Source organism: Lepidochelys olivacea (assembly GCF_965140295.1).
Source record: "Lepidochelys olivacea isolate rLepOli2 genome assembly, chromosome: 2".
NCBI lineage: Eukaryota > Metazoa > Chordata > Testudines > Cheloniidae > Lepidochelys > Lepidochelys olivacea.
Genome location: NC_140412.1, coordinates 112690596 through 113267311, shown reverse-complemented (window position 1 = coordinate 113267311; position 576716 = coordinate 112690596). Strand labels below are relative to the sequence as shown.

Genomic DNA, 576716 nt, shown 5'->3' with positions numbered 1-576716 from the left:
AGGGAAAAGATATTAGTTTGTATTATGGTTAGATACCAGAATGAACATAATACAAACACCACCGTAGACAGAATATTGTTTGTAATGTGTGCATATGCAACCACTTCCTTTATCACTTTTTTTCCCAAATCCCATATAAGTTGGTAAACTACAAATACTTTTAAAAGAAAGGAAAAAAACCATAGTGTAGCCACTAAGAAACTGTGGCACAGAGTTACACCACATGTTTAATCTTTTACTCTACCTACTAACTTATATTAAATCCCTAAATGAGATCAGTGAAGCAGCCTTTCAGCAGCACCCACTGAAGTTCAGTTGGAACCTGTTAGTCTCATCTGCAGGAGGTCATCTAGCCCAGCTGTTGAGTTGGAGTATCTCCAAGGCTTTGTTGAAAGGGGACCCCAGCTAACTATACTTTTGTCTGTACAAGAAGGGTTCACACCTTGCATCTTACATTGAAGTGTTGTTTCCAAGTCGTATAGCTCATGGATGTTCATGAAACAGTGAGGGATAATAACCAGAACAGTTTTATAGTATCTCCTTGAAGAAAGTGTAAAGAAATCTTTAAGGTCAAGATCATATTAAAGACACATGTTGGTTCCACAACTTTTAGACATATTAAAATATATAAAAGACTGTTAAGTTACATCTCAACCTCTCTCAGCTTCTTCAAAAAATATGTCTTCCTGTTCCACTTGGCTCATGATAACCAGGAGAACCAGTTTTCCATTCTATAATCAGTTGTCTCCACATGCAAAGCTCCATATCTTGATCACAGCTATCTTCTGCAGCTTCTGTGGGCAACCCCTCCATGACTGATGAGCAAGGCCATGGACTACATTGTAGGACTCATTGGTCACATTTAATCTGTGGTCCAGACTGTAACCCCTCCTGTTGTACACACAGAGCACAGTGAGCAATGGACCGCTGAGAGTCTTTTTGTGCAGCACTAAATGAGACAAAATTAAAAAGGGGTTAAGGAAGGGGTAGACTGAATTGTTGTTTGGAAAAGAAAGAGTCCCTATGTTAAAATATTCTGCAGGTAGATCTACAGTATCAGTCGCAGTGAGCAACATATACAATATCTTGATTTAGAAGCCATCCATAAAAGTTTATAGTCATTCATCATGGCTAGGGTGACCAGACATCCTGTTTTTAAGGGGACAGTCCCATATTTAAGCCCTTCTGCAGGTGTCCCGACTTTTTCTTAAAAATGGGCAAATTGTCCCATATTTTCTATCTCCCTCTGATCAGTACTAGCAGGTCCTGCTACTGGTCGGATCCCTGCTCACCAGCCACCTGCCCATCAGCAGTGAGTGGGGGTGGGAGGGGTCCAGTGGCCGACAATGGGGGTGGGTGTAAAAGGCTGGTGGTGGGGCAAAGCTGCAGCTCACGGGGCTGGCTGCTCTTCCTGCTGGCCCGTCAGTGCAGCCCCTGCTGCGTGCTGGCTCTCGGCCAGCAGGGCCCAGCCTTCTGTCCCATTTCCGGCCGGCACTGGCTGTGAGCTGAGGTGGCTGGTGAGTCTGGACAGGTGCCAGGCAGCGGCCGGTTACATCGCCTCTCCTGCCCACCCATTGGCCCTTTACGTGCTCCCCCTCTCGCTGTCCTCTCCCTGCTTTGCCCCTTCACACACACACACCCAGCCCCACTACTCCTCCATATCTCCCCTGACTGGGCACATCCCACTCCCAGTGCTGTGCGGAGAACCAGCCCCCAGTCAGAGCGCTCAGCTCACCAACAGCCTGGTCTGCAGGCTCCTTCCTTCCCCCACTGCCTCGGGCTGGGCTGGTGCCCCTGGAAAGCCCAAGACCCTCCAGCCCGGTGCAATGGCCAGGAGGAGCCGAGCCCTTTGTGTGCCAGAGCCCCGCACAGCACTGGCACGGGGCATCCTCTCCTCCTTCAGCTAGGCTCTGAAATCAGGGGAGCGGAAAGCAATTTCCAGCCTGTTCATGCCCCGACCCTGCAGGCTCCACAGTAGCACCCGGGGCAGGGGCTTAGAACCCTCTTCACCTGCCCCCCCACCAGGGAGCGCGAGGCTGTTCCATCCCTTAGGCACTCTCCTCTGCTGAGCCACCTCTCTGAAGTCTTTACAGTCAGGTTCCCTGGGCCCTGGTGCACAATGCATTCTTAGGGCTTAACCCCTTCCTGCCCGCGCTGCAGCCAGGGCACAGGAGGCGGCTGGGTTATGTCAGTGGCCAGCAGCAGCCTGGAGGTGTTAGCTGCTTTTGACACTGTGCAGGCAGGAAGGGACAAGCTGCCTCCAGCCACAGGGGAGCGGGAAGGAGGGTTAGGGCAGGGGAAGAGATGAGCTCTGCAAAGACACGGGCCAGGTCATCTCTCCCCCCCTTCCCTGTGGCTGGAAGCAGCTCGTGTCCCTTCCCTCCCACATAGTGTGGAAAGGCTGCTGCTGGCCACATTCTGGTGTGAGCCCTGGCAGAAATCTGGGGAGGGGGGCATGTGACCAGGGCTGGATTAACCTTTTGTGGGCCCGGCACCAAACATATTTGTGGGCTCCCATGGAGGCAATGGAGCATGGCGCGGGGAGGTCAGTACCCGGAGCAAGTGGCCAGCCAGAGGCAATGGGGCATGGCATGGCAGGGGCGGCCCCGCTCCGCCCAATGCGAGGGAACTATTTATAAACCAGCAGTTGCCAGAGGCACTGTGCTGCCAGCATGCCCCTTCCCCTCGGGGGTGTGCCTATGCCACACCACGCACACACCCCCCGCATCCCCCCGACTCCCTATGGCCAGAGGCCCCCCAGTCCGACTATGCCCAGCGTCTCCCCAGACTTCTCCACAAATGCACAGCACCCTGCACAACACCACCCCTGCCCTGCGCCCCTCTGCCCACAGCCCCACCACAACTGCCCAGCACCCCCCACAGAACCCCCACTTCCTATTGCCCCAACACACACAGATCCTCCCCACCCCTTCCCAGCCCAGCACCACCCCCATACTCCCTACAGACCCGCTCCTGCAAGCCCTGCCTCCCGGCCGCACTCACCAGCCCTGCTGGGAGGCGACTGTGCCTGCCAGTCTAAGCCAGCAGCGCAGCCAGGGCTGGTCCCAGGGCCAGGAATCATTCCATCCCCTCAGGAGTGGCGCGATCAGCCAGGCCAGTACCTGCCCCAGCTGGAGTCCCTCAACACGCACTTGCCTCGAGAGGCCCAGCCAAGCCCTCCACACTATTTCCCGCCCCCCCCCCACACACACACAAACCTGGCTGAGACAGACCAGGCTTCTGCACCAGTCCCAGGCAGCTCAGCTCCAGGGAGACAGGTGGGGCCGCACAGGTAGCAGGAAGCAGAGACTGCTCGGAGCTGGAGGTGCACTGGGGTCCGGCCAAGGGGCTGAAAGGAGCAGGGGGTGGGGCCATGGGGTGAAGAGGAGCCCTCGGCCAGCTGGTGGGCTGGCCAAGAGGAGCAAGTGGTGGGTGGGGGGAGCCAGTGGGGTCTTGGGGCACAGTACAAGCGGAACAGGCTGGCACCACTTCTGAGCGTGGGCCCGGCTCCATGGAGCCACTGGAGCCATTGTAAACCCAGCACTGCATGTGCCCTGTGTCTCCTTTCCCCGCCCCATGTTGCTTCGGGAAGACGCGGTGCCAGGTATTAGGAGAGGCAAGTCTGTGACAGGGGCCCAGCCAGGCATGGAGAGTGGAGAGTGCTGGGCAGGGAGAGTTGGGTTGGTCGGTCATCCCTCCTGGGTAAGAGAGGTGTACGGGAGTGTAGGTGTGTCACCTCTCCCCGTGTGTGTGTGTGTGGGGAGGTAGTTATGTGTGTGTCACCCCTCTCCAAGTGAACCTTAAAGCCTTAAAGGTAAGTCACTTAAAGATAACAAGGTAAATAAAAAGAATCCAACTACACAGTATTTTTTTTTAACAGGGGCTCAGTCAGCTTGATGTTAATTTGAACATTTGTACTGCATAGTTCTGATTGATTGCCGTTGAACTTGCTTGAATACAAATAATTTTACTAGCTATCCCATATTCAACATAGGGAAATATAGTCATCCTAATAATGGCTGACGTGATAACATTTAAACCAGATGAAGTATGATCAAGGTGCACAACTTTCCATTGATGTTTCTGTGCATTCCCAGAAACACTTCCTTACATCTTTTTTCAATGTCAGTGCACAAGTCTGTCAGAGAATCCAGTATTTCATGGTGTTCCATATAATACTTGGAACCATGTTTTTTTAAATACCCCAGTGTCCTAACCAAAATATTGTAGTCCTTTTGTATGGGCTTGGTCACTCTCCCATTCCGGTATTGTTTGGATTGCTGTGGGAGCTATGAATATGACTTTGCTCTTACTAATTCTAATATTTATTAGCACTACACTTTCTCTGCTGTTGTCATTCCTGTGATGTTGGTTCTAAGAGATGATTAGTCACTCCTCTGCGCTTAACATGACTCACAATACCATGTTTTTCAATAAGTGCAAACTTCATGTTATAACTAATAAACTAAGCTAAGATTCAAATTGACCGTGACTGATTTCTGATTGGTTGCACACCAACAAATTACAACAGTTAAAAAATTAGCTTCACATAATCATAAGAAAAAATAAGTGGTGATTAATTTTCATATTTAGGGTCTGATCCTGCACCACTGGGAGGTTAGCCATTGAAGTCAATGGGCGCAGCTGCAGGCCTTTAGGTACCAATCCAATACCAGTTGAAGTCAATAGGGGTCTTTGCTTAGGGGTTTGCTTGGGCCTTTGGTCTAATATGAGCATTAATATAATAGCACAGTGGACAGTGGCACGTACAGCCACATCAGGTACTATCGTTCAGAGTACAGCTGGACAAAAATATTCAAAATTAAAAAAATATTATGTAAAAACGGGACACACATTTTACAAAAATGTTTGTGAAAAATGGTCCCAAAAGCATAAAGGAGGATGTTGTTATTTTATATTTTGATGAGGAAGGATGCTCCAGTGGTTAGGGTGTTAGCCTTGGACTTGGGGGATGTGAATTCAATTCCTTGCTCTGCCTTAGACTTCCTCTATGACCTTCAGCAAGTCATTCAATTTTACTGTTCTTTAGTTCCTCATCTATGAAATGGGGAGAATGGCACTTCCCTTCCTCACAGGGGTGTTGTGAGGATAAGTACATTAAAGATTGTAACATGCTCAGATAGTAAGGTGATGGGGAATGTATAAATACCTAAAATAAGTAGGTAGTAACACCAAAAGACTCCAAATGAGATCAGGCCACACTCTGCTAGGCATTGTATACACGTTATAAGAGACCGTCCCTTTCCCTAACAGGTAAGATAGACAAAGGGTGTGAGAAAGGGACTATTATTATCCTCACTTTACAGATGGGGAACGGAGGCACAGGGAGGACTGTGCCAGAGTCAAGAATTGAAGCCAGAGCTCTGTGGCTTACCCTTTCTCTCTGGAGTTTGTTGTACCAATAAAATAAAAACCAGCAGGATCTTATTAAAGGGAAAAAGGCAAAATACCACATTTATTGTGAATACAGAAAGAATCATAGTAAGCAGTTAGTTATAGTTATAACATTCCATTCAATCTCAAATTTATTCTCACATTCATTCATACAAACATACACACACACACACAGGTTCTGCAAGGTTGTTATCATAGTTACCAGCCTTAGAGTTGCTCATGCCAAGCCACTGGCCAGGTGGCCTGGACATGAGGAGGGAGCAGGGCCTTGTCAGATGCTCATCTGATGCTCCTGGAAGTTGGTTTGCAGAATCAGACCCCAAAGTTCTCACTTTTTAGAGTCTATTTTTATAGGAATTTCTTCCTATGCCAGTCTATGGGAATTGCTTCATCATGCTGTTGCTGAATCAATCAGCAGATAGCACATTCCTGACGGCTCCAAGATGTTATCTTGTTCTTTGGTTCTCCCATTCTTGAGGCTGTTGGGTGGATTCCAGTCTGCCCTCCGGGTGGGGTCCTCTGGTTATTTCCACTTGACGCCTTCTTCAGCCGATGGACACTGGATTCTTAGGCTGGCACCTCCCTGATCATTCAGTTATTATCCACACCAAGCATCCATCCACATACATCCTCTATCTCTATTTTAATGACAATTGTTAATACAACAAAAGGGTGGGGAGTCTCTGGGTGCTGTTTCTGTTGTTAGAGTATTGTTTTGAGTCTCTCTCTCTGTGAACTGCTTTGAGAACAGACTCTGTCTTAGAATGTACTAACACAGTTAGCAGCTTGCAAGTTTCACACATAGAGGGAGAGAAACAGTACCAAAAACCAAGAGACCTCTTAATTAGTAATACCCTGGAATTTGAACTATGGGGAATCAAACTCATTTGTGATTTTAATACAGAACTTCTTTAATATGATCCAACATAATCCCCCTTTTGACACTAAGATTTATAATCGTCAGTGTCACTTTCTATGTAGCCTATTCAAGAGAAAGTACTGTGAGGCAATTTGAGTTTGTGATTCCAATTCTTGCCACATACATGATCCTAGTGATGTATCTTTACTACAAGGTTCTGGGGCAACAGGCAAGGTGAGGCACACCCACTTTTGAGGAGTCCATTCGGTACACCCTCTAGTGTCCAATAGCTTCCCTCCCTCCCCAGCCCACTGGCTCAAGGTCCAGGGTAGCCAAAAGGATCCCATGTGTAATATGGGGAGTGGGTTAACCTTCAATACCTTTGCCTCCAGGGACTGTTGGTGTGCAATTTTGACAACAATTTCTCCCATTAATAAGTCTGGTTTACAATAGTGGAAACATATTGCATCCATTCATATTGATAAGTGTCAAACAATGATCTCTTTCTTTTTTAACAAATGCATCAAACCCTTAATATTTCCCAATATGACCCAGAACATTTTGTGTTCCAAAGTAGCTAGTGCAAGTATCTGCATTTCAGTGCATCCCATAGCTATGGCTGTGTAGTTTCCTATTTCTAATATTTTTTTTTTCTTATGGATAAGCCATGTGGTAGTATTAAGCCATTACTAAAGATTCCATTGGCCTTTTAGGTTACCCAGACCAATTTGGACCAAGTCTACATTGGCATGTACTTGTTTTTGTATCAGGCTGTCTTGTAGCTGGGACAGAAAGCTTAATTTATTTTTAAGTTCCTGCAGGTCTTCAGTATTTTTTTTTTTAAACACACAACAGTGCTAGCAACAACACAAAACACAAGACAAAACATAGAACACAGAACACAATTTCTATTGTGACAGTAGATTCATGGTATTGGGTTGCTTTTCAGCTGGCAGCTTTTCCTGATTTTCTGAAAGACAAAAAGAACATGTTTCTACCCCTTTTGGGGTGGCAGATTATTGCTTAAAATATTTCTTTTACAAATACCCTTGCTGATTGCAGGCAAAACAGAGAAATTGCCCCCATATTTTCCTGTTTTTGTTCTATAGGCAGGCCAGGTTTCAAAGGCTTTTATCTTTTAAGGGTTATGGGGAAATTATCCCACTGTTTAGTCATTAAATCCCTGAGTTTTCCTTCTTATACAGCAGACCAAGTTTATAATGTTTTTTCTGCTGTGTTAAGCTTTAAGTTTTATTTACAGGTAATAACTGAGAAGCATCATTACCATACGACCTTAAAGGATTTTTCCAAAAATCATACACACTATACGTTGTTACAGGGATACTTATTATCATTAAATTTATTAAAATTATCTTGTTATCCCATGACTTTTATTTAGACAATTTGTTTGCTGACTAGGTATGTCCTTTATCTGCAGCTCCTTTGTGCTGCTAGTTCTTTCCTTCCTTTATCATTTAGGTAATTTGCATTTTCACAGAAACTTCCTGCTTTTGGATTTAAAGCCATCAGCAGCTCAGAGAGTCTATCTTAAAAGGGACACAATCAACTTTCACCAGAGTTTTGATTACTTTTAACTTCTGCTTCCAAAACACACAGCAATCTGAAAAAGAAAACCCAACCTATTGTGGCTCCCTTTGGAGCCCTAATAGCATTTTAATTAAGTAGCATGGTATGTTTGCATTTCTTTTGCCCCTTCTACAATATATCCTGCACATGTTCTGGGGCAAATGCACATTCCTTCCATAGTTTAACTTCTATAACATTATCCAGATCCATTTTTACATAAGGTGTCACTATTTCTTTTTTTGCTTACAGAGTTTTCATGTACCTTTATCAAAGTGACAGTCTGATTACTCAGAGCCATTTTAAGACTCAGTGTTTCTAACATTGCTTCTTTTTGTTTTGTGCACCTCACCCCTGCTGTTGCTTCAGAGAGGCACTGTCTTTTTTTAATTTTTTTTTTACTACAACTCTCATCTGCTATTTTGTTACAAAAACAAACAAACAAAAAACAAACAAAAAGAATCCAAAATATTTTTTTTTTATATTCTCCTGATTTTGACTGCCCTGCTGCAGCCACAACTTAAAAACATTTCAAATTTTGTAAAGCATTGAGTTACCTTTTAAGGGTTAAATGCCAAATCCCAAAGCCAAACAACACTAATTACCTGTGTCTAGCAAAAAGGTCTGTCAGTTTTGCAACTTTGAATTAAAGAGTCAAATGGATTTTTAGTGGCATTAACAAAAACAAAACTAACTGGTCCTTAGAACTTTACATATTTACACACACACAGACAGATACATACACATTTTCTTTTCCTTAACATCCCTTCCACACTGCTCTGTTTTTTACATCTTACATTCCCTTTATACATTTGAGGCAGTTAAGTTCCAATAGAACCCTCTTATGTTCTTTTAGCAAATTTGACTAAATTGTCCAGTCAAATGATTTTAATCAGATAGTTTATTTTTGCCTGGCTAATTTACGGACATTCCTTTGGAAAAGGGCCCATTTTTCTTTCAGAATGGCTGCAAAGAAACCAAGAATGCTCTAACACTTTTCCTTTTTAACATTTTCGGTTAAAAGTTGTTTGGGTGAAATACAAAGTTTAACTGCTTAATTCCCTCCAGCCTCTGCAGAGTTAACTTTCTTTTTTTTTTTTTTACTCTCTTTTCTCTTTGTAATTATGCCTGGGGGTGCCGTACATAGGACCTTCTCCCCCTTTACCTGCCTCCCTCCAGCCTCTGCAGAGTTAACTTTTTCACTCTTTTTGTATTCCTGGAGTGCCTCTTTCACTATTTTCAGCTGGCTTTGGATATTTGTAGCCAGCACCTTCCAATTGTCTGCTCCCTTTTCCATTTGTGCCTTTTCCTCTTTACATGAAGACAAGCGGAGGGAAGAATCCTTACATGCCTCCCACAACCACCAAATTGCTGCTGCATCTCTTTTGGCAGCACTAGAAGGTTTGTATATGAGGATATACTGAGCCAATCTATCCTCTAAGTCCGAAATAGTGCAGACATCAGCTAGGGCTTCTTTAGTCCAAGGACTGTGCCCACATTTTTGAAGGATTTGTTTAAAAGGTGTAATTTCTTTAACAAAAGGTGAGGTTGGAGTTCCTTCTGACTCCATTCCTCCCTCTGGTACTGGCTTACCCTGTTTTCTTTTAAACATCTTAACATGGATATTTCAATCTCTTTGTCACTGCTGGTATTACTTAGCAAGTGACACAGCCTAGATTCTGAAATCATAGCTTAATCTATGCGTTTTTCCCCTGCTACCTTCCCGGAGGCCAGCAGGTCCCCTGCTACCTTCCCAGAGGCCAGCAGGTCCAGTTAACCTATTTCTCCCTGCTACCTTCTCGGAGGCCAGCAGGTCTGGTTAACCTGTTTCTCCCTGCTACCTTCTCGGAGGCCAGCAGGTCCGGTTAACCTGTTCTTCCCTGCTACCTTCTCGGAGGTCAGCAGGTCCCCTGCTACCTTCCCGGAGGCCAGCAGGTCTAGTTTAATCTGTTTTCCCTGCTACCTTCTCGGAGGCCAGCAGGTCTGCTTTAATCTGTTTTCCCTACTACCTTCTCGGAGGCCAGCAGGTCCCCTGCTACCTTCTCAGAGGCCAGCAGGTCTGTACTAACACAGTTAGCAGCTTGCAAGTTTCACACATAGAGGGAGAGAAACAGTACCAAAAACCAAGAGACCTCTTAATTAGTAATACCCTGGAATTTGAACTATGGGGAATCAAACTCATTTGTGATTTTAATACAGAACTTCTTTAATATGATCCAACAAGTTCAGTAAATATGGTGCTCCTGAACCTTTGCAAAGCTCAGTCACCTTCAGTTTTGGAGAACACTGTTCACTCTCAGACACCATGAAGTTATAGACTAGAACAGCAACAGCGTGCGCGTGTGTGTGTGTACGTCCAGCAGTCACCATTCACTGGTGGAGGATTTCACCAGTCACACTCTGTCTCCATAGGGACTGATTATTCAGTTTCTATGCAGCTGCAGTGGATTTCACCTGGAATGAATACCTAATCAAAAGGCACTTACCCTGCATGTCCTCATTTAAAAAAAACACCAAAAAACTTAATGTAGATGCTAGGAGGAAAGTCAGTGGCCAAATTTTGAGTTCAGACACAGCTATATGACCTCCGTGGCTGCACAGTTGTGGCTGAGGGTAAAATTATATATATAAATAAACAATACCAGATCTGGAGGGGGCTGTCTCTCACTATGTGTATATGCAGCCTCAAGCACAATAAGGCCCTGATCTATGTTGGAGTTTCTAGGTGCTACTGTAATAAAAATAAATAATAACCATAATAATACCATATGTGTTCTTGTTACATACATTGTTTTAAATACAATGTGCTACTTCAAAAACACAGCAGACCAAAAATTAAAAAGAAATTCCATTCCCCGCCCTGGAATCCTTTCCTTCATTGATACTTTTTTGATTTGTGCCCTGGATTTTTTTTTAAAATAGATGTTTATTCTGCTGTTCTTTTAGTTTTCCATCACTTACCTGATTTTCTACATCCAGAGTGAATGCACTCATGTGGAAAATGAAAGCCTTTTATTAATCATCTTTCATCCAAAAGAATGACGAGATTCCCAGGCAGTGTAAACCACCATGCTTAATTGTCATTGATGGTGTTAAGCTGATTTACACCATCTGAGAATCTGGCCTCTTTTGAATTGTTCTAAGCTCTCTTTCTGTATTTAAAGTCATCTACTTGTTCAAAGAGCTGGTTTGGTCACTCCATATCTGAGCCACACCTTGAAAAACTGAAAACCTTTACACACCTAATTTAGAATTTAATCTAATATTAATGCTTAACCTTTTATTTTGTTCTAACTTCCAAAGTATCCTTACACTTAGAGTGCCACTGTACTCCAGCTTTTTGTTTGTTTAGCAAATCAGTTTAATATAAAATGTAGTGAGTTAGAATCAAATTCCCTAAATAATTAATTTTAGGGGCATGTTAGACAAGCAATTGGATAGGACATAAAATGGAAGCAGCAATCATAGATATGTAGTGGGCTCATTTTCTTCCACTAATAGTCATTGTAAAAAAAGAAGAAAAAAGTCTGTCTCTTGAAAAGTGTGTGTAGTGCAGTGAAGAGAATCAGACTGATAGCACTGTAAACTAAAGTCCTCCATTTGACCATAGAACAAAGACAACTCAGACAGAAGCAAATGGAGCTTCCTCACATTATCTTGCCAATGTCCTTCAACGCTTGACCTAGTGAGTGTCGTACTGCCTTTATGTCCATGGTGTCCTTCACTCCTCTGCTGAGATTTTTAACAATGGTTACAGTTATAGCTATTCACTTTTTTTTTTTAATGTGGACACTTGTTAAATGGACTGACCCCACCAACTGATTTCATCTAAGAAATGGTAAAGGTTTGAAAAACAATTATTGATTTCTGTCCTTTTAGGGCTTGATTATGATCTAGCCTAAAATATCCAGAGCCTTTTGAGCAGCAGAATCCCTGGAAGGCTAGGGAACCTGATTCCATAACAGAATGACCTTTTCTGAGGAAAGGTTAGCCTGCCATACGCAGACCAGCCAAATCTATTGCTTTTCACAGTAGACTAATACTTTTGGGCCCCATTCTAAAGGTCTGTTATGAAGCTTGACCAGCCTACCTCTTTTTGTGATTTTGGGCACACTGGGAGTAGGAGAGGAATTTTGAATTAAATCAGAGAGATTTGTGTGTGCTGGAAATAGACTTGGCAATAAAAATGTTTAAAAATCATCTTCTGAATCCCTGAATGATCTCCTAATATAGATTTTTTTTATTCCAGACTCTCTAACAAAACAGAATTCTAACAATATATTTTTTCTCTCTCTCTCATTTTCATGTCCACGCTTCTTATTTCATCCCATTAAAGTTTGAAATGTATGTGTTCCTCTTGGAGTGCCTTGCAATTGTTCAGATTATTCTAGGGTCAGAAGGTGAACTCTCTGGCAAAGGAGAAAATGGGAAGGTGAGATTTCTACTTTTATTTTATGGCTCTGTGACTTTCCCGTGTAAAATCTCAACACATCATTGCCAGTTCTCCTGCCTATGTCAGTACAAACGAATCACAAGTGGCTTGACGTTTTTTGACATCATTTGATGAATAGATCAAGTGATAGGCACTTGTTCTCCTCATCTGCCACCTTTTCTTGGAACTTGCCACGGTGAGAAAGATAATAGGAATAATACTGGAAATATAGTGGAAGCTGAATAACAACATGATCTTGTTGGTCTAAGCCTTTTCCTTTTTCACCACATCCCCGCAACTGCTCTTTATCCCCACTCACTGTGTAGTGTCTAATATTAAATTGTAATCTCTTCCGGACAAGGAACGACATCTTCATCAGATGTTATGTAAGATGAGTGCCTTTGGGCACTGTAAAGTAAAACATAGAGGAATATTTTAGAAGTATATTGGTTTGATTTTATATTTATATCAAGAACCGATTGTAAATACTCTGGGCCTGATTCTCCCTTGAAAGTCACCATAGCTGCATTGAAGTCAATGGAGCTACACTCATATACACCAGCTAAGATCTGGTCCTGTGTGCCCCATTATGCATGTAATTATCTTCCCTTGGGGTTTTGTTAAAATGTAACTTCAAAATAGGAAGGTGCATACTTCTGGTAGTTTGTACCTGAATTTATATGCAAATTTACAAACTATTGCTTTTTTGTTATAGGATATTGTCAGGTCTTCATGGAAGCCCAAAAATAGAAATAATAACAGTAATTTTAAAAAGTAGCTCTGTGGGTGAAGATTGTGAAGCCACCCAGAAAGTCAGGTCAGATAACATCTACTGTGTTTCACAATGCTTGTTTAGGGTCCTCTAACCTTCCTTTCCCAGTTGTAAATCAAGCCATAGTCACTCCATAACTCTCCTGTGTCAACAAATAAGGCAGACAGGTTCAGTCATCAGAGGCTGGGAGTGATGTGTACCTTCTGGTTGCCCTTTTAATTTTTCCCCCCTAAAACTTGAATAGCCTAATCGTTCAGCATTTCTTTTTTTATTTCCTCTTCTGTTCTTCCCCAATCACCTTTTAAAAAACAAAGACATTAAAGTTAAAAGAAAATTAATGTGATTTTAAGTTTGAAAAACCAGTCAACAGAAAATTCCTTAGTGAAGGTTGCTCTTTTAATTTTAACTGAGCAATGTTGCACATTTCTAGTATTTGACATTCCTGTTTTTCTTCATTAAATATGATTCTTAAAGCATTTGTCTTTTCACAAAGACTGGCTATGGACAGCAGTATGGAGGCAGTTGGTTGGAATACGTCCATCCCACACTCAAACCTTTAAACCAGACCATGACATCATGCATTTAGTCTCTCATTCTCCCCCTTCAATATATGGTTCGCATAACAAATTATGGGTTGAGGAGATTGCATTTGGCTCTAATTTAGATTTCGAGGTTCAAGGCCAAATCAGGATTAAGGTTTGTGATCAGATTAGATGGTATCAAAATGCCACACGCTGTTCTCACAAAGTTTTGGTCCAAAAGGTTGAAATGAAGACAAATCAGCTGTTCTCATGATGTTCCAACCACATCCAAAGGGAGACTAGAAAACAGACACGTTCCTACTTTTGGATTTAACACAGATTATCATATAATATCAATAGAAGCATGGTAGAGATCCAAAGAGACTCAGAAAATTGTGGTGTTGGATAGTTCAGGAATGAAGAGTTAGGAGTCTATGTTCATGGGTCACTATGCGAAAAATAGAGAACGATGGGAGAAACTCCGTGAAGGACAGAGAAGGAGATAAACAAACTGTTTTTTTTTTTGGTAAATCTGCAGGAAGTAGAAAGAAACTGCACCAAAATCTTTGCTATCTGGTGCAAAGAACTGTTCTATGCCATCCAGCTTAATAAAAAAATCATAACAGGCAACTGAAACAAGTTGTTGCACATAATATTTTAAAGGGAAGACTGACATTGTCAGATTACATTATACACTGATTTAGAAAATTCTCAATTAGATCAGCCAGGTCCCTCTGAATTAGGAGCTGTAACAAAAAGCTTAGTTAGTGAATGTGTTAGCAAGTTGACCATGATTGTATTTGTTACAAAGAGGTTCAAGCTTCTTACTATCAAAAAAAGATCAAAGAAGTCCTGCCTCTCTGAATGAGTGCACTTCAGGGAGCAGCAAGTTTTTTTCCCCCCTTGTTCACTGTTTTGGGTTAGCTGGGAAGTTGGAAATAAGAATGTTAGACTTGAAAGTAGGCGCTCTCAGACTGTGGTACTGGTGGGTGTCTCATGTGAAGCGTCACTGATATGTGTATTGGGCATTGGCATTTTGAAAAAAGATGTCACTATTAATTTCATTGACCATTTGGTAAGCCTCAATCCAGATGTTTACTGGTGGAACAGAAGGGAAAAAAATAAAGTTCCTGAAATTTTTAATGGCACCTTGGCTATCAACAACAGTCCATTTTCAAGTCATAAGAAATCAAAGGTAAATTAAGTGGCAGTTGTTTGCAGATTGTCCTGCTTGTAGTAAAGTTCCCTCTCAATTCCAGCAGTCAGAAATACATATTGGATCAATAGGACTTTGAAGAGCACTATTAGTTCTCATTCACTTAACAAAGCTATAACTAGGTCAGTTTTGCAAAATGCATAATTTAGGGTACGTCTGCACTATGGAGCCTATATCGGCATAGCTATGCTGGCATAGCCCCCTAGTGTGGATGCAGCTTTTTCTGTCAGTGTCGGAACACCGCCTTTCTGAACAATATTAGCTATGTGGACAGAAGCCCTCTTCCATCAACATAGCTACATCTATATTGGGGATTATGTTGGTCTATGTTGGTCGGGGTGATTTTTTTACACCTCTGACTGACGTAGCTATGCCAACATAACTTTTAAGTGTAGACCAAGCTTTAGTGTATATCTATACTACAAGTGTTACAGCAGCACAGCTGCAGCTACCCTCCTGTAGCACTGGAGTATAGACATTTACTTCAGCGGTGAAAGGAGTTTTTCCACCACTGCAGTAAATCCACCCCCTCAAGAGGCAGTAGTTAGGTCAATGGAAGAATTCTTCTGTTGGAGTTCCACCAGGCAAGTAGGTGTTGGAATAGAGCAATAATTCTGAAGGTTTCTGTGGCTACTGATTCTGCTGTACAACAGCAAAAAGACAATAGGAAAGTAATAAAGACCAGCTGTAGGATTCTAATGGACTCTACTCATGTTTCCATTAGGGAATCCACCTGAATATCAGTTGGATTTTGTTACTTTATTTTCATTGTCACTGCCACTGAGTGCAGAGAACAAGAAATTCAAGACCACTTTAAAATTAGTATTTGGCATTTTTAATTGCTGTCAGGATAATATATTATCACTGATTACTGGAAAGAGCCTCATTGCTTAAAGACCACAAATCAAGGCACATTTCACCAATGTTTCACCTTCTTTGATTAACTGAGTACACACTTTGTTGCCCAAAATGTATAGAAAGAGCTGTCTGAGAAGAAGTAATTCTGCCCTATTCTGGCCTGTTCTTTGGCAAAATATTACTTGCAGCATGAGACACTTGAAGGGGTGCTAAATAGATTACATTCCCATGTCTGTATGATCTGTTTAGACCAGCGTTTCTCATCCAGTGGTTTGTGACCCCCAGGGGGGTCAAACGAGGCAATCGGTGGGAGGAGGTGTTTGCAAGATGTTGAAAATGTTATTACAGTCTAAAGCAAAGAAAATCTCACTCTCCCACTCCCTGCACATCCTTACTCTTCAAGGTCAAGTATTCTCTGTCGAATTCTCAAAACATACACAAATAAATTATATAGGTTTATCATTATTATCATTGATACAATTTTACACTGACTTTTATAGTAAATCTAACATGGCACTTGGAAGAAGGGGTCACCAGCCTGAGAAGGTTAAGAAACACTGATTTATAGCATAGTTCCTGATGTGTCTAAATAGCTTCTTCTCTAGTGATTTCATAGGTTCTCTTGGGTTATTTATGTTCTATGGCATTAGACTCAGCCAGAATTGTTTTGCAGTTTAAAAAAACAAATGTTATAAAGGCACAAAACAAGCAGGTAGTGTTTGGGTGCAGATTGTAAATTCTTTGTAGGGAGGTCAGTCTGTCTTTTGTGTATTTATAGGGAAGTTATTTGTATTAAATACGTCTTATACAAATGTAGAATTATTTTCTCCCTTCCAGTTTATCACGTTTGAGAGATGGATAACAGTCCGGCTGCAACATGATATCCATAACAAACTGGTGATTCACCATATTTAGGCATTAGGAGATGCTGCTAATAAGAGAAATGAGCACATGGCAAATCTACTGCACGCTCTGCATTCTATAGTGTCACTGTTTTGGGAGTTTCCATGTCAAAAATAAACAAACAAATGAGACGCCATCACATCCAAGTGTTATTTTTTCCCCCTAAATTGCTAGTTATTTTGGATGTGTGTGTCAACGGTACCAAATTCAAGGGGCTTCATGGTACACCATTGGGATTAAAAGAGCAGACACTGAACTTTGTGCTGGACTTTATAGGAATAACGCTGCATTATCTTTGTATTTGAGAGTCTGAGGGATATCTGTTATTAAGGGTGCAGGACTCTTCTGGTTGCAGTATAACTCAGTTTAGCACAAATGTGTTCACATTTATGTATTTCCTAAGGTATGTAACAAGCTCCATCTGATCAAGGTTGCATCCTGGTTATATATTTTTGATGGCTAAATATGCAAACAGATAATTTGTGTCAAGATCTGTGGGAGAAGGCATGGGAGTACATTTAAATCTGATCTTCTGCAGGTTGATGATAGTAATTGCATTTTCTTTTAAGTTCTGTCTGTTTCAGAAGAGTGACAGACCTGAGTTTGTGGGTGTCCGGTCCTTTGGTAGGCTTAGAAGGAAGCCAGTTATTAGAGGGACAGAGAGGTCTATTTGAGTCTGGCAGTGGTAGCAGTTATTTGGGAAAGTCAGAGGGGATGAACTGTGATTAGCAGATACTCATATTGTGTGTGTTTAGTAGCAAACATTTGGTTGTCTCCATGGGTTGTATCCATAGACAGGATATCTTTGGTGAGTCAGGAGTCCAAAAACTGTGAGGTATTAATGGCAGAAATGCATAACACAGTGCTCAAATGTATATTATTGCTGTGTTGCAATAATGGAAGATATGTTAGCTTTTCCATTATGATCCCCTAATTTTAGGGATTTAAAGTCTGATGTAAAGATTCACGAAGAAGTGAAACTTTCTCGCAATCTTCAGATCACATGTGAATTTATTGTACAACTTTTACAATAGCCGCTCTCCCTCCAAATATTACTAGTTTCCAATGATCTTATTAAACAATTACTCCACAACATGGGCCAATCCCATGCATTAATTTTTATAACAAAATTAACCCTTAAATCAGTACTTCTTTCTGGATTATCAGTCCTACTAGTGCTTTAGAGGATTTTATATGTATTGTGTGCCTCTCCCTTCAAATGGTGGACATGGCATAGTTAATTTTGAAAAGCGGTATCTATTTTTTCCCTATAATTACTTTTCAGAGAACATTCACAGTAGAAAATTATGGGACAAAATCATTGGGATTACACCAGGATGAAACCTGGCTCATTCATTCCACGGTTACACCACAGTTAATAAACCCCTCAAAAACATATTAATCATATTTCTTATAACACTCTAGAGTTTACAGTCTGTACCCAGCTTAGAAATTTGTAAAGATCTGGACCATGAGGCACCTAAAATATTTGGAAACCATACATGGTCATTCTAGGCTATTTGCCACTTCATGATACTCCATTCTGTATGAGTTATCTGGTGATCCCGTCTCTCACATTTCACAAATTCTCTCTCAATCCATAAGCGCCTGCACACACATAACTACACCTAATAATAAGTGAGTGATCAAACAGATATTGTAGTGTGTACCATGTACAACATGGGATTTACTGATGCAGAGAGGATTTTAAAATATGTATACATTATGCATATAACCAAAAATTTGATCTCAAATTCACAATTTTGTGCAAATTAACAGAAGATAATCCTATGTGGAAAAGACATATGTGTATTATACACATAATGGATTACATATTACATATGTATGTAGGCTTTTATATTAGTTCCTATGTGAGACCAAACTAGGAATATATTTAATATATACATATGTAAAACAATGCACTATTTATATCGCATTTGCATATTACCTATATATTTTTTCCATGTGGGAGAAATTATATATATATGTAACCCTTCTGCCCGTCAGAGTTGGCAGCAACAAGGGCCGGGTTCAATATCTAGGGGATCCATTCCAATAACACAATGCAAACTGGCTCGAGCCCCCACCCAGTGACCTGGGACAAATATATACCACCCCCGCTGGGCACCTCCAAGAGGCAATACTTCCCCTCTGGCAAGCACCTAGTCTGAATGTAGCAAAAAGCTTTTTAATAACAGAGAGAAACAATGTGGCATTATGTTGGGGAACCACCATCAACAGGATTCATAACACAACCCATGAGCAAAAAACCCACCCCAAGCAAATTGGGGCATGCCCTTTCCCTTTGGTTCTTGAGTCCAGCAACCCCAAATCACCCAAAGTCCCAAAAGTCCAATGACTCAAAAGTCTCTGTCCCTGGTCAGGGCAGCCCCAGAGTTCGAAAGTTTATCTGCAGAGCTTTACCTCCCAACCTGGGTGGAGATGGGGGCGGGGGTAAAAGGCACCTTACATGATCTGAAGCTGAATGCCCCACAGCTCCATAGGCCTTCGCTCCGCTCCGCTCCACCAGCCACCCCACAAACTGCTTTGCTCAGCTCCGTGGCCCACAAGCAGCTCCCGCCGTCCCACAAACTGCTCCACCAGCCGGTCCACAAACTGCTCCACCAGCCAGTCCACGAACTGCTCTGCGTCCCACCAGCAGCTCCCGCCGTCCTATGAACTACTCCACCAGCCTGTCCACAAGGCACTCCAGCCGTCCCATAAACTGCTCCACAATATATCTTCAGGCTCCCCCACTACTTAACACAATGCTCAGTGATTTCAGCTCTTAGTCAGTTCAGCTCTTTGGTGAATTCAGCTTGTAGTAGGGGAGCCTCAGTGCTGGCACACCATTAGCCCAAAGTGAGCTCAGCAGCCTGTAACTAGACTCCTAATGGAATCAAAATTAGCTCTGATATTCTACAGAGGAGAGAGGAGGAAGTGCAATTAGCATGTAAGGCCCTCACCAAGGGGCCCATGCCACAAAGTATTAATACTTGTCCTCAACCTCTCTCAATTCACAGAGTTTTGGAACCCATGACCCTTGCCTAGCGAGTGCTACTTAGTTGATGGTGAGTCCCTCCATCATAACAAAAGGCCAAGTACAGTTCCAAGCACAGTTCCCATAATCAGGGTAATAACAATTTATTCTTCCTGCCCCAACAACAGAGACACTGGGGATCCCACAGCAGCCAAAGTGACCATTTGGGCAGCTATGGGCTCATTCTAGGCGGGGTGGGTGTGCCTATGCAAATGAGATCGGCCCCTGAAGTTCTTTTCCACAATTTGCCACACCTCACCACCAGATGTCAGGGTGGAGCTCATCCTGACACTGCTTACATATATAAACTGGTATAAGGTAGATAGATAGATATATCTAGATAGATAGATAGATATAATGGGATATTTGTTTGTGTCTTTGAGATAACATTGCAAATGATCATTTGTATAAGCCAGTGGCTCTCAACCTTTCCAGATTATTGTACCCCTTTCAGGAGTCTGATTTGTCTTGCATACCCCAAGTTTTACCTCACTTAAAAACTACTTGCTTACAAAATCAGACATAAAAATACAAAAGTGTCACAGCACACTATTACTGAAAAATTGCTGACTCTCATTTTTACCATATAATTATAAAATAAATCAATTGGAATATAAATATTGTACTTTCATTTCAGTATATAGTATATAGAGCAGTATAAACAAGTCATTCTGCATATGAAATTTTAGTTTGAACTGACTTCACTAGTGCTTTTTATGTACCCTGTTGTAAAAATAGGAAAATATCTAGATGAGTTGCTGTCCCCCCTGGAAGACCTCTGCGTACCCTCAGGGGTATGCATACCCCTAGTTGAGAACCACTGGTATAAGTGAAATAAAAATATATTTTTAAAAAATCTTTCTCTGCATAAGTATTGTATAGTGTGCATGCAACAATATCAGTTTGATTATTCACTAAATACTAAATTTGTTGGAAGAAAACACTGTAAAAGAGTCAAAACAAAATATTTTTATCTTTCTTCTACAGATCATCCTTTTTCTTCCCATTCATAAATGTAATTAATTAATAGTAAAGCTAGTTTAAATTTTTTTAACATAAAGGTATTTTCATTTAAAAATTACCTTTTTCCAATTTTTGTGGTAGTTATCAACATTTTTCATTTACCAAAAAATGTGTTTTTGGTGTTTTGTTTTGTTTTTTCAGTAAATTTTTTATTCAAAGCTCCAGTTTTCAGTAAATGAAAAATGTTGATAATAGTTTCAGTAAAGAAAAAAAACAGAAAAAAATTCAGTAAATGAAAAATCAGTCTTTTATGATCCCTGTGAAACAGAAATAGCTTTGAAATTTCTCATGGACATTTAAAATTGTTTTTGACCCACTGTACTTAATGGTTAGCATGTCTTGTACGTATCTCTTATTGTTAATCTTCATTATCACTTAATGTTGTATCTTTCACACTGAAAATATGATTGTTCTAAAAGCTAGCAACAAAATAATAATGCTGGTAATAACAATAGATTCCCAAACAATAGCTTGGCTGCATTGTTTTTATGATGCAACCTATCTTTAGTTGATACAACCTATCTTTAGTTGATTGTCTAACAGTTCAGTCTTGGAGACTCAAACTAAGGCACTGGTTGTATTAAATATTTAGTTTGAAAAAAGTAAAGGAGAGCTCCATAAAGGCAGTCCAACTTTTAGTAAAATAAATGGGAATTCATCTGAGAGTCTCTTAATTAGCTACAAGTACTGCTTTGGATTGAGAATTTCTTTTAAAACTAAATGTATATCCAACAGCGTGAAAAACTGTGCACTGGTAAAATGCAATATATACTGTGAGGCTCAGCACCATTAAACAATGTTTCTGTCTAATTCACTTTAAGGGCGGGGGGGGGGACATAAATATTGTCTAATCTCAAAAATATGTTTAATCCCATTCCTGTTACCTAATTTGATGTGTCCCTTGATCATCCAAAGGGTGGAGCTGCGTGGGTATGCTGAACACAGAGACATATTCTACTTTCTCACTGTCAAAGATATCTGGTGATCTAATATGGGAAGTTCAGAGTGCAGTGTCACAGTGAGCATATCTGGTTTCTTTGAAACTAGGGCATCATTAGCTTAGTCTTTTCCAAATAACAGCATTTCTTATTAATAGGGTTCTTCATATGGCCATGGATTATTGATAATGCTTGATAGTTATGTAGAGCTGCTTGCTATCCTAGACGTATGTGGCCGATGAGCCATTTAGTTGTAGAGTTTTACTCTGCTGCAGCTCTTGAGCTAACACACAAAACCAAGTTTTCTCAGATTGTTGTCAGAGATTCTTTTGCGGGCAGGTTTCAGAGTAACAGCCGTGTTAGTCTGTATTCGCAAAAAGAAAAGGAGTACTTGTGGCACCTTAGAGACTAACCAATTTATTAGAGCATAATAAGTGAGCTGTAGCTCACGAAAGCTTATGCTCTAATAAATTGGTTAGTCTCTAAGGTGCCACAAGTACTCCTTTTCCTTTTGCAGGCAGTAAAATCTGAGTAGGGGAACAACATTGGGATTCTTGTTCTCTGGCCTGGTGATGATCAGGTGCCTTGCCAAGACCCTAGGGTTGACATGACAACATTACATATTTTTAAACACCACTGCCTTTGTCTGCACTAAGTTTGAAAACATGTTGATTAATCTGTTAGCTAACATGTTTGTTAAAAACACCTAATTTCCTAATCTAAACAGGGCCTCGGGTTTGATTCAAAGCTCATTGAAGTCAATGGACATTTTCCTATTGATTTTACTAGGCTTTGGATCAGGCCATTAGACTCTGAGGAAGGGTAATGGATGTATTCTCAAAATACATGCCCTACTGGTTAATTCCTGGAGCACCACTGGCTTTGGTCTTGGAGGATGTCACTCACCCCGCCCATTAAGGTAGGGGAGGTAGAGTGGTCCAAGATTATACCAGGATAAATAGTTGTGTTACAGTGAAACAATGCAACTACAGTAATTCAGATAGGCAGTAAAGCTATGCAAAGATAAGACCTTTATGTTCTGTCTTTTGTATTACTTTATGATCCTTCAAGGACGTTTTGTTCAGATGGCATTTTCCTACAGGGCTTTTATAGAGTCCTAGCCAGGTTTTACATAATATCTCCTTCGTATCCTCAAGTTTGTAAGCACTTTCAAAAGTCTGACTTGACTTCAGCCAAAATAGTGGAAGACACTAAAGGTTTAATAGTAATGTTTGTCGAAGTTAACTTGTAAATTTACGTCTGCAGTGAATGTGAAGATTCATCACAGTAGCAGAACTAGCGAATGATTACAAGGTACTTAGGGTACCCCAGATTTGGGTTTAGGTGCCTAAGTCCCAGTTTTAGGCTCCACTGTTGTCCACAAAACTCCCACTGAACCCTGTAGGCACCTAAACCTATTTGGCACCTGACTTTTCAGGGTAATAGTTCCCTCAGCACCTAAGTTTATGCCTCTGGGCATGTACACTGTTGCCTCACTCTAGGCATCAGGAGGCCTATCTTCTGCCTAAGCCCCACAGCAATACATGAGCCATGGGGAACTAGGCATTTATCCACCTATCTTGAATGCAGGGCCTGATCTGGTAGAAGTGCACAGAGGCCACCTACCAGATTGGGTCTTATTCAAAATCTGGCTGCTGGAGGAGGAGGTGCCACCCACCTTATAACTTTTAGTTCAATGGTTACAGTACTCCCCTGGGATGTGGGAGACACAGGTTCAAGTCTCATCTCTGCGTGAGGTGGGAGAAAAATATTTGAATAGTGGTCTCCCACCTCTTAGGAGCATGCTCTAACCACTGGCCAATGGGATAGTCTGATGTGGGGCTTCCTCAGTTTCTTCTGTTGAAGCTGTTCCACTTTGTATAAATACTAAGGGTTTATTGGGCCACAGAGCAAGAGTGACAATGACTCAGTAGCCTGGTGCTTAAGGCACCCACATGGGAGACCCAAGGTTCAGTCCCCCTGTTGCAATCACTCTTTTGTTAGTTATACACAGTGGAACAGCTTCAACAGGAGAGACTGCGGGAGCTTAATATCAGAATAGTCCGTAGCTCAGTGGTTAAAGCACCCGCCTGTGTGTAGAAGGCTGCTGTTCAAATCCTTTCTCCCCCTTAGGCAGAGTGGGGAATTGAACTTAGCACTCCCACATCCCACGAGAGTGCACCAACCACTGGACTAAAAAATTATAAGGTGGCTGTTACCACTGCCCCTACAATCCAAAACAATAGTTTAAGAAATAGGTTTTTGATGTATTGATGACACTGATTGCATGCTGCATGAGTAAGAAAAGAATCAGGAAATTGGTTGCCGAATCATTCTGAGTTGTTGTTTGAAATTTTTCTGTATTTCAGTATTTACATTTTTAATGTAATGTGGGATGCTGAGTAGATTTTCTTACACAGAGGGTGTTACAAACTCCATGAAATCATCATAACTGAGTTTTACTCATACGAAGGCAAAGAGAAATCTTGTACAATCATGTCTTTGATAATTTAGCACCATGTGTCTTTCTGTCAGCTTCCCAGCTTTGTCCTTAGCCATAAGGAACTCACAGTTTGATTCATGACAACTGTGAAGAAGCTTAGATGAGATTCTGTTTAATAGATTTCTATATGATAAGAATTTTTTCAGATTTTGGAAGACAATCATCCTTGTAAAATTAATCCACAACAACATGCTAAAAAAGCATAGTCTGGGGAAGAGGGGGGAAAGGGGGAATGAAAGATGTCTGGAGAGCCAAATGTGGCAGCTGGAGGAGAGAAAAAATAGACAGATGGAGTAGGCAAGAAATGCTACAAGGGGTAAGAGAGGCAGCTGGGAGATTTAAAAGAGATGGCCTGAGAGGTGCCAGGAGTCTGTCGGAGAGAGAGACTGGGAGCTACGTGGCTCTGGCTATAACGAGAAATGTGCCAAAAATGAGAAGAAAAACAGCTGCAGAAAACAGAACTTCAAATGTTTTAAAAAACATTGGTGGATGTGCAAATTTTATAACTACTAAATGAGTAAATGGATTAACCATTCCTTTTTTTCCGGGGTACGTGCTCTTTAAACCACGCTACCCTCCCAGTTTGGCTTTCACCCAGGAACTCTTCTTCCTCCAGGCCCTTCAAGATTCTTCTTCTGCTCCCATGCCGTACACCCTGGTTTCCTGATGCTCTGCTGACCCCTTCTAGTGCTGTTCCTGGATGCCTTCTCCTCTGCGGTCTTGGAGTCTGATCCAAAGCCTGTTGAAGTCCAGGGAGACTACCATTCACTTCAATTGACTTTGTGCCAGGCCCATGTACTGCCACTTTTGCTGTTCATCTTTCATTTCCTGGCCAGCTCCTGTCCATTATTCAGAGAATGTCAGTTTTAATAGTGGGACATCTGTCTCTCTAAAGAGGATGTGCTGGCAGCAGCCAGTTTTAATAGCTCCTACCCATAAGGAGTTTTTACTATAAGTTTCAAAGGCTTATACTCTAAAGCGCTAATTGGAAGAGGAGCAGGAATTGGCAGAATTGAAGTGTCTGACTGAACAGTTCCTAGAACTAGCAGGTTCTTTCACAAGCTTGTAATGAGCACACACTGTCTTTGATGAAAAGGAAACAGAAAAAAAATGGATGGTTAGGTACTTAACAGGCCATGTGCATGGACAAATATACAAGCTATGCGCACACATTGGGGAAATACACATATAAGCTAGGCAGATGCCAATGTCTGTAAAGTATATACTTGTATGTGCCTACCTTTGAAAACTTGGCCCTGTTATTAATCAGCAGTAATGACAAAGGGAAAGAATGATCATAAGGAATGAAGGTTGTGGAATGAAGGGCCTACACAAGTGGAGCAGGACTGGAGGAGATCATGGTGAACCCTCTCCCATCAAGAACTCTGTTATGCAGCATCATGAAAATTACAGACATGCTGTCTAGCTTCTCCAATGTCTCCCAGGGACCTCTGATTTACTAAAGAGATAACCAAGGAACCAGGAGCTGCAGCACACTCAATTAACACATGGGAGGACAGAGATAGACAACCAGAGATCCCCATAGCAGATAGAGAGCACAAGGAAGGAGGGTGGGAAGAAAGAGAAAGTGAATGTGTGGTGGGGTGGGGCGGGGGCAAAGAAATGGAGACCTGAAAGAATGAACTTCCCACACAAAAAATAAATCCTTGCTATGCAGCAGACTTTTACGAACTGCCTGTCCTGTTGTGATGTTTTGGAGTCCACACAGACCCGTAAGGAGTTCTGTCATCACCTGCCTTGTAACTTTGGGAGCCTTTGTGCTGTTCAACTATAGTTCAATTTCCTGACACTGGTAGCCTGCCACAAGTATAAGGTCTCACTCTGGCTTTCATCAGTCTAATTACTCTCTGCAGGGTGAACCAACAACGCTTCCAGTCCTAGGTCTCCCCAAATACGTCCTTCCTGAGTTCTTAATTACCAGACACTCAAACGGTTCCCCTCTGGTTTGCACACCTATATAATGATGTCTCCTATAAAGAATAGACTTTCTTGTAATCTCCTAACCAACAGTAATAAGGGCAGGAGAAGGAATTTTGGGGTTCGTTAACTAGGGTGGTAGCATAATGAACAGTGGCAGAAATTGCAGGGCTGCATGTGCGTGCGTGCGCTAGGCACATTACCCAAAGAAGAAGATAGGGTCCTCTCTCCAAAAGAGTTTATAAGCCAAGCCGACTACATAACAATGGAAACAGGCAGGAGCGAGAACAATGCTTAAGCATGAGAGGGTTATGCAGGCTTTGGAGTGAGGGAGGGTCCATGGTGGTGGATGGCAGGAACGACTGAGCAAGAAACCTTCACACTGTGTTTATTTCCAAAGAAAGAGCTAAAAACAGCAGAGGCATTCCACTAATTGGAAGCCTTTGATTTCATATTTTAAAAGAGAAGCTTTTCTATGGACAAATCTGACCTTGTTCTTGTTAGGGCAAATCAATTAATTAAAAATGATTACCTTTCTGGAAGCCTTATATATATATCCCGTCATTCCCTTCTTTTTATTTAAATAGTTAGAGGAAATTATAATAAGCTTCATGTGGAATAGGAGATTTCTGCATGCCCACATAAGACACTCCAATGTTCCTATGATTAGCAGTGGTGTGGGGAATTTCATATTTTAAATTAGGTTTTAAAGGTAGATTCAATTTTTTAAAAAAAAATATTGATTCATGGAAAATGGTCAAGTTTCACAGATGCTTATGGAAAAAGATACACAATGTTGATATAAACAATAGAAGTGGCATTGCCCAGCTGTATTCTCAATGCATTCTCTTTCATGGTTAGTTGAAATGGCAAATTGCATACCAAATTGCTCAGGTTTCTGATTGGTCAGAAGAACCCTCTTCAGCCAATCTTGTGATTTAAGTGACCACCAGACCTTGAATGGCTCATGTCCATCTAGTGGAGACTCCTAGGCATAGATCTTCAAAGGTATTTAGGTGCCTAACTCCCACTGACTTCAAGGACTTGAACAGTGGGTCTCCCACCTCTCAGGAGGGTGGCTTATGGAATATTTTTATGTGGGTCTACGTCAGTCTCTCCTGTTGAAGCTGTTCCACTGTGTATAAATACTTAAATAGTCATTAGCTCAGCGAGACAGACACACTCTATAACTTGGCAGTTAGGGCACCGAGGTGGGAGACCCAGGGTCCAGTCGGCCTGTGCCAATGATTCTTTAGGCATAGCTAGGTGCTTCCCTGCAGCCTGGACTTAGGTGCCTCACTCCATGAGGACTAGGGGCTTAGCCCCTCTCATGAGCCTCCTTTTGGCTATCTTAGGCAGCTCCCCTCCTTATGTGCAGGCTGTTGTGGATCACATTGTTAGTTGCCTCTCTCCCCCCATTCATTCTATAGGGAGCATAGGCACCTAACTCACACTTTGTGGATCCCAGTATTGGTTGCGTGATTTCCTAGGCACCTAAGGTTTGGTGTTGCAATCCCTAAGTCCCTTTGTGGATCCAGGCCTTACTGCCTCAATCAGATAGTGCGATATCTACCTATGGAAGAATAGAACCCAGCAAAAATGGAGATGAGCCTCTTTAGATCATGAATAGGGCAGGAGGTGCCTGATGCTTCTGGAGTACATTCTTGGGCCTACCTCAGATATCAAGATTTGCTCTGTAGCTCCATTCCGTAACAGATGATCCAGGGTAAATCTGGGAGTCCTCTGTTCGGTTGGGTCTTCCAAGGAAAAGTGGGAGGAAATGAATCTCACAAAGTCATTAGAGAATCCAAGAGATCTGTCCCTTCCCAGTACAGGATTGTTCCTACAGTATTTTCTCTAATGTTTTGCCCAGTTTGTTTATAAAATTTCTACCCACTTCCCATGAGACACTATCCTCTAATCTGATCGATCTCACGCCACCGATCATCAGCACCTAAAATACAATATTCTATCCTCTTCCTCCTTGTTTCACATTACAGTAAAGAGACTAAGAAAACCAAAACAAAACCAACCCTCCACCCCGCCCCCCGCACATTCATAATTTTAAAAAAATCATGACAGCAACCACAGCCTCTCAGAGCTGTACACAGAGCTGTCTGTGTACACTGGACCAGCCAGAAGCTATGGCAGCTCTTTTCTGAAGAGAGGTCGTTGAATTATGGAATTGGTGAGCCAAGCTGTAAAGTTGTTTTGGTTTGTTTTTTTTCTTGAGATGATTTCTGTTTTATGAAAGCCACAGTACTTTTGATGTTCTAAATTTCTCACCTACCTTTATGACAAAGAGCTCAGACTATGTAATAACCTGGGCTAGATTTGACCTAGTAAAGGGTCTATAGTCTAATTACCAAACTCCTGCATTCCCTTTGCTTTAAAGTTGTAAGATTCTATGGTTTTGTCTTTGAGAGTTGTCATAAATATAAAGGGAAGGGTAAACACCTTTAAATCCCTCCTGGCCAGAGGAAAAACCCTTTCACCTGTAAAGGGTTAAGAAGCTAAGATAACCTCGCTGGCACCTGACCAAAATGACCAATGAGGAGACAAGATACTTTCAAAGCTGGAGGGGGGCGGAAACAAAGGGTTCTCTCTGTCTGTGTGATGCTTTTGCCAGGACCAGAGCAGGAATGCAGGTCAGAACTCCTGTAAAGAGTTAGTAAGCAATCTAGTTAGATATGCATTAGATTCTGTTTTGTTTAAATGGCTGATAAAATAAGTTGTGCTGAATGGGATGTATATTCCTGGTTTTGTGTCTTTTTGTAACTTAAGGTTTTGCCTAGAGGGATTCTCTATGTTTTGAATCTGATTACCCTGTAAGGTATTTACCAGCCTGATTTTACAGAGGTGAGTCTTTTACTTTTTCTTTAATTAAAATGATCTTTTAAGAACCTGATTGTTTTTTCATTGTTCTTAAGATCCAAGGGTTTGGGTCTGTGTTCATCTATGCAAATTGGTGAGGATTTTTATCAAGCCTTCCCCAGGAAAGGGGGTGTAGTGCTTGGGGGGATATTTTTGGGGGGAGACATTTCCAAGTGGGCACTTCCCCTGTTCTTTGTGTAACACTTTGGTGGTGGCAGCGTTTAACCTAAGCTAGTAAGAATAAGCTTAGGGGGTCTTTCATGCAGGTCCCCACATCTGTACCCTAGAGTTCAGAGTGGGGAAGGAACCTTGACAAGAGTCATGAAAACTGGAATAATTGCACTAATTTTTAACCAATAATGATCTGGAAATTCTGGTTTTACATTTTACTTCCCAGTATTATTACCTGAGACTATTCTATCATCAGAAATAACACCACGTGAATGGGAGGAATCTGGAAACAGTGGAGGTCTCTAGATGAGTCCATGGGATAGCAGTGTCAGTTACCAGAGATACTGAGCTTTCTGACCCTTTTTGGTCTCTTTGAGTGCACCCTTTTTAGGTGTCTGGCCTTGAGCCATCACTTCTCTTTCAAGGTGGAATCAGGCGATTCTCCTTCTCTCAGACCGGGCACTGAATTGCAGGTCCTCGTGTATCAACTGTGATTACCTCAGCAGATCTGGCTTATGCCTAGATGCTGCAGTTCTGTTCCCTCTGGAGCAATGAGAGTGGTAATTAGAACTCAAACAGCTTCTTTACAGCAAATACCATTTATTTAGAACAGAAATGTTTCAGAGAAGACAAACTAAATGCAATGCCTGCTTTTCTCTAAGGCTCACCATTCCCAACTCCTTCAGTGTCTCTCTCTCTCTCTCTGTCAGTCTGTCCGCTCAACAGCTGCTTAGACGTGCCCACCTTCACAAGAATCAAAATACTTTATTCATAGCCCTTTGACCTGGTAGGACCCAGCATTGCAAAACAATGTTTACAGCATGTTAGAGACAAGATACAGGATCTCTGAAGCTGACAGCTTGGTCCATTGGCTTTCTAGGATGTACTCAAGTGTTCTTATCTGGGAAGCCAGTGTGTTGCTTCCCTGGTTGCTCTTAACTTTATTAAATTAGATCAGTACATTCACACCAAAAAGTCTTATAACCCCAATATAATCTATACAGTGATAACTAGGTTACAGAGCTGTATCCTTAGGTATTTACATCATAGCTCCTACAGTATTCATAACATAACTACATATCAGCTCCACTTCTGTCATGAGCACTTTGAAGTTTGAAGTGCACACTTCTGTTTTCACAATCCACTGCTACTCTCTGGGTTTCAATCTAGATTTTCGATTTCTTTTGGCAGGTTCTCAGGTGGTGTTCTACAAGACGGGAAAATTGCTTTCTTGATAAGGTCACAGGAAACGCAGGGCTAAGATACAGTAGTGTAAGTGGAACTGGTGACATTTAAAAAAGAGCAAAGCTTAGAGATTCTTGAAAATTACCATATGCTTTTGCAGTTGAACTCTGTCTTGTATGGATGACAATTTATAGCATTATTGTGTTCCGATGTTACTCAAAGAATACATATCATAAAATAAATGTATCCTTTTTCATTCATTGTTAATAGTTCACCAAAGGAAAAAACCACTACATATGAACAATAAACAAAATATGTTTAGACTTGCAAACTACAGTATAATACTGGATTTTAAAAAGACCATATTTTCCTTAAATAGTGATTCTGATAACAACTACTCCTATGAAGGGAAACCGCATTGCAGTTTGTTTTATGATAAAACAGGATTTGTTTGCATCACCTATGACTAGCAAATTAAATATAATATGAATCCTCTAAGGTTAGTGATAGCACATTGGACTAGGAGAGCAGCACACTCAGTGTGCTGCATAACTAATGTGATGAACAAATGCACTGGATTTTGTTTAGTGCAGTAGTCAAAGAAATGACTAAAATTGTCATTGAAATATCATGGGGTGGGCAACTTTTGAAATATCCAGAGTTTTAATTCAGTTGAGCCTGCCCTGCCCACCAGATTTGCATACCTTTACTAGAATTTATCCCAATTATTCAAACATCCTGAGTCTGCATAATCCTGTTGGAAACCTTGTGAGAACAAGATTTGTCTCCAGCTTCCAGTATTTTGTACATCCATTCATAAATATTGCACTAACAACCAGGAGAGGCATATTCTAGTAATCTGTGCAAATGACAAGGGACCAGGGAGTCCTGGATTCTAACTGTGGCTCCGGAACTACCTCTGTGGCCTTGGGGTGAGTCTCCTTATCAGCTTTCCTCTCCATAAAGAAGGATAACTGCCTGTTTCACAGGGGTGTTGTGAATACTAAGTAATGCACTTAGATACTGCAGGGAAGGGCACTATTAAGAATCCTACGATAGATCAGAAGTTCTCAAATATTTCTTGCTGTGCCCCCCTCCACACACACTTTGCAGATTCATCTCTCACGTGCCCTTCCCACCCTAGTAAGAAACAGTATTTCTCAAAATTTTGAGGGACTGGGAGCCCATCTCGGCCGGTGTGCCCCGCTGCTCCCTGGCCTGTGAACGTTCCTTCCTGGGACGCGCTCTGGGTGGACAGTTCTGGCAGGACACAGCCAGACAGATTGCACTCCTATCCTCGTGCTCCTGGCCCTGGGAACAACCCAGAATCACGCACAGGCCATAGGCTCCTCTGGCCTTGATGCAATCCCATGCACACATGCACAAGAGCCTCACAAGGGAGTGCATGCACATCAGCCTTTGGAGAGACTAGCAAACTGGAATACCCCTTTGTGCAGGAAAAGGCCACACCCCCTTGCTCCTCATATCTCCCTCCTCCTAGCTCTTCTAGCCTGGCAGTAGCAGAAGGAGATTCAGATAGTGAGACGAATTCTTATTTTATCAACAATATTTTCAAAAACAAGAAAAAAATTCGTAATCACTGAGGTCCTCGCCACCCCTCCCCCCGATAATCTGATTGCTCCTCACATGGGGGCACACCCCACAGTGTGAAAATCAATGTGATAGGATAACGAGTGTACAGGGTGTTAAAGATGAACTCCTACTCCTGTATAAAATGCTAAGATTTCCTATTCAGCGCTTCCGGTTCTGGCCTCAGATGGCATATGGAAGTGCAGAAGACAGTACATAATGGAGGGAGGGTGGGAGGAAGGAATTGTTATCTAAACATTTTCAGACTTCACAAGGCTGCTCAGTTCAATTTCAGATGAAGGAATCAGGATTTTTCTTGTTTTAACCCAACTGCTTCACCGATTCTGAAATGGAAAGCAAATGAACCACTGCTGCAGCTCTCTCACGCGGTGCTGCAGAACCGAGCACACAACAGAGAGTCCCCACCTTTACAAAGGCACAAACTACTAAGCCCAGTATAGTTCTAAAGTAAAACCAAAAGGGGCTGAACAAATTGGTGACATTGGATATAGCAGTCCTTGTAGCAATTAACCCTGTTTCCTTAGCCTTTCACCTCTATGTGCTCTGTGTTGAATTAAGCTTTGTTCTTTATTTCAAACAAGCAAAATAAATAAATTAAATAAGACATGGGCCCAACTCCATGGGTTTTGGCCGAATCGATTGAAAACAACTATTTTTTCAGAACTGAGCTCCTATCATTGTGAAGGACTGATACTCTGTATATTTCTGGTTGCTTTGATCACTCTGCGCTGTATTTCAATTTTTTTCTTACCATTTAACATTAAACCTGATCAATTCTTGTTCTCCTCAGCTTTAGACTGAGCTTTTTGGGGGGAGGGGTCTATGTAATTTGTCTCTATGAGCATTTCATTGTAGTACACACTGAGCTCACAGTGAAAACTTGTATATGCCTTTAAAGGAGTCTGCACTTGCTGCTTACGCCAAGATATTGTCTTAGTTCCAGTTTGTCATAGGTCAGGGCTACTGCACCTGTATTTCCCCTCGGGGGTCCAGCAACAGCACCTGCTCTCAGGCTTCTGGCTCCCCTGGCAGCCACCTCTCTGGGGTGAAAACACAGGTCTCTCTTCCTTCTAACTGGGGTATCTCCAGGCTGAACAGTTCCCTGTCTTCACTGTGTTATTCCCATCAGAGACAGACTGCCCAAGCAGGCCTGCTTCCTTTCTCTTCAGAGACGGTAAACAGTGTGACTGCCCACAGTTATCGTGACCAGACAGCTCTTTTTATGCAAGCCTATTTTATTCTTAAGGTAAAAGCACTAAGGAGAAAACATTAAAAACAATAAAAGAATGTATATACATGCCAACGAGCTTACCAGAGATCACCCCAACCCTAACATGATGGGTATTGAGAGGAGCAGTCCTTCAAACCCCACCCAAGGAGTTTCCTTGTGGTTTCAGATTCATCACAGGTTCAGCTCAGAACAAGCATGCAGTCTTATGGGGTCTTGTTAGCCCTGTCCTTCTAACCCTTCCCTAAGGATTGGGTCCTTCTGTGGATTAGAGGTCTTGTCCGTTTACTGGATCAGGAAGGAGGCCAGGAGCATGTTTAAAACCAGGCTATTTATCCAAAAAAACATTTTCTCTATCCTTTGGTCCCTGGAGAATCCAGTTGGAATTAGTATATGAACCGATACAGGGGCTTCAAAGGGTCTGATAACTAGAAGAATTGCATCATTATCCCCTTCCTCCTAGAGGAGTTGTATACAAGTCTACAATAACACACACACACAATTGCATTTTTAATACAGTGGACCCAAAGGTATTCAACCTAATTCAATAAAAGTTTATCCAGGCTATTGTCAGCCTGTCACACAGTTCATGCCAATACAGCACACATGCTCCTTGGATTCTTACTGCCAACTGAGATACTAATTTGAAAGCAAGACTTCTACCAGCACTAGCATGACAGATTGTGATCATTTCACCGCCGTTACCCTAAGAACCAAGCTCAATCATTCAGCAACCCCCTAATGTTTTCAGCAATATATCTGGATGCACACTTTCCAAACTTGTATCTTGTAATAGTCTTCTTGATATCCAACCTATCACACAGATGCTGTACAATACTGATATGTGTTGTTTAATGAATCTGAATTCCTTAAAAGAAGAATATTTTTCCATTTCTTATATTATCCTAGTCTCCTCATTCTTACATTCACAGGAGCTAATGCTACACTTAAAGTTGGAACTCAACTTATATCACAATTCCCAGTTTTCATTCATTCGTTACTTCATCAAAAATTCCCTGAAAGCTAAAACGTTATATGCTTAGACGTTGCCCAGAGGTTGTTTTATTGTAAGTCTGAGGAAATTTCACTTACGTGCTTTTGAGTTACATGAACAGAAAAAAAATGGATACTTTCTGCTTTGAAAATGTTGTTTAGATGTTTACTTGTGTACAAATAACTGAAAAGGAGCCTGAACTTCAACATTTCGGAAATAAATTTAATAGTTTGTAGATCTTTAAAAATGTATTTTTATGCAGGTGCAACATAAAATGTATTTGTTTTTAACTGTGTAATTGCAAGCAGTACTATGAAGTTGCACAATTGTGTTTTGTGCAACTCTACGCCAGCCCAGCTAGTGTATAAATATTGAGATAGTAGCGAAGGTTAAATAGTCGCACTATACCACAGGGCTAGCAGGGTATTTTCCTTTCTTTCACTTTAAAACCAAACAAGAAAATTAAATATAGAAAGCTATGTTAACACCAAGTTAAGCTTGTAAATGTCAACATACAAATATCAGTAAATGAAGAAATTACAATTCCTCTAGCAATGTTAATTCATCCATATAGTACTTCAAAGCTCTGGATTTTAAGATTCTATCTGTTCTCCAGGAAGGGTGTTTAAAAAGCAAAAACTAAACATACATACACTCAAACTCAATGTTACTTACCCTACTGTGTAAAATCATTTATGGGATGGATGAAAATGTAAGGCTCCAGAACTGTACTGTTCATAACTTATTGCTAGTTGCATAGTTATTGTCTCTCAACTAAATGCACAAATCTGTGTTAATGCAATGGTTTAGGTTGCACAGTTTAAAAAAAAAAAGAGATTCTGAAGTTGAGGTCCCAATAACAATATTATCAAGGTTATATTGCATGTGTAGTGGGTCAGCAAATGTACACATTTTACAGTATAAAAATATACTACACTAAGAAGAATAAAAAATGGAAGATACTGTCCATGCAACACACCCTGAGTTAACTTTGCTGTGGGAACCTTAATGTTTGTATTTCTTGACTAGGTTATTTTAGCTGTAGCACCAGAGTGATTTACATTTAAAAGGGTCTTCAACAACAATCTTTTCTCTACCGTTACATAACTCATGCAATGGCCTGTCACAAAGCAATCCCTGGAGTGCAGTGTGTCCCCTCTTCATATCCCACACAGGGGTTCACATCACCTCAACAGCAGGAAGAACAGAGGTAGGACCTATGACTTTTTCCCCTTGCTCCCCAACTCCCTTGCATCATGTTACATGGTGGCCTAAGGAGCAGACCCAGTGCAGCATCAGGGAAGGCTAGTGTGCCACTGGGCTTCAGGAAGTGTGGCACTGTTCTTCTTGCATTCTGGGAGGAATTGGTATTTCTGAGCCTAGCCAATCCCATGTCTGAATTTAGGCCCTCATTTTCTGCCAGGGGCCTAACACATGTAGGAAAGAAGTGAGTGAGTTTAAACTATAAATTTCTGACTCATTCTTCTACTGGGTGTTTATATATCCCCAAGGAAGAAGCAAAGGAGACTTTTCTCCCTGAGCCCATGAATCTCAGGTGATCCCACAGGAGGCAGTTCAGCACCATTCTCTCCTGCCCATACTGGGCTACGAGCAGTTCATTATTTGCTTAGAAGGGAAATGGGATGCTTGTGAACATGAGTGCAGCAGTCCTGGAGAATTAAGTCCTATATACACCCAACGTGAAATTTACTCCAGAGTAGCAGATCAGCACCACTGAAGTCCAACTCGTGCCCTCAGAATAAGACTCCAACAGGGCACATACACCTTGTGTTGACCCTCTGTATGGGAGCAACTTTCACCCACAGAACTGATGCAGCAGACATAGCAATAGAGGAAGTGTTCTCTATACCACTCCACTTAAGTAATCCAGTGTGCAGAGGAGACCATATCTAGGAATGAGAGAGCAGGTCAGTCTCCATGCTCAAACCTTCATCTCTGTCATTTTTCATGGCAATCTTAGCAATTAGCATCAATTATAGTAGTGATTTTCAGGACATGGATAACTTGTTCACTAAGCATTGGCTGCCATTCATTTCATATGAGGCTCCTCTTTTAGTTGTTGGACGACAGCTGCTTTTGGTCATTAGCAACTTGGGCTGATCATGAACAGACTGAAGAGCTCTGCCAGAGAGCATGAACTAACTCTAACCACTGAACTCTCCAAAGCTTCCATTTGTAATGTTGGGAAAGCAAAAAACCAAACCAAAACAAAACAAAAAACAGCCCCCTCTCTCAAATGTTCCCTTGCACTAAATGTTTAATAACTGTCCATCTGAAGAGTGTATTTTCTACCCTACATCATCTCTGTATTTTATGATTTGCTCAATATAATTTGACAGTGCTCCATTTACATTAGTCTGCAGCTCTGAAACCATTATATGCGACACCTTGTTCTCCCCACAGTCCAGGAATTTTACAAACAAGTCAAGGCTTCTAAATACAGTTAGAAGAGCTCCACTCCTGGTTGAGCACAAACGTAAATAGACTGGATGCAACAATATTTTTTATTATATTTAATACAAGTGAATAGATTAGAAGATCTGAAATGTTATAAAGCAATATACATACTGAATAAATAGCACAGGAGTCATGTCTACATTATATAACACTGGCTAGTATTCAGAATACTTAAAATAAATCCAGTGACATTGGATAAAGTCCATAAAAATGCTATCCTGTCTTCCCTTGTATGAAATTGTTCAAGTATAAAAAAATCCAATACAGTGTAAAATATTAAATTCCAATTAGGTCAAGAATAAAAATAGCAAGTATTGCAGTTTCACAGGACAATGTAAAGCAGCATTCTCAAGCAAATGAAAAAATAGTCTACATACAGTTGTGTGTGGGGGGGGAAAATCTGTACTAATGTATTTGAGAGGCCTACATGAAAAAGTACTTAAGAGGGACAAGCATGGAATTAGCAGTACTTAATGTAAAAACCTAAAAAGTGTTAATTTAAGAGTACCCTCATACAGTGCACATACTGAATTTAAATAAATCCAAGTCAACCTCTTTAATTGATTAGGTTAATATTTAATATGCTACATCTAAACCTGCTAAATAATTTATGCCATGAGATGAATACATAATTTTACAGTGTCACATCTAAAGTTGCTTTCTTTAGAGCGCAGCATAGTAAAACTTTCAAAATAAATATTTCTTTTTTAAATAGCATTACAATTAAGGCACAGTATAAATCACATACCATTAACCCTTGAAGAACTGCAATCTCAGTAACAAAAGTTGTCTCGTACTGTATGTTCTCTAATAAATATTTTTAAATATTCTGAAATAGATACTAAAATTGTACAAAGTTTCAAAAAAAGGAAAAAAAAGAAGTTCCCTTAAAACAGTTCTTAAAGGTTTAAATTCAGCAAGCTTCTTTCTGCCTTTATTCACAAACCATGAACAGATGCAATAAATAGAAAGAGAAGGCTGTTGTAGTAAAGGGCTGATCCTATTTCAGAATCAGAATAGCTGACACGAGCAGTTAAAGTTTCCCAAAAGTGAAACAGGATGGAGAGAGGGATTAGAAAGTGACAAGCTCATCAAACGAGCACAAGTGATGTGTTCTTTCCAGAACTGTCTGTGTTATTGATTGTCTCTACAGCTGTTGCACCCATTAATTCCACATCACTTGCTCCATAGTTCCACTCATCCAGAGGACAGATAAGAAAATAACTTTGGTGCCTGTCCACCATTTTATCAACCGGCCATGTTCCTCAGATTGTTCGATGCCCATTAATGAGATAGTGAGAAAATATTTTCTCACTAAAACAAGTTCTATAGGCCATGGTGAAAACTAGAAATGACAATCAGTGCTTTACACATTGTTTCAAAAAACTTAAACTTGATACAGGCTACATATTGCTCACTGATTTTTTTTCCCTGGTTTAACTTTTTCAAATATTTTCTCACTTGTAAAAGGCAGTTTGCTTCCCTGATATTGTAAAAAATACACGTTTAATTTTTTTTTAAATATAAAGTCCCATTGTTACTCCTGCCATTCTTTCATGACAGTACATTATAGATTGTTTCTTCTCAATTGATACCTGAAACTGGTACCCCCACCCCACCCCTTCCCTAATAGCAACATGATTTGGATGCATGCTGTATGAAGACAGTGGAATAAAAAAATCTTTAACTTTGCAGTAGCATAGCTTTTCTTAAAGCTGCTTAGTTAAATGTTAATTGTCTTTTATTAACTACTTATATTGGAAGGCTGGAAAAAAGGAAGAGAAAGAAAGAGATCTATCTTTCTTCAGAAGTCCATCTGCTATTGCATGCGGTCTGTCTGTAGCTGTTGTGGCTGGTACTGACCAAAGGCTGCAGCAGCTGTCCCAGGTGCTGCAGCAGTGAGTGGTTGCTGGACTGCATAGCCATAACCCCCAGCAGTGACATATCCTGCAGCAGCTGGGGATGCTGCATACGGGTACTGGTCATAGGCAGCAGCGGCAGCAGCAGCTGCCGCAGCTGAGTATTGTGCATATGCCGCTCCAGTGTAATCAATGTAAGGCGTGGTGGAGGCAGCAGCTGCTGTAGGTTGGACATGTGGAATTACAACTCCTGGCTGCACAAAAGCCTGTGGATAGACATAATGAGCAGGTATCCTGTTGAAAGATGGAAAACAAAGTTAGAGGAAAACTTACGAATTTTAAGTACTATTTCCATATTCAGAACTAAAACAAACTCAATTTAGTTGTTGTTATGAGCATAGGGTTGCCACAATAGCTAAATTTATTTAATACACCAATGTATCATTTCAATAGCACAAAGAGATGCATTGCTCAAAAGCCCAGCATTACGAGATGACTTAATAGCATTACACAGAACACCATCAAGCAACGTCAAACGTGTTCACTTTAAAAATCTTTAGAAGGGCCAGTATTTGGGATGTCAGTTTAAGACATCTGTAAAGAAGTTAAATTTGTTTATTCCAGATCCAAGCTTGGATTGTGCATTTTTAAAATAATCTGTAAGTGATTTTGTTGCCCTAATTCTCACTAACTTCATTGACTATTAGTAAAATTCTGTGTTATGAAGACTGGTTTTATTATAACAACTATGCAATTTGACAGTATAGCCACTGTAATCAGTTTGCCAGTAGTAGATAATGCAGCTAAACAGGTTTTTTAGTTGGTCAATTCTGTAGCCCATCACTCTTCCCCTCTCACCCCCCAATCTTCTTGTAAAAAAAAAATTGCATTGTGGCAACCCTACTTAGATTGCTATGCAGACTCAGCACACATTAATTTCTCTGCAACCTCAGTCACCCTTATTAAAAATTAAAAAAACACAGGCGACAAAGGAGTTTAAAAGTTCACAAGTGTGGTAAACACAGCACGAATCACACTTTCCAAACGAACTATAGTGCAGCTCACTTGGTCACAAGAGGCCATTGAGGAGAAGCTACATAGATGCTATTAAAATTCATAACAGTGATTCCTAAGTACATGTGCATCACACTTTTGTAAAGGTCATAAGGACACAAGGGTCAAACCTGTTTGACAATCAGGCCACTGATGTCCTGTTTTGTGCCAGCTTGTTTATTTCTATGCAAGACATACAGCATAGAGTTTTGGGAGATGGGGGTAGGATTAAATCTAAATAGATCTGGTGTTTAACAAAAGCAAAAACAAGTTTATGGCTCATTAAATAACTGTTTGAACAAGTCAATAGATACACTTTCTCATTTCCTCCTCCAAATCAGAGAACTTTGCTTCCTTAACTTACTAGCCTATGATTGAACTACTTTTGATAACAGTAGTAATCCTTTCACATCACACAGATCTGCATACAAAGTAATCCCACCATTCCATTGTATCGTGTAATATTAAAGACATTCTTTAGAGTAGAGTAATACCATGTTCATTATACATTTAATCCCCCAATCCTGCAACTGGATCCATGAGTAGACTGAAGTCAGTGGGGCTCTACACAGCCATAAAAAGTCTGCTTTTGCAGCTCCCAGTGCAGGATCAGACCCTTAGACTTTGCACGAAAGTTAAAAATTTCCCTTTCCGGCTGAGTCCAAAGACAACTCCAGCCTTTTAGCATGATATTTACATTATAAACATAGATGGAAAATTGCAGCACTACCATTTGTCCTCTTCCTCCAGCTTTAAGAGCCAGACAGTTTTTTTGAAAATAAAAAAAACAAACAGTTTTACTTCCAGCTGTCAACAGTTCAATTAAATGGGACACTCAACTAAATTCATCCCAAGATTTAAAAAAATTATAAAAAACAAAGCATTAAATCTGATTGGCCTTTTAAATTATAAAAACTTAAAGACAGTTAAACTCAGACAAACCCAGTAACTAAACATTCCTCCCTGCAAAGTTTGTAAACTAAACACTGCAGCTGTAATAACTTAACACAATTGAGTTATTTCATTTTCCATTGTCTGAGATGACTGCAGAAAATTAGAGCAACAAATGACAAAAAGTAGTGAAACTGGATTTTTGCAACTAATTAATAAAAAAATGTTTACAACATTTTAAAGATGACACTGGCCCCTTAATCATGTTACTATCTTAGCTCTCCATTCAAAAGGGAAACACACAGTATCTGGTATTAGATACCAACCAGAATATAAAAACAATCATAGCATAGTTTTTACTTCTGACACGCTACTTTAAAAGGATTATAAATTAATTAAAATGTAATTTACATGGTAGCTTGATTATTAGTTTAAATAATTTTTCAAGGGTCTTTCCTAAACCCTGATACAGAGAGTCCATTTAACATCCAACAGACAGTTTAACATCCACGTAGAAGCAAATGGGCAGCAGTAATTATGGCTTAAATATTACTTTAAACAGTAAGAAGACAGTAAGACATACTACATTTCTAGCTCTTTCTCTATGCGAACACAAATGACGTTACCGAGGATTTCTTAGAACACTTGTACATGTACTTAATTTCTTTTTAAAAAGCTAGATTGAAAGATACACATGCTCCCACTTAAACCCTTGTGACTTGTTTCCTTTAAGCCAAGAAACAAAACAGGTGGTGAATTACGAAACTATCCCTTTACAACAGCATTTTAGTCTGCATTATACATGAACCCTGTGCAGGCCCCCACCATCATGCCATTTCAGATGTGGTGATTGACAGTGTAAGCTGCAGTGGGGCTATTTTTGATCCATCGGTCATGAGGCAAGGGTTTCAAGCAGAGTAAAATGACTTTATAAGGCCAAAGTAAACGTCTATCTACTGCAAAGGCAAGCATGCGTACATCTCAATGACACCGAAACACTGCTCTTTAATCTTTTGACCTCAGTTTCCCATTGTGCTGGGACACCTTAATAAAACAGTCAGGTTATTATAAAGTGTATTATTTTATAATAGATATTATAATATTGGGACAATATTTTAATTATACAACGGTCTTATGGCAAGGAAATTTTTTCCATTTTGTAGTACATAAGTTTATTGCCTCAAGCTACTGCCTTAAAGAGAAAAAAAAAAAGACGCAATGTTTAGCACCAAGTAATTTTGGTGTATACAAATGCTCTTGCCATAAGACTTAAGATTTTCATTAACCTAAGCTGTAAGAATACTTTTGCAAAGTTAGAATGTTGATTAGGTTTAATACTATAGTAGCTGTATAAATAACAGTAAACTGCCAAATATATTATTGTAAATGTTATGCATACAAAATACAATGGAAACAAAAAGACAGCCTAGGCTGATCTGGAATAGCTGCAATACATAGGAATTCAGTATTAATGGACAGAACAATTGTGATACCATTGAATTCTTGAACAAGTAGTTACTGGACTCTCCATGAGACCTGTTCCTTCTGTTCTGGATCTTGCATTGCTTCATCTGTTCTTTGTAAGTACAGTTAACTAGCAGATTTAATTCAAAGTTCAATACCAGAACAAGAGTTATGTATACACACTAAAAATTAAATCAAGCATGTTTTGGGGGTTAAGTTTGTGCTCAATGCCTTCTGCAGGATATTGAAAAGTATATACATTCGGTTTTCTTTGACCACGGCAGTTTCATTCCACAACTGTTTCAAAATTATCAGCTGCCTGATCTTTTAATTATCAGCTGAGGTCAGAACTCTTCCCTCCATCCCTTAAAATCAATTATAAGGATTTTGTAAAACTTAGAGGTGACTTAGCCAGGGTTTGATATCAGCTAACCATTCGTTGGCTAGTTTGTCCTTTTGGGACCTAATTCGGCTCTCATTGAAGTCGGTGGAAACGTTTCCATTTACTTCAGGATCAGTCCTTACACAAACAGGGAAAAAGATCTAACTGTTCATATCCTATGTCCACCTCTCCCTTCATGCACGTAATTTTCCACTGATGTTACCTCAATGGGAACAAAATAAAGATCTTTAAAAAAAATGCATTAATTCAATAGCAGCATTTGGTGTTTCAATATAAAGCTATATTTTTATGAGTCACAGTGGGATAAGTAACCAACACTGAACTCTTCAAGGTCCCTTCCTGCCCCACATTTCTATGATTGTGGTCAGATTCAGCATGCCAGGTCTCACACATATAGTAAGTGAGATTCTGGATGTAAAGAGGGGGTGAGATCAGGAAATGTTACCTGGGTGGGAGAATTAACCTCTATAGCATAGAAACCAGAAACCAGAACTACAAGTGTTTTATTAACAGGAACTAATCACGCTTCTCTTAGCTAGAGTAAAGCCATGGAGGTACCATACTCAGAATTAAGTATGTTCTCCCACTAAATCTGATGTAATGTGATGCTGAAAGTAACTGCATTTTGTCTGAAAGGTGGAACTATGACAGAGCACTGCTGACAAGAGCAAAGTAGAACCTCACTAATTTGCACTTTGCTAATTAATCCACATGCAAAAATGGCACTCTGCTATTTAATCCACACAAAAATGGCACTCTTCCCTTTTACTAGCAGAGCACAGTTCTGATGTTCCATATTACTTACTTTTACATAGCATACGGAAGTACACTTACTAGTAGTCACAGAAAAAATTGAAACTCAAAGTATGTTTCAGTGGAGCCCTGCTCTCACCTCAAAATATTACTCTTTACAGAAAAATTCTGTCCTTTTTAGCAGACCCAAACATTAAAATGTCTGAAAAATGAGCCCTTACACAACCTAGCCTGTTCCCCTTTGTCATAGTCATCACTCTCACTGTATTTTCCACTTTATGCATCCGATGAAGTGAGCTGTAGCTCACAAAAGCTTATGCACAAATAAATTGGTTAGTCTCTAAGGTGCCACAAGTACTCCATTTCTTTTTGCGAATACAGACTAACACGGCTACTACTCTGAAACCAGTCATCACTCTCTATCACTCCACTCAGTTTTCACTGCTCTCCCCAGCCTTAACTTTATCCCCTAAAATATATGCATAGATCAAAATAAGAGTTTAGTGGGAGATTCTTGGAAGTGCATCTCTTGAACATGAAGTTAGATTGTATAATCTCTTGTAACTGGAGGTAACAGAAAAGGTGCAGGGAACAAGGATAAAAATGAATACTGGATTCTACCAGTTTAAAACACATACCACCCCTTTTTGCAAAGTATGTCCCTAACTCAGATTGATATACAGTGTGTTAGAACCAGAAAAGGCTGATGGATTGGAGAAGAGAATCCATTTTTATTAAATCCCTTAAGTAGTACATAGTCCCCGTTCCTCCTTTCTTGCTATGCTAGGCAAGAACTTCCTCTTTTCCTCACAGCTGCACCCTTTGCATTCCACCAGCTCCTCTTTGTAACCCTGCTTTCATGGCCTTCCAGGTAACCCCTTCCCTAGTGTGAGTATCAAATTATTATCATATATTCTTTTCAGTTTCCCCACCATTTCTCCAAGAATATTAAGAGATACTTCCCTTCAACAAAGCCAGCACGATATATTTGGGAATATTATAGGAAGCAATAAAATAAAATAAATAAAAAATCATAAGTGAGCTTCAGGTACATTTTCAAAACTAGTTTCCTGATTATTACCATGCTTCCCAGACAACCACTAAACCACTCTACTGTGAGATGAGATGTTGTATGTGAAGTTTCTGGAAGACGGATTTCCCATCCCCACAACTTTTCCAAAAGGAAAACGATCAACTTTGAATGAAAAGCTAGCTTCAACTTTAACTATGGAGCAGCTACTGCCATTTCATAATACCAATGTACAGTATCTTAAATCTACACTTGTCAAGTAATTGAACAAAGTACATCCTTTGATGCATTCTCCTGCTTTGTTAGCTTATTTATTAATTAGCAAAATTCATTATTTTGCAGTGACCCAGTCAGTGTGAATTAGTGAGGTGGTACAGGACAGAAAATTTAAGCAGATTTCACCTCCTAATTTTAGGTCTATAAAAAGCAAGTGTTAGAAATACTTAGGAATAATATACTTGTATTTTTTTTTAAAAGGAAATGCACTACATATTAAAGTCTGATAGAGAAGTTAAAGACTGGAATTAGAAAGCCCAAGTGGAAGCACAATGTTAAACAAAAGAGCTCCACACCCCTTCATACCCCTCTCAAGGAACAAAACCAAGAACTATAAACATGCAAGCAATATGTTGATTTTCTTTATATAAAAAAAAAATCAAGATGTCACACAATTTAGCACTCAATACAAAATACAAATATGGTTAAAAAAAAGAAGTCACAGGCTACAGCTTGAAAGCAAGAAAAAAAAAGTCCCTTTGCTCCCCATGGCAAAGTCAACACTCCTCAACAACAAAAACAAAATTAAGAGACCCCAAAAAACTTTCACTACAGCTCTTTCAATTAAATAAAAGCACACAGTTTAGCTATCAACACCACTTCATTTCTGTAAAAAATAAAAAAAGCACACGGATGTCTATTGACTATATGAAAAAACATACATGCATCGTTAATCACCATTTTAGCTTGTTTGTGTTTGAGTGTACTGGTTACAGTGTTTAATTCCAAACAGAACTATTCCACCTCTTATCATCATATCCTTCTGATCAGTTATCTTAACTGTAAACGATCCCTGTCAGATTAGAAAGAGATAAATAACATTGAGTCAAGCTGGGAAAAAAATAAATAAATGGGGGGCACAGCGGTCTTGTATAAAGTCATACCACTTTGTTTTATCAGAGGGTGGTATGAGTCTGATCCGCTTGGGTTGGGACGGCTGCATACTTCGTATAGACAACTCGACTCAGCTATGGTCTTTAAAGCATTACCAAAGAGAACATATTTACAAGGTAGATGTTTTTAAGTCTGGAAATTTGAATGGCAACATTATAAAGTCAGTGACAGTACTGTGAGAGGCCACCCAAGGTTATACTTTGTTTGTGGACCTGTTTTATAGACTTACCCAAAAGGCCTCTGTATGAGAGCTGGATGAAGATGCTGAACACCAAAGGCAAAACCTACCAACAAAACACATCACATTCTCTATATGAGCATTCCATCAGCTGCTTATTTATGCTATACACACAGTAACCTTCACTAACAAGCACTAGTAAAGATGTTCAAAAGAGCGAAGAACCACAGGTTACAGAAAGGGTGTTTTGGATAATTTTTTTTTACAATCTAAACCGGAGGAACGTGATCTTGACTCTTGCCAATTTTCAAAAAGACAACTTATTTGGCAACAACAAGGAGAATTTTACTCAACTGTTATTTAAAAGCAAACGTTCTCTAGCAGCAAAGTCTAGTCCTTAACTCTAAAGCCTAAGAATTATAAACTGGATTGTAACTGGGTGAATATATGTGGTTTCTACAGACTTCATTGGGAGCCATGCATGCAAACGGAAGGGTAGAATTACTCATACTGTAATATACACTGACTTCTTACTTCCTGAAATATTCATACTGGGCCTGATTCCAAGCCCCTTAGTCACACGAGTAGACCCGTTAACTTCAGTGGGAATACTCAGGTGACTGACTACTCACATAGTCACCTATGTGAGTACTTAGTCACCTGAGTATTCCCACTGAAGTTAATGGGTCTACTCATATGACTAACAGCCCATCAATGTCAGTAAGGAGTTCACAGTCTGGCCCCTTTAAAATATGAACATTAATGCGCTACTATATTCCCATTTATTTTGCTGTGAAGCTGTGGTATTGAACAGGGCATGAAATCAGTGAGTGAGTTTTGGATCAGATCTGGCCTTGTGATAAATCCATTCCTTTTTTCATTCAGTGCAATAGATTCCATGTGTTTTAGAAGTTCCCATTAAGAGACTGACTGTTAATAAGACTGGGCACATCTAGAAGTTCCTGTATCCTAGCAATAATCTTTCACCTCAATTATACTGTAAATGTTTGTCATTTCATTCATAATATAGGGTCCAACAAAACGGAAATTCTGTATCGAGGAAATTTCTCAAAAGGGGACATATATTCCTCTATGTACAGTACACACGCACACCTTTAGTTTTAATGTTGTATGTAATCCATAACTTTTTGGCTATCTGTAAAAATGCTTTCATAAACACACACACACACACACACAAACTATACTCCAAGGAAAGTCGTGGCATTGCCTGAGAGGGACTTTTTTTAAAAAAAAAACTTTAACTCAGACTGAAGTTTTGTTCTTCTCAGAAACTTTGTTGAAGGGCAGGGGAGGGAGAAAAGAGAGAAAGAGACATTCCTCACCTGGTTGCATTATCCTTGGTTTTGCTCCCAGGTATGCCAGGTTCACGTTGGCTTTCCTGCCATCAATGATAGGATTGGGATCTTTGCAAGCCCTTTCAGCAGCAGCTCTGTCAGCCATGGTGACCTTAACAATATACAGTGCTATGAATTAAACCACTTTTTCCATTGAAAAAGCAGCAGAATTCACCTTTTCACTAAAACAACCAGCTTCTCCCCACCCCCCAAGATAGTACAAAAAATATGAAGCCTCATCTCCCTAGATGTTTTTGATACAAAACTAATGGGCTTGCTTGAATAATTAAGATAAATGGGGTTTGTTTACATGAAGACACTGAGGATCTTTAACACAAATTAACAAAAGGCCCAAGAAGTTAAAATGCATTAGTTAAAGCACATTACATCCCCTTGTGAATGCTCTCATTCAGAAATAAAGGAACCTGAGTTCTTTAGCTTAAAACTCATTGAAGTACAAAAAATACCCTTCCTTTCCTTTGTTCTGTGTTTAATTGGTAAACAGACACAGAAATCAGGTTATTTTAAGCTTCTAGTTTGCTGCAGTATAATGCTAGGGGTGTGTACATGTATAGGAGCCCCCTGTACTACCACAGATAAAACTTCTAAGTCATATCAGTAAACAACCAGCTAGCCTAATTTGTTGCCAGAAATCTGCATGTAACTTTTCATGTACAAACCACGATCCAAATCCCCTCCATCAGGGATTCCTCATTCTTTCCCCCCTCCCTCAAAAAAATTAAATAACTCCTCAAAACAAAGTACCCTTTCCCCCCAATCAGACAAGCACTTTATCTAGGGCTGCCCTCTGAATCTACCCTGCCGCAGCATGCTGGCCTTTGCCTCACAAGAAGTTTCTCTCCGGCTTCAGGCACTTCTCAGGCTACACCTGTCTTCCCACCTCCACAGGGGATACAACGCTGGCTTCCCAGCTTGTTTTAGTTTCCCCAGAAAGCGGTTGGATCCCTCCCACCCACGAAGCGGACCCAAGCTAAAAATGATGCAAAGTAGCCACGGAGCAGCAGCGATAAAAACGATCCCCCAAAGAAACCCCCCCCACGACTTACAAATCCGTATCCCCGGGACTTGCCGGTCTGCCTGTCGGTGATGACCACGGCTTCCTCGATCTCCCCGAACACCTCGAAGTACTTGCGCAGGCTGGAGTCGGTAGTGTGATAAGGCAGGCCCCCGACAAAGATCTTGGTGTAAGTGGTGTCCTTCTGAGTCGTGTGCATCTTCCGCGCCTTTCGCTGGCCCTGCCAGCCGGACAGCCCTAGGCAAACAAACGGGGAGAGTAGTGTGCGCCTGGGTGCGTTTACACGTGGTGGGAGGGGGACTTATTCCGGAGTCAAACCCCTTTTGCAATTACACTGCGTTCCCTTTTGCAAACCAATCCGCCGCTGCCGCCGCCTCCGCCTCCCAGGGAGGGCGCCCCGCAGCCTCCAGCAGTTTTGAGGTAGGTGTTAGAAGAGGAGGATGGAGCGTGTCCAGGCTGGCGGAGGCAGCAGCAGCTACTGGAGAGAAATGCAGGGCCCGGACGCTAACAACGGAGTGGCTTTTCCCTGTTTGCTTTCCCCTAAAAGCCGGGGCACCCTGGGATCCTCCGCCTCCCGCACCAGGGGCGGGGATGGGGCGGGCCCTTCTCCGCCTATTGGCCCGCTTGGCCGCAGGAGCCGACACACAGCTGTTGCGAACAGCTGGGGGGCCGATTCTCTTTTCTTGGGTCCGGCCGCCCGGGCTGCAGGGAAGGACCCGAGAGGAGCGCTGCACGCTCGGGTTTCCCCTTCAGGACAGGAGCGGCCCGAGCAGGAGAGGCGGATTCTCCCGGCCTGGTGTGAGCGGGAAGGGCCCTGAGGCTGATCTGTGGCAGGGCTCGTGGAAGTCGCTCGCCCACACCCTGGGGCGAGGTTTCTGCTTCAGCTGCCGCTGCCCTGCGGTCTCGCCGCTCCCCCTCCTGTCTCCCCTGGCGGTGGGAGCATGGACGCTGGTAGAGCTGCTCCCTCGGCCCTTCTCTTCGCTCCCCGCCCCCCCTTTCCTTGTGCAGTCACCACTGGAGAGAAAGAAGAGACCGAAAGAGCGCGGAGGGGCCGGCCTGGGGGCTCAGAGCCCCAGGGGTATCTAGCACAGTCCCAGAACTCCTCCGTGGGCCATACAGGTAGGGGAATTTGAGGCGGGAGATTGGTAGGGGAGAGGCAGGAAGGGGGGCAAAGGTAATAGGAAAGAAAAGAACAGGAGGACTTGTGGCACCTTAGAGACTAACCAATTTATTTGAGCATGAGCTTTCGTGAGCTACAGCTCACTGGACGTAACAGGGAAGAAAGGGGAGTGAAAGACAGTTGTGCATCAGGTAGAATTGGGAAAACAAAGCTATTCACCACTACTCCCCCCCCCCCCCCGCCCCTCTTAGGGCTACTATTGACTCTTCCCTCACTCCTCTGTGCTCATTGCCCCTTGGGCCTATTTCTTTGAACCCACCCCTGCTATAAATAGAAGTCACCTATCAATGTGCAAATGGGACTTTATTGTCAAAACGGTGTCTACGTTGATCACGGTATGCATCCGCTGAAGTGAGCTGTAGCTCACGAAAGCTCATGCTCAAATAAATGGGTTAGTCTGTAAGGTGCCACAAGTCCTCCTTTTCTTTTTTTGATCTCTCTGTAGCTTCCCTTACCAGAGTATCTGTGTGCCCTGTAAGATTAAAGTACACAATTTACCGGTAGAGTACCTCTAGCTCTTTCATTCTGCAGGCTACTTCACACAAGAAAGCCCTATGGCCCACCTCCGTTCCTAAATTCTCCAACATCAAAATAAGTGGTTTTCGAAATGCTCCCTTCCACACATCAGGAAGAAAGGCTCTGCAGACGCTTTGTGATCCATGATTGGCAGTTTGAGAAGTCTCTTTCCTCCCCTCTCCAGTGATCAGGTGTTCAAGGTTAAAAAGAACTAGATAAGTTCATGGAGGATAGGTCCATCAATGGCTATTAGCCAGGATGAGCAGGAATGGTGTCCCTAACCTCTGTTTGCCAGAAGCTGGGAATGGGTGACCGGGAATGGGTGACAGGGAATGAATCACTCGATGATTACCAGTTCTGTTCATCCCCTCTGGGGCACTTGGCACTGGCCACTGTCAGAAGATACTAGATACAGGATAGATGGATCTTTGGTCTGATCCAGTATGGCTGTTCTTAAGCCAATCGGCAAATAGTCCAATCTGTTTCCTGATTCAAAATATTAATGAACTTCCTGGTCAGGGAATCTGTTTATCCCTAATACATGTTGTTTTTTTATTATTACTTAATATACAATTTACCTTAAGGGACAGGTGCAGTACCTTTGTGGCAGTACCTTTCACTTCTAGGAGTGTCACACACACACACACACACACACAATTATTCTATGTTGTTTCTTTTTGAGTTACAAATAAAAATATTTTAAAAAAGAAATACAGAATTGGAAGGTTAAAGTGTGTTGAAAAGCATTACAGAAGAGATGTTGTACTGCTGTAAGTGACACTCAATCCTAGCAACACTTCTGTAGTCAAAATGGTGTCTACGTTGACCTAAGCATGAACTAACAATCTGATCATAAATAAATTGTGTTTTGGCTGAATGGACCTGTTCATAAAATGTTTCTTCCTGGAAGCATTTTTTTAAAGCAAGAAAATAATTGTTACCAGCTCTTAAGTTAGAGGAACATGATCATTACTTGCATTAGATATTTTTCTTTGTATGTTTTTGGCTTGCACGTCAATTTGGAACATTACTTAGTGCTCTGAGACCCGTACCCAAACTTTTCAAGTTGTACGTTTCAAATTGGGTAGACTTCTGGGTATGTTGAGTTCTTTTCCCCCTATTCTTTGGAAGCCAAAGTTATAGAAGACATTTTTGAATCATGGGACCCTATTGTAATACCCTCTTTTTTAACTGAAGCAGAACTGCTTATGGATGCTAAAGGGGAAATCTGCTTAAAAACGGACAGTATGACATGGGCTCAGGGGCTGTGCACATGCAGGCCTTTATACCGGTGTCCAGAGCCGTCTCTAGGATATGGCAAATTGGGGCCACTACCCTGGGCCCCGTGCTTCGTGAGGATGTGGGCAAAAAGTGAGGCAGGGGGCAGGTGGGGGGGCAAGGAGGAGCCCCCTTATCAATCTCCCCCTACCCCCAGCACGCCCCACCGATTAGCGCCTCCCCCTCCCTTCCAGTGCCTATCGCCGATCAGCTGTTTCGTAGCATCTGGAGATGCTGGGTGGGAGGGGAGAGGAGCGAGGGTGCAGCGCGCTCAGGGGAGTGAGGGGGAACTCAGTGGGGAAGAGGTGGGGTGGAGTGGGGACAGGAAAAGGCAGGGTGGAAAGAGGTGGGGTGGGGCCTTGGGGGAAGGGCCTGGACAGAGCAAGGGGGAGCCCCCCCTCTCCCCTGGTAGATAGAATCTCTGTGCCTATGCCCCGGGCCCCGCACCCCACTAGGGATGGCCCTGCCTGTGTCATATTCCATTGATTTCCATGAACCTTCAGATAGGAGGAGTCTGCATTCAGCCTTGTGGTCATAATCTCTGTATTTAATTGAGGACATAAGGTCCACAAAGATCCACAAAGCTGAGTCAGTCACCTAGGCTTACTATACAATGAATTGGAGCCAACATTCTCTGTTTTGCAACCACGGCACCAATTCTGCAAACACTCTTGCACATGTTTAGCTTTAAACATAAATCACTGAAACCATAAGTGAGGTGTAAAATGGTATTAAGGGGACTGCTCATGCACATGCTTAAAGTTAAGCACATATGTAAGTGTTTGCAGGACCAGGGCCTCAATTTACCACCTGCAAATACCAAGCAAAGAGAAAAGTACCAGGGTCTAAGCTTAATAAGGGAACAAAATTCAGCAGCACTGTCATATTAACTTACACAATTCTTTTTGATGTGTACAAGATTTGAACAATCTCCCATTGGTTGATAAGGCAATATAACAGAGATGGGTGAAACTATCCACTTACAGTATATGTTTCATAGTATAATGTTTAATAAAACAAAGCACACCAGGGGAAATGATATGCCAAGTCTTGCTCAGAAAGCTCCTCCCAGATTTCACACTGGATTGTTTTTTTCTTTTAAGAGATCATAGTAGTTTTACTAGGGAGGCCTTGACCTGGAACAAATGTCTTATTGGAGTGAATTATTTGGAGCTGCAATGAGGAAATGACTGAAGCAGAAACACTTCCACAAATAAAAGACTTCTTATATTAAACATTTTGCTCTCTTGAGTCAATGGGCTCATGTTTAGAAAGATCAGTTGTTTATGATCTGTTTAAAAAAGTTATAATCAGCCTGCTGACCATCCATGATAGGAAGTGGCTGACCCGCACTCGCCAAACACCCACCACGAGCAAAAACTAGGTTGCCTATGAGCTAGTGAGTGCTCTCTCATTCACCTGTCTAGATCAGGGAAGGTGTAAGTAAATCCAAGGAGGGAGATGATGTTTATTAATTCTGATGGGAATGGGCAAGGGGAATTCAAGATTTGTGGTTGGTTTACTTTTACAAGATTTGTTACAGCATGCGCCTAGAAAGATAGCATAATTGTTTTTTGTTATAAGTCTAAATAAATATATATAAAAGTAACGGGGCCAGTTTCCTATGCAGTTGAAGCTTCTGATATTTCCTCTTTCCTGAGAAGCAATCATTTTCCACCTTAGTTCTCATTTTCTCTGTAATTCTTGCCATGAGAGGACACATTTGTTGTAAACCCTTCACTCAGGCATAGTTTTTAACTTTTTCTATACCGATGACGAGATCAGAGTCTCTGGGTACATCTACACTGCAATAAAAGAGCCTTGGCCCAGCCACAGCTGGTCCAGGTCAGCTAACTCGGGCTCACAGGGTTCAGGCTGTGGGGCTATAAAATTGCAGTGTAGATGTTTGGGATAGGGCTGGAGCCCAGGCTCTCAGACCACACAAGGTGGGAGGGTCTCAGAGTCTGAGGTCCAGGCTGAGCTTGAACAGCTACACTGCTGTTTTGAGCCCTGTGAGCATGAGTCAGCTGACTGAGGCTCTGAGACTTAGTGCTGTGGGTATTTTATCACAGGGTAGACTTATCCTATGTGTCCTGTCCTTGCCTTCCATGCAAAGATCTGCCTGATCATTTTTGTGGGGTAGTTTTTTAATTTTTGTCTCTCCTGCAGCTGACAAGTTCACATATAATGGATTATTTATGCATTTATATGAGGTGCGGAGGCATTGGCTGTCACCAGCTTTTTTGTTTCCATCAATCACATGCTAGCTTTGGGTGCATCATGAAACTTAGCATAAAAAGTGCAGCAGCATCCTTCCTAAAAATGTCACCTAGTAATAGAACTGAACAGGAATTTTCTAACTGAACAGGGTTTAATTGAAAAAGGACTGTTCTGATCATCTAGTCTAATCACCAGTATAACGCAGGCCATAAAATTTCACCCATGACTCCTAATTTAGGAATACTAAAGTTTTCACATCTGAAATAAGGGCTTCCTGTGGAGTTTTGAACCCAGGATCTTTGGTTCCATGAGCAAGAATTAGCACGCTTAGGCATTAAGCCAGATATTGTTCATGATGAGGATTCTTCTACAGGAAATTTCAGCTGGGTTTAGGCTTCTCTTAAGGAAGGAAACAATCCTTTGAGATGCACTCATTTTCTTATAGAGCCACCAGAAATATCTTTCATATCATGTGAACTAAATCACAGAGGTTGCTGGGATGCATCCAAGGGCAGAATTGAGCCTTGTCAGTTTTAGACTTTTGAACCCATTTAATACATGACCTTTATTTTGGGGGGAAACAATGAGTAATGTCCTCCCTTTCACTTCAGGCCTTTAGCCAGCTTAACAAGTTTAATTTGTTAACATTATCGATTGAAAATTGAAAATAATTTAGTCACCAATAAACCCCCTAAATGTTGATTAATGCCCACATTTTTTATAATTTATTCTGCAGACATCTGTGGCTCTCGTTTTCATAATTGCCAGTATCCAAAGGTATATTTATTTTAAACAGAAACCTAACCCATGTTATTATATGATTCAGTCTAATACACTATTAAACATTTAGTTAATGGTGTATTAATTAAAGTAGATATTTTTCTCTGAAACAAGTATAAGGATTATAATAATTGTTGAATAGTTCAACACATACAAGACACAATATATTAATATACTAATGTTTAAACAAATGTAACTGTGTAAAACTATTTAGCCTTAAGGTCTCTATTATACAGGAGGTCAGATCAGATGATCACAATGATCCCTTTTGGTTTTATAATCTATGCATCTACGGAGAGAAATCTAAGTTTGGGCTAGCACATTCTCTGGAGCAGATGGGCTGGATGCTGGGTCTTCCACCCTGGTAACATAACCACTGGATTATAGAATCACTCTCAACTTGATCGCTTTCTCTGGCGCAATGACTCTTTATTTAACCTCAGTGGAACAGCTTCAAGGGGAGAGAGGGCTGCATCAGAATAGCCCATAGCTCAGTGGTTTGAGCATGCTCCTGAGAGATGGGAGGACCTCTCCCGTTCAAATCCTTTCTCCTCCTCCAGCAGCCTGGGGAATCGAACCTGGGTTGCCCATCTCCCAGGTGAGTGCTCTAACCACTGGACTAAAAATTACAGGGTACACAGCACCACTTTCTCCTTTGGCTGCGTTGCATGGAGTGAAGCAGGTGCCTAACTAATTCTCACCAGAAATGGCTTAGGTCCTAGGCCATCTGGCTGCAGGAGAAGGGTTCCTGGTTGCGGATTGCAGCAGAGATAGGCACCACCATGCAGTCTAGACTTAGGCACCTATCACCATACAAGAGGAGGGGGCTTAGAAAACACTCTTCTTCTTGGTATCTCTCATTGGCTAGTTTAGGTGGTTCCCTGCTTTGCATACTGGCTTTTGTGGATCACATGCTAAGGCACCTGTCATTCTCCATTCACTGTATAGGGAGTCAGGGCACCTAATTCAGGCTTTGTGGATCACAGTTTATGCCTGTGAGTTTCTAGGCACCTAAAAATTAGGTGCTACTATGCTGGGTGTTGCAGTGCCTAAGTCCCTTTTTGGATCTGGGCCACTCTTCTTTGTGACTGTCTGGTCCTGGCTATTCTCTGCCACTTCAGGGTTATGCCCTTAAAGGATTTTGTTTCCCCATCATGCCTTTTTTGTGACTGACCCTTTAAATCTGGCAGAACCACAGCCCTTTGCTCCCTAAGGTAGCCATTTTGAAACTGACTTCTGCTGCCTAAGACTCCTTCTCTCCTACTTGGTATGTACTCTGTGTTCCTGTTGATTTTCCTTTCTTATTACCAAGGAGATGGCATGTTTTCATAGTGCTTCAGAAAATAACAGCAACAACGTCAATGATAGAAATATAGAGGATGGAAAGAGAAGAAATTTACTAATTTCACTTCAATGGCTCCATATCTTGCGTAATAATTAGACATAGCAGTAGTAATGTAGGGGCTAAGTTGTATTCTTGATTACACCTGTACAAGCTAATGGAAATCAATGGGGTATCACAGACACAGCAGCAGAATTTAGTCCTTGGTGTGCAATATACTTGGGAGAGTAAGTGGCCCCACACTGACATCTTAACAGTAGTGCAATGCAAATACTGCATAGTGTGTCCCCTATGTGTTGCAGAGCCCAGATACAACTGAGAGTGTCTGTGTAGATCCCCATAATAGAAAAATCTTTCGCAGCAGAGTGTAAATACATTGCATCAGATATAATTTTGCATGCACACAAAAATGGAGGCTATTTACAGATTTTACTCTTTGAGCCTGGTGTTGAGCTTGTTCTGTTCAACTCTGCTGACTTCAGTGCAGTTAATTCATGATCAGGGCTTCTGATTTTAGGTTTTAAATGATAAACACTAATAAAACATTCCCACACACTTAGTGTTTATCTAATAAACACCAGAAAAACACTGGAGATGGTTACTTGTAACCAAAGGTTTGTCTACATAGAGTAGTAATGTGGATTATGGGGGTGTGATTTCTAAAGCACACTAATGGGGTTGTGCATTAACTGGTCCATGTAGAGCTTGCTGGTGCTCACTAAACGTTCCCTAGTGCATTTTAACATAGTGCTGTTTGAAACATTAGTACATTAAAATGCACTAGGTAACATTACTAAGAGATTACTTGTTACAGTATATATTACTATAATGAGTAACATATACAATATACATTATTCATTACAGTATATACAAAGAGAGAGACCTGAAAACCCCTGAATTTTGGACAACTACATAAAACTCCAACATTGGTAGCAGTAAATCCTGAAAAATGAAATTAATAAAACCCTGAAATTAAAAAACCCTGAAGCCCAATTATGATTTACACTGAAGTGAGACCAGAATCAGAACCAAAGACTGAGGTTGCTAGTTGGAATCTTTTGCCAAAGTCTTTAACTTTTGAAAATAAATATCAATTGACATTAATAATGAAACAAACATACAAATCTATGTCATAGTAACTTCCCAAGTAAATTAGTGGACTTCTTGGAGTTTTCTATTCTTCTCCCTTTCCTGGTTATAGGAAGCTCTATTCAAGATGTACATATGCCTTTTTTTTGGTGTGGGACAATGAGCAAGACTTAACGTGCAACACTCTGTACCTGTATCCATTCAGTGGTATGCAGGAGATGCAATATTCAGTTTCTCCTGCTGTAACTCACTGTAGTGTTCTGTGGATTAATTAGTAAATGTTATAACTGTTCTTTGAGAATGTACTGTATAGTGCTAAGTATTGTTATGAGTCATTGCTGTATAAGCACTCAGGATGAAACTTCCCAAAGAAAGAATTGAAGATGCCATGCAGTAATTGCACCCAGAGTCATTAAGGGAATTGTGGGAGTCAAAGCTCTGTCTGGCAGGTGAAGCTCTGAAGTTCCTTTGTGTCACAGAGCAGGTGCACAAAGGGAGAGTGAAAGCCTAGGCTCACCATTTTAAGCCATGTGGTCTCCCTGAGCAATCTTAGACTAAGGATTTGCTAGATAAAAGGTGCAGAGGCATAGGTACTGGAACTAGAGGTTCTGGGGGAGCTGCACACCCCCACCCCCCGCTTGAAGTGGTTTCTGTCCTATAAAGCATTTATAGTTTGATTCAATGGCTCTCAGCATCCCCATTATACAATTTGTTCCTGCACCTCTGCCCTGTGTGTTGTTTGTCTGAGGAAACCGGACTCATTTACATCTTATAAATATGGGGTTGCCAGGTGTCTGGTTTTCTACTGAAATGCCCAGTTGAAAAAGGACCCTGACGGCGGTGCTGACTGCGCCGCTAAAAGTCCGGTCAGTGGTGCAGCAAGGCTAAGGCAGGCTCCCTGTCTGCCCTAGCTCCATGCGGCTCCTGGAAGCAGCCAGCATGTCTGGCTCCTCAGCACAGGGGCGGCTACGGGGGCTCTGCATGCTGCCCCTGCCCCGAGTGCCAGCTCTGCAGCTCCCATTGGCCAGGAATCATGGCCAATGGGAGCTGCCAGGGAGGTGCCTGCGGGCAGCACACAGAGCCCTCTGCCTAGGAGCCGCAAGGACATGCTGGCCGCTTCTGGGAGCTGCCTGAGTTAAGGACTGCCCAGATGGAGCCTGTCCGCCAAATCCCCTCCTACACTCCAACCACCTTCACCAGCCCTGAGCCCCCTCCCATACTCCAAACCCCTTGTCCCCAGCCCTGAGCCCCCTCCAGCACCCTAAGCCCCTCATCCCCAACCCCACTTCAGAGCCTGCAACCCCAACTGGAGCCCTCACCCCCTCCAACACCCTAACCCCCTGCCCCAGCCTGGTGAAAGTGGGTGGGGGACAGCGAGCATCAAAGGGAGGGAGGATGGGGGGCAGGGCCTCAGAGAAAGGGCAGGGGGCGGGGCAAGGGTGTTCAGTTTTGCAGGATTAGAAAGTTGGCAACCCTGTGCTATATAAATGAACAAATTACACTAAAGAAATAACTGACCCCATACCACTGATTTCTGTGCCATATGGGGAAACTGGCCTGCAAGGACCTGGATTCTGCTACTGCTCAGCAAAGGGGCAACAATACTGTAATAAATACATCTCTGCCCCTTCTGAAGATGTATAGGCCCTAAGGGCCTGATCCTCAAAAGTATTTAGGCACCTAATTCCCATTCAAATCAATGGGAGTTAGAAGTCTAAATATCTTTGAGGAGCTGAGCTGAAGAAATCCTAACACTATATGCGGCTGTGTGTATACAAATGTATCTGAAAGCTATGAATAGGCAATACCTAGGCAGTTAATTTAGATGCTGCTGATGTTGCTGAGGTCCTTAATATTAAGAGCACAAACCTGTGGCTGATGATAACTTAGTGTAACTTAAATAATTGATAGTCATGCATCTGAAGGTATAAATTAAAAGGCTGTCTGATTTTTCTTTTGGGAAAAGCAATAACATAGTTTAACTGAAGAAGCCCCAAAGGCTATCACCTGCAATTAATTATTTTTACGGAGGCATTTTATTTTATTCTGTCAGGATCACTAGGAGTAAACAGCTTGCCAGTTTACCAAATGTTCCCAGCTACTGAATTCAGTGGTATCAATGTAATTGTATCATCAGCCTCTTTATTTATTTATAAACACCATATGCCTGTCATGTCCGAGACCAGTGGATCTCATGTAGTCATTCATTAGGATGCTGAAAACAACAAAGCCCCCCCCGATTATATTGCACTCCATTCATTCTTGCCAATGCTTTATTTCAACATGTGATAATGACCTGTGGGACATTTGGTATACAGTGTCACAGTATAACCAAATTAATATGTCTTGGATATTTGAACCAGTAATAATGTCATCAGAATGCTTGTGGCCTAAACCCTTACAATTATTCTGTAGGATTGAAGACAAAAATCAAATACTTCCTCTTTTGTTTTCCAAATAAAAACACAGTCTTGGCTACTGGGAGTTGTATTTCTGTTACAGTTCCATAATGCCCTGAAACTGTGAAAGTATTCAACTGGTAATGTTAGACATTGCTTTGTCTTGTAATCATCACATTTGTGAACAGTAAAGTCCCACTAAAAAAGGGAACAAAATGTCTAATCAGCGCTCTGTTTAATATACAGTACACAGGAGATAATCTGACTTTATGCTAGCAAATCTTAAATCCTATTGTAGATTGACTTGGTATCTGAAAAGTACACTTGCATTTTTATGTTAACATCTATGTGCAGGAGACATAATTTTATCAATCATAATCATCATAATTTTATCAATTTCCCTGCCAATGTACAATTGCTACCTATAGTATGTTCTCAAGTGCATTGGCAAATTTACTTGGAAATTACTCAATTTACGAGGCTTCCACTACTTTTCTTGGGAGATTATTTCTCCATCTTCACAGACTTTACTGTTTTGAATTTTTTTCTCTCTGACATCCATTTATCTAGCACCTGTTGCTGTAGCAGCCAGGTGATAATTAGCCTAATTTTTCTGTTGATCATTTTAAAGTTAAACCCCTAAACATAGATTGATAGGCCCTAGATTTGCAGCCCGATGGGAATCTTGCCTCGATAAGGACTGCAGGAACAGACTTAGAAAGTTCCAACTATTCAGTGGCCAAAATTCAGAGCTACTGAAACTGTGGATGAAAGTCACCAGGCTAGTATATGGCGATGTAATAGGTACTATGAGTGTGGCCTGCGGTGCAAGATATGCCTCTAGGGGATTCAGAACACACATAAGTAGGTGTAACTGGAGCAAGCTGTAGGTGGGGGAACCTGTTATATGGGCTGAGGAAAAAAGGTGAAAGGTTCATCATTACCCAAATAATAGGGGCATGTGGGATGAGATGGACATATGGTGGTTTAGTACTAGTGCAAGCTAGAGGTAGGTTGATGTCTAATGCCTGGCAGAAAATAAAGCTGCCCCAAGCTGGTGTAACTGCAGAAGAGATCACACCACACACTGATGCTGGCAAAAATTCAAAGCTTCCATATGGTTCCACCCACATCATGTCACCAGTCAGGTGTTAAGAGCTCTGCAAAGGGAAATCAAGCAGCACAGACAAACGAGTAACCTCAAATAAATGTGGTCTTGCAAACCAGCTGAGGTGCCAGCTGGAGAGTGAAAGGCAGAAGCTGAAGCTGGGCACTCACCACCCATTTGCCTGTACCTGCCATGGGCAATTGAGAAATGGTCTCCTTACAAATCTAAAAGGCATTTTGAGACACCTGAACATTTATTTGCCCCGTACAATGATAGCTGGATGGCTAAATACAATCTTCCCTCCCCCAGTCCCACTCACGTCTAAAGAACTGTGTGCACACTCCCATCTTGGTAACTGACGAAGCCGTACGTGCTCAGAGCTGCCTGCTGGGGCAGACGCCCGTAGGCTGCATCGCCACACCCACGCAACTTGCTCCGTGGCTGCACTTCGTGTATGCAGAATGAAGAAGCCTGGGATGAAAAATACTGTGGGTGAAACTCTCAGCTGGTATAAACTGGTATTCACTCCAGCAAAGCGATGGAGCTATGCCTGTTTACACGATATGAGGATCTGGCCCTGTATCAAGATTAGACATAAAGGGTATGTCTACACAGCTGCTGGGAGCAAGTCTCGCAGCCTGGGTTGACAGTCTTGCCTTAGTGGGTTACGCAAAGATAGCATGAGGACCTTCTGGCTTGGGCTGCAGCTCAGGCTCTGAAGCTGGGGGGTGGGGGTGGGGGAAGCTTTAGAGTCTGAGTTCCAGCCTTAGGTGAACATCAAAGCAACAGCTACACAGTTACTTTTAGTGTCCCAGCGAGAGGCCCACTAATGCAAGTCTGTGAACCCAGGCTGAAGACTCCTTCCCAGCAGCTGTGCAGACATACCTAAAGGCTAGTGAGCAGAAATACATTGATGGTGGTAAAAGACAGATGTCACTAAACCTAGTGTATTATAATTGCAGATGATTAAATGGATAGTCAGCAAAACCTACACTCAAATCGGCCTTGTAGCATAACGTACATCTGTGCTGGCCTAAATCAGGCACTTAGTTCAGGAAGCAGAAGGTGAATGTGTATGCACCTTGTGCAGAGAAAAATGCATTAAAATGTATGGACCCATGCAGCCAGCTGTTATGCTGGTGGCAAATATGACACCAACATTACACTGTTTAAAGGCGAGGCACTGAAGAATTAACTTCTGCACTTGAAAGATGGTGATTTTTATAGGTAGACAGAATTATCAATATTGAAATTTGTCCAGGACACCAAGTTAATGTTCTTACCCTTGAGGGAAAAAATAACATGGAATCTTCCCATGCCCCCCAAAGGTTAGGACATCTGTTGTACATGTTATCTGAAAGATGACCCCTCCAGCAGCATAGAGTGCTCCTTAGCACCATGCTAGAGCATATTTTCAGAAGTGACTCAGGGTGGAAGAGCAGCTTGCACTAATCCACCATAGCTTCCTGCAGCACCGTAGCTTTTTCTAGAAATCTTGAATCCAGATGCTGGCAAGAATCCAACCCTGCTTAGCCGATGAGATCCAATGAGATCATGGCCCAAAATGTTATGACTTCAGAACTGCATGCTCTTCAACACGCAATAAAAGTAGACATTCTGAGCCTGCTGCCATTTAAACTGTTGGAATTTTGTCATCAGATTTAGGCCTAGAGTAAATTACAGTACAATTTCAATGGCAAGATCATTCATATTACACAATTTAATCAAAAGACAAAAATAAAAGGGAAATTCTAGAAAAGTCAGGTTATATTTTGTAGATGTCTTCTCCTTAATTACTCTGTTTGAATTTACACTGACAAGGGTACAGCGTGGGCCAGATCTAGGTGTCTTTTAAGTTAATGGGTTTTGTCATCCGCTACAATGGAGCTTGTGTGTAGTATACAAAGGACAACGTCCTTAAAAAATATTGCTGTAGAACACAATGTATTGGTGTAGATTATTTGTTGTGTGTTGGCTAACCAATGAGCCAGATTCTGGGCTCACATGTGTTTTATACTGTTGTAACTCCAACAGAGTTATTTCAGTGGAAGTCAGGCATAAATGGAGTCCAAATCAAGCCCAATGAAAACAAACAATCAAAAATACCTAGACAAAATAATGAACCTGGAACATTGACCGCAAATGTTCTATTTCTTGGAAGATATAAAATTCCCTCTTATAGACTCAAAGACTTTAAGGCCAGAAGGAACCGCTGTGATCATCTAATCTGACCTCCTGCATATTTTAGGCCACAGAACCTCACCAACCCACTTCTATAATAGACCCTTAACCTCTGGCTGAGTTACTGATCTCTTCAAATCATGATTTAAAGACTTCAACTTATGGAGAATCCACCATTTACTCTAGTTCAAACCAGCAAGTGTCCAATGCTGCAGAGGAAGGCAAAAAAGGAAAGAAAGAAAAAAGCCCAGGGTATCTGCCAATCTGACCTGGGAAAAAATTCCATCCTGACCTCAGGTATGGCGATCAGTTGGACCCTGAGCTTGTGGGCAAGACCCATCAGCCAGACGCCTGGGAAAGAATTCTCTGTAGTAACTCAGAGCCCTCCCCATCTAGTGTCCGATCTCCGGCCGTTGGGGATATTTGCTAGAAGCAGTCGCAGATGGGCCACATGCCATTGTAGGCAGTCTCGTCATACCATTCCCTCCCTAAGCTTTCCAAGCTCAGTCTTGAGGCCAGTTAGGTTTTTTGCCCCCACTGCTCCCCTTGGAAGGCTGTTCAAGAACTTCATTCCTCTGATGGTTAGAAACCTTCATCTAATTTCAAGCCGAAATTTGTTGATGGCCAATTTATAGCAATTTGTTCTTGTGTCAATATTGGCACTTAAAACTTAAATGACTCCTCTCTCTCCTGGGTATTTATCTATCTGATGTATTTATAGAGAGCAATCATATCTCCCCTTAGCCTTCATTTGTTTAGACTAAACAAGGCAAGCTCTTTATATCTCCCCTCATAAGGTAGGTTTTCCATTCCTCTGATCATCCTAGTAGCCCTTCTCTACACCTGTTCCAGTCTGAATTAATCTTTCTTAAATGTCAGATGGTTAAATCAGATGCGAACTGCAGTCTGTAGAAATAAATTTTGCATTTGCTAATGGTAAATTTAGAGATATTCATTCTATTCTTTAGTTTCTATTCAGTTTCACCAAAGTAACATACTATACTCCTATACTCTTTTTTGGATTGTCTGTCAGGCAGTCTAGAGTAGCTTGCATGTGTGAGTACCAACCTCAGGGCAGACTATCAAGAAACAGGGCACAAACCCCTGGTTGTATATTCTATAATTAGATTTCACCAACCAGGTAACAAGTGTGAACTCCTAAAGCACTATAACAGCCTTAACATGGAGTCACAGACAGTCCTCCTGGGTACTCTGCTCCAGTGGTTCTCAAAGCTGGTCTGCCAGTTGTTCAGGGAAAGCCCCTGGCAGGCCGGACCGGTTTGTTTACCTGCCACGTCCTCAAGTTCAGCTGATCGCGGCTCCCACTGGCTGTGGTTCACTGCTCCAGGCCAATGGGGGCTGCGGGAAGGGTGGCCAACACTTCCCTTGGCCTGCGCCGCTTGCCGCAGCTCCCATTGGCCTGGAGCAGCGAACTGCAGCCAGTGGGAGCCGTGATCAGCCAAACCTGTGGATGCGGCAGGTAAACAAATTGGTCTGGCCCGCCAGGGGCTTTCCCTGAACAAGTGGCGGACTGGCTTTGAGAACCACTGCTCTAGTCTATATTGCCACCCAGGCAAGCCTGCTTTTGTGTCCCTTATACCAAAAATCACAACAATATTCAGGTTACACCCAGTCTCAAAGGACCAGTCACTTACCCCAGAGCAATTGTACCTCAGATCTCAAATCAAAGACAACTCTTTTAGCCAATCCTGTAATTCTAACTAAACAATTGCTAACTAAGAAAAAGAAATGAGAGATATTTGCAAGGTTAAAGTAGGTAAACATACGCACGTGAATGAGATACAGTCTTAGTCTCCAAAAGATAGTAGTAGCTGCTATAATATGCAAGCTCTATATGTCCTTATGGCTAACCCAAACCAAGCAGCTTGGGGTTCCTTTGCATGTGATTAGAAATATTGCCCTCTCTGAATTCCAAGTAGCATAGTGATAACAATTCCTCCTTGACATGGATTTTTATGCCTTTCCCCCAGAGCTGAAGCTGTGATGGGATGAGAGGGCTTGCACACGTACAGTCTTCATGGGTGTGGGGGAAGCCATCCACAAAATATTTTGATTACTGATGTTTCACAATGGCTTGTCTGGTGCCTGTAGGCCGCCTTCTGTTCAGGAGAAGATGACACATCTTGTGGTAAACTAGCATGTCACACTTGGTAATGCTTCTCCCCTGACTGTGGGGGTTTACAGTCTTAGCAAACATTTTTATAGTTACACAGAAAACACTTAAATGTTACCTTGTAACATGGGATACAATTATTATAAGTAAAATTAATACATGCAGCAACCTACAAGCATTTCATAAAGTCTAAACACATTCTTATAACTCTACTATTTATTTTAACAGTACTAACACATAGGTGAGCCAGACTGGTTTCCAGCTATGTATTTGTCAGTGTTCAATAGGCTTAGGGGTCTTGGAACGAGCTGGCACCTGGTCTGCTAGCATCACAATCTCGTGTCAAACTCATTGTTAGAAATAGTAGGAAAAGGTTCTTAGATTTGGAGGGTGAGCTCCTGGCCACACTGAAGTCACATTGAAGTTTTGCCATTGACTTCAATGGGATGAGGATTTTGCCCAGAATCAGTTGCCTATGAAAGTTACATGGTGTGTGTTAAATACACACACCCACCCACCCACCCACACATACACTTTGTAGCAATAGCTATCTATCTAATTAAGAGCCCAGTCCTGTCCCGAGTTTTGCCAATCTTGGTGAGATTGAGCCCTAAATATAAACAAAAACAGTTTAGAAGACACTTATTCTCAGAATCATAATTAAAATTTGGCTTTATAAGTATATTAAGGTGTTTGGGTAAAGGGACATAAAGGCAGCTATAGGGCTTATATACATGGGATACTCAGGAAAGTTAATCTGAATGAATTTTTGAAGTGGATTAGCTAACCTGTGTTAAATCCCTGTGTGGACACTCTTAGACAGAATTAAAGTGGCCTTAATTTGGTTTAGTTTAATTCACTATTGTACTGAGCATGCTACTGTATGGAGCAGAGACTTGGCCTATGACAGTGGCTTACAGAAAGAGATTGGAGGCTGCCCATCACAGGAGGCTGAGGAAGCTATCACATGTTTCATAGAAAGACAAAATAACAAATGTCAGAGTAAAAGAGCTGATAGACCAGGACGTGTTAGAAAATATCGTCAAAGAAAGAAGGTTCAGGTGGCTGGGGTATGTACATTGTATGAAAATGGGAGACATGCTAAGCAAGCACTGAATGGGGTACCCAACGGAGGAAAGAGAAAGTGAGGAAGGCCAAGGAAGAATTGGCAGGAGACAGGGACAGAGGATATTGAATGTGCTGGCATCACCTGGGAAGAAGTACCACAGTTAGTGAGCAACCGTAATCAGTGGAGGAACTGGACTGTCCAACGTGTAAATGGCACAGGGTGGGTGTAAGGTAAGGCTAATTCTGAATCACTGCAGTAAATTGGATCCCTTCAGCACTTATACCTAGGAGTTTGTTTTAAAAACTATTTAGATCTCATACATAGAATCTTATACATTCCATAGTGGAGATAGGTTACATTAAACAGAATCATGAAGAATTAGTAACACAAGGAAACTTTTGTGTTAAATGTGATTTCGTTGTTTATTTCCATTGGGAAGAAGATTGGTGGCTTTAGCCTATTAAGTGTTCCCTGGCTATTTTTTCCCCTACTTCATCTTTGAAACTAAATAGGGAAATGAGATACAAGCATAAATAAATCAAAAAGAAGGTTTCTCAACACCAATAAACTAAACAAAAGAAACATTATACTAGGTGGTATTTACTTATTGAAGGCATCTTCATGAATGCTCCTCTTTTTGGAGGGAAGGAAACATTTTTGTACTTGTTTAATTTTCAGCTGTCTTACTCAGGTTTTGATAATGTTGTAAAAAAGGTGCTTGAATAAAATATAGACACAAAATTTAACACAAGTTAAAAATTCATGTGAAACACCAGGGAGGAAGAGGAATTGTTTAAGGAGGTATAACATAAGGGAAATAATTTCATCCTATTGTTCTTAGTTAAGGAGAGGAAAAACTAGGTAACAGGAAGGCTGGTCTTGTGGTTGAGGCATTGGTCTGGGCCTCGGGAGATCTGGGTTCATTTTTCTGCTCCACTACAGACTTCCTGGGTACCCATGTGCAATTCACTTAGGCCACATACTTATGCGCATACTTGCCCTTAAGCATGTGAGGAGATCCACCAAAATCAGTGAAACTCCTCATGCATAAGTGTTTTTGGGATTGGGGACTTTACCCCTCGGTGCCTCAGTTCCCTGCCCTTTGTTTGTCTTGTTTGTTCATAGATTCCAAGGCAGGAAGGGACCACTGTGTTCATCTAGCCTGACCTCCCGTACAACACAGGCCATAGAACTTCCCCCAAATAATTCCCAGGGCAGATCTTTCACAAAAACTTCCAATCTTGATTTAAAAATTGTCAGTGATGGAGAATCCACCACAACCCTGGGAAAATTGTTCCAATGGCTAATTACTCTCACTATTAAAAATGTACATCTTATTTACAGCCTGAATTTGTCTAGCTTCAAGTTCCAGCTGTTGGAACATGTTATACCTTTCTCTGGTAGACTGAAGAGCCCATTATTAAATATTTGCTCCCTATGCAGATACTTATGGACTGTAATCAAGTCACCCCTTAACCTTCTCTTTGTTAAGGTAAATTGATTGAGCTCTTTGAGCCTATCACTGTAGGCATGTTTTCTAATCCTTTAATCATTCTCGTGGCTCTTCTCTGAACCCTTTCCAATTTATCAACATCCTTCTTGAATTAAGAGCATCAGAAATGGACACAGTATTCCAGCAGAAGTTGCCAAATACAGAGGTAAAATCACCTCTCTACTCTTACTTGAGATTCCCTTGTTTATGCACTCCGGGATCACATTAGCTCTTTTGACCACAGAGTCATACTGGGAGCTCATGTCCAGCTGATTATCCACCATGATGCCAAATCCTTTTCAGAGTCACCACTTGCCAGGAAAGAATGGCCTACGTTTTTTGTTCATAGATGTATACATTTACATTTAGCCTACCCAAAATGCATATTGTTTGCTTGTGCCTAGTTAGTCGAACTCTGTATCAGTGACCTCTGTCCTCTACATTATTTACCACTCTCCCCAATTTTCATGTCATCTGCAAACTTTATCAGGGATGATTTTATATTTTCTTCCAGGTCCTTGATAAAAATGTTAAACAGCTCGGGGTCAAGAAACAATTCCGGCAGGACACCACTGGAAACACAACCATTTGATGGTGATTCCCTGTTTACAATTACATTTTTAGACCTATCAGCTAGCTAGTTTTTAATCCATTTAATGTGTACTATGTTAATTTTGTATTGTTCTAGTTTTTTAATCAAAATGTCATGCAGTATCAAGTCAAATGCCTTACAGAAGTCTAAGTATATTGCATTTACACTATTACCTTATCAACCAGATTTATCTCGTTAAAAAAATATGAAATCAATTCGACAGGATCTATTTTCCAAAAACCCATGTTGATTTGCATTAATTACATTACCCTCTTTTAATTCTTTATTAATCAAGTCCAGTATCAGCTGCTCCATTCTCTTGTCCAGAACTGTTATCAGGCCAACAGGTTTATAATTACCGGGGTCATCCTGCTTACCCTTTTAAAAACTGACACAACATTAGCATTCTTCAGTCTTCTGGAACTTCCCCAGTGCTCCACAGCCAATTGAAAATTGCTGTTGTTTGGATTACAAGTATGTTTAGGGAGGGACTGTCTCCTACTAGGAGACAGGCTGCATTGTACAGCACCTAGTACAATAAGAAAAGGAGTACTTGTGGCACCTTAGAGACTAACCAATTTATTTGAGCATAAGCTTTCGTGAGCTACAGCTCACTTCATCGGATGCATACTGTGGAAGTGAGCTGTAGCTCACGAAAGCTTATGCTCAAATAAATTGGTTAGTCTCTAAGGTGCCACAAGTCCTCCTTTTCTTTTTGCAAATACAGACTAACACGGCTGCTACTCTGAAACCTAGTATAATGGGATTCTTGGTTGGGACTTCAAAGTGCTTCTCTAATATCACTCCTAGTAAGTGTCAGGAAAAATTTCCTAGCTGCGAAATCTAGTAGGCTGTGCATATCCCCAAGGGAAGTCATGAGAGTTTTGTAATCTGAGTCATTTACAATTAGACTGGGTGAAGTACAAGAAAGTACAGTCTAGGAAACCATGCTGCATTGGCAAGGACATGGACTACAGTGTCTAATGAGTCTTTTCCATCTCTAATTCCTATTCCATTCCCGTGTAACTTCTGCTCTCACTGAAGTGTGTGAAGTCAGTGCATCTCTAGAAGTGTCAGCCCTCATAGGGTCAGGTGCAACAATACATATGGCAGACTTTGTCATTGGGGGAGAAGGTATGGGAACCTTTCAGCAAACCTTTCCAAGCTCCCTGTAAGTTGAGATGAAGCTTATGTGCCAACAGCATTTGCAGATGACTTAGACATCTACTGAGATGTATATATTTGGATGCAATGCAGTGAAGACTTTTGCCAGCAGTGAGTTACTACTGCTCACAACATCATTTGCTTCGGATCAGTGTTCTGTAGTAGTCTGCTTTGTAATTCCATGGTAGTGCATGTAGTGCTTTGTCTTTGTCCTGACTCTTCCTATGTTTTTCCACATCATGCCTCCTTTGGGGGAATTTGAAGCTCTTTGATGACCTTCTGCATTGGACTCTTTTTTTTCTTTTTCTTTTTTTTTTTGTAAAGTCTGTCACCAGCTGCTAGAGGGAATCCAGGGGGCAGCTTCAAAAAAGTTTAGTTTTTGTTCCAAATAGCTTTCCTGTGGGGCTTGTGTACGATCACACAATGATCGACATGTAGGGCTAACAGGGACCTTGAGAGGTCATTTAGTCCAGCCCCCTGCACTGAAGGTCCTAAGCACAAAAAAAGGCAAGTTACCTCTTCAGCCAATATCAGTAGAGATAGAAGAACAGGTTATGCCCTCCAGGTGCAGATCTCACCCTCGCAGCACAGAAATCACAATAGTCTCCAAAATGTTCCCAGACCTATGGAGAGCCAGAGTTCAGGGGCCTGGAGATCCATATGCGGGGAGAGGCTGAGGGTGATTGTTAAGCCTCCCCTCCACTATCTCCTCATTGGGAATCTACAGAAAAGTTAATGCATCCTGAGATGACATCATGCTTCCCATGAAGCAGTCCGTGCTGGGGGACTTTTGCTCTCTTTCACTCCTAACAGGCAGTAGGAGGCAGGGGAAGCCCTGGCAGAATCTCTCCCTTGAAACCTTGCTGCCAAGGAGGTGGGTTTACAGAACAGATGGAGAGGAACAAGATGTCCATGTAGATGGACCTGGGCTCTGGCAGATGCCACTTGATTTGGGGGAACTTTGGGTTCTGGGGGTCTGGGGAACCCCTTTCCCCAGTTCTGGGTGTGTGTGGGCAACATATCTTCCCCCCCCCCCCACCACAATCATCTGGGAAAAACTCTAAACCCCAGGATTTTCCTCCCCAGTGGTGTTTTTTTGTGAGCGAGAGCAATCCAGCCCCTGGAGACTTATGCACTTACGATCTTTTAAATTCTGTGATGCCTAATCCTGAGGTCTTTACTCAGGTTTTACTCAGCCCTCACTCAGACAAGGTTGCACTGAATCTGTGAGCGGTGGTCTGAGTAAATAGAAAGCAAGGGCTTCAGGATTTAGTCCTATATTTTAAAATCTCTAAGTGTACCTGTTGCCATGATAACTATCAACTTTTGTCCTTGATGCCATTTTTAGCAGAAATCTGGAACTCTTGTATGACACAAGAATTTGCTTAATACAAAAAACAGTGACCTCCTGCATTTGCTGTGTTCACACATCTATGTGAAGAGGACCATTGTGTCTGAATTAGTTTATGAGAAAAAGGTGAAACAAGCCAAATAACATGAATGAGAGGGGTGGGAATAAACATTTGTCTGCCTTGGCAAAGCCAGAAAAGGACAAGCAAATTCCCTAAAGTGAGGACTGAGACAGTGTCAGAAAGATTATGCTTTGATAACACAGTAGCCAGAGTAGAAGCTGGAAACTTGCCGTCGTGGGAAGCTGACACCTCCAGCACTTTGTGTGCAAGAGGCAGTTGTCCATCAGTTCCAAAATGACTCTGTGCATGCTGTTATGACAGCTGTTGGAAACTGTTACATCAGTGTACCCTTTTCCCCTCTTCGGGAATAGGAAATGCTATGCTATTTTGGATATGGTTAGTACTCTGCTTGGTCTGGATCACAAGTGAGTGAGAAACACTGATAATTTTAACCAAGTATTGCGCAGACCTGTTTGTTTCTGACAAACATTTCTATAAGGAGACCATGGGGAAGATGATGATAACTTCTCTTCCTCCTCCACCTTTGTTTTCTCTCTCCCTTTCCCTGGCAAATAGTGCTGCTTTAGGTCCAGGTTCTGAGGCACTACTCCCTTCCAAAAGAAGCGTGTCTCTCCAAGTTCTCACTTTGGCACCTGGTTGTCACTTCCCTAGCAATTTCTTAACGGATACTGTCAGTTTGGTACCATCTATTACAACAAATGAGTTAAAAGTAGTTTCAGCTTCTACACCTGCGTGAGTCCTACTGCAGTGCTGTGTTTTAACCATCACATTTCCTGCTTTGCTCTTCCCTGTTGCTGTGTGATTTGCAAAAACAATGGGATAAAGTGACTAGTTATACATGGGAAATAGTAAAATTGACTGTACAAAATAAACAAACTGAATAAAATAGAGAAATTATCTGATCTTTCAGTTATAGTAACATTACCCCTGAAACATTGCAGAGAAGTATGATTTCCTCCCATTCTAAGTATGTACTGTCTCTTTTCTACTCATAAGCACAAGGAAAAAATGTCATCTGTGTCTCAGAAATTCAGCATGATGTGGTAACCCGATGGGTTAAAGAAAAGTCTTCTGGTCGGCCTTAGCACTGCAAGGAAATTTGATTATCACTTGTTGACAGGAATGCAGGGCATGCCAAGTGTTCTTGCCATGTCTATTTTAAACTGAACTAGAAGTTGTATTTTGCATTAGGAGAGAGTTAAAATGCAAGGATAATAGTTATGTCTTGCCTGGTGAATGAAAACTAGAGCATTCACAGTAGGGGCAGATTTTACTGTGTCAGGGGTATGAGGCTCTGATTAGACCAGTGTCCAGATGCCCTAAATTAAAAGGCACTTGTGCTATTTTGGATGAGAAAATGTTGATCACAGTAAACTCCGAAGAACTAACATAAAATTACTTGTCATCGATAAATGGTTTATCTTCTTGCCCATTTTAGTGCAGTTATAAAGTATCCACCTCCTTTTGTTTAACCCAGTGTTTTCCATGCTACAATTCTATAATTTAGAGGCGTCCTATTGTTGCTTATGCTGTAGGTGTTTAACACCTAGTGGGTCTAAATTTCCTCAGATATACGTCAGCGACTGACTCTATTGAATTCAGTAAGTTACTCCAACATAAAGTCGGTGTAAGTATGATCAAAAATTAGGCCCCTCAGTTGAGTTTTCAACATGCTGAAATTAATTGGCCTCTTTCAGGTCTTTCTGAAGCAGCAGCACGCAGCCTTGCCTAGGGTCAGCAAAGAGCATCTTTTAATACCTCTTTCCCCTCCTGCATAGTACCTGGATGGCTTGCTCACTGCATCTTCACCTTGTCCCATTAGCCGGAGTCAGCAGTACATACCCTCAAAGCATGTGTGACTGGCACACTCTTTCAAACTGGCTGGCCCGCCTGATGTTTTGGTTTGAAATGAGAGTTTTCCTTGTAGATGGACTGCTTGTTGTGGCTGATGAGCCCCTCTTGCTTGATAGAGGCCCAGAGAAGTGAAGTGATTTGCCCGAGGTCACCCAGCAGATCTGTGGCAGAGCCAGGAATAAAACCCAGGTCTCCTAAGATCCAGTCCTCCACCCTCTCCACTACCACTCTGCCTCAGTACCTGGTGGTAGTCACTATTTGATTTTGACATCTGAAGGAAATCCAGCACAGACAATGGCAGGTTAAAGCAAGATTCTTGAGCACCAGGCTCTAGACCCTGCGTTTGAGGAAAAACATTGAGCACTGCTCTCCAGGCACTTGCCTCCTGTGAGGTGGAAGCAGCACCTGGCAACGCTAGCCCGTGATGTCCAGTCTGATCAGTGCTCAGCTCACTGTGCTGGAAAGCGGATTGAGTGGTGGAAGAAAAAGACGGTCAGAAGGCCCTAATGTTTCTGAGATGGGGGACACTGAAATTTTGATGGATTCAATATCCATCTGGTTTTAATCCAAGTCTGATCTCAGAGGCAACACATTCTCTTCACCATGGAGACATACCTCCGGATGGACAGCTGCTTTGACATTTCAGGTTGGGAAATCTGCCCTCAGGGTACACATCAGATGCTGATACATAGTGTCTTGACTTCTATACTCATGCATGTCTGTGAGGCTGACATGCCTGTTCAAAGGTGGTATGCCCGCACTGCTGTGGTGTGAGTGCCAAGAAAAGATGGCTGCCTTGGGAAGCCAGCAGAGCACTGCAATTGCCACCTCTGCTATAGCAAATGTGTTCTCTGCATTGGCATGTTACAATTGTTCGCACCTGTTAACACTTGTGGGCTAATAAATGGCCTCACAGTACAGGAAAATAAGACATGGGGATTGTGGTCACTTGTGGTTGCCAACAAACACAAATTGTACTGCTGTAGGCACCTGGAAAACCCACTGAGTGTAAAAGAGTGTACAGTAAAGACAAGCTTTTCATAGGCACTAAGGGCTTGGTCTTCAGAGCTGCTAAAGACCTGCACCTCCCACTGGCTTTAACTGGAGTCTTGGTGCTCAGCAATTCTGTCCTCAGGAGTTTAAATCAAGAGCATGGCTGATGATGGCACCATATAATAGGGAATCAGTGCCTGAGTAGACAAGTGACCACCCAGAAAAGTGATTGGACAGAGAGAGGATTAAATGCTGTAGTGCAGATTGTTAACATGTCTAATAATGTGTAGCATAAATTAGGATGTATTGCTAAGCAGGCTATTTCTGTACTGGTATTGTATCTACAGTGTCTGCTTCTGGCCAGCCAGGCCTGCAAAATATCTTTTAGCAAATGCATTGTTAGCACAGCACAGAGGAGATGATGGTGGTTGTGGAGCATACCTTCTGTTTGTGCTTCTTGGCACATGTGAACAGAAAGACTGGTGATCCTGTCCAAGTTTAAACAATACTCTTATTCTTTTGCTTTAAAATGCTGTCATCCCTCTATGGTAGTTTAGTTATCACCGGGCTTGGAAGAATTTGAGTTTATTTTTTATCATTTTGATGGATATCATCAATGTTTGGTTTAAAGGATTTTTAATTTTTTTAAATCTATTTAAGGTTTCTCAGTTGTGGGAAATTATGGAAGGCAGGGTCAGACAATGGGGGGGGGGGGTCAGACAGTAATTATTTAATGACAGTAGGTGCTGAGATTCAAAAAGGTTTATACCTGTTAAAACACAAATTGTCAATGTCAAATGTCAAAAAAAGTAAATACCCCTGAGATCAAACCCTAATAAGTTCCCAAGCAGCATTTTTCTTACTTTGCCAACATGTACATTTCAGATATTATTAAGGGAAATATTCCGTGGTCGGTTTGTGTGTGTCTGGTGAAATCAACCTTTCCCAACATTTACCAGTAAACATCAAATCCTTCAAAGCCTAGTTTTCTCCCATGTTAACAATAAATCAGCCTCGCCATTGCGAACGTTTATTTGATAAGCTACACAGCTACGTTCAGTAAATCTCACACAATCAAAGTGATTTTGAATAGAGTCAGTTAATGGTCGTGGGGTCTTACACAAATGCTGTATATCATAGAACAGGTCAGTAGTAAATTTGGGACTAATGTTCACTGATCACATTTGACATAAAAAACTGAAAAACTCTGACAGACAAAAAAGCATATTCGATCCAGGATACTTAGGTTTAGTAAAAACAAAAACAAAAAAGCCCACTGTTGCTTGGGTTTGGGTTTCTTGCTTTCTTTCTTTTCTTTTTTTTTTTCTTTTTTTTTTTTTTGCGGGGCAGGGAGGGGGTTTGTTGATGGGAATCGAAACTGTAAATTTCTTCATCAGTTTGCAAGTATAACCTAGTTTATGGAAAGGGATTAAGTAGCTGCATTATTTTTCCAGGGAGTCTCAATCCTCAGTCAATGAACGTAAGAGCCCAATCCTGCAAACGCAGAACCTCGTCTGTAGTCCTGTTGAACTCAACGCTGAGACAGCCTGCGCTTTCCCCCCTTTTAGCCACCTCCCTTGCAGTAGAAGCGAACTTCACCAACAAGGAGCAAATGCATTAAAAGCTGTTCTTGGATCCGGACTATTTCAAGGAAAGTCTGGGACAAACTTTGGCTCTCAGCATGTAAATCTCTAACTGTGTGCTCGTTGCCCTTAGAAAGCAATAAGCAAATACATTTAGTTGGCAGAGTGCAGTGATTTCAGGACAGATGAGTGAGGAAAGAGGAAAAAATATGCTTAGAGCATCCCGTTTACTATGAGCCTATGGGCCAGCTGGAACATTTACAAGGCTCTAGGGCCAGGGAGTTGCAATAATCTAATTTTAATTATGTGACAAAAGCATGAAGCATCATTTCAAGGTCTAACAGAGGAAAATGGCTCCTGCCTGTCCTTAGATGGGAAAAGAAAACAAGCTATTCCACAGAATTTAGATGTTTCTCAAAAGATTAAATGGGATCTATCACAGCTCTCAGGCCCCTTGCTGTTAGAACACACACAATTGCCAGGAGAAGGTTACAGATGTTAAAGTTAGTTCCTAGGAGGTGGCTGGGCAAAATAACAATACTGATGCCTCCCCACAACCGCCCACCCTTAAAAAAAACATATCTGAAGTGATCAGAAAACAAACTCCAATAATTATATTAAACAGGCCAGCATGACATTCAGAATGTACACAAACCAATTTAAATGCACAGAGCTGCTTCAATCTACATTCTCAAGCACAACATTCTGGCTGTCCCAAATCAGTAAAGCAGCTATTTTGCTGTCCCAAAACATAGCACAGTAAAACATTAACAGAATTCAAATCCTCCTGCTCCACCCAGACCTCTGCCACGTGAGCATAGAAGGGCATTCTCTTTTGTAGTAACAGTATGGGGTTTATGACAAACACATAGGTGAACAGTTTTTACTCCATTCAGTAGTGCAAACATTAGCCAATTTATTACATTACATACTACAAGATGACTCTATAAGCTTCCTAAAGGATTTTACATTTTTGTTGAGTCTCAGATTGTGCAGACTTGTTTAAGGAGAAGCAATCAGGATCTTCATCCCTTTCTTAGGATGCTTTGATCACTTTTTATGCAAGTTTTTCCCTTAATTGCTTGTCCAGCAAATGTGTCCCTCCCCACATGCGATGTGTTTATACTACCTGTTTTTCTTTGTCCCTTGCTGATACATGGGAGGTTTGTGCTCCAGTTTTGTTATTACATGATACAGGTCAAATAGTTTCTGACTAGGAGACCGAATTTAAGCCTTTTCTATATGTATTATTAGAACTATTTATTTATTTCCATCAACAAGTCAGACCCAATTATATTATCAATCCCCTGGGCTTCCCAGAACCTTCCATGTAATAGCATATACTGTATCTGAGCTTGATGAAGTGCTAGAGCTATTCCTACTGCTACACCAATTAATCAAATAAGAGGAATATATGGATTACTATGACAGCTCTATCCTGTAGGATTTAGATTGCTTATTATCTGTTCTCACGTGTACCAATCCATCAAGTGAAATAATGCATTGCTAAATTTGTGCATGGCTTTGTCAACCAAGAATCATTAGCGCATTATTATCAATGTAAAAAAAAAAGTGAGTGAAAAAGAGTCTTTTCATGAATCAGAGCAATCACCATTTAAAATAGCTGCACACTAAAATAATATTTATCATGTTAGACAGATGCAGAATTTGGTGTGTGGTCAGTGCACTGGCTTAGGTCTATTTTTAACTGGATCTGTAAAACTGTAGAGAAAGTGGATCAAAGTATGCAGAATTTGTCTTCTAAATTGCCAGTTGTAGAAAGTGCTAGGTAAAGTGTTTCTTTTAAAATGGGATGGCATAGACAGCATTGTGAAGTGGGTGTAATACTTGTGTATGTGCCATGAAGATTATTTAATTTATGTCAGTAGAGGAATTTAAGACTTTTGAGCTACTGCTGAACATAAATCTTCTTACAGCCTTAGTCCCATCTATATGGGGCCAGCACTTCGAGTCCTTCTTCTCTATTCCAGTCTGTCTTGAAGCAGTTTCTCGCAAACTTCACTGCCAGTCTAATCCTTTGTATAGCACCCATCCATGTAGTTCTGGGTCTTCCAATTCTTCTCTTACCCTCCACTTCTACATTTAATAGTCTGTTTCCTATATATTTGTCTGATCTTCTTTTCATGTGCCCAAATGACCTAAACATGGATTTCCTCAGCTTTTTTATAATTGGTACCAACTTCACACTTGACGTAATTCATTCATTCCAAGTATGGTCCATCCTTGTAACTCCAACCATCCATCTTAACATTTTCATTTCCACTGCATTCAGGATCTGCTCTGGTCTCTTCCTCAGTGCTTAGCATTTGGATTCAGACAAAAGGGTACTGTCTTGATCTTACTTTTCAGTTTGATAGGCATTCTCCTATCACAGGTTACGCTACTCGCTTCTCTCCATTTAGTCCATGCCTTTCCTGTTCTGCTTAGTACGTTGCTGAGTTCACCATTTTCCTGTACTATCAAACCTAGGTGCTTGATCTTCTCTACCTTTGGTAATGGCTGGCCTACTGGATTTGTTGTCCCCAGTCTCACTGTCTTCTTGCAAGATGGTATCAAATCTACAGACTGTATACTCTGTATTACTTCTGCTGATTTTCATGCCATTTCTTTCAAGTCCACACCTCCATCTCTCTGAACCTTCATCCACTTCCTCTTTGCTCTCCCACAGATGCACTGCATCATCCGCAAAAAGCGTGCACCGTGGTGCCACTCTCTGGATGTTTTCTGTAAGCGCATCGAGCACCAACGTGAACAACTGGATATAAATGTAGGTATGTTTCTCCGCAAATTACTTTTGGGCCCATGGTGCTGTGCATCACTCTGTGGCTGCTGACGTGTTGGTCAAGTACACAAGTTGGATTTTGTTAACTTTATTCCTTTGTCTCTGTGTTTATACACCACATTTGTTTTTTTTTAACACAAAGTGCAGTTGAGGGCTCATGGATCTCAGACCCAGGTCCGCAAGTCCCCAGACAGTCCTCAGTCTGCAGCGACCACCTGGCAGCTTACTGGTACCAGTGAAGAGTGTGGGCTGGAGGAGCCCAGGTTGTCATAGGCACCACTCATGAAATGCCTGATTGGTAGAGACATCTGACTTCTCCAATGAGCTCAGACTTGCTATTTAAGCCAGAAGGAGGCCTGGCTGTTGTATTGGACCCTACCTTCTCATGTGACTCCTGCATTTTGGCTTCCTGCCTTGTTCCTGGTCTCCGCCTTCCTGTCCTGTTCCTGCTTTCTTCCAGATCCCCGCTTCTACCCACACTGCAAGCTCTGACTCCAGCTCCGATTGTTGGCTTCATTCCTGACTTTGACACTAGCTCTGATGTTTGCCTTGACTACGGTTATGAACCCTGACTCCCGCTCCGACCACTAGGCCTGACCCCCACTGCCCTCACCACTAGGTCTGACTGCCTATGTCACGGGCCACGACTGCTAGTGTGCTAGGTGCTCATATTAGAGTTGGTCTTTTGTGCCTTGTCTAGACTAGGATTTAAAGTGTGGTGTTAGCATGTAAGAGACCAAGAGACCCCTGAGCTCTGAGAAAGGACTGAGCTGGAGCTCAGTTTTGTGTCTCAGGTCCCAGCCGTACTACCTAAAAACTGCAATGCTCCATTATGAATAATGAAAAGATAAAGACATTTGCCCACTGCTCCACCTAGTGTTATATTAAGTAAACTGCATGATCACTAACTATTATTTTTCCTATTTAGTATATTAATATCCCAAGGTAGTCATGGGTATGTAGAGTGGCAGACAACACCTCTGATTGGCAGGTTCCCTTGCTAGTGAGAGCTATCAGTTAGTAAACATCCTCTCTCACTGGCTTCCTTTTACCCTTCACACTGCTTTAGTAAGTCAGCATTTCCAGAAAGGTTAAATAGCCCGTGAAGGGAGCTAGTGCTTCCACGAATGGCTAGGGGAGGGGGGAAAAAAGGGCAAGAGACATGATGTAATTTTTAAAGGGTAAATAGCTGGTCATGGAGCAATCAAGTCTTTTGGGTAGCTCTCCTATGTCTAGAGACACACATCTCTGGGGCTAGAAGAGGGTACAGTACGGGTGGGGGATAGGCAGGGTAACCCACGGTTACCTATTCCCCTCTGTGCCAATCCATAGAAGCGGTGAGTTGGTTACCACCCCAGCCGGAGAGCACTGGCTCTTTAGCTCAAGCTCTAGCTGCTCATGCTTTTAGCTCTGAAGGGCCCAGGTGCCTCAGCCAAGATGGTGGCTGTCACACCAGGATGAAATAGGCTTTAGTGTCTAAAATGACTTCTGACAAAAACAGTACTGTAGTCAAGCAGAGCCAAGATTTTAATCAGAAGCCCCAGAGAATAGACTAATTAGGCCTTGTCTACACTGGAAAGGGTTTGCCTGTATAGCTATACTGGCAAACCCTCCTAGTGCAGACACAAGCTGGCAAAAGAGGGCTTTGGCAGGTGCGCCTTTATTCCAGTTCCCTGAGTGAAATAAGCTGGTGTAAATGCATCTATGCTATGACTTTTGCCAATACATAAATATTGTAGAAAAACTCATACCCTTCACTGACATTACTATATTGGCAAAAGTTTCTGGTGTAGACCTGGCATAAAGCTATCGTTTTGCAATCTTACAGACTGATCCAGAACTGGAGGGTCAACTGCAGCCTAGTTCAAGTATGACTCAGGCTAACTTTACTAAAGCATATCCAGGAGATGATACAAGTGATCTCTCTTCCTGAGCCTCTATATTTCTAGGGACTTCCAAGGTACAAAACAGAACCCCAGATAAGGGAAGCAGTCACTTCTGCACAGCTGAATCAGAGGACAGGAAAAGTTTGTTATACTGTAAAGATTTTGACTTGGAGCAGAGTCTAACTGTTCCACTCGATTATTTTTACAAGGAAATATTTAATTGGGTTTTGCTACATTTGCTGATTCATATTTATCTCTTATCCCTGCCACACTCTAGTATAGCACCAATTTATCCAAAGCTTCTGGAGAAGAAGAATGGAACTAAAAGCTACAACAGGTGTTCAGGTATTAAAAAGTTTCAAAATCACTCATTAAAAAGTAAATAGAATCTAGAAGAAATAAGAGAAAATAAAATATCTAGATCATTGTGTGAGGAGGTAGGGGATAATGAGTAAACCTGTTTCACTATTTATATATCAGTAGGATCTTTATCTCAGAGTAATTCCACAAGGGCAAATTTCCCTTTATATAATGAAACTCTAGGCAAGAGTGCTAGTGTTAATTGGATAAAAAACTAATTGTGGTTAAGTGGATTCGCTGGTACACTAGGGTAAGTTATGCTTACCTTCTCTGTTCTCTCCTCACCACTCCCTAGGATAATTGTTCATAACAACCCCCTACAATACATAAATAACCAGCCCAGAATTCGTACACAACAGCTCTGTTGGTTTGTGTATGGAATAATGCTTCCAGAGTTAACCAAAGGTTGGTCACAACGCAGAGGGGGTAGTAAGGAAAGGGTGCAATTGAATCCAGATATAGTATCTGCAAAAGAAATCTACATTGATGTCCGGGGCAAGACTTCCTTTTGCTGGTGCCTTCCTAATCAAAAGAAAAAAGAGAGGGAAATCAGTGAGTCAAAGTCAGTCTTAGTGCAACTGATTACTACTGTTGATTTTACCTTTTTTTATATGCAATATGTTTTAAAACAAAGGAAAAGGAGAGAAAATGTTTTCTTTTAAATCCTATTTTTGGAGTGCATTAGGGATTTTTCTGTACTAAAACATTACAGTGTTTAACCCTCCCTCACCAATCTTATCCTTCCCCATATCTTTCCCAACCCAAAGGTTGGCCTTTTGAGTTAAAACCTGAGTCATAAATCAATTTGGATTTCCTCAGTAGCTATGCTTAAAAGCATCCAAGCCCCTTCTCAGCTTGTGCTAGGAGGAGAAGTGCTGGTTTCTTTTTGAAATATGTCCAGAGGAGAGACAACATCAGCTCCTCAGAGGAAATACCACCAGTTCCCAGCATCACTTAAGAAGCATCCAAGTTGTATTAAAAAGTAAAATTAATGTAGAAACCCAGATTGGTTTAAGGCTCTCAATTCAGATTTTTAATGTTGGGTCCATCTGTACCAGTAGTGTCATGCCAAGGCACATTATTCTATTATACAATAGCGCCCTGATCATGTTATAACAAAGTTTGGTCTTGCATGCATACACAGAACCACACACAGTATAAGAACTGTTACAGGTGTGCTCTATAAATGATATGCCTATATAAATGTAAAGAGTTAACAGGTAAAATGCCAGTAGGTGGCACTGAAGAATAAGTAGTATAGTTCCTGCTTTCTGTAGATCAATAAAGCTTGTCGCTGTGTACTGCAAATTACTTCTATGCAGCTCTTTACGTGGAGTTCTTAACAAAAACCATGTTATGAAACCACTTCATCCCTTGGACCAGATTCAGTAGTGCTTCATTCCTGTGTTAGGTTTGTTCTTTAATTCTAGACTGTGCTAGGGGTCTGCCCAGTTCTTGGCATAATTCAGAGCAGCCGCAGAGCTGCTGTAATGTGCCCTTGCTTTTAGCAGTCGTTGATAGACGATTACATCAACCCAGAATAGCCAAAGTGCATTGACTTCAGTGGGACTACTCATGTGACTAAGGCTATATACTTGCTTAAATTGGAAATAATTCCTATTTTCAATACAGTGTGTTTCCAATAGGAAGTGTTAGTTGAAAATGGCTGTTGGGCCGCAAAGCACTACTGAAAAGACAGCCAGGCTCATGGAGAAATAAAAAGAGGTCCCACTAATCCAGAGAAACTAAAAGGAAAAAAGTAGTCACATTTGCTCCCATGGGACTACACACAAAGAAAGGCATGGCTCAGCCTAAGCAAGGCTGGCAGAATCTGGCCCCCAGTGTTGCAATGATATGCTCATTCAGTTCTGAATGGGAGCAGGTAAATCTGAGAGGAAGATGCTGTGATCACTGATGGGTTCAAATACAAGCAAAGCTAAAGAAGTTTTTCACTCCCCGTTAATGAAAGATTAGAAGGACGGCATTTCTATTTCATCATATAAAATATGATTACATACAGTTTGCTTGGAGTAGGTTAGAGGATGGTGCAGCATTGCAGGTGGAAAAGGAATCACAATGGACGTAAGCACTCTAGAAAGTAATATGACTGGTTTGGGGGTTGTGATGGGGTATATTTATCCCACACTGGACAACAAGGGGTTAAGAAGCTGATCTGGGCTCAGCCACCTGCAAGGCATTCAAAGGCTGGAGGAGGAGCTTAAAAGCAGAACAGGGCAGGTGGCTTGTTTGCAGACCAGGGAAGAGAACAGACCCACAACCCTCAGCTCCTGAGGAAAGGGCTAACTGATGTCAGGAGCTTCCCTGACAACCACTGCCTGAGGACCACTGAGCTAGTGAAGAGAGGACCAGACCCTGATACCCCCTGAGCAGAAGGCATTCCCCCCTCTCTCTTACTAACTCAGTTTGTGCTAATTCCCCTTGTTTTTTGTTCACAGACTACTCTGTGAAAGGTAGAGACTTGGAAATGAACTGGCCAGAGGGCCAACTCACAAGGAAGAAGCAGGCCTCCACAGAGGTGGAGCAGCCCCCAGCGGGAGACCCCAGTGGAAGGAGAGCTGCTACGCCATGCCCAACCATGAGGAGGCGCCAGATGTGAGTTGACCCCTTCACAGGGACTCAGCTGCTTGGCCCTTAAATCTGCTTATAAAGGAGAGATAGGCTCAAGTTTCAGAATTTTGGATCTAGATTTTGGACACCCCAAAGTCTGAGGGAGTTCAGGTCCTAGTGGGTTTGTTCTTGCCATTATGAAGTTGGAGGTCATTTGCCAAATTCACATCCTGATCTAGGTACATATTTGAACCCACCCCAAAGATTCTTGGATCTAGTTCTTTGGTGCAGCATTATAAAAGTGCACTGCCAATTCATTTACACGTCCACAGGTGAAATAGAAGTTTCAGATTGGAACTGCCAAAAAGGAATGGAGTTTAAAACAAGACATGCTTTCCCTTAGCGTGGTTGTAATTGAGACATGCAAGGATAAGATAAAGAATAATAAATCACCCACATTCTGAAGAGAAAAAGAACTAGGTCAGAGAGAAGTACAACATGAGATGAGTAACTGAACTAAGTGAGGAATGTGGGAGAAAGATCCAAAAACAGGCATGCATATACTTTGAAGAGGAAGGATATTAGTGTAAAGGGAACAACTCTAGCCAAGTCCAAAAAAGAGCTACCATTGTCATCTGCCTAGAAATGAACTTGCCAGTCAATCAAAGCTGTTGGCCTGAAAATTTCAAACAATGGGGACCAGATTCTGCTCTGTTACACCAGTGTAAATCTCAGAAAATCCCCACTGAGAGTAATGTGTGCACTAGATTTACACTGATGTAATTGAGGGCAGAACCTAGCCCAGGAATTTTGTTTTCTTCCCCCATCCTAAACTAGTCACCTTAACAGCACATACAGTACTGCCTTTTAATAGATGGGCTTGTTGTAGGCAAAATATAGCCAAATGGTAGGAAATTGCCTATTGGAGGCCTAGGGCTAGAAATAGTAATTCAATAATTTAAGTGCAATTTTCATTTAATTTTCATTCTTCTTTCTATATTCCTGGGAATCTGTTGCCTTTGTCTGGTGGCAGGTAGCAAAAATAATGTTCATGAATTTCTTTAGCTAAGTATCCTTGAAGAATGTGATTTGTGCTGAGGGACAAATTTTGTGTGTGTGTATTTAGCTTTCTCCAATTAAAGTTTTGAGCAATTCCCTCCCTTCCTGTGCAAAAACACATGGAAATGATACATTTAATGCCAAATATCAATGCTGGTGTGCTGCATTCTTTCCTTGAGAGAGAGAGAGAGGGATTAACAGTGGCATAGCCAGGGTCAGAAAACCTCAAACCTGTGCAAATCCCAAGGATCCAGAGAATCCTGACCCTCACCCAGCAGAAATTGGGTCACTTGTGCTGAATGCTTACCCGCTCTATGTACCATCTTCTGCATCCCCTCCCATGGCCGTCACTGAGCTGCCTTTGGTCTCTGGTCTGCAACTACACACTACTCTCAATAAGGGAGGTAGAAACAGTGGATCAGAAGCTAATGCTGCAGGAGTTTCTGTGAAATTCCAGAAGGAAAGTTGTCAGGGGAGATTAATTCCTATTCTGGATAGGAATAATTTGTCAAAAGGAGATAGGGGGTGCTTTGCAATGGGCTGCTGCTGTCCAGAATAAAGGCCAAAAACAAACTTTTGCAGCACTAGTACGTGTCCAAATGGTGCTGTCCCATGATTTAGTCCTAAATTTTGATTACTATTCAAAAAAGGAGGCAACGCACGATATAAAACGATCCCAGCGCTTTCTAAATGTGTGTGCTAAAATACTTACAAACTAGTCAGTATCATTTCTCTGGAACAGAGTGACACCTGCTGGGGAGGGAGAGAGCTGATCAATTCCAATCAGCTTTAGAACAAAATCAGCACGGAGCTTGCTGCTCATTGTATGGAAGCAGCTACAGTCCTGGTGGCAATCTCTGTGATATTTAGTGTCTGTCTTCTAGAGAGAAAAAGAGCAAATAGTAGATCTCCTGGAGTATTATTCATGTCACATACTGTGTGATTTATATTGTACCTCACAATGAATCATACCAGAGATTCCGTGTTGCGGAGGTGGTTAGCTGAGAGAATTAGCTCAGAGCGTGATAGGAAGTAGCTATGGCCACTCAGTGCTGCTAATCTGCTCTCTGTGTATTTCCAGTGTTGGTTTGCAGCATGGCTGCTCTCGCTGGAGCAAGGCTGACAAGAGGAGTTAACTTGAGCTAATGGTTGCTTGCAGTGAAGAGAAGCCTGTAATTTTGCTAGAGGTGAGTAGGTGCTGGGCTGAGGAGATCGCTCTTTCTCACCTGGCCACAGTTGTTCTGGGGTAAGAGGACAAAGGGCATCTTTGCTCCAGTGGACTCTGTCTCTCTCCCAGCTGACAGCTAGCACTAACAGACAAGAATGCTGGGTAAGGGGACACCCTTGTCCTGATTGCAAAGCTGTACAGTACTGCACATGCACACTTGCTCATCTGATGTCATTTCCAAGGCTTCAGGAGACAGGGTTTAGCAGAAGCATAGAGGCAACACAGACTCTGCCCTTTCACCTGAACTACTGGGTCTCGTTCATGGTTATTGCTGAATTGTGCAGTGCATTGTTGTCCTTGGCGATGGGCCCTCCAATTACTTAAACAGATGAAAATTTTTAAAAACTTAAGAGCTATGGCCATGAGATGGTGTTAATATGCTCTGTGGTGACACATACTGGTAGATTTCTCCTACATAGATAAGGAAGGGGGACGGGGAGAGTTGCTGTTATTGTTCCCCCTTTAGCCTGAGGAGTTAGCCAATATTCAGGGCCTTGCAAGGTTGTTTTCATTAGGATGAGAAATTTATGATATGAGTGTAAACTTCTTGGTGTAAACTTGTTAATTTACAAAATATGTACACCGCATCCTGTTTCCTTGACCATGGTAGAAACAAATAACAGCAGGCAGTTTCCTTGCTCAAAAATACTCAAGCCTGCCACTCCAGCGAGCATTGTGCCCAAGAAGCCCTGGGCTTTGTCTTCCTCTCAGGGTCACGCTCACAGCTCCTTCTCCTCCCTTTCTGTCTCCAGTCCATGCAGGCTGCAACCAATATCCTGGTACCGATGTCCAGAAGCTGCAGAAGGCTCCCTGCACCACTCCTTCCCCCTGAGGCCCCACCCCTCCGCTGCCCCTTCTCTCTGAAACTCCGGCCCTCCACCAGCCCTTGCCCCTGAGGCCCCACCCCTCCTCTGCCCCTTTTCCCTGAGGCTCCGCCCTTATGCTGCCCCTGCCACATCCCTTCTCCCTGTGCCCAGCCTTCATACTTCCTCTTCCTCCCAAGACCCTGCACCCCCGCTCACTCCTCTCCGCCCCTTCCCCCCCATTGCTCACCGTTATGGCTGGTAAAAAATAGGAAGGCATATTAACAGAATACACTTTAACACTAAACAGGAAATAAAATTAGTTTGAAGCAGACTCAAGGAATATGTATATGTTCCTGTTTAAGTTAAATCTTCCTATTAAATAGATGACCCCTACAGCTGTCAACTGTGGTCACTGAAGAGGAGGTAAATATCTTGCCTATAGAGACACTGATTTACTTGCAGTCCATTCTAGAGCAGGTTATCTTTCCTTTGGGGTTTGTATTTTTGTTTGAACATAGTGAAAAATGAACCTTTCAAGATGTAAGGCCAATTTTCTGCCTAGCCTTACTTGGTCTCCATTCCTGTGATCTCAATATTGCACCCACAAATCAGGGACCAAGATAGGATAGGAAATTGCAGACACACATAACTGTGGATACAAATTTGCTCAAAAACACTGAGGCTAAACTCTGAAGATCTGGCCTTTAATGTGCAATTTTGATAGGGTGACCAGACGTCCCGATATTTAGTTGTTTGTCCTGCGTCATTTGTCCCGATATTTTACTTCGGCGGCTCTACGGCTTTTTTTTTTTTGCTTGGGGAGGCAAAAAACCAAGAGTCAGCCCCGGTGAGGGGGTTAGCCTGTAGCTGCCCCCCCATGTGTCCCGATATTTTGTTCTTGTCATCTGGTCACCCTAAATTTTGACAACACTTAATGTTGGCACCTAATTTATAGCAGTTGTTTGAGAACTCTTCTGAATTCCAAAGAAACATCTATGATGTAAATAAATATTTACAGAGCGAGTTGATGAATGATTTCTTCAAAAGTTATGTTCCATTCTCTACACTTACCAGTGCAGAAGTAAGAAGGAAAGGTGGTAGTATTACATAACCATTTACAGTTAAGCCCCAAAGGAAACTAGCTTCATCCTCTGTAACCATTCTTTTGTGAATCAAGGGCCCAATCCACTTTCCACTGAAGTAAATGGAAAGATTCAGGTTGACTTCAGTGGCAGTTAGATCAGGTTTCAAATAATTATTTACATAATTCAATAAATAAATAAATAAATAGCAGTTTAAATCTTTATATGTACATATATGCACACACACATATTTTTCCAAGAGAGATATTTAAACTTTATTTTGAAATGATTTCTAAGTTCAAATGAGTTTTAAAATGTGTTTCATACCTATGAATTTACTTGTATTTTATTCACACCTGGTACATTTAAAGCATCTTCCATTTATAAGAAGGGTATAAAAAGCTCAGCAGTTTCTTATTTTTTATAAAAAAAGAAACATTTTCCAAAACATGCATTATTGAATTGTGGCATTCGATAGAACCTCCTGAGATGGATACCAAAAACAGGTGTCATAAATATTTATAAAGAAAATCTACGCATTGTTCTGAGTCTTCATTCTGATCATTTCCTAAAGCGTTTGTATTCTGCTAGTAGGCTTTCTTGAAAGACTTTTTAACATTGCATATGCTGCATTGTTAAAATTGTTACAACTTTTCACTTTTACTGCCTTGTACTCAAATAGACTACTACTATAAGAACACAGAAACATAACAGTTGCCATACTGAGTCAGACCATGGTCTATTTTGCTCAGTATCGTGTCTCTGACAGTGGCCCATACCACAGTCTCAGAGGGGAATGTACAGAACAGGGCAATTATGGAGTGTTCCACTCCTGGATTCTGATAGTCAGAGGTTAGGGTTGCCCCGAACATTGAATTGCATCCCTGACCATCTGGGCTAAGACCATTGATGAACCCATCCTCCGTGAACATATCCAGTTCTTTTTCTGAGCTCAGTTATACTTTTGGCCATCACAACATGCCATGGCAATGAGCTCCCCAGGTTAGATGTGTGTTGTGTGAAAACATACTTCCTCTTGTTTGTATTAAACCTGCTGTCTATTCATTCCATTGGGTGACTCCTGGGCTGTGTATTGTGTGAAACGGTCAATAACACTTCTCTGTTCACTTTCTCCACACCATTCATTATTTTATTAGACTTCTGTCACATTCCCCTTCAGTCATCTCTTTTATAGGTTCACCAGCCCTAATCTTTTTAGTTTCTCCTCAAAGGAAGTTGTTCCATCCCCTTGATCATATTTGTTGCTCTTTTCTGAACCTTTCCCATTATATCCTTTTTGAAATGGGGCGACCAGAATCAGACACAGTGTTCAAGGTGTGGACACACCATGGATTTATGTAGTGGTAGTATGATATTTTCTGTCTCTTTCATAGTAGTTCCTAACATATGGTTAGCCTTTTTGGCTGCTGTTTTTGCTTTGTTTTGTTTTTTAAATGTGTGGGTGAAGCCATTTGGTTAATGAAAACCAGTGTTCTAAGTGAGGCTTGAATTCACAACCTCAGCCAGTCTCTACTCAGTGCTGCTCTATAAGTCCCATGTGCTCACCCATTGCGTAACAGGAGCACCCATTGAGCAGAAGTTTTCAGAGAATTATTTATGGTGACTTCAAGATCTTTTTCTTGGATCCCAACAGCTAATTGAGACCCCTTTGTTTTGTATGTATAGTTTGGATTGTTTTTCCCAATGTGCGTTACTTTGCACTTATCAGCGTTGAATTTAATTTGCCATTTTGTTGCCCAGTGACCTAGTTTTGTGGGATCCCTTTGTAATGCCTCGCAGTCTGCTTTGGACTTAACTATCTTGAATAATTTTGTATTGTCTGCAAACTTTGCCACTTCACTGTTCACCCCCTTCTTCCAGATCGTTAATGTATATGTTGAACAGCACAGGTCCCAGTACAGATTAATACTATTCATAGTTGTCACTTTATGCAGTACTTTGTTTGGCTCTCTCCTCCTCCCTTGGCTCCTTCAGGGTATGTCTTCCATGAAGAGTTTAATTCAAGTGATGGGGCATCTGTGTCTGAGCACTCGGGTTAGCCTAGCCTGGCAGTGAGCAGCCACACTGCAGAACCTTGCTTGAGTTACTATGTGTCCTCACTGGTGCTGCGCTTTCCTGTGTGTGTGTGCCATTAGGACTTCTGGCGGCATAGCCAATGATTTTTAGCACTGTCTTTGGGAGTCCCAGAAGGCTCTGTCCTTGGCTCATGCTTGAGACATAGTTCTTGGGTGACCTCATTTGCTCAAATCACTTCAGTCATTGTCATTTTGCTAGGACTCTCCAGTTTATTTCTCCACACTGGAATTGTCTCTGTTCAGTCTTACCTTTGTGATTCTTTCTGCAGTCGTCAGCTTGGATGGCTTGCTACCAACTGATCAGCATTTCCGCCTCAATATTGCTACTGTTCTCCACTGCTGAAAACTTTCATCCTTTTGGCAACTCATTCTCATGACACTAGGGTAATCTTCTACTCTTCCCTCACATCCAGTCCATGACCAAATCTCACACTTTCTCCCTCCATGATACAACAGTTGACAAAGACCTGGTCGAGCTCCCCCTTGTTGGACACACACCAGGCTGCCGTGTGTGGATCCGTGCACTAGAGCCTTGTGCTTTTCAGTTCACCTAGGTCTGGGTAGGCTCCAGGCACTGTCTCTTTCTTTACTGTTGCAGCCATCCCATTGTTCTGCTTGGGCCACATAACTCAGTTGTTGATGGTTCTTAGTGATTGGCCCATTTACAGGCACACCTCCAGGCACCAGTCCCTCACTCCTTGCCACAAGAAGTATGATTCAAGAATAGAGTAAAGACCATCACAAGGGTTTTAAACATACAGAGATCATGATCTCAGACAGAATTCAGAGATAAGTCCCCCTTAATCCTCACAATAGCAAACAAAAAGCCCAGCCCTTCTGCTCTCCTGATGGCTAAATCATGTACCCTAATTATCTCCAGCCCCAGCCCCAGCCCCCTGGTTCTCACTGGTGCTCTCCTGATATCCACATTGCCTCTCTCCAACCAGCACAGAATGTTGCCACTAAAACCATCATCCTTTCCTATTGTTCAGACCCTGTCATCCCTCTGTTTAAATCCCTTTGCTGGCTCCCCATTGCCCTTCACTTTAGGTTCAAACTTCTTGTTCTTACATCAGGGCCATACCCCACTCTGGCCTTGCCTACTATCCCATTCCACCACCCCTGTTACAACCCCTTACCCTTAATTTGCCTTTCTTTCTTTACACATGGCCCTGAGATACAATTCCCTCCCACTCCGTACTTGCTAACCTACCACTCTCTCCTCACTCACGTCCTCCCTAAACAAAGAAATCTCCCACATGCCTTCCTAATAAATTAAAAACATGATTTTAATGGAAGCATCAAGGTGTGTAATGCCAAGACGGAGTAACCAGGTCACTACTTTAACCTGAGCGCTTCCTTGCCCCTCCCTCCTCATCTTTTTTGTTACTTTCAATTGTTGTCACACCTACAGTTAGATTGTAAACTTGTTGTCACAGGGTAGGATGCCCCCTCTAGGGAGGTGGGCTTAGCCCCAACCTGCGATTAATCACCTGCTTCCCAACTGTGTGAGATGAAAGGCCAGCACACGTCTCACAAAGAGGGAGAGCTCTTGAGAGGCTCCTGTAGGAGACCCTGAGTCAGGGAAAGGACCTGGAAGCCACACACCAGCTAGGTGAAAGAGATGTCTGGGGATGCCTGCTCCATAGGCAGCAGCAACAACAACCCTCTGAGGCCAAGTGGCGGGACCTGGTTTACCTGTCGTGATTGATGTTGAACTATGATTGTATTTGAACCATGGATGCATCCTTCAGAACAAGGAAGGAAATATGGACCCTGGTGGGAGCTTCATTAACACACTGGACACCAAGGTGACTCACTCTCTAATATGAGTGGGGAAACTGAGGCAGAGGCAGATTCTGACACTGGGTCTGCAGAAACCCTGTTATATTTGTCTTTTATTTTTATTGTAGGGTGTCAGCGTAACTGAGGGGCTGGGGCAAAATATTCTACTTCCTGTTTGCAGTCCTCTTCTGCTCACAAACTCCATACCTGTGTAACCCAGCAAATTTCAATTCATGCTCTTAACTTTAGGAGGGGAAAATGCAACCAACCCTCAATGCAAAATGGGAGAAAGTTTTATTGTTTTTTTCATTAGACATAGATGAAAATCCAGGCGATGATTGGAACAAATGAGATTTGAATAGGACCCCTACGTTTCAAAGGCTGAATGTGTTTGAGAGAGATTTTTGCTTGTCAGAATGCTTCATTGAAACTGGTGTTATAAGTTGTATCAGACTCCACAGCACCAAAGTGTTCTGAATTGCTGTTTACAATTTCGACAGCTATTTCTTCCTTCTCCAGCAGAGACTCTGTCTCCAGGTCGAATGATAAAGGCTGAACAATTTTCGTATGTTCTTGACCTTCAGAAGTTGAATAGCCTTCCTCATTCAGCTCAGCTATATTTTGATGGGCAATTGCTGGAAAAAGTCTCCTACTCTGAAGTCTTTCTTTCGGTTGCTCTTCTTTAGTCTGAAAAATATATTGCTTTGTAATGGGGTGGGGGGGTAGGAATAAACTGTATTTGAACACACACTTTAACAGTTGCTTTTACCTTTCCGTCTGAGTTTAACTGGAATTTTACTCCAACTGATTCAGAATTTGGTCAGTTTGCACAAAAGAAATAAAATGTCTCTCAAAAACTGGGTTTTATGTATTTTGCTGCAGAAAATGGAAAAATGCTATTCTAGAATTCTCCTTTTTTGTCCCTATCTTCAGCACAGTCTTCAAACACTGAAAAACAGAAAAGTTTAACAGTCCTGCAGACATCTGTTGTTGAGAGGGATGCTCCTTCCTGTGACATTGATGTCCATGTTTTACTAGCATTTTTCGGAGATGCAGCCTCCACTAGCTCAGATTTTAAATGGGAGGTGTTTTTTAGAAGACAAAACAATCCTATGCAGCAAAATTAAATTACCTCACTTCTTTCTTCGGCAGAATTCTTAATGTCCTTCATTGTTAAAGCATTCACTTCCTTCTTTTCGATCTTAAGCTTTTCCAGCTTAGCTGGTGGTTTCTTTAGTGGCTTTTCCAGGGCTTCGCTCTGTCGAAAGACATTTTTAAAAAAAATGACAGTATCATGTGTGCAGTGGGAGCTGGCACTGGAAGGAGCTGAGTCTCATTCCACTTGTGCTGAGCCCCTTCGTGCCTCTTTGTGCAGAAATTAAGTGGTTAACTTGGACATAAAAAAGGCTGGAAGCAGTGACACATTAAATAACTAAAGACTCAATTATGCAGTTTACTCCTGTAGGTGATAACTTACGAAGTGATAGTTTCACTGTCTCATCCATATTAGTAAGGACAGTACAGTCAGACCCCATGTATTGGGAAGATTAAGCAACTGAAACTGAAGAGGTTTATAAAAGATTTTGTTGTAACTTTATAATCACTTTAAAAATGTAGTGCTGGTTTTCAATATGTGCAAATTAGCAGCCCAGTCTTGTAGCTATCTATTGCTGAGTATAGTGGTTGTTGCTGTGACACTGAAGTCGTGTTTGACAACCTCAGAGACTGAATTCTGCTGTTTATGCCTGTAGGAAGCAGTTGTGCAACCCCACGCTGCTCTGTCGATCTGTCTCAACCCTCACCTGGTGTGGGCTATCTCCAGGATGAAAGTTCATTCTCCCATGCCTGTTCTCTCTGTGACCTCCCCTTTGTCAATAATAGTGGGGTTACTTTGGGATGAGAAAACTGGATGGGGACCAGTTATCCATCTTCCAAACAGATATCAAATGGCAACAAGTTTCTGTCACTTCTGAATTCCAACTAATAACCTCTGGTGAAAAGATCTGTATTCTGTTACTAGTCCCCTGAGTCATCCAGTCACCAGATTCTATCACAAATAACTCTGCAAGTCAGGCCTCCATGTCAGAAGAATCAAGTAATGCAATTAGTATGGAGGATGACTCACTTAATGTGACTGAGGTGGATGAGGAAATCAGTAGGTGACAATAATGGAAGAAATTTGATCTACTGAAGAGACCTTTTGCATGCAAACGATGCACCAAAAACTCATGAACAATGAAAAAAGCTAATGTACTCAAAGCTTTTTTTGCCTCTGTCTTCACGAACAAGGTCAGCTCCCAGGCTACTGCACTGGGCAGCACAGCATGGGGAGGAGGTGACCAGCCCTCTGTGGAGAAAGAAGTGGTTTGGGACTATTTAGAAAAGCTCTGGACGTGCACAAGTCCATGGGGCCGGATGCGTTGCATCCGAGAGTGCTAAAGGAGTTGGCGGATGTGATTGCAGAGCCATTGGCCATTATCTTTGAAAACTCATGGCGATAGTAGGAGGTCCCGGACAACTGGAAAAAGGCTAATGTAGTGCCCATCTTTAAAAAAGGGAAGAAGGAAGATCCTGGGAACTACAGGCCAGTCAGCCTCACCTCAGTCCCTGGAAAAATCATGGAGCAGGTCCTCAAGGAATCAATTCTGAAGCACTTAGAGGAGAGGAAAGTGATCAGGAACAGTCAGCATGGATTCACCAAGGGCAAGTCATGCCTGACTAATCTAATTGCCTTCTATGACAAGATAACTGGCTCTGTGGATGAAGGGAAAGCAGTGGACATGTTGTTCCTTGACTTTAGCACAGCTTTTGACATGGTCTCCCACAGTATTCTTGCCAGCAAGTTAAAGAAGTATGGGCTGGATGAATGGACTGTAAGGTGGATAGAAAGCTGGCTAGATTGTCGGCTCAACGGGTAGTGATCAATGGCTCTATGTCTAGTTGGCAGCCGGTATCAAGTGGAGTGCCCCAAGGGTTGGTCCTGGGGCCAGTTTTGTTCAATATCTTCATAAATGATCTGGAGGATGGTGTGGATTGCACCCTCAGCAAGTTTGCAGATGACACTAAACTGGGAGGAGAGGTAAATATGCTGGAGGGTAGGGATAGGATACAGAGGGACCTAGACAAATTGGAGGATTGGGCCAAAAGAAATCTGATGAAGTTCAACAAGGACAAGTGCAGAGTCCTGTACTTAGGATGGAAGAACCCATTGCACCGCTACAGACTAGGGACCGAATGGCTAGGCAGCAGTTCTGCAGAAAAGGACCTAGGGGTTACAGTGGACGAGAAGCTGGATATGAGTCAACAGTGTGCCCTTGTTGCCAAGAAGGCCACTGGCATTTTGGGATGTATAAGTAGGGGCATTGCCAGCAGATCGAGGGACGTGATCGTTTCCCTCTATTCGACACTGGTGAGGCCTCCTCTGGAGTACTGTGTCCAGTTTTGGGCCCCACACTACAAGAAGGATGTGGAAAAATTGGAAAGAGTCCAGCGGAGGGCAACAAAAATGGTTAGGGGGTTGGAGCACAGGATTTATTAGGAGAGGCTGAGGGAACTGGGATTATTCAGTCTGCAAAAGAGAAGAATGAGGGGGGATTTGATAGTTGCTTTCAACTACCTGAAAGGGGGTTCCAAAGAGGATGGCTCTAGACTGTTCTCAGTGGTAGCAGATGACAGAACAAGGAGTAATGGTCTCAAGTTGCAGTGGGGGAGATTTAGGTTGGATATTAGGAAAAACTTTTTCACTAGGAGAGTGGTGAAACACTGGAATGCGTTACCTAGGGAGGTGGTGGAATCTCCTTCCTTAGAAGTTTTTAAGGTCAGGCTTGACAAAGCCCTGGCTGGGATGATTTAATTGTGGATCGGCCCTGCTTTGAGCAGGGGATTGGACTAGATGACCTCTTGAGGTCCCTTCCAACCCTGATATTCTATGATTCTATGACATGTTCAGTTGTCATAAAAACCTAAAATGGGACAAAATGATGCTCTGAAAATGGTCGTCTTATCATTCACGAAGAAGGCCATTCTAACAGTGTCCAAAAGTGGAAACACTAGAGTACCAGGCCCCGAAACTGGGACAGAGGCAGGGTCTGATACTGGGTTTGGGAAGGCCTTGTTATACTTGTCTCTTATTTGTACTGTAGAGTGCCAGCACAACTGAGAGGCTGGGGCAAAAAATTCCAATTCCTGTTTGCAATCCTCCTCCTCCCCACAAACTCCATGCTGTATACCACAGCAAGTTTTAATTCATGCTCTTAGCTTTAGGAGGGCAAAATGCAACCAACCCTCAATGCAAAATGTGAAAAAGTCTTATAGTTTTTTCATTAAACATAGGTAAAAATCCAGGCAGTGATTGGAATAAATGAGATTTGAATACGACCCCTATGTTTCAAAGGCTGAAAGTTGTTGAGAGAGATTTCTGCTTGTCAGAATGCTTCATTTAAACTGTTGTTATAAGTTGTATCAGACTCCACAGCACCAAAGTGTTCCGAATTGCTGTTTACAATCTCAACAGCTATTTCTTCTATCCAAACTTAAGTGTGGAGACCATAAAAATGGTGAATGGGGAATACATACTCTAACTAAACAGGAAATTCAAACAGCAGAACACTTCCCAACTTGCCCAGCATTCTCACAAATCAGGGGGAAAAAAACAACCTTATCTCCCAGCTGGATTCCTCAGTAAGGGGATATCATAATGGGTTTCAAGGAGTCCACAAATGAATGACACCAATAATGGACAAAGAGGAAATATTAACATGATTGAGGAACACAGTCTATTGACAATTAGGAACTTATAATAAGTGAATCAAATACCTGCAGTTTGCCCTACTTGAAATCCTTAGCTTTCCGGTTAATTTATTCTAGCTTCTCTCTTAATGAGATAGTGTTTATTCCTAAAACAGATTTGGAAAGTGGGTATTTTGCTATTAATGATTTAGTTATAATAATTTTTTAAGTGTTCAGCCTTCCTGTATAAATGGCAAGGGTTGGGGGGAAATAGGGGAGTGTGAGTTTTGGACAAAAGTTTTAATGTGACTGTTCCTGAAAGAGGAAGAAACCTCTTCATAGATAAACTCAGCTAAACTCTTTCAAAGCACAGGGAGGAAAATCTATCCTCTCTTGACTCGAGTATTGATGATGGTTTTGTTTTTGTGCTGAAATGCTGAAAAACCATCACCTGGGGGATATATCAATGCAGTGCAACTTGTTTATCAGTATTTTAAGTAGTTCTCTTGGTTCTATGATTCCTGTTAGAATTCAATTGACTAATTTATATTGTAGCAGAGAGTGGCTCTCTCTGACATTTATTGCCATAACATTTCTCGCTGTCTCTATCAATGGTGTAGCTCCACTGGTGGCAGGAATGCTTAGAATACAGGGCTATCTAGTCAGTGGGTATTTTAACCACAGGCTCACCTAGGTCTGCTCTGTGCAGGGAAAGACAATGTGGTGATTAAAACACTGATGACTCCCAATATTGCTACCCCACAGGCAGAGCTGCATCAATAAGAGCACTATGGGAAATGCTATAAAACAGGGGTGGCCAAACTTACTGACCCTCCGAGCCACATATGACTGTCTTCAGAAGTTCAAAAGCTGGAGGGCGCCTGCCCAGCCTTGGGGCTTCAGCCCTGGAGGGGGACGCCTGCCAGGCCTCAGGGCCTCAGCCCCCCAGGGAAGGGGGTCTCACGGCCTCAGCCCTGTGGGAGGCACCTGCTGGGGCTTGGGGCGCCCCACGGGGATGAAGACCTGAGCCCCAGCAGGTGCGTCTTGCAGGGCTGAAGCCCTGAGACCCTCCTCCCCACTGGGCAGGCAAAGGCAATGCGTGGGGGGATACATGGGGATTTTTGCCAGGGTTTGCTGTCCCTGCTCGCTCACATGACAAGGCCTAAAGGGTGTGTAAACTGTTGAGATTAGGCATGTAAGCACAGAAGGGATGGGTTCCTGCTGGGATGGCTCAGTCTTCAATATTTCTCTGCAAACTATTCTTGAAACCAGCTGTGCAAGTCTCTCACAGTGGTGTCTTGTTCATGTGTGTTGTGCACTTCTTTCCTCTCCTTCCATGATTCTAGCGCTGACTCTAGATTTTGCAAGTGCCCCTTGCATTTGTGCCAGGGCAGCTCAAAACTTCAGATCTGAATATCCCCAAATGTTGGGTGATCAAAATCCAGTTTTAAATCATAGAAACACAGTGCTGGAAGGCACTCTGAGAGGTCAACTAGTCCATCCCTAGCACACTGAGGTAGGACCAAGACCTAGACCTAGACCATCCCTGACTTTGGTTAACCTATGCTTCAAAACTTCCAATGATGGGGATTCCACAGTGTCCCTTAGAAGCCCATTCCAGATCTTAACTACCTTTATAGTTAGAACATTTTTTCCTAATATCTAACCTAAATCTGCCCTGCTGTAGATTAAGCCCATGACTTCTTGTCCTTCCTTCAGTGGACATGGAGAACAGCTGGTGACTCGATGACTCAAGGGACTAGTAATAGAATACAGATCTTTTCACCAGAGGTTATTAGTTGGAATTCAGAAGTGACAGAAACTTGTTGCCATTTGATATCTGTTTGGAAAATGGATAACTGGTCCCCATCCAGGTTTCTCATCCCAAAGTAACCCCACAGTTATTGACAATGGGGAGGTCACAGAGAGAACAGGCATGGGAGAATGAACTTTCATCCTGGAGATAGCCCACACCAGGTGAGGGTTGAGACAGATCGATAGAGTCTGCCCTCCTACATATCACAGGCCACAGAACCTCACCCACCCAGAATTCAGTCTCTGAGACACTCTCTGGTAATACCCCTTTGGGATTATGTTTCCAATTAGCTACTTTACAGCTACGATGGAGTGGGTAGTCTCAGAGGAGATTGCTCTTACAGGATGTAGTGCAGGCCAAGTTCTCCAATGCAACTGAGGAATATTTGATAGTTAACTCCCTCGTGACAAATCTGTGTTCCCGCTGTCAGGCTGCTCAGGAAGGAAGCAGACCCAGATCCAAATTAAAATATTAAGTGATAAGATGGCTAGAAATGAAAACTGCTCCCTCCAATAAAAAAATTTATTGATTTAAAAAATATATATCCTTACGGGAAACAAACAAAGAAACGTCAAAGGAGAACAGATAAAGGTTAGCTGAAGTCAATAAAATGCTACATGTAATCTGAATGTTTGAGTAGCTATTAGTGTGAAAAAAACAATAGAACAGACAGCACTCACTTGGGTGATGAACAAAAAATGCAACCAACTTTAGCCAGAGAGGGGATCAGAGGAAGGCAAACCCCATTCAGATATGCAAAAACCTGCTGGGGGGAGGCTAGGCAAACCTAATCCTTCAAACTCCACAGAAACCCTCAACATCGATTGTAGGGCTGTAGCCATCCACTCCCCAGCTGCTTGCCCAGGGGAAGAGATGTTGCACAGGGCATTCTCTCCTTCCATGCCCAGACTTGCAATCTGGATAAGCAAGTACCCAAGTACTTTTTCTTGTACAAAGCTCTAGTTCTTTAATTACACAAGTAGTCAAGACTAGAGCTGGGTGAATGGTTTGCCTCAAACCACAAAACTACTGAAAACTATTCTTGGTTTGGGTTTGAGCTGTGTCCATGAACCAGCAGTGGTTTGATCACATTTTGTTTGTATCCACAAACTGTCCATGAGCTTCTTGTGAACTTCCCTTCCCTTACATGTGGATATCCATGAGCTTATCTTGAATCTAGTCCCTAGAATAATGTTTGACAGGAAAAAGAAATTTTGCAGGTACAGGAGGGAAAAGCAGCACCGTATTTTACTAAAATAAATAGTGATACAGATTTTGTTCAAATCTATGTTTCATAAAAATGAATTTCATTTTTTAAATAAATTTTGGATGTGGGATCCGACATGAATTGTGGATTACTTAGAGACTCAGATATTTGATAAAATCTTGATTTAGCTGTAATTGTCAACCCCAAATAGTAAAAGACTGAAAGTAGATGATGTCAATTAACTTCTGCCACATATTTGCTGATTTGAAAAACAATTCAGCGATATTCAATTTCCAGTGAGCATTTCTAACAATGGACAATCAGCGCAACTCCCCACCTAAGGCCAGCATGGGGGTGCGCAAACAAATTAACAAAGTTGTGGTCATAGAATCTCAGGGTTAGAAGGGACCTCAGGAGGTCATCTAGTACAACCCCCTACTCAAAGCAGGGCCAATACCCAATTTTTGGCCTAGATCCCTAAATGGCCCCCTCAAGGATTGAGCTCACAACCCTGGTTTAGCAGTCCAATGCTCAAACACTGAGCTATCGGTGAGCTTCCTCTGCATTAAAATTAGCTTCTTAATAGTATATTTCTCTGTCATCTGACTTCTTATTTCTAAATCATGTAGGTCCCTCTCTTGAAAGGAGTTTTGTACAGAGCTGCACTAATTGCAATGGGCTCTGTGTGGGTGCAGTGATGGATCAGTATAGAGCTCGTTGCATGATCAGGCCTTTAGTGATTGTCGAAGGTTTTGAATGGCATTGATAAGATACTTGCCTTGACATCTGCTTCTCCATTTCTAAAAGTTGTACTTTGGCTCTTGATTATTCCCTGCATCATCAGCTCCTCAAGGATATCTGATGACTTTTGCCTCTCCCGTTCCTGTAAGTGCATCGGTTTATTGACAAATCCACCACTGAGTAACATGATGTCTTTAAAAAGAAAATGTTTAAAATTATTACTCTCACAGAGCTGAGATCAATTCACCAATTTAATTTCAATGTCACTTCCAATCCTGTAACTTCTCCGTGTATTTATTTACTGAGGGTGCCCAATGCACAAAGCCCTATGCATCACTTAAACTCTGCATTAAGGTTTTAAGTGGTCTTAACTGATGCACTGGCTTTGGGCTGGCCCTCTGCATTGGATGAATTGCATACTGTGGCCTCTTAGGCCAACATTCAGGAAAGCATCCCTATTCAGGAAAGCACTTGCACTTGAGGATATGCTGAGGTCCCATGGAAGTCAATATTTACATGCTGTCCTGAACTGGGCCTTAGTGAGTCCTTGTAATTCAGATTTTAAAAGATTCATTGAGCCAGTTAGAAAACTCTACCAGTTTTGGATGAGATTAGATTATCCATTAACAATGAGCTTTCTATAGATCATTGCCCTCTATGAAACAGAAACAAAAACCTTTCACATGCTTCCAGGACCTATATTTCATTGTAAGAAAGTGTATACACTTGCGTCTGATTACATTTGTTTTCTGTATTAATTATATATTTATAAACAGCAATTAAGAATAAAAAAATATTTTGATAACCCTTCTAAACTGCTATTAGGTTTCCACACATTAGACATGAATGATAAACAAGGAAGCACTTTGTTGCCAAGATAGATCAGGTTTGCATCCCTTGGTTTGCAATTACACCATCTACATTAGCAAAAGTGAGGGCTTTTATGAGATGACTTGGACCACATCAGAATCACAGTTATTTGACATCTGTCACTTTTTCATGAGTGGTGTGAAAATCCGATTGATGTATTTTATTGTGAGAAAACAAGAACAGTAAGCCTGTACAGGGTTAGTTTTTCAGAATATTGAGATCATACCTGCCCAAAGATGACTTTAGCAATCATCTGAAGCTGTCACCAAAAAATCATAGGGGGCCAGCCTTCCAACCAGCTTCCAAAAATGTGCCAGCAAAAACAGGCTTATGTGCTCACAGACTAAGTGGGCTAAAAGGATATGTACTCTTTCAGTTAACGAAGGGCCATATTGGGTAATACCCTGTCAGGGTTCCCCTCCCCCCCCCGAAGTCGAGGGTACAGATGTGGGGACCCACATGAAAGACCCCCCTAAGCTTATTTCTACCAGTTTAGGTTAAAAACTTCCCCAAGGCACAAATCCTTCCTTGTCCTTGGATGGGTACTGCTGCTACCACCAAGTGAGTTAGACAAAGATTCAGGAAAAGGACCACTTAGAGTTCCTGTTTCCCTAAAATATCCCCCCAAGCCCCTTCACCCGCTTTCCTGGGGAGGCTTGAGAATAATCTACCAACCAAATAGGTAAACCAGATTATTAAAAAACAGAACTTTATTATAAAGAAAAAAAAGTAAAAGAAGCACCTCTGTAAAATCAGGATGGAAGGTAACTTTACAGGGTAATCAGATTCAAAACACAGAGGATTCCCCTCTAGGCAAAACTTTAAAGTCAAAAAAACCAGGGATAAACCTCCCTCTTAGCACAGGGAAAATTCAAAAGCTAAAAACAAAAGATAATCTAATGCACCTTGCCTTATTTACTTACTCTTTTGCAATATTGAGACTCATTTTAGGATGATTTTAGGAGAAGGAGTTTTCTGACCTGATGCTTCTCTGCTTCCCCAGAGAACACACAAAGAGCACCAACAAAGCCTCCTCCCTGTCCCCAGATTTGAAAGTATATTCTTTCCCCATTGGTCCTTTTGGTCAGGTGCCAACCAGGTTATTTGAGCTTCTTAACCCCTTACAGGTAAGGAGGAATTCTAGGCTGCCTTTAGCTGTATGATTATGACATACCCCTTTAAAATTAACATTTTCCAAGCAATGAGTTAGCCACTCCCAACTTCCTTTTGAAGACCCCCTCTGAACTGTAATCTCAAAAGTATCATTGGTCTTTTATTCTCTTTTACTTTATATTTCTAAATGAGTGACACTCTATGAATAGCTTAGCAATTTTTGGCCAGTATATTTGCAGGCACACATGTGCAGGTAAGAAAAATCCTTTGTCTGCATGCTGTTGTATATATGGGAGCATACTCAATAGTGTGTGTGAAAAACAAGCATGCATTTGTGTGTTCAGCAAACTTTCTGGAATGCAGGACCTTGATGTCTTGGGAACAAAAATTATATTTTGTTGTTCTGTAACAAAAAATTAGGAAATGTGTATAATGCCCATTATAATAGGCCCCATAAAAGTATTTTAAATATAGCAAGAAAAATGACAAAAGATGTAATCACATTGACATTTTCTCAACATAGTTCACTTACTACTGTGATCAAAACTATGATTCATTATGTAAAATATAAAGCAATGTTTAATTGTATGATTTCAACAGTGGAGAGAGGGACAAATATGAAGTTAAACATAACCAAAACATTATGTTTATCACAAAATATGAATTAAATTATTAGTACTACAATCCATATTTATAAAGCACTCAACCCTCAGAGTGTGAATGCTAGTAATAATTGTTTGTGCTTACATAGCATTTTTCTATTGAAGGGCTCCAAGTATTTTTAGTGAGGGCAAATAAAGTTTGCTGTAACGACTTTGACTTACGTATTTCCTTAATTGTGTGTGTGTGTGTGTGTGTGTATAAAAAACATGTTACCCCAAAACACAATTTTACCCATTTAGATTTATCAATCTAGCTATATATCTTACACAGAAAGTTCTCAGGCAAATAGAGCTGTTTAATTTTAAAGTGGAGGAAATCAAGAGACATGGGAATGGAATTTAAGTTGTTTTTTAAAAAGCAACAAACTCCAGTATTTATTCCTTTAATGTTCACTTGGAAACACTGTTTTATTACAGACCTTGCTTGTGACAAAGAACAGTTACTTTAGACTTTCAGTTTGACTAAGTATGTTTATGAAATTCAAACCATTCTTAGTACTTAGAAGACAGGCAAATAGGGGATTTAAACGGCAAAATAAGTGTTTTAATGTGTACCAATGTCTGCTGTTAGTTTAGCAACTCTTACCACTGCTAAAGTATCTTAAACTTATACAAGGGCCAAAGCTGAATGTTCCCTTTTGCACTTACACAGTCTGGGGTAGATCCTCGGCTGGTGTAAATTTACATAGCTCTATTGCCTTCACTGGAGCTATGACAGTTTTCACCAGCAGAGGATCTGCCCCTAAATGTTTATTTCCATTTTGTTCCTTAATTTTAATGTGAATTTAGTGCATGTGAAAGGCCAAACTACTCCCCTGTTTAGCCACAAAACTGGAACAACACTGGCAGGGTCAATGCCAATATGTCACAACCCTGTCTGGGAGGAACGGGACCTTTTGTAGGAGCGATGTGGGAGTTCATTCTCCACGATCCATTCAACAAGCCTTTCAACAAGGGTGAAAATTACTGTCTGTTACAATTGTGAGAATTGAGTCACACAGAGGAAAAACCGGTAACTGGATATTACTGACTTGGGTCAGATTTGAACAACTGATTAGGGAGAGCAGCCCTGCAAATGCTTGGAGTCAATGGGACATTACAATGCACTGTGTAGTAACCGTTTGCAGCAGTGGGCTCAAAGGGGTGAATGGCTCTGTATCTTCTTCCTTTTGGTTGCTATGAGGTTTTTGGTTGTTTACCTGTGTTTTGCCTGTTGTTTTTTTCTCTAAGAGAAGGTAACCTTTCCGGACCTTCCCCAGGTGAATTTCCCCCACTGAGTTCATCAAGTTTTACTCCACTGTTTAAGGTGGCTTTTGACACAGTGGACCAATCCTGAAGGGTGGAGCCAGCTGCTCTCTGAGATGGGTCATTATTAGCCTGCAAGAAAAATAAACAAACACATGAGAAAGGCACTTGGGGAAATTTAATGCCATTTATAAGCAGACAGTTCCTAACATAGCTCCATAAAACTATCAGGCTTAGAGCAGAGCAGAACCCAGCTCTGCGCATCTATGCTGCTCCTGAACGGTCCTGACAGTGAGCCATATTTTCTCACAGATTGTCAGCTATGGTAATGAAATGAAGAAGAATTTCAAGAACGGAAGCAATGACCTCACGTCTGGCTGTGTCCTTGATCACATTAAAAGATAAAGTCTTGAGACAATTCTAAATTAAGCTTTGTTTGGAAATACGTAGGAAGATGTGACCACAATAAACATTCAGGAGTCTTAAATTGTCACTTACTAAGGATCCCATTCTGCATGCCTTCCTCATTCTAAACTCAGTGGCAGCTTCGGGTGTCCAAGGAATGCAGGATCGGGCCCTAAATGTATTTTATTTATTTATGCTTTTGGTTGTAACTCTGCAATAGCAAGAAGGGCAACAATCGTGTGCTCCATTTTATGGCAATTAAGCACGATCCCAGCAAGTGGCTAAGGCAGCCCTTGGTTGGGCAAAATTTCTGTGCCCCTCTGTTACGGTGTGTCCATGACAGTGTGCAGCTGGTACTGACAAGGCTGGTGACAGGGCAACGCCTGCAACCGGACTCTCCCCATTACATGCTGCTCAGAGTGCCACTCTCCTGCACTCGTGCCCTTCCTCTTTTCTAAGAGGAGGATGACACAGGACACATTTGCAACTTCCTTCAATGATAGGACACAAACCTTGTAAAGGAAGTTGCGCACCTGCTGCATACAGAACACACCATTGAACCCAATGAAACTAAAAAAAATTCCCTGCATGTGGTGGCGAGTTCATTGTCCACTCCCATAGCACAATGTAACCGCTCAAAGCAGGTGGGCAAATATGCAACATACCATCTTCATGTGCACATGCCACTCCAGAGTCCCCTCAGGTATTGTAATATATAATCTTCTGGGTCAGACTGACCTACACATACGTGATCATTCATCACTGATGTGGAAGGTGCAACTAAAGGGATCTAGCACCCTTATTTAGAGGAGTGAGGGAGCGTATTAAAAAACCCTTCCAGCCCCCATAAAGAATCGTTAAAATCAATAAACTCATATCCACAGACATACAGCCTGCCTTGTCTGTGCCCCTGCAATGCCAGGCTTGTACCAGCTTGGGTAAACTCTGTGTTAAGGGCTGATATAAAGAGTTGCCCAAAGGGAGCTTTTTTTCTTTCTTCCTACTTACCGACCTACCTACCCACTCAGGCTTCTCCTGTAACATTCTGTTCCCCATCTGCTTGGGAAAAGTTGTTACCTGGGTCTTGGCTTCCCAGCCATTTGGCAGCTCCTTGACTGATGGTTGCACCATCTCTACCTTGCTGGAACTGCCGCAGCCCATGGCAAGACTGTGACCACCTCTTTCTCTTGGTTTGAAGGTCCAGGAGGAGCTCGGCTTTGCACGGTCACTAGGGACTCACGCAGTTGCCTGGGTCCGTTGCTACAATAAATGACAACACAAAAGGTTTCCTCCTAGAGTTGGGAACATTGTAGTACATACACATCATCTTTGTCCAGGTGATCTCACCTTAGGTTGAGAGGGAACCTGGCTTTCCTGTGCCAGCCGTGGGCACTGGAGTGACAGCAGCAAGTTTGTGCAGGTCACACAAGGGGGAAGGATACCTCCGAGCTTTTTAAAGGGGGAAAAAAAGAGAGACATTTTAATGTAACTTTTTCCCTTACTGCAATTTCTGCCCAGATTCCTCCCATCACCTGTGATTGTCCATCGTTTTTAGTAAAGGCAAAAGATGCAGAAAATAAATGCCACCCAACGTAGAATTCCAAGGATCATATTGTGGGTTATGTTACTGTAATTTGTTGGCAAACCTTCTGCATTCCAGGAAGAGGTAATGTAGTCCAACAGAGAAGGAGATCAGCGAACACCAAGGATAGAACTTTCCAATGTATGTTGGAAATGCCAAAGAGCCTAATGATTTTTGTTTGTTTCTACCATCCATAGGGTTAGGTGAGTTTCCAAATGTAAAAGAATACACAGTCCTCGCCTCAAAAATCTTATATGAGAAAAGATAACAGAGAAGTGGTAGGGAAGAGAAGTACAACATGCAAGTAAAGTGATGAAGGTGATAACCTAGTATGTCTTGGTAAAGCAATGTTTTGATAACTCACTGTTTTGTTTCTAAAACAAGTGTATTATCTCCCAATATCCATAAAGCTGCTATAATCAGCCATTTAGTTTCTTGTGAGCACCGAGAATTTGCTATTCGTTTTTAAAATCCCCCTCCCGTCTTTTTTTTTGGGGGGGGGTATGTTTTAATCTCTTACTGAGAGCCAGTGAGGAGATTTTCACTTCTAGAGACCTGAATCACAAAATAAAAAAGGGTTTGTGGGCTTCTTCAGGTTCATATCACAAAACCCACTACGAAGATTTCCATAATTATCTCCTTTAGAACTGAAGTAGCAGGGGCATTCTGGGTAGATGGAACTGCATGGAGATGTTTACATGACACATGCGTATGTACTTTGTGCCAGTCAGTGGGGTTAGTCCATATGTGAGGATCACGTGAACCCCAAAAGTAAAGGAGAATGCCTGCAAACTAAAGTTGCCAATAACTTTCAGCTGTGAATCCAGAGACCCCTGAGATGCAATCCCATTTCAAGGAAATTCTCTCTCTTCTGATGTTAAATTCTGTTCTCCTTTTATATCAATGCAACTCCATTGGAGATTGGACTTTTGGGGTAGCTTTTGATTCACAGGGAGTGTGGGCTTAGCTCAATAAAAAAAATTACTTTTTGTTTTTCCAGCAAATGTTTATAGAATGTATGTGATCATAATATAATATGATTGCAATGTTATTTCTTATTAGTATATTAATTAGCATGAATCACAGTATACTATGCGGATCTGGTTGCTTGTTTGCTTTTGTGATTAAGCACTTGCAATGATAAAAATGCAGTATCAAAAGATTTTTTAAAAATCCATAAACAATTATTTACTTAATCTTAACAATAAGCCACAGATCTTTATATTTGTTCTTTCAACAACAAAATAGTAAAGTTTGAGACTAGAAATTGAATGTAAATAACTAAACACAGAAAGTTGATTTAAACATAAGTCTAAAATCTCAGGTTATTATATAATCAAAATCAGGAATGCTTTCTGACTCATGCTTCTGCATTTTGTAGATCAAGTTGTGCTTGATAGTGGTATGTAAAGAGAAAGCAAGATAAATGACAACAGAGAAGACACAGTGAGTATTTTACATAGCCTGAAACAAATTGTCTGGCAGTTTGCATATGGTCATATTTATGAAGTGAAAAGAACCTTGCTCATTAGTATGTGGACACTTAAAACCTGATCCTGGAAAGACTTCAGGCTTATCTTCACTACTGGGATAAGTTGACTTAAGCTACCTGAATAATGTAGCTGGAGATGAGGTATCTTAGGTCAACTTGCCCTGGTGTCTTCACTGTGCTGTGTCGATGGGAGACGCTCTCTGGTCGACTTACCTTACTTTTCTCAGAGAGGTGGAGTACTGGGGTCGCCCAGAGAGCACTCTTTACTAGACCCGCTAAATCGATGCCCGTTGCATCGATTGCAGCAGCGTGGATCTCCCCTGTACTGAGGACAAGCCCTTATACACATACTTAGCCTTAATGCACTCTACTTGGAAGTCCGTAGGAGCTGTAGGCTTTCACTAGGGGCTGTGCAAATGGTCTTACAGGATTTGATCCTACACTTACTGAAGTCAATACCAAAGTTCCCATTAATTGTCGAGCATTAATTGTCCCCGCTTGACTCGGCATTGGTGAGACCTCAGCTGGAGTACTGTATCCAGTTCTGAGCTTCACACTTTAGGAAAGGTGTGGACAAACGGGAGAGGGTCTAGAAAAAAGCAAAATAAAAAAAGACAAAAAGTTTAGAAAACCTGACCTATATGTAAAGGTTAAAAATACTGCGTACATTTAGTTTTGAGCAAAGAAGACCAAAGGGGGATCTGTTAACAGTCCTCAAATATATTAAGGGCTGTTAATTTGCTAGGACAGTGATCAGTTGTTCTGCATGGCCACTGAAAGTAGGACAAAAAGTAATGGATTTAATCTGCAGCAAGAGAGATTTAGGAAAGTCTTTCTAACCATAATGGTAGTTAAGCTCTGGAATGGGCTTCCAAAGGAAGCTGTGGAATCCCCATCATTGGAGGTTTTTAGGAACAGCTTGGACAAACACCTGTCAAAGACAGTCTAGATATACTTGGTCCTGCCTCAGCACAGGGGACTGGACTCGATGACTTCTTGACGTCCCTTCCAGCCCTACATTTCTATAATTCTGTGATTAATGAGGCTGGATCACAGTGTATAAATTTAAGCACATGCATAAGTCTTTGCCGGATCAGGGCCTTAAAGCGTTCTGTAGAGGTGGTTGAAAAATGTGTGTGCACATTGGGGCGGAGGGGACAGGAGTTTTCCATCCGGAAAACAGGATGCCTTTCTTTAAGAAGGTAAGTCCATAGAACAGGAGGGCTTGTGTGAGGTACAGAAGTTGAAACAGAAGAGAGAAAAGAAGAGCAAGGCCAATATTTAGCAGTCAGAGGGGAAAAAATGCAAACTACTTCTTTTTTTAAAATCAAAAGCCTTTTTATGTCTTGTGAAAATGAAAACAAAAGCCAAATCTGTGGGATATGTATGTTGGAAAAAAAATCACGGTAAAATCAAAAGCAACTTTTTTAGTAATTGCTGGGGTTGAGTGAAGGAAATTGAAATACAGCAGAACCTCAGAGTTACAAAGACCTCAGGAATGGAGGTTGTTTGTAACTCAGAAATGTTTGTAACTCTGAACAAAACAAAATGTGATGGTTGTTCTTTCAAAAGTTTACAACTGAACATATACAGCTTTGAAACTTTACCATGCAGAAGAAAAATGCTGCTTTCCCTTAATTTTTTTTATAGTTTATGGTTAACACTGTACTGTATTTGGGGTTTTATTTTTGTCTCTGCTGCTGCCTGAGTATGTACTTCTGGTTCCAAATGAGGTATGTGGTTGACTGGTCAGTTCGTAACTCTGTGGTTTGTAACTCTGAGGTTCTACTGTATATACTTTATAAAGAGTACACACAATTTCCCAAGCAGTTTAGTGGCTTGCAAGCTGGTTGGGCATATTGGACAGGAGTCAGGACATCTCAAATGCATATGACCTTTGCCACCCTGTCATGTGGCATGGCCCTTTATGATCTGGGAGGTCTGATATATACAATGACCTAGGACATATTGGTAGAGAGGAAGCGGTCCTGAGAATAAGTAATGTGTGTGGAAATCCCACTACTGTTTCTTTAAGGGCCTGGGACCAGGAGCCTCTCAGAGTGAGCAGAGCAAGGCTCCCCTCTCTCCCAGCCAGATGGGATGAGCTACAGGAAGGGACCCATCAGATATGCTGCCGCCTCCCTCCTAGCAAGAAAAAGCTTATCTGCTGTACCCTCTGAGCCTGAGATTAATTGGGGAAAAGAGGCAGCTGAAGGAGAAGCTTGTCAAGGCCTTATTGCTGGCCTAAGTTACAACTCCAGCTGCAGGGAAGAAAGTTGGGGGACTCCTGTCTGAAGGTGAGACAGAGGAACTGCCTAAATTACAACTCCCAGCTCCAAGGAGGAGATCTAGGGGCTGCTGTCATGAGAGGGATTGTTTGAAGTACAACTCCAACTCAAAGAAGGGGGCTGGGAATCCTCCTGAACAGGGACAAGAAAAACCTACCTGGATTCTTATATGAACCCACAGTGGGCATGAACTTGAGCGACTAAAGAAGCGGGAGTTACCCTCTATAGAAAGAATTAATAAACCAGAGCTCCTCTCCTCCCCCTGCCAGCTTTCAGTCCTGCCCTCCTAAACTGTTGTCCTCAACTGTTCCCCCACACCAGTCTATCTCTTGTCCCATCAGCATTCAAATCAAACTGCTTCCTTCTCCATGCTCATTGGTGGGAGGGAATGGTCACTGAGAGCACGGAAGAGACAGGCTCCCTGCTCTCAGATCAGGTGCCTAAAATTTGAAGTCTGGGCTTAGCATGTGCAAACTGTGATTTTTTTTTTAAAGGCTTATAACTTGGCCAAATTTGGGTGGATTTTCACGGGCACCAAAAAGCACATCTCTGATAGAAAGGTCATTGTTCTGCCAAATTTCAAAGTAAAGTTGCTAAAGCTTCTTAAAGAAAAGGTCACCAGAATTTTTTAACATTGACAAAGCCATTTATTTTTCCCATCTCTGGTCTTGGAAACAAATGAAATTTTTTGGCTGAAATTTTTCAGAAAACATCAGCCTGAGGCAGACATCTGGTGTGGAAAATTTCAGCCCAAACAGTCAAAGCTGGGAAAAGTTACAAACAACTTAAAACAGGGTTTTACAATGGGAGTGTCCAGCAACCTCAATAATAGGTGGTTTAAATATGCCTGGTTTAAATAGAGTTAAAAGCATCCACACTGCATCCTAATTTGACTAAATCCGTTTTTAAGCACAGTGCAACATTGTAAATAGACAAGGCCTCAGTCAGCAGGAATGGGGCTCCCTCCCCAGTCTCACTTTCTTGGGGGCTCTGACTCCAAAGATCTTTGGGGCCCTCTCACTCTTACTCTGCCACATATACAGGAGGCTCAGTAGGGATTACTGCTAACCTCGTTCATCTGTATCCATGGGGTCTAGGGGTTGCCAATTTTGGTTGGACATATTCCTGGAGGTTTCATCAAGTGACATAATCTTTAATTAAAGATTAATCTTTAATTCCAGGAGACTCCAGGTCAATCCTGGAGGCTGGCAACCCTCATGAGATCACTGTGGAGGCAGTGGAAAGGACCTATAGAGACCTTGTCAGCAGCCTGGGGCAGCTAATGAATCCATCTTACTGAGTTGCCAGGATAAGTCATACTGGGGCTGAGCTCCCCTCCAGGGCAGTAAGGACCGCACATCTTTTAAGGATTGGCCCAGTGGGCGTTAAAGGCATTCAGAACCACCTCAGAGATGCTGAACACTTAACAGGGGTGAGTCTTAAAGAAGGGTCTGGTCCCAGGTTTGACCTTTGAGAGAGTTCGGTTGCAGCTTTTCTGGGTGGCTGCAGCGTGCACAGAGCTGATTGCTGTCAGTGCAGCTGAAATCCGTTCCCTGGCTAGCACTGGCAGTGTGTGTACGTGTTGTATATCAGTGCTGTATTTGATCCCAGTGCTGTGTGTAATCTCTCCATGGTGACTGCATCGCATTCATGGCTATTTAAGGAGTGGGGGGAAGGGGAGTTTGGGTTTTCTGCCAGACTTCCCACTCAGGTAATTACATTTCTGCCGGCAGTCTTTTCCTGTAGCTTCAGCTGAAGAAATCATTTTTCCTCACTCCCACTCCCAAAAGCTCCTGGCATGGAATTGCTGCTGGGTATCTATAACCTAGCAGTAGCCACACTGCTGTGGTAGATGAAGTGGTCCTTGCCTGTACGTCATTTATTATAGACTTGTCCCTAGTGAGGAGTGCTGTATCAAATCAACAGACTCCATCGCTCCCATCCTCCAGTGTCTGACTGTAGCATAACAAGTTGGTCCTGCCAGTTACACTGCTAGATGTTATTCAAGCAGCCAGTTGGAAGCTGGTGAAGAGATTATCGAGAGCCAAGACAAAACCATAAGGGGAGAGAGGGATTTCTCACTGAACAGATATTAAGTAAAGTCTTTATATGTCTTTGAAACCCACTAGCTAGTTTTTTTTCTTCTGTACATAAGCAATATTGGTGAGAGGTAGTAGTAGGTGATTAATTAGTTACCAACTTCTTCCACCTTGCTTTAGCTCACCACAGTGTTGTAAACACTGTATATCTGAGACATCTGTGTCTTAATACTAAAAACCAGCAGAGGGCAACGATATCTCAGTGATAACAACAGCAAGTACATGACAGCAATTGTGCTAATTTTAACTGCACTTATGTTAATATAATGGTAGTATCATACTGTAGTATTTTCTAGCACAGTATTAGTATAGAAATAATATTAAAGAGACAGTGTCAGGTAGCTTGGGTCCCAAATTTAGATTTAGTAAATACATTTTTTAAAAGTAGTAATTTTCTGCAGTTAGTGTCCATTTCAGCAAAGCATATGCTTATATTCCTCTTTATTCAGCAAAACACTTAAGCACTTGCTTAACTCCCTTTGAAGTCAAGTTAAGCATGTGCTTTGCTGACTCATAGATTTACAGATTCCAAGGCCAGAAGGGATCATTGTGATCATCTAATCTGACCCACATAACACAGGCCATAGGCTTTCCCTGAATTAATTCCTGTTTGAACTAAAGCATATCAGAGCCTTACATAGAAATGTAAATCCGATGAAGTGAGCTGTAGCTCACAAAAGCTTATGTTCAAATAAATTGGTTAGTCTCTAAGGTGCCACAAGTACTCCTTTTCTTTTGGCACTTTCCTGACGTTAGTGAGATAAGACTTTCAACACCCAGGAGGTAGATAGTAAGCAGAGCCAAGCACATTCCGCAGCAAATTATTTACTCATGGATTTAGCCTCTCTCCATCTACTTAACAAATGATTACGTGCAGATTGTGATGTTCCCAAATGCACTTGTTCAGGTTTACTAAATGAATGTTGTGGTGTGTGGGGGGAGGGTTTAAATACTCTGTGGATTGGTCATGAATAGTTCGCTGGTAGCTATCGATCCTCAAAACTCAAGATGTTTTAGTTAACTGTAAGTGGTCACATAAGTCACGTGCTACTGTTTGTTTCCCTGATTGGCTGGGCATAACTCTTATAATCAGTAGGGATGCATGAAGGAGCCACTGGGGCTTTGAGTCCATCATGGAGACACCGTGGTTTAGTGAGAGGCAGCAGATAAGCAGGATTTGAGAATCTTGGAAATGTTCAATGTTTCCTTTATGGGCCACACTGACCTTGCCCAAGGCATTAAGAACAAGTTGTTATTCTTAGAAAAAGCAGGCTACTGTACTATTTATTGGTCAGGGGCACAATTTAAATGTAATCTTTTGTCATTCTATTCACATGAAGTAGCAGTGTGTATGTGGTGCTAGTTTAAAGAGTGACTTTGAATCGCTGTCCATCTCATTTAATTGCCATGTGGCAGGACTCTGAGGAGGGGCTGTTGGTAGCTAAGTGTAAGTTAGGGCAGCCATCAGGCTGCCCTAAATTATTCTGAGGGCCAGATTGGTCCCTGCCTGGCCATAGGATTGAGTTAAGATAAATGTGGCCCAAAAAGTTACTAAATGATGCTTATCTGAAGCGTACCCCTCCAATCTTGTCTGCATCCAGTTCAGTTTCTTTCTCCCAGTTCAAACTGACCCTTGACCCCCCTCTCCCCAGTGATGCTGACTGACTCCCAGCGTCTCTCAATTCTCAACCCAGATGTTTCTTTTATCTTCCAGATCACAGCAGGCCCTTTTACCTTTGCTGAAAATCCCCAATCTAAATCTCAGTGTGTCTGTTAGTCTCTACTGGGCTTGAGCTGCCAACTGTCTTCAAATTGTGGATGCTCCGGGTCTCCACAGGAACACTCTGCTTCTGATCCTGCAGCGTCCCCACAGACCATGAGGTATGAAGGCAGCATCTGGCTTAGTGGAGACATTCACCATGGATTTTTTTGGAATATCAACATAGGCAAAGTTGGGGAGGGGCAAAACATCCTTGCATTGGATATGTGGCGGGCAGGAGGGTTTAAAAGGCCTCTGTTCAGTTTGTTTTCAGGGTCAGTATTTTTCCTCCCCAAAATGAGAGGATTACATCATTCTGATAGAGATAGAGGTAGCCAGGTTTCCTGGAATGTTGTGCTTATTTGATTCTGGAGGTGCAGAAACATGCAGAGTGCTCCAACACCAATGCTGAAGTGCCCAAAGATGAAGTGGAAGCTGCAGTAGGATCTCCTTACTAGTTCTTGGCCCAAATGAAACACCCCGATGATGTGTGGAATGCAGGGGATATCAGAATCTGAACCCAGACCTGCATCTCATGGCTGGCCATATCCTTGTAATGGGGCATACCAAAGCCTCACATTTGAACAGATAGGGGGTTCAATATCAGGATCTAAATTTTGCAACTATGTTACATTTCTCCTCCTTTGGGGCCAGATGGAGCCCAGCTGTTCTGTAGGTGAGTGGGGTGGGGAAGAGAGAAGATACAAGGAACCACACCTTGTACTCCTTTCTAGCACTGGGGTACAGCTGCAGTCTCCCCATGTGCCCTTAGGTAAATGACGGCTCAGAGGGGATGAACCATGGCCATGGCCCCAGTCACTCCTTCTCAGGTATACGGTGAATGTATGATGCACCCTGGGCCATCCTTAGGCATAAGCAGCATACAAGGCTGCATCGGTCACCTGAAAATTTGGAGCACTCCTGGGTCTTAGTGTCCTCCCTGTTGCCGCTTCCTATCGCTGTTCTGACCCTTCCTGCAGGCTCCCACCACAGCTGGCTGCTACAGCCTGGTGAGTCTTCCTCCAGAGAGGATCTAGTACTTAAAAGTGAAAAAGCCTGCCAGACCTATTAGCACAACACTGGAACTGTTAAAGAGCCATTCAAGCAGTACTGAAGCCATTTAGCAGGCATTTGCCAACCCCCAGGTTTATACTGTTAGTTTCAGAATTTACTGATAAAAATAGTTGTGCATTACTGTAATATTTACTCAAAACATGTTAGTCTACAGGCCCTAAGTTTAAAATTTGCTTTAAAAATATTTCATTAGTGTGTTGCTGAAGATTATAAAATCACATCTCTAAAAAATCCTTGCATAGATTTTTAGATGCACAATCTGAGTTTTCATCTTTAGCCTTAAACGCTTGGCTCTTTAGACATATAGTTTTTTAAATAAATCCTTTAAAAGACCACCCTTATCTAAAATACACGTGCAAGCCTGGGCTGCTGTGGGCATAGGGGCACCAGTTTAATAATACTTCTTAGGTCCTCATAAATCCTAAGGACGGCCCTGGATGCACCCCATGAGTGGCCATGGCAGTAGGCTTGCTCCACACTAACCCTGAAATGGGGTTGGGCCGAACTGGCAGGATAGAGCCCTCTCCTTGCTGCATCAGCTGGGTCAGAAATGTCATAGAAGTCTGGATCATCCTTCATTCTAGATCATCATAGAGTGATTCTTTTTTAACCTGGTACCATCTGTTTGTTTCTATCTTTTGTGCTTGACGGAGAGAACCAAGAGTTATCTGAGATAGAGGTCTCATTGTGCTAGGTACTGTATAAATACACAGTAACAGACTCTATCTGCCCCAAAGAGACAATATGGGTATAACATGGGAGAAAAGGCCTCTGTTCAGTTTGTTTTCAGGGTCAGTATTTTTCCTCCCCAAAATGAGAGGATTACATCATTCTGATAGAGATAGAGGTAGCCAGGTTTCCTGGAATGTTGTGCTTATTTGATTCTGGAGGTGCAGAAACATGCAGAGTGCTCCAACACCAATGCTGAAGTGCCCAAAGATGTCATTCTCAATTTTATAGATGGGGAACTGAGACAAAGAGTGTAAGTGACTTGCCCAAGGTCACACAGGGAAGCTGTGATAGAGCTGGGAACTGAACTTGGATCTACAATGTCATGTAGCTGATCTGCAGCTGCTAGCAGCAAATATCTCCAATGACTGGAGATGGGATACTAGATGAGGAGGGCTCTGAGTTACTACAGAGAATTCTTTCCCAGGTGTCTGGCTGGTGGGTCTTGCCCACATGCTCAGGGTCTAACTAATCACCATATTTGGGGTTAGGAAGGAATTTTCTCCCAGGTCAGATTGGCAGAGACGCCGTGCATTTTTCACCTTCCTCTACAGCATGGAGTCACTTGCAGGTTTAAACTAGTGTAAATGGTGGATTCTTTGTAACTTGAAGACTTTAAATCATGATTTGAGGACTTCATTAACTCAGCCAGAGGTTAGGGGTCTATTACAGTAGTGGATGAGCAAAGTTCTGTGGCCTGTAATGTGCAGGAGATCAGACTAGATAATCATGATGGTCCCTTCTGGCCTTACAGTCTATTAGTCTACGAGTCTATCTCTTGCATTTTGGTGCAGTGACAACCAGAAATCATCCTGCTTCACCTTGCATATACTGAAAGAAGCATGGACTGGCAGCTTTCTAAGGGCTTGTTTACACTGGGAAATTTATCAGCATTACTATACCGGTGTAATTATACTTCTATAATTCTACCAGTAGAACTCCCACGTGGTCACATTCTGGAAGAGAAGTGTCCACGTGGGGAGTTATTCTTGTACAATTATAGTGGTGCAGTAATGCTGGTAGGTTTCCTCTGTAGACAAGCCCTAAGAAGGACAAAATATTGTCTTAATTTTTCTATACAAGCTACTGATCCTAGTTGGGATGGGCGCTTTCCTGAGAATGTTTAAGTGTGGTAAAGACTGAACTGAAAATCTCTCAGGAGATCAAATCAGCACACTCCACCGCTCTCAGGAAAGAAGGGACAAAACCAAATGCAACTGAAGAGGGGCCAAAGTTGGGTCCATGTATCTGAACCTCTTTCCCAGAACTTTGTGATCAAGAGCCAACTCACCTTGTCTTTAGTTTCATGGGCCAAAAAGGTCCCAAGGCTTGGCAGAGCAACAGCCACCTTGCTTTAACCTACAGATGACTTTCCCACGGTTTTCAAGCATTGAGAGCCATGGCTTTGGCTTGACCCATTATAGAGGTGAATGTAGAATCCAGATGGAAACTTTGCCAAAGTTTGTGGGTGTTTGAATCTAGCATTCTGCTTTGGGCCCATCTCCAACTACAGCTGCTATATATTGGATTTAAGATGCTACTGAAGATGAAAAATTGAGCACATAATATAGCTGCTTTCTAGGGACTTGTGTTAATTTAGATGGAATAAAGGGGCCCCTAAAGTCAAAAGTGTAAACATAACCCAATCACTGTCCAGCGTTGCACAAGGTTGGAGGTGTGGTATACAGAGACCTCAGGCTGCTTAGTACCATGGCAAACACATTATTAAACATCCTTTTAACCTTTCATTAAAGATACAAAAAAGAAGGAAAAACAGTTAAAGCCTTTGAAATGTGAAGTATTATGTAAGGCTTTCATTTTAACAACATTCCCTTTCCCATTAGCTGAAGAGAACTTTTAGAAAAAAAAAAACAACCCTCATTTGACAGTTGTTTAGCTGGTACTAATTGTCCTTTTGGGGAAAAGAGAAGAAATTTGAGTTGGGCTGAGATGGCATTGTTAAAGTCTGATCCCATTTCTTAGAAGACAAAACAAAACTCTCACACAGAAGGGGGAGAGAAAAGAATTGCAACAATAGAAAATGCAGCTTCTGTCTCTGGCCGTGATTTTCACTTGCAACCTTACAGCTGGAGAAAAACAGGCACAGTACATGGTCTGATTAGCCATTCCAAGACCTGACAAACTCACACCAGTATTGGGCTGTTTAGGTCACTGCTTGTATTTGCTTTCCTAGTCTCAGGCTTACAGCAGTAAGAAAAGGAGTACTTGTGGCACCTTAGAGACTAACCAATTTATTTGAGCATAAGCTTTCGTGAGCTACAGCTCACTTCATCGGATGCATACTGTGGAAACTGCAGAAGACATTATATACACAGAGACCATGAAACAATACCTCCTCCCACCCAATGTCTTCTGCAGTTTCCACAGTATGCATCCGATGAAGTGAGCTGTAGCTCACAAAAGCTTATGCTCAAATAAATTGGTTAGTCTCTAAGGTGCCACAAGTACTCCCTTTCTTTTTGCGAATACAGACTAACACGGGGCTGTTACTCTGAAACCTGTCATTATATACACAGAGACCGTGAAACAATACCTCCTCCCACCCCACTCTCCTGCTGGTAATAGCTTATCTAAAGTGATCACTCTCCTTACAATGTGTATGATAATCAAGTTGGGCCATTTCCAGCACAAATCCAGGTTTTCTCACCCTCCGCCCCCCCCCCCCACACACACAAACTCTCTCTCCTGCTCGTAATAGCCCATCCAAAGTGACCACTCTCTGTACAATGTGCATGATAATCAAGTTGGGCCATTTCCAGCACAAATCCAGGTTTTCTCACACCCCCCCCCCCTTTTTTTCCAAAAACCACACACACAAACTCACTCTCCTGCTGGTAATAGCTTATCTAAAGTGACCACTCTCCTTACAATGTGTATGAAAATCAAGGTGGGCCATTTCCAGCACAAATCCATGTTTTCTCACCACCCCCCCCACACCAAACCCCCACACACAAACTCACTCTCCTGCTGATAATAGCTTATCCAAAGTGACCACTCTCCCTACAATGTGCATGATAATCAAGGTGGGCCATTTCCAGCACAAATCCAGGTTTTGTCACCCCCCACCACCATACACACACAAACTCACAGGGAGGGGGTGGGTAAGAAAACCTGGATTTGTGCTGGAAATGGCCCACCTTGATTATCATGCACATTGTAGGGAGAGTGGTCACTTTGGTTAAGCTATTACCAGCAGGAGAGTGAGTTTGGGGGGGGGGGGCGGGCGGAGGGTGAGAGAACCTGGATTTGTGCTGGAAATAGCTCAACTTGATTATCATACACATTGTAAGGAGGGTGATCACTTTAGATAAGCTATTACCAGCAGGACAGTGGGGTGGGAGGAGGTATTGTTTCATGGTCTCTGTGTATATAATGTCTTCTGCAGTTTCCACAGTATGCATCCGATGAAGTGAGCTGTAGCTCACGAAAGCTTATGCTCAAATAAATTGGTTAGTCTCTAAGGTGCCACAAGTACTCCTTTTCTTTTTGCGAATACAGACTAACACGGCTGCTACTCTGAAACCAGGCTTACAGCAGTGTTACAAAATATATAGTCTTGGCTGGTTAAGCCAGACTCTTATTAGACATAAACAAAAAGGAGAGGGATGGGAAAGAAAAGGAACAGTGTGTGTGCATGTGCAAGAGGGAGAGACAAAGTCTCACATCCCAAGTGGTATTGAGGATTTAGCCAGAGCCAGTGGAGGTGGTGATGTCATCTGGCTCCCTCTCTCTGGCCTAGTTTGGTCAGGACATCCTTCAGGATCAGCATGAAGAAGGTCCAGGGGGGTGTCCCCGGAGGTGGTGGCAGTGGCAGCCATGATGGTGAAGCTCAATCTAGTAGCTTATCTTTCTCCTCAAAATCTCTGTTTTTAAGGACCCCAAAGGTGATTAATAGGGGGGAATAGCCCTGTCCTCATTATTTTGTCCACCAATAGTCCTAATTTATGACACACCAATTTTGGTTCATTTATTTTTGGTATCACTGTTCTTGTTTACCAGGAATGATCTTAACACAGTCCTTGACTTATATCAGGTAGGGCTTTTTGTTGGGACTAATTTAGATCTTTTTTGTCTCCATTTGTGCCTTTTCCCATCAACATTTGCTGGGCAAGGTGATTGTGACATCTTTTGAACTTACTCACTTTTTATAGTTGAGCTCACAATTAGGGTAAATGTATAGACCCAAATATCATAACAGACTGTCCTGTCGGAGTCTGAGTTTAGTTTCTTTCCCTCATGTATTAAACTCAGTACAATCATTTATTTTTTTAAAAAACAGCTGCTGAAATGAAGTCTTTGCAGTTACATAGAGCTCTGCTGTTGTTCACAAAAGAGATTTTTTGAAAGGGCCTGGAATACAAAGCCCTTCAAGTATAAATTTCCCTTCAAGTTGTTGGGGACACTGGGGCATGGCCACTAGGTAACTCGAGGGGATGGAAGACCACGAGTGTCGATGAAGCCCCCTTGCACTAGGTCCAAGTGTCCTTGCCCCCCCCCTCCCGCCTGGAGGCACTCACAGCAGCTCTGCGTACTAGGCCCAAGTATCCTTGGCCCCCCCGCCTGAAAGCACTCACAGCAGTTATGCTAAGGATCTGCAACAATATGTTGCAGAGTAAGACTGCCTAAAACTAGATGTAAGCAGTGTCAGGATGAGCTCCACCCTGACATCTGGTGGTAAGATGTGGCAAGTTGTGGAAAAGAACTTCAGGGGCTGATCTCATTTGCATAGGCACACCCACCCCGCCTAGAATGAGGCCATAGCTGCCCAAATGGTCACTTTGGCTGCTGTGGGATCCCCAGTGTCTCTGTTATTGGGGCAGAAAGAATAAATTGTTATTACCCTGATTATGGGAACTGTGCTTGGAACTGTACTTGGCCTTTTGTTATGATGGAGGGACTCACTATCAACTAAGTAGCACTCGCTAGGCAAGGGTCATGGGTTCCAAAACTCTGTGAATTGAGAGAGGCTGGGGGCAAGTATTAATACTTGGTGGCATGGGCCCCTTGGTGAGGCCCTTACATGCTAATTGCACTTCCTCTTCTCTCCACTGTAGAATATCAGAGCTAATTTTGATTCCATTAGGAGTCTAGTTACAGGCTGCTGAGCTCACTTTGGGCTAATGGTGCACCAGCACTGAGGCTCCCCACTACAAGCTGAATTCACCAAAGAGCTGAACTGACTAAGAGCTGAAATCACTGAGCGTTGTGTTAAGTAGTGGGGGAGCCTGAAGATATATTGTGGAGCAGTTTGTGGGATGGCTGGAGTGCCTTGTGGACAAGTTGCCGTGGGGGAGGTTTAGATTGGATATTAGGAAAAACTTTTTCACTAAGAGGGTGGTGAAACACTGGAATGCGTTACCTAGGGAGGTGGTAGAATCTCCTTCCTTAGAGGTTTTTAAGGTCAGGCTTGACAAAGCCCTGGCTGGGATGATTTAACTGGGAATTGGTCCTGCTTCGAGCAGGGGGTTGGACTAGATGACCTTCTGGGGTCCCTTCCAACCCTGAGATTCTATGATTCTATGACAGGCTGGTGGAGCAGTTCATAGGACGGTGGGAGCTGCTGGTGGGACGTGGAGCAGAGCAGTTCGTGGACCAGCTGGTGGAGCAGCGGAGCGGAGCCGAGTGAAGCAGTTCGTGGGGTGGCTGGCGGAGCGAAGGCCTATGGAGCTGTGGGGCGGTCAGCTTCAGATCATGTAAGGTGCCCCTTACCTCTCTTTCCCCCCCCCCATCTCCACCCAGGTTGGGAGGTAAAGCTCCGCCGATAAACTTTCGAACTCTGGGGCTGCCCTGACCAGGGACGGAGACTTTTGGGTCATTGGACTTTTGGGACTTTGGGTGATTTGGGGTTGCTGGACTCAAGAACCAAAGGGAAAGGACACGCCCCAGTTTGCTTGGGGTGGTTTTTTTTTTGCTCATGGGTTGTGTTACGAATCCTGTTGGTGGTGTTTCCCCAATATAATGCCACATTGTTTCTCTCTGTTATTAAAAGGCTTTTGCTACACTCAGACTATGTGCTTGCGAGAGGAGAAGTATTGCCTCTTGGAGGTGCCCAGCGGGGGTGGTATATATTTGTCCCAGGTCACTGGGTGGGGGCTCGAGTTGGTTTGCATTGTGTTATTGGAATGAATCCCCTAGATATTGAACCCGGCCCTTGTTGCTGCCAACTCTGATGGGCAGAAGGGTTACATAAACCAGGCCAAACAGGGCAAATATAAAAAAACAATGCTAAATAAAGCAGCTTTATGTATAGTTTAACAAATAATACAAAAAACAAGGGAACTAGCTGGTAACTGGATTGGCTAGCTATATGAATACTTAGGGCAGCTTGCTATTAAATAAATATGCTAAAAAAATGTATAAAAGCCTGTGTAACTTCCTGCTCTGTGTGCAGGATTTGAGATTCTATTCTCCCTGTACCTTTTTGAAGCTTCAAATAAACTTTTCTGCTTCTCCACCCCGTTGTAATTATTGGGTGAAGCACACCGGGTAGCAAACCAACCCCTGCTGTTATTTAGCCTCTCGGCACTGGGTGCCGGCAACAAAGTCAAAATAAAAAAAAATTTGGACCTTCATATACTCTTTGCTGCAGGTAGAAGCAGTAGCATGTTAATTTATTTCTGTAATTGCTATTTATTTATTTGTTGGTGGATTTGGGGGAGAGCCATGCAAATGACACAAAGCAGTTACTATGCCTCTCCTGTCTCTCTTCCTATCTTTGGAATAATTTTTTCAGTTCCTTATGTGGTAGGTCCTCCTCCTCTCCCCTCCCTCTTTCAGTGGGTGTCCCTCTGGGGTTTATCCTCTTCTCCCTATCTCTGAGTCATCTAATTCACAGACATGGCTAAGAATCAGGCACAGCCTATTATTTTTATTACTCCTTCTCCCCCCCTGCCCCCAACGTTTTGTTTCATCCACCTTAATGTCTTCTTTTTTATATTGTAGGCTTTTTGGGACAGGGAGTGTAATCTCTTTGTATGGTGACTAGCTCAAGGTAGGATTGCCAACTCCGTAGTCGCACAAAACCGAACACCCGAGCCCCTCCCCTTCCCTAAGGTCCTGCCCCTGTTCACTACATTCCCCCTCCCTTGGTGGCTCACTCTCCCCTACCCTCATTCACTTTCATTGGGCTGGGGCAGGGGGTTGGGATGCAGGAGGGGGTGAGTGTTCCAATGGGGGGTGTGGGCTCCAGGGTGGGGCCAGAAATGAGGTGTTCAGGGTGCAGGAGGGGGCTCTGGGCTGGGGCAGAGAGTTGGGGTGCGGGAGGAAGTGAGGGCTCCAGCTGGGGGTGTGGGCTCTGGGGTGGAACTGGGGATGAGGGGTTTGGGGTACAGGAGGAGGCTACAGGCTATGGGGTGGGGCTGAGGGATTTGGAGTGCGGGAGGGGGACTAGCCTGCCTTAGCACCACCAACCAGACTTTTAACGGCCCAGTCGGCGGTGCTGACTGGAGACATTGGGGTCCCTTTTCGACCAGGTGTTCCGGTTGAAAACCAAGGAGCTCAAGGAGGCCCTGACCTGATTGGCTTCTAGGTGCTACTGAAATATAAGAAGATTAAATAATACTACTGCTGCAGAGGAGTGAAATTCATCCCTAGGCAAAGAGCCTACACAGTTTACGCACCACTTCAAAAATAGAGTTTAAGTGGGATTTAAGGAGCACATATGTCTTTTGCTGTCTCTCTGCACAGAGGTGAATTTCAACCCCTGTGCAAAAGCAGTTCAGAAACACAAGGCCTGATTCTGCTTTCTCACCAATTTTACCCTGGCGCAACTTCATTGACATAATTGGGGGGTTTCTTCAGATTTATATCAGGTTAACTGAGATTTGAATTTCATTGTTTAAATATAGTTTTGTTAAGAGTGCACTTGATACCTCCAAAATGTTCTTCACTGTTTAATACAGGGATTTAGATCTTATCAGCAATATAGACCTATATAGACCAGTGGTTCCCAAACTTGTTCTGCCGCTTGTGCAGGGAAAGCACCTGGCGGGCTGGGCCAATTTGTTTACCTGCCGCATCTGCAGGTTCGGCCGATCGCGGCTCCCAGTGGCCGCGGTTCACTGCTCCAGGCTAAAGGGGGCTGCTGGAAGCGGCGGCCAGTATGTCCCTCGGCCCACGCTGTTTCCCGCATCTCCCATTGGCCTGGAGCGGTGAACCGCTGCCACAGGGAGCCGTGATCGGCCGAACCTGCGGACACGGCAGGTAAACAAACCGGCCCGGCCCACCAGGGGCTTTCCCTGCACAAGCGGCGGAACAAGTTTGGGAACCACTGATGTAGACTATTATGGAACCAACAAAAAAGAAACACTCCGAAGAAGAAGAGTTAAAAACGGCTGTCTAGAGTAAAAGCAGGACAAACAATGTTTAAGTGGGACAAGCTTTGTATTGGCCCTCTGCCCAAGGGTGAATTTCAGGCTGCGCGAGTAGGACGGTAGAATATTTCAAGGCTGTTTATACATGCACAGTACAAAAATCATTTCACTTGTCTTCAGAAAGCAGCCACTCTGGAGTTGAAGGTGGCAGCTATTTTTAGTAGCACACTGCAGTACTACACAGGAGAATACAAGATGCTGCAGCCTCATAGCTTATTTTCACAGATGACTTGGCCCAATTTGTTAAGGCAAGAGCAGGTGACAAACCATTACAGGAAGCTGAGTATAGGCACTTCACATCTGAATGCAGCCAAAAGGGCACTGCTGGATAATAGTTTAAAAAAAAAATCAAATCACATTGGCCAGACCTAGCTTGAACCATATACTGGGTGGAGAGACAAGAGCAGCTGAACCACAAAGCTTTATAAATAAGCTTCTCAGAGCGGGGCTCATCTTTTTCTTCTGTTTGAACCATACCCAGTACAATGAGTTGGAGCCTCTAGACACTCCTGCATTACAAATAAATAGTAATAAGGACTTATCAGTACATTTCTAAGAAGGACTATGTTCTTAGTTTTTCCACAGGAGTTGTAGAAAATGAAGTGTTGTAATTAAACAGTTTGCAGTACCACTGAATGCTTAGAAAGCAGGTTTGGGAAGAGTCTTGCAAGGCTGTTGAGTTTCTGAATTAACATTTTGTTTGGGCAATAATAATGTGACCATCACATTTTATCTGCTGTTGGCAAGCCCCTCTGTTGATTTCTCTCTGCAAATGACACTTGTTTTGCAAGTATACTGGTGAAGAGCCATGTGAGTGAGACAGAACAGTCTGTTACTGTTGTAAATGAAAAAGAAAAATGCAAACACACAGTCATAATATGGGAAGCTCTGGTCGCTTGTATTTTAATTGCTCACTTTTAAAACTAATATCGTTGATGTTCACTGGGGTTATTTTATGCTGTCTTGTAGTGTTGCACCTCTCCCCCCCCCACACACACAATGAATAATACTTATATAAAAGAAGAAATGTGTCTGAGCCTCAGTTGTTGATAATAGAGCCAAGGAACATACACAGAATTAGGTGATGTGGTTAATAGAGGAATACATTGCTATGAATATGATGATCAGCAAAGCAACAGGATCTGAGTAAGTAGAGTGTAAAAAGAACAGGAGGACTTGTGGCACCTTAGAGGCTAACAAATTTATTTGAGCATAAGCTTTTGTAGGCTACAGCCCACTTCATCGGATGCATGCAGTGGAAAATACAGTAGGATGATTATTGCACTACTGAAATTACAGTAGTGACACCACTATACATGTCAGGCTAGCACAAATAGGTTAGGCACTGAATGTGGTGGGAAATATGTGGTATTGCCTACCCTTAGTAATGCCTGCTCTTCCCCTCATTGTCTTAGTAGCAGGGGATGGTAGATGCCCCGCTGAGAAGGCAGTGAAGTGAACCCCTCAATCCCTTGAGATGGGGATCTGCACCTCCACCAAAAAGTCAGCCAGCATGGTAGCTGAGCCTGGGCTATGGGAGGCTGCTGCTTGAGTGGTGGCGTCTGGTGCAAGAGCTAGAGGCCTGTGAGGAGAACAGACCTGAGAACCCCTGCTCTAGACAAATTATTTGGTGGCCTCAGTGTGCAACCACCAACTCTTGCTGGTGGCTGCTCTCACACTTTTTCCTAAAATAGTTAATTACCTTTAGGAAAAACAAATAAATATGCACACATACACGTCCAAAACATTGTCATTTATTTATTGCTAGCTAGCAAGTCTGTTGTGAAAAGTGATATTAACAAACATATAAGTATCGCTTTTCACAACAGACTTACTCAGCCCCAGCAAGTTGCAGGTGCCTTCCATTATGCCCCATTTGGGAGCAGGTACAATCACAAGTACACTGGACCCTGTTTCCTTTTAAAGGTGTGGCGCTGGTCATCGCAGGATTTTAGCGCTGCATACAGCTGAATCTTAGCGCTGCGTACAGCTGAATGTAGTGTAGTAGCCAGATATAGGATATGTGGTCCTTGGAGTAAATTAAACAAATGTGCAACCTTTTTAATACCAGTAATACTCTCACATGCTCAATAAGAAGAACCCGTCACACCCATTAAAGAATAATGTGTGGTTTATTGATATAATGGCAGCTACTCAAAGATATTTCACCCAGATGCCTGTTCCTGAGTTGAAGTGCCTCTGATGTGCACTCAGGAGCACCAAGAGAGAGAGAAGGAATATTTGTAAATATTTAAGAACAGTTCCCAGGTGAGAGCATCACAGCAATAAGGAGCAGAAAGTGCCCTCCGGCCTTCAACCATCAATTACCCTGCTTCCCCCACCCCCATATGTAAACTCATAGATCCTTTTCAAGGGCGTTTGCAGCCCTTTGGTTGTAGTTCCTGTGGTTCTGTGTTCTTCATTCTTCACTGTTGTTTTTAATCTTCAGAGAGAAATTTCTCACCTGTTTTTGGATGTTTGGGCAGGGCAGGGAGAGAAGCAGCTCAGCTCTGTGGTTTGTCTTCAGGGCCGCTCGGCTTCTCGGTGAGGTCACTCTGGGTATTAACAGAATTTTATTATTCATTTTTTGTTTCTGGAATAATTGCTGTTTTTGGACTCTGGGCACGATCCTACTCTTACACAATGGAAAGTAACTGCACTGGAGTACAATGCTGGTGCAAGTGAGGTCAGAATCAAAGTCATAAAATCTATGTTACTGGTGCTGGTTAGATGAGGAGAAATGTCCCAATGTCTTTAAATACTGAGCTGTGAAGATTATTTTTTATTGGGGTGGGGAAGAGGGAGAGACCAGGGGATGAGGGAGAGGATCAGGTGCTTTTTGAGACATTCCTATTTTGAATTTTGTTGTTTCATATAATAGCATCCATGGTGCTATACTGCAGGTGATCTGTGTCAAAGACATAACAAAGTGTTTGTTTACCTCGGGCAAGCAGCAAAAAATCTGAGAGCACAAGCTGATACCATACAAAACAGAGCAAACCCAGAGAACCAACTTCAACTCAGGTAAAAGCAGTGGCCAATCCAATCACAGTCCCATAGGGGCCACCCCAGCTTGTGGCCAGGCTAAACTGGCAGAGTGTGGTACAATTTCTGTCAGCTGGGTGTGTCACCTACCAAAGTCATGTCAGGTGTTCAGTCCCCTGACTTCCATTGACCTCCATGGGATTGGCTTGCTCGGTCCTTTGAGCCAAGTGCCTAGTGGGGTCAGACCCTAGAGCAGGGGTGGGCAAACTTTTTGGCCTGAGGGCCACATTGGGGTTGTGAAACTGTATGGAGGGCCGGGTAGGGAAGGCTGTGCCTCCCCAAACAGCCCCCACCCCCATCCACCCCCTCCTACTTCCCACCCCTTGACTGCCCCCCTCAGAACTCCCGACCCATCCAACCCCCCCTGCTCCTTGTCCCCTGACTGCCCCCTCCCAGGACCCCCCATACCTAACTGCCCCCCCCGGAGCCCACCCCCATCCAACCACCCCTGCTCCCTGTCCCCTGACTGCCCCCCGACCCTTATCCACACCCCCAACCCCTGACAGGCCCTCTGGGACCCCATCCAACCCCCCCTGCTCCCTGTTTCCTGACTGCCCCCCTGACCCCAATCCACCCCCCACCCCCTGACAGGCCCTCTGGGACTCCCACGCCTATCCACCCCCCTGCTCCCCATCCCCTGACTGCCCCCAGGACCCCTTGCCCCTTATCCAATCCCACTGCTTCCTTACCATGCTGCTCAGAGTGGCAGGACTGGCAGTCGCACCACCTGGCCGCAGCAATGAGCTTGCAGCCCTGCCGCCCAGCGTGCCGGCAGTGCAGCAAGGCGAGGCTGCGGGGAAGGGGGGCCAGGAGGGGAGGGGATGGGGTCTAGCATTCCTGGCCAGGAGCTCAAGGTCCGGGCAGGACAGTCCCACAGCCCGGGTGTGGCCCACGGGCCGTAGTTTGCCCATCTCTGCCCTAGAGCAAGGTGTCAAAAAGTGTTTGTGAAGTGGAGGAGCGTCTGTGGGGCACTGCAAAGAAGATTTCTGGAGGGAGACTTCAAATCAGGATGATTTCTGAAATCCTGACCTTTTCTGTCTCTGACTGACATCCCATCTCTCCAGCCCAACTTTGAGTGCATCACATTATGGGGGGCTGCCAGCACTACCTGTTGTTAAGGCTGCCCAGTGCCTCCCATTATAAGCCTCTGTTTTCAGTTGCTTATAATATTGTCAAACTTTAACTGTTTGGGCTGAAATTTTCCATGCTGGGCCTCTGCCCTGAGGCTGAATATTTTCTGAAAAATTCATCTGGTTGTGAGAATGAGGCTAGGCAAGATGTTATGGGTCTATTACGGGACGAGGACTCGATGATCATGATGGTCCCTTCTGCCCTTAAAAGCTATGAATCTATGAAGACACTCTTTTACTTATGGTAAACATTTCTGGAGATGTTTTCTTTGAAAAGCTCTAGTGCCCCCAGGCTTTGAAGCAGGGACTTTAAATTTCACAAGGCGGGTGGCCTTTGTGCCAGGGGTGCCTTTGCTGTCTCTGAAAATCTACCTAAATTGACCAAATTATAAGTCTTTCAAAAGTCAGAGTTCACACAGACCCCGCAGAGACTTCTGTAATGTTAACAGCTCCATTCCCCCTAACAATTCTGTCTGCACTGGCATGCTGCAGCCTGGGCTGAGCAGGACTTTCCTTACAGTTGCAGCTCTGAGCTGCTGTGGTCTGTGCTGGGTCCAGGTCCTGAACTCAGAGCAGAAAGCCTGTCTCTCCTGTGCTCTCAATGCCCCCCACCCCCTACCTGCTGGGCGCAAAGGAGAAAGCACCTGATTCAAATGCAGAGAGTAGGGGACAGGGGTGAGTAGATTAGGAGAAAGAGCCTAAAGCATCCTGGAAGCTGGCAGGAGGTGAAAGGAACTGTCATTTGGAGTTGATGTGAGGGTAGAGACTGTGCCTCAGTTTCTCCCAATTTTTAAATAGTGATCATCAAGGTGGGATTGATCATACCAATTTAGAAGGTGGGAAACGCAGACACAGAGAACTGGGGCCTATTGACACTCTAGATAGCAAGTGAGTTTGTTAGCAGGTAAACTCCAAACGTGGTTCATAACGCTGCTCCCAGTGCCTCCCACCCACCAGCAGCCCCACCTCCCCCTCCCTCCCCGCACCTCCCGATCAGCTGTTTCGTGGTATGCAGGAGGCTCAAGGGGGAAGGGGAGGAGCAAGGGCAGTGCAGGCTGAGGGGAGGGAGTGGAGTGGGGGCAGGGCCTGTGGCAGAGCCAGGGGTTGAGCAGTGAGCACCCCCCGGCACATTAGAAAGTTGGTGGCAGTAGCTCCAGCCCTGGAGTCGGTGCCTATACAAGGAGCCGCATATTAACTTCTGAAGAGCCACATGTGGCTCCGGAGCCACAGGTTGGCCACCCCTGGGCTAGTGCAATCCTTGGATGTATAAAGAGGGGTGTAGTGAGGAGGAGAAGGGATGTAATTTCACTTCTGTATATAGCACTGGTGAGATGGCTACTGGGAATACTCTGTACAGTTCTGGTGTCCATGTTTTAAAAGGGGTGTTGAAAAATTGGAGGGGGTGCATAATAGAGCCATAAGAATAATTTGAGAGCGCGAGAATGTGGCTTAAAGTGAGATATTTAAGGAATCAATCTTATGTAGCTCCAGAAGAAGATTGAGAGGTGACTTGATTACGGTGTAGAAGTACCTTCATGGAGAGAAAATAAGAAGTACCAAAGTGCTCTTCAGTCTAGCCGAGAAAGACATAACAAAAACCAATGGCTGTCAGCTGAAGCCAGAGAAATTCAAATTAGAAGCAATGCACCAATTTTTAACAGTGAGAGTGATTAACCACTGGAACAAATTACCAAGGGAAGTGGTGGATTTTCTGTTTCCTCATGTCCTCACCTCACAACTGGATGTCTTTTGAGAAGGTGTGTTTTAGTGAAACACAAGCTGTTGGGCTTAATATGGGGGTAAGTGTGTGAAACTTCATGGCCTGTGAAATAGAGGCCGGATTAGGGGATCTAATGGCCTAAAAATCTATGAATCTATGAAAAACTCAGTGTGGGATGAGGAACAGACTCTGCCGTTTTACTGTTTAGCCTGCTTGCTCCCCAGAATTAATGGTGAGCAAGTGGAGAGATTTGGGGGAGTAGCTGAGCTATCCAAAGGGGCTGACCAGGTGCAGACATCAGTCCTGCAAGGGAGAGGTGGGTGTGGCAGTGACTTCACAGGGGCCTTTGAAAGGAACTCAGCCTATTGGGCAAAGGTGGTGAGGAGGCTGTGACCTCACAGAGCTCCCTTGACATCAGACATACAGTACAGGGGTGCAGGGCAGGGGGAACCTCAGAGACTCCTGTAGCCTTGCTGCAGCAAGCCTCCTTCTCACGGTCTCCCCTGGAGGACTAAGATAGGATTTGTGTTCCCGCACCTGAGTGCTAAGGAGGAGCTTCTCTGGGAGTTTTCTCCTTTCGGTCTTGATTTTGTAGAAAGCAGACATCCCCTGTGTAGAAGGTAAGATTCTCAGTGAGTTTGGAACCTGGTCAGTCTGATCCATGTGTTGCCAGCTGAACTGTAGGCTCAGAAAACACAAGTTAAGTTGGCAGAAAAATGTCCCACCTGGGAATCTGCCCCTTAGTAACTAGCTAACTAATAGGTCTCAAAATGTAAAATGAGAAATCATTATCAGGCAGGTGTCTTTCTAGTAGGGTCGTGCAGGGATTGGTTCTTGGCCCTATGCTATTTAACATTTTGATCAGTGACTTGGAAGCATATATACAATCATCACTGTAAAATCTGGAGATGACAGAAAGTTTGGAGGAGTGGGAAATAATGAACAGGAAATGTCAATGATACAGAGCCATCTAGACTGCTTGGTAAGCTGAGCACAAGCAACATACATTTTAGTATGTCCAAATGTAAAGTTATACGTCTAGGAACAAAAAATATAGGTTATATTTACAAGATTGGGGAATCTATCCTGGGACGCCGTGACCCTGAAAAAGATTTGGGGTCATGTTGACTAATCAGCTGACCATGAGCTTCTAGTGGTACACTTTGGCCAAAAGGGCAAATGTGATCTTTGGATGCATACATAGTGGAATCTTAGGTAGAAGCAGAGAGGTTATATATCTTTGTATTTGGCACTGGTGCAATCACTACTGGAATATTGGGTCCAGTTCTGGTGTCCACAGTTGGAGATAGATACTTGTAAATTTGAGAAGGTTCAGAGAAGAGTGTCAAGAATGCTTGAAGGATTAGAAAACATGCCTGGTAACAAAGAGAAGGTTAAGGGATGAGCATAAGGAAACAAATATTTGATAACGGGCTCTTCACTTTAGCAGACAAAAGCATAACAAGATCCAATAGCTGCAAGTTGAAGTTAGATAAATTCAGACTGGAAATAAGGCGAACATTTTAACAGTCAAGGTTTGAAACAATTTACCCAGGGTTGTGATGGATCCTCCATAACTGGCATTTTTAAAATCAAGATTGGTGTTTTTCTAAAAGATCTGCTTTAATTCATATAGGAATTATTTTGAGGGAAGTTCTATGGCCCATGTTATACGGAAGGTCAGACTAGATGATCAAAGTGGTTCCTTCTGGCCTTGGAATTTATGAATCTGAGACTCGCTGGGGACGTTTGGAATTTGACCTTTTTTGCTTCCTTTTTCCTCCTTCCCTCTTGTCTCTTCTTCTCTTTTTTCTTGTTCCATTTCTCTCTGCTGCTCTTCTTTCTGAGGAGGGTGGGTCTGTTCTCTAGCTGTCATTGTAAGAGGCCCTCACAAAGAGGTGGTGCCGGAAGCATGTGCTGACAATGATCTCCACCAGAGTGACCTCCTGTGGTGACTAAGATTGTCTTTTACCCATCTGTTGAGAATGCTCAGCCTCCAGTCCCTGAAAATCTCCACACCGATTGACTGAGTTTGGGATTATTGCTGAGTTAATAGGGAGGAGACTCAGGTCATTGCTGGCTGAGTGAATTGAGGCCTCACGCTGAGTTCAAAGGCATTTCTTTGTCTGGCTGTAACCCAATAATTTTGAAGACTACGTCCAATTGATTCCAAAATTTCAGGGAATTTCTAGACATCAGTGGGAAGACTGTTGTTTATTTTGGTGACAATTGGAAAACAGCAACACCAGAAAAGTCTGATTTCCACACTGTGCCCTTTAAATTGGTGCTGGAAACTGAAGGGCATTGTGACTTCAGAGTTAACTCAGTCAGTCAGTGCTAACTTTCTGCAGGTGATTTGCATAATTCAATCCCATTGGTGAAAATAAGGCAGCAAATGAACCTGCAGGTTTCAATGGGAGAGATGATCAACGCAGGCAGCAGGGTTAGGATTTAAGGTCAGGGTTATTAGAGGGAGTGAGTGATGGGTGGGTTGCTGAGTTACCTCTGACGTCACAGTGCTACTGCCCAGGCTCCTGTGCCTGCAGAGCCACATGGGCAGTGACTGTCAAGGGGAAGTTTTTGTTGATCTGAAATGTATCAAATAAGAAGAGAAGAGAGGAATGGCTTAGACGATTTGACAATAAAATGTAGGGTTTGTAGCAGTATCCTGTGCAACTGCTACTCGTTCAGGGATGGAGAGAGTATTCCTGCCCCTCCCACCACCTGTTTCCTGGGTCTACATAAACAAACAAGTGTCCAGCCCTCTAGTTTTTCTCCTTTAAGACTGAGCAAATAATGAACAACAAATTATTGATATGATGAATTTTGCTACCTTCTGTCCTTTAATTGAATACGTGCAGTTTATGACTCTCTTGAATGTAGTAGTTCTTCTAAAATCAAGGTGAATAAAAGTCAATGCTTGTTTCAAAACCAAAACCCAAAAAAAGGGATTTTTAAAAATTTTAATTGTATTTTTCAAATTTAAATTAAAAACAGGTTTATTGTTTGAAAAACAAACCTATTGGGGGTTAAATTTGAAACTATGACAACCAATATTAAGGCCTAAAGTTTCTATAACCTATTAAACTAATTCAAATTAAGTCAAAATATTAAGAAGTCCACATTTGCTGCCAAGTTTCAAAGGAAGTCAAACTACTGAACTATGGGAAGTCATTGGCTAAGCACCTGGAACCGGAGTTTATTGAAATTCTCAGCAGTCGCCTCTTCTGCAGGTGCAGAAAGAATGTTTTCTTCATTTCAGTTGATTTAGCTAGTTCAGTTCAATGACAAGTTCATTCAAATTTAAAAAACTGACTGGGAGTTGAAAAAGCAGGAAGCTTCTTTTCCTCTTCTAATCCATGAATAAACACTAGATATGAGGGGATCAGATCTACTAGTTCTAAAATCTTGACTAGGAACAATTATGTTAAATTCACTAAGTTACTTCCTTACATCAGTTAGTTTTGAATGAAAAATACGTTTCAGTTAACTTTTTTGTTTTTATGTATCCAACTCATCCAGCAAGTCAACACGCTTTAATAATTACCTATTAATGAGACTCAGTCTTTTTTTAGGAAAATAACGAAAAAGTACGAATGCAAAACCTTTTGAATTAAATCAGTCCACCCTGATCTCTAGTTCTCCCTAATGAGTTCAACCTGATCTCTAGTTCTGGGCCTAGGAGAACAGACTGAGACCCTCATTGGCTAGGAACAGCCAGGGACCCAGTAACAAATTCCAGTTCTGTTAGCATCTAAGCTGCTAAATCCAAAGAACAATTGAAGACAGCAGAAGACAGAGGAGCTCTGAGGATTTATTAAACAAAGGAAATGTTATGTGTAGTTACTGAAGTGAAATGATACGTTCAGGTCACCATGTCCTTCTAGATTTATGAACTAGTAGATCTCATCCCCTAGCACCTAGTTTTTATTCATAGATTGAAGGAGGAGAACAAGTTTGCCTGCTTTGCCAGCTCCCAATAGGTTTCTTAAATTTCAGTGAACTAGTCATTGAATGGAACTATTTGAATAATTTGAAAATAAGGAATTATTCTCTGCAACTTCCAATGAAGCTCCTGCTGTCCAAAGCTGTTTTAGCATTTTGGCTAACTTTGGTTCCAGGGACTTAGCCATCACTTCAGTGGTTTGACTGTCTTTAAAACATGGCAGTAAACAGGTTCTGTTTAATATAATTTTTTCAATTCTTTTAAACTTATTTGAAGATTTTGTAATAAATGTAGGCCTTAACATAGGTGGTCAATTTCAAAGTTAATTTTAAGCAGATTATTTTTAATAAACCCATGGTTAATTTAATTTAAAAGATCAGTTCATATTTTAAAAATAATCTATTTGTATCTACCCAGCTAGGGATAGAAAGGCCTCTTACCTCATTCCCCAACCCAGGAAGGGCTGATCCTCCTCAATCCAACTCTAGGATGGGCTTCTCTTCTCTTTACTGGGCTGAGCTGAAAGCCCAGATCCAAACAGTCCTCACTCTAGGAATTTGGATCTGACCTTTGATGGTCCAGTGCTGCATAGCACTTACAGACCGGCATTTGCTGGGTAAATCTCACAGCGCTTTACAATAGTGGATAAGTATTATATACCCATTTTACTGATGGGGACTGAAACATAGAGAGGGGGAATGGCTTGGCCAAGGTCAATAGGAAAACCACCAATGGAAGCCAGGAGTCCTGACTCTCAATATCCTGCCTTACTCACTGCGGTAGGCCACACTCCCTCTCAAAGCCAGGGAGACTGGGAATAGGGTACTGCTTGCAATTGTCAGCTCTGGAAGGAAGCTTTCCTCCAGTGGTTAGTGCAGGGGCCTGGACTCAGGACTCCTGGGCTCCATCCCTGGCTCTGTCACTGACTCCCAGTGCAACCCTGAGGCAGTGGCTTCCCCTGCCCAGGCTACAGTTTTCGGTCAGTGGGGTTGGGGTCCCTCCCCTACAGCCCAGGGCTTGCCAGGCTTCAGGAATGTGTGTAAAATGCAAAGAGACCGAGAGAAGGGAGGCGTCCTACACCTGCAGAAGGGGTCCAAACACCCCTAGCTGCTGGCCTGAGTTTATCCATCCCTTGGCAATAAAACATCATCTTGTTTTCACAGCCACTGTCGGTCTTCTGGTTTCTACAGCCTGCCCTGCTGGCAGGGCATTGTGCCGCCCAGTGCAGCACCTTTTCCAGCTCACGTTGTTGCGGGAAAGTGAGGAAGAGGGCAAGGGAGAGGCCAACTCTGAGCATCTTCCACCCAGCTCTACACCATCTAGAGCAAGTGCCTGGCACATAGCTTGTCCTCAGAGGCTTCCCTGCTTGGGGAGGGGCAGAAATGGGGGGGGGGGAATCTCCTTCCAATGAGACTAGATTTGCTAACACAGCCCCCTGCAGCTCTTCGTTCTGGGCCTGGGCAGCTCTTCCCTTGTAGGAGACTGTTCCCCAGGCTGAGAGTCTCTGGAGGAGCCAGACCCTGCCAGCTGCTGAACACCCACAACCCCAATCAATGAAATCAGTGGGAAATGGGGGCAGGGGGAATTATGCCTCATATGCTTGGGACCTTGTGAATTTTAGCTGGGGGTTCCCAGGGCAAGCTAAGACTCCTTCCCGGGTTCTGTTCTTTCTCTAGCCTGGCAGGGAGTGTGGCCTGGGACGGAGGTTGGCGGGGCGGAGCTGCTTGTCAAACTAACTGAAAGGATGAGACTCCCCTGGTGCCACAGTGCCCCAGTGGTAAGGGGGAAACTTTGGGAGCAGCCTGTTCTGTGAGCTCCTGCCCGTGTGTAGATTGCAGTCCCTGTATTCCGTGGTGGGGCGTGCGGTGAGAGGGAGTTGTCCCAGCAGAGGGAAGGTGGGTGGGAGCAGGAAGGCCTGTTAGTGAGAGGCTGCCTTGAACCCAGACTCGAGGCTGCTCCTCACTCAGTTCCCGGATGGAGAGGCTCAGGCAGATGCTGGGGAAGAAGGCTGTGAAGGTGGCTCCAGGGCCAGTGGGAAGCTGCTGCCGGCTGCCCCAGGAGGGGAGTGGCCCCTCTGTCCCCACTGGCGGGGAGGCAGGTTCTGGCCTGTCCAAGAGATGGAAGTGCCTGGTGTTCTGGAGGAGGAAGACACCAGCTCTGAGAGCAGGCCCTGAGGCACCTTCTGGGCCAACATGGAGGTGGCCCAGGGTGCAGCTGTGCGGGAGGGACCCAGTACAGGGCAGGAGCCGGGCAAAACAGCTCTGGGGCTTCCTCTCCAGGAAGCAGAGGAGCCAGGAGCCCAGCCCCAGGGCCCAGCAGGAGCCATTCCCCTGCCTGGCCACTGGAGAGCCCCCAGCCTCCCCAGAGCAGGAGATGGGCAACCCCGGCTCTAGCACCAGCAGCTCCCCCTACTCCCAAGGGGCCAGCAGCACCTCATAGGAGTGAGAGAGCGCTGAGGCTGAAGGCTCCCCCATGGCAGGTGAGGGGAAGCCAGGGGAAGGGAGGAGGACAGGGTGGGGGGACTAGTAACACCCAGACCCCATTGGTTCACCAAGGCATCAGCCCTGAGCCATGTGAGCCCCACTGACACCAGTGGGAGTGGCACAGCCACGCCCTGTGCAGGGCATTCGAGGCGGAGTCAGGGGAGCTCCAGGCTCCTGGGCCCCTGATGATGTTGGCGGGTGGCCTGACTGGCTTGGGGTCCTGAGGCAGATGGGGCTGAGAGTATCTCTGGGAGGGGCAGGGTGGGGCTTTCTCTCCCATGGGGTTCCTTACAAAGGACGGAACATTTAAGTCTTTTCTCTCCACTGCACCCCTCAGCAGCACCAGGAGTCGTCCTCTCTCCTACTCTCCTGGTGCAGGGACTCCCAGTGTCCAGCTGGAGGAGGAGGAGGAGGAGGAGGACGAGGACGTGCCCCCAGAAGAAGCTGCCATCAGGGACATCCAGAAACATCTGCAGGGCAGAGAAGAGGTACAAAAATCCCGCAGCTGAGCTACCGCCGAGTCTGTCCTGCCCCTTGCACCATCCCCACCCCAGAGAACCCATAACCCCCTGATGGGGGGCACTTCTCCCATGTTATCTGGGACCTCCAAGAGGGGGTGTTTGTCCCACAAAGGCCAGGGTCTCCTCCCCCCACAGACACTGTGCCAGTTACAATCCCTGCCTATGCAGGAGGACACTGTGGTTTTGGGAAGGGGGGGCTTTTCCTGTTCTCCCCCATGGAGGACTTGAGCCCTGGAGCTGGTTTGGGTGGGGCGGGGAGGCCCCTAGCTAACCGGCTCTCTCTCCCCCAGCCCCACTCCTAGTGGGTGCAGGACAGGGCCAAGCAGCTCCGCTTCCTGCACGCTATCCCCACTCTGTGCTTCTCTGCACAAAAGCAGGGGCAGGACACCCTGGAGCTGCACTCCAGAGCGGCCCTTGTGGAGAGCACTGCGGTGAGTGAGACCCGGTGCCCGGGCCCGTGCCGGGAGGGAACTGGACATGGGCCAGTGGGGGGAGATAGTGGGGCTGGAGGGGGCAGCAGAGGGCAGGGATTCCTGGGGCTGAGGACTGGGGAGCAGGGAAGGGGGAAATTCTGGCACTGATCCGGAACTGGCAGCGGGGGGGATGGTAGGGCTGGAGGGGTGCCTGAGGAGAGGGAGGAATGTGGGGGTTGAGCTGGAGAGAGGGACGGAGGGGTTAGTTTGATGGGAGGGAGGAAAGGGGAGTCAAGGTGGGGGGGGAGGGGTTATGCTGGCTGTGTCTGCTGCACAGTTTGGCCTCCTCCCTGGGAAGTGCCTGTGGGGCCTGAATCTCACCCGCTGCTTTGTCCCCTTTGGGTCTCCCAGGAGTTGATTGAAGACCTCCCCCTGGAGTCTGAGCCAAGCTCCATCCTCTCCAGCTCCGTGGCTGCAGTTTGCAACCTCAGGTACCAGAACCCTCCTGCCCAGCTGCCCTGACCCTGGTGCTGTTCAGGCCCAGAGCCGGGAGTCACAGATCCTCCCCCTCCTAGGTCACCCCAATTGTGGCCGAAGGGGTGGGAATGTTCACTCTTTCCTGACTGGGTGGTTGATTTCACTCCAGTAACTTTATAGGGGCCTTAGGGAGAGGATCACTGAGATAGGGGGTTATATAAGAGGGGCAGCCAGGTCCAGTGGTGAGATCAGGGGAATGGGCCCTGTTCTAGCCCTGCCACTGACTGGCTGTATGACTTCAGCTAGCTCACTGCGCTTCTTGGCACCCCTGTTTCTGTTTTTGCTGGCCTGTGCCTATTTCCCTGACATTTCACGTCCCATGGTAGTTCCAGCGCCACTCTCGTGCTCTGAAGTCTAAGACAGGCTCCTCTCTCCTGCCAGCAAACTGAAGCCGCCTCTTGAGCTGGAATCACACCTCCTGTGGGCTGTCCTGTACAGCGTTTTTACCATGGGCACAGGGAAGGACACCGCTCACTTCCAGGTAGGTCATCATCCTACTTCTCTATCCCAGGAGCCTGTGGTCCCTGCTCCCTTGGTTTGGTGGAGCTGCTGAGAATAGAGGAGGGGTGAGCAGAGCTGGGAACAGGCCTGGGCTTAACAAAATGGCAAGGAGGGCCCCTTCCCTCCAGAGGGGATTGCGTTACCCTCTGTGGCTGATCCTGGCCTTCCCTCCTCATTCTCAGCTCTGCTGCCTGGTCTCTGCCCGGGCCCCTAGCTCCCATCCATAGCAGTGTGGCTGTTCCATACCCTGCTGCATACCAAGCCCTCTGCAGAGAACTGCTAAGGGCAAAGACTGAAGAGTCAGGTGTCATCCTGCCATGAACTCTTGCTAAGTGTCTCTGGAGTGATAGGAATGGGAGAGGCCAGGATGTGTCTTTGGGGTCTTGCCAGGGGCCAGGGCTCCCCAGAGAACCCTCCTAACCATCCCCTGACTGGTGTAGGCCCAGATCCCATGGCTGTCCAGCACTCCCTCCTCTTGCAGGCTCTGCATAAAGCCTATGCAGACAGCCTGGACATTATGCTGAGGAGCCTGCTCATGAAAATCCCCACCATGGACAAGCTGCAGCACCTCTTGGAGGTGAACACAAGAAAAGGGTCTGGGGGGAATTTCACTTTAACTCCATGGGAGGGCTGCAAAGGAGAGAGTAGAAGAGCCATGTGTGATGGGATCCTGGGGTACAACCTGAAGCCGTGGGACCACTGTGCCCCTTTAACTCTGCAGCCTGAGCTGTCTCTGACAATGCTGTGCCAGTGACCAACAGCAAACCCATCCAGGCGCTGTGATCACTCATCCATCAGCATGTGGATACCCACACCCAGCTATATTGCATGACGGCTCGCCAAGCCACTCATGAATTATACAGGGAGGGGCACCAGCAAATCATCCCAGCCCCCAGCCTTACACCCCAGAAGTATACCATCGTACACTGCTCAAGACTCCCTGGGACAGCGCAAGCTCATTAATTGGTTCGCCACTCCAACAAAAGGTAGTAGAGGTGCAACAGCCCTTGTGAACCTGAGCTGAGATTCTCCATGCACTTCATCCAAAATCACACTGTTTTCAATACAATATAAAACCGATTGTTACCTACAGCAAGATAGAGATGTGAAGGGATTATAAGTAGTAGGTAGAGATCAAAGTTGGTTACATAAGAAATAAAAATAAACTCGCAGTCTAAATTCTACAGACAAAGTAAGATTTGAATAAAGCAATTGTTCACCCCACTGGATGTTTCAAGCAGTTTACAGCTCTAAAAATTTTATTAAGATAATGTTTAAAAAGAAGTGAACGGTACAGAGTTTAAGCATAGGAGTTTTTGGTTATTAGGGAATAACGTACAGATTATCAAGGGGTGCGAAGTTTGGTTTAAGATCGGGTGGCATAAGGAATACATAATCTGCAACAACCCCGATTGGGGGTAAAAGGTTAATGGGTCAAAGTACAGACATTGAGATATGAGGGTATGTTGTTCATATAATGGCTATGTTCAGGTGTGGAGTATAATGAGTGGATACGATGATGAGGATGGATTGACTCTCATGTGGTGAGATTTAATGTTCAGTGAGTTTATGGTTCCAGTTCATATGGTCCAACGGTCAGAGTCTCTGTCCCTTTCTTGTAGTCGAAGCACGATGTCACTCCAGCTCACGCCTCCTGGTACTGTCGGTGGCCGGTGATGTGTTTGATGTAGATGTCCCTGGACCATTGGATGGTGCCTGAGACCATGAGGCGCCCCATGAGCCGTGCATAGCATGGACCGATCCCGCAGGTCTGCAGCACACACTCGTTGCAGGGGTCCCAGGCGCCCAGGGCTCCAACGATCAGGGCGTCCATCTACATCTCATAGCCCTTCACTCTCAGGATGTCAGCCAGAGGGGCGTACTTTTCTGGCTTACGAGCTCGGGCTTTGCGGAAGGCTGGGGTCCTGTTCTCAAAGGAGACCATGATGTCAGCGAGGATGATCTTTTTCTGGGCCTCATTGGTGATGATGACATCAGGTCGCAGCCGGCTTTCGGTGCTGGGGATGGCACAGTTCACGATGAACTTCCCCAGGCGCGGTGTGATGGGTCTCACCAGGTGGTTCTGGATGGCGGTGTGGCGCAGCTGCCAGGCTCTGGAGTGGGGCTTGCAGCTGCACAGGATGTGGGGCAGAGTCTCATTGGAGTAGCCGCACTTCCTACAACGCTTTTCTCGGTTCCCGTGGCGGACAGCTCCATTGAGTGGGACACAGTTGAGCCGAGCAGGGTGGATGAACCGCCAGTCGGCAAAATGGGTGAAGCTGCCCCTGGTGAGGAAGTGGTTGCTGGCGTCCCACTTGCTGGTCAGCTTGAAGGCTTTACCCCAGTCCAGTTTACGCTTCAGGGTTTCCATGTACTTTTACCCCCAATCGGGGTGGCTGCCTTCAGGGTCCTCTCCAGCATGCCCCAGGCACTCGATGGTGACGATGGTGTTGTTGTCGGACCTGATCTGCGGCACCAGGACTCCCAGCTCCTGGCGCTCCTCGCACCACTCCCAGCAGCAGCCGATGCGCTTCCCCAGGCAACACGTGGCATTGCGAGCGCGGGACCACAGTGAAGTGATGTTGCGTCCGTCCCATCTGAATTCGCCATCCAGGGAACCGCTCAGGAAGGTGGTGATGTCTTGGTTGGAGGGGGCTCTGCCAATCCGCTTCTTTGTCGCGTCATGGAGGGCGTTGGCTGCGATGTTCCTTACCATGGCGTCGGGACACGTCAGCAGGCAGAAAGCATGGGTGATCACCTCAATGTCACACAGGTCGCCCATGCGGGGGACGTTGGCACCACCATGCTTGTGGGCGATGCAGACCAGCTCATTGCTGGCTCTCTGGGGAAGGAACAGCCACTTCTTCACCAGCTGTCAGATGATCTTGTCTGCCTTGTTGAGGAGTACCTTTGCCACAACGGATCCTCTTAGGATGAATGAGATGCGAGGGATCAGGAAGGTGTTCAGGGCATTTATCTTCTGCCATGGTGCCAGCAGGGAGGAGTCGATCTTGGTGGCATCCTGCAAGATCTCCTGGATGGTGTCCTTGGGTATCTGCCGGACACGGAAACCCATCAGCGTGTCAAGGTGCTGGTATGCTTGCCACTCTGCCAGGGGGATGATGGGCTCGCCCTGGATCTGGAAGCCCGTTGACTGCACTGAGTCCCTTTTGCTGCCATCGATGTGGAGAGTTCCACGTTTCTTTGCACTGAAGCGGAGCCCCATCCAGTCGGCAGCTTGACTGCTGGAGTCTAGCATACCTTGGAGGCTCTCTGGGTCATCCACGGTCAGGACCAGGTCATCCGCATAAGCCAGGATGCTCACCTTCTCACCGTGGAGGTTGAAGCCATCTGTGCCATTGGAGATCGCTCGCAGCAATGGCTCCATGGCGAGGTTAAAGATGATGGGCCTGAGGGGACAGCCTTGCTTAACTCCAGATCGGGATCTTGGCGGTCTCCGCTTCGACCAAGTGAATGGTGGTGCTGCATCCCTCTTACAGCTCTCGGATCACACGAAAGAAGTTCTCTGGCATCCCAAACTCCTGGAGCGTGGCAAAGATGTGGTGGTGGGGCATGGACCCAAAGGCATTAGCCAGGTCGAGCCACGCTACCGCGCACTGCCTCCGCACCCTTCTCAGCTCTACACAGGCTGAGTTTCCTCTCACCCTGGGACCAATCGCCCCGTTCAAAGTCTTTGTCTTCCCAATGATCTGCCAGGTGTTGAGATGGGGGAGGAGAGAGGCCAAGTGGTGATGTCATCAACCTTCACTTATCCTTTCTGTCCAGGTGATAGAAAGAGCCTTGCTGTAACATGGGAGTAGGCAGCCCCCCTTGTCCACGTGCCCTCTCTGAGGAGTCTCTGAGGATTCTTCTTAATGGGCCATTGACACATGTCTGGCTGGTCCTGATGTAAATCTGTCTTGTCAGTTGCTCCTTTGTTGCCACTGAAAGGCTAGCTGTGAGCATCTCCCAACCTCACAGCATATTTCAGTAACACACACGTAACTTCAGATACAATAATAGTACATACAGTTCAACAGGATAGTAATGTCCAACAGATCATGACTTCTCAAATGCTACCGCACAAGGCATACTTTGTACCGAACATATCATCATCATATCACTGATGAATATGGGGGTTCCAGGGTGATATTTCGAGGTACAGAATGTCACACCATCTGTACATTGTGTCCTCTCAGCTGGGACTCAGCGGGCCAGAGCTGTTAGTGCAGTGCAATGTTGGGGCCCTTTTGCCTTTACTGGGACAGAGGGAAGGATCCTGATGTGCCGTTCATGGATTCAGAGAGGATGGGACCAGCCCCAAGACCGAACTTTGTCCCAAGCTGGAGAGACAATGACAGCTTGTGACCAGCAGGATGTGGGCAGTGTCCTGGGTGCAAGAACCCCCTTTTAAAACTCTGCAATTGGCAAGTCCCGTATTCCACCCTGACCACAATATCTCAGCCCCATGGGGAGGGGGAGAGGCTCATTTGTAGAACATGTGTGCCTCCCATGATCCTCACCTGCCTCCTCCTCCCAGGGGCTGTTCTTCATAGCCCACTGGCTGGCAGATTTGTGCCTGGCCTCAGGGCCCTTGTTATTCTGGAGCCGCTGGCGAGTGAGTCCTCATAGAGAGCCCTCCCCTGGTCCCTTTGCTCCAAGCTCCCTTGGGGACAGAGAGAATGGGGGCTGTAGCTCTAGTTCCTCTCCCGCAGCGCCTCCTACAGAAGGAGTGGGAGGAGAGAGACTCCTGGCCCAGGGGAGATGAAGAGCTGAAGGTAAAATACTGATGGATTTCCCCTCTCCTCCTCCTTCCATCAGAGCTCATCTGACTTCCCCAAGGTGGGGTATCTTGTGGCACAGCTGGGTCTCTATATCATTGACCCAGCGTATGACATCAGCCGCAAGCCAGGGAGTGGATTTACAGGCTCTACCAGCTACTGCTGCAGAAGAGGGGTAAGAAACCCAGCTGGGCAATGGGACGCTGTAGAAACAAGCCCCTCGGAGCCCAATTCCAGCGGGCCATTGGGAACCCTGTAGAACTAAGGGTTCTCCTTTTAGACCAACCCTAGCTGGGCAGAGGGATGCCAATAGAAACAAGGTCCCTCCTTTGAGACTGACCCCAGCTGGGCAATGGTACCTGTATGGAAAACTGGCGCTCCTTGGAAACTCACTCCACTGGGAACTGGGACTCTATAGAAAGAAGCCCCCTCCTCTGAGGCTGACCCCAGTTTAAATGATGATTCTTTCTCTTCCCTGCTCCCTGAATTAGGAAGAGATGAGTGTGAAAGTGCCAAGGAAATTGGTTCTTTTATCTCACAGGACACAGCTGAGCTGCCATGGGGCTGCCAGCTGGTGAGGGGGCAGGAATGGAGCTGGTGAGACACATGGAGGGTAAGAGCCCACAGTGAGGGCAGGGGCAGGAGCGGGGCCCACAGGGGAAGGACACAAAGCTTTGCAGGATGTCACCAGCTGGGTACCTAGGGCCAGATCCTGACTTCAGTGGGAGTAGGTGGTTTTCAGGATTAGATGCTGTCATTAACAGGGACCCACTCCCAGAGCCCAAAGACCGTAATGGTCACATGATTTCTGTGATGAATGGAACAAGTCCCCCTCCAGATACTAAAGTGCCTGGTGGTGACCCTGTGATTCCACTGGGGCATGGATACCGTGAAGGCCCCAGCCAGTGTGCACCCAGCAATGGGAACAAAAGGAATCAAGCACTGAAACCAGAATGCCAACCTCACAAATGTGTGCGTCTTTCTCTCCCATGGCTGAACATCAGAGATGCCAAAGAGCTGTGGTGTTGGGATGGGCTCCAGGACACCAAGCACCTTGGCTATAGTAATATGGCCAGAGTGGGGGAGGTAAGGACTCTCAGCTGGTGCATTGCAGCAGCTCAGATATGGAGCTGTCTCCCCCTGCAGTGGCTGTGCCCCGATATAGGATACGCAGACCCTGCTGTGTATTTTCAGCTGACAGAGGCTGAGGATCCTGTTTCGGAGCCTTCCTAACAAACCTGGTTTGGGGTGATACATGGATCCATTTCTATGTGGCATAAAAGGAATCCCCTGGGGCATTGAGTTAATGCAGGACTGTATCTCGAGGGATCTGGCTCCGCTCACTGGCTGACACCCAAGTGTCTGAGAGGGGAGCCTCTGGGCCAGTGAGTTGGGAAACTCACACCCAGCTATTGCCTGACCAGATCCTCGTTGAATTCCCTGCTCCCAGTGAAAGCACGGGAAGGGTGGGGGATTTGCCCAGCACCATCGCGAGTCAGGAAGCAGAACTTGCACCTGTCCTGGGAGTTTGGTCAGGGACACTGAACTCCTACCCTAAGCCGCATTACTGCACTGTGCGTAAGACTCGTGGGAATGTCAGTGGCATGGGGAATGGGACCTGAGTGAGCTCTGAAAGCCACATCCCTTAGCGTGTTGGCTCCAAGTGATATCGCTGCTGGAAGCAGTAGAGGGCCCAGTATGGTCTTTGTGAGCTACATTCCAGAGTGCACCAGGCTGAGGTGCACAGACACATTCCCAGCATATCATGGCTCCTGCGGTGAATCCTGCTCCAGAAAGAGCTATTAGAGGCCTCAGTGCCTGAGACCTGTTACTGAAGGTGGTTTCCTGGGCCATGGGACCCCAAAGGTCCTCAAGGGGAATTAGCTACCTTGCTGCAGCAGGACTCTTACCCTCCATGTGAGCCACTAGAGGGATCTGGAGCCTGGTTCTGGGCAATCTGTCCAGGGCTCAGGTGCTGTTGGTTTTAGGTCTTCGGTGAGATCTTCTCAGAAGACCAGAGAAGATCCTTGCTGCAGGCGGTGCTGCTGGCCATCCATGACCCCTGGCTATGTGTCAGCCAGGCTGGGCTGGTTCTAGCCTTCTCCATCGTGGGGGAAGCTGGGCAGCTGATAGGGGATGAGGTAACCACAGAAGGATTAATCTAGCTTTGGGGAAGGACCCAGGGCCTTTCACCTCTCGGCCAGGAAAACTCACTCCCGTCCCATCCCCATTCAGTGGCCGGGGAGCAAGGAAGTGAATGAGTCATTGCAGGTGCCATTCTTAGAGATGAATTCAACTCCATGCACAGGGTAGAGCCTGCTTTCCCCCTGCTCAGCTCAAAGCAGTTCAGACCCAGCTTTTCAGCCAGGCTATTTAATTACAGGCATCACATCAACAGGACAAGCTGCCATCGCTCATGCTAGGGACAGGAAACTCCTCTAGTGACCTCTGCCAGCCTTTTGTGCCCCTCAGAGCCTCTGACTAATTCCTAGTCGTCTAGTGTCCATGTCATCTGAGCTGCCACCCAGAGTTGCCCCGTCACTGGCAGCCTTGGAGGTCAAGGACAGAAAGGGCCATGAAGACTAACCAGGCTGGGCTGAGGTACGTAGGTTGGGGAAAGCTCGCCCTGCTGCTGGCCAGGCTTGGCCTGCGCTGGGAGAACTGGAGGATTCAGTCAGCAGAGGCTGCCCATGTGCCCCATTCACCAGAGCTACCATCCATGGCTTCACTATAAGAACCAGGCCTGGGGTCACTTGGGGAAAGGTCTCAACTTCCTTCCACCCCATTTTCCTGCTGCCAAAAGCCTCCCAGTGCCTCAGCTGGAGGGGCAGGGGGTGGCTGAGAGGACTGGGGGGGGGAGATGAGCTGCTTCCCCAGCTGGGTTTCGGGGTAGAACAGCTCTCACGGGGGACTGAGAGGAATGGGGGCAGGAGCTTCACTCTGCAATGGTGGGAGTGGGGTTGGAGGTCAATAGAGAGGAGACAAGAATCAATCTGGGGGTTGGGTGGGAAAATCCATCCCTCAGATGTACGGAGGGGCTGGGTGGAAATTTTTGTGGCCTCAGGTGCTGTTAATTCCCCTGGTTGCCGTGGGGTGTCCAAGTCTCTGACTAATCCTTGTTCCCTTGCAGCAGGAGGATGTTACTGACAAAGTGATGGCCCAGCTCTATTCCATCAGGTGCTTGTGCCAGGTGCCCAAGGCGCTACAGGGGCTGTGCCCTGTGGGACACCCATAAAGGCCCCCCCCGCCCCCTCCGCCTGTCCAGCAGTTCAGACTCCTAGCTGCAGGTACTGCTCTGTCTCACTACATGGGGGAGAGGGGCTAGTGGGCGTGGAGATAGAGCCCACAGCACTGAGAGAAACCCTCTCCCTTGTGGGTGGAGTGGGGCTTTCCCCCTGCTCCCAAATCCCCTTTGTCTGGGCCCCCACCCTCCTTTTTCTTGGCCTTGCCCTCTCTGCCATGGCTCCTGCTCCCAGGCCTGATGTAGAAAGGCCCATATGTCAGGGCCTGGGCCCATGTCCCCTACTGGACTGAGTGCCCCATCTGCACCACTGTCTGACCTGGGGCTGCTGTGGCCGGGCCCTCCCCCAGAATCCTGAGCGACAGCTGGAGGTGGGGAGCTCCCTCTCAGCTACTCTGGGCTCATGCCTGCCCATGGTTGCTGTGGATTGGAGCCACTAATGAGGAGACCTGCTGGGCACAAGCTGGAAGAGGGAACTACAGCTCCCAAAAGAGCCTGTTCTAGGTTGCAGCTAGGTCAGAGGGGAAAGGCAGGGGGCAAAGCAGTGGGGGGTGTGATCATGTTCCCCAGCACATGGTCCCCTTCTTCCACTGCTGGGCATGGAGCTGAATTGTACTGAGGCCCTTTTCTTCTGTTCCCCCTCCCTCACAGGGGGCAGGGCAGGACCCCCCCCAACCCATTTTTCCGCTGCTAAGGGCAAGGGCAATGACTCCCTTTCCCCAGGGCCAGGGCAAAAGTTCCTCTCCCTGCCCCTCAGTCCCTCCCCCATGTCTATGCAGAGGAGGAATCCGACTTCAGGGAGCCAGAGCTAGAACACTACTTTCTTCTCATCACCATGCCCCATCGCGGGGCTGGGGCAGTTTGGATACTGTCCCTGCCCCATACGCAGAGGCCATTTTAGGAAGCCTCAGGCTGTCCGGGGCTTGGGTCTGGCCCAGCCCAGGACAACAAGGTTGGTTTATTACAATGAGAACATCCGTAGAATCAGGGTTTATCATCAATAACCACTGCAGTCTGGGAGAGGTGGCCTGACGTGGACCTCCTCCCCTTTGGTCATTGCTCAGACGTTCCCATGGCCCGTGTCACTCATGAGCTTGTGAATGTCTGAGCAATCCACCCACATGGTAGCTGAACCCCTCCCAGCCAGGAACGAAACTCCCCCAAGCACCCTGGGGCAGGAAAGAAGCCTCCCCATCTGACAGGTGGGGACTAAAACACAGAGGAAGGGCTGTGACCCAGGTTACACAAACCTGGGTGTAGCTCTAGGAACTGCACTGGGTCCCAGGCTAGTGCCTTCCCCCCAGGGGCAGCTTCACTTTCTGCCCTATATTCTCCCCTCCTTCAAGGGAGTCTCTGAGTGTGAAATAAACAGGAGCTAGGGATGGAGATGTGGTTCCTGGCACGTAGCCAGGGGAGCTCCCCCAACCCTGGATCAGGCCAGGGACAGAGACATTTTGTCATTGTGCTGTCCTTCTTTTATTCTTAGGAAGAGTCCTGAGGTGAGGATTCGTGGGGCTTAATCCCAGGTCTGCAAGACTCCAGGTGTGCAGTGCATGGGGAGGTACCAAGTCATCTAGGCAACAAGGCAGATCCCTGCCCTTCTGCTGAGCCAGTCCCCACCTTGATCCTGGTTCCAGCTTCTGCACACTGCCCTGTCCTGCCCTCCAGTTCCTGGCTATTGACGTGGCTTGACCCTCGTCTCCGGTGTCTGGCTGCTGACCCTGACATGACTTTTGGCTCTAGATCTTGACTCTGACCACCTGGCTTCGACCTCTGGCCTGCACCTGGACTCTGGCTATGAATCTGATTCTGGTTTGTCTGTGGACTCTGATCTCGGTTTTGACCCCGGATCTCAATTCCCTCACCCCCCTTTGCCCGGGCCCAGCCTTACGCCTAACTGTGACCTATGCTCCAACCACTAGATCTAATTATCAGCGGCAGCACCTGACACCAGGTGGTGCAAATTTTTGCAGAAAGTCAGGCCTTCCGCACGTAAGTGGCCTGTGCACAAAAGGGGACACATTACACCAGGTGTGAACAATGGCCTTGCTATCTGAGCCTGGCCCTGTGGTGCCCCTACGCAGTGTTTTGATGAGGATGACTGAAAGTTCAGGGGTTTCCTAGTTAGCCTCAGCTGCTGGACCTACTCCATTATTCTTGGGTCTGACACCCCACATTCCTGATAAATACTAGGATTATCATAGAAGATTAAGGTTGGAGGAGACCTCAGGAGGTTATCTAGTCCAACCCCCTGCTCAAATATGAATATTTTCAAAAGAAATGCGGACATATTGCTTCTGCGTCGAGACTATGAATGCTCTATTGATCACCAACCTTGGCTGAAAGTTGCCTTTGGCCGTATTTACCCAATGTCTAAACCAGAATTGGTGGCTCTCCCTGTGTGTAGTCAAGAAAAAACATCCAAAGGGTTTATTTGCTACTCAGCATGTCCCATAGGGGCCCCAGCTCTCTTTGGAAAGGAGAAAGGCAGGAATCTGAACTTCTGTGTGGACTACCAGGCCCTGAACAAAGTGACAGCTTGGAATCCCTGCTTTTAATCCCAGAATAATTGGATCACATGAAATCTGATGGATATTCATCAAACTAGACCTCCAGGGAATCTAATACTCATTTGGGCGGGGGACAGGTTTGAGCAGAAAGACAGATTTCCAAACACATTCCGGACATTAAAATATCTGGTAATGCCATTTGGACTGACTAATGGCTCTGTGACCTTGCAACACTTCATCAGTGATGTATTTGGGGACATTCTGGATCAATACATTGTCATCTGTTTAGATGACATACTTCTCCTGTTGGAAAACCCAGAGCAGCACGCGCACTAACCACATCAAAACCTGGAGAGGTTGTGGAAGCATGGTCTATATGCAAAATTGAAAAAGAATTCCTTCGGACAACTCTCCACATAGGTTTTGGGGTATATCCTCTCCCCAGAAGGCGTTAAGATGGATCCAAATAAAATGGAAGCCATTCACAACTGGGAGGTAGCTCGGAGTGCTCAAGAAGTAAAGCGCTTCCTCGTCTTCGCCAGTTTCTATCACTGCTTCAGTCCAGGGTTCACAGAGCGAATAACCTGCATGATAGCTCTCCTCCACAAAATCGCCAAATTTGTTTGGTTACCCCAGACCCAAGAAGCCCTCAAACTGCTTAAAATGCCTTCACTGCTGCACTTATTCTGGCATGATCCAACTGGAGCATTCATCATGGAAGTTGACATATCTAATACGGCCATCGGGGCTGTGTTTTTTCAAGGATGGCCCCAAGCACCTGCGGCGGCCCCAAGCACCTGCGGCACCCCCATGCATAACACTCATGGAGGCTTACCCCCCTCCCCCAGACCAAAACTATGAAATCCGTGATAATCAGTTGCTTCTGATTAAATCCTCATTTAAAGATTGGTGTCAGCTGAAGGGGGCTTGATACCCAGCAGAAGTTTTTACTGATCATAAACACATCCAGCATCTGCATAAGGCCAAAGCACTGAATTCGGGACAATTCAGCTAGACCTTATTCTTCTCCTGCTTCAATTTCAAGATTACTTAACTTATTGACCGGGAACCAAGAATGGGCAGGCTGACACCCTTTCCCATAATAGAGAATATAACCAAGAAAGAGAGAAAGCTAGCTCCTTAAGCCCTGCAACGTGCTTAATGCTGTCATACTTCAAGGGCTAATCATGCTAATTTGATCAGTCTCACAAGATGACTCATTGACCAAGGAATGGGGGACCCCTCGGAGCAATGGAGCCAAGAATGAGAAACAACATTCCACGTAGGACACAATAACATTAACTGAGAGCCGTATATGTGTTCTGACAGAATGTCCCCATTTAAAGGTACTACATCTGAATAAGGAGAACTCCCCTGCAGGGCACTTTGGATGCCTCAATACCTACTGCCTAACCACCTGCTTCATTTGGTGCTGCTGGATGTGGGCTGAAATTCAGACTTATGTTGAGTCACGTGACTTTTGCGCTTGCACCAAGGCACCACACACCAGACTTCTTGGCACCCTTATGTCTCTGGAGACCCATTGCCATGGATTTCATTGTAGAACTTCCTGAATCAAATGGCCATATGGTAAAACTGACTCTCATAGATCAACTGAGCAAGATGGCACGTTTCATCCCCAGTCACCACATATGTTGGTCTGAGAGGACAGATCAGCTCCTAGAAACAAATGTCATCTCCCTGCATAGGCTTCCTAACTGCATCACTTCTCAAAAAGGGCCCCACTTCATTTCTTGTTTCTGGCACTAAACTATCTGGCTACTAAACATCCACACCGATGCCTCCTGGTCATACTACCCACAGATGAATGGCAAGAAAGTACTGGAGCAATATTTATGTTGTTTTTCTTAATTACAACCAAGAGAACTGCTTCCCCACCCTCCTACGCTACTCAGAATTTGCAAACCCAATGGTACTTTTTTTTTTGCTATCTATAGATTTCCCCCCAATTTCATCCCACACTACCAACGGACTCTCCGAATTCAGCAGCTAGCCACCTGGTTCAATGAATCCACCACATTCAAGAAGAACTAGGGGGGCACCTCAAGGACACAGGGAAGGACTACCAATAGTATGCAAACTGCCAGTGACAGGAGGGGCCAGTCTTTTCAGTATGGAAACTATTTGCTGAAGGGAGATATAGAGTCCTTGCAACTTACTGTATCCCTAAGCCATGTCCGTGGCAGCAGTTCCTGCCCTGTTCCTTGACCTTCTGATCCCATCCTCCTCCCCTGGCTGAAGGGAGCAAACTCTGGGTCCCTTCCCCCCCCCCGGCACAATCCACCCCCAGATTGTCTTAGTCGCTTGCTGATAATGGGATTGTCCTCTCCTCACCCCTTGAGAGGGAGGAAACTATTATCCTCATTTTCCTGGCTCTATCAGCTGCTGCTGCAGAAGAGGGGTAACAAACCCAGCTGGAGAATGTGACCTACCGAAACGATCCCCTCTGAGACTAGCTCCAGCGAGCCATTGGGACCCCAGTATAACCAAGGGCTCCCCTTTCAGACCACCGCAGATGAGCAGTGTGACCCTGATAGAACCAAGGGTCTGCTCTGCGACTGACTTCAGCTGGGCTATGGGACCCCTATAGCAGTGGTTCCCCACCTTTCCTCTGACACAGCACACCTCGAGCGTCTGAGGCTCTTCTCCACCCCTGGCTGGCAGCTGCAGGAGGGAAGGGGAGGGGCAGGGGAGCCGACCCATTGTTCACATTGTGGGCAGGAGGGAAGAGAAGGAGATTGACCCCAGCTGGTTGATGGGACCTTTATGGAAAAGTGGCCCTCCTTTGAGACTCACTCTGCAGGGCTGTAAGACTCTATAGAAAGAAGACTCCTCCTCTGAGAGAGACCGCAGCTTAGATAATTCTTCTTTCTCTTCCCCACTCCCTGAATTAGGAAGAGATGAGTGTGAAAGTGCCAAGGAAATTGGCTCTTTTATCTGACAGCCCAGCTCTGTCCCCCACCCCAGGGAAATCAGCCTATCCATGGGGCTGCCAGCTGGTGAGGAGGCAGGAATGGAGCTATTGAGACACGGGGAGGAAAAAAGCCCACAGTGAGGGCAGAGGCAGGAGCGGGTACCACAGAGGAAGGACACAAAGCTTTGCAGGATGTCACCAGCTGGGTACCTAGGACGAGATCCTGACTTCAGTGGGAATGGGGGGTTCTTAGGATTAGATGCCGTCATTAACAGGGACCCACTCCCAGAGCACAAAGACCATAACAGTCACATGATTTCTCTGATGAATGGAACAATCCCCCTCCAGATACTAAATTGCCTGGTGGTGACCCTGTGATTCCACTGGGACATGGATACCACGAGGGCCCCAGCCAGTGTGCACCCAGCAATGGGAACAGACGGAAACAGGTACTGAAACCAGAATGAAAACTCTCACAAATGTGTGCATAGGTGTCGACTCCACGTGTGCTCCGGGGCTGGAGCATCCACAGGGAAAAATGGTGGCTGCTGAGCACCAATTAGCAGCCCCTTAGCAGCCCCCCTCCCTCACCGTGCCTCCCACCCGCTGTGATTAGCTGTTTTACGACATGCAGGAGTCTCTGGGGAAAGGGGGAGGAGCGAGGATGCGGTGGACTCAAGGGAGGGGGTGGAATGTGGCGAAAAGAGGCAGGGTGGGGTGGGGACTTGGGGGAAGGGGTGGAGTGGGGGCGGGGCCTGGGGCGGAGCTGGGGGTCTAGCATCCCCCAGCACATTGGAAAGTCGGTGCCTGTGAATGTGTCTCTCTTTCTCTCCCAGGCCTGAACATCAGAGATGCCAAAGAGCTGTGGTGTTGGGCTTCAGGACACCAAGCACTTTGGCTATAGGAATATGGCCAGAGTGGGGCAGGTAAGGACTCTCAACTGGTGCATTGCAGCAGCTCAGGTGTGGAGCCGTCTCCCCCTGCAGAGGCTGTGCCCGGATACAGGACAAGACCCTGCTGCGTATTTCCAACTGACGGAGTTCAGTTGGGAGAGGCTGAGGATCCTGGTTTGATGTGATACATGGATCCATTGCTACGTGGCATAGAGTTAATGCAGGATTGTATCTCGAGGGATTTAGCTCCGCTCACTGTCTCCCTGGCTGACACCTAAGTGTCTGGGAGGGGAGCCACTGTGTGTGTCTCTGAGTTGGAAAGGACACGTCCAGCAATTGCCTGGCAAGATCCTTGTTGGATTCCCTGCTCCCTGTGGAAGCATGGGAAGGGTGTGGGGTTTGCCCAGCACCACTGCGATTCGGGAAGGAGAACCTGCCCCTGCCCTGGGAGTTTGGTCAGGGACACTGAGCTCCTACACTGGGCTACATCACTGGGCTACATTGCTGGACTGTGCATAAGGCTCATGGGAATGTCAGTGGCATGGAGAATGGGACCTGAGCGAGCTCAGAAAGCCCCATCCCTCTAGCTTGTGAGCTTCAGGAGATATCGCTGCTGGAAGCGGTAGAGGGTCGTGTGTGGACTTTGTGAGCTACATTCCAGAGCGTGTGAGGCTGAGGTGTACAGACACATTCCCAGCATGTCATGGCTCTTGATATGAATTCTCCAAAAAGAGCTATTAGAGGCCTCAGTGCCTGCGACCTCTTGTTGAAGGGGGTATCCTGAGCCATGGGACCCCAAAGGTCCTCAAGGGGAATTAGCTGCCTTGGCTGCAGCAGGACTCTTACCCTCCACGTGAGCCACTAGAGGGATTTGGCCAAAATCAGGCTCCAAGAGCTCAGGTGCTGTTGGTTTTAGGTCTTCGGTGAGATCTTCTCAGAAGGCCAGAGAAGATCCTTCTTGAAGGCAGTGCTGCTGGCCATCCATGACCCCCAGCTACGTGTAAGCCAGGCTGGGCTGGTCCTAGCCTTCTCCATTGTGGGGAAAGCCGGGCAGCTGATAGGGGATGAGGTAACCAAAGAAGGATTAATCTAGCTTTGGGGAGGGACCCAGGGCCTTTCACCTCTTGGCCAGGAAAAGTCACTCCCGTCCCATCCCCATTCACTGGCCGGGGAGTAAGGAGGTGAATGAGTCATTGCAGGTGCCATTCTTAGAGATGAATTCAACTCCATGTGCAGGGTAGAGCCAGCATGTTCTCTATCTATATAAATCTCCGCACTGTATTTTCCACTGAATGCATCCGATGAAGTGAGCTGTAGCTCACGAAAGCTTATGTTCAAATAAATTTGTTAGTCTCTAAGGTGCCACAAGTACTCCTTTTCTTTTTGCGAATACAGATTAACACAGCTGCTACTCTGAAACTTGTCCTCTGAGCAGCTCAAAGCAGTTCAGACCCAGCTTTTCAGCCAGGCTACTTAATTATAGGCATCACATCAACAGGACAGGCTGCCATCGCTCATGCTAGGCGCGGGAAACTCCTCTAGTGACCTCTGCCAGCCCTTCGTACCCCTCAGGGCTTCAGATCAGTTCCTAGTCGTCTAGTGTCCATGTCATCTGAGCCACCACCCAGAGTTGCCCCGTCACTGGCAGCCTTGGAGGCCAAGGACAGAAAGGGCCACAAAGACTAACTAGGCTGGGTTGAGGCACATGCGGCTGGGGAAAGCTCGCCCTACTCCTGGCCTGGCTGGGCTTGCTCTGGGAGAACTGGAGGATTCAGTAAGCAGAGGCTACCCATGTGCCACATTCACCAGAGCTACCGTCCCCAGCTTCACCATAAGATCTGGGGGGTGACTGGAGAACAGTCAACTTCCTTCCACTCCATTTCCCTGCTGCCAAAAGCCTCCCAGCACCTCAGCTGGAGGGGCAGGGAGTGGCTGAGAGGATTGTGGGAAGCTGAGCTGCTTCCCCAGCTGGGTTTGGGGGTAGAACAGCTCTCATGGGGGGACTGAGAGGAATGGGGGCAGGAGCTTCAATGGTGGGAGTGGGGTTGAACATTACTAGAGAGGAGACAAGAGTCCATCTGGGGATTGGGTGTGGGAATCCATCTCTCAGACGTCGGGCTGGGCGGAACTTTTTCTGGCTCCGGGTGCTGTTAATACCTCTCATTGCTGAAGGGGTGTCTAGGTCTCTGACTAATCCTTTTTCCCTTGCAGCAGGAGGATGTTGCTGACAAAGTGATGGCCCAGCTCTATTCCATCAGGTGCTTGTGCCAAGTGCCCAAGGTGCTACAGGGGCTGTGCCCCATGGGACACCCATAAAGGCCCCTTCCCCCCCCCGCCTGTCGAACAGCTCAGACTCCCTGCTGCAGGTACTGCTCTGTTTCACTGTACATGAGTGGGAGAGGGGCTAGTGGGAGTGGAGATAGAACCCACAGCACTGAGAGAAACCCTCTCCATTGTGGGTGGAGTGGGGCCCTTCTTCTACTCCCGAATCCCCTTTGTCTGGGCCATAGGTTCTCTCCACCCTCCTTTTTCTTGGCCTTGCCCTCTCTGCCATGGCTCCTGCTCCCATCCGTAGAACCAGGATGTATCATCAAGAACCACCGCAGTCTGGGATTGGTGGCCTGACGTAGAGCCCCTCCCCTGTGGTCACTACTCAGATATTCCCATGGCCTCTGTCACCCATGAGCTTGTGAATGTCTGACCCACCCTCCGGGGCCTAATCCACCCACATGGTATCTGAACTCCTCCCAGCCACAAATTAAACTCCCCCGAAGCACCCTGGGGCAGGAAAGGAGCCTCCCTATCTGACAGGGGAACTGAGACACAGAAAGGACTGTGACCCAGGTCACACAAACCTGGGTGTAAATCTGGGAACTGCATTGGTTCCCAGGCTAGTGCCTTCCCTCCAGGGACGTCTTCTCTTTCTGCCCTTTAATCTCCCCTCCTTCTAGCGGGTCTCTGAGTGTGAAATGAACAGGAGCTAGGAATGGAGATGATGTCCTGGCATGTAGCCTGGGTGGGAGCTCCCCCAGCCCTGGATCCCAGCCCAGGGACAGAGACATTTTGTCATCATGCTGTCCTTCTTTTATTCCTAGGAAGAGAGTCCCCAGATGAGGATTCATGGGACTTGATGCCAGATCTGCAGGACTCCAGGTTGGCAGCGCCTGGGAGTACCAGGAAGTCATCTAGGGAACAAAGCAGATCCCTGCTCTTCTGCTGAGTCAGTCTCCACCTTCTTCCTGGTTCCTGCCTCCATACGCCACTCTGCCCTGCCCTCCAGTTCCTGGCTATTGACTCTGACATGACCCTTGGCCCCGGTCTCTGGCTGCTGATCTTGGTGTGACCCTTGGCTCTAGTTGTTGGCTACGAACTCTGGCTCAGTATTGTCCTTGTCCTCCTCTAGCCTTGCTCCAGCCCCACCACTGACCCAGTCTAGCATTGCCTCCTCCTTCTGATCCTCCCCAGACACTTGGACTCTTGACTACCCAGCTTCAAATTTCTATCTGAATCTGGACTCTGGCTTGATACTGACTTGGCTTATCTTTGGACTCTGACCACCCAACTTTGACCTCTGGCTTGCACCTGGACTCTGGCTCCAGTTCTGATTCTGGATTGTCTATGGACTGTGATCTTGGTTTTGACCTTGCTCTGTCCCCGGATCTTGATTACAGCACCACCCTTCACCCAGGTCTAGTCCTATGCCTAACTGTGACCTGTGCTCCAACCACTAAACCTAATTATAGGAACCAGCACCTGACACCTGGTGGTGCAACTTTTTGCAGAAAACTGACCCTTTGCTAGTATGTGGCCCATATGCAAGAGGGGACACATCACACCGGGTGTGAAAAATGGCCTTGCTAACTGAGCCTGGCCCTGTGGTGCCCCTACCAGAATGGTTCAATGGAAATGACTGAAAATGTAGGGATTTCTTAACCAGCCTCTGCCCCTGGACCTTCCCCACCCATCAGACTCAGGGGGAGTTGGTAACTAGTTTATTGACCAGTGAGGTGCTAGATTGGGCCTCACCTCTACTCAAACCGAATTGTCTGGCGATAACAAACTGGAGCACATTCCTATGATTGGCTGAAGCTCTCCTGCCAAAATTCTAGCAGGCACATAGGTCAGCCGTCCTGTATACCATGCAGTTCTGATGGCTTGCAGCCAATGCTGAGTGGAACCAGGTGGCCCAGTTTTATCATTTCCACTGTGCACTCAGTGAAGTGTTCAAGGAGGAGTTAGCCTGGCTAAAAGCTCTCATGGGCCTGGAAAGCTTCATCGATCTAGCCATCCACATTGAGATCTACCATTGTGAGTGCAGGGAGGAAAAGAGAGGAGGGTGTTACACAGCTGCCTCACCCAGGTTGAGCTTGAGCTCGAGCTCATCCCTGAAACCTATGCACGTCAATGTGGGCCACCGTCTCTTAACCCCCAAGGAAAGCGAGCTTGAGCTCATCCCTGAAACCAATGCAGATCAATGTGGGCCACCGACGCTTGACCCCCAAGGAAAGGGAGTGAAGTCAGTGCAATAACTTGTTCTTCTACTGTGGCAGGCCAGGGCACGCACTCACTTCCTGCCTCTCATGGACCCCAGCCAGAAAAGTATCGGGGAAAAAAACAAGCCCAAATTTTCATGGAAACCCAGCTCGGTCCACTAGGGTCCTTACCGCATCTCCAAGTTCCAGTTCAGTTTTGCATCTCCAGAGAAACATGACAGGTAGCACTGCATTAGGCACTTATTGATTCTGGGTCTGCAGACAATATCATAAATTTTGAGACAACCCAAGGTCTGCATATCTTGTCCGGCAGAAGTCACACCAGATGTTGTGGAAATCATTGACAAGATCCTCTTGTCCTCAGGACTGGTGACTCAGATGATGGTGCCCCTGAAAGCGGTAACCCAGGTACACAAATAAATACTGACATTCGATATGATATGTTCCCACATTTCTGCAGGCTCACTTGGTTAGCATGACATGACCCCCATGTTCTCTGACAAACCCAGAAGACCAGCTTTCGCTCCAAGCGCTATCGGCAGGCCTGTCTCCATAGCAACAGCAGCAAGTCCCTGGGCCCAGAGGCCCATTCCCAGACAGTGGTGGTGTTATGCTTAAACAGAGCACGAGATCTTTTCATAGGGGAAAAGGCAACACGCTGCATTTTTTGAGAATACAGCAATTAGCATATGCTTTTCAGTCACACACACACACAGCATGCACACAGTCCCACCAGTCTATGTTTATAGTTACCAGTCCAGAGTCTGGATCAATCTAGTGGCCGGCCAGATTGGTCGCAGAGGGCAGCCAGGCTCTGTTGGTCGAGATCCGATGCTCCTAGAGTAGTGGCAAGACGAACCCGAAGTCCCATGGCAAAGCACCCTGTTCTTATAGTCTTTTTTCTCCGTTGAAGTTATGGATTTTGCTTTGTCAGTTTGTGACCGGTTACTCCTTAATTGGTGTTATCTTTTGATGGCCCAAAACACCTCTGGGAGAATCATCCTGTCTGGTTTCGATTTAATCAGTTATCTTGTATTTTAAGGGTGCCAGCCTTCACCTCAGGGTTGGCAATCTGCCCCTCCTCAACCATGGATGCGTGTTGATGGTTCTCTGGCGTCTCTGAGTCTCTTCAGTTTCTTCACTCCTCCCTTGGCCATGTGGCTTCAAAAATGGCCTTCACACCTTATCTTTCCCTGATGCATACATTCCTCGTTCACACAAACAATTCTTTGCAGAGACTTTCAAAAGGTAACAAATGGCAGTATTTTATGTTGAACAAGAAAGGCGTCATAAATTAGACTGTACTAAATCCTGTAACTGTCCTTTCCCACACTGGGGCCTGGGCCTCCGAAATTCCTCTAATTTAATTAACATAGACACAGACAAAATCCTCTCTGTTATTTACAAAGCATAAAAAGAAAATGGTTCCACTATCCTATTCATTTATTCTAGTATGGAGACTGCCAATGACAGGAGGGGTCTTCTCAGTAGGGAAACTATTTGCTGAATGGAGGTACCAAGCCCTTGACACTGACAAATTCCTAATCCCCGTCTGTGGCACTAGTTCCTGCCCCATTCCCCTTCCTTGACAATCCTCCTCCCCTGGCTTTAGGGAGCAAACTCTGGGTCCCTTCCCTCGCCCTGGCGCAATCCACCCCCAGAGTGTCTGAGTTCCTCACCAACAATGGGATTATCTTCCCCTCACCCCCTGCAGGGGAGGAAACATCCCCATTTTACAGGCAGGGAATGAGGTGATGAAGTGACCTCTCTGAGGTCACACCTAAACCTGGGGTAGATCTGGGAACTGGACAGGGTTCCACTCTATTGCCTTCCCCACAGGGGCATATTCACTTCCTCTCCTTCCATTCTCCTCTCCCCTCTTGACCTTTCTTCTATGCGGTCTCTGAACAGGAAATGAGCAGGGCCTTCCTCCCCACTCTGTCTTCCAGGCTCTGGGATCTGTCTGTGCCTCCTACATCAATGGAGCCTGCAGCTGGCCCAGATTGGGGAACCATGACCTCATCCTGTCAAGCGAGAACAACTGCTTCTCAGTGATGCTTAGATGGCAAATCGCACCCCCTTCATGGAGGTAGGACCACTCACTCATCTTGGCGATTGTGGCTGTTGGGACAAAGATCAAGTTCTTGGAATATAGCCTGGCTGAGAGCATTCCTTATCCCTGGATCCCAGCCGTGGGATTCAGACGCTGTTCTCATTGTGCTGTCCTAATTTTATTCCTAGGAAAAGCATCTCCAAAGGAGGTGTAATGATCCTGGACTCTATTGCCTGCACGAAGCTTCAGACTGGAGCTCCAGCAGATTCCCCTGAAGAACAGCACCCTGTCTTTCTGTGGTCAGGCTAGGGCTCTCCCTCTGTCATGGAGGTGAAGACCGGATGGGAGCTGATGGATTGACTTTGATATGTCATGTCCTTGTGTGGATGAGGGACCTACATCACAGAGATGGCCAGTAGCAGATGTACCACACGTGGCCAGGAATGGGCTACACAACTTATAATGATAGGTAAGTATAACTATGGCCACCTATAGACACCATGGGCATTGGTGGGGATTGAACCAGGGCCCTTCAGCACAAGCCCCTCTCACTCAAGCTAAAGGGGTCACTCTAGGAGTGTAGGAGAGCCGCAGGGTCTGTCTGATGGAATGAATAGAAAAGGGAGCCTGAGATGAGATTGCTAGGCCCTTCCCAGTAGCAGGGGAGGCTGTGGGAAGAAGTGGCAGTAAAATGGGAGGAAGGGATGACTGTGGTGGAGATGTTGGCACGGGGGTGTTTGCATAGGGAGCTTTGGAGGTGCAAAGGAGAAGTCTGAACTGGACATGGAAAAAAGGGCAGCCAGAGCCAGACTTGGAAGTGGGGAAGACAGCACCAGGAGAGGAAGATCATGTCAGCAGCTGCAGTTTGGATGGCTGGGAGAGGGAAACTGGGGAAGTCACCAGAACATGATCTGGAGTCTTGTCAGTAGGAAGAGCCTAGATACACTATCAAAGAAATCATCCCCGTTTTAACAGAGGGAGGGACAGAGATGGAGCAGTGAAGACTTCCCCGAGACCTCGAAAGGAGGCTGATTGCGACTGTGTTCTGGTTCCAAGTCCTGTGCTTGGACCACACTCCAGTGCAACAGTCCATAAATTAGCCTCCCACCTGAACAACAACCAGCCAGCACTTCCGCATCCAGGCCTGGAGCAGAAAACTGAGGATCTTGCAGGAGCTTCCTCAGGTCAGTGTCAACCAAGGCTGGTGGCCCACTGGAGAGTCTGTCTGGCCCATTTGGGAAGCAGCCTCTTTGAAATGGCTGTTCCACGTAAGGGCATGGGGGTTGCAAAACCCTACCAATGCACAGAGCTCTGCCTAACAAGGCTTGTGTTCTGTCACTAGAGTCCTGATGGCAGAGACCAGCCTGCTGCTCCTGTGGTCTGGGCCACGGTGTTCTGTACTGAGGAACCAGTCCTTTCTCTTCAGGCTGCAGGGATCTGAAATTGTTTGCAGCCCCTGCTGTTGCTGTGCCCTGGAGAAGGTTTATTTGTCTGGGGCTGAATTTGTGATACCAGGGCTAGATACTGCTAACTTTATTTACTGTTGTGACAGCTGTCAGTGGCCGTTCTGTGTGAGTGAGGTTTGCAGGAATGCACCTCATCTGAACGGGTGATCTCTTACCGACACAGAACTTTGTGGGCTGGACTGTACCCTCTGTGTGCAATTCCACTGGCCAGTAGAGATGCACAAGTAGTTAGCTTTGGAGAGAAGCTTTGTCTAAACCTAATACCTTTGAGAGGCTTGGGTGGAAGCTGCTAGAGATGAGGAGACACTAATTAATGACCCCTCCCAGGCCTTCCAAGATTGGTCAGTATTATCCCCATTATCTGGGTATCAGACGGAAAGTGACTGGCTGTTAAGTCACACACAGCATCACGAGCAGAAGCCAATGCCAGAAGCAATCCTGCTCCACCCACTAGACCACGCACCCTTCCAGAGCCACAGAACCCAGGAGTCCTGACTCAGACCTGTGCCTTACATCACTTGGCCAAACCTCCTCCTGTTAAGGGAGCTGGAGAAGGGACCGTCGGCAGTGACTCCCTCCCCTACATTCCCACTGTTGGAGACCATTGCAATGCATGACAAGTGAATGAGCAGAGAGCTCCCCTGTGGGAATCCTAGGGATGCACAGTTGGGTTTCACGGGGAAGGCCTCTGGCAGCCATTGACAGAGTGTTCCATTGAGGAGATTTTCTTTCTCTAACAAAGGGTTTCTGTTCCCCCAGATCATCGGCCACTTAGCAGAATGTGAAAGAACTGAGTGGTGAAGGGCTAGAGGAGTGACCAAGTGGCTGTGCAGCAGGTGCAGTGCCTGCAGTCACCATGGGCCAAACCCTACAACCCAGGCCAAGTCCCCCCTGATTTGGCTTGGGGAATCGGTTGCTGGTACCTAGACAGAGACTGAGATGTTTTCATGAGGCAACTCAGTGGTACATGCAGCTCCATCCAGACAAGTGGAGAATGTAAGTTCAAGAACGAAGCTGGGACCTCTGTGGAGCTGCTGCAGTCAAGTGTCCACAGCGAGAAGAGAGATGGTGGGAAACTTGCTAAGATGGCTGGCAGCAGCACTGAGAAAAAGCAGTCTGGCAGCTAGTTCATTGGAAATAAATAGGAACTAAATATTAAGGGGGTTTTCCTGCCCAATGAAGTGTTTAAAATGTGTCTCTTTACTATTGCTCTAACCTTTACAATATCCTCGTATAATTTAAGGCAGGGGGCAGGGGATGTGTAAATGTAATAGGTCACTTTTAGGAGCATGAAGTATCCGGTTCAATCTCGAAGCACCTAATTCTACAACTTGAGCTGAACTCAACAAATGCCTCAGGTGGTAGCAGTAGTAAGCTCCCATCCTCTGTGCACTAGCTGCCAGGGAGGCATTCAGTACATAGGGTCATAGAGCGGCATGAGGTTCCCCTTGCAAGAGCTGCCTGTTGACACTGCCCTTGTCGGGGAGCACCTCAGGGTACTATGGACTGGGCATGAGCAACATGCCTCCAAACCTGCACAGCCTGAGGATCCAGAGAGCACTGTCCCTGATCCCAAAGCTTCCTCAGAGCAACTGAGGAGCCAGACTATACCTGGACTCTCTCCCTGCCCTAGCAGCAAAGAAGCTGTTTGCACGCATGTCAAGTGCCATCTCCCGTGACACTCATATGTGGGCCACTGATGCATTCGTAGGGTCCAGGCTGAAGGCCACACACTCCTCTGGGCTGTGGAAAGCAGGAGGACTCCTGCAGCAATAAATCTTTCTGTGCACCTGCCGAGCAAGCAACCTTTCTGCTCCTCTTGCTGGTTTCTAGCCCTCAGGAAGCACCAAGGGGTAAGGAGGCAGTGATATATTTGCCCCAAAGGTGGGTGTGGGGGAAGAAGCAGAGCTAAAAGGCATCAGACAGCCATGCTATAGCATTCTCCTTAGATTCATTCCAACAACCACGTGGCTCCTTCCTGCCACAGGTCACACCATTTAGGTTCCCATTGTTTAGGGTTACCATATTTGAACATTCAAAAAAGAGGACACTCCACGGGGGGAGAGCGGGAATTGTTTGAGCCCCTGCAGCCCTGCCCCAACCCCACCCCTTCCCCAAATCCCCACCCCCTCCCCCCAGCTACGTGAAACAGCTTTTTCGTGGTGCAAGCGCTGGGAGCTGGGGGGGAAAGCGGGCACTCTCTTGAGTGATCAACATTCACTCTCTTTCTTGAATGATCAACTCTTCTTTGCGGAAAAAATAATAATGGCAAAATGCCGGACGTTTTTAGATATTTAAAAATTCCTCCTGGATGGCGATTTAAGAACCAAAAAGCCGGACATGTCCGGGAAAATACGGATGTATGGTAACCCTACCATTGTTGAGCCAGTTCCTCCACATCAAAGCTGCCTCTCGGTCGCTATAGGCTCTCCCACTGCCCTGCTGTGAGTGAGGTACAGAATAAAGTCTTGCCACTCCACAACTGCTCAGGGGAATCCTCTCTGAGCAATCAGTGTAAGATTTTATGCAGATTTGAAAACTGATAATTTTGCATAGTGTTGCAAGAAGCTGCACAACCCTGGGCAGTTCTGTGTTTGAGCAACATTAATTCTCACATGGATTTCTGAGAGGAAATGCTGAGGACCTGAGGGGAGGCTACTGTGGACTGCAGGCCTTCCCCTGCTCCTATTCAGGTTCTGCTATGCCAGTGCTGCAGAGTTGTGACGGGAGGGGAGGCTTGAGGATTCAGAGGGAGCATGCTGCAAAGCCAGAAATCCTGTGCTACTCCAGCTGCAGAGACCTGGTCTTTCTCCCTCTACACCTGCCAGTGCAGGGAAGTGTCTGACCCTGGCAGCTGCTCCCTGGCTACAGCTAACCCATCCTTGCCCTGAGTGTAATGCTATGGTCTACTGTACACATCAGCCAGACACTCAGCTTCAGCATGCTTGGGGTGATGGCCAAATATCAATCATCAACATTGCTCTTATATACCCCTTTCATTGTGCACTGTGCCTGGGATGACGCAACCTTCCTTTCCCCCACCCCACCAGGGCTTGGCTCACAGAAACTCTCAGGGAATGGGTTCCTCCACCACAAGCCAGGGAGTGGAGCTAAGCTGCTCCATGGCTGTACTGTAGCCTCAGCTGATGTGACACCTTGCAGTGAGAGAGGGGACTCTGGCAATGGGGCAGCCTACATCTCAGAAATTGCGGGGGGTGGGGGGTAGAGGGGGAATCTGATGGGTTGGAGAATGGTAGAGCAGCCAGGAGGGTATTACACTAAAAATGCAAAAGGAGCGTGCTAAGGGGTCAAATATGGTTCAAACTCAGGGTGTTGTGAAGAGGTTAAATAGAGGTGGTAAAGAAATGTGAAGAGAAAAAACTGAATTGTTTATACCTCAATGCTAGGAGACTGGGGAATAAGCAAGCAGAAGTAGACATTCTCATTGATGAGGAAATTTGATATAAATTGGTATCATTGAAACCTGTTGGGATGATTTGCATGATTGAAATGTTAAAATCACTGGTTGCAGAGGCAACCTGAATTCTGACATTTCCTAACTTTTGAGTGCTTGACTTTGCTACCTCAGTAATGTTTTTAATGTAGGGTTTTTTTAAATGTGTAGTTAATACAGAGAACTTAGAACTTTAGAAAGATGCTGGATTGTTGGCTGTGATACTGTGGTGGAATGCACAATGTAAAAATAGCCCATTTCCTAGAAGAACCATGCTCTCCCTGGTGACTTTCTGGTCCAAACTAACATAGTTAATTACTCACACAATGTGCCGTTCTGGGGCCTGGTCCTGTAAATTTGGTAGACCCAAGCAGCTGCAGCCCTAAAGTGAGTGTTTTACAAGTAGAGTTGCTTGCTGCATCTCCCTCTCTTTCCTCCAGTAAGTACTCTACACTCTGGTTATGCCTTCCCTTATTCCTGAAGAGAACGGCACATTCTCATGTATCTCCTGAGATTGAAATCAGTGGTAAATGTAGCTCCACAAGCCCTGTACAACTTGGGTGAGTAATGGGGCCACAAACTTCTCCATGCTGCCCCACCAATGTGTCTCAGGCCTGTTCTGGAGGGACGAGCTCTTGTGTTAAGAGAATAGTTCAGTCTATCTAAGGTATTTACACGGCCCTCATCACTGTAATATTTGAGTGCTTCACAGTCTTTAAAGTATTTCTCCTCACAACACTCCTGTGAGGAAGAAAAGTATTATCCCCATGTTACAGGTGAGGAACTTGTCACACAGGAAGTGGTGATGTAGACATTGAACCCAGCTCCAAGCCCCAGGCTAGCACCTAACCATCCTCTCTCTCTATGTCCATTCAGTTCTTGACATCTCTGCTAAAACTGACAGTGGAATCTGTGAGGAAAATGCTAGCTTTAGAAAATATCACTTACAAGATTTCTTATCCTGAAGAGCATGTTCTACCCTTTCTACCTTTCAGAGCTCATGTTAATATTATTACCTCTCATCTAAAATTAATCTGGACAGAATTTCCCAATTAAACCATGAGTAGATTGCACAGATTTATTCAGCAAACAACAGTTCCTTTCAATTGCTGCCTTGACTTCGCTGTCTAGTTGTAACAGCTGGCTGTTTATTTTTTTTAGAAGGCAATGATCCTATTTATAGGCAGCAGAACACAGGCATACTTGTCTGTGCCTCTGCTGATCCAGTTTAATCTTTATTGTTATAAAAGGAATAACTGCATCAGCTAGTTTAGTGTCTGATAAAATTGGTGTCTGGGAGTCTTGAAGTTTTTTCTATTTCCATCACTATCTTGAGACAATAGAGAAAGGGGCTGCCTGTCTGAAAGCTGTGGGCAGTGGTTTTTGAGACTGTTTACCTCAGGGTTGGACTTTCACAGGGCTTCACGTGATCTCCAGAAAGTCACAAGTCTGCTAGTGACCGACCATAGAATTTCATTAATTTGTTACAAAATACTTACGCTCAGACAATGTATTGAAATACATTGAAATGCTGTTGTGTCCGTTGAAGGAGGGCAGGGATATGTTGGATTTGTTTATTTATTTTTTTGGAAAACCAGATGGCAGAGTAGACGTCAAGGTGGGAATGATAAGAATTCGGCAATTGGGGAATATGACTGCATCATCCCGTTGGGCAACTCTCCAGGAATGGGCCTAGCATGAAGAAACTGCTGCACCTGACAGGTGCTCCTCCATTGGCAGTTGACAACATAATGTTCAGGCTGTTATAAAGAGGATGGTTATCAGTTATTCTCCATACCCACTGAAGGTAAGACAAGAAGTAATGGGTATAATCTGCAGCAAAGGAGATCTATGTTAGATACTGGGAAATTTTTTCTAACTATGAGGATAGTTAAGTACTGGAATAGGTTACCTGAGGAGGTTGTGGAATCCTTGTCATTGGAGGTTTTTAAGAACAGGTTAGACAAGCACCTGTCAGCGATGGTCTAGATACACTTACTGCTGCTGCATTGTGGGTGGGGCTGGACTAGATGACTTCTTGAGCTCCCTTCCAGACCTACGTTTCTATGATTCTATAAGTGCAATAGGGGACGCTATAGGGTGGTCGTAGTAAGTGAAATTAAATTAGTATGTTGGATGTGAAGAATTTGAGGCACTGTTTATTTTGGACATGACCCTAAGGTTGGGGAAAGGATCTTTTCAGTTGCAGAATAGCTTTTCCACGTGATAAAAATATAGTACTCTAGGACACACATTTTGTAATTGAAGCATGGAATAAGGAAAATGGTAACAATTTATATTGTTTGACACTGGCAAATGCACCTAAATTAATCCAGGCCCAGAAATTACCCTATTAGTCTGAAGTAAGAAGACAATCACAAGCAGTTCTACTGCCTAAGGAATAACTCAATTCATGCACCTCATCCTTGCCTCCACGCCAGCCTCTTGGCTTAAAAACTCCTCCAATATGTAATTTGGAAATAGTTGAAGCCATAAAGTTGAAAGGCAGGAGAACATGAGGCTAAAGGGAAGGAGGACAAAAGGTTCCTTTCTGCAATTGAATGATGCGCCTTCCAACTCTGAGTCTGAATATAGATTAGTTTAAAATAGCAACTAGAATGACAAAATGTTCACTTTACTCTGCAAAGCTGCTTTTCACAACACTGTCCTCAAGTGAATGTGGAAAATCTGCCAAGATGATGTGTACGTGTTTTTAAACGAATTAGGCATTTGTATCTCACTTGTCTGTTTACACCTCTGCTAAAGTGGTGTGTACTGGTATAGTATTATATAAATCTGGATGTATTTCACATTCAGGCATACGTGCATAAATATTCATAAGCTAATTCATACATGAATAATTAACTTCCATTTATAGAATCCCAGTACATCACCCACTGCACTTCATCTCATGCCTCTGAAGATCACATTAATACACTTTGGGCCACATTCTGCATTGACTTACACTGTGTTACAGTCCCAGGGGACAAGACAGCGCAAAATCTGGTCCCTCCTCTCACCTAATATCCTCCTAAAAGGGTACACAGTAAACCACAACTGCCAAAAAAATCCAGACAATGACTTCTGTCTGCCTGCTTGTTTTCAGTCTCTTCTCATTTATTGAAAATTACGCGCAAAGATGAAGGAGTAAACTCCATTTGCTTGATATGACGCTCAGGTATATTTACATTGCAGCATATGTAGATGTGCCTGAGCTAGCTCTTATTCTAGCTAGCTTGAATACTGATAGCAGGGAAGCTGCAGCAGCACAGGCTTCAGTGCAGGTTGTCCAAGCCCACTTGGTACCCTGGGTGAGGTGGCTAGCTCGTGCTGAAGTCCATGCTGCTGCAGCTTCACTGCTATTGGTACCCAAGTTACCTACACTAAAGCTAGTTTGGTATGGATCCCTGGTGCTCAGACTCCTGTCAGAGAGCATGTGGAAACGCAGAATGCTGAGGGTGAATCTCAAGCAAGAGCACACCAGAAATATTTTACAGAATGTGTGGCTTTACACACTTTTTTAACATCTTCCATTTACTTTAGTTCTGTTCTAGGGAAGGGAAAAAGGCTACAGGTGTTCCACTTTATTTTGTGGCTGGGGAGCAGGGAGAGATGGGTGGTAGAGGGAACTAGAGGTTTGTTTGTTGCTAACGTGGATTATGGTAAGGAATTCAGGCTATATAACTAATTAAGGGGAGGTACTGAGGGTGGAGAAACTGGCATGGCTAGACATTCTCCATGGCAGACCAACTTTTGTGGCACTCTGCCTCAGGGTCTCAGTGCAGTCATCGGGAAAAGCGTCAGTGATGAGGGTGTTGTCACATATATTTTTGGTTTCATATTATTTGGGAGAACTTTAAAAAAATTGAAAAAGAGCAATAGAAGAGACTGGATCATCCTGGGAATGGGCCTGTACAAAGTTAACTCAGGAAACAGGATGGAAGTAGATTTAACTGACCCGCTCTTGGGCTGACAGCTAAAAGTGTGAGTCACTACTGCTGGAATTAAAGGAGACAATATCCCCTCACTGGCAGCTATAGCAGACTCATTTAACCCTCATGTGCACTAACCACTAGAGGGGAACAAAGACACATACTCTTCTAGAGTGGATTACGAAGACATTATATAGATTGCTTACCCTGACCTGGAAATTAAAAAGTGCATTGTTGCTTTTCAAAAACTGAAAGGAATGCAAGGGAAAACACAAATGATGATTCTAGGATCCTGAATGTTCTGGGTTTTTTTACAAAAAACAAAAAAGGACGTGTCATTGCCAGAATTTTTTGATCCTATCAGTATTATAGGCTCTGCTGTGGAATCAATGTTTCCATTAATCCAATAGCCTGGCACCAACAATATGAGTACAGATGGTGTGGAAGGGAACACTGGATCCAATCAAGCAAAGGGCCCATCAGAGTAGGTGAGAGGAACTGTTTGGTTTTGTTTTGCCAGTGAATGAAAATAGCCAAAGTGTGGCCACCCAAGGTGGACAGTGGGTGATCAGTCAGAGTGCACCTGGATTATGAATGTCTCTTTCTTTACATGTAAAACTGGTGGTGATTAATTCTTTCTGTTGCTGAGCTGACCTGCTGTGGGCTGCCATAAAATTATTGCCCATAGATTAAGTGTGTACATTTTAATATTTTTTAAAATGAATATACTATTTATCCAGCCTATGATCTCATTGAATCTGCTTTCTACTCAGTATAGAAAATACATGTGAAGTATGGATTGCTGTGCCACTCCAGACTAACTGGACAGAGAACAAACAGCAATACAGGTTCCCTGAGTTTATGCCTATTTAACCAGCTAAAATAAATGAAGGGCAACTTGTGTCCTCTTATCATAATGGGTTGATAATGATCATAATGAAGTTCAATTTGTAGCGTCAGGCCTGAAGACCCTGGGGTTGTTAACTGAAAATAAACCCACGTTCCTCCCAAGAGCATAAATAACCAGACAGCAGAAACCTGTCATCGGTGGCATTCAAAAAGAAACGAAATAGAGTTGGGCCTTGCCTAGGAGGAAGTCACAGATGCACTGTGGTGTATTTCCAGAGTGGAGGCATGCCAGAGTTGTGGGCTCTGCCATTTTTCCCCTTGTAATTCTAACATGGGAAGTCAGCAGTTCCAACCCAGTTACTCTTAACACATTATGGGACAAGGCCAGTAAAGGTTCCCGGGCTTTGTGTGATCCTTTAGTAATTAATAGTTTAATACAATCAGAGATTTTAAGGCCAGAAGGAACCATCAGATTATGCAGCCTGATTTTCTGTATGTCACAGGCCAGCCACACCACCCAGCACCTGCACGCTAAACCCAACAACTGAAATTAGACTGAAGCATTACAGCCCACAGGAGACTAGACTATTATGTACCACAGACAGAGAATAGGAGGGACCTTGAGTCACTTGCTGAACATCAGGTAACCAAAGGTAGGAAGGATTTTTCTCTTTGGAGTCTATAGATGTTTAGCGTAATTTTGGTAGGGCCTTATTTATTAATGTTATTACAATAGCATTCAGAGGCCCCCAGCTGATATCCGTACCCTATTGTGCTGGGCACCGTACAAACACCTAGTAGGAGACAGTCTCTGTGCTGAAAAATTTACAATCTAAAGAGACAAGACAGAGAGACAGCAATAGACCGGGACTAGCACTCAGGTCTCCTGATTCCTAAGCCACAACCCTATCCACTGATGTGTATTAGAACAAGTCAAGTTCAGGACTGACAGGTTGCCCAGCACGTAGGCTGACAGAGCTCAGGTGTGTCAGAGAGTTCCAGAAAGTAAGAGTATATCAAGCATTTTTTACTGACTAATTCATACCGTGGCCTTGCTCTTCCAACAGAAGACGACTAACACTATAGCAGATGTCAATTTAGACAATGAGGGAAGAAAGCAATAGTTTGCCAAAATGACAGGGAGAGGAGGACATCCATTGGTCCCCTTTTGATATGGGCTGACATGAACCCACATTCAGAGACAAAAACCACAAAACAAGCATCTTTGTGAACTGGGATTAGGTTGAACAGATTTATAATTGAATTAGACTCTGCTTCTGAAAAAGGGCCTCCATCCTAGTATGGAAATGCAAACCAGTTAATATGGACCAAGTTAAGGGGTCTTGCCCAATGATCTGCACCACCCTAGTGCGAACAAGTAACTATACATGCTTTTTGATATTAGTTTATTGTGAGCCAGTCAGTAGCTCCACCAGCAGATGGAACTGTTTGACTATAGTGAAAACAGACACATAAGGTGCAATGCCTAGACTGCTACACTTCACTTGCCTTTTAGGGGGGTAATACGCCTACCCCAATCTTTTGTGAACTAATGTATAAGCACAATGGTTTGTCAACATTTTAGTGAGCCTTGGTTTGCAAAGCTGCTTGTTTTAATGTAGCTTAATTGATCACAGAAACACCATTATCACAGGTATTTTCACTTTAAACTTAATTTGGCTCACACACGGTGTACAAAGTACCAGAGTACCATAGTTAGCCATCTATTTAACTTAACACAACATATTCTCCTTCTCCCACTAGCCTTAGTACAATGGTTCAGAAGCACTGGAAGTTCTATGGGTAACAAGTAAATTAGCATAGCATTTCTTTTCACACTGATCTCTTTTTATCAAAGTGATGGAAAAGCTGAATACTTACTTGGATAGCTAAGTTCCTACCTACAGGCTACACTATGCAGCTTTAATAGATAATTACAGAATGTAGCAGGAAAAATTACTCTACCCAGGAATGCAAATTGGAACAAGGTTTTATTCTATTTTGATGTTTGTTCATTGATAATAACACCTAATAATATGAATCCTCAAGGGGACAGCCCTCTAAATAGTAGGAAATAAAGATTTGTCTAACTATAGCTTGGTACACCTCTGTCCAAGATGTAAAGTACCATAAACCCTCTGACTGTATTTTCATCTGTTCTTCCAGGGGGGATTAAAGGAATAAGAAGGGATTATTACTACTACATGGTTTAAAGGTAAAAACACAGGTAAAGTAAATTTTGGTCTTCTTGGGCCTGATCCTGAAAAGTGCTGAACACTTGCAGCACACATTTAAGTTAATGGGATAATTTCTCAAGATCAGGTCCTTTGTATGACATTTACAGCTTAATGTTTTAGGCCCAGAATCCTTACCAACAACACTTTAAACTGAAGAAAAACTGTTAGAGTTTACATCTTAAGATCTAAAATGAACCTTCTTCCTCATCATCCGATCTGCCGTAAGTATCATAATAATATTACACTAGCACCTCTTAAAAATATGCAGAATCCAAAACTTTTCTTATGGCATTGATATTTTAAAAGTTTTAGGAAATTTTGAATTAAAATCTGAAGGCTTGCCTTGGAATTCACTTTTGTTGTAAACAAAGGTAGTCTGAGGATTTCAGTGGTAATATTGCAAGACATCATACAGCAGTGGTGTCTACCCTTTTCAGCCTGAACAACAAATTGCTTAAAAAAACTCAGTCAGCACTTTGGGGTAGATTCTCTGCCCTGTTCTGTTCCCTTTGCACCACTTAAAGAGAAACCATCCACAACTTGCCTACTAGGGAATACCCTGGCATGCAGGAGTTCCCACTGGACATAGAGTTGGTGTAGCCAACTCCTATGGTTCCCTTCCCACAGCTCTTTGTGCAGGGGACAGGGATAGTGGGGAGCAGGAATGGCTAAAGTGTATTATGCTCTGGCAAGCCATAATCAGTAGGTGATCTTTTGGGGACCATAGCCAGCTTGTGCAAACTGAACTGCCCATTGGCCCCTAAACCTGCTAAATGATCCACACGTGGACCACACCATTGTCTTCATTGGATCTCCACACAGGCTGAGATCGCCACATGTGGATTGCTTTCCAGCAGAGGGACATGAGTGGGTACCTTAGTCATTGATCCATGCATTCAGTGGGTCCTCTATTAGTCCTTTGTTCTATTAATGTCACTATAACCACCACCATCACTGTTTTGGGGTGTAGACTGAAAGCAGAAACTCAGCACTAACTCTACAAGACTTGCATAGCATTTGATATAATATTCAACCTGCCTTTTTACAGTAGGATGATCAAAGCTACACTTAGGGGCATATCTACACTGCCTTGCAGTCTGGACTAAGTGGGGGTAAATTAGCTCATACCGAAGTGCTGCACTGTAACTCCTCCATGTGGACACTGTGGGTGCAAGCTTAAAGGTCTTGAGTTCACACTAAAATAGACCTCTTCACGCTGTCATAGTCTGAACTGTGTCTGTGGGGCAATGTAGACATGCCCTAAGACTCCATGAGTCCTTACTTATTCATCTTATAGAGGGCTAGAATACTTTTCTCTAACTTACATTTGATGTTTCTATTTATGTCTTCTGGAATTTTTTTTGCTTTTCCTCCCTGCCAACTGCTAAGCCCTGTGCTGAGGGAGTTGTAGCCATGTGTATCTTTATTTCTTTCTCCTGCTTAGTTTAAAGTAGTTTACAACATCATACACTATAGTCCCTCCTTAATTTTTATCTATATCATAATAATCTTATATTTTTCCGTATACTCTGGTGACCTCCTAAATATATTCTTTATCTTATCTCAGTGTAGCAACTTGAACTTGTGCCTTTAGCTGGTACTTGGTAATTTACTCAGTGCATGCTACAGTTAAGGTTGGAAACTGGTTTGTTATCACTCCTTACTTTCATTCCCTCGTCATTTTCTGGAAAATTCTCTTTTCAGCTAGAATATTCTATGCTTGATCTCAAACGAATGACCCAGTCCTTGCCCCTAAGAAGTTACCATCTAAAAAGATAACAAATACAAAACAACCCAGAGAAAGAAGGGGGGGATTTACAATTATGTTTAAATCTACAAGATTTAAACGTAATTGTATATTTCCTCATTCTTGCTATACCCTTCTCCCTCTTTCCTTCTCTTCCCCCTTCTCCTTCTCAGGCATCTGTGCCATGACCTTCAAATGTCAAAGGTGGTTTGATGGGTTAATTAAGGGGTGTGTGACTCAGTGATGTCCCTTGTTCCTGGAGTCTCAGCCTCTAAACCCTGTGTCTATCCTATGTTCCTCCCAGCGTCCATCCATTCAGATAATGCAGCCAATGTGGAGAAGCTCTATCTTAGTTTCCAGGGAAAGCATATGCCTTAAAGGGGCCATGTCGTCCAGACCTGTGAGAAAGCAGATGGGTGCTTCATTGTTCTACCATTTCAATAGCTTCCATTTTTTCCATAAAATTAAGCTCAGTTTTTACACGATCTTCTAAGGCAGTGTCTCACCACTGTGGGGTCACAACCCCCAGGGTGAGCATGAAAGGCAAACGGGGAGGTTGCAAAGCATTGAAAATTTTATTACAATCTAAAGCAAATGAAATCTTGGTCCCCTGCTCTCCCTTGTCCTTCAAACTCAAGTATTCTCTGTCAACCTGTCAAAACACATACACAAATTATGTAAGCTTACCATTGTTCTCTTTATTGCAGAAACTTACTGGGCCTCTGTCACAGGATGGCTAGTTCTTTAAGGGGAGATGGGCCTCAGTCTCACCTGTGGCCAGGGCTGGATTTACGCCTTATGTGCCCCTAGGCACAGCATCTTCAGCTCCCCCCCAACCCTTCCCCCCCCCCCCACTGGCCGAGACTGGTCTGGCTTCTGCACCAGTCCCAGGTGGCTTGGCTCCAGGGAGTCAAGCACCAGAAGTGGATTAGTGGGAAAAGCAGCCGCCTTTCACTCCCACAAAGGGGCAGGGGGAAGGGAAAAGAAAGGGCGGGGGAAAGAAAGTCCACCCCCACCGACCCTGGCTCCCCACCCACCAGGGCAGCTTACGTAGGGAAATCTGCAACTATCCCCCAGGCAGTCTCCATGGGGAGGTCCCCCAGCTCCAGTTACAGGGAAAGGAAGCCCCCCCACCCCCACAGCTCTACCTGTCCCCAGACAAATTACTAGCCATTTTACTCTAAGCGCTGCTTGCTGAATTGCCCCAGGCTTTGCAGGCCTGTAAGCAGGCCGAGCTGGTACCTGGGACGTGGAGCAGGGGTGAGCTGCTCCGGCAAGGCTTCAAGTGATGCTGGCTCTGGAGAGTCAATCCCAGCCCCCTTCCCTTCCCAGCATCTGCAAGAAGCATGAGCCAGCAGGTTTGAGCCTGGCTAAACAGAACAGACCGGGGCGGGTGGGGGCGGTGGACCATCTGGCCTTGTGCATGGGGGGCGGGAGGGAGAGGAAGCTCTGGGCAGGACCACGCACCCAGCTCTGGGAAGAGATGCTGCTTTCCAGTGTGCATGGCACCGGGCACCCCCTGCCCGCTCCTACCTTGTTGATCTCCCAGGGAGCGGAGAGAAGCCCTTGGTGAGCAGGGGGTGGAGAGGACCCAGCAGGCAGACAGGAGCTTCTTTTGCTTCCCTTTTAAAATTTTTTTTAATTTCCTGCCCTTGCTTCTGATTCATTGGCACCCCTAGAACGCCAGTGCCACTAGGCACGTGCCTACTGTGTCTAATTGGAAATCCAGCCCTGCCTGTGACACAGTTAACTCACCTCCCCGGGGGGAATGGGTCAGGTGACCCAATCAGGCCTCTGGGATAAATAAAGGAAAGGGCTGGGTAGTAAGAGAGAAGGAATGACTGTAGAGAAGGAAGCAAGACCTGGTAGTTGCTTCTGAAAGAGCTGGGGGTCCCAAAGGAGTGCAGGAAGAGAGACTGAAAAGAGCCTGGGAAGGGCTGAAAGTTACCAGGCCCTGGGAAGGAGGGCTATGAGACTGTGTCAAGGGGTGGAATTGTGTTTGGACTATCACACAGGCCCCAGGAAGGAGCACTGTGGGACTCCTGAAGCAGTGAAACAAAGGACTGGGGCTGTGGGGCCAAAGGGTTTGTAGCTAGTGAAAGACAGAATAAATAACATCCTGTGAAAGGGAACTGTAGTGGAAGAATTGTGATCCTTGAGTCAATTACTGCAAAGCACCTGGGCAGGAAGCCTGCAGGGCTATCCCATGCAACAAAGGGGCACTCTAAGGCCCCATTACTCTAGGTATGTTTTAAGCACCTCACACAGTCTGTAATGTAGTTATGCTCATAACACCTCTGTGAGGTAGGGAAGTGCTATTGCCCCCATTTCACAGATGAGAACTGAGATGACTGACTTACCCAGGCTCACCCAAGAAGTCTGTGGCAGAGCACGGAATTGAACCCTAGTCTCTTCAGTCCCAGGCTAGCAGCCTAACAACTGAACCATACGTCTTCTGTGTACCACTCTCATCACTGATACATTTATTGTAAAAGAGTTTATTAAAAAAAAAAAAAAAAAAAGTAAGGTAGTTGTGAAAATTTTTGACTTTGACTAAGGTGTTGCCAACATGGAAAAACTGGGAAACACTGTTCTAAGATTAATGGAATTCTCTTTGGTGGACAGATCTCTGGAGTTGCTGATTTGATATTTCAGTATGATATTCTCCTTCCAGACATCACTGGCCTTGAAAGACATCTGAGAATTCGCCCAGTGTGCTGTCTCTGCTCTCTGTATGGATTCTTTGGTTTTTACAGCAAGTAGCTTTTAAACTAGCTTCTTGACTTTGCAGGATTTTAAGTACCTAATTCATATGGCACATGGTGGCATATTTGATCAAATGCTGAACAATTTCTTGGCTGATGTTCTTGACCACATTTTGCGCACAGGCATTTTTGCCAGTCGGAGACCCATTTTATTTCTATTTTGATTGTCATTTTCATTTCCTTCATTTCTATTTTTCTCTTCCAACATGACAGGTGGACTAGCTGCCCATCCTGTACCAGGACACTTAAAATCTGAATCTTCATTTTAGCAATTTCACTGGTTGGATATCTGTGCCTCAGGTTAAGGTTAAATCCTATTCTTACAGCAATATCTACCTACATGATCACTCTGTGTGCTGTTTATGACAATATCTCTTATTAAGGAATCACATAATCCGCCAAATACGTTTGAATTTTTAAGCTTTGAGTCCCTGAGCCTGCAAATAGTTATGCACATGCTTAACTTTACACACATGAATGGTCCCACTGTTAAACACATGTATTGCTGTTTGCATGTTTGGGGGGCCAAAAAATTAATATTCCTCAAAAGTAGAGATGGCTGGATTTCTTGGAACAAAAAATTTAAATTGCCCCTGTCAAGGTTCCTTCCTTGAACTCTAGAGTACAGATGTGGGGACCTGCATGAAAGACCCCCTAAGCTTATTCTTACCAGTTTAGGTTAAAAACTTCCCCAAGGTACAAACTTTGCCTTGTCCTTGAACAGTATGCTGCCACCACCAAGCATTTTAAACAAAGAACAGGGAAAGAGACCACTTGGAGACGTCTTCCCCCAAAATAGCCCCCCAAGCCCTACACCCCCTTTCCTGGGGAAGGCTTGATAAGAATCCTCACCAATTGGTACAGGTGAACACAAACCCAAACCCTTGGATCTTAAGAACAATGAAAAATCAATCAGGTTCTTAAAAGAAGAATTTTAATTAAAGAAAAGGTAAAAGAATCACCTATGTAAAATCAGGATGGTAAATAACTTACAGGGTAATCAGATTCAAAACATAGAGAATCCCTCTAGGCAAAACTTTAAGTTACAAAAAGACACAAAAACAGGAATATACATTCGTTCCAGCACAGCTTATTTTACCAGCCATTAAATAAAAGAAAATCTAACGCATTTTCTAGCTAGATTACTTACTAACTTAACAGGAGTTGGAAGGCTTGCATTTCTGATCTGTTCCTGGCAAAAGCATCACACAGACAGAACCCTTTGTTCCCCACCATATTTGGAAGTATCTTGTCAACTCATTGGTCATTTTGGGTCAGGTGCCAGCTGGGTTATCTTAGCTTCTTAATCCTTTACAGGTGAAAGGGTTTTGCCTCTGGCCAGGAGAGATTTTAGAGCATTGTATACAGAAAGGTGGTTACCCTTCCCTTTATATTTATGACAGCCCCTCCTGTCACAAATTTACAGCATTTTTTGCATTTCAGTTTTTTACATTTTTTTTCCAGTTTTGAAAACTTTTGCTGCAAACTTGAAATGAAAAGAATTAGTGTGGGTCAGCAAAATGCTGGGGTTTTTGTATTGGTCCTGTGCGAGACCACGATCCTACAATCAGTCATACACATGCTTAAATTTTAGCACAAGAGCAGTCAGTGGCATTATTCAGATACATAAAGTTGAGAATGTGTGACTGAAGGATCGGGCTCTAACTTTTGTATGGCAAGCATAATTCTGTAGCATGTGGGGTTTATTTTAAACTAGAACATTCAGTTTTCAAAATTTTCTCATTCCATTAAAAAAAAATTCACAGAAATTTGGCAATCAATTTGTAACAAACTGTTACAAAACACAACAGGATAAAAATATTTTGAATTTACTGAAATTTCTGTTGGATTTTTTTCCTCAGTTTTTTTGGACCAGCTCTTCCTACAAGTTTAACATGTTTCTGGGATAACAGAACCCCTCAAACTTATCCCAGGTCTTTGTCCAAATCTCTTTAACTCTTCCTCCCTTTTACCCTCGTCACTTCATGTAGAAGCATTCTATATCTGCAAGACTTCAGGGCCTGCCATATGGAGAAAAATCATAGACTGCATTTTAGGAATAAAACGGGAGTTTTGCCATTGACTTCAGTGGGGCCAGGATTTTACTCTAGCTGCTTTCTCTACAGCTTCTGTGGCAAAGAGAAACATTCAAACTGTTGCCTAAACTGACCTTGTTTTTCTATGTTTATTCCTCACAATGCCAGTTGAGTTGAAGGAAGGAATTGTTCTGCCTTCGGTTTGACAAAACTTGTAACTCTATTCAGTAAGCATTGAGTTTGTCTGATCTTGCAGCTTTTACAAACTGTAAATTTGCCTAATTGCCTAATCCTATTGGAAAGCCCATGAAGCATGCAGTTTTTGGAAACATATACAAGCTGCAAGTCATTTACCTTTTTGTACCTTGCATTGTCTCTTCTTTATGAAAATGAATAATGAAATTATTCACAGTAAGCATTGATGGACAGGCTGTAGAGAAGATGCAGCATATTTGTTAACTGCCTTCAGCATTAGGGCTGGTCCAAAATTTTCCACTGAAACTGCTTTTCAGTGGAAAATTGGGTTTTTGACTCAATTAATTTTTTTTCACAAAAAGTGTCTGCTTTCTGCAGATCACCTGAAAACCAGAAACATTTTTTTCTGAAATGCTGCCATGGTGCCTAATGGGTGTTGTTGTTTAGATGCTCCATGTTCCTAGTCGCGTCTATGGACCAGGTTCTGCAGGCAGATTACATCTCCCATGAGGCATGGCAGTGGCTCTGCAAGAGGGGTGACAGTGGGGCATCATGGGAGGTGTAGTCCAGCCAAGGATCCCCGTCCATACAGGAGAATGAGGGCATGAGATAACTGAAACACATCTCCTATTAAGCCTGGTGGCAGCATTTCAGAATTGAATTTTGGGGATTTTGGACAAAAATCTTCAGTTTGTGCTTTAACAAAATTTCCATTGAAACTCCTCCTCTCCCATATTTCCAACCAGCTCCACTCAACTCTTATTCAACAGCTCAGTCTGCTCAGGTTTCTGGAAACTTGAAATCTACAGTGGGCATTTTCAGAGGCTTAATGCAGGTATTAATCACCCCACATCTAGTACTGTGGTATTTATCTTTATACTAGTCTAGGTGTCCTATCTTTCAACTTAATTTCTGAAATAAAACCCAATCTATAACTGCTGTGATGACATGCCAAACTCTACTGAGGTTTCCAAAATGTGTTAATGAAATGCGTATTGCAGGCATCATGCTTTATTTGGGTATACTTCCTGCTTGGTGTATATATATTCAGCCCTCAAATGAAAGTAAAACTGAACAAATCCAAATTTCCAAGGTGCAGAGTTCTACTATTTCAGCTACAAGCCTAGAACAGTGGAAAAATACTCACCTCGGCTGCATATTTGCCAAGTTTTCTTAACTAGTTGCCATCTAATTTGCCTACATTGTATTTATTGTGGCAAGTGTGACATTCTATACCTTGGGGGAGCATCCTGGAACCCCCATATTCCTCATTTTTATATAATCATGATCTTACCTTACAAGGCATGCTTTATATGTATCGGGGAAAGGTGATGATCTGCTGAAAGTCAGATTTCTCTATCCATAGATGTAGATCATTAATGCATATGAAGTTATGAGAATTGTGTTGTATGGTTGTCACTAAAACATGCTGTAAGTTGGGGAATCAGCCAGATATTAGCTCCCCAGAGGCAAAAGCAAGGAAAGTCACCAACATCTAGGCGGGGTATCAATCAACCCATCAGCAACCATCAGCAATTGTCCAGCAAGGCAGCTACAATGCAATGACTCGCCTGCATGAAACCACACCAGGGGAATTGCTCAACCTTGCCTGGAGACTCAGCAATGCCCCAGACATGCCTGGATTTGTGCTCCCCAAGCACATGGGACTGAGGTTATAAAACAGACACAGTGGCCACATGCAGGGCCTTTCTCCTGTCCCCACCTATGCTGCAAGCAACAAAGACACTGAGAAGACGACTGAAGACTCCAACAGAGGATAATGGCCCAGATATAAGGGACAAATCTGTATATTAAGGACTGCAATATCCAGTGCAGTGAGAAACTGCTTAATCTAATTGCTGCCCAGTCTAATAGGGTTGAGAGTTTAGACTGCGTGGTTATATTTTCTTTTCGTTTGGTAACTAACCCTGACTTTTTGCCTGTCACTTAACATCACTTAAAATCTATCTTTTATAGTCAATACATTTGTTTAACTGTTTATCTTTACCGGTGAGTTTGTATGAAGTGTGTGGTAAATCTGCTCAGGTTTTGCAAAGGCTGGTGTATATCCACTTTCCATTGATGAAGTGGTGAACAAATTAATACATTTGCATTACTCATCTTGAGCAGTGCAAGACGGTATATTCCTGAGTTACAGTGCCAGGAGCTGGGAAGATTTGGCTGTAGTGCCTCTCTGTGTGATTCATGAGTGGCTCTGGGAGCATTCATGCAACATAGCTGGGTGTGGGGCTCCACATGCTGTTATGTTGAGTGTGCACAGCACCTGGAGGGGTTTGCTGCTTGTCACTAGCAAAGTATTGTAAGAGACAGCCCAGGCTGGAAAGAGTTAAGGGGGCACAGCGGTCCCACAGTCCCAGGCTGCACTCCAGGGATCCCGTCACAACAAGAATCAAAGAAATGTCGGGCTGGAAGGGATCTCAAGAACTCATCTAGTCCACCATCCTCCCCCACCTGGTGCTTTATCTGGTTCTGGTGATGAAAAGGTCCTGGGACAAGGACCATCAGATTCCCCACTTCCTGGAAAAAATCCCAAGCACTTTCTTACACAAAAAGAGTTTCACACATTTGTTGAAAATAACATTTTAACCTCCCATGAGTACCTGATCCATTGTGTTAAGGTAGACAAAGTTGGTGGGATTTGATGGTGGCCTAACCCCGTGTAGCACTGGCTATGAAACCAATGTACCTTAGCCACATCAGCCTGAGGAGCCATTTGCTCAGGGGAACTTTGACTCCCATCGCACTTTACAAGCTACAATTCAGTTTCCACTGAAATGGAACAATCGGTGGGAGTCAGAGAACATCATCCAGGCACTCAGTGTGCTGAACAACAACAAAGGGAAGGGAGATTTTAGCCAAGGAGATCGATGTCAGTTTAAACCTTGAGTCCTTCCAAAATATCAGCCATACCAAGTCTGGTCTTCATTGGTTTTGTTAGAGCAGTGGTTCCCAAACTTGTTCCGCCGCTTGTGCAGGGAAAGCCCCTGGCGGGCCGGGCCGGTTTGTTTACCTGCCGCATCTGCAGGTTCGGCCGATCGCAGCTCCCAGTGGCCGCGGTTCGCTGCTCCAGGCCAAAGGGGGCTGCTGAAAGCAGCGGCCAGTAAGTCCCTAGCCCCTAGTTTCTAAAGCCCGGTCCCCAGTGCTGGCTCCAACTATTAGCCTTAACATCCACTCCGACCACTAGGCTGTACTGCCCACAGCGTGGTTGCCTGAAACATAGTTCTTTAAGGATAGCTGTAGAGGCTCATTCTTTTGGCACTGTAGGTCCTGGGTTCAGATCCTGCCATTGGCCCAGGCAGGACTAGTTACAGAAACATGCAGATAAAACAAACCTTGATTCAATAAAAAGAGCAAAGCAGGCCACAAGCCCTTTATTTGCGTTTGAAAGTGACCTTTAAGGCTAAATCTTAGTCAACTCAATGTCTGTTAACAGAAGAGTTAAACTATTTTGAAGAGCGAATGAGAGGACTAGAAAGATATCCACATAAGTAACCCTGCTGAGATTAGGCCCCACAGGTTGAAAAATTTATTTAATCAGCCTGTTGGCTATCATTTCAGTTCATTTATGGATGAACATTGTTGGGGAACTGCCTATCAAAAGGATTGAACTTGTACTCTGTTTGTAGTGGCAAAGGCACAATAACCCAGGGCAAAGTTCCCACTCAGCTCTGTGCTTTATCTGAGGCTGGGATAATTACATGTTTGTGAAGAGAATCAGGAATGAAAGCACCTCTCAGAAAAACTGAATCTAAGAAAAGCAAAGCATTTACAGTACATATATCTAAAATCTGATCCTTCATTGGTAAAAATACCACACCCTTATTCATGCACAGAGTACAGTACATAGGAAGTCGTATCGTATGAATCACACGAAGGCAATCTGATGTAAGCTGCAGTTATGTATTAGGTACAGTGTGGTATTACAAACACTGCTGAGATATTCCCGTGTTACTTATTTTCAGATTGCTCTGATATTGATGCATTCCCTTTCATGTTCTGTGTTTCTGTGACCTATTTTTGATGCGTTTCACATCTGCTTTAGCAGCTCTTTGACAACCAGAAAACAGAACTGTTTACTGAGTTCACAGCTGCTGCTAATGCTGAGGAACTAGCCAGAAATGACTGTTTTCTTGGTTAGCTCATCCTGTTGAATGAAACTCTCTACAGGGTTTATTGCAAGTTTGTTTCAACTGGAGCAGTATCAAAAGTCCCCACGACTGGAATTCTCATACTTCAGCCTTCTTAGAAACTCGGAGACATACATATGCTCACTTATTCCAGAAATCTTTCATATCTTTCATGGTCTCACTACACCAGACTTTTCACAGATTGTCTTTATCACACTCATTCCAAAAAATGGTGGCCTGTCATAAATGCATCACAGATGAAATAACTGCTGTCATTCACTGATACCAATGTATAGTTATAGGTTCACACTTTTAAACACTATACGGAAACAGTCCTATTTATCCAGTTTAAGGAAAACCATTGCATAGGCATTTTCCATTGCACTGTTGTATTGTGGTAACCAATTTACCCTCTTATTAGCATTATTTTGTACATAAAGGACATTGAGTTGCTGGGAACATATGTCAATGCTGGTATTGCTTTTTCTTGCCTTGGCTTAGCTGCAGTGTTTTCTGTAATCGTTTTGCTTGTCCTGAGTTTGTTTAAAAAACAAATTTTGCAATATGGCTGTGTCCTTTAAGTCTGAGATGGCAGTTCTGAAGTGTCTGAGTGCTTATTAGCAGTTTGGTAGTTTAGCACGTTTTGGTCTGTGAATTATTCACTCATGGAACATTTGTTTCTGCTGATCAGTTAGATTATTGGATCTTTTTGGTGGATGGTGTTGAAATGCTTAAAGTGTTGAAATCTCATATTTGTTTTGCATATAAAGTATCGTTTAACAGCAAAGAAATGTAATGAGCTACTAGTATCTATGTGGACTATTGGATAAAACTAGAGCTGCTTATTGGTCTCGGCTGCTAACAGCTACTCCTTTAGCTCTAATAGTAGAAGCCTGTGCTTTGGAGAATCTGGATTCTATGCCTCCTGTCACCGTAATTCCAAATGGCTGTGCTGTGCAGCATAACGACAGCTGTGAAGTCTAAAGTGGGCACATTGGTTGCAACAGTTAGCATTTCTATAGCCTCTTCCACGCATGGCTCTCTAAGACCATCTGAAACATTCATGGATTTAAGCCTTACAACACCTTGTGTAACACCACGAGTATTCCTCTGTCTGTTTTACAGATGTGGAAACTAAGGCTATGTCTACACTACCACTTATGTCAGAATAACTTATGCTGCTCAGGGTGTGAAAAAACACCCCCGAGTGACATAAGTTACACCAACAAAAGCGCCGGTGTGCACAGCGCTGTGTCGGCCGGAGAGCTTCTCCTGCCAGCATAGCTACTGCCGCTTGTTGGGGGTGGTTTAATTATGTGGACAGGAGAGCTCTTTCCCAGCCGCATAGAGCAGCTACACAAGACATCTTACTGCGGCGCAATTACTTTGGTACATCTGTGCCGCTGTAAGGTCTCTAGCGTAGACATAGCCTAAGGCATATCAGGGTTAAATGTCTTGCCAAAATTGCTCAGTAAATATCAGGGTGGGATTAGAATGCAGGACTCCTGATATATTGGTTGTGTGCTTTAACAAGACGACGGTACTGCTTCCCCAACAATTTTCATGTTGTAATCAATTTTATAACTGTCTGCTTTCATTGTATCTGGTATGTAGCTTTCATTTCTTACAAATGTCATGAAGATTTTCTTTCCCAGTTCACTTTCAGACATTAATGAAACCTAGCTTGAATTTTCTGTGTTGAAATTTAAAAGCTTATGCAGGTGACCCTAGCATACTTTCTTATTCTTAGCTCTTTGCTCTTAGACAAGAACAAGAAAAGCACTGACCAGACTTGCTCTCATTTTATCAGATACAGTTAGCAGGAGATATCAAAACATTTGTTCGGACTGCTCTTAAATTGTGGAAAACACTAAAGTAATAATGTTCTTTTCAATCTGCATTGTGTTGGGCCCAACTACTATGGTAGTTGACAAAATTCCATCAAACAAAATGGCTACCATCTTCGGTTTGAATGACTAAAATGCACTCCAGCCCAGGACCAGCTCTGCAAATCCTGTTTTCATAGAACGGCAGATTAATTTGCAGTACCTTATTATTATCAATTCATATTACGTACAACTTGAGGCCTTAACCAGGTGAGCGCGGTTGTGTTAGGTGCCGTGTAGACAAAGTCAAACAGTCTCTTTCCCAAAGAATTTACATTATTAGTTTAAGATGAGACATAACAAATTGGATGTGAGGCAGGGTACAAGTAGGCATTTGAGTACTATCATCTTCATTAGTTATAATAATTATCTTTTAGTTACACAAGCCCCAGGGTTATCTTATCAAGAAGTGAGAAGAGATAGTCCCAAGCTATAAAATACAGTTTTATAGCCAAACTTTCTGGGTGTTTGGATCCAGAGTTTTGTTTTGGCCCCATGTCTAGAACTGATTATTTTGCAACACAAAAATAGCATGGGTTGTGGGGAAAGATCTCGGGATAACTGGTTGGGGAACTGGAGTCATTAGCATGATGCAAGATAGCGTAGCTGTTGAGAGGGAGGTCTGGGATAGTTTAGGCCCTGAAAAGCCCCTTTTAATAATGTTGCCACCTATGCAGGTGACACAACTTTAAAAGCTAATCTTTTAACCACTATCATAGTGGTATCCATGATACAGCAGTGTTTTTCTGTGCTTAGATTGGAAGGTAATGGCAGGGTTTGAGATATAGCAGGAGTGGCAGGTTTGTAGAGATTTTGGTGGTGCCCAGAACCCGCCCCTGCCCCCAATTCTGCCCCTCCCCCCTTCCTAAGGCTCTGGGAGGGAGTTTGGCTGAGGGCAGAAGGTCTGGGGTGCAGGCCCTGGGCTGGGGCAGGGGATTGGGGTGCAGGACAGGTGAGAGGTTAGGCTCTGGGAGGGAGTTTGGGGGGGGAGGGGGGGAGGGGTGCTGGCTCTGGGACAGAGTTTGGGTGCTGGCTCTGGGCTTGGGCAAGGGTGGGGGTGCAGGCTCTGGGAGGGAGTTTGGGGACAGGAGGGGGTGCAGGCTCTGGAATGGAGTTTGGGTGTAGGCTCTGGGCTGGGACAGGGGCTGGGGGTGCAGGAAGGGATGAAGTGTGCAGGTGCTGGGACCGAGTTTGGGTGCAGGGTGGAGGTACAGGCTCTGGGAGGGAGTTTGGAGATGGGAGGGGGCGGAGGGAGGGGGTTCAGGCTCTGGGAGGGAGTTTGGAGATGGGAGGGGGCGGAGGGAGGGGGTTCAGGCTCTGGGAGGGAGTTTGGAGATGGGAGGGGGCGGAGGGAGGGGGTTCAGGCTCTGGGAGGGAGTTTGGAGATGGGAGGGGATTCGGGCTCTGGGAGGGAGTTTGGAGATGGGAGGGGGCGGAGGGAGGGGGTTCAGGCTCTGGAAGGGGGTGGAGGACGTGGTGCTTACCTGGGGCTCCTAGGCAGGGCAGGCCGGGAGTCTCCCTGTGCTGCTACCCCCGGGCACTGACCCCGCAGCTTCCCATTGGCTGCAGGGGCACTTGGGGCTGGATACAGACCCACCCTGCCCAGGGGCTGCAGGGAGGGGCCGGCAGCCACATGGAGCAGGCAGGGAGGAAGCCGCTCAGCTCCACTGCCCTGCCAGTGGTGAGTGGGGCCCCAGGCTGTTTTAAATCACCCGGGGGATGCGCGAGGGGGGGCTGTGGGCGGAAGGCGGGGCCGAGGTAGAGACTCGAACTGAACTGGAACCGGGCCCCAGGCTAGGAGTATTCCTGCAGTGCCCAGGTACACGGGCCCATGGGACTGCAGCCCATGAGATATAGATGGTTTGGTAACCAATGGAAAAGACTGAACTTGTAAAGGTGGCCATTGTATTAAAGGTTTCAGAGTAGCAGCCGTGTTAGTCTGTATCCGCAAAAAGAACAGGAGGACTTGTGGCACCTTAGAGACTAACATATTTATTTGAGCATAAGTTTTCGTGAGCTACAGCCCACTTCATTGGATGCATAGAATGGAACATATAGCAGGAAGATATATATATATATCTTACATACAAAGAACATGAAAAGGTGGAGTAAGAGGCTAATTAATTAAGTGAGCTATTATCAGCAGGAGAAAAACTTTTGTAGTGATAATCAAGATGGCCCATTTAGACAGTTGACAAGAAGGTGTGAGGATACTTAACACGGGGAAATAGATTCAATATGTCATGAAGGGACCCAATTCCACTGCTATGTATTTGTCCTAGCTCCATGGTAATACCCTTCATCTTCATCTCTCCACCCCATCCCCAGTTCAGACATACAGAGCTCTGGCTGAAATACTTATTGACCTAATCTATGTTGGTAAATCTATTTGACTGATTATTTTCAATTATGAGGTTTCGGCTGTGTTTTCCAGGCAACCTAGCTTCATGTGTCAGGGTTGCTACAATGTTGTCTAAGTGGCTTAGCTCAGAACCTCCTTCCCCCCTGGGGTGCCAGGGAAGAAAAGAGCTTGATTCGGAGGTTCTGGAGCATAATTGGGCAGCAAGGAGTGAATTTCATGGGGAAAATGCCACATCCACAGAACACACAAGGAAGGCCCTGAATATGGATAAAAACAGGTGAGGGTAAAAGAAAAAGCAGCCAAAATCTGCTGTCAGAATCTGAAGTGAAATGAATTTGAGGTTCAAAAAAAGTTCATTCTGTCCATTAGGCTCCTCTTTTCCCTCATTTAGGAATAATTGCAGTTTTGTCACCACCATTGTTTTAAAATCTCAGTAGAAATCAGAGAACTAGATTTTGCAAGACTCCACCATATTGACTGCAGTAGGTTTTCCAATAAGAGTCTCTTTTAGGCCTGGCTAAAGTATACATTACAAGTTCAGTCACTCTGGACAGTGAGGATGCGACTGAAATGATTGGTCAGGTTTTGTGACAAATAAGCTGAACTATTATTAGGGCTATAGTTCTGTGAGACAGATCAGGCAAGTTACAGTGGAAGATAGGACAAAACCCTGAGTTCTAAAAGCCCAAAGGACTGGGGCAATTGGGATTTGGGGGGTTCCAGTCAAAACAAACAAACAGGGCTGCTCACTGTGAGAGTTTTATATTGAGTGCAAAAAGCTTCCTTAACCTAGCTTCTAAGCAAAGGAAACCAGGCTGAGTCTTTTTCAGCTAGCATTTTTTCCTTCCAGCCTCACACCAAATTGCCAGCTTCGTGGAGGCCATCCTTCTATATCTGATTTCATCACATTTGGTCTCAGCTAAACTCTCCGTGATCAGATTCTTTAACTGTGAAGTTGTGGTCTTTTGACTAGTCCAGCAGACCTTCTTGCTAAGCCCTGAATGAGTTCTGTGCACCGTATCGTATCCTACTGTGCCTGTTCCTATACTTATGCTTTGCTGCTACAAAGATGAGTAAAGAGGAGGGATTTATTACTCACTTAGGATTGTTTCTGGAAGACTTGATCTTCAGTGCCTTACCAGTTGATGGAGATTTGTAGAAGAGGAAATGCTGGCCCTGAGGATATTGTACATGCCTCAGTTCATCACTGAATTGAGTTTACTTGGTTTTAATTTTACACAATGCATGGACCTGTCAAACAAAATACAATGGAGTTTTGTTTTCTCATGCTGGGGAGAGTAGAATTCCAAAGCCCCTGGGCAGGTAACATCATGACAGAATATCAGCACAAGCAGGGCTCCCTCAAGATCCATGTCAGCCGGCTGTTATGGATGAAGAGCAGTATTAGCTGTGGCGGTGGTAATGCCATACTGCTGATGGCAAGCTGGAGAATGCTATGCAATGCCAACCCAAATTTCCCCAGAGGATGGGAAATCTATGTGCTGATTTCCTCCAGCACATAGCTAGGATAGGTAAAAGAAAAGTTGAGAGAGAAGGGATTTGGGAAAACAAGCAGAGCTTTTTTAAAAGCAACAGTAAAAAGAGAGCTTCTATGAGCTCGTTCACTTTTAAAAACCTGACTATACAAGACACTCCTGAACTACTATATTCTCCCTCTGCCTTTACTTGCAAGGGTGGATCTAAGATGTCTTTATCCCCTTTAAGGTTGCAAATTACCAGTGTTCTGCACTTTTGCTCTCCAGGGCATCTTCCATCCACACAAAATTACTTTGCTCTAACCCCCGCTACACCTTTAAAAACAAATCCACACGTTCACAAAAGGTTAACGCCAACTCCCTCGTGCAAGTGCAGAACCTCTGAGTCACTGCAGGCGTACTGAATGCAATCTGGCAGTCCCTGAAAAGGGAAGATCAGGCCTACTAATTTCAGTCCCACCCCCATATCTCTTGCAAAGGCAACGGAGGACCTGGGCTCATTACCTAACCTAGCAAGCTCACAGAAATCTCATTGTCTACAAACAATACAGGCACTGCAGTCAACAGGCCTTCATACATAACATTTTACAATGAGACAGGAAACCTGCCTGATCAGTGTTAATCAGCCCAGCCAGAAGAGTACAAAAGATCCCATAATGGGGGGAAAAAACAAAACTAAAACTTAATATGTTTTATCCAGTAAACAACGCCAGCCAATAGATAGCTCCCACGCAGACCTACCATCCCCAGTGGTTTATTCTTCAATGTCACAAGGACATCTCTTCACCTGGCACCACCATCCTGTATCTACAGTCATCAGCAGAGGAGCACAAAAGAGGGACTGACCTCAGTGCTTCATGCCGGTATCCTGTTGCATGCCAGCTAACCTGCTGAAGGATTCTGTTACAAGTTTATCGTGCTTGATCAATGTGGGTTGATGGGTCAAGTCTGATACCCGACCCACCTGATTTTAGATAGCAGCCTCACTGAACCTGCCTCTCCCTGGCATTGCTCAGTAGTTCACGCTGTTCCTGATCCTATCACTGATGTCTCTGTGACTGCTGTTCTGCTACAGTATGTCTAAGAAGATGCTCTCCTTGTCAGTTTCACACCGCATATTTGCCTGTGTTTCTTCAAGAAGTGTATTGGCAGATATTGTGGCAGTGTCTGATTGTCTTTTAATCCTCAGCTGTCCATCACAAATTCTGTAATCCTCATTTCAGTGATATCCTTCCTGAACAGAGAGACTGCAGTAAGAGCAAACGCCTGTACAGCTAACCTTGGCCATACTCAATGTGTGTAATAGAGTCTGAATGAAGTATTGTATGGTAAACCTTCCTTGGTTACACTTTTTTTCTTTTTAATACAAAGTAAGGTAGATGTATATACTTCTGCATTAGCAATAGATAACCACGCAAATCCAATTTGAGTTCCATATGCCTTTCTTGGTCTGAAAAGACGTGCCACCTTGCCTGGCTTTGAGGAGGTGTGGGTTTAACTTTGAAAGTATCCTGAACTCAAGTCACTTATCATAGAAAGATTTTAAGCCTGTATGCTTTGAAAAGCTTTCACTTCTTACAACCACTTTACCTCAGGTTCATGTTCCCTCACATTACAGTCCCTTTGTGGTTGTGGGGAGGATGGGGTGGGAGGAGCCTTAGGAAAACAGAAAGGCTACCCAGAACTCTGCAGGGCTTCAACTAATTTATTTTTGGGTGTAATTCACTTCCCTAAATATTAAAAAAAATGTCATCCAATGCAAAGTGGGGCCAGTTAAGTCACTATTGTTACATGCGTTCAAGCCAATTACTGGTGAGGGTTTTGGGAGCCAGCAGGTAAGCCAACATGCCTTTAAAAAAGGGCTGTGGGACCCAAGTACTATATAAATAAACCACTGACCTCCAAAACATGGGCAATTGTTTCACTCAGAGGTATTACATGAGTTCACTTATTTGCTTTTAAAAGAAATAAAACTAGCAGTCTGAACTGTTTTGCTCTCCTTCAGGACACAATTTGCGTGATGAAATTTGTTCCTTTTATATAAAGAAAATAAATGAACTTGCTCCATACATGAGATTAAAGTAATTTGCTAAGTTTTTGAGGGCAGCACTTTGTTTCTTGTTCACACAGACAAATTTCCAAGGTAAAATGATTTATCTGGCTACAGTTTTTCTTTTTTGGGTATATTCAGTCAGTTGGAAGTGAATTAGAGGAGGAGAACTCAAGAAAGACTGGAGAGGAAAATGAAGAGAAACTATGAGGTCAGGGTTATAAAGATAACAACCTAATCTGATGATTGTCTGTCCTCTGAAAGTGAGAAAGAGGAAATTTTGTAATTATTTAGGATAGATTATGTTGTAGGTTTAATAAATTATGTTCTTGTACATCTTTAAAAAACCTGAGCTAGAATTCATGCAAATGAACGTGGAAAACGTGACTATAAATATCTGGCACTATACAAAACAAAGTGCACAGGAATGGTCTCATGTCAGGCTAGTTGTCAATTTCTCTGTCAGAGGCAACTGAACAAAGATCCCTCCCTAGCAGAAGAGAACCTATACAGGTCTCAGCTACAGGCATGAAACCGATTCCCCGTGTCGGAGGAGTACTTTCACCCTCAACAGTGGCTAAACATTACGTGGTGTCCCAGGACACTCCCTTCCCAGTGGTGTCACAGACTCCATTGAGCCCAGTTGTCAGATATGGCAATTGAGCTTGTTGGTTTGATGCCAAAGGTTCTTTTCTGCCTGATAGTCCAGCAAAGAGGAAATTTTAAGGAGACATCTCTCCGGCAGAGCTCTGAAGTTTAGACGGTGACCCATCAGGCTATAGATGCACCTATTATTTGCCCAAATCAAATGGCTATCTTGTAGGATGGGAGAACAGCACTGGGGAAACCTACTACTTTGATGACTGGCAGGTAGAGCAAAGTCCCACTCACTTCTTTCTAGCCCATAGGCTTTCAAGAACCTGTCCATCTTCCTTTTATACTTCACTGAGGGTATTCAGTAGGAGAGGAATTGATACAAGATCAGTAAGAAGAGTTCTCTGTGTCCTGGACTCTTTCACTGACATGCATCATAACTCCCCAGTGCACAAGGTTTGGTGTCCTTTGTGTTTCTGCGGAAGGCAGACTGAATAGCATGACCTCTTGTGGAGCCTGTGTCAAGTGGCCTTCTGGAGCTTACGTTGCACAGAAGACAGAATATATTTTCTGATTAATTGAGGCCTAAGTGTTCATGTTTATAAACGTTAGTGTTGTATGAGACACGGACAGAATTAGGATCCTCCATTATGAAAGTATTTATAACTGATAACATTACAAGATCTGGTACTGGAGTGCCATACAGCCACCTCTTCCTCCTTAAAAACCCACTTCTGCCAGGAAGCCTTTCACAAAAAGACCACTGCTAGAGTTTTCCACTATCCCCTGCATGAGCTACTTCCATCTCAGCTGTGTTTGAAGTAGATTGTAAAATCTTGGGGCATAGGCTGAATTGTCTGTGTTGGTAAATCATGTGCCCTACTGGTGCTTAATAACAATTGACCAAATTTCATATGCAAACCATTGAGGAATTTGCTATTTTAATGAGTGGAGCAAGATGATGGATTTATAGGAGTAGATTGTAGGGAAATTAACCACTTCAGTTCCATGATGCACTGATGGGAGAATAACCCTGTTTTAGATATGTAGACATACTATATGATGCAGAATGTTTTAAAACATTAAATAGAAATATTTGTTGTATAAGTAAGGATCTTCCTGTAGCCAGCTCTGACCTGAAGAGAAACCTCCTATTTAACTCTGTACGGCTTTGAAATCCAAGTCCTTGAGGAATATGCAGTAGTTTTCTTTTCCTTTTGTCAGTGTGGAAGCCCTAGAACAGTGCAGACTTTTATTTTTAACAGTTGAGTTATTACAGCGGCTGCCAGCGCAGTAGGAAACACTATTAGATAGATACAAGAAAATACAATATTTCATAAAATTCGTGTAGACAACTAACATTTGAAAGTTGCATAAACTGCTCTCCACTTAAAAGCTGTCAGTCATGTTGGTTATAAAAAACCCACAGCACTTAAGGCCTGTCAATCACTTCCTAGGAGGGAGACATGACATCTTTACATTTACTTTGCCACTATTTACCGAATGCAAAAAAATGAAAGGGGAAAATGCAAATGAAAAAATACATTCAAACTGAGCACATAATACTAGCGGAGCCCTTTGATCAGTTATTGTAATTACTTGCTGAGGAGTTTCCAACCAAAAGGGGGTGTTCTGACTTAGGACCAGTATAGCTACTACCTGGATTTATGCTGGAGTGGGGGGGAGAGGAGGTTTGCAAATTACATTTGTGGGGTTCATTGAAGCAGAAGCACAGCCCCATAGCAGCATTATTTGGGGAGGAAATGGATCAACTCCACCCAGCCAAGATCAGAACAGTAAAAGCTCACCTGAGTCTGGAATGCTTCTTCCCCTCCCAGGACATTTAGTTTAGAGAAGTGAACATGCTAGAACTGTGGTTTCACAACCCTGTAGTGGCAGCCTTCCATGGGAGGGTCATGAACATATCAAAAGGGCAGAGGGGAACCATATCTAACAAGGAGGCAGCTACCTTGCTTTTTCTTATGGCTATAGGGATGTAGCTCCTGTAACTATGGGAGGAAATCCCAGAATTTCTCTTGTAACTAGGGGTTTGATATGGAAAAGACTGAGAACCGAGTTAAAACACCTCCTGTATTCTTCCCCTCATGTTGCTAGATTTAATTATACTCTACCCAGAGATGGTTCTGGTTCAGGATTGGGCACTAGTTTGGTACAATAATTATCAATATCAATTATCAATAGGAATGGAGTCCTAGCTACTGGAGTGCTAGACTCTGACAAGCTGCGCTCTCTCCAAACTGGAAAGGTAATATTGTCATGGAACAGGAGTGTTGGCTGAAGGACTAGCCAGGTGCATTTTGTCCCATCCTCACAGGTTCCCCACCCTTTAGTAGTCACAGATCCAAGGCCATTGCTGTGGTCGCTGTCCTCCAACACCATCATTTCAAGGGTAAGAATAATGTTGTCCTTGATGCTCGCTCCAAAAATTCAGTGAATCCTCTTGAAAGCAGTATGGACCTCTTGACATTAAAGGCTCTGATGGCCTTCTTTGCTCTCCAGGGACAGGCTCAAATGTCACCTGAGAGTAAGGGTGATGTGTACATATTAATAAAAGTATGACCCCAGGCTGGAACCCTGGTACCTTGCTCTGCAGTGTTCTGATTCCGGCTCTGAAACTTTTAGTTTTTTGGAAGGTTCTGACATACCATGAGATGAAACCTACAGTGCAAGTACTTAGTGCCAGCTGCTCAAAGCCTGTTGTCTGGAGGCTCTTTGGCTGGTGTATTAGAACTACTTCCATAGTGCTTGAAAAGCAGGCCTGTGAGCCAATGTGTAGCAATCATCTTTCCTGAGTACAGTACCCCATGGTAACGTGGCACATATACTTGAACTGATTCTTGATGCTTGTGATTAGTTTCTTGATTGTACATTCTGAACCAGCCTGAGGAAGGGGGCCTATAGCAAAGCAAAGGAAAGTTCCACCATGTGGGTTTTTAAAAATTTATTTTTCTAATTTATAAAAATGCCTGTCCTGAGCTCAGGGTGAGTTTAGATATGTGTTTTGGTGACTGCTCACCTGATGGCCCACAGAGAAATCATTACTATCAAGTGTGTATACTGATTACTTTTGTGTGTGGTGGATCTGGTAAAGATTTAGACACATCCAGGATCTAAGTAGAAAAGAAGATTAGCAGCTAAATGTATTTCCAAATCCCTTCTGAATATTTGTTAACTTCAGTCTGTAGCAGCTGACTGATGCGAGGAGCCACCATTTCTGCAATGTACTCCCACACCAGAATTGGGAGTCAACAATCACTAGCTTCTGGGGTGTTTCTGTCTTGTAGGATCACTCATCAATTATAGACCCTGATATTGGAGAATCCAACTCTTTGGGAGAATGGACTCAGATACCCTGTAGACTGTTTTCAGCCTGTGTTTGATTATTCTGAAGTTTCACAGCTTGAGAATGAAGTTGATGACTCCCTCTCTAGGCTGAAGTTACTGCCAGCTAGTCATAGGAGAGCATGGAGGGAGGAGGCGATTCATAGATACTAAGGTCAGAAGGGACCATTATGATCATCTAGTCCGACCTCCTGCACAACGCAGGCCACAGAATCTCACCCACCCACTCCTGCGAAAAACCTCTCACCTATGTCTGAGCTACTGAAGTGCTCAAATCGTGGTTTAAAGACTTCAAGGAGCAGAGAATCCTCCAGCGAGTGACCCATGCCCCATGCTACAGAGGAAAGCGAAAAACCTCCAGGGCCTCTTCCAATCTGCCCTGGAGGAAAATTCCTTCCCGACCCCAAATATGGCAATCAGCTAAACCCTGAGCATATGGGCAAGATTCACCAGCCAGATACCCAGGATAGAATTTTCTGTAGTAACTCAGATCCCACCCCACCTAACATCCCATCACAGGCCATTAGGCCTATTTACCATGAATATTTAAAGATCAATTAATTACCAAAATCATGTTATCCCATCATACCATCTCCTCCATAAACTTATCCAGTTTAATCTTAAAGTCAGATAGATCTTTTGCCCCCACTGCTTCCCATGGAAGGCTATTCCAAAACTTCACTCCTCTGATGGTTAGAAAACTTCGTCTAATTTCAAGTCTAAACTTCCCAATGACCAGTTTATATCCATTTGTTCTTGTGTCCACATTGGTACTGAGCTTAAATAATTCCTCTCCCTCTCTGGTATTTATCCCTCTGATATATTTATAGAGAGCAATCATATCTCCCCTCAACCTTCTTTTAGTTAGGCTAAACAAGCCAAGCTCCTTGAGTCTCCTTTCATAAGACAGGTTTTCCATTCCTCAGATCATCCTAGTAGCCCTTCTCTGTACCTGTTCCAGTTTGAATTCTTCCTTCTTAAACATGGGAGACCAGAACTGCACACAGTATTCCAGGTGAGGTCTCACCAGTGCCTTGTATAACAGTACTAAAACCTCCTTATCCCTACTGGAAATACCTCTCCTGATGCATCCCAAGACTGCATTAGCTTTTTTCACAGCCATATCACATTGGCGGCTCATAGTCATCCTATGATCAACCAATACTCCAAGGTCCTTCTCCTCCTCCGTTACTTCTAATTGATGCGTCCCCAGCTTATAACTAAAATTCTTGTTATTAATCCCTAAATGCAAAACCTTACACTTCTCACTATTAAATTTCATCCTATTACTATTACTTCAGTTTACAAAGTCATCCAGATCCTCCTGTATGATATCCCGGTCCTTCTCTAAATTGGCAATACCTCCCAGCTTTGTAACATCTGCAAACTTTATTAGCACACTCCCACTTTTTGTGCCGAGGTCAGTAATAAAAAGATTAAATAAGATTGGTCCCAAAACCAATCCCTGAGGAACTCCACTGGTAACCTCCCTCCAGCCTGACAGTTCACCTTTCAGTAGGACCCACAGTAGTCTCCCTGTTAACCAATTCCTTATCCACCTTTCAATTTTCATATTGATCCCCATCTTTTCCAATTTAACTAATAATTCCCCATGTGGCACGGTATCAAACGCCTTACTGAAATCTAGGTAAATTAGATCCACTGCATTTCCTTTGTCTAAAAAATCTGTTACTTTCTCAAAGAAGGAGATCAGGTTGGTTTGGCACGATCTACCTTTTGTAAAACCATGTTGTATTTTGTCCCAATTACCATTGACCTCAATGTCCTTAACTATTTTCTCCTTCAGAATTTTTTCCAAGACCTTGCATACTACAGATGTCAAACTAACAGGCCTATAATTACCCAGATCACTTTTTTTCCCTTTCTTAAAAATAGGAACTATGTTAGCAATTCTCCAATCATACGGTACAACCCCTGAGTTTACAGATTCATTAAAAATTCTTGCTAATGGGCTTGCAATTTCATGTCCCAATTCCTTTAATATTCTTGGATGAAGATTATCTGGGCTCCCCGATTTAGTCCCATTAAGCTGTTTGAATTTCGCTTCTACCTCAGATATGGTAATATCTACCTCCATATCCTCATTCCCATTTGTCATGCTACCATTATCCCTAAGATCCTCTTTAGCCTTATTAAAGACTGAGGCAAAGTATTTGTTTAGATATTGGGCCATGCTTAGATTATCCTTGACCTCCACTCCATCCTCAGTGTTTAGCGGCCCCATTTCTTCTTTCTTTGTTTTCTTCTTATTTATATGGCTATAAAACCTTTTACTATTGGTTTTAATTCCCTTTGCAAGGTCCAAGTCTACTTGACTTTTAGCCTGTCTCACTTTATCCCTACATGTTCTGACCTCAATAAGGTAGCTTTCCTTGCTGATCCCTCCCATCTTCCACTCCCTGTATGCTTTCTGCTTTTTCTTAATCACCTCTCTGAGATGCTTGCTCATCCAGCTTGGTCTACAACTCCTGCCTATGAATTTTTTCCCCTTTCTTGTGATGCAAGCTTCTGATAGCTTCTGCAGCTTTGATTTAAAGTAATCCCAGGCCTCCTCTGCCTTTAGATCCATAAATTCTTCAGTCCAATCCACTTCCCTAATTTCCTTAATTTTTGAAAGTCAGCCCTTTTGAAATCAAAAACCCTAGTTGCAGATTTATTTGTTAATCCTTCCATTCAGTTTGAACTGAATTAGCTCATGATCACTTGAACCAAGATTATCCCCTACAACCATTTCTTCTATGAGGTCCTCACTACTCATCAAAACCAAATCTAAAATGGCATCCCTTCTAGTCGGTTCAGCAACTACTTGATGAAGGAATCCATCAGCTAATGCATCTAGGAAAATCTGAGCCCTATTATTATTACCAGCACTCGTCCTCCAGTCTATATCTGGGAAGTTAAAGTATCCCATGATCACGCAGTTTTCATTAGTATTTACTTTATTAAAAACATTAAAAAGGGCTCTATCCATATCCAAATCAGATCCCGGTGGCCTATAGCACACCCCAAGCACTATCCCAGGGGAGGCTCTAATAGTTTTCCTCACAATCCTTCTTGGAATGTCACAGCCACTACCCTCCATCTGTAATTCATCACTGGACACTTGGGTTCCGCTCACTATGTACAAGTGAGTTTTACAGCATCTCATGGGACTGATGTGGTCTGTGGCTCAGCAGCTCCACTTTCTTGGAAAGGCTCTTAGGCAATGAAGAAGTGGGGCTGTACTCACTGGTCACACTTCTATTACTCTGTCTGGTTAGTCCTTCTCGAGTGGCTTTAGTACTGTTTTGGAAATCTCTTTTTATATGTGCAAATCCTTCATTTTTGCTTCATGCTGCTGCTGGCTAACGTGGTATAGTTGGGCACTGGCAGCTGTGATGGGATTTGCTTTATTTTCTTATTTGGAAGACCTTTTTTCTTTGTTATGTATAAAAATTATTTTAGTTGAAGGTAAATGACAAGAGGATGCTTTTGTCATAGGAATGAGTCTGGACGAGGAAGAGGAGACAAAATCCTTCTAAATACGTCTAGATCGGTTGGGGAATGAATACACTGTGACTATTTTAATGCTTCACATGTATCTGAATTGTTTAGCAGTCAAGGAAGATTTATGTAGGGAAGAGCTAAGAGAAATGGGCTGAAACTGAGCCAAGCAATATTTAGACTAAACGTCTGGAAACGTTTCCTGACAGTGATATCTACTAGAGGGTAGAATAGCTTCCTAGGAGACATGGTGGATGCTGTATAACATGGATCTTCTAAAACTAGACTGATCAAAACAATGGAGAATGTACTGTAGGGAACAATCCTACACTGACTGGGAGAATGACCTACTACATTCTCCATCCAACTTTTATCATTCTAATGCACTTCAAAGTATCTTCGTCAGTTTTGAAAAGACGACTAAATCACTTAACAACTTTTGAAATGGGAGTTAGGCACCTAAATAGCTTTGGGGATCCAGGCCTTAGTTTATTGATGATCCTTTTTTATCTTTCCTGACTTGATTCCTGACAGTTGCTGTTTGGAGTTCTATAAGAAAAAGAGAGGGGATAGTAAGTCTGGAGTCAGGACTCCTCCTGGATCCAAATCCTGCCTCTGTCACTGACTCACTGCACAGCCTTGGGCAACTTTTTTATTTATTTGTGTGTCAGTTGCCCTATCTGCATAATGGGAATAATAATACTTTCTTTGGATAGGTGCTATGAGGATTAATTAGTGTATGGCTATATAGCACTTTGAAAAGGTATAGTAAAGTGCTTTGTAAGTTATTAATAATAGAATAACATGGACTTGCTTGTGCAGTTATAATTTCTGCTGAGAATTGAACAAAGTGATATTCATTCATTTTGCTGTGAAAGAACATTGGTTTCATTTTTTAGAAGTGACTAGTGATTTTTGGGTATACAGCTTGAGATATCTGAAATGGACCTGACTTTCAAACAGGCCAGAGCATGCATCCTCTGGAAATCTGGCCCCTTTAAAATGTTCCACATTGGACACCCAAATTCACTAGTTATTTTGGAGTGCTGTGCCATTCTGTATTGCAGAATCAACATACAGAGTGGCCCAAATTCTGCTTTCATTAACACCAGAGTAACTGCATCGAAATTACCTGTGTAAAAGAGCAGAATTTGGTCCAAAGTAACAACCTTGTTATGAGAAGGTCACCATCTATCAATGGCATCATTCTTGGTTAGTTCTAGTTCTCTGTTTGAACAGAGGATGAACTTTTTAAAAATAAAATGTGACAAACATTCTTTGCCTTTGCACTAAGGCAACAAAATTCAAACAAACTGAACCAATAATATTGAAATGACTTCTAAATTATCTTATTGACTTGAAGTTTCTCAAAGGATTGAAAGGTGTTCATAATTTATGACATTTTGAAGGTCTTGTACTTACAGTACAATGTAAAGCTCTGTCAGTCTTAAGAAAGACTCATGATTTTAGGGAAACTTATTAAAATTCTTATATGTGAAAATATTTAAAAAGGATGAACTTTGGTCCAACAGCCTGGAAAAAGTCAGTTCTTTAGTGATATACAATGATGAATAGAATTCTGTTGTATGTTGGAATTTGGGAAAATCAAATATTTAACATATTAAGAAAGAACTTCATGAGCTTGTGACTTTGCTTTGCATCTTACATATTCCTTTGGCAAACTTCAGGTGACTTCCTTAGACAATTGCAATGAGTCAGTGTCCAGTATCACCAACTTCCAACATTAAAAATTTCTGAGTCAGGCTCCCAAAAATCCTGGGATTTTTAAAAATATTAATTTTTGGCTTCTTTTTATTTTACTTCTGGTTTTTGAGCCTTTAGGGTTCACATTTTCTCTGCAACAAGGGTTAGAAACTTTTAAAACAACAAATGCCAAGATTCCCATGTAATCACATGACTCCTGCAGTCAAGGCTTTAAGAAAAACACCAAATATCATTAGACTAGTTTAGGCATTGGCAACACTGATTGTCAATTGATGGATTTATCATGAAGTTTGAGTTCTAATCCCATGTAATCCAATTGATTTCAGTAGAGTTGCATGTTGTAATTCAGCATTGATTTGAACCCAAAATGTGCACAATAGCTCAACCCACTAGAAACCCCATTCTTACACCAAAGAATAGGTAGTACTGGAAATCGTGTGTGTATATCCATGCTGAATACTTGGAGATGCTGGATGCAATATAAGTAAGCCTACACTACAAAAAAGGTGACTTCTTAACTCCGGTTAAAACAGCAGTGAAGGAATGGCAACTCAGCCTTTAACTTGAGTTAACTGTGCAAGTTCAACCTCAAGCTCTTGTATAGGCTTTAACTCATATTGCTAAACCAAGTTGCCATGTCCTCACTGCTATTTTAACCCATTAGCTCATTCAAATTAAGAATACACTTTTTTTTTTTTTGTATGTAGACATACTTTAAGAGTGAATTTGGGAAGGTTAATGGATGGGTTTGGGAGAGGCTATTTTACTTGTTGTATTGCTGATCGCTCAAGAGAGGGCACTCAGTAGGTAGAGAACCACTCTGCGAAATTAGTAAGTTACCAATTTGTTCAGTGTGCTGTATTAATAGTGCGCTTAATAATTCTGAGCCAGAAGCTTCTCGTACTCTCCTATAAGCATGCGGACAAGCCTTTTCCAAGATGGTATTTGCAGCGACGTAATGGCTCATTTTTCATATCCCTGTTGAAGTGACTTATTTATTATCATCTGTTCTGGTGTTATATCCTGGACATGGGAGAACTGTTTACTGTCCCAGACTGCCAGCAATTCCTTGTTACTGTGTAATCTGACTCCAGGAGAACGAGACACTTACCTCAATGCTGACTTTGCTGAAGCGGGTAACTCCAGTTTGAGCTGACAAGAGAAATCTGAGGAACAAAGCAGAAATTGGTCATTTGATGTTTTAGTGATTTCAAAATGGAAAGCTACAGGATTCATCACCACTCTGCTCAGATCAGTTTTAGAAGTCACATTTGATTCAGCTAAATATTTAGGGCCAGATTCTGTCAACCTTCCTCACATAGAACAATACTGTATTCCACAAGTAGTTCCACTGATGTCAAATTACCTAGAGCTTTAAGAGTTTTCACTGGGATTGTTTGCAGAGAACTATATTACTCAATGTGAAGAAGCCTGGCAGAATCTGGCTATTATATTTTTAAGCTGATATTGACAGTGAATCATCTCTAGCACTTACATTTTTTCCCCACACGCAAACAAATAACACATAGTCCCTGAATATTTCAATACCACATTTTGAGAAAGGACACTAAATTTAACCTAGAGAGGCTGCTTCTGAATTCACTCACATTGCCAAGATGGAATAACATTTCCAATATCTGCATCAGTATGATCAGTTAAAGTGGCAACTATAAATGTCTGACATCTAAGATGATTCTCAGTTATTATTAGAAGGGAGTTAAGTTGATATTCATTGGAACGGTGTCAGTGTAAACTATGACTACCAAGGGTAAAACTATATCATATAAGCCATAAGAGAATGATTATCATTTTCAGTGTTTAGTTTTTAGAATGATCCAGCCATAAAAATACTTTCAGTACTAATTGTTTTTATTTAAATTACAGTAGACTCTAGAGACTCCAAACAAGATAATGGCCCCATTGTGCTGTACAAACGCATACTGTCTGTGCCCCAATGAGCTTACAATTCAAGTAGACAAGACTGCTAAAGGAAGTATTATTATCTGCAGTTTATGGTCAGGAAGCTGAGGAACTAAGAGACGGTGATTTGCCCATGGTCACAAAGGATGGTGGTGGTAGAACTGGGAACAGAATCCAAAGTGCCTAAACTACAAGATCACAAGTGCCTTTCTAGCCCAGTGCCTAAACTACAAGATCACACTTCCTCCTTTAGTACACCCCTGGGGTGGGAGCTGTCACAGGGTAGGAGAGTCCTTTAAGGGGGATGGGATCAGCTGCCACCTGTGAGTAATCAGTGTCTTCCCAGCTGGTGGAATAAAAGGCCAATAATCTTTGCACGAAGAAGAGTTTTAGGTGGCTCCTGCAGGAGGCCCTGAGTCAGGGAAATGACCTGGAAGGGGGCTTGCCACACCAGCTAGGTGAAAGTGCTGGCTGGGGATACCTGCTGTCCAACAGCAGCAGCTGTCCCTGAGGCAGAGGCCTTAGGAGGGGCCACATGGCAGGACCTGGTTTACCTGTCTTGATTGATGCTGAATAGTGATTGTGACTGAACAATAAAAGCATCCCTGGGGAAAAGGAATGAACTACTGACTCTGATGGGAGCTTCATTGAGTCAGTGGCTAGTGAGATGACCTGCTGGCTTACATGAGTATAGAGAAACTGAGGCAGCATCTCCTGCTGGGTTTGGGGAGACCCTGTTTTGGGAATTTCTTATTTTAAAGGCACATGTGATACTCACCTCCAGAATTGCGAAGAGTTGTCTGTCAGTAGGATCAGTGTAGTAATACTGTGTTGGATTGAGGGGTAGGACAGGAACAAGAATTCTCCACAGGATAGCTCTGGGTGACAGACATAAATTACCCCTTGACTCTAAGTAATGAAACAGAATACACTGATTATAATAAGGTTTATATAGTTATCTGAAGAAGAGCTGTCATTTATTGAAAGACATGCTTTGCCAGCTAGTTTAGGCCCAAACTTTTGGGGTTGGTTATTTTGGATTTTTTTTTTTTTTTTTTAAAGGAAATGTAACATGAATGGGAGGAAAGATTTAATTAATTTAAAAAAATACACTTGGTTTGGAATTTAAATTATTCCTCTCTAGTGATGGTATCCCAAACATTGCGTCACTGTGCTAGTTCATGAGAACCAGAAAATGACTAGAAATTAAAGTGAAACTAACTAATTTGCTTTCATTGTCAAAATTGGGTGGATTCCAAAAAGGAAACACAATATAAATAGTGAAAAATAAATTTAGGTTTTTACTTTTCTTTTTTTATTAATCTAAAATGTTTTAGTAATGATAAGTAAGAAACTGTTTTTTTAAATGATAATCTGACAGAATCCTGTCAAAATAGTATAGTGAGAGTATTATGCTACATCTTCTTGATCTGAGAGTTTATTAACACTCTTATTACTTGTGTGCTAACAAGATATTATTAAAATTCACCCTTTGTGCTAAGTGCTCTTACTGTCCATATTATATTTCAGATGTTTTAATTTGCCAAATACAAATGTTGAGCTATATAAAAAAGTACAGGATATGCTGTTACCAACAACTCCTATAAACATAAGGTATTACTGATATGGAGATAACTGCATAAATAAAATTAGTAGTTCTGTGGCATGTGTATTTCATTCCAGTGGGCTGTTGAAGGCCAAATTCTGCTTTCAGTGAAGTAATCTGATTCATCAGAGTAACTGTGAGTTTACACCCCTCTCACTGAGAGCAAAATTTGGCCTATAGTTGTCACTAATAAAAACAGAACAGAAATGTGCTCGTTTGTTTTAAAGGGGAAAAAAATAGTTAAGTGATTTGGCCCAAATTGTGACTCTGTGGCTGTTGAATGGTGTCTGCATTCTAAATTTCCTTTTGTACTTTAAAAATGTAGCACTCCATCACTAAGAAAAATATCAGGGCCTGTTTCTCATTTACACTAAATCCTCTTTATATCATTGTATTTACACTTACCTTAAGTAGGCTTGGAAAGATGTGATTTTTGTCAGTAAATTGTAGCAACCAGGCAAGGTACTAACAAACTTCAACAGGACTTTATTTTTAAAGTGGAAATCTCTTTACCACGCTGCTGCTGCACCCTCGGTAGCTCTCACTCCATCTCCTCAACTCCCCCCCCACTTCCTGTTTCCTGTCCTTTCAGACTTCCAACAGCCCGTGCTCCCAGTTCTAATAATTACAAGCAGCATCTAAACACCACATTCCCTCCTCTCTTAAACTCTCCCAATTAAAATAAACATCATTGTTCTAACCACAGGAACAAATATGAAACAAGACACTATACCGTTGGCAGAAATATTACACTGAAAACACTGTAGATACTACATAACAGTCTCTAGTCTAGACAGGTGGTCGTCTGGGTCTGACAGGCCATCTCTCAAGCCCCAGTTCCAGTGCAATGTCTTGTTGTGCTGATATTACGGTGAAGTTATCCAATGCAGACTGGGTGTTGGCATAATCTCCTCTTGGTGCATAGGCAGGTGCAAGATAAGAAGCATTCCATACCTGCCCATCAGAAAGTTGATAAGTGTAAGGTCCCTTCTTCTCTATGATTTTAAGAAGAGCTGTGAATTTATGGTCCCCTTTGTGTAAAATTCCAGGTTTTTGTATTCTAACAAAGGAACCACACTCAAACTTTGGTTCCTTAGCACCCCACCGCTTGTCTGTGAAAGACTTATACTTTGCTTGGTTCTGTTCAACTGTTTTTCTCACATCATCCTCATTTGGGGCATCAGGTCGTGCCTTTAACAATCCAGCAGTATTCAGTTTAGTATTCATCTGTTTCCCATGCAGTAACTCTGCGGGTGATCTTTGCATTGTGGCATGTCGTGTAGCCCGGTATGCTTGCAAGAAATCAGTAGTGAAGGGTATCCAAAATCGCCCTTTCAGTTTAGCCATTTGCAAACTCTTTCGAACTTCTTTTAAAGCATTCTATTTCCCCATTGGCTTGAGGGTAATATAGGGATGACCTTCTGTGTAAAATGTTCCTCTCTGTTAGAAAAGTTTCAAACTCCAGGGAAGTAAAGTGACTCCCATTATCTGAAACCAGTTCTTTGGGGTTACCTTCCCTGCTGAAAACTGAAGAGAGGAACTTAATTACTGTAGCACAGTGGTTCCCAAACTTGTTCTGCCGCTTGGGCAGGGAAAGCCCCTAGCGGGCCGGGCCGGTTTGTTTACCTGCCGTGTTCACAGGTTCAGCCGATCGCAACTCCCACTGGCCATGGTTCCGTAGCTCCAGGCCAATGGGAGCTGCTGGAAGCGGCGGCCAGTACATGCCTCGGCCCAAGTACGTTCCTTGGCAGGTAAACAAACCAGCCCGGCCCGCCAGGGGCTTTCCCTGCACAAGTGGCAGAACAAGTTTGGGAACCACTGCTGTAGTAGAAGAGATTTGCGAGGTAAACGCTACCTCAGGCCATTTACTGAAATAGTCTATTAAAGCGATGGCATAATGGCAGTCACTTGGAGCAGTATCAAAGGGTCCTACAATGTCAATTGCCACTTTTTCCCATGCAGATTAAGGAAGAGGAACAGGCTGTAATGGAGGGGTACATGTCACTGCTGTCTTATCATGCATTTGGCAAGTGACACAGGATTTTGGTCCAGCCTGTGAAGTTGTATGCCCCAGAAAGGAGAGTTCAGTTTGTCTAAATTTGCATTTGGGCCTATCGAGCTTGAGGCCTGCTTTGCTGATGCAGTTTAGTACAGAGTGCAGGTTAGTGTCATGCTCCTCAGAAGTATTTCCAAACACGATAATATCATCCAGATAGCACTGAACTCAATGCTCATTCTTCAGAATCAATTACCTCATTTTTTGGAAGGCACTTAGGGCAGATGTGAGACCATATGGAACACGTTTAAAACGAAATAGTCCCTCATGCGTAATAAATGCTGTGAGGTCTCTGCTATCTTCATGCAACATAACCTGGTGGTATGTGCTCTGCAAATCAAGAGTAGAAAACATCTTTGCTCCACAGAGTTCTGCAAATACTTCTGTGTGAGGAAGAGGATGGCTGTCCATCACAACAGCTTTATTTGGCTCCCTTAAGACCAAATGCCTCCACCCTTCTTCTGTGTCACGACTATAGGTGAAACCCATTCCAAGGAGTCAATGTCTTCAATAATGTCCTTTTGAACAAGTTTTCAGTTCCTCTGAAACAGCTTCCTTGATTGAAAACGGTAAGCGCCATAACTTCTGTTGTACAGGCATCACATTATTCTGCATTTTAACTTTATGCAGAAACCCATAAGCACAGCTAAGTTTCTCCTTAACCTGGTGTTGGGTCCCAGCTGAAACTGGTTTGTGTACTGCAAGAGTGCTTTGCTGAGGAAGATCAATTCGTCCATTAACTACCCAGAGATTTAAAGCAGCCAATAAATCTCTGCCAAGGATAGGAGTGCCTTTGTGGATAATGTAGAACTCTGCAGTTACACAGCAATCACCAGAAGAAGCTATTACTGGTAGGCAGCCATGTACTAGAATATGGTTTTTCAAATAGCACACCAAGTGAAGTTTGGGTTCAGTAAGAGGCACATCTTTAAAGTAATGCAAATAGATGGAATCAGGTAGTATAGATACTGCTGAGCCAGTGTCCAACATTAGCTGAATAGAGTGTGATTTGCCTGAGGTATGGTGGAAACGTTTACCGTGCACTTTGTTTCTTCTGGAATATGTGTAGTAGTGATTTTGTCCACACTCAGCACAGTAACATCTGGTATTGTAACTGCATGCACCTGTTGATTGAACTGGCTGCTGCGACAAACTTTAGCCAAATGTCCAATCTTTTTGCGATGATTGCACTGAGCTACTTTTGCTGGACATCCTGTGTAGCTTGCAAGGTGTTATGGGGATCCACAGTGAAAGCATGCTTTTACTGTATTTTGAATTTGCTGATTTGGTGATTTTTCATTAGTTTTCCTCTTGTAATTGTTTGTCTGAGGTGATAGTGAACTTTTCTGCAAAGGAGTCACAGCCTGGACTGTGCCTCCTGTATTATTTTGGCTTCATTATTAAGCCCATTATTTTGGCTTCAGCTGTAGCTGACTCAATCTGAGTAGCAATGGTTATTGCTTTTTCTAGTGTAAGTTGTAGTTCTAGAAGTAGGCGTTCTCTTACCCGAAGCATGGTTGTTTTCTCAATGAGCTGGTCTCTAATAATCTCATCTGCCATATTCCCAAAGTCACAAATTACAATCAGACTCCTCAGGGAAGCAATATACTGCATTATAGTCTCCCCTGTTTTCTGCTCACACTGGCGAAATCTGTAGCGATTAACTACTACATTCACTTTTGGCACAAAAAAGTTCTTTAATGCAGTGTGTGCAGTCTCATATTTATCATCTGCAAGGGGAAAAGTGTAAAATATATGCTGCCCTTCTGCTCCAAAGCAGTGGATTAGCAGAGCATGCTTTCTTACTTCAGAAATCTCTGTAGCACTGATTGCAAGCAGCTAAGTCTCAAACATATGGATCTAGGCAGTAGAAGCAATTGGAGGCTCACCTGGGCTTTGCAGAAAGGGTGCAGGTGGGTTCAGAGGCAGAAGATCCATTCTCATCGCCAAAATGTTGTAGCAACCAGGCAAGGTATTAACAAACTTCAACAGGACTTTATTTTTAAAGTGGAACCCTCTTTACCAAGTTCCTGCTGCACCCTCGGTATCCGCCTCCTCAACTTCCCCCCCTCCTTCTTGTTTCCTGTCCTTTCAGACTCCAACAGCCAGTGCTCCCAGTTCTAATAATTACAAGCAGCATCTAAACACCACATAAATGTCACTAAACATTGATTTCACCATACGCACACAAACTGAGCAAAAAAATTTTTGTCCATAATAATCAAAATGTACAGTTAGGCAAAGAAAGAAATATGCTGCTTGAGAACTTGTTAGAGTTCAATTTAAGGATATTTGTATATTTTTACATGTGATGTTGACAATTTGTGTTTTAATGGTTGTAAAACTTCATTTTTAAGGGTTTTTTTCCTAATTTTATCATTGTAAATTTTCACATTTGCAGGAAATTATGTGGACAATAATTATTTAATGACCACTGATGTTGAAATTCAAAAAATTAAACAGCAATATTATCTGTTGAAATTAAAACAAAACAAAAAAAAAAAAACCCTAATTCTGCCCAACCTAAATTTAAGGCCCGTTTACATGACTTAGTATACATGGCTTAGTATACATGAAAACCAGGACCTCACTGTTTTATTTACAGTAGGGCCTACATAAAGGACCTGAACCTGCAGTCTTTTCTCACAGCTGACTTAATGGGAATTTTACTTAAGTAAGGCTAGAGGCTTAGTCCTTAAAGCAATCTTTTATGTTCCCCTAGGTTTTTTTGAAAGCAGCAGTTAACTGATAAACTCTATCAGATTGTGACTGACTAGCAAAAGATTGTAAAACATGTTTCCTCTATTGGTCTCTGGAAGGTTACAGGTGTTAGCTATAGCAGTAGACATGGAAAACTGACACTACCAGCAGAAATAAAAGGAGTTACTAAACCCATCTGGACTCCAATGTGCTCAGTCACCCAAGGTCTTAAAAAAAAAAATCCAGACCATTGATTGTAAGATGGTGAAATATGTACCATTGCTAACTATTATGGCTGTGTGACGACTGTCTTTTGGTCAAACATAAAACAAACCCACATGTTTTTCTGACTGCATGACATTTTGTGTGCACAGAGGCCTTGAAGCAAACTGAAGGACATTTTGTTTAACTCTTTTACCAATATAATCAATTATTCTAATTAAATTTCCCCTGTGCATTAATTTCACATTAATATAAGGATCCCATGGTGGGAAATTTTAACATCTATGCATTCCCATAGCTGGGCAGCAAAGACAGTATCTACCTTTATATTGCAAAGGTAGTGAGTTAAAATCTTATTCAACTTGAATGAATGTTGCAATTTCTATTCCATTTCCCCCACCAGTGTGTTTGTAGCTATTCTACATCTAAAGCAAAGAAAATGATTGGGGGTAAAATTTTCAAAAGTGCCTACGTCCCATTTTCAAAAGAGACTTAGGCTCCTAAGTCCCATTGACATCCGTTGTCTGTTCCACTTGTTTTGAGGAGCCTCCATCCAAAAGTAAGTTTTCAGTTGATAATGTACTGGTCCCTAGCCCCATCCTAACCTCTATGGTACGTGAAATATCTGGGACCTCCTCATCTTCCCACGTGTTTGTACAGTGCCTACCACAATAGGGCCCACGCCTGATCAGCTGTGGTACAAATACTAAATAATAATAATTAGCTCAGGAAATTTTGACAATTCCCAACACCTACAACTTTTCTAACATGACTGTTTTGATGTTGCTCACAGAGCACAATGGCACTGTAAATGATGCTAAAGCTTGAATGAATGTGTAAGTGTCTACTCTTTAATCTATTTTTAGTGTGCCAATTACTGAAACATCTAAGGAACTGTAACACAAAAGCTATAATCTGAAATGGGAGAATACTAAACAGTTAGCTGGTTTCTATGGGGCAGATCCTCTGCTGGTGTAAAGTCAATGGCACTATGACAATTTATATCAGATGAGGATCTGCACATTGGTTTTTATCTACTTAATGTTAATTCTAAGCAAGAATGTTCTTGCATTCTTGTTTCAATGCTTCTGGTTACCTCACAGCATAGGGAAGTATAAGTCACAGTCTGGTATTGATGGAAATATGAAATTTACCATCTTCTTGCTGTCACATCAGTCTGTTCAAGCAGGTGGCACTATTCCGAATGGACTTTCATTTTTTCCCCCTTTCTATGCCTTATTCTAGTTAATATCAACTCCTTCAGCCAAGATGTCTCCAAGACATCATCTATCCTCAGTGTATTTATTCCCCTTCTTGCTAGCTTCCATTGATTTGGTTTGTCCACCCTGACTAAGTATCCCTATTAATTAGATAAACTAGTAAGCCAGTGAACAAGGAATCATGCACTTTAACTTCCTTCATACAAGAAGTGGGATCTGCTTTGTTTTAATGAAACTCTTAGCACACACACACAAAAAATCAGACGTGAAAAATGTGTGTAATCTGTTTGTACCTCAGCCTTGAGGAAAATGTTTGATGGTTAATATAAATTGAATTATTGTTAAATCCCCAAATATTTTTTGTTTGAAAGTGGGATAGGTCTATGATTTTGTATTTGTAGGAACAAGCAGAAAACAGAGCAATGAGCTTACAGAAATGGTTGTCTTTTTTTTTGGTTTGCACCAGCAAAATAGATCACTCTCTAGAATGTAATTTTTGAAGGTATGGTGTGTGTTTTGGGGGGGTGGGAGCACAGCAGCACATAACAATTATATGGCTATGACATAAAATCATCCCTAGCAAAAATATGCAGTCATCTTCAGTCTCACTCTGACCAAGAATTAAAGAGGATATGATTTAATCTGCTTTATTCATACCACTTATGCCAAACCAAGTGTTTAGCATGTGGTGTGCTGTAAACTACTAATATTAAAAACCAACAACCTCTACATGCTTCCCAGCATGCTTCATGCTTTCTTTCTCTTTAAAATTGTTGGAATACAATAGTATTTATAGAGGGACAGAATATAAAAGATAGATACAATTTTGGGTTAACCGTGGGTGTTCCCAATTTGCTCATTAACCAATTGTGCTGTCACATTTACTTTCACTTTGGTGCAAAGAAACTAGAATTTCCAGAACTAAGACACGGAAAATGGCATGGGTGGCAGAGAATTTATGCACTGATTATTTTTCTTTTCACCTTGGGGGACCCCAGTTCAACTGTGGATTTACTTCACAAGTCAAATTGTGTTTAATCAGAGATCTCAGGTGTGATTTAGTGGAGCGAGACAAGGAATAAGGAAGGGTGGCTTCTATTCTAGCTAGTTCTTTGTGTCATTCATTTTCATAAGCACTATGTTTAGTCACATATTTTGAAATATATTTAAAAAACCAACATAACTGTCATAGGGCTGACCCTTTAAGGGAGTCAGATGCCCAACCTGACTGTGACAGGCTCCACTGAAGGGAATGAGCCAATGCTGGTCCACTTGGGGACAATTAACTGACTAAGTAGCAAAACCTGCAGATGTATCTCCACTGCTATAATGATCAATACCCCACCACACCTTTCAAAATTCATGGGTCCTACACATGCTTGTCTCAATATGTGCTGTACCTCATCCAGTGCATCAACAGCCCCTACAACAATTATCCAGGTGAAACTAGACAATTGCTATGTTCTTGAATAAACTCACACAGCCAAATGATAAAAGACAAGAACTGCATATCAGCCCATGGGTGAACACTTTTCACAAAATGATCAGTCCTTATCTGACCTCTCAGTACTTGTCCTGAAAGGAAACCAACACAACACCTTCAAAAGGCAAGCCTGGGAACTCTACTGGACACTAAAAACCATGGCCGCAACAGACAGAGTGTTTTTTTGGCTCATTACAACAATTTCTAACACACCCCATTGCTCCTTCACCCTTAATTGCCCACTTCATTGGAAGTGGTTTCCTACAGCATCTGTTAACCTCATATGCTTAACAATCTGTCCCAACTTGTATTTAGCTCAGACACTCTGGTTTCTTTCCCCAGACCTGGCAAAGAGCTCTGTGAAGCTCAACAGCTTGTACCTTCCACCAAGAGAAGTTGGCCCAATAAAAGATATTACCTTATCCACCCTGTCTCTCTAAGTATCTGGAAAGCAGTTAATTGAGTAAGGAGCACTGGGACCAAATAAAAGGCTAAGGCAAGCTCAGTTGAAAAAGGCTCCTGAGAGGAGACTCTCTGCAGGAGCTTGAGCTGGGCAATAGTTTTCCAGGCAAGGAGCACTGGGAGAAACCCTGAAGAAACAGGAAAGCCTGCAGAGCTCTCCAGGCAGCAGAAAAGCCAGGTGGGGGCCTTAAAACAGAAGGAGCTGCTGCTGGAACATAGAGACTTTTGTTTTGGGACTTATCTGGACTCTGAGGTAAGAGCCTTTAAACCGTCGTGCAAGAGCTCCTTTCCAAAGGCTTTACTGAAGGGAGATATACTGCTGTAAAATAGTGTTTGGCTGCTCCTTGATGGCCCATTCTAAGTGACCTCCCAGAGGGGAGAAACTGAGGCAGGCCCCAACAGAGCTACACTCAACTACAAGGGAGTGCTCAGGAGGTGGTACACTTCTTCAGTACACGTTTCAGAAATCTAGTGAAAGCAGGATAATCTCAGGTGGTTAACCTCTTCCTTCCAGCCCACTGTGGGTCTTTCAGTATAATTGGAGCAAACTAATCTGCAAATCGGCCTCTCTGATTCCCACTGGTATATCTTATTTGTTTGGATTTATAGTACATAGAGCCTAGGTTAGTTGCTTTTATAAGTGCCTTAGCCATAACTTAAAGAAAATGATACATGGGGGGGAATGGACCTAGCAACTGTTCTGCACCACAAAACAGATGATGATTAACTAAAGGTGAAATCAAAAAATACATAAAACTCTCCCCCACCCCCCCACTTCCCCTTATTGTGCCCCTTCCTTCTCAAAGAGCTAGGGTAAATAGATGGGCCTTGCAGTGTACTCTGAGGGTCAACAGATTTGGGGTCTTGTGGACATTGTGGCGTTGTTCCAAAAGTCAGGGTGCCCCTCCTGGAGAAAACACTCTTGCTGACAGCTCTTCCTCTTTTATACTGAGGGAAACTTTATGCGGGGGGAAGGGTGGGAAGAATGCAGCTTGAGTTCCTACGCTAACTGCAGTTAGCGGCAACACAGCATGGCAGATTCATCAACCCCAAATCTTCAAGTGAATCAGGCCTCCAAAAATCATGACTGGCTTTAAAATTTCATGTTTTGAGATTTTTTTATGTGCCTTCTGGTGTGTACCCCAAGAGCCACTAAGTCTCCAGCTTTTCTGAGAAACCAAGAAGGCTTGAAACTTTCTTTTAAAAATGAAAACTGAGATTGTTCCACAGTCACATGAGTGCAGGTGCTGGGACTTTAAGGGAAACATCAACAATTGTGAGAATTGGGCATGCTCTGTGGGAAAAGAGGCAGTCACTTAAGCAGGCAGATCCTTACCCATTCAAGGTTTTATAGAGGTGAATGGACATGAGGCATTCATTGCACTTTCCCTGCAAAACTGGAAAGTTTTAAAACCAGCAGAGGAAGGACAAGCACACAGAACAAGAAAAACCAGGGAACAAGGCCTGGAGGATTAATTCCAGATCACACGTGGCATGTGAAGAGCTATTGAACTACAATTCATCTGGATGACAACACAACCAGATGAATGGAACTTTTGCTTGTGGGCCTTCTGGAGGCGACTGAAAATAAAGGTCAGAGTCGTTTCTTTAAAAATATGCTAACATTCCTCTCTGGTTTAGCAAAACTTCAGCTAATGCAAAGCTGGTACACTATGTGATGGTTCAAATTTTTCAGCACTGCATTTTTTTTCCATTCCAGTCTTCAACCATAACTACCGTTAGACTTGGTTGCATGCTGATAATATCCTGAGATACCAAGGTCTTGCTGTCTGCATATCAGTATGTAGGGGAACTATGTTAATGAAAAAGGACATAAAGCAGTTCTGTAATCTGCTTACAACATGAGTTTGGACCCTGCAAACATTTCTGCACTTACTTAACTTTACTACTCTGAGTAGAGATGACTGCTCATGGTAGTAAAGTTGAGCAAGTTCAGAAATGTTTGCAGGACAGGGGTCATGTTTTCTTTTCTATACACCCAAGGAAGACTAACACATAACAAATATCAGTCCCCTGCTCTGTTCTTGAAGTGCTAGCCTTTTGGTAGTTAAGGGTGCACCTCAGTTTCCATTATAAAACCTTTTTTTTTTCTCCGCCTCAGAATTCACAACAAATTGAATATCAGCCTCAAAATCCACAAAAGGTGAGGAGGAACACTGCCCCTGCCCCTCCAGGTTTGAGGTAAGGTGCACAAAACTCCTATACTGAAGCATTAAGAATATGGGTTTTCAGAGTGCCAAAAAATCCCCTCATGTGTGTTTTGCCACTTGGTAGCATGAAAACAAAGGAAAGAGGGAAAACATAGCTTACTGGATCTCTCTAGTCAAGAGCTACTGCACATGACCTAGGTTTAGTTGATTAACTTTACTCATTAAAAGTTACCAGTATTTTAGATAGTAACTTCAGACTGGTTCACAGACTCCTTGACATGTGGGGCTGGAAATGACCTTGAGACTGAGTCATCTACACAAGCCCCCTGTGCTGAGGCAGGACCATCTGCTCCAACAGGCTTAAAAAAGGGCCCCAGGATCTAGCTCCTCAAAGGTATTTAGGCACCTAACTCCCATTGAACTCAATGGGAATTAGGTGCCAAAATACCTTTGAGGATGTGGAATCAGGTTATTCTTTCCTTCAAAAAATAAGGGTGAAATCCTGGCGCAGTTGAAGTCAATCGCAAAACTCCCACAGCGTTTCACCTAAGTCTTTGTCTTTTTCCCTTGCAAAGACAGACCTTAAATGTAAAGCAGTTGCTAGAGGAGGGGCCAAAGAAGACTACAAAAATATTTAGTTAATCAAACAAGCCATTGGTAAGTGGACACATTAAAGGGGGGTTTATCACAGTTATGGGAATTTTCTATCACTATTTTTGCCAGATCCTAGCTTGATGATGCAAAATAAATCAAAACAAAATCAATTAAAATGTGTTGGTACTTATAGTCATGTTGTGCTCAGGACCAAACTTCTGCAGTTCTCCAGTCAAAATGTAAAGTATTAAATGTCTAAAGAAGAACACCAGGAAGAAGCACTGAACTATAATGACCTTTGTCAGGTACAGAAGGACTCCGATCACTGGAAAGTTCACCGTGGGTCTAGTGAGCATTGACGAAGTATGTCAAACCCTGCCACTACTGCAGCTCATCTACCAACTTCCCTCCCCTGCCCTAATGCACTTCAGAAATGGGAGGGAAGCTCTTCCAAAAGCAGGTCTCCTAGAAACTGGATGTAACCTGAAAGAGTCCCACATGCAGCTGAAAAATCTGCGCTGACATACCTGTGTCTGAGTTGTTGGAAACCTTAAGCTTCTGTCTTTGGAGACACTCATCTTAACAGTTTCCTCCCACTTAGGGTAATCTTAGGTAGACACTCAGGTAACCAGGATTTCTCATTCTTTGCCATTATAGCCCTGTTTTGTTCACTGTAGTTCAATCACCTAATCTAAAACAAAGAAAAATGACACCGTAAGGCCAGGCTGTGTAGGCATGTACTGTATCTCATTAGAAAGCGAGAAGATTTTTTTTTCTGTAAAAGGAAAAGATGAAAGCAGCTTGTGAGATTTAAATCGATCCAAATATATAATGCCAAGGATCCTAAATGGTTTCAAATTGCAGAAGATTACCTTGTAATTTGTAGTCTGCAGAGGAAGCTAATTTCTATACTTCCTGTGGTGGTTGTTATCCCTGTGACTGAGGATAATAATTTTATCTGCTAGTAAGCTTAATGTTATCCATCTCTTATACAGTATAAAATGAATATAAGTGCAGGCAAATGTTTTATACCACATACAATTTGTCAGCCAGCCAGATTTATGGGCAGCTTAGTTAAAAACATTATACAACGTTAGTCTTGCAGAGAGCAGCTTATTTAGTGAGTGTGGCCTATGGGATCAAACACTGGACTGGGAGCCTGGGTTCTATTCATGATGCTGTCATTTAGCTGCTTGGAGAACCTGAGCAAGTCACTTTACTTCTGCATCTCAGTTTCCCCGTCCATAAAGTCTTCACCCCTTTCCTCAGAGGCAGGTTGTGAGGGTAATATTGGCTCACTTGTGAGATGCTCGGATACGAGGGGAATAGGCAGCATAAATACCTGGATAAATACAGTGTATTGTCCCAAAAAATACTTCTGTGGATAACTGTCTCTGAGTGATGGAGTCCACAAAAGGACTGACCTCTGAGCTACTCACCAAACAGATCACCACTTATAGGGTAAGTAACTGTTACTCTGCTATGTTAAAATCAACCAGACAAAAAGAGAAATGTGTAGTGTGTGTGTACACATGCTCCTTATGCTGCTGTTAAATAGCCATCTCTCTTATGGTGTGTTTGTAAATTCTGACTAACAAGACGACACTCTTACAAATAAAATAATATGTATTAATATGCCTGTAGTGGAAATGAGTTAAACAAAGCATCAATGTTGGGGCAACCTGATTGTTCCATTGAGTAGCTGTCTCCTTGGCTATGTTATGCATCCATAGTAAAAGCAGCCAACACAGAACCACTGCTGAGAAAACTAGAGAAAGGCCCCCCTGATTTCCCTGAATTCAGCAGCAGGGATACCAGCACTTGAGAGAGAGATTCACTTCCCTGAGCAGATGGACAAATGGAACTGCTAGATGGGATTTCAGTGTGGTCAGGCAAACAGAGGAGGGTGCAGACTACCTGCAAATGGCCTTTTGGGATGTTATCACTTACTGAATTGTTGAGAATACTGGGAGCTGTGACCATCTGTAAGAGTTAATTAGCTTGTTTTCCTTCTCTTTTTTTTCCTGAAACTTTACAGCTGGGATTTTCTAGCTCTTGCTTAGCAAGGAAGAGAGAACCCGGACCTTTTGGCAGGTGAGACTTTTTTTTTTTTTTACCCCCTCCGCCTGATAAAGAGGGTGGGGGGAAATGCAGAAGAAGAGCCAAAGTAACCAGGAGGAAAGGACAAAAGCAAATTTCTTCAGATTGGGATAGAAATGAAGTGCAAACTTGTTCATAAGTAAGGAAATTAATAAAGAAAACATACTCCTGGTGTAGATTCTGATCTGCAAATACTTCCATTAGGGTGTAGTGCTTACTACTGAATTAAATGAGACTACTTTAATTCAGTCTGATAAAGACTGAATTAAAGAGCACTCAACTCAGGAAGAAGCGTTTGCAGGAACATGTACTTATATGTAGCTTACTAACAGCTCAGGAGAAGGAGCTAAGATAAAAATATTTTCTCCTTTTTAGCAGACTTTGGTTATTTTAGTAACTTGCTAAATCAGGAGGAGAAAGGAGTTAATTTAGGGGAGACAAAGGAGAGTCTCTATTGCTCAGAACCAATTTTCAGTAAAGATGATATATAGGCCCAAAACTTGGATACAGGCCTACCAAAATTCAGGAGTATACAATTTTGGTTTGGGCCTAACTTTAGATTTGAGGAATCTCCAGGGTTGTCCTCCCAAGGTTGCCATCATTCATCTTCATTAAAAAAGAGATGCCAGGACCCGTTATTTCTCATTCAGAAAACAAAGTGGGGGGGGACCCTCAAAATGCTGTCTTTATAAATCATAAATGAGCTGTATATGTGTGCACTTTACATTGCCTTTGCAGTCCACCTTTAAAGAGCTGGAGGAGGACTGCAAGACAGTGTGCTGGAAACACTGAACTGGGTTAAAGGCAATTTCTTTGGAGACAACAGTATGTGTGGGTTGCTTGGTGAAAAGGCGTAGGTTGGAGATGAACTGGCGGTGCAACTGCAAAGGGGCCAAGTGTAGCTAGCTGTTGGCACCAGATACCTGCAAGGGACAGCACAGCTGCTGGCAGTCTGCTGAGTTGAGCCACCAAATGCCATGGGGCTGAGGCCAGGTGAAAGCTGCCTGTGAGTTCTTCGGTGTGTGAATATTTTTAGCATTGGTGGTGAGACATTTGCTTTAGTGTAAACAGCAAGTCGTGTGTTAAATGCTGAAATATAAGACTGTCATATTACGGGATTAATCTCCATGTATAATTTCCACCAATAATTTATATATAACATCTGTCTGAAAGACAGCTTCCCACACTGACCAAAGCTCCATCTGGTCTCTGGCTTGGGGAGGGCTCTGCCACTCTATACAGATGCATTCTAGGCGTACGTGTGAGTGCTTCTGAGAGAGATATGCTAGTTTGGGTAAAACTTTTGGAAGCTGTCTCTGAAATCCCGGTGCCATGGTTAATCTTCTAAAAGGGGGGGTATTATCTTTAAAACACGAGTGAGCTATTTCTCACTCATATTCACGTGGTGGATTGGCCAAAATAACTAGCTACTGACTTCTAACTGGTTAAAGAGACTCAGCTAACCCACATGTGCCAGCTGGTAGTTTGGCCTACATAAAGTATTTATTTGACCTTGAGAAATGAATGGAATAGGAGTGTGTTTAGTGATTAGAGCAAAGGACTTTTTGTGGGAGCTTCTGGAGAGTCCAAGCTGTTTAGCCAATATGTGTGACTAGGAAATGCAATTGACTTGCCAGAATTTGTCTGAATCCATTTGTGACTTGTGCAAGCATATATGCCATATAACCAAGCAATCCTATGTACCTGAGCAATATGTATTGCTGCATTTCCCTGTTCAGGTTTCAGGATTTTTTTTAACATGCTCTTGCCTCTTAATATAGTGAAGAACACATCATAAACTAGCTTTTAGCCTGTGATATGCCATTTAGGTTGTGGAATGCCTCAGTAGGGGGAATAAAACGTGTGACATGACATTTGCTTTCCTGAGAGGCACACCACATGTCACAAAATGCTGTAGTTCACTCTCCCATTTTAGAAAATCAATTTCCATTCTGTCATGGTGTTTCACACACTGTGTTCTGATTAAGTTATTCTTCAACTTACTAAAATAACTTATTTCTAATTCTGTTTATGTAATAAAGATTACTAGCCATACTTGATTTGTTACAGATGAGAACCTACATAGGAAGGAGTAAAATCTATTAACTGGTGTATAGACCCATAGAGGTGGGTCCTCAAAGAACAGGTGCCTAACTTCCTTGATTTCAATGGCTGATTTGAGGATCTGGGTCGCAATCCCCTAAAGAGTTCCACAAAGTTTTTTGTTTTGTCTTAAGATCTGGGTAAATTATTTGTACTGAATAACTTATATGATGAATTTAGCCCTTTTTGTCACTTTTCTGTAATCATACTCTATTTTTTGTCCATTATTTAAATTAATTTGACCACTTTGAATATATTTCAGCCTCTGAGTTGTTCAGACTATTGTCCGTCTGTATTTTCTATTCCTTCCCGCCCCCAAGGTGTGATTCGTTATTTAATATCACACTGTATTGGTTTTTAATTCCATGACTGGTGAGTGAAACTATTAGAAAGAGGAAAGAAATCCAGAAAGGTTTCAAGATAACCACATGAAAACTTCCAGCATTCTTATGTGTATAACAGTAGTGCTTTGAAATCCCAGCTGAGCTTAGGGATCCATTGTGCTAGCCATTGAACACACAGTTAAAGGCCCTCCCTGCCCCAATGAGCTTATAGTCTAAACAGACAAAGGGTGGAAGAAAGGAAATACCATTATCCCCATTTTATAGATGGGGACCTGAGGCCCAGAAAGATGAAGTGACTTTCCCAAGGCCACAAAGGAAGTCAGAGAGAGTTGGGAATTAAATCCAGGTCTCCCAGTTTGTTTCCATAACCACAAGAGGACAGGGTGTTATATTTTCACTTTTGAGTGCTATGCCCATGCAGATGTAGAAGACAGGACTTTCAGCATTGCATTTTACTTCTCAATAAGCAGGTGCCCATTCTCTTGAGAAACTGGCTCTTACTGAAGCACAGCGGCTAATTTATTTGGGTTTATATGTGAATGCAGTATTTGTGAAAGGAACTGGATTGACAGCCCTGGAGACAGAAGTCCTCTATGCACAGAATGTCTACTTCACAGGTGTTGACTTTGCAAGCTATGGTGTGATGTGTTTCTGTGTATCAGAATGCAGGACTGAGCCATCAGCGAGTATTCGCCAACGCTGTTAATCCTCTAAGCTGTAGCCAGACACTAGAGTTGGTATTCTCATCACCTACATTCCTAAATGTACGTCTAATACACTTTCCCTACTAACACAAGCTGCCCAAACATCTGTGGCGAGACTAAGGAAAACATGAGGAAAAGGACCAGGAGATGAATTATTTCAGCAGAAACCTGGGACGGAATGCAATGTAACTTGCACACAGCCTTCTGTACTGCATGCCATAAATTAACACAGGATAAATTTATACGTATTTACACCACATAGACTAAGCTACATACATTCTCAATATTCAGCTTCCTGTGGTAGGTCTAAGCGAGCAGTTCATATGCTTAGTTGAGGTCTGTGGAGCTCTAGGGAACAAAATGTGTTTTGTGGAATTTATGATGTCAAAGAGATGACAAATTTTGGGTAATTAGTGGAAGTCCCAAAATTTGGTGTCCTGTTCCTCACCACAGATGCACAAGGAAATCTCATTTGCTAGCTAAGGCCCCAGTTCAGCAAGGTACTTAAGCATATGCTTAACTTTTAGGGACAGGAGAGTCCCATTGACATTGGGGCCTACACAAGCAATCGCTGCTCAGGGGAAGTCATAAGAGTCTTTCATCTGACTAGATGCTGAAGGCGCCTGCATTCCTCATGAAGTAACAAACTATCACTAGAGCCCCATGTTTTGCACAAATGTGAAATAACATGAAAAAATGTCAAAAACAAAAAACTCACCTTGCGGAGGTGGCTCCTGCTGCTTTTGTCCCTCAGGGCATGGCTCAGCTCTGGGCGTTGAAAGGCGCAGTGACCCTTTGTGCTAGTTCACATGTCTGGCCCAGTCACCCCTCCATCAGATGGGGGAGGCAACCAGGTCAAATCTGAGTGAGTGGCAGTGCGACCTGCTACTACTCACTCAGATTAGGCCTCGCTGCCTCCCCCGTTGTCATGACAAAGTAGTGGCCAAACCTGAGCAGTGCTGGAAACCCACGTGCCAGGTTGCAACACCCAGAGTGGGAAACTGGGTGCAGCCAAACAGGACAGGAGCTGCCTCTGTGGGATGAGTTCGGGATGGGCTTATTCTGCATCTCCCTTCTCCCCCCAGGACCTCCCTGGGAACAGGATAAAACACAACATGAATTCCTGAAAAATTATAAAAAGATAAATGAATTTCACAGGGCTCTAACTACTAAACCCAAACTCTTAACAGTCCATTAGATACTAAATTATGCCTCCTTCTCCACTGCCTTCCACCTACTATTGTAAATTGGTAGCATTTTGTACAGGTGTGAAAGACTACGCATGGTGCAAGGCATTTGGGAATCAGATCCTTGGTGGTTATTCATTTCACAAAGTGGGATCAGAAAAAGGACTTTTTAAATGAGGAAGGATGGCCTTATGTTTAAAGCACAAGACTGGGAGGTTAGACATCTCTATTCCATTCCCAGCTGTACCATACATTTCTGTGGGTTTGGATAATTGTGCCTCAGTTTCCCCATCTGAAATGGGGATAGTACTTCCAGACCTCACATTCATTAATATTTGTAATCCACTTTGAAATCGTGGGGTGGACAGTGCTATAGAATTACAAAATAAAGCATTTCCATTTCATTTTGCCATCTAAGGGGAAAAATGATGGGTAACAGCAGAAGAAGGTACAGCAAAAGTTTATTTGGGTATACAAGATTTAGCACTGCCTTATTCAAATAGGGCCAAATCCCACAAGCTGCTCTGTAGGGGCAGGACCATGTCTTTGTGTATACACATGCAGTGCCTAGCACAATGGGGCCCTGAACTTCACTAGACTGGTGAAATACTTTATAATCGTCATAGAGGTGCAAAGTGGGTTCGGATCCCCTTGAGCCCAGTGGCAGTCAAGTGTGCTCAGCATTGTCTCAGTTGCAGCTGGAATCGGTGAGGGATGTGTGCACTCGGGGGGATGCTCAGCACCTTGCAAGATTCATCATCATCATGCATAGCGATAATCCTTAAAATGTGGTCCTCTAGGGGATTGAAACATTTTTATCAAATCAGTGGATTTGACAAGCTCACAAATAGCAGGATGAAAATCCTCTTAATGAGATGGGGAAGTTGAGAGTTCACTGTCCACTGCCATCCCTCCCCCCTTTTTTTCAAAAAATTTTGTATTGTTATAAAATGTACAAACGATATGTTAAATGGTGATATTTGCTCACCTGTGTAAGGAGCTTTGACAGCTAGGGATGAAAATCATCACATAAGTGTGAAGTAGTGATATTATTTAGTTAAAATATCCAAAATATGGAGAGGAAGGTACCTGAACTCCCCCATTAAGCTGAGATCATTGAATGCTGTCATGGTTTTTGTTATTTTTCATTAAAATGTATGAAGACTTTGCACTCCCGAAAGATCTCAGACTAACAGCCACTGAACATGTACAGCATAGGCAGAGACCGTTCAAGCTTCCTAGTGCCTCCCACTGCCAGTGTGTCTAAGGCTACATCTACACTATGAGCCAAGGATGTGATTCCCAGCTCGTGTAGACCTATTCATGCTAGCTCTCATCCAGGCTAGCATGTTAAAAATAATAGTGTAGCTGTGGTAGAATGGGCTAGCTGCCCCAAGCACAACCCCACCTCAATCCTTTGGGTACATACTTGGGGCGGCTAGCCCATATCCCTGCTGTCCCTGCTGCTGCCCGTGCTACCATGGCTACAGAACTATTGTTAGCCTGCTAGCTCAATGCACATGTGCTGGGAAGCTTCCCCTTTGCTTGTAATGTCGCTATACCCTTAACTTGGAGGGGATCACCTCTCAGGGTTGCAAGATAGTTCTATCTTCTCTCATCTATGAATTTATATTGTGCCCATTGTCAGGGTATTCTAACGCTCCTAGTTCTATTTAGCCAACTTTGACTTCTCTGCTGAGACTATCAGGAAGGATGCTGGTGGTGGTGGGTATTGTGAGGTAGACTTTTGTTCTCCGGGAACTGGACTGAGACCAACAAACTAATGTAGGGAACTGAACAACCTTTGGATGGTAACCATTTTGCTCACATGCTGCCATAAGTGTGTCTTTGCAAATCCACCTATGATATCAGTGGCAGGAGTACATTAATTTCAAGCAGTGTGCCACTCTCATTACCATCTCACGGGAAAGGGTGGACTAGCCATCCAATGAAAATAAACATACGATAAAAAAAGCTTAATATAGTGCATTTATACAAGCATGTATTCATACAATATTTATTCGACAGAAAGAGCCAAAGTCCACTCTGACATAACTCCAGTGACTCAAACGGAGTCAATCCAGGAATGAATTTGGCTCAAAACAATCTCTAGCTTCTATCTGGTCACTATTATTATAGAGCCAAATCCTGAGATCCTTACTCCGTTTTACATGCTCCTTACTTGAGGAATCTCCCATTGGCCTCATTCCCATTTGGCCCCTAGGTAAAACCAAAACTGCAAGTCCATTCTTGTAAATGGCACAGTAATAAGATGTAAAATGGTAAGACCTAAATCTACCTCTTCAGAATCCTGAGTGGTGTCCCGTGTTGAACACAACTAAAAGTACATATGCCGTGTAACATCATATCTACTATTAAAAGACTTCCTAGTCCATCTTATGTCAAATTGGTAAATAACTTTTCCCACAGATGCTAACATTTTACAGTGAAATTGAGATTAGGTTTTGTCTTTTTTTGTTTTGTTTACGTACAAAGACTTTCATTACTTTGCCCTGTGTAACCTGTCAGTGAGGGACAAGTCTGTTGGAAATGAAAAGGGCATACGCTCTGAAATTGTAGTGCCACAAATGTGCTTAATAAGAATCTTTGAGAATATTGTAAATTCTCCCCCAAAGTTCTTTGCAGTTTAAATTGGACAACAGTAGCAGAGGGAGAGAAGGCTGTCTCCTTACCTCATGTTCTTGGAAGCCTGTTCCCAGTTCTTGACAGAGGACTGCTTCTGTACTTGAATTTATTTAAAATTGTGACACATGAATGACATTTATATTCCACAATGGAAATCAACTGGACGTTTGGGGTTTTCTTTACCATTGAACCAGTTAGGATAGTCTGCTCCCTTCTCTAAATGGAAATGCTCCAGGGAAGTTTTGTGTACTCTAAACAGCATCTAAACAGATAGCTTCATGAATGTGTGATGCATAATAGATGCAAGAATATAAATGTAGATTAGAGAATATTCATTCAAAACTAGTCTGTTTAGTGGGGGGTACAATATAAAAATGACAAACAGCACAATTTCTACTACTATTTCTGGCAAGTCATTCCTCTTAGACACAACTGCCTTATTATTCTGAACAGAAAATGAAATTTTACATAAATGTCTTCATCTAAATTATTTGCATTATTTACATGTGTATGCAGCAGATAATCGCACTCAATCCTCTCTATCCTTATTGCCTCTGATATCATTTGGATATTTAAAAGAATGATCTCCGTGCTGAAATCTCCTACCAGCACAGATGAATACAAATGTTAGAAGAATACTGTAAATTTTCAAAACCGCATAAACATGAATAAATTAAACCTGCTAGCAACACTGCTGTGAGTAAATTGTACGAATCTCTTATTTTATAGATGCTGAAACAGAGAGAGAGGTGCCTGGGCTCAGCCTTGGCAGAAATAGGTACTACTCCATTGACTTCAACTGAGTTAGAGCATGTCTACACTGCAATCAGAGGTGTGATTGCAGTATGTAGATGCACAGGAGCTTACTTTAATCTAGCTAGCGCAGATACCAATAGCAGTGAACCTGCGGCAGCCTGGATGTCAAAGCGAGCTATCTGCCCAAGTAATTATCCAGGGTTCCGGGCAGGCCTGTGCAGTACGTGGTGAAGCCCATGCTAATGTGGTTTTACTGGTATCAGTACAAGAGGCTGGCTAAACTAAAGCTAACTCAGGTATGTCTACATAAGCTTCACTCTCCCATCTGATTGCAGGTTAAATATTCCCTTAAACCTGCTTGCAGCTGGACTGAATTAGGACTACTTGGATAGTGCACCCCTGTTACAGGGAGGACTGAAAGATCCATGCAGCCCTGGATCCTCTCTTTATCCTGCATACCCATCACTGTTATCTTCTGTCTCTACCAAATACTACTGCTTGCCCTGTGTGTGCTGATTCACCCCTCCCCACTAAGGAATTGCAGTTAGTTGCACCTTGATTATGGTGTTTTAGGATTCCTCAGCTTTCTTCCACACTAGAGAATTTTAACTCTCCTTCCAGTTGCACCTTACTCACTAGATTTCTTAACTCCACATATTTTGTCTTACTGTAGTTTTATTGAATTAAAGTAGCTTGAAGACTTTGGTTTTCTGCTCTCACACCTCTGATTCAGTTCCTCTTTTAGTGGTAAGAAGATGACCCAGGATGGTTTCTCTGGTTGCAGCCTCTATTTTTTTCCCCTTTTCCGGGTGGTCTGTGTAACCTAGGGACAAGTGATGATGATATTTTGAGTGCTCACAATGTGCTGAGGGCCACACAGAACAAAGAGGAGTCAAAATCCTTACCCCAAGGTAAAAACATGGTGAATCATTTCCACAAAAGTATAAGAGGGTGTCACGGGGTGACACAGGCCCTTTAAGAAGGAAGAAGCCACTGCACCTGTGACTGGTCAGTTGCCTCCCAATTAGGCTTACAGCTTATTTAAAGAAGGCACCTGGGTCACAAAAAGGAAGGAGACAAAGAGTTATCTGGAGAAGTCAGTCAGAAGGGAGATGACTGACAACAGACTGAGATCAGAGTAACAGCCGTGTTAGTCTGTATTCGCAAAAAGAAAAGGAGTACTTGTGGCACCTTAGAGACTAACCAATTTATTTGAGCATAAGCTTTCGTGAGCTACAGCTCACTTCATCGGATGCATACTGTGGAAAGTGTAGAAGATCTTTTTATACACACAAAGCATGAAAAAATACCTCCCCCCACCCCACTCTCCTGCTGGTAATAGCTTATCTAAAGTGATCACTCCTTACAATGTGTATGATAATCAAGTTTGGCCATTTCCAGCACAAATCCAGGTCCCCACATATCTATGCAGGGGACACCACCACAGGGCCTAATAACATCAGCCACACCATCAGAGGCTCGTTCACCTGCACATCCACCAAGGTGATATATGCCATCATGTGCCAGCAATGCCCCTCTGCCATGTACATTGCTCAGACTGGACAGTCTCTACGTAAAAGAATAAATGGACACAAATCAGATGTCAAGAATTATAACATTCATAAACCAGTTGGAGAACACTTCAATCTCTCTGGTCATGCGATTACAGACATGAAAGTTGCGATATTACAACAAAAAAACTTCAGATCCAGACTCCAGCGAGAGACGGCTGAATTGGAATTCATTTGCAAATTGGATACAATTAACTTACGCTTGAATAGAGACTGGGAGTGGCTAAGTCATTATGCAAGGTAACCTATTTCCCCTTGTTTTTTCCTAACCCCCCCGCCAGATGTTCTTGTTAAACCCTGGATTTGTGCTGGTTTGATTTGATTATCGTACACATTGTAAGGAGAGTGGTCACTTTAGATAAGCTATTACCAACAGGAGAGTGGGTTTGTGTGTGTGTTTGGGGGGGACACCTGGATTTGTGCTGGAAATGGCCCAACTTGATTATCATACACATGGTAAGGAGAGTGATCCCTTTAGATAAGCTATTACCAGCAGGAGAGTGGGGTGGGGGGAGGTATTTGTTCATGCTTTGTGTGTATAAAAGATCTTCTATACTTTCCACAGTATGCATCCGATGAAGTGAGCTGTAGCTCACGAAAGCTCATGCTCAAATAAATTGGTTAGTCTCTAAGGTGGCACAAGTACTCCTTTTCTTTTAACAAACTGAGAGACACCGAGAAGGGCAAGTGAGAACTGCCTGAGGAGGAATGGCAGAACCCATGGAGAAACATGAGCAGCAGAGGAGAGCTGGCACAGAGAGCCACTGGGAAGAGCAAAAAGTTGATGGTGACTAGCCAGAGCTTGTGCAGAGGCCCCTATTACAAAGGGGAAGAACCAGGCTGGTTAGGAGAAGCTGAGCCCAAAACAAGGCACTTAGGAGCCAATGCTGGATGGTTGATGCTGGAGGGCAGATCATAGGATCAGGGGTAGGACTCACAGGTAGTAGTCCTGGCTGAGTGGAACAATGTGAGGAGCTCTGTCATGGAAGACCTGACTTAGGCCTACTGGAGAAGAGTTGTGAGGGAGACAGCCTGGAGAGTGGAGCCCTGGAGCAAGGGCAGAAAGAGTCTGGGATCAGGCAGGAGATGAACTCTTGGGAAGGTACATGAGAATTGTCCCAGGAGGGAGCATGGAAAATTGCTATGAACCTGTTACACTTTGGGATTTTGGAGCGAGTGGGTTGGGTCTTATCATGAGAGTTCTGTGGATTATTTCTGGGCTTGGCAGGATTTGATTTTAATGGACAGATGTCTGTAAACATCACTTTCAAATGATGCACTGCAATCAATGAAAAAAATATCTGTCGGTGACTCCTGCCCTGGCAGGAGTCATTCATCAGTAGGGTGGCCACTCCTGCAGCTGGGGACTCATCCTCCTCCTTGCCGTCCTGGCCAGGAGTCTCTGTTCTGCACCACCAGAACAGCAACCTTCCCTGCGCCCTTGCATCTGCAGGGACCAGGTGTTGCCAGCCCCATGGCCATGCAGGGAGCCCTCTGTATATCCCCTGTCATGGCCCTACTTGCTCATTCATCAATGTGGAAGCCATCCCCAAGCAAGAACTGTTCAGAAGCCCCCTGCGACTGGGGGCGGCTCCATCTCCTCTTCACAGACCTGGCCACCAGTGTCTGCTCCACTGGGCCAGGACCACAGCCTCCCCTGCACCTTTTGTCCCTGTGACTTTTTATGACCCAGATAGTCCCCTGCTGTCAGAGCTGCTCTAACCCTAACCCTACCCCCACCATAAATTCCACCAACTGTAAAAATAGTTACAAAAGCAAAAACATTCTTCAAAATAAACATCAATATTAATTTCTGAAATTAGAAAAAAATAAAAATAAAATGCAGCCAAGTCTAACTATTTCACGTGCAGATGAATCAGGTAGCCAAAAGAAGTCCCATGTCATCTCACACATGGTGAGAGTTGCATGTAATCCATGCTTGCTCCAAAATCTCTACATCTGAAAAGCTGCATAAAAATGTCATGCCTGACATTGGCTCCTAAGTGCCTAAGTCCATTTTGAAAATGGAACTTGGGTGCTTTTGAAATTTTTACCCTTAATCTATGTTGTTATGAATATTGTTCTTGTACATATAATCCTATTTGTAATCCAGATAAACTTTTGACTTCAGTAATATCTTGAGGCAATGAGTTCCACAAGTTCCACTCATGCATTGAATAAAAACATATTTTCTTGAATCATTTTTAAAATTCACTCCCTTTTTAGTTTCATTAGGTTTCTCCTTGCTTTGTATCATGTCCAGGGGGTAAATGGAAAAATCCAATTTAATGTCTCTTGGCCATTCTTTATGATCGTTTCAGGTAATTTTTCTGTGCATATAATACTGTGTACCATTTATGAACTGCCACCTTCTTTTAAAAAACAAAAACAAAAACCTCTTTTTCCCCTCTATATCCATATAATGACCTATTTCTGTTACATGTCATCAGCTAATATCATTGTGGTTCCACTGAGTGACTTATTCAATCTTTCTGACAAATTACTGTTTTCTTGTAGCAAAAAATTGTCCAACATAGTGTTTTTACTGTTTTGTCAATAAGCAAAGAAAATAAAAACCTTATGGGAATTTGAACAAGGAAGTTCATACTTCGTATGTGAGCAGTGTTTGAATTGCAATGTGGTGGGAAAGGCAGAACGTACTATGCAACCTGTTTACAGTATTGTATGCCAGCAGCAGAGTGAGATTTTTTTTCCCCTTGGTCCCGTTTGCTTGGCTGTAATTCGAGCCCACTCCCTCCCCACTTTTTACTAGGCAGCCAGTATTTTTTCAATGTTTTTATTTTTTTAAAAAAAAATCCCTAATCACAAATAAGACTAAACTCTTATTTTAATGGTGGTTTAATGATGCACTCATCCTATCAACGGAGCTGCAGTGTGCATGGGTTTAAATAGAGCACCAGTGGCTGCTCTAGCTACAGTCCCTCCCCAGTGAGACCAGCCAGTCCTGGGGTAATGCTGGCCAACTCTGAGCTCCGCAGCAGGGGAGAAGTTGTAAGAATCTTGCACCACCAATGTCTACGTGGCGCTTCTGTTGCTAGGGCTGTCTGTGAATCTGGAGCCGTGTCTACAGATAAATTTCTAGAGCCCTCTGTCAGTTAATGAATAGTACAAAGGAAGTTAATTTGATACATCCATTCATCCTTTCCCATATTACCAGAACAGGGGCACATTCAGGGAAATTTGTCACCTTCAAGTTGATCTAAAGGGAGTACTCCTTTTATACAACCCATAACTAACCTGTGAAACACAGTGCCAAAAGATGCCATTGAGGCTAGATGTCCAATAAGATTCAAACAAAGATTGTACCCGTCTATGGATAATGAAAACCTCCAAAGTTACTTTTAAATAAGATTACAATTGTTTTAGAAGAGACATAAACTCTCCTGCTCATAACCCTACAAGTAACCAGCTGGTGTTAAGGCGAAACACCTCCTATAGTGGACGGTTATTGAATAACCTCCCCATAGGGGAAATCACATCTCCTTCTGAAGTATCTGGTACTGGCCGCTCTCAGAAGTATACTAGACTAGATAGACTACTGTTCTGATATGGTTGCTACTGGCAATGAAATTAGCCTCAAATTATGACAGATTCATTTGTCTTGCTGTCCACATTCATCGTTCTGCTAGAACCGTTGCTGCTCCATCTTGAATTTTTATTTTTACAATAGACACCGCACTAGGTGTGTAAAAATGGTGGCACCATCACCCCACTTCTTCTGGACCTCCATGGCCTGGGGTGGGACTGGAAAAGGGTTGGGAGAAGCAGGGTCAGGAGAGTGTATATCATGATAACAAAGGCAGAAGAAAGCTAATGCAGCCAGAGGCAGGTTTAGCAGTGTTCTGACCATACTCTGCCCTTGGAGTCTTAAAAAAGGAGGACTTGTGGCACCTTAGAGACTAACAAATTTATTTGAGCAGAAGCTTTTGTGAGCTACAGACTAACATGGCTGCTACTCTGAAACTTGGAATCTTAGATGATCACAGCCAGTTTTTTGGAGATAATTTTCAAAAGCACCTAAACGACCTAGGCTCCCAAGTCCTATTTTCAAAACTTTAAAGATTTAGGGTATGCCTATGCTAGAGCTAGAAGGTGTAAATTCCAGCTTGAAGAAACCTACCTGCACTAGCTCTAATGGACTAGTCCTCTAGAAATAGAAATGAGCAGTGGGAGAGGCTGACCGCCCCAAGTGCATACCTATGGGATTGTCCTCTGGGTAACTAGCTCCTCCTGCTGCTTGTGTTGTCATGGCTACACTTCTATTTTTAGTGCATGGGCTCCATCAGAGCTAGTATGGGCATGTCTACTCAGATTTATACCTTCTAGCTCTATTATAGACATGCCATTAGGCACTTATCCTACAGAAGTTTTACTGATGCTCCTTTGTCAGGGTTGGAGCTGGAGGTGTATTTTCCAGCTCAAGTTTGCTGCTAGCATGCTAAAAATAACCATGTAGCTGTGCCCGTACAGCGGAGGGACAGGTTAGCTGCCCCAGGTATGTACCTGGGGTTTCAGGCAGGATTGTAGTCAGGACGGCGAGACCATCTTGCTACCCATGCAGCTGCAAAACCCTGCTGTTTTTAGTGCACTAGCTCAATCAGAGCTATCATGGGTCCATCTTCCTGAGCTGGACGTTACACCTCCAACTCCAGTATAGACATAGCCTTAGGAGCTTAAGTGCTGGTAAATCATTTCCCCCATTTTTACAGACCTAAATTATCTGATTTATTTTCAAAAGTGCTGAGCAGCCACTGCAGGAATAGACTTCAACAGCTGAAAGCCATTCATAGCACCTCTGAAAATCAGGCCATAAATAACTTGTCCAGAGTCACGCAGGAGGTCTGTAGCAAAGCCAGGAGTTGAACCCAGATCTCCCAGGCCCAAGCTTTAACCATAAAACCTTCCTTCTCTGCTCCGTAGTCACTTAATCTATTCCCATTTTAACATCTACTATGACTCTGCTATAAACCCAGCTATACATGGCATATCTGAGGGGGGAGGGGAGAAAGCTTGTGATGCTTTCTCACAAAACAAATCTATATCCACAGGTGACTGTGATATTCTGGGATAACCATATGTGCTTATTGCACCTTCCGAATACTTTACCATGTGGATATTTATGAAAGGTGTGAAATTGTTTTCCTGGATATTTATGCATAAGAAAGTTAAAAGACTGGCAGAACTGAAGTTATTTATTCATGCACAAGCCACACTAGGCAACTGTGTTTAGAATTTCTCTGTATTGGCCTGCACCAACTACCTTCTCATGGGACAAGAGGCATTAATTCTTTTTCTGGGCTGCAACAGCCTGGGCCTTTAACAGAGACCCTGTGTACCAAGCTGTGGAAACTTACAAGTTTGTAACTGTAAGTTGTTGTTAGAGTCCAGATGAGACTGAATTTTTGCTTTAAAAATCTGAGTAACAATCAGACACCATGAAAAGAGCAGAGATGTCTGTCATAAATGTTACTGTCCAAGCTGACAGAGGAAGAGCTCAGGTGGTTCCATGGGGAGCTAACAGTTATGTCTGAGCTGATATCTAAAGATTCATAGATTCTAAGGCCAAAAGGGTCCACTGAGATCATCTAGTCTGACCTCCAGTATAGCACAACCCATAGAACTTCCCCAAAATAATTCCTAGAGCAGATCTCTTTCAGAAAACCATCCAATCTTGATTTTAAAAATCCACCCTGATCCTTGATAAATTGTTCCAATGATTGATTATTCACTGTTAAAATGTATGCCTATTTCCAATTTCAATTTTTCTAGCTTCAAATTCCAGCCATTGTATCATGTTACACCTTTCTCTGCTAGATTGAAGAGCCCATTATTAAATATTTGTTCCCTATGTAGGTACTTACAGACCGTGATAAAGTCACTCCTTAGCTTTCTCTTTGTTAGACTCAAAGAGCTCAATCTATTCAGCATATCACTATCAGGCATGTTTTCAAATCCTTTTAATTGTTCTCCTGGCTCTTCTCTGAACCCTCTCCAATTTATCAACATACTTCCTGAATTGTGGGTACCAGAACTGGATGCAGTATACCAGTGCCGGTTGCACCAGTGCCAAATGTAGAGGTACAATAACATCTCTTACTCAGGTTCCCCTGGTCACGTTAGCTCTTTTGGCCACAGAGTCACACTGGCAGCTCATGTTCAGCTGATTATCCATCATGGCCCCTAAATCTTTTTCAAAGTTACTACTTTCAGAATAGACCCCTCCCCCCCCATCTGCAAGTATGGCCTACATTCTTTGTTCCTAGATGTATACATTTATATTATATATTGCTTGTGCCCAGTTTACCAAGCAGATTTCTCTGCATCAGTGACTTGTCCTCTTGGTTATTTACCATTTCCGCAATTTTTGGGTCATCCGCAAACTTTCAGTGATGATTTAATGGTTTCTTTGTGGTCATTGATAAAGATGTTACTTTGCGTATGGCCAAAACCCCATCCTTGCGGGACCCCACTGGAAACAGACATGTTAAATGGGGAATCATCATTAACCATTATATTTTGAGACCTATCAGTTAGCCAGTTTTAATCCTTAATGTGCCATATAAATTCTGTATCATTCTAGGTTTTATAACCCAGATGAAAGTAACTGAGGAACCACCATTCTAATATCAAATGACCAAGATCCTTCATTCAGGACACATAGCCTGTCCACTTCTTTGCTTCTATTTTGGATGGTGTGGAAGCATTAATTTTAAGAAGAGGTTCTATTTGCTTCACGTGTCAAACACTAAATAGCCCGTGATCCCTTCCAACATGCTTTTCTTGTCAAGGGGGAGAAGGTGGAATGAGAAGTTTTCACAATCGATAATGGAAACTGTGTGTTTGTAGTAGACAGTTACATTTGTTGTCCTGAACAGGAGAAACTGAGAAACACAAGGACCTGCACAATGGGTGGTAAGCTGAAAGGCATTTTCACCCCATACAGGATACCTTAGGCATCGGTACAGGCAATGGTTCCCAGTACAGTTCACAAGAATGAACGCTTAGCTATGTATTTTTTTTTGTTGCATAACATCTAGCCTCCCCTTGTAGAATCAAATGGGCAAATAGGAAAAACAGTGCCTCCTGTGAAATGTTGCCATGTTGTTGTGGTACTGGCAGGAGGAAGGATCTCGGAGAAGCCCATAGGTTTACAACAGAAGTAAGAGCTTTGTTAATAACCTAAAGAAGTGACACAGATAGGCAGCACTACTTCAGGATGTAATGAGACCTCTGTTGACTTTTTCAGCACCCTCTGGATAATGCCTGCTAGTAAAAAAACAAACAAACAAGCAGAATGGAGGAGAACCATATCTTGCTACTTAGGAGCAATTGATAGCAACAACCCAAAACATTATGTAGTGTCAAAATTATAATCATGCAATTAAAGATTGGATTGTAGTTAGCTATACCCAGAGGTGAAAGTAAGCCGGTACGCCCTGGTACGGTGTACCGGTTAAGAACCGGTGCACCATACCAGGACTGGCTTTCAGAGAGGGCAATTTAAAGCCCTGGGGTAGCTGCAGTGGCGGGGATTTAAAGGGCCCTGGAGCTCCAGCCCCCGCTACCTTCCCGGGGCCCTTTAAATCCCCACCTGAGCCCTGCTGCTGAAGCCCTGGGGTAGCGGCGGCGGGGCTCCCGAGGGGATTTAAAGGGCCGGGGCGGTAGCGGTGGCTGGAGCCCGGGGCCCTTTAAATCCCCGATGGAGCCCGGCCACCGCTACCCCAGGGCTTGGGCAGCAGGGCTCAGGCAGGGATTTAAAGGGCTTGGGGCTCTGGCAGCTGCTACCACAGCGGAGCCCCGGGCCCTTTAAAGCTCTGCCAGAGCCCAGAGCCCCGGGGTAGCGGTGGCAGCTGAGAGCCCCCAGGGCTCCTCAGTGATTTAAAGGGCCCGGGGCTCCCAGCTGCCTCAGCAGCTGGTAGCTCGGGGGTGATTTTAAGGGGCTCTGGGCTCCCAGCCGCCACTTCCACAGCTGGAGCCCTGGCCCTTTAAATCAAGATTTAAAGGGCCCGGGGATTTAAGGCCCTGCCTCTTCCGGTTGAGGCCACGCCTCTTCCAGTTGAGGCCTCACCCCCTGCTCAGGACTCCGGCGTACCAGTAAGTCCTCTAACTTACTTTCACCCCTGGCTATACCCAGAGGCAATGTAAATTGTTCCTGACTCTTGAGGTCTACACTCAACCTTTGCAACCTTCTTTTAATTTAAAGGTTTCTTTTTTTTAATTTATCTAAAAGAAAATCTATTTAGGCTGAAAGTACATAGTAAATCTTTGTGTATGGAAAAATATAAGAAGAGATACTCCATCCTTGACTCGTTGTCTGAGTAAAACAGGGCCTTTGGAAAAAATCACATTTGTTTCTGATAAATTGACTCCACTTACCTTCCAAAGAGTTGCCTTGAAATATTTAACTTAGATACTGGTATAACTCCTGCATGTAGAGAATAGTTCAGACTAAATGCCTCCAAATACTGAGGTTGCAACATCAGGACTCCAAGGCCAGGTCTACTCTACCATTAAGTTAATCTAACTTGCGTCACTCAGGGGTGTGAAAAAGACACACACATCCTGAGCGACACAAGTCACAGTGACCTAAATGCTGTCCACAACAGCTCAATGTCAGCGGGAAGGTGTCTCCTGCCAACATCGCTTCTGCCTCTTGTGGAGGGGGAGTAATTATACCAACGGGAGCGCTCTCTCCCATCGGCATAGAGCATCTTCACCAGACGCACTACAGCAGCGCAGCCGCATCGGTGTAGCGCTTTTAGTGTAGACCTGTCACTATCTAGACATACCTCTTGTATATGTTCCTTACAGATTTGTTACCCACACACTCTAGGGCACCCACCTTTACCCAGTTCCTAGGGGCTCAGGGTGTACTCTTCTGTGGGTTTGCAGGGCATTTTACCAGTGAAAGAGCCTTATATAGTAATATCCTTAACCTCTATTTAGTAACTGTTACCAAAGCAGAATGCACATGCTAAGCATAAAATGCTCACCACTCCCAATAAGGCAGACGAACTTTTCCCTGCTGGCCAGTCAGGATCAGGTCATCGGGGAACTCCAGCCTCTGCATGATAGAGTTGGCAGAGCGTTGAGGTCTGGCAGCTCTGATCTTGGGGCTGTGTCCTGGAGTTAAGTTCCAAAGAATTTCCTTTTGGACCCCAGTTTACATAGTTAAGCTTGAGTCCTGCTTAGCTATACCTTAACCAATCGGTATTTTTTTTTTTTATCAATCCTAGCCCATTACAAAACAATTCTTTAACTAATCATATCCCACCACCTTAGTTGATTTAAATCTTGCAATATTAGTTATGCAACAGACAGAAACAATTAAAGAATCAGACAGAGACCATAGACATAAACAATAGAGAAGTTGGGACCATAAAAGCAAAACAATAAAGAAGTATAGATTTCACAATCACAGCTGTTGATAAGTTTCAGAGTAGCAACCGTGTTAGTCTGTATCCACAAAAAGAACAGGAGGACTTGTGGCACCTTAGGGACTAACACGTTTATTTGAGCATAAGCTTTCGTGAGCTACAGCCCACTTCATCGGATGTATGCAGTGGATCTGTTGATAAGTGATTCCTTGCCAGACAGAATGCTATCAAACAAATTTTTCTTTAAACATCTTAAGATCTGTTTCTTTAGCTGGTGGTTGTAGGTACGGATAGGACAGGATTGCCTTCTGAACAGCCCAATATTTCATTGTGTTCATGTAATTTAGAAGGAATGTGATGATGTGACTTCCTGCTGTTTGGCTCATGGCTGCTGTTGTCCTAATGTGGCTGCAGAAAAAGGCCTCAGACCTTGCAGACTGAGCTAAAATACAGATTTCTCCAGATTTGGGGGGATTTGCATGCAGGATCAAAATCTTGAGTTTTGCAGCTTTGGCCTACCGATACTTTGAATATTATTTCATCTTGAACATTATAACACTTAAATCCATGCTTGTATGTTTTTATAAAACATTACCTTATGGATGTTAGTTTACAATAATTTTTGCCCCTTCTTTAGACTACAGATGTAATCAAAATGTCAGAAAACATTAAGTCCTCCTTAAACAACAGGCATTTATTAGTGAGGAGAGCAATACAAAGGAAGCAAGCTCATTTTGTTTAAACTTTGTTGCCAAAAACTACACAGTGTCCTCAACATAGCACAAACACTTTAGTGCAGGGGTGGGCAATAATTTTTGCAGGGGGACCACTCCACAAATTTTGGTAAGTCGTCAGGGGCCACACATTTCTATTCTATTAATGGAGGGGGCGTGGGCTCTGGGAGGGAGTTTGGTGCAGGAGGGGGCTCTGGGCTGGGGCAGGGGATTGGGGTGCAGGAGGGGGTGCAGGGTATGGGAGGGAGATTGGGTGCAGGAGGGAGCTCTGACCTGGGGCAGGGAGTTGGGGTGTGGGAGGGAGTGCGAGGTGCACGCTCTGGCCAGGGGAGGTGCTTACCACAGGGAGTTCCCAGCCTGTGGTGCAGCAAGGCTCAGGCAGGCTGCCTGCCTGCATGCCATGGCCCCACGCTGCTCCTGGAAGCGACTGCGGCCAGCTGCTACCTACCGGCACCTCTTTGCGTGCCCCTTGTGAGGAGGGAGCTGTGAAGACAGTGCTGGGGGCAGGGGCAGTGCACAGAGCCGCCTCCTCTCCCCCGCCACCAGGGGCACGCAGAGACATGCCAGCAGCAGCTTCTGGGAGCAGTGTGGAACCACAGCAGGCAGGCAGCCTGCCTGAGCACCCTGCTGCGTTGCGGGACTTTTAGTGGCCCCGAGATCACAAGGGAGCAGCCAAAGAGCCTGGCGGGCTGCACAGAAATGTTAGATGTGCCAGATCCAGCCTATGGACCGTATTTTGCCCACTCCAGCTTTCGTGACTGAAGAGCATACTCTCAAGTAGAAATTATACAAACGATAAGAATTTTACAGGTCACTGAGGTTAAAAAGATCTTGGCAATTTACAGGTTTAGGGCCCCTGGTTTGGATCCAGATCCAAACTTTCTGAAACTGTCATAGAAATGGGGAATAACTATGAAGTTTGAGTCCAGATTCCTGAAGTTTGGGGAGTATTTGGATTTATGCTTGTGGCTTAAGTCCTTCTCTGCTTTTCACCAAGCTGTATGACAATATTTTCTTTGGATATTTTTTTATGTGTGGGCTTTTTCCCTGTGTCTCATGCAGTATAAAGCAACTAATTTAGAGTGTGAAGGCAGACTTCCTGAAGAGGACATGGTAACACTAAATAAATCCTAGACATACTGAAGGGCTTTTGTCTTTTAGGATTGCTATAGCTTATTCTCCAAGTGGAGTGGTGCCTACAATTCATTGCAGCCATTTCATTGTGACCCAGTTTGGAAAAGCAAATTGTGGGCTATGGAGACCTGCCTACAGTGTTAGTGCTGCTTGGAAACAAACTAAAAGGGATTTGGTTCACCTCTTGTTTTTAACATGCAGCTACTGGATTGCTGAGTCAGGCAAAAGGGTGATATTTCAACAATCCCATTTAAGTGATTTGTTTTTGCAGCTAATAAGTAGAATTTATTGTAGCACCGTTGTACACCACAGAAAAGATTTCAGGTGTAAGACAACACAATTTGTCTGTATCTGAACATTTTACCAGTAGATAAAAAAGACAATTAAGAATAGGTTATTCCACTAACATTTGGTACCCTAGCTTGACATTGTCTTGCAGAATGGTAAATGTCATACTTAACAATAAAAAAGGATACATGAGAAAATATTCAGTACTGATTAAAGATGCATCTCAGAGTTGCTTCACGCAAGATAATTTTTGCTGATTCTTCTGTAATTTATTTAACATTTTATGCAGCTGCAGGTCTCGGATCCTGCTATAAACAACCCTCTTGAAATCATTAATGAAACATTAAGTCACAATAACAAATTGCTTTTAGTTACGATCTTTTCTTGATGACTTAGTTTTGCTGTAACTTTTTTGCATTTGCTTTTATTGTATTATTTGCAACAGAACAAATTTTGTAGCAAACATAAGTGTCTTTTTCCTCCCAATAAAACACCATAATGACTGGTCTATGAATGCCTCCTTCAATTTGGAAATGGATCAGCAATTTAGCTTCTCTCTCTGCTCATGGAATGCCCAGAGCTGTTAAGTCTCCTGGATCAGCTGGGATTCTATTTGTGGGTGGCCCTTCCTGATCACTTGCTTCTATCTTCCCATTTCCATTGGGAGAGCAGGGGAGCTGTGTGAGGTGGAGGTGCCAGGGTTGTCAAATCTCATATTTGGTGTTTCTCTTAAAACACAAATTACTAGGGCCATTTGGTTATGTAAGAACCTCAATATTCATTTTCTTTAAAAAGTTTCTAGTTCTCAAGGTTCTGAGGGAAAACTTGACCTAAGGCTCACAAAAAAAAAATGGCAAATAAAAAAAGAACCCAACATTTTATAACTTTGGCTTAAAGTCATGAGAATTTTTTTTAATTTCATGATTTTGGGAGCCTAACATAATTTTTGAATGCTTGGGGTTGCCAATACTGAGGTTCTCTCAGCTGCATCTCTATGGTTCAAGTCCTGGAGGACTTCTCTAGTCATCTAAACCATAGAGACAGTCCTCTGCCAACTCTAGAGCAACCACAGAGAGATGCCTAGAACACTGGATAGTGTGATGGATATGGTAGGCCGTTACTAACCGCATCTGTATGGCCATGGTGAGTTGGGGACCATGCTCTGTGCAGTGTTTTATAGTCAGGGAGCATGTTGGAGGAGGTGCAGGAAGAAACTTGAGGGAAGGAGAAGGGAACTGCTTCATAGTTACTTTTCTAAGATGAACAGTCCTAGTGTTTTAAATCTCTTCTCATATGGAAGCTGTTCCACACCCCTAATCGTTTTTGTTGCCCTTCTCTGTCCTTTTTTCAATTCTAATTTTTTTTTTTTGGCGGTAAGGTGACCAGAACTGTCGGCAGTATTCAAGGTGGGCGTGGGGGTTGGGGGGGTGTACCATGGATTTATATAGTGTGTGACAAAGTCAGGCTGGGCAGCTGCACGAAAATGGTCCTATTGTGTTCCAGGAAGTGGGTGGGCACAAGCCCACCCATTGCTAAAGGACCTTCCCCCAGCCCTTGGGGAGGAACCACAAGGTTCAGGAACTCAAATAATTATGGGGGACAACCAAAAATGTAACAGGGGCAGGTGTGAAGGTCAAAGGGTCAAACAAAGGAAACCTGAAGGGGACACCGAGCAGAGAACCCTGGGCAGCGCCCACTGCTCCTTGAAGGTGGCAAGGGAGCCAGCAGACACCGCCCAGAGGAACTCTGCCCAGACGCGTGAACAGAGGGAGTATCGGAAATAGGCCACACAGTCGCAAAGAACCCCTGCATGAGAGTGGTGGAAAGCAGGTGTGTTAGCCCTAGAATGATAAAGGCTCTTTTTCCTATAAGCTGAGAAGGTTTATCTCTGGTCAGTTAGGGACATCTGAGTCCAATTAAGGACTGCCTGAGATCTTTTTTTTTTTTTTTTTTTAAACCTCTTCTGGTGAGAGAGAAGGGGAGACAAGTTGCTGCAAGGCTAGTGGCAGCAGGGAGATAGGCTTCTCCAGGGTGAGAGGCTGTTCTTTCTCACTACTGGGAGAAACAAACAAAGCTGAGTGCCTGTTTAGGGGAAGGACTGACACCCTAGGACCAACAAAAGGACAACACCCCCTCCTCCCCCCCCCCAGCCATGGGGCAGGGAAAGATATCCCCCTTTGTTTTGTGTTTGCAGATTGGCTTCTTTCCATTTGATGGAGGAGCCCTCTTTGGGCCTGCCCTGAGGCCTACCTTGAAAATACAGAGAGGGAGGGAAGACAAACACTGTCCAGAGTGGGGCTGATTTATCCTTCCCCCAGAGTGGGAAGTGCTAAGTCTGGTGTGTCACAAGTGGTATTATGGTATTTTCCGTCTTTCATTATTTGTGCCTTTCCTAATGGTTCCTAACATGGTTAGTTTTTTTTTTATTACCACTGTATGTTGAGGATATGTTTTCACCGAACTATCCACCCTGACTCAAAGATCTTTCTTGAGTGGCAACAGCTAGTTTAGACTCCATCATTTTGTGGCTATAGTTGGGATTATGTTTTCCAATGTAATTACTTTGCATTTATCAACATGGACTTGCATGTCCTCCCATTTTGTTGCCCAGTCACCCAGGTTTGTGAGATCCCTTTGTAACTCTGTCAGATTTTACTATCTTGAGTAATTTTGCATAGTCTGCAAACTTTGCCACCTTATTGTTTACCTCTTTTTCCAGATCATTTCTGAATATGTTGAACGGCACTGGTGCCAGTACAGATCTTTGGGCCACCCCACTATTGACCCATGAGAGGACCTTCCCTCTTATCCCATGTCTGCCTACATTGCTTAAGAGCCTCTGGTGAGGGACTTTCAGAAAGCCTTGGACAAGGTCCAAGTACACTATGTCCACTGGATCACCCGTGTCAACACATTTTGTTGACACCCTCAAAGAATTCTAATAGATTGGTGAGGCATGATTTACCTTTGCAAAAGCTGTGTTGACTCTTCCCCAAATATATCATGTTCATGTATATTTGATAATTCAGTTCTTTACTATGGTTTCAACCAATTTGCATGGTACTGAAATTAGGTTTACTGGCCTGTAATTGCCAGGATCATCTCTGGAGCCTTTTTAAAAAAGTAAGTGTTACATTAGCTATCTGCCAGTCACCTAGTACAGAGGCTGATTTAAGTGACAGTTACATACTATAGTTAGTAGTTCTGCAATTTCTTATTACTGTCACGCTTTGGCATGATTGGCAGCATCTCTACTGAGAGGAGAAAAAATAATAGAAAAAGAGGGGTTATGCGGGTCAGAACGGAAGTACACAAGCAGTAAGTAATTGTATTCCAAAGAGAGACTCCCAAGATCTTATTAGAAACAGCAGTGTACTTATTTAAGTGCATAGCTAGTTGCCTCTTTTGTTCTTTCAACAGGTTAGTAATTACAGTTGCAGTAATTAGCCTTGATGGAGAGTATACAAGACGATAAATGGCTACTCTGAGCAGTAGTGGAGAATAAGCGGTGCCAAACTTATTATTTTCAGTCACAGCTAATTATCTATATTCTAATACATGACTCTTTCTTGAATTATGAGTGGGAAACTGCAGAATAGAGGTTGGGTTGTTTTTTCCCCCCATTTCTCTCCTCAACCATGGAGAGAAATAGAAAAACAATGAAAAGCTTGTTAGACAATGAGAAGATTCATCTGTAAAGCTAGTTCTGAAAGAAATTTTCTCTCATCCCTAGCTATATAAATGTCAAATGCTTATTGTGAAATTAATTGTTGTATTACACATGTGACTAGCAAAGAATTCTGACTTAAACATCAGGGAAACCTCTTCATATTTAGCCGATCAGTAGCAACAAGTTGTAGGGCTGGCCTGACCATGTGTTGGGGCTCAGTGAAGAACTCAGGAGAGGCTGCTTTCCTTTCAGCTGTGCTGCTAGGAGGGTGATTGGCCCATTAATTGATGAGGCAATAGGGGGATGTACTGATGTTCTTGACAAAGACCCCTTCCCCCAAAAGCCCTGGCCCCCAGAACAGTCACCTGCCCTGAACAGTTGCACAGGGAATGTCTGAGCAACACCATGAGGATCACAGTCTCTGGCGTGCTTATCTTGAGTGATAAGGTCATTGGGGAGATAGATTTTGATTAATAGGGCTTGTCCACACCAATAATGCAACCATGCCAGCAAATCTGGTTACAACACAGTTGTCCACTCACCCAGTCACAGCATGGTTCCAATTTGTAGTGGTGACTAGACTGATAATGTCCAGGGCTTTAGTCTAGTTATGAGACACCATAAGGTCTAGTCTATGCTGCACATCACAGTCATGTTCCAACCAGGTTCCATGATGTAGTGGAATATGTAGTATAAATGAACCCTTAACTCCCAGACTTTATCGCTCACACTGGCCAGCCCACTTAGCATGATTGACAGGAGCAGTCAACAATGACGGCTGTTTTTGGTGAACATAAACATTTGTGTACTAAGAAAGCACAGAAAAAACAGCTTCTATGTTTTCCAGTTTCCTGTACACAATTTTTTCGATTTCTTTACATGTTCCCAGGATTGTTGTGCTGCACAGAAGCAGTTTTCTATGGATGAGATTCAGCAATGCTCTTCCCCATGTTTAGAAGTGAACTTTGCTTAAAAGTCCCACAATACGCACTGTAATCCTTTTATACAACAGAACCTTACCAGTGAAATGTGTTTTTATTCATGGTATCTAATATGGGCATAACTGTAGAACAGAGGTAGCTTTCTGGCACAAAGGAGATCTGAATTACTAATTCAGATAAAATTACTGTAAATACTGTATGAGCAGAAGCAGAGCTTGCTTTTCTGTGGTTGCTACCAGTAAAACCACATCAAAATAGCATTGTCCCTTCATCTGAGGTCTATTCCACTACAAAGCTGTTAAGTCAAATAAACCATTTGGAAATTCCATCACTGAGAGCGGATACCAATTTCTCTAGTAGTATATTGTACCTCACAAAGACTCAGATTATGGAACGTGTAGTGTTACAGCTCAAAGCCAGGCTTTCCTGTTTGTGGCGTGGGTAGTTTTTTTACATATTTCAAGGTATACACATTGCTACCAAAGTTTTGAATACTTTTCCTCATTAAAAGTGAGGATATGTGTACTGTTTTGTTTAAATCTACAGCACCGTACGAATCATCTGTTTCAAATTGAGCCTGATCCTTTAGGCGCTGCATGTGAAACTCTCATTGCCTCATTCCATAGCTGAAAGGCTTGTATTAGCATTCATTCTGTATTATTTATATTATTAGCTATAATCATTTCAGGAGCTGCCTCTTCATTTTGCAGTGGTATTGCTCCTACAGCATTATCTGATCAATTCTAACACACTATGGGTATGTCTACACTAGAGTTGGTGGTGTGATTCCCAGCTCGAGCAGACATGCCAGTGCTAACTCTGAATGAGAGAGCACGCTAAAAATAGAGTAGCTGTGTTGACTAGTCGCCCTAGTATATGCCTAGGGTTCAGATGGGATCATACTTGGGGCAGCCAACCTGTCCTGCTACCTCGACTTCTCTTTACAGTGTACAAGCTTGATCAACAGCCATACACTTCAAGAGGGTGGGAATTTATTACAAAGTATCAGATTGAAGTTATTAGGTATGTTTTAATAATAGTAAGTTCAGTATACTTAACCAGGCCACTGTTCATTGGAGTAGTCACTTTATTGGAACATATAGCCAGGAATTTAAAGTCAGTGCATTAGATAAGGGTTACTCCTACAAGTAAGGGTTGCAGGATTGAGACCTGTAGGAATTACTGTACCAGCAATAATTCTACAATGCTTACTAGGAAAGCAATAACATACTAAGTTAAAACAATTCAGTCAACTATGTCTTAAATTGCCTTTTGGCAGGCATATAAGAAGTAAATCCAAGACGGAGGCAAAAAATAAAACTCTTAACTTTCACAAGACAAACATATTCACCACATGAATGATAAAAAGACTGATTACGTGAAAACGATCTATTTCATACTAGATTCTTTTGCCTGAGAATCAAAAAACTGCTAAATATCTAGCAATGTGGGAATCATAAGTTACAATATTGGTCGATTAGATCAATCTGAAAGTAAAACAGGAACATCCATTAACAATCTAAAATAACTCATAACTGTAATCTTGTGTAGACATCTCAGTAAGCCATAACTCTCAAAAGCCAAACTAACCTATTTTAGGGTTGCAGACATCTCAACAAAACAACTTTTGATGTTGTTGAGGATGGGGGTAGGGGTGAGAGACACCGAGTGTAATGTGCTGTCTTGGGATTTATCTCTGTGGCAATTGATGGATTTCATTATGTACATTTCTCTACCATAAGAATCAGAGTGATCAACCTTGTTTATGCATGTTGGGTGTTTGGCTGCGTGACAAGGTTGCTATCAACAGAAGGGATGAAGCATGAGGTAATGGCTAAGACTTAAATTAGCACACTCAGTCATACCTGCTCTCTGCTTGGACTGATCCGCAACTATCAGGGCATAGTCAAATGAAGAGTGTTTTCTCTTGCAAGTTCACAAACTGGCAAATTTAGCGGAAAATTATCTTTGATATTTCCCTCACCTCTGAAACCAAAGCTACGGACATTGTGTCAATGGCTAACTTGGCCTGCTGAGCATTTTCAATTCAAAGTATTGAATCAGTGAATTAAACAATAGATGCTGCTTCTTACACCAGGGCTCTACATTATACCTTTTTGTGAGTTAAAGTCAGGGCTCCTACCTGATGGATTTTGGGAGAAAGGCACCAGGCTTTTATATGCCATCCTTGCATATCTCTTTCCTACCTCCCCCTTAACTGAGGCATTGTCTATGCTAGGACGTTGCACCATTTTAACAGTACCTTAGTGTGGATGCACCTATACTGGTATAAAGTGTTTCTATGGGTATAACTTATTCCCATACAGGAAGGGGAATAAGTTCTACTGGTATAAGGCATCTTTATAACAGTATAACTGCATCTACACTGCGGGTTGTAATGGTATACCAATTTGTTTTTTTTCAAAATCACACCCCTAACCAAAATAGTTGTGCTGGTACGAAATCTGTGTGTAGACCAGGCCTAAGTCTATGATGATGATGATAAAGAATTTGAGCTGTTTTTGTTTTGTTTTTTAATTTCCAAATTTTTGGGTCACATCAAGATGCTATCATTTGGTGACTTCTCCTTTCTCTATTACTAATCTCTTGGGGGAACGTCTATTATGTTTGCTGGCTTCTGAGCATACTCAAAGCAGGTATTTTTTGGGGCTCAATTCAGCAGTGTGCTGAGTGCTCCTGGAATAAAACTGCAGAGGGCCAAAACACTAGTGCTCTCAGTATTTGCTTAGCACCAATGCATAGAAAGCTTCATCATGCTGTGGAGAAATAAACACATGTACGTACCTATGAACAAACATCTGAACTTGCACTAGGGCATGGGAAGGAGGTGGGAAATGGGCATGATGGGAGGTGAAGGGAGATCAAAGTCAGGGTGTGGGATTTAAAGAACATCTTAATGCTAGTGCGTAGGTAAGTAGCTGTATTTTGGAATTTCAGAGGCTCCTATTGCTAGCCAGATGTAGTAACTCACTCAAGAACTGCATGTAGGAGAAAGTGAGAGGTGGGGCCACCATGAGAGTTAGCCACTGGCCTGGAAATATGTCCCTGGGATGTAAGAAAACACTTTCACTGTGGCTCCACGTCTCATGAAGTATGCTTAGTGCAGTATTTTTGCCATCCCGCTAGCCAGCTGTACCCTATCTGCTCATCTACTACACCTTTATTGCAGGGGTCCCCAAACTTTCTTGGTCATGCCCCCTTACCTGGTGTGTGCCCTGCCAGGAGTGGGGGCCACAGTCCAGGGCCAGAGCTGTGGCTGGGACCACGCCCAGGAGTGAAGCCACAGCTGGGCCTGGGGTCAGGGCTTGGGTGAGTGGCACTCCCTCCCCACCCCATGTGGGGGCTGACTGCCTTCCCCCCCACCATATTCTCCCAAACGTTCTTCCATGCCCCCCCATAGGGGGTGCACCCCACAGTTTGGAACCACTGCCTTCTTGGATCATGAGTCACAAACCCTCATTCTAAGAAGCCCTAATGGTGGTTCATTCCTGCTCTTTCACTGTCCTCATCCTCACCCTTACAGACTGAGCACTTCTGCAAGGTTTCATTAAGTTATTACTCCTGAAGCCAGAAGATCATGAACTGACCAAGTAGCCAAACAACAAAATCTGCTGTTTTTCATAGCCCGAATTGTACTCCTGAAAGCACATTAAAAAACCGTAGTAGATTGTGAAACATCCTTACCTTGCATACCAGATGCTGAAATAAGACATCCATTTACAAGGAAGGGAGATGGGTTTTTAATAGGTTTATGCTAATACTAATAATTGTTATTGCAGTTATTCAAAAAATCATACTTATCACAGATCATCCAAAATTAGCATGTCTCACATGAACAAAAAAATCTAAAATTCATATATCTTAAAAAATATGAAATGAGAAAAATTGTAGAAGTATTAAGAGTTCCCGGTAACTGAGTAAAGTAAAAGGACTGACTTCTGCATCTCTGGATGTGTTGGAGACCTTCCACAGATATTTCCTATGGAAAGAATGTATTAATTCAAACCATAAGAGTTGTCCAGGGAAGATTAGTTCCACATGGATGCTGCTGCTGTTTTAACTCCTCCAAATCTTTTAAATTGTTAATAAACTGTATTCATAGGTGCAGGAAACATTTGCATTTAGTATTGCTAAGTTAGCTGAAGAAGTTAGTAAGTTTGATAACTTTAATGTTGAATCAGAAAATAGAACAGAGTTGCATAGTCAAAATGTGGCATTTAGAAGGGGGAAACTCCCACAGTGAACCAAATTCTGTTCTTGGTTGGAGTTGCAGTGGGAGTACACCAACATAACTCACAGCAGAATTTGGCTAGATTAATTTATTTACATTGGCCTTCTTGTGGGTTACTATTTTTTATTTAAGAAAGTTGAAACCTACATGATTTAGTAACATAGAAAGCATCCAGGACTATGTGTCATAGAACATTCATAAAGAACATATGACCTGAATCTGTGAGGAGCTGAGTGCCCTCAACTCCCATGGAAAGACATAGGATTTGTGAATGCACTGCATCTCTCAGGAAGTATTTAGCAGCATAGAAAACAAGAACCGGTGCTCTCATTTAATTATTTTCACCAGCACGGGAAAGTTTCAGCTTACCTATAGTAGAAAAGTTGTACTAGTTAAAATTCACTAGATAACACATCTGCAGTAGGGGGGAAAAGAAAGTGATACTAGGAATAATCCCCTCTAACTGTTCAGAAGTTCAGATCCCCTTTGATGTTTACCAGTGGGTATGTCTGCATGCAATTAAACGCCTGTGACTGGCCCGTGTCACTGACTTGGGCTCCAACTGTAGGGCTGTAGAATTGGTGTAGACATTTGGGCTTGGGCTGAAGGCTGGGCTCTGAGACGCTGTGAGCTGGAAGGGTCCCAGAACCTGGGCTCCTGCCTGAGCCCAAACATCTACCAGCACAATTTTACACTCCCTCAGCCTGAGCCCTGCAAGCCCAAGTCTGCTGACGCTGGCCTTTCACAGTGTGATTTTCATATTTACACCCCCGGTAAGTGCAGAGGTGCACCACAATTCTAGAACAAAACTTTGGAGCCTCCAAAAATGTTCCAAGTTGGAATTTTCGGTAACACTTTTTTTTTTCATTGAACTGGCTTCCTATCCCTACAAAAATACAATGCTGTGATTGATGAGGTAAGGACTGGATGGTTCAAAGGAAAGGGAATGAGACAAAGGGCCAAATCCTGCTTGCCCTAATGACATTGGATGGAATTCACCCCTGGAGACAGGGCCAGTTTTAGATCTTTGCTTCACTTAAGTCCCACATAAACCCTCAGACTTAAGTGCTATAAAGGCTTTGTGCTGGCCCTCTGTAGTGAGTTGAATGTGTATCCATATCCCAAGTATGGTACCCTTTTAAATCAATGGGAATTTCTAAGTGGGGAGAACTCCCATTGACTTCTATGAGAGCAGCAGGATAAACCACCGGTGAGTCTGCAAGAGTACCCCTTTGAAGCCAATGGGAATTTTCAGAAGAGCAAGGCAAGACGGATTTGGTCTACAGAGCCTTTCTGTTGCTAATTCTGAAGCTTGACCCAGTCAGGAGTGATAAAGGCCTTACTCTAATAGCTTTTCAGTACGTTAGGTTGGCTGAGTTGGTGATCTCAGTCTAGTTCCCAGTGTACAATTGTCCACATCATAAAACATCCCTCTCCTTACAACTGGCACCCTTGTTGTGAGCCTGAGCATAGAGGCCGAGGGCTGACTAGGCTGTAGACTCTTGGTTACCCATTTCAGGATTAGAGCACACTGAGAGAGCATTATGGGGAAGCTTGCCCCCTGCCATTGCTCTTTGCTCTACGAAGTATACGGAAACAGGACATGGCTCTGCAGAGCTCTCACTCCAGCATCTTGGCTCTCATTGCATGAAGCACCAGCAGAACATCAGCCCCAGTCGGGTATATTTAAAAACCCAAACTAATTGTCGCTATTGGCTAACAATTTGGAAAAAGTTTATTTTTCCTGAAAATACAAAAGCAAATGGGAATGGTACGCATGCCAAAATATTAATGTGAGCTCTACTATTATGAAACAGTTTTGGACAGTTCAGGACATCTGGAGTTAATATGGGGGAGGGAAAAGAAACATTTCTTGAATGTATTTAAAGTCTGAAATAGAATGGCCGTGGCGTATACATGCAGAAACCCTGAATGAAATACACAAATGGATATGGCAGAAAGCTTAAAAGGAAACCAGCTTGCTAGGAGCAGAACTATTTTTAGTTTTTTAATGAGGAAAGCAGCTGTATTTGAGAAAGCAAGTCACTTGCTGCTTGTACAATAAGCTGGAACTCTTTCTGGTTCCTGATGTTCATGGTTGTCAGAGGGAAAACCTCATGTAGAGGCTTTTTGGCCTAGTTCCCTCAAGGTATTTAGGTGCCTAACTCCCACTGATTTACATGGGAGTTAGGTGCCTAAATACCCTGGAGTACCTCAGGCTAGGGAGCCCTAAATGGCAATCACCTATGTTTTACAGCACAATTGGGAGTATTTGGGGACCGGAGCCAGAGACTTCAGCCAAAGTCAATGGTAGCCGAAGGAGTTCAGCACCTTTTGGAGTAGGCTCTTATTTAAAAGCCTACCAAAGTTCTCTCATGCATACAGTAAACATAACGTTCCTATGCCTTTCTAGTTCTGTGCCTGGTGATTTGTCGTAAGAGAATTATTTCCTTCATTTCCTAAAAGCTTTGGAGGCTTGGAGCAATCTATCTTGTTCTTTATTTAACATAAGTGCTTTCTGTCTTTGGGCATTGCTTGTATTACTGTTGTAGCCATGTTGGGTCCCAGGATATGGGAAAAACAGGATAGGTGAGGTAATATCTTTTTATGGGTCTCAGTTTTGTTGGTGAAAGGTAAAAGCTTTTGAGCTCTACAGGGCTCTCCTTCCCGTGTGGGGAAGGAAGCAGAGTGTCTGAGCTAAATACATGTTGGGACAGATTGTTAAGCAGAAAGGGTAATGCGTGTTGGAGGCGGTCACTTGAAATGAAGCAGGCAATTGCGGGGCGGGGTGTAGATAATTATACATAAAGAGTTTGAAGTTGGCAATAAGGGTAGCAGGCAGTGTGATATATTACAAATTGTTGTAATGAGCCATAAAACCATTGTCCCTGTTAAATCCATGGGGGTTTTTTGGTGTCTAGCAGAGTTAGGAATTTAAATTCCCAAGCTCGCCTTTTGAAGGTGTTGTACAGGTTTCTTTTGAGTATTGAAAGAGCCGATATGGGAATGATAGCTTCGTGAAAAGCATTCTCTAATGGGTGTTTTTTGTCTTTTGAACTCTCACAGAAAAATGATAAATCAAGAGCATAGTGATTGGTTTCACCCAAATAGTAGTTGGGACATTTGGTGCACCGGATGAAGCATACCACATGTTATGATAAACATCTGTAGGACCCATGGATCTTCAAAAGTATGTTTGAGGGGTATTGATCATCAGAGCAATGGAGATATGTCTGCAGGTTTTGCATAATGTTGTGCTGGCAGGATCTGGTCTGGGGGAGCTTTGCTTCTGATGAGCTTGGAGAAGTTGTGGGGAGTTGTTTGAAGACCAGAGGAGTGCGTTCGGGAAAGATTTCTTTCAGGATGTGGTCATCATCAAATAGGGATTGTAATCTTTGATGATGACCCATATGGGTTCCAGTGGAGGGTGGTAGGCGACAACTTAGAGTGTGCAGTCAGATTTTTTTTTTTTTCTGTTTTGAAGCAGGTTCTCCTGTGGTATTTGGATGGTCCTTTCCATAATGGTATCTACTTTTCTGGTGGAGTGTCCTTGTTTAGTGAAGGAGATTTTCAGTGTGTTTATATGTTTATCCTAGATTTTCTCATCAGAGCAGATGACCAATTTTATTTTATTTATTTATTTATTTTGTGGCTGGTGGATTTGTGGAGGTAAGTGTGGTGATTTGTGGGTTTCTTGCATGTAGTTGTTTGTGGTATTCCAGTGTTTAAGCTAATTGTGGTGTCAAGGAAGTTGATGCTGATGGGGGGAGTGCCAGAGAAAGAGAGAGCATTTGGATGAGTGTTGGTTGTTGAAGTTTGGTGGAAATCTAAGGAGTTTAGGTTATCTGCCCAGAGAATGAAAAAATCATTGATGTATCTCAGGTATATCATTAGTTTCATGGTGCATTTTTCAAGAAATTCTTCGAAGTGGCCTATGAAGAGGTTGGCATATTGGAGAGCCATGCTAGTACCCATGGCTGTTCCCATGGTTTTGACAAAGTATTTTGTTGTTAAATGTGAAACTGTTGTGGGTGAGGATGAAAGGAACTGTGTTTATGCACAGGATTGGCAGAGATTCAGCAAGCTTTGCTGCAGAATCAAAACTTCATCCTAAAAACTAGCACTGCATTATATTCCCACCATGCAAAATAAAGTGAACAACACTGTTTTATAAGGTAGTTTTCGGAAATCTTGAGAGACATGTATTCATTTTCTTTTATAATGTAACTCATAATTGAAGTAAGCCATTTGAATTCTATTAGTGATAAGAATGGACGTTCGTTGTCTCAAGGTCAGAGCTGTTAAATTTGCAGCCCAGAAATAAAAGGGGTTGCTTGACTCCCAACAGGATGGAGAAACTGCTTTTGAATCTAATTAAAACAAACACAATCTAAAAGGATGGATCCCAGAATTAGGTAATTTTTAAGTTGAAGCAGAAGGCCAGTGCCACCTGGCTGAGATGGCCTGGAGCTTTCCACAGAAGGGATGGTGTTAGTGGAGTGAGGGAGTCAATCTTAAAAGCGAAGCTATGCTGCTAGTTTGTCAGTCTCAGACAGCATCCATATTCCAAACTCCTCAGAGTTGTAGATGCACTCAAGGTAATGGGAGGCAGCATGGCCTCTAGAGGATAGGGGACTCAACTGGGAGTCAGGAGACCTGGCTTCTTCTGTGGCTCTGTCACTGGTTGACTTTGGAAAAGACATTTCAGTTCTTTCTCCACTCCCACCATTTATTTGTCTTGTCTGTTCAGTTAACACCCTGTGTTTGTACAGTGCCTAGCACAATGGGGACCCATCTCATGTGTAGTTTCTTGGCACCACTATAATACAAATACTAACAGTGGGTGGAAAGTTTGAATAAGTTCTATCTTGACCTCTCCATTTATAGGTTTCAGAGTAACAGCCGTGTTAGTCTGTATTCGCAAAAAGAAAAGGAGGACTTGTGGCACCTTAGAGACTAACCAATTTATTAGAGCATAAGCTTTCGTGAGCTACAGCTCACTTCCTCAGATGCATATCGTGGAAACTGCAGCAGGCTTTATATATACACAGAGAATATGAAACAATACCTATTCCCACCCCACTGTCCTGCTGGTAATAGCTTATCTAAAGTGATTTCCAGCACAAATCCAGGTTTTCTCACCCTCCACCCCCCCACACAAATTCACTCTCCTGCTGGTGATAGCCCATCCAAAGTGACAACTCTTTACACAATGTGCATGACAATCAAGCTGGGCTATTTCCTGCATAAATCCAGGTTCTCACATCCCCCCCACCCCCATACACACACAAACTCACTCTCCTGCTGGTAATAGCTCATCCAAACTGACCACTCTTCAAGTAGGAAAAAACAAGAGGAAACAGGCTACCTTGCATAATGACTTAGCCACTCCAAGTCTCTATTTAAGCCTAAATTAATAGTATCCAATCATGTGCCAGCAATGCCCCTCTGCCATGTACATTGGTCAAACTGGACAGTCTCTACGTAAAAGAATAAATGGACACAAATCAGATGTCAAGAATTATAACATTCATAAACCAGTCGGAGAACACTTCAATCTCTCTGGTCACGCAATCACAGACATGAAGGTCGCTATCTTAAAACAAAAAAACTTCAAATCCAGACTCCAGCGAGAAACTGCTGAATTGGAATTCATTTGCAAATTGGATACTATTAATTTAGGCTTAAATAGAGACTTGGAGTGGCTAAGTCATTATGCAAGGTAGCCTGTTTCCTCTTGTTTTTTCCTACCCCCCCCCCCCAGATGTTCTGGTTTAACTTGGATTTTAACTTGAAGAGTGGTCAGTTTGGATGAGCTATTACCAGCAGGAGAGTGAGTTTCTGTGTGTATGGGGGTGGGGGGATGTGAGAACCTGGATTTATGCAGGAAATAGCCCAGCTTGATTGTCATGCACATTGTGTAAAGAGTTGTCACTTTGGATGGGCTATCACCAGCAGGAGAGTGAATTTGTGTGGGGGGGTGGAGGGTGAGAAAACCTGGATTTGTGCTGGAAATCACTTTAGATAAGCTATTACCAGCAGGACAGTGGGGTGGGAATAGGTATTGTTTCATATTCTCTGTGTATATATAAAGCCTGCTGCAGTTTCCACGATATGCATCTGAGGAAGTGAGCTGTAGCTCACGAAAGCTTATGCTCTAATAAATTGGTTAGTCTCTAAGGTGCCACAAGTCCTCCTTTTCTTTTTGTTTCCTCTTGTTTTTTCCTACCCCCCCCCCCCCAGATGTTCTGGTTTAACTTGGATTTTAACTTGAAGAGTGGTCAGTTTGGATGAGCTATTACCAGCAGGAGAGTGAGTTTGTGTGTGTATGGGGGTGGGGGGGATGTGAGAACCTGGATTTATGCAGGAAATAGCCCAGCTTGATTGTCATGCACATTGTGTAAAGAGTTGTCACTTTGGATGGGCTATCACCAGCAGGAGAGTGAATTTGTGTGGGGGGGTGGAGGGTGAGAAAACCTGGATTTGTGCTGGAAATCACTTTAGATAAGCTATTACCAGCAGGACAGTGGGGTGGGAATAGGTATTGTTTCATATTCTCTGTGTATATATAAAGCCTGCTGCAGTTTCCACGATATGCATCTGAGGAAGTGAGCTGTAGCTCACGAAAGCTTATGCTCTAATAAATTGGTTAGTCTCTAAGGTGCCACAAGTCCTCCTTTTCTTTCTCCATTTATAATTACACTTTCTGCCACAAAGACTAAGAAGTTTTAGCTGGCTTCAGTGAAGAATTTTCTGTATAAACCATTTCTATTTTCGTGCTTGCTCCATTTAATTTTGCCTTTGTAAATAATGTACCACTTTGTGCCAAACTTGGCTCTCATTTACTTTGATGTAAAATTAGAGCAATTTCATCAGCTTTGGTGTATCCAACATCTTCTTTGACTGCACTTTTTATGAGAGTTTATTTCCAGTATACCTCCAGAAGACAAGTTACTGGGGTTCATCCATTGTAAGTAGATTTCTGAGGCCTCCTTAGCTGGGAGAAGCAGGAGAATATTTGAATTGTAGACTTGGCGTCCACAGGTCCACTCCTTTTAATAGACACCCAGGTTTACACCACAACAGTGCATCTTCTCTGGCTTGTAAAAATTAAAAGTTTCAACCTTCATCATGAGTGGATAGGGGTTTGAATTGATGTGGGATTGAGGTACATGGAAAAGAGAACCTGTGGAAGTTATATTCCTCTCAAAACTGTGTAAAAGTCATAAAATGTTATCTTTATACAGCATAAATATCAAATGGAAAGCACACCTGTCTCTTGCTATGTGGGCCAGTTAATTGGTTTTTGATCTATTTTTACAGTTCTCATCTGAAAGGCAATTTATTTGTTAAGTTTCACAGAAAGCTTTGGAGCTGCTATAGAGTTTTTTGTAGCTGTGAAAAATGGCAGTTTTTTTTGTTTTTTGTGGGTTTTTTTTAAAAGCATTCTCAAGGAATAATTACAATGATTGAGAATGCTTTGTTAAAAAACAGAACAAAACCAGAAACATGTACCTTTTTCACAGAGGCATAACTCTAAAATGGCTCTGTAGATTTCTTTAGCTATTGAGGAAATCTGAAAAGTAAAAGGAAACAAATTCACCTTCAGAGTTTAGCAACAGCTGAAGTTTGTCTCACAAGTATTTGAAAACTGGCTCCTCCCCACTCGCAGAAACTGATATCAAAGCTTTAAAAATAACAGTACAAATTTTCTGTTACAAGTTCCAAAAAGGAGAAGACCATGCTTTGCTCCATTTTAATCTCTTAAGAATATGATGAATGTGGTTATGTCTTATAATTTATTAAGTATTTGGCACCTCTAGGTGCTACTGCAATCAGGTACTGGTCTCCATTGTGGTAGGCCCTGCACATATACAGAACAAGACTGTCCCTGCCACAAAGAGCTTACAAGCAGAGTAATGTATGTTGTATTCTATTTCTTCAACTTGTTACTCTTTTTAAAATAATAAACTATTTGATTAAAAAAATATGACTAAGGGGCCAAATCCTAAAACCCTGGCTTCTTATAGATTCATAGATCTTTAGGTCAGAAGGGACCTTTATGATCATCTAGTCTGACCTCCTGCACAACGCAGACCACAGAATTTCACCCACCACTCCTGCGAAAAACCTCTCACCTATGTCTAAGCTATTGAAGTCCTCAAGTCATGGTTTAAAGACTTCAAGGAGCAGAGAATCCTCCAGCAAGTGACCCATGCCCCATGCTACAGAGGAAGGCGAAAAACCTCCAGGGCCTCTTCCAACCTGCCCTGGAGGAAAATTCCTTCCCGACCCCAAATATGGCAATCAGCTAAACCCTGAGCATATGGGCAAGATTCACCAGCCAGATACTACAGAAAATTCTTTCCTGGGTAATTCAGATCCCACCCCATCTAGTATCCCATCACAGGCCATTGGGCCTATTTACCATGAATATTTAATTACCAAAACCATGTTATCCCATCATACCATCTCCTCCATAAACTTATCAAGTTTAATCTTAAACCCAGATAGATCTTTTGCCCCCACTGCTTCCCTTGGAAGGCTATTCCAAAACTTTACTTTTCTGATCGTTAGAAACCTTCGTCTAATTTCAAGTCTAAACTTTCTGGTGGCCAGTTTATATCCATTTGTTCTTGTGTCCACATTGGTACTGAATTTAAATAATTCCTCTCCCTCTCCGGTATTTATCCCTCTGATATATTTATAGAGAGCAATCATATCTCCCCTCAACCTTCTTTTAGTTAGGCTAAACAAGCCAAGCTTATGAAGAGACCCTGAAAAGACTGGTATTGTTTACCTTAAACAGGAAATGAGTAAAGCCCTGTCTACTTTTGCGGTGGCGTGTAGGTATATGTAGCTACACGAAAGACAGGCTATGTCCGGACTGAAGTGTGTAGGTATGTTTGACAGTGAAAGGCTCTGGTCGGAAGGGAGCTGCCACAGCCTCTCCTCGCTTTTGGAGTCTTTTGCTGCAGTGAGGAGACCCTCCAGCAAAAGGGAGGCAGTGGAACACTACACTGCTAAAATATCCGTGTACATGTGAGAGGCATTGCTTGGGCTTCTTGAGACCCATGTAGAGTATGTATCCTAGGTCTCTGGTGTGTCTTCACTTGACTCATCTAAATAGTGCCTCACCATCTACACTGCTATTTATATCCATGCGGGTTGGGCAGGGTCTGTACCCTGTATGCTGCCATAAGCGTAGATCTACCCTGAGAGGCAGCATGAGCAAAGTATATAAAATAATGACTGGTACATAGAAAGTAGATCAGGAGCTTCTGTTCTTGTTCTGGTGTTATGAAACAGGAAGGACATCTAATGAAACTGAAAGGCAGCAAATTTTAAAAATGACAAAAGGAAATATTTTTCCCACAATGAGAAGTTAGACTGTGGAACTCATTACCACAGGACATCATTAAGGACATGAGTTTAGCAAGATTCAGAGAGAATTGGGTGTTTAAATGGATAACTATAACAACTGTGGCTATTCTTGTTAACGCTAACAAAGAGGACTTTGGAAAGGAGATGAAATCTCTGGTTTAACTCTGAAACAAATCTCTCACTGCTGGGGATCTTCAGGGGAGCAAATTATCCCACATCTTTCTACTCTGGGGTTCCTTGCACCTTCCTCTGAACCATCTGATGCTGGCCACTGTCAAAGACAGGATACTGGACTAGCTGGACCTTGGGTGTGATCCAGTATGGTAATTTCTCTGCTCTAAAATTCAACTGAAGTCATTCTTCAAGGGTCTTTCAATAAATTTATAGCAATATCACTAGCTTCTAGGAAAAAAATGATTGATTAGACAATGATATGTCAAATAGTCATTAAACTGTCCTGGGACAGCAGGAGTTATGGTTATCTATTCATGATATGGTAGAGGATGTTGATTTATGTATTTCATTGTTCTGCAGTGTTAATTATATCCTTGCTCTAATACTGAGACCTATGGAGATACTACTGATAATTTTTTACCACTTAGTGATAGCTGAAAAGTGACGTGGCCAAACACTGGATATGTGATGGTGAGGGAAAGGGTAAGAATGAATCGTGAGGCTCCAAGAAGAACTGAGTCACCCTGGGTTAAAAAGCTTTAATAGTAATTCTCTCATGTCACCACCATGCGGGGTCAGATTGGGGAAGTGAAAAAAGGACTGGCAGTGGGCTTGGTTATTCTCTTCATTGCAGAGGGGCTATTGCAACCAGAAGGTGGCATTTTAGCAGCAATAGCCAATGAAAGTTGTAAATTATTTGGGGAGGTTTTTTTTGTTTCCTTCTCCCTAACTTTTCTGTTAATAAGGAGAAGAGGTAGGTGTGAAGTGAATAGTACCTGCATGTTTGTGACTGACTGTTTAAACAGCTGACTGGTGATTTAGTCCCCGGACTTCCTTTCTCTAAGGTCCTGTCCCGAATAACAAATTACACAGGACTCTCTCATATTTCTGTCTGGGAGGAGGGGATGGTGAAAGAGTCCCATGAAACTTTCAAGCAAGACATGCATTCAATAGGTAAGGAAAGCTGTTTGAGGACCATGGTCACGAGGCCTCTGTGACACTTGGGCACTCATTTATGCCCTTGACTACTACTGCATGTATCTCTGAAACAATGATAAAATTTATGGTGGAGACAACTGAAACTATTTTCTCTATAGGAAGAGATTTGCAAGATTCTGCAGAGGGGAAATTAAGGAAATCTATGTACCATGGATGTAGTGTGATCTAGTGGTTAGAGCAAGGGTCTGCTTGCATTGCTGATTTTATCATGGTTTGCCTCCGTTTTCCTACCTGTAAAATGGGGATAATAAAACCTAACTATCTTTGCAAAGTGATTTAAGTTCCTTGGATAAAAGGCAGATTATAAATACAAATTATTATTATTTTATTGCTCATTAGAAGATGGAGAGAAATTTGACAGAAGCTACAGGCGCCTGTGGAATCTCAAAGATAATTTGAGTACAGAACTGTTCTAGAGCGGTAAGTAGTTTTGTTTGTTTAAAAACTCAGTCTTGTTTCTCATTATTTTGCACCTGACTTTTCAGGGAACAGAAGTTTAAATATTAACTCAACTTTTTAACCCCGTGGCAATGCCAGTCTGCTTGGCACATATTATTGCAGCTAGAGATAAGATAAATAAAAAGGCATAACCAATGGAATGACAACCCCCAAAGTATTATAAGAAATATGCTTTTGAACCCCAGAAACAAGGCTGAGTAACAATTTAGCCATTAAGATTATTAGGTATAAAATCCTGTACTGAAGAATGTATGCAGTTTGTCAAACAGTAGTCACTGCTGTACACAAGACTTCCAGAACATTTCTTTACAACTTACTCTTTGGAGGATCAGCAACTCAAAAAAAAACAAACTCTATCATAGATCTTCCACATGGAAGAATTTACTGTTTTGTTGGACATGGTTACAACTTTGTCCACTAGATGGCTTTTTTTCCCTCAGCTACTTCCTGCTATGTTAAATTTTGTGGATTCAGATTGCTCCATCTAAAAATAATATTCTTTACAGACTATTTTAATAGTCAGCAGTACTTTGGTCATCAGTTTCTAGTTAATCCATTCGACATGTGCTCTGTAATTATGTTTACATACCATGATTCCAAGAAAATTTACCAGTTGTTTTTACCTAAAATATTTGTCCACGTACATAGTTTGCCTATCATCTGTAATGTGTTAATTACAGTGATAATTTTCTATAGGCATTAGGATGATGTCTTTAACATTGCTCTCTCCCATCCGTGCTGAACCTCCCCTAAAATATGGGTTTGTTTGTTTGTTTTCCTCCTTGATCCAGTTTATTAACTAATCTGATACTACAAAGTTAGATATGGTGGCTATTGCAATAGAATGCAAAGGTATGGGACAGAACTCTGAAACTGAAGGCCCCCAGACAAACGAAATGGTGTGCAAAACAAATTGCTGATTTTTCATGATAAGGAAAGTGCCAGCTTCAGGAATTATACTGGACCCACTTTCTAGCTGACCAACTCAATGGTACTGGACACAGCACCTTCCTCCCTCACTTGACCGGTTGAATGAGATAGCTGTCAAGGGAAAAGGGCACTGAATGGGAAGGATGTAGGGTGGGCAAGGTGTCACAAAAGTAATACAATTAATGAATCCTAATATGGATTTTTGACTGATTATTTTGCGTGTTTCCATTCATCAAAAAATATAACCTGAACTGGCATAAACAATATTGCTTTGATTGGCACCAGACTGATATTTCACCATTCCATAGGAGGTAATAGAAGTTAATGGACCTATTCTTATCTCAATAGGGCTTGAAAAATGTACCCAACATCTACTGAGGTAGATAGCTAGTGGTGGGGGAAGTTTTAGGATAAATGCCATATGAGAAGCCCAGTGCCCTTGCCTTACCACTGTCTCAGATTTGAGGATTTGTGCTAGGAGGCTATCCTAAGAGCCTGCTTGTGGGCTCTTTTTTGATATAATCTTCCAGTTAGCAGGTGTCAAAGCTGATGCTCAGTGGAGCATCAGCTTTGACACCTGCTAACTAGAAGATTAGATCTGTTCTACCTGTTGAACTAGGGAAGGGGCTTTGTTTCTTCTCCCCTCCTGATGGCTTCAAGAGGGAAATAATCTTTTTACTGTACCCTTCCCCCAACCTCTGCACTTCTATGAGGAGAAAAGGAATCTCTGTTTCTCTACCCTTCCCTCAACCTTTATTTTTCAGGATCTTTCTCCACTGTGAATAATTCCAGTGCCTGCTTCTGCTCCTGCTCATGAAACTAACCTGACTCTTGGGAGTTCCACTGCAAAATTCTGAATAGCCCTGGTAAAACTGAACAGATTTTCTGTAGCCCCAGAAAGACAAAACTGCATCAGTTTACATTTGGTCTGGTGTTTGGGAAGATTTTCCTCTGCAACCATAAGGGCTAGAGGCTTAAGACTTTTTTTTTTTTTTAAATGAAAGTTTAGATTCTGCAAGAGTTCATGGCTTAGACCACTCCCCACATATGCCCAGGAAATCTTCTCCTTGCATCGGGAGAGTGTATGAGTGGATTTTTCAAGCCCTGTTTAATGAATACCATGAGGATTAACATGTAATTTCTATTAACATTGAAGCAGAAAGCCCCTGTATATTAAACTGAGGGTATAAGCCTTTGCGGTGCTCAGATAGCATGGTAACACACACAGTGTTTGTTTGTTTGTTTTTTTAATTGATACTCTCTCACCCCTTGGGCAATGAACACTGTAGGCAGAGCTAGCTCTTAGTATGCCTGTTTTTTGCATGAGTGAATTGGTTGGGAGAATGAGCTCATGCCCTGAACCACACCCGGCCCCCAGGCTCACCAATGCTACAGCGGCTATAATTTGGCACCCTGGGCCTAAGAGATGTAAAACAGTAACCTAAAACTGTTATTCCAGCTGGCAACAATGGAGTGGTCAGAAATGTCAATGATAATACAGAAGTGTAGCTTTTCAAAGCTCTTGGCCACAGTCTTATCAGTTAACTCACCATCAATCCCTTGACTTCACCAGAGTTTCTGTACCCCAGTGTAGTGGTGCAGGTGGCTCACGCCAGCAGGGGGTGGGGCAGAAGCAGCCAGGGAGGCTGTGGAAACCTGCAGCTAATTAGGACAAGGCTCGTTAGGAGCCAGACAGGAGGCAGCTCCTGGGGCAGCCCAGATATAAGGAGCTGCCCAGCAGAGCAGAGGGAATCTGTCCCTGACTAGCGAGGGAGGAGGACGAGGACTGGCTCCTGAGGTAAGAAGGTAACACCTTGGGACAGAGCAGTGCTGGGCAAGCTCGGGGGAGCAGAGAAGAGCTCTGGCCCCTTACCTACCAGGCTATGGCCCCTGGTAAAAAGGGCCAAGAAGGTGCAAGGGCCAAGGGGAAGTGGCCCAGGGACAACAGGCAGACAAGGGGAGAGAAGACAGAGGCTGCTGCTAGAGGGTCCCTGGGTCGGGACCCAGAGTAGCAGGTAGGCCTGGGTTCCCCCCCCTTCCTCCATGCACCACACCTGGCTGTGGAGGAGCATGGCCAATACAGACTGCAACTTGCCCCTGAAGTGAGGGGCTAGACTTCGGGTTGTGGTTGGCCCTTGCAGCAAGTGCAAGCCAAAAGACTGCCATGACCCCCAGGAGGGTGAGAAAGAAGTAGTGGGCACTGCTGGAGGAGCAACGTGGGTCTGAAACAGTGGAGTAGAGCAGACAATGGGCAAGACACCACCCGCAGAGGGCACTCCAGAGCTTGACTGATCTAATTCCCGGAACAACCAGCAGGAGGCGCCAGCAGTGGTGAGTGCATGCTGTTACACCCAGACTTACTCCACTGTAGCTGAGAGCAGAATTTGGCCTTCTCTCTCCATTTGGAACTGATGTCTCTGTGAAAGGAGGATGGTGAGAGAACAGTAGAAAGCTAAAAGGAAAACTACTGAGGTGACAAACAGTTGGCATCTAGGAAATCAAGGTTCTTAGAATAAATTAGACACCTGTCAGTGTACCTTTCCACCAGCCATAATCCACGTAAAGCAGTTAAACCAAATGTGTTGCTGGATTGCATTCAGTCGTGGATTTCAGCAGAATTACATCAGGGATGTGTTCAGCCCAGAGCCACTGATCTCAAGAAAATAAATGGAGAAGGAGGTGATGCACTAAAAATGCAGACTGCAGTTTTACTATGTAGATCTTATGTTGCTTTCTGCTTGTTTTGGGCAGTTGGCCTCTTGGAGCATGTCCTGTCTCATCAACAATAGCTGTGTGGCTAGTAAACCAGTCAGTAGCATGGAAGGCCTCTGCAGTAACCCAAGCACAGTGGGGAGTCACTGGGAAGACTTGGGGAAATGACACAAGCGGACTGGAGAATTAACATGCGGAAAGCTTGGTTAGCATAAAAAGAGGTGCATTTTGCTAGAGAGAGGTTAGTTCAAATCCTGCTTTCTATCTCTACCTACAGATCCCCGCTCCCTCCAAACAAGTCTAGTTAATTCTGTTTGAAAGTGGCGTGGTGATATCATCCTGTCCTGAATAGAATTTCCTCTAACCTGTGCGGGCTTATAAGGGTGCTCCCCAGAACACTCTCAACACACCCCTACAGCAAGGAGCAAGCAGGGGCTTGTGTAGAGTCAGCAACGTCAGCTGAGAATTCACCCATGCCAGGGCAATCATCAGTTGCCCATTAAGGGCAGTTTTAAGGTCCATTTGCACTTTTCCAATGGGTTTTTGATCTGAGAGGATGCTGCACATTCAAGTCTTCAGGCGGAAGTGACAGGTACTGTACCACAGTGATATTTGTCAGAGATGGGGCCCAAATCAAATATCTTCATCAGACACCCTCCGGAAGGGGGGAGTTTGGATCCAGCTCCAGAGTCCAATCTGAAATTTGCAGCTGGACCCTTTCTTTGTACTGGATCAAACCAAAGAAGCTTGTTTAAACTTTAAACGTAGGATGCTTTGAATTTAGATTGGAATCTTTGGATCAAAAATCTATACCTCAAAACCCATTTCTACTTCTCAGAGGAAAAACTAAGTGGTGTGATTGAGAATGAGCAGGTACACTTTGCCCACGCTTAAGAGACCTGCTGGACCCTCTTTTATTTCAAAATGTAGTGTGAATAGCCATATAGGTAGCTGTCCTACCCTTTGATAGGTGTATTGACTCTGAACAATCACAGCTGTACTTGTGACATCACTGCATAATTAGTACATTAATGTAACTCAGGCAACCAACCTGTCTTATAAAAGGTTGGTGACAATAAAAATAAATCTTGGCATTTAAGTTGGTACATCCCAGTGAGGTAGGTTAGCATATTCTGAAGTAGACTGAGCATTTCATGGCAAATTCTCATCCCTTTGCATCTCATTACTGTTCTTGTCTAACTGATAAATTACCATGTAGAAAATAAGAGCCTGATTCTGATCTTGCACTGATGTAATTCAGGAGTCTCTCCACAGATCTCAGTGGGGTTATATTGGGGGTTAGTGAGATCAGAATCTGGCCCTAGAGCTGGGTCATATAAAAGTAGTACCATACACCTGATCTTGTTCTAAGTAACCTCAGATTCCCTAGCCTCGACACCATTATGTCAGACTTGCAAGCCTTCATATCACTGCAGTGCAAGATCAGATCAGTTTTGTGAACATAATATCACCTTGTTATAATCTCTGTTCCCTTTTAACCCTGCAGAAAGATCAGTCTGTTTCTCCTCAATCGATAAGCAAGGTTTGACAGGATCCAGTTTTGCCTTGCATCTTAATGACCAATCATGAAAAAATGAGTGAAAGCTATCCACTATGAATTAGCATATGCTGTTAATTAAGTCTTTGAATATGTGTTCAGTTTTCAGGTGGATGCCTAATTACTCTGTGACCTGTTTGAAATTTCAGACTTATTCCTTCCAAAGTGTTCTTTTTTGTTTTTTAAAGTCAACGTCAGCTGCACTGAAACATACAGGATTTTCTTTTTCTCTGTGCTACACTTTTAAAAAGGGGATTTTGAATAAATGTATTTTATTAATGGGTTGACTGGGGGGGAAAAGCTGTAGGCAACTGGATGGGAAGGAGCAAAAAATTAACCTGGTACCTAAATGTTCTCTGTTTCAAACAGCTTATGCCGCAGATAGTCTAGTGTGGATACCCTACCTTAAAGGGAGGGAAAAATCACAGTCTGAAACAATATAATATTAAAGCGTCTTTGTAATTGTATCCAGGTTTCCTTTTTCTTTATGGAAAAAATAGTCAGGTTTTTTCTTCTTTGTAACTGATTATTTAAGAATTCATCCATTCATTCCTTCATTCTCCAAGGGGGTGTTCAAATGTGCTTTGTGATTATGCACTGGCAATATGACTTTTGCAGGAAAGTATCACGTTTTATGTTAGACTATAAATTCCTCCACTGATTATGTACTGAATGTTCTCTCTCTCCAGTTTTATTCTTTTTTTAATATTTTTGAATAAAAGCCATCATGCATCCCTTTAATCTAATAAGACGAGGACGTTGCTACCTATTTCTACATGTCCTACAGCTCCCTTGAGAAGCAATTGATCAGTTAAGGTGTTTGTTAGAAAGCAAGTCATTCTCTGTACCCTTTCTCTCATTTACTCTGCTCATGGATGAGAGGCTGCTGTCGCTGCCCTTCTACAACACGCCTGGGTGCGCGCGCTCTCTTGCTTTGCATAGAGCATGGTAAATCCCGTATTTATACTTCACAGAAAAAGAGTCACAGCTTTTCAGATGGAAGGAAGTTAGTCCTTTGCCTCATCAAATTACAAAAACGGATTGCTTGAGCCAATGGAGTTGGCTATTGCTGATTTTCAATAATAAACATGAACATGTGCAAGTTGAAATTTAAAAAAAAAGTAAATTTTAATCAGTTTTAAGTGTCACAGCTTAGTTAAGAAATCTGCAGGCATTCTTTTGGTTAATAGCTTTAATTGATGATCTGCAGACTTTGTTTAAAGACCGCATATTCAGAAGAGCTCATATGTGAATGCAGTATGTTGATGATGCATGGAACTAATAATTCTGATGAACATTTATATTTGTGTGTGTGTAAGAGAGAGACCGACTGACCATTTGGGCATGCATTTTTCTGAGAGTCCTCTTTAAGAAATACACTTTTAAACCTGCCAATGCCCAAATCTCGGACTCAAAAGACACAAAATAAGGGATACATTTAAATTATTTGTACAAGAAGCTTTAAGTGCTACAGGAGTCCTTCCATTAATGTCATGAAAGATCACTTTTCTTTAACTCCTGTCTCATGATTCTGCATTTTGGATGTGAAGATAATTAAAATAACTCTAAAATCCAAATGAGGGTCGCATGAGAGAGGCATGTTAGCAAGCTGTGATCTAAAACCTATTGTAAATTCCTTTTCTTTAAATCTCATAATTCAGAATTAGCTGTGATTCCTGCTGTTTGGCACACAGAGCTAAGTAAAGGTTAGATTTCTTCTCGTACTGTATTTTCATTCAGGTTAATATTTAAGCCATTCTGGTGGTTTGTCCAGGAGCACAGTTGGTCCTTGTACAACTATAAATGGCAAAGAGGCTGGGTCTGTTAGAGCTTGTCTGTCAGCTGTTTGAACAAGGCAAGCACCTTTGATACAGCTGGCCTTGGAGCATGCAGTTTCATGGCTCTCATGCTATTATTTGCCACCAGCTCTCTGATTGGTTGAAGCTGCTGTCCTCCTTGCAGCCTCTAGTGACTGTTGCTGACAGTATATCTCTCCTCAACTGAGATTACTGTGTATGACCTACTTTGAAAATGGTGTGAACCAAGGTTCACAAATGGCTTGGAAGGGTGCCACAGAGTTGGTGCACAAACATGCCTGGTCTGGGAGGCTTCTGTCAGAACAAAAATGGCTTTCTCAATGCCCTCCAGACACAGTACGCGTTCTTTTTCACAGGCCTTGAGTTCACAATTCATCTTTGTGCTCTTGAGTGCAGCATATTGATTTGCTGTGCAAGCCTGCTAAATTAGAGAGCCTCTGGCCAATCAGAAGACAAGTCCTCCATGCCTTTCTGCTCTCAAAACAGCTGAAGTAGTAATAAAGATGAATACAGGGTTTCAGGCTGAGCTATCAGCTGAAGCCCAGTAGTAGTGGAATCAGTACTACAGGTCACAGTTGCTGCTTGGTGATGGTATTTTATTTACACAGATTCTGTTTACTAAAATGTATACCTTATACTGTAATGTGAGCTTGCAAAAGCTTCCCTCCATATCAGGTAAATACTTTAACATCCCAGCCATTCCAAAATACTGAGGGAAGAGAAAATAAACTGATACAAAAGAAAGTAATTGCCTGGAGCATTTCAGGTCAAAATTGTATTTCTCTCCCCCCTCCCCCTTTCTTCATAAGTTTATTGTGCTACAGACATAAGCTTGCACTGAATCCAGGGACTGAGAGATTTTATGCAGTTGCAAATCTACTTGAAAGATTAGCCTTGCAGGGTGGGGGAAGCCTAACACATGGCAGGCAGCCCTTGTGTTTACTATCTGATAAGATAATTAGCATCAGGAGTAAGGTAATGTATTTGTACCTCTAAAGAGTGGTATTAATGTACATTACCAGACTGAGTTAAAGAGCTTGCTTATCAGGCTTTTCTTCGCAGAAGACTTGCACTATGATTTTTCTTTAGGTCAATCAGTTCTTTATTAAATTACCAATGCAAATGTGTTTAAATTTATCCATGTGGAATTTGAATGTGTTGCACAGCCTCCCACTACAGTAGTTTGGGGCTTTTTAAAGATTTACTGTAGGGAAACGGTTCCAACTTGTACTCTGAATGTTTCTTTTTGTTTTTTTTTTTATCCACTGTAAAGACATCTGTTCTACATGGCTTTCTACTTTGGCCTCTGGTCAATTTCTGTTGACTTCTATGAACTCCATTATGAAACCCAACTGCACCACTCACATGATTCTTGAGTACAGATCTATGGCATACAGTAAAATACGGCTTTGATAAGCTCTCTGGAGGCAAAACGTGATAAAACCATTAAAGGGAAATAATAACCATCCTGAGCAAAGTAAACAGCACCTTCATGTATGTTCCTCCACAGCTGAGTGACAGGAGTGAGCATTCATAGCCATGTGACAGTGGCTCAAAAATAGGGAAAGCTGAGACAAAGACCTTTATCAGCTGTAAAAGCAGAGAGTTATCTATTCCGTACAGTATTGACACTATCCTGGCTGCTGTAGTGCCTTTGCCGGTTGTGAAACACCTAAAATGCTCAGTGAGAGTCCAAGGGGAAGGGGGCTGGACATGAAACAGGAGTTTGACATCTGACATTTGCCAGGGGCGTTCATTGTGCCTTGCTTGTACTGAAGCATGGCCAGACTGTAAAGCTTGCTGGATGCTCTGCAACAAAGAATTCTGGCCTAAGAGATGTCAGTTAGGTTACAGCATTTATTACTACAATTTGGCCTGGCAGGGTCATTTGTAAGTCTCAGCTGGGAGTGCTCTCTTTTTTAAATGAAAAATGCTAATAGAACAATGATTTGTCCATGAGCCATTTTTTTTCTAGCACTTTTTTTTTAATTGTATGTATGGAATTCTTGGTGGCTCACTAAGATGCACCTTTGACTGCTGTGCAACATGGCCATTAGAAACTTTGTGGGAATAGTGGGGATACAACTTGTCTCCTACTGTTCCAAAAGCATAAGGCCCTACCATTTGGACTAAAGAGACATACTGTATTTTGGCTTTTAGCACTATTCTGGGGCTGTCAATCAGAACAGTCCCAGTTCCATCCAGTGGAGGGCAGTGGTATACATACACAGTACCAATTAAAAAGAACAGGCATACTTGTGGCACCTTAGAGTCTAACAAATTTATTTGAGCATAAGCATTTGTGAGCTACAGCTCACTTCACCTGATGCATAGAATGGAACATATAGTAAGAAGAGTGAGAGTGTGTGTGTGTTATATACACATGCATACAGAGAACATGGAAAAGGTAGAGTAAGAGGCTAATTAAGATGAGCTATTATCAGCAGGAGAGAAAAACTTTTGTAGTGATGATCAAGATGGCCCATTTAGCCAGTTGACAAGAAGGTGTGAGGATACTTAACATGGCAAAATAGAGTCAATATGTGTAATGACCCAGCCACTCCCAGTCCCTATTCAAGCTAATGGTATCTAGTGTGCATATTAATTCAAGCTCAGCAGTTTCTCCTTAGAGTCTGTTTTTGAAGCTTTGCTGTTGCAGAATTGCCACCCTTACGTCTTTTACTGGGTGGCCAGAGAGGTTGAAGTGTTCTCCTACTGGTTTTTGAATGTTAGGAGTCCTGATGTCAGATTTGTATCCATTTAGTCTTTTGCATAGAGACTGTCCAGTTTGGCCAATGTACATGGTAGCGGGGCATTGCTGGCACATGATGGCATATATCACATCGGAAGATATGTAGGTGAACGAGCACCTGATGGTGTGGCTAGTGTGATTAGGTCCTATGATGGTGTCACTTGAATAAATATGTGGACAGAGTAGGCATCGGGCTTTGTTGCAAGGATAGGTTCCTAGGTTAGTGTTTTTGGTTTGTGGTGTGTGGTTGCTGGAGCGTCTTTGCTTCAGGTCGCTTATTTGTCTGTAAGCGAGGACTGGTCTGTTTCCCAAGATCTGTGAGAGTGAGGGATCATTTTTCAGTATAGGTTGTAGATCTTTGATTATGCTGGAGAGGTTTTAGTTGGGGGCTGAAGGTGATGGCTAATGGCGTTCTGTTATTTTCTTTGTTGGGCCTGTCCTGTAGTAGGTGACTTCTGGGTACTCTCCTGGTTCTGTCAATTTGTTTTTTCATTTCATCAGGCGGGTATTTTAAGAATGCTTGATAGAGATCTTGTAGGTGTTTCTCTGTTTGATGGGGTTGGAGCAAATGTGGTTGTATCTTAAAGCTTGGCTGTAGACAATGGATCGTGTGGTGTGTCCTGGATGGAAGCTGGAGGCATGTAGGTAAGCTTAGCTGTCAGTAGGTTTCCAGTATAGGGTGGTGTTTATGTGACCATTGCTTATTAGCACAGTAGTGTCCAGGAAATGGACCGCTTGTGTGGATTGGTCTAGGCTGAGGTTGATGGTGGGATGGAAATTTGTTGAAATCCATTGATTGCAGTACTGTGGTCATCAACTCCTGACTACAGATATCTCCATACAGGAGACTTCTCTTCAAGAAATGTTTACAGTGAATTGGAAGGGAAGAGAGAGCTACAGATTCAGGGTGGAAGAAAATCTTTTCCCTGCCCCCTCCTAACCCCCACCCCCGCCGCCACCATTCCCCTGATACAAAGTGTCCAGTATTAGGGCTTTCCCAGCTAAGCAATCAGCCAACCTATTGAATGAGTAGATCACCAGGAAGGAACATAATCAGAGCAATACAAAACAGTGAGGGACAACTTTTTGTTTTTATACCATTTATAGTGTTTGAAAACACTTCAGAGTACAATAATAGAACAGGCAGAGAATCAAAGGTGTAAAGGTATCATTCCTTAACTCCTACTATAGAAAACCCAGCACTGAAGCATCCATGCTCCCTCACAATCCACAGAAATTGCCATGGTTTCTAAGCAAGCTAGCAAAAATCAGTCTGATGCCTCCTGTTAACAGCCAATATGCTGGGTCCCTCTGACTAAGGCTTCAGACAGGGCATAGTACTGAGACAGCACTTGTTATAGGTGGATGATCATCACCTGTCCATAAAGCAATAGAAATATATCCATACTCATCCTTCCAGATCTTTCTGGCCATTTGACTCGGCCCACTAAATTCTACTGTCCTGCCTCCAGGAAGCTGTTTGCATGAATGGAAACACCCTTAAATGAATTGGGTCCTTCCTTTCCAACCAAGAGCAGTTGCTCATAATGGGCAACTGATCCTCCATCACCAAACCCTCATCTCTGGAGTCTTACAAGGCGCTCTCTCCTTTTATCCATGTTGTTCAACATCTGTAAGCAGCCATTGGCAAGCTGGTGAGACAAGAGGAGCTGATGCGCCAGCACTAAATGACCCCCAGTTCTACATCTTCTCTGTGTCAAGCATAAATAGCACCACTTCTCAGCTTTCTCAATGCCTACCTGAAGTCAGCATCAGGATGAAGAGCAGCTAGCTAAAACTGAACTCAGGAAAGACTCTCAAGCCTTGTCTTCATGAGAGAGCTGCATCAATTGAAACTGTTTTTAAACCAGTTTACTTAAACTGGTGAAAAGCCCTGTGTGGGTGCTCCTCTTTCAGAGTGAGTAGCTTCTTTCAACTTCTCTTAACCAAATTCCTTATCAACTTAAGCTAAACCAAAACAAGGCTGTCTTAAACTGAAATAAGAGTGTCCGTAGCATTTTTTTACAACAGTTTAAGTAAATCAATTTAAAATTTCAGTGCAAATTTGTCATGTAGACAAGCCCCAGCTGATGCTAGCAGGAAGAAGGAAGTACTTCGAAGAAGTTGCTTCTTCAGTAACAACCCCCACTCTCCAGGGTATCTGTCCCTGATTGCTGAATTGGCCTGCATGCCTGGGTCCTTTTTTGGACTTGGTGCTATTGCATGCCCAGAATACCTGCAGCAGCAAAAAATAATCCGCTTCCATCCACAACTGGCCAAAAGATTGTCCATGCTCTATCAGACAGAGGCATGGCCATGGTAATATTGCAACAGGCTCGGTAATTACTATATCTAGGAATTAAGCCACATGCTTTGAAAAAGCCCAAACTGGTACCAAATGCAGCAGCCCGTCTGCTTTCAATATAGGTTGTCATCAATGTATCACCCCAGAGCTCTGCTGTATGCACTGCATCCTCATTGAACAGAGTCTAGTTTTAGGTCTTTGTTTTGATATTTAAAGCCCTCTAAGGGAGTGGTGCTAGCTGTCTGTGAGATTGGGTCTTCCTCCATTACCAATCCCTGCCACAACAGCTATGTTCCACTGGAACAATGAAACTGTGGAGCCTTAGAGGAAAGCTCATGAGTGGGAGATGGAACATTCCCAGAAGCTGAACCTACAGTAGAGCATGCACTCCTGCAAGAGACACGTGACTTTAGACCTCACCACTTCCAGGACTAAATACCAAACTCCTTCTCACACCTTCCCCTCAATAAATTCTACACACATACATGCATATGTAAATCCTGTAAAACTAATCCTTCTGTCCCAACCTGTCAGGGAAATAGCTTGAAGACCAAGAGAGGAGGTGGTTGCTGTGTTTATGTGCCAGGGAGTTGCTCAGCAATTACAATGAAAGGAGCCATAATTACATTGGTAGATATGTTTTGAGATGAGATTTAAAATGAGATGGAGAGTTGTTGCCCTACAGAAATATAGGAAAGGTGTTCTAGACAGCAGAAGTTACAAAGGAGAAGGCTTGCTGGTTAACAGTGAGGCTGTATGAATTAAACTCGAATTCGGTTTACAGTTGCTGGTGTGGGGGCAGCAGGCACAGCATTTGTGATGCATAGGAATTTGGTGAAGGTGCTCACAACTAAACTGTGCCTGGCGGTTATTTCAGCAAAAGAGACTCGGAAGAAATTCAGATGTTTGATTGGTAAGTTTTGTTTTTGTTTTTTATTTTTTTGTACTGTTCCCAAAAAAGAGACTCGCTGCTATGTGCTGAATAGCAAGGGGTACATTTTCAGTGCACTACAATGTGACTTAGCTGCAGGAACATTAGTGGGAATATTGCAGTTCAGATGTTTGGACCCACTGCCCTGTGCCAATGGGAATCATGATCTGTGGATTATTCTGGGTGGGTTTCTGACACAATCATCCTTGCCACAGATCTCATGTTCACAGAACAGTGTGTAGTTTTATTCTTCGTCGTCGTCACCCCCCCCCTCCGCCCGCTTGCTCTGATTCTGTGCAGAGTTCTTGCTGGTACCTTGCATTAATATTAAATTAACAACACACTACTCACATGGAACTTATATTCTAAAAAAAGCTCACATTATGCTGTAAGCCTTTTATTACAAAATAATAGCAGTCGTGAGGTTAAAGATTGTTCATACAGTTTTCTATAGAACATCTGTACTTTTTTTTTTTATGGGGGATGAAAGCTACATTCTATGTGTAGCTTAGTCATATGAATATAGATAATGAATAGTTTACTGAATTTTCGTTTGTTTTTAACCTTTGCTTACATTCATATAGAACTGGTGCATCCAAAACATACTGGATAATACTTTTTAAAATAAATGATGCCTCTGTTGGCATTCTGTGTAAGAGAGGGCCTAATATGCAAAGGATCTAGGCCTGAAGGATTTAGTTCCTAGCTGGAGGCATAGATCAGAGGTTCTGTGAAATGGATTGTAATCTGCATTTGAAATGATAAAGAATCAATTGGTCCATGTGGAGCAAGACCTTGAAAAGCTTCATTAGGACCAGACTCAGTGAAAACATTGCCTAGCAGTCAAGCCAGAAAGCCTACACAGATTTCCAGACCTCAATATTTCAGGGCTTTGTGGCCTACCATGATGCAGAAGCTGGATAGAATTTTTATTGAATCTGGCCCTAAGTAAGCAAAATAATTTTGTAACTGGTGCAAGGTTTAACAGAAAGCCAGGGAAGCTCTTAATATTTGAGTGATACGGTGGGAAAGCTTAGAGCTAGATAGAATTCTGGCAGCCAGCAGAAACTAACTGGGAGTCTGAAAAACAGTGAATCATAGTAATTAACCTGGATGAAACAAAGGTGTGCACAGGATTCTCAACACCTGGATGGGAAAACGTTCACTGTATGTCAGTCTACAAGTGCAAAATTTTAAGGGTTGGGTTTTTTCTTCTCCTCTCAAAATCTCTGCATTGTGGCATTCATTAATGGGGGAAGGTTAGATACAGTTTCCAGGCCACTTGCTGCCATTCCAGGGGCTCTCAGAGGGGTTGCTAAAAGTAATATGAGGCACTTCTAGTCCCTGATGGATTGAGCATTAACCATTGATCCTGGAAGAACAGTGTGTTGTATAGCTCAAAGACTTTAAAATGATTTACGTGGTGCTGAAAGTGTTTGTAGGTCAAATGGGCTGGTCCCATTAGCCACATGACTGTCAAATGACAACTTGGACCAAAAATGAGTCCATTGAGTCAAACCATGAATGTGAAAATGAATACATGGCTATCTAAAGGAGCCATAGGATGAGGCAGGCAACCACGCCAAGTTCTGTAAAAGAAATTGCATTCTCTCAACATGGAATTTAAAAAAAAAAAAAAAAAGGGCCAGACTTCAGGAATGACTATGAAAAGGCTATAATGTCAGCCACAGCTTTTTTTAGAGGGATTGGGAGAGGGGAACTGGAGGACTAAAGAAATAGATTGAGGTATATTCTGAATATATCAGAACCCAGACATGACGATGATTTCACCCAAGGCAGTATGTAAGCATTTCAATAAACAAAGTACACATTGTATAGTGAAATCAAAGCTATCCAATAATAACTACCCTGCAGCTAAATGGATGCATTTTTCCACAGCTGAATCCTCTGAAAGATGATGTAGTGTTTGTTCATTCTTTGTCATGTGACTTGTTAAAACAATGAAGATGCAAGAAAGAAAAAAATTGAAATCACATGGTTATTTTGAAAAAAGAAAAGGAGTACTTTTGGCACCTTAGAGACTAACAAATTTATGTGAGCATAAGCTTTGGCCAAAGTTGTACCCAATGAAGTCATATAGAGGGGGGAATTCTACCTTTCAGTCTATGGCAGTGTGTCTGTTAGAACAGGAGACTGGGAAACAATGGTTCTGGGTTCTGTTCCTGGCTCCTCTTCTAACTCACTGCATGGCACTGGGTAAGTCACATGACCATTATCGTTTTGGTGTTTGATTACAAACTCAGCTCAGACCAAGTTCTCTAAAAGGTTCACAGACTATTGGCACAAACCTGGGTCCAGCTCTGAATGAGCCTGTGTCGGCTCAGAGTTCCACGCTTACATTCACGGGTTTGACGTGAAACCAGATGAAACATGATGGGTTTTGACTGAGTTTGCTTTCAGTCCTGGGATTTGTCTGCACTTAAAATGAAGCGCAGAGCGTGGTGAACTTTACTGGAGAAAATGTCCACGTGGGACTCAGTTAAGCAAAACTATGCAGTTTAGGAACATAAGACTGGCCATACTGGATCAGATCAAAGGTCCATCTAGCCCAGTATTCTGTCTTCTGACAGTGGCCAATACCAGATGCTCCAGAGGGAATGAACAGACCAGGTAATCACCAGGTGATCCATACCCTGTCATTCATTCCCAGCTTCTTGCAAACAAAGGCTATGGACACCTTCCCTGCCCATCCTGGCTAATAGCCATTGATTGACCTATCCTCCATGAATTTATCTAGTTCTTTTTTGAACCCTGTTAGTTTTGGCCTTCACAACATCCTCTGGCAAGGAGTTCCACAGATTGACTGTGTGTTGTGTGGGGAAAAAAATAAACCTTTTCTTTGTTTTAAACCTGCTGCCTATTAATTTCATTTGGTGGCCCCTAGTTCTTCTTAGGAGAAGAAGTAAATTACACTTCCTTATTTACTTTCTCCACACCAGTCATGATTTTATTGACCTCTAGCATATTCTTCTGCGCCCCCCCCCCGCCCGTCTCTTTTCCAAGCTGAAAAGTCCCAGTCTTATTAATCTCCTCTCATACGGCAGCCATTCCATACCCCTAATCATTTTTGTTGCCCTTTTCTGAACCTTTTCCAATTCCAATATATCTTTTTTGAGCTGGGGTGACCACATCTGCATGCAGTATTCAAGAAGTTTCACCCAGTCCTATTTAAAAATCAATACCAGAGCATTCATTTTGCTATGGTGAACGCATTACAGCTATTCTTTGAGCCTACAGTACATGTCTTTTAACAGCCGAACTTCCCCGTTGTCCTGCTACACTAAGTAAGAGCACATAAATGGAAGTATAGCTACAGTCAAACAGACAGCTGTTGAAGCTGAGTGGTTCCTGCACCTGAGATGTGTACATGTGTGTTACTATAAGAGTGTCTTATTCACTACAGCTGTCCTCTACCCAATTTCAAGAGCCAGGTGTAAAACGGACTACAGCGCACAAGCCCACATCATGCATTGCCTGGGGGGGAACCTGCAGAAAGACCAGGAAACTGAATGAGTTGCAACTCAGATTTTCCTTTAAGATAGCTCACTGGGGAGTAGGGAGGGAGCAAGACTCCTGCCCCAAGACACTCACGCAAACCATGGTGCAGACAAGACGTGTGGCCATTCAAACTTAGAACTTTCCAAAGATTTCCTTGGATCATAAGCCAGAGGATTCTTGCAGAGGCTCTGTACCTTCATCCCAGGGCTCCCAAGGGAGGCCTGGTCCCACTAGCTCAGGCCTGGCCTCCTCAGACTGCCTCTTCAGAGGTGGCTTGAGGCACAGAGGAGTGGAGCCCACAATGGATAGGCTCAGCATTATTTTACAGGGGGCAATCCCCACAGTTTTGAAGGGGGATGATGCACAGAATAGCATGTCAGGGAAAGAGTAGGACAAGAACTCTCAGGAGCTGCATTGCTCTCTTGGTTCTGCCATGTCTTTGACCATTCGTTCTTGCACCTCACCCCACCTCAATCTCCAACCTCACAGTCTCAAACTCAGCGGCGATTCTGCAGTCAGAGGGAACGTGGTGCCACTTGGGGTCAGCCCCTCCCTCTGACAATCTGGAGGATTCTAGAGGAGCTGGTAGCTATTTCCAGGCTTTCTGCAGGAAATTTCAGCAAGCAGGATCTGGCTCTGATTTTAGTTTTAAAGAACTAGCTGTGATTTTTATATAGTGCATTAGCTTGCCAAAAATCCAGGCCTTTTTATTTAGTGACATATCCTTTGGAAACCTGTAAAATCATGCTGGGTTTTCATATTTTTTTACTTTCAGTTCAGGATTACGCACTATCGGCTTTAGGGCCTTGTAGGAACAAGGTGGATATAAATGTTGTCAGAAAATTGGAAGCTTTACACCAGGCTGTTATGATTTAACTGACAGACCATTTGAAGTTACCGAGACTTGGGGAGAAGCAGGTCTTTCCAGAAACAGCCGTCTTTTAAAAGGAACGCTGATGTTTTCTGATTGGAACCCATTTGGGAAAGTATTAAACTTGGCACGAACTGGAGAATAGCAATAGCTTTTTATTGTTAATATTCAGAACTTCCAGTGGTGCTGAATAGATCAGGTTCCCCACGAGTCATAGTAGCATCTGACCATTTGCTCTCCAAATTGCTGTAGCTTAGGTTAAAGCAGCCTAGCTCTCTGAAAGCAGCTACAGCCTTTAGGCTTCCAGAGGGACAGAAAGCCTGTGTAGGATTATTTATATTCATCTAAAAAGAACAGAAAAGGAAATGAACAGGGAACAAATAGCAGGGAACAAAATCTTAAATAGTTTCATCCACTAGAATCATCTGCCCTTGCTAGGAAGTCGGATAATGTAGCTTCAACCCGAGTTTTGAAGTGAGAGAGGCACACAGAGTAGGATCCTTTTCAATCAATCAGATCATTCCTTTAATCCAAGGCATTTTCTTAGTTCTAATAATAAATGCTGAAACCTGGGGTTAGTGCAACATACAAAGATGCCCTTTAATATACACAACATGGATTACTTGGAACTGTTTGGAGTGGACAATGTCCACATTGTTTCCCTTCTTTTTCTACAAAAGGTATAAAAGAGCATCATGCTACAGGCAACACATTTTAGTTTGAAGTGGAACTGGCAGAGGATTTCAATGGAAAGTTGATTTATTTCAGGAGATTATGGGAGTCCAGGGATAAAGCGGGCACCAAGCCACAAGGAGAGCCCTTGACCTAGAAGCAGGAACAGTTTCCAAAGCTGTATATGTACATAGCTGCACAGAACACTTTAATTAGTACAGAGCATAACCTAAATTCTTTCTCTCAGGGAAGATGAAACAAACACATTTTTCTTTCTTAGTAGAATATTGGAAGCTGTATCCACCACTCTTTGCCTTATTTACATCTTATTCTTCAGGATTGTGGGAAGCAATTGTTTGTGACAAAGGACTCCCCCTTCCCCCGCCCCCCCCATCAGAAAAGTAAATTGAGATATCACTCATAAAACAGGATCTGGATACAGACTTAATTCACTTTTCCTAACAGGCAAAACAAGTTAACAGGCCATCACAGGTAACTCCCTGAATGAATGTATGAAACATAATTTCATCCTTTTTTTTTTTTTTCCCTTCCCTCCAGGCCTTGAGCTGTAATTATAAAGACTTCAGGTCTCCCTGGTGACATCAGCTGGTTAACAAAATTTGGATCACAGGAATGAAGCAACCTATAGTCTGTTTGCCGCAGCATTGTTCACACTCCAGAGAAGTAATTGTATATGAAATACCATTCAGTAATATGCTCTATTAATTTTAGTGGTAGTTTTTTCTCTGTAAGCTTTTCATCAGGATTCAAATCATCATCTGTGTTCCATAGTCAAAGGGTACAAAGCATAATAAAACAGCAACAGAATAAGTCTTTTTGTAAAATTATATTTTGAAGCATATGCTAAGACCATGTACTAAATGAAACCTGCCATAATAATTACGTTTACTAAAACTTCCTAAGGTGTAATAAGCTTCTAACACAGCTGGTCTTGAAATCAACAACAAATTTCAGCAGCTAAACTTAAGGGCTGTATACTGCGGCTCTTACTCAGGCAAAACTTCCCTTGCTATCTAGAGGTAGCTGACCTGAATAAAGACTCCAGGTTTGAGCCTTCTGTTTCTAGAAAGCATGAATGACTGAAATTTTAATGCAATGAGATGCTAAATGATTTCAACATTTTATACATCTACCTGCATAGAAGTCCAACACCATTGTGCATTGATCTAAACCAGGAGTGGGCAAACTTTTTGGGCCGAGGGCCACATCTGGGTGGGAAAATTGCAGGGCAGGGGGTTGGGGCGCAGGAGGGGGTGCGGTGTGCAGGAACAGGCTAAGGGCAAGGGATTGGGGCAAAGGAGGGGTGCAGAGTGTATGAGGGGGCTCAGGGCAGAGGTGCAGGAGGGGTGCGGACTGCGGGAGGGAGCTCAGGGCAGGGGGGTTGGTGCAGGAGGGGTGCAGGGTGCAACAGGGGGCTCAGGGCAGGGGGTTGGGGTACAGGGTGCAGCAGGGGACTCAGGGCAGGGGGAGCAGTGACGGGGGGTGGCCTGGAGGCAAGGGCAGTGCACAGAGCCCTCTTACCTAGGATGACTAGATGAAACGGAGAAAATATCAGGACAGATGGGGGAAGCAAAAAAAAACAAAAACGGAGCGGCCAAAGCCGCAATATCGGGACAAATGGCGTCCCGACCGTGCATCGGTCGGGACAAAGACCTAAAAATTGGGACAGTCCCCATTTTATTGGGACATCTGGTCACCCTACTCTTCCCACCTGGGGCCCCAGGGACGTGGTACTGGCCACTTCTGAGAGTGGCGCAGGGCCTGCAGCCCCACGGCAGACAATCCCACGGGCCGGATGCGGTCCGCAGGCTGTAGTTTGCCCACCCCGTCTAAACTGTCCCAAGCTAAAAGCTGCTTCTTGCTGTGTACAGAGTAAAAAAGGACATAACGAAATTGGCATAACTGAGCCCATTGCTTGTTAGTTTTTTGGTTTGGGATGAGTTTTTTATGCTTGTAAAATGAGAATCTAATAGCATTGCCTAGAATAAGGCATAGTGTGAGTTCACTTGTGAACTATAACAATTATGAAATAAGGGGCTGAATCCCGTCTTTCTTGCCCCCCTCCACACCTCCCCCACCTCCCAATCTGCACTGGGAAATGAGTAGGGTGGGACAGGCAGAGGCGCAAACCTGTAGCAGTCAAGTGGAGGGTCTCCAATCCATTCTGCCTGTGGAGGGCAGATGCATATAGAACAGTTCAGGTGGGCAGAGCACTTAGCAGTGGCCCTTAGTGCAGCTGCAGAAAGGTACAATGTGCACTGCCCCAGTTCTTGCTGCCAAATACTTTACCCTCCGCTGCTCCAGGAGAGATATAAGGTCCAGGCCATGCTGCCTGTCCATTTGACATACTAGTAGGAACATTTTTGGGGTATTCATCAATCTCTGATATCTTGGGCAAGGGCTATGTTAAGCCACTTTTCTGCTCCCTTGATCCTCAGTTTGGTCCTTGGTGTAACTTAGAGCAGCCCACAAGTGACTCTACGTTAAGCTGGCTACAGCAGTTCCTACTGTGGGCCAAAGATTAGCTGCTTACACTGCACTCTGACTCATCTGCTTCTATCCTCACAGCCCTCTCAAGAACACTCTAGTAGTATATGTCAGGGGTTGCAGAGACTGGGTGTCATAAAGCCAGTTTTATGCCACCGAGGCATTCCTCTTGCATCAGAGGGTTAACCAGCATCCTCTTTGTACCTCTGAAAGAGTCCTGGATCAGGCTTGTATTTCCTGGTCTTACATTATGTTGTATACGTGCATGAACTTTGAAATATCAGCTGAATTTTGTTCATTCTCCATAATGTTAATCACAGTTACTGTGTTGGATTTTGTTATGTGTGGAAAAGGAGTTACGAACGAGTCCTTTCTGAAGTGGATAGTTAGAATAAGGCCCCTGGTATTCACTAAGTGCGAAGTACAGTATACATCCAAATATGTGGGTTAAAACCTGACCACGTTTGTCATCAGCATGGAAACCCCACCCACAGCCATAAAAATCAAAGGGCAGAATGTGGTATAAATTCCACTGCCCTGATCACATACAGAGGTCTGCCAACATTTTTCTCCAATGTACTCGTTTCTTCAGAAGGGCGGAATTAGGCCTTGAAAACCTGATTCTGAGCTGAGCTACGCATACATCTGTCCTGGCCCTGTGTCTAAGAAAATAGTTAGTTACTGACTGATTTTATAAGTTGCACGGAACTACATGCCTATGCATTGGGTTTAAAGATTAATACCAGTCTGTGCTAACCATCCCCACACAGCCCCAGCTATGGGGGGCACTTGGCAGAGAAATAAATTTTAACGGAAAGGTTAGTTTTAATCGTTCCCCCCCCACCCCGTGAAATCCCCCTTGTACTTCCTGATTCACTGAAAGCTCATGAAAGCTCATGCTCAAATAAATTGGTTAGTCTCTAAGGTGCCACAAGTCCTCCTGTTCTTTTTGCGAATACAGACTAACACGGCTGCTACTCTAAAACCTGAAGACTCAGAGTGGTGACATCACAAATACCAGAAGTCCTATTGCAGACTTTATAATCCCGGGTAACTGTGACACCCACAGTGCATCATTCTGTAAAATCAGCAGTGACCCAGGAAGTACCAAAAGGATTTCATGGAGAGAGAGGGGAGGGGGGGGGAAATGTATTTTTAAAAGGTCAGAAAAAAAAACAACTTGTGTGTTTTGAAGGCTCTTCTCAGCTAGGTTAGTGGGGACATTCTGTGCAAAAAATCGGAGCTTAACTAATTTTCAGTTTGCTAAGTAGTTTCTCTACTCAGCACAAGAACCAACGGGCTTGCAATGAAATACATGGCAGCTGTTCCAGTGGACCAACAAGGTCAATTTTAATTCATAGCCTTGCCTGTGGTTGTGTGTGTGGGGGGGAAACATGCTTATGAGACGGCCTGGGAAATGTCTGTCTCACTGCGGCTGGACTTTCTACTAGGAGTAAGTATTTAAGTAGTGTCTTTTTTCGGGGGAGGGGTGGAGTAAAAGGTAACTTGCTTGTACTCAGAAAGGAAACACACAGCTGATTCGAATGTGTATTGCTTGTAATTACACTATTTCTTTTCTCCTAATTACGGTAAAGAGCAGAACAACTCTAATGACAGTACTGCTAACTGGATAAGATTTTGGCTCCTTCCAGCTTTCGTGAATAATTTGTCTTCTTCAGCTTGATTTACTAACATCCTGGCTGACAAGGTTTCCCATTCTGTGCATTCATTTTGTGCTTAGAAAGGAATTGTTTATAATTTACATTTTAAGTCTGAGTGCTATTATTTCGCACTGTCAAAAAGCATCTGTTACAGTAGATACCTCTTCATATGTCTGTGCCACAAAAATAAAGCAAACCAGCCACTGTTCTGAGCACTATAAGTTGCGCAACAGTTAAACTTAATTCTTTGTGAAAGGGCTGACTGGCAGAGTGGCATAACAAACAAAAATACTCTTTGGCCTTGTCTACTGTGGCACCATATTTTGCAAGCTACTGTACCCTTTTAAGCTTCGTTTATACTACAGCTGAGTCAAGGGATCCGCACTTGCATTGTAACTAGTCCCCTGCCTTGTTAAAACCCAGTTTAAATGTTGTTCCGGTAGATGGGAGCTAACAGTGTCTCTGTGTCTAAGACCACTGGCATTCTAGAGTTTGAACCCAATTACAGGAACAAGGTTAGGTCCCGTCTACAAAGCAACTTATAAGTGCATTGTAATTAGGACACCCCCACCCCGACATAGTTATAGCCACAGTACAGACAAGGCCTAAAACAGCTTCAAGCATGATTGAATTAGCCAGTGTAGATAGGGATGAACAGTTTGAAACATTTGAGAATCTGTTTGATTGTATTCCTCTCCTAATAAATCAAAACCCTTGAATGAGCCCCCAAAGCAGCCATGCTTTCTTTTATTAGTTTTTCCTAATACTTAGCACTTTTTATCTTCAAAACACTGAACAAGCATTAGCTAACGAACTCTCATCTCTGCACACTTGTGAGGAAGATAAGCCAGGGCTGTCTACGTAACAGTCAATTACCACAGTGGAGCTCATTTACCTGGTTGCGTCCCAAATGTGGTGTCACCCCACAGTTTAGCTTTGCCAGGTTAGATGGGATCAAACCCTGTTAGAAGCATGTTCAGAAAATCATGCTTCGACTCTCAGGTTTGTACCACCATACCTTTAACATGGTTGTTACCCCTCTAGTAAGGATCATTGGTCCCAGACTCGTCTACACAGGCCAAATCAAAATTGGGTTCTGACAACATGTCAGGGGCATAACTGTGCTGTAACGAGGTTCCCTACTCTGACTGGAACTGTCGTGTAGTCTCTTCTTAAGTAGATGCAGATGGTAAGACTGAGGCTAGGAGTCTGATATTTTTCAGAAATCATAAGCACCCAAAGTTCCCACTGATTTCAGCTAGAGTTGTTGGGTGCTCAGCATTTCCAAAAATCAGGCTTCAAGGAACTTGTCCAAAATCACACAACTAGTCAGTGGCAGATGGTGGGTGATGTACTTTTTCTAGGGTGTGTGTGTAAACACACAATTTAAGAGCAGAAGAAATACCTTAAAGTTTACATAACAAAGAATTTCACATTTCTGGTCACATCAAGTATTTATTGTGCCATTTTACCTGCCTTTTCCTTTGATCTATTTTTAAGTCACTGAGAACTTCATTAACAACCAAATTCCAGCATCTCTTCCCAAAAAGTGTCCTTTAGACTTAGGCTTGCATTTTGAGAAACCTGGCTCTTTTGTGGTACTAAAATGCCAAAGTTTGAATGGAATGCTTTATTAAGTTTTCAAATGCTTCCAGCCAATAACAAGCAAAGTTCAACTCACCAGTTTTAATCACAGAAACATCGTCTGTTTTCACTGCATGTGAGAAAAGTCATGCAGTTCTTAAGAAGATTAAAGCTATAAATTCTAATGTTACAAGGGCCAGTGCTTTACAATCCCACTCAAGCAGAGTTCTTTGTGAAAGGTTTACCTTATGTGAATTTACAAGACAAGTGATAACCATCAAGTTTGTCTGTTGTCATTTTCTTTTAAAGCCTTTCATTGGTAGAAAGGTGAGCATGATGCCTTTTTCCTACTTGCAGCTTTGCCTTATTCTACTGTTAAGTAGCAAATTATATCATTTTCATTATCAGTGCAACACACAAAGCCATCTGTTACTCGAGGGTATCAGGATCACCAATCAGCCACCCTCAGAATAAGCAGCTGTAAATTTAGAGTGCCTATACTTTCTAAATAGAGTGAAGGTTTGACATTAATCTCCTCAAGTTGCTGAGTAGCTGGTACTGTGCCCAAACACAAGTAAACTCAATTAGTAAAAATAGACATGATGTGGCAGTTCAATATATGGCACTTAAGCATGTGTTCCACATCCAGAAGGGCTAAGTTTAAGTCCCAAAGATTCCATTTTATACATATGATTCAGTCATTTTCCTGGCTGCCAACTTTATCTTGTTGTACAAAAAGAGAGAGGTGTTTTTTTTTTTTACTTCCAGGAAGACTAAGGGCCAAATATTGCTTTGTTTATGCTAGTGTAAATCTGGAGTAACTCCATTTGGGATTATGAGCACTCTGCACCTCAAAGTCATTCCACTAACCCACATACAAAAGGTGGTACACAAACATAATTTAACATTGTATGTGTTTTATGCAACTCTTTACAAGTATACCTACAAAATGCACATATTTTAGTAGTATTAACAGGTAATAGCATATATGTAAGTACTATACTTTTTGCAGTATTCTTCTACGTAAGACTACAGCATTAATGTTAATCCATAAACCTAAAGTACAATTACTCGCATTACTTCATTGAGCAATGTAACAGACTGTCTACACCCCTCTATTATGGAGAACTCATCAAAGGAAAATTATTCAAATGCATGTTCTCTAAGATCCTTGTGCTCAAGTCTGTAACAGAACAACTTAAATTTGGGTGTGGTGATCTTGACCTTATAGTCTTTTGTTTTTTCTAGTTTGCTTTACTTCCTGTGCCTGCTCTGTTTGAGACAGGAGTGTAGTCTAAAGAGACTGTTTGTTTTGCATACACATTATGATCTGCTTCTATTGTGTAACAACATGCGGTATGCAGGATAAAACACCCAGCTTATTATAGCATAGCTAAAAGGCCTTTCAGTATTTCCATTTGAAATTCTTATTTTCAGGGGTTTACTACTGAGCGATGGCAAATTGCAGGCAGGAAACTTGGCACTCACATTCTCAGCCCAGGAGCAAATTCTTTTACCAACCTAAAATAAATTAATTAATATTAATAGCATGTCCTTCCAGCACACAAAGAGAAGGCGGGTTTTGTTTTTTTTCCTGAAACAAAAGATGAAGATTAAGAAGAGTATTAATGTGCTAAGTGTCTGTACACAAATGCAAAGAGCATGGGAAACAGGCCAGAAGCAGTGTAACTAAACGGTGGAGAGTATTATCTAGTGGACATTACTGAAAGAGGGTGAGCTATTCTCGTAACAGGAATGTCAATGAAGATGGGGTATTAATCAATAAATAAGAGAGAGAAAAAGACTAGAGGAGGGGGAGGGAGAGGTATATTTCAAAGTATTTGTAATGCCACCCAACTACAGTTTGACAACGAAGACTGGTGAGAGTGAAATTATTTGTGTAAAGATAAAAGGAGTGGAAAAACAAAGAATAGTCGGCATCAGCTGTGTACCGGTAGGAATAGTGGGAAAAGAGGATAAGAAATTACTGGACCAATTCTCATGGTAGTTGAAACCACAGAATGTATTCACGGGGAATTTTAACTATCCAATAGGTAGGAGACACCATCAAACACTCACAGTTAAAGATGGTCCGGAATTAAGTACAAAGCCAATTTTTTTAAATATCCAGACAATAGAGATTGCAGCCAGAGAGGAATTCCTACCCACTGAGGATGTACAAAACGTAAGGAATCTCAGAACCAGTGACCAGGAGATTCTTGAATTCAACTAATGCCGAATAAATTCACCGAATGCATCAGTACAAGGATAGTAGATTTCTGGAAAGCAATTTACTGGAAATTTAAGAAATCCAATTAACGTGATATGATACCAGGAAGTATTAACGTCCGCAGGCAGGCAAAACCTAAAACACATAATAAATAAGGTCGTGTCTATGCTATGGTTACTTCAGAGGAACACCTACTGCGCGGTAGCTAGGCCACTGTAGTGCCATGGTGTAGATGCTTCCAACAACAATGGAAGGGGATTTTCTGTTGCTGTAGGAAATTCCCCTCTCAGAGTGATGGTAGCTAGGCCAATGGCAGCATTGTTCTGTTGACCTAGCTGCATCCACAATGAGGATTAGGTTGTCATAGTTATGTTCCTCAGGGTTATGGATTTTTCTGAGTGCCGTAGCTATGTCGACATAACTTTTAAGTGTAGACCAGACCTAAGGAACACCAGACTTCAATTCCTCTGAAGAAGAATATAAGGTCTCCTGCCAGAGGAGAATGCTTCCCAAATCTTGAGAAGGATGGGGCCAGTCTTTATGGGACCAGCCCCCTTTGCACTCCCCCTGCTACAAATTGGGTGTGTGTGTGAACTTTGTGACTATTACAAAATTATGTGGACAATCTTTAGTTGCTATTTTTGTTCCCCCACTGTACATTTTTACTCAGCAGGGTAACGTGGGCTAAAGGATATAGAGGGACCATGAGTGATAAGTGATTTATAAAGAATAAATATTGTCACATAAATGTGATTGTTTTTATTCTTGCAAAATTGCCAAAAGATTAGAATGCAGAAGCTTTATGCATTTGAATATTTGTGAGGCATCTGATATAGTGTTACATGAAATCTTACTTGAAAAAAATCAAACTGGTTTGGATGGGGAAAACTGTCACATTAATGGGAAAACTATCTGAAGAGCAGTAATTAAACAAATGGCAATGATACACAGGAAAGAACTGATGTAGAGAGAGGAGTTGTCTAGCTGGGTGATGCATGGATTCTAGGTAGGCCTTTATTTAGGAGCTGCATCAATATCTGGAAGAGAGATTGAACAGCATGTTAACAAAGTATGCAGATGATATTAAATTGCGAGGACTTGCAAACACCATTGAAGACATAGAAGTATCAATACAAGGGACTTTGAGTGGTAGGAACATGGACAGAGAGTAACAAGATGTGATTTAACTTGAAGATGTGCAGGTTAATACATGTAAAGAAAAGTCACCTGAAAAACAGATGTTCCCTGGGAGGGAGGAACCTGGAAAGTCTAATGCAGAAAGAGACCCAGGAGTCAGAGCGGACAACAAAGTCAGACATGAATTTGCAAAGTTGTATAGCAGTACAAAAAGCCATATTTTGAGCTGTGTATGCAGATGCATCACATCACAGATCAGAATGTAACAGTTCCTCTTTATGCATCTATTGTGTTCAATTCTGGGCACATTATTGCCAACGAGATCTTGCCAAATGGGGAAGTGTTCTGAGAAGAGCAACAAAAAATAACCTCCCTCCCAGCAAGCTAAGCTTGGCTATCATGTGAGGCTGGAACATAAGTGTACAGATCTCTGAGGGGTGTAAGCACTAAGACCCTGATTCAGCAAGGTACTTAAGAACATGCCTAACTTTAAGTGCATGAGTCATCACAGTAAAGAGAATGGGACAACTCAAATGCTTCAAGTGCGTAAGCATGTGCCGAAACTTGCTGCACTGGGGCCCAAGGATGGGGAGGATTTATTTAATGTAGTACAAAGGTGCATATCTAAGAGAAATGGGATGTAAGTAGAAAAGCAAAAATTCAGGCTAGATGTCAGGAAAGCCCAATGGCAGTGGTAGATGCCCTACCACTTGGGATTTTTAGAACTAGAATGAACATAAGGCTCTTGGTTTGATAGGAGAGTAGACTGGAGGGGGTTGCCAGTTGGAGAACTTGTTTGTATGTGCTGCTTTAAAAAAAATTAGACCGCAATTGAGCCATACGTTCGTCTTTGTTTTATGTTAAAAATCTTATGCTTTGCCCTTGGCATGTGACATTGTTGCCTTGCAGTATCCTTTGTTAAACTAGGGGAAAGAGATGAAGTTCTGTATTTATATATTGTGGATATGTTGTATAGCGCTTTGAAAACATTAATCTTGCAGCATCTCTTTGAGACAGGCAGGTAAATATTACTAAACCTATTTTACAGATCGGAAAATGGAAGGAGAAAGGTTAAGTGACAAGCCTAAAGCCCAGAGAGTGGGTCAGGACTGTGATTAGAACCCTGGGGCTCCTGATTCCCAGTCCTGCGTCTGTTCATCCATCCATCCATCCCATAACTGTTGCATCTCAGAACTGGATTAGACCTCCCACCCCAATCTACATTACAGTTTTAATGTGAACTTGTGCTGTGACAGATCAACATTCGTCTCTCAAGAAGTCATATTCCACATAGAGTAGAAATAAAGTTGAGGTAATTATAAGAAAATATGAGCACTGTTTCTTTAAATCCAGAGAGTGAGTACCAGCTAGTACCACTAACATGTGAAGCGTGGTCATTAGTCTAGAATAAACAGAGAGCCCTTGGAGGGGGTGAGATGGAAATGTGAGCTGTGAAACAACTGTTGTGTGGAACCACCTTCAATGTGACGTTTTAAGATGTAAAAGAGGAATAGGATAAACAATCCCCACAATGGTTTATCCAAAGCAGTAATTACAATCTCAGATGGATTTAGGGAATATACAATGGACATTACATGAGAGATTGTTATATCTGCTGAGGGACTGCCTCTCTCCGTGGGCCATACTGCCACAGCTGTGATCAGAAGGGGCACGCGAGCTGGATCCCTCTTCCTATAAAAGGGCAGGAGCCGCTAGCAGGATGCTCTCTGTGAGGACTCCACCCACCCTGGGACTTGCTCCTCCCCTTGGTCTGAGAGAGCCTGAATTTGCTGATCTTCCGGGCCTGCTGCAAAACACACCTGCTTGAGAGAATTTTAGGAAGGGTGCAGTGTGCTTCTCATGATGATAGTGATGGTGTTTCTGTAGGTGCCTGGCTGAATTCTTGTTGAAATGATTGCTTTAACACAGCTGAGGTTGTATTGCATTATTAATTAGGTGCAAGAATGCCTAGAGCCTTGGATAGGCATCTTTTTATTATTTTAAATCCAAATAGGTCAATGAATAACATAAATATCCTATGAGGATAAGCATGGGAGCAGTTCAAAGTAACCTGAAAGATATAACTGGGGAACTGTAGCAAGACGAGGGTGGGCGGAGGAAGGAGACACAAGACACCTGACGTGGGAAGGGAATGATGCCTGCCTTCAGACCAGGGGCTGGGTCTCTAACATGCTGGTCTACTAAAGCATAGAGAAAAAACAGGGGAAGCTTAAGAAATGATGGGCACTCTCATAGACTTTAAGGTCAGAAGGGGCCATCATGATCATCTGGTCTGACCTCCTGCACATTGCAGGCCACAGAACCTCACCCACCCACTCCTGTAATAGACCCATAGCCTCTGGCTGAGTTTTTGCCTTTTGCAGTGTAGTGACTCAGATTAGTTCCAAACTAGTTTAGGGCTTGTCTACACATAGTTACTCTAGAATAACTAGGCTGCTTTAAATTTACACGCTGCCTTAGTTCCGAATAACTTTCATGAGTAGACAAACTCTTAAGCTTTTGCAGAACTTCAGACTGGGTCTGTTTTGCATATAATTTCTGTTGTTTTAATATGACTTTCTGTCTCTTTTCTTGATACATCTTGTTTTACTGTAAACCAAGCAGGTTTAAATTGTTTGGCAACTTCACTCAGACCACGCAGAAGAAGTGGAAAAATCTGCGACCTCTAAGGGGAGGGAATGACATCGGGGTGCCTGGAGTCTACCACACTCTGGATTCTTCATCAGAGTCCAAACAAAAGGGTTCTCTCTCCCACAAGGTATGCTACTGTCAGGTCTGTGATCCTGGAGTTACACGAGAAATTCAACCCTAGCTGAGAACCAAGCTTAAAGGGGTAAGGTGACAGGTTCACCCCACATTTATATTTGTGAAGGTTGAGCCATGATTTAAGTTTTTGTTTCTGCAGCCCTCATACTGGCTACTCCTATGGGTCTGGTGGCAGCAGATTTATGTTATATTATACCTGTTGGGAATAAAAATGGCATATTGTTATCTGTATAAATGATTCTTATAGTTCTGACCTTTCTGGTTGTCAGCATGCTACATATTGCTTGTAGCATAGGTACAAAGATAGGTACAAAATAGAAATGGGCCTGGACCACAACTGGTATGGATCTCTCTTTCTCTCTCTCTCAACAGTCCAAGGCAAAAGCCCAGATCTCCATGTTCTGACTGAATCTGGTAAACTTTAATTCTGGATTTGGATGTGAACTTCACAGTATGGGCCCATGTTTATTTAAAAAAAAATTAAATTAGAAGTGTATATAGTGAAGTTTAGGAATTGGTGTTTGTGCACATGTTGAAATGTTTCTCAATACAATAAAAAATATCATCAGGATTTCTAGTATATGGACAAAATGTACATACGTGGCAGTTGGCTTGACACAGTGGAGCATAACTCTGAAGGTCTCTTAGGTCAATGATCCATGAAGTTGGAAGGATTTGTTCGACAGACCAGAACAGCTCTGTTGGAACCATTACGATCTACTGAGGCAAAAATCCACACTTTCAAAGTACTAGATCTGCTCAGACAGGTGAACTGTACCTTCCCCCCCCGTCCCCAAATCAGTATGTTTACCAAAACGTACAGCATTTACTAGGCAGACTGTAACCGACTTTAGAGCCCATATGTATTGCACACCAATAAAATATGTTAAAAAAGTCGTGTTATTTCCCAATCCTAAATATCAGATAGCTAGCTGCTAATCTAATCTGTCTAGAGTAGACCAGCTCACTAGTAACAGACAGAAAAACAGGCAAGAGAATTCACAGATAAAAACCTCTGTTCACATGGTATGATTTGATGAGAAGGTGCTACATGTCTCAGAAGGACCTGGGTGAGAACCCTTACCTCTAGCTGAAATCAGTGGGAGATAACAGTCCCCAGCACTTTCCAGGGGATGATCAGTACCCTGCAGTCTTCAAAAGTCCCTTGTGTAAATTTAAGTGACTATTAATCCTTGCTAACATGCTGGCTTGACAGTCCTGGAAACTAAAATAATAATTTCCACAGAACAGGTACAGCAAGCTTCCCCACTCTGTCCTCCCAGTGTGCTTTAACCCCATCACGGAGGGTCTACTTCAAGGGATAAGAAGGTAGTTTAATTTCCATTAGTTCCTTGACCTTTTAGCTGAGGCTGCCAACAGTGTCAGTTGTATGGAGTGTTGCTGTAGCTGTGTCGGTCCCAGGATATTAGACAGACAAGGTGGGTGAAGTAATAGCTGAGGAAGAGCTCTGTGTCGCTTGAAAGCTTGTCTCTCTCTCAGTCAGAAGTTGGTCCAATAAAGGATATTACCTCACCCGCTTTAACAGTGTCAGTTATGTTACATGGATACCTTTCCACTATCAACTCTCCTCACGTAGGACATAGTGTCTAATTACAGTTCCCTAGGGGACTGATCCTGCAAAGTGCTCAGTGCCTCCTGAGAGACACTGAGTCAGGGCCGGCTCCAGGCACCAGCAAACCAAGCAGGTGCTTGGGGTGGCAAATGTAAAGGGGCGGCAGGAGGTCGGGCTCTGGGGCGGCAATCCGCCCTCGGCGGTGGAGGGAATTCAGCGGCTGCTCCGTCACAGTGCGTTTCACGCTTGGCAGCAATTTGGCGGCGGGGATGTGACTCTTCTTTGGTCACTGGTGGCAATTCGGCGGCCGCACCATCACTCCGCCTCCGTGTTCGGCGGGCAGGATTCCTCCTCCCCATTCGGTGGCAAGTTTTTTTTGCTCCAACACTGGAGCTGGCCCTGCACTGAGTATCCTCAATTGACCCTCACTCCCATTGACTTCAGAGGGAATTGAACATGCTCAGCATCTTGCTGAGTCAGGACCCTGGGCTGGATTTGAACTGGCATCTTGGCTTTGGAAGGCTCTACATCTCTATGGCCTTTAATAGGAGCTGATGACACACAGCACCTCTGAGGAGGCACTCACCACTTTTCATAGACTGTCATAGATTTTAAGGTCAGAAGGGCCATTGTGCTCATCAAGTGTGACCTGCTGCATAATACAAGCCATAGAACATCACCCAGCAATTCCTGCATCAGTTCCAAAGACCTGACTGACCTAGACCATATTCTTTAGAGAGACATCCAGTCTAGATTTAAAAACTTCCAGGGATGGATAATTTACTGATTTCCTATGGCAAATTGTTCCAGTGGTTAATTATCATCCCTGTTTAAAAAAAAAAAAGAGAGGAAAAAAAAGAACCTTATTTCCAGTTTGAAGTTTGCTATCTTCAGTTTAGGTCCAATGAAGCTAGTGAGAGAGAGAGAGAGATAGAGAGAGTTGGGGGGTGGGGGACTTGATAGCTTCTTTTTAAAATGGAGAGAACTAAGAATGAAACATTCTTGTACCTAAATATTCCATCACACATATGTAGAATGACTTATTGTTCAGAGACCTCCACAATACCTAGGCACATTGGGTAAGGTAAAGAACAACAGCCTTTACTATGAATTTCCTTGCTTTGGGCTTCAATGAGAGTCTTGCCTGTGAAGGACTTCAGGATTTACACCATACTTTTCTCTTTCAATAGTATTGTAGTATGACACATTTGTTTACTGATTTATGAATGCTATGCTCTCAATTAATGTTAATTTGAGATGCTTTTGCCAGTGTCAGTTCTCTGTGATTTGCAATTTAATATTTTGCCATCTGAAAACAATGGCATTTAGTGCTCTGGAGAGAAAATTATCAGTATTTGAGTTTCAATAGGAAATATGTTTAGGTTTTATGCTAATGCTCAATAAAATAAATATTTTAGTCATATTTTATGATGCTCCAAGTAAAGTAAAGGAACATATTTTAAATATTTGATTGTTTAGGTGAGCTACAATTTAGCTTCCTTGAGGAAAAATTAATTGGCCAGCTCTAATCTAAGTTATGATTTGTTAAAGCTGCTAAAATAATTTAAATCAACTGCATATGTCTGTGCAATAATAATAAAATTGCTTTAGCAAAAATTATCTGAATGCAAGAGGGATAAAAATAGACAGGAGGTGGATTGGACAGTCAGCATATTATGAGTTGGAATAAAAACATCTTACTTAAGCCAAAAACATGGCAACCAATATTTTTTGTTATAAAAATATTTGAGATGAATTTAGTTTTTTATGAAAGCTGTCTGAAATTGAAATTAATTGCAGAAGTTCTCCATTTATTTGCAAACCAGTAATAATACCTGAAGGCTGCACAAACCCAAGACCCTCTATAGACCAATCCCAACAAACCTTTGCTCTTATTCAGAACTTCATTTTTGCCATAGGGTGAGAATGATTGTGTGTTTATGCTCTCTCATACTAACCTCCACTTTGATCATGCCTGTCATCTGAAGTAAAAATGTGTGCCAGCTCTGTGAAGTGGATTACTACTGTCCACTAGAGGCTGTAATGAGACTAACAACGTCATTTTATGACAGACCTAACATTTAGACTCTAATAATCAATTATTTTAAACTTAAAGATGTTCTGCGTGTGAAGAATAATCACTGGTCTACTTCTCCGGAAGGAGCTGAAATAACTTGTGCACGTTTGAATTTTAAACACTATATTTAAAAAAATCCAGTCATTTTATGCCTCCCATTCTCCCATTTGTCGTTATTAGATGTGTAAAATATATACTGTAGATGACACATTACAACCAGTATGTTGACACAGTGTTTCTTCTGGGCACTGTGTATCTTATATATCAAATTGATTAATATCCTCTGGTCATGAATGAATCAGTAGGAAGTCATAACATCTGTAGCATATCATAAGCAGTAAATAAAATACCTGATGTCTGTTCAGATGTAGCCTATTCTGTACTATGTAGGTTCTTACACGGTGCTTATTCCCCTGGTATCTGAGCACCTTCCAGTAGTGCATTAAGCAATATGACTTACATCTGTTACAAGTTTCTTCTCTCATCCTCTTCCCAGAAGCAGAAGTGTGTGCAACGGAGTGTTTTTGTTTTGGAATCTTTAAAAACAATATACGTACATGTATATATGCACTCACTTGCTGCTATGTTTATGTGAGAGAGGCAAACTCAGGGAAGTGTGCCTTACATTAAGAGTGGAGGGTGGTGCGGCTTGTGGTGGTCCTTAGTTCCTGGGGGAGATCATTCCACAGTCTTTGACCAGCCCCTGAGAAAGCTCTGTCTACTGCACAGACAAAGCTCTGTTTCCTACACTAACTATAGAAAGTTCCACTGTGCCAGAGGAGCAAAGTTGTCCACCCAGTCTTCATCCTGGAGCTGTTAATGTTCATTTTCTGAAGCAAATTACTCCGCCTCTCTTGAGGCTGAGTTCTGCACTTCTTACTCTATCAAAACTCCCAGCTGAAGTCGATAGGGCATTTTGCCTGAATAAAGACTGAAGGCTTAATCGGGCCTTTTGTGCCAGTTGTTTGGAAAAGGTCACATTATGGCCGTGCCTCACAGCGCCTCTGCATTAATTAAGGGTTCTTGTACTTCGTGGCAACTTGGACTTGTGCTCTGTGGCAAAATTCCTGGTTGCTGAGGAGGCTGCAAATTCTGCTGCAGCTTTTTTGAATGTAGCCATGTAATCCATTAAATATAAGAATTAATAATACAATCACTGCAGTAGCTTATTTATTTTAACATTAAATTCAGTTTATTTTAAGCAGTCTTCCTATTTTTTGGTTTTGGTATGCTAAAGGTTTTTGTGATGACAGTTTATAACTGCCCCAGAGAATCTGTCAGAAGATGGTGGAGGAACAGCAGCTAGGTAAGGAGCTGTTGGAATTTCTGCCACCGGGCAGTTTGGATTTGTGGCACCTCCCAAAGCCCGCTTTAAGGCTGTCTGCAGACTCAGGAAGACAACACTGCATCAATTTATACATCAATCCATGAGGGCTAGAAATATAGAGAGAGATTTAAAAGCTTAGTTTCTGGAGCACAATTCTGCTGCAAAGTTTCTGCAGCAAAATCTGTAGCCAAAGAATAGAGGTATATACAGGGCTCTCGTGTTCATCTGCTGCAAAGGAGAAGGTTGCCCTGAGCTTGCTTCAGCATGAACGTGGCTTCTGTTTCTCTGCATGTGCCACACCTGTTGGCAAGGTGAACATATTAGAATGAGAGATTCCTTTCTACTGAGGTAACATCCTGAACTAGAGAAATAAAAAAGGTGGTGGTAGTGGGGGAATGCTGCATATTCAAAACTGTGCCCAGATGAAGGGGTTGAAGTGTCACTAGAGGCAGTGCTTAAAGTGAGTGTATGGGATGAGGGATTGCAAGGGGTTGCATACCCAGCCAAAAAAAAAAAATTGTTTTAATCAAGCCAGGTCACTGGGAGCTGCATTTTAAGCATGGTTCTTGCCAAAGCTGCTGCTCCAAGATTATAGTAGACCTCCCCCACCCCACTTTTTCATACCACTTTAAGAACTGACTAGAGCTTTCACTTGATTTTCAGTAATCCACACTCTCTCCTTCCCTCCCTCTCTTTGATTCAATCAATGAATCTTGCATTAGCGGGGTGAGGATGATGTTGATGTCTGCTTGGCTGCTGCTGTTGCAGATTCACTACTTTGAGGTGCTAAGTTGCGCGTCTGTCCAAATGTCTTGGCCTTTTGCTGTTTCTTTTCCCCAAAGCACTCATAAAACAGAAAATGTCATCAGGTTACATATGATGGAACCTTAACTAAAGTTTTAGTCGTAATAATAAAGGATCTTTATGCCTTATAAAGCTATGCTATATAGAGTATACACTATTCTATTGCCTATTGATCAATAGCACTGCCTCTTACAATTTTATTACTACATTCCTTTCAGCTATTACAGTATAATTATGCAACATATTTCTTTTTATAAGGAATTACCTTGCAGATCCATCCACAGAAACTGACAGTTTAGTCGTGATTTTTTTTTTTTGCATGTAGCCCCTAAGGTTATAGAAACACTTCACCAACACATGGAAAACTAGAAAACTGCCATATTGTAGCTTGTTCCGGTTTCAGGGAATGGGTGCAGGTTGCAGCGCCGCAGAGTGTCAACCCTAGTCATCCTATTTTGGATGCAAGCAGTGCTCTGGGTTCACATGGTGCCTGCCGTACAAGCATTGCATGCCCTGTGGATTATTGCACCTATCCCACAATGCCCAGCACAGCTCCCTAGAGCATGTGCATAATGTTAATAGTATACAGGAGATATTTGCACCTGTTCACCTTTTGGGTTTGCCCCATTGCCCACTTTGAATGGTTTTGTTCTGCATCAGACGCTGCCTTGTGCATGTTGTAACCCTGGTATTGAAACCCACTGGTAAGTGTGTAACTAGTCTCCCTCTGTGCTGATCCGGAGGTGAATCAAGGCTGATCCAGAGATGTTATCCAAGGCTGTTTAAGGCAGTCTACCACCCTAAGCAAGTCAGCGTGCCACCTTCCACATCACTCAAATTTGGCCCAGATGCCCCTCCATCATGATGGAGGGGCAGCTGGGCCAAATCTGAGCAAGTGGCATTGCAACCTGGCGCATAGGGTCACAGCACCACTCAGGCTAGGCCCAGTCACCCCTCCATCATGACGGCAGGCGACCGGGTCAAATCTGCCACCCTAGGCAGGTGCCTAACTTGCCTGTACCTAGAGAGGCCTCTGTTTTCTATACCCCCAGCTACAGAGCTTTATCTCAAGCTGTATCTGCTCATGCCTTTGGTTCAATCCCCAGTGTGTCAGCTAAGAGAGGGGCTCTCACACTATGCCTTCATGTGTGCTGATGCCCAAGCAGAGAGTCAGTAGCTCCTTTAGGACCCCACTGCCTTGCCAGTGGTCTTAGTGAATATTACAATGAGCACACACCCCGCCCCGCCAGGCCCTGGTGCTCAGGAGGTATGGAACTTGATTTTACTCATTTCTTCAATCGCATTTTTAGTTTTAATTTTGATGTTCTGTTCCTTTTTTGTTAACTGAAGTTTCTTTCTCTTGTGTTTTCCTCTAGGAATCCAGCCTAGCAGTCAAGGACAAGACAACAAGTGGAGACTGGACCATCATGGAGAGGTATGTTGCTCTACTTGGGGGAATAGTTGGGAGAGGTTCAGCCTCAGAGTAAGTGTAATTGGCACAGTGTGTAATAGGGAGTCAGGAAAGATGGTCAGCATCCAAAGGTATCTGGTTATACAAGGTCCAGATCTATCTGCCTTCTTGCTGTTTAAGAAGGGATCTGAGTAAAGGACATTTGGGACTTGATTTAGATGGTAGGTACCTTTTGCCAAGTGACTCCAATAGGAGTTGAGGATTTGTCCCTGGAAGAATTATACTAATTAGGAAAAGACCCCTCCCCCCCAAGGCCTCATGGTGAAAGACTGAGTGGCTGATCGTCATGAGTCCCTTAAATTAGCACTCTGCCATTTCCAAAGGACAGCAGGCATCCCCAGCCGGCTCTCTTCTATTAAACAAGTGAATCTCTTGGTCACTTTCATTACTGTTTGCAGAACGCTTTGAGATCTCCAGAAGCACAGCAGCTGATCAGTATTATTTTAATTGTGCTGTTGAGGGCAAACATTGCCTTTTGAAGTGGGGGGGGGGAAACACCAATAAACCCCACCACAATTCACCCCCCCTTTTTTTTTCCTCCCCATAACTGGGAAGAAGCCGTGTAAAGGGTTAAAACTGGCTTGGCCCGGCTCTGTGGTGCGTATGCAATAATCTGTGTGGCTCTCTTGGCCGCCTGCCAAAGTGTTGCCGTGCCGCCTCCTCCTCCTCTTCTCCTCCCTTCCCCCGTCCCTTTTGCATGAAGTAGGATCCTTGAGCTGTTGCAGAGGCAGCCAACTGCTCCATATTTGGCTTCTATTACACATTTACATACTGGGGAGAGAGAGGAGCGGGGGCTCTGTACCGCAGACATCATTTCTACTACAGTGGTGGAGACGTCCAGGACCTGTGTCACTGCAGGGGGAAGGAGAGAGAGAGAGAGAGAGAGAGAGGGAAAAAAAGGCAACCAACATAACTCCCCCCCCCGCCCCCAAGCCCTGTGATCAGCTAGCAAGACAGTGTGTGTGAGTCTCTCTCTCTGCCCCCACCTCCCTTGACACTTGGCAGTAAGTGGCTGTTTTATTCCTTCTCTGCTTTTTGCTTCCCCGGCTTCTTTCCTCCTTTCGATTGAAAACCTCCAGCGCTTCCAGCTGGAGAAACACAAGGGGGGAGAGCACTGGACGAGCCCCCCCGCCCCCGGGGGCTTCAGCCTTCCTGCAGCCCAGCCCAGCCCACCCCAGCCCTGGGAAGGCTGGAGGCCAGAAAATGGCTTTGCGATCCTGGGGGGAGGTGGAGGGACATTGGGGGTGGCTGGAATTCGTTGCACTCGGTGCATGCAAGAAATGTCTTCCGGGGTGGAGGAGAAGGAGGCAGGGGAAAGGAGGGGGGACAGGCAAGGAAACAGCCGTAGCCCCTGTGTCTGGGTTGCTTTCAGTGCCCCCCCCCCCCGGGAGGCGAGAGGGCGCGTGCGTGTGTGCGCGCGTGTGTGTGTGTGTGTGCGCGCGCTGGGGAGGGGTGGCGTTTTCACGCTCGCTCTGCTGCTGCCGCCGCCGCCGCCGCCGGGCTCCGGCTGTGGCTGCCCCTGGTGCATCAGCTGGCGCGGAGGCAAGTGAGAGCGGCCGGAGTTTTGCACGACGCCCGGGTTTGGGCGGGCTGCGGCGGGGGAGGCTGTGCCGCCGGCCGCGCCAGCCCGTGCTGGGCGGTGTAGTAGGGGCTGGGTCCGGGTGAATGAAGCGAGGAGGGAGGGGGAAGAGGCGGTGCTGGGACGGGGAATGCGCTCAGCCGCGGACCCACTACGCTGCACTCACGGCCCAGGCTGGCTGGAGACACCAGCTGGCACCTCCAGCAGTGAGCGAGGAGGGCTAGTGCCCGGGTCAGGGGAGGCCCGGGTGTCCCGTTTTCCCCCTTCACGCTGTCTGCAGAGCCTCTCTTGCTTTCACTCTCCTCCAGTCCCTGCCAGGGTGAGAGATCTGGGGCTGGCTAAAAGCAAAGAGACCATTTAGCTTCTCCAGGGGGGATTAGCGGCAGCCTCGGGTGCTAAAGAATTGATGTGATTATCCTTGGATATAGCAATATTTTGCTCTTTCCATTTCGGATTGTGTCTGTGGCTGCTGCATTCTCTTTACTTTATGTTGCAGGTATGCATTGCTCTTTTGACTCTGACCTCCCCTTGTTTGGGTTGGTTTTTAAATAAAACACCTTTGGAAAGTAACCCTTGATTGGTTTGTATGTACTAAATAAATGAATATAATAATTTCTAAGACTATTAGAGATTAACCTAAAATTTGTTAGAAAACGTTGGTTGCTTCGGTAGTGATGATGATGATGATAATAAAAAGACAGGATTGGGAACTGTTTCCATGCCATTGAAGATGGGGGAAATTACCGAAGAGTAATAATAGAAAGAAAACAAGTCCGAAGCTGGTTATATAATGTACTATGTGGATAAGAAGAACGACAGGCTATTTTTATTTTGTTTACGGTATGCTGTGCAATAGGGACTCCAAACTGCATCTCTCCCCTGTGATCCTAGACTCCGGATACAATTAGCAAAAATTGTAAGCATTCCTTATTATGTCCAAGAAGTAAACATAATGATGTAAATTGTTGTTCCTTATAAATATTCTTTATGCACAAATAAGGAATTGTTAAGGTGGATGACCTTAGTTTTTGAAACATTTTATGTTTCATATGCTAAAGAAATACATCTTTCATAATGCAGGTTATACTTAATATTTAATGATCATTGTTATATATGTTATGCTGTATTGGTTAGTTACATGTCAGATGTGTTCAGGCATAGCCAGTTACTTTGCTGACATGTTAGGGAAGTCAAGGTCTTTTCATTTTAGCTTCTGATGTAACCTTCAGTTAAGGGAAAATTCAGATTTCATGTTAATATAGCTCTGCTTGTTTGGGTGGTGAAGACAGTTCAGTTTTATAGCTCTGTGGAGCAAGGGTTATGAATGAGGGAGAGATTGTAATTGAGAGTGACAGAAAAAAAATCACACTGTAGTTATTTTTGAGATGCTGCAAGGTATCTTTTAATAGTTATGATTTTATTGTATTGCCCTCCAATTTGTTCATGAAAATGGCCCAATATTTTTCAGGCAGCAATTCTTTTAAATGGATGGCTTTAATCTCATCATCGTTTATGGAAGGCAAAGGTTCATAGGTTCTCTTCAACTCTGCCCGTCTCTCTCTCATCATGTAGATACATGTCAGTGCTATAGGTTTTCAGTGCACTTACTCTAGCCCAGATCAGTCATGTAATTAGATCAGGCTGCCATGGTAACAGACAGTATTCATCGTCCATTCAGGTGTGTTTGTCTTGTGACTGGGCTACCTCAAGTGGCGTATGTACAATATTTATGTTGGACAGATTGTACAACTCACTTCTGTGTCTTCTTGAAGAATATTTAAGCATATTATGACATTTCCTAACCACTGAACTTTTATGAAAGATACTTCTGGGCTGTTACAGCACTGGATTATCAGATTTTACATGTGTGCAGAGTATGAAAATATATTTAGTTAGCTAATGAAATCATTCTACCAGTTCCACGTGTGTTTATTTTTAATGAATCAACAAATGTTTTGTTAATTTTTAAGTGTCTTTCCCAAGCGTATCTGAAAGCTGCTTCTGCAATCTGTTGCTTTTGATTTGTTGGGTGTTTAACCATTTGACGGCTGAAATCATATGTATGAAGTTGTGAAAATGTCACCATTAAAAGGGTTAATATTGTAGGCCCCAAACCTGCCATAATCTATGCACGTTGCTTAACTTTATGTGCTCTGACTAGTATAATTTAAGTAATTGATAATTCACATTATCATTATTACTTAACTGATAGTGTATTAAGTTAAGCATGTTCATAATTCTTAGTAGGCTCAGGGCCTTGGATGTGTTTTATTTGGTAAATGAATTTGCATTTTCACCTTGCAAAAACTTAGGGTGTATACAAACTGTAATAAAACTAACTAAAAACCCAAGGCTATTTTATCTGTGACAGACTCAATACTGGATAGTTTGTTTCTGATAATAGTAAGCTGTTTCACATTTGTTTTTATACTACCTTAAAAGATATTTTTTCATCATAGCATACAGTTGAAGGCCTTTTGTGTCAATGTTTATAATGCATTTTTCTCCAATGTAAAAAGTACACTTGAAGAATATAAAGAGCTTCATGTTGTTTACTGCAATTTAAAAATACATTTAACTGAGGAATATTTTTGTCTTTAATGTCAGTGTTTGAATACTACACTATACATTAGTCTTTTAAGAAATAATATTTTTTTTAATGGGCCAAATGTGGCTCTCTGTTGTACTGGTGTAAATCTTGAATGATTCCAGTGGGCCACATTCAGAGTAATGGAGCTCAGAATCTGTCCTGTAGTGTGTAACCATGAAGTCTTTATTACACCTTTCTTAGGCAAAACTGCTATTGAGTGGAATGGGAGTTTTGTCTGAGTAAGGACTTCAGAACTCTGCTGGAGGAGCTGAATTTGCCGCTTGCATAAGTGGCTAACATCTCCATTCACGTTTCTCCCAGTTACACCAATGGTGAATTTAGACCTGTGGCTTTAATGGCTTGATCTGAGCAGTGACGCGTACCCACAATTCCCAATGGTTCAGGACTCCACACCTCTCAGGATCAGGCCCTTAACTATTAGAGCCTAATAGTGTCCAAAAAATATAATAATAAAACGGGCATTTGAATAGCTCTCGTGTTGAAGTACGAGACTGGAGAAGGTAACAAGAGGAGTAATGCCTGTCTGTGGGTCAAATCTTGCACTGCCTGCCAGCTCACAAACCCAGCCGCAGTGTAACTGAGCCTGCAGGTTTCTGTCCGTCTGCCAAGCAGAGGAATTTCTTCTCATGGGGAAGTTCATGAAGAGTTTCTCACTCTCAGTGCAACTCTTTAGTGCACTGGCTGATTTGGGCTTTTCGTTCTTTCGTCCTTTCTTTCTTGGCCTAAGTATGGAGGGGATTAGGAAAATGGGACTAGAGAAAGTCAAATAACCACACAAACTCCTGCTGTTTGTACGATCCCTTGTACTGCATCATGCTTCTTATGCAAATTGCTTGTAATGTGGTTCACAGCACTGCAGAGTAAATATTTTTTAAAATGTGTTATATGAACTTGTGAAAAACAAATTTCCCTTAGGATTTCATTATAAAAAAGCTTGACAAAAATGGTCTGATTTTAAAGGATCTTTAAAAACAGGCCTGAATTTCCTTTGCCTCTGAGGGAAAAAAAATCTTTTTGTGATCTATCCGATAGCTTTGTATCATCTTAATATTTTTGTAAAATAGACTGTTAAATGCAGTCAATTGAAAAGCAGCTAATTACTTGAAATATGAAAATAGTTTATATTAATAATATATCTAGAGAATCAAAACTCAGGACCTGATCCTCCTCCCACTGAAATTCAATGGCAAAACCCTTATTAACTTCAAAGGGCGCAGTAGTAACCCACTCTTTTTTGTATTGCCATTCATATAGTATAATGCTTTTGCTGTGGTCTACAAATAGGAGGGGAGTGCAGTAACAAGGTGTATTTTGGTTTCAAAAATGTATATAAAAATTGCATATGTGGTCTGAAGTGTACCCTGGTTTCAACCGTAGTTTAGAATACGAGACAGCCCACTATGAGGCTGTTAGCTGATCATACAGGTTTTTGAGTGATTAACTGTTGTGGAACATCGTTCAGGTACAGTTCATGCAACTTAATCAGTTCACAGAACAGTTTTATCTGGAGTCCTCTGCTGAGACTGCTATAACTAGGTCTACTTTAGCAAATCAAAATGTAATAACCATAACAAACAGAAGTACAGCAGGCTCGATACAGGTAAGTATGTCAGACCGAAGAAATGGTGTGCTCTATGCCAGTGAATTTTGCTAAGAAATTTAATACACTAAGCTTTTAGATCTGAAAATATTGACTGGGTCATTTAATTTTACCTTATGCAGAACTTTGAGTGAGACAAATTAGTATATTTATCTTTGGACAGGGAGAACAAACACACAAAATGTTTTTGGGCTCTGGCACATAACATATATTCAAAAGTCCCACATTTTAAAAAATGTGGGGGAAAAAAGTTTAAGGTGATAAGATTTTGATTTAGCTGATATACAAAATAAGTATATATATATTTTTAATTTTAACAACTCTGCAGACAAAGGTGTATTTGGAAGTTACAGAAACTGGACAAGTAACTCTGGTTTCTTCTTGAGCTTAGTGTATTTGTTATTCAGCTATTACTTTACTATATTTTCTCCTACAACTATATTGTGCGTTAGTTTGTAGTCTACTAACTATGAATAGCTATGTGCTTGAATGTATTTATTGGACCCAATCCAGAAAAACACTTTAGCACATGCTTAAATCCTGCAAGTGCTTTGCTGAATAAGGATGGATTTAAGTACTGGCATAAAGTTAAACTTGTGCATAAATCCTTGGATGAACAGGGGCCAAAGCATGCTTACAAACTCAAACACAAAACTGCCTCACGATCGAGGAATAGTAGTCCTGCTAAAGAGTGACAACATTTTTTTGGTGAGGTTCCAAGTGAAAAAGCAAAACATATTTTGTTTGATATGTGATGTCAGCAGAATTGTGATGCTGGCTCCCTGTAATTTTTAATGATTAAAAATATAGAATTAGAAAAATATTGCTGTCATAGTATACTTTCTGTTTATATTATCTGGGAATTTGCAGTAAAATGCATTAATTCCAGCATGCCAGGATTAAGACGATAGAACTGGGGAAATGCCACAAAATCTAACACTTTTTTTTATCAAGATCCCCTTAATATGGTTTGCTTTTCGGATAATGCCTCTCAAAGAAATTGTGTTCTGCTGCCAGTGAAGACTGTCACCACAACTCACTTATGTTTTCTAAACTCACCAATATCACATTTTGGAAAGCACATACAGACAGAGTAAATGGGCTGTGCTTTCTGCCACATGTGTATGGTGGTGAGGAACTGACTCCTTAGCCCCAGCCTACAGGAGACAGTGCACATCTATGTCATGGTTGCTGGGAGGAAGAGTGGCCAAGGGCGCCCACGTACAAACACACACAAGAACGGGCACACATGTGAGTGCACATCTGTAGTAATTTCAGCTACATTGTGCATGAATGACTTGTCTTTTTGGACATTCATGAAATGTAGATATTTTTTGTTTCATGGGGTTGTACTACTGAGCCAGTAAAGATCATAAATGTCCCCGATAGGCTGAAGCTAGTGTAAGATATAAACAGTACGCTTACCAATGTGCTTTTTGAGTACAGGCTTGTTCTGAGCCCTAGTTTTCACTCTAGTTGTGTCACTTTTTGGAAGTTAATTGCCATCCTTCTGTAGCTCAGACTCAGACACAACTCTGTAATCTTTTGATGTTATTGACCCTCAGGATTATGAATGATTCTGCTTTGGATAGAACCACTCACAATCTTCACAGGAATATTTTGGCACTTGTATGGCCACTGCTAAGTTGGTTGGTTTTTAACTGATATTGTTTTTTTCATTTTGGTTTTCATCTCCTCTGCTTCTGGATGAACAATCACATTGCAGGCGAAGCCAGATGAGGAAGCAGTTTAAGCTGTGAATTTCTTCTTCACCCCCATAGAACAGTGACGACCATAATTTTTATCTTCACCATAGAGAGATGCTTTGTAAACAAGGTGAGGATTTAATGCTTTTTATTTCTCTCATGAGTATACACGCTTTTGGCAAACCTGGACACCTTAAAATGTTTTTATAATTCATTTGACACAAAATTATTCTACCTCAACATGACCAGGAATGGGAGTGCTTTATAAATAAATAACAACGATTATGGTATTACCCAAGTCAGCAAATCATATTACCTGTGTCTCAAATCTCTGTCTTGTAGGATGCTGCGTTGCAGATCAGTGGTTCTTATGCTCACCTTAGGTCAAAATGTGTTTGGTTACTAAAAGATTATGAGATGTATAAAAAGTTTTATACATCCTTTGAGCTTTGTCATAAACTGCCATGCATAAAATAATAGAAATCCATCCTCTTGCCTATTATTGTCAATTTTTGTTTTGTTGTTGTGGGTTGTGTTGCTTGCAGACTCTTTGCCTTTTTCAACTTCCTGATTTCCTCCTGTGTAGAAAGCCTTTTTTGGCATGCGGATTTTCCGTTAAAGCCAGGGGCGGATTTAGGGGCAGGCGACTGCCTGGAGTGCAGGGCTTGAGGGATGCTAGGCTCAGGGTGGTGTAAATATTCAAAAGTTTAACTAATGGAGGGGTGGGGGGAAGGTGGAGCGGCGGCATGCCGAAGACACTTCTTGCCTGGGGTGCATTTGGTCTAGGGTTGGCCCTGCTTAAAACCATGGATAACCAGTCACTGGTGACATACCTAAGTCTTTCTTTTACTCTGATTTAAGCAGTGTTGTCAGCTCTCATGATTTTATTGCAAGTCTTGTGATCCTCGGTGATTTGCTTATATCCCCAGGTTCTGCAGTGATGTGATTACAGGACAATCTCAGCTTTTTTTTCTTTTCTCTCCCCCCCCCACCCCCCCCCCGTACCTCATGTGTCTGTATCTTGTATGTTTGTAAGTTTGTGGAGAAGAGCTTGAAAATGTGTTGAGCCTTTAGGGGTCAATCAGACTGCATATAAAAAGAACCCAAATGTTCTTATTTATTTGAGTCTCATGGTTTTTAAGCCTGTCTCATGGCTCTGACTCATGATTTTTAAGTACTTAGGATTGGCTATCCTACTAATGGTAACAAAAATATAAAGGTTGCAGAAAGAAAATAGGCTGTTCTTTTAAATAATATGGCAAATACAGCTGGGGAATTAGATTCAGAAACTGAAAGTACATTTTTTGTTTTTATTTAAGCCAGAAAACTGAGTTACTCTAGTATTTTGTTGATGAAAAGCTGATCAGAAAGTCTCTGTAGTGGAATAACTTTTTCATGTATACAGTATGTCATAGTGAAGTGTGCAGTACATAAATTTACATTTTATTGTGACTGCAGGATGGGGTATTGTTCTTTTAAAGGGAAGTAGTCTAAGCATGTAGTTGCATGTAAAGACACGCCTTTTATGGTCTACACTAATCATCTAGAACGGAGGGGCAGGTTGTAACCACTACATCTCTGGAGGATTATTCTTTTTGAGAATTAAATTGCCGTATAAAGCACCCTAACATATTTTCACCCTTCAGTTTCAGAAAGTTTTCTTGATAGCAGATGTTGACTTAGAGATCAGGTGGAACAAATCTTTTTGTCAAGGCGTTAACATTTCCAAGAGCTCTTCATTTGTCCAGAATTAGCTCAGGTTTTGTAAAATTGTTTTTGTTTACAGAAATTATTACACAGAAAAGGCTCGTAACTAATAGCTAGAGGAAGAAATGCTTTATAGCATATTAATCAAATTTAAGTATCTTCTGAATGCCCACATTGTATTACCCATAATGTATTGCTAAGTCACCTTGAATATTCTAGCAGCTGATATTTCCTGAGATTGTATTAAAAACAATGTCATAAATATTAAGTAAACATTTTGCATAAAGATAACCTTGTTATGTCCAGTACAATTGATTGTTAGCCATCGGCATAATACTGCTTTCTTTGTACACAGAATGCTTAAGGTCGTCTTAATGGACTTTAGACCAAGTATGTTTTTGTTGTTAAAATACAGTGGGTTTATTTTTTCAGTCACATCAGTTTTACATTGGTGTAACTCCACTGTCTTCAGCGCTTACTCCTGATTTACTCCAGAGTGAGATCAAAATCAAGCCCAATTTGTATCAGAGTAAATAATGTAAAGGTTGTCTAGATGGTCACTGGCTGGTTACAGACATTATCCTTGACATTTGATTTAACAGGGATGCCCAGAGTTGCAACTGATGGAATGTGACCCGTGGAGTTCTGTAGTGTGGTCAGTAGCCACAGGGCAAGTTGCACAGGTCAAAGATGGAACAAAGATGGTATGCTGAGACCGTAGCCCTCTCCTACTCTAGTATTTTACCAAGGAGGAGGATGGCTGCAGTCTGCTCCACTAAATGCAAACTAGGTGGCTTATGACATGTTCTTTTTGTGTCCCTCATATGGACAAAATATTGGGCATCTTTGATTTAACACACATAAGATCAAATTCTGAAGTCCTTACTTAAGGTGTAATTCTACAAACACAGGCAACTTTACTCACATAAATAATACCATTTACTGCAGCAAATACAGTAGTAAAGTAACTCGTTTAAGAATTTGTAGGATCAAGCCTTTAGTGTTTACTGTTCTTATTAGGTAAAACTCACACTGACTTTAATAATCATTTTGCATGAATAAAGACCTCAAGATGAGTAAAAAGGTTATTTAAAATAGCTTTTTTTTAACCCTGACTTTGATTAATTTTGGCCCAAACTAAAAAACATAGGGAGAGTTAGTGTTTGTTTGTTCAGAGCATGCATTGCCTCCTTTCAGGTAGGCAAATTACTCTGTTTCCTTTTAAACAGTTGTGTTAAGAGAATTTTGTTTGAAATACTGGACATTTTAACAATTAGATTTCCTTTTAATCTTTTCCACTGTTCAATTCATGTGATATCTATTAGTCATAGTGTGACATCTAGTTGACTCTGTAGCAACTGTCCCACTTGTAGCAATCCATTTACTGTACTTTCTGAAGTTTCATTAACTATGGGTATACATTGCTTAACATGGTATCCCTTTTATGTAAGATGTAATCAGCTGGTTTTAAATGTGGTGTGTTTCTAACGTATGCTGAACACTCATTTGCAGCTTGTTTATAGACCGGAGATATATGATATATAAATATCATTTTTAGTTAAAGGAGAATGATGTGATTTGTCTGTATGGGGAAGTTATTAATGCCCCCTGCTGGCCATTTGAGAGTGCAGAGTTGGTGTTTCTTCTACTGGCTGGTTCTGCTTTTTCTTTTTACATGTGAAGGCCTGTAGTGGTGGGAGGACTAACAGACGGTGGTGGTGATTTTGACTGAGCTAAGAGTACCAGAAAAATGAAGATGGATTTGAACTAGGTATAATTGGATAATAATTAGAAATCGCATTTAATTTTTTAATTGCTTGTTTTGTATTTAAGTGTGGGAGTAAATTTAATGTACATGAAAATGAAGAACTAACAGTGTAGACTGGCATCACACAGGGAAGTGCTTTGCAGTCTTCTCCACACAACTCCATACCTCTGCTCTATCATTCCTAGGTCTTTCCTGAACAGAGATTGCCGGTCTCATACCAAATTGTATGAAGGTTTTCTGATGTAGATACATTGAGTTGAGCTTTTTGTGATGTGCTTAAGATGGGAACGCTAAAGTTGTGTTCTCTTGTCACATAAGCCAGGATTTGAACCATGGTTCAGGGTTCCTGCTTCTACTTTAAAAAGATGTTTTTCAATGTCACTTTTTTAACGGAATATGAGAGAGAAGTTTTGACCATGACTTTAAGAATTGAAAGTGCTCTTTTGAAAAATAAAAATCAGTGTAACATAAATAGCTTTGTATAAACCAGGTTTAAAAGGACATTGTCAACTTACATGTAGCCCCAAATATAAATTGTAAAAGGTTTAATAAAACCAAAGATGAATAGAAATGCTTCTTTAGTTTGAAATTCCACATAAACATTTCCTTGCCCTGGTTGGCTTATCAACATTGCAGCATTAAGAACCCGAGAGTGAAACTGTCTTCACTGATTTTATTTTTCTAATCTGAAAGATAAGAAAAAAGTAGTAAAACAGCATAAATAACAAACAAATCGCAATTTAAAAAACTCTTTCACTTTTAACCATATAAGGTTTAGTAGTAACATAAGTAACTAAATGTGTGTGCCACAAAGCAAGGCGCCTGATTCTTCACTGTCTTATACCTTGTAAGTGTATTTGCACCTGTGCAAAGTGAGTAGGAAAACACTACCGTTCTGATTTGATGATGTTTTTTACTCACTTTGCACTGATGAGAATGACTGCACAAGGTGCAAGGCCGTGGAGAAGCATCTGGCTCATAATTTTTAACTGACTGGAAAAAAACGCTTCTCTCACCTCAGAGAGGTGTTAGGGCAGAATACGTTTTACTGTGCAATTGAACCTTTTTCATTTTTAGGACCAAAGTGTCAGAGGTGGTCTCTGACTGACTGTGCACACCGGCACCACCCATGTGTACACCCTCGTCCGTTCGTGTGTGTGTAGGTTGTGTAACTGCGTATTACTGGATTTCCACGTGCACGCACCTTGAGGGTGTGTGTCTTCATGGCAGAGTTAGCCTGGGTGATGACATCCGGGTATGAGCATACAGGTATGAGCATACAGGTCAGCCTAGGCCGGTGTGAGCAGCCATACCCGTGTTACTGTGTCGTCACTGACGGTGCAGACATCCATGTGTGTCGCTAGAGCCTCTGGGAACTTATTCCGTGGCTGACTGTGCTGCAATATGCTAAGCTGCTCCAGGATTGTTTCCCAGTGAATTGTGGGAGAACCTGTCTCTCCTTCTGGGCACACAGGGAAATTGTGGGTGGACTATCAGCACTTGAATGGTTTAGCCTGCATCCTCACTGCAAAGTGGGTGGATTACCAGCCTGAGTGAGAGCAGAACCTGGGCTCTAACCAATACTCCCAGATGGCTCAGGAGTGAAGTTTTTGTGTGTGGATGGATGGGGTGTTGGGGCCACTAGCTGGGTAAAACCCCAGGCTAACTCAGTAGTGAAGTTACTCTAAGACAGTGTTTTCCAGATAGTAGGTTCTGACCCACTAGCCGGTCATGGGAAAGGCCTAGGTGGGTGGAATGTGCCTGGCCATGGCAATGTCCTCCCTCTTCGTAACAGTCGTGTAGAGGCTGTGTTATTTAGGGTGTGGTGGATCTGACTGGTCACCTGTTTTGGGGTCAGGAACAAATTTTTCCTGTTCGACCAAATTGGCGGAGTTTTTTCGCCATTGTCGGAGCATCATGGAGGCGCAACTGGGTTGTAAGTGATAAGACTTGAAAGTTTAACACTGGGAAAGGTAACACTGTCTAGCTCAGTGGTTTTCAAACTGCGGGTCCCAACCCAGTACTAGGTTGTGGAATGTAAGGCACTGGGTCGTGGTGGCTCTGGTCAGCACTGCCGACTGGGCTGTTAAAAGTCCCATCAGCTAGCTAAGGCAGGCTAGTTCCTACCTGTTCTGACACTGTGATGCGCCCCAGAAGTGGCCAGCAGCAGGTCTGGCTCCTAGGCGGGGGGCCATGAGGCTCTGTGCGCTGCCCCCGCCCCGAGCACTGTCTCCGCACTCCCACTGGCTGGTTCCCAGCCAATGGGAGATATGGGGAGAGTGTCTGCGGGTGAGAGCTGCGTGGAGCCTGTTGCCCATGTCTGCCTAGGAGCTGCACCTGCTGCTGGTCGCTTCCAGGGCGCAGCATGGTCCACGGTGCCAGAACAGGCAGGAAGCCTGCTTTAGCAATCCTGCTGAGCTGCTCACTGGGAGCCACCCGAGGTAAGCCCGCTCCCCAATCCTCTGTCCCAGCCCTGAGCCCCCCCCAAACCCGGAGCCCTTTCCTGCACCCCAAACCCATCATCCCAGGCCACAGCCCGGAGTCCTGATCCCCTCCTGCACCCCGGCCCCCTCCCACACCCTAAACCAGAGGTCGGCAAACTACGGCTCGCAGGCCACATCCGGCCCATGGGACCATCCTGCCCGGCCCCTGAGCTCCTGGCCAGGGAGGCTAGCCCCTGGCCCCTCCCCCGCAGTCTCCCGCAGTACGGCTTGTACCTGCCCACCTCCCAGGCTTTCCAAAAAGCCTGTCCTGCTGCTCTGAGCAGCATGGTAAGGGGGGCAGGGGTTGGATAAGGGGCAGGAGGTCCCGGGGGTCAGTCAGGGGACAGCGGGCTGTTGGGTGGGGCGGAGGTTCGGGTGGGGCGGAGGTTCAGGTGGGGCATTCAGGAGACAGGGAGCAGCGTGGGCTGGATAGGGGGTGGGGTCCTGGGGGGGAAAGGGGGCGTTGGGTGGGGTCCTGGGAGGGACAGTTAGGGATGGGGGTCCCGGGAGGGGGCGGTCAGGGGACAAGGAGTGGGGGGGGTTGCATGGGTTGGGAGTTCAGGGGGGCCTGTCAGGGGGTGTGGGTGTGGATAGGGGTCAGGGCAGTCAGAGGACAGGGAGTGGGTGGGTTGGATGGGGGGGCGGTTAGGGGTGGGGGGCAATCGGGACAAGGAGTGGGAAGTGGGAGGGGGTTCTGAGGGAGGTAGTTGGATGGGTCGGAGGTTCTGAGGGGGGTAGTCAGTGGGCAGGAAGTGTGGGGGGCAGACAGGGGACAAGGAGCAGGGGGGGTTGGATGGGTTGGGGGTTCTGAGCGGGACAGTTGGGGCGGGAAGTGGGAGGGGGCGGATAGGTGGTGGGGGCCAGGCTGTTCGCTGAGGCACAGCCTTCCTTACTCAGCCCTCCATACCGTTTTGCAACCCCGATGTGGCCCTCGGGCTAAAAAGTTTGCCCACCCCTGCCCTAAACCCCTCATTCCTGGCCCCTCCCCACAACCCTCACCCTTGCACCCCAACCCTCTGCCCCCACCCGAGCCCCTCTCGCACCCCAAACCCTCATCCCCAGCTCCTTTGGGTCACGGGCATCAACAATTTTCTTCAATTGGGTCGCCAGAAATTTTTTTGAAAACCCACTGGTCTAGCTTGTTGCATCTCGCGGCTGGTGTCCAGTGCGGATAAGTAAAGTCCCATGGAACTCTTCCTATTTTTTGTAACGTTTTGTTTTATTTTGGGGGGAATGCATATTCTTTTGTTTTATCCATTTTATCCACTTGCGGGGGGTGGGGTTGAGCCCTGGTCCCAGCGGCGTGGGGGAGTCTGGGGGTGGGATCAGGTCCTGGGAGGGGTGAGGTTACAGAGTGAGCTTGCCCCGCAGCGGTGGCTACTGAGTGAAACCTGAGCAGCGCTGCGAGTCCCATGTGCTTTGTAACACCTGGAGCAGGGAACTAGGCCCAACCCCAAGGGACAGGAGCTGCTGCTGCTGCTGGGTGATTTTGTTGTTGTTTTATTTCATATTATTTTGTATTTGTGAAAAACTTGGGGCTCTATGGTTAAGGCTAAAAAGGATCAACCGGCTGAGGTAAATGGGTCCTGGGATTTCACTGGTGGACCACTTGTTTACAGGAGAAGAGGAGACCTGAAATCCTCTCGCTCTGAGGTTCCTCCTTGGTACATCTGCCATCCTGTTTTAAAGAGGACTAAATCAAACCGCATTAATGAACTAATAATCTGTGTCAGCAGGATGCACAGGGCCAGTTAGTGTGTGGCGGGCAGGTGTGGGATAGAGTCAGACCCCTTGCTGCGAACCAGATGTTTCTGTAGACAAGCCTGTAGTGTGTAGCACCACGTTTTAGAATGCAGTAGTGAATGTCATAATAACAACACGTTTTTGTTTGCTAGTCATCCATGCGCTAGGGCCTTTGTATTTCTGTGTATTTACATATTCTTGTGAATGTAAACACTTGAATCAACTTTTAGGAAGAAACATGGTTACAAAAAACTACAAATATAATTCCTGTTTGCCATGCTCAGTTTGTTTCTACCAATGAATATTTTCCCAGTGGTGCTGTTCCTTGTCAGTGTCACATCCTAGCAGCCCAGTAGGGAGTGCTTTTTCAAATTAATGTGATAGAAAAAGGGTTTCTCCTCTTCCCTAATGCCTGTGCACATCACCTCTCTGGTACTGTACTGTATGTATAGCCTTCCCCAGGTAACAGCTGGCAGATCCAGCACAGTTAGAAATTTCATTGTATGCATGAACAATCCTTCTCCCTCCCTCCCCCCTCCAATACATTAAAACAGATCTTAGTGGATTATTGCACGAAACAGAATTTCATGTTTATTTTCAATGTGCTGCTGGTGGTTAAAAAGCCCCATAGCTCTATAACATGGAATGCATTTTTATTTACAGCTTAGTAGGCCCTACCTCTGACATATGACTGGCAGGGAAGCCCCTCCCTTTGATAGTTGTATGTCATCTGCTTCAGAGAACTAATTACTTGGCAATTCCCATTTGATAATTCCCTCTTTATTTTCTGATGAGTTACTTAACGGTGATGGGCTTGTTGAGCAGAATACTGTGTTTAATCCATGCTTCAGAAAAGACAGAGTGTGACTAGGGTTCTCTTTGTTTTCTAAATGCAGCTTTTCCATAGGAACATTGAAACCACAGTAAAACACGTTAACAGTTCACAGTTAATGGTAGGCTTAGTAGTGAATGATGTACAGTATTTTCCAAAAATAAAGTAGGGATTTTATTTTACTATTGCACTTGTATTTTAAGCATAAAGTCTGAATGAAACAGAATCCTAGAAGGATGTTAAAAATAATTTCTCATGAAAACGTGTCTCTTTGCATCACAATTCTGCAAACCTTCTCCACTCATATAATTTTTTACAGAATCTTATTCTTAAAAAAACAAGAAATACCCATCTTTTACATTGTCTAATATTTATTTTACATTTCAGTGTGTTCTATTTAGTCATTATAACATTGTTCAAAATAAGTGATATTTAAGGAAAAATATCACTTTGTGTTCTCCATTTTTACCTTTTACATTCCATTGGTGTGGTGGTCACAGCAACACCCATTTCTGGCTGAGGAATGCTTTATAACTGTCCAGCGCCCTCATTTCTAACTACAATATTGCACTGTTCCCTGAGGGTACACAAGTCCAGCAGTGCTTAGATACAGCACTGTGTCTGGGGATATATACTGACCTTAGTCTGCATGTGAAGTCCCTGGTAAGGTCAAAGTGAGTTTCAGAAACCCATTCATATCTTTCTGTGAAATTCCTTCATCTAGGGCCTGATCCTGTGCTGTTAAATTCAGTGGGAGTGTTAACACTGACTTCAGTGGGGGCAGGATTGGGGCTGTGCATTAACTTTAATGAATGCCAGTGCCCCATGCTTTTTGATACCACAAGATTTGTTTTTGCTGATCTGACCAGAGAAGCTGAGAATCGGGCTATTTTTCTTGTAGTTTAGCAGGAAGTATTGTATTCTGTGTGTTAGCTTGCATGATATTGCATCATCTGACTTGCTGATTTATTATAAGTTTGTAAGAATCCCTCCTGCCCAGTCATTGCAAGGATTGTCACAGATTTAGTTGATCTATGAGAAAAATGAATTAGAACATACTACTTTGCTGATGTTTTTGTGGAATTAGTGATTTTACAAATTTGTAAGGTTTATAACATGTAGAATTCCAAACAGATCAATCCACTTTAAGTGTGTTAATAAAGTTTCCCCTGCAAAGGAATATTAATTAAGTTGATTAAAGGTGGCTTGAAGTATATAATAATAATGGAATTATTTTTCCTGTGATTCTGAAATGTTGTTTCTGATTTTCAGCAGAGGGGAACTATCAAGTATAGTAGTTTGACTTTTTTTTTTTTTTGCACAAACTTCCTAGTAAATGTTTTGCTGTCTTAAATAGTCCATGTACAGTTCAGTAAACATACATATTCAGTATAAATTTGTATATGTAGAACTTTGATTTTTACAAAATATCACTAATTGTGATCATAATATAAATGCCCCCCCCCTTTTTTTTTAATGGGGCATGGTAACTAAAAACTCTTCCACTTTTTTTTAGACTGAATTTTTATTCTATATAATTTTTAAAAAATAATTTTTGTGGTCTTGAAGTATGTCCAGTCCTGCAAACTAACACCCAGATCCTCAAAGGTATTTAGGTGCCTAACTCCCCTTAAAATTAATGGGAGTTAGTCATGTCAATATCTTTGAGGATCTGGGCCTAAAATTGTTGACATAGACATAAAACTGGTACAAGCTGCATTGTGGTGAGCAGCCCCACCCTGAACAAAATGCCTCATCTCTGATCTGGAGGGATCACTTGTACAGAGCAGGGGTCGTTCATTCTCTTTGGCCTCGTGGCTGAGTCTACTAATAAAGATGCCAGTTATGGTGTGGATTGAGACTCATGTTACAAAGGCCACTAAGGAGCCACCAGCTGGTGAAAACTTTCAGTCACTCACCTAAGCTGATTTTGAATTTGCTACGTCAAGGGGAAAGGTTGCCAGTCTCATGAACTATCTTCTTCGCAGTAATTTTTAGACACCCCAATGTTTTGTGAAGGGCCAATCTTGGACTCCTGACTTTGTCAAAACTCCTCTTGAGTTCAGTGGGAGTTTTGCCTGAGTAAGGACTGCAGGATTTGGCCCACAGTATTTTCTTCTGAAATAAAGGTATTGTTCTTAGCAATTGCTAAAGTATATTGAGGTAAAATAGGTCCAAAAGACATGCACATTCATGTTTCTAATGTGAGCTACTGTAAGTAAAATGGTCTAGTAGGAATATGACCTTTCATTTAATGTGAAAGATTACTTTTGTATTAGTCTCTTAAGATTTGAGAATCTGATTTTAAGAAAGATGACATCAACGCAAGGTAAAGTCCTCTCAGAATTGCTGCCAATCTCCTGACATCCACATGAAAATATAGGCTGACCCCTGTTTCCAGGGGGGAGGTAATACATCTGGGAGCTGTAGTCCTTCCCCCTGAATTTCCTCCACTTCTACTGCTGAGCCATGGCCAGGGGACCCCACCAGCAGCAACATGGTTCCTGGAGGAGCTAGGCAGCCAAAGGGGGCGAGGACCAGTGAAGTAGAAAAAGCTCTCCATATGGGGGCTGTTGCCTGCCTCCAGGGTTCTGGGGGAGATCTTTCCTGTCAATCCCCTGGATATGTAGGATTGGGAGGTCTCTCCACCCTCCCACTTGTGGGCCCACCAGACCCCTCTTCCTTGAGGGGATTATTTACTGGTCACTCCAGAAGGTCAGCCTTGCTGAGTGTTCTTGGGCTTTTGCTGTGGTGATCTTGCCTAGTATTTGTTGGTTACCTAGTTATGGAAAAACAACTACTGATTGCTTTATGAACTCTATAGTAGATTAATTAAATATTGGGCAGATAATTGATTTCGCAACTCTAGCTATATAATATGTTTTATATGAGGTCTATATTCCATTTTATGGGAAAAGATAATGATGATACTTGTCACTGTCCAGTAACCTATACTTTACTAAAGTGCCTAAACTTAATCAGTAAAGATCACATTGCATCTTTCTTCTTCTGGGCAGCTTATATATATGGCATGTAGTCCTGTAGCCTATGTGACATTACAGCCCCAATAGGGTGGAAGGAGGAAGAAGGTGTCATCCAAAAAAGTCTGTATTTTGTTCCAGAGTTGTATAAGCTGACAAAATAAGAGTCCATGCCTTAGAGGTGCTCAGATGCTATAGTGATGAGGGGAGACATAAAGGTTCTGTATAGGTTTTAGGAAGTACTGAGTAACTTGCACTCCTGTTGGTTTCAGCTCTGTTGTGAATTCAAGAAAAATAATTTTTTTAGCAAGATGAGTGAATTGAAGTGGTGTCAGAGTGAAAGAAGGACATTTCTCACAGGATGGTACTGCATGACACTAACTGATATCTATTAAGAGTACAATCAGAAAGGAGCTTAAAGAAAATTAAAATTGCAGCATGGATAATAGTCATAGACTATTCATTTTATTACACTGAACAGAATTAGTCTTTGTAAGGAGTTCAACTTGTTGAATGTTGTTGTGGACAAAAGGAATGGAAGAAATGCAGACCAAGAGACACTTCAGCTACGTTTATGGCTATAACTGTCAAATTTTCTGAACTGTAAGCTGGCTAGACTTAATGGGGAGTGGTTATAGTATTTGGTGCCATTTTAAAAAGCTTTTATTTAGGTAGAGTATCTCATTGAAACTAATAGCACTGTCCAGTATGAGTTGCAACAACCAGATTTTTATCCTCCTTATCTTGTTTAATGTGAACTTTGAGTGTTTTGAGTTTTGTAAGCTGCTAAGCCAAAGACCGCAGTTAAATACTGGAAGCCTGATTCACTGCTCCATTATACTAGTCTTAAACTGACGACTTAAATGGAACTCCACTCGTGTAAAACTTACGTGGGATCTGGACCAAGGTCTCCAGCGGGAGTCTGGGCCCTTTAAACTCAGAACTGTTGCTGGCAGGTCAGCATAGCTGATCAGACACTGCTTGTTTATGGCTAGTGTAAATGAGCTGTAGCTCTGCTTTTCCTTACCGTAAATAGGAAAGAAAAAATGTTCCTCAGTCAAGTGTTTTCTGTATTTCTTTTTCCTTTCTGTGCTTCAGATGGACATGTTTTTTCAGATTTTTAATTTGGCAAACCTTTATATTTAACACACAACTTCACCCTATCAACCCCCTTTTCCAGATTTTATGCTTCCTTACTAGTCAATTAATTCTTCTTTTTACCTCTCTTTCTGCTGAAATTTCACTTTTCTCAGCAGTTCTAGCTGCTAGGTATCCTGACCCACTTCTACTTCTGTCTCACCAGGTTCATTGCCTGTGCAACATTCTGATTCTCCCTTGCCCCTTTTTTCTGCTTGATTTTTGTCTAGTTTCCATTCTCATTTGAAGGATTTCAAAGCTTTAATAATGTGTGCAGAACTGTGCAAATTTGAGTGTTTCATCTACCCCTCTTCCTTCCTTATTAGTCATAATCAAGTTCTGACTCTACAGTTCAAATGAGCTGTCTGGACAGGCCTTTCATTCCATGCACCTTCCCCCTTCGCTCAAGAGAAAATCTTTATTTCTCCTCTGACGCTTCATTGTGGATGCCAGTTTCTTTGGCTGATCATTGTATTTTCAAACCTGTGTGCCCCTGCCAGTGTCCTGTGGCTTCCAACTACAGTGTCTCTTGAGCAGTCATCTTGCTTTTCAGGATTGTCAGCTGGTCTTTAACGAATTAGTTGCATTTTTTTACTTCTTTGTAATATTATATGATAGCAGTTTAAAAGTAATTCAGTTGCTTTCTGTGTGCCTAGGTGTGGGTTGGGAGTCGTACTATTTGTGTGCTGTTCAGCCCACAAATTAAAGGGTGATTGTTATTTTAAATACATAATAGTATAATAAAAACAATTCTTTAGCTATCTTACAAATAGTATCTTAGATTATTAAAACTGGAAGGATTTTTAAAATCTTGTTTAATTTTTTGTGCTCATGCTATGTGATTACTCTTAGCACTTCATTTTGGAGGAGGGGAATAGGCTAGGTGGTTTCATTTTTGTTTCTAGTTGTTTTCACTTTTTGATCCTCCTATAGGAACACGGTGCTGCAGTGGTGGGTTGCAAAATGTTCAATGGCAAGTTTAAAAAAAAGTGTAAAAGGAAAAGGGATACCATCAACTAGATTAAAAAAAAAAGACTATTATGACATTGAAAATACTATTTTTTTTGGTGCTGTTTATAAGAGTCATTTCAGTAAGGATAAAAATGTATGATATGGGGAAGAAGTAAAATTAGCTACCCCCTAAGTGCTGTCAGTGCACATAATATACAAACTGGTGGGAGTTGCTAACAGTTTTCACTTACAGTAATCTTAAATGTTGCTTGTTACAATGCAGCATTTTCAGACAAGTATGACTTTCAAGTTGTAATTGACTAACAAACCAAAGTAATGAACATTTCAGTTAATATTAGGTTTCAGAGTAGCAGTTGTGTTAGTCTGTATCCGCAAAAAGAGAAGGAGTACTTGTGGCACCTTAGAGACTAACAAATTTATTTGAGCATTAATAAATAAATTTGTTAGTCTCTAAGGTGCCACAAGTATTCCTTTTCTTTTTTCAGTTAATATTAGATTTTGTCAAACAATTTTTCCTCATGAAACTTACATTTTGGACTTAAAGGAACATTGTTAATTTAAAACTGATCCTTCACTTTGCCATACTGGTTACCTGTTAGCGTTACAGGTATCGCCTAAGATTACTAAAACTGAAGATGATTACCAGAAAAAATGTCTTTTCCCCAGTTTGTTTACGTAGTGCATTTGGCAGCTTTGTGCATAGTCAGTTTTACTTTGCTCTGTATTGTTAGTTAGCCAGTTCTCCCAGGTGAGAGAGACATTTAAAAGAACAGAAAAATATGATTGTAAAACTACAAATATTGTTAGTGGAGATTCAGAGAAAGGTGTAGCTACTTTTAATGCTCTCATGTTTTTTAACTGACTAAATTCCATGTCAATGGAGTCCTTATAAAAAGCAGTGTGTCCTTTTAATCAGCAAAGAGGTCCTCTGTGCACCAAATAATTAAAAATAGAGCAAAGTTTCCGAACAAGGCGTCTGGCAGAAGCGTCTGTACTTCCATCTGTGCATGATTAGCAAAATGGTTCATGATATTTAAATAGCACAGGCTTTGCTCTCTTTTTTTATTATTTGTTGTGCTGAAGACCTATTTGCTTGTTAAGTGGTCTTTTTTGAATAGTTACTGGCAAGAAATCAGAAAAGTGTATGAAGACATCTTGTACACACCGCAGACGCCAAATTGTCCCCTTTTAAAGAAGTGTTGTCCATTTTGGTTGTTTTTTAAACCACTAATGTTACCATTGTTTCACTTTTTCTCTACAAAAACTTCATCAGACCAGTTCATTTCAGTGGGGTTAAATTTGTGTTGTCATTGCCCCTGACCTGCAGACAGCCCCTTTGTTTATATTCCAGTAGTGTTTAGAAAGATACTTTGGGGCACGTGCAGTGCCATATGTGATGGAGGTTAGACCTACAACTCCTGTTAACTATACTGGGAGTCATGTGTCTAATCTGTTATGCACACTACTCTGAAACTTTACCCGTTGGACAGAGAACATAATTAGCCATGTAACCGCTTTCCAAGGGCTTTTGAGGCCTTAAAATGGGACTCCTCCTTGCGTGCAGTGTTGGACTGGACGCAGCTTCTCTCTGGCTAGCAGCACATTGCTCCAGAACTGTAGCCCCTGATTTTTCATTTATTTATTTATATTGAAAATTCTTGTCTGTGGTTTTTAGGGGAATATATACAGGTAAGTATGAAGGTAAATACACAGTTAAAACGAACAAGCATATAAGTGTGAAGTGTATTATATTTTGGTAGGAACACAAGTACTTGGTGCATCTTTGTTATAAACCGTTATTAGATGCAGTGTGATAAGTCAGTGAAGAGTTCTGATGTACAGGTAGGCACATCGGTGTCTGCCGCAGAATCATTATACTTGGATGAGTATGCAGGTGGTGGTTCCTCAATAGCTGAGATTTTCTTCTCTCTTTTCTTTTTTTAAAAAAGTACATTTATATAGCTTATAGTTTATATATGATGTGGAAATAATGAGTCAGATTCTGCCTTCACTTACACCCATGCCGACCCCGCTGAGTTTAAAGGGATTTGTGGATGTTAATTGAAAGCAAATCTGGCTGTGTGTATATACATATAGACTGTATGTGTCTGTCTGTTTGTACTGAGATCAAACCCCGAGACCCATTCTGCCTTAAGGAAAAGTTAAGTTTAAAATAGTCTTCAAATGAGGTGTGGGGTGTTAAATTGGATACCAGCCTCTCCGAATGGGTTGTGGATGTGTTCTTCGTACTGCACAGCGTGCCATTTGCTCCAGGGAAAAATCAGAGGGAATATCATAGACCCCATGGATGGCCAGCTTACCTGACTTCACTGCTTTGGGGAGCAGTCAGCCACACTACCATCATATGTCCTTGCTCTTAACAACTGCTCAGTAAAGATGGGGGGCGGGGGTTTGGAGTTGATCATCTTTCAGCAAAATTAACTCCCATGCAGATTGGCACCCACAAATCTGTGGGGTGTTAATAGGAGCATGTTGCAGATCCCTTGTGCTACCAGTTCTGCTTCCAAAAGCCCACGCAGGCTGAACATGAAGGGAGGACCTAGAGGGGCATCTGAGGGGTTGGGGAAGGAGGGAGCATGTTGTGTTTAATTAATTTTTTTCTGCCTTCTAAATGTTAATGGGAATTTGTGCCCTAATTCTGTCATTTATCTCCCTGCTAGACTGCATAACTGAGGGGAGCATAGGTCCCCTTTTAATTTGACTTACAAAATTAAGGACATAAACATTTTTTTTTCTTCACTTCAAAGTTGATTTTTTTTCAGGAAGGTAGATAATTCCCCTCCTCCCCCCATTGTGACCCAGTATTGTAGTTCACTTAGTATATAAAATCACTGAGTCTGTGATCCCTGTAGTTTGTGGGTCTAAGATGGACCCTTTTAAAGGAAGAAAAGAAACAAATGGGCAGGAAAGAGAAAGAGATCTTAGGCTTATTTGGGGAAGATTGATATTGTATCAGTAGACTTGTTAAGGTTTAGCCAAGTTTTGTGTGTTATTTTTTATACCTATTCTCAGGATACACCATAATGGAGTTTTTGGAACTGTTACAGTTTATGTTGTGAATGTGAATTAATTAACAGTAGTATGAATTGCATAGTGTAGAATGGAATTTGTTTTTATCTAGTACCTTTTCATGCTCGGGGTATTTCAAACACTTTAAAAATAATGAGGTAGATACTGATAGTGCAGTGACTGTAGATAAACACTGCTGCCATTATGTGTGCAACAAAAGACCAAACTTTAGAACCTGTTTCTTTGATTAGGGCGGGAAGGATGTTGGCCTGGATGACTGTTATTCCTTGCGTTTTTTTTAATAAGGCTTGTGGGATCACTAACTTCAGTCTGGACAGGCTCCATAGGGAGGCAGAAGGGATCTCGTTCTGTATTACTTAATCTGTAATTCCAAATGTGGTGTAAACAGCATTATGAAGAGTTACAGTGCACAGTACTTAGTAGCTCCTGTTTAAACTTCTGTGTCTTCTAAAATGGATTACTTTATATCACAGATGCAGAACGTGGAAAAATCCTGGATTTTCCTAAAACTATTTTCCTTGTACAGCCATCTGCAAACACATTGTAGCAAAGGAACTAAACCAGATCTGGCCCATTGATACGTGTCCCATTATGCTATGCAAAAAATCCGGGTTCAGTTACTAGTCTATAGATCCCAGAAGGCGATGGAAGTGCCTTAAGAGCATCTCTGTCCAACTGGCTACAAAAAAAATTTGATAGGGACCAACACATAAACCTCCTCAAATACAGGATTTGTAATGGAAATGTTGACAGCCTATAAGCAGAGTCACTGCAATTGTTGTAGTTCACAGATATTGACTATTGTAGACATGTAAGGCCAAATTCTGCTTTGTTAGACCGTGCTTCCCTTGAATCAATGGCAACATTCCATTGACTTGAGTAATTCAGGATCAGGCTCTTACGTTGATTTAAATCTGAAGTGTATTTAATTTGGATTTCATATTGGTATAAATGAGAGCTGAATTTGGCCTGCAGCTCTGAAGAGAGGAGCAGTTGAGACACTGGTGTATTCTCATTGTTCAGTATCAGGAAATTTAGGGACTGTAATAGTCTGATCAAGTCAGACTAGTAATGTAACTTTTTTTGCATTACTCAGAATATTTCATTCTAATTTTTCAGCAGGTAGTAGTTAGTATCTGTTATGGAAAACTCAACATGCTTTTTGGCCATTATTGGTAAGGTAATTCTTTCACTGAGGAAAATATATTCCCATAATTCATGTATATCTTTTTAAACAAGGGGATAGACATTCATTATTTGCGATTTGTACTATTATATGAAAGCTTCTCCAAATTTTGCACAGCTCAGTAGGAGGGAGTGGCAATTTAGTGCATTCTGAGCTATGTAGCACTAATATATGTTACTTTTAAGAGACCTACAAGTTATAATAAAAATATCTAATATAAGCAAGGGTAAGTAACCACAATTTAGATAATTACAAAAACAATCGACTCAAGTGAGTACTGAAACGCAGAAAAAAATGTGAAAATTGAAAGGTGTTTTTTAATATAATGCATTCTATAAATATTCAAGAAACATTTCATGATTCACTCTGTACTAAAGTGGCTATCAAATGTAGAGTGTATTTGAAACACAAGTCTTACATATTAAACATTTGGAAATTCAATTGATATACAGTCATGAATAGCACTCCATAGAAAGAATAAATATGTATTGTATCTAGAAAGCAGAATAAATATTTCAAGGGAATGCAACAGGATTGCTAAACTAAAACAGTACATCTATATGTAAAATTGTGTAGGGATGATTTAAGTGCTATTCTTTCACTGTTAGGACTGTTAAAATTGCAAGCAGGTAGCAAAAAATTACACTTCAAATATTTCACAGAAAATAATTGCTCTGAAGGTTTTTAGGTAGTACAGGAAATGTATAGTGTCATATACTTGACATTTGAATATTAATACTGATACCGAAACAGTCTGACCACAAAAAAAGCCTGGACTGGAAGGGAAAGGCAGCATTTTGATCAGATAAGAACAAAACAGTTTTGAAGTGCTTCACATATGATGAAAATGACATGCCTAATGAAAACGGAGAAAAAGTTATCTTTCAGGATTGGACATTTTGTGTCCATTTTAGGAATACCCTTAGATGGGTAAAGACAAAACTAGAGAGATTTGTGTCTTCATTTGTTTTTAATAAAGTTGGTATCTTTCAAAATGGTAAATGGCACAGTGCTACCACCAGGTGGTTTGAATTCATTCATACATACACGTGAGCGTGCACATGTGAGATGTCTGCTTTACTGGCCAATCAGCCTCCAAGTTCTTTGAGATATGTTAAAGGATCTGTTCTTGACCAGACAGTTTTAGATGCTGAATTCTCTTTAGCAGGAAGCTGCTCTTATTTTTTTGAATACATTGGTACAGACCATTCTTCTTTAAAAAAAAAAAAAAAAAAAAAAGCCCCCCCCCCCCATTTCCTCCTGCCAGATTGTGCCAGACTCTTGTGCAAGTACTTCATTGAGGTGGGAGCACAAAGTGTTTTCAGCTAGTCCCCTGCATTTCCCACACCACTGCTAGGGACAGACACAACCTATGCACTTGGGGGAGTGCAAGGACTGTTTCCTCAGTGCACTCCTAGAATAGCTATTCAAGCCAAAAGGGGCAGATGTGAAAGAAATGGGGGCCAGGTGCAAATTGGGGAGCAGCCAAGGGTGCAGTCTCTCAAAGGCCATGTAGCAATTTTCTATCCATTGCTCCATCTTTGGAGTTACAATGGTGGGAACCCTAGTGTAGACAAGTCTCTGGGAGACTTTTGCCAGTTGTTCCACTTTGTGCTTTCACTGATGCAGTGAGCAACTGAGGTAGCTCAAGTGGTGGTAACACCGGTGGCTAATTCCCTATTATGGACAGGGCTGCGTAGCAAATTTTTGGGTGGTTTGGCTTTGCGCCACTCCATGTGGGATCCTTGGCTAGATAGCTATTTAACTACATACAAACTTATTAAAAGATTTTTCTTTTCAGGGTAAGAAGAGAATGTTTGGCAACCTCCCTTCTGAGATTAGGACTGTACTTCTGATTTTTTTTCATTCAGAAATACATCTGACGCTTTCAGAGCTTCCCCTTCCCCATCTGCCCCAGACCAGATTAATGTTAGTTTTATCTTCAAAATGCAAATGTAGTCTTAGCACGGTTTTGAGCTGCTCTTAACTGTACAGCAGTTCTCTTGGCACAAACCACTTACTAGACAGGCTAACAGAGCGGGGTGTGTGTGTGTAGTTTTTAAACAGCCCCTCGTCCCCCCACTCAGCATACTGATATACTCCTATTTATTTGTAGGTACTTCAGGGGGCCACGTTCTGCTCTATTATATCCAAACAGCTTCACCATAGCAGTGGCTTTGCTTGGGTGTAACTAGGAGCAGAAATTGGCCCAGTCAGCTGGCATCTGTGTATTATGGGCCCTTTCTGTCTCGGCAGCATAAAGGGGTTGTAAACGGGTTGGGAACAGTCTTTAAGGGTTATCCCCTGTATAAGGGGATTGCCCAGAAAATGCATAGCTGACAGAATGGATCTACGCTGCTTCCCCTCACAGTTCCTGACCAAAGGTGGCCAAACAGCACACTTAAAAAATAAAGTAAAAAGACCTTACTGCTTCTAGGCTTGCACTACACAACATCTCCAGGCCTCTGACACACATTTTAGACTACATGAGTTGTTTAATTTGTTTGGGCAATTCCCCTTAACCACTGAGATCTGAACTCGGCACACTGTCTGATACACAGAGGCCTGATTCTCTACTTGCTTGCAAGGTCACTTGCACCTGTGGCTGGGGGTGCGGCCTCTGGGGTGGAGCCAGGGATGAGGAGTTTGGGGTGCAGGCAGGCTGCCCCAGGGCTGGCCAGAGGACTCCCCCCAGTTTTCTCCCTGCTGGCAGGCAGCACAGGAGCTCCAGGGAAAGGGGCCTCTCCTCCCCCTGCTGGCAGCAGCTAGCTCTGGGGAAGGGGCCTCTCTCCCTCCTGCCAGCAGGTAGCACGGGAGCTCCGGAGTCAGGGGAGAGGCCCACAGCAGCCCTGCAAGCCCCAAGTTGCTCCTCTCCCCAGTTCCCACCCAGCACCTACCTCTCTCCTCTCCAGGTCCCTGCTGCGCGGCCCTTTAGAGCTGCTGTGTGGCTATTTATAGCCTGCCATGTGGCCACGCAGCTTAGAGGGAACGTAGGGAGCCACCACTGGCTCGCCGGGCTTGCAATGAAGAACACTAGTCTAGTGTGTCAATGGGGATTTATATATTTTTTTACAATAATACCCTCTATAGTCTGTGCAGCATACACACAGTCAGTATGTGTACTTAATATCCTAATGCAAATGGTATATGCTGTAGAATTTTTAGATTCACATTTTAAAATATTTGTAATTTCTGTAAATAACTAAAAACATATGTCCCCATTAAACAGCCATCCTTTGCTAAACACTTATTAAATATTTGGTTTTAAAGCAAGCCATTTACCTGTAGGGGAGTTGGTTTTCCCACTTGTATCCATTTGCAATTTAGAAATCTATAATCAGTGTTGTAACCTGGAAAGTGTTCTCATCTGCCTGCTGTTTTTGTTCATAAAAGGGCCTGAAGTGCTGAGATGTCTTGGGTGAATGTAGCACCTCCTGGAGTTGAGGTTTATTGCCCTATGGGGGTAGGGAAAGGAGGAGTGATAGGCTGTGAGAGAGAAGTGTTTACAGGATTAGGGTTGAATAGATTTTGCTCTTGGGAAGTTTTGTCTGGTATTCAGCTGGAAGGGGAGAAGTTGGTGATCTAAGTTACAGATTTGAAATGCTTACCATACAATTTAGAGCCCAGAACCATACGTTCAGGTCTTGGCAAGATTGGCTCAGCCATTCATTCCTTCAAGGTAGACATTTTGAGTACCACTACATTTACTGAATTGTAAAGGGGTGCGGGGGGGATGAGATGAGTGTCTTGGATGTAACCTTAAAATTTGAGGCCTGTCTGCTCTGCATATGTGGAAAAGATTTGGTGCAGGGGTTCGCGCACACATTTTTTGGTGTCCTCTGTCCCTGCCTCTCGCAGCCCTTCAGCAAGAACCCACCCCAGGGAATGTGGGTTGGGAACTCACCGGCCACCTGCGGAATCCTGCCCTGATTGGGCGAGAGTGGGGACTACTGAACACCGCAGCCATCTCCACTGACAAGAGACACCTCTGGTGGTGTGCCGACTGGCCCCATGTGGGTCTAGAGGAACTCCCCAGAGCCTCTGCAGAGGCTGTGCGGTGCAGGGCTCCGATCTCTGCTGGCGGCACCAGTGCAAACACTAAGATGGTGCATCTTGCTGCCCTTGGTACCAGCTATTCAGGAGCAACAGCTGAGCACTGCAGGGAGGGGCCACTGCTTTTCTCCCCATCCCCGAGCTTTGGGAGCTGTCATGTCCACAAAAATATCTGCTGGTGGCTGCATGCAAGAAGCTCTGATTTAGTGGCACTTTATCCTAAGAGTTGGAAACCCTGGCCAGGTTTTCATCTCTCCCCTCTTGTCCTCCCCGTTCATTGTTTTGCCAATTGCCTGCTTCGTTTCAATAGTGTTGTATGTATCGTAAATAATTTGTGAAGTGCTGTGGGATCTTTTGAGATTAGGGTTGCCAACTCCCTAATTGCACAAACCCAAACACCTTTGCCCCACCCTGCCCCGAAGCTATGCCCTTGCCCTGCCCCTTCTCTGAGGTCATGCCCACTCCATCCCCACTCCCTCCGTTGCTCACTCTCCCCCACCCTTACTCACTTTCACTGGGCTGGGGCAGGAGGTTGTGATATTGGAAGAGATGCGAACTCTGGGCTGGGGGGTGAGGCCGAGGGGTTTGGAGTGTAGGTGGGGGCTCTGGGCTGATCCTGGGGCAGGGAGTTGGGGTGTGGAGGGTGTGTGGTAGGGGGTTCAGGGTGCGGGCTCTGGGAGGGAGTTTGGATGTGAGAAGGGGCTCAAGGCTGGGGCAGGGGGTTGGGGTGCAGGATGGGGTTTGGGGTGCGGGCTCTGGGAGGGGGTTTGGGTGTGGGAGGGGACTCAGGGCTGGGGCAGGCGGTTGGGGTTTGGGAGTTGGGCGAGGGGTGTGGGCTCTGGCTGGGCGGCGCTTACCTCGGGTGGTTCCTGGAAGTGATTGGCATATCTGGCTCCTAGGTGGAGGTGCAGCCAGGCAGCTCTGCAGGCTGCTTCTGCCTGCAGGCACCGCCCCCATAGCTCCCATTGGCCATGGTTTCCAGCCAATGGGAGCTGCAGAGCTGGTGCTCAGAGCGGGGGCAGTGAGCAGAGACCTCCTGGCCATTCCTATGCCTAGGAACTGGACATGCCGGCCGCTTCCGGGAGCCATGTGGAGCCAGGGCAGGTAGGGAGCCTGCCTTAGCCCCACCGTGCCGCTGACCAGACTTTTAGCGGCCTATTAAAATATCCCAGATTGCTTTCACTAGGCACTGGGAGATCAAAGCCATTTCCGGGAGACTCCTGGCAATCTGGGAGGGTTGGCAATCCTATTTGAGATTAAGAGTGCTATATAAAAATAAAATGTTTTGTTTTTTTAACTGTATCCCATTACTCCTGGTTACAACTCTATGTACCACCTTATATAGCACTTCTGCATTCTTGGTTCTTATGCTTGGCAGATGGTTATAACTGCACATGCTCCACCCTTTAGTCAAACTGTATTCACTTAACTCTTTTAATATTTCATAATGAGCCAATGCTTTCAGACATCACATAATTTTTATTGCTTTTCTCTGAATTCCTTCCTGCTCAGAGGAGATTAGGACTTGCAGGTAATGAATCTAAAGGTGATTCTCTGAGGCTTCTAGACAGAGTCAAGACCCTGTAGGTCCTCCTGGCTGTATAGCTCCCAGACTAACAAAATATAAACTGTGCTGACTAGTGCCACCCCACAGGGCCTCCCCAGTCTTGGCTTGCCCTGTGCAGTTAGAGAATGGGGTGCTTGCTATACCACATGTGTTTTAGATTATGTTTCCCCTGGTGTATTAGCTTGCATTTTTCAAATTGAGTCTCACTTTATTTCCTGGTCTGGAGCAATTGTGTTGCAGTGTAAATTCCTCTTTAGAGAGGTTTCTCAGTTCACAGGGTCATGTGACACCTTGGCCAATAGCAGAGCTCCATCAGTCTAGAACCAGGCAGCTGTAAAGCACTCTGCCCTTCTGTGGTGCTGTACACATAATAATAAACCTTGTATCATTGTGAGAATGTTCCTTATTTTTTTTTATAGCTTCTGTGTGAAAATACGCCCCAAGTTTATGCTTGCTGGCATGCTCATGCCAATTCAGGAGATGTGGACCAGGTGGGGGAAGGGCAAAGGTGGCCTCTGAATTTGGGGCCTGATTGGCAGGGGTGGGGGCCTGCACTGCCCCTGTGCAATGTAATTCTAAGAAACATTGGCCTCCTGCTGCTCCCAATGTGCTCCCATGCCAGAGGATGCACAGGAAAGTGGCATAGAGCTTCTCTGCCAGACTTGTGACAGGAGATGAATCCCTTGCTGCAAAGAGAATTGTAAGGGGCTAGAATTGGGCCCCGAAGATGTAGTTTGCACTTCCCTGTTCTAGCACTAGTAAATGTGATCCTCTATCTTTCAAGTCTGTTTGGAGACATCATTTTAAAGCATTGTTGGGCCTGCACTCTGGGTGCCCATTGAGTACTCAAAAATCATCTTATTTGCCTTTATTTTCCCACTATTTTTCTCTTTTTCTGTTGTCCTCCAGCAATTTTATGGCTAAGAAGCTTGAAGATATCCTGCAAATGCTCACAGAATTCCTCAGTAAGCCTGGAATTCCTTTAAATATCTCCAAGGATAGATATATTTTATAAATGTCTAATGCCAAGTTTTCTGAGCTACCAAGCATACCCTGGTAGTGTCCCTTTAAATTTGTGCTGCTACGTACTGTACTGCATATGTATAAATTATATAGTTAAATACACAAGTTACACTTTATAAGTATTATCACCATTAAACTCTCATTTTAAAAAATTGCATAGTATGAGAGCGGAGTTCAATTGGTTTGTATTTTATATATGCATCTCCACATCCTTGAGGTAAAATTAAATCCTAAAATATGCATTTTGGATATATTGTAGCCTGTTAATTACTATACACTTTTTTTCAGGTGAATTTGTGTAGCTTTTTCTACCTCTATCATGTAAATCTTTAGTAAGCTGACATCACTTCTTTTCTCTCTGAATTTACCTGTATTTGTGTGATTGACAACGTTTTCATCATGATCTTCTGATAAACCAATTAATCTGAGTAATTTTGAAAATATTTCTTCGCAGCAAAGTAACTGAATTTAACAGTTAAAGTTCAGAGTGTTGCATCTCCAGTAGAGGTACTGTTGCATTGTGCTAACAGCACTAGGTATGCTATTTTCAAGGCACTTTACAATCTTCTGAAAAAACTACCCTTTGGACTGCAATTTCTCCTTGCCTGTTCTCAGTCCAAAAGTCAATAAATAAATTGTGTGTATGTATGCACGCATACATCCCTCCATCCAGCCAGACCTAGAAGGCATAATAAAATTCCATGTGGTCATTTTTGAGATATCCAGGTATGGAAATATAAAAAAAAACATGTTTTGACTCTTAATATATAATTCAGACACTTCCTTTGTACTTGGATAAAACTTCAAACAGATTTTTAGAAATTGTAACTCCAGGCTGGAGATGAGCCCAGAACAACAGAACCCAACAGTTTGAAACTCTGGTGAAGTTCAGATCTGGATCTGCATTCTTCCTTGCTCCTTAGGAAACTCACAATAACACATTGGAATGAAAATGTGCAGTGGCAGAGTCATCAGAAGAGGTTATTTACTCCTGAACAGTCAGACTGACATTTAGGTGAATCAGCTGAAAAACATGCTTTTTTAGAAGGAGATTGGAATGTCCAGAAGAAACAAGAAGTACAAAGTACTGAAGACACGAACAAAACTCGACCGCACATCGAGCTAAATTCTAGTCATGCTGTGTTAAGTGGAGGATTGTATTCAGGGAGACCATTCACACAACCCAGTGCATCCATGTGAGAGACAGCCACAATATGGTTACTCGTTCCCCAGGAGTGCTATTGGAGGAGGCTAGCCAATGCAGCCCTCCAGACCCAGAGAGAGAGAGAGCATGATGCTGAGGTGTGGCCATGGTCTCACTTCTACAAACCAGTCTAAGGATGTAGAGCAGCGCTAGGGGAAATTGCAGACAACACCTGTGGAACAGGTATAGCAACTTCCACTCCTAATTGTGCTTTCCTATCACTTCTGTGGCATCCTGCACCTCTACTGCACAGGCATAATATCTCCACAGACCAATGCTTAGGTAGTGCTCTTCATCCCCTCTCCTTCCCAGTGCAGCTAGGGCTCAGAGATCCAAAACAGAGTCCATAGAATATTGTATATTTCTATGTCCAACTTTTTTTTGTTATTGTTTAACAATTTCAATCAGCTGAAAATAGCACCACATGGCTATTTCTATCATGCATCACTGACTGAAAAAGTAATTTTACTTTTCTACCAGTGCACCATGTATAAGTGCCCATGTGCTGTAGCTTCTTTTTAGAAAAGTAGATGAACTGCCGTGTAGGAGACTTGGTTCCACTCTCCCAGCCAGCAGGTGGGAATTCTGCTTGAAAATACTTTGATCAACAGCCTCTCCTTGGTTGGTTTAAGGAGAAGCATTGATGTACAGTCTACTCCATCCAGAAGATTGGGGCAAGGGTCCTGATCCAATTGGCACAGAAATGAGTGGGGGCCTTTCCATTGACTTCAAAAGGGTTGGGGCCAATGGGAGCAGTTTAAAAGCTGGAGGATGTGAAGAGGGAACAAGTGGGAGGAGCTACAAGGAAGAGGGGAAGCACAAGGCAGAGAGAAGTGAACCAATAAAATCAAATAATATAAATATAAGGTGATAGCACTTAAAGTTTAAAAGCGTAGCACAATGCTGAAAAATTGGCAACTGTACTTCATAAACATGGCTGCCATTTTAAATTTTCTTCCTCTTAAAATATATCTAAACAAAGAAAATATCCATTCCACTCTATTTAAAAAGTAAAGTCAATTTTTAGTAAGAAAGAACTTTTGTTCAGATTTCCTCCAGGGCAGTGTGGTTCGTTTGTGTGTCTTCACAGAGTAGCTGTAGATCCCTCATCTTGCCCCAATGTCTCCATGGGGTTAGATGGAAATGGCCATCTCGGAGCAGGGCTCTGTGGCACGGAGGGGTAACTGAGGCCCTTTGGTGCCTTCTGCACAGCTGGGACCCCTCCTACGCTGTAGAACTGTACCAGCTCTACAGATCAGAGCATTTTGTCCTCCTTTATAGACATACGGTAACATTAGGTATTTTGTTGAACTGTTTGGCTGGGTTGCTGTTGTTTAAAATGGATTTCAGATTTAAGAATTTCAGGTCTCAGAGGGTTTGGAAGTTAAGTTTGTTAATTTTGTTAAAACAGGAAATTCATTCTGTTAGCTACTAAAAATAAATATTAATAAAAAAATGTGAACTCAGCACCACAGTCTTAAAAAAGAAAAAAAATCAGTTCAGATTAACTCTTATTGTGCTGAATTAAGGACAGCTGACCAGAATAGCTTAAGCACCTGAACCTGTTTATTTTAGGTACTTATCTGGCCACCATTAAGGTATTATCTGTACTGTAGTATCTGAGTGTCTCACAATCTTTAATGTCAGGTTTCAGAGTAGCAGCCGTGTTAGTTTGTATTCATAAAAAGAAAAGGAGTACTAGTGGCACCTTAGAGACTAACCAATTTATTTGAGCATAAGCTTTTGTGAGCTACAGCTCACTTCCTCGGACGCATTCAGTGGAAAATACAGTGAGGAGATTTATATACACACAGAACATGAAAATAGCTCATCTTAAGTGATCACTCTCCTTACAGTGTGTATGATAACACCCATTTTTTCATGTTCTGTGTGTATATAAGTCTCCTCACTGTATTTTCCACTGAATGCGTCCGATGAAGTGAGCTGTAGCTCACAAAAGCTTATGCTCAAATAAATTGGTTAGTCTCTTAAGGTGCCACTAGTAATCTTTAATGTGTTAGTACTTCCCTAGCTCATACAGCTGTTGTGAAGACAATTATCCCCATTTTACAGATGGGGAACTGAGGCATGGAGGACCAAGGTGTCTGATCCTGTACTATTGAAGTCAATGGGAGCTATGCTGTTGAATTCAATGGGTATAGGACCAAGCCCTAAATAATCTGCCCAGGGTCACACAGGAAATCTGTGGTGGAGCAGGAAGTTGACCGTAAGGCTATGTCTATACTGCAGTTAGACACCCTTAGCTGGCCCATGCCAGCTGACTTGGGCTCACAAGGCTTGGGCTGAGAGGCTGTTTAATTGCGGTGTAGACCTTTGGGTTTGGGGTGGAGCCTGGGCTCTAGGACCCTGTGAGGTGGGATGGTCCCAGAGATTGGGCTGTAGCCTGAGCCTGAACTTTTACACTGTAGTTAAACAGTTTCTTAGCTTGAGTCAGCTGGCATGCACCAGCTGTGGGTGTCTAATTGCATTGTAGACATACCCTAAGTCTCCCGAGACCCAAGCTAGTGTCCAGCCACTGAATCAGTTTTCTTTAGTACGTAGAGAAATTTGCAAAATTTTATGACTATATGGCTCACTCATTTGATTATGTACAATTTCACTGCTTATGTCTTTAAATGTATAGATTCACACTAGGGCCCTGATCCTGAAAACACTTATGTGCATAAGCAATTGTATGTATGTGCGTAGCCCTGCCATGCTAAGTAGTGAGTACTCACATGATAAATGTTTGCTGGATTGAAACTTAGCTTTTAAAAAATAGTTACTGTAGTTTTATAACAGGGGCGGGCAAACTTTTTGGTCTGAGGGCCACGTCGGGTTTCCAAAATTGTATGGAGGGCCGGTTAGGGGAGGCTGTCTCTCCCCAAACAGCCAGGCATGGCCCGGCCCCCACCTCCTATCTGACCCCCTGCTTCCGCTTCTCGCCCCCTGACGACTGCCCCTGGACTCCTACCTCATTCATCACTCCTGCTCCCTGTCCCCTGACCGCTCCCAGATCCCCCACCCCTGACTGCCCCCTGCCACCTCATCCAACCCCCCCTCTCCTTCCTGACTGCCCCTCCCTGGGACCCCTGCCCCATCCAACCCCCCTGTTCCCCTCCCTCTGATCACCCCTATCCACACCCCTGCCCCCTGACCACCACCCCCAACTCCCCTGCCCTCTATCCAACCTCCTCTGCTCCCTGCCCCCTTCCCGCGCTGCTTGGAGAACCACGCCGGCCAGAACACCGGGTCGGGCCGCGGCTCTGCAACTGCACTGCCCGGGCACCCCAAGTGTTGCGCCGGTGGCACGGTGCGCTGAGGCTGCAGGGGAGAGGGGACAGTAGGGGAGGGGCCGGGAGCTAGCCTCCTGGGCCAGGAGCTCAGGGGCTAGGCAGGAGGGTCCCGCGGGCCGTAGTTTGCCCACCTCTGTTTTATAGCGTGGTAATCTAAGTGTTAGGCCCTTATTTGTACTAATGGATGGACCGGAAGACCCCTCGTAAATGACCGAATTTTGAAAAATGTAAATGATCAAAAAACCAAAGACCCTGCATCACATAATATACATTGACCACTAATTTGACAGATTTAGTTCCTTTATAATATTTTTAGTATTTCATAGTGTACTAGTAAATGTCCCGTAGTATATTTCATGAAAATAATGGTGTCTTAGAAATTAGAGTTCTTTTGTTGGGAAGTGTGAATTAATGAGTATGAATTAGAAAGGCTGAGGTATAAATATTTTCTTTTCATTGATACCTTATGAGGAGTGGAACAAGTAAAAAACAAAACAAAATTCATGGATCTCAACTTTGGTTGTACATTTTGATAATGTTTAAAATAATATTGTAGCTTGATGAGAAAAATTATTTCAAACAGTCCTTTTTAAACAGGGATTTATACAGCCAATATTCTTGAAATGGCTGATCTTTCTCTTTGAAACAAACTTCAGAAATGCAAACTTTTTGTAGATGCACAAATGGAAATATTTAACATTGCATGTTTCAGTATGGTTTATGTAAAGAGCTACAAAAATGTTTTATTCTGCTGTTCTTCCATAATGGACCACAACTTGTTTACTAATGCTTGAAAGCAAGTACACATCAAATAAATCTCTGGTATTTGGGCCATAGCATACCAGCATTATGCAAAGGGAAGAATAACAGCACTCTTATTAAGCTGTGATCCACTTTACTCTTGATTACTAGGCACTAGCCACATTAAATCAACCTAACCAACAATGAGCAGAATTAGTGGACACGTGCTAGGCGATATATATATATAAATATTTCTATATTTATTTGCATCATTGTTAAGAAAAAGGCAATCAGAAAATAGCAAATCTCCCTGGAACTCAGTGCATTAGATGTTAAATCATAGTTTATGATCAAAGATTGTGAGTGAGGGGAAGCAGCTAGGAAGGTAAATATGCAGCTACAGCTGCATCAAGTAAAATATGTCAAGTTACTACAACAGCTGAGAGACGGCACATTAATTTTTACAGTAGGAGCAATTAATACATGGCCTTTGGCAAATCTGATACTAAAATGAATTTGATTGTAATTATGACTCACAAGAATTTCCTAACATGAGGTATCTTTAATGCATATAATGTTAGCTCTTTCTTGTTTTTACTATGCTTTCTTTCAGTAAAAAGGCCAAGATAAGCAATAGCTCAGTAGCTGGGTTTTTCAGGAGTAGTTTTACATGAGGGAAAGTGGGAAAACCTCTTGTTTGTACTAAGCAAAGGAGTACTTGTGGCACCTTGTTTGTACTGGGTGTCTTAGGCAGTAAGTAATACTTTGTACTGTTCTTCAGTTATTGCCGCCCCCGCCCCAAGTTTTATATACCAGATAAGTTATACTCATCTAACTTTTGAGCTAGCTACAACAGGACCAAAATTCTCTCTCTCCCTCTCTTGCAGCAAAAACTCTTGCTTTATGAACACCCTGTCACTCCATAGTGCTATACTGGATAGTACTAAATCAGCTGTGCATTTTCAGAACATAGCTATCTGCACTGCCTGTGGCTGGATGACACATTGTGTTCCCTGTGTTACAGTTTTGGAGAACTGCAGTATAAACAAAGGTTTAGAGTGTCTTTCTCTTTCCTCACTTCCTGGGCATATGCCTAAATATTCAGTGCTTTCTCATCTTCACTGTAGTATAAGTTATTACATTGTAAAAGTTATTTATTGTACAAAGGGGAAATTTTCAAAAGGCACAAAGGGAAAGTGAGTGCCTTTGAAAGTCTCCCCCTATAAAGCACTGGGAGGCTTACATCTGATGTGAGTATGACCAATGTGAGACATCAAATAGAAGTCTGACCTGAAGGCTTTACAATAACAAATGAATCTGCAAAGCTGGGCTCCTAGGACCTTTTACGAAAAATGGACCCATGTAGGCAGAGCTCCTTGGAAGTGAATGGAGCTCCAGCAGGCACAAGGCTGCGTGCATGTGGATCCGAATGCAGGGCTGAGGCCTTAAAAATAAATGATCTTGAAATAGTCTGCATTTATGGCTGAAAAATAAGAATACTGGTAAGGTGTTTAAATAGCATGGTCTTGAGAGGTGCGGAATACCTGCAGCTCCCATTGAGATTAATAGGGGTTGCAACTGGCCAGCAGTTCTCAAGAGCAGGCCCAAAATGAGGCTATCAGAATTTTTTGCACCCCTCAAGTTGCTGATTTGTTTGAGGGTGAGGGATTTTTGCTCACACCTTTTGCTTGCTTCATTTGCCAATTCTTGTCAGTCTGAGGAATGGTTGGGACAACAGTGGACAACTCCGTGATCCGGTACTGAGATTGATTGTGAGGGGTACTCTTTATGTAGCCCTAGGAATAGGTCACATGTTAATTACTTGTGTGAAATATTGACTTGGTTAGGAATGCTGACATCATGACAATGGAAATTACAAATTCTACGAGGAACTGAACTTTGTAAAAAAAAAAAAAAAAAAAACGTGCTTGACTTTAAGCGTGTGCTTAAAGAGTTTTTAAAATAGGAGGGGGCATAAGCAAATGCTTAAGTGCTTTCATGAATTGGGGCCATAGTCAGTTTGATGAAGCAGATTTGGAGTATAGCAAATAACGCCCAGGCCACTAATCAGATAATATGTAATGACATTTCACTGTTGCAGATTGCTTCTTTTTATCCCGTTGCCTTAGCTTGACAGGGGTGATTGACAGACTTTGTGATTTTTCTGATTTCAGAGTGTGTGGCACTTTTTTAAATGCTCTCTTAATTCTTTTATGAACTTATATTTTAATTTAATTTTTGAATGCAGCGATCAGTAGTTGCTTCGCTTGACGTTTATTGGCAGGGATTTATTCCCTACTGCTGCCATAAACTGATGTTTGCCATGGGTGAAGAATAAGATTTATTGAGTTGGTGAAAGTTAGGTTGTAAACCGTGATTGTGTTTTTGGTACTTTTCTGCTATAAGCAAAGGCTATGTCCCTGTGGGGTTTTTCCACTGTGGAAATACTGACGATACAAAGTGTATTTTAGAAAATAGCTACATATAAGTCTCTCCAGAGGATTAGCATTTTGAGTTTCCTAGAAGATACAAAAAGATTTTTTTTCCCAATTGGAAACATTTCTCTATTTGGAGATATTTCATTAATTGTGGTTGGTAGTTCTTGTGTAGACTGACAAGTATGCTTGTGAGGCAGAGTGTGGCTTATTGGTTAAAGCGGAGGACTAGGAATTGTTACTCCTAGGTTCTGTTCCCAGTTTTGCTCCTGTTTCTGTGGGATGTTAGACAAGTAACTTAACCACCCTGTGCCTCGTTTCAGTCACCTGCAAGATGCCTATAATAATCATAAAAAGAAAAGGAGTATTTGTGGCACCTTAGAGACTAACCAATTTATTTGAGCATAAGCTTTCATGAGCTACAGCTCACTGCATCGGATGCTGTAGCTCATGAAAGTTTATGCTCAAATAAATTGGTTAGTCTCTTAGGTGCCACAAGTACTCCTTTTCTTTTTGCGAATACAGACTAACATGGCTGCTACTCTGAAACCTATAATAATCATATCTGCCTCACAGGTCTGTTGAGCAGTTGTTTGTGTAGTGCTTCAAAATCCTCAGATGAAGCTTGTAATAATCACTGAAGATTCAAAATGGTTTTACTAAAAAGGGTTAATTTATTCTGTATTGTGCTGGTAAAACTTCATCAAGAATACTGCACTGGAGTAAACGGTGATGGGGCTAAGTGGAAGAAGAAAGGAAGTGTTCTCGGTTTCTATAATCACAGTGTTAAAATTTTTGGTAACTCAGTCAGGCTCTGCTGTCACTTCTGGTTTACATTTTGAAAATGTACCAAATAGCCTATAATACTGAATTCCCGGTTGGGTTGAGTAACAGAATATAGCCACTCCAGTAAAACACATCTGCCGAGGGAATCAGCGTTTTCTTGGGAACAGTTCACTTTCCATGGAAGTGTGAGCAATGCCAGAGGGCATCACTTTTTTTTGTCAGTGAAGGGGGAGCCAGTAATTCCCCTCTCCTTCCACCTATCACATCCTCCTCCCTATTTCCCAAACACCACCCTTTATCTCCCCCACCCTATACTGCTGCTCCGTGGCTGCAGGAGCCGCTTGTGGTTATTGGCTCTGTGCTGGGAGCTGGATGCCTTCTCCACTTCTTTTGCATGGTTATGGATGGCCAGCATAGCGTAGTACACAGTAGGGAGCATAAGTCTGGGAAACATTTAAAAGAGCTGAGACGTGGCAGAAATGCTGTCTGCTCAGCTGTGCTGCTTTTGGTAACAGATAAGGTATTAAAGTGTGTGGTGATGTGGTTAGGTGTAATACATGGGTATGCTGTAATTTTTATGCAGTATCACCCCTGTTATCCAAAATACTGTCATGTCTCTCCCATCTATTTGGTTACACTAAAAATTCCCTCTATTATATGCTGAAACATTGATTATCGATACTTATTCAGTACCTCTCGTTATCAAAATTGTTTGAAGTTTTATTGTCTAAAGTAAATACAGTGTAAAGTCCCTTAGCAAAGAGTCACAGAGTATGCACAGTGGAGATAGAATATAGTTTAACAAAGAGAATCACATGATACTGGCAATTAATTATTGCAACACATCAGTGGTAACACAGACAGCTGATTTATGCACAAAAAGATGATGATATCCTTCTGCTCTCTGTTCTACTTTAAAAAAATCAGTGAATAAGCTGATTTTACTGCATCGTTCAAAAGGCTGTTCCTGTAAATACATGAACAGAAATAAAGGAAGTGATGTTGATCAGCTCCGCTTGTTGAAATTATGTACAGAGTCGGCACGTGTTAGATATAGAGTCCAGCCATAGTAAAGTCAACAGTACTTCAGAATGTAGTGGAGTTTTACAGTAGTTGTTTTTTTCACATAGATTTTCTTGCAAGTGTGTATTGATTTGGGGTGGGGAGATGGTTGAGAGAGACTAGGCCTTAATAACCTCTTTACTATGTATGTGAGTTGTTCCTCTCCATTGTCCAATCTGTGAAGCACAAGAAAAATTTTAAATAAAAACAAACCCCTAACTTGTCGTCCGTCGTCCCCCCCCGATTTCAGGCTGTGCAGTACCCTGGTGCACCACTCTTCCAGCCGTTGACAAAGTAGGGGAAGAGGGGAGAAAAGCAAATGCCTTCTTTTGCAAGATCACAGTGGGCAAAAGTTTAGAACATAAGAACGGCCATACTGGGTCAGACCAAAGGTCCATCAAGCTCAGTATCCTGTCCTCTGACAGTGGCCAATGGCAGGTGCCTCAAAGGGAATGAACAGACAGGTTAACATCAAGTGATCCATGCCCTGTCACCCAATCCCAGCTTCCGGCAAACAAAGGCTAGGGACACCATTCCTGCCCATCCTGGCTAATAGCCATTGTTTGACCTATGCTCCATGTATCTATCTAGCTCCCTTTTGAGCCCCGTTATAGTATTGGCCTTCACAACACCCTCTGGCAAGGAGTTACAGAGGTTGACAGTGCGTTGCGTGAAAAAATACTTTCTTGTGTTTTGTTTTAAACTGGCTACCTATTAATTTATTCTTCATTGGATAACTTCCTATCTGTAGAGATTTTCCTCAAAGTAACCCCTCAGACAACACTTCTGCTCCACTTTTATTGAAAGACCACCTCCATTAAGTAACCAGTTTGTGCTGGTCCCTTGAGTGTCTCTTTGCTGTTTACCCTGTCCTCTCACCAACTACCCATATCTGGTGGGATACCAGCACAAGCGTGTGCATGTGCGCGCACACAGAAATATGTTTTAGCCCCTTGAGCCTCTCTCCTTTATTCACAATTTTGAAATACTGATATAGGTTTATCCCTGTCTATATGGATCACATGTAAATAAACTAAGTCTTCTTTATGATCCCTGGCACCCTAACTAGTGAGGAATGAAGGGGTAATCAGTGGTACTCCTTTGGTGTGCTGTCTGCGCATCCAAATGTGAGTCCACATGTCTCCCTCTCGTTGGTGCTCTGACTCCAGCTATTCCTTAGCGTGGAGGGTAAGAGGGGCAGTAGAGCACTGATTCGAGGGATAGGAGAGAACTCAACAGAACAGGATCAAGAGACACAACTCCTGGAATCCGGTGGAAATGTGGTTGCTTGTGGGTGTTCTGTATGTCTCCATTTCTACATCCTATAAAACTATACAATAACAGACTGACGTTTAGGGATAGATTCTTAAAAGAGAGGTGGCGCCGGTGCTGATGTAAATGTAAACATTAATGTTTACAAATTGTATGTAAAATTGTTGACGCCTAGTCAGAATAGCCATGTGAAAAGTGCTGGTTAGAGCCCAGTGTAAGAGAAGGAGTTTTGTAGATTTGGTTAGAGCAGAGTATTGGGAGTCAGGATGTCTAACTGCTTCTCTCATGTATGCTCCCATAATGCTTTGGGACCTTGTATGTGTCACTTGTCCTCTCTGTACCTCAAGTTTACTCAACTGTAAAATAGGCAGCAGCATCAAAGCCGTACTTCATTTAGGGGCGTTAGGAATACAAATGATACAGAGTTTACTTCTGAGATGCTGAACCTACATCATGTCTTCCTCAGAGAAATGATGCTGCAACAATGCAAGTGAACATGCTTGTTATTAGTCCAGAACCCTAGTATGCCTGTGTCACAGCAGTGCTGAACTGAGTGCGGTTGAGCCCTGCAAGATTGTGCATTGAAAAGAAGTAAACTTTGAAGGCATGTGCAGGATCAAGAGTGATTAACACTGAGCATCAGTGCAGCACAGTGTTTTTCATCAGAGAGAGCTTTACAAAGGTCAGCTAAGTGTAGATCTACTATGCAAGGTAATTCTCTTCCCTCAGCATGTGAAGTTATGCCTGGCGTGCTGTTTGTCTGTCATTCTTTGTCTTCTAAGCTAAATTCTTGGAAGCTGGGGAAGGCACCTGGGGTGTGGTGGAAAGAGAAGTTAATGGAGAAGAGCTTGACGCTGAAGATCAGGTGATTCCCCTTCTTCCCTTTTCTGCAGCCACTGCTTCCTGTAGTATGCTCACTTTCTGGCGCAGTTCCCAGTCACAGTTCACACAGGCTAAGAGGTTATCATTCACTGCACATATTCTGTGTAGCATTGCTAGTTAACACCCTCCAGCATGGTTTCCACATTGAATCACTTGCACCTTTGCCTCTCCCTCCCACCTCGCAGATCCCCCGCTGATCCACATTCACATTCAGGGCGTATCACATTGGATTTACTGTAGCTCAGATCTTAGGTTAGACGGACAGTTGCCTGAAAGCAGATTTACAGAGTGTGTGTTACCAGTGATGCCTGTATAGCCTTAGAGACGTGCGTAGCTTTTTGCAGTCATAGCAGTAATGGTAGTTGTTAGCTGTCCCATGTATCTTGTTTAGCAACCTTTGAGGCTGGAGGCCAAACAGCCTCATGCTAGGTATCATGTAAATACAGAAATTTCTCTGGGTGGAAAAAGAAGGGGAATCCTTACTGAGCCCACATTTGGATTCTGAGCCTAATCTGTACTCGGTTTCTTTGTGCCCCCTGTGCACAGATGCAGACTGTGCTTTGTCTTTCACGAATCACTCACATCATGAGTTAAAAGAAAAATAAAAACAAGGGAGGAAAAGTGTGAAAAGAATCGAACTGAGTGTATAAAGAATTTTGGGATGACTGGAGTCTTCAAGTGCTAATGAAGAGTGGAGGTGTTGAGAACTCTTGTTCACTTTCATTAATTCACCACATCTTTTTTTTTTTTTTAAAAAGGATGTCAGTGGGGGGCTAATAAGATATGTTTATCTCTACAGATACTAAATGTGAGGCTCACACAGTGATTTGTGGTTGCTGACTGATTCTGTAAAGTGGCAGCCAATTAATGGTAGGGGGGATGTCAGAAGCTTGAGACTGTATTAAAAATAGCTAAAAGGACTATTCTGTAAATTGGTAAAGAAAGCAGTTCCTCCACTGTCAGGGCAGAAAATGGAAGTAGCAGCTCACAAAACCTGTAGACAAGATTAAAATAGGCAGGAAATGAAAACTAACTTCATTGCTTTTCTTACATACTGACGACCCCCCCCCCCCCCGGTCTAATGTGTAGGAAAGCAATCCCTCTACCTTGTTCTTGGAATGTACATGCTTGATTTGGAAAAAGTATGTAATTAGAACATAGAGCCAAATTCTGCTGTCACTTGGGTTGCACAAGTGCTGGCTTGTAGTCCATTTTAGACACCCAGTTACTGTCGTCATCACCATAAAGCTGCATTTTAAGAACACCGACATGTAAAGAAGGCAAGCACTAACTTTTTGCTGTCTCTGCCTGTTAGTCTGTTACAACAGATCTGTCACTTTGCAGAGTTGTGTTAGGCCCAGCAACTGCTTTTCCTGGGCACACCTGCCAACATTTGAAATCTATAAATAAGGAAGTTTGGAGAGAAAAAATAGACACACCTTCTAACTCCATTGAAATACTTGGACACAGGGAGCTTATTTTGGCAGGGGAGACTAGGAAAATGAAAAAAAAATATTTTGCTAAAATATTGGGACTGTCTCTCCCAAATAGGAACAGTGGATGTATATATCTGGATGTAAAGCCAATTTGCTTAAATTTATGCTGCTCAGATTGCCTATGCTAAAAGAAAAAGAAGCAAGTAAACTTCATTCTCCCAAGGCAGATTTTCTGACAGGGTTGTTACTCACTGATGTCTTTACTGCCCTTGGAAGTTAGGTGAACCTGGTGAATCAGGATCCTGCATCTAAAGATAGAATATTTTGCCTTCCACCTCACTCCCTGTGGGCGGATTTTTAATGTTAGCCTTTCTTTTAAATCCTCTCTGCAGCTCCTTTGAGCTGCTAGGGTCACATCAGTGAATTTAAAGTTCTGATCTTCTCCAGCCAAGGTCAAAAGATGTATAGGAGGTGATCTGAAAGCTACAGCAGAGAACCACTGCAGAAAGCCGTTGCCGTGGTTGGAGCAGTGGTGCTCTGTGCTGCTTAGCAGATGATGTGGGCTCAGATGTGACCTTGGGGCTTCCTCTAACCAAGACTGTACAGCTTGATCGTCTGGCATTAAATGTTACACTCCTGCAGCGAAGCCTATGAGAGGAGAGGAAAATGTGCTTGGAAACCTTTCGGTCATCAGGCTGCATTTTAGAGGAGTAAACAGAAGCAGGAATTGCAGCTTTCAAGCCTTGTGGAGCAATAAGATCTGCAGGGAAGTCAGATCACAACCCTGCAGATCTCTGGACACCTCAGCTTCTCTCCAGGCTGTCATTGACGCCCAGTACTGCAGGTGCATGCAGGCAGAAGCCATGAAGTGAGAATGCTATGTCATTTAACCCCATGCAGATTTCCACGTGGAAATCCTTCTGGTTGACAGGAGCATGCCAAGTTAGTTGGCTGCTAGCCATCTCCAGTGTCTTGCTGCCACAACCTAGTCACCCCTTCCAAATAATAAAGTTTTCCCTGCAAGTTGTTTGGAGGAAGATTCTTCTATGGCCTTGCAATAAAGAGAGCCGGATCTCCACTTCTCCCCACCCATTTGTGAGCAAGGGTCCCTTTACAGCTGTTCTCCTGCGGCTTTTCTAACATCTGTGCACCAGGTTTTTTAAAACTTTAAGAGAATTACAGGATTACTTGTGAAAATCATGAGAGTCTGACATCTCTTTTTTCTTTTAATTAGTCCAAAGGGGGGGCGGCCTGTGTCATGCAGTGTTTTAATAAAGACAAGCTGCATCTTCTTCTTATCACCTTTTTTTCTTTTTATCTGTGCTGCTGACTCATGCCGTGTGGTCTATTTGGCTCTTCATTGCAGTCACATCACACTTTGAGTTACCTTTACATGACTCATACTTCTTTTTTCACTTGATAAGTCAACAACAACCTATCCCTATCCCTCCCAAGTTTGCCCCCTCAAAAACCTCCTAACCCTAGAAAATCTTGAGTTGAGTAGGTTTGGCTTCTATGACAAGTCTGTATTGTGTGATGGGGGCTAATGAGCTTGCCAGGCCAATAATGCAAACAGTGTCTTCTTCATGTTTCACATCAGTTTGGTGGAAAGTATTTCTTTCTTTTTGCCTTGTTAGGTTTTTCATTATTATTTTTTGAAGTGGTCATTAAAATGTCAGGGCTAAATTCTGCCCTTGGATAAAAGCATGCAGCTATTCTTGCCTTCAGTGGAAGTTATGTGCACATAACCATGGCCCTTTGGATCTCAGGCTTGCCTGTGTTTTGACAAATAAGATAGGCAGTTTTTCCTTTGTTACTGAGGGTCCTTAGTTCCAGTGTCATCACTTAAATCAAGACACCTCGTCGACATATGGGTTGTCAAATTAGCACTGAAGTGCTGATTTCAGGTTAAAATGTAGAATTGAATGCCCTCACATAGGGCTTGGTCCTCTCCTGATTTGGGAGTTGTGCCATTCACTTTAGTGAGACCAGTATTGGGCCCTTAGTCTAGGTTGAGTCCTGGGCTCCCCTAGCTTTTTGGAGGAAGAGGTGGACAGATGATGAAAAAGTGTGTTGTATCAGTTAAACAGATTACTGAGTTTCCTGTCTCAGTATCATGGGTACAATTGATAAGTAGCCCTCCAGTCATTAGCCACATAAAACCCTCACAGAAGTCGATGGACTGACTAACATCAGATTGTCTGAATGTAGACTGCAGGATATTATTGGAAAACTACATATTGTGAAACTGTCTTGGAAAAGAATATCAGAAATACATTTCTGAAGAAAAATTGTTAAAACAAGAAAGAAAAAAGGACAAAAGCCAGATGTTATAAGACTTTTCTGGTGTTTTTCCTGTATTCGTCTAGTGGAGGACATTTCTACAGCTTCCACACAGGATTGAGGCCTTGTAGCCATTGCTCATCTGTCGAGACCGAATCAATGGTATCACTTGGGAATTGTTATGAACCTCTGACTTGAATTCAGAGATGCATTTTTGGCTAGTTAACACATTTCTAGAATGAACAATTTCAGTTGTAATTTTTTTGTACTTTGAAAATTGGGTGCATTTTTTGTCCAACTGGTTTAAAACTTTTCTGAAGCAGAGAGACTCAGGGAGTCCCGATCTCAGTTGATACCTTGACACTACCGTAATAAACGTGATTAATAATTATTTGTAGATGAAATACTCTGTTGCGTTTGACAAATGCCGTAGTTTTCTGTTCAGTGTAAAAAAAATTACAATATTGTAAAGCCCAAATGTATAGGTTTTACCACCAGTTCTTATAGAGGAGAGAGTGAGTATTAGAGGCTAGAGCAGAGGACTGGGTGTCAAGACTTGTAAAGAAAATCCTGGTTCATTGAAGTCAATTGAAGTTTTGCCATTGACTTCAGTGGAGCCAACATTTCTCCTCTAGATTCTGTTTTTCATGCTGCCAATGACTTGTCATGTGATCATGGGCAAATAACACAAAGTTTACATTTTATCTGTTGAGCCACAGTCTGTCGTAGGAAGGGTGAGTGAGGAGGGGGATCTGCATGGGTAGCAGAGGTGTTGAAATGATGCAGCATGTACCAACTCCCCTGTTTGTGGGGATGAGGTTATGGCCTGACTCCATGTCTCCTTTGGGTTGTCTAACACAGTGGCTGGAGCTGGACACCCAAAGTCCTTGCATGTAGGGAGTTCAAAGACAGGGAATGTGGCTGCTCCCTGTGCAATGAGAAGGGAGACATCCTGCTATGGTGTAAGTCAAGACATAATGCAGCTCTGGATCGCTCTCTGACTCAGTTTCCCCATACATAATATAGGTGGGTAGTGATACATTCCTCTAGAGCAGAATTGAAACTTAATTCATTAATGTTTGTGACATGCCTTGAGATCTGAGGTGCATTAGCCCAAAGCAGCTGCAGTTTGAGGTTGGAAACATCCCATGACAAATTGAGACTTCCCAAAAGAACCATTGCCCAGCCCTTCTTCTTCTTCTTTTTTTTTTTTTTTTTAAAAGCAAATCTTGTACCAGTACAGCATGGTACATTAATCTGATGGGCTATTCCTTTTGACTTCTGCCTAAAATAAATAAATAAATGTAGTTAATGTAGACAGCACATAGGGTCCTTGCCAGAAAATTTTCACAAAGCAGTGTAGCTTAGGGCAGCTTTACGGCCCCTCAACACTACCAGAGCAGCACAAAGGGGCCTTACCATGGACCGTGATCTGGCCCTTTGTGTTTACAATAAAACTTCAGAGTTCCGAACTGACCAGTCAACCACACACCTCATTTGGAACTAGAAGTACACAATCAGGCGGCAGCAGCAGAGACAAAACCAAACAGTACAGTACAGTACTGTGTTAAACGTTAACTACAAAAAATAAAATAAAGGGATGGCAGCATTTTTCTTCTGAATAGTTAAGTTTCAAAGCTGTATTAAGTTGTAAACTTTTGAAAGAACAGCCCTAATGTTTTGTTCAGAGTTACGAACATTTTAGAGTTACGAACAACCTCCATTCCCGAGGTGTTCATAACTCTCAGGTTCTGCTGTATTGTGTATGGCCCTGGCCTCTGCATGGATGTACAAGGTGAGGAGGCTCCTTCCCCCTCCCATGAGTCAGTTCTGGCTCTCAGTTCTTACTTGGGAATCAACTTTTTTTAGTTTTTTGGTTTAAACAAGCTAGACGATAAATTTGAACCACAGCAGCAAAATCCTGTTTATTGGCTGATATCACAAATGTCACCTGCTCCAAATTGAGCTGTAAAATTTCCAAATGCAGCAGTAGTATTTGATTGAGGACAAGCTGTTGTTTGTTGTTGTTTTGTTTACAGAACAACATCAAGAATGAGGATAGAAGTGCCTGAAAATGCCTATAACTTTATTTTAAATTGAGAAGCAAATCCTAACATGCCCAATAATGAGTCCCTTATTTCAAGGAGAATCACAGTCTTTTACTCATAGCATTACATCTTTCATTTCTCTTTCTCCACACTAGTTTTTGAGGTTCCTTAACACTATCATACATCTCATTTAATTAAATATTAGCATGAATAAATTTGAAGCAATTCAAGGCAGAGCATCCTACGTCTTAAAACCAAAATTGATCAGTTCAGGTATTTGGATAGCTCAAATGTATTTCACCAGAATGAACAAATTATCTTTTGCCACCAAAGTTCTGAGCTTTTTGTAATTTGATGTATATCATCTCCGTCGTGTCAGCAGCTTCTGACTACAAAAAACCTATTCTAAATTTAGCTTTGAGAGCAAGAAAGCATGGATTCTCCAGATTGCTGGCAGAGAATTCCAGACTAGGTTTACAATACATGGGGGCAAATGCAACACAGTTTGAAGTAATATGTTTTGGATGAGACATTTAATTGAGGTAACTTCTGCCTTTCTCTGGGTACTGCCTAGGTTTGTCCTGATAGAGAGCGTGGTCCTTTACCAAAAGAGTTTGGAGGAAAACCCTGGTGTCTTTGTAAAACCTCTAATTTCATAATCTGTTTACCATTATTGTTGTGACTGGAATACTTAGTTTCTGCCTCCTGACTTTCTAATATGTAAAGGTTAATACGTGTAATCTCCCCAAAAAACATTTCTCCTCTTAAGATTCTAGTTTGGTAGTGTTTCTAACTTCATACATATGTACATAAGTATGTTTGTATGTCTGCATGTGTAAGCATACTTGGCTAGAAAAAATTTCCAGTACCTACGAGCCAGAAGTGTGAAAGGCAACAATGGCACACCAAGAGGTTCAGCATCTTGATAACTCCAGCTTCTGGGAAGTGGACAAGCTCGAGATTTTTTTTATCATGCTGTCCTGTGACCCTGCTTTGGGGCTTCATATTTGGAAAAGCCTCTAGTTAGTAGGTGTTAGAAGGAGGAGGGAGGACAGAGGTTGCTCTGCTTTGGGGATTCTTTTCCTCCAAGAATAACTCCAATACCACCTGCTGCTGCTTATGTATTTCCTAGGCAACAGCACTGTGAAACTGATCAGATTTTCCAGTTTCACTGTTGTGTAGCCTTCTAAATAACAATAGTGAACCCCACCAGATTTTTATTAATTTCACTCTTCTGCTTTTTGGCATAGCAATGAGGAACAGCATAGCTACTGGTGCTTCCTATCTGCAGGCTCTGGATGGCATTGCCTCAGTTTACGTTCATACGCACAGTTCATATTTCAAAGGTTCTTTGTAACCATAAGGGCTAGAAAATTAATATTTGTCAAGGTTCTCTCCCCACTCGGAACTCTAGGGTACAGATGTGGGGATCCGCATAAAAGCCCCCTAAGCTGATTTCTGCCAGCTTAGGTTAAAAACTTCTCCAAGGCACAAATCCTTTGTCCATGGACGGTACGCTGCCACCGCCAAGTGATTTAGACAAAGAATCAGGGAAAGGACCACTTGAAATTCCTATTCCCCCCAAATATCCCTCCAAGCCCTACACTCCCTTCCTTGGAAGGCTTGGGAATAATATACCAACTGAATAGGTAAACCAGATTTTTAAAAAACAGAACTTTATTTGAAGAAAAAAAAAAGTAAAAGAAGCACCTCTGTAAAAGCAGGATGGAAGGTAACTTTACAGGGTAATCAGATTCAAAACACAGAGGATTCCCCTCTAGGCAAAACTTTAAAGTTACAAAAAACAGGGATAAACCTCCGTCTTAGCACAGGGAAAATTCACAAGTTGAAAACAAAAGGTAATCTAACGCACCCTGCCTTATTTACTTACTCTTTTTGCAATTGAGACTCACTTTAGGATGGTTTATAGGAGAAGGAGTTTTCTGACCTGGTGCTTCTCTGCTTCCCAAGAGAACACACAAACAAAGAGCACAAACAAAGCCTGCCCTCCCCCCGGATTTCAAAGTATCTTCTTTCCCCATTGGTCCTTTTGGTCAGGTGCCAACTAGGTTATTTGAGCTTCTTAACCCCTTACAGGTAAGGAGAAATTCTAGGCTACCCTTAGCTGTATGGTTATGACAATATTTTTAAATGAAAGATTCAATTCTGTCTTTGTCTTAGGCTTCTATACTCACCAGGGCAATCTTCACACTCACCACTGGCAAGCTGACATTTTTAAGCCTTGTGTATGCATTCAATATAAATCTAACTATCAATATAGTTTGAGTGGATCATTATCAATAATAAGGTTTGTGTGAAATTGAAGTTTATCATTAAAATAATTGCAGGGTGAGAAAACAACAGTGGAATATAATTCCCAAAGCTGCAATTTCCCATACCTAGACTATTATGTTTTAGCCCACAGGAGGATTATATGATCATCTCAGCCAATATAATAGCAGCCATCTTTGATAAATGTAACTTTAAACATTAAATTACATAATGTGTACAGTTTTGTCCTTCATGTTAACTTTACATTTTTATTTTTACTCAGAACATTGCTAGGTGGCCATTTCTTTATGAGCATTTATGTCAGGCTTTATGAGTTTTTCTAATACTTGTGCATCATTTTTATTCAAATGATCTTCAAGATCTTTGGGTGACAGGCAAACATAAGACAGTTCTGAAAAATGATACTAATTATGGAATATTGCAGCACTCCCTTCCTTCCTCCAGAGATATAGGCAATATAGTTCTGGAAACAAAGGTTGGGATTCCCACATGGCAGTGTAGAGTACTAGTAATGACTGGGATTGTTTTTCCAGTGGTGCACAGACCACCATCTATTTTCTTGTGGTTGTAAAAGTCAACGTAGGCAATGTCTTGCGATTTTTAGTTCATTTATTGAAACAATCCACTGATACTGATTAAAAATACTTTTTTTCTCTCTGATAACTCAGGTTTGAAAATGTGTATTTTTTTTAAAAAGTAGGTTGGATGTTCAGGTATCAAAACGGTTAAAGAGAAACAGACACATAAACATGCTCTTTTTTTCCCTCCCCTCTCCTCCTCCTCCCCCTCCTGGGCCCCCAACCTCGTATTTTTTGGTTTGTGGCATTAGAATGAATCTGGCTATATCCCGCCACATGATACAGCCCACTTTTTTTATTACTTATTGCTTAGAACACTTTCAACTTACGGTTTCAAGCAGGTGGTAGCTTACCATATGTGGATTTAAGTTGGTGACCAAAGTTCACATTCCTGGATATGATACCACGATAGGGTTCCTCGCCGTAGAGCTCATCTTGACCATTTGCAGTCACTCTTAGGAACCTTCTTTTTTCCAGAAACATGGAGACAGCTGTGGAATCGCCCCTCTTGTTCCTTCTGTAATGGCACAGTCCATCTGAAAATCTGCTTCCTTACTTGGTTTACCAACATTTTACTTACGAGCCCTGACCCAAAAGGAAGGAATCGGATCAGAGTATCTTATGTTAGATGTTGTGCTAGGGAGCAAGGAAGGAAAACCAGTTAACAGGCTAGCACACATACAGTCCTTCTGTTTTATAAGACGCCTTTTTAAAGTACAAGTGTTGTACTGTGGCCAGCAAGTTTCTAGAAAACCATTCTAAACTGTTCTTTTGTTACATTTAGTACTTCATTGTTATGGCACATGCAATTCATGTATTACACAACAGTTATTTTGGACAGAATCTGTGAATTTATTGAAAATAGATGTTATAGGTGTATGAATATTGCCTTGGATTGGTTTCTAGAACACAAGGTAGTGTAGTTCCTTCTTGACTATGTTCATTAAAGTGCAACCTGTGTATCAAGAGGAAAATGTACTAGGAACCCTTCTATTTGTACCAATGACAGATGTCCTGGTGACGGGTGTGGTGTAAGACTCTGAAAAGAATAAAATAGCATTAACCCTTACACAAGTTATTTTCCCCTCTTACTTTCAGCACTATTTTAATTTTTTTCTTTTTATTTTCTGTGTGGATTTCTTTCCTTCCTCGGTGCTGCCCTCAGACCATCAACATGGACATGTTCATTCTAATCAGACTAGAAAGGGTTGTAAATTCCCCTGCCATTCCCTGTTACAAGGCCAGTTTTTACTCCGTCTTTGAACCATCATCTCCTGGTAGGCGTTTGCCATGGGTGATGTAGCCTACCAGTTAGAACATCTAGCAGGCTACCTTCTACCCTAAGACTCATGACAATACTACTCAGTAATAAAGACAAATGAAAGTGCATGTTGATGTCACCCTTATCCCTGGAGCACACATCAGTTTTTTGAGAGATGAGAGACCTTGAGACCGCATTTTGATTAGGATTTTCCAGTAGTGTGTGCTAGGAAGTCCATAGCTTAGCTCTTGTGCATGGTTTTGACTCTCCCAAGAAGCCTTCATCAATATTTTTCTACATTTCAGGGATCTCTGTTGTACATCTTCACTTTCTGTTCCTTTACAGTATCTCTGAATGTTTTGACACTCATTGCTTTGGTTCTTGAGTCATGTCTTATATAAGTTTCCTTAGTAGGTTCAGAGTTTCTATTTAGAGGTGATGATGTGCTTCTGGTGTAGATATCAAAGCATGAAGTGTTAGGCTTTGATTGTGGTGGGGGGGTTTTTGTCCTAATTGCATTTTCTCTTGGCTGTGCGCTGCCTTTTTCTTATATATGAGCAAGCATAAAAGCCAAGATGTTTAAAAATGGGTGATTGAAGTTAAGCTCTTAAAATCATACTTAGGCACTTAACTAGAATTGTTCTGACCTTAAAAGGTACTGAGCACTCAGACAATTTAAAAAAAAAGGGGGGGGGGGCGGAGTAGGACCTGCAGGTACTCAGCACCTTGAAAATGCAGCCATTTTTATTTAAGTGCTTAAATATGGATTTAAGAACCCAAATTTAGGCACCCATGTTCGAACATTATATACCATAAAATAAGGAAGTGGGAGGGGAAGGAGGTGGGAGGGACGTGGGTCATAGCTTGTAGGGAAGGAGGAAGGAAACCTGTCGTTGCCCGGATGCTCAGAAATGGTGAGTCAGGTCCCCTAAACATCATAATGGGATTTAAAATTGTTTTTTTTTTTAAAGGTAACTTCCTGGGTCTTTGTATTTGTCTTTTTGTGGTCATAGCCTTTAGGGGTCATATTTTCAAGCTTTTCTCTGTAAGCATAAGGACTAGGAACTTTTAAAAAAATAAAACTGAGGTTCACACATAATTATTTGAATCCAGAAGCTGGGTCTTTAAGAAAAGGACCAAGTATTGTCATAGTTGTGATAAAATCCTGAGAGTTGGCAACACTGTTCATGCTAGACTACAAGAAGGTCTTTGTAGTGCGCTTTGTCAGTTTGTGGAAGTTGCTCTGATCCATGGGCACATAATGAGATGCTGTGCTGCACCTTCTAACAGGCATGGCACAGAACTCTCAGCCCAGGGAGAGGAAAGTGCTAAGGTAGTTTTAAGCTAGCTGTGCACCCTCCTTCTGAGCTGCTCCAGGAGCTGGACAGGCCCTGGCTCTAAGGGGCTTGTCTAATTTATAGCAGTCTCCAATGGCTGCCATATGGGTTGCAGCTCTGTCCTGATTCTCTGCAGGGCTGTGGTCCCATCCTCGACACCCCTCACTAGCCCCACTGCTGGCATACCCCCTATGCCATTGCTTTTGAGGGGGTGTCTGGAAGCTGTCTGTCTTCTGCAGTGCCCATTCCAGGGAAATACACTTCCAGGTGCTTTTAGTTCCCCTTTACACTACTCTGGCCTTTTTACATGGTGTAAAAGGGCTAGAGTGGGGTTGAGGATCTCACTCATAGTAAATACAGTATAAGACTTTAATAGAGTATAACACTGGGTCTCTCTATCTTAATAGTGCTGTACAAATATTAACTAATTAACATGCATGTTTCCAGTGTCAGTACAATCATCAAATTTATCCTGTTTTCCCCCATGATTTCTTGTTTTCTCGAATGATTTGCAGTGGGAGTTTTTACAAGGAGCTTTTTTTTTTTCCTTGAACTTTTGCATTATTTGAAGTGTGTTTTTTCTGTAAGGCTGATATTTGTTCAATGCAGAAAAAAATCCACTTTTTGTCATGTGCACTTCAGTTTGTCTAGTAGATTTCTCATCAGATATGAATGCAAAGTTGCAGGCTTTTACAGCTTTCTTTTGATACCTTATGCTTGCTGTTTTCCTGATAATTGTTGTGTACCTTTTGGATACTCTTTTGACTTGTGTGTAAACTACTGCGTGTAGTTTCAGTTGGAATATGCTTTTGGTTTTATGACACTACTGTGACTTGTCTTCCTTATTTATCATCATGGGCAGCGTTGCTGTTTGGGGTCTGGTATGAACTGTTATGTTTTTGTTAGCCTTTTTTGGTTTGCTAGAAATACATTCAGTGGGCTTTTCAGGAATGGGAGATGCTGCTTCCAGCAACAAATTTTACACGGCAATAATACCTGTCTAATAATTTTGTTTTCTAGTTGTAATTACATGTTATTACTTGCTAGTAATTCCTTTAGAATTTCTGAGTTCATTTTCAACTCTCAAAACATAATTTAAGGAATAATTTGTATCCCAGCTGTTTACAAGGCTGAAATTCCATCCAAGGTTTCTGGTGTCATCACAGAACCAAGATTAAATTATAGCTTTAATTTATGGACTTTTGGGGAATACATTATTTATTACTATAAATTAGAAAATTATTAATCTCTGTTTGTGCTGCAAGGCCGGCCCACTGCTAAAATCCGCAGGAAGTGCTGAAATGTTACAGAACTTCTGGAGCAGTTTGCAGCTCAATGAAGCTGCCAAAAAGGCTTTTGCAGTTCTTCAAATCTACTGGAGGCGATGAAAAGCCATGGAGTCACTTCAGGGTTTCTTCTAAAGCTCCAGATGGTGGTGACTCTGCAAAACTTTCATGTTCTAACTGCATGCCTTCCCTTTCCCTCCATCTTTCTCAACAACAGTTCCCTTAATCTAAAACAGTAAGCAAATTAACAAATGGAGTTGCACTGTGTTTTTATGGACCTTGATTCAGCAGATCACTTATGTGCTCAAGCCCAAGAGAGGTCAATGGGGCTTAAACACATGCTTAAAGCTGAGTACATGCGTAAGTGCTCTGCTGAATCTGGGCTCAAATTTGGGGCTTCTCATAGAGCCCATTTGAAGGCTTGTCTTCAACCTTCACTAAAATCCTGTGTGTGTGTTTGCATGGGGGAATGCCTGCATTGGGACAGTGTGTGCTTATGAAAAATGACTGAAAGCCTTTTTACAAAATTAATTTGTTCTTTTCAGTTTTTTTCTCCAATGGCAGTTTTGATATTCTATGCTTTGGTGACATTTCAGTTCTCTAATCTTTTCTGCCATTAGAGAAGTCAGTGATTTGGCCTTCCTAAAGACATTAGGACTAGATATAACCTCACCAACTGCAGTCATTTATAGCCTTGAGCCAAATTCTCTCTCCTGTGATACCAATGCAACCAGTGGGGGAGTCCTCACTCTAACTGAGAGGAGGATTTGGCCCATTTTGGTTTATAGTATGATGCCGTGTTTTCGTACACAGATAGGCACCAGTTACCTCAGAGAAAAAAACCTGCCTTCAGATTGCCTAATTATGCCCTACCTCCTGAGCGTGCTGCTGTGGGGTTTTGTGCGGAGTGAAGAGGTACATTTTTGTAGTTGTGCCTACTGTGCCCATGTTAGAAAATATATCTTGAAATCTTTAAAAGAACTCTAAGTAATATACTCTCATAACATTTTGTCTTCAAAAGTACCCAGCATTATTTTATGTGAAGAAAAGAGACAGATATTTGTAGAAGATCAAACGGATACAATATCTTAAGAAAGAGAGTAACTGATGTAAGTGAAGTGAATGCTTTTATGCTGGTACAAAAGGATTATAAAAAATTAAATACACCCACATTCTAAGGCTGCATTTTTACCCCAGGCTCTGGTGACATGTGCAAACCACTCAAGTTTCAATCTTGTGGGTTATATTGTCACCAGAAGTTCTGACTAATACTGTACAGTTTTACAAATGACGGTTGGGTACAATATGACTTAAAATGACAAACCTTTTTTTATTATTATTTATTTTATATATGTATTTTTTTAAAAACAAACCTCAATGTCTATGGACTGTCTGGACCCAGAGAAGTTTTAGGCTGGATCTAAATTTGATGCTCAAATTATAAATCTCAGAAAATGGTTACAATATAGGGCAAAAGTTGATAATACCTTCACAATAATCGTGCATCCAGAAGCCACTGTATTAAAACACACACACAACTATATAGGCAGCATGGGTGGAATTCACTTCTTCCTGCACAAATCCAGAATAATCAGAGTTTGTACAGGGAACTGCATGGGATTAGAAGAATGGACACAGCAGCCAGTCTGCTTCAGCCTATTAGCTGGAATGGTGGCTATAGTTTCAGCACGCACCTGTGCAGGAGTTTTAAGCCATTGGATTCACATAAATTAATCACCTGCTCCTTGCAGCTCTGTCCAGGGCCAATAATGGGTTCCTCCTCACCACCAGGCAGTGCAGAGGACCCTTCTGTGCAGCTACCCTCTTTGTCATCCCCAGTGGATGGCTAAATTGGGGTTTATGTTGTGCAAAGAGGCTTGCCTGGATGAAATTCATCCCAGAGGACTAGCTTGTCACAGGGTCTGGTCTACCCCCCAGCCTATACCCAGTCTCCCTGGGAGTGACCCCTTTAATATGCTGGCCCCCAAGGTCTCGCACAGTTCCACAGGGCCAGTCCCATGGCCTCCAAGGCTAGGAGACTGGGCCTTCAGCACCAGCGCTCCATGCAGCGACTCCGGTCACACCAGGGTCCTCTGGGAAGCTTGTACTGTCCGTGCATATTTGCAGCGAAACAGGTAGCCTTTTAAAAAACAAGGTAAGCACTTATTAGTCACCTGGCCCAGAGAATCTGGAAGTCCTGAGGTTAGCAAACAGAGGCAAAAGTTAAGCCATAGTAGTCCAGTCTGGTAAAACCAGTGCCATGGTGAGCCGGCCAAACTGTGGTGGACTGCATCTCTTGTTTTCACTCACTCTTCCCCTCCACTTTGTTCTTCTTCTTGCAGTTTTCTGCCTTTCGATGTTGATGGTTCAGTTGCTGAGCGTCTCTTTGCCTTGCTGTTTGCTCTGTTGATTGAGGCTTGGTTTCAGCTGGTTGTTTAATGACTGTATTCATTCCATCCATCCAGCCCTATGACACTCCTCCTTCTTTCACTGTTTTAGCAGGAGACTTAAGCTTTTTTTTTCTTTACAATGCAAAATTCAGAGGGAAACCCAGGCACACACAGTCTTCATAAAATATTTCAGAAAATTTTCACTTTGTGTCGCAGCCACAGGCTTATACACCCTTTAAATCAACAAAATTGGCTTTAAATGGGGCTTAAGTTCTAGACAGGCTTTGTACTGGCTGTTTGCCAGGGTGGATTTCACTTTATATGACTAGAGATAGTATGTCACGCTAACTGAGAGGAAACTGGTTGTTTTATCTAAGGAATTGTTTTATAAACTGTGTCATTATGGTTATGGGAAACTGTGAATTCTCCCTGAACACTAAGTAGTATAAATCTCACATGCACATCTTCTGATCTTTTTTTCTTTTTTTTTTTCTGTTTTGCTACAAATGTTATTGCCACTTTCATACAGAAAATGACATGGCTGCAAGTTTTTGGATTGTGGTGGCACTTACTCGGAGTCGCTGGGAATTAATATGAGAACAGATGAGGGATGAGACTTGAAGGGAGATTCCACAAGTCAGACTCAGGTTGGTTGTCATTCCGAAATGGAACTGACAACTGTGGGCCTAGTTATGTTAGGCCACTCCAGTCTAAGAGTCAGATCCTGCACTCATGTGTTTGGGACACACGTTCTCTTGTATCTGTGGGCAGGACTGAGATCTAAATTTTACCATTTGCATTCTGAACTGGGCAAGATCAAAGACAACCTGGAGAAAATGAAAGAGAAAGGATGATGGTAGATTTTAAAATAAGATTTGGGTTAAATGACATTTTGGTACAGATTGTGGGAAATGAATCTTAGGTGATGTTAAAACATCCTGAAGAATGTATATCAGGCTCTGCTTTCCTCTGTGTCCACTCCCCCCAAGGGCCTCCTCGCCTTCACATACAAACTTAGGGCCAATAGAGGCAACTCCAGTGATTCTGGTGACAGAACTGTGTTTGGTTTGTGCTTTGTGCTTTGTAGCATGGATTGCTTTGCAGTCCAAGTTTTGGCTTTTAAATCAGTTACTATTTGATAACCTCATTTTATACTCTGCTGACTCTGCTTCCCTTAGGTATACAGTATGAGCATGTGAAGTTATATAATTGCAGTAACTTCAGTTTACTGTCATATAATGAATGATTAATGGCATAATCTGTATTTTCAAAATACATAAACAACTCAGTGTAATCGGTAAAATATTTCCAGAAGACAAAGACAAACTGCTAGGGCAGAAGACAGAGGTGCTTGGGACTTCTTTAATGAGTCCCATGAAATCAGATGGATTCTCACAAATCTATTTGAATTATGTATATTGTTGCACTTGAACATTTTCATATGCATGAGCTGTTGCATACCAAGTTCTAGTAGTAATAGGCAGCTGCTGTGTGGTCTTGGAAAAAGATACTACAAATACTTGAAACAGGAAGTATTAGTAAAAGAAGTGAAGTTGAGTGCCACACTAACATGGTGGCCTAGTTGCATTGTTTGGGCCTTCTGTTTCAGTTTCCTCTTTTGGCTTCTTGCTCCTTGAAATAGCAGGAGATTAGAGAGCTGAGAAGACACCATGCTCAGCCCCTCTGGACAAAGAGTTAACAGTAACTCCACTGGCTCGTGTGGACCATAGTCCTGCATTTGCACATGCTTAACTTTACTGATGTCAGTAGCCCCACTCGCACGTCCTTAAAGTTAAGCCTATGTGTGTAAGTGTGTGTAGGATTGGGGCCTAATAGAGCCGTGTTGACTGGCTCTGAAAAAAGATCCACCTGCCCTCCTAGCCAAAGTAAATGGTGAGCGAGTCTTGAGGTTGAAGGGAAGTAAAATGGAGAGAATGGGGGGGGGGGGGGTGTGTGAGAGAGAGAGAAACTGTTGAGGGCCCAGAAAGAATGCAGAGAATTCTCTAACAAACATATTTGTATTTCATGATCGTGGAACTGATCAGCCACCATATATTCTCTCTATTTTAAATAGACAGTATTAAGAGTAGTTTATAAAATGTATAGACAGAATTATAAAAAGGGTGTGTCTTCTAAAGTGCCATGTCTGAGGAAAAATGCGTTTAATGTACTCCTGTATTCTTAATGTGTACACTCACTGAAACATGCACGCGCTCACAAACTCTTAAATGGATTTCGTCATATGGATGGAAGAAAACCACTCACTTTCTGAAAATGATTTAATGTAAAATTATTTCATTCTTTAAAAAATGTTCATTAGAAACAGCATTAACTATGGAAAGGCCCAGGAAAGTGGTAAATTTCCTACCTGCTAAAGTCTTTAAATTGAAATTGGATGTCTATCTAAAAGATATGCTCTACTGCTAATTATTGTGCTTGACAGTATCTACTTGCACAGCAGGGAAGGATAATTCCTTGGTGAAATGTCGTGACGTGTGTTATGCAGTAGGTCAGACTAGATGATCATACTCGTCCCTTCTGGTTTTTAGAAGTTATTAATCTGTGCTCAAGGCTTTAAATTTTATACAAATCAATGAATTATTCCAGTTTATATTACATGTAAATATATATGCCATGTGTTTGTATGCAATATGGTATAAAAGGCATTATAGTGTAAAATATAAAAGTAATTACTCATGTAGGCATGCATGTGTGTGTGTATAGGGATATGCGTGTGTGTATATCCTTTAAAGTATTTCATTCCTTTTGAGAGAGAAAATAATAATTAACCTTATTTAGTAATGCATCAGTAAGCAATAGCTGAGACTTTTCTTTTTTCAGTCTGTTTTGCACTAATGAAAGACAGTCGCACTGCTTAGCTTTGCTTCAAACAACCGTGCCTATGAAGTGGCTGGTTTAAGGTTACTTTCGTTTTCTGCAGACAGTGTTGCTACATTCCATTCACTGACTATAGATCTAGAAAAGAAACTGAGTGTACCATGTGGAATGTTGAAAAGAACACCATAATTTTTAACTTATACCAGTTGCCTCTGAAATTAAAGCTATGTTGGAGTGGTGACAGTAGCATAAGAAATGTTCTGTAATTTATGGGAAGTGGCCTGAATAAATACAGTACAGATTAAGGTACATTCCAGTAAAAGGTTAATAAGAGCAGGCACGTGTTTGTAAAAATTTATAATAGACATAAAAAAAAATTCTGGTTTTATTATTTTTAAACTTCATTAGCCACAACACAGAAAGGAGTACATAACAATAAGCATCAACATCATGAATTTTCCATTAACCTACTCTATTCCTGACGTTGCCCCATCTAACTCATGTTATGAATCATATTAAGAAAAAACACCCTGTTAAGCCTATCCAGGGGAAAAACCCTTACCTCACCTCGTCTCCAAAAAACCCCCGAAACACCTACTTGCCCTGTTTTGACTACACCAAATTCTAATCTATTCTTTACTATATAGATGTACAGATACACTTTTCCTGTCTCTCACAAGAACAGTGTTGTCCCACTTTCTTTTGCTGAAATGTAATATTACTACAAATTACAATAGTAGGTTGAACATGTTAAAGAAATGGGTCAATGGAAAGATTACATTTTCAATCCACATAAACCAAATGTAATCACATACAGAATGCAATACCTCAAACCAACAGAAGGAAAGTGAATCTCAACTTAAATCTGCCTGAGTAAAACTGTGCTCAGATTTGACATTCAGTAATCTCATAGAATTGGCACTATCATTTTGAAACACTGAATTTTTAAAATGTTAGATGCATGTGTTTTCCTTTCTTTTAATTCAAACATGATTTTTTAGTTTTATTTTTGTGGCCTTTTTAAAATCCAGCCTCCCTCTACTATTCCCATAACTTTCTATCTAAGGTACTTACTTATAGGGCCCTATCACCATAGTATCTGAGCACCTCTCAATCCTCACCATACTCCTGTGAACAGGTAAGTGCTATTATCCCGGTTTTACTGATGGGAAACTGAGGCACAGAGAGACCAAATACCTTGCCCAGGGTCACACAGGAAGTTGGTGGTAGAGCTGGGAACTGAACCTGGTCCCCTGAGTCCCAACCTAGAGCACTGGCTCCTGGATCATTCTCTCCACTTTGTGTATGCAATGAAGAGTGAATGCAAAATTACAGATGCATTCATGGTGGTTGGGTATAAAAAATTCAGGACCCTAATGTTTAGCCTTTCAGATGGTTCTAAGAGGTATGAGACAATGAAATAGGGCCCTAAGATCTGTCTTAAAAATAATCCTGTTACAATAACATCTCATTGATTGACTATCCAGAAACAAAAGTGTCTTTTTGTCATAAAACAAACAAAAGCTTGCTTTTGTTTGAAATGGATTGTGCAAATAGGGGATGAATATTTATGGCATGCCACGTTCTCAACTGCCTTCATCCTTTTCATTCATGAAAAGGGACTCTTTGAAATTGGTGGTGTAATGAAATTGTGAATTCTATGCACTCTTCCTCTGCATTTGACCTTGTTAACATTGGGCCTAATTCACACCTGTGGTGAGAGCCAGCAGAAGGCCTGTGCAGGTAGCGTGAGGCTATCATAAGTATTCCTATTGGATTCAAGTGGTACATTGGCTTCTGCGTGGGGGTGAATTTTATCTAGTGTCACCATATGGCTGACAAATCCGGAATGGAAAAGCTGCAGAGGAACAGAGAGAATGATTGACTCTGCTTGATTTACCTCTTACCTCAGGGCTATTTGGGAGTTTGTCTCCAGCTACTTCTTAGCAACTTGGTAGAAAACATTTGCATTAGGCTCTTGTTATTGCTAGGGAAAATACATTGGTAAAAAAGCATAGAAACCTCTTCCATCTTTTGGTGGATGAATGTTTCCAGCAAGTATGGTGGGTTATGTAGGTGGAAAGACTCTCTCATTACCTTGGTTATGGAGGAGAAATGACAGTGTTTTGGGGCACTATTTAAGGAAATTTGGAAGGGGCACTTGAAATCCATTTTGAAAAGAAATATCCAGAACAAGTGACATAAAATCAGACTTAGACTGTCAATTTAAAAAAATCATACTTCTATCTTGAATATTCTGCTGGCTATCCTTGTAAGTTGCACTTAAAATGTATTGTTACTGAAATGGAAGGGTTGGGGGAGAAGAGTGATTTCTCTCTTGTTTTCCAGTTTGTTAGGGTTGGGCTTTTGACAGCACTTGGTGTATAGTCAGTTTCACAGTTTTCCCCTATATAATCATTTAGTTAGTCAGTTTCCCTTGATGTTTTTGTGCCTCTTTCACACCACAACAGGGGAGAGAAGAACATTGTTAAAGCTAGGGAAATGTGGTTGTAAAACCACAAAATATGGGGCAGGCATAATACCTGAAACTACTTTTAACTCCTTTTATTGATTTTTTTTTTAATTGACTAGATTTCAGGGTAGTGCTCTCCATTTTAAGGCTGAGTTTATTATAATTTTTATCATTTTATTTATTATTGAAATGCTACTAATATAGTGATGTAAGTGTACCTAGCACTTAACAGACAAAATATATTGACCTTCCCTCAGGAAAGGTAACAAACCTTCTGGGATAAGTGGAAGGGAGGAGAAGAGTGTACAGCAGTTAGGGCAAGTCTACACTACAAGGTTATGTCGACTTAAGTTATGTAGACATGCAACCACTTCAGTAATTAAATCACTTTTGCACGCCCACACTATGCTCCTTGTGTTGGCAGTGTGAGTTCTCACCAGGAGCGCTTGCACTGATTGAACTGTCAGTGTGGGGCATTGTGAGACACTTTCTGAAAGGCAGGAACAGTCGATGTAGGCAATGCAGTGTGTACACTGGCACTGCATCGACCTAACTACATCGGCCTAAGAGCTACGCCTTAGGAGGTGGAATTAAGTCGCTGTAGTGTGCGAGTCACATTGGTCGGAGCTACTTTTAGTGTAAACACTTACAGAGCTAGGATGGTGTAAGCTGCCTTATGTTGACCTAATTCTGTAGCGTAGACCAGGCCTTAGATCATGTAATTGCTTTAGTTAGTAAAAGCCACGTCTTGGGCATTTCATAATTTTTCTGTCTTAGCTTTCTTCCTTTTTCTTTGTATATATTCCCATGAGGAGATTAGAGTGAGTAGGCCTCAGAGAAGAAAGGGTGTATTGAGAAGTTTTGAAAGAGAGCTTGCATTGTGAGGGCCAATGACCATGTCATCTTCTATGACTTGTACAATGCCAAACACACTTATTAAGCTTATCAAATAACAGCCCTGGTCTAGCAAAGCCCTTAAGTTTGTGCTTAATTTTGAACATGTGAGTGGTCGCATTGAAGTCAATGCTTGAAGTACGTATGTGCTCAAGTTCCTTGCTGATTTGAGGTCAATAATAATAAGATATTAGTTAAGGATTTTTTACTCAACTAGTGTTCTGTTTTTAAGCAAGTTTTTGTGGCTGTGGTTGTTTGGAGGTAGAAAAGGAATATAATTTATACTTAAATCTAGCTCTTCTATAGCCCTTTTCATCAGTGGATCTCAAAGCGCTTTATAAAGGAGGTCAGCATCATTACTCCCGTTTCACAGATGTCGAAATGGAGGCACTACTATAGTGAGGTGTTGTGGAAATATTATCTTGATATTGTATGTACTTGATGCTATACTACACATCTTTTTAAAAAATGTGCTATTACCCCAGTAGGGTAGGTGTGAGAGTCAGTCTGACAAGTGTGACAAACCTGGGTTCCTGGATTGGACTGTCAGCGATCCACAGAGTTGATTACCAATCCCATCATTTGTTGAAGTTCTTGTCTAGTGATTCATGCTGACAAAAAGGAAGTGGAAATACAGATGACGGGGGAATAACAAAACACTATACAATTACAAATCTTCTCTGTAATATGTGGCATGACAGCTGATATGGGAACTTCATCTACTTCCGTATCCTATCTCCTCGTTAAAGGAAAGGGTTTGGCTTAAATAGTCCTTTTACGTCCAACAAATTCTTCTAGTGCCCAGGTCCTTGTTATTCTACATTAAGGCTTTTGTTGCTTCCCTGACTGCAACTAATGGTCTTGGTGGTGTCCAAAAGCATTATCTTCTCTTGCTGGTTGTCATGCTGCTGCTGGTTGGAGGCTGGTCAGCTCCAGAGAGCTGAAGAATGTTAATGGTGTGATCGCTGGTGTTGCGACAGAAAGTTTCTGCTAAAATTACCTGTTTTCCATAGCATGAGGAGAATTCTATTTTAACATAGCTAAGTGAGCTAGATTGTTCACTCTGTGGACAACTACCTGTCGATAAACAAACACATGCTACTGAAAATCCAGCCTAACATAGCCAGCCTACAGGTGGGGTGGAGTTCAAGATACAGATCTCGTCTTTAAATGCTGAGCTAGCTCCTTTTAAAGGCAGAGAGTAAGAGAGGGAAGAACCTCAAGGCAGTGTGCTCTGATAGCTGCTCTGCTCCCTTCAAAATCCATCTCAAGGGACCCAACATTTCTTAATTTTTCTAGGGGCCCTACATTTAAATATGCAGACTATACACAGGTGCAACATATTTCGCTACAGCGAAATACGCTACCTCTCTCTGTAACATCTGTGTGTACTTACCTCAGACAATTATAATTGTTTAAATATAGTGTTTACCGTTTTTCATGTGCATATTGAAGTTTTATGAAAGAACCTTATTTCTGGCACCAGATTGTCCAGATAGGAAGTATAGACAGTAATCATTTAGGAGGTGGCAGCGCAGTGGTTCCGATATTGGAACTTAGTTTTTTAAAGCAAGCAAACTTTTGTAATCCCGCGGTGCATGGGCCTCCCAGACAGTTCAGTGGCAGCAATCACGAAGGTATTAACTGGGCTGGACCTCATGATTGTAATGTATTGATTTCCCACTTTGCCCCGCTGTACATGCTCTGATACTGTGGCAGAGGAGTACCTACACAGAAATTCTAAAACAAAGGCCTATTTCTGCCATCTACATGTCTGAGGTCTCCAGCTCAGTGGTGGTGTCAGGAAAGATTACGCCTTTGAAGACATAATCCCGCCTCCTCCTGGGCACAAGGAGAAGCATGGTGTGGCGCAGGTCTTGCTACATCTTTTAACATGATAAGCAAACTCTCCACTCAGGGCTGGATGAAGGCCTGGAGACAACAGGTGTGTGCCTTAGGCTGCGAAAGCCATGTGATAAAGTCACCACCGCAGCTTTCAGGGCCTTTTTTTAAAAAGAATGTATTTTTCTAGTCCTCTCGTTTGCAAAGTTGTTTAGAATCCGAGTGCCGCAGATGTCTGAGTTTGCAGACAGCCTCCAGTGCAGGGAAGACCAGCAGCAGACACTAATGCCAGAGAGGAAGCCAACGAGTACTACATACGTCACCAGAGCAGAGCACATCCCCTCTTTGAGGTGAGGGGCCCTGCCACTGCTTGAGTGGAGGAAGAGGCACCCTCCTGCCATTCCCACCACTGCCTGGGGGGAGCAATCTGGCCGTCATAATTTCTCCCTCCTCTGGTGGCATGGGAGTGTCTCTAGGGCTCTGGGTTACCCTAGTCTGGCCCTGACTGCATCCTGATGCACATGGGAGTGGAGCCATGGCTCTGCCCATTCCCTGACCAGAATCACCTCTGGAGCTAGTAAGTCGTGCAGGCAGTTCTAGTCATCCCCACCCGTTCTCTCCCCCCAGTACTTAGAGATGGATTATCTGTGTCAGTGTGAGAGCATCTGTGCAGGGGAACAGTTCACTGTACGCTCTCTTCCCGGCCCCTGTGCAGTCACACAGGGGGAGGCATGATCTAAAACTCTTCCTGTGTAGTGCGTCCTGGGGTTTAATTTCTTTCTTTTCTTGATTCTTTGTTTCTACTGTTGTGGTTTTTGTTGGTTTTTATTGTAATCAGACATGTTAAAATGATTAAGTACAAATTGCTGGGGATGGAAAACTATCTTGGTCAGTTTAGCACAGACAACACCCTCAGACAAATGCAAGTATGAAGCAATCCAGCAGAAAGACTCTTTACAGTATTGCCAACTCACGCCTTTTATCAGAAATCTCGCGATATTTAGTGTTTTTCTTAAAGCCCCAGCTTCTGGATTCAAGCAGCTATATAAAACAGTTCTGTGACTACTCAGAAACCATTCAGCCTTCCATGGATGGCTTTGCTCAGAGAGTTCCGGAAAAGGCAGTAGTGCTGATAAAAGTACAATCCAGCAAAGTGTTTCCTAGCTTGTATTTTCTAAGGACCAGATTCTGATACTGTTACTTATTTTGAGTAGCACCTCGCTCTACAAGGGGCCTTTTGGACTTCAGTGGGTTGCTTTGTTGATTAAGGTGCTATTTAAAATGTGTCTGTCACTTACCTACTTAGTTGTATATTGTAGTTGTTTAGTAATATTTATTTATTAATTATTTATGATCACCGAGCCATTGTGCTTGGCCCTGGTTCCCATTACCATAGTATCGGAGTGCCTTACAATCTTTGTTCAGTGTATCCTCACAAGTCCTCACTGTGAGGTAGGGTCATACTACTGAGTCCATTACACAGATGGGAAACTGAGGCACAGAAAGATTAAAGTATGTAAGTGATTTAGGAGCCTAAGTGCCATTTTCAAAAGTGACTAAGGCTCAGATCCTCAAAGGTATCTCTCAGTGGAGTTAGGCGTCTAAATACCTTTGAGGGTCTGGGCCTTAGGAGCTTGCATCTCACTGAAAGTCTTGGGCACTTCTGAAAATGTTATATGACTGGCCCAAGGTCACACAGGGAGTCTGTGGCAGAGCAGGGAATCTGGCCGTAAATAAACATTATTTGTTTATTACAAAAATTAAAGATAAAGGTGAAAGTGAGAATTAAAAGATTTTATGTTGCTGTAGATCTTAAAATAGAACTTTCCATCCCTTACATTTAAATAACACAAAAACTGTGACACAAACACACAGGGAAGCCAGGAAGTTGATAGCAAAGGCTGATCGCTGGTAACTCATGCCCATTACATTTTGTCTTGAATTAATACTGTTTGCAAGGTGGGGTGAGGCATAGATAGATTGTCTTCCTTAACTTTGAACTTCCAGGCTTTTCAGTATTTGGGTCTCAAGTTTAAAGGGTCTCATCCTGCTCCCACAGGTCAGTGGGCCTAACTGTGCAATCCCTAGTCACACTGAGTGAGAGTAGTCTACTTGAAGTCAGTGCAGTCACTCACATCAATGCTTATCAATGTAAATAAGCCTTCAATGGATGAGACCAGTGTGGGCAGGAACAGGCTATAGTTACTTAAACAGGAGATTTGGGGTTCTGTATGTAATGTAAACTGCTTTAGGGACTGGTGAAATGCATGCCGTTTCTGTGCAGGTACTAAAAGAAAAGTAGTAAGGGGTTTAGGGGTATTTCCGCCCTCTCTGAAGTACATGAGTTTTTGTTCCCGGTATTTTTTACAACTGGAGCTGCACCATCACTGATTTTACTTTTTGAATCACTGACCACTTTTGGAAAAGTTACTTTGTGTTTGCAGAAGAATGCACAGTCATAGAGAGACGTGGATAATGACTCCACTTCTTAATTAAAAACAATGGAAAAAATTATTCAGCGCTGCCTGTCCGACATAGCTGAAAAAAAGCAAACAAACAGTTTGGCTTAAATGCACGTAAGCTCAGGAATTCTGTCCTCAGTCACATTGTGAAACTTCCTTGACTTCAGTGGGGGTTTCACAGGTGTAGCAGAGGGGAGAATTTAGCTATAAATTTTGTATAGCAATTCCAAATACAGTTCTAAAATTTGTTTATAAAACCATAACTAACATACCCAGAATCCAAAGGGGATTGTGAAATAGGATGAAGGATTCTCAAAGAGAAAATGAACTCAGTGCTGGTTCAAAGCACTAAGTCATTTAATACTGCAAGAGACGGCTTAAACCTTAAATACTGGACCAAATGCATCCCTGTCATAAATGTGTGTACATGAGGGTAAACCTGACCTATTGTTTTACTACAATCAAAAGAAGATTGAGCATGTTGGTGTAACTCTTAATCTCTTATTTTAAAATCAAAAACATTCATGCTTTTTTGGTGATTGTGGGGAATATCAAAATTGTATCGTATCATAAGAATGTCCATACTGGGTCAGACTAAAGGTCCATCCAGCCCAGTATCCTGTATACTGACAGTGGTCACTGCCAGGTGCCCCAGAGGGAGTGAACCGAACAGGTAATGATCTAGTGATCTCTCTCCTGCCATCCATCTCCACCCTCTGACAAATAGAGGCTAGGGACGCTATTCCTTAGCTATCCTGGCTAATAGCCATTAATGGACTTAACCTCCATGAATTTATCCAGTTCTCTTTTAAACCCTGTTATAGTCTTAGCCTTCACAACCTCAGGCAAGGAGTTCCACAGGTTGACTGTGTGTTGAGTGAAGAAGAACTTCCTTTTATTTGTTTTAAACCTGCTGCCCATTAATTTCAGTTGGTGGCCCCTAGTTCTTATATTATGGGACCAAGTAAATAACTTTTCCTTATTTACTTTCTCCACACCACCCATGATTTTATATACCACTATCATATCCCCCCCTTAGTCTCCTCTTTTCCAAGCTGAAAAGTCTTGGCCTCTTTAATCTCTCCTCGTTTGGGACCCGTTCCAAACCCGTAATCATTTTAGTTGCCCTTTTTTGAACCTTCTTTAATGCCAGTATATCTTTTATGAGATGATGGGACCACATCTGTATGCAATATTCAAGATGTGGGAGTACCATGGATTTATATAAGAGCAATAAGATATTCTCCGTCTTATTCTCTATCCCTTTTTTAATGATTCCTAACATCCCGTTTTTCTTTTTGACTGCTGCTGCGCACTGCTTGGACGTCTTTAGAGAACTATCCACGATGACTCCAAGATGTTTTTCCTGATTAGTTGTAGCTAAATTAGCCCCCATCATATTGTATGTACAATTGGGGTTCTTTTTTCCAGTGTGCATTACTTTACATTTATCAGGTTTCAGAGTAACAGCCGTGTTAGTCTGTATTCACAAAAAGAAAAGGAGTACTTGTGGCACCTAACCAATTTATTTGAGCATAAGCTTTCGTGAGCTACAGCTCACTTCATCGGATGCGTCATCGGATGCGTTACCTAGGGAGGTGGTAGAATCTTCTTCCTTAGAGGTTTTTAAGGTCAGGCTTGACAAAGCCCTGGCTGGGATTATTTAACTGGGAATTGGTCCTGCTTTGAGCAGGGGGTTGGACTAGATGACCTTCTGGGGTCCCTTCCAACCCTGATATTCTATGATTCTATGCATACTGTGGAAACTGCAGAAGACATTATAAATATATTTTATAAAATATATATGAATAAATATATAAATATGTATTATAAAATTATAAATATAATGTCTTCTGCATTTTCCACAGTATGCATCCGATGAAGTGAGCTGTAGCTCACGAAAGCTTATGCCCAAATAAATTGGTTCGTCTCTAAGGTGCCACAAGTACTCCTTTTCTTTTTATATTTATCCACATTAAATTTCATGTGCCATTTTGTTGCCCCATCACTTAGTTTTGTGAGATCTTTTTGAAGTTCTTCACAGTCTGCTTCGTTCTTAACTATCTTGAGCAGTTTAGTATCGTCTGCAAACTTTGCCACCTCACTGTTTACCCCTTTCTCCAGATCATTTATGAATAGGTTTAATAGGATTGGTCCTAGGACTGACCCTAGGGGAACACCACTACTTACCTCTCTCCATTCTGAACATTTACCATTTATTCCTACTTTGTTCCCTGTCTTTTAACCAGTCCTTAATCCATGAAAGGATCTTCCCTCTTATCCCATGACAACTTAATTTACGTAAGAGCCTTGGGTGAGGTACTTGTCAGAGGCTTTCTGGAAATCTAAGTACATTATGTCCACTGGATCCCCCTTGTCCACATGTTTGTTGACCTCCTCAAAGAACTCAAATAGATTAGTAAGACATGCTTTCCCTTTGCAGAAACCATGTTGACTTTTGCACAACAATTTATGTTCTTCTATGCATCTGACAATTTTATTCTTTACTATTGTTTCAACTAATTTGCCTGGTACTGACATTAGACTTACAGGTCTGTAATTGCCAGGATCACCTCTAGAGCCCTTCTTAAATATTGGCGTTATATTAGCTATCTTCCAGTCACTGGGTACAGTAGCTGATTTAAAGGACAGGTTACAAACTATAGTTAATAGTTCTGCAATTTCACATTTGAGTTCACACAGAGAGTCACTCTCTCTCATTCACTCACCCTCCCACCCTTCTTTCCTCCCTCCTTCAGCCAGTCTGTCTTGTGTTCTGTAAATTCCAAAATATTGTAGTACATATTTACTGTCTGGTCTGATATTTTCCCACATATCAGTATTAAAAAAGATGAATGTGACAAAGTGAACTGTGTGGATCTTTAGGCAGTCAATCAAACGTCACATAAATCTTCCTTAAATAATAATCATGAACGATCACTACTGTAGCAGTTTGTTATTTAACACAACATATTTTTCTGATTTGCATCTACGGTGATTCTTTCCTTTCCCTCATGCAATTTTGTATTTTGTTGAATGAGGTACTCATTTGTTCATTAACGACCATACTATAGTACAGTATAGTGTACCAGAGAACATGATTTTTTAAAAGTACTTCAAAGTTGTTTAAGGCAATTGAGGGGGAAAAGTGCAACCTACAAAACAGTCATCCGAGTGCTTCTGCTCTGGGTAGTTAACACAGTTGCTTTAGGAAATAAAATATACATTGGAGAAAGGTCAGGGATTTCCCCTGAGCCACCTAGCAACCACTTGAAGTGACATTTTCATTCTGAGTGTTTGTTTTGTTTTCATTTAAGTATCCTGGAGCACAATGGAAAAGTTTTAATATGAGACATCAGAAAAAAGGGCTGCAATGTCTAGTGTGCTGAGGGGAAAAAGAGAGACTTATGACTGCATCTTGAAACACGCTCAGATGATTTGAGGTAAGTGATAGAAAAGGTTTTGGCACAAATTCGATTGTAATTAATGTAATCATTATTAACTTTTGAATCTCAGGATGTCTTTATAACCTGCATTGATAGATGAGTGCGTGTGTGTGTAAGTAAAAATAACATAAAATTTTAATGGCAAATCCAGAAGAAAAAAAAAAAGTAGTGTACTTATGTTTCTGAAATTAACTACCTGAGCAAACGCTATCCGGCAGACTCATATGCAGGTGTTTAACTTCATGCAAATGATTAGTCCCAGTTGAATCAATGAGGCTTCTCATGTTTAAAGTTATTCATATGCATGAGTATTTGTGGGATCAGAGACTATATTATACAATCCCATCTCAAGAAAGGTATTCTATAAAATATAGTGGATTGTAGGAAAATGCCTATACAATCTCTTATTGTTATAGAACTGACATTAGTAATCAGATTTTACAGCAGTCTGCAGTAGTATTTTTATGTTAAATAGGTACCTTTCAATTATATATTTTAAAAATCTTCACCTGGAATATCAGACTTCTTACAGAGGTCTGTTAATTTTATTTTATCTTTAATATTTTGGCTGGCTTAACTGCTTTGTTGGTGACATTCTTCACTGGTGCAGTTAAAACAGTAAAGTCTCCTTTCTGAACCAGAGCTATAAATGGTGCATCAATATTTGAATAACAGCAGAATCAGCACTTCTGTCACTCAGACTACTTTGTGTTGTTTTGTTTTAGCATTTCCTAAATAAAGAGGGTTTAAATATGAATTGCAATGAAGAACCTCATCTTTCATCTCTGTTCTTCATTTTCCAGGCCTTTATTTTGCTCGCATTCAAAAGGAATGACCGAATTTTTGTCCTGAGTAAGGGCAAAAATACAGTACAGTTGTAAAACTATGATCCCTGAACATACTATATAAATAGCCATTAAAAAATCCTGTGGCCTCCTTTCTGAATAGAAAAACCAAACCGTTTCTTCCATTCCACATACAAGTGTTGGAAAATTACTGTAAGAAACCTGCACAGTTGAGGGCATGGATGAATTGCTGTGTTCTCTCATGGGACAACGGTTAGCTATGGTGTGAAAGGGGCAGGGAATGTGGTATCAGGCCCGTGCAGAGCATGAGAGCCACCAAGGAATTCCAACAGCAACCCCCTGGGTCTTGGGACATCTCTGTTGCGTGCCTGCATCTTGATGCACTATTGCCCTTCACTCCCCCTTCCTCAAGCAGCATGACTGGCTACCGTGGTCATGGTGCCACTAGTATCTCTGAGCATTAGTCAGCTCTCAGAAAGGGGATTTGAAAAGCCATGGAGCTGACGTTCTTTTTGTAAGGACCAGCCTTAATACTCAGGAGGATTTCCAGTGCACCACAGCACTGCAAACAGTTACTGCTCCGCTCCAAGACGACGCACAAAAACAGCACTGCGAACGGTAAGAAGTCAGAAAAGCAGGTCATGAGCTTGGAACATCAGGTTGCTGAAGGGGAAAATGTGTTCCTCTTCCCCATCCAGCTATGCTGCTCAAAATCCTACAGCAAGATTACAGCGGGGCGGGGAAGAGTAAAATGCACAATGTATCCCTTTCCTGCCCTCTTTTTCCCATTGCTTGGACTAATCTGGATGGTATTTGTACATGTTTGCTCCCTTCCTTGCTGCAGAGTGGAGGAGAGCATAGCAGGCCCATGGACACTGATTTATATGTGCTTCATAGGAATGAAGTCAGTAAGTTTCTTTGGAATCCACAAGCTCAGCGCTGGGAATCAACATATTTCCTCTTTGGTCCGTGATTTAGGGCTGTTGCTTGGAAAATTGTACTAGTCCTGAAAGCATTCATACTAGTCCAATAACTAAGAATCTTTGCAAACTCCTGAAGATTACTACTTTATGCCATCTGATTGCTTAGTTTCTTCCATGCCTTCAGGTGGTAAAAAGCATTGCTTTCTAGAGCTAACCTTTCTTCAGGTAGCCGATGATCAAAATAATGTCAGAATTCAGCTAGTGCAAGAGGAAGATGTTGAATCAATTTAATGTTCTTCTAATGTTTGATATCTCACAACCTATCGTGACTATCTGATATTCCCAGTTTTCATGTCGTGCTCCCTGTCAGTACCCGGCCCAGGCCGGGGAAGTTAATGAGCCAACCAGCAGACTGAATTGGGTGATGAATCCTGGTTACATGCCACCTGAGGCAGCTTGCACATATGCTAAGAAAAAGAAGTGATACAAAACGTTCATTTGTTTCTAGCCCTTGTGGAACATAAGATATTGGATCTGCAATTATGTCAGGCCAGTGTGATGTCCTTTATTTGTGTAGTTCTTTTTTTTTTTTTTTTTTAAACCCTGGTGCAGAATTGACCTCAGACCAATGTAATCAAGATGGTTTTCCTTTCCTAGTATCCTCCTAGTTCTTCTTCAGGTCATGTCTTAATGAGTGCTCCATGTCACGATATGTGCACCCATGCACTCTTGATCAGAGATTTTTGTCAGAATTGTCCGTTTGGGCCCTAGACACCCTTCTGCCCTAATATAAGGGTATATAGGGAAGGGAGACACTGCCCCCACTCCAGTTCTTTCTCAGTCACAAAGGTCTAGCAAGGGACTCGGAGGCAGAGGAGAAAGAGGACAGCTCGTGGAACACCTCCAGGGATGCATGTCTCGAACAACTCCAGTTTCTGGACAAGGTAAATAACCTCTTTAGTGGTTGAAAAGGAGCTGAAGTGGTAGTGGTCCACCCATTCTTATGTACCCTCGTATTGGGGCACAAGGTTTTCTAGGGCACAGGCCCCAGTGAGCTGCATTGGTTTCCAAAGCAACTTGTGTTAAGTGGAAATGAGGCTTTGCTAATATGTGTGCTTGCTTAGAGTTTCCTGCATGTGGATCTTTTCAATGGGGTGTGCCTTTTGTGAATCAGAAGGAGAGCTACAGGCTGCCAGACACATAGTGCAATTGTTCATTTGTTTACATGTGTGAGTGTAAGCTTTTGTAAAAGGGAGGTTCTGGGGAGGGAGTAGAGGGAGCTTTATTGTGTGTGGTTGAGTGAGTGTCATGAAACAACACAGTGCATGGCTTTAGGGAGATGCAGGCTGCCTGTAGTGCCTCCTATGGGTATGTTCCATTTAGTACTGATGAGCAGTCCCTCTGATTTTCATTTATTAGTAAGCCATATAAAAATTAAATGACTTGAAGCTGAAGTAGCATTTGTCTACTAGGGCTGTAAACTACAAAAGGCAAAATATTCAAAATCTGAAAAGTTTCCAACACTTTCTTTAAATCATGTGCATTGTCTTTCAAAATAGCAATGTAAATATGAATGAAACCAGTACTGTGATCCCGCAGCGAGGCTATTCATTATAAAGGCCATAAAAGGCATAGTGGTATAGATTAGACATGGGTCTGACCTGGAATCTAGGTCTGCTTGCAAGTTTGGGAAAGTTAGGATCCAGATCTGAACTTTGTGGTCTAGGGTCATTTCTAATAGAGGGTGATTTTTAGCTTCGTCCATAAAACTGGAAGAGCACACAGGTTATAAAGCGGCATTATTAAATAACATTTTGCCTGTCTCTGACCTGCCCCTTTCTCTTCCCAAGATCAGTTATGTATAAGTGCAGAAACCGTTTTCTTGAGCATACTTGTGGCAAAAGTACACTGATTCAGGGACCTGTGGATCACTTTATTTGGTTCTGAACAACCATCACACAAATGTGTTTTTTTTTTTTCCAATGGGCCCTGTCCCTTTCTGGAGTTAAAACTTTCTTGTCCAGTGAGGATTTTGCAGGGTCTCAGAGGAGTTCAGTGGCATGGCCTTAAAGCCCTGTGAAGCCCAAAATTTATGGGCCAATCCACTTTGGAGCATACTATGCTACACTGAGTGGACTTGTGATGCTCCAGCTGCCTAGTGGTCACACACATGGGTTTGGAGAGAAGGAGGGACCATGGTGGTGGGTATGTTTCTAGTGGGATCCTGCAGGTTCTTGGTGCTAAATTATCTAACATTTTTATCAAAGACCTGGAAGAAAATATAAAATCACTGATAAAGTTTGCAGACAACACAAAAATTAGGGGAGTAGTAAATAAAGAAGAGGGCAGGTCTCTGATACAGAGCAATCTGGGTTGTTTGGTAACCTGAGCACAGGCAAACAATATACATTTTAATGCAGCTGAATGGAAATGTATTTATCTAGGAACAAAGAATGAAGGGCATACACACAAGATGGGGGACTCCATCCTGGGAAGCAGTGACTCAGAAAAAGATTTGGGAGTTGCGGATAATCAGCTGAGCATGAGCTCCCAGTGTGATGCTTAGACCAAAAGAACTAACATGATCCCATGAAACCTAAATAGGGGAAGCTCAGGTAGGCATAGAGAGATTATTTTACCTCTGTATTGGGCACTTGCTACTGGAATACAGTGTCTAGTGTCTACAATTCAAGAAAGATATTGGAAATTTAAGAGGGTTCAGAAAACAGCCATGAGAATTATTCAAGGATTAGAAAACATGCCTTATAATGATAGGTGCAAAGAACTCAAGTCTGTTTATTTTAACAAAGAGAAGGTTAGGGGGTGACTTGAACACAGTCTATAAGTAACTACATGGGGAACAAAATGTTGATAATGGGCTTTTCAGTCTAGCAGAGAAAGGTATAACACGATCCAGTGGCTTAAAGTTGAAGCTAGACAAATTTAGACTGGAAAGGAGGTGCAATTTTTTAACTGTGAGCGTAAGTAACCATTGGAACAATTTATGAAGGGTTGTGGTGGACTCTTCATCCCTGGCCATTTTTAAATCAAGATTAGATAATATTTTTTTAAAGATATGGTCTAGTTCACACAAGAATTATTTTGGGGAGGATCTTCAGCCTGTGTTATACAGGAGGTCAAACTAACTGTTCACAGTTGTCCTTCTCAACTTGGAATCTATGAATCATATTGTCTTGACTTTGATCTCCCTTGTGCATATATAGTGGTCTTTGCACACTTTTCCCCTGCTCATTTTCCTCCTGTTCACTCATTGCCTTCATAGGCCTCTTCAGTTGTCATAGCTGCATGGTCTCTAGGGAGTTGTCTGGCTATTTGTGGTTTTACACGTCTTCCAGCTACGTCAGAGATTCAAATCCAGCACTCAGGGACATTATGTGGATTTGTGACACGCCTGTGGGACTTTGGATCCATAAACCAATGAATGGATTACAGTGAGACATAAAGTATTTTCATCTGTAACATATTATCCTGCTATAATATTATTCATGTTGTTATGCAAAGGAAAGCTGGCATTGATATATTGACCTGCCAAAAGGTAGGAGACACCTGTCAGCATGAATGAACAGGGAACTTCTTATCACAGTGAATTTGGCCTCTTCCTAATAACATTCTACCTCTGGACTATAGTTTAGAAGAATGGATGCAGTTTTTCTTTTAATGATGAATTAAAATATTTTAAAAATAATTAAATACCAAAAAGTTCAGGACAATTTTTTTCAAACCTGGGTAATTTAAAGTTAGGCTCCTAAATATAGATTGCACATCTGCATCATCCATTGACTTCATGCATTCAGGTTGGACAGTTTTGGCCAAAGACTCTTTATCATTAACTGCACACACACATAAGATATCTTAAAGCTACAAATAAATCTTTTTAAAAACAAAATATCTGAAAACCATTCCCCCATCTAGTTAACTGCAAAAACCTGTGTTCAGGATTCTGTGTATCCTTTGCTCTCACTGATAACATCGTGAATACCGAAAGGACCATGAGAAGCTAGTTCATTGGCCATCCAACTTCTGAGTATCTGTATTGCGGCCAACTATTGTAGGAGAAACAAAACAAGGCAGTAGATGTTACTTCTGCAAAGGATGAGATGGGACTGCCGAATTTTGGGCCATACATGTCAGTGAAAGGCTTTTTTGACTATGATATGACTCCTAGTCCACGTCATACCAAGTGCTGGTTTGCCACGATGAAACACTGCTGAAAAACGTGTGTGTAAATTGCCTTTCTTTTTACTGTCATTCAGTGGAATAGTGCCTACTCTCTAAAGAGGCAGAGCATAGCAATCCAGACAGTGGTATTGCTGGGTTATATATCAGTCAGCGTTTAGGTGCATCTGATGTTAAAAGCACTGAAATAGCCTTAAAGTAGGCAGTGTGGTACAGTGTTTATTGCCAGGGATTTGGATTTGGAAGAAGTGGGTTGTACTTTGATTCTTCCACTGACTTGCTGTGTAATCTTGGGCAAGTCATTTAGGAGAGATGTTCAAAGGCACAATAGGTAGTAAGATACCTAACTGCCATTTGGGCCATTTTCCCCTTATCCTTGTGCTAATAAGCAATGGTCACATAAACACCACCCTGTACAGGAAACCTACTGACCGCTATACTTACCTACATGCCTCCAGCTTCCATCCAGGCCACATCACACGATCCATTGTCTACAGCCAAGCTCTAAGGTACAATCACATTTGCTCCAATCCCTCAGACAGAGACAAACACCTACAAGATCTCTATCAAGCATTCTTAAAACTACAGTACCCACCTGCTGAAGTGAAAAAACAGATTGACAGAGCCAGAAGAGTACCCAGAAGTTACCTACTACAGGACAGGCCCAACAAAGAAAATAACAGAATGCCACTAGCCATCACCTTCAGCCCCAACTAAAACCTCTCCAGCACATCATCACAGATTTACAACCTATCCTGAAAAATGATCCCTCACTCTCACAGATCTTGGGAGACAGACCAGTCCTCACTTACAGACAGAAGCAAATACTGAAGCAAATACTCTCCAGCAACCAAACACCACAAACCAAAAACACTAACCCAGGAACCTATCCTTGCAACAAAGCCTGATGCCTACTCTGTCCACATATTTATTCAAGTGACACCATCATAGGACCTAATCACATTAGCCACACCATCAGGGGCTCGTTCACCTGCACATCTACTGATGTGATATATGCCATCATGTGCCAGCAATGCCCCTCTGCCATGTACATTGGCCAAACTGGACAGTCTCTACGCAAAAGAATAAATGGACACAAATCTGACATCAGGAAGCATAACATTCAAAGACTGGTAGGAGAACACTTCAACCTCTCTTGCCACTCAGTAAAAGATTTAAGGGTGGCAATTTTGCAACAGCAAAGCTTCAAAAACAGACTCTAAGGAGAAACTGCTGAGCTTGAATTAATATGCGAACTAGATACCATTAATTTGGGTTTGAATAGAGACTGGGAGTGGCTGGGTCATTACGCATATTGAGTCTAATTCCCTAAGTTAAGTATCCTCAACCTTCTTGTCAACTGTCTAAATGGGCCATCTAGATTATCACTACAAAAGTTTTTTTTCTCCTGCTGATAATAGCTCATCTTAACTAATTAGCCTCTCACAGTTTGTGTGGCAACTTCCAACTTATCTGTATGAATATATATATCTTCTTACTATATGTTCCTTTTTATGCATCGATGAAGTGGGCTGCAGCCCACGAAAGCTTATGCTCTAATAAATGTGTTAGTCTCTAAGGTGCCACAAGTACTCCTGTTCTTTTTGCGGATACAGACTAACACGGCTGCTACTCTGAAACCTGTACACTTCAAGTTTCTCCATCTTTAAAAAGAGAATAATAATTACCTTTCTTCATAAAGCAAGTAAAGATTGTTGGATAAAAGGGGGTTTAGATGAAATGCAAAATATTCTTCGGAAAACTTACTTGAGTAACGGCTCAAAACCTAATTGGATCTGCAAGGCCAGTAGCCCAGACAGCGGAAACAGCCTCTTTCCTCTCTGTTAACATACCAAACAGCAGAAACCTGTGTGAGGGAACTCTGTTGCTCAATTGTGGAGTTTTGCACTCCATCAAAGGGGTAGTGTGTGGGTATGGTGAGAGTTATGGCAAAAGGGTCCACTGTGTGCATGGATCCACAAAGACCTAAGCACTGTTTGTGGTGGGGAACAGTTGGGCTGTGTCCACACCGTCCCACCACTTCCCTTCTGTTCTGCAGTAGTGCCTGCAACTGGGCTTCTGAACGGGCACAGGATGGTGCGGCTGGAGATTCTGTTCCTAAGCTCTGCAGTTCTTGTGGGCATTTCTTTGCATACACTGTTTACTCTGAATAGGCCTCATCCAAACCCCAATGAGGTCAATGGAAGACATCTACTGACTTCAGTGGGCTTCGGATCAGGCCCAATATGCTCACGTTCCATGGTTTGTCCTACAGTAACATTGTTTTAAATTGTAGTGTTTTGGAGCATTACTTCAGAATGCTACAGTACTTTTTTAAATATGAACTTGGTTTAAATAACCTTGCAGGCCTTAAGTTGCAAGCTGTTTCTGTGAAGCTCTCCTGGTTTGCAATAAAACTTTTTTTAAAAAAGATTTTAGGGCTTCAACTGACTTTTGTTCCTGTTTCCCAGGTCTGTTTTACTTGCATTTTATATTAACCACCCTATTGCACCTGCTTGAGCCCTGTGATATGCAAAAACACATTACAGTTGCACATAGAGCAAGGAATGAATCACTGCATTCTGCTTTTCAATTAGATTACTTAAATTACAAAGCATAAGTATTCCTTTTGGTATGGCACAGCAGCATTATTATCTCACTGTATTGATGGAATGGGAGTGGAAGTGAACATAATTCTTCTTCTATTACATCATTAATGAGCCACAATTAAAAATAGTGTGTTGGCGTGCTAGAGTGAATGTGTTATTTTCAGAATTTTATGTAAGCCATTTCTGCTGTTGTACTTAGCCAGCGCCATGTTGCTCTGAAAGCTTTTAGAAATAAAATTGCCGAAAGGTCTGTCTGCTTGTCAAAAGCTAATTGGACAGTAAAGTCTGTCGGCTATAAAAGTTTAAGTTTGCTACTGTGTGTCAGAGTCTATTTGTGTTTCTTAGGTTTCTTTTTGGATGACTCCTTCTTTTACTATACAGGAAAAAGAATCACACAGTACAGTAGGTTTGTTCTGTATGCACAGAGCTCCACTTGGATTCCATGTGTGATGCTTTTGGTTGAAAGCCTGACTCAGAGGTGGCGCAAGACTGCTAATGCTAATACTTTCAGTGTTCAAATATATACAGTGTGTGTAGACGCACATGTAGGAGTTTAATTTCAGTTGTCTTTTTTTAGATCTTTTTCCAAAACTTAAGTCGTTTTTAGCATTTTGCTAATTTTTTCAGCACTTGTAGCTTCTGAAAGAATTGACATCACTGAGAGATTAGAAAATAATCCTGTCATTTTCATCTTGACAGTATTCTGTTCTGTGCTCCAAAAACCTGATGCATAATAATGGATAAGCCAAAGATTTCTTGGAATTGTCTCCCCCCCCCCCCCCGCGCAATTCTGTTTCTATCTTTAGCATCATAGCAGGGAGCTCATCAGTGCATTGGATCACGTTCATGTTTAAACCATATAGTTCTTTGTAACTTTAGAACAAAATGAAGGTGATGGGTTAAGTGCAGAAGGGTGGTTTGTTCGTGTTGGTAAATTGACATGGGGTGATATTGAAAAGCAACCTTGCTTAAAATCCCTGGGTTAGGCCTGGGGTGGTCAGCGAATCAAGGGCTCCCCATCACACTGCGATCATGGCTCCTCATTGCATTGAGTCAGCAGCACTGTGTGGAGCACTTGATGTGCTGAAACCTCGGCACTGAAATGGTTGGCTGCATCCACCTCATGCACATCCCTGTTAGAAAGCTCCGTCTCCCTGGAGACCTGCTCAACCCCTCAGGCCTTTTCTAGAACCAGTCATTCTGCCTGGCCCTCCAGAGCTTCCTTTTCCACCCCAGAGCCTACCCTATTTGTGCTCTGTTTTCAAGTCTTTCCCAACAGCAGGTGAGTCAGGGACAGAGCAGTTGAGAAAAATTAAATAAAAATTAAATTTGTTGAAAAATTAACATGATTTTTCAATACATTTTTCAATCTGCTTTATTTGGCAGGGAAACCTGCCAAAACACAAGTAGCTGATGGATTTAGGAGACCTTGGTTCAAGTCCTTGCTTTGCCATAGACCACGTATGTCACCTTGGGCAAGTCACTTAGCCTCTCTATGCTTCAGTTCCCTGTCTATAAAATGTGGAGAATAGTAGTTCCCTACCTCACAGGGATGTATGTGAGGATATACACAATGATTGAGAGGTACTCAGGTACTGTAGTATTGGGGGCCATCTAAGTACCCAAGATACATGGGTAGGATATAAGTAGTGTTGTTGGATAATCTTGGCCAAATCAGGGAGGGTATCATGAATAACTGTCTGACACGTTGTGCTCAGAATGTGTGTGTGAAGTTCGGCATCCGTGGGAAGAGAGACTGTTTAAGTGTGGAACCCAAAGAAATGGGTAGGAAGAGTGCCAAATTATAGCAAAGGGAGCATTTTAAAATGTTTTCTCTGAAAAAGGTAGCAAATATCTTACCAAAAATTGACATTGGAAATGCAGTTATTCTCTGAAGAGCTATTGGGTCAAGTTTGGAGATGCAATTCAATCATTAAAGTGTGAAATGGAAGGATTTAAAGTTCTGCTTTTAAACTATAAATTTCAAATGAACCTTCGCTGTGAAGTCATTACTGACGCCTCCATAATATTGTTGGTATTAATGTCTGTTTGTACTTCAGTTCACAAAGAAACATTTCAGATAGAAACATTCTAGGCTGATAACAAAATAAGACGTAAAAAATTTCACCTTGAGTTTCTGGTGGCAAACCAGCAAGGCTTTGCTGTCATGGCTGGTGATGTCAGTGTAATTTCTCTAGAGTTTTCACTAACCTGAGGTCCCGGATCTCCTCCTCCCTGCGGACTGCTCAGGACATGTTGATTTTAGACACCCAGGATCCCTTGGGAAAGGGCACTTCCCTTGTTTTGTTGTGTTCCTTTCCCCAGCTGCTCAGTTCCTGGTTTGTCCTTTGAACTTTCCAGCTTCTGTGCTTTGCTCCTGGTGCTGGCAGTCCAGTGTAATTGACAAAAATCCTACTTCACAAAGCTTTAAAAAGCAGGGGTGCAGTAAATTCCATTTGACTGCCAGCACCCAGAGCACAGCAGGCACAGTTGGGAAAGCGGCCGAGGGACTGGGGTGTGGGCAATAGAAGGGGCAGAGAATGTACAACAGCGGCTCATGGGTGGGAGAAAGGGGAGAAGAAGAGACAACGTATAGGCCAGGGGTCGGCAACCTATGGCACGCGAGCTGGTTTCAGTGGCACTCACACTGCCCAGGTCCTGGCCACCGGTCCGGGGGGTTCTTCATTTTAATTTAATTTTAAATGAAGCTTCTTAAATGTTTTAAAAACCTTATTTACTTTACATACAACAATAGTTTAGTTCTATATTATAGACTTATAGAAAGAGACCTTCTAAAAACGTTAAAATGTATTACTGGCACACAAAACCTTAAATTAGAGTGAATAAACGAAGACTCGGCCCACCACTTCTGAAAGGTTGCCGACCCCTGGTATAGGGGATAAGAAAGGAAGTTGGAGAATATAAGGGAGGGGTGAGATTAATGAATAATTTAAAAATATTTGTTTATTAACCCTTTCAGTGCCCTGCTGACGTGCAGTGCACGTCAGGCAAAGTCACAACTTGCATAACTGGTGTGCTGGCCTCATGGGAGTCAATTGCAAAATTCTCATTGACTTCAGTGGACCAGGATTTCACCCATGTTTACTGCATGCTCTGTGCTGCTGTGGGTTGTCATGTCTCAGTATATGTGTTCACTTAGTACACATGGCATGCCGACATGCACAAGGTATGTTAACCTAAGCGTGATTGTAAATCTGTGAGGAATGGGGTAGCCTGGGTAACTCTATTGATTCCAGCAGTTACATCAATGAAAAATTGGAGTAAAATCATAGAATATGAGGGTTGAAAGAGACCTCAGGAGGTCATCTGGTCCAATCCCCTGCTCAAAGCAGGACCAATCCCCAATTTTTGCCCCAGATCCCTAAATGGCCTCCTCAAGGATTGAACTCACAACCCTGGGTTTAGCAGGCTAATGCTCAAACCACTGAGCTATCCCTACCCCTACGGTGAGTTAGACCCTTCATTTTTTCCTCAGGTGGAAGGTCTGTAGGGGGAATTGTATTGTATATATGCTTGGTAATATATTTTTAGTAAAACCTTCATAATATCACTTTGGTTAATATCTACACTTCACTTCTTAGTATTCAATCTGACTGTTTTATTCTGCAAAGTTTCCTTGATATAAGAACAAATTCCTATTTAATGTTGCAACCAGAAAAACATCATTCTGTTTTCCTCTCCTGGCTTCTTTTTGAAATTTTAAATTCTAAATAAAACACTTCTTTTGCTCACTTGCTAGGATTCATGGCAGCAATAACCAGCCACCTGAAGTATCAGTGAATGAAATGTATACAGAAATGATGAGGTGGTGAGAGTTTTGTTGTGCTTTTCCTGTTGACATTGCTCAGTTTATAATAGAGCCTATCATGCTATGGCATTCCTGCATATGGACAGCATTTTACAGTACAGGAAAGATATATGCATAGAATACACTGTGATTAGAGAGCAATGATGCATAGTTCTGTTGTGAACTAATTTTGCTTGTCATGTTCAAAAAGTCTTTAGGTGTTATGTACAATAAAAAGATTTTCACTGTTATGTAAATCTTACATTAAATAGGTTGGAATGTAAAATGAATATATTCACAGAGAAGGAATAACAATGTTCTATATACAGTTTCCATGCAGACAACTGCAGTACAACATTGCTAATCTTCACACTATATAATTCATCTTCCCGTCTCATCATAAATTAAAACATCCAAGTGCTGTAGTCTGTTTTCCCAATCCAAAAGTCCCGATTCAGGAAAGCACATATGCATGTGCTTAAGTCCACGCCAACTCAAGATAGCACTTTAAATCCTATTGAAGTCAAGGAGGTGTTTAAGATAAACAGATGCTTAAATGCAGTTCTGAACAGAGATTTCCTGAATTGAAGCCAGAGACTCTTTAATATTTGTACACAATATACTACAGCACATATAGTAGTACGTCATGAGGTATTCGCCTAAATAATAAAACGCCAATTAAAATATATTTTGTAATGCTTGCTTTTTTCTGTTTATTCACTAATTAATTTAAACTAATAATTCATCCATTAACTTGGAACAGATATCTCAGTCATTAATGCAAAGTAGCAAAGTACTGCTGTAAGTTTAATACAGTGTTAAAGGTGAGAATGTGAGTGAACAGAAATCAGGAAATTCATTATAAAGTTTTACCTTGCAACCTGAGGCCCAAGGCACAGATACTATGTGTTATAATATACAATAAGCATTTTGTTAAACAGCTTTGCAAAATCATCCAGGAAACTGTTAACAAAAACCTACCAGCCAGTTCTTATTCTCTCTCTCTGACACTCACACTCACTCACTCGCTGCCCACTTTCACATCCCCTGCACTGTGAATCCCCAGCACCACCTTATAAAGAGTTAAAAATAAGAGCGACACTCTCCCCCCAGTTCTTCATCCACTTTGTAGATTACCTTTAACGATGGTGCCGCACTTAAAACAGTGGTGTTCCCTGGGTATGGAGAGGGCAGAATGTATCTGTTACTTAGGCTGCGTCTACATGGGGATAAAAAACCCATGGCTGGCCTGGGTCAGCTAACTCTGGCTCGTGAGGGTCAGGCTCCAGGGCTGAAAAGTTGCTGTGTGGATGTTTCGGCTTGGGCTGGAGCTCAAGCTCTGGGACCCTGTGAGAGTGTGGAGGGTCCCAGAGTTCAAGCCCAAGCCCAAATGTCTACACAGCCATTTTTGGCCCCGGAGCCCCGAAAGCCCGAGTCAGCTGACCCAGGCCAGCCAACTGTGGGGCGTTAATCCCTGTGTAGATGTACCCAGGGAGAACTGGGTAAAAGAACAAGTTAAATTGTGAAATAAAAGACTGGAAAATGCACATGAGCAGAACCCAAATGACCACCAGTAGTCCCTTTTTTCTGATATGACTGAAGAATTTGTAATGTTTCATACTTGTTAGCATCAAATGCTTTGTTTGGTGTTATTGTTTTAGCCACAGCTGGAATAAGTACTTATTGCATTGGGCCTGCAACTATGAAGGTGATAGTGGTGACTGGAAATTTTTTGTACATAATCCGCTTGGTTATGTTATCTCCTAAATGCATATGATGTCATGCCATTTCAAATGGTATCTAATGACCTTACCGCGCTGTACTCTCGCTGTACCTTGTAATATGAATTGTCATTTTATGCGCTGTTAAATTTACAGGAATGGATTGACAATGAAACTAACATAAATATTGTGGTTGCCTGGGATGCTTTTGTATTGTTTGTGTGTGTTATAAGATGGAATACTTTCGCTTTTACATTGATGAACTACGGGAGCAGTGTTATAAATGAAAGCTCTGTGTTTATCCACAGAGAGACTGTGGTAATGTAGTAATAATGCTTACTTGACATGGCCTTCACTGAAAATGTAGACTCCGACATCTAGTCTAAGTAAAAAGATAACAATAAACAGGACACAGGATTTAATGCATGCAAGTCTCTTAGAGCATACCAAGTTGTGCGGGGCTGCCACTGCATAGTTATACAGTCAGGGAAGCAATAAGGAACCATCATCAATCAGATCTCTCATTCTTCTTTATTTCCTATGTGGAAGTATTCACCTCCCCGTAGCTTTTTTTTTAACTCTCCCCATGTCCCCTAAGGCTTCAGTGTTAAACTGCCTCAGACCATTGTCCGCAGCTGCTTCCATTTCTGCTGACTGGCTGAGGCTGTAGGGAGAACCATTCAAGTTACATTATGGAGCACAATATTGCTTGCTGCCCAGAGTCTTTCCCTCTAGATTTGTCCCTCCCATTGGGACTGTTACTCATGCTTTTTTAGATGGAGGATTAAAATAAATGTTTCCTTTTTGAAAAAAAAACAAAAAACAAAAAACCAGCCCATTGTATGTCTCTAAAACGATAGCACTTGTCCCAGCACCCCTTTTAATTTTACATTTATCCCCTGCGCTGTCTGCAGATGATATGTGTCTTTTGAACTTGGAAGAGAGTCAATGCCAAAGGAAACCTTCCGCCCCCAACAAAGCAATTTTTAAATAATTGCAGTCACTACACAGTGTGGAGCAAATACAACAATGAAGTTCATGGGTGACTGTGCATAAATTTCCGGAAAACATTATGAACATATTTGCATTTTAAAAATTACTGTCTGCTTTTTCTTTGATTTTTTTTTAACATGTCGAAATTCATTTACAAGTTCTAAACGAATTCTCCTGGTATTGGAGATGTTTATAACCTCTAATTTGCCTACCATGCCCCTTGCAAAGAACAGCAAGAGCTGTAGCTGCTGGCAAGAAGCCAGGGCTCTGTCAGAGCCTCTGTGCGGGAAGAAAGGCGGAGCTGCACTTCATTGTACTATTGCATCTGATGGAAGTGAGACACTGTATAAGCTGTTTTACAAATAAACCTACAGTACAGCCATCCCTTCATATAATGCTCTGGAAAGTTGCATATTTAAAAGCAAGAAACTTTGATTGAAGTGGGAAGGGTTGTCTTTGTACTGTTAAATGAAAGGTGAGGAAACATTTAAATCGATTCACAAGTTGAAGTGAAGAGACACATTGCTAGACCAACTTGCTCCAGTAAGTTGCTTTGCAGATTTCTTTTATCATCATGTTGAGATCACTGCTGTTTGCCTGCGTTAGAGAATTATTTCTAATTGAGATTTACTTTTGTGTTGTTTTTGCATTTTGGAAAGGGCTGTCCATTTTGAAAATGATGACAGGTATATATTAAATTTGCTTAGTTTTTCCTCCAAACTCAGAGAAGTGTCTCATATATTAAACCAGGTTTCTGACCTCATTTCTCAATGGAATTTTAAATGGGGGAAATTAAGAGTACTAATTAGTGCCTCATTAAGTACTTATAGTTGAGTATGATAATTTTCTTGAAAGGATAATTTAGTAGATGAATAAAAATATTCTCTATTAAAAATGAATACAAAGTCATTTTAAACCAGACATATTTCATTTATAAAAAATAATAGAATTCAAGCCAAATATATTTAATAACTTAGAGACATTGTTAGGCCAAAAGAAAAGGAGGACTTGTGGCACTTTAGAGACTAACCAATTTATCTGAGCATAAGCTTTCGTGAGCTACAGCTCACTTCATCGGATGCATCGGAGACTAACCAATTTATTTGAGCATAAGCTTTCGTGAGCTACAGCTCACTTCATCGGATGCATCCAATGAGGTGAGCTGTAGCTCACGAAAGCTCATGCTCAAATAAATTGGTTAGTCTCTAAGGTGCCACAAGTACTCCTTTTCTTTTTGCGAATACAGACTAACACGGCTGCTACTCTGAAACCTATTGTTAGGCCATTAATTCTAAACACTGACCTACCTTGAAAATTGTCTTACTGCATATGGCCAAATTTTCAAAAGTGCCATCTAAATTTACAACTGTAATTTAGGCACCAAAATAGCCATTAACATGCCAGCCAACCAAATAGCATGCACAGTTGCAGTAATTGCATGCACAAATATGGGATTGTGCTGGGGCCCCAGTGCATTGACAGAACTCTATCTACTCAGTTTCACTAGTTCCCCATGTTGTTTGGGTCTTCCAAGAGTGGCATGGGAAACATATTTTTTTAGTAGGAAATTGTGAATATAAACTCAAAAAAATTTTAAGGGGGAATTACAGGCAGGTATATTATCTGGTACAATTTTAACTCATTTTTAAAATTTGCCTAGAATGCTAGCTCATAGTGCCCTTTAATACAATGCTTTATTTGCAAGAAACTCTATTTAAACTCGTGAATTATTGTGGTCAGAGAGAAGAAACATATTGCAGAATAGAAAGTTTAATATTCTGATAACAAAATAATTTTAGGTCATGGCTTTTTCTTTATTTCCTGCTCTAAAATTCCTCTAGCAGTACGAGTGAGCAGATCAGTCTGAGCCTCCTGTTCTTTTGTTGGGCTCCCAGCTGGAAATCCCTCCCTCGATTTTTCCATTGATAAAGAGTCACAAAGGGAATCTAGAATCGAGGAATGGGAGGAAATAGAACAATGTGTACTCTTGGACTTGAATCACAAAAGAGTTAACTAATGTAGATATAGTATTGAACCAGTTGCATTCCTTTCATGGTCAGACTCAATTAGCTGTGTCTTAACATTTGTAGTGGTCCTCAATGTCATGTAACAAATCGGCTGTCTATGGTCTTCTTACTGCAGATACTCTGAAAGAGTATTGCAAAGCATTTTTTTCCCTTTTCCATCGACTATTTTATATGACCTTCAGGAATTCCAAGTTGCAACAGGGGGCCAAATACTGTACATACAAAATACTCTTATTGTTAATTTATAAAATGTGGCTTTCACAAATAAAATTAAAATGTGACATTTATGGAGACCTATTAATGAATGCAGTAGTGTAGTACCAATTCTGCTTCCAGTGAAACTAAGGGCAGTTGACTTCAATGAGAGCAGATGCAGGCCCTATAAGATACCTGGCTAACATACAGTTTCATTTTATTCTCATAATGGTAGAAATAATAATAATAAGTTAAATATTGGAATTATTTAGAATAAAATATTTATAAAACTTATTGTGATGCAGTTATATATGATAGTATTTGCAATTAGCTTTGGGGGGGGGGAGGGTTGTGTATTTGTATTTGAGTTTACAATGCTTTAATTTAATATATTTTAGTCCCATCAGTGTATTTGTATTTGAGTTTACAATGCTTTAATATATTTTAGTTCCATCAGTTTTTTATTGCTGAACTGCTGAAGCAATTATTTGTTCTCTAGCTTCATTATTATTTTTATTACTATTAGTATGATTTATTATTTTATATTTATATTGTCCTAAAGGCCATTACCAGATTGGGACCCATTGTGTCAGGTGCTGTACAGACATATACTAGGTGACAGTCCTTGCCCCAAAGGACTATATACTAAGGACAGTCCTTGCTCCCTCCTGCAAGCATCTTGCACCTTCACTTAAACTTCAGTGGAAAAGGAGAGTGCTCAGTACTGTGCAGGATAGAGCCCTTTGTGAGCCTTTTGCTCTTTCAAGCTGTACCCTGAAGCTGCCATCTTTGCACATCCTCTGGTTTGAAGGAGTAACTGATGGTTCCCCCCCCCCCCAAATCTTGACAAAGTGCCATACAATGAAATTTGTCTTCTCTCTTGTCAACATCACGTCAAAATATATAAAGTAAATATCCTTAAATCAAACTCTAATCTAAATTAAATCTAAATTCTTACGCAGCATTTTTCTTGCTTTACCTATCTGTACATTTCTGTTATCAGTGGAAATATTTTTTGGTGAGCCTGTGTGGGTAAAGTGAAATTGACATTCACCCACCTTGACTGATAAAATCTAATCCTTCCAACCCTATCTATTGATTAGATGAATGTGCTTTTTGTTGATTTTTCTAATGAAGTTGTTACTTCCTTTTCAAAAAAAAAAAAAGGGGGGGGGGACAAAAGGAAACTGAAAAAGCAAAATACTGTCAACTGAAGCATAAAAACAATCTTTAAATTGGAATGAAGTTAGTGTGTGCATTCTAAATACAAAACCAAGCAATTGCTTTCAGGTGGAACAGAGCAGAAACTAGGTGAAATAAGATACTGTAAATTGATTTTATTGCCCTAGCATTTTAATTCAGTAGGATTCTTGTTTTTGTTAACCCAGAAGGACTGCACTTGGTCAGCACCTAAATTTCTTGGGTTTCCCATTGCCACTCTGCCTGAAACTTTACTCCTGTGGGGATGAATTGTCTCTCAGTATGTTTGCTGCTTCATCATAATGAAAGTACATATGAAAGGTACAATGTGTCCTCACCCAAGATAGGCTCCCAGTATGAGTACGTTATAGTAATACAGCCAAATTTTCTTGATAGTAGCTTTGGACGATATACAGTGACCGCATGCAAATGCGAGATATAGCAGATGAAAATGACAAACTAACTCTGACAGGATCAAATAGGGTAATGGTTGGTGAACCACAGAAATAAAGTTGTACTGCATTAGCCTTAAGAGACTTGGAGTCTTAAAAAGAAAGCCATCCCTAATAGTGTGCATCTTGAGTGTTTAGGAAAGGACAAAGTACCCAGGCATTGAAGGGGACTGAGGGGTATGCCGCAACAGTACATTGAAATAGTCTTGTTGATGTCTTCACTCTCCACAGCAAAAATGATCTCTTCTGAAGGAGTTTTTCTGTTTAATACGAAAGTGTTAAAAAAACCCCAAACCCAGCCATCACTAGACATTTATCAGAAATCACGGCAATTTATTTTAAAGTATTACGGCTTTGGGGAACTGCGAAGCTAACACGATGAAAGCAAAGCAAGCAGCAGCTAAAATTATAGCCGCAGTTACCAAAAGAAATTCATTTACTGACATTTGAATGCAGCATTAACCCTCCATTAAAATGGCAGCAATATTTTAAAGAGGTTTTAATGCAAATGGCGAAGATGTTCTTTCTCTTTTAGTCTCCAGGATGTGTGTGTGTGTTGCTTCCATGTTCTTTCACTACAAGTAGCAGAAGTACTATTCACATGCTTCTAATAGAAAAAACAGTGCAGTCCAGTAGATGGGCATAGGACTGACAGTCAGGAGACCTGGCTTTATTCCTAGCTCTGTCACAGACTCACTGCATGGCCTTGGGCAAGTCATTCCCCTCATACCTCTCAACCTGCCATGCCCCCAAATTATTCATGTAGGGAACATAAAAAGACGTAGGATTCCTTCCTATAGTTCAAACAACCCTTTCTGGAGAATTATGGTATGGCCCCTGCATCTGACCACAGGTTAGGCCTGGAAAACCTGGGTGAGCAATCTGCTTATTTCTCTGTGTACAAGGAGCAACACTGGGAGAGACTGTGCATACCTCTGGGCCAGTCTCTCCAGTGCTCCTCCTGGGGTGGGGGGTGCAGTTCCATGCTGCTTCCTACACAAGATAGTGGTGTGAAAGCCTTCACTTTTTAATTTGTGTGAACTTCAGACACAAACCCCTGTGCTCAGGGTAAGACTCCACCTCTGGTGTACAAGCTTTTCTTAGCAGGACAATCTTTCCATGACATTTGGGCTGGAAGAGACCTCATACTGTAGGTCAAGTCCAAACCCCTGCACCTGGTGCAAGTTATCCTTTGCACCAGTCACATGAGTGTGACAAAACAAGAGACAGTGTCTATTAATGAGATGTGCAATGTATAATCTAAGCAAAATTAAAAGTCTCAGATGTGTGTGTTACAGAGAGAAAATCTGAACTATCAAATTTGAATTTGTTTAAGAGTTGATAGTCATTTTATATGTCATTGTAATTTTCCCTGCATTTGCAATAAAGCCTCTCAGTATCATGAGGCATTAATCACCTCCATTCAGTGATATACAAACAAATATGACTTTTTTTGTAGATTTGTTAGAATTTTATTCATTCAAAAGGTTACACTCAACTAGCAAAACCCATTAATTACCACACGAATGAATGTGTTTATTCCTTGGATAGGGAACCCCATGAATGCATATGAATCTGTACCTGCCTTAGTCACACTAGCACAGAAGCAATGGGAACCTCGACTTTGTGCTGCCTTCATGAAATCTGACCGTTTCCCCATGCATTTTGCCCCCCTCGTTCACTAAAATTGGGGGCCCATAGTACAGGTTTTTAACGGCTGCTCGGCCAGCTCCGCTTGCTCTCATATTGTGCAACTGCTGGGCAGACAGATTTCTTGATACGGTTTTTTTCTGATGGAAAGCAGAACCTGTTTTTTGGTCTGAAAATTTTCTTAATTTCTCTCCCCTCTTTTTCCAACCAGCTTAGTTCTGTGCTCTGAAGATGGGGCTTACTGTTCAGGATTTTCACTATTAAGTATGGAGATTCTGGTACTGGTTTCTCCTCTAGTATCTGTGAACATCATAGATCAGCCCTTCAGTTGGTGTAAACTAGTATACCTTCGTTAAATGGAGCTATGCTGATATATACCAGACGAGGATCTGGCAGCATAGCCTATGTTTTTGAAAGGAATTACTAGAACCATTTGGGAGGTCTCTGTATGCCTCTTTCTTCAGTTCTCTTTCACCTATTCTTTACTACGGGTTCTCCCTACTCATTTATTCTCTTTTTCCAGCAGAGCAGAGCTTCTGCTCCAAATCCTGCTGCGCAGTGCCTACCCCCAAAAACCCTTTCAATCTCACTCCTATTTTCCTATTATTGTAAAAGAAAGACTGCTGCTCCCCATTCTTCATGTTTACAGGTGACACAAGGAGAAGGGGGGGCACCACACACAAATGTATGGTTCACACGTCCTGGTTTCGAGCTCTGGCCCTGAAGCTTGAGTTAGCACTTTAACAGTGTGATGAACAGAAACAGCAATACCATAGCACCATTAGTAGCAAAGTGTTGGATCTTCGTGGTGCAATGTGTGGGATACAGTTTGTGTGGGTTTTGCTAAAGTTTGCAATATTTTTTATGACCTCTATAGAACTGGATAGTTGCTTTACAGGTCCAGCTGTGTCAACTCCTGTGTGATGTGTCCACATTTTTCAGTGGATATCGCTGCATCTGATTTTAATAGTCCCACACATTTACACTTTAAAATTTTTGTTTCCTCATTTCCAGTGAGGAAGTAATATAGTAGCAAGGTGGTTTTGTGTTACCAGGTCATACCTTGTTTTTCCATCAGCTTTTGAGAACAAGACAGAAGGAAAGGGTCAAAACTACTCAATTGTTGAACTTTTTACATTCTGGCCTTATTTTTTGTTTTTCGTTTACATATGAAAAGAAAAAATAGAGTTCCCAGAAAATGAAAAGAGAAATTGGTTAGTGACTGGTTCTGATGATACAGAAATAGCATTGTGGAGGATTAAAATAAAGGTGCCTCTTGGTGGATATATTTGGCATGACAGTGTCACTCTCCAGATTCTAAAGGACGAGAATACTTCAGAGACCAAACCACAAATCTTTTGCCACTTGCTGATGTTCTAAGATGCAGACATGCTGGTTTATCAGAATATATTCCTCCAGGAAGGCTCTGTGGGGGAGAATATTTAACCATGCATTGTACTTTGCTGCAGCTGTGGATTTTTCTTTTTTTAAAACTATCTCAGCTGCCGTTCCTGCATCGTCTAGTTAATTCTGTTCCTATTCAGATAGAGCTAATGACAGAATGTTGGGATAATTATATCTTCCATTCCCTTACTGTATCTTCTTTCATTCTAAAGGACCCATAAGTATTTTACAAACTTCGGTCCTGATCCTGCAGTGAGCTCCATGTGGACGGACACCGGCACAGAGCCCATCTGACTTCACATATGCTGGGATTGGCCGGCATGGAGCAGCTTGCAGGATTGAGGCCTAAACTCAGTGCAGATGGAATTTTAGGAGAGGTTCGCTATCAAATTAACAAGTGTCTAGTGAGCAAATGCTAACTGAGATTTTTTTCAAAGGCTCATAATTTGGCCAAGTTTAGGTGAGATTGCACAGGAGGAGCAAACGGTACATTCGCGATACAAAGGCCACCCCCCTACCAAATTTCTAGAGGTGCTGGAGTTTCTCAATGAAAGAGTAATAAGAATTGTTTTTAATGTGGACAGAACAGTGTGTGTTTCCTTAGCCATTTTCTCAGAAATGGCTGAACCTTTATTGCTGAAAAGTTCAGCCTGAGGCAGGCACCTGGCATGGAAAATTTCAGCACAAATAGCTACTTTTTGGCAAAATTATAAGCAACTGGAAACAGGATCTTTATATTAGGAACTGTTGGTCAACCGTAACTTTAGGTGGTGCTACGAGCTACACAGATTAAAAAATGTACTGTAGTACCCACTTATCAGCGCTGTTGGCCATCTGCGCACATTATCCTTGCGTAGGTAGCAGCTATCTACCCCAGGGATAGAGAATTTTCTCACCCTTCAGCAACTGCATACTTAGGAGAAGTATGGTCTTCTTTACTAAGTATGAGGAGGAACAGAATGGCTGCCCTTACATCAGAGGAAAAACAGAACTTTAAGTTCTTCTATCTGGGGATTATGGTGACATTTGAAGGTGGCTGTGATAAAGATATTGATAGGAGATTAGGAAAAGCAAACACTGCTTTTGGAAGGATGAACAACAACTAGTCAAACAGAGGTCTTTACAGCATTGCTAAAGATCAGATTGTACCGTGTGATTGTACTGAACATGCTACTGTGTGGAGCAGAGACTTCTGCAATGACAGTAGATAACAAAAAGAGATTGAGTACTTGTGGCACTTTAGAGACTAACAAATTTATTTGACTGGTTTCAGAGTAGCAGCCGTGTTAGTCTGTATTCCCAAAAAGAAAAGGAGTACTTGTGGCACCTTAGAGACTAACACATTTATTTGAGCATAAGCTTTTGTGAGCTACAGCTCACTTCATTGAGGAAGGATCTTGGTAAACCTTTCCTAACTTAACCAGAGCTAGCTGGACAGTTCTGAGCTCTGATAGGTTCCAAAAAGGAAAGATCTCCCTGAAGAGGACCATTTGCCTTAGACCAGAGGAGGCTCTGTAGGAGCTCCCATACCCAATAGACTTGAGTCCATCATCCCACGTAGCCTTTTGGGGGTCTTGCAGGGCATTCCCTTTATTTTGTTATTTATGACTGTTCACTGTACAAAGAACATCTTGACCTACTTGAGTATCATCACTTAATATCCAAGATTCTGATCTGTAGGTCTTCCATGAGAAGGTTTTCCATGTCTTCTATTTCAACAGCCTTAGATGAAGTTGAGCCCATAGAACTAAATCCTGGCAGAAAACCATCCCTCTCAACAGATTCAGTAGAGACTGAAATGGTGGGTAGTTCTGAGATGACAATACAATAACCAGAGACTTTAGCCTCAGGAAACCATGCTCCAGTAGAAATATGGAGCTCCTTTCTGTGTCTATCAGGAACCCTAAGTGAAATGTTTCTGGAAGAGTACTGCAGTATTCTCCTCCTGATCAACCCAACACAAACAAACATTCATAGAATCATAGGTTTCAGAGTAGCAGCTGTGTTAGTCTGTATCCGCAAAAAGGACAGGAGTACTTGTGGCACCTTAGAGACTAACAAATTTATCTGAGCATAAGCTTTCTGGCTAAGGTCTCTGATTATTGTGTTGTCATCTCAGGACTACCCACCATTTCAGTCTCTACTGAATCTGTTGAGAGGGATGGCTTTCTGCCAGGATTTAGTTCCATGGGCTCCACTTCATCTAAGGCTGTTGAAATAGAATCTTCTCATGGAAGACCTACAGATCAGAATCTTGAATATCAAGTGATGATACTCAAGTAGGTCAAGATGTTCTTTGTACAGTGAACAGTCATAAATAACAAAATAAAGGGAATGCCCCTGCAAGACCCCCAAAAGACCACATGGGATGATGGACTCAAGTCTACTGGGTAGGGGAGCTCCTACAGAGCCTCCTCTGGTCTAAGGCAAATGGTCCTCTTCAGGGAGATCTTTCCTTTTTGGAATCTATCAGAGCTGTCCAGCTAGCTCTGGTCAAGTTAGGAAAGGTTTACCAAGATCCTTCCTCTAACATTGTCATTGCTTACATAAATCATCAAGTGGGATCAAGTTGCAAATCTCTTCTCAAGGAAACCCCCCTCCTTTTCAAGCACACAGAATGCCATCTTCAGTTCACACCCTGATAAAACAATGTGTACTAATACATTTGTATAAGCAGGAGGCAAACTCATTACAGACAGAGGGCTTCAAGCTGATCCATGTCTCAAACAGTAGTAGAAACTCTAAGAAATCTGCAAATACACCTGTTTCCTGCAACAGAAAACCAAAACGTTAAAGGCCTCTGCATCAGATACAGGGGCATGGAGGAAGAGGCCCAAGATGGTGCCTTCATGATGAAGTGGTTCTTTCATTCAACCTACACGTTTCTTTGTACCTCTAATTTGGAGGGTTATAAAGAAAGTCAAACAGGATAGAGCCAAATCAACTTGATAGTAACGCAATCGCCAGGCAGTTGTGGTTAGCATGCATGTCAGCTGACAGTAGTCCTCCAGTTGATCTTTCCCTGCAACAAGCCATATTGTCACAGAGCAACACCATGTCATGATCACAACCTAGCATTGGTATCAGCCTGGCTTGTGAACAGCTCCTTCGGCAAATCTAGGCTAATGCACAGAGTTTTGGCTACTCTTCTACAGAGAAATCCAGACCCCATTGAAATGAATGGCAAAACTCCTATTGACTTCAATGGAGTCAGGATTTCACTCCTGGTCTTTGGAAAGGAGGACACCTCAGCTATCTACTACAGAATCTGGACCATGTTCATTTTCTGCTACAGGGACAGGGAGTTTGGTGCTAATGCCATAGATGCAAATACTGGCCATTCAAATTCTATTTTTGATTAATTTATTGTTTAAATTTTAAATTATTCAAAAGTTTAGTTTGATTCATTTTGTATGTCCTTGTACTTTCAGATTACGTTTTTAGAAGATCTCAATTGGAGCTGTGGAGAAAAGAAAGGAAGGAAGGGAGGCAGTGACTGAATGGTAGGAAAACTCTTCGTCTCTGGCGGATGTCTCCTACCTGATTTGGAACTGGAGTGGGGTGGAGGGAAAAAAATTCTCTTTTATGGTGAACTCTGATATAATGCACCTTCATCTAATAGTGAGTCTACTCAACTTCATCTAATTGTGAAAAGGAATTAAGTCCTGAATTAATGCATTTCCATGGGTTTTTATTACAAGTAGACTGAAATTGTATTCCACACTACAGATTTTACTATCATGGGGAAATCAAGTTGCAATGCCTTCACCACCATTACATTATCACTATAAACAGACCCTTTAGAATAAGACCTTTTGAGAAATTTGGGTTTTTTTTGTTTTGTTTTTAAAGTGCATGTTAGGCAGATTAGACAGCTAAATCCCTGATTCAGCATTTGTTACTGATAGTGAATTTCTGCTAAGTGCAGAATCACTTTATTTTCTAGGTGAGGGTTGCTTTGTGCACCCTGCAGAAAGGAGAGCTTAATTCCAGATGTAATAGGGGAAGCCAAGGGGAGGACCAGCCATTAATAATTGTTCTGAGCAAGGAGATTGCATGATGGCTGGGGCACCAGATTCCCCCTGTTATTGAGGACATTTTCCCCTTTTTCTCAGAGATATAGATAGATAGATACCTACTGTTTTTTCCTTCCCCGCAGAGATTAACATTTTGAATGAAGGTGATCTAATCTAAGGTTTCTGCCTTTACAATAGAAGCAGTGGCAATGCCAGCAATGTTGGTTCCCAGACTTTGAGCTCCTCCGACAACACACAATGAAACAGTGCAGCACAGTAAAATGCAGTATACTTTAATACTTTGTGAGGAAGGCCCTTTATCTCCTTGGGGCCTTTCCCATTAGCCTCCTCTGTCTGCTGCTCCTTCTCCATCCGGTCTTTTGGGTGCTCATCTTCACCAAGGTTCTGGCAAGCTGCATTAGCTAACTGGATGCTTGTTTGTCAAGACAGAATCTAGCTCTTCATGGAAGGGCAGCCTGGGAGGTCAGGTTTTTAATAATACCTAGCTCTTCTCTGGTGCTCTTCATCAGTAGATCTCAAAGCACTTTACAAAGGCGGTAAGGATGCTGTGGTAGCTCTGCTTTGCACTGTGCGCAGTGTACTGACACCTTATATAGGCCTATTGGTTGTGGACCTTAGAGGCCAGGTGTACCCTAACCGTCTCATTGCTCCAAATCCCAAGTAAGACCCTCATGTTGGCCTTTGGCCAGCTCATAGCTTGACTAAATACTTTCCCTGGAGTGGGCAGTGAATGCTGGTGTTCAGAAGTACTATAGTTACCTAAAGCAAGTGCTGTACATTAATACTAATAAAGGATTTTCTGTTACTCAGTGGAATGCCTGTAGCAAGGAGAAATAGAAAGCTGGGGGAACCTGATAGGAAGCACTCGCTGAGAAATGTGAAGCATGGTGTTGTGGGATGGAGCTGGGAGAACTGGCTAACTTGTGTAGCTGTACGGTTGTGGTTTCGTGTCCAGTCTGGTGAGAAACTGTTGTAGAACGTAGATACTCAGCCAGATCTGAGCTAAGGACCTTGTTCCAGCAAATCTGTACACAGACTTGATAAAAGACAAAAGTATGTGGGGAGGGAGGAAGAAAATAGATGTTATGACTGTGTCTTGTCTGAGTGGTTTTTTTTTTGGTTTTTGGTTTTTAACGAAGAGTCAGGAGGAGGACTGTAAGTTGGGAAATGGTTTTAAAATTGTTAGACTACAAAACAATCTAAAAAATCTAAAAGGGGAATGGTGTACAGTAGGGCTTTGGAAAATATAGGATGGTGAACTGGAGCTTCCTTAATGCATCAGCCCATCTGTCTTGCTAATTTCTTTGCCTTAATCACAGACTTCATGAAGTGTCTAATTTTCTTTTTTTAGCGTTCTGTCTTCCTCTTGTGCAAAAGTTAAGGAAGGGAAATGATTGGAGCTGGATTTATTTTTACATGAGAAAGGAAAAAATAGTATCCAAAGAAGTTAATGATTGTGTTTGTGTGTAGTGTAGGTCTGTAGATATAAGCGATGTCTACACTGGGGATTTTTTGGGGGATTGAAGGTAAAAATTTCCCACTGTTGCTACCGTGGCGACTCCTCTCGTGATGGTAACAGTGGGAGTGCTAGTGTTGACCAGCTTCCAATGGTTGCTAGTGATTTTAATGCTGGGTTGTCTAACTCTGCTCAGAGCTGGTCTAAACAACATGGGGTGAAATCCTGGCTCCATTGACTTTAACAAAGCTTGTATTTCAACCATCGGATTTAAAAATGGCAGTGGCTGCAGGATGGTGGGATGGTCACTAGTACTCTTACTTTTGCTACTATTAGTCATTAGCTATCAAGGCATAGAAACCTAAGGGCAGATCCAGCTCTCCCTTACACCTTTGTATTTCTGCAGCATTTGTATTAAGGTCCATGGAATTACTCCAGGTTTATACCAGTATAAATAAGATTACATTCTGGACCCAAAGGTTATAACCTTTTTGTGTACTGTTCAATGGCCTAGATGAAATGAGTTTTCAATCTCCATGTGGTTCCTAGTTGAATCTTGATCAAAATACATTGAGCTGCATCAGTTTTTCGCAACAGTGGGAAATTTTTGCCAAAACCCGCAGTGTAGATATGGCCACATACTTGCAGTATGTACTATGTGGAAGACACTGATTGACATTAATTAGGAGTGGGTGGTGAGAAAGTGTAAAAATAAAATTCCTTTCTGCAAGGTTTACTATTAGAAGCAAAGTACGTGATGTAACACCGAATGCGTGCATGTGTGTGTAGAGGAGGTTGCCTATTCATCATTTAGAACAATAGTGGGAGTTAAACATTCCAGGTTTGAATGTCAATAAAAGTCTGGGAGTGCAACCTGTCTGTTGTGTGCTGCTCAGTATAATGTGCTTCCTATTTGTTTCTGTTTGTTTGGAGCTCAAAATGCCTTGGGAAAAAAACCTAATGCTGTAGAATGGAATTTGTGGCAGAAAAACTGCTCCAAGTACTTTGTGTTATTACCTAGGATTTTTTATTCTAAATCTATTCCAGTAGGAAAGGACAAATTTATCTGTAAATTGTAGTAGGAACAGCACATTAAAATTGAATAGGTCATCAAGGAGTGAGTAGGTATAGTCTTGACTGATAGTATTTCTCAAATCCTTCTCTATATGTATTCTGAGGATAAGAAGCAATGAGTGGGTTGCACTGGGTTAATGATTTGTGAAATATATTTTTATGTATGTCCAACTTTTCTTCTGAAATATATGGGCTTTATGAGTGTGGTGTTGGTGGAGGATTTTATGTGGAACTTTTATACAGCTCTGTGTGTGTGTGTGTGTGTTTCTCTCTCTTGTGAGCACACACAGATTTTCCATCCTTTATTCAAAAAAACCCACAAAAACCTGAGGGGGAGGTACAGATCTGTAGCTAGTGCGAGTCTGTATAGCTCTAATCAAGTGACTGTAACTATGCTAGTTTACACCATATCTGCTCCACAACATTCAGGGCCTTTCAGATTTTGCCTAGGTTGATACTAACCAAGAGCCAGATTCTGCTCTCTGTTACGCTGGTGTAAATCCATAACAAGTCCACTGAAATCCTCTGAATTGCTCCAGATTTATGGCCGATGAAATCTGAATCTGGCCCCAAAAATCAGAACGGTTTTATTACTGCTGAGTAACCTAAGTGACATGAGTCTTCAGTCTTTGTTTTCTAGTTGAATATGACAGTTGACGCTAACTGAGACTCTTGCTAGCAAAGAGGCCAAGGCTTAGTCATGGAGAATAAACTGTCCTCTCAATGGCTGTTTAGTGGTGGCCGTATTGCTGGGTCAATTTGGAAAAGCTTGCATTGCAGTTGCTTGTGTCGTGCCTCGGATTTGGAGAGAGGACTGTTTATTTAGGGTTTCAGTTTGTCACCTTTCACTAATCCTAAATCATTTAAAAACATGTTTAGAAGTTAAAATGTCCACCTGCATTGGCAATCTGAGCAGCTACTTAAGAGATTGCTTTGCTTCTGGAAGAGAGAGCCTGAGAGCTGATGTACACTACTGCGTAAGTCCATGTAACTTACATCCCTAAGGGGTGTGAAAAAGGCACCCCCCCCAAGTGACGCAAGTTACATCGACTTAAGTGCTATCCGCATAGGCGCTATGTCAGGTGGAGATGCTTTCCTGCTAGGTGGAGATGCTCTCCTGCTGACATAGCTTCTGCTTCTCGCGGAGGTGGAATCATTATGCTGAGGGGAGAGCACTCTCCCATTGGCATAGTGCCTTCACCAGACGCGCAACTGTGGTGCAGCTGTGCCGATGGAGCACGGTCGTATAGGCTTGCCCTGAGTCTCAGTACACTGAACACTATGTATGCCCTCAATAACAGAGGTACTCTATCTTCCGTCAGCATGTAGCGCTGCAGTAGCACAATGGATATTAGAAGTGGCTGAGCATAGCCTGCTCATGCTACTGATCCCAGTGCTGTCACTCTGATGTCTTAAAAGCTTCTGCCTCCACAGTGTTTACAGCTGGTGCCACAGCACTTGGCTTGGCTGATGAAAACTTCATAGATACTGGAATCAGAAAAAAAGGTCTTGGGTCACCAGGTCCATTCCCTTTGCATCACTGCCGTTTTTATGCATAAAATTCTACAGAATCACAATCAATTCCTTTAAGTCTATTTAATACCTCCAGTGATAGCAGGTCTGCCCCTTCCCTAGGGAGGTTACTCTGTTTTTCTGGGTATTTATTTGCCAAGTTGAGGAAGATCACTCTGAGATATCCAAAGCATGGAACTGCTGGTAGCGAAGGCATCAGTTTTCTGTAGGGCATGGATGTGGAGAAGGGGAAATCTTTAAATAAACAAAGTAAGCAAAACACAACCGGTACCTTGGATGGTGTAGAAGAGGCCATAGGGAGATGTGTACATACATGAACAGTGAGATTTCCTGGTTTTTCCCGGTGCTGGGTGTGGTATTTAGGTTTCTACAGTTTAATTAAAAACCAGTTGAGGTGCAAGAAGTTGAGTATGTTTGTGTATTTTGGATAACTGTTTGTTTGTATTTCAAAAGTTTACTTGTAGGTAGGTAAGTGACAAAACATGCAGTTAGTTACACAGAACATACAGCATATCTGATGCCAGAAATAAAGCCAGTTTGCAGCTCATACATTGGAAGAACTGTTCCTCTAAAAAGAAGAGTTCATCCTTACATACGGATTGCCCCTGTAATGCAGCCAGCATTATAAGGCGTCTGAATGGAGTTTGTTCTGTTTCTGTATAGGTTATATAGGTTAAAGCTGCCTGATAGCATCCACCTTTTTCAAAAGCTTTTTATTAAAGGGACATAGTTGGCTTGACATCAGTGTAAAAATGACCAAATAATTTGATAAGGCCTACCACTCAGTCCCCTTGCTGATATTTGTGATTTTACAATTACATTTCCCTGGTTATCACCACCATTATTTACCACCATTTACAATTGCTGTGGCGGAGTAAAGGGGTATGCCTAAGGCTACGTTTATGTCACGGAGGTCATGGAAGTCACAGAATCTGGAATCCATTACTTCCAGAGACCTCCGTGACACTCTCTGCATCAGCCCCAGGGGCTGCGGGACTCTGGAGCTCGCAGCCAGTGGGTCCCTGGCAGGGTTCCAGTGACAGGGGGCACCCCGCAAGGTTCCAGCAATAGGTGACAGACTCCTGAGGGGTCCGCCTCCGGGTTTCAGTGACTGGCAACAGCCTTGTGGAGATGGGGTGGGGAAAATGCCTCGGGCAAGTGGCTGGGGGTGTCCCTTTTTTTCCTTTGGGAAATATGGTCACCCTGCCACTTCCAGCTGCCCTGGGCAGAGGGGGAACCCTGCAGCTCCCAGTCACCATGGTGGCGGTGGGAAACCATGGAGCCGCAGCAGCAAAAGTCACAGACAGGTCACAGCTTCAGTGAATTTTTGTTTATTGCCTCTGACATGTCCGTGACTTTTGCTAAAAATAACCATGACAAAATCTTAGCCTTAGTTATACCCACTATGAGGCCACTTTACCTGTCAGAGTGGTGTAAAGGGGTCTTAATGAGACTGAGAAGGAGGCCAAAAGTGTATAAAATGAAGAAACTGAGGGGAAAAATGTTTAAAATATATTTTCCTGTAATCTCAGTTGTAATAAAGCTCAGTCTTACTTGTAACCCTGGTAGGTAAGCGTATTCAGAAAGAAGTATGATTAAAAAGTGAATGGTGTTCTTATAATATTGCCTGCCTTATTTACTGATCTGAATCTTCCCTATTTCTCCTACTTCTATCCCCTTTTAAACTTCACCATCTTCCTTGTTTCTCCCTCCTCTACTCCCAAAAAGACATTCTAAAGAAGGGCTTGATCCTGCAAACACTTATATACATTAGTAACTTCGCTTTGGTTTTCATTGTGTATGCTGAGAGAAATATAACAAGTACACAAAGAGCAGGAATAAGGAAAAGGAAATTGGATTTTAAAGTTATTTCATTTTAATAGTCTGTGGTAATATTATTAATGTGTAAGTTAAAAAGTTGGTTGTTTACAACATATAGTTTAAATTAACAAGTGTCCCTTTAACAAATTGATCCAGTGTTACACGGACCCATCATTTATCTGTGTTTTATCAGAGTTAATATTGTATCAACACTTTTTTTGGTGACTCTTACTTTCATGTATTTTTTACAGGATTATTCTTTGAAAACCTTTAATTCTGCATCTATTGGTAATTTCATATTGGTAGGTAAATATCCATTGAGTGTTTAACCAATTCTTTTCTGGCTGGAATTTTACTTGCTTTTAATCTTCAGCAAGTTTAATGGTTGTGGAAATTTATTTGCTGTGAAACACCAGACAGTGAATTGAACAAAAATGCATGACTTGTAAAGAAAAACAACAAAAACCTGCGTTTGAAGTCAGCCTATGCTGTCATGCGTTTCTCTGTATAAGTGCTATGTTAATAGCACCATCTTACAAAGTACAGAGCGCCTCGGGAGAGAGTGCTTAGTGACTCAAATGGTAGTTGAGGTTACTCTGGTTATTAAAGGTTAAGGATCTGATTCTAAGACCTTGTCTACACTGCCACTTTACAGCGCTGAAACATTCTTGCTCAGGGGTGTGAAAAACACCCCCCTGAGCAATGCAAGTTTCAGCGCTGTAAAGTGGTAGTGTGGACAGTGCGCTCCTAGCGGTGGTAGCTACTCCCCTTGTGAGGGTGGATTTTTTACAGAGCTCTCTCTTTAATGTTGGTAGTGAAAACATATTGTTACGGTTTCTTTCTATGTGATTGCTCTATGTATGTAAGAAGAATGTCAGACTCTGAAGCCAAAGTCCCTGTTGAAATGCAGATACAATTTTAGTAGATAGATGGAGCATGTTGGACTTGTTCATGGTCTTTGCTTGTACTTTTATACATTTTTAATGACTCAAATAATTTGCTTCATAGACACAAAACCCAGACTGTTACTATTCCCCTTTGGCAAACACAAATGTATTTTATTTTACTGTGTAAAAGTTATAATATCAAAGTATTGACAGTATATCGTTATCTGCTGGTGAGTGTGTTCATCTGCTGTAATGTTAAAATGGCAATCATAATGCAAAAAAGTTGCTTTAATATGGGCATACATAGTATGTGGTGCTCCACATGGTGAAGATACAGTAATGGTCCATGTCAAGCCATCAACTTTGGCACAAACTTAATTTTCCTGGATTGTGTTGGCAAACTTTAATAGGCCTGACTTTCCACTGGCCTCCCCATGTGCAGCAATTTATACTAGCTCAGGGTGACTACAAAACACTGTTGTTCTGATTTGGTTGCATTTCCCATCCAATTTGCAATGATGTAAATACATTTCCTTCACTAATGTAAATGACTGCACAAGGTACAGGCACAGAGAATCAGGCCGTTAGGAGTTAAAATCTCATTTCTGTTCAATGGCCTCACCCAACCATTTAAAACCATGCAAGTGGTATATGGTAAATTAATGCATTTAAGGTTACCTTTTGATGTTTTTTGTTCCTTTAGGTTCTGACTCTACGGTCTTTACACAGGGAAAGCTTCCACTGAAGTCAGGGATTTGGAATTTTACCAAAGTGTCACCATAGGCCTCTTTCCATGTCTTGCACATTGATACCGATCACCATGCAATGTTAAACTTCCAGGACTTGATTCTCATATACACAAGGTGATTTTTACACTGCTCTGGCAGTGTAAACAGGCCATAAAGTGGGTGTAATTACCTGGTTCTTGTTTACATTAAAGGCCCCTTTTACATTGCCAGAGCTATGTAAAGTGCCCGTGGTGTAAATGAGAATCAGATTAATTAAAAAAAGGTAAATGAATACAATGTATATATAATGTGTTCTATGGCTATAAATCCTTCAGTCGTTGGATAGCTATTTATAACTTGAATTAAACAGCTTAGGCTGATATATACAGTTCCATCAATTTTGTGGGGGGTGGATGGTTTATGGGTAAGTGGGAGGAAAATCTTTTCAGTAAATACTTTCTAGGGATGTATCATTACAGAACATTCCCATATTTAATTTGAAAAAAGAAAAAAAAAAGTATTGTTAAAATTTTTCCCTGAGCCTCTTTTAAAGCCAGTGTCTGTTCAGTTTAGTCAAGATTTGTGTACTGCAGTTATCATCCTGTTCTCAGTTCCTTGTTACAAACCTGTAGAGTATGAAATCTCAAATTGTCTTCAATACAACACACACAGACACTGCCTAAAATACTTTTAAATCCACTATACTAGTACATTGTTGTTCTGTAAGTGCTTTCCTAATAGTGTTTATAGCACAAAATAATGTTCTCACAGTTCAAATGCTTCAGAGGTCAGCAGTGACCACCTTTACTTGTGGGCTAAGAGCCTGGAATATCCGGTTTCATCTTGAAATGATTTTCTTTTTAAAAACGTAAAACCTAGTAATTAAATAAAAGTGGCTATACTGGAAATACTGGCATAGCCGTAGCTATATAGCAGTGAGAACAGTGCTGCTATTATATCTGCGATGTGTTTAAAACAGCGATTTTTTAATTGAATTTTTGGCAGAATTTTGTTTTGTTTGTGAAGTTCAAAGTAAACGATTTCCCGCCCCAAAAAACTACTACTTTTTGTATATTGGGGAAGGGACAATCTCTCCTTCCAGAGATAATCTATAAGTACTAAAGTATATCTCCTATCTATCTAAGGTACGTATGTAGCCTCTGTTAAAATAGTATCCGAGTGCCTCGCCATCTTTAGTGTATGTATCCTCACAACACCCCTGTGAGGGAGGGATGTGCTATAATGCGCATTTTACAAATGGGGATCTGAGGCACAAAGAGGCTAAGGTCTGGATCCACAAAGGGACTTAGGTGTTGCAGTGCTGAGCATCACAATGTCTAAAAGTCAGGTGTTATGAAAATCACTGGAACAACACTGAGATCCACAAATCCTGAGTTACGTGCCTAGGCTCCCTACACAATGAACGAGGCGAAATAGGTGCCTAAGAATGTGATCCACAAAAGCCGTCATGCCAGGTGGGGAACTGCCTAAGCTAGCCAGTGGCGGATGCTGAGGAAATGGGGAATGCTAAGCCCCACCCCTCTCAAGGAGGTAGGTGTCTAAGTTGGGCTGCCGGGAGGTGCTTATCCCTGCTAGTGATCCACAACCAGGAACCCCTCTCCTGGGTTTCTTGTGCGAATGAGGTAGGCACCTGCGCCTCAGTCCACACAAAACTGTGGAAGTAGGAAGTGTGCTGCTTACTGCGCTGATGATGTTTAGCCCAGTGGTTAGAGAACTCACCTGTGATGTAGGAGACCTGGGTACAATTCCCATCTCTTTGCCTGAGGGAGAGAGAGGATTTGAACCGGGGTCTCCCAGCTCTGTGAAGAGTGCTCTAACAACTGAGCTATGGGATATTCTGTGTGTGGGGGAGGCTCCTTTGGTCTCTCCTGTTGAAGCGTTTCCAATTTGGATAAATAATTAAAGGCTAATTGGAGCAGGGCAACTGGACTCTGACTCTCCTCCCTCATGGGTGGGTGCCCTATCTGCCAGGCTATAGAGTCATTCTTTGTGTCTGCTCCAATGTCTCCGTAAGTTTTTACCCGCAGCGGAACAGCTTCAACAGGAGAGACTGAGGGACCCTCATGTGAGAATATCCTATAGCTCAGTGGTTAGAGCCCTTTCCTGAGAGGTGGGAGACCCCTGTTCAAATCCTTTCTCTACCTCTGGTAGAGGGGAGAAATGAACCTATGACTCCCACATCCTAGGTGAGTGTTCCAACCCTCCAACCCCCAGCCAGATTTTGAATGGAACCTGATCTTTAGGCAGCCTCCGAGCATCGAGCGTCGCTACTTGATTGGGCCCCACAAGCGAGATAGGCACTCTTCTGCTTATCTTCCCCCAGTTTGCTGATCACCGTGGGGCTTAGGCAGGAGATAAACATCTGGATGCATAAAGAAGGGCAACAGTGCACATGCCCAGAGGCAGAAACTTAATTGTCTAGGGAACTTTTACCCTGAAAACTGAGATGCTGGGTGAGTTTAGGCACTTACAGGGTTATGTTGCAGCCATGCAGGAGTTTTGTGGATTGCCCCAGTACCTAAAATTGGAATTTAGGTGCCTAAGTGATATACCCAAGGTGACACAGGAAACCTGTGCTAGAGCAGGGAATTAAACCTAGGCTTCCCAAGTCCCAGGCTGGCACCCTAACTGATAGACAACCCTCCTTCTTTTCTCTTTAGTTTAGAACTCTAGGAATTGGGCTGAGCCTAGCCATGAACTATTTGTTGTGAGGGCACCTGTGACTAGACCACTGACTCATCTGCAGTGAAACGCTGTTAAAAGGAATTCCTTTATGTATATTAAAGTAATTCATTCAGGGAGGTCTCTCTACTGGTGGAGTGAGAAGTTGGGAAGAGCTCCCCCCCACCCCCCCGCATATTGGAAGGAAAAGGACTTCACAGAAGTTCATTATGTCAGTTTTTCTATAACTAGTCACAAGTCAAAGTACTTTGCTTTATAGCTGTTCATGGTGATCTCATTCCTTACTGTGTGGTCTGCGCAGGACTACTCTGAGTATGAGTAGAATTTTTTCCTTTCTAATATTTTTACATCAATGTAATGTATCTGAGAACATTCCGTAGATATTCGACCATCTGGTTCCTTTAATTCTGCTGAATTTACCAGAAGAAAAAGTAATGTGTTATGCCTTTCTAAATATAGTTCTCGTTCCTTGATTGAAAATTGAATCAATTACCCTGTGAAAGACTATGATATTTTGTATTTTTCCCTTGCTACATTCTGAAAACATTTGTGGAAATTAAAAACCTTAGTACAGGTGGTCATTTCTCTGAAATTTATCACCATGTTTTTGTTGCTTTGGGACCCAAATGTTCTCTGTCTCTGGTAAAGAAGAAAGGTATTGCTGCTCTTGAGAAAACCCTCTTTATTATCTGATCTCTTTTTATTTACTGGTTTCAAAGTAACAGCCATGTTAGTCTGTATTTGCAAAAAGAAAAGGAGTACTTGTGGCACCTTAGAGACTAACAAATTTATTTGAGCATAAGCTTTCGTGAGCTACAGCTCACTTCATCGGATGAAATTGGTTAGTCTCTAAGGTGCCACAAGTACTCCTTTTCTTTTTATTTACCAGATGATAGTGCAAAATAAAAAGATTCAAAACCTGTTTATAGAGAACAGTGTTAGCTGAATGGAGAGCCGGGCAGTGAAAGAAGAAAGCTAGTCTGTTGGGAAGGATACACTTCACTTTGCTTTTAAAATAGAGCTTTGAAAAATTTTCATCATAAAATTCCAGTTGAGATTAAACTTTCCCCATTCTGTTGCAAACCTGAAACTCAGCTGAAATTTGGGCCTTGTTTTTGCAGTAGGGTCTGCTAGCATGGACACTTCAGCCAGCACAGAGCCCTACTGAACTATTGGGGGTTCTTCTTGGATTTCAGGACTGGCACTAGCAGATTCAATTTCAGAAATGGGGTTGTAGGGGGTTGACTGAAACCAAACCTTCCAGTGAATCTGAGCTGAGGTTTGGACAAACTGGGCTGAGTGTAAATTAACACAGTGATTTTCCTCATTGGGGTTGATTATTATAAAATAGGAAGAATTAAAATACAATTAACAATTGAATGACATTTTCCACTTTGCCACCCAAATAAATCTCTCAGGAGATGGCCTTCAATCTTCTATGGCAACTGAAGGACTAAATTTAGTTTCTGCCAGAAGATGACAATTTCATGCCTGATAAAACACCAAACAGTGAACTATTGCGGTACAATCAGACTAGGAATAAGATATTGCCCGAGACTGATGTTACTCATCAGCCATAATCTGTAGAAATGAATGGCTAGTTTAGAGATCATCAGGAAATTAAGGAGATGTGCCCATGAAGAGATTCTGTACTTCCAATTTAAAAAAAAAAAAAAGAGAGCTCAATAAATGTTGCAAGTGAAAAAAGTCTAATTACTGCAGAAGGGAAAAGAGTTTCTCCAGCAGGAATGTTTTACTCTTGTGTTGTCTTTATTCTAAACTGTTCTGATCCTTCCCCCCCCTCAAGCTAGACCAGTTAGGAATTCTATACACTAACCCCAAACCTGCCATTAGTTGAGTCATAAATATTGGAACATGACATTTCTTGCATAGCTGCAAAAAACCCAAAGGCTTTGAGTCTTCATGGAAACAGCCAGTGGCTAAGGTTTTCACTGCAGTGTTGGTGTAATGTACTATATGAGGTGAGGTGAATTAATAGATGTGTTGCACAGAAATTCAGAGTGTGACTTTTTAGGTAATAAACTTGTATATGTTGCATAAATCATTTGAGCGATGGTTATTTTTCGTTGACTCAGAAGCTGATGTTACTTGCTGTTAGTAGTTAAAACTGTCATCCGGTGGTATCTTTGAATTGTAGGTAGAACTGCAAAGCAAAGGGGTAAGTTTCCTTGGTGTCCTGAGCTCGGGGTTGGGATATGAATTGACAACTATATCTTTGGTCTCTAACCCAGAGTAATAAAATCTTTTACAAAAATATATTCTTTTCCCTTTGCCATCCTCTGCTTTTGTACTGTAACGTTAGAAATAAGTAAATAGTAGTCTGATATCTTAATTTTCAAGGTATAAATAATCACACAATTACATGGTATGGTCATTTCCCCATTGTTAAATGGACAAATAATCATTGATTATACAGTAATTTCCACCTTGGTGCAGATTAATGAGGAGGGATGGTAGAAATGTGCTGGCTACATGGATATTGTTTTTTACTGGTGATCTGCTCTATTCTTCATACCCCAAAGTTTTGTTTAGTGTTCTAATTCTTTTGGTTGCCAATACAATTTTCCATAACATGAGTCAGTGCTCTACTCTTTAGTTTATTCTCGCAAAACATAGACCTAGCAGAGGTGTGAGCTTCCTGCTTTCATCTTTAAAAAGTGTTATCTTTAAACTCAAGTTTTGATTCTTCATATGCATAAAGTTCTCAGGTTGAGGTATCCAACCAGATGGGTATGGGCTCCAGGCTTATCACAAGCTCACAGGGCCTTACACTGCCGCAAGGGTAGTGCGGTTAGCCACCTGGGGATGAGGAAGGGGTGCATTTTGTGGTGTTCTTGAGACACTGCCTCTGAATGATGCGTGGAACTTCATTAATAGTCTTCTATATCTTTGCTGTACAGAGGGTTAATGGACATAATGCCATTCAAAGAGGACAAAGGGAGAAAAATTGAGGGATCCTGGAACCTTTTACTCTTTCTGACCCCTAGTGGAAGTAAATGATTAAAGAGGGCTTGCAGACAATTCAGTGGAGATGAGGGAGCAAGGGTGTCACTGTTTATTTTGAGAATGAAAAACAAAATTTTTGTTTATGTAACAAATAAGAATTGATATTACAAGCAGTTCGGATCTTTTTTCCCCTAACATTACATAAGATTGTTGTTTGCTTGTTTGTTTTTCTCAATATCTAACAAGCTGATTGTGGCAGCTCTGGGATGACAGAGAACATCCTTGCCTGCCATGTGTACTCAGACAGCATTTTACCAGGTTTAGAAAGCCATGGGGGAGAGGAGGTTGATAAACACTTATTTCTGCACAATTTAAACCAGCTGCTGGCCATGTATTACCTTGCAACTCCTTTCCCAGCTTCCATTCTCATGAACCCTAAGGGCTTGTCTGCCCTGTGAAACGTACTGTGCTAGATCATCGTGTCCCTGATCTTTTTGGGGCTATTGTACAGTTCTGTAATATGACTATAGCATGAGTTGGCACCATCCATACAGGCCAAGCTCAATCTGTGTCCTAATGCTATCTGGGCTATAACACCGCCATACTATAACATAGTACATGTTCTGGTGGAGTCAGAAGCTAAATCAGAAATGTACTGACAGTCTCTGCCATACTAGGGCTGATAATGAGTTTGAAACTATTTCCAAGCAATGTTTGTAACATGATTTGCATCCAAACCTTACCTGCCTACAAAGTGTGTTACAAACAATCGTGATTCTAATAAAAATCCCTCTCCACCTTGTACAGAGATCTTGTACAGAGAAACAGCCTAGAACTTTGCTTGATGAACATTTTTGAACACGGAAATGTTGAGAACACAGTTCAGGCCATAGTTGGTACCTAGAAACAACAGTGATGGGTACTATATAAAGTGTCTAAGAGCAAATATAAACAGGACCATATGGTTTGCAGCTGCTGTGTTTGCTGCACAGTTTGTATGTAATTTACACACTGTGTTCAGATGGGTTTTAATAAATATATCTGTCTGAGGGTTTCCTATAGCACCTACTTCCATAGTGTCCAAGCACTGGGTATACCTATACAATGACCTTGCTTGCACCGTGCAGGATTTATATGACTCGCAATTTCATTTGCATTACAAAAGGACAAAAATTGAAAATTTTTAAAAAAGATTTCTGGAAATCATGATTGAGAAACTCGGTCAAAAGGCATTCTTGGAAAATGTAACTGTAAAGTCTGTCTACCCCTTTAAATAAGCAGCTACACATGCTTCCAATGTGAATGCGAGGAGGTAGTGTTGGGACACAGAGAGCCCATGTAGTAAGATCTACAGCCTCTTGCTTGGCATTTTGTTGTGCTCCTTAGGGGCTTTATCTGTAGTGTTGGGACAGGGTTATTTAAGAGTGGCGCATGGGAGGATTAAGGAAAGTGTGGAGTGTGCCCAATGGACTCCTTGCCTATGCAGAGTCACCAGCCATTTCTCCCGTCACAGAAAGGGCTGGAGCAGCTGCAGAAGTCAAAAATTGCTTTAATAGTAACATTTGTTTTATCATGTCTCAATAATTGGTTTTAAATGTGTGTAAAATAAAAGCAGATTTTTCTTCTCTCAAAGGCTTAAATCTTAGTGGAAATATTTTTGAATAAGCAAATTACCCATCCCATTGATCACTAAATCTTGCTTAGATATCTCACATAGATACAATCTTCTTCCCCAGTATTTCCACTCTCATTTCTTTTGTTTAGGTGCATTGTAACTGCTTTATTTTGCGTACAATGATCTGTAGAATTAACGAGAAACCAATAGCAGGTAAAAGCACTATTGTAATTATGTGAAGGCAGAAATTCCTCATACACTGGTATTATTAAATAAAAATGTACTTGTTTTCGCTCCAAATCCAACTCATAACTCCTCTTCAATTTTAAATCTAGTTTGTCTGGCCTCTATCTCTGAAACACTTGTTCCTCTCAAAGATGCAAAGTATAATTTTTTGTGCCTGAACACTTCATTAGCAGGGATAACCTCATGTTTTTTCTCATTTTTGTTCAATAAGTAAGATAAAACAGGTTCAGAATCAAGACTATCCCTTATTAATTTGAGATTTAGGAAGCAGAATAAAGGAGTACAAATAGAGTGCTTTCAAATAAGTCATCACTAATTGTACATATAGATGCACTGACTACATTTGAACCTGCTTAATAACTTCTGCTGAATGTCACTTGTTTGAGACTAAAACCTATTTAAATACGTGGGGAGCCTGATTCTCTCACTTACTGCTCCAAATCTGGAGTAACTCAATGGAAATCAACTGTTACGCTAGTGTGAAACTGGTATAAGTGAGAGTGGAATGCATCTCACAATTGACACTTTTATATGTGCAACACAAGCACATCTTTTGTTTCACAGCCATTGCAACCTTGGGTTGTGTGCTCTAAAAGAGGAGCCTGCTTGTTAGCAGTCCCCAACGAGTTGTCTGATTTGTCCTTTAATTTGTTCCATGTCTAATAACAGGCACTTCCTATCTTCTTATCAGATATGGCACTTGCCAAGCCAGTTTGCAGCAACTTCATCAGCAAAGTGCTCAGCCCTTAGACCATCATCAAATCTGGTCATAGGGCAGTCATCAGTGATATGTGATATTGTCTGTCTTTGGCCAGAGCCGCAGTGTGGGATCCTCTTGTTGGCCTCAGATGTGAAGGCTGACTGCACACTGACCCTGGATCGTTTTGAAATTGGTTCAGAAGATATTTTTCCCTAGACCATCTGTGTAGTATTTCTAGTCTGCCTTCATGAAGTTTTATCTTGGCTTGTTAAATGTTCTAATGATTGGGAGTTGTAGGCCGATATTGATGGTCGAAGGTCTGCTGTGGGAAGTCTTCCAAGACCAGACATGATGCAGGTTGGGAATGACCATCCGTGGATGATACCCAGCATATATCAGGAGAGCATTCATGAGACCATCTGGCTGAGTGGAAGGTTTCCTCTCTGCTTTGCATCATTGATGAGGGCAAGATCATTGTTAGGTGCCCACTCCATGAGTTGGCCTCCGTTTGAGTCTGATGCTGACTATTCCCAGTCAGGATGGTGGCTGTTGAAGTCACCTGTGTAGACAGCTGGATGAGCGAGTCTCTTTGGAACTTACTGGTTCCAGTTAACATTTGGTGGCTTGTAAACATTTGCGATCTGGAAACCTCTCATCCGAATCACATCACAGACACTAACAGATGTAAGCAGAGCGGCATCTGAGATGTTTGACCATATATAGGTGCCGTGGCCGTGTTTGGCATGTGGGGTGTGGCACAGTAAGTCAAAACTGGCTACCTTGAAGCATCTTCCAACGGTGATGTGCGTCTCTTGTAGGCAGATAATGTCAACGTCATAAATCACTGATAATGCTGTGTATGGCTACCGACCATCTCTCAACATTGAGCTGCAGTGATCTAAGGGCTAGCCCAGTGGCTCAAATATTGTGGGCGGGGGGAAGGGAAAGAATTGCATCAGGAATGTTGGCTGGCAAGTGACCAAGATTTAGCCCCAGAAAGGACTTTCAATGCAGTCTGCTGATTGAATCAGCAGTTTCCCCGATATGAACTGGGTACTTACGGGGCGCGCAAAGAGAATTCTGATCCATTGTCCCCACTTCCCATTACACGAACCATTGCAGTAAAGGCTTTCACAAAGACTTTAGCCATATCTGCGGTATTTTTCTTTAACAGGGAATCTGGCATGATTTTGTGTAGAGACTGCTTTTCTATTTGTCTAGGCCATCAACTAGGGACCACAGTGACTATTATTTCCAGGGGTTGATGAATTTTAGGAAGAGTGCCTTTTCTGTTTTACCAAGGTTAGTTCATTTGGAAACTCATTTTGACATATCAGTGAGCAGAAGGTGTCCATCTCGGGGAAGAGACTAAGGACTAATTAAAAAGAGGTTTGATAACTTCAAAAATTCAAGCGTCTGTCACAGAAGGAATGTATGCACCTATTCTTTTTATGAGTGGTCAGCTTAGATCCTAACCCATTGGGAGAGGTTTCACTGTTTATCCTCTTTTGCGATTTGTTCTACGTCAAGGGGTGAATGCTAACTCTAATCTGGTCATTGGTGTTTGTCCAGAATGAAGCCCTCACTAAAGTAATGGCTGTCAGGGGAATGTGTTCACCAAGAACTTCATTTGTGTGAACCTGAATAGGACCCAGTATCCTCAAATAACAGCTTCCTAGGCTGTGGTGTGATAAAGTTTCTCTTTATCCCAGGGGTGTGGTCAAGTCAGAAAGTTTTCCAACATATAGATCCACATAAATTGCAGCCATGCCATCTTCTCTTGTAGAACTGTCGTCTCGCAAGCTAAGCAGGCTGAAGATGGACCAGCATTTCCTTTTAACAAGGATCTAATGGCTGAGCATGGATCTAGGATCCCAGAGTTTTTAATTTTATTTAGGTCTGGTTCTGCTATTGACTTGTAATGTGACCTTGGGCACATCACTTAACTGCTCTGTGCTTCAGTTTCCCCATCTGTAAAATGGGAACAATCATACCGTGAGGTTTAATTATGTTAGTGGTCATTTTTATTTATTACTTGGATGGGAAACCTCCCATAGAACCTCAGTGTGGTGTTGGTGATTCACTGGGTGACTCTCTTTCCCCAAGCTAGTGAACAAATGCCCTAGTGTGGTCCTTCTGGAGGTGTCTTCTTTCAGAAAACATGTCAAACAGGTCCCATTATCATTATACTTTTTGTAACCCATCTGGCCTGAAAATCCCAACTCAATTGGCTACAGTCTGCCTACCAAAATCTTACCTGTAATTTCAGTTGGATGTGGTATTCTTCATGTCATGCTCCAAACAGTTATTTGGTGTTGCTTTGGGATCTTATCAGCTTCACCCCGTTTTTTGGGTTTTTTATTAGCTGTAACTCAAAGCCAATAGAAGGTACCCAGCAGGGGCGTAGCCAGAGTGTTGGGGGAGAGAGACCAGGTGGAGGAATGGAAAGGAGTAGAACATGGAACAGATGTGGGTGGAGGGAAGCGGGATCAATAAGGAAATGCAGGAGGTGGGAGCTAGAACATATTAATGGAAGAGGAATAAGCCGGAGACTGAGCTGAAGAAGAAGGCAGAGAAGAGTAAGACGGGAGAGAGGCTGACAGGGAGAGATGGGAGGGCAGGGACGTCAGGAGGAGCTGGAAAAGGGGCAAAAGAGATGGACTGGTTAGCTGCATATGCGGCTTTGCAAGGGGGAGGAGACTAGAAGTGTTTGTTTGCATGCAGCATGTGAGAGACTTCATGCCAGCTTGGGGAGGGAGTTGGAGGAGAAAGAAGAGGGCCACCAAGGTGGACAAAAAAGCCAATAGTGGGAGGCATTCCCATCACCTTTGGCCAGTTGGGGCATTGCAATGCAATGGGAGCTTTCAGTACTTCAGTGGTTCATTAAATGACCATCTATACCCACTACTTACCTCGGGGTGTTATGAACCTTAACTAGTTAATGTTTCTCCTCTGATGAAAGGAACTATTGAAATGCAGGTTATTATCATCATCGTCATCCTCATTAAGAAGACTTGGGGTACTGTAAATAACAGTTGAGGGGGGTGAAGTCATCAGAGCTGATTTGGTTATGGGGCCTAATTTTCAGTCTGGCCTTGATCCAACATCCTGTAGAGCTCCCACAATTTTACTGATCCAATGTGTTGTCTTTAGATGGCTGTCCATGAGATTATGCCTGGTTTTTAAAAGTCTGGCCAGTAGTTTAACAAATCAGGCTACCAAAAGGTCGTCTTAATGAGGAAAAAAGGTCCTTGGCTGGGAAGTTCCAAGATAGCTGAGACTCTCAGAATTCCATGTAGAAATAAGAAATCACCCTACTCCTCTCACTGTGTTTTGTGTCATAGCTGTCTCCCCTTTCTAGCCTTTCTTATCCATAACTTTGCCTGAAATCCAAATGGATTTAATATTGCTTGCAAGTTTTTACATTATTTTAATCTTAGCTCTTTCCAAAAAAGAGGAGAATAATAGAAAAACAGCCCTTGTGAGATACAAACTTCTAGATGATGGTATCAATTTACTTTTCACAGTTAGGCACAATAAATTACTTTTCATCACAGGTAAAATTTGCAACAATGACATGTTTCCTCCTCCACAGAATACAGTCGGATTCTGAGACAGTGATAAAGAACTAGCAGTCATGAAATTGAAGTAGCATTTAACTTTTTATTTAACTTTTATCTGCTTGATGAACTACACAGTAAGTTGTACAGACAAGTTATTTGCAGACATTTTAACATCCTATTACTTGTGAGGAGTTCGCTCTTTGCTTTAGGCTGAGTTTTCTAAAGGAGCATAGTGTCATGATGGAAAAATAAAAGGCCAAAGTCTGCAGTTTATTCTTCATTCAAACCTCCTGTTGAGGCAGCCAGTGCCTGTATAAGGATTGAGTAAGGGATTCTGCTGTTTAGCCTGCTTTTTTGACAAAAATATCTTTTTTTGTACTGTTATGCCAGTTTCACGCCAGTTTAACTGTATTGTTCATTGGAGTGGCACTGGTGTAAAACTAGGATAATACAGTGGGGAATCAGGCTCAATGGGCTAATTCTTCTCTAACTGATGCTGGTGTAAATCAAGAGTACCTCCACTAAAGCCAATGGAGTTAGGCAGCTAAAACTGGTGTAAGCGAGGGAAAAATCAGGCCCTAAGTATCTAACTTTCAGGTACCTTTTAGACATTAGTTTATTTGCTGTTGTCAAGACCTACAGACAATAAAAGCTAACATAGTAAATAAGGACTGAGGTCTTGATTCTGCAGTGAACTCTGCTGGGGCAGACTCCTGCTCTGTTATGGAGCTCATTGTCGGATTAGGGTCTTTATTCTGAAGTTAGGGGGAGTCTGTGTAAGTAAGGACTGAGTAAGTGGATGCAGGAATTGGCCCTAAATGAATAAGATAGTTGTTATAATGCATTTCTTCATTGTTTAAGGTAAAATTCCACTCTGAGACAGGCACCATGGATCTCTGAATAGGCACTGTTCTGCCCTCACTACTCATGTGAAACTATATATATAGGGGAAACAGGATATCGGAGTCAATAGCTACCCACAGTCTCTATCTGAAAGTAGAATTCTGCCCTAGGAAAGGAAGGACTTATTCAAGTTATGCATCTTATGCCCTGCAAGACTAAATATATGTGTAAAAGCCATTACTTAAAATGACCAAATTACTTTTTGTCCTTAGAGAAATTTCAGTATGTTTGTGTAAAAATATAATTTAACTTACATTTTAAAAACTGCATTTAAACTCTGAGTTAGGTGTGAAAATCTCATCCACAGCCCAGGACTGTATACATTTATGCCAGAAGTATCACATCTGGGTGCCTAAAGCTGTGGCCTGATTTTTGGAGTGGTCAGCCCACCTGGAACCCCTCGCTTAACTGCAGTGGGCATTATGCTGCTCTGTACCCCTGTAAAGCAGCTCATTTATTGCCTAATGGGAGGCATCCAAATGTGAAAATGTTGGTCTAATATTACTGCTTCCCAGGTCTCCTGTTCTATCGGCTGCTGTTAATTTTTGCGACAAGGACTGTTATTAACTATATGCTTGTATAGGAACCAACCTGGTCAAGGCTTGTAGGGGTTACCACTTCAGTCAGATGAAAAGTAGGAACCAGCACAGCCAAAGAAACTCCATATTATAAAAGCAGCAATGCTGAATGTATCCAATTTGGCTGGTAAAGGTGTGAAAGTTGCTGATATGATAGTAAAGAGAGGCTGTTCTGTACCTACAGAAAAACAATGGGCTAGGAGTGAAGGAGTTGGGCTTAGATTGTAAGCTCTCCTACACGGTGACAAAAAGGGAGTCATAATGAAATCGGGGTGATGGTGAGAGGAGAGCTAAGGAAGAAGGTGATTGACGTTTGTAGGGTAAGTGGCAGATTGATGGCTGTAGGAGTGAAAGATAAAGAGAGCGCTGCTTGTGATATCCATATATACAGCTCAACAAAGACCTGACGAAGAAGAATTTTCATCAAGACTTGCAGGTGCTAGTGGACACAGCAGCGCCAGGGTAACTTTTGGCGGTGCCGGGTGATATGAACACACACTGAGGCAAAACCCAAAGGGAGTATGAAATGTACTAGGAAATTTCAGCATAGGCATCATGAATGAAGAAGAGGAAACATTACTAGACGTGTATATTGCCAATCAATGGATGATAGCCAATACGTGGTTCCAAAAGAGGGTGAGTCATTTTGTTTTTTGTTGCTGGTGGAAACAAAAGCCAGATTTGATATGATGTTGGGGAGGAAGTCTCAGTGGAGTAGAGTTATGGACCTCAAAGTGACACCTAGTGGTTGATAGTACTTTAAAACAAGCCTCTTTTGGCAAAGATTGCTGTAAAGCGTTGGACAGGGAGGAACTTAGCTCAAAAGAAACAAGATTAAAGTACAGGAAGTTAAGGGGAAGTGTGGTAGAAAAGTTTGTGCAAGCAGTCCAGAATAAATATCTGGGAACAGATTTGGCATCGGCTGAAGAGGAGTGCAAGTATCTCAAAAGAGTGTGGATTGCTCTGCCAGAAAAGGTTTTGTGGCTGAGAGAGCGAGAGGAGTGGTGGCGGACTGACAAAATGTAGGTAACAATCTGAAACAAGAAAAATGGCATGTAAAGAAAAAGAAATGAAGCCATTGACTGTACATGAAAGCGAATACAGAGAAGCAAAGCAAGAGGGAAGCAAAGAAGGCCAAAAAAGGTGCCAGAGATAATCTCTACCCTGAGCTTGTAAACAATCCACAACCAGCTGGCAAAAAGATCTACAATATAGAAAAATGAGACGCAAAGTGAAGGAGGATGGTATTGCAATGCCAGTTGTAAATAATGATCGGGAAGACTTTTTGGAACACCGAACAAGTAAAGGACAGGAGGAAACAATACTCTGAGAGTCTCTTAAATAAGGCAAATCTCTTTTGTGGAGTTGCCAACATGTGTTCCTAACGTGGTGCCCAAGCCTGACATAATGGAGGAGGAGATGAGAAATGCAGTTCAGGAAATGAAGAACAATAAGGCAGTGGGACCTGATGAAGTGATAGTGGCCCAGTGGAAGTCTTGGGTGAGAGACATAAAATGGGTGAGCAGAATGGTTAAAGCTGTATGTCAGGACAAGCTGACTGGTGCAAGACTACGCTGGTCTCAATACATAAGTGTCGCGGTGCCTGGAATGGGTCACGACTGAGAAGGCCAATCTCAGGGCAGACACACCGAAACTGGTGGTATACTCTAATTAGATTTAACCAAATCAACAACAAATGTGTGCTCCTGGATCTCTGTACTAGCTTACCATGGAGCCACAGCCAGTCCCCTTAGACACTCCAGCCTGTATTATCACCCAGACAAACTGGACTTAATGGTGAAAGGTTATTAAAACCAAAAATCATCACACACTAGTTTCTTCCAGCCCCAAATGGCCAGTCACTTACCCCAGGTCAGGGTATACTTCAGATCTCACCAAAGACAACATGGAAGGCAATTTCTTTAGCAAATGAAACCAAAGATTTATTAACTAAGAAAAAAGAGAGAGTTATTGAGAAGTTAAAGCAGGTAAATTACATTATAGGTGACTCACAGTTTGTAGTCCAAATGATAGCAGTGATGTAGAATCTGTTAGTTTTCCATAAGACTCTTAGGACTTCCTAAAATGGCTTTGAGGACCTCTGTCCAATCGCTTAGGGTTCCCCCTGACAGAATCCAAGCAGTTCAGAGATGAAAGACTATTCCCTTAGACCAGTATTTATAGATCTTGCTCACAGCAAATAAGCTGACAAGATTGTTGACCAACATGGGTGCTTCCTTTGATGACAAAAATTAGGAAATGTAGACTGGGAATATGAATCCTATTGAATAGTACAATGGCTCTTGCTTTGAAATCACTTTCTATGCATACACAAGTAATTCGGTCACAGTGATACACACAGCGTAATTGCCGGCCACTCATTTCAATAGGGATGGATAAGTGGGAACAATACAGATAACATTCATTAGTTTTCAGGAAGTCTACACATCAAGCAAATTCTCATCATAATGTTAACACAAACCTCTGATCTAGGGTTAATTAAGCATTAAGGGTACACAGATATAATGCAGATCAACAAGTTATAGATATGAAAAGACAATAGCACTAGCATTCCTTTGAACTGTTCTAAGAGACAAGTGAATTGGCTTGATCCCATTACAATGCCTGTTGGCATTCTTTTGACTCCTTTGAGCACTAGTGAATGGATCTATGTCTACTAGCCCACTTCATATCAATTTGATACTCGCACACAAGTGAATTGGTACACCTAACACTTCTTTGAGGTTGTGACCTGAGCTAGCTAGCTGTGAGCACCACATTTTAAAAAAGGAAGCATCCATGAATGTGGAAACTATCAAGGGATAAACTTACTATTGCATGGGTGAAGATACCAGAACTGTATCCTGGACTCTAGGATTCGGAGAACGGTGGAACTCCTCTTTGAACAAGAACAGTTCGGCTTTATGGAAGGATGAGGAACCACAGATACTATGTTGGTAATTCAGCAAGGGATAGAGGAGCATCTAGAGCAGGGGTGGGCAAACTTTTTGGCCCAAGGGACACATTGGGGTTGACAAATTGTATGGAGGGCCAGGTAGGGAAGGCTGTGCTTCCCCAAACAGCTTGGCCGCCTGCCCATTCCCATTTCCTGCCCCCTGACTGCCCTCCTCAGAACTCCCAACCCATCCAACCCCCCTTGCTCCCTGTCCCCTGCCTCTCTGCCCCTTATCCAACCCCCCTGTTCCCCATCCCCTTACTAGCTGGAGCCAGCCACGCTGCCTGGCAGGAGCTCGCAGCCACACCGCCCAGAGCGCTGGCGGTGTGGCTGCGTGGGTGGGGGGACATCAGGGGAGGGGCTGGGGGCTAGCCTCCCTGGCCGCAAGCTCAAGGGCCAGGCAGGATGGTCCCCTGGGCCGGATGTGGTCCGTGGGCCATTGTTTGCCCACCTCTGATCTAGAGGACCAACAGGATAGCTTCTTGGCTTTTATAGACCTAACCATATGATATAGTGAACAGAGGGATGTTCACATTAGTGCTGAGAAAATATGGCGGGTCTGAGAATATGATGATTGTGATGAATGCGCTACACAGATCACCTAAAATAGTGATCCGAACATGTGTTGGAATGACAAGCCTCTCTGCAGTTACAATCAGTCTGCATCAGGGGTCGGTCCTCAGTCTGCTCATGTTTATCATACTGCTGGACTACATCAGCGGGAAGCCCTCGGTGGGAAAAGGTGAGAGGCTGCTATATGCAGATGACATAGCAATAAGGGCATCTTCAAAAGAAGACCTAAAGGAAATAGTCAACCAGTGGTATGACTAGGTAAGCTGGCATGGCATGAAAATGACTATGACTGAGACTAAGGTCATGTGGGTCAGTAGAGGTGCCACAGGAAAACTGGATATAGAAATTAATGGAATATGACTAACCCAGACTGATCAGTTCAAGTACCTCGGTGGCTTGGTTTTAGAATATGGTGAGCTCGAATGTGAGACACAGTCTGGACTTCGGAGTGCTGTAGGACCATGGGATAACATATAAGGTGTTGTGTATGACAACTGTATGCCGCTGAGATGAAAAGGCCAACTGTATATAGAACAATGGTGTACCCTTCAATGCTGTGCGGTGTGCAGAAGTAAGGGCAGTAATGAGAAGGCTGAGTCAGTGTGTTCAGGTGTTCGAGATGAGACATCATTGCGCTATAAACAGTTACACAAAGAGAGAGATTTTGACATGCAAGCAGTAGGATGGAAATCTAAGTCCATGATGTGGCTGACAAAATTTAGGAAGCATGATTTTGCGGTCTTGGACACATACGGAGAATGAATGAACAGGACTTGGTGAAGATAGCAGGGCAGGAGAGGGTAGTAAGAAAGAGACCCCGAGGAAACCTGAAGAAGAGATGGATGGATTGCATCAAAGAAGATTGTAAGCTTGTGGAAGCCTAGTGCTGCCTTGGATGGACAAAGATGGAGGATGCTTGTACCATGACCCGACCCCAGATAATGGTATGGGGAGGAGGGGTATGGGAGAAGTAGTAATGCTATATCTATATTTATATCTGTCTATCACTAATTTATAATGCACCATTCGTGAATTATCTTTTATTGGTAATGTAATTGTGTCTTAGTGAATGTAATTATTTCACTTTTAGTTATTTAGCTTAATCTGAACTGAGACTCAGGTTGAATTGAACAAGAGTTTTATTTTGTAGTGTAAGAACTGCCTGTTCAGTTGTAACACATTTCTAACGTGAATTTGTTGATAGTATGCAGAGACCTCCTATATCGATCGCTGATGTAATTGTCCTATAGTTGGACAGATGATGTAATTCTTATCTAGTTGCTGAAGACAGTGACCTTGAGACAGATCAGATGACTGAGCAACATAGGTGGATCATTGATTACCAAATGTCCTTGATTAAAGCTAAATTGGCTTTATGCAGTTAATAGCTATAGAGGAATGACTGTGAAGAAACTATAATGCCTCATAAAAGTTGCAGCCTTTTTTAATGAATAAATATCCAAGGCCAAAGGTCAAATGTGTTCATGGTGATTTCAAGACTTGCTTTTATCTGTGTTCTGCATAGTTTTGTAACTTCCTTGCTTTGGCCATTGTTATCAATTAAATTGCTGTAACTTTATAAGACAGCTGTTGTGAGGCCCAAATAAAACATTTTAGTTTGCTAGCGGTAGGGTTGCCAGGTGCCCGGTTTTTGACCGGAATGCCCGGTTGAAAAGAGACCCTGGCAGCTCCGGTTAGCATCGCCCATTGGGCCGTTAAAAGTCTGGTCGGCAGTGCTGCGGGTCTAAGGCAGGCTAGTCCTACCTGTCCTGACATCATGGAAGCAGCCAGCTCCGGCTCCGCACTCCCGTTGGCCGGGAACTGTGGCCAAAAGGAGCCAGGGGGGTGGTGCCTGCGGGCGAGAGCAGCATGCGGAGCCTCCTGCCCTTTCCCCTGCACCTAGGAGCTGGACCTGCTGTCCGCTTCTGAGGTGTAGCGCAGTGCCAAGACAAGCAGGGAGCTTGCCTTAGTCCTGCTGTGCCGCTGACCTGGAGCAGCCCAAGATAAGCCAGTGCCCCAATCCTCTGCCCCAGCCCTGAGCCCTCCCCCAAACCCAGAGCCCCCTTCTGCACCCCAACCCTCCCCCCCCTCCACACACACGCTCCGAATTCCTCAGCCCCAGCCTGGAGCCCCCTCCACACCCTGAATCCCTCCTTTCTGGTCCCACTCAGGAGCCTGCACCCCCAGTTAGAGCCCTCACTCCCTCCTGCACCCCAACCTGCTGCCCCAGCCCACTGAAAGTGAGTGAGGGTGGGAGAGAATGAGCCCTGAGGGAAGGGGAATGTATTGAGCGGGAGGCGGGGCGTCAGCGAAGGGGGGGACTAGGGTGTTCGGTTTTGTGCAGTTAGAAAGTTGGCAACCTGAGCTAGCAGGTGTCACGCTTTTTTTTTTTTAAAGTAAAATACAAGACACCACATAAGAGAGTCTAAAGGAGGGGAAAAGAAGAATTGTGACTTATTCCTTGGCTTTGGGAAGACCTTTTTCAGGATTAGAGATATGTCGTATAAATGTGTGACTAGTAGAAAGTGATGCTTTTTAATTGGAACACTTAAAAAAGAAAAATACGGGGTGAGGGGGGGAAAGAGATAAACATCACCCGAATTCTGCTGGTCGGGTATAATAAAGATAGGTTTGGTAACCAGCCAGGAAGAGCTAAAGAAAGTGCACAGGCTATAAAGAAATAGATATATTTTTCTCTCTTTATGAAAACAGGCCTCGAGACCTCTCAATACAAATATCAAAGCCTTCAACGATGATAAACATGGATCCTGAAGAGACGAAGAAGGGAGGGGTTTGAGAAGACTAGTGGTTAAAGAGCTATTTTGGCTTCGCTGTTAGTATTTGCTTCTTAAATACCTATAAACTTCTGGACTAGCATTAGCTATTTCATATCAGGAGCTTTTTAAGCATGCTGCTTAATTGCCTGGAGCACTTGCAATGAAATACTATAGATGCAGAACTTGGCAAAGGTTTGTCTTTTGGCTGCGGCTGGAAGGGGTAATCTAGGTAAAAAATGGGAGATATTATCATAATATATTCCCTAAAGCAGATTCTTACAAAAAAGAGTGCCAAAAACTAATCGAATGCATGATTTTGACCCAAAATACCAAAAACCTCATAAAAGATTAGTCTGATGCCCTGAAAGGTAAGTGAGAGAGGGGGGAATTGATTCTTTGGGTTAATGTAAATCTAGTTTATAGACAGCTTGGCATGGTTCTGTAGTTCTCTCTTTTCACTGAAAAATGTGTATGATCTCTTACTGCACTTTTTTTTTAAAAAAATCATGAATAAATTGGCTACGAATTTTGCTTCACTTTTTGCGTTCTATGAATGTGTATAGTGTATTGTATTGAAATTTATCTTCTACTTATTTAATCTGCCTATCAGTTCTTCTTTCACGTAGGGGCTGATTCTGGAGCTCTTATGTGGACGTGAGTGGGACTGCTTGGGTGAGTAAGTGCTCAACAGTGACAGCAGGGCTTCCACAATCTGTCCCATACTGTATGTTCACAGAGACACTTGCAGCTGGAAATGGCTCTTTCTTTCATTCAGGACTCAGAGAAAATGTTGGCCTTTGAAAAGAGAAGAAAAAATTTTGGTTTGTTATGTTGGTGTGAGTGTATGGTGAACCTAGGAGGCAGACTCACTCTCTTGTGCTCGCTCTCTCAGAAAGGAACTTAAGTACCTAACTTTAAGCAAAGGGGCACCTTATGTCCTTAAAAGTTGTCTGCATTTAACTCTCTCTTTCTGAATCAGGGCTTCTGTGAGATGATATGAAGTCACCTGCACTGAGTCTTGAGCCCAGCGTCAGAAATATCAGTAGATTGTTCCAGTTTCCTTGTAGAAAGGGCACAAAACTGGTTCATGGTGGGAGGGGAAGAAGACCTAGTGGGTCTGAATCTGTTGTTGCCTCATTTCCGCTGGAGTTGCTGTCTTTTCTAGGCCTTTATGTGGTCCTCAGCACTTTAGCATCTGAGTGTCTCACAATCTTTAATGTATCCCAGTAGCACAGAGGGGGAACTGAGGCACAGAGAGGCTAAGTTACTTGCTGAAGGGCACGTAGGAGGTCTGGCAAGCAGGGACTTGTATCTGGGTCTCCCAAGCCCTAGGCTAGTGTCCTGACCACTGGACCATCCTTCCTCTTTCTCACCTCTTTCTTCCTATCATTCAGCTGTTCCTTCCACACCTAGGTTTACCAGTCAGCATAATCTGCAGTTCACCAGTCCCTTCCGTCAACATTCACTCCCGGATAACAGAATTTATGTGCTCAGAAACAATTACCAGTTACTGATTAGAGTGTCTGCCCCTAAATTACTGTTCTGTGAATGAAATTCACCCCACTGCGGAGGACCAGCACAAAGCCTCTGCACCACTTATATCCATTCAATAAGTCCTGTCCTGAGACTGACACTTAGTTGTGCATAGCTTTTGCACTGCCCCTCTACACTGGGGTGAATTTTCCTCTGTAACTTTACAATAAAATGATCAATAGTACTTGTCCACTGAATTTCCATGTAAGCCAAATTCCTTTTTATTAAGATTATCTTTCTTCCTATGTCTACACTACCGTGGTAAGTCGATCTACACTACGCAACTCCAGCTACGTGAATAGCGTAGCTGGAGTTGACGTACCTGAGGTCGAGTTACCGGAGGATCTACACCATGGGGGGTCGATGGGAGAAACTATTCCGTTGACTTACTTTACACTTCTCGTTGGGGATAGAATACAGGCGGGGTCGACTGGAGAGCATTCTGCTGTCGATTTGGCTGGTCTTCACTAGACCCACTAAATTGACCGCCAATAGATTGATCTCAGAGCGTGGATCCCGGCTGTAGTGTAGATGCAAGTAACGTCTGTTGCTGTCTCACTGTAACTTGCCTCGCCTAGCTTAAATGGGGAGTTGTAGCAAGCTGTGACCCTGATCTGATGTCTCCCAACCTTTTAAATTGCTTCCCCCCACCTCCACCCAGGTTGACAGCAAAGCCTCTCAAACAAAAGCCTTACGTCCTTTTCTTGCCAGGTGTCATATGTCTGCTGCAGTGCACAAGATCTCTGTCAAGCTTTCTTACAACTACAATACCCACCTGCAGAAGTAAAGAAACAGATTGATAGAGCCAGAAGAGTTCCCAGAAGTTACCTACTACAGGACAGGCCTAACAAAGAAAATAACAGAACGCCACTAGCCGTCACCTTCAGCCCCCAACTAAAACCCCTCCAACGCATTATTAAGGATCTACAACCTATCCTAAAGGATGACCCAACACTCTCACAAATCTTGGGAGACAGGCCAGTCCTTGCCTACAGACAGCCCCGCAACCTGAAGCAAATACTCACCAACAACCACATACCACACAACAGAACCACTAACCCAGGAACTTATCCTTGCAACAAAGCCCGTTGCCAACTGTGCCCACATATCTATTCAGGGGACACCATCACAGGGCCTAATAACATCAGCCACACTATCAGAGGCTCGTTCACCTGCACATCCACCAATGTGATATATGCCATCATGTGCCAGCAATGTCCCTCTGCCATGTACATTGGTCAAACTGGACAGTCTCTACGTAAAAGAATAAATGGACACAAATCAGATGTCAAGAATTATAACATTTATAAACCAGTCGGAGAACACTTCAATCTCTCTGGTCACGCGATCACAGACATGAAGGTCGCTATCTTAAAACAAAAAAACTTCAAATCCAGACTCCAGCGAGAAACTGCTGAATTGGAATTCATTTGCAAATTGGATACTATTAATTTAGGCTTAAATAGAGACTTGGAGTGGCTAAGTCATTATGCAAGGTAGCCTGTTTCCTCTTGTTTTTTCCTACCCCCCCCCCAGATGTTCTGGTTTAACTTGGATTTTAACTTGAAGAGTGGTCAGTTTGGATGAGCTATTACCAGCAGGAGAGTGAGTTTGTGTGTGTATGGGGGTGGGGGGGATGTGAGAACCTGGATTTGTGCAGGAAATAGCCCAGCTTGATTGTCATGCACATTGTGTAAAGAGTTGTCACTTTGGATGGGCTATCACCAGCAGGAGAGTGAATTTGTGTGGGGGGGGTGGAGGGTGAGAAAACCTGGATTTGTGTTGGAAATCACTTTAGATAAGCTATTACCAGCAGGACAGTGGGATGGGAATAGGTATTGTTTCATATTCTCTGTGTATATATAAAGCCTGCTGCAGTTTCCACGATATGCATCTGAGGAAGTGAGCTGTAGCTCATGAAAGCTTATGCTCTAATAAATTGGTTAGTCTCTAAGGTGCCACAAGTCCTCCTTTTCTTTTTACATAATTTGAAAGCACAGTCAAAACAATTCAGTTTCATTCTTCCTTGCCTGGAAGAAAATAGCCAGCAGTGTCTCTAGTATTAGAGTATCAGCAGTATTACTAGTGTCTCCCATGTTATGAAGGAACTGGCAGAATTGTATGCTGCTGTCCTTCCCAAAACTTGTTCTGAATTAGCTGAGAAAGAGGGGAACATTTCCCAAGCTACACTACAAATCTCCTGGTCCCAAGCCCTAAAGGGAAAGTAGCCTGGAGTTTTTCCAGACCCCAGCTTTTACTCCCAAACCTTTCCTCTCTTTCAGGATTTATTGTTCTCCACGTTTCTGTGTGCCCAGCACTCCTGAGACAGGATAGCTTGTCCCATGAGATTTCTGTCTCTGGCTTTAAATAAGTTGAAGGTATTATTTATGCAGTGTCACTAACTATTTGAGCCTCATATCTCCCCCCACCCCATTACTCTTGAGATACAGTGGGTCAGATCCAAGCTGAAGCAAGTCAGTGTGGCTCCATTGACTTCATGGCAATTTACCCCATCAGGGGGTCTGGCCCAATCATTAGTGAATTCCTATGAGGCCAATATTCATGATAGCATTGTCTATCTGCTTTGTGTTTGCTTTATTCTGCCTTTAACAAGTTGGACCCCAGAGACTGAAACATGTTATACTCTGTTCCTTATTGTTCTTCATCATACAGCCATAAACAGAGGCTGATTTCACTCCAGACCTATCCTTGGCCATTCTCTTGCCCTAATTTTTTCAGAAAGCTGTTGGATTTTTTTCAGCATTAGCTTGTTGCTGTCCTAGCCAGGATGAGACATACTGCGGCTTGCTTTATAGTCTAGAGATTGATGCATTATGAAGATCAGAGATCTGTTGTTGTGATTTTTCTGAGATGACGCAAAGGAAACCCGTGATGCTAAGGACACTGAGGGTAATTATTACCTATCTAATCTATTGGCATTTCTGAAGTGCCTGTCACTGCGACCTGTAGGTGGTCTTATGGGGGTTACAGTGTAAATTGGGTACAACTCTATTGAAGTCAATGCAATTACACCAATGTGAGAGGGGAATGGGGCCTGAGGAGCTCAGGTTTTGTCCTGTGATGTAAACAGACTACACATAGGGTCTGCTTCTTAGCGAATCTTTGGATTGCCCTTCCCTGAAACAGCTGTAACTGGGAGTGCTGTCACTTCCCTCAGGGCGTGTCTGAGCCATGCATGCGTGGTCTTCCCTTTGGTGTCTCTATGACTGAGAAGGATCCACCAGGGGGTGTTTAAGTGGAATTTCCCCTACCAACAATCCTAGGAGGCTGTTGTGGGCAATACTATCCCTAGGGCTTTTTTTCATTTGCCACCATGAGAAGGGTTTGCTCTTTTTCTGTCCCTCCTTCTATCTTTCGCTGAGAGTTGTTTCCTGACACATCCCCTTCATTCTTCCCCTCTGATTGCCCTAAGGGCCAGATCTGTCCTGCCTGCTCATTGGCTTTCTGCTCTACTTCCCCCTCCAGCTGTGGAAGAGGAATAGTCCACTTGTGGTCAACTGTGGACAGGAAAAGGGATTTTGTGTGGGGGTGGAGACGGTACATGGCAGTGCTGCCTGTCCTGGCAGCCCTGCCAGGTTACTCTCCTTTTGATCCTGAGGCTCAGTTTTTGTAGAGAAGAAGCAGACTGCATTTGCTTGACAGGGTCCCTGTGATATTGTAGTGTTGGCCAGGGCTTGACTGATGAGTGACTTTGAGCTATCTCCAGGTAGGTTTAGCTGTGTCTTATAGGGGTGGAAGACATGGTGGTAAAAACACCTTCTCCTTTTAAAATTCTCCCTGCAATATGTGTCGTTTTCTGTTCCTGTTCTGGGAGCACCAAAGAAGAGTTTAGGGAGGAAGCTGGTCAGTTATATAGGCAAGCACTAAAGACGACGGGTGAAATTCACCCTTGCCCAAAGGGCCCACAGAAGGCAAATGCACCACTTACGTGGGGCTGTTTTGAGGGCTGAGGAGTGGTTTAAGTCATCCTATGGAAATTGGAATGACCTGTGCTGAAGTCCTGGGAAAACCATGTCTGTCTGTCTGTCAATGCATTTTTAAAAGTTTAGTGTTTCAGAAGCAGTAAAAGAAAACCAGCATTTTAACAACTCTACTCTATGTCCTGCCATAGAACAAAGGGCTCAGGAGTGCCACTCAGACACTTGAAACTGAAAAACACTTGTGTCATTTACATGGCAGTTCAGAATACAGGCTACAGTGCTGCTAGAGCAGAGACCACAAACTTTCACATTTGAGTCATCTGTTGAAAAGCTACATATTTTTCTAAAGAGGGACCAAAATATGTTTTTGTAAGTAGTTTTACTTGCTGCTAAACAGATTCAGCCTAGACAGTGAGATTTATTTATAAATTGGATTTTCTTGCTCACCACAACTACTTATTAGATTGCTGAATTACATTGATCAGAGAGTTTGACCTTGCTTGTGGAGCCCTGGTACAAAACCAATCATCCGATCCTAGTATGAATACCACTGTTTGTGTCTACAGAAACCAATCGACACTTCTAAGTAATCTGTTTAAATAGGCTGTGACACTAAACTTCCTTTCTCTCACTTATCTGAGCCAAGCAATCTCTTCAAACAATTGATGTTTTTCATTCTGCAGTAATCTTCTATCACTTGCATTAATTGCTGTAATCTCTGTTGTATTTTAAATGTCTCCTTGTCAAGATACATCCAGGGATAACTAGAGTGTGAATCTTTTTCTGAGACTATCACTTGTGTTCTATATCCTGGATTAGCTGTAAGGGACTGTCTTTTAATAATAATTAATAAATAATAATAAGTAGAGCCACTATACTTAGGGTCGCACAGTACTTTCCATTATAAGATGCTGTTTTCAGTTTGGTTGTAATTTTGTCAGACTTCACTGTTGAAGCTGAAATTTTCCATGCTGGGTGTCTGCTTCACTCTGTGGGTTGTTTTTTTTTTTGGTTGTTTTTTTTTTATTTCAGCAAAAATGGTTCAGCCATTTCAGAGAATGACATTAGGAAAAGATCCATTGTTTTGCCCATGTTAAAAAAATTCTTACCTCTGTTTCTTTTAGAAGGTCTAGCACCCCTATTTTATGGAAGAGGGGCTTGAAATTTGTCTACGAAGTTGCCCTGGTGTTGGGGCTGTGCCTTTTCATCTGTATGAAAATTTGCCTCAATTTGACCAAGTTATAAGCCTCTGAAAAATCTCAGTTTGCACATGCTCAATAGGGCCTTGTTAGAGTTTGGTAGCTAATTTTTCAGAAGATTCCAGCTGTATTGAGCATGCTCCAACCCAGAGCTTCAGGACCTGAGCAGAACTTTTCCTGAAATTGCTGCACCTGTCTGCTCATAGCTCCTTTGATTCCAGGCACAGGAACTGAGAGCAGGGAGACTGTCTCTCCTGTGTTCACAATGTTCCCTGGTGCTGGAACACAGGCAATGTGGAGAAGAAGGAAACCTGATTTGAAATATAGAGGGGACAAGAGCCAGACTAGGGGGAGGGCGTGGGCAGCAGAAGTAGATCTGGAAGTGGAGCCTGGAGGCAGAGGTAAAGGAAGAGACTAGGACTGGCTGGGCAAGAACACTGGGAGCGGGAGTTAGGGTGGGAAGACAATTGGAGCAGACCAGGATCTGGAGTGTGGGGACACTGGACTGGCTGTTCAATGAGACTGGGACAAGGAGCCGGGGGAAACTGAGATGAGGAGTTGGGGACAGAAAGAGACAGATATGGGACAAGGACATGCTGGAGGAGATAGAGTCAGAAGGTCTGTGCCCACCGGAGCACACTTCCCTCTAGAAGCTGGAATGGAACTCAAGATTCTTGAGTCTTACCGTTCCTTTGCTGTCCAAAATAATAATAATAATAATAATTATGTAATAATAAATATAATTAATAATGTGTGGAACTCAATGGCAAATTGTATCTCACCCTCTCTAGTGCTGGTCAACATAAAGATTGACAACCTACTGCCACTGTCAGTTACTACATTATCTCAGGTGGTAGAGGTCTACTTGGCATCTAAAGGTTCCAGTTCTGCTGATGAACCACGTAGGTGTCCGTATAAATCCATATGATAGAATTTTTATTTTTTCATTTTTTTAAATCGGGAAATTAGACACAAAAGTATGTTAAAAGAACATTATGGGTGATCCTCTTTAATTACATGACAATTAGTGGGCACTGTTGAGAGTAACTGCTCTGTGCCTCAGTTTCCCACATTAAAAGTGGGGATAATAACCTCTCCTTTTATGGGGATGTTTAAAAATGAATTAATTAATATTTGTGAACCACTCAGACACTCTATTTATACCCACTGTTGTTGTAAGTGACAAGATTTATCATAATTGAAAGAGATTAGAGGGGATTTTTTTCCAGTTTGTAGTCTTTGTAAATTTAACATTTATGCATCTCATTTTCACAGTACCCCCTGATAAGTTAGTTTTCCTTGTTTGTGTAATGAGAGAGAGCGAGAGGGAGAAGAAAATGTGATTGTAAAACCACAGAAATTAGCAGGAAGGAAATAGAGCCAAGTAAACGATCATAACTACTATATAATCATTGTGGAACGTAACCGTATTTCAGGTTGACTGAGTTACCTTCATTAAATTAAGCCTCATAATATTATTCCACTATATAATTGGAGATACTGAGATATGGTGCTATTCAAGTAAAAAAATTCTAATGTTCCATCCATTTTGACAGTTGTTTAAAAGCATTCACCAATTTTTGGTGCCCCAGTTTTTGAGTGCTCAACTCGAACCACAAAAGGGTGAATTTCCAGAGGTACTGAGCACCCACAGCTCCCATTGACTTCAGCTGGAGTTGCGGGTACTCATTGTGATGAATGTGAGATCCAGGAAACATGGGAACATAAAAACACTATTACACTGAAGTGTGCCAAACGCTGTAGACACAGAGATTATTCATAAACTCATGTATCTGTAAATGTTATATGTATTTTTGTGAGAAGGGGATTGTAGTCTGGTTTCCCAGGAGAGATTAGTGAGCTTCCTCCAGGAACTAAATATGGATCGGGGAGGGTAGTTATTGCAAATTCCAGAACAGGTAACAACTCCAGAGAAATACCATCCCCTTGGGTGAATTGCATATATTGGTTCAGACCAGGTTCAAGAAGCTGAGGAGACAAAGGACTGGTCTGCACTTAAAACTTATACGTGTATAACTGTGCCAGCCAGGGGTGTGAAAAACCCACACCTTTAATGACACAGCCATGTCAACAGATCCCCTAGTGTAGATGCAGCTATGCCAACAGAAGAGTATTTCTGTCATCATAGCTCATATCCGTCAGGGAGGTGGTGTTCCTACACCAGCAGACCCCCTGCTCCTCGTCCTGGCATACACTCCATCTGCTCTAGGTGGCTGTGCCTGCTTTGGCTCTGTAGCCATAGTCAGAGAAAGGATTTCCGGTATAAAACTTTAGCCTGAACTAGCTGCTTACTTCATTTGATCCTCAAGCTGACATGATTCTGTAATCATGAGGGCAAACCCCTGCTGGAAGGATTTGAAAGACTGGAACCTGCCAGGGGCTCCATGTGGAAGATAGGTGGCACCTGGTAAGCTTAGCATGAGTAGACTCTTTATTGTTTTATTATATGTTTTCTCTGCTTTTACCCTCTACTTTCATCCTAAAATAAATGTACTGTGGGTTCTGTCTCTTAATATGTGTTTGTACAGTGCTCTGTGAAAGCTGGCTGTCACTGCAAGCCATGTCATTGTCCCCTGAGAGTGAACAAGCCACAGGTGCTGGTTAAGGTCAGACCTGCTGGGGTAGTCACAGTGAATGGAAGCCTAAATCCCTGGTATGGCGGGAGAGAGACACTGGTTCCCAGCGCCTGTCCATAGAGAGGTGATGGCTAGAGGCCTGAGACCTAAAGGGGCACCCTTGAGCAGACCTCAGTTGTCTCATATTGAATGTATTGAGGTAACTAAAATCAGTAGACACTTGAAAAATGTTTGGCTTAAGTGACCTCCTTAAAGTCTCTCTCACTATCTGTGGGAGATGTGTGAATAGAACTGTCTGACTCCTGGTCCTGGGTTTTGGTCACAAAACCAATTTATTTGTTCATTTATACGGTGTAGTTGGGATAATCACAAGCTTTGCAAGCTTTTTTGAGGTGATGGGGTGAAGGGATGCAGACATTCTGCTGCTTGAAAAGGTTTTTTTTTTTTATGGTTTGAGATTTAACATTATTTTGTTTGTAAATTATTTATGTTGGTTGAAACTGAGTGTTTGAATACTATACCTACTAACCTAGGCAAAAAAGAAGCTGTGATTCACACAGATATTTACATAAATATATATTTCACACATACATACACTTACCTCTCCCAACCTTGTCTTGTCTATTCAGATTGTAAACTATTTTGGGGTGGGGACTGTCTCTTAATATGTGTTTGTACAGCGCCTAGCACAATGTGGCCCTCATCTCGATTGGGGTCTCTAGAGATAATTATAATATGGATAATAATTCACACAAACACATACCGCTCACTGTGAGAATATATATATATTCTCACAGTGAGCGGTATGTGTTTATTATCTATATATATATTATCTCTCGATATGTATAAGCTCACTGAACTAACATGGTACGGCTGGGTCTCTGATTATGGTTTTGTAAGGAGAGGGGTTTTCTGGGTACAGGGAGAGGCTTTACAAATGTCTTCTAAGGCACAGCTCTGCTAGCTTCAAAGACTGAAGCTGGCTGTTTGTGCATTGGACACAGATTTAATAACTGAAGCTTCAAAGCCTAAGGTGCGGTCTTTAATATACTAACATTCCCAGTAAGATGTAGGGGAAGTTCACACCTCTGTTGGTGCTGTTGTTTCAGTCTGCCTGGCTGCAGACTCAGCAAGACTGCTGCACACAGGTTTATATTGTAAAGTTATCTTTACTACCAGAAGTGCTAGAAACTTAATTGTTTTTAAACAAAAGCGCAGAATCTGGAGTACACAGTACAGCCTGCCAAGAGATCATAAATCATCAGACTCTGGTAGGTTTCTCTGCTCGTTTCTCTGCATGTAATTTGAATGCATTGGTATGTGTTTACATGTTAACTCTTAATTGGAATAATCATTGTTAGCATTGTTGTTAGGTAATTGAGTTCTGGTCTGTAGTTCTTTACTTGTTTTCTTAAAAGTATATTAAAAAAAAGACAAGAAATAATAATTCTCTCTTGGGATCCTGTTAACTTTTCTACACCTAAGTTTATAGCTATTTTTCAGCTTTCTGTACCCAGTCCTTGCACATTTGAATAGGGATAGGGAGGAAGCCAGAGCTCCAGCTGGCCATTGGTGGTTTGAGCACTACATTGTCTAGTCTTGCTGAAAGATTTCCATGACATGGTGCTTAAAATGCCAACGACCACTGGTTTCTTCCCTACGCTAGCACTCCTGGCATCCTATCACAGGCAAAGCTGAAACTGTGTGGAAAATGAGCAAAAATTTCCTCTTGTAAACTAGGGATAATATTTTCAAGAATACCTAAGAACCTTTTTCCAAAGTGCCTCAGGGTATGTCTATACATACACAACAGCTGGGAGGCATGATTCCCTGCCCTGATTGACAGACTCGCACTAGCTTGAGAAGAGCTAGCGTGCTACAAAGAGCACAGGTTTGCTAAACCTAAAAATAGCTTTGCTGCATGGGCAGTGGCTCAGGCTAGCTGCGTGGGTCCGAGCTCAGGCAGCCAGTGCCACAACGGTACCACACTGCTATTTGTAATGTGCTAGCTCAACCAGAGCTAGCACGGATCTGTGTCCCACGCTGGGAATCACATATCCCTGCTGCAGTGTAGACATACCCTTAGGCATTTAGGAGCCTGAGTCTCAATGAAAGTCAGTGGGACTTAGGCACCTAAATCACTTAGGCACTTTTGAAAATTTTACTCAATCCTAGTTCTAAATGCAGTTTTCTGCTTGTAATAGATACTTACTTTACAGTCTCTCCATTGATATGAATTCACATCTGATGTGTTTTTGCATGGAAACTAAAGTAGGAAAAGGTTTTATGTAAGCCTGCCAAATAATCTTGGGTCTTTTGATTAGCTTCCATTAGTGTTCAACAATCATCTGACCTGTTAGGTTTTGTGTGGAAGGAAGTTCACTGTTTAATGAAGTTAAACAGGCTAGTTGACATTCAGTGTCTTCTCAAGTCACCAGCAGAATCCTTGTTTCATCTTGTTGGCCGTGGTGCTTTCTGCAAAGGATCCTAAAAACAATTTATAGGCAGTTAGCTCAGTTATTGAAATATACTGGGCCTGCAAAATGCCTGATGCCAGGCTTAGGTACTTGATCAGAATCCTACTGGTGCTAAGTACAGCCATGTTTTGAGAACTTCAGATCACATCTTTGGTCAGAAATTATTGAGCACAGGTAGGACTAGTAGTCTAAATTATGCCCATTTCTAGAAATTGGTGTTATGTGCATTTTAATGTTGGTAAATTGTTGTTGAGGTTATCGGTATCTCCGTACTTGGAAGTGAGGTCTGCATCTCCTAGGATTGCCTGGTGTTTGGACAAACAAGTATGTGGATCTCAGTGCTGACTGACAGTCATCCTAGATTTGTGTAGACACATCCGAAAAGCAGACACATCTTTAGTGGCCCTAACAAAAGGAGAAAGGATCAGTTTCACATCACTGTGTTCTCTTTGACTGATATTTACCTTAAAATCGTACTCTGCCTTTCACAGGTTTGGAATAGAAAATGGAAACAAGGGGTTGGCAGCTTCTTTAACAAATGGTGAGTTTTAAATGTTTTAAATCAGTGGTTTTCAACCTTTTTTCATTTGTGGACCCCTGAAAAATTTCGAATGGAGGTGCGGACCCCTTTAGAAATCTTAGACATTGTTTGCGGAGTCCCAGGGGTCTGTGGACCACAGGTTGAAAACCACTTCTTTAAATAAGGAAATAGTTTGAAATAAATTTGATATATTTGAAAACCTAGTATTTAATTTCTGTTCTTAAAATCGAAGTGCTACATTCCACTGCTCTCATTTACATCCCATACAACAGCACTAAAATCTTACAGGATATAAGTGAGAGCGGAATTTGGTCTTTAACGAAGCACAGTAGCAAACTAGCAAAGAAGCAGTTTCTATCCAAAATATAGGCTATTTCCAAAGATCATGGATAGCTGAGAAGCCTGCTTTGAGATCAGCACAGACCTTGTAGTGCCAAATAAAATTTCTGTAATTTCAGCCTATTGTTATACATTTTTCAGTAATAAATAAACATCTGAATTAAGGCAGTTGCTTGTGAATATTAGCACTCCAGAAGGAGACTCTTGTTTGAAATCCAGTGTAGGTCACAAATGAAAATGAGCTGAGACTTCCACTAACTCACATCGCAGAACCACAATGTAATTTAGTGTGGTAACTGAGAGAGGTAATGGTGTGTGCACGTGCGTATGCATGCACAAAGTACAGTACTGTATTATGCCTGCCTCTATCCAGTGCTGTGAGGCCCTCATTTTCAGGAACCCACATTCAGTCAAAATGCTTAAAAATAAATAAACCATATATGATACAATTCGGACTTCTCATGTAGCTATATTAACTTTATTGACTGTAGGGAACTGGAATCTCCAAGTTCAAAGCACTAACAGCGAAGCTACTAGAGCTCCCTCCTGGTCTTTCTTAAAATCAGCGGGTTACCAAGATTCATTCTCAGTATTTTTGTCTTCTGCTCTGAAAGCTCTGCAAAGCGTAGAGCAAGGGGAAGATTGCTTTGGCATTGGTAGCTTGCTGAAAAGTAAAGCAAATCCTTTGCATCAAAACCAACAAAGATCTGGATTGCACAAAATAATTTAACTCCCTACTTGACATATTAGCTGAAGTTCCTTTCTGGTCATCTCTTGCCTTTAGCCAAGAAAGTGCAGTCCAATCTTCTAAGATTGAAAACCAAAGCAGTTCTGGTCTGTGAATATTGCTTTGGCCAGCCAATGGAATATCTGCCGTGACACACATTCCTAGTGTAAACAGGCAACGCTGATGTTTATACCAGTGGAGTTTAGCACTGCTTGAAACCAAGGGTTTCAAGATTCAGATAGGGTAAACTGGCTATAAACACAATCTTGCCGAAGCAGCGCACACCTGTGGTATATACTGGTGGCTGGTCACCAGCTTGAAATCAAGGCAGATTCACAGCGTGTAGTCAAGGCCTTTGTGAGTTGTAATGTATTCTTCTCCTCAGACTCTTCTCTTGTTTCCATTGTAACATACAGAGGGATTTTCTTATTTCTGTTTGTCAGAAGTTTTTATTCTTCTGGGGTTTTTTGTTCAGTTTATGGCAAATGCCATTCTACAAAGAAAATAGAAAAATGACCACGGCTAGATTTCTTCTGTGTCTCAAACAAGTTTATTATTGTATTATGTGGGTTATGTGGGTCTGATCTGTATGGTCTGTAGCTGGACTAGATTGTGACCTCATTGGGGCAGGCACCATATCCTACTGTTTGTATAGCATCAGGCACTCTTGTCAGTACAGACTAATTTAATCAATTACTAGGTTACTACTAGGTTTTGGCCACTTCTCAGAGTCACATGCCTCTGTACAACTTATGGCAGACTTAAGTGTGCCCCACTATGGATATATGTAATCCTGAACTGGTCCAAGTCATTTTTGCCATGAAAACTTTCCATCTAAAGATTGAACTCGGCTAGGAACTAACTCAACATTCTTGGTCGTAACATAATTGTGATTGCAACTTATGCCTTGTGTTTGCAGGTCTGCACATAATTCTTGCCTTTGTGGTGGTGTCACTGGAATCAGTTTGATAATCAAAGGGGCATTTCATGCATTACATGTGAAAATGTATGATGGGATGAGAAGTGGCTTGGCAGCCATTTGTCCTGCATCTCATCAGCCAAGTGATATAGATTAGCTCTGACATAACAGTATTTCCAAGGCATGTAGCCACCCACCTGATTGGCAGTGGAAGATCATTCAAAAGTTTTGATAGTAATTAATTAGTGGAGTGCTGCCAAAACAATATACATGTCTCTATTGAGGTATGTACTCAGAAGAGGTACAAGCGTTAAAATACTACACCGGGATGCAGTACTCATCCGCTGAGAAGCATAGCATGGGGTTCAGCGAACAAACAGCTGAAACTTCCCAGGAGACCCTAGTGAGGCAAGAGAGGGTGGTAGTAATATATTATACCTCTCCTTTGAAGGTATTCAAGGGACTGTAAAAATCTTTAAATGGGAAAGTAGCCTTTATTAATTCAAAAGAAAACATAGGAAATATACTATGACAATGTTTTGAGAGCACCATCTGCCATTTCTGCTTATGGAAGCAGAGATAAATAATAAAAATATGTTTTATTGGCTGCATTTTTTCCAAGTGAGTACAATAGAAATACAACTATCAGGCTTGGTGAATTGGTGCCCAAAATACAGCGAGGATTTACCAAGTGCAGGAGTGACTCACCTTCTCAACTATCTAATGTTCTATTATAGCATAATCTCAGTTCTTTGTCTGTCTCCAGTGTTTGGTTTTGCTGAGTGTGCAGTTAGCATTGGCTCCCTCAGGCCTATCACAGGTCAGCTTCAAAATGCAGGAGTACAGAATAGTGAAATGTAAGTATATTGTAGACCGTTAGCTTCAGTTTTGCAAGCACCAAGACTTTGCATTATCAGCAAATGTGGTATCTAGGTTTACATTTACGTCCACAGTAAATTCTTGTGTTTATTTCAGACGGGGAAAAAATCAGGAACTCTGTGCAGTATTTAACAATCTGCTTTGATAGCTAGCCTTACCCTTGCATGAAACACATGCTAAAGTAATTCTTTCCTTTGTTAACTCTTTGATGCTGGGAAGTACAAATGACTCAGATGACCTGAAAATAGCAAATGCAAAATTAGCAAGAACTTCAGGTTCACCTTGTCTCAAAAGAGTAAGGGAAAAATGTATCGTAGTGATTAGATCCTGTTACTTGCTGATTTATCGTGATTGACAAATGATGTCTTAGGATCAGATCCAACACCCACTGAAATCAGTGGAGGGTCTTTCAGTGGGAGTTGGATCAGGTTTTTGCTTATTAGTCAAAAGTGTTGTTATGGTACATACTGCTCCACTCTCTTCCATGTGACACCTGAGTTCAGTCTGGTGCTGTTTTCTCACTCCTTGGCCTGTCTGGGTGTGACTCTAAGCACCCTTGTATTCATACCCTACACACTATTGTAGTAATCTTTGTACAAAATATGCCTTGTGAAGTATCATTTCAAAATGAATAACTCACTGGTTGTTCATATTCTTGCATGATGTATGTATGTGGGGTGTATTAAGGGTTATGGATATATGCTGGAATTATGACTAAGTGTTTTTAAACAAGGCATGCCAAGGGGAGTTGGTAAACTGGTCTGCCTTAGATAAGAGTGTGTATTGGATTCTCTGACCTGCCCAATCTTCAGGCAAAGGCCATGAAAGTCCATTTTTTACATATTAGTTAAATAAAGCTATCAAGCCAAGAAGTTGGGGAGGAGACAGCGTGACATCTGCACCCAGCAGGAGAGAGAAGCTTGGTCTGAGATTTACTTTTCAAAGAATACATTGCAAAGGTTTGGTGGTCTATAAAGACTGGGGAAGGGGAGTTGGGCGGGGGGGGGCTGAACCTCAAGTGTTAAGCAATTGAATCACTTGATTGTATGCAATATTACTGTATTTAATAAAAAGGTATAGTGCAAAAGCTGAAAGCTAATGACACCCTAGTGGTTAATATCACTGTGACATGTTAACAGTAGATAAGGAATTATGGAAACTTAATGATATTTATGCTTTAAAGTCTGTGGCCAAAGAGGGAGAAACAGGTTCCCTCCCAGGCAGGGGAGAAGGCAGCTATTTACCTGTCTCTTATGTAAATTAAGTATGGTGGAATCAAAACAATGGAAGCCCAGAGGGATGGGAAGCCCACAGGAAGGGAAAAACAGGTCCTCCTGACTCTTGAAACAAAGTAATTGAATATAGGAAGATATAAGCAAAAACAGAAGTCATCTTTGGCATCCATCACTAGACAGACACAAGGGGCCAGGGCTCTTGCAAGATGAGAAACATGGCTCCTTCAACCAAGCGGCGGGGTGTGAAGTCTCTGGAAACTGAATATAGGTGAGAAATCTGCTTAGGCAAAGATCTTTCACCTAGGAAGACAAGGGAAGCCAGCACCGTGTACTTTTATGGAAGTTCCTGAGTGAGGAAAAGTCAGCCATGGTTGGGAAGAAGGAAGAACCGTGTGAGACACCGTCTTGAACAAACTCTGTACCTGGCTAGATTAAGTTTTAGACTTTTAGATGCATGTTTTCACTTTTATTTGCCTGTAATTCTTTCTAACATTATTCCTTTTACTTGGCATCATTTCACCTGTGTCCTGTTGTTAATATATTTGTTTTATTTTTACTATAAACCAACTCAGTGGTGTGTTTAAACGGAAGTGTGTGTTTGCTCTAGTTAAGTTTATACTTGCTCTAGTTAAGTTAATACACTGCAATGTGATTTTTGTGTCTCTAGAGGAACAAACTAATCTTCTTATTTCTCTAATCTGTCCAGGAGAGGGCTGCACATTGCAGAGCACATGGTTTGGAGGGAATTCAGGACTGGCAGTGTGTTGGGGGTCACCTTGCTGGTTGTAACCAAGGCTTGTAGAGACCAGGGAGTGTGGCTGATGTGTTGCTGGCAGGCTGCTGGGGTCAGACTTGTTGGACCAGGACTGCAGTTATACACAGACACTCAGGGTGTAACCTGCATGCTTGTTGCTGACTGTGAATGTCTTAGGCAGGGAGTTTCAGCAGCAGAGTATTGTAAGGCTCCAAGGGTTGCAGGGCAAATGGTGACATGACCCCTCACTGGTCTGATTTTGCACCCTGAATCCTGTAGACACAGGGGCTGGGAGTATTGAGTAGAAAGTGCCTTACCACAGCCCCTTCTTGCTGATCCTGTCATCCTTGGCTTAAAAAAATGGTGGCCATGATGTAGGAAAGGGTGAGAGTGTGGTTTAAAGCTGAGACTGCAGGAAGTGTCTTAGGGTATCAAGAAGGTTGTGCAGTAAAGATCACCTCTTCTTCCTGTGAACAAAAACAACCAGTGCCAACCACTATCCCATATTTGATACACAGAAGCCAACAGCCACTGAGGAAGGGTGGGTGGGACTTTCTTTGAAAATACTGTACTACTCTTTACTGCCTCTGGAAGGTGCCATTCATGAACATTGGCGCCAGGAAGAGAGTGCCCTCCAAATACTCCTATGACTCCTGTGAGCCAGAGAAATGGGAAGCTGGGACTGGATATGAAAAAGACATCAGCCTAAACTGAAACCTTGAACCTGACCAGCCAAAACTTTGGTGATTCTCACAATATGAAGCTGAGTGAACACTTGGCCAGTGGTTCACATTGATATTATGGGCTGAACAAATGTTATGTCTGCATACCTCCATAGTGCGGGGGGGAGGGGCATGCTTGGAATCTACATCTGAATTTTAAGGTGTGGGCCTCCTTTCTCTAATTTCAGCCTGGGTCTCCCATGTGACATGTGAATTGATTATTTTCCATCTCCCAAAATATTTAGCAATAAACATTTATTCCTAACATTTTGAACAATTATATACTAATATATCACGAGTCTCCTTGAAACGAACCTTTCTTTCGCTACTAAACTGATCTCATCTTCTTTGAGGTTTGTATTTACAAAGGCAAATGGAAGTAGGTGTGCTTTTCCCCATGCCTGTAAGTGTTAAAGGAATATGACTCCTAGCCATCTTGAAACTAGACCCTCTTAAGTGCTGGGTGCTCCCTTCAAGGTGCTCTGCTCCCCTGGCTCCAGTTGTCATTGAGCATCTTTCAGGATTGGGTCCTGAGAGAGAGAAGGAGAGCTGACATTTTGGCTGCTCAATAAACTAATCTTTATGGCAATAACAGGGGTAGTGCTCTGAGTTCAGTTCTCAGAGGCACTGAGCACCACCCAGGAGGTGCTGAATGCCCTCAACTCCTGTGGAAATAAATGAAAGTGGAGGGTGTTCAACACCTGGCAGGATCAGGCTTTCTTTTTTGACTGGATGCCGCAGGCATGAAGAGTCAGCTTAGTCCATTTCCTTAGCCACGTGACACAAGGAGTGTCTCAGACTCATTCTAAAATACACTTAAAGCAGGACGGCTTGTAGCTGGGGTTTGTGTGCGTTGAAGCCAAAAGACTGCTGATTTGTTTTAATGTTGCTTGCTGCTTTTTTTGAATCTGAGATAAAAGTGTATCATTATTTTTAGCTTATAACAAAGAAAAACACGTTTTCTCTTAAATGCCTTGATATAAAGTAATTTGAACTAAATTTCTTCACAAATCATTTCTAAGAGATTGGCTGTCAAGTGTCATAATAAAAAAAAGGCTGCACTTTCTTAGGGGCCCAATGAGACTCTGCAAAGTTAGATTGATTCTCAGCCTGAAATGTGGTTGAAGATGTCAGTTTTTAAACAGCACTTTGAGAAGTAGTTAGCTTAAAAGTGTAGCAATTCAAAGCACATGGGGACTGATTTTGAAGTGTAGTCTTGAAACACAGGGAAGAAAGTTGACAGATTCGCTACAATTAGAAGTGAGGCAAGCACTACTCCCACCTCTGAAAACTTTCCCATCCCAACTGTTTCTTCTCCTGGCCTAGGAAACCACAAGCACAACTTTGAATGGTAACTTAACATACTTACGTTCAGCTTCATGGAGAGACAGAGCAGGGAGGACTGCCAACTCTGTCTGTGTTAGAATAATAATCCTTATAGAAAGTTTCATGGGAGTATTTTTTTTTAAATATACTTTGTTTTCTAAGAAGGCTGCTTTTTGTGAGGCAAAATGAGGTTTAGTTTTTTCACAAGGCCTGTTTTGTTCAGAAACCACTCCTGCTGCTTTCAGACTGATGGCTGATTGCCTCTTGGGTGATGCTATTTTCCATGAATTGCTACGTTCTACCAGGATTGTGCTACACCTTCACACTGCTTATTGTATCCAGGGCTTCTCCCTGCACCTCTTGCTGATGGCAGCACTTAAGGATATGATGTAGTTGGGAGGGTCTGATTATTTTCCATCTGATAAAAGTCCTCATATTTGCTGGAACTGAGTATTCTAGCGTGTTCGCTTTCAGGGAGTGTGCACTGAGTTGCTGTGTTGCGTGAAGCTGCCTGGTTTTATATTCTTCTGTGGCATTTTGTATAAAGGTATGATGACTGCATATATTGTGTGGTGTATTGATTGGCTGACATTAGCTACCCATAAAGTGCAGTGAGCCTGACAAAAAAAGCGTGGATTCTTTTCTGTTGTCTTATTGCGGTTGTAAAACAGAGTTTATAAATACATTAGGTTTAGATGGATCTGTGCATATTCTGGACATTGTTGAAAGGCGTTTAGTATTGATATGCACTCCAAGAATCTCTCAGATTTTGGCCATTCAAGTGTGCATCCAAACATGATCTGTGGCCACTATTCCCGGGCACAAACTGTGTTCAGAAATCAAACTGAAACTTTCCTGCTAGTGAGGGTAGGGGCTGGAATCTCTCATACAATTTTGGCTCAGCTGATTGCTTGTAAGCCCCATCTGTACAACTATAGGCTTGTCTTCACTGCAACATTAGCTCAAGATATAACTCAAGTGTTGTCCCTAACCTGACTCCTGTACACACACACACGTCTCCAGCTCAAGTAAAGTGGTGTCTCAAACGGAAGCTTGCTGGACATGGGTGGGTTTAAGCTTGTGTGCTGTTGCTGATATTGGAGGTAGAAAATGCAGTGGGGATGCAGCTACTTTGTGTTGTGGGAAGCTCTGATGCCCTTTCACAGTGTGGCTGCTCTCACTCAAGCTAGACTAACTTGAGGGGAGTTAACTGCAGCAGTTTACACTGCTGTAAAGACAAGCCCTACAGCCAAGCGAGGGGATCTGGTCCTGATCCCGTTGCCAAATGGTTAAAAGTTACAGTATAGGTGGGATCAAATTGTGTCCCTTTAACTCCCTTAGACCCCTGGAGGGTCTGTCTAAGGGCTGGTGTACACTTATAAAGTTTTACCCACCTAACTATGTCAGGTGGGGGCAGTGGTGAGCTGGAGCCGGTTCACGCAAACCGGTTGTTAAAGGGGTGGGCAAACTCCAGCCCGCAGGCTACATCCGGGCCGCGGGACTGTCCTGTCTGGCCTACCTGAGCTCTCGGCTGGGGAGGCTCCCCTGAGAATCCCTTTTTAATTTTTACTCACCCAGCAGTGCTCCGGGTCTTCGGCGGCACTGCGGCAACGGGTCCTTCACTCGCTCCGGGTCTTTGGCGGCACATCCTTCAGTGCCGCCGAAGACCCGGAGTGCCTGAAGGACCTGCCACCGAAGTGCTTCCGAAGACCTGGAGCGAGTGAAGGAACCGGTTCTTCAGCTTTTGGCAGCTCATCACTGGGTGGGGGTATGATTTTTTTTCCAACATAATTATAGCAGCAAAAAGCCTAGTGTGGATTCAGTTATATTAATTCCAGTATAGCTTATTTCAGTTCCTGAACTGAAATGAGCTATACCTGTATAAGCACTCTTATACCAATATAACTATATCCACACTAGGGCGGCAGGGGAGCGGGGCACTTTCACTATGCCACAACCGTTAAAGTGGCAAAACTTTTTGGTGTAGGCCAACCCCTATGGCTTTCACTTGGTTAACATGCACTGTTAGGTCCCACCTGTATGACAACTTTTCACTATGTTGTAACAAAATTAGGGGATAACTGTGTTGCAAGTGGGTCTTCTATTTGATGATAGTGTAGTGTTAGTTGGGGCCTCGGAAAGTGTTTTCATGCTGAACCACTGCACCGTTCTAGCTACAAGTGTTTGAAAGCTGCTGTAGCTAGCAAGGCTTTGCTATCTGTTTTGGGAAGTTCTGCTCAGTGTTCTTTGAGTGCTTGCTCGTGACCCTTCCAAAATAGGTGTGTGCTCGCCCCAAGCCCTGCCACTGGAAAGTTTTCCCCACAGTGGTATCCGTCGGGTTGGCTCCAGTGCACCCTGGAGTCATGCGCTCTTGGCGCCAGTATAATGGGGCCTGCCGACCCGCCCCCCCCCCCCCCCCCCTCAGTTCCTTTTTACCGTCCGTGACCGTCTCTGGAACTGCAGTTCATCCTTGCATTTTCATGCAAGTACCTCTCTCTCAGTGGACTTTGTTCTGTTCCCTATACATAGCTATTTGTAGTGGTTAAGTTTCAGGTAGTTTGTTAGTAAATTAGTTAGATTAGCGGACCCCTGCACCATGGCATGCCTTGGTCCTGGGGTTTAAGCCATGTGTGTCATGCCATAAGCAGATCATAGAATCATAGAATTTCAGGGTTGGAAGGGACCTCAGGAGGTCATCTAGTCCAACCCCCTGCTCAAAGATGTCTGTTAGTGACCCCATTTCCAGCTGCCTCAAGTGTCTGGAGGAGGCCCACGTGCAGGAGCGCTGCAGAATCTGGAAAGGGTTCAGGCCCCACACTAAGGAAGACAAGGACACCAGGTTTAAGTTCCTCGTCCTTCCTTGGAGCCAAGCCATGCCGACTTGGCACTGAGTACTTCGGCCTCAATAAGAAGTGCCCCGGCTTCTCTTTGAGAGATGTAACATAGTTCTGCATCTTCAGCACCAAGGAAGGATATTTCTTTGGCTTCTCAGGACTCCTGGCACCGACCATCATCCCCAGTGCCGAAGAAGAGAGCTCCTCAGAGAGACTTTCGGCACCACTCTCCATTGCTGGTACCGAGAAAGAAGCAGAAGACTGACTGGGGGGTGATCCCCAACCCCAAGGGCAATCGGACACAGAGATACTAGCAGTCTGACCCGTGTTGGGCCACTTGGAGACACCAGTTGTTCACTCTGTGCAATTGACTCCAGCCCCAGGAAGGGCACCTTTGGACTCTCCACCCAGAGAGAGCCATCGGACAACTATCCTGGCATTGCCAACCACGCGAGAGGGGTTTTAGGCAGCGAGGGCATTGTTGTAGCTCCCGGTACTGCCATCCCCTGCCATTTAGGAGCCGTCAGCTGCGGCACCGGAGGCGGGAGCTCCCACTGCACCGAGACTCCAAGTACTGTCAAAAGGGAAACTGTCCAGGATGGCACAGCACTGATCTTCTCCCTTCTAGCACTGCTCAGTGACACCGGTCGGCACAGCTCCACTCTGGTCACCAGGAAGCCTCTCCTCAGAGGTGGAGTCGTACACCTCCTGTAGGAGCCGACACTGCTCCAGTTGGCATTACTGGATAGCTGACATGAGTCAGGGCAGTCCACCAATGGCCTAGCCACCAGCACAGTGGCAGATGCCACTACAATGGCTGTTTTGGAACCCCTGAACTTTTCCACTAGTCCAGACCTCACAGTCCAGGAGCTCCTATTCCGTTGTATCAGAGTCTTCAGCTCCCCCATCCCCTCACCTCCTTTGGAACAGGGACTAGGTTCCGGCGAACCTGGTACAGAATTTCAAGATGCAGCACAATAAGCCCCATCTGGTGCTGAGGGTGAGGAACAGTGCCCCTGGCGCGTACAGGCTGCTGCTTCCTCCTCTCCTGATAAGGTGGTGGTGGCAGGAACAAGGATAGCACTCTCCCAGGATGATTATAGGGTACACCAGGAACTCCTCAAAAGGGTAGCGCAAAACCTGGGGATCCAGGTAGGGGAGATTAGAGTCCTCCCATGCCCTGGTGGACATTCTTGCGGCATCAGGCCCATCATGATTGGCTTTGCCCTTGAATGAGGCCATTTTGGATCCCAGCAAGGCCTTTTGACAGACCCCAGTATCCCTGCAACCAACAGCAAAAAGGATTGTGTATTGAAGCGATGACTCACCGGCACGGTGCCTCCTGCTGGTCGTCCAGGGAATTAGCACAACTCCAGATTCGGAGTGCCCTCTGCTGGCCAGTGTCTCGCCTGCCTTAGGCCTCGTGTCCCTCCTGGACCCTGGTACCCTTTACCTTGGGGTTCTGCCCCAACAGTACCTCCACTCTCTGGGTCCATGCTCTGGGTCTCCCCTTCCAGGGAAATCTCTAACCCTCTAAACCCACCTTGCCTCAGTGGCTACTGCTAGTCATCATCTAGCCCTCGCTCACTGGGGCAGACTGCAGTCTGTAATGGTCGCTCATCATCGGCAAGAGGTTAGGACCTGCTGTCTTTGTCTAGTCCTAGACTGTATCTCTGCAGCTCCAGTACCTCTGTAGGCCTTCAACAAGGCCTGCATCCTGCAGTTTTACCAGGCTGGAGCTCCCCAGCTCCCTTGCCCTATTCCCCAGCACTGCTCCAGTTCAGGTACCTTCCTGAGTTCCTAGCCTGCCGAGTGTTCCAACCCCACTTGGACGGCAAGTGCATGTTGATCATTACAGACAACACAACTGTGATGCTTTATATAAACAGGCAGGGTGGAGCATGCTCCTCTCACCTGTGCCAGGAAGCTCTTTGCTTGTGGGTATTCTGCATAGCCCTCTCGATCCACCTCGAAGACTCCTATCTCCTGGGGTCGCAAAACAAACTAGCAGATCACCTCAGCAGATCCTTCTCCAACCACCACAAGTGGTCCATCTGTCCAGATGTTGTGAAAGGCATCTTCCAGAAGTGGGGGACTCCCCAAATCTGTTTGTGACAAAGCAGAACAGGAAGAGCTCCAATTCTGCTCCTTCCTCAGTCATAGCCCAGAGTTGCTCAGACACCTTTCTCCTCCTGTGGGTGGGCCATCTCTTCTATGCGTTCCCTCCCATCCCTCTCATACACAAGGTTCTGCTGAAGGTCAGAAGGGATGTCTTATCCTGATAGCCCCAGCTTGGCCATGTCAACACTGGTTCACCACCCTCCTAGACTTCTTGGTGGAAACGCCAATCCGCCTACCTCTGTTTCCAGTCTAATCTCTAGTCCTTTCATCTCACGGCCTGGAAGCTGCATGGTTGAATCCTGCAGAGCTAGCTTGGTCTGGGCCTGTTTGTGAGGTGCCATGAGGGAGCAGAAAACCCTTCACTAGAGCCACTCCCTGGCAAAGTGGAAAAGATTCTCAACCTGATCCACGCAGAAGGGTATTTCATCCACACAGTCAACACTACTTTTCACTCTAGATTACTTGCTCCACTTGAAACAGTAAGTCCTAATGGTATCCCCTATTAGGGTCCAACTAGCTGCAATCTCGGCTTTTCACCCATGGATGAACGGCCAATCTGTCGTCTTAAACTTTATCTGTAGTCATTTTCTTAAGAGCCTGGAGTGGTTATACCCTCAGTACGGCAGCCACTCCTTCCCTGGGATCTCCACTTGGTGTATTCAAGGCTAACAGGACCTCCATTTGAACTGCTGGCAGTGTGCTCTTCTATCCTGGAAGGTGGCCTTCCTGGTGACCATTACTTCTACCAGAAGGGTCTCTGCGATCTGAGCCCTTACTTTGGAATGACCATATACGATCATCTTTAAGGACAAGGTTCAATTGTGGCCATATGGCCTTCCTTCCAAAGGTGGTCTCGCAATTCCATAGTAACCAGGATATCTTCCTACCTGTCTTCTGTCCAAAGCCACATGCCAACAGGGAAGAACAGAGATTCCACTCTTTGGATATTAGACATGTGCTAGCCTTCTACTTAAAAAGGACTAAATCTTTTAAAAAATCTACTCAGCTGTTTGTAGCCATTTCAGACAGAATGGAAGGCCTTCCAGTCTCGACCCAGAGAATTTAATCGTGGATTCACTTCCTGTATCTGAACATGTTACGGCCTGGCAAAGGTCCCCGCTCCTCCTGCCCATGCTACAAGGGCTCAAGCATCTTCAATGGCATTTGCAGCTCAAGTTCCTCTATCCAGGACATCTGTAGAGCAGCAACGTGGTCGTCAGTCCACACTTTCACATCTCATTACGCCATCACCCAGCAGGCTAGAGATGACCCGGGTTTTGGCCAAGCAGTATTACAATCGGCATGCCAGGGACCTCCAAACCTTCCACCTGCACAACTGCTTGGGAGTCACCTACTTTGGAATGGACATGAGCAAGCATTTGAAGAAGAACAAACAGTTACTGACCTTCTGTTGTAACTGTTGTTCTTAGAGATGTGTTACTCAGGTCCATTCCAATTCTCCTTTCCCCTCCGCCCCTTGCCTGCCTCTCTGTTGGAGTTAGCTGGCAAGAAGGAGCTGAGGGGGCGGCAGGCCCCTTCTTCTGGGTGCTATGAGCATGCGACTCCAGAGTGCGACTGGAGCTGACCTGACGAATACCATTGAGGGAACAACTTTCTGGTGGAGGTGCTACTTTGGAATGGACCTGAGCAACACATCTCAAAGAACAACAGTTACGGAAGGTCAGTTACCTTTTTTTCTAAAGCCACTGGACCAGATTCTCCCCTGCATCTGTGCTTGGTGCAACGGAATGGAGGAGGGAGAACATCAGGGAGCTGGTTATGACTCCCTGGTCCAGTAGGCCAATTTACTCCATCCCCCTGCACCTCGCCTGGGGTCTGCTCTGACTTATGCCACTGACATATAGTCTTTATGCCAGTGGAATATACCAGAGCTGTGCCACACACCTCCCAGCCCCCTGAGCAGTGAAAAGGGCCTGGAGCAAAAACAATAATCCAGCTCATTATATTTTAAGATATAACTAAATCATAAGGCTTAAGAAAGGTAGTGCAGTCTAGTGGATAAACACAGGACTGTGAGAGATTGAAACTCCTCTGTTCTAATCCCACCTCTCACTGTATGGCTTTGGGCAAGTCAATTATCCTCTCTCCAGTGTATCCCCTTTGGACATGGGGATGACATGATTAATAATAATTAATTTGCCTCATCGGGGTTTTAAGGATTGAGTAGTTGGTTAATGTTTTTACAGTGTTTGTAATATGTAAACCACTACATAAGAGCTAATAATTATTGCTGTTAAATTTTATTGAGGGCTAAACCTGGGTGATGTGCCCACAGGAACTTTTGCTGCCCACGAACTAGAAAGTGACCAAGCAGCAAGCTTGTTTGGCAGCAGAGTTAATGAGCAAAAACAGGAGCTAAATTACTGCAATCCTATATGCTTTCTAACTTTTACCACTGCAAATTTCCCACGCAAGCACAGGCAGTCAGTCAAAATATTAAGTTTGGATTGTGTATTTTAATATGCTTAAATGTTGTTATATAAAAAGGCAAATCAAGTTTAATTAAATAAAACTCGAATCACAGGAAGGTGCAGCATTGTTTTAAAGGGAGAGAGAAGGGGAGGATACTGAAAATTAATAAAAACTAAGTACAGCCTTCCTAAAGGGAACATAGTTAAATATTTAAGTGGATGATTTTTCAGCGGGGACAGATTGTCAACTGTTCGTGGAAAGTTGTATGCACAGTTCATGTTATTACTAATGAGGGTTGCACATTGCCAGCACAGCAGATTAAAACCCCAAGGGAAATGGCTCGAATTAGGCTTGGTACCCTAGGCAGCTGGGGGCAGAAAAAATGCAGAGTAAGTGTGTGGGGTTTTTTTTTTTTCCCTTTCTGAATATGCAGTATGAGTCAGTGTCAGGCTGAAGAGTTTCTGTGTGAGGGTGGCTGAACATTGACAAGGGAAAGTCTTTCCCAGGTTAGTCTAATTTAGTGTGAAATAAGGGGATTTCCAATGGTGAGGTTATTCTAAATGCGATCACACTCAGCTGCCTCCAGGATCCACCCATGCTATACTTGCACATCTTATGCCTATATTGCCTGTTAATCCTTATTCATTGTTACTAAGTGCTAAATGCAAAGTTTATGTTCTAATTATTGCTGTAGACAATAGCATGGCTGAAAAAAGAACCTTATGATAACAAGGGGCAACTTCTGCCTTCAAATAATTACAGGCAACTCCCGTTGAAGTAAGATTGTCATTTCTGATTGGATGTATTCCTGGAAGCTTTGTCACATGACAATCTTTAACTAAAAGATTAATCTTTAATTTCTGGAGGCTCCAGGACAATCCTGGAGGGTTGGCAATTGTATGTTTGAAGTCGCTGGGCATTGTACTCTTGCTAAATGAGAGCAGAATTTGGCCCTCAGTTTCCATAGGTGCATTTACCAGGAGTGCTTTTTGAGAGCATTTATGGACTCTGAGGGCTTGATCCAAGCTCATTGAAGTTGATAAGAGTTTTTCCAGTGACATTAGTGAGCTTTGGATCAGGCCAAATTCTACATTCTGTACACATATCCCATTGAATTTGAGGGCATGGTTTAACCTGGGAGTTCTCAAACTGGAGGTTATTATGAGGGGGTTGAGAGCAGTCAGCCAGAGCCCCACCAGCCCAGTCCCACCCTCAACCCTGCTCCAGCATTTAAAATATAAAAATATAAAATATATAAAATATAAAAAAAAGTGTTTTTAATTTAAAAGGGGTGGGTCACACTAAGAGGCTTGTTGTGCGAAAGAGGTCGCCAATACTAAAAGTTTGAGAACCTGTGATTTAACCCTTGGTTTTCTTTTCGGCTTATTCCTTCCCAAATCTTGGAATTGTCATGAGTACTTATTCAAACACAGAGTGACACCCTGGGCCTCTGAGCCAACAACATATTCAGTAGAATATACGGTAAGTAGTATTTCTGAAAATAAAAATCTATGTAAGGAAATGAAGGACAATATTGACACTAAAAGAAAAGGAGTACTTGTGGCACCTTAGAGACTAACCAATTTATTTGAGCATAAGCTTTCGTGAGCTACAGCTCACTTCATCGGATGCATACTGTGGAAACTGTAGAAGATCTTATTATATACACACAAAAAGCATGAAAAAATACCTCCTCCCACCCCACTCTCCTGCTGGTAATAGCTTATCTAAAGTGATCACTCTCCTTACAATGTGTATGATAATCAAGTTGGGCCATTTCCAGCACAAATCCAGGTTTTCTCACTCCCCCCCCTTTTCCCACACACACACAAACTCACTCTCCTGCTAGTAATAGCTTATCCAAAGTGACCATTCTCCTTACATTGTGTATGATAATCAAGGTGGGCCATTTCCAGCACAAATCCAGGGTTTGATAAGAATGTGGGGGGGGGGGGGGGAGAGGAGGAAAAAACAAGGGGAAATAGGCTACCTTGCATAATGACTAAGCCACTCCCAGTCTCTATTCAAGCCTAAGTTAATTGTATCCAATTTGCAAATGAATTCCAATTCAGCAGTTTCTTGCTGGAGTCTGGATTTGAAGTTTTTTTTGTTGTAAAATAGCGACTTTCATGTCTGTAATCGCGTGACCAGAGAGATTGAAGTGTTCTCCGACTGGTTTATGAATGTTATAATTCTTGACATCTGATTTGTGTCCATTGACACTAATAATTACAGCAATACTGTAATAGATTATATGGTATTTACAGTAGTAATTTACAATGTGTTTATTGAAAATCTATTTTATAATCTGAGTGACAAAGCCCCTTTTGAAATCAATGGCAAACTCCAATTTATTTTAGTGAGTCTTGTGTTTGTCCTTAAATCTTGTAAAACATTAACCATTCTTTCTTTTTTAGTGCTGCCGTCAGCTTTAACATACTGTTCTTTTTTTGGCACTATTAATTATTATTATTGTTGTTCATGCAGAGGACCTGTATGGGAGGACTACTGAAATCTGTATTAAAAATAGCATTTTCATATCCTCCCACTCACTGTACTTAGTGTACAAAATCTCTTTTATAAATGCAGACTTTCTGCCTGGCTAGGTGAAAGAAGCTGTCACTTCATTTCCATAATGAAGTCATTCCCAGGAGAATTTCATTGTTTTAGCAATAGAATTTTTGTAAAAAGCCTTTTATTTTGCCTGAGAAAGGTAACAGAAATTAACTTTTGAGTGCTTATTCTACAAAACAATTAAGGAAAGCACAATTCTCTCTTCTTGATGTGTGTGGATTTGTACATGTGTGAATGCTCTACACTCTAAAATGAGAATAAATCCCTCAAATTCAAGGAAAGAGCAAAAATCGTTTCTTGTTCAGTAAAGCATCATGCAGCTTCTTCTTCTTCTAATTCTTATCAGCCCAGATTCAGTAAAGCACTTAAGCACGTGCTTAATTCAGTCTCTATTCTGGAAAACACTCAGCTATGTTCTTACGTGTCCTACTTGACTAGGGATAATTTCTTGAATTGTGGCAATTGATTTATATAGTTATTGTGTCATACTGACAATATAAGCTCTACTTAATTTTAAACTCTTTGGGACATGGCCTGTCTTTTTGTTCTGTGTTCGTATACCTCCTAGTACAATGAAGTTCTTGACTAGGGCTCCTAGGCATTACTGCAATACAATACAACAGCTAATAATAATAATAATAATATTTAAAAAATACCTCTTGGACATTTCGCATTTCTGTCCAAAGTTGTATGTGTCCCACACAAATGTGTCCTCTCCTTTTATTGTAAAAAATTTATTTACATCGGAAATAAAGAATCATGAAAATAATGTTCTAGAATGCGTTAGAGTAAAAGAAGTAATCACACAGCATTTTAAGTTTTCTGTATGAATAACTTTTCGTATCCCTCATTTTGGGTATTTTTAGGATTGGGTATTTGATAGGTCCAAAAATAATTGGTCAATTGACCGGTCAAATATAATCAAATAATGAGAAAAAGTTCCAGTATTTTAAAGCACTGGTTTATTAGAACAATAAAAAAGCCTTCATTAAATACTTATACCTAATTACAAAAAACAAGTTACTTAACTGCAGAGTTATTTTAAATCAGAAAAATGCAAAACTCAATGCAATGAAGTGCTAAAAGATGGATGAATGGCACTATGATGGGCAAGCAAAAGGGTAGCCCACCACTTACGTCAGGGCGTTCTTACTGGAATATTTGACAGTATTCGACCGTGGTCAGATAATAAGCAATGAGATGATTGGTCAACTGACAATTATTTGACTGGCTAGCCAAGCCTAGTCCCACACTGTGTGCCACTTTTGGACACTGGTAGGTCTAGAGGTATGTATTCGTGCAGAGTCAGCTGTAGAGTATTTACACACACACATGCACACCAGTAGTAATGCTTCAGTTTTAAACACTAGGTTCATAGAAAGGAAAAGTATAATTACACTTCTGGCTTTTGCACCACATTAAGCAACCCACATCAAAAGGTGTTTGCTGTTAATGTTTCAACAGGTAATCTCTGGATTAAAAGTCAATTGATGTTCCTGTTATTTAATGTTCAGTGTTGAAACCATTGAAATCTCTGCTGTAAACACAGTAGTCTTATTAATTCTGAAGAAAGTAGTCAATAGTGCCTTTGTTTTACAACACACTCATTCAGGTTGCATCAGAATTAGGATAGCTGTAGCTACAGTGGAAGTAGGGAGGAGAATAAAGTGTAGGGTTGCATTTTTACACACACACACACTCACTCACTCACTCACTCACTCACACTCACTCACTCACTCACTCACTCACTCACTCATATTTGGTTGGCTGGTTTGGTAAAAGAAACCAGTGAATGGACATGAACTAGACTGATGATACTAGTAATATTACCTAATGGGAATGTCAGCCTTGAGGTTCTAGTGACCCATCCACTTTTTAAGACTCACACATTCCAGGAGTTCTAAGTCTATAGTCTACGAGAAAATGTCTAGGTGTTTATTAAAGACCTAGCTTTTGAATTGATTGCCATCCATAAAAAAATTACGAGTCTGCTCTAACTGTTCAAATATGCAGTAGGCTTATTGTCTCAGTTCCTGCTTGCACCCACATTTTTGCATAATAGATTTCACAAAAGAAAAAAAAATCTGTTATATCACAGAAGCTTCCAGAGTTATTTTTATTGCTGCTATCTGTCCTGCATTACTGGCCAGGAGCCTGAACTGCTACAGACCATTTACATTCCCTTTCCCATTCATTCTGCTCAGTAGACCTGTAGGGATGACGGTGTTAAAAACATGCATGGAATAAAGTAGTGCTTACGGAAAACTTTTGTGTGAGAAAGAAGAAACATTACACACTAAATGAAGTGCAAATCCTCCTGGAGGCCCCTCCTCATGAGCCACTTGTGCTATTACATCTATGGAAAATGGGCCAACTGATAGGTCAAAAGGCTAACACTGGGTGTTTATAAAAAGTATGTGTGTGTGTGTAACTTATATATGTTATGTTATATATAATGTGTGTGTGAAAAATCACTGAGCATATTTGGATGGTATCCCTGTCCTCCCCGGCCCTTTGTATGTCATAGTAGGGCTAAGATTTTGTCATGCAGACTTTCAGTCAATTTCATGGCAGAGGTGCCGGGTGGGTGGGTGGCTGGGTGAACCATAGTCACAGAAAGGTCATGGCCTACGGGTGGGGAAGGGTTGGTGCTTAAGCCCACCCTGCACTCACCCCGCAGTGGCAGTTCCTGTCCAGCAGGGCTGAGCCCAGCTCCCCGCTCTGGGCACTGCAACCCCGTGCACAGGGTCACAATGCCAGTCAATTTTGGCCTGTCCACCCCTCTGTCTCCATCTACAGAGGGACAGATGCATCAAACCTGAGTGGCGTTGTGACCCCATGCACTAGGTTGCAGCACCAATCAAATCTGGCCCATCTGCCCCTCTGTAGTTGAAGACTTTATTAAAAAAATTTCAGATTCATTATTACTGGGAACACTGCGACCATTGTGCCAAAATCATACTTTAATAACGAAGAATAATAGTACTATTTATTATTTGTATTCTGGTAGTGCCTAGAATTAGGGTCCTGTTGTGCTAGGCACTGTACGTACACAGAGTATGAGATGGTCCCTCTCCAGAAGAGCTTACAACCTAAATAAGAGAGTCAAATATTAATCAACAGAAGACATACGAACGTAGTGCTAAAAGGTACAAAACGTGGCAGCCATTTGCTTTGTTTTGGTATTCTAGTTCCTCCAAACTATCCTTCTGTTGCCCTACCCTCCGAACAGGGGCCCCTTTGCCAAATCTGTATCATCCTTGCTGACCAAAGAGCCCTGCTTTCAATATGGTACCACCAGAGACCCCTTCCCTCAACAAAATGAAGCATTAGAATGTTCATGTCTGGTTGTTTACATGCACAGTAAATAGGCATTGAGACAGTATCTCTCCAGGGCCACCAGGTGCAGGCAGGAACAGTAGTTAGATTAGACAGTCAAGTGATAATTCATGAAACCTCTTCCCCAGGTTCTTTGCGATGAGATTCATTACTTGTAAAATTCAGTGTGTGCAATTATTTACGAGCGACCTTCTCTTTCTCCCACTGACCGTGGTGTTTAGAGCAATGGTAATGCGTTGCTGCTGCTGCCCAACTCGTCCTGTGTTACTTGCCTGTGTCCATGCATGGTGCAACAAAAGCAAGTCTGCAGGATATCTCGGTACCACAGGCAGAGAACCTTTAATTTCGCCCTTAGTGTAGCTGTTAGCACTCGGAAGAGAAAGAGGTGGCAGGAAGCATGTTATCGGGTACAAGATGCCCCATAACACTTACACTTTTGTAGTTGGAGGATGATGGGTGGGGTGGGAAGCAGAGGAGGAGCAGCAGAGACAAGATGGAAGCTGAAGATACAGAATGCTGCGCTAGATGTAAGCAGTAATGGGACCCATGGCTTTCAGATATCCTTTGGGCCTAAAAACTATCACAAAAGTCCAGAAAGTATCTTCCTAGCAAAAGGTCTGAGAATCAGCTTCCCCTTCCCCAAAAGATAATGCTTGCATGGGCTAATTCCATGCAGAAACCAGGAATATTCATGGTTCATTTGTGGTATCTTCAGGGAAGAATAATAGGGAGACTATTACAGCCTGACAGATAACGTATCTTGAAGAAGACCCAGATTTGTTTAGGACCTTGGGACTTCGGTTTCCAAGGTTGATGCAGTGGACCAGACCAGTTATGTCGGTCACTAAAGAGGAGCTGTTTATCTTTATTATTGTCTGCTGCCCCGAGTGCATGAGTCACAATACTCTTTGGGCACCTTATCCCCTTTCTAGAGATTTGGCTATTCACTGAAGAGTTTTCACATTCAACGGCATCACTTTTCTCCCGTGAGTGTGTGCATATGGAGGAAACAATATTCAGACAGATAAAAGATGCGGGGGGCAGCATGGCCTAGCAGGCTGCCATGGCGTTAAAGGTGGCCTGTGGCTGCTCTTACCCCTAATACAGGGGATGTGACCTGTGGGGACTGCAGATCAATGTGGTTCAAGATGGACATTGTAAGGGAGACTACAGGACTCGGAAGACAGTCTGCATTTCTGTTTTAGGGCCTTTAGGGTGTGCAAAGTGCTGAGGGCTAGATTCTCCACTGCCTTGCACCTTGTTTAGTCATCTACACCTCTGCAAAGTGGGTGCAAAATTCAACCAAATCAAAAGTTTTACACCCATATTGTGCTCATTTACACAAGGTGCACAATAGAGGAGAATCAGGCTCCATGCATCCTCAACTTCCAGGGAGAATTGGGACCTCAAAGAGGAAGAAGGCTGCAGTCTGCCTATTTTATACAAACTAAGGTCACTTTACACCGCTCTAGCCTTGAAATGGGTGCAAATGTAATTTGAAGGAACCTTTACACTGCCAGTTCAATTGTAAAGGGGACTTAGTGTAAATAAGAATCAGTTCCAGTAAGTGGAGCCTTTGCACACCTGAATTGTAAATTATACCCTGTGTAAAATCACCTAAATCTGTTGAAAATAGTTTACAGGGTGTTTCCTGATATGACAGATGATACACATTAGGTAGTTGAAATAGCATATGTTCCAGGAAGACACAGCCTCATCTTTCCCATTCTTGGTGGGACAGAAGTCCAAGATTATATCATGCAGAGGGAGAAGAAATGAGGAAATGAATTACAGTTTTATATGGGTTGAAGGATTAGTTGAGGGATACTAGCGAACAGTGAAACAACTCAGACAGGAACAATATTATCCTCCCTTAAAAACTTTTATTCACTTATCCTAATTTGTGAATTAGGAAAACAAAATGATAGGATGCAAGACCGTAAGGAAAGTGAATGAACAAACTGCGGGAGAGAAGGGCAAAAAGATGCTCTCTTGCTAGCTATCCTTCAGATCAAGTTGAAGAGAATTACCTTTTTTCTTCAAGGGGTTGGAATAAATACAGGATGTTGCAAAAGAGCTAATTTCTGATTTTCTGTTTTGCTAATGTAACTGCATCCATCACATTGTGATTTTAATTTCTTATTTGGACCCTCATGGATCCAACTTTAATGTCCAGACATAAACAAAATATACTTTCCTCTTCCTCCTGATGGGGTCTGCTGGTCTCTCAGTTACAGTGCTGCATTTGATGTGCACCCTGTCTCCCCCCCCCCGCTCCTCTTAAGGGCAGGGCTATGCTATATATTATTATTATTTATGACTTGTATTACTATAGTGCCTGGGAGCCATAAATACAGCTTCCTCAATCACTTGCAGTTTGTAGTGAAGACATGACACTAACTATGCTCTGTAACCAGGGTGAACCCTGGCACATCCAAAAGTTTATCCTAGTTATGGAGCCACAGTTAAGGTTTAGTCTATGCTACAAATTGAAGCCATGTTACGATTGTTTCAGAGGATGAATTGCTTGTAGTACAGTACCCTAACTTGGTTTATATTGCAGTGTAGATGGGTACTGAGACACCAGCCGTACTTCCCATATAATGTCGCTATGTTCAGAAAAGTAGGCACTCATATCACAGGCTTTGTTATAGATCTCTAGTATTCTTTGGGCCAGATTCTGATCTCATTTACCATCAGACCTTGGTTACTGTACTGTCTTCAGTGGAGTTACTCCAAATTCTGACCAGAATGAATGAGAGCAGACCTTGGTTGTTGGTTACAGAGTGTGAGTGGCCCTTATGTGATTATGTGGGAGCAGGTTGCACACATTAGGAAGTTCCCTGGGCTCTTGCCTGCCCCACCGACAGCCGCTCAGGGTTACGATCCCACTGTATGTTCCAGTGAGTGCACAGCGCTGCAGGGAGAAGTTGGGTGTGCACGGTGGTGAGCAGGCTGCACCAACTAAAGGATGAACACTGCTATTTGGGAAGGGATTGTGCCTCCCTGAGGCAAAATCCCTGCCTACATGCTCTCAAGGCAATTTGCGCCATCTAGCCCTTAAGCTTTTAACCATAAAAATGGTTGGAAACATTTGGAGGCAAATGCACTTTGCTTCAAAGAGAAAGACACTAAGCAGGAGTCTGTAACACATATCACAGACTCTGCGGTATTGCTGCATGTTTAGCAACCATAAATCTATTTTTTTCTGGGACCAGCAGGCTTTGTGCAGGTGACTGTAGCCTGGTTAAATTAAAGGGCCCAAGGCCCATTGAGGTCAATGGAAAGACTCCCAGTGACTACAGTGGGCTTCAGATCTTATGTGTAGTTTGCTAGTGAAGGTGCACTGGGAGAAAAAGGCATAGCCTGAAGTTGCATTCAAAAGACAACTGCACAAAAACAGGAGAAACTTTTGTTAGGTAGAAATGGAGTCATGTTCCAAATAGGAATCAAGTTCCATATTGGTAACAAGAGGTGCTGAGCTAGAAAGGCTCTTTATATTCTGGATCAGTGTTTGATGTACATTCTATACTCAAATCTCATTCCATACCAGGGACTTGTTAGATGTGGGGCTTAGGTTTGGCTTATTACAGAGGAGACATTTACGTAACTTGAATCTGGATTTTCATTTGGATTTCAAATACCCCTGAAATCCAAGGCTGGGGCCCATCTCTTCTGTGGTGTTTGGGACCTGGGGCAAGAAGAAATTCTAAATTCTTGTTAAAATCAAGGAGAGCTGTTTAATGTTAAATATTCCTTGGTAGTGAGTTCGTTTGCAGGTCCACATTCTGCATTAAAGATCAGTGAGAAGTAGTAGTGTAATTTGATTGTCTATCTGTCTGCCTGTCTACAGTATTTATAGTATGTCAGTCAGCACAGTATCTAGATGCATGAAATGTGAACTATTTAAAGACACCCATTTCAAGGAGTCACAAACAATTTTGTGGGAGAAAATGAAACTAGGAATAGGTAGGTAGACCCATGATCAGAAGTAAGTGGACGCCTAAATCTTTAATTGATGGAAGGTGTGCTCAAGTCAGCCCCTGCTGACCAGTAAGTATATTTTCAGTGTTCTCTTTGGGACTGCAGCCTGGTGGTTTTGCTGGACCCTGATAAAAAGTTTGAGCCCTGCCAGTTCTTCTTGAGAAGTGCAAAATGGCTGTTAGCCTACCAGAAACTGCTAGCAAATACATGTGTGTCTGTCATACAATCTTCCACTTGTATTCTGTGTCATAACTTACACTTGGAAAAAGGATTTGGCAAGACCTGGGGCTGAAACTCTAGTTTGGCACTTAAAATGGCATGTTTTTCATATTCCCCAAACCCATTTATGCAAGTTCTTAAACCTCAGGTATGTGTATCAAGGGTACAGTAGGTCAGAAAAGTTGGTCAGAGTTGGCCTAAGAAGAGATGTTCCTGGCTCAGGTCACATATAAAAAGAAAAAATACTATCAAAAAATTCAGGTGTGGAAAATACTCATTAGGACAGAAGTACAGCTTTAGTGTGTGTGTGTGTGTGTGTGTTTTGGTTTGAATACTCCCGAAGTGCTGCTGCACTTTGTCACTTTATAGTGTGTGTGTGTGTGGTGTTCTTTGTGGGTGGGTCTGAATGACATCCAAGTGGAAAATTTCACAGTACAACAAACATGTGCAGTGTGTTTGCTGCTGCAAATGGAATAGTATGATGTAGACACGTGACATATTCCAAATAATGGCCCTGATCCTGCAGAATCATTGGTGGGTGTGGACACTTACAGCTCCACAGAATCCCCAGTGATGGGATTCAGTGGAAACATAATAATCCACCAGTGTGGATCCAATCGGGGCTTAATATCAAACAACAATGAGTAGTGTTTTCCCCTCTCACCATGGTAACAAAAATATCCTAGAATTGTTTTAATTATGAATTAGCTTCAGAATCAGACAGTTTGTGGAATAACTGTTCTGTGCTTTACTTGTTGGTAACAAGAGGGGCTCTTTACATTCTGGATCAGTGTTTGATGCACAATCTATAGTGGATTCTCCATATCAGCAGCTCATTAAACTGCATTTGGTCCAGTGAGCTATAGAAATCAGCTGTTCATTTGTTAGGCAATTGTCTGGATTCTTTTCTCTTTCTTCCTCACCTGTTTTTGTTTTTGTTTTTTTCAGATATTTCTTACATTATTTGGAAAAGAGAAGGCACCGGGGACCTGCAAACAATCAGGCTGCTTCTGAAAAATCTTTATGATAAAGGATAATCCAGGATTCCCTGTAGAAGAACATAGTGAATGATGTGAGTTAACAACTACAGTATGGTCGTTTGTAATTATGTCCTTTGAATGGATTTCAATATTTTGCTGTTCGGTTGGGACCTAAGTCCTATGAGGTGTTGAGCACACATTGTAAGTTGCTGAGCACCTGTAACTCCTTTGACATCAAAAGGAGTTTGGGTTAAGTTACTAGCCCAGACGTTGCACTTCATTATTTAAATTATGCTGTTGAGGCAGAGGCGAGGCACCTAAAGAGTGACGTTGGGTTACTTTTTCCTCAGAGTGGTGTCATTTAGAGTGCTGCAGTTAGTGACACTGCTGTCAGTTTGATAGCTAAATGAATAAATTCTGTTCATTACTTGGCAGATTAAAAAGAAAAAAAATGCTCAGGACTAAAGTTTATTATCCAAGACCTCAGTTCAGGAGTTACACACCCACACACATTTTATTTAAATCGTTTGGCCATTATCGTATTAGAGGAACACAAATGTGGGGTGCCTTTCTGAACTTACACTGAAAACTGGAATTAATACAATATTTTGAGCAGGGCATTGTATTAGATTTAATGTGATTTTAAAAATAGCTCCTGTATAAATTCTTCTCTCCCCTCATCGCATGAACATCCATCCACATGAATCAGAGTCACATTTACATATGCTCTTCAAGGGGAAGAATAGCCAGGCAGTTAAGGTCCTGCAGTGCAGAACTGCAGAGTCTCAATGCATAGATGAGACAGTGGTGTAGGGAGGAGAGTTTTAGGTTTATTTGGAACTGGGGAACCTTTGGGGAAAGGAGGAGCCTATATAGGAAGGATGGGCTCCACCACAACCAAAGCAGAACCAGATTGCTGGCATGTAAAATTAAAAAGGTTGTAGAGAATTTTTTAAACTAATGATTGGGAGAAAGCTGATGGGCGTGGAGGAGCACACGGTTCAGGAGGAGACATCCCTTAGGGATGAATTTATTCAAGGAGGAACTGTATATCCTACTAAGTAGGACAGGAAAGAAGTTGGTAAAACACAAGTAGAGGCTAGTGAGGAACAGTCAAATGTAAGAGTCCCATTTAAATACAACACATGAAGGCAAGCAACAGGAATTTTCCTCCAGAGCAGATTGGAAGAGGCCCTGGAGGCTTTTCGCCTTCCTCTGTAGCATGGGGCACGGGTCACTTGTTGGAGGATTCTCTGCTCCTTGAAGTCTTTAAACCATGATTTGAGGACTTCAGTAGCTCAGACATAGGTGAGAGGTTTATCGTAGGAGTGGGTGGGTGAGATTCTGTGGCCTGCATTATGCAGGAGGTCAGACTGGATGATCATGGTGGTCCCTTCTGACCTTAATATCTATGAATCTGTGAAACAGAATATAGATAAAACGTACAAGTGCTTGTATACAAATGCTAGAAATGTAAATACTAAGATAGATGAACTAGAGTGTGTGGCATTAAATGAGGATATTGATAGTTGTGGCAGAAACTTAGTGGAATGAGGATAATTAATGGAACATGGTAATATTAGGGTACAACATATAAAGAAATGACAGAGTAGGTCGTGCTGGTGGGGAGTGGCACTATATGTGAAAGAAAGTGTAGAGTCAAATAAAGTAAAAATCTTAGATAAATCAAACTGTACTATAGACTCTCTAAGAATAGAAATTCCATGCTTGAACAGTAAGAGAGTGGCAGTAGGAATTATTGCTGACCACCTGACCAGGACAGTGACCGTGAAATGCTCAGAGAGAGTAGAGAGGTTACAAAGGCAGAAAACACATTAATAATGAGGGATTTCAGCTATCCTCATATTGACTGAGAATATGTCCCCTTAGTAAGGGATGCAGAAATAAAATTTCTAGACACCAAAAATGACTGCTTCTTGGAGCAGCTAGTCCTGGAACCCACAGTCTATTATAATTCCTTGATAGAGTCAACAAGCATATAGACAAAAGTGATCCAGTCAATTATAGTGTACTTGGACTTTCAGAAAGCCTTTGACAAGGTCCCTCACCAAAGACTCCTAAGCAAAGTAAGCAGTCATAGGATAAGAGAGAAGGTCTCCTCATGGATTAGTAACTGGTTAAATGATAGGAAGCAAAGGGGAGGAATAAATTATCAGTTTTCGCAGTGGAGAGAGGTAAATAGCAAGGTCCCCCAAAGATCTGTACTGGGACTTGTGCTGTTCAACATATTCATAAGTCATCTGGAAATGGGGGTGAGCAGACAATACAAAATTACTCAAGATGTTTAAGCTGACTGCGAAGAGTTACAACGGGATCTCATTAACTGGGTGACTGGACAACGAAATGGCAGATGAAATGCACTGATCAACTGTGAATTTCAAAGTAATGTGCATAGGAAATCATAATCCCAAGTACACATACAAAATGATGGGTTCTAAATTAGCTTTTGCCACTCAAAAAAAAGATCTTGGAGTCATAGTGGATGGTTCTCAGAAAAATGTCTGCTAAATGTGCAGTGGCAGTCAAAAAAGCTAACAATGTTAGAAACCATTAGGAAAGGGTTAGATAATAAAAAGGAAAATATCATAATGCCACTGTATAAATCCGTGGTACACTCACACCTTGAATACTGCATGCAGTTCTGGTCACCCTGTCTCAAAAAAGATGTATTAAAATTGGAAAAGGTGCAGAGAAGGGTAACGAAAATTATAAGGAGTATGAAACAGCTTCCATCCGAGGACACATTAAAAAGCCTGGGACTGTTCAGGTTAGAAAAGAGACAATAAAGGAGGAATATGATAGAGGTCTATAAACTCATTACTGGTGTGGAGAAAGTAAATAAGGAAATGTTATTTACCCCTTCACATAACACAAGAACGAGGGGTCACTCAATGAAATTAATAGGCAGCAGGTTTTTTAAAAAGCATAATGAAGTACTTCCTCACACAACACGCAGTCAACCTTTGGAACTTGCTGCCATAGGTTGTCGTGAAGGCCAAAAATGTAACTTGGTTCAAAAAAGAATTAGTTCATGGAGGATAGGTCCACCAATGGCTATTAGTCAACATGGTCAAGGATGCAACTCCATGCTCTGGGTATCCCTAAACCTCTGATAGCCAGAAGTTGGGACTGGGTGACAGGGAAAGGATCACTTGCAATTGCCCTGTTCTCCTCTTTTCCCTCTGAAGCGTCTGGCATTGGCCACTATCAAAAGACAGGATACTGGGCTAGCATTGGTCTTATGCTCCTGTTCTTATGCTCCTGCAGTCATTAATAAATGGTACTATTCCCATGAGGACATGTTGAAGGGAACTGTGCAAATGATCTAATGTTCACAGTATTCTAGTATGTGTTGATTGTTTTCTAGGTTGTGAGGGTGCAGTGTATGTGGAAACAAATTTGAATGTTTTTATGTCGCTTTATGGTTTGTGCATTGTTCTAATGGGTCCAAGAATAACCCATATTCTTGTCTGAGAGTAAACTTTGAGAATTCCAATGTTTGATAAGTTGCCCTTTAAAAACCTTGTTCAGAACATGCAGCAGTCTTTTATGATGATAGTGGTGTTAATAACATAGGTGCAGATTCTTCCAGAATGGGCAAGTAGCTTTTATTTGAAGTGCTTGGATTTTCTCGAAATTAGGTATGTTTAAATAATAAAAATTAAGATGAAATCCCACATCCGGTGGATTTGAGTACAACATGCCATACTTCAGCTTCACTGATAGCTGTCCAGATTTTCTTCAAAAGTTTGGAAATTCCCAGCATTCCATATTTGTAGCACATGGTGTCAATGACCTTAAGGTCTTATTTTTGTGTTTTAATCCAATTACTGCCCCAGGACTACGGTCCACAGAGTGTTGTTGGAAGTGTCCGTGAGTGTGTGTAGGGCAAAAGAATATGACTGGAAACGTGGTTTAATATTTAGATTATAAGTGAAAGTGATACCAGTGGGTTCGTTCCCCACGGGATGTTTGTCGATATTATCATGTACACATAATTTGACACTCCAGTCAAATTCAGGCAGATATGGGTGTATCGGTTACATTCCTTTCGCACTTCGAAGGTTTTCTTGCAAAGATTTATTTTGCAAGCTGATGTGCTAGGACACAGCACAGGATGGCAGTACTAAAAAAGTACTGACATGCCACGCTTTGAGGTGCTGGCAGGAAATGTTTGCTCAAGCTCCTCCACTGATTGCAACACACTAGTACTGCATGCGGCGGGGAGTGGTTCAGGTCTCCTACAGCGTGGGGCTTTTTAGGTCAAGACCATTCATATAAACTCCACCGAGAAGCTAACTGTCACCCATTACAGAGAATGTAGCCTGTGTGTAATATGCTTTCTGTCTGATTCCGTTCTGCAACACCTTACGTTTCTGAACAGTACCCAGGGCAGTGCCATTTAGAGCACATTGTGGTGATCTACTGAGGTGATATCGAGGCTCATGTTGGAAAGGAAAAATAGTATGCTTCTTGTCAGGTGCAAATGAAGAGAAAGTGCTCCTGGCCACAGCTTTTACCTGGGCATCCAGGAGCAGTTGCTTTTGAGGAGCCATTGATGACTGATGGAAAGCACTTTAAATGTCACCTGACTTTGTATCTGGTCACACTTTGTTTCAGCTTGGAGAACTGTGCTACAACAGCTTGGCAATCAGCCAGTCGCTCTGCCTTCTAACAAAGAGACCAGAATACATGAAACAGGGATTGGTAATTTTCTTAGGAAATATCAGCACATAAATGTTTTAATTAAAAATATCGTTGTTCTCTGTCCTCGTTAATTTCAGTGGTGTGCTCTCTTGTTAGGAGGTGTGTTGAGAGCAATCTGTCCTTTCACATTTTGAACAGTAGCTCTTCTGTTTCTTATAATCCCATTATTTCACTACCAGTCACATTTCAGAGCAAAAACTCAGTGAGTTGGGATCAGCACATTGAATCCACCTAGAAACGGTTTCATTGGCATCATTTTTCTCCCTCCCTTCCTTCTTTTCCCTCCTCCTTTTCCCTCATTTGGATTAAACAAATTTCTTTACAGTTTGCTTGCACAAATTAAGTCCACACAGTGCCTTTGCAGAGAGAAATGGAGAGATCATGAAAGTCCCTTAGGCAGGAATGTTATTTCATTCAGTACAATAATACGAGGGAAAGTTTAGGTTTTTTGCTGCAGTGTGTCTGGTACCTTGTATTTTCCAACATAAAATTTCCAATTAATATTTTCCTGGTAGTAGTCAAATGGGCTGAAAGAATGTATTTTGTTTAAACACTGAAAATATATTCCCCTACCCCCTAAGAAGCAGCAAGTAAATCTCCCTGTCTGCCTCAAAAAAGGTGTGTCTTTACCTATTTGCACTTGAGCGAAAACCTCTGGCATGGCTTATGGGAACGGGAAAATAAACGTCTAAATCATCTGTGTGGCAATAAGTTAAATACCCTCATTTTCTCTCTCTGGTTCTGTCTACACTGCAGTTAAACACCTGTGGCTGGCCCATGTCAGCTCACTCAGGCTATGGTGCTATTTAATTGTGGTGTAGACGTTCGGGCTCGAGCTGGTGAGTGGGTCCCAGAGCCCAGGCTTCACCCTGAGTCCGAACATCTGCACCGTAATTAAACAGCTCTGTAGACTGGGAGCCTGAGTCAGTTGACATGGGCCAGCTGGGGGAGTTTTATTGCCAAGTAGAGATACCCTGTGTTTAGCTTTTACTTGGAGCAAACTAGAGGTGGCCAGCTAGTAAACATCCCTGGTCCTTTGCTGTGACAAGCCTTTTAATGCTTGACTTCAATGGGAATTTGCCTGAGAGAGCACTCTGTCAGTCTGAGTAAAGTTTAGAGCCGGTGCTGTTTCATTTTCAGTATTATGCTATCCCTTCCCTACTCCTTACCCCTCACCAGTCCCTTCACGCTGGGCCTCCCTTATCCATACTTCACCCTCACTCCTCACTGTAGGTTGTTTTTTCTGCCACCTTAACCTACGACAGGGACTTTCCATGAACAGCTCCTTCCGGAGATGTCAGCGCTGCTTTCTGACTTGACTGGCAGGGATCACTGAAGTCCAGGAACACCCTTTCCCTGAAGCGCCACCTTCTTCGCATGTGTTCAGCCTCCCACTTGTGCAGCGGCAGCAGCCCCCTGAAGAGGAGGCATAAACCTGAAGCAGAAACAAATTGTGAAAGGAATATGCTAATGGGCCTTGCCCAGTGGCACTTTGAGTGCAGCTTGATCCGCGAGACTGGATTGCTGCATTGTTGGGAAAGATGCGCAGTTTTGTACTCTGACAATGGCAAGCTCTACAGACCTTGAAAAGTCAGTGGAAAGTTTTGACACACTGTTGAACGTTTTGAATGTGCTTGTTTCTCAACTCCTTTTGCATCTGTATTCTAACCACTTCAGGGCTTTAGATGGAATTTACCAGGCTACCAACAAAGAGAGAGAACTGTATGTTTCCCTTCTTGCAAGCAAGTGCCCTGTACGTGCCATTTCGTATTTATAGGGATAGAGTAGAAAGCAGGAACTGCCATCATTTGAAAAATGTCTCTCTGAAACAGCAGTAATTTATTCTCAGGCTTTATTCTTGATTAAGAGCTACAGACAGCTGCAGCTTCCCTTTAAATAGCAATAGCCTCTATAAGCATGCGATACATTGGGCTTCAGGTTTCTGGCATTTCTCTGCCAAAAATCAGGAGTATTTCTCACCAAATAAATGTTCGTTCAGAAAGCCCTATTTCCTGGCTTTTATTTTACAACACCTGCTTTCAATGGACAGATTAGAACAGCTCAGACTGGCCAGTTGGGAGAGGAAGTTGAAACTGTCTGGCTCTCTTTTGGCATAAAGAAATCTGTAACAGTAAGTCCAGGCCTAAGTTTTGGCAGCTCTTTGTCTGGTAAATATTGGTTTAAAGTGAAAGCTTCGGAAATACAGAACAGCTACTGTACATATAGACAGATGAAATAGGCTGTTGCGAATTATGAGGTGGTGATTCCATCAAGAGAGTCTGATGATGTCATAAAGCCCAGACACTCATTTGACTCAGCAGTACCCAGACACCTGCATCCATGTCTGCACTGCCCCCCTAAACTCCTCTGCTGCTTCTCCAGACGCCCTTTCTCCTGCCTGCTGCCACCCAAAGTCCCAATTTCCTACCTTTCCTTCTCCCTGCTGCTTTTTTCAGACTCTGCTGCTGTGCTTCCTCCTTCAGTTTTTCAATTGCTCATCTGCCTCCCTGCCGCGTTCCACTCAGTGCTGCCAGTGCCTGCCACTTCAGTGAAAGGCTTTGCTGTTGCAGCAGCACTAGTTGGTTGAGTCTCATAATTCAGGGGTGTGAGGTTGCCCTCATAAATTACGGGATTTTTCCCCCCTGTATTCATGGCTTGCAGTTTGCAATCCATGTATTAAAGTAATTTTAAGTTAGAGCATTCATTACTTTCCCCTTGCTTTCTTCTTGGCCTATATAGCTTCCAAAAAACTGAGAAGTTACAATTTCTCCAGGGCTAAAATCCAAGTCTTTGATAGGCAGGTACAGTGCCTGGGGCCACTACATGTTGCTACTGGTTGTCAGCATTGTAAAACTTATCCTGCAGAACAAAGAAAGTAGGGCACAGAGGTTGTTCTTTTCTCTTACTATGGCAAGCTCTAGTTTCTCGCTTTCTCATGCCTTTTCTTCCTTGTCCTCCAAGCAAATGGCTGTAAGTTTAGGACTCCTGTGTTTGTGGTGAGGACAGGTTTTGCCTGAGCAAACAGATATTTTTGGCAGTCACTTCAGCTTTTGGCTGTCAGTCTTGTTTCGTGACCTCTCTTTCAGGAGAGCAGGCAATGATAGTACATTGGATCAAGTAAGCAAAGTAAGTAAGGTAGGTTAGTTTGTTAATTGTTATAGTGTGTAGGGGATTGCAGTATGGTCTGTGAGTGAAATATGGCTTATGAAATTTGACAGCGTAGCCTGTGCTTGCTCTCCTTTTTCATGTGCTGCTGTGATCTGTAGAGGCTCCAGGTCCTAGGATGCAGTGTGCTTTGGCCCAAAAGGCCTTCTACTCAGATCAAGCTGGAGCACTATGAGAGCACTATAGGCTCGATACACCACACTAGTGCATTAAAGTGCTCCAGTTTACATGAATTACACATGGTGCTTAGCTGAACAAAGCTTGGGTGCCTCTGCTGTTCAGCTACAAATTTTGTCTCCATTCTGCATCATCTTCTTGTCATCACGGTGATGAATCCTGGTCACGTGCCACCTGAGGCACATTGTGCATATGCTAAGAAGACGACTGATTGTAGTACTGCTGTGTTTGTGCAGCTCTATTGGTGATCTATTTCCCTATGCTCATAATGACGCTGGTAGTACCTAGCAACATGCCAGGGCTACTGTAAAGGCTGTCGCAAGAAAGGAATGTAAGTTAAGCTCGCTCATAAGAGAATTTTCCACTTTTCTGTGCTGGGCGTGCATCCAAAAGGAGAGGTTGATGTCACTGGTGTGCTAGTTACAAGGGATCATGGACCAATGAGTCCTGCTAGTAGAAATACTATTCCATTGAGAATAACATGCTCATTCATGTCTATTACAGATTTGTTTGCAGCCTGCCAGGTGTGCTGACCTCATCCTGTATGTGTTGTGTAAGGATGGTATATGATCTCAGAGAAATTGGTGGTATCTGTGTTTCTTCTGACTGAGTTTCATGTTTCTGGTTGTTAATCAGCATTGGTGTTCAGCGTTACGGACACTGACAAATGTTTCTAATGCATCTGGTGGCACAGAGGTCAAGAGAGAGATGATGAAGCAGCAAGTTACCAGGATTGCTCTTGGCTTCTTTCCCTGTCGACATGTCAGAGCTAGAGACAGATCGACATAACCTAAGGATATGTAGTCTTTCATTTGGCTATAATGGATTCTCCAAGCTCCTCTTTAAATAACAAAGCTGTTCTTCCTATTACCACAAATCAAGTTTACTGCAATCAGTTACAATAAAAAAGGTCTGTTTAATTTTATTTTTGTATGAGGATGGAAGAGGATCTTATGGACTGCCCATTAGTTGCCAGGCTAGTTAGCCTTCACTCTGAACTGGGGTGCCCTAGTAGTTCTCTTTCTTTCACTGCAGTGTAGGTTTCAGTCATCTTTCAATAGTGAACTCTGCTGAAGAATTAAAAAATTAAGGCCAATAAAAATGTCAGGCAGGCCTGGTAGGAAAGTTGGTATGTCTGGACTGAAGTATAGGATGCTGGCTTTCTTGGTAAGTGTAAATTTGTGAACAGAGGTGATGTGTGAGACACAATATGAGAGGGAAACCTCAGAAAGGCACACCACCAAAAAATGGTGCTTTAAGCTTTAATCCGTGAGCAGCTTGTTTCTTTGGCAAATGTACCATGTTTCCTCAATGTCCTGCTTCAGCATTTCTGATGTAATTAATTTACAAAAACAAACCTGAGGTAACACCAAGTTTGTGTGAGATGGAAGTGAATTTGATGCTCAGTGAGGGATAATTGACAGGAGGAAGTGTAGTGCAGGGAGACGACTGCAGCAGCTGACACATTATACTTTGTGTTTGTTTGGGGTTGAAGGGTTGGATGGGGGCTGTGTGTTTGTTTTGCTTCGAGATCATGAGTTTTAGGCAGCTCTGTTAAAAGTAAAATTAACTCCTGTTGAACTGAAGCCAAGCAGTGTATCTTCCTCATGCACTCAGATTCCAGGATTAAGGCAACACCTCTTAGATCCATTTCATGTTTAACTGATTTTTTTTCTTTTATTACAAGCTAAATTACGGTAAATTTAATTCCCCACTGGGCAGACAGACAGCAGCGTAGATACAGGTACAAGTTCCATTCCCATTACAGTTAACTAGTGAAACCCATCAAACTGCAGATGTTTGGCTTGGAAAATCTTCTTCCTATTCCTGATCTTGTTTGCAAAAAGAGAGTGAGCTTCTGTGTCCACCATCCTAACAGTGGTGCCTTGTGTTAAATTAATTGAAGCAAGTGGTCTTCATTAGGTCAGGTATTGCTTTGATTCTGATCTAGTTCTCTCTTTCCTACAGGCACCCTTAGACTTTCCCACTTCTAAATCACTTTGTCCATCTGGTTAGTGTTTTGATTTGGCGAAGTACCATAAATTTATAGCAATTAATATAGTGTTCCCTTCTTCCCCTTCATCTGCCAAAACACTTGGGATGCTGTACAACAGAATAAAAACAAGTACAGGACAAACATTATAAGAGAGTACCCTCTGAAAAAGAACGTACAACGAAAACTGTTGTGTTGTAAACTTCAGCACATACAACACGGCAGTAAGCATCATGTATTGATCTGTAAGCCTCCTGCAGTTCTTGGCTCAAGAAGAGGCCATGGGAACTGACCCATCATTTTCTTTCACCTTGCTTCAGCTGTAGTTCAGTGAGTAAAAAGGGTCAGATATTGAAGGTTTACCAGATGGCATATCAAGAAGCAGTCTCAGGAGACCTGGTGAACTGCAATCAGGGCACGCAGTGTTAGGGAAAACACTGAACAAGCACCCATACACCTTGTAATAGCCCTCTTCTGTGCCCTCCCCCAGACCAACAGAGACTGTTTGGCCAAGTAAGATCCTGTCACTGCTGACAAATATGGATTTTCTGTTATGGTTCTTATTCTAGACATGATGCTTTGGAGTTCCAAGAGGGCAGAGGATGGGTGAGGAACAAGAAATCCTAGACAGACCATAACAATTGATGGAAAGGGGGAATGAAATTTAAAGGAGTTTGATTTTTTTTTTTTTTTACAGCCTTATACCCCACTCTTCGAATCATCATCCCACACCACCAGGTGCATAAGGCAGAAATCAATTGGCATCCCTATCCTAGTATGTTTAGATGCAATATTGCCACTTCAGCTACCCACTTCAGCCATCCTCCAAGAACTGCAGAAAATTGGCCAACGGCTTAGGTTGGGTCAGGCAACCTAGTTAGTTATCTGTGTACCTCCCCCACAAATGGGATTCTTATCAAATGAAAATTTAGAAATCGCATTCATGCTTCACCCAAAAATAGGGCACCGTAGCTAACTGAAGGCTATGTTAAAGACCTACTGTATCTCTTCACCCATTGTTTTTACACGTAAGATTCTATTCTAATGAAGCTGATTGTGTGTTAGTTTTATCTGCTTAGGACAAAATGCTGAGAGAGATTTGAGATGTTTTGCTTTGTAAAGGTTGTTAATATTTTGACTCTGATGGTAATTTAGGGTTACATGATAAAACCAGGGGTGAGTAATCGTTACGATTTGGTATTTTAATATATTCCCAATTCTAATTGTGCTCATGAGCATTAAAAAGTAGATAGGTTTGTTATAAAACGTTGCTTAAAAGAAAGTTATTGAGCATACTGGAGCCAGTTTTCAAAAGTTAATAACTGAACAGCTTTGGTCACTTTAAAATAAATGACAATGACAAAAACTAAAACTACTTGCTCAGCATAGTAGTGTGCTGGAAATGGCCTCTTGCTTTCTGCTTTGTTCCCCTGACTGGCACCTTCTTGAGAAGTGCAGCTGGGAATGAATAGGTGTGTGTGGGGGGGGGGCGGGGTGTGTGTGTGTCGTCAGTCATCATGTGTCTCGGAATGTAAAAAGTGATCACAAAAAGCCCAGAACTTGCTGTTTTTGGCAAGTAATTTATTTTGGTTGCTTGACTTCCTGATTCTTCTCACTTAGAGGGTGCATTAGTGTTTGGTGAATCAAGCCCATAGTGTGATACTTAGGCCTCTTTTTGGACCATCTTGTAAAATGGATCGTCCTTAGGATATCATGTCAGCACGAGAATGGACAAGTAGCTGTGTTGTATTGTTTGGGACTGGCAGTTGCAGCTTCATTCCAGGATGGGGTTCATGATCTGCGGTCATGAAGGGTCTGAATGCACTGCAATAAAACACCTGTGGCTGGCCTGTGTCAGCTGGTTCGGGCTGCAGGGCTATAAAATTGCAGAGTAGAGGTTCAGGCTTCGTGGGGGCCAGCCAGAGGAGTTTTATTGCTGTGTAGACGTGACTTAAGTCAGTGGATAGGATTTTGAAAGAGTGGAGAAAGCTTTGTTAACTGAAATGGCTGGGTCGGACTCAAAGAGGAAGAGTTTGCTGTTCTAAAACATAGCACACATTTTAGACATTCTTATCAGAGCACTCAGTTAAGCAGTTATGTGGAATACTGATAAAGTAATGTGTGATAACAGGCTTCGTAATTTAAAATGCCCAAACTTGGCATGTGCTATAGTAATATAAAGTAGTAACACCAATGAGACTCGAGTTTTGGAATTCCTGGTTCTGCTTACTTGCTTCACTAACAGATCATTGCATAAACATTGACTTAATGCCTTCTATACTAGAGAGATATGCATTTCTGTCAGAAGGGATGTTTGGTCTAGGCTGGTTCTGCATAGTCCCATATGGGAGTAGCTAATATTAGCTGGTCTTTAAGGAGAGGGGAAAAGCTAACATTTTACTTTATCACCAGTGGATTTGCTGGAAGTCTGTTTTATGTAAACCACATCAGTAAAAATAGTATGTAGATGATTTTTCTATTTAATTGTAGAATCTCACCTGTGTCCCCTCTGAAAGCTGATGATAGATTTCACTGAACTGGCAGATAGGAGTTTACCAGGAAGCATTAAGTGGACAACTTGTTCAAAGCACTGTCTTAAACTGACCCTCAGTCAGGATTTAAGAATACAAACAACAACTGGGTAGAAAGCGGTAGGTGAATGAATGGATCGCCAGGGTGAGGATGCAAACGTCAATTTATATATAAAGCTTTTATTTCACTCTTCAAAATGAGCCCACCCCTTTATCACCCTGAGTACAGAGGATGAGTTTCTTGATTACAAACTTGGGTCATGATGCTACCAGATGATCTGTGCAGGCACAGTGGGCTGCCTATTTATCTTGTCAGGACTGGAATGCTGAAGCAAGAGAGCAGTGCTTCTCCATCGTCAAAAAGAGAAACTAGAAAGCAGATAACTGACCTTGTGTTGGCAAAGGCTAGCTCCAAAGGTAACGCTTAAAAGTAATGCTAGGTGTTTTTCAAAAAAGCCTTTCAACAAAATAAACATAATTACAGCAACATGGACCTTCTTAAAAGGGCTACCTTCAAATGGTTTACTGATTTGGTTAGTATTTTAAGGCTTGAGCTCTAATGCAGGCCAGGGGCTATAATTTTTTATTCCTCCTGCTTCAATACTTCAGAATGTTGTAAACGGTAAAGCACTCTGTCCAATTCACTGTCTGATACTCAAACCGGATATGATTTCACTGTTGCTGAAACTGAAAATTGACTTATGCAAAACTCAGTTTTGTGTCTATCATATGGCCCTTCAAGACCCTGGATATGGGTCTCGAACAGTCCATGTGTCTGGAACATGTGTCAGTGGAGCCCCGATCTTGGGAGCACTCCCTATGCAACTTGACATAGATGAATCAGCAGAATTCTGAAATTCTGCCCTTGATTACACCTTTGTGTACCCTATTTACTTCAAAGAGGGCTGCAAAGATCTAACTGTCAGAAGAATTTGGCCCCTTGTGATGAATAAAGTTGCAAAATAATTGCAATGTGATGTTGGGGCGAAACATGGTGAGTTTTAATTTGTGACGTTTTATTAATACGTGATGGTAGAGACCTATTCCATGGTACTCTTTCATATAGCTTTGTGTATAAATCTCAAGATCTCTTATTTGTTTTGTTTCAAATTTTAAAATTCACCTTTCTAACAAATAAGCATAAATAAGTATTTCTGCACATAGACTTAAAAAAAAGAAGAAATGAGGGAAAGTGCTTTTTAAATATTGTTATTTAAAGCAGTCCCTTTTCATTTGTGGGGAAAAAGAAAAAACTGTAAATCTCCAGCCCTGGTCAGATTTAGTTAAATAGCATTAAACATGGTCAGATTAAGTACAGATTAAGCCATAACTGAAGTTAGAACAATGTGTCTTTGAGGGAGTTTCTCTTGGAGTTTTAAGTAGAGTTGGGCAAAGGAAAAAGCTGGCATATGGATCCAAACTTTCCAAAATCTGCTGGTGTTTAGATCCAATTATTTGGTTTTGAGATACACTAAACGCCAGCAAAGCAAAGTTAGGATCCAGATCCCAACTTCCTCAATGTTCAGAGTTGCTTAGATTTGAGTTTTGATTCAGGCCCAACTCTAGCTTGAAGAGACCATCTTGTGCTTTTGTCACAAATATAAAGGGAAGGGTAAACCCCTTTGAAATCCCTCCTGGCCAGGGGAAAGCTCCTCTCACCTGTAAAGGGTTAAGAAGCTAAAGGTAACCTCGCTGGCACCTGACCAAAATGACCAATGAGGAGACAAGATACTTTCAAAAGCTGGGAGGAGGGAGAGAAACAAAGGGTCTGTGTGTCTGTCTGTATTCTGTCTTTGCCGGGGATAGACCAGGAATGGAGTCTTAGAACTTTTAGTAAGTAATCTAGCTAGGTATGTGTTAGATTATGATTTCTTTAAATGGCTGAGAAAAGAACTGTGCTGAATAGAATACCTATTTCTGTCTGTGTATCTTTTTTGTAACTTAAGGTTTTGCCTAGAGGGGTTCTCTGTTTTGAATCTAATTACCCTGTAAGGTATCTACCATCCTGATTTTACAGGGGGGATTTCTTTATTTCTATTTACTTCTATTTTTATTAAAAGTCTTCTTGTAAGAAAACTGAATGCATTTTCATTGTTCTCAGATCCAAGGGTTTGGGTCTGTGGTCACCTATGCAAATTGGTGAGGCTTTTTATCCAACATTTCCCAGGAAAGGGGGGGGTGCAAGTGTTGGGAGGATTGTTCACTGTTCTTAAGACCCAAGGGTCTGGGTCTGTAGTCACCTAGGCAAATTGGTGAGGCTTTTTATCAAACCTTGTCCAGGAAAGGGGGGGGTGCAAGTGTTGGGAGGATTGTTCACTGTTCTTAAGACCCAAGGGTCTGGGTCTGTAGTCACCTAGGCAAATTGGTGAGGCTTTTTATCAAACCTTGTCCAGGAAGTGGGGTGCAAGGTTTTGGGAAGTATTTTGGGGGGAAAGACGCGTCCAAACAGCTCTTCCCCAGTAACCAGTATTAGTTTGGTGGTGGTAGCGGCCAGTCCAAGGACAACGGGTGGAATATTTTGTACCTTGGGGAAGTTTTGACCTAAGCTGGTAAAGATAAGCTTAGGAGGTTTTTCATGCAGGTCCCCACATCTGTACCCTAGAGTTCAGAGTGGGGGAGGAACCTTGACAGCTTTCCTTGTCTGTTTTTTGTATCCACGTGTCATATCCTGTCTCGTCAGATACTCAGATTATGATCAAATGTCAGGATATGTGTACAGTGCCTAGCACAATGGAGCCCTCCCTGACCTCTGATTGGGGCCTTTAGTCACTATCACAATACTAATAGTAAATAACAACAGAAAACCCATTGACTAATTGTTGAGTTATCTAAGGGAAAGGTACACGCTAGAAACAAGTCTTCTCTCTTGAAATGAGTGTGACATCTCTTGGTTTCTACAATATCTTTGAAATTCTTCTCTTTGTCTCCTTCCTACCAGTTAAGAGACTAGTAAATGCCCAAGTTCTGTCACTTTACTAACACAGCCTTTTGCTTTCTGGCCTCCTACTATTCCTCAGAAGCTGCTGCTTCCATTTTCTTTTCATGCTGCTCTGACCATGTCGTCTTATCACTCTTGGTTCAGTGGCTTTCCTCTTCTTCTTCTGCATAAAGTTCAAGCTCCTTTTCTTCAGGGCATCCATGTCTCACCCGGCAACTTCACCTCAGCACTCCTACCATCCCATATCCCGCCGCTCCCCGCTACTCTTTTAGTAAATATGCCCTTTGTTTCTGTTACTCCTATCTAACGTTTTTGTCTTCATCCCACTGCTTTCCACTTAATGTAGATTAAGTTCCCTCATTCTCCTCCTTACATCCATTTGCATTGTGACACGTTGCAATTACGATGACCACCCGCCGCTCCAATTCTATATTTTATTACCTTATATTCCGTATTGTACCAGCTTGTGTCTTTATAGTGCTTGCCTATTGGTGCACAGAAGCTGTTTATTTGTTTGGCACAGCTCTCCTACTTTATATTGCTTTGTACACTGATGGCACTATAATAGTAGTAATAAAATTGTGGGAAGGCTAATGCATTATCTCATGTTTAGCAACTCCTGTTGTAGGGAGCATGTGTTTATTTTGTACGCTTGGATGCTGTTTTTAGCTAGTACTGTATATTAAAAAGAGATATTTAAATTTGACTAACCAATCTTCATGGCTGAGAGAATAAGCATCAAAAGGTATGTGGGAGCTGCTGTCTGAGTGATACCAGTACTTTGTGTCTTGCATTTGGTGATATATGTAGCTTTGACTCAGAAGTTTCCATTGATCTATGAACCCTGATAATGTCAAGATAGTTTACTTTGGGGAGAGACTCTAGTACAGTAATAAAATTCAGCTACTGACTAGTAAGCTTGAATAGAGCCCTGCACGGATACAAAATTTGTATCCGCATCCAATCCGTGATCCGCAAACATGGTCCACGGATATGGATATAAAGTGGATATCCACAGATTTGCAGGGATCTAAGCATGAGCTCTTTTTTCACAAAAGGAAGGTGATTTGCAAGTTGAATTTTGGGCAGGAAATATTTGTGAAAGGACTTTATCCTTTCATCTGGTGTGTAAAAAAGTGAGCAGCTCACCATGGCCTCTTTAGTTTCTGGCCCAAAGAGCTTACAATCTGTACATGTAGATTGGCTCCTAAATCAACCTGTGTTCTTAGTCAGTTTGTAACAAATTACTTCAGGTTTATCCTGCTGTGGCTCGTTGTAATGGATGAGCAAACATACATTAAGTATCCACATGAACTTTTGTTCAAAACCCAAAACTTGAATCAAACTGAACTTTTTATAGAGGGTTTCAGACCTTTTGGTTATTAACCTTTCATTTATTATTGTTTTTCTTTTATTTTTGTGCACTTCTGTACATCCTTCTTTCATAAATTCATTGAAGTTGGAGGTGCAAAAGATCTGTTAATTTAAGTCAGCCAGTCCATTTTCCTGACAACACAGGATTGTTCCCTACAGTGTATTTTCAAGAGTTTTGACCCATCTAGTTTCAAATGTCCAGAAGTCCAAGGGTTTCCACCACTTCCTTTGAGACTACATACCACAGCCTAATAGATCTTGTTTCATCGTATTCAACCTAAGTTATTACCTCTTTAAATTTCCTCCCATAGTCCTTGTTATACCTCACACATCATCTGAAGTAATTCCTCCCTTTTTGTTGGCTATTATCATGTTCTTTTGACATTTCATTGGGGACTGGAAGCAGAAATACTGATACAAAACAAAACAGGTATTCTTACAGTATTTCCAAAATGACAGAAAGCAAGTGGCAATGGAAGCTTCATGACAAGCTGCTCTCATGAGATGTCAGCCCTGATTCTTTTGACCGAAGTATGGATTTACTATGGATAGACACCCAGACTTTTCTATGCATATACGAACCAAACACCTGAACCTTTTGTATTTCACCTCTCATTGACTGAAGTGGTACTGCAACACCTTTAATTTCTGAAATCCTCATTTTAATGTCTACCTTTAACTTCTTCCCCTCTGGCCTCATTTCTTTATCATCCTGCCTGTTCTCTCTGCTCCCCGACCACTAGATTTCCTTTTCTTTTTCATAGTAGACAATAGAGTCACGTCCCACATGGCCCCACCATCTGGAGCAACTTCCCTGACTCATGTTCCTTAGGAGATTCATCTCTTAAACCTGCCCTGTATGTGTTAAGCTTCTTTCTAATTAAACAATCATTGTCTGCCCCAAGGTTTCTAGTTTCCCTGAGCTAACTCATTTTCCTCACAACATGTAGTCTTTGCTATCCTCCTTCACTTCTGTGTTAGGCAGATGAGATATGTTGCAAGCTATATCTAATAGCAGTGTGGACATATAGGCCCTGATACAGAAAAGTGCTTAAGTGCATACTTAAGTCCATCCCTGTTTGGGACAGCCCTTAAGCACATGCTTAAATCCTTTTTTTTCCAGTAGATTTAGTTAACTTAAAATTAAGCTTGTGCTTAAATGATATTCAGAATAGGAATGTTTTCCCAAATAGTGGCCCTATACAGTATAATCAACTGTGAAGCGCATGTGATATTTTCATGTAAAAGATGCCAACGAAAAACACATGGTGTGGTAGGTGTGTAATGGAAGTTTGAAGCAGGGGAGTGAGGTATTAAGTATGATTTGAAATATGTATTCTCTCTTCTCCGAAAGAAAAACTGAAAATATCATAAAATCAAACAAAAAAATGACAGCTTTGATTTCTGGTCTGTCATTTTGAAAGTGTGGAGCATGTAGATTTACTCTTTTGTTTTACTGTGAGATTTTCAGTTCTTGACCTAGCATCCAGATTTTATACTACATTTGGCTCTCGTTTACAGAAAATGAGCTCGGTGCACATTATCTGCACTGTGTTCACTGACATGGATTGGTCTTAATAAAGCATAGGAATACGCAGCTCAGTATTTGGAGAACTGCAGATTGAACCTCCTACAGATCAATGTGGTGAAAGAACCTGATGCTAAAGACCCACTCTGAATTGTGTTACTGTATTTATAGCATTGGATGTGGGGATTACAGTCACATATCCTGCCCATATTGTTTTTAAATCAGTAACCAACCTCAGCTGCAGACCCCCAGTGACAGAAAACCTGCTTGGAGTGGGGATGTACCAGCACAAGTCAGCCACATGACCTGAGATCAAAAGTGCAAAGGGTGGGCTGATACACTGGTTGAGTGCAGCTCTTCAGCAGCTTCATATATAGGGTGAGCAGATGTACTGTTTTTAAAGGGACAGTCCCGTTTTTGGGGACTTTTTCTTATATCGGCACCTATTACCCCCCCCCCCCACCCCCTGTCCCGTTTTTTCACAGTTGCTATCTGGTCACCCTATTCATATACAGCCTGAGTGTTTGAAATCTGCTGTTCCTATAGGGAGACTGTTCCCTTCCAGCATCGCTCTCCTGCAGTCATAGGGGATTGAAAATGCATTTCCCTTTGCCCACAAGAAGAAAGCTGGCACACTGTGTCTCAAGAATTCGGGTTGTACTTTGAGTAACAGTTATTCTTAGGGAGAACAGCAATTGTGTATACACAAAGGTAGCTAACTTCAACTTTGTCTGTTCCTGGAGCAGACACCACCTCCCTTTCTGAAACCTGCAGTATGCACAGAGTCATCTAGTGGTTGAACTGCATAACTGCAAGTAACAGTCGCTTAAAGCAACCCCTGCAACACTGTATATTAATTCTGATAGCCATATATCAGTTCTGTCACATCCATATTAAACAACTTTGACATCACAGTTGCAGCCCACAGAAGCCAGCGCTATTTAACAGATTGTAAGGAGACCTGAACGGTATGGATGGGACTGTGTTACTGAGGGATAGTAAATCAATAAATTGGGCAGAATAAAGTTGCTGTGTGTCTTGATAGCACCCTTAGGGATTATTTTGTCCTTTTTCTTGGTTTGCTATCCCTATCTAAACAACTTAATCTGTACTGTTCAGGCTTCCTAATAATCCTTCTCTGCAGAGCTTTCACAATCATAATCACACCCTTCCTGCCAAAACCATAGAGCAGTGTCAGAGTCCAACCTTTGTGACATCTTAGTCTCTTCTGAGTACTGGCACCACTTGAGAATATTTTTAAGTCTGTCCGAGCGTGTGCGCATATGATTTTCAAAGTCTAAACTTGTAAGTAAAGAATTTCAACCACAACCCTAAGTTAACGGGGGGGTTGTTTTTATCCTCTTTAAAACTGATAAAGTAACTGAAGCAAATAGAGTGAATTATGGTGACTGTGCTTCCACTGTCTGTTTACTACAGTCCCTTCTGCATGGCTGTGTTTTTGTACACATAGAATAGAACCTCTTCCCCTCCCCCCCCCCCCCGATCCCCATGGATCGCTCCTATTTTACCTCCCTTAGGGGCCCGAAGTACGGTACAGAAAATCCTCTCTTTAACAGAGGAATACAGAGTGCAGCTTCCTCTTGGGCCTATTAACTCTCTCCTTAAATTGGCTATCAGAATGGATCACAACATAAGAATTCAAGATGCTGCTTCTCACCTCCGCAGCACTCCCGGTCCCTTTGGGCTGACAATCAAGGGACCAAACTCAAGGGTTAAACTTGGACTCCTTCCTCACTAAGATGCTGCAGTTAGACTGTTGGGCCAGGCCAGAGCAGTATTTTTAGGCATTTTAGAGAAATCTGTTGTCCCTAGTGAACTATTGCGTCACTCCACGTCTTGTTCTGTAGAAAGTGTCAGCACCGCCATGCTTGTCAGGTCATTGAATGTTTCTTTGACATTGCACTTGCTGGTTTTGAGCTATGGAATATTTCTAGGTAAAGTGATCATAATACAAACTGCAAATTGAGAAGCTGAATAGTTGTGGTTAGTATGTCTATAGCAGTGATGACATGGGAAAATATTTTGTTTTTCTCCAGATGACTGTTTGAGGTTAGTTCTAGGCCATTTTGTTGTGATGTGCCAGCTAAAAGGATGGGAGCGTGACTTAGACATAAGCAGGTTTTGTTTTGTTTTTTAAAGCCCGATTAAGATTTATTGTCAAAGTAAGGGGGGTTTTTTGGTAAATAGAAAAAGTAAGAGCCACCATTTTAAAGGGGGGGAAATTGACTCCTATTCAGCACACTTGAGTTCAGCACACTTCCTAGTCTAACAAAAGAGGTACTTCATAGATTCATACAATGGCTTTGCATGGCAAGAGTGGCCAAAGTGTGGGCTTCAGAGCAAATGCAGCCTAGAGAGTTCTGCTAAGGTATTTGCAGCCACTCTTCCTTTAATACATAGATGATGTGTAGAGACAACATATACCACCATGCAATGCCTGATGCTCAAAGCCAGCTGGAGCATTGCATGGTGGAGTCTGCATCTGTGCAGGCTTCACATCTATATTAAAGTTGTGGGTGCCTAACATTTTGAAGATGATGCCATTGGACGTAATGGGGCATGGAGTACAGCCCTCCTGCTTGTACTGAATATCACACAACTCCATTAGTTATAATAGGTTCTAAGTTCACTGTGCTGTGTCAAGTATACAGTACATGGAAGATCATGGTTCCAGACCCTGCTGATAAAGAAGGAGGGTTAGCTTGGAAATGATGGTAGATATCTTCATGTCTGATGATTAAAAACAAAAGTAATTCAACTGTCACTTTCTTCCATAATAGGAGCCTTATGGCATGGGCTGCCAGTGTGTGTTAAGAGTAACATGCAAAATACAGAGCGTGTGGCTAAAGAATAGTTTCTTTTGCTTTCATCTGCCTTTGTTTCATTCTGTGCTGCAAGGATGCATTTGTGTGTGAAACAACCTGGCACATTTAGAGGGACCTTGAAACTGCTTCATTGAACCACAGCACAAAATGAAACTGAGGAACCTGGAAGGAAAGCAGAAAATGACACAATAATGAAAATTGCACTTAAAAAAAAAAGTTACAATGTTGAAAAGGTTCTGACTTTATGACAAAAAGCTAGGAAATACAAAATTATGCTGCTGCCAGTGTTTTCTTAACTAAGGTGATTTATTTGACATAAGGTGTCAGGAATCAGGCTTTAATCTGTTCCAAAGCCTCTCTAGTACTTGGACACAAAGGAGCAAGTTAGCAATGGTATATCACACTTCAATCTGAATTTGCCTTGCTTTAGTACAGCCTTAACATTCTGTCCAGGAATTAGATTGCCAGCAAAGCGCACTGAAGTGAACATTTTCCAGTCTCTAATTTTCTGTGTTTCTATGGGCAAAATCTTAGCTCATCTTATGGAGTTTTGTTGGGGGAAGAAATGGGAGCCATGGAGCTCCTCTCTAACAGTTCACCTGCCCATGAGCTGAGCCGAATATGGATTTAGCCCTATCTTGCATTCTAGGCCTGTCCACAGCATCTAATGGTGTCAGCCAGCCATGAGCAGCAAACACTTAGGGGGGCAGCACCACTACTCCTTTCTGGAGCCAGCAGTAGGGAGCTCTGGAGAGCCCTTCCCCTAACCTCGACTCTTCTGAGTCATCCTTCCCTGCATGCCTCCTTCACAATGCCAGCTGCCCGCTTTGCTCTGCTTCACTTCACAGCATTCCTCTGCACCCAGTAAGATCAGAATGTTGGAAAGCTTCATTTTAAGGGCCCTATCACAGAGTCAGGAAATCCCCTGTTTTTTTCCTACTGATTATTAAATGTTACAAAATATTCTGGTTGTACTAATCTGCTATCAGTCTGAACATCTACTGCCATTAAAGTGTTGATTAAATAACAGTTAGTAGTAAGGTGTTTTTAAATGTCCTGCTAGTTAGTACAAAAGTTTCAGCCAGTTAAAACTGAAAAATATACTTAGAAGTAAACATAAAGTCCAAGATTTTCAAGAGACAGTCTGTGCCCAACTTGAGACATCTTAAAAGGGGCCTGGTTTCCAGAAAGTATTAAGCATCTGCCATTTGAAGTATCCCCAAAATCCCTAGTTACTTTTAAATATCCTTTAAAGTGAGCCTGCAAACACTTATGCACATGCTTACAGTCATGATTGTAATGTCTTTGGGGCAGAGACTCTGTCTCTGTGTGTTTTGTACCATGCCTAGCATAGTGCAGTCTTGACTGTGTTTGAGGCCTCTGGTAACTATGCTGTCATAAATTTTAAATAATTATAATTAAATAATAATACTGTAAAAAGTTAAATATATGTCAAGTTAATGTTGTGCTCCCCTCCCCTCAGGCTGACTAGCATAAATTGAATCTTGAAATAATTAGCCCAAGCAATTACCATTCAATATATAACTCTGATATCTGTGAATTGTGGTAACATATGTAGGCCTGATCCTGCTAGGTGCTGAGTAGATCCTGGAAAGACCTAGCAGGATCAGGTCCTATATTTCCACTATTGTGCAAGACACAAATACCATGTAAATATGATTGTCTTCATTCTAAGTAGCTATACAGCATATACACACTCTACATATATTTCAGATTTCGGTACTTATATTTACAGCTGATTAAAAATTTTACAGTATTGTATATACTGTGCTGATTAAATAGTTGTAATGAAACACTTTACTGTTCTATGATTATTAATTTTTGTCCAAATTTTTGGCAGAGGCTATTAAAAACCAACTGTAAAATTTGATTGAACTTTCCAGGTGGTTTGACTGCAACATCTGTTTTCGTGTCAGTAAATGTGAGAAATACACACAGCGTCAGCCTCTTTTAATAATGTCAGAGATTAGGTATTTGGAAGTAGTGAGACACATCAAGAAGTACTTGGCTTGGTTTTGAACTTGATGAATTTTAGTGGCTTTTATATGGAGTAGAAAACCTTCTGTAAGACATAACGCAGTCCCATTCTCTCTTACACAATCATGAAATCAGTTCCACAAGTTTCCAAGATTTATTTTCAACTTTAACACATAAACAGATCTTTTTTCTTGTTGCTGATTTGAGCAATTCCTCACCCCAGTCACGTGGAAAAATTGCTTGGGTAAGAAAAATATAATACTCATTATATTGTAACTTTGCAGATAAAGCCAAGTGCCCTACCCACTTTTTTGCAGCATTGTACTATTCATATGTGTTCACTCCTAGAGACTAAACTTGCAAAAGAGAAGAGAGCTCTGAAGCATCTCTCAGACATGATTGTGAGGTTGGTCTTTTTTTTTTTAATGGTGAGCTCAGAATCCAAAGACGCTCAGCAATCAGCAAGTTTGAATGTCAGCCAAGATGCTAAACTGGCAGCCTTCCACTCTGCTATCAGTGTGAGTGAAATGTGTACTCAGTGACTTGATTCAGGACCTTCATAGTTTGCAAGCAAATATTTCTGCTTTTAGAAATACCCAAAAAATAGAAAAAGATGTGTGTGTCTGCATTTGTGTGTGTGAGAAGAGAGATGGTTCTGCACCGTTAGTAGTAGGTGTTAACATTCTACAGCCCAGTCAAGACCCCATGCTTAGAACATCACTTCAAAGGTTATATTGTATTTCCAACATGCATTTCATTATGTCTTTTAATGTTTTTGCTATTAAATCTAGCTTGTATAAGGGCAGTAAACATCTCACACTGGTAATAAACTGCAGGAAAGCAAAGCAAATTGACACTTTGTATAAAGGTTGCCCAATGAAAAAAATGCAAATAAGCTATGATACAGCCACATTTGCATTTTCTCGTGGGTTTAGTGATGATACGCACTGCATGAGCTTGGCAGACTTGCCTCTTGGGATGGTGCACATACTGGTGGTACGGCCCTGCAGGGTAAATTTAACAAGTGTAACTGTGATTTTGCATGCGGCGTCTCAGAACCACTGAGCAAAGTGCAACAATAAATAGTGACAGAGAAAATTGATTTATAGAGTAAATGTGTTTGGTGGAAAAATAGTGTTATACAAATTTTACACTTTGCCAAAAGAAGTTGAGCAATTTTGTTTTGGTGGCACTACTCAGCTTTCCAAGCTAAATTCTTCCTTCTGTCCCCTTATTATTTTTTCCATTGTATTCTTTTAGACGATATCAGGACGATGGAATAATGTGTAGACCTCTGTATTTGAGATGGACACATCATTGAAGTCCTATACAATACATTGGCTATGTGTTTCCACTGAATGACAGTGCAATCCCACAGTCTTTAAACATATGAAATCAATTGCAGCTCTCCAAATATGTTGCTTTGTGTAACAGAAACGGAAGGTGGGAGCATATTTTAGAATTGTGATAATAATCATGTTATAGGGAGGAGAAAATGGAAACTGATTCTCAGAACGCTTCACAATATATCTATTTGTATTTTGGAGAGTCATATATGCTTTTCAAGTGTCGCTGTAAAACCACACTTCTGAAGGAAATTTGCCTGTCTTTTGCCCACACCAGTTTTGTTTCTTTCCAGGCATAATTTCAATATGTTTAGTTAAAAATAAACCAAATAGAACAGGCTGAATTAGAAGTTCTTGGCATTGGCCTTTGTGTGCAGAATGTTCTCCCAAAATAAGTCATGGATATTTTAAAAATCGAACAATTTTGGCTGAAATAGATTTCAATTTTTCTACTGTAATACTAGTGGTCCAAATAAATCTTTGCTGTAACTGCACTGCTCCAGTGGAGTTGCCCCAGCAATATATTTGGCCCAGAATGTATAATTATTACATCTCCCGTAGCTATTGTCAGGGTTTCTTCCCCCTCTGAACTCTAGGGTACAGCTGTGGGGACCCACGTGAAAGACCCCCTAAGCTTATTCTTACCAGCTTAGGTTAAAAACTTCCCCAAGATACAAACTTTGCCTTGTCCTTGAACAGTATGCTGCCACCACCAAGCGTTTTAAACAAAGAACAGGGAAAGAGACCACTTGGAGACGTCTTCCCTCAAAATATCCCCCCAAGCCCTACACACCCCCTTTCCTGAGGAGGCTTGAGAATAATATCCTAACCAATTGGTTACAAAATCATCAAAGACCCAAACCCCTGGATCTTGGAACAATGGAAAAATCAGTCCGGTTCTTAAAAGAAGGATTTTATTTAAAAAAAAAGAAAGGTAAAAATTATCTCTGTAAAATGAGGATGGAAAATACTTTACAGGGTATTCAGATTCAAAACACAGAGGATCCCCCTCTGGGCAAAACCTTAAAGTTACAGAAAACAGGAATAAACCTCCCTCTTAACACAGGGGAAATTCACATAAAACAAAAGATAAACGAATCCGCCTTGCCTGGCTTACCTATACTGGTTGCAATATTGGAGACTTGGATTAGGATGGGTTGGAGAAGATGGATTTCGGTCTGGCCTCTCTCAGTCCCAAGAAAGAACAACCCCGTAAACAAAGAGCACAAACAAAAGCCCCACCCCACCCCTCAAGTGTCTTCACATTTTTTCTCAGTTTCTCTATAAATATTCAAGCACTTTTTAGTGATAGTTTTGTTAATGATTTGCAGCGATGAACGAACATTGTCAAACTCTATGGTTTGTGCTCATGAATCCTATCATAAAATGTTTGAGTAAAATTTACTTAAGGTTTGTAAGCAGGGGAGGAGAGACTTCCTTAATTTGGGCCAAATTCTGCCTTTGGATCTGCACGTGTGTCTGCTGTTGACTTCTATAGAAGCCCTGTGTGCACATTGGAAGGCAGAATTTGGCCTGTGATTTAACTGTATCTTGAGATAAATGTTGAAAGTTTTTCCCTGTTACACTTACCCGCACAGACAATCACATCATTCTTGAAATGAATTCTCCTTTAGTTGGCCATATGCAAAAAATTATGTCAAGTATCAGGGGGTAACCGTGCTAGTCTGTATCCACAAAAACAACAAGGAGTCTGGTGGCACCTTAAAGACTAACAGATTTATTTGGGCATAAGCTTTCGTGGGTAAAAAAAAACAACACTTCTTCAGATGCAAACCGTCTGAAGAAGTGTTTTTTTACCCATGAAAGCTTATGCAGAAATAAATGTGTTAGCTTTTAAGCTGCCATCGGACAAAAAAATTATGTGAACATCTGTGTAAGCAACAACACACAGGGAGACAAATTATTGATAGTAAGAGGCAAAGTCTTGTTTCAAAATCTTGTCTGGGGAGTGCATGTGTACAGAAATGCACTTTGTTCTAATTACACATAAAGATTGTCACTTTAATGTTCCACAGGCTTGTTCCCAATAACAACTGGTGGGGTTTTGCTCTCCCCCCACCTTTTTTTAAGAACCCAATATATAGTTTCATTTTGGTAGCTGACATTATCAGGAAAACGATATCAGAATTGTGTGGGACTTTGTGAGTCATTACCAGAAATAATGCAGTGGGCAGATTAGCCGCTTGAAAGTGGCTGCTCTGAGTGTTTGCTGCATACGAAGGTGCAATGCAAATGGTTTCGGGCCTAGGATAATTTTATGATCTCTTTGAAATACTTTAGGTGAACTATATATTTTTCCTCCGCATACTCTGCTGTTTCCATTGGTAGCAAGGCTATTTAGGTTCCAAGGTTATTTAGCTAGATGCCCATAAAAACCAAACAAAACAAAAACAAACAAAAACCACAATAAAACCCACACACTCAGAATGTAACTCAAAATTCAATCAGCTGATGTCCAATTAAACCCCATGAAAACTGTACATGTCTTAAGGCTACTCAGTTAACATTACATAACATTGTACAGCCGAACACTCAAAAGCATTTAAATCACTTAGAAATGATTGAAGTTGCAGATTTAAGAAATAATGATAGCAACGTTTATAGAAGTACTCAGAACAGTGTGTTTATATGTTTGCTTAACCTTCATACTGGCATCAAGAACATTCATGATTGCAATCTGCCTTTCTTAACTAAAGTCAACTCTACCATATAGACAGGCTAAATCATCGGAACTCTGAGAGGTTCTGGCAAGTGGAGAAACTGTACAATATACTAGATTCTGGCCTTCAGTTATGCACAGCTTAAACTCCCCCTGCAAAGTGTTGTTACATGTGCTTCTCCTTCAAAGCAGTATTACCACCTGCAAGAGGCAGCAGCTAGAGCAGTAGCTCTCAACCTTTTCAGACGACTCTACCCTTTTCAGGAGTCTGATTTGTCTTGTGTACCCCCAGGTTTCACCTCGCTTAAAAACAACTTGCTTACAAAATCAGACATAAGAATACAAAATTGTCACAGCACACGGTTACTGAAAAATTGCTGACTTTCTCCTTTTTACCATATCATTATAAAATAAATCAACTGGAATATAAATATTGTACTTACATTTCAGTGTCTAGTATAGAGAGCAGTATAAACAAGTCATTGTCTGACATTTTAGTTTATACTGACTTTGCTAGTGCTTTTATGTAGCCCAGGGGCTCTAAAACTGGGGGTCGGGACCCCTGAGGGGGTTGGGAGGTTATTACATAGGGCAGTGGTTCCCAAACTGGGGTTCGCAGAACCTTACAGGGGGGTTCACTAGAAAAATTGCACTAATGGCGGCCAGAGGACCCCGGGCATTGTGGGCAGCAGGTGGGACCCAGTGGCAGGGCAGACAGCCCGAGCCCCAGGGAGAGCGGGGCCGGGCAGTTGGGGCTGGCAGCCCAAGCCCTGCCCCCGTGAGCGGGGGAGCCGGCTGCCTGAACCCCAGGGCTCCACGCGGGGCTGGCAGCCCGAGCCCCAGGGAGAGCAGGGCCGGGCAGTTGGGGCGGTCAATGGGGTCCAGCAGCAGGAGCCCCGGGGAGTGCGGAGGAAATTTAAACTTAAATCCCTGGAAATATTCATTTTTAGGAGGAGGTTCACGAGATTTCACAATTTAGTGAAAGGGGTTCACGGGCTGTTAAAGTTTGGGAACCACTGACTTAGGGGCTTGCGAGCTGTCAGCCTCCATCCCAAACCCTGCTTTGCCTCCAGCATTTATAATAGTGTTAAATATATTTAAAAGTGTTTTTAATTAATAAAATCCATCTATCTGCAGAAATGCTGTCTTGTTTCCATCACAAAGCTGGTTAAATAGTAAATATTCTTTAGCCAGGATGGTTTAGCAGCTAACCTTATGGACTATAGTGTAACTATTTATGCATATGCCCAACCTCCCTTTAGCCTCCCTCTCCATTTGTCTGTTATTAGGAGTCTGTTGCACATGAACAATAGACCCTCCCTACCTTCCGCTAAAGGTTTGCTACCCATAAACTTGTAGAAATGTTTCCTGTTTTTCTCACATGGTTTGCAGATAATTTTCTAAAAATCCCTTTCAGAATGTTATGGAAAACGGGTACCTTTTCCAAGCACTCTCTTCCATACAAAGTTATGTCTCTATGGGACACTGTGGGCAGATATGCCTGGAACTCCAGTCTATACCATCCACTCCTGCCATGTATTTAATATAATCCATAAAACACAGAGATTTGGACTGGTAAATTTCTGGGTTGTGTGGGAACTACCATGGTGTTTTTCTGATGCATTGCTGAGAAGGTTTATATGCATTTTCTCTCCTACATTTTATCTGAGTATTTAACTGCCAGCAATTTCCCACTGGCAACTGAGTTGTTTTGGGTAGAGACTTTCCTGTTAGGTCTCAGAGTATCACATTGTCCCAGGTGTAAAAAAAAAATATTTCCTCATCCAAGTGATATTCAAGGCACAGCAAGGGGAACATTTTGTTGAAGTTGAAATGTGTCTGGAAAGAGGGGGAGCCGCAGAGGCTCAGTGGATCCAGCTACTCTAGAGTCCAATTAATATCCACAATCAAGAGTGTATTGTAGAGCTGTAATGCACAGAAGAGCCTTGTTAGAACTCTAACATGCAGTAGCTTTTGGCATTTAATACCATATCAAGTGTGTTTCATAGGAATTTACTTTTAAAAATAGGGCCTCCCCCACTTCTTCCCACGGTTCTGCTGTTTTACTGCTAGGTGTAGGAATGTCAAAGGAAAACAAACAGTGTCCTCTCTTCCTGCTGGCCTTCCAGTGATGTATGAAAACCACATTGACATTGGGACCACAGTGAGGTGATTTCTGTCTGGTGTTCCCTGAGTGAAACGGCTCCCAAACAGTGACACTTTACAGCGAAAAAGCTCAGAAAGAAGCATTAAGTACAGAAGTGCTGGAGTAGTGGCTGACTGACTTCTTGCTGGCCTCCCATTGGCCATTTGATGGAGCTGCTCAGAATGGTTCTGGGTCATGGAGGGCAGGGGAAGCTTTTCTTTAGTGTAAAGCTGCACTGTGCAAGCTAACTGATCATAAAATACCATAAATCCTCACCAACCACACGTTAACAAGGGTGACCACATTAGGTCCTAACTGATGTATGAGTGCATTGAGAGGCTGTTTTCTGAACTCCCTGGCAGACAGTCTCATAGGGGAACCTCACACATACCCTATACAGAGCAGACACCTCTGATACGAAGACAGACTTGTCTCTGTACCTCCATTATTCCAAAACAGAGCCACTGCCTCCTGACCTGGATTTATAAACAGGTAGCATCTCTATGCTACATCTCTATGCTACATCTATCGGTATGCATCCGATGAAGTGAGCTGTAGCTCACGAAAGCTCATGCTCAAATAAATTGGTTAGTCTCTAAGGTGCCACAAGTACTCCTTTTCTCTATACTTTGAGCAGATCACTAGGAACACCAGAAGAAAAGAATGAGAGGGAGGAGTGGGGGTGAGAGAGAGAAATTCTGCTACATAGAGGAGAGGGAGAATAGTGTGTGGTATATGCTTTACTGACTAGCACTATATAGCCACATTGGGTATGCAGCTCCCTTTCACTCATCAGTATCATTAGAATTGCTAAGACCTCTTTTAAGAAGGAAGGGAAGGAACTCTTGTTTGGTATGTTACTGAAGTACTCCAGCTTCTGATGTTTTCTGAGGTCGAGTTTCCCTCCCACTGTCTCTGGAGCTTGGAATTCGCTGAAGTCCTGCCTAAGGAGAATAGTTGGCAGGCAGCTCAGACATTTCTGCCCTGACTTGAAATGAATGGCAGTAAGACCGAGCTGTTGTTATTAAAACAGGAAAAAAACCTGGGTATGTGAAAAGATTAAAAACCTATTTTGAATGTGTCACGAAAGCTTATGCCCAAATAAATGTGTTAGTCTCTAAGGTGCCACAAGTCCTCCTGTTCTTTTTGCTGATACAGACTAACATGGCTACCACTCTGAAACCTGTAATTGAAACAGGTATTAGGATTAAAATATGCTTTTAAAAAGACGCAGGCAAAAGTCTTAAAGTGGACTTGGTTAAACATGTTCTGACTTTATTGAACTGAAATGAAAGATTGTTTTTGTTTGTTTGTTTTGGGGGAGATTGTAGATAACTTCATGTATATATTTGTAATGTAAAATTTGCCATGTGAAAACTTTATGGATGAATCCTCAGTTGCCACCCACAACCACAGACTGCTCCAAAGCAGCTTAAAAACAGCATGCTGGTTGTGCTGGGGAGAAAACAGCAACTGCAGGGGGTCTGCATAGTGTGATTCTGCTCCTGGGCAGATCTCAGCAGCTCCCTATGTGGGTGGTTGTTTCAATGCTATTTGCATTAGAAAAAGTTTTGAAATGAGGCAGAGTGTAACAACTGGTTTCATAAACAAACTGTAGCTTATTCTTAGTAAGTGGGAGACTGGGGGCAGAGCAAGGCTATGGCCAGTGGTTCATGCACTAACCTCTCGTGAGCCGAAACCTCATGGGGGCAGGAGGGCGGGTCCCTCAGTAGCTACTACTGCTTATGTGTTTTCCCACTGACTTCAGTAGACATTAGATCAGACCCTATGTTAGGGCAAGTAGTTTGTCAGTTTTGACCTGAATGTATCTCAGACCTGCATCATTTTTCCTCCCGTCCTTTAGGCCCTGATTCAGGACAGTCCTTAAGCACATACTGCCCTGAATGGGGATGCCTTTCTGAATCAGGCCCTCAGTATGAGGCAGGATGTAGCTGCTGTGTTTCAACATAGTTATTATGTCCCAAATAGTCTGACACTCTCACAAAAGATTTTTAAAGGCAGGAGATAGTCGTGTCCCCGCCCTCCCCCCGGTCTATGGGTTTTTGAAAAAACATTTCCAAAATCTGTATTGTCAAGTTGTGTGTGTGGGGGGGGATGTTAGTGAGAGAGAGAGACAGAGAGCTGCATAACAAAACGTAGTATAATATTTTCGATTTCTCTATTTTTTAGCATAAAGACAGCTTTTTTCCCCCCAATTTGTTTATTCATTGTTTAGTCAAAGAGAGTGACCAGCTTTTGTTGAGACAAAGTTCCCTGGATGCTTTTCACCACTGGAATGATATTAATTATCATCAATATATGTATTTCAGTTACAGCCTGAGATGTTACTATTAGATAAAGTCAAATTATGCCTTCTTATATTATAATAAATATGAAACAGAAATCTGAAGGCCAAAACAAGAAGCCTGTGTCAACATTTTAAAAGTTGGATGCCTAAAGATAGGCACCTAAATCTGCATTTAGGCACCTAAATAAGCAGGATGGTTTTCAAAGGTCCCGAGTACCCACAACTCCAAATGAGGTTAGTGAAAAGCAGGTGTCCTTTTTTGGCATGCTCCTGTTGATGCCAGTAAGAGCAGCTGGGTGACCAGCACCTTTGCAAACCGGGCTGCTTATTTAGATGCCTAAATATGGATTTTGGTGTTTAATTTTAGGCACACAAGTGTGAAAGGTTTTGGCCTTGGTAACTAAAGTTTGATGGAAATTAAAACAAATAAGCACTGTCCCCTCTATCCGAAAGTGCTGTGGCAGAGATCCAGGTATGCACCTTATGGTTTATATGTGGGAATCAAACGGGACAAAGTTAATGCTTTGTAAAGTATGTGCACGTCACGGTGCTGGAAGCTAGCTAGCATGTGTTGCATATAGCACATGCAAATGAAGGTCAGTTGGCTTGACAGGTGGTTATGAAACTAAACAGAAATTATGCAAAATGGGATGTACGTATCGGAGGGATTTTGTACATATTTTTTGTTTTTGTCCTTTAGCAGCTCCAGACTTCAATTAAAATACCAAAGAGAGAAAGGCATAAGCTGCAACCATTATATATACACTAGTTGTAAAGTAATAGCCTGCCACGTTCTTTTTATGGATCATTTTTATCCTGTTGCAACTGAGAATATAAAGCCATCTTACAGCTTGTCAAAAGTGACACCTGCTTTCATACTTCCTAATAATTACTACAGGTCTGAGAGGAAGGGCTTGGCAGGGTGCATACAAATTATGACTTGCTTCAGGGTAACAAATAATGTCATAATGACTTTAAGAGTTTCCTGTAACGTTCAGGATTGGTGTGTGTGTTTGACTGGTAAGAAATGAACAATTTGAAGAAGTGTTCTTGGTGGGAGGGAGGGGTTTCCTTTCAGAATAAACAGTAAATGTTGGATACAGTAAGTGTACAGATCAGTAGTAAAATATGCATATCTGCGTTAAGGTGTTCAGTGGATATGTATGCAATGTCTTATCTCTCTGCTGAATGCACTAGGCAGAATGCACTAGGCAGTTGCAAGGAACAGAACCCCATTTGATGCCAGATACAATGATCTTTCTGGAGCTCAGAACATGGGTGTGTCAAAGAATTTGCTTATGGGAAAGTGGCACTGACCTTTAATCACTCCCTGTGCATTAAAACAATTTTAAATTTAAAGTATTTGGATATATTTACTGTTCTTAATTCTCTGATTCTGCCATCCTTGCTGCAAAATCAACATGTTTGTCCCTGTAGTCTCTGAGACCCTTACAATCTTTAATGCATTTGTCCCCACAACACCCCTGTGAGCTTGGGCAGTGCTATTATCCCCATTGTACAGATAGACTCTCTGGCCTCAGTTCCCTAAGTGACATGCCCAAGATCACACAGGCAGTATCTGGTACAGCAGGGAACAGAACCAGGTTTCCTGCATCCTAAGCTAGTGCGCTAACCCCTGGATCACATCAGTGGCATTACTTTCAGTGTAAAGTGCTAGTCAGTGAAAGCAAGAATGGAAGAATAAGGTTCTGACCTGCTTCTGTATGGAAATATTATCACAGGTTAAAATACACTGTATGTTTGGTCTCTAAACAGTCCCTATTTCGAAGTGATATCTAGCTGAGAGGATATTTAGGTTGGTAGAAATTTTTTATGTAAAACCCAGAGAACAGTTTTTCTCCAGCCTAGCCTAGGGGCCTTTCTTCTCCACGTCCACTTATCCTCCAGCAATGAGTTGAAATTCCATAGTGCTAAAGAACAGCAAGGTTTAATTAAGTTCCTATTAAAATCTGTAACATATTCCCTCTTCCAGTTTTTTTTACAGGAAGATTGGGGTCCAGGTGGTTTCAGTATAGAGCGAGGGGCAAAATCCTGTGAGGAGTTAAGATGCTCACTGAATCAGCTCTAAAGACGTCTTGACATTTTTCTGAGAATAGGGGACTGTTCTCAGAATGTAACATTTCCACATTAACTTCCTTAAAGAACTAGAAGAGGGAAGCATTGGTAAATATATTTCTTTTTGAAGATGGAATGAGCCACAGTGGGGAGGCAGTTTCTTATCTGCAAATGTAACAGTATGTTTGTTCTCCCCAACTCTAAGGACACTTTTTAAAAAAAAAGAGGAGTGCATTTTACTTCCTGTCCGAGCAAAGATAGGCTTTGCTATGAAAAGAATGGATGTGGAAAATGTCTGGGGTGTTTTTGTGTGCGTGTGTGTTGCACAGGTGGTCTTTTAACAGAGAGAGCTGTAGGAGATACAAAGTTCATATCTGTGTGGTGCTTTCATTGTCAGACAGATGATGTCTAATTCAGACAGCGGCAGCAACAAGAGAGATTAGGAGGCTAGAAGGGAGAGGAAAGGTTAAAAATGTTAAAACGAATAGCTTGAGTAAACAAGAAATAAGGGGGCTGGCTGGGGATGATATGATGAAAACACACTCCCAGTACTGTACTTGAAGGGTGTAAACATCCACATTGGGAGATGAATTGTTTTGGGTGGTCCAAAGAGGTATGAGGAGTAATTGATGAATGAGCAAGGAATAATGTAGGCTGAAACCCAGAAGCCACTTCCAACTGATGAGATCGATTAGATTGTGGAATAATCTTCCAAGAGAAGGGGTGGAAGCCACGTCATTTAAACTAGACTGAACAAAGACAAAGCTCTCAAGAGAACAGAGAATAATGCTGCATTGGCGATGGGGTGGAGAATATCACCTCAATAGGCTCCCACCTCCTGTCTATAAACTGTGTTATGTGTGTTGCATATAGTTGTTATGGCAGGAAACTTGCAAGGAGATGTGTGTGAGAGTGGCATATTAGAGCATATTTGAATAGGGATTTTTTTGTGGAAACTAAGATTGTTGCTAAGATTGCTGCTTTTTGACAGCCTCCACTTGTACTTGGCTTAAAAAAAAAAAAGTGTACAAGTCTTACTATGAAAACTACACAGTGGTAAACTTTTTATCGTGTACTTGGAACAGATTCGCAGGATTGTTCTTGGAGTCTGAGGAGAAACTACTGGCAAGCTGTGTACAGCCATTACAAGTGAGAATTACTGAGCAGAATCAGCCTGCTTTACTCATTCAAATTCCTGATGTATATGCATGTACTAAATAATATATTCTTAAGTTCCAATTCACTTTTCTAACAGGGGCTTGCAGGTTCTTCCCCAGTTTTGGTCTAGGCCAAAACTTTCAGTAAATTGCTAGAAATCTATAGCACGGATAAGCACAGTTATGGTACTTTTTAGTAATAAGCATATAGCTTTTTCTGCAATTTGACTTCATGACACTACATCAATTATTCCTTAAGAACTTCATGTTCTCTTCCAACATAAAAGGCCATGGAATGGGAATGCTTACCCCCAGACTGCTCAGGATGTGGGGGATTGCATTTCTGATATTGTATTCTCTCTGCCCAGGGCCAGCCACTCTGTAAATAAGCCACGGGATGGTACCTGATATTGTCACATAAAGTGGGAACCCATGGGAATCTTTGACCTAAATCCTGCCTATCCCTCACTAGCCACATGACTTATCTTTCCCCACATACTTCCCTCACGTCAGGCCCACGTGAGGAAATTTTAGGGAAAAAAATCCACCAAGGATGCTGTCAGTTCAGCTGAACCAGTGTCAGCACTCATGGGTGCCCTAGACCCCAATTCAGTAAGCTGCCCCTTGTCATCAAAAACGTAAGCCTGTGCTTATTTCCCGTTGGTTTTAATGGGTTTGAAGCATGTTCTGAAGTATTTTTGCTGAACTGGAGCCCTAGTGTAGACAAGGCTCCAATGGCTTCAGTGACCATGCTTGGTGAAGACAATGACCACTTCTAATTGTGCTGCCACTGGTTCCCGGCCAAGGCTTTCACTCTCTGACACTTGCATAAAGGGTCACATAGTGCAAAGGAAGAGAAAATATTGCTGCAAGTAGCATTAATTAATCTCTTTTATTGATAGGCCCTTGAGGCTGTGTAGGAAGAGGAATATGCTACAGACCAGGCTGGCTGCACCATCATCCCCCTGCTCTCCCAGCTGCTTAGGGCAGGATTGTGCCTCAAGGAGATCGCAGAGCCCCCTATCCAGATAGGGGGGGTTGTACAGTTCTGCAAGGTCTTCCTTTCAGGCCACTGGCTAAATGGCATAACTGGGACCTATTCATATTTTGGTTTCCTTTTTTTAGGAGTCTGTGGAATAAAGCAAACTCATAGAGTGCTAATTTCCTTCTGCCACATAAGCATCAGTGCAAAGCCAAGACATTTCAGGAAACTATGTGTCAAGGTGAAGCCGAAACCTTTATTTCTGTAGCAGGAGATATTGATCCTATTTGTATGTTCTGTTACAATGACTTTACATTAGTCATTTAATATAGCAGAAATAGACTGTAATTAATCAATTCATGTGATGGATGTCGGCGAAGTAAAGTAACTGAGCTGCTCCTTTCTGATTGGCTTAGACAGCACGCCTGTCATACTGTATTGCATGCTTCAGGCTAGAAAAGAGTAGCTTTACCAGAAAATCACACTTTAAAAGGCTCATTTCGCCTCTAAGAGTAAGTTGGTTTCTGACTGCCTGATTTCTTTTAACTCTTTGTCAACAAAGTGTGATGCTTGTTGTGAATAATGAACAGGGCTTTGTGCTACTGAATGTAAGTTTGTTGTTTTTTGTGTTTGTAAATCCACTGTGCAGTGCAAGAGTCCAGCTCTCAGACCTAGTTCAAACCTTTTTGTGTCTGCTTATCTCTGTAACAAAAACATTTTTCGAAAACAAAAAACTGTTCCATTTTGAACCCTATGAAAATGCAAAGTTTAAAAATGTTTTTTCTAGTTTTGAGGAAATTTTTGTTGGTGTTGTTTATTTCTTTGCCTAAAACATTATGAGATGGATCCTTGCTTTAAAAGGTGAATTTCGGCCGTGGTTGAAAAGTGATAGAAGCAAGGCACCATACTTCTGGCAGTTCTTCCTGAATTTAATAGCAAACTTTACACTTCCACTTAAAAAAACTTGCAGAAAGGTTAAGTTTTTACTTATAGAAAGTAGCCATTAAAAAAATCTTTGTCTCCAAAAGCAGACCTCGTCAAATACACAAGGTCATTTTGCAAAGTCTGCTCTTGGCCTACATTTTTAAACCAGAACTGGCTTCTTGGTATTTTAAAAGTTAAAGAATGTGTTGGTCTGGATGAGGACGAATGAGTTCTACTGCTCTAAAATATTTACAAATGCCGGTGGGACCAAGAGTAGTTTCCATAAAAGGCTGTGTGGATAAGTAATTCCCTAAAGGATTCATACTCTTTTACTTTAAATACTGCCTGTGGAATCTTTCATTTCAGATCCTTCAGTTAGTTCATAAGTTGCTGTCTTTTTACTATCTCTTGATTGTCAGCTTCCTTTCAAAGTTTCTGTTTCGGTTACCTGAGTTTCCTTTTGCCTCGTCCATTCCTTGTGTATTCATTTTCACTTAGGGAAGCAACTGTTATGGTAACTTCCTTAGCAGCTGTTGCAGAAGGAACTAGGCTCACTTTGTGCAGAGTACTTAATTTTCCACATATAGGGTGGAGGAGAGTGTTGCTTTATTTGAATCTCCAGATAAGTGAACATTCACTGGGTAAATTTGGCAGGCTTTTTAAAATTAAAATAGTTTCTCAGGCCTTTACTGGAAAGAGTAATTGCTTTCCAACAATGTAACTACTTTCCTATAGAGTAGCTGCTGTGTTATTGTTTTGAGGGATTTCTTGCTAATTTTCTGTTGTTATTGCTGTTTTCAATCATTCAATACAGAGTCTTCTCTCCCCCCACCTTCCCCTGGGAACTTGATGAACATTTTGGGCTTTAGAGTAACAGCTGTGTTAAGCTTAAGCTTATGCTCTAATAAATTGGTTAGTCTCTAAGGTGCCACAAGTCCTCCTTTTCATTTTGGGCTTTGGTGTTACTGGCTGAGGGAAGGTGGGCATTGGAACTGATTTTCCAATTTTTAAGCATAGATGCTGTTTTCCCCTGTCAGGACTGAATTCTGTCTTGTCCCACACAGGTGTGCTGAGAAGCAAGAAGGCACACGGTACATGCAAGCAGGACCCAGGTAGAATGCAGATACTAACTCCTTGAGCACAAGGGGCCAGTTAACATGTCCAGTGGGATTCCGTGGCTCCAGGCATGGTCAGTCATGCTGGGTGTGTTGCTGAGCGCCTGCTCTCCCCAACTTGTGCACCTGCTAGTATCTAGAAGTAGGTGCTGAGACGAGTACAAGATGTACCTTTGACCAGCAGGGGCATTTTACAATTGGTTCCCTAGAACTCCCTCCGGCACTCTGCCCAAGCCTCCCTACACAGACAGAATGCCTCTGTTCAGCCACTCCAGAGGTATGGGATTGTGTGACTGTGGAGAACTACCCTTCATCAATAGAAGTGAATCTTTTCAGGTCATGGGTGAGGCACGTTGGCGGGGGCAGTGTGGGGAAGCTTGGACTTGTACTGCCCAGCACATCAGTTCTATGAATAAGAAGACAAAGCATCAGCGGCTCAAGTGTATTGAAACAGGAAGGGGAGCTCTCTTTGCACCAGCTTTGCACCACTGCTTCAAGTGGAAGAAAAGGAACTGTGCTCCCCCCGCTGTCTCTCCTACTTTTAACTCTGGAAAGACTTTGATCTCCAGAGCTGTCAATCAGACATTTTTCTCAGCCCAAAGACACTTAAAATAGAAAAAAAAAAAATGAAGCAAGAGAGATGCGTAAAGAAAAGATGTATAGGCCTCACTACATGCCATTGTGTGAAAATTGCTGTTTTGCAAACCACAGTAAGCACAAGAGAAATTAACAAATGCTAAAAATTTTTCTGGGTCAGGAAAATATTTACTTATAGATGTAAGAGGCAAAGGAAGGGAACAATAGAAGAGTCAAAGCTAGGCCTGACATTTTTGGCCAGCATAGCAGTGAGCATGGCTTAGAACTGTAAAGACAAATGGCAGGGCCAGCACTAGGCATAAGCACACTAAGCAATTGCTTAGGACCCTGAGCAGCTTAAGCCCCCTATTCATTTTTTTTTACTATGTGTGGTGGTGGGCGGGGGCCCAGTGGGCTAGCACTGCTTCTGGAATGAGACACTTATAGGGATGAGTTGGCCCTAAGTGTTTAAAGAATTAGCCTGATGCAGCACTCAGAAACTCCCCTTAGGACTTCTCAGCTATGCCAAGTGTGAGACTAACATCTCAAACGAGATTAAAATGGTTCAGCAGTCACTGCACTTCAAGAATGAAGAGCAGTTATGAAAAGGTTATAGGAAAAGTAGGCAGAAGTGTAACTAACAAGCTGAAGGGTGATCACGAGTAGGGGTGGAAATATTCAGAAGGAAAGCCCCAAACATACTTCTGATGAAAAAAAGTACTTAATATGGTGAGTGTTCAGTGCACCAGGAAGCAGTCTCTCTCTGTCACTCGCATGCATGCACGCACATCTATTATTACCAGAAGAATCTTGTCAGAGAAGATGGTGTCATTCTTACTTTCATTATCATATTTAATCATTCAGATTAAAAAGTAGCTATGGATTTCTTTTGCATGTTCTCTCTCAGCTAAGTGCTCTCAGTCTAGGCAGATGGCTCTCACTGATGTTAGAGAGAGTTTTGGGCACAGCTGGAGAGTAGGATTCTGGTCCTGATGGCACATCTTTTCTATTTAAAAAAAAAAAAAAAAAAAGTGTGTGAGAGGGAGATTAACTGAAAATCATGTTTTCTGCATCTGTATTTTCAGAATGAACTTTGAGGCTTTAATATCAATTGCAAATATATTATCAGAAAGAGTAAAATAAAACAAAAACACCTGATTTTTGTTTTGTTTTACTTCTTTCCTTCTCACTTCAGAAATGATGTGACATTTTAAAAAATATTTAACTGGTACTGCATTTACAGTGGACACAACCTTCCAGCCGACTTTATTAAACATGACAAATGCAGTTCTTATTTTAATTTTTTTACTTTTTTTCCCCCCTTTTGAAATAAACGACCATTTGCTAGAGGTGAAACAATCATTCTGGGTCGAGCAGTAGCTCTGACATCCCACTTTCCTATTAATATCACTGAAAGCTTACTTGACGTGGTATAAATAGGAATGGAGGAGAGTGGTATAACGTAAATGATTTTCACATGTGAGAAATGATCTTCATAATTCATCCCCGCTCTGCCTTGCATGAGTTCTTCAGCAATGGAAATCAGTAGTAGTTTGTGGTTTTGTGTTTTTTCTGGGCCTGATTCTGAGTTTACTACCAGCTGTTTTACACTGTTAAACTTCACTGGAGCTACTCCAGATGTACACTATGGAAGGGAGAATAGAAGGAGGTTCAGCCTCTCACGTCTTGGATGTTGTCAAACAAGGAAACAATTTTAAGTGGTTATCTGTGGTTTTTTTTAAACAAACAAGTCAGATATGGGGTAAAACCTTAAGAATATGCTTGTCTTCACCCCTCTTAGTACAAGGAAACAAACAAACAAAAAGTAGTAATTATTAATATACTCAGTTAATTTCCTAAATTAGAGGAAAACATGCGATCACCTGGTATTGGACAAAATGCATGGCTAGTTAAATTCAGCCAGCACTGAATAGCATGACCCCGTCATGTGGCGAAGTGGTTAGTAGAAATTCCTCTGAATTGAGTGGGTCAGTGGGTTTAGCCCCTGAAAGGGGGTTTTCTCTCTCTCTTTGGCTTGCTTGAGTATAAACTGAGTAATCGTGATGGGTTGGTCACCTGTCCTGGAGGGAAAAAGAGGGTTCTTGGCTCTTGATTTGAGACCGCTGCTCCCCGCCAACCTCCAGGGGAGTAGAATGGCCATGGGCACCACCTGGTACTGGTTACGCGGCCTTTAAGTGATGTGGTAAGATCAGCTCCCCTACTGTATATACCAAAGTACCATAGAACCCTTCTCCTCGCATGGCAGAAGTCATGTAGGTGCTAATTATTGTTTCAAAGCAAAACAAAGTATCTGGTTATGTTTCCTGACAAGTTATCTTGGGGGTACTTCCATATGTATTAGCTCCGTGCAATGGAGACCGCATGCCACGCGGAAGTGACACATTGGACAGATTTTTCTCCCTCTCCATTGGTACTGTCTGCCTGATAGTTAGATGCAGATTAGAGGCAAAAGCCTTTAGAGTTAGGGCTAGTCTACGCTAGAAGCGCTAGAGTGGCACAGCTGTACCAGTGCAGCCCCGTTTGCTGAAGCACTCTCTGCACCTGTGCTTACGTTGGTGTCACGTCTCTTCGGAGTGGCTTATTCACACCCCTGGACCGTGACATTAGTTATGCCGACATAAGTAGTCGTGTGTATAAGCCCTTGGTATTTTAATGGGAGATGGAAGAGTTACATTGTGGCCCACTTACAAATGTGCCTGAAATTATCTGGATTTCTGCCCACACCTGGGGAATGAAGTCAGGTTTCCAGGGTATTATAATCCAGAATTGGAGACAGATCCTTCCTCATCAGTTCTCATAAGTTGCATAAAACTGAACAAACGTATTTAAGTGTTGCCAGCTATTCAAACAATACACGCCTGCTAGTTCTTCAAATGCAGAAACCCTGCATAGTATATAATTCTTTTTAGAAATCTGATTAAGTTCAAATTTCCTATACATGGTGTTTACAAGCCCCCCTGCTAAAGTGGGGGAAGGAGCTACTTTCCAAGAAAAAATGTAGGCTGGATAATTTTGACATTGCTTAAAGTCACATTACCCTACACCCACCAGAATTCAAAGATAGAATGGAAATGGCATCATCTGTTCTCACGGTAACGCTAATAGCACTTCTCTCTCAGTTGGTTGTGTGGTGTCCCCACACTGCCAGTGTCACAATTAACATTTTTTGTAAGGACTTTGAAATGTATTGCCATAACAAGGTTGCTGTTCAGCAACCACAGAAATCCTAACAAGGTGGCTAATGGAGTTTTTTGTTTTCATTATGTCTCTATGTTCTGAAAAAGTCAGAAGGTTTTAACCCTGGCTTCAGCCAAGACACGCAGGCATGTTTAACAGAATAATATTTCACTTGTACTGTGACTAACGTACACTAAAAGGGCTTGAAGACCCTCTCATGTACAGTCAGTCAAATTGGTGTCCAAAGCCAAAGCAAAACTTGCATCCAAACACTTTTTTTTGGTCTTGAGCTAAAAAATGCACTTCATGTTGAACAGTCTCCCCCAAGTGCTGCAGTTAATAAGCCATGTTATGTTTTTACTGGAAAACCATGGTTCTAGCCAAGCATTCTTCACATTTTTCCCAGGATTTAGTCATAAAATCACTTCAGACATATTGCAAGTATGAAATGTGCACGTATCAGATAAAGGGCAGCAGTTTTGTTTTGTTGTAAAACTCCATGGAAACATTTCTGTCACTGTCAAATATGTTACCCCAAGAACCTGCCGGGTTTCTCTGCTAGTACATCTCATTGAGTAAGAAAATTCTGAACCACAGATTTCTCTGACAAACCTTAGCTTTGACAGAGTGATTCAGATATAAATCAGACAACACCCTCTGTGTGTGTACGGTGGGGAGCCGAGGGTACCATGCTTTGCATACAACATCAGACTGAGATATACAGGCCTGATTGCAGATGTGTGTTTTCAATCCTGGATTCATAACTGTGTGCCAGAAAAAAAGTGAGACACTTAAAGACTTATTGAACTATTTTAAGATTTATTATTGCAAGAAATAATTTACGCAAGCGATAAAAGCCTGTAACACAGTAGGCAAGCTCACCCTTTCAGAGAAGAGGTTGCATCTCACATCACATTATAGCAGCCCCCTCTTGCTGATGCTCAGAGCATTGTTGCATATCTTGGGAAGGAGCTGAATCCAGTCCTGCTTGCCTGGAGAGAAACCCCTGAGAGTAAAGAAAGGTAGAGGGGGCAGTATTACCCCAGAGCCAGCTTATGCACCGGAGAAGAGGGAGATGAACTTACATAGTGACCCCTCGATACACGGCTCCAGCATGCTCAGGCCTGATACTAGCAATACCAAAGGCAGAGTAGAAAGATATTTAAAGCAACACTCACAGCAGTAGTGAGACTGGCTGGGGTTGTTCTTGTGGGGATGTGCAGTAAAGATGAAGTGGGTATGCAAGTTCATCTGTGTTTTACCCTGGGTATCAGATTGCATTCAGCCTGGATCAGAGTGGAGTGAGTTTTTGCTTATTATAGATGGACCTGTGAATCTGTTTATTAGTTTTTATATCTGAAATATTTGACTACTTTTCCTTTTTGCCAAGGGGACATTTATTGCTTGTATTTACTGTAGCAGCTTGCCATAGAGGAAGAACTTCACTCAGCAGATATCTTTCCAAATGCCCTTTTTCTTTGTACCTAATCAATCTCGTCACGTTACTAAGAACAACTTCCCTACTGGCCAATCAAGTAGCAGGACATCTTACATGCTCTGATGTGTACTAGGGCACAATGCTCCCTTTCATAGCTTTGGCTGGCTGGATTCCCATAGATGCTGAGGTCATAGTACTGATAACATAGAATGCTGAAAGGCACTGAAAATTTCAGTCTTAATGTACTCTGTTAACATGAGTATTTTTGGACTGTTCCTGCTGTTGCTCATAGTGGTTTTACAGCAGTATAACTCCATTCAATTTAAGAGCTAGTTCTGATTTGTATCAACATATCTGAGGACAGAATTGGGCTCTTTTTATATTAAAGGCAAAGAAGAAAAATCTTCTTGTCAACAATTATTAAATCTGTATGTGCGCACACACAAAACTCTACCTTCTCTTAAACACGAACTGTAAATGCATTGTATTATAGCCGTGCACACCAATGAAATCCAAATATTTTAATCTCAGGTGCAAAATTGGTCAGTTTGTTTCAAAGACTTCCTTAAGGTAGGGTGTAAGTGGTAGAAATACTCTCCTCCTGTTTGCTTCGTGGACACCCACAAAGGAAGAAACCTCTCTTCTATTTTTGGCTCAAAGAAGCCTTTTCATTTCTAGTGTGTGGGCCAGATTTTCAAAAGGAACCTTAACCTATCTTCCTAATTTGCAAGTGCAACATTCTGCTTTTGAAAGGTTTTGTGTGGGTGTATTTCCGAGTTTAAGTTTTTGCTCATGCAAAACCAAAGATGTAGAGAATTGTGTCCCCCGTTTTAGTGGCAATTTTTGCAAATAAAATAAAATAGGACTTCTTGTAATGTAATTACACTAAATGAATAACATCAACGAACCCTGAAATTTCCACACGTCAAATTCACATTTATGTGGAATTGCTTAGATACGAGCTATCATGCCAGTGGTGTAAATGCTTGTAATTCAAGGAGAAGAATATTTATTTTTGTGCATCTACAAACTAGAGTAAAGGCAGCCATTATTATAATTACTTATAAGCAGTGTAGTACTTTGAATAGGACATGAATCTTAAGTTGCTTAATGTTCTTCTACTTGGGCCAATATCTTCAAAGATGGGTGGTTTAAGTTAGGCTTCATATTTAGGCACCTAAATAAAGCTGGCCTGTTATTCAACAGTGCTGAGCAGCTGCAGTTTGCATTCAAGTACTTAGGAGCTGCAGTTGCTCAGCACATCCAAAAATCAGGTCACCCTTATTTACGTACCTAAATATGGATTTAGGTGCCTAATTTAGGAATCCAAGATTAGAAGATATTGGCTCTTGCATATTGTGAATTCTGCTCTGAATTCTGTAGATCAGAGATACTCAGATCTCAGTGGTTCAGGAGCCAAATTATATATGAATATCACTGCTGTAGAGGGATAGATGTAGTCTAAGCCAACATTTTTACAAAATGGAAGCCTCTCTTGTTCGTGCGGGTCCTTCACACAGAAACAGGGGACAGAAAAACATTCTTAATAATAGAATGTATTTGTAAAACCACTGTAATTGGCATAGGGATGTGAGTGCAGGTAGCACCTGAACTAGTGGAGTAGATTTCAAACTGGTGGTGCCCAGAAGTTAGGAGACCCAAGTTCTGTACATTTTGTTCTTGGAAAAGTGCCTTTGCTTCCCCAAGAAATAATGTTTGGACTCTTATCAGCACTCCTTCATGTCCCACCTTTACTGCAGTACTGAAGGTGAAGGTGAGCTGGTCAGCATTGTGGATCAGCTTTTAGGTAGGACCAGACTCATCCCTTGTGTAATTCAGTTAAAAACAGTGAAAAAACCAGGTGTAAATTTGGCCCATTGTCCTTTTGAGTTGAGTAGAGGTTGCAGAGAATCCTTGTCACAGTTCACATTATCTTGGGAAGCCTCGATGGAAAAGAATGGGCAGTTTGGCAGTAAGTGACATTTCTTGTTTTGCAAGTTGATGATGTGACACCCCAAGGCTCTCTTTTTGTTGGTGATTCTGTGATTTGAATGGGGTGGCTTTTAAATCAGTGTGCCATTGGCCATACCCATCTATGAAGTAAAACCCTATCAGAGATGAGCTAAACCACTTCTCACACTCTTGAGGTGTAGCCTCTGTTTGTCACTCGCTGGTCGTGTGGCCTAGAGTGACTGTTCAGTGTGCACGAATTGGGGAGTGCTAGTTTACCAATATGTATGTATATGTTAGGCAGTATTTCAAGGTAGTATAACAGTGATTATTGGACACATATGTCTAACAGCCAGCACCCTTCAACTTGTGTGTGGCATCATGTGCTGGCTCATCTAAATGGTGAGCAGATGCTACACCCAAGCAGCAGTGGAGTTTACATACCATTTGCACAGCACTGAAGTGTGAGGTAACATGGATTAACTTCTTGTTCAGTGACCGGTATGGACAGATTCCATGGTATATAACAAACCCTTCTTACTTCAGCCATGTGCTATTTGCCTTGTGTGGTCAGGTGTGTGACGTTCTAAAATGGGTAAGTGACCTGTATCTAAATGCAGGATAAATTAGTTTAATAGCACTGGATGAATTTGTCATTCCTTTGGGCATGTGTTGTGTTATACAAATATTTCCTCAAGGGAGGCTGGCATGCTTAGAACTGTCCCACGTGTACTTTGGGGAATAAGTGTATGGCACTGATTGATTTCAGGGGACAGGTCCTCAAGGAACTGTGGAAAAATCATGTTTCCCAGATCACTATTTGTGGCCTAAGTATCTCTGAGTAATTGAAGAAACGTGTGCATGGTTGTGTAGCCAGACAACTTCCTAGCGTCAGTGCACTTACATGCATAACTTAATCTAGCTAGGGCTGGCATTGACTTATGTGGCTAAGGTCTGCCTGTCTCGATATTAGTCAGAGCTCTCTGATTTTGCCCTCTTTTGAAACGTGTGTCCTGGCATGCAGCTCAGTTTTGCACAGGGCAGAATATCTTCAGATCATGGTCAGATGCTATAAAGGAAGAAACGTATATTACATGCATACTTTAGTCTCCTTTTAGGAGAGGAGTTGGAAAGATCTCAGGGCAAAATTTAGCACAAAATGCTTACATTATATAAAAAATACGTATTATTTGCTTCTCTTGCCTACAAGCATTTTCTTTAAAATACTGAAAAAATTGTTTTAATGAAGCATAAAAATTGATTGCCTCTTGCCAGGAGGGATCTTCCTCAGTCTTTAGATATTAAAAGACTTCATGAGAACCACAAGAATATCTTCTTGAATCATTTACATTTTTCCCTTTTACAGGCTTATGTAACCATGCAGAAAATCTAATAATAAGTGTGCTATTAGTATAGTGCGGTGCCTTCCTGCAAAGGAAGGTGTCGTGTTATTACAAATAACGATGCAGATATGTTAGTCTCATAGAGTTTCAGTACACAGCTTATTTGAGTAACCTTTATCAAAAGATCCTAGACTAATTGAACTGGTCTTTGCCTCTGTTCCACTGTTGTATTTCATATTTAGAAGGCTGTAGCACTGTTGCATGTTTCAGTTTCTGTAAATTGGGAGTGGCATGAGCATTGGTGAAAGGGATTGACTAGTAGTATTGTGAGGTCCAGATGCTGGGCATTGTTTTACACACGTGTGCTTGCACATGCATGCGGACACACATGCACACACACTTTGATGCTCCCTCCAGACTTAATCATGACCTACAAGCACTCTTTTTGGTTCCAACACTGGATCCCTTGAACAGGGATAGTTAATCTTCTGGTGATAGTGAAAGCAAGAATGAGACCATCAGATAGATTTTTTCACTTATCTTACTCCAGGCTAGCTCACAAACCAGCCCTGTTCTCTAGTCATCACTCTTATGACTGCAAGCTAAGCTTTAAACAAGGTGTGCTGTGAAATAGGGGCAAGGGAGATGGGCAGTGTCCTCTCTTTCCCTTAGCATCTCTGCATTGGCAGCATCCATTCCACCACTCAGACAAACATGTGCCTCACTGAAATTTTTACTCTTTAACCTGTGCCCTTCCTTCCCATTCCCCATTCTAAGACACCTCTGGTTCCATCTCAACCGGTGTGCAAAGAACCTTGTAGACCTTTTTCAATCCAGATGGAGCTGACATCAAAAGAACATTGTGATCACGAGAAGCAGCTTTCAAAAATTTGGAAATGTCGAAACAAGAAGTTGCCTGCCCAACCATAACTCTGCTCCCTTGTGCATATGCATAATATCGTCTTTAATTACAGTTACATACTGTTTCCTCAAAGCTGCTGCCTCCTTCAGTGTGCGACCAAATGGTGCTTTGGGTAAGTGTGGCAGCTCTTAAATATTCCATTTTATTTCTCATGTTCAGTGTGTGTGTCTATATCTAATTCACTGTGCACCGCGCACTAGAGTCCATACAGCTCCTGCCTCATTCATTACAGGCCACCCAGACTCTGTCGTGAATGAGGCAGAATACGCTTCCGTGCCCCAGCCTCATTAACCACACAACCAAGTTTCATTCAACATCCATCCTGCATACTTCATAAGGCAGCACCCCCTATGGAGGGGGGAATGGGACATGACCATGTAATTAAAAAAATTTTGATTTAGATTATGACACTGGCAAAATGTATGTAATAGTCTTAGTCTATTCCATAGTAGAATTTTCTGTATATTATAGCCCACAGTTTGGAACAAATGACATTTTCTACTCAGGGGTTTTGCAGGTCATGATGGAGGTGCATAATTTGGGATAGGCAACCGCTCGTACACCTAACTATTGCCTTAGCTAATAGGCAATAAACTGCATCCAGTTGCACGAGAAGGTAAAACCACAACAAATAGCCGATTTGATAGTTATAGTCTCTCATAAAACAGCCAAGGAAAGCTGTGTTTTTTCACAGCACTAAAAAAAAAAATCAAAACCTACCTCCCCATAGTCATTTCAATCTGGGGCATTGCAAGAGCTGATATAGTTCAGTTAACTTTTAAGGTTTTGAATAATAAAACACTACAGGGTTGTTTTTCTGCTGTTCCTTCTGTGTGTTTTACTAGATATTTTAGCACAGAGTTATGGAACCTGGTCCTCCAATTTGCCAAGACACCTAAAATCCCATGGAGGTCAATAGGAGCTGAGGGCGTTTAGCCCCTTATAGGGTTGAGACCTTACTGAGTACAGTCTGTGGTGATTCTTTAACAATAAATGTAAAAGAAAGAGCTATCATTCTGAGGTAGTTCTGTTGTGAGAGTCAATAAAACCATACCCAGGAATTAGATCTCTCCTAAATCCGTACTTCTCCCTGATAGTCCTAGAGACTTACTCTTATTTCTGTCTCCTTTGGTATTCTTGCTCCAATGTGTATGTTTTTTCTTATAATGTATTTTCTCTTTTGGTCTCTCCCTGCCCTGCGGCCCTTCTACTAATTTTGTAGGTCTTCAGATTTCTTGTTGTTTTAGTTGGAGGTCATTTACAGTAGGTGTAAACTCTGGGATTTATAGACTCGCCATTGGTTGAAATGTTCATTCTGATTTGGGAAGACCATAGTGGATGCATTTCCTCCCCTATCTTCATTCTGTTTTCTTTTTAAACTCATGATTGATTTGGATCTGAAAGCTAAAGGCAGAGATGTAGTGCAACAAGAAAACCTGAAGTGATGCTTTTTCACAGATCAGTACTCATGCAGGAAATGACTGACTTTGCATTAGTCTGCATTAGCAGACTAAAACATTGTAGCATTGTTAGGAGGTGTTCGGGATCAGAGTTTTGGTTTAATACATTATGAAGAGGGGAACAATTTACAAAACTCAAATCTGGATCTGATATCAAATTTTGAACCAACCTGCTGAAGTTTGGGTGTTTGGGGTTGGGAGTTTTGGTTCATACCCATTTTTAAAGTGATATTTATTGTAATGTTCTGGCCCATTACAATAGGTGAGATTTTTTTTTTTGCTTTGTTTTTAGTGAGGATATAGGGACTTACCTTCGAACTATCCTTCATTTTTCATCTACATTTGCCATGGACCCACTGACACCAGAAAGAATTAATTCTGAAACTACGGTAATCAAAAAAATTTTATTAAAGGGGTAAATCCTGTTCCCTAGCCCCCGTCCAAGTAAGCAGGTAACCTCCATGTGACAGTGGGGAAGGACTCTTCTGTCCAGGAGATGGAGCAGCAGAAAAGACTTTCTGTGTGGCTGCTACTTCTTGAGTAACTTCCATGGTCCTTGCTTCTGCCCTCAGTTTGGAGGAGGCAGGGATTGGTGTTAATGCACAGCAGCAGATCCACAGTTGCCAGCCACCACAGATGTCCCATAAAGAGCTGGTGTGCATGGCTGTGGAAGCTGGGCTTCACCTAGGAGGGAGTTAAACCCCTTGCACCTCCTTCCAAAGTCTGCTCCCATGGCTCCTACACAGAAGAACTGTACCTTTTCCACTGTGTTTGGCACGCTCTGCAGCTGCAGGGTGGAGCTGGGGGAAATAACCTCCCTCCATTTTATGTCTTCAGCAATTCTGTTTTTCTTGTGTCCTGTGTTTAGGCTTTATTGGCAAGGTGAGAACCAAGGTTAAGCCAACCATTTCACCCTGCATCAGCAACCCAGGAATGACCAGCCTTTCTGAGCATGGTGTTTTGAATGTAAATAATACCAGCAGTGATGTGGCTGCATAATTAAGAAGTTCAGTCAGCCCTTTCCTCCCATTGTTCGCTGTAGATTCTGCTGCAGGTTTTGGGGGATGGTATTATGTAATGGTTACAGCAGTGAGCGGTGTTTCAGGATCCTTTGGCTCTGTTCCCTGCTCTGGCACAGACTTGCTATGTGACTTTGACCAAGTTACTTAGACCAACATTTTCAATAATTTTGGGTGCCTGTGGCTTGATTTTCAGAGTAACTTCACTTGGAGTTGTGAGTGCTCAGCCTGTCTGAAAACATAGGCCCAAGGGGTCTCAGGTGGTACCCTAAAACTGAGGCACCCAAAATTTACTGGAAATTTGAAAGTTTGGGTCTTTAACCCCTTTGAGTCTCTACTTCACAAGGGTGTTGTGAGACTTAATTGGTGTTCTAGATGGCGTGATTGAAGAAAGTTATTATATAAATACATTTCAATATTATCAGTATTTTATTTATCATTATAGATTTGATTATAGATAAAATCATTATAGGTAAAATCAGGAAGAAGAGGCAGGCTCCTCCCTTTGCTTGTATCACAAACGAGAGCATTTCTCATGCTCTGTAATCACATTCTTTCTGGAGTGACATAAAAAGCAGCAGTTCCCCCTTCCATATCCCACACTCATACGCTATTTATTCATGTTACGTGGTGAAGAGGCTATATAATCGATATGTCTCAAGTAACGTTAGCTAACACAGGTCTCTATCAAGTCTTTGTCCCTTGTGTCACTGATTATTCACTCACAATTCCCACTTTTTAAAAGTATTTCTCTTTATTTGAGGCTTTATTGGCTATGTAATATTTTATTATGGTCTGGAGATGCTTGTTCAATTAAGGGTTTGGATGGTGAAGTAGTTGTGGCTGATCATTTTGAACCTGAGAACGAGACCTGTGAAGAGTATAAGCTGAGGCCTCTGTGGATTGTTAAATTAAATGAATGGTTTTGTGATGAACAGTTTTTAAATTAATCAGTTGTCTGAAACTAGGGAAGATGCCTAAGCCAGTGGTTCTCAACCAGGGGTACATGCACCCTTGGGGGTACGCAGAGGTTTTCCGGGGGTACATCAGCTCATCTAGATATTTGCCTAGTTTTACAACAGGCTACATAAAAGCATGAGCAAAGTCAGTACAAACTAAAATTTCATACAGACAATGACTCGTTTATACTGTTCTATATACTATACACTGAAATGTAAGTACAATATTTATATTCCAATTGATTTACTTTATAATGATATGGTAAAAATGAGAAAGTCAGCAATTTTTCAGTAATAGAGTTCTGTGATCCTTTTGGGGTTTTATGTCTGATTTTGTAAGCAAGTAGTTTTAAGTGAGGTGAAGCTTAGGGGGTACACAAGACAAATTAGACTCCCAAAAGTGATACAGTAGTCTGGAAAGGTTGAGAGCCACTGGCCTAAGGAAACTAGATCAAAAGGTTTACACTGAGTGTAGTTGGTGAGCTACAGCTGCTGCATGTTTGCACTGTGATAGCATTAATGAGTAGCTAATTTGTAGGAAAACCAAAAACTGGACTAATGCTTCTAGACCTGTTTTCTTCCTGCCTTTTCACTGTTTACTATAGAGGGAAGCAAATGGTCATAATAGAGCGGGAAAAGGAGTAGGGAAAGCTGCATTACTCAAAGTTGTCCCGTAACACCATAGACCTTCTGCGTGACAAAGCTATTACATGGAGAAAGTGGAGGGAGTGGCCTGCAGAAAATGGGTGAAGAGAGAACAAGCCGCTGCACACATCTTGTTGTCCCATTTCCTCCCTCCCCCTGAGCTGCATAACAGCTGTCACACTAGTCAATTAAGGTTGCTCTGAGCATCATTTCCTTCCTGTGTGTCCTGGATTGGACTGAGCGCTTATGCATTGATACACTGTACTACTGTTGTGGTGGGCCTGTCTGTTTTTGCAGGATCTAAGTTTGTATTATAATAAGCGTTCTGGTTCTTATTGTGGCAGGGAACCCTTCTGAATGTGAGTCGGTGTGGTGCTGCATCTTCAGATAGATGGAAACAGTGACTCCAAGGCAAAATTCTGCCCCATCTCCATGCTCATAGGAGGCCCTGGTGCAGCAGTACCACTGTAGGAAGGCGGGAGTGGGGATGGGTAGGCTGGGGGGGAAGGGGAGGGGAGGGACTGACTCTTCTTGGAGGAGTTGTTTGTTGGCATGGTGGGTACAGATGGTGCAGTGTAATGTTTAGGACTACCTGTGTCTTGGTCATACACACTGAACATTAATCTAGGTCCCTCACACCACACTTCTACTCCAGTTGCTTGTGTTAGTTGTTTTTCCTCATAGCCATGAAAATTGGGTTTTGTTGATTTTTTTTTTTTAATAGGTTGAGCCAACCCTTTCTAAAAAACCCTTCGGTGTTTTTTGTGCCCCGAGGTTGTGCAGCCTCTGTGCTCTTAGCAGGGAACACGTGCGTCCCACTGCTTGGCTTGCTAACTCTACTGGCTTGTACTGAGAGATCACAGCCAAGGCTTTGCCTTCTCCACACCCTGTTTAGGGTGGCTTGTGCCTTGGGGTAGGGTAAGTCGAGGAGAAGTCCAGTGCAAAGGAGAGCCCAGGGACTGCAGCTGTGGCTGTCCACAGGTCAGTGTGGCTTCCTATACATCTGTGCAGGCACCAGTTACAATCTGGCCTGTAGTATTGTGGGGGGAGACAGTACACGCATGACAGATTGGGGAGATTGTGTGCTGAGGTTTCTTCACATCTTGGCTGCACAAACCACCGCAGACTAATAAGGGAAGCCAGAATGAGCAGGGGTTATCTCCTTCATCCCAGCAGTATGGAGGGAGACATTACACCATGTAAGGCAACCTGGTTGCTGAGAAGAATATGCTGAATGATGACAGTTACCTCACATTTTACCCATTTTGTAGCTGCGGCTCCCCCAGCACCTGGCAGTGGTGGTATTAAGGATCCTCTGACCGAAGCTCCCTCATTGCCAGGCATGACCCCATTGGTGCATGCAGAAATGGGTCTCCTTCCCCTTGATCTCACCAGTGTTTTCCAGCCAGCTTTATGAGTGCCTGCTCCAGGGGTAGGGACAGAAGTTTGGGCACACCTCACCCTCTCCCAGCTGCAGCTCATTCGCTTACTCTGGCCTCAGGGACATACATATTTTCCTTTTAAGAATCTTTGTGCTACATCCGTAAGTTGGACAAAGTGTGGATTTGTTGCATGGCGGTATGAATTCTAAAACTCAGTGCCTTTCTCTGCTGCTGTTTTTTGCTTAGAACCACTCAGCAGCCACTTTCAGATTGTAGGAATGGTCAAGTCAAATCAATTAAAAAACACCCCGGGTTGAGGTCATAGAAGAGTTTGAATTGGTGTCTTTTGAACCCAAAATAGGATCTGAGTGCACTTTTGACTATCAGAGACAGATGCAGTATTTCTTCTACTTGAACTCAGAATTGTGTGCCCTGAGGTGAATGGGTGCTAAGCACTTTGATTTCAACCCTGTAGCCTCTTTTCCTCCCAATTCAGGATATAACTTAATTCTAATGGTGCTCCGATGCCAGGATGATCAGGACAGTATGAGAACCTGAATAGACTAGAATAGAATGCTAACTGGAATTTTGAATAGGTTATGTTCTGTGTGTAACCTGATTTCTGTACAGTAATTCAGGTTTCAGTGTTCCTGTTTGCTTATGCAGGTGGAGTAGAGCAGTCACTTATAGCTGACTGACCTCTTGTGCTTTAATCTTCACTTAGCCAAAGCAGATATAGTTCTGTATTTAGATTAAACTCCTTGTTTTTCCCAGGACCCTTATCGTAGCTGCAAGGGGTGATGACTGCAAACATGGGAACTCCATAATTTATGCTCCCAATGCAAATAAACACATATGTGCTGTTCACACCTCCATTGTATTTATAGTGGCAGAGCAATGTGTGTTTTCCACAAGAATAACGAACCTGGTGAGGTTGTTTGAGGTCACCAAAGCTACAATGATATTTTACTACACTGTGCGGGCTAGAAGGTTTGTTGCTGTGGGAAGGTTTTTCTCAGGTCAAGAAAGACTGAGGGGGAAAAGCCATCAAAACATTTCAAGTCAAGTTTGATTCTAAGTAGTTGTAAGATCACCCTGGGGAGGAAAGTGAATTCACAAGCTGAGCTGTGTTTCCTATTCTGTTGAAAACATATTATCTATGGTGGACCAAATTTAAGTAACTAACTGAATTTGTCCTACTCTATTATATTGCAATGCACACTAGTAATAATAAATACACTTACTCCCAAGTATCTGTAATTCTGCAGCAGCTATTCGAACCTCTGTCTTTCCTACAGTGTTTTAGAAACCTGTTTTAATCAAACTGGCCTTCAGGATGGTTTTAGAAATGATCAGGGCCGAAAGATAATTGGACAAGTTGTTTAGCGACATGAAGGCTGAAGGAGTTACAGTGCTTTGTATGAAACAACCTGAATTTGTAATCTGTGTCCTAACTTTGAGGAACATAAGGGAAAAGCCCTTTGTGCAACAAGGCAGAGGGAACCCTCTAACATGTAAATCTCCTGTCTCTGACCCCATGTTGGGCACTATAATCTCACTTGGGTCACTAGATTTTTAGGCATGGATCTTACTCAGATACTACAGTTATGAGGCTATTATAAGAACTTGGGTGGATCTCTGTTTCCAGGGTACACTCCAGAAGACTTTCAGGGATAATAGAAACATAGGGCTGGAAGGGACTGCCCAAGGTAATCTAGTCCAGCCCCTGTGCTGAGGCAGGACCAACTAAGCCTAGACCATCCCTAACAGGTGTTTATCTAACCTGCTCTTAAAAACCACAGATGACGGGGATTCCACAACCTCCCTTGAAAGCCTGTTCCAGTACTTAACTATCTTTATAGTTTGAAAGTTTTTCCTTGTATCGAGCGTGGGGAAACTGCTTTAAGTTGGTTTTGCAGAAAAGAAGAAAACCAGTGTCCTGATTGTTAAACCCCGAATAGTGCAGTGGATGAAGAGCTATAAGTCTGAGGGAACAAACAATGGATGGAAGTAGGGTGGCTGTGGACACAAAAATAGAGCCATATCATCCTCTCCATCCTTAGCTACCGAGGTGTTTAAATGCACACAAATACCAGCCAGAATTATCTGATAAATATGCAAGAAGGAGAGGACAGTCTAAGGGCTGGTCTATACTAAAAATTTAGATTGCTTAGCTACATTGCTCAGGGGTGTGAAAAATCCAACTTAACGACATCATCATTATTATGATCATATATGTTCTGGTAGTGGGACATTAAAACTCTGAAACTGGAAAATAAATGCTAAACTGTCAAGTTCATTTGTTAAAGTCAGTTAGACACTGACACTGAATGGTGTGCAAAGAAACCCACTGTGTTCTTAATTAAGCTGAACGCTGCTACCTGTGTAGCTGATCAAACTTAACCTTAGCCCCTACATACATTTCTTTCTCCAGATTTTTGCATCTGTGGAAAGCTCATGTCAGTGCAGTTATAAGCTTCACAAAAAGTTATGTTAACATTAAATCTACGCTGTGTTCCTGGAATATAACTTGTTTCGGATATAAAAGGATGCATCATTTGATGCTGGTTCCAGCTCTTTCAACACAAACTAGAGTGTTAGATGTTAATATAGTGGATAGAGCAGAATAAGAGATACTAAATAACATAAAATCATATTAATGTGGGGATCGTTGTCCATTTTTACAAAGCAATCCAGAATTGCTAATACTTTGTGTTTTCTATGGAGCTCATTTCATCCAGAGATCTCAAGGTGATTTTCCCAATCTCTAAAGTACAGGTAATAACAGTGTGCCCTACTTCACAGCGATGTGGTGAGGCTTAATTAATTCATCTTTCTAAGAAGCACTTGAGGATTAAAGGGACTTGCCCAAGGCTACACACTAAGTCAGTGAAAGAGCTTAAAATCACAGGTTCTAATCACAGGACCACACTCCTTCCAAATAAAAACTATTTCAAGTGCTCAGATATAGTAAATGAAAACCAACAAGAGTGTGTGGCCAGATAAATAAAAATTGCTAATATAAGTAATAAAACTGCTAATATCCCCTACGTCAGTCAAGGTGTTGTAAAGAGACTCGCTCATTTGGGCCCTTCATCACCTGTGTGAATCCAAACTGGAATACCACATTGTAGGAAATAGTGCTGAATAAAGAGTGTACTTGTTGCATATGTTTACTTATTTAAATATTAAAAAACTGCTGTCCCATCTCCAGAAGGTTTATAGGATGCATCGGGCATGCCTTTAGCTGTTTCCCAGGAAACAGTTACATCACCTCGCTATATATTAATGCAGAGCAGAGCACTCATGGGTTTCAATTCCCTGCCAGTATAGCAGTCTGCCACCTCCAGTCACAGGTGAAAGAGCTCAGTATTTAGTTGAATTAAATTAGCTCTGCTGGGAGACAATATGAGATAAAAATATATGAAAAACCTCATTTATATGTATACATATACACAGTGAGATTAACACAGCTGAGCGTCTGTTTCAGCAGCATGTACATTTTTTGCACCTCCAGATTGCACTGAAATTGTACCCAGTGAATTATGTTGGATCTGCAGTGTCCAGTAACTTGAATAGGTGTTTTGCCTGAGTCCCCCTCTTCCAGACTTGAAAAAGGGTAATGGCAGTGAATTTGAAGAACTCTGTGGCCCTAATCCATCAGAACACTTCACCATGTGCTTAAATTGTCTTAGTGACTTGACTCTAATGGGACTGTTCATAGGGTTAAAGTTAAGCAAATGCTAAATTGCTTTGCTGGTTCAGGACCTAGGTAAACACAAACTTCAGAAGCCAGTTCAATGAGTTAAAACTATTTTAGAAGTTGAAATGTGCATAGCATAAGGCTATACGTGGCTGGTTTTCCATTAGAAAATATTGTGTCTGGGACTGGGCAAAGATTTTAGGAATAAAATTCATTACTAGGTAAGGAAAAGATCCTCAAACTAAAATTGAGAATCATTTTGTTTATATTCCTAGGAGCCGGTATTTACTTTTATAGATTTGTTTATACAAGTTTTTAGGATAACTTGAATTTCTATCCTACTAATCTACCCTACTCCCAGTTGCCCCGAGACGAATCCCTCAGAGTTTTCCTGCAGGCTGCTAAAAATGGATATAGTTTAAAAGATTAGGTGTATTTTCAAAAGCATATTTGTTTTTGTTTTTTAAAAAAGCTTAAATAGCTATAAATTAGCTAGGATAGCAGATACTAAATAATGTGAATATAATTATATTTGGAACAATTTCAAAACTTACCAGAACATTAATGGTGTACTCGTGGCACCTTAGAGACTAACAAATTTATTTGAGCATAAGCTTTCATGAGCTACAGCTCACTTCTTCGGATGCATCCAGCGGAAAATATCCGATGAAGTGAGCTGTAGCTCATGAAAGCTCATGCTCAAATAAATTTGTTAGTCTCTAAGGTGCCACAAGTCCTCCTGTTCTTTTTGCGGATACAGACTAACTCGGCTGCTACTCTGAAAAAAGGAACATTAATGTCCTCCTATTCCAACATCCCCCACACCTCGTTTTCTCCATAATTTCTTATGGTTTCTGTGCCATTAACTTATCCTCCTTCTCCACCCTGCCTTTCCCCCAGTTTCCCTCTGCTTGTCTTTCAGGATATAGCTGTGCTCCTTGCCAGTTCTGGCACTCTCTCTGTCTTGGTCTCGCTCTCTGTAATGGACCTTGGACCATATAGTTTTCTGATGCAGTTATGGGTTTTCTGCTGTTTGATTCTACAGGCTGATGGACATTGAATAACAGTTGTAAATTATAGGCTTCCCTTTAAATGCAAAACTAAGGTGCTGCTGCAGCTTTACATTAATGGCCAAGAGCCTTTGCTCTTTTTTTATCTTTTTTTCACCTTTGCAGTTTTTGAGAAATCTGCCTCTTTGCAGTGGTGCAGCTCCACTGGCGATAGCAACATTGAAACCAGTAAGTAGGTGACATGGGTGCAATCCTAGCCCCACTGAAGTCAATAGAAGTTTTACCATTAACTTCACTGGAGCCAGGATTTCATCGATAGTTTTTATTGTCACTCTGTCATTTAACCCTAGAAGGGGTTTAAAAAAAATGTACAAATCCTGTCAGCATTTTTAGTGTGTATCATCTGCTGGCTCTAAAGAGGGGGTTACATGACAAGGCAATGGTGAAGTCATCCACATCTTGTCTTCACTAGTGCTATCCGGCTCCTGAAGATTTCCCAAAAATTGCCATTGCAAACAACGTTTTAGTTCCATCTTCTGGATGGAAATTAATTCCCTTGTTTTGCTGTATGTGTTTGCATATACAGTGCACTAAACTACAGCCATATTTGAGCCCAGCTCTTAAATATGATAGTCCAACCATTAGTTACTAACAGAACTGGTTGAGAGCTGGAATTTCTGTTCCATAGAAATTCCAACATTGAGGGGGAAATTAGTTTCAAATTGGAACAAAAAGCCAAAATTTCAATGAAACAAAAAAAAAAATCTAAATTGATTCAGAACCATCAAAATGTTTTGTTTTTGACTTTTCTTTTCAAATACTAAATATAATATATAATACATACGTAATATTAAATATAATATAAATATATGCAATTAACATGTCACTGTAATGAGAAGTCCAAACAAAATGATTCAACATATTGTCACAGGGTCAGGCCAGATGGCTACAGGAGAGTGATAGAAGGCAGATATATTAGCCCCAGGTTAAGTTGGTCCCTTTTCCCTGGGTAAGGTAACAGGGAAGGTTTTTTTTTTTTTTTTTTTTTTTTTTTTTTTTTTTTTTTTTTTTGAAACAGAAAGGAAATTTATTTGTAACAGTTACAAAGAATACAAAAGGATAAAATAAAAAAAACTTAGCAACAAAACAACGCAATCAAAAGGTATAACACAACAGCTTTCAGGAGGGAGAGGTGTTCAGGTTAGCCCAGGCCCAGAGCGGGGGGGCTTCCTCGACACTCGTGGTCTTCCACCCTCCTGAGTTACCTGGTGGCCTAGAGCGGGGGGGCTTCCTCGACACTCGTGGTCTTCCACCCTCTCGAGTTACCTAGTGCCGCGCCCAGGGTCACCGACCCTCCCTCTCCTGAGAGTGCCCGACAAGATGGGCACGGCTGCGGGGTGGGTGGTTGGGAGGGAGGGGGGTACACCCATGTATTATAGGACCCCTCCTAGAAGACAGTAATGATGGTATTCACAGCAACTAACGGCTGTGACTGGCGGCTCTCGCTCTTTCCCTCAATCAGAGGGTCAGACGGAGGGAACCGGACGGGGTCACCGAGCAGAGAACCCCGGACAGCGCCCACCGCTCCTCGAAGGTGTCAAGGGAGTCGGTGGACGCTGCCCAGAGGAACTCCGCCCGGATACGTGAATGTACTGAGAATCGGAAAACGGCCTCACAATCGCAGGACGCCTCATGAGCCAACCTCCGCTCTCTGGTCTTATAAATGGCTGTTTTAGCCAAGGCTAGGAGGAGGCTAACCAGGAGATCCCGCGACTTGGTGGGGCCACGGATGGGGAGTGTATAAATAAAGAGGTGGGGAGAAAAATGAAGCCAAAAGCGCAAAAGAATATTTGTGAGGAGCCGAAAAAGAGGCTGCAATCTGGCACACTCTAAATAGACGTGCGCCAGGGTTTCCCTCACGTTGCAAAAAGGGCAAGTCTCCGGAAGGGAGGTAAAACGTGTCAAAAACACGCCCGTGCTCACAGCCCCGTGAAGGAGCCGCCAACTGATGTCCCCGACGGGCCTCGGGACCAAGGTGGAGTACAGGCTGGCCCACCGAGGTTGCTCACCCTCCAAAGGTGGTAAGAGATCTCGCCACTTTGTATCGGGGCGGGACACCAGGGTGTGGGCATGAAGGGTATGGAGCGTGAGTGTATATAGATATTTCCGTGATGCAACTTGAAAACCGACCGGTTGCAGTTCATGCAGCTGGCTCGCAGTGAAAGGATGAGGGGTGTGTTGGGATCGACAGAGTAGGGGCCCGATGGAAAGGTCCGGCGGGCCTGGGGTAAGGGATGGGCGGGGCGCGCCCTCGCACAAGGCTCGGCTAACATAAGCCCGAGCGGCGGGGGTCAGGGTGGCCTCCACCTCCTGAAGCACGCGCCGGGGGGTGCGAAGGCTGGAGAGCCCCATGCGTCGAGCGAGCGTCAGGGGATCCAGCCAGTCCCCCCGGTCGTAGTCCAGGAGGTCCCCGACCCTCGTAACTCCCGCCAGGACCAACCTCTGGCGCACCGTGCGGGACTCCGCCGCCTGCACACAAAGTTGGGGGTTGTGTAGCAGGGGCTCCGTGAGGAGATCTGCCCCCACGATGGCCGCCACGGACCTGGTCGTTGAAAACAGTTTCCAGGCCCGGAGGAGGTCCTGGTAGAAATCCGGCAGCCCGGAGAGGTCTCGCGGAAAACCTCTCGGACAAAGATAAAAGAGCTGTCGGTCATAGCGGAGCCCATGGAAGCGGCGTAAAAAGGCATGCGCCAATATGCTCCACGGCGAACTACCTGCACTATAAAGGAGCCTCTGCAGGGCCTGGAGGCGGAAAACGCGGACCTGAGTGTACAGACACTTCAGGCCCTGCCCTCCTTCCTTCAGGGGCAAGTGGAGAACTCCAACAGGGGCCCAGTGCAATCCTGACCAAAAGAACTCCAGAATCAATCTCCGGAGGTGGGACAGGAAACCCGGGGCCGGGGCTAGGGTGTTGAGCCGGTACCAGAGCGTGGACAGGACTAGTTGGTTAAGCACCAGTGCTCTCCCCCGAAGGGAGAGACATCGGAGTAGCCTCGTCCATTTCCTGATCCGCTCAATCACGCCGCCTTCCAAATTTTGCCAGTTCTCCGGCGGAGAAGGGTGCGTGGCAGAAAGGTAAACGCCGAGATAGAGCAGAGGGCCGGCACTCCACCGGATGGTCTGAAGCGCGGGTGGGAGGGGGCTTACCTGCCGCCAGCCCCCCACCGCCAAGCCAGAGCTCTTGACCCAGTTGACTCGGGCGGAGGAGGCTGCCGAAAAGATGGCTTGGCATGCCTCCACTCGCGCCAAGTCGCCCGGGTCCTGGACCACGAGGAGGACGTCATCGGCGTACGCCGACAGGACCAGTCGCAGCTCCGGCTCCCGCAGCACCAACCCCGTCAACCTCCTGCGGAGGAGACAGAGGAAAGGCTCGATCGCCAGAGCGTACAGCTGGCCTGAGAGGGGACACCCCTGCCGCACCCCTCGCCCGAAGCTGACCGGTTCGGTCAGGGTCCAGTTGAGCCTAACCAGACACTCCGCGGAGGCGTACAGCACCCGGAGAAAACTCACAAACTGAGGTCCGAATCCAAACGCTCGCAGGGTGCTCAGGAGGTACCCATGATCTACCCTATCGAACGCCTTCTCTTGATCGAGAGACAGGAGGGCGAATGACAGACCGTCTCTCCGCCCGAGTTCCAAAAGGTCTCGGACTAAAAAGAGGTTGTCAAAAATGCTGCGACCCGGGACAGTATAGGTCTGGTCTGGGTGAATCACGTCCGCCATCACGGACCCTAGCCGCAGCGAGATTGCTTTCGCTACGATTTTGTAATCCGTGCTAAGGAGTGAGAGGGGACGCCAGTTTCGTAAATCGCGGAGGTCCCCCTTCTTCGGCAGCAAGGCGAGCACCGCTCGTCTGCACGAGAGAGGGAGGGCCCCGCTCTGCAAGGACTCAGCCCAGACAGTGACTAGGTCTGGGCCAAGGATGTCCCAGAACGCGCAGTAAAACTCCACGGTCAGCCCGTCCATGCCCGGAGATTTATTGGTGGGCATGCGACGGAGGGCGTCCGAGAACTCGGCCAGGGTGAGAGGCAGCTCTAGCCGGTCTCGGTCGCCCACGCTGACCGTGGGGAGTTCCTCCCAGAGCACCCCGCAAGCGCCAGGATCGGTCGGATCCGGGGAGAAAAGGTTTGCGTAGAAGTCACGGGCCCTCCCACACATCTCCTCCGGATCCGTGAGGGGGGTGCCGTCTTCCGCTAGAAGGCAGGTGACGTGTTTTTTGGCCCCCCTCGTTTTCTCCAGGGCGTAGAAGAAGCGGGAGCCGCGATCCATCTCCTGAAGGAGGCGGATGCGGGACCGGACAAAGGCACCTCGGGCCCGGTGGTCCTCGAGGGCTCGAAGTTCCTCCCGCTTCTCCCGGCACGCTCCGCAGAGGGACGGGTCCCCGGGGCTGGCGGCCAGGCGCCTCTCTAGCTCTAAGACCTCCCGTTCCAACTGCTCTATCGCCGCATTTCTCCGTCGGCTGGTGCCCCGAGTGTAGTTGCGGCAGAAGAGCTTGGCGCGCACCTTCCCTAAATCCCACCAGCGCCGCACCGAGGGAAAGGCACGCCACTGCTCCCGCCAGGCCAGCCAAAACTCCCGGAAGGACATCACAAAGCTCTCGTCCTCCAACAGGCTGTTGTTAAAATGCCAGTAAGCCGGCCCCGGTCCCTCTGCACGGAGGGAGACCGTGACGGCAACCAAATGATGGTCGGAAAAAGGGGCCGGCCGAATGGTGGAGGAGTGGGCCTGTGAAAGATGGAGACGGGATAGATAAATACGGTCTAACCGAGAGCGGTGCGACCGACGGGCCTCCACCCGAACGAAGGTAAACGTGGAAGTATCATCTGGGTGATGGTCACGCCAGACGTCCACTAGGGAGTGATAGTCGACTATGTCTCGAAGAATGGTCGCGGCGGCCGGGCTCGGCTCGGCCCCCGAGCGGTCCCGTTCCTCGAGGGTGGTGTTAAAGTCCCCTCCCAGGATCAGGCACTCGTGTGAATCCAGGGTGTCGAAAAATTCGGACACCTGCTGGTAAAATTGCGGCCGCTGTGAGCTCACTTGCGGGGCATAGATATTAACAAAATTGACCACGAGCCCCTCCAAACGAACTCGGAGGTGCAACAAGTGGCCCGGCACGGCCTCAGTGACTCCGAGCACCTCGGGCCGCAGGGTGGGGGAGAACAGGGTCGCCACTCCAGCTTGCCAAGCCGTGCAGTGGCTAAAGTATACCCCGTCCCCCCATTCCAGCCGCCACCTATCCTCGGCGGTTGGGTCCGTGTGGGTCTCCTGCAGGAAAACCACAGAGTACCTCCCCTCCCGAAGGTAGGAGAGCACCTGGGACCTGCGGAGAGCCATCCTACAGCCCCTGGTGTTCAGGGTTACAATGATGAGAGGTGTCATGCGGAGGGCTGGGGGGGGTGGGGAGTTCTCAGGGGTGGGGGTACTCATGGCCCCCGGCGGGTCACGTAGCAACCCGTGTCCCATCCCGTGAGTAAGTAACTCTTTCCGGAAGCTGCGGGCCCGCTCGTAGGCCGCGGCACCGCCCTTCCCTTGCCCTCTACCCTCCCTCATAAGGGCTCTCGCGGCCCGAAGGAGTCGATCAAAGTCCCCCCATTGCTGGAGAGCCAGCTGTGCCCTATCGCGGGCACCACGGCATCGTTTCAAGAACTCCCGTAATGCATGCTGCAGCTCATGGGGGGGTAGGGTTACAACTCCCAGAGCAGTCCCTGGTGGGGCTTTTGATGCAGCTTCGTGGTCCGCTAAGGCGGGTAGGCAGGGTGCGGACCGCCGACGGGGTGTCTGACAGGCTGGGGTTACTAACTCCATCTCGTGCCTTGGGGCGGACGGGGATGGCAGGGGGAAAGGTGCAACTCCTGGGGAGTCGCAACTAGAAAACATAAAGACTGCTCCCTGGGGGGAATCTGCAAAAGGCGGAAAAGAAATAACCCCAGGGGCGGCGGTAGCCTTGCAGGAGGAGGGAGACTGAACTGGAATGGGGGTGGGGGCAGGGGCAGAGGTAAGGCCCTGGGCTTCAGGAGGCGCACAGCGAAAAGAAGGCGCCTCCCGAGCAGGGTCGGGGGTGAAGGGGCAAGGGAGGGGGCTCCGAGGAATGCTAGGTACTGGCTCCGGGGTGGTCGTGGCAGCCATGGCCCCAGGCGGTAAACCACTTTCCGTGGGGTGCTCACCCGGAAAGGCAGTCAGGGGGAAAGGGCATGGGGAGAGGGGGCCTGGGGTGAGATTGCCCAAATCGAGGCCGGCCGGCAGTAAATCATCCCCTCCCTGGGTGACCGGGGTCAAATCCAGGGCTTCAATCTCTGCGTACACAGAGGAGAGGCCGACTCCCACCACCCCAGGGGCCTCTCCGCTAGGGCCCGCCTCGGCGGTCACGTCGGGGTTCGTTGGGAGTTCAGGTGGTATCTGGTTAGAAGGGGCTTCCCCCGGGGCTTCGGAGGGGAGGGTCCCCCGCGGAGGGGGGATTCCACCCTCCAATGCTGGTCTATCTTCACCTCCGGACACCAGCGAATGGATCTCACTCGTGGTCGAGGCGGGAGGCTCAGGGTCGGTACCTCCCTTCCTGGTCTTCCGGGGGGCTTCCGCGTCAGATGAATGCAGCGGAGCTCGAGCCCTCCGCTTGCCTCGCTTCCCCTGGACTACAGTCCAGCCCTCCATGGCGTCGTCCGGGGGTGGAGTAGCAGGGGACGGAGCGGGGCGCGGAGGCAGAGGTTCAGGGGTTTGGGGGGGTAGCGGTAAGGCAGCATTAGGGGCGGGGGGTTCTCCTTGGGGCGAGCCCTCTCCTGCACCCGGTAAAAGCTTTGCCACACCCCCCTCCATAGGCTCTGCCGAGGTGGTTACGGCAAGAGTGGGACTCCCGTGGTCGCCCGGGCGTTGTTGGAGGGGTGCCTCTTGGGCCCGGACGGGGGCAGCGGTGGATCGGGTGGGAGGGGGGGTGGTGTCGGGTGCCGGGTGGCCAGGGGTGTCGGCAACAACAGGGCCGATATCCCGCCGGGTCTCGGGGGTCTCAGGTGCCCCTCTCCCCCGGGCCAAAGGGCAGTCCCTGCGGACATGCCCTGCCGAGCGGCAGAGGTAGCACCGGGCCTCTCCGGTGGAATAAAAGACCCTATAGCGGGCTCCCTGGTAGGGAACTAGGAAGGACCCCTCGAGCGCCTCTCCGTCACGCACCCCCGCCGGCAGTAAAATCTGCACTTGCCGGCGGAACGATAGAACGTGACGGAGGGCGGGGTCCTTGCAGCCTAACGGGAGAGGGCTAATAACAGAAACAAGCTTCCCCAGGGCAGAAAGAGCAGGTAACAGGGCAACATTAGGTAAAAAGGGAGGAACGGAGGTGAGGACGAAGCGAACGCCCAGATCTTCTAGCGGTTCCAGGGGGAGAAACACCCCCCCCACCACTAGGCCCTTCTCCACCGCCTCCTGGGCGGCAGTCTCCGAGGCCAGAAAGAGAACGACCTTCCCATACATCTTGGAGGCCGCCACAATGGCCATGGGTCCTACCACTTTCGCCAACGCCTGCACGTATGCCTCCACGTGGGGCGAGGCGGGTACTAGGAGGCAACGAACACCGTGCTTCCTGGTCAGGGCGGGAAAAGGGCCCCGACTACTAGTAATGGCAGCGGAGGCAGTGGGAGGGCGAGATGAGGAGGCGGCAGGTGAGGGGGGGCCTGTCGCCACCCGGGCATACGTCCTGGGGGCCGGGGGAGGGATGGTCGCAGAGCTGGTGGAGGGAACAGCTGGGAGGGGTGCCGCAATCGATGACGAGGCCACTGTGGTGGGGGCGGCCTCTGCCACGGAGGGTCCAGCGGCATTAGCGGGGCCCTTCCCTTTTGGCCCGCTTCGATTTTTCCGTCTAACTGGGGGGGGGTTCCTAGAATCTAGTGGGGCAGGAACCAGAGCAGCAGTAGTAATCGCCCCGGTGCCTCCCACTGCCGATGCCCCAGCGGGGGCGGTGGCAGGGGTTCTAACAATGGAGGCGGTGGGGAAATCTTGAGGGGTGGGCAGGAGGGTAGATGGGGAAGGGGCAACCAATTTCGGTGGAGGGGCCTTGCGTCCCTCCTTCTCTGCCATTGTAAGCAGGGAGAGACAGGGAAACACTGGGAGGGGGGGGGGGCAAAAATCGGGGTCCGGTAGTAGGGGTAGGCTATGAGGTAAACAATCCGGGGGGGGGGGTGGGGGAAGGACAACCCACCACAAGTGTCCAAAGAGTCTCGCTTGGTTGGTTGTTATGCCTGGTCCAAAAGGCAAAGTCCAAAGCAAACAGCTGGATCCGAAGGCAGATGGCAGATTGCCAGCAGGGACGAAGCAGCGGGGGCCGTGATAGTTGTAATAGTGGTGGGGGGGGTTGGGGGCACCGATGGATCTGGGGGTAGCTCCCTGCTACACCCCTGTGCCGCCGCAGGCGCAGCTGAAATGCAGTCAACTCCCCCCCCCGAGGGTAGAAATTCAAAAGAAATCCCTCAGTCTTACGGCCTCTCTCCACGATGATTCATAGCTGCCCGGGAGTTCTCCGGCCTCTGGCGTCTGCTACAGCTGTTGGCTCTGTCCCAAGGCTCTCGGAAAAAGTCCAGGCAAAAAGCAAAACAGCTGGGTCTGGGGGGGTCCACTCCCCTCTCCGGACAGCAGGTTGGCAGTCCTCCCCCCCTCCTCCGGGGGTTTCAAGTAAGCAAGGAGCAAAATCCAAAAGCAGGCATCGGGGGGGGGGGTGCTGGCGACCGGCCAGCACACTGACGCAGCTCAAAAAAACGGGAAAAAACGAAACCAAAAAAACAAAGCGTCCGGCCCAAACGCGGGGGGGGAAACTAAGCAAAAGGAAAAGTGTGAAAAATCCGGGCCGGGGGGCTTTAGGAAAGAAAGGAAAGCAAATAGCTCAGGAGCGAGTGAAGAACGATTCCGGCTCCTTAACAGGGAAGGGTCCAGAACAATCAGGAACTTTCTGGAAACAATTAAGGCAGACAGGCTGATTAGAACACCTGCAGCCAATCAAGAAGCTGCCAGAATCAATTAAGACAGGCACACTAATCAGGGCACCTGGGTTTAAAAAGGAGCTCACTTCAGTTTATGGTGTGCATGCGAGGAGCTGAGAGCAAGAGGCGCAAGAAGCTGAGAGTGAGTAGGCATACTACTGGAAGACTGAGAAGTACAAGCATTATTGGACATCAGGAGGAAGGTCCTGTGGTGAGAATAAAGAAGGTGTTGGGAGGAGGCCATGGGGAAGTAGCCCAGGGAGTTGTAGCTGTAACCCAGCTGTTACAGGAGCCACTATAGACAGCTGCAATCCACAGGGCCCTGGGCTGGAACCCGGAGTAGAGCACGGGCCTGGGTTCCCTCCATCTCCCCAACTCCCTACTTGATACCAGAGGAGTTGAACTGGACTGTGGGTTCCACCAGAGGGGAAGGTCTCTGCCCTGTTCCCCGATCCACTAGGTGGATCAGTAGATACTGCGGGAATTGTTCTTTTTCCTTTCCCCATGTTGGCCAGTGATGAGGCTAACTGAGTGAACGGCAGATTTGAACCACAAAAGTGGCCAAACTGAGGGCTGCCGTGAACCTCTGAGGTGAGCAAATCCGCCAATGAGCGCAGGACACACCAAGGCAGAGGAGGAACTTTGTCACAATATTCAAAATGAAACATTTTTACTTTTTCCCCATTTGAATTTCTTGTTGACGTTAACGCATTCCCACAAAATGTTTAGATTTTGATTAAACTAAATTTTTTTTTTCCTGGAAAGCTGTTCTATAGAAAAAAAAATTCGACCAGTTCAGGTTACTAAATGGCCAATGGAATTGGGCAGTGTGTGAGTAAAGAGGAATCACTTATTTCGCTAAGAAACTATGATGGGTTAGGAGGTAAACAGCAGAGGTAAGGAAAGAATTTTTACTCCCTCTACAGCATTTTTAATTGGCTAGTTCCATTTTTAATTATAGATTTTATTATTTTGCTCTAAAGTATCAGGCGTTGCCCGCTGCCAGAGGCGCAGGACAGCAGACATGCCAGAATCAGGCCATTGTGGGTTATTGCTCTGGAGCGGCATTTGATGATAACTGCACTAGGAGGTGTTCGGCACCTTGCAGGGTAAGGAGCTGGCTTAACATTGTGAGGATTTTCAAGGATCCCTATTAGGGTCTTCAGCAGCAAGAAACTGTCAGGCAGGATGAGAATACCCAGCAACAGCTTACTCTTTTGATGTGAAAAGGGGAAGGGGGGGGGGGCAGGACTAGAAGCATTTAGATAACATTCTATTGAAGAGACGCCATCATGATTGACAGGCCCCTGGTTAGATTTTCCAGCTTTGTTTTAGTTTACTCATTAGGGACCATGCTGTAAGCAGGCACACATCGCAGTGCCCCTTACCCAGAATGTCTGCTCTGTTCTTGGGAGCAAGACTGAATGCTGACAATGTGTGTTCAAAAGAAACAAATGCAAAGTTGTTCAGCTGTAAAGGGACCATCAGCTGTTCACATGACAAGCCTGTGTAACTGTGAGATCTTGTTACTGTTATCCTCATCCTCCATCCCTCCCCGCTTCCCTCCTACTGTTTGTAGCAATAATCCATTGTGGCTTGTACAAATGCAGACTGGAAACCCTTTGGGGGCAGGGAACCTTGTCTGTCTTTGTTCTGTAAGATGTGTAGCACACTTTTGGATGTTAGATTATTACTAATAATATGTAAATTTGTTGAAAACAAAAACCACACACACTTCAGAAATCTGTATTTCATCAATGCTGTTGTGTGTGGCTTATTCCCCAGACAGGAGTAGACATGCTGGTGGCAGAGGGGGTGATGGAAGGGCAGTGCACAATGGCTGAGCACCCTTAGCCAAAAGGGAACCATCCAGCATGTTGGGTCCAGTGGGCTATGTAAGCATGCAACTAAACATTGCCCTTATTTCTGAAGAAAAAGAGATATTCAGAGGTTAGGCAGGACGTTGTGAAAGGAAGAAGTCCATTTTTTATTGCATGTTATATCTGGGGGTTCCCAAGCTGTGAACTAGCACATTGAGCTCCATCTTTGACAGGGTTTCCTTCTTTGACAGGATTATTGCTTTAGTGGATGGGGCCGGGGGGAGGAAGCTGCAGATGTGATCTGTCTGGATTTTAGTAAGGCTTTTGACACAGTCCCGTGTGACATTCTCATAAACAAACTAGGGAGATGTGATCTAGATGAAATTACAATAAGGTGGGTACAAAACTGGTTGAAAACCCATGCTGATAGAGGAGTTATCAATGGCTTGCTGTCAATCTGGAAAAATGTACCTCGTGTGGTTCTGTAGGATTCTGTTCTGGTACTATTTGATATTTTCATTATTGATTTGGATAATGGAGTGGAGAGAATACTTTTAAAATTTGCAGATGACACCAAGCTGTGTAGTCCATAGAACTAGCTTAGCCTTTTATTTTACTCAGCAGCAGGGGTGCTGGAACAGCTTTTATTGGGGGAGGGGCGGAAAGGGGAGGCTGATAGCCAATGAACCAAACTGTAAACACTCTATATGATGGAATCTACTTCAAGCCTAGTTCCAGCACCTATGCTCAACAGTAACATAGGGAACCTACAGCCTGTATCAATTTTAACTTTGTGGAGCCTGAATCTGGGGTGAGAACTCTGTTACCCTCCGCTCATTAATTAGTATCAATTGACAATCAACAAAATTATTATTAACCATTAAAAAGGATCCGGCAACAGCTGGGTAGGGTTGCAAGCTCTTTTGAGGACAAGATTAGAATTCAAAACACCCTTGACAAATTAGAGAGTTGGTCTGAAATTAGCAAGATGAAATTCAGTAAAGACAAATGCAAAATACTATATTTAGAAAGGAAAATCAAACACACAACTACAAAATGGGGAATAACTGGCTAGGCAGTTGTATTGCTAAGAAGTTTCTAGGGGTGACTGTGGATTACAAACTGAATGAGAGTCAGCAGTGTGGTGCATTTGTGAAAAAGGCTAATATTCTGAGATTTATTAACAGGAGTGTCATATGTCAGACACAGGAGGTAATTGGCTCAGTCTACTCAGCACTGGTGAGGCCGCAGATGGAGTACGGTGTCCAGTTCTGGGCACCACACTTTAGGAAAGATGTGGACAAATTGGAGACAGTTTAGAGGAGAGCACAAAAATTATAAAAGATTTAGAAAACCTGACCTATGAGGAAAGGTTAAAAAAACTGGGCATGCTCAGTCTTGAGAAAAGAAGACTTAGGGGGACCTCAGAACATTCTTCAAATATGTGAAGGGCTGTTATAAAGAGGACTGTGATCAGTTCTCCATGTTCACTGAAGGCAGGACAAAAAGTAATGAGCTTAATCTCCAAATGGGTGATTTAGGTTAGATGTTAGGATAAACATTCTGACTGTAAGGATAGTTAAGCATTGGAATAGGCTTCCAAAGGAGGTTGTGGAATCTGGCGTTGGAGGTTTTTAAAAACAGAGATGATCTAGGTTTACTTGGTAACTGCCTCAGGACAGGTGGCTGGATTAGATTACTTCTTGATGACCAGTCCTGCATTTCTGTGATTTTATGTTACCACCTTGTTCTCTCAACAGTTTTCATAGGAACGGTTAAGAGAAGAGAGTGATGGTGCTGGAAAGCATCTACATTCTCTCGTATCTGCACCAAGTTCTTGGTCCTGAGTCACCACTGTGTTGTTGCACTTTCACACTGGCATAAAAGTGGAATAAATCAGTGGTGAATCAGACTTCTCTGGTAACACCCTGCTTTCAATAGACACATTTCCACTGAATTCAGTGGGGCCAGGATTTCACCCTGGAGTGTGCTTTGCTGCAGTTGTGTGAGCTTGTTTTGATTAAGTTCATTGTGGAGAAACCCACGTTCTGCCAGTACAGTGCTACAGGACGATGAAAACAGTGTTCTCTCACAGAGCAATTTATCTGGAAGGCTGGTGGGCTGGTGATTAAAAACTTTGTTAAACATGCATGTGAATTGCCACATGTTGTGGTTCTGATGGTATTTAAGTGTAATCTTTACAGATAACAGCTGACATAGGCCACGCTCTTTTTTGTCTTCATTCAGTCACTGTACAAAGTTGTCTAACAGACACTGGAGTTAACATACATTCCGATAAGAAAGATAATAAAACTATTAAAAACGCATCTTGATATGGCTGGTAACTGAAGTCTTGATCCTGCACCATTAAAGTCAATAGGAGTTTTGCCACTGATTGCAATGGGAGCAAGATCAGGCCCTAAGCCAGGAGCCCATCAAAACTTTATACCACACCAGTCCCCAGCTAGCACGCCAAAAAAGGTGACCATACAAGAAGGCATTAAAAGGGTCAGATTTTTAACAGCTTCCTATTGGTGCCTACAAATTATGGGTGCAAATACCTGTGGGCACAATTTTGCATCCACGATTATTTGCAGGCATAATTAGTTTCTTTTACACATCTGATTGTGGCCACAAACAAGTACTTGGATGTCTGAATTACATTAGTTGTACCTACAATGATTCGCAAGGCCAGCTATAAATCCGTCTCAAAATCAGGCCTGTATCCTACAAAGCAGCCAATGAAAACCAGTCACCTTTCACTTGGAGCTCCAGTACTACAGGTACGTCCAAGAGAAAAGCTCTCCGGGCCAAATACTGTCCTCGATTATTTGAATGTAACTGATGGCAAAACTTGGCCCTCAAAGACTTCTGCTATGGTCTCAGCTGAGGCAGGGTCAGCGAAGAGAAGAAAAATAGCGAGACCTGCAGACAGACAGAAATTATTTCCACAAGCATATAACGTACCCATACAACACTGTTCTTGATAAACAACGGAGATAAAATCTATTCTAGGGCATAAGACAAGAGTGGAGATAAACAACCGTCTTTAAAAATAATGGAATGGCAATTACCTGAGATTGTCCATAATTACCATCATATTTAATAAAATAGAGCTTTAATAATTCTACATGGTCATCAAGCTGCTAGCACTAAAAGAAAATGGGAAATTGGCCTGGCTGGTTTAGAGGACAGATAATAGGATGGAGAGATTTTTCACCTCTAGGTTATTGGCTCAAAGCCGGCTCAGGTTGGTAGTGAGGGAAAGTCATTATTGTTTGACAGCCTCTTTGAAGTGAGTTGGTGTTCTCAGTCTAGTTCCACATTCACATAGTAAAAATCATCACCTCCATTGTGTGTGTGGGAGGGGAGAGAGGAATTCTTTGAAAGTCAAAGTCGTATCTTTCATGCTCTCAAAGAGTATCCTGGATGGCAAGTTTAGTATGTAACAGGGATATTTATACTGGCCTAGCCACACTAATGCAAACCTCCTTGTGCCCCAACCCCTTCTAGATGAGCTGCACTGGGGTAGTACAGGGCTTGCACTGAGGAGACTTACACCAGCTTGAAACCAGAGGAAGCTTCTCTGGTGTACAAGCCCCATTTTACATGAGTACAGTTCACTTATGCGGGGGTGGGGGGCCTGCATTGTTATAGTGAGACAGGTGCAGTATAGACTGGTCCTTAGCAGAGATCAAGGGTTGAATAGGTTTCTAAGCACTCATCCCTTTAACTTTAAGGTGCATCCCCAGTCAGCATGAAAACTGCAGACCTAGTCTAGGAGCAGATGTGTAAAAAGGTTATGGCAGGTCTAGCCTTGCCCAGTAAACCATATTTAAATCCCATTAGTGAGAAGTGTGTAAACTACCGGTACTTAAAACCAGTGGAGTTCATATGGTGTTCGGAGCAGTTTTGCAAATAGCTAAGCCACTTTTCTGAGGCCGGAGGGCATGGAGTCCGAATTACCACCTTCTCCCTTCTTCAAGCAGAGGGGTGAAGTGTATTAGTGAGATAAGGAAGCTTAGTGCTGTTGCCCAAGCTGTGTCTGCTCTGTGGATAAATAGAGGACTTCCGTCTCCAGCGCTGTCGGGCCAAAACTTTTCATGAACCCGAAAGTCACTTCGAAAAAAGAAGCAACAAACTACTGCAGTTACAAATGAATGTCCTTTCTGAAAGTCAAACAACGCAGGAAGCGCCTTCCTAATTATTTACAATTTTACCTTTTCATATGCGCTTATAGAAGCAGCATAGATAATGGGTTAATTTTAAAATGTCATTTATCTTCACTCATTGTGGATGACTTTGTGCAGTTCACTTGTGTCTCCAACACTCGTGGATTAATGTATCATCCTCCAATTTGAGAAAATAAAAGCAAAACAGCTCTAACCTGGTATGCTGGCTGTATTTAGCAGTACTGGGTAACAATGAGAACTCCTCAGCCAACTCTGTTGGCTTGAAGGGAGACCAGGAACAAAACATGTTTATGGATGCAGTCACAATGAGCCCTACAGAAACCGACTAGACTAATCCTGTTCTGTATGATCAGCTCAGTATTTCATACCAGATGGATGTTATCCATAATGTGTTTTAGGTTTTACTACTGTACTTGAATTTGAAATAAATTACTACATAGGCTCCGTTCTGACTCTACCACAGACTGTTGGTGACAGTGGCACTTTCATTTATATTTATGGAAGAACAAAAGTAAATATATAAGACCAAGAGAGAGTCAAACACATTAAAATCAAGAGAACAAAAATGGGAAACCCTAGAACAGCAGTTCAGAACCAAACAAGCAGAGTGCAGAGAAATGATTTCAGACAAGCCACACTAGCAACAGTACAGTCACAAAATTAGAAAAGCCACAATTTCTTGTCAATCCAACCAAATTTTAAGTCTTAGTTATGCAGGGACAATTCCCCCGCCCCCCAGGTCTGTTCATTTGTCTTTTAAGGGATGTCATCCGCACCTGTGATTTTGATGTGAGTGGGATCTCATCTCTGTTGATTTGTTCAACACCCTGCATGTAGAACACTGCAGCTGCTGCTGGTGATCCTAGTGCTAATTTGTCTGCATCTTAACAGTGGAAATGTTTTCATAAATGAAACGGGCTGTGTAAGAAGGCAAACCTAGACTAATTGGAGCATTCTTTAGAGTCCTTTATTATACTTGAGATGTTTTCGAAAGGTTGTAAGGTCATTGCAGTCCAGTTAGTGTTTTAGGTGCATTGTGTCTGACTGTTAACTGAGTAGGAAGTTGTGTGTTCTGGGCAGGCAACAGGACCTGGGTGGTATGTTTGAGTCGCATGTCATGTAATCCACTAGGTTCTTGTTATTAAGTTTAGACTATCAAACAGATGCAGTCATTTAGGACTATCTGTAAGATTCTTTGGTGTGTGGAAAGGTTCCCAATTTTGTTGTGGCATTCTTGGGTAAATTAGTGGTGCAGATCTCCCTGTGCAAGGCTGCTGGTAATGCTGTATTACAGTGGGACCTTCTCAGTATTCTGATGGCAGGACTCTCAACCTGTGAGTCATGAACAGGTTCAGGAATATCACATCCTCCTTTCTTTTCTTCATGGGGTGGGGAGGTTTACGAAACATTTTTATTTTGTAACATGGGATTTCCGTGCTGAGATGCCCTGTCCTGACACATTCCTTTCACTTGTACTGATGTTCTGTGATGATTCCCTTCCAGGGATTACACCTGGAATCTAAGAACCCAGGTCAGGAGAAGATTTATAGCTACTTCTGCCTGACATGATTTCAGCATGGTTCTGCTGGCTAGCATAAGTGGGGGCATAATTAAGTTTCATCTGTTAAAAACAAAAGATTTTTGAGAGTGTACATTGTTTTTTTAAATAATGCGTGAAACAAGATCATACTCCCACCAACCCAGTATTGCTGTGATACTGATAGGTAGAAGAAGATGTACAACTAGTTAGAAACTAGAACTGGGTGAGACACTGTTTTTCTTCTCCTGAAAGAATTTTTGAAATTTTGAACATTTTTCCCATCCCAAATAGGGATCAAAAGTTGAATTCTTGAAAAATGTTGTGAACTAAAAATTCAGGAAGAAAATCTGATCGGGTCAATCAAAAAGTTTTGTTTTGGTAATTTCGAAACTTTTGATTTCAATTTTGTCCTTTTTTTTTAAAAAAAAAAAAAGTAGTCTTTGCTGCTATAAATTAACTTAAATTTGTAACTAAAATGTCATTCTGAACTGAAAAATTGAATTCTTTTATTTTGCAATACTGAAATGGGACACTTCGGTAATTTCAAAAAAATTTCAGGATTTTTTCAAAATGGGAAATTCATCTTAACCAATCCTTTCCCACAAATAGTTTCAGCTTTGACTGATTGGCATTTTCTGATGGACAAACATTTTGTTGAAAAATTCCCAACCAGCTTTATTAGAAACTGGTTGCCCTAAGCCAGTATCAATGCTAGAGTAAATAGGACCTGAGAGAGCAGGGCTTATTTCAGTTTTAGCTTCTGTTTTCTAAAGCAAAATTGTTTCTGTGTCTTTCCACCTCAGTAGCTTTCTCAACGGTAATTGGCGGTTTGGTAGTTTTATTCGTCCTTTGTGTGTGTTTTAATGGTTGTTCCATATCTGTTCTAGTATGCATCTGTGTTCGAAACAAATTAAATACCATCCATTGCAGTAGTTATCTCTTGGCTCTAAGAAAACATAACATTTCATACGTAAACACAAGAAGTGGAACAGAAAAAAAAGAGGGAAGGAACAATATTACTTTCCAGAATCAGAGCTGAAAGGCCACAAATCAAAACCCCCACAAAAAACTAGAGACCAAAATCAGAGAAGGGAGACAGAAGAGAGCACTCAAAAAATTAGTGTCTCCAGGGACAAAGTAGGTGAGGTAATATCTTTTATTAGACCATCTTCTGTTGATGAGAGAGACAAGCTTTCAACCTACACAGAGCTCTCCAGACACAGTTGTCAGTCGGTCCAGTGTTGTTTTTATTCTGCAATTTCCAATTGAGCACAAATAAAATTAATTCCAAAGAACTCCTTACCCGTACCACAGACATGCAGATATGTATGACACATTTCTGGTGATGATATCCACATGTTAACTTGTGGAACTATGGGGTACATTGCATTTATCACACATTTGGTCCAGAACTGGTGCGGAGCACAGGGCTTATATATATATAGGCTGGTCTGGCCTTCAGCAGATTTCCCCTGATCTGCTATGTTTGGGGTGGACTCCATGGCCTTTTCTGCAGAGAGGCAACCTCACCAACAGGATGATATAGGGGGATTTTCGCAAAGGAATCCTTCCAGAGATTTCTTCCCTGTGGGTTCTAGCATGTCAGTGGATCTGTGTTAGTACCTCTTGTAGGGAAAATGGTGCTTAAACTTCAAATAGACAATGCACAAAGTTCCTGAGTATTCTAATCCCACCATAGGATAACTTCCCCTGTCCTTAATTGGGTTAGTGATCATGAAAAGTGTTTAACTGACAGCACTGGAAACTGAAATCCTCACTTTATTCAGATACAGACACAGCATGGTCAGTTATAGTACAAGCTTCTCACCAGGCCTTGCTTCCATCCTGGTCTGGAAGGAACAATTCAAAACCCTGTCTGAAGTGGCCAATGAAATGTGTTGGCAAACTGTGTTTTAAACATGTCTGTCCCTATGAAAGGACTAATTCAGTCTCCCTGACCAGAGTGGGCAGGGACTACCTAGCGTATAGCAAGGTTTTGTACATAGAGGATACATAGCGATGTGATGTGGCATATCGATTTTTTTGATTTTTTTTGGTCTGAGTCCGGGATAGCTGTATTACTTATGAGTGCCAGTACAACCTTTAAACTAGACCATGCCATCATGTATTTTGTTAATGACAAAGATGAAAAGAAGAGCTGTTATAGAAATGCATCAGATAGTACCTGATAGTTCCTGCATAACATAATATCATAACTTTAAATGTTTGTTATCTCACAATCTGTTAAGGTTACAAATAAATCCCTGGAAAGGGCAATTCCTGGTTTATAGTGTATTGTATTCCATTGGCTCAGCTTCATTAACTTAATCAGGTATTCATTCATTCATTCATTCAAAAAAGAAAATTACACTAACCCTGGCAGATAGCCAGTGCCACGTATGTAAGGAGTGCACTAACATCAGCGACATCAACCTGAGGCTAGGAGATGAAGGCGGGTAACTGAACATTTGTCACTCTTTGATATGAATTTAGTTTTGCATGGGGCTTTTGCACACATACCTTTGTCACAGCCTACTGCCAGTACCGAGAGCCTAGGGGCTACTGTGTGAGCAGCTGCTGGCTGAGGAGATGGAGGAATGGGGAGCAACCCCTCAAGTCAATGCAGCCAGCAAGCAGCAGGGAGTAGTGCTTCCCACTCTCGCAGTGCAAGACCAGAAGAGTGGACTAATTAATTGTCAATTATGGCAGGGCCAGAATATTTGTTCATTCGTTTTGCTGGGAGTCTCTCTTTGACATGCCACACATGTGGTACAGTTAAAATAAAGGCTGTAAACAACACAAAAGAGCAGGGGAAAGGAAGGTAATAACACAAGAAGTGTTAAAAGGATTTGGTAATAAAACTCCCTGTCTGATCCTTGTATCTGTTAACAAGCAAGAGACTTCTACAGGTCTGCAGTGCTCAAGCATCAAACAAGAATCCTTTTTATCGCACAGTCCTTGCACTTTCTTTACATAGTCCTTGCATGTAAGTCTGCAAAGGACATTATTCCTCCCCTGCAGCTGTCAGACAGAAAAGCCGGTTCACGAATATTCTCAAACAGAAAACCTGCATGAGCTTTACGTACCCATGCTCACTGATGAAAGCAATAATGAAACAGGTCTAATAATGGAATATTTTAGCTGCTACAGACTGCACAACAACCACTCCTAAGGAACACAATGACTACTAATGCAATCTGATTTTGTTTAAAAAAAAAAAAAAGGACTAAAGGACTAAAAAAAAAGGACTTTAAACAGGACTAAAGAATGTTTTGCTTGAAAGCCACATGTTTCACTCCCCTTAGTTCTTAGGAATATGCATGCTTAAGCACATTTAATACCAGGCAAGTCTCTGAAAATTCTAGTTCTCAGAAATTTCCCTCCCATGCAGACTGACTCCGCAGTTAAAGCTCATTTCAATTATTCAAACACTTGGAGCTAGTCTACACTAGAAGCGCTGTAAATTCCAATACACTATAAACCTCCCATTTCTAGCTGTGATGAGTCGTGAGACACCAGACCTTAAACCTACCACTGACCTAGGGCTAAACATAATCTATCCTGCACCTCAGCGTCATTTTGTGGGAGAAAGAATGACCCATTTTTCTTCCAGGTTATGTCTTTATAAAAAGTTGCAAGCGTTTGAAGCTGCTGAGGGATCTGGAATGTTACATTAGTGATTATAGTGCAGGCGAGGTGGCCAGAAATGTACAATAAATGCCATTTATCATTTTGCACTGCAGCTTAGCCTGTAGATATTGACATCATCAATATTTATTCTTTACACTGTACATGCAAAAAGAAAAGGAGGACTTGTGGCACCTTAAAGACTAACCAATTTATTTGAGCATAAGCTTTCGTGAGCTACAGCTCACTTCATCGGATGCACCTGATGAAGTGAGCTGTAGCTCACGAAAGCTTATGCTCAAATAAATTGGTTAGTCTCTAAGGTGCTACAAGTCCTCCTTTTCTTTTTGCGGATACAGACTAACACGGCTGCTACTCTGAAACCTGTATATGCAGTGCTTTGTGGTGTATAGTATAAGTAGATATAATGGGCTGGTTATACAGTTTATGTGCTTCAGCGTGTGCTTGAGACATGAGTCTGCTTCTCCAACAGGAATATTAGTTTTCCTTTCAGGGATTAAGGTAAATCCCAAGAGTGATGACAACGGAGAGGAGTGGGGCTTTCAAAAATGGAGAGAGGAAAATGGACTTGACACTTTGGAGGAGCACACTGGCAGATGGAAGCACAGTTAGACATACAGATCTCATTTCAGAATCTTGAAATATTGCATTCTCGTTCTTTCGCATTTAATCATTAAACCTTCCACTCCTTTAGCGATTCTTTATCGAGGAGAGGTGAAGTGAGTCAGAAAAAGATCCAGAATTGTACAAATCCTATCCCTATCACTTATCTGAACCAAATCAAAGCCTCTACTAAAGTTCAATTTGATTGGAATACAAAATTAAAAAGAGACACAAGGTGGGTGAGGTAATGTCTTTTATTGGACCAACTTCTGTCCAATAAAAGGTATTTCCTCACTCATCTTGTCTCTCTCATATCCTCGGAATAATATGGCTACAACAACACTGCATAAAAAATCAGATACATTTATATGCTTCTTCCCCTCTCTTATCCCCCTTCCCAATGGCTTTTTCTTTCTACCTCAATCCTTTTCCTGAGGACCCTCTTTAAAAATAGTACAGCCTGCCACTGTGTCACAAAGGTACCCCGCAATGGGTTCCCACTTGCCGCTCTGTGTATTCTGAGGCCTTTCACAGAAGAGGAAAGTGTCACAGAGAATGGAATCTCAGTGGTAAAAGGGGCTAATAAAAAAATCAGAGCAACTAATATAAGAGAGTATTATCCTTATTCTAAAGAATGGAAGGGTGGCTGACTGACTGAGCAAGAGGAACAAAGATCAGGTTAGTAATACAGGGAAAAATTGGGGCAGAGGATGGAGTCAGGATTGTCTGTTGGGAAGAGAAGTCACTTGGAGATGCAGGTTGGGAAGGAAGGTCAGGTGGGTAAGTATATGGAAGAGCTCTCTCCCATCGGCATAGGCTAGAGCGTCTTCACCAGACGTGCCACAGCAGCGCAGCTGCAGCGCTTCTAGTGTAGACTAGCTCCAAGTGTTTGAATAATTGAAATGAGCTTTAACTGCGGAGTCAGTCTGCATGGGAGGGAAATTTCTGAGAACTAGAATTTTCAGAGACTTGCCTGGTATTAAATGTGCTTAAGCATGCATATTCCTAAGAACTAAGGGGAGTGAAACATGTGGCTTTCAAGCAAAACATTCTTTAGTCCTGTTTAAAGTCCTTTTTTTTTAGTCCTTTAGTCCTTTTTTTTTTTTTTTAAACAAAATCAGATTGCATTAGTAGTCATTGTGTTCCTTAGGAGTGGTTGTTGTGCAGTCTGTAGCAGCTAAAATATTCCATTATTAGACCTGTTTCATTATTGCTTTCATCAGTGAGCATGGGTACGTAAAGCTCATGCAGGTTTTCTGTTTGAGAATATTCGTGAACCGGCTTTTCTGTCTGACAGCTGCAGGGGAGGAATAATGTCCTTTGCAGACTTACATGCAAGGACTATGTAAAGAAAGTGCAAGGACTGTGCGATAAAAAGGATTCTTGTTTGATGCTTGAGCACTGCAGACCTGTAGAAGTCTCTTGCTTGTTAACAGATACAAGGATCAGACAGGGAGTTTTATTACCAAATCCTTTTAACACTTCTTGTGTTATTACCTTCCTTTCCCCTGCTCTTTTGTGTTGTTTACAGCCTTTATTTTAACTGTACCACATGTGTGGCATGTCAAAGAGAGACTCCCAGCAAAACGAATGAACAAATATTCTGGCCCTGCCATAATTGACAATTAATTAGTCCACTCTTCTGGTCTTGCACTGCGAGAGTGGGAAGCACTACTCCCTGCTGCTTGCTGGCTGCATTGACTTGAGGGGTTGCTCCCCATTCCTCCATCTCCTCAGCCAGCAGCTGCTCACACAGTAGCCCCTAGGCTCTCGGTACTGGCAGTAGGCTGTGACAAAGGTATGTGTGCAAAAGCCCCATGCAAAACTAAATTCATATCAAAGAGTGACAAATGTTCAGTTACCCGCCTTCATCTCCTAGCCTCAGGTTGATGTCGCTGATGTTAGTGCACTCCTTACATACGTGGCACTGGCTATCTGCCAGGGTTAGTGTAATTTTCTTTTTTGAATGAATGAATGAATGAATGAATACCTGATTAAGTTAATGAAGCTGAGCCAATGGTGGGAGGGAGTGACTTGGCTGCTGAGTGCTCTAGGAGATCTGGCAGTGCATTAGACTTGCATAACACTTTACAGCTCCATGCTGCGCTCCATATGAGCCACAGGAGAGAGCTGCAATAATTACTCAGCTTTTCGATTGAAAACAGCTGCAGGTAGCTAGGCATCCCTTTGTCCATTTCACTGGTGTTTGCGAGTGCCTTGGATTCAAGTGGCAGACGGGTAAGATACTCTCCCAGAGGTGGTCACAGCAGTGAGAAAGCAAGCTTACCACTTACGCAGTTTTACAAAGGGCCCAGTCAGTTTTCCAGGCTGTGATTTGCTGGTTCGTTTGCTCAGTGCGACATATCTATTTTTTAATTTAAAAAAGCCCACTCGCCGGGGTGTGTGGTTTTTTTGTTTGTTTGTTTGTTTTAGTTTTTTTGTAGAAAAAAGTCTTTATCTTTACTGGATTTCTATGATTTTTCTATCTTCACTGGTCTGGGTAGAACAAAAGTTTTTCATTTTTAAGAGAAACTGCTTCCAATTCCCCCAGAATGTTTTGATTGGATTTCATATACATTCACTCTGGTAGTCCTGGCTGGTATGTATTTTTAGTGGTGTAGTTAAAAGCAGATTCCTGGCACTGCATGTTCATTTGTAAATGTCCTTCGTTTGAGAGGGACTCCGATGATTTGTAATCCTGGTTGGTATGTTTTACTTAATTGCAAGTGCAGTCTGTGACTGTGTAGGGTGCTGCATTATCATAAACCCACATTATTGCATTTTGTTTTAATTGATTCTCATATCTTCTATTCAGAGAGAACAGTAGGGGGGCAATTTCACCCTAGCTGTGTTGGCAATAGTACACTAATGATGAATTTGGCCCGTCGTATCTGCCTGTAATACTGGCCGTGAAAGGGGGAAGCTCCCTGCAAAGTATGAGTCAGGAATAGCTAGCTGATCGTTTTATCTGAGAGGGCGGGTAGCAGAGCCAGCCTGAGCTTTTTAGGGAGGGCCTGCTAAACAGTTTTTTAGTCAAACACACACACACACACACCTCAGAACATAACTGACTCCTGTGATCACACCACTATGCAGAAGGCCAGGATTTGGGGAGGGTTAGTGAGATGTTTCTTTAGGGCACACCCAACCTTAACTGACTCATTCAATAAAAAGGGTGGGCGGGGGAAACTTCAGTTCACCACCAACCTCCTATGAGACAAGTTGAGCCCAGCTGCATGTACTGGGGTCTGTGCAGAGTTGCCTGCATTTAAACTTTTTGTCAGTAACAACTGTCAGGGGGCCTGATTCAGCAGAGAACTTTAGCGCACACTTAAATTGAAGCACCTAAGTAGTGATTACGTCGGTGTGCTTCAGTCTAAGCATGCACTTAAGTGCTTTGCTGAATCAGGGACATTCGACCCCCATCACTGGGGAGTTTTGTGTGCATTTTGGTAAATCGTTAGCACTCATGTAGCCCTGGACAATGTTAACTAAATAAGGCCTAATTCACTAATTCTTTCCTTACACCAAGGTAAGTGAGATTGCTCGATGACAGCCTATTGTTCATTAATGAAAATGGAAGGAGGGATTTCAAGGACATAAAGGGCAGGTAGGAGCTCATCTCCTTTTGAAAGTCATTGGCATCTAACTTTTACTCCTTTTGCCTTTGAAAACCCCCCCTCAGACAATACCTCCAGGCTGCTCACTTCCCAGCTTATTCAGAAAAGCACATTCTACTTTTGAACAACATCTGCTGTTATGTATAAACTGGCAGCCCCAAATTGGTTGCTTTATGCAACGAGCTAGTGTCCGGATGTTCAGAGATGCCAAATGCCCACAATTCCTATTGATACCGATTGGAGTTGTGGGTGCTCATCTCCTCTGAGAATCAGGCCAGACATTTTTAAAGCTTGTTGTGTCATATGTGCATGGGCTTTAAAAAGGGAGACACATTAATGAGCATGTTCTTACATTGCACATGTAATGAGACTCACATGACATATGTAAAAGACATGTATATGTACGTGCATATAGGGATGGCAGTTTCTGCATCTTGTCAAGATGGATGGAGCATGGGTGCTGCTACGGTTTGTCACCCATGTGAAATTTTCAATGAAAAATTGTGTAGGCAGCTCCCATTCTAGCTGGGTATGTTTTATTTAAATGAAAAGCATCAACAAAGTCATTTCTGCTATTATACATGTTTATAAATGAACTCTAGTCACTCATTTAAGCTGCTAAAATGCCCCAGGAGGGTTGGTTTAGAAGCATAGGAGTAGGGGATTTGTCATGGCAGATCAGACCATTGGTCCATCAAGTCTGGATCCTGCCTTTGGCAATGTCCAGTACCAGATGCTTTAAAGGAATGTTTCCAAACCACCCCCACCCCCACACACACACTATATCTGTCCAATCGTGCAATACTAGAGATGGGCTAAATAATTCCTTACTGACCTATATGACAATCAGTTTACACCCTGAAGTCTGAGATTTGCTTATGCATGGGAACAGAAGGAAGGCAGCCCTTAAAACATCTGAAAGTAAGTTCCCCCTGAGGGCACATTAATACATGGGGTGCTCTCTGCTGAAAAGTGTGCTGGAATGAACAGTAGAACGAACTCACATTGACAGTGCCTCAGGCCCCAGTGCATTGCAGTCACTAATCTCCAGGACAGAAGGGATTCCCCATGGCCCTTTATGGCAGCTTTTGCTTGTGTTCCATATTATGAGACAAATTCACGAAAGGCATAAATGGGTGCAATTCCATTGTAGTCCGTTGTAAATTCTGTGTGTGCAATGGTGCTGCACAACAAATCCATCTGTTAGGGGTTGCTTATTATAATCCTTCACGAGTGGTTATCCTACACTTATCATTTAGCATAACCACACATGTCGTTTGTGCGAGGCTGTTTTAGGTTGTATTATTGATGTGTCTCATCATAGGACTCCCAGCTCTGAAGTTCAGCCTCTGCCTACGCCCCTGGACACTCATCATCTCAGCATAAGGGGCTGTAGGAAGACAGGAACTTTTCCTTTTTGTATTTCATGGAGGAACAAGGTTTTACACCTGCATGAGCCTGATTTTCTGTTGCGTTGCATCCTGTGTAGCTATTCCCAGCTGGGCAAAGTGGGTGTAAAAGGCTACCATCCTGTCCTGGAAGGACTTACATGCATTTTGCATAGTGGAGAATCAGGCCCATTTGGGGCCAACCTTGCTCACACTCAAGTTATTTAGGATTTCATGATTAAATTCAGTGGAAACAAGAGCAAGGTTTTTTGGGTCTCTGTAACGTCTGAAAAATCAAAACCACAAGAACTGTGCTTTAAATGTGATAAAATGGTGAAAAAATTCGCAGCAGATTTAGTTAAAAGAGCATTGGCTTATAACTCACAATGAGCCAGAACTAAGATTCTAGATCCAAACACTCTAAGTTGTATCCAAAATGTATAGCTCTGGTCTTCTCAATTAATCGCGCTGTTAAACAATAATAGAATGCCATTTATTTAAATATTGTGGATGATTTTTACATTTTCAAATATACTGATTTCAATTACAACACAGAATACAAAGTGTACAGTGCTCACTTTATATTTTTTATTACAAATATTTGCACCGTAAAAAACAAGAGAAATAGTATTTTTCAATTCACCTAATACAAATACTGTAGTACAATCCCTATCATGAAAGTTGAACTTACAAATGTAGAATTGTATACAAAAAAAACCCTGGGTTCAAAAATAAAACAATGTAAAACTTTAGAGCCTACAAGTCCAATCAGTCCTACTTCTTGTTCAGCCAATCGCTTAGACAAACAAGTTTGTTTACATTTGCAGAAAATTCTGCCTGCTTCTTGTTTACAATGTCACCTGAAAGTGAGAACAGGTGTTTGCAAGGCACTGTTGTAGCCGGTGTCACAAGATATTTACATGCCAGATGCGCTAAAGATTCATATGTCCCTTGATGCTTCAACCACCATTCCAGAGGATATGGGTCCATGATGAAGGCGGGTTCTGCTCGATAGTGATCCAAAGTAGTGCAGACTGATGCATGTTCACTTTCATCATCTGAGTCAGATTCTACCAGCAGAAGGCTGATTTTCTTTTTTGGTGGTTTGGGTTCTGTAGTTTCCGCATCAGGGTGTTGCTCTTTTTAAGACTTCTGAAAGCATGTCTTCCACACCTCATCCCTCTCAGATTTTGGAAGGCACTTCAGATTCTTAAATCTTGGGTCAAGTGCTGTAGCTATCTTTAGAAATTTCACATTGGTATCTTCTTTGCGTTTTGTCAAATTTGCAGTGAAAGTGTTCTTAAAATGAACATGTGCTGGATCATCATCCAAAACTGCTATAACTGCTGTTTATCCGAGAATGCAGGTAAAACAGAGCAGGAGACATACAATTCTCATCAGTCACAAATTTAATTAATGCATTATATTTTTAACGAGCATCATCAGCATGGAATATCTTGCAACACCAACTACAACAGTGCCATGTGAACACCTGTTCTCACTTTCTGGTGATGTAATTAAGAAGTGGGCAGCATTATCTCCTGTAAATGTAAACAAACTTGTTTCTCTGAGTGGTTGGCTGAACAAGAAATAGGACTGAATGGACTTGTAGGCTCTAAAGTTTTACATTGTTTTGTTTTTGAGCGCAGTTATGTGACAAAAAAACCTGATAGAGATTGCACTTCAGTACTTGTATGAGGTGAACTGAAAAATACTATTTTTTGTTTATCATTTTTCCAGTGCAAATATTTGTAATCAAAAATATAAAGTACACTGTACACTTTGTATTTGAGTTGTAATTGAAATCAATATATTTGAAAATGCAGAAGAACATCCAAAAATATTTAATAAATTTCAAATGATTTCTATTATTGCTTAACAGCGCAATTAATCACTCGCGGTTAATTTTTTTTAGTTAATCACGTGAGTTAACTGCGATTAATGGTCACCCCTAATTTAAAGCTATAGATGCTTATCCTAGGAGAATTAGTGGATGTACAGTATCTGTTTCTCTATTTGCTAGGTGGATTCCAATACAGTGGAAAGCCATATGTGTAGTTATCCAGTTCTTTGGGTTTACAGTAGTTCCTAGAGGTTGTGGTATGCAGTTTACATACTCCTAGTTAGACCCAGTTTGTACCCCAAAAAGCGTACATTGAGGCCTTTACTAACTGATGAATAGTGCTGCTTCATTCTCCACAGGATTGGAGAGCCTTGGAGTCCGTACCCCCTTGCTTGGATGAGGCCTCCTTTCTTATCAGTGTTGCCCACTCTCACAGTTTTATCCCAAGTCTTGCAATATTTTGAGTTGTTTTTTTTAATGCCCCAGCTCCTGGACTCAGAAGTTTACATGGGAATCTCAGCTTTCATTTAAAAGAAAAAGTAAGTTTCTAGCCCTCAAAGCAGGAGCATGAGAACCCTAAAGGTTCAAACACAGGAAGGCTAATAAAAAGACCTAAAATGTATAATTTAAAAAAAAAATCTCATGAGTTTTAAGCCAATCTCGTGTTTTTTGTAGGGGCTTGATTCCATGACTTTTGAATGCCTGGGATTGGCAGTACTGTGGAATTTGCAGGGAATTTCTGGGGACTCCAGTGAGGATGGTGCCTGTGAAGTGGAGGGGGAGACATTACTGCAGCCCTTAGTCTGCAGCAGTTGCTGTGGAGTGGCTCTGTAGCTTTGGAAGGGCATGGCTACACTAGAGTTTACAGTCCTAAGGTTGCGTTGATGCAACTGCACCGCTGTAAGCTCTCTAATGTAGCTGCTCTACGCCAGTGAGAGAGAGCTCTCCTGTTGGCTTAACTACTCCAGCCCCCTGAGCAGCAGAAGGGGTGATTTATTCACCCCAGCTAGCAACATAAATTATTCCGACATAAGCTATAGCGTAGACATAGCTGGAGAGAACACAATCCCTTCACAACTTGCTTACTCGGCCTGTGTGCAGAGAACAAGCTTTGCTCCAAAGTAACTCAGTGCAAAACATTCCAGAAAGGAAGTTTTAACATTTGTTAAGGGCTTTGACATGAGAAATGTGAGAGTAAGGACTCAGAGAATGTACGGCTAAGAATCCATGCTAATAATATTTGAAAATGGCAGTATAAAATTACAGTGCAATAGACATGTGGCTGCATGTCTAAATCTATGCACAGATAGGTGTGTTCTTCTGTTGCTGCCTTCAAAACTCATTGCATGATTATTCATAACTCTGTGGGGGGAAAGGAGGGAGCATCTTTTCCTTGTGCACAGAGGTACAGGGTTATGTGATAATGCCCAAGTAAAATGACTTGGGAAATCTGCAAACTTTTGAAAGTTAAATCCACCTCTAAATTAATCATAATGCAGCAAGTTAATAATAGCACAGTGAGTAACTGTCACTCTTGTGCAGCTCACCAACATCCATCATATGAGATAATTAAGTCTACATAACTAAAGTAATTGTAGTAGAACATTGCCACAGGATAAATATGCCCTGCTTAGAAAATAAAGATCTCACCTTCATCTCAACAAATTCAGCACGTAGGTAACAGGAGCAGACAGTTATCCTGTGACAGTGTTCTCTTGCATTAACATTGTTTTCTAAATAATCTTTCTGTGACACACATTTATAAATGTCATAAAATAAGTGAATGACTCAGCTGGAAAACATGGCAGTCCAGTGTTGTGAATATACTGCCACTCACTCCCTTTGGAGATTGCGTTCCCTAAATCATCAGCTAATCACAACTCTGACCCCATACATGCGCACGTGTACACACACAGACACACACACACACATCATAAAATATTGATGCATCATTGAGCTATTGGATAGCTCACATCCAATGCTCTCCTGCTTCAAGTTGGCTTATATCAGTTGCTTTTTATATGGAGCACAGGATATCTGATCTGATGGGGAGGGTACTTGTTGCTCACTCAGCAAAAATGGTATCAATTTGCTATGGTGGATTCTCAAAAGTGTACTAAGTGTCAACACCACAGTGGACAATTTCATGCAGAGACAAGTGTTGATCAGGAATCTTTTAGTTCTGGGAAAAGATTTTCAAATTTTGTCAGCATTTTTTTATGTTTCTTGTTAATGGATCGCTGCAGCTGGCCCTCCTGGGAAATCTGCCAGAGAACTGTGAAATTGGTAGGATTGAACCATAAACTTAAGTCGCTGTTGTTGGTCGGCACTAAGCTACACATGGCAAAGCTAATGAAATCTGTGCCAGTTACAACTATGAATATGTAGCTGGCAGATGTTAGTGTGTAGAGTTTGGTGAAAGCTGGCGTATAGATCTGAGAATCAGAACGTAGCTGCAGAGTTGTCCGCAACTTGGCCATCTTCTGATCTACACAAGCCCAAACCTGCAGGATGCTGAGCTTCTGAGGTGTGTGGCTGACTTGTCTCTTCTCCTGTTGACTTCAATGGGAGTTGAGCGTGCTCGCTACTTTGCAGGCTCAAGCCTTGCTTGTCTAATAGGTGTTCTGGACAACATTGATGGGGTGTGCAGTTAATTCGGCAGGGCTGTATACAGCATACCATGACAAAGTTGTGCCACACTTTGATTCAAGGGTCTGTCTTTTCAATGCATGGTTTGATTATTAAGTGGGATCAAATTGAATTGCTCTGTACTTGTCTGACAGAACATGGTGACTGGCAGCAGGCAGTGCATTGTGTATTGACTTGCTTGGTGAGTGAAACCGCCAGTCGTGGCTTGTGTGGGAAAATGCAGTACTAAAAACTGGTAATAACGTGTATTACCAGGATGGGGTCTCCAGGGCCTTTCCTCTCTCGTAGGCTGTTGTGAATACATCTTAGGTTGATGACTGAAAGTTGTTCTCCTTTGATGACTGTTCTGTGGCCGATGTGAAAATGAGCTTGTGGCCTCAGTCCTATTTCTAGTGCATAAGATTGGTACTACCTGATACCCTCGTTAGCAGTCTCAGCAGAAAGACTAGGACATGGGGCCACGTTTGTAAAGGCAATTAGATACCTAAAGATTCAGTTAGGAGCACAGTGGGATTTTCAAAAGTGCCACAGGGCCTAATTCCTAGTGGGAGTTGCAGATCCCACTAGACATGTATCTACATCCTTAATCACCTAAATGCCTTAAAAAATCTGGCTCACGGAGTCTGCACTCCCCTCCGGCCCACAGAGGTGGTTTTTTATGTCAGGGATAAAGCATATTGTCAAGGCATTAAGGGAAGCTTGTATTGCTATTATGGCCCTTGGTGGACCTACTGTATCGATATAGAAAGGATTTCGGTTTCCACAAATATCAGTCAGGCTCTTTTCATGAGCTTTACATTCATTAGAAAAATAACTATGCAAATACCATTCTGGTAGGTAGATGTGTTGAGGCCTTTGTGGAAACAGATTACAATTTAGCATGAAAGTGCATATTCTGAGCCCTACTGAACAATCCATTTGGGACCCGCACAGACCTAGATGGGGACTCCTCCAACTTGAGCCTTTCCAGGAATTTGATTGTGGGCAGGCCGCCAGCCAGCACTGGCTACCCAGACACTTCAGCAATGTTCCATGTGCACTAGCTGCCAGGGATATCAAAGTCCAGCTGTTCTTGCCAATCTCCTCTGTCCCCTTTACCTCCTCAGCCTTACACACACACACAGTAATGATCATCCAGTGTTTATTGCTGTTTTACACGTCCTTCAAATTCTGATTGAAAACTCTCAAGCTCAATGAGAAAAGGAAATCTAGGAGTCGGGAATGACTTACGATCCAGAAAAGTAAACATGTAAATAATAAATGTTAAACAAAGCCATACCTAGGGGTGCAAGCAGGATGGAAATGTGACTCTAGGATAACAAGTGAAGAAGGAATTAACTTCATCCTCTACCTCATCCCTTTGGGCGGTCCTTTTGCCCTCTTCACTTTGCCCAAACAGGCCCCGTTCTATCCTTGTGGTTGTGATTGAAATTATACTTAAAATATTAGGCCAAAGCTTACAACTCCATTGGAAACACCTAAGTAAAAGAGGGCTGATTTTTGATTCAGTGGGTGCCTACCATTTCTGAGGATCCTGTCGCTTGTCTATATGATAAGAGTTAGAAGTAGCCAGGTTTGAGAATTTTGGCCAATATTTACATTTCACTTGGAATCTCCTTTCTATTAATATTTTGTTCTTTCCCTCTGTTAGCTTGTTTGTCCTCCATTCTCCAGAACCTGGACATTATGGGAAGCCCTTTTGTTGCCACTGATTAAGAGCAGAATTGTATGAAATATTTGCAAAAAAACCAAAACGAAACCACGCAACCATTTAAAATTCGTCAGGTTTCAGATCTTATTACAAAGTCAACACTAGGTTGATCACAAAAGGTTTGGTAAGACTCCGGGTGACCTTTTAAATGACGTAGGACTCATTTATGTTTTTCCCCTCATCATCAGAAATCCATCATTTTGCAGAAATTCAATGCAAAAGCTGTTGATAATTGGCTGTTTACAAATAAAGGGGCTGTTGATTCTTGCCTGTCTTTATTTAGCTAAAATTCCTACTGAGTCACAGTAGTAATAGATTTCCCTGGCTCACTGGCAAGTCCTTGTAGCTGGGCGTATCAGCTTGTATTGTGCGTGGAACTGTGTCTGAAAAGGCGCTCTCAAGAAATTATTTTTTTAAGCTTTGCATATTCTTTAATATAGTCACCTAAAAGCCATTTTTTCTCCTTCAAATGTTGTCCCTTTCTTCCTAACATCATCATCATCATCATAAATAATACTTGGTGAGTATTTAAAGAGCTTTCAAGAATTAACAAAGCCTCTCAGGACTGTTGTACTATACCTGTTTTACACATGGACAAATTGAGAGAGAGAATTTTTAAGTGAGTCATCCACAATCTGGCAGCAAATCAGTGTCAGCGCTCAGGTTGGAATAAAACCCAGGAGGCCTGACTTCCATCCGCTGCTGTAAGCACTGGAGACCACGCTGTCCCTCGCAGCAGTATTTTTGCCTGGGTTTGGCAGAGAACTGAAGCTAATATAGCTGCTTTTGTTCAAGAACTCTGAAACCTACAAATAACTTGTCCACCTGCCAATGTCATCTTAGTTCTACCTAGCAGTAATTATTGCTATAAAAACAGCAATGGAGAAGCACAACAATTAGTATTTATGTAGGGGCTATGCAACTAATGCTGGTGGTTGTTTATTTTCGATTTTAAAATTTTCAGAAATGGAATAATCAACTTGAAAAGGAGACTGCCCTGGACCATAGCATACTTAAAAATTTCCCCCATAAGATTCTAATATCTTGAAGGCACCTCAAATTTGGGCACATAAATCCACATGATGGCCTTAAAGCGAGATTTAATCTCAGTCTGCAATGTCTCCAAAATATTATGCAAGAGTTGTACAGCAGGTTTATTGTTCTATGCTTTGTACTAGACCCAAAGCAATGAAGGTAGGGGATATAAAAGGAATATTATTTGCTGTGAGATAAGAAAACTATTACTCATATGTAGTGGTCACATTTAATGTCTGTTACATCATCAGTTTCCACTAAGCGATGCTCTGACTTGTGTGTGTGTCTGTCTCTCTCTCTCTCTCTCTCTCTCGTAAGAAATTATGTTCTGAGTGTGAGGAATAAGATTTCTGAACGCCCACCCTTGCATATCTTTAAAAAAACAATTTAGCAGTACAGATGCCAAACAATGGCTGGAAGGGCATGAGAAGAGTTTTATTTTCTGTAAAGTTTTAATTATAAAACAAGGCAAGCAGGAGTTCATGATATCTGGGAGAAAATACTGTGACTATAAAAAAAAAAAAAAAGTCGGGATTGACATTATTGACTGGTGTGACATTATTTTCTTTAGAGAGACAAGGTGGGTGAGGTAATATCTTTTATTGGACCAACTTCTGTTTGTGAGAGAAACAAGCTTTCGAGCCACACAGAGCTGCTCTTCCTCAGGTCTGGGGAAGAAACATCAAGCCTCAAAGCTAGGGGTGGGACAGATTGTTTAGCATAAGTAGTTAGCACAGATAGTACAGGACCAGTCAAGGCAGAGTGACCCGTTAACACCTCTGCAGTCACCTGACAAAAAGGGGGGTTAGGGGGATACAGATTGTTGTAATAAGCCATAAATCCAGTGTCTCTGTTCAGTCCATGATTTTTAGTGTCTAGCAGAGTAATGAATTATTGAGTATTTTCTTTAGCAGGTAATGAAAGAATTAGAGACACTTTGTTCCCTATATCAAGGATGGCAAAAATAGTCTTCTAGCTAGAGCAGAGGGAAGAGATGACATTTTGCTTAAACCCTATATAAAATTATGAGCCTTTGGGTTCCTGTTATCTCTGCTCTTAAGATGGGCGCAAATTAGAACCCCACACCCTGCAATTTTGGTAAATTCAGATTGGCATCCAAGTTTGCTGGTGGCCTACATTCTCTTAACAGGAAGGGACAGACTCGTACATCTCTGAACTCTGGGAACATTCAGACCCAAATTCTGATCTGAACTTTGGTGCTCTGCTTCTTGGCTATGAAATCCTCAACTCGAGCTGTGGCTCCTAGGAGGAATATTTAATCTGCTTCTTGTTAGAGAGCAATTCCCATTGACTTTGTCCCTGCACTAGTGGAAATCTGTTTGTTACATACAGCAGCTGTGCCTCATAGTTCATTGGTTGCTAGGAAACAAGGGAATATGATCCAGTAGGAACTAAGTCTAGGGTCATCATCCTGGTTTATAGTTTTAAATGTGTTGGTACAGTTTAACCTGTGCAGGCAGATAAGCGGCAACCAATCATTTTTCCAGAGTAGAGATCTACATGGTCACTTTCCTGTGAGTGGCCAGTAGCACAGGGGGCTCAAAAAGCACCAAAAACCTCATGAGAAATCTGGCTCCCAGCCACCTTTGGCTTTATGCTACTGCTGTAAATAAATGGCTTGGCTGAGGTTTAATGCCATGCTAGTAGTTGAAGGGCACTTGTGTCTCATTGTAATGAGCTGTGGCATGAGGGGAGAGAAAACAAGATAACTGATGTGTTTGCTGTGCAGACTGAAGCGAAATGAAGTCACTGGTGGTGACTCCAGGGCATAAGAGTTGAGAAGTAATGCACCTTACTTATACACTGCTAACAGCTACTTGTTGCTAATGTAAATATTTTCCATGTGTGTTCTTCAGATCTCTCTGTCATGTAGTGCGAGATAATGCAGTGATCCCATGCTGTAAAACACACTATGGTGGATCATACAATCATTTGTGGGGGTTGGAGGGTGAGAGAGAAGGAGAATGAAATACATATTTTGAAAACACAAGCCGTTTTCACACAGGAAGAAAGAAGGCACCTCCAGGTGTTACAAAATAAGTTGTCACTGTTAACTACTGAAAATTATGTACTTTGAGTTTTGATTTGTCTAATGTCTTAATATTTTTCATGATGTGTTGTTAACTGATCTGTCCAGTGTTTAGCTGCTTTTACAGTATAGCAATAAATGAATCCTTGGAGTGCATGCAGCACTAAAGGTCTGGTCTTAATTTTGTAGAGAGTTTTTTTTTTCTCCAGTGCTAATATTTTGGTTTCCCTTTTCCCCCTCTTTCTCGTTCCAGAATCCAGAGCAGCTGTTGGAGCATTGTGCTCACAGGGAGATGATTCCTCATGAAGTCACTGGATCCCCTTCAGAAATCAAATGTGACTTTCCATTTATCAGACTGAAATCAGAACCAGCCAGACAGTGAAGCAAGAACAGTGGAGGGGGGACGGCGAAAGATGAAATCCAACCAAGAGAGGAGCAACGAATGCCTGCCGCCCAAAAAGCGAGAAATCCCCACCACCAGCCTGCCGTCCGAGGTGAAGCCAGTGATTCTGTCAAACGAAAACCACCGCACAGACAACTTAACATGGCTCACCAGTACACCCAGCAGCCAGAGCAGCATGGGGGGAAGGCACAGGCCTGGAGGGAGTTCAGTGGAGATTGGTTTACAGCAGGGTTTACACAAAGCACCGTCTACAGGAATGGACTATTCCCCGCCGAGTGCTCCCAGGTCCGTTCCAGTCTCAACAACACTTCCCACAGTGTACTCGCCCGCACTCTCACAGTCAGGGACGCCTGTATCCCCGGTGCAGTACACGCACCTGCAGCACACTTTCCAGTTCGTTGGGCCCCCGTACAGTGGACCATACGCCGGATTCATCCCCTCCCAGTTGATTTCCCCGACAGCCAGTTCCGCAACTTGTGCGGCAGCCTCTGCCTCTGCTGTTGCAACCACTCCATCCCAGCGTTCCCAGCTGGAGGCTTATTCCACTTTCCTGGCCAGCATGAGTAGCTTAAGTCAGCAGGGGCACAAAGTTGAGCAGCATCTAGTCAGGACACCTGGATTGATTGCAGCAGGGTCTCCTCCACCGACCCAGCAAAACCAGTATGTCCACATTTCCAGCTCTCCCCAGAGCACAGTCAGAAATGTGTCTCCTCCAACCATCCCAGTCCATTTGCATCCCCACCAAACGGCGATTCCACACACCCTCACCCTCGGCCCCTCCTCCCAAGTGGTGGTGCAATACTCGGACTCCGGGGGCCACTTCATCACGAGGGATCCTACCAAGAAAGCTGAGAGCAGCAGGCTGCAGGCAATGCAGGCGAAGGAAATACTGAATGGAGAGATCGAGAAAAGCAGGAGGTATGGCCTCTCGCCCTCTGGAGATGTGAGTCTAGTCAAAGCAGGCAATAAACCAGCTCCTCATCATTATGAGACCAGACATGTCGTGGTGCACTCGAGTCCTGCCGAGTACAGTGCACGGGATTCCTCAGGCATCCGGGCCTCTGTTATGGTTGTACCAAACAGCAGCACACCTATTACGGAGATGGAGATACAGCAGGCCACCAACAGAGAAACTCCTCCCTCAGTCCTCAACGACAAGGGAAATCTGCATTTAGGAAAGCCAGCCCACAGGTCCTATGCTTTATCTCCGCAACAGACTATGGGCCATGAGGGGGTGAAAGCGGTCGCCACGCTGTCCCCCCACACTGTCATTCAGACCACCCACAACGCCTCAGAGCAACTCCCTGTCGGACTGCCTGCGACAGCCTTCTATGCCGGGACCCAGCCACCGGTAATCGGTTATCTGAGCAGTCAGCAGCAAGCGATTGGTTACCCTGGAAACCTGCCACAGCACCTGGTGATCCCTGGCACCCAGCCACTGCTTATACCAGTTGGCAATGCAGACGTTGAATCATCAGGAGTAGCACCTGCTATAGTCACTTCATCTCCCCAGTTTGCAGCAGTGCCTCATGCATTTGTCACTACCGCCATTCCTAAGAGTGAGAATTTCAGTGCTGAGGCGCTAGCAACCCAGCCAGCCTACCAGGCAGCCGTGGTGCAGGCCCAGATCCACCTCCCGGTGGTGCAGTCTGTAGCTTCTCCAACGGCAGCTCCTCCTACACTGCCTCCTTACTTCATGAAAGGGTCAATCATTCAGTTGGCCAATGGGGAGCTGAAGAAAGTAGAGGACTTAAAAACAGAAGACTTTATACAGAGTGCAGAAATTAGCAATGACCTGAAAATAGACTCCAGCACAGTGGAGAGGATTGAAGACAGCCATAACCCAGGCATTGCTGTGATACAGTTTGCAGTTGGAGAGCATCGAGCACAGGTAACGAGCATTGCAAATTGTGGGCATAGGTGGAAAGATACCAATTTTATCTTCCTGGAAACAACTTACCTTATGGCGCCTTGCAAGAGGGAGTTTTGTTCTTAATTCTTCATCTGGCACACACCTAACAGCGCACGCCACGTTAGATCTCATGGCCCAAAGTCACCCCTTGTATGGTGCCAGTGGAGTTATACCAGGAATAAATCAGGCCCATTTTATGCAATGGTAGATCTTGTTTTGGGAAACTACGGGACCTGATTCTCCTCTCACTACCAGTTTAAACTCAGTTTAAGTCAGTGGAGTTACACCAGAGTAATGCTGGGAAAAGAGGAGAATCATCTTATGGTTTGACTATGCTTGGGGGAAGGAATCATTTGTGTACTTGTTTCAAATTGTTAGCTCAACAACCCAGAACATATTGCAAATCTGTAGGCATTAGTACTATTACTTGTTTGTATTAGGATAATGCCAGATGGTCCCAACCAACATCAGAGCTGCACTGCACATAGTAAAAGAATGGTCCCTGGTCTGAATAGTGTACAATCTAAATAGACAGGACAGACAAAGGACGGCAGGGGAAGCAGAAGCACAGAAGGGATTTGCCCAAGGTCACAAAGCAGGTCAGTGCCAGACACAGGAATAGAATCCAGGTTTCTGAGTGTCTAATTCATTGCCCTATGCACTGGGACTGTAGGCAGTGATAGTACTGGGAACAGGCCGCATTGTACTTTATAACTAGAGGACCCAAAGAAAGGATCAAATCTGAGCCATGATCCTAGTGGTATTAAAATGTAAAATTACTCAGTTTAAACCTCAGAAAAGTATATGCTTTTCATTCGGACAGTTGATTTTTAGTTTTGCCTGATTCCTGCTTCAGAAGGCTCCAGTACCGTTCAGTCTCGAATGAAAAACTGTCTCTGAGGGGTAAAGAGGGGACAAGGCTGTGAATTTCCATGGCTTGAAATTTGAAGCTCTCTTGGAATGCTTTCACTCACACAGTGAAGGCACTGAAACGCTACACAGAGTTTCATTCAGATTTTGGTTATGAGTCGTTTAAATGCTGCATAGCTCTCACGCTGTGTATATTCAAGGGAAATGTTAAAAGAAAAATTATCCCAGAACCTAGGCTACCCACACTTCTTCACTTTGCGTCATACTGGCTTGCATTGTAAAGAAGGAAATTGTAACTTTGCAAAGGGCCTTTCGGCCCCAGAGTTCAATGGTCATAATTAGTTAATTTGATACTGCCCAGTATCCAAGTAGCTCAGATTCCGCAGTGATGAGCAGGGGAATAGATTAGATCAATTAGATAGCAGTTTAGTTCAGAGAAGTATTTGGGTTATTTTTTGAAAAACAAAACAAATCTCAGTGCAAGTGGTTTAGATTTGGTTTTAAATATTTCTCTGCAGTGTTCAGAACCCAGACGCCGCACAATGGTGGCTGGTCCGTGAGAATCACAAAGAGAGATGGACCAGAAACTAACTGGTTTAGTATTGCTTTCCAAAATGAGTGAGTTGTAGAAGGGAAACAAACGACATCAATGTTGAGGAGTAAATTAGAGCTCTAAAATTCTTTTGGTTTTAACAATCCAAGGCCTATGCTTCCATAACTGCCTGCATACAAGTAGGTTCCTATATATGATCCGCCACTCAGGTAACTGAGCATGCAAATTAGGTGTGCAGTTGTGTTCCCATTTATGCATTGGGGCTTCTGGTATTTTCAGTAATCCATATAAGGAGGCAAGTATATTGGTTTTTTATTATGTGTGTTTTTATATTAAGAGTATCACTTTAAGAGACATACGAGGATCCACAGAATTGCTTTTCGTTTACAGCCTTCAAATCCTCAGTGATATCACTGCAGGGTAGGCTTAGAGCCTCACATCTCTTCTTCGGCTTCATGATCAGAACCGGTTTTTATAATTTGTTTATAAATTGTTGCTTAGAATAATGAGATTTCAAAGATAGTAATTTTCCATCTGCAATTTTCATCTTGCTCTCATTTCTCTCCCTCTCCAGCCAAACCACTGGTCTCTGCACCAGCAGAAGAGGTACAAATTAGTAGGTAGCATTTATGTCATGTCTTGTTCACAGATATGTCAGTGTAGCCAATGTGGTGTTGTGCTGCACACTGGGAAGAGTTCCCTTGCAGAAGGATAGAGTGCCATCATCTGGTAGAAAGCATATTCAGTTGCTGGCTATAAAAACAAAACTGCAAGACACAGTCTCATCCAGTGAAGTGTCAACTTCTCAAGAAGCCTATAAGAATCCGGCTGACGACATCCCAGTTAAAATACTCCACCAGCTGTGTTTCCCACAAGGGATGCTTCCAGAATTCAGAAAGAGTCACGTAGAGATAGGATTAAAATGTGGGTTTAATTTAGGTTTCCTGTAGATTCCAGAACTTGGGTCTCTTCCCAGATCAGCCATGTCCCAGTATAGCAGCAAGTAATTCTCTGATTTGAATTTGTCTGTTTAGAGAGATATTTTATCTGTGTGTCTGAAGTCTCTGATGACCTCATCCACAGTGTAACTTAGATATTTAAAAGCATTTTAACCTCATTAGTAGGTACACAACAATTACTGTTAGGAAATTTACAATATGAAGAGGATTTAGTTTTGTGTTGAGAGGACAGAAGTTATTCTTGCTACATATATATAGAATAGTAACAGCCCCACATTCTGATATTCTTATATGTAGAATATATATTAACTCCCAGAATACATTGGGGGAGTATATTTAAATAGGAGCTAATTATAATTAAGTATTATGACTGTAATTTTTTTTTTTTACAATTAGCTCTCATTTATATGTATACGCCCTCCAGTGTATTCTGGGGGCCTAATTATAATATTAGTATAATTTAAAATATGGAGTATTAATATAATCTTAAAATAATGTTGTTACAATCAGCTGTCATTTAAATATACTCCTCCCGATGACTTCTGGGAGCTAATTAGAGTAATGGTGAATTCGCATCTTCAGAGTCTGTACAAAAATTAACTAATCCTCGCACCATATCTGTGGAGTAGGTAGTAAAGTATTTTTATCCTTGCTTCGTAGATTTGGAAACCTGGAAAAAAAAGATTAAGTAACTTACCCAGAGCCACACAGGAATTCAGTGGAAGAGCTGTCCTTAGAAATCTGGCATCTGTGGTTCCCAATACCATGCTCAATCCGTCTGACCACACTAATCTATTATGATTATATCATTTCCTATATTTATTTTGATTGAACCAACCCTGGAGATCCTTCCTTACTTTGTTTTGTGCAGTCCTTGTCACCCTGGTGTCAAATGGGAGTTTTGTCTGAAAAAAGACCTAAAGATTTGGAACATCATTTATAATTCTTAATGTTACTCTGGTAACTGCACACACATCATCATAGCCTGTCTTTTTCCTTGCTGCAAGGAGCAGCCTTAGAAGGAAACAGAAGGTGTACAGTAATTCACCTGTACTTACATTAGATCAATACACACAGTAGAAGCAAAATAACTCTTCTACAGTGCTGGCTTTTTTAAAAAGGGTTTTGGTTCCTGATTATTGTTATGGAACAATGTGCTGCAGTGTTGTCTCCTGATGAAACTAAAGTACAGTTCAAAAAAAGAGAAGGAAGAAAATGATGAACACATCGTTCACCATCTCTGGTTTTTAATAGAATTATAGACATTCAAGATGGAAAAGCCCTATTAGGTCATCAAGTCCATCCCTGCGCCAGCGTAGCATTGTTCCCTTAAGTATATTTTAAGTGCTTCATCCAATCTAGCTTTCCATCTATTTCTGCGCACACAAATCAGTCACTCTTTCTGTTGCTTTGCTCTCCACTTTCAATTAGCCTTGGCACACGGCAACAGAAATAAGAGGGAATTAGACTATGTTTTCAGCTACAGATAGAGCGCGCTCTCTGCCATATGCTCCTGTGATCGGTACTTCATTGTTCTCTGGTCTGAGTGGCAGTAATTGTATATTCCTGTGAGTGACAGGGAGGCTATATATTGTATGTTTAAATTTGTTACTCTGTTCTCTTAGCTTCTGAAAGGGCAGCACTCAAGGCCCTGTCTGGCACTGGCAAACAGAAGTTGCTTTCCTTGTGAATCATTGGTTATTCCCCAGTGCTAGTCAGGTTTGGGATCACAGATCTGTGAAGAGCTCTCTATCTGTGCTACGATTGTTTCTCTCTCCAGGATGCCACTCTTCTGACTGCGTATGGAGAGCCCAGTGGCACTAAGATTCCAGAAGTCACTGGGTAAGAAATGTATTGTAGGGCCCACATGTTTGAAAGGTTGGAGCAGAAACCACCATACCCATCACTGATAACAAGGGCCCGGTAGAAGGAGGGCCTGTGTATCCTGGGTCCACAGCAGTCAAGCATTACAAATTTGTAATCCACATACAAACCAATTAAACTGAGGGACGGATACTCAGTCTGTGTAGGATTTTGCCACGGTGGTCAGAAAACTCTTTGACTTTCAGCCTACAGACTTTTTTCCTAGTTGTTCTATCCTGGGTCGGAGGGGTGGGGGTTTTCCCTTCTTGGTCAGGCAGGGAATTTGATGTTCCAGAAACACTGATGTCTTGAGTCTGCACACATCTTGTGAGACTCACAAAGGGCAGAGGTGTGTGTGTGTGTGTGTGTGTAGACCCAGTGCTTTCGCAGTGCAAGCTGGACCCTTTCTCCCATGGCAGCACAGTTCCCTCGGGGTGGTGCTGCCACACTCTTCCCACAGGCTGCTGCCTTTCATATCCTGCCTCCTCCTCAAGGGGAGAGGAGGAGTGACAGTGCAGGGGGGGACTCCAAGTAAGGCTAACCCAGCTTGATCAGCTTCCTCAGCTCACTCCCATTTACTGTCCTCCACACCAGCTCTGCACTGACACCCTTCCTCAGCACGGAGAGAGTGAAGAGGCAGCACTCCCCTCTGCACAGCCCCAGCACTGGGCTGGCGGAGAGCAGAGAGCCTTCCACTGCCTCTCTGGAACTGTGTGAATTACACCCTTTTATGGGATGCTGAGCTCCCTGAACCCTTATGGACTTTAATGGAAGATGAGGGTGCTCAGTCCTTCCCAGGATTGGACTCTCATACAGCAGCATAAGCAGAGAATGATGGTGTGACACGTATTATCTTAAGGCATTTGTGCCTTTATTTTCCATGTTCCATGTTTGTAGCTGGACTGATCTTTGGGACCATTAAAAGTGGCCAAAGTACAGTGGCTCAGTCAGGCTTTAATACACAACAGAGGAAGAAACTTGACCAGAAAGTAGACATTCAGTCAACAAATTAACAGCTGCAGCCCTTTTACTAGGTAGTTTCTACTTCATTGTTTGTTAAAGGAACTATAGCAATGAGCCGCAAACCTAAAGTTCTTCCATGTCTGCGTTGCTATGTAAAATCCACTGCAGTCTGAGTGATGTGGATGACATTTCATATAAATTGGCGTTCACAGTGTGTATCACAGGCATTCCAGTGCCAGGGTGTGTTTCCTGAACAACGGAAATTGCTTCCACTAAAAAATGAGTCAGACTGTGAATTAAAATGATTAAATCATTTAGATGAAACGTTCGAAGTTATTCTTTGGCTCTCTTGAAAAGTTTTGACTGTTTTCACAAATGGTTTTTACAACACTGGGATATAAAGGATCTCAGCAGCACCATCAGATGTGCTTCAAGAGGGACGTACATTTTATTTTCTTTATTGTTTAAATCCTAGAAATATGGAGACATGATTTTTAAAAGAGTCTCGCTTCTCTCCTAAGAAAATACAGCAAGGCCAGGTGATTCAGATGGAGTCACCTTTTTTAAAAAAACCTTATGCACAAGCAAAAAATGCAGGACATGTTCACTCAAGCCCCACTTTGGGGAGGGACTAAAGTTTCATTGCTTATGAAAATCAGCTGTCTTTTTAACCAGGGTTTTTTTTTTTACAGGCAGTTGTCTAAAACAGAGGCAGTTCCTAGTTTTCTTCTTTCTAAAATGTGTCCCATCTCTAACAGAGCTATATCCTGTTTGTTTGAACATCATTACTGAACCACAGAAATACCTCCGTGGTTAGCATCCTGCCATCTTTGTTATTTAAGATCACCACCTGCAATTTTGGAGGGTGGTTTTAATGAATTACATGTTAAGTACATGCTTACATATTAAACTCTGTAGAAAGTAGTTAGACATGTAATGCAAGCATTGCTTACATACAGCTGAAGATGGGAGTCAGTGAGCAGATGTACATTTCACTGAACAAGAAGTACCCCTTTGGAGAGTACATGGGGCATCTTGAGAGAAAATGAAAGAAGACCAACAGAAACAGAAGAGAAGAAGGAAAGATATAGAGACGAGGTAGTAAAATCAAAGAGAACTAATAGACTAGTAGATTCAAAGTCAGACGGTTGATCCACATCTAGATATGCACTGTACAACCAGCAGCTTCCATTCAGGTCATCACAAGCTACTGGGGTCCTCAGCACTGTTGAAAACCAAGACACTTACTTAGTTCCTTGTATATAACATTGAAAACCTTGGCTCTGGAATACTTTCTATATTATGAAGTAGCAATGGTTGGTATATACCATCTGTAATTCATTGATTAATAGAGTTTAAGGCCAGAAGGGACCATTATGACACAAGTCATAATCCATTGATAAACTGTAGGTGTAACCAACATCTTCGTTGTTGTTTGTAATTCTTTATTGACAGACTGGTCTAAAAAGTATTGTCAGACCTGTCATCGTATTATTTGAATTACAGTAGCACCTAGCAGATCATTTGTTCTTTTAATGTTTCAGCACTGTTTTAAAAAAAGAAACACATGCCTAGTGCCGGTAACCTGCATCTTTTAAAATTCTTTATATACATCTTACTCTGTTAGGAAGATACTGTGCCTAGGGAAATTCTAAAATGCTAATTGTTGGCCTAATCATACAAGTATATAGTATATATTTATAAATGTTCTAAGAAGTTCATTTAGGCATAATCAACAGAGTCATAATCTGCAGCTGTCTGCTTTTGCGTATTAGGGATTTACAGTGTAAACCCTAGTATGCGAAACGTAAATCTAAGCAAAATGTAATGGGGCTCCTTGGTTCATTGGGCTGGGAGGGCTGCACAGTGAGTTCCAAGAGAGCAGAAAGTACCTTGCGTCATTCTCAAGCTGTCCTTTCTGTACAACAGTGGCGGTGGAATTGAGGCTCCAGAGGGAGCTGCTTCCAGCCCTACTCAGCAAGACAATGCCACTGGGGTGGAAGAGAAGTATTTGGGAGAACTGAAAGGATCCTGGCTATCTTCCCCCACTACCAAACAGCATTGTGAAATGTCACAAGTCTTTGTATGCATTGGCATTGTAGCTGTGCTGGTCCCAAGATATTAGAGAAATGAGGTGGGTGAGGTAATATCCTTTATTGGACCAACTTCCATTGGTGAGAAAGACAAGCTTTCGAGCTACACAGAGCTCTTCAGGGCTGGGAAACATACTCAGAGTGTCAAAGCTAAATACAAGGTGGAATGGATTGTTTAGCATAGGTAGTCAGCACATGTTTCAAGGGACCATTGAAGGTGAAATGGCCTGTTAACACCCCTCCAGTCATAGGGGGGAAATGAAGAAGGGTGGTTGTTAGTGGGTTATATATATTGTTGTAATAAGCCATAAATCCAGTGTGTCTGTTCAGTCCATGATTTTTAGTGTCTAGCAAAGTTAATGAATTTAAGGTCCCAGGCTCGTCTTTTGAAAGTGCTATGCAGATTTCCATTGAGGATGAGAACTGAGATAGTGATTGCTTTGCAGAAAGTGTTCACCCACGGGTGATAGGGTGTTTTTGCCTTTTATCATTTTCCTGAGCGGAGTGATTGTCTGGTTTCCCCCACATAATTGTTGTTGGAGCATTTAGTGCACTGGACGAGGTACACCACATGTTGTGATAGGCATGTGTAGGACCCATGGATTTTGAAAGGTGTGTTGTTGAGGGTATTGATTGCTGTAGCAGTGGTGATATGTCTGCAAGTTGTGCTCACAGGGTCTGGTGCCGCTTTGAGTTGGTGTGTCCTGGTCTGTGGGGAGCTTGCTTCTGATAATGAGCTTGGAGAGACTGGGAGGTTGTTTGGAGGCCAGAATGGGGGGTTCAGGAAAAATTTCTTTCAGGATGGGGTCCCCAATGAGTATAGGTTTAGCTGTTTAATGATACCCTGTATGGGTTCCAGTGTGGGATGGTAGGTAACAACTCTGGGTGTACAGTCGGAGGGGGTTGTATTTCTGTATTATAGCAGGTTTTCTCGAGGTATTGAGGAGAAGCTTGAGCTGCATGTGGAAGACTGAAAGACAATGGTGAGTTTCAAGAAGGGAGAGGAGAGGTGGGAAGAGAAGATGAATGTGGCAGCGGCATTTTGGATAGACTAGTGAGGAGAGAAGGGGAGGCCAGAGAAGTGGAACAATATGCTTAGCAATGTGCTGGTGTTTGGGCAATTGAAATAGAACAAAGGGCATTTTTGGAGATAATGGAACAGGAGAAGCAGGATTTGGGGGAGGGTTTACATGTGAGAGGAGAAGGAAGGAGGGTTTAGAGAGACCACTCTCTCTCTCTGCATCACACTAGAGGAATGTGAGTTCATGACAGCTGTTATCAATATTGTGCCATAAGTTAGATTGTAAGTCTGCAAATCTCAAACCATTGTACAAGGAGGGTAAGTATCATTATACTTATTATTCAAATGGAGAAACTGAGGCAGAGAGCAGTTAACTGACCTGTACTAGGTCACCCAGCAGGCCAATGGCAGAGCTGGGAATAAAACCCACATCCCCTCTCTCTCTCTCCTGTGCCCCAGCCACACTAGTCTTCCTATAAACATTCATTTGGTTGACATTCAGGAAGATACCAGAGTTGTTCTTTGAATAGTGCCCCTGTTGGTGCTCTACTTCAGGTGTGTGTGTGTTCCTGCACCTTTGACTGGAGATTTTTGGTAGCAGTGTCTGTTCTGCTGACACATGCGCCCTACACACCCTCCTGCCCCATACAGAGGCTATACAGGGCTGGGTGGGTGAACCATCCTTCATTCCTTCTCAAGTGTCTTTGGCTAGAGATGTAGTCTAGCATGTGACTGTTTGCTTTGTACCTGTTTCCCTCTTTTTATTAGTGTTTTCGCTTTGTAGTTAGCTCTTAGTAGTAATTGGCTTAGTACCTTTTAGTTGGAACGTTTGTTCCACTTTTCTTATCATAAATAAATAAATAATACATTTTTGTTTTTTTCTTTTTCCCCTATTGAGGGGTTGGAACAATTTTCTTCTGTCAGGGATGCTGGGCTACCCGGGATTTAAACGGTGCCTCTCTTGTCGAGAAGTAATCCCTGCTAGTAACAGGCACTCTCACTCCATTTGTTGCTTGGGAGACTCTGCCATTCCCAACAAGTATAAAATCTGCTCTTCTTTTAAAGTAAGATCCAGGGAAATTAATTATAGATTATTAATGATGGAGCAGGCTTTGGACCCAGGGACAGAGAACTTCCCTGTACAGGGACCCTCCATGTCTGTCTCATCATCATCGAGATCACAGTCACCAAGAACTTCCAGGGGGAAGACAGCACTAAAACCCCTGTCTCCAACACTGTGCTTGACTGAGGTACCGATAACCATTATTGCCCTTATATAAATCCATGGTACGCCCACATCTTGAATAGCGTGTACAGATGTAGTCCTCTCATCTCAAAAAAGATATACTGGCATTAGAATAGGTTCAGAAAAGGGCAACTAAAATGATTAGGAGTTTGGAACGGGTTCCATATGAGGAGAGATTAAAGAGGGTAGGACTTTTCAGGTTGGAAAAGAGGAGACTAAGGGGGGATATGATAGAGGTATATAAAATCGTAAGCGGTGTGGAGAAAGTGAATAAGGAAAAATTATTTACTTGTTCCTATAATATAAGAGCTAGGGGCCACCAAATGAAATTAATGGGCAGCAGGTTTAAAACAGATAAAAGGAAGTTCTTCACTCAGCGCACAGTCAACCTGTGGAACTCCTTGCCTGAGGAGGTTGTGAAGGCTAGGACTACAACAGGGTTTAAAAGAGAACTGGATAAATTCATGGAGGTTAAGTCCATTAATGGCTATTAGCCAGGATGGGCAAGGAATGGTGTCCCTAGCCTCTGTTCGTCAGAGAGTGGAGATGGATGGCAGGAGAGAGATCACTTGATCATTACCTTTAGGTTCACTCCCTCTGGGGCACCTGGCATTGGCCACTGTAGGTAGACAGGACACTGGGCTGCATGGCTTTGGTCTGACCCAGTATGGCCGTTCTTATGTTCATACCACCGATACCAAGAGCATCCCTCTCCAAGCTTAAGAAAGGAGGTAAGCCAAGCAAAACATAAGACCTCAGGCCCTGAGATGAGTGCTAGTGTGGCTCCGAGTACTTCGGGTACCATGAAGGTTATCTCAAGTGCTTATATACAAATGCACAAAGCCTTGGAAACAAGCAGGGAGAACTGGAGGTCCTGGTGATGTCAAGGAACTATGACGTGATCGGAATAACAGAGACTTGGTGGGATAACTCACATGACTGGAGTACTGTCATGGATGGTTATAAACTGTTCAGGAAGGACAGGCAGGGCAGAAAAGGTGGGGGAGTAGCACTGTATGTAAGGGAGCAGTATGACTGCTCAGAGCTCCGGTACGAAACTGCAGAAAAACCTGAGTGTCTCTGGATTAAGTTTAGAAGTGTGTGCAACAAGAGTGATGTAGTGGTGGGAGTCTGCTATAGACCACCGGACCAGGGGGATGAGGTGGATGAGGCTTTCTTCTGGCAGCTCACGGAAGCTACTAGATCGCATGCCCTGATTCTCATGGGTGACTTTAATTTTCCTGATATCTGCTGGGAGAGCAATACAGCGGTGCATAGACAATCCAGGAAGTTTTTGGAAAGCGTAGGGGACAATTTCCTGGCGCAAGTGCTAGAGGAGCCAACTAGGGGGGGCGCTTTTCTTGACCTGCTGCTCACAAACCGGGTAGAATTAGTGGGGGAAGCAAAAGTGGATGGGAATCTGGGAGGCAGTGACCATGAGTTGGTTGAGTTCAGGATCCTGACGCAGGGAAGAAAGGTAAGCAGCAGGATACGGACCCTGGACTTCAGGAAAGCAGACTTCGACTCCCTCAGGGAACGGATGGCCAGGATCCCCTGGGGGACTAACTTGAAGGGGAAAGGAGTCCAGGAGAGCTGGCTGTATTTCAAGGAATCCCTGTTGAGGTTACAGGGACAAACCATCCCGATGAGTCGAAAGAATAGTAAATATGGCAGGCGACCAGCTTGGCTTAATGGTGAAATCCTAGCGGATCTTAAACATAAAAAAGAAGCTTACAAGAAGTGGAAGGTTGGACATATGACCAGGGAAGAGTATAAAAATATTGCTCGGGCATGTAGGAATGTTATCAGGAGGGCCAAATCGCACCTGGAGCTGCAGCTAGCCAGAGATGTCAAGAGTAACAAGAAGGGTTTCTTCAGGTATGTTGGCAACAAGAAGAAAGCCAAGGAATGTGTGGGCCCCTTACTGAATGAGGGAGGCAACCTAGTGACAGAGGATGTGGAAAAAGCTAATGTACTCAATGCTTTTTTTGCCTCTGTTTTCACTAACAAGGTCAGCTCCCAGACTGCTGCGCTGGGCATCACAAAATGCGGAAGAGATGGCCAGCCCTCTGTGGAGATAGAGGCGGTTAGGGACTATTTAGAAAAGCTGGACGTGCACAAGTCCATGGGGCCGGACGAGTTGCATCCGAGAGTGCTGAAGGAATTGGCGGCTGTGATTGCAGAGCCACTGGCCATTATCTTTGAAAACTCGTGGCGAACCGGGGAAGTCCCGGATGACTGGAAAAAGGCTAATGTAGTGCCAATCTTTAAAAAAGGGAAGAAGGAAGATCCTGGGAACTACAGGCCAGTCAGCCTCACCTCAGTCCCTGGAAAAATCATGGAGCAGGTCCTCAAAGAATCAATCCTGAAGCACTTGCATGAGAGGAAAGTGATCAGGAACAGCCAGCATGGATTCACCAAGGGAAGGTCATGCCTGACTAATCTAATCACCTTTTATGATGAGATTACTGGTTCTGTGGATGAAGGGAAAGCAGTGGATGTATTGTGTCTTGACTTTAGCAAAGCTTTTGACACGGTCTCCCATAGTATTCTTGTCAGCAAGTTAAGGAAGTATGGGCTGGATGAATGCACTATAAGGTGGGTAGAAAGCTGGCTAGATTGTCGGGCTCAACGGGTAGTGATCAATGGCTCCGTGTCTAGTTGGCAACCGGTATCAAGTGGAGTGCCCCAAGGGTCGGTCCTGGGGCCGGTTTTATTCAATATCTTCATAAATGATCTGGAGGATGGTGTGGATTGCACTCTCAGCAAATTTGCGGATGATACTAAACTGGGAGGAGTGGTAGATACGCTGGAGGGGAGGGATAGGATACAGAAGGACCTAGACCAATTGGAAGATTGGGCCAAAAGGAATCTGATGAGGTTCAATAAGGATAAGTGCAGGGTCCTGCACTTAGGACGGAAGAACCCAATGCACAGCTACAGACTAGGGACCGAATGGCTAGGCAGCAGTTCTGCGGAAAAGGATCTAGGGGTGACAGTGGACGAGAAGCTGGATATGAGTCAGCGGTGTGCCCTTGTTGCCAAGAAGGCCAATGGCATTTTGGGATGTATAAGTAGGGGCATAGCGAGCAGATCGAGGGACGTGATCGTTCCCCTCTATTCGACATTGGTGAGGCCTCATCTGGAGTACTGTGTCCAGTTTTGGGCCCCACACTTCAAGAAGGATGTGGATAAATTGGAGAGAGTCCAGCGAAGGGCAACAAAAATGATTAGGGGACTGGAACACATGAGTTATGAGGAGAGGCTGAGGGAGCTGGGATTGTTTAGCCTGCAGAAGAGAAGAATGAGGGGGGATTTGATAGCTGCTTTCAACTACCTGAAAGGGGGTTCCAAAGAGGATGGCTCTAGACTGTTCTCAATGGTAGCAGATGACAGAACGAGGAGTAATGGTCTCAAGTTGCAGTGGGGGAGGTTTAGATTGGATATTAGGAAAAACTTTTTCACTAGGAGGGTGGTGAAACACTGGAATGCGTTACCTAGGGAGGTGGTAGAATCTCCTTCCTTAGAGGTTTTTAAGGTCAGGCTTGACAAAGCCCTGGCTGGGATGATTTAACTGGGAATTGGTCCTGCTTTGAGCAGGGGGTTGGACTAGATGAACTTCTGGGGTCCCTTCCAACCCTGATATTCTATGATTCTATGAAGCATGTTTAGCTTTCACCTAAGTGCCAAGCGGTAAAGGGTTTGGTACGAAAGACTGCTACTACGAAGAGACCAGCTTCAATGGAATCCCCAGTCTCGTTGGCACCGATGTCCGTGCCTCGCACAACAGCCTCTGCAACACCATTGGTGCCAGTACTGAGTTCTGTTGTGCTTCTGGTACCACAGGATTTTTAGTACCCAAAAAGACCTTATGGTACCGAATGAGCTTGAGTCTCCACTCCTTGCAAACTCTGGACGTCTCTCGGTGTCAAGGCTGCATGGATCACTGACTGCTTATGTTTCTGGGAGACCTGCTTCTCCACTTTCAACTGTCCATGAGGAGGGATTGTCACCTCTGATGCAATACGTGGAAGATCTGCAATTTATTCCAGGAGATGTTATTCCCAGTTGCATATGCAACAGCAGAGGCAGGACACCAGACCCTTGCCTTCCAACCCTTGGGATGACCAGCGTTGGATTCCTCCCCCCATGGCTATGGTCTCCCTCATTGGCCTAACTTGGATCCATGGGCAATTTACTGCCAGCAATTTTGAAAGACTTTAACTCAGTCCCACAGGGAACACAGAAGACCTCATTCTCTGGTACCATCCGCTCCTCCTCCCCATTCTGAGCTGGAGGAAACCTTTGAGGAGCAAGAGGCAAGGGCAGATAGGAAGGTTATCCCCCTCACAAAGATCTCGTCATCACCGGATGAGGCAGTCATCACACCAGTGCCATCATTAGCTGATGACTTTAGACAACTCCAGGACCTGATGAAGCCCTGCAAATTCCCCTGGAAGACATCCAGGTTTCCCGTCACAAGCTCCTGGATGCATTGCACACCTCTAGCTCAGCACATGTGACACTGCCAATTAACAAAACTCTCCTGGAGCCAGCCAAGTCCATTTGGCAAACTCCAGCAGTGGCTCTCTTTACATGCAAGAGGGCTGATTTAAAAAAAACCCACCTATATCCTGTCCAGGGTTTCTGATCTTTTATTTTCTCATCCAGCGCCAAACTCCTGTCATGGACGCAGTCAAAGGAGGGGGCAGGCAGCATACCCCAAAAGCCACCCCTTATAATAAGGAATAGAAGTGTCTGGACCTGTTTGCTCAAAGAGTTATTTGTCAGCAACACTTCAGGATAGCTAACCACCAAGAGTTGACGTCAGAATCTGACTACCAGAACTACGAGACATTTAATGCTTCTATTGATCATTTACCACAGGAACATTGAGAACAGTTCAGCGCCATAATAAAGGAAGGTCAACTTTTGGCAAAAACTGCACTGCAAGCTTCACTCTCTGTGGTGGACGCTGCAGGCAGGTCTATTTCTGCTGCAGTAGTGGTGAGAAGAGCTTCCTGGTTTCAGCTGTCTGGGTACAATTGATTCTGGAAGATTTACCTTTTGATGGCCAGAAACTTTTCACAGACTTCACAGATGACAGGTTTTATACCCTAAAGAACTCGAGAGCAACACGTAGGTCTTTAGGGATATACACACCTGAAAATAGAAGGATGTTTAGCAGGTGTCAGTTGACACAAAGATCCCATCCTGCTCAATTTTCTGCCTTCCCTAGGCCACCAGGACCACAGGCTAAGAGGTTGAGGTTTTTTTTAAAAAACCCTATCACTAGCTCAGCTGCTTCATCTCAGTCTTCAACATCGTCCAAACATCAGTTTTGATGATTTGGTCAAGTCCAGACCACCCAATGGCCAGGTTTAATCAGCTGCACAACAGAACCTTCCTTCCTCAATTTGGACACACCCCTCTCTATTTCGTTAAGCATGGGAGGCTATAACATCAGACAGATGTGCATTGGAGGTCATTACTTGGGGTTATACTATCCAATTTACATCCACTCTGCCCTTCCAACCTCCTTCTCCATTCCTCTTTAGGGACCCCTCTCATGACCAATTGCTGACAAACGAGATCTCATCACTTCTTCTAAGTCTGGGAGCCATAAAGCCAGTCCCACTTCAACACAGGGGAAAAGGGTACTATTCAAGATATTTTCTGATACCCAAGAAAAATGAGGATTGGAGGCTGAGACTAGGTCTCAGGCAATTCAAGATGGTGTCCCTAGCAGCTATAATTCCCTCCCTCAAAGATGCATACTTCCGCATAGTGATTCAGCCTTCTAACAAAAGATTTCTTCGTTTCACTCTCAATCACAATTATTACCAGTACTAGGTCCTACTCTTCAGCCAGTTATCCACCGCAAGGGTGTTTTAGAGTCATGGAGGTCATAGCTGCCTACCTCTGTTGTCTAGGATTAGCTTTCTTTCCCTACCTCAACAATTGGCTCCTCAAGGGAGATATGGTTGGCAGTTTGAACAACTTCACTGTTCCGAAGTCTAGGCCTGCCGATAAAACTAGAGAAATCCATCTTTACCTCTACAAAAGAAATTCTCTTTATAGAGCGCTTCTAGATTTGATAATACGCAGAGCTTATCTCCCTCTCAGCTGGTTCTCTGCTCTAAAGACTCTTCTACAAAGAGTGTAGCTCAGCTCTCAAGTTCCAGCAAGGACATGTTTGCAATTATTGGGACACATGGCAGCTTGTGTTTTTTTGACACAAAATACCAGGTTGCATCTTCAATGTCTCCAGGGGTGGCTCAGGACTGTTTATGTACCCTACAGGCCCAGAGCGGCCCCAGGGGATTAGTGGGGGGGCCTGGTGACCGCAGCAGGAAGCAGAACGACCCGGCCCCAGCCCGCTCCGCTCCTCCTGCCCTAGCCGTGTTGCTCGGGGGAAGGGGTCCACCCCCCCACCCCCGCGCGCACACACACACTGGTGGTGTGGAGCCAGCGGAGTGGAGCGGGCTGGGGCTGGGTTGCTCTGCTTCCTGCCACCACGCGTGAGTGCGGGGGTAGGCCTGACCCCTGCTGCCGATGCAAAACCCACCCCCCCCCGCCAATCCCTTGGGCTATGTCCGTCACTGGGGGGGCTTCGGAGAAGGGGTGGAAAGTGAGGGCGGGAAGAGGTGGGGCAGAGGGAGTTGTTCCAGGCCCCATACCCCTGTAGGAATGCACAGGGAGGCCAGCTGGGGGATGGGGCTGGCCCCCCGCGCTACTGCATACGAAGCATGCAGCTGCGTAGGGCGCCGTGAAATTTGGGGCAATTTGGTGCCCCACATTTTGTGGTGCCCCACGCAGCTGCGTATTCTGCATATGCCTAAGGATGGCCCTGCCTTGAGCCATTCGCTATGTGCTTGCTGCTACATCAGTCTATGAGGATTGCCTTCTTGGTGACCATCATTTCTTCTTGAAGGGTTAGGGAGATACGGGCTCTAATGGCAGACTTTCCCTTGTTCCCCAAGGAGAAGGTATTTTTATGACCCCATCCAAAGTTCTTACTTAAGGTTTCCTCTCAATTTCATATCAACCAAACTAGTCACCTTTAATTTTTTTCCCTAAACCACGTCCGTTTGCTTTTCCTACACTAGATGTTAAGCAGGTGTTAGCTTTTTTTCTTGGACAGGACTAGGCCCTTCAGGAAGACCCCAAGACTTTTTTTTTTCTGTTGCAGATAGCTCTAAGGGTGTGCCTGGCCACACTCAAAGACTTTCTAAACAGATTATTGCCTGCTGTGGCTCTGCTGAGGTTACACCTCCCCCAAAAGTGACTGCATGCTCGACTAGATCACAGTCTACATCAGTAGCTCTACTCAAAGATGTTCCAGTTGCTGAAATCTGCAGGGCTGCAACATGGGCCTCTGTGCACACGTTTTCCGACCATTGTGCTCTAATTCACAGTGCAAGATCAGATGCGGTATTCGGCAGTGCAGTTCTTTCTTCAGTGATGGACCCTGCTCCTCGCTCCTCCCTCCCCTGTGCGGAGCAGGGTCCATCACTGAAGAAAGAACTGCATTGTCTGGTCCAAAATTCCCATCTCCTTAAAGAGTTACTGCTCGGGAGTCACCTAAAGTGGGGTACCCACAGGGACACTACTCGAAGAAGAAGTTACTCACCTTGTGCAGTAACTGGAGTTCTTTCAGATGTGTCCCCCGATGGGTGCTCTACTACCTGCCCTCCTCCCCCTGCTTCGGAGCTGCCTCTGTGGCTTTACAGTAGAGAAGGAACTGAGGGCCATTTGCCCACACAGCCCTGTGTAGCCTCGGTACCGGGCACGAGGATGTGTAGGGCACATGCCCTGGCAGAACTGGCATTACTACCAGAATGCTTCGATCAGAGGCGCAGGTACACCTAAAGTGGAGCACCCACAGGGACACACGTCGTGAAGCGCTCCAGTTAGTGCACAGGGTGAGTAACCGCACTTTCTAAGGGTTAAGGGAAATGTGAATGGCCGGCTATATAAAATAAACGCACAGCGAATAAAGGATTAATAAATGGTATCCGAACTGTTTTTGCTCAGGCTTCATTGCACGTCGTTGAGCAGATGATAAAGATAAGGCTCAAACGTTGTGGTTTTGTGCTGAGGATTGGCCAGTCTCAGAGGGTTTGTTAATGCCATTTTAACAAGGACAAACATTAAGTGTAATGTCCAGTGTAGTGACATTATGGATACCAAATAAGCTTTTACAGTGCACATATTTATCAGTCTCTCCAGCTAAAACTAAAGAGCTGACCGTAACTGTGTGTGTGCTGAGCACGTACTGTAGTGAATCAGTGTTTTCAGATTCATGTTCTCTCTCTCTCTCCCCCTCTCTCTCTCGTTTTCTTCTCTTTCTACAGGTCAGCGTTGAAGTCTTGGTCGAATACCCTTTTTTTGTATTTGGACAAGGCTGGTCATCCTGCTGCCCTGAGAGAACCAGCCAGCTCTTTGATTTGCCATGTTCCAAACTCTCAGTTGGGGATGTCTGCATATCGCTTACTCTCAAGAATCTGAAGAATGGCTCTATTAAAAAGGGCCAGCCCATGGATTCAGCTAGTATCTTGCTGAAGCACTCAAAGAATGACAGTCTAGCTGGAAGTAGACACAGGTATGTGGAGCAGGAAAATGGTATTAATCAGGGAAGTGCACAGATGTTATCTGAGAATGGTGAACTGAAGTTTCTGGACAAAATAGGATTGCCTGCAGCACCTTTGCTCACCAAAACAGAACCCAGCAAGCCCACGGCGACGAGGAAGAGGAGGTGGTCGGCCCCTGAAACACGGAAACTAGAGAAATCAGAAGAGGAACCACCTTTGACTCTTCCCAAGCCTTCTTTTATTCCTCAGGAGGTTAAAATTTGCATTGAAGGTCGATCTAACGTAGGCAAGTAAAGGCTGTTTGGGAAAAGGAAATTAGGCTATCCCTTGTCATTTTTATCCAGATTACTGTACTGTAGACTAAATAACCCAGTATTTACATGTTATCATCTTATTTTAGGTTTATGTTATAACCTTGTTGTTATAGTTGCAGCTGGTATTATGCAGGAGACAGGTGCATATGTTTTTCCACAAGTGTTTTGTCAGTGACTAGGTTTATTGAGAGCTACAGAAGGGGCAGTATCTGCTTCACGCACCCTTAGTGGAAATGAATGTGTTGTCATGGCTCCTGTTTTCTGTCACCTAGTGTAGAGCAGACTCCAGCTGTTCTTTTTTCTGTGAGGTGACGAGAAGGGAACTGTAGCAGAGATAAACTGCACTGCATGCATTGTGTGTGTTTCAGTCCCAAGGAGGGATTGCAGCTCCCTGGCTGGGTCATTAGGAGGTTCTCTCGTGCCAAGAGAACTCTTAAGAACCCAACACACACACACACACACACACACACACACATTATTGAAAAAGGATCAGACAGTCTTTGACACATTTCACAATCAAACCAACTCTTAGTCAAGGCTCTACAGTATATATATTTTCCCCCATGGGGTCCGACTGCACTGAATTTTATTCATAAAGTGACTGCCACGCAGATGTTTCTTTTCAGCTTGCTAGTGCAGTTCCATTGCCAGAGTGTAACATTCAGTAAGGTCCTATGCTTGCATTGTTACACTGCTTGTTTTTCTTAATGACATAGCCAGGGCGAGGAAAGCCTAAAGTTTGTTGGGTCCCCTAGCTAAGGGGAAACTCCTGGTTCTGTGCAGTGTTAGATAAACTGATCAGGTTATGCCATTAACATTTGCTTCCACAAGGTAGACACGTACTGCCCCTTTGAGAGCGCAGACATAAATTGTTTGCATTTAGGTTGCAAATCTTTGTCTTTAACTCTAGTACTGTTTTTAGTTCATGACGATGGACAACTGGTGCCACTTTTTTCAAAATTCAGTGTGACACAAGGAATCGGACGTTGAAGATGAACATAGAATGTCTTTAAGCACTTAAAATGCTGTTCACGCTTTCTTGTCGAGCATCCTGGTCTAACACTCAATAAGTACTGTATCTCACTTTAATCTGTTTGAGGGGGAAAAAAGAATCTATTCAACACTGTTAACTACATATGACTATGTAGAGTTTTCTCACAAGCAAGATGTTGGAAATTTTAATGTGGTTTCAAAGGGATGAATGTGAATTATTGAACTAGTATGTGACAGTCATTGTCCACAAAGGACTACTTAATAGGAGGCACTTTTAAAACTTTAATGCTTGAGAAAGAGTTAAAGGCATATGCGAGCTGACAGATAATAAAAGAATAAGAGAGAGGAAAAAGGAAAGAGGAAAAAAATCATTATTGTCCAGTGTTTTTGAAAAAGATGGACTTTAAAGAATCTTGCAATTTGCACATCTTGAGTTTATCATTTGTGTGGTATTCCTGCAGTTTTTACCTAATAATGTTGTGGGGAAGGGAGGGGGACTGAGAGAGCATAAACAAATGTAGCAATTATTTACTAACCTGCCTAAGCTCTATGCCATTTTATAGAGTTACGTTCCTTTAAAGTTCATTTTTGGTCTTTCTGCCATATCTGTCGCACAGAACCAGGTCCTAGCAGGACAACTCGGAGAATTTTTCTTCAGATACATTGAGAGAGTTTTCCAGAAAAGACATCTCTACACATAAGCAGGATTTTATAAAAAAACAACAACCGTTATTATTTTATTATTATTATTATTTGTTGTTTTAATGACATTTTCCAGTTGAAATACAATCTAGATTTCAGAGTTTGGTACAAAACAGTGAGAGGGAATGGGGGTTTCAGATAGTTAAGTCTTTTTTGTTCCCAGTAATCTGAAACAAAGGTAGGGCTGGATCCTTAGAGGTGCTGTGCATCTTTGGCCCACATCTTTCTACAGGAGGTGCAAATACTAAGCACTTCAGGTCTGAGCTGAAGCCCATTGCATTCAATCCCATTGGTTTCAGTGGGTTTTGGATTAAGCCTTTATATTACTATTACTTTTGGTTTGTAATTGAGTTTGCATCCTTCAAGTACTTTTGAAGAAGCTGTACTAATAGGGAGAAGTAGGCTATAAAAGTTCTTAATTAGAGATACAGTATCTAAAATGAACAAATTCCTTAAAAATCTCATTTTCCCTCTCCTAAAATACAGTATTTCCAGCTCCTTTATTTACAAAAAAATCTGAACCCCCCCCAGCTTTTTGGTTCTTCTGTTCGTTACTTGAAATTTAGCTCACACCAGAACTAACTGGTTTTATACCATTTTCTGCGGTGCACCAAAAACATTTAAATAAGTTTAAAATAGCTTGAAACTTTTCTTGAATTTCCTTGAATTTCATTAACCTCTCAGCAGGCTACCAAATAGCTGAGCAGGTTCATTCTCACGGTCACACTGCTTATCTAGTGCTGTACTTTTTTTTAACGTTTTCTGCTCAGAGAACTTGCTTAATCTTCCATATACTCTGCTCAGGGCACTTGCAATTTATTGTTGTTTTGTTTGTTTTGTTTTTGTTACGTTTTAACCTTTGATGGTAAGAAGAATAGAAAGATGTGGGCAGAATTAGATTTTAGTTCACGTTAGTACCACTATATTCATAATACACATACTCAGAAAATCTAAAATAAAACCACACACACATCTTTTTGGTTAATAAAGAAGCAGGGACTCTTAAACTGACTGGATCTATTCTACTAACACTAACAGTAAACAAATAAAAAAAGTTTGGAGCAATAGGAATGTATTAGTTCTGTGCTGGTATTTCAGATTTAGGAATTCTGAAATAATTGGTTCCTTCCAAGCAATTGTCCCTTTTTGTGCTTTTGCTTTTTTAGGATGTGCAATACTTTATGTGCCAATGTAGACCCACCCACGTGGTGGTAGCTAGATCTCACACCCTCTTCCACTTTCACCTTTTTGTTTTCTTTCACTGTTTTCTCTACCCCCCTCCTCCCAAAAAACAAAAAAACAAAAAACAAAAAAAAAGTGTTTAGGGCCTTATACCTCCCTTGATTGGGGGCACAGAATCTGTATGTAGTTAACAAGTGTGGCACACATGGATCGATGGCCCTGGATGGTCCATATCCTTTCAAATGTAAGACCCTGGCCTCCGCAATATAAAAAAGAAGATCCAGAACAAGGCTTAGTGGGTGTTCCCCCCACACACACACACAAAGATTTTTAAAGGGGGGATAAGAATTTTGAGAATGTGAGGGACCTGTAAATCACAAACAGTTCAGTCATGAGTAAATAACATCGTCTCTTACATGAGTGAAAGCAGCCTTCTACAGCACTGTCAGTGTCATTTTCTCTTCAAACTATGCCTGTAACTGTTACTTTATATATATAAAATATACGTATACTTTACATGCTCTTGTATATGAATGTTACCATCTGCGTGATGTACAATGTGGGTGAAATTCACCCCCGTGCAAAAAGCCAGCACAAAGCCTATACACCACTTATGTCACTAACTGGTGCATTAACTTGGTATTGGCTCTCTGTACAGGAGGGAATTTCACCCCTAAATGGACAGAAAGAAGTGACTACTTTCAGTTGGCTGAATCTGGTTTGCCTGGTGGCATCTGGAGTTTGGCAGGGCCATGACCCCTTATTCACATAAGTAAATCCTTAATCCAGTGGGGCGAGTTGCCCCATTGATAGCTCAAAGGAGTAAGGGTATGTATGCTCTCCAGCAGAATAGCTACAGCTCTGCCACACACAGTAGTGTACACACTTCCTACATAGACGGAAGGGGCTTTCCGTCAGCGTAGTGAATCCACTTCTCTGTGATGTAGGGCTAGGTCAGTGGAAAAATTCTAGCCACATCTACGCTGGGGATTAGGTGGACCTAACTGTGGTGCTCAGGGTATGAAAATTTTTCACAGCCCTGAGCAACATTGCTAGGTCGATCTGATTTTTAAGTGTAGATGTGGCTAGAATTCTTGTGGCTTGAGGTGCACAGTGAAAATAACAATCACGTGCAGAGAAATATTTAGGTGAGTTCGGTGTAAAAGGATTAGTCATGGGCCTCTTTACAGTGTCCACTTTGCAATATTAACTGACAAGTCGTTAGGTTTTTTTTTTTTGTACCAGACCTGTTTAGTTTACAATGAAATGAATACAATCACCAAGAAATCTAGTCAGGGCAAAAGAAAAAAATAAACAAGAACCTCTTTATAGGGATTTCTAAAAAAACAATCTCTCTCTCTATCTCTCTCTAGATAATGACTGTTCCTTATAGTGTTTAACTTAGGCATCGTTTCAGTTTGTCTGGGCCACATCATGGGGAATTTGGAGTTTGATGTCACTTACCTCAAGTCCTTTAGTTGAAACCCAAATTGGATTTTTGTTTGAACTGTTTAATGATTTTGTACATTGTTGTTGTGGGGTTTGGGGGGGATTTTTTTTTAATGTATGTTTGGGGGGGGAGGTTCTGTTTTTTTTAACCCTGTCGTCACTTGGTTAAACCGTTGTTCTGTCATTTTCTCAGCACCAGGAAGTGACATCACTGCTCTTGTTTCCCTAAAGCAAGGAACATTTAGAAACCTTTCACACCTCTTACTCAGGGACGGGGCTGGCGTATGTGTGGTACACTGATGTGACCAGAAGCAGCACTTTTACTGCTCTGGAGTAGGGATGTACAATTTCAAGGACAAGTTTGGATTTCCTGCATCTTGTGGATTAATTTTGTAGCTATCACATAGATTGCAATACAAAGCAGCAGATTCAAAGTGAACCATAGCTGTTGGTTACCATGAGACTCTCTCGTTGCACAGAGAGTAATTTTACCTAAGTATGTTGCCAATGTTAAAGAAAATGATGAAATTCTGTTAATGCATGTGACTACTAAAATGAAAAAAAATGTTTCAGGGAGAACGAATCTTAGCTATTTTAAAACTACTAATAGTGTTATTTCACTAGCACTCACTCGGGTTCTTAGTATGCAATGCCATGGGCACTAGGCCACAGTTCTGCCAACACTTATGCACATGCTTAACTTTAAGTATCTGATTAGGCCTATTGAAGGCAGGGGGACTTACATGTTAATGTTAACTACAGGTATAAGTGTTTACAGAAATTAGTGGCTTGATCATTTAGAGCCAGATTCGATCTTAGTTACAACAGCGATATGTTTGGAGTAACTGTTGACATCAGTGGAGTTAGTCCAGACTTGCATGCGTGTAACTGAGATGAGAATTTGACCTCCTGTTGTCACTTCTATTATGAAGCATACGCAAAAACGGGAAAGTGGAGACAGCACCAGACAACAGCAGAGTCCAATCTGTGGACTTACCCAGTGTTGATACGAAAAGCAAAGGAATTTTAGCAGTGTGTGGTCAGTGCTTTTCTTTTCATGGCTTTTTTTTCCCCAATCCCCAAAATCCTGAAATAAAAAAGAATCCACCCACAAACGTGCACACAGACACATATATATATGAATATAAAAGCAAATAACTATTATGTTCAGTTGATTTCATATCCTTTTCAAGGACAGGGTTGTGTTTTCTGTTGATAAGGAAATTCCAAACAAGTTGCACACCTCTACTCCAGAGTTAATTTCTTTTACATAGACGACCTCGCTTCAGATGTGTTACCTTACTGATAGGATCTTTTCTTGTAGCACTATACCTTGTGGGAATATTTTTTTGATGTAAACCTAATTTGAGAAGCTTACCAAAAAAAACCTTTTTGGAAGCACTCACATTGAGGAGTACAGGTAATGTTTTTAAAAATTGCACAAAAGAAAAATGAATGTTGGAATGATTCATTCAGTGTTTGAAAAAGAGATGGATCTGTTGAAACAGTGTGTTTCATACCTTGTTTGTAAAAAAAAAAAAAATGGTTTTTTTTAAATACAAAAGCAGAAAAGGTTGAAAGTTACATGTGTTTTGTATATAGAAACTGTCACGTTTAGATGATCTGATTTGTATTGGCTCTGGACAGGAAGAATTATATAGTTAAAAGGCTCTTAAAGAACAACTATCCTCAATTTTCTGTTCATATCACATAAATCCTGATGCGGGGGAAAGGGGGGAATGCTTCACACTGTTTGTTCCTGCGCTGAAAATATATCTTTAAGCACCCTGCGTAGTTTAGATTCTGAAGCCATTGTAACTTCTTTACTCCCTCTGGGATGCTGTTCTACATTTTCAGCACTTCCTGTTCCAATCAACCCAAAGACTATAACTTGAACAAGAAGTGTTTATAACAAGGAATCCTCGCTTACCAGTAAATAAGAGTAATATCCAACGAGACATGGCCTTTTGTGTACACACACCCTCCCACCTCATTTAAACAGGAGGTAAAGACATGAATTTCAATTTTTCCAGATGTGCTCTGAGCTTGGACAGGTTCTTTCTTATTTGATTTAGAGATTCATGTTATTCACAGGCCAAAATGAAAGAATCCTGGAGCAATTTCCAGGGAAAGGGCCCTTTCCTTGGCCAAAGGTCAAATTGGACAGCTGGGAGCCTACGCACCGCACCGCGGGGATAAACAGTTAACTTTCAGAACCCTTCTCTCCCTCCCCTGACAGCCTGTAACGCAAGCTTCAGTTCTGATACCTAACAGTCACATGGGGAAAAATAATTACCACGTTAAAATGACCCCTTGACACCCAAAAGAATGGCCCCAACAAATGTATTAGAATGAAGTGCATTCAGCCAATAAGTAGTTATACAATAACAGTCTCTAAGATTGCTATAGTTTTACTCGTCGTTATCTGAAAGCACTCAAGTCTTCCACTGAGAATTAATTGGAGGCTTCATCCAAGGTTGACTTTTTTGTTGTTCATTCGTTTGTTTCTATTCTGAGTGGTCAAAGCTCCTGTGCCCTTTCCCTTGACCATGCTGCAGGCGTGCATTGGAAGTGTTGTTTGCATTAATCCTTACTCACTCTTTGAAGCTGTATTACTGGGTTGTGTGAAAACAGCGGCAGCCAGCTAGATCTGGCCCCTGATGTTTGCTTTAAAAATAAAGAGCCTGATGATTCTAGCTTTAGAGAGAGACACACACTCCCTCTCTCTCCCTCTCTCCAGTTGAAGTCAGTAGTTGTTGGATCTCTGTAACTGTGGCTGCAAGTGGTTGAATTCATGTCTTCTGTCTGGCCCTTTGGCTACTTAGCAAAGTTGCTAATCTTATTAAGGCAGCAGGAATAACTTTTCGCAGACAGTCAGCTAATGTTGCAACTCACTAATGTATGTATTTCTGTCTGGCTTTTTTAAAATATTAACTTTTTGTGAACGCTGTTCTCTCTGCAGCGCTTAAAAAGGGGAATCTCCAACTTTTTCCATTCAAATTAGCTACTGAAAATAATTTTGCAGCATCAGTGTCACAGTCTTTGACAGCCAGCAGCTGGCTTGGACTGGCCAACTAGTCCTGGCACTTGAGGAAAGTCCTCATGTGGGTAAGTCTAGTGATTCCACAATAATAGTCTCTAAGGTTTTAATTGCTTGGTATTTCTGAAGAGGGTTGTTGCAAATCACACTTCCAGTGTTGTGCCTAATGTAGGCTCAGAAAAAGGGATAATGCAGCTTTGTGTTGTGGAGAAATCAAGCTGACATGGCCAGTACAAAGGAGAAATAGGGAGGGAATAATGTTTTGCACCTTAATGAAAAGAGAAAATTTTAAGTGCATACAGACATAGTTAAGAGCTTTTATTGTGACAGGAGAACTTTTTTCCATATGCGTGCATACTCTCTGTAATTCCAGTGTAAAATATTGTACTTGCACTAGCTTTTTTAAAACAAATATTAAAAAAATGGAAGAATTCATATTCTATTTTCTAATGGTGGTGTGTCTATTTGTAGGATACACTCGCGTCTGTTTATTGAATTTTATGGTCCCTTTCTTTGATGGTGCTTGCAGGTTTTCTAGGTAGAAATTATTTCATTATTATAATAAAACAATGTTTGATTCAAAATTTGAACAAAGTTGTTTTAAAGAAACTGTCTGTATACCAGTACAAGTTTATTGTTTCAGTATACTCGTACTAATAAAATAACAGTGCCAATTGCAAATGTGTGTCTGTCTTTATGCGTTCAGAAAGAATGAGACACAATTTTCCTGTGAATGAATAATTTGTTCATTTAATTTTTCCCTCTTCAGATTTAGCTTCAGGAATACATTTTTATGGAGTTTGTTTTTATCACTATACACAGAAGTTTGCACATTCCCACATACAGCGTATAATCCCATCCAGGCCGCCAAAATGGAGCCATTTATTTCATAACAGAACAGCCAGGGTGCACAACGTGATCACTTTATATGAGCAGGTTCGTCATGGCGGACGCATTCTGTGCACCGTTTTTTGGCT

The 576716-nt window shown here is 42.8% G+C and overlaps 4 protein-coding genes across 5 annotated transcripts; 2 read left to right on the top strand and 2 right to left on the bottom strand.

Moving 5' to 3' along the window:
- Nucleotides 1–38250: 38250 nt before the first annotated feature.
- Nucleotides 38251–48317, bottom strand: RBM24 (RNA binding motif protein 24). 2 transcript variants are annotated; one of them, XM_084618927.1, is made up of 4 exons: nucleotides 47790–47923; nucleotides 46688–46811; nucleotides 45396–45450; nucleotides 38251–38696 (listed from the first exon to the last, which is right to left on the bottom strand). In XM_084618927.1, the coding sequence occupies exons 2-4, from the start codon at nucleotides 46803–46805 to the stop codon at nucleotides 38363–38365; spliced, it is 507 nt and encodes a 168-aa protein (XP_084475053.1). In that variant the 5' UTR covers nucleotides 46806–46811; nucleotides 47790–47923; the 3' UTR covers nucleotides 38251–38362. The 2 variants fall into 2 exon arrangements, with proteins under 2 accessions (XP_084475053.1, XP_084475052.1); XM_084618926.1 differs by having other exon boundaries at nucleotides 38257–38696; nucleotides 47767–48317.
- A 41791-nt stretch (nucleotides 48318–90108) lies between these two features.
- STMND1 (stathmin domain containing 1) lies at nucleotides 90109–102215 on the bottom strand. The gene is made up of 4 exons (XM_084618863.1): nucleotides 102152–102215; nucleotides 98345–98499; nucleotides 90948–91073; nucleotides 90109–90502 (listed from the first exon to the last, which is right to left on the bottom strand). Exons 2-4 carry the CDS (start codon nucleotides 98492–98494, stop codon nucleotides 90227–90229), a joined length of 552 nt encoding a protein of 183 aa, XP_084474989.1. The 5' UTR covers nucleotides 98495–98499; nucleotides 102152–102215; the 3' UTR covers nucleotides 90109–90226.
- A 47022-nt stretch (nucleotides 102216–149237) lies between these two features.
- On the top strand, nucleotides 149238–160180 carry LOC311517119 (uncharacterized protein). Its single transcript, XM_084621700.1, has 9 exons — nucleotides 149238–150230; nucleotides 150618–150707; nucleotides 152886–153040; nucleotides 153770–155388; nucleotides 155532–155575; nucleotides 157117–157256; nucleotides 157409–157689; nucleotides 158196–158404; nucleotides 159446–160180. The coding sequence occupies exons 4-7, from the start codon at nucleotides 155382–155384 to the stop codon at nucleotides 157527–157529; spliced, it is 312 nt and encodes a 103-aa protein (XP_084477826.1). The 5' UTR covers nucleotides 149238–150230; nucleotides 150618–150707; nucleotides 152886–153040; nucleotides 153770–155381; the 3' UTR covers nucleotides 157530–157689; nucleotides 158196–158404; nucleotides 159446–160180.
- A 132261-nt stretch (nucleotides 160181–292441) lies between these two features.
- Nucleotides 292442–576420, top strand: ATXN1 (ataxin 1). Its single transcript, XM_084619906.1, has 7 exons — nucleotides 292442–292537; nucleotides 299050–299159; nucleotides 363948–364073; nucleotides 389493–389564; nucleotides 454820–454943; nucleotides 547836–549876; nucleotides 567823–576420. The coding sequence occupies exons 6-7, from the start codon at nucleotides 547996–547998 to the stop codon at nucleotides 568351–568353; spliced, it is 2412 nt and encodes an 803-aa protein (XP_084476032.1). The 5' UTR covers nucleotides 292442–292537; nucleotides 299050–299159; nucleotides 363948–364073; nucleotides 389493–389564; nucleotides 454820–454943; nucleotides 547836–547995; the 3' UTR covers nucleotides 568354–576420.
- The last annotated feature ends 296 nt before the right edge of the window (nucleotides 576421–576716 follow it).

Excerpts from the sequence above, each read along its gene's own strand:
- RBM24 (XM_084618926.1), bottom strand. The coding sequence starts at position 47,934 with ATGCACACGACTCAGAAGGACACCACTTACACCAAGATCTTTGTCGGG. Across the intron at positions 45,451-46,687 it reads ACCAAGGATAATGCAACCAG|GTTTTGCCTTTGGTGTTCAG; the intron begins GTGAGGAATGTC and ends TTTTGTTGGTAG. Across the intron at positions 38,697-45,395 it reads CTCATACAGAGGCCTTTTGG|GATACCTGCTCATTATGTCT; the intron begins GTAAGTCTATAA and ends ATCTTTCAACAG.
- STMND1 (XM_084618863.1), bottom strand. The coding sequence starts at position 98,494 with ATGTTACTCAGTGGTGGATTTGTCAATAAACCGATGCACTTACAGGAA. Across the intron at positions 91,074-98,344 it reads ATGGAGAAGCAGATGTCAAG|AGCGAAGCCCTGGAAAAGCC; the intron begins GCAAGTATCTTA and ends GTCTTTCGACAG. Across the intron at positions 90,503-90,947 it reads CTGCCGAAGAAAGAAGTGAG|ACTAAAGAAGAGCAACCGAA; the intron begins GTAATTTAATTT and ends TATATTTTTCAG.
- LOC311517119 (XM_084621700.1), top strand. Across the intron at positions 155,576-157,116 it reads CCCTGAAAGCGGTAACCCAG|GCTCTGGGATCTGTCTGTGC; the intron begins GTACACAAATAA and ends TCTGTCTTCCAG. Across the intron at positions 157,257-157,408 it reads ATCGCACCCCCTTCATGGAG|GAAAAGCATCTCCAAAGGAG; the intron begins GTAGGACCACTC and ends TTTTATTCCTAG.
- ATXN1 (XM_084619906.1), top strand. The coding sequence starts at position 547,996 with ATGAAATCCAACCAAGAGAGGAGCAACGAATGCCTGCCGCCCAAAAAG. Across the intron at positions 549,877-567,822 it reads TTGGAGAGCATCGAGCACAG|GTCAGCGTTGAAGTCTTGGT; the intron begins GTAACGAGCATT and ends CTCTTTCTACAG.